The sequence below is a fragment of the Lepidochelys olivacea genome (genome assembly GCF_965140295.1).
Source record: "Lepidochelys olivacea isolate rLepOli2 genome assembly, chromosome: 3".
In the NCBI taxonomy this organism is placed as follows: Eukaryota; Metazoa; Chordata; order Testudines; family Cheloniidae; genus Lepidochelys; species Lepidochelys olivacea.
The window spans coordinates 132,421,916-132,998,631 of NC_140413.1; the positions used below are offsets into that span (position 1 = coordinate 132,421,916).

The 576,716-nt window shown below is 42.4% G+C and overlaps 2 protein-coding genes and 1 long non-coding RNA gene across 5 annotated transcripts; 2 read left to right on the forward strand and 1 right to left on the reverse strand.

Annotated features, from left to right (window-relative positions):
- The first annotated feature begins 2,765 nt into the window (after nucleotides 1-2,765).
- TSNAX (translin associated factor X) lies at nucleotides 2,766-46,939 on the forward strand. The gene is made up of 6 exons (XM_084624842.1): nucleotides 2,766-2,944; nucleotides 7,401-7,508; nucleotides 10,597-10,711; nucleotides 13,164-13,294; nucleotides 40,331-40,458; nucleotides 44,824-46,939. The coding sequence occupies exons 1-6, from the start codon at nucleotides 2,929-2,931 to the stop codon at nucleotides 45,199-45,201; spliced, it is 876 nt and encodes a 291-aa protein (XP_084480968.1). The 5' UTR covers nucleotides 2,766-2,928; the 3' UTR covers nucleotides 45,202-46,939.
- Nucleotides 46,940-73,694: 26,755 nt separating this feature from the next.
- On the forward strand, nucleotides 73,695-437,383 carry DISC1 (DISC1 scaffold protein). 3 transcript variants are annotated; one of them, XR_014710969.1, is made up of 14 exons: nucleotides 73,695-73,808; nucleotides 128,295-129,337; nucleotides 130,744-130,813; nucleotides 182,081-182,228; nucleotides 189,020-189,149; nucleotides 195,498-195,733; nucleotides 219,033-219,087; nucleotides 238,786-238,888; nucleotides 268,116-268,304; nucleotides 368,999-369,059; nucleotides 396,729-396,984; nucleotides 401,943-402,018; nucleotides 404,001-404,042; nucleotides 418,403-418,425. XR_014710969.1 is itself a non-coding variant. In XM_084624148.1 (14 exons), the coding sequence occupies exons 1-14, from the start codon at nucleotides 73,718-73,720 to the stop codon at nucleotides 435,970-435,972; spliced, it is 2,691 nt and encodes an 896-aa protein (XP_084480274.1). In that variant the 5' UTR covers nucleotides 73,695-73,717; the 3' UTR covers nucleotides 435,973-437,383. The 3 variants fall into 3 exon arrangements, 2 of the variants coding, with proteins under 2 accessions (XP_084480274.1, XP_084480275.1); XM_084624148.1 differs by lacking the exon at nucleotides 401,943-402,018 and adding an exon at nucleotides 435,823-437,383 and having other exon boundaries at nucleotides 418,403-418,519; XM_084624149.1 differs by lacking the exons at nucleotides 401,943-402,018; nucleotides 404,001-404,042 and adding an exon at nucleotides 435,823-437,383 and having other exon boundaries at nucleotides 418,403-418,519.
- LOC311518383 lies at nucleotides 377,417-455,536 on the reverse strand. The gene is made up of 5 exons (XR_014710970.1): nucleotides 455,277-455,536; nucleotides 450,568-450,764; nucleotides 402,047-402,238; nucleotides 382,263-382,495; nucleotides 377,417-377,557 (listed from the first exon to the last, which is right to left on the reverse strand). It is a non-coding gene; the product is annotated as an uncharacterized lncRNA (long non-coding RNA).
- Nucleotides 455,537-576,716: the final 121,180 nt, after the last annotated feature.

Here is a 576,716-nt window from a genome sequence, read left to right on the forward strand (position 1 = left end):
ATTCCAGAGAAGGATCTTAGAGGATAGCAGTTCACTAGATGTTTCATGGTTTGGATGTCTTCTCCACATTCACATATCAGGCTGTCCTTCATTTTCCATTTGGGTAGCAGATAATTCAATGCCCATATGAGGTTCTGATGCAGTTCACTGTGATCCATATCTTACGTGGTCTGATGAAGCCACATGGTTGGTCTGTAGGATCTGTGATCAGATCTTGATTCTTGACCCCACTGCTTTCCCACAGCCTCTGCCACTTGGCTTTTAGTGATAGTCCCAAGGTTTTGAGAGCTTTGACTGCTAATCAGAGGGCGCTCCTGAACTTAACGCAGCATGTCAGAGGGTTTTGGAGCTCTTCATAGATGAGCATGCCTGGGTTCATTATTGGGTGGTCATAATCTCATATTATTGCTGCTTCTCTTCAGAGGAATGGTGGTAAAATATGTGCAAGGACAGGGAGACAGATTATCAGTGCTGACTTCAGCACTCCAGTGACAATTCTCATAGCAGTATTCAATTGCACATCAACAAGTTTTGTATGTGTGCTACTTGCTCATACTGGCCTGCAATATTCAGCTGCTGAGAAGACAAGGGAGAAGGTAGCTATCCCCAAGATGTCAGCACCTGCTCTCCAACTGGTCCTGGCTAGTTACATAAGAACATAAGAATAGCCATACTGTGTCAGACCAATGGTCTGTCTCGCCCAATATCCTGTCTTCTGTGTTCAGTGACAGATGGTTCAGAGGGAATGAACGGACCAGGGCAATTACTGAGTGAACAATAGTCTAGTCTTAGCTTCTGGCAGTTAGAGGTTTATGGACACTCAGAGCAAGGTGTTGCATCCCTGACCATCATGGCTAATAGCCATTGATGGACTTATCCTCCATGAACTTAGCTAATTTTTTTAAACCCAGTTATACTTTTGGCCTTCACAACATCCCCGAGCAACGAGTTCTGCAGGTTGACTGTGCACTGTGTGAAGAAGTTTATCCTTATGTTTGTTTTAAATCTGCTACCTATTAATTTCATTGGGAGACCCCTGGTTCTTGTGTTATGTGAAGGGGTAACTAACGCTTCTCTATTCACTTTCATCCGATGAAGTGAGCTGTAGCTCACAAAAGCTTATGCTCAAATAAATTGGTTAGTCTCTAAGGTGCCACAAGTACTCCTTTTCTTTTTTCTCCACACCATTCATGATTTTATAGACCTCTATCATATCCCCCCTTTAGTAGTCTCTATTCTAAGATGAACAGTCCCAGTCTTTTTAATCTGTCCTCAGATGGAAGCTGTTCCCCACCCCTAATCATTTTAGTTGCCCTTCTCTGTACCTTATCCAATTCTAATATATCTCTTTTAGATATAGACCGGGTGACCAGAACTGCATGCAGTGTTAAAGTTGTAGGTGTACCGTGAATTTATATAGTGGCATTATAATATTATTTGTCTTATTTGTGGACTATATTATTGGTAGCCTTTAACTTGGTAGCTGTCTTTGCCAGATGTTCATAAGAACGGCCATTTTGGGTCAGACCAAAAGTTCATGTAGCCTAGTATCCTTTCTTCCAACAGTGGCCAGTGCCAGGTGCCTCAGAGAGAATGAACAGAACTAGCAATCATCAAGTGATCCATCTACTGTCACACATTCCCAGCTTCTGGCAAACAGAAGCTGGGACACCTCTGAGAGTTCGTTCTCTGTGAGGCTGTGATCTAGAACCACGCTAAGATATTTTGGAAAATTCTCGTGCCTGAGTTTGGTATCACAGATGACATTCAGGCAGTTCTTTGCATGGTGGTTGCACAGGTAGAACTCAGGTGTTATTTGACAGTGCGGATGGAGCATAGGTGCGTACTTTCTCTCCACCTGAGCGGGAGGTTGACCTCCCCCTGCCTCCAGCCCTTCCTGCCCCCTTCCCCGAGTGCGTCCTGTCCCCACTTCTCCCCCAGGCCCTCCCTCTCAGTTGTTCCGCTGTGTGCAGGAGGTCCTTGGGAAGGAGGGGGTCACCTGCAGACGTGAGGTGCTGGGGGAATCTTGTCTGCCAGTGGGTGCTAAGCACCCGCTAATTTTTTTGGAGTTGGGGCCTATGGGTTAGAGTAACCATGATCAATAGTACTCCAGTTTTCCGGATCTTCTGTGAGGATGCGATGCGTTTCACAACGCATGCATTTACACTCTCGCTTTCCCCTTGGTTTTTATATTTGTTTATTTGGTGGTACCTCGGGAAAAAAGCAAAGTCTCTTTTTTTTTGCAAAAGCAGACGGAAGGTTTTTAAAAAGGTGATTTTAAAAAAATTGGTAAAAGTGAAATATTTTAATTCGTGGAATTTTTTTTAAAGCACTAAAAGGTTGCAAAGGCGACAGGGCCTGTCTTTATCCTGGAAGGAGACAATTCCTGAGCTAGTTTCTGCCTAGAAAGGAAAATGCGAGGCTTGAATTTTGCGCTGCTGGCGTTTCCCCAGGTAGTTCACCACGTTCCCAGCAGAGAACTACATTTCCCATAGTACACCGGCTTCATTGAACCTCAGAGAGGGTCCTGCACGTGGGACTACTTTTACCGAAACAACTGAGTGCCTGTTTGGAAACCTGACTAGTTTCCTTGGCCTAACCCTTTCGCAGACAGTGAGGCCGATTCCTTCCCTCCGCGGCGACGTCTCCGCTCTGACCACTTCCCGCTTTATGACACCACTTTGGGGTTGGCGCTCGCAAGTGGGGGCATGGTGTCAGGCGCCTGCGTTAGGCACCTGGCTGGGGGGGGGTCCTGACGGAGCGGGGCTCACGGCGGGTTGGGGTTAGGCTGGAAGCTCTCGAGACTCGCGGCGGCGACACGACAGCGGCTGCCTGGGCCCGGGCGCGCGCGCGCGTGTGTGTGTGTGAGAGTGAGTGAGGGGCGGGGCGCCGCCGCCGCCGCCGCCTCCCCCGCGGGCCGCAGGGAACATGAGCAGCAAAGAAGGTGACCGCGCGGTCGGGCTTGGCGGCGGCGGCGCCCGAGGTTCCCCCGTCCCCGGGATCACGACGTAGCTGCTGCCCCCGGGGGTGGGAAGGCCCCGGCGGGTCCCCTCCTTCCCGCGGGGCAAGCAGCCGCCTGCGCCCCCCTCTGCGCCCCGGCCCCTGAGGGTCCCGCCCCCGGGTTCGCGCTGGCGGGCGGCCCCGCTCACGTTCAGGGCCGTGAGTGTTTTGCAAAAGCCGGTTCCCGCTCAGCCCCTGCGGGCGTCTGGTTTCAGCGGAGCTGCACGGGCCTGGCCAGCCCACCGGGGCACGGCGCGGTGCGAGGGGCCGGAGCGCCTCACGCGAAAAAGAAGAGGCGAAGCCGCTTGTTAAAGGGAGGAAACCTTCAGAGGGCGCAAAGAAGCAACCCGGGCGTACAAACTCCTCCCCTGGCCTTTGCACTCACCTGCGCTGCGGCTGTGTAGACGCTTCCGCTTGGCTCGTCGCCTTTTGGGCTCTCTCATCCCCCAAGCTGAGCCTTCAGGGCTTGTCTGCCCACGCGCGTGGTACTGCTCTAAGGGCTTGTCAACACGGGCAGTTTACAGCCCTGCAACTTTCTCGCTCAGGGGTGTGAAAAAACTCCCCCCGAGCATAGCAAGTTCCAGCGCTGTAAAGTGCCAGTGTAGACAGTGGAGGAGCCTGCCCTGCTGGGAGGCGCTAGGCCCTTCATGGAGGTGGTTTGGTTGGTTTGTTTGGTTTTTTTTGACAGAGCTGGGAGAGCTCTCTTCCACCACTCTGCTGCGACCACACAAGCCACGTTAAAGCACTGCCACTGTAGACTAGCCCTGACTCTACTGGTAGAGTTATAGCAGTACAGCTCCCCAGCTGTGGCCACAGTTATAAATGTGCTTATCCTGCTATAGCTTATGAAGGCACTAAACTATAGTGGTGCACCTGCATCTTGCCTAGGGGCTGTACCTGCATAATTATATCAGGGAAAAAATCTCATCCCCTAACTGTCATATTTATACCAATACAAAAATCTGTGTGTAGACCAGGCCTTAGAAGAGGGTGGTGTTTGTGCTGGTGACTTAACTTGTCATAGTGCAATGTGTCAGCATGCTTCCTTCCAGCTCTGTTTTGGGCCAGGTATCCATACAAAGCACTTCCATCACTTCCCTTCAACCGTGGAATGGAGTCAGGAGCTAAAAAACCTAAAATTCAATGAAATATAATTTTTTTATAATATTCAGATTGCTGGTTTACTTTGTGTGCTAGGTACATTTAACCATCCCTTTTATGGGTTGCCTGTGGTGTTCTTGTAGCTGGTGGTGGGCGATGTATCTAACATTCAGAGTAGAGCACAGAACTTCAATCCCTGTGTGATGGGTTCGGTCACAGACCCCCTTGGGACTGTCACCTGATGTGCTGAAATTACCTCTGAGCCTGTTTTCCCTGCCAGCCTGGGACTTGCAGAACCCTGTCTTGTTGAGCCAGACATGCTAGCCTGCTGCAACACAGACTCAGGGTCTGGACCGCCCCCCCCAGAACTGCAGGCTTTAAGTGCAAACTGCTTAGCAGGTTACCTGCCTCCGGCACCCAGCTCCCAAGGGGATCCAAACCCCAAATAAATCCATTTTACGCTATATAAAGCATATACAGGGTAAAATCATAAATTGTCTGTCCACTATAACACGGATAGAGAGATATGCATAGCTGTTCGCTCACCCAGCTTACTCCGGGTTTATTAATAAAAGCAATTTTATTAAGTATAAAAAAGTAGGATTTAAGTGGTTGCAAGTAATAACAGACAGAACAAAGTAAGTTACCAAGCAAAATAAAATAAAATGCACAAGTTTAAGCCTCATACATGAAGAAACTGATTACAGGTAATATCTCACGCTCAAAGATGTTCCAGTAAGCTTCTTTCACAGACTAGACTCCTTCCAAGTCTGGGCCCAATCCTTTCCCCTGGTACAGTCCTTGTTAGTTCCAGCAGACATCTTAGGTGGTAAGCAGGGGCTTTCTCATGAATGGCAGCCTTTGTCCTGCTCCACCCCCTTTTATAGCTTTGGCACAATGCGAGAACCTTTTGTCTCTCTGGGCGCTGACTCTGTGGGTGCTCGAGCACCTACGGGGAAAAATTGGTGGGTGCTCTGCACCCACCGGCAGCCAAGCTCCGCACCCCAACTCACCTCCCCCTCCTCCCCTGAGCGTGCCGTGTCCCCACTTCTCCCAGCGCTTGTGCGTAACAAGCTGTGGGAGGGAGGGGGGAGGAGCGGGAACACGGCATGCTCACGGGAGGAGGCGGGGAAGAGGCGGGGGTGGGGATTTAGGGAAGGAGTCCAATGGGGCAGGGAGGGGGCAAGTTGGGGTGGGGACTTTGGGGAAAGGGTTGGAATGGGGGCAGGAGGGGCGGGGCAGGGGTGGATTTGGGGTGGGGGAGCATGAGCACCCACCAGCGCCAGGAGAAGTTGGCGCCTATGTCTCTGGGTCCACACCCCTCCTTCTAAATGGAAAAGTACCAGATTTAAGATGGATTCCAGAATCAGGTGACATGATCACATGTCCTGTGAAACCCAGCCTCTATTCTTCCTGGGCTGGCCCACATGTACACAGGAAGGTTTGCAAGTAAACAGAGCCATTTTCAGTTCATTGATTCTGAAGCACCTTTAATGACTTCCACTTAACATGTTTACATCAGTAATACAAGTTTATATCTAATTCTCCTAACTCCAGACATAGAAATAATACATGCCAACAAATAGGATGGATACACTCAGTAGATTACAAGCTTTGTAATGATACCTTACAAGAGATGTTTTGCATAAAGCATATTCCAGTTACATCATATTCACATTCATAAGCATATTTTCATAAAGCATATGGAGTGCAACGTCACACCCCGCACTGTTGTAAAGGTCATATATGTGATCTTTTCAACTGTTAGAGGAAAAACAGACTCCTGAACTAATTGTCTGACAGGGTTATGAAGGAAATATTGATTTTTTCAATTTTGTTGTTTTGAAAATAACTATGTCCACATTCTGTTTTTGGTTTGGGATAATAAATAGTTAAACTGAAAATATTTGAAATCCTGTGTGTAACTTAAAATTGCTTTCTTTTTGAAAAATGAAAATTAACAAGACTAGACATGTATAAAGTTAAGCAGGTATATAAGTGTTTGTAGGATCTGGGCCTCAATCGTTTAAACATAAAAATGAAGATATCTTACAAAGCAAGGAGATAAGGAAAGGGAGGTACAAGTTAAAATGAAGATATGGCAATGTGTGTTGTGCAGTAAGTGAATCCTAAATTGTGCTTTGTCTAGCACGGATGGTGGGAAGACAAGAGGAGCACATAGTACAGAAGTGGAAGTTAGTAGTAAAACACAAGTTAGAAGAAATGGGTTTTGAGGAGAGATTTCAAAGAGAAGAGTGAGGACTTTGGTGTGTTGGAAGAGGTATGTGGGTTCAGCTCCAGAGAGCAGCCCAGGAGAAAACATCACACAAATGAGTGAGAGGGGAGACAAGGTTAAGAGTGACCAGAGCACAGGGAGCTGATATGGGAAGCAACAAGAGATGGAAATTAATACACTGAGCAATAATTGCCTTCTTAAATTGCTCCTTCTGTTCTCCAAAGACCAAAGTTTTCTGGCGAAAGAGGCACAGTGCGACAGTGGTAATAATTTTATAATGATATGGTTCCACTCATTCTGAAGGGTTTCAAAACACTTTACAAAAGCTATGGAATCAATCCCGCAAGCTGCACAGTCTCATCATATTTAGTGGGTTAAAGGTTTCCGGGATCAGGCCTTATATATGTGTGTGTGTATATCTAGATCTGTCTCTATCTCGCTATATAATATATATCTGTGTGTGCTTGCGCATGTGCGTGCCTAATTTTATTTCTCTATATATATGTAGAAGGAGAGAGAGAGAGATCTCTCCAACACCACTAAAAGTGATAGAGATCTTTTGGTGCCCCATCAGGCTTCCATTGAAATCAAGAGGAGGCATGCTATTGATTTCAATGGAAGCATAATGGAGCCCATAATGTTTACACAAAGCAACCAAGACTTCAGTTTTTATGTCCCGTACAGTATTCTTTATAGTAAACTGGATAGAGTTGAATTATATTTACCTTGGAAGGATGAGGAGTCCTGTGGCACCTTAAAACTAACAGATTTATTTGGGCATAAATTTTCATAGGTAAAAAACCCACTTCTTCAGATTAAAGTTTATGCCCAAATAAATCTGTTAGTCTTTAAACTGCCACCAGATTCCTCGTTGTTTTGTGGATACAGACTAACACGGCAACCCCTCTGATACTTGGAAGGATGGACATAAAATATTCAACCTTGGATATATTAAAAAACACTCCTGAAATGAATGGCATGACATCTGGTCAAGCAGTTATAAAACTGGTACTCAAAAATACTATTTAAATCTCTCATTTTTTTTCTTGTGTTCTATGTATAGGATCGGGTGGGTTCAGAAAACGAAAGCATGACAATTTCGCACATGGTCAAAGAAAAGATGAAAAAGACAATGTTAATTCGTCTTCATCTTTGATGGTGTCTTTTAAGTGTAAGTAAAAGTTAAAAGTCCAGATCATAACAATGTATACAATAAAAGTTAGTGGAAATAAAATATTTCGTGATGGGGTAAACAGGGCTGTCAATAGACAAAATTAAAATCAGTGAGACTCTCTAAATTTGGGACTTGATCTCTCGCTTTCTAAGCCAGCAGAATTCTGTGGTAGAGATGATAGGGTCACTTTTTAGTTAGGAGAAGGGTGAGACACAGCACTCCTTGCTGATCAGTAAGGATATGATTCTATCATGGACCTCCGTGACTTCTGAGGCAGGGCCATAGCCTTGTCTGCGGGAACACTGCCGCCGGAGCGTTTGGCCAGCCCCAGAGCAGCGGCCCCCAGAACAACTCTTCCCCCCCGCCCCCCAGAAGTTGCAGACTTCTGTGAATTTTTGTTTATTGCCTATGACCTGTCCCTGACTTTTACTAAAAATACCATGACAGAATCTTAATCTTACTGATCACCTTTGAAAGGAGAGCTTTGCTGCTCACAGCAGACAGTTGTAATTATTTGAGACTAGGGCTTGTTTACACGCAGAAATTTTTTAACCTGTTTAGTTGTTAAACTGGTGCAAACCCATGTGTAGACATTTATTTTGGTTTGAGAGTCTTATTTTGGTTTAGCCTTAAATCTGTTCCTAATTTAAACTAAATCAAAATAAGCTTGGTTTAAACCAAAATAAGTATTTCCACAGGGCTTTGCTCTAGTTCAGCTGCTTCTTTTTTTTTTTTAAATCACGTTAAATGCACCTTTCTTATGTCGACAAGCCTTAGTACACTTGCAAGGTGGGTTTTGTAGAGGAAACTGGCTTGATTAAAGCACACTGATGTGATCCAGATCCCTGGTTTAATATCTCAACAAGGTTCCTCCACTTTTCTTTTAAGGGGTGAGCACTGTGAAGAGGGAAGAATCAGAGGATAATTGTGTGGGGAGGGGAGTCATTGCAACATAAAAAAAAAACAGGAAACAGAAATATGTGTGTGTGTAAATAAAGCAATGGAAAATAAATTATCTGATCAGAAAGTTATACCCGTGTCTTGGCGTGATCTAAAATTATCTATTGATAAAAGACTAATATAACTAAGGTCAATAAGATTTTGTAAAGTGAAGACTTCATTATTGGGAGCACATAGCTGCTATTAGAGACGGTTTCTATGATTTCTTTAGAATTCTGATTGTCAGTAATTGATATTGTTGTTTTTCCAAAACTAGATATTTTGTATGTATGTCAACAAATAAAAATAAACTTTATGGTGCAGCTGTAGCATGATTATTAATGGTATCCTGTGTTATATTATATGAAAATTAGTGATTAGAATTCTTTAAAAATAATTCATGTGAACTTAAACTTTGTATTTTCTGTTAATGTTTGTGCACTGTTAATTCTCTGATACTAAGGACCTCTAGTTTTTCATGCTTTATACCTTTCCCTTCCCTGAGGCCCCTATAATACCATTATGCAGGTATGAATCTACAAATAAGGCTGTGGTGAGATTTGCATTTAAAGCAGAGCTACAATTCAATTTCACACTTTAATAATTGACTATAGGTCTTGTCTAGTCTGGGAAAATGCATCCTGTTAGGAAATGTGTTGATTAACATTTTGTAACTAGCCGTGTTAAACATGATTTTTCTTTTAGTGCGAACAAAGACAGTTGTGTTGAGAAACATGCTAACTGGTCGAACCACAAAGTTGCATGTATGTTTACATTGCAGCTGGGAGTGTGCTTCCCAGCACGAGTAGAGACACGTGCTCTTGCTCTACTCAAGCTAGCATGTTAAAAATTGCTGGGGGTGGCATAGGTGGCAGCTCAGACTGGCTGCCTGAGTATAAACCCTTCCAGAACCCCACCCCGTATGTACTCAGGTGGCTAGCCTGAGCTGCTGACCATGCTACCACTGGCTACACTGCTATTTTTAGCACACTAACTTGAACAGAACTAGCATATCTGTCTTCTGCTGGGAGGCATACTCCCAGCTGGAGTGCAGATGTACCCTTAATTAACTTGTCTTCTGGAGTGCAGATGTACCCTTAATTAACTTGTCAGTATAGACAAAAGCCGTCCTCTCCAAATTTGGCGCAATAATATTCAGAGAACAATTGCATTTTCTGTGTAATCTTTTTAGTAAAATATTTACTAATCCTTGTAGGGGGAACATTTAAAAACTCTCCGTTTTTTGAAAAGATGCCCTGTTATCAGATTTCTTGGAATTGATTAACTTTGCCCTCTTGTTGTCCATTGTATTTAATAAACATTAATCCCAATGCTGACCCTACACTATCTAACTTCTCTCCAGTCTGAAAAATAGCTGTTCATCATGAATTTGTTACATTGAAAGAGGCACACATATTAGTATGTTTGACACCCTCTGCGGGATTGAATGTATGTGTGTGGCTGCAAACTAGAGATGTAAGAGCCCTAGTACAAATGAATTGAGGAGAAATGTCAGAAAAAAGGGAGGAAGTAGAAGGTAAGGAAGAATAAACAACAAAAGAAAGAAACTGAGAACTGTAAAATGTTTCTCTACCACAGTCAAAACGTTCTGAATGTTTCACAGGTAACAGTTAATCCTTTAGGAATTGCCATTATTTCTAAACAAACTGTTCACATAGACTCATAATACAGACATAACATGTATTCCTGATGTGTCTACCCTCCAAAGAGTGAGTGTGGTGGGAGGAGGTGTTGAGACATGAGTAGAAACAGAGATTAACTAGTACAAACCCATTATAAGGGTGCAGCAGCTAATTAGTCATATCATTTATGATGAAGCTAAACTAAACAAGGTCCTTCTCCTCCATTGTGGCAGCAGGATCAGGCCATAAATTTGTATATTAGGAATAAAAATGACTTTACTGCTTTAAAAATTTATTATTTATTGTATTTTCCCTGCTGTAACATATAGTAAAGCGTTGTAATGGTGTGACCTTTTGTTTTAGATTTTTTATATACAAATGTGAAATAATGGAAGATTAAATGGTTCTGTTACACAAATAGTGTAGTAATAGAATACTTTAATGTTATTGTACTGGACGACACATGAGAATTGTTTTTGTGATCATCTGCATTCTGTTCTTAGCATTTCAACTGGAGCTTGACACAAGACATGATAAATATGAGAGGCTTGTGAAACTTAGTCGTGATATAACTATTGAAAGTAAAAGGACAATATTCCTACTTCACAGGATTACTAGGTGAGTCACAACATTAATTCCCATTTCCATGCTGACCCAGAAACTTACTATTGCCTTGCAGAGTTTTCTGTATCTATGAGTAACAGATGCAATATTCTGTTGAGCTAGACATCAAGGAAGATAAACATAGGCTCAGTTCATTTCCCACAAGCTGTGTTGTTTTATTTCCTCTAAAAGGATATGTAAGCCAGTGGGCACATGCACCGGTCAGGAAATTAAAAGTAAGGACCAGCCTCTAGCTCATGTCAAGTCCACTTCCTTAGAGATGGCTTTATTAACATAAAGAATATTCCAAAACAGGGCCAGGGTAACACGGAACACTTGGTAACAGCCAACAGAGACCTTTCCAGCAAGCTGGGAGAGGAAAGAACGCATCGTTCTAGGTAGCCTCCTTTGAAATAGCTTCCCCGTTTCTTTTATAGCCCCACCCCAGATCACCCATGTGATGACCAGGGAACCTGGGTTCTACTTGTAACCCCATACATGCTGGAACTTAAGGAGTGTCTGTATACATAGTTGTAGGATGCCTTACATTTTGTGCCCTGATCATTGGAAGCAGTAGGTGCTGTGGGAGAATAATGGAAAAAGTTGAGGCTTGCCACAGCCTATTGTATAAAAGATTTATCTGGAGAATTACATATGTAATTTCAGACATTGGGCTTTGTCTGTACTCGTCTTTTTTTCCCTAAAATTTCCCACTGTTGTTATCACCTGTGCAGCTCCACAGTGGTGGTAATGGTGTGAGCGCTGTTGTACGTAAGGTGCTGGCAGCTGCCATTTTTTTAACCTTGATGCTGTCCAGACTTGTTTTGAGCAGAGGTGGTTATCATTCTAGTGGCCACTAGAGCCTTTGCTGCACTAGCTCTGTCTCTGTTGCTGCACAAAGAATAGCAGCGCTGGAATTTTCAGGGGGAAGAAGGCTTGTGTGTAGACTCAGCACAGGTACTTAAATGTTCAATCCTTCCTTTTGTCCTTGTAAGCTTTTAGATTCCTTTGCATGGAATCCTGTTTTCTAGTAGTGTACTAATGGTGGTTTGCTGTACTGTGTCTGTACTTTCCTTCCCCTCTCTGTCTTAACTATTCAGTACAGAGCACAGTTTCAGAATTCTAGCCATCTTTAAACATTTGTTCATAACCAAACTACAGTAAAAGGTTTTTTTTATCTGTCATGTTGGGGAATGGGGGGTACCGGTAAGTGAAAAATTCTGGTTAACTAAGAGGGAGGGAGTTTGGGTGTGGGAGGAGGCTCGGGGCAGGTGACTGGGGCACGAGAAGGGTTTTGGGGTGCTGGATCTGGGGGGTGCTCACCTTGGGTGGCTCCTTGCAAGTGGCGACCTGTCCCTGCTGTTCCTAGGCGGAAGTGTGATTGCCCAGGCCCCGCCCCAGGCCCTGGCTCCGCAGTTCCCATTGGCTGGGAACCGTGTCCATTGGGAGCTCCGGGGTCTCTGCGCACTGCCTCTGCCTAAAACAGCAGGGACAGGTCACAGCTTGTGGGGAGCTGCCCGAGGTGAACACCCCCCAGATCCAGCACCCCAAAACCCCTCTCGTGCCCCTGCCCCAAACCCCCCTCCTGCACCCAAACTCCCTCCCTGAGCCGACACCCCAACCATCAGCCCTGCAAGCTCCCCGCACTCTGAATCCCTCATGGCCATTCCTCCGCCTAGGAGCAGCAGGGACATGTCACCGCTTCTGGGGAGCCAGGTAGGGAGCCTGCTGGCCCTGCACAAACCGGACTTTCTGTGAAGATTAAAAATGCCGATTTATAGCACTTTCTGCTTGGTACAGGGCTGGATAACACCGCTTTTACTGTATCAGCTAAATCTACAAAATAGTAATTTAAAAAGAGATGTAAACCTATAATAATGTGTACATTGTTGGGGCTTTTAAAGTACACTAGATGAACTGTCCTTTAAATGCTGTATATAAAATCTAATGTAATGATAGTTGTGGATAAGATACTGTAGAGGTTTCCTTAGTAGCATATTTCATAAATACTGACTAAAAACATACATAAAGTAGATCCTTGTGCTATATTAATCTAATGTATTGCAAAATGCGGTGGATTTTGTGTATGGAGAGAGGTCTTCCTCAGATTTTTCTGGCTTTTCTGCAGATTTATTTTGAGCCTTGTCATGAGTTTCCTCGTTACTTCTTCTTTAGTCATAGTTAAAGCTACAGCCTGAAATAAGCAGCACGCTATTCAGACTGGGTTTGAATGGTTGATTATCTTAAGGGCAATTATTTAGAATCCACAATGGAGTTCAAAGGCACCTACTTACACTGGATCAGAAAGATTCATTTTAAATTTGGCTCATTCCAAAATAATACTTAACTTTGACCGCACTAATTAATCATATGGTGGTTAGTGGAAGATAAAGTATGTATTTTTAACTCTTTGCTGATGTTCTAACAGCTGTCACTTTCTAATTTTATCTGTATTCTGTGTTTGCAGTGACCCCAATGGGGAGGAAATACTAAATGAATCTGAGGCCAAATTAGAAGCTGTCAGACAGAAAATTAAGCAAGTAGCACAAGAACTGATAGGAGAAGACATGTATCAGTTCCACAGAGCTATCTCTCCAGGTAGGTCTACATTCAAATAGGATGGGCGCACACATCAGGGCAAATTCAGTTTAGGTGCAGCTCCATTACTTCAGCAGTAAGTCATTTGCTTACACAAGGGCTGAATTTGGCTCACCCTTTGCAGTTTAAAACACAGATTGTGATTTTCCTCCTTTTGAAGATTAAAAAACATGCTCTTGGTTATATTTCATAACACTCAAATATGCAAACATGTTGTATAGATATGAATATCAAGCACAAACTCTGTACTGTGCGCAACCATTCAAACTCCCTTCCCCCCCCAATCCATTTCAACATCTCTGTGTAAATGGCAGCCTTTTTATAAACAGTTTCAAAGGTCATCTTAACATTTCAGCTACACTGATGGATGCAATATGTTGAGTTTCCCCACAGTTTTTTTATATCCTTCTCTCACACGCAAAACAACTGTATTTAGGCAGTCTGTGTGGCAGTAGTGATCAACAGAAACTCTTGGGCTGTAAACATCACTTGGTCTTTAGTAGATGCATCAGTACTGTTCCACTTCTGGGTCTCCAGTCAGTGCACTCAATCTCTTTCTTTTCTGTTGTCCGGAGTGTCTGGCTCCTCCCTAGACTCGATTTCCCAAATATGTGTACCTTTTCTCAAGTGCTGTGCAGTCCCGGGACCAATATGAAAGCACCTCACCACCAATCCAGCCATCTTGCATTTTTCCAACTGCATTTGGAACTTTTGGAATTCAGTGTCCTGCTGGTCTTCGAAAGAGGACATATTTCGAAAGAGGACACACAAGAGTCTTACCTCAAAGACTTTTTTTTAAAAAAAACACCAAATAAAGAAACAAAACCCTATTCCTGCTGTTTCAGCCAGTCTAAGGTTTAGCAAAAAACTGTGGGAACCCCCACCCCCCTTTTTTCATGTGGGTGCTTGTATTGGTATTCTTTCTTGAAAGTGTTTTTTCTGAGTACCTAAGTTCCAGTTTGATTGTCTAAAAAAGCGGTTCTCAAACTTCAGCAACCCGAGGACTCCCATTTTGATTTAAAATTTTTTGGGGACCCCCGAGCCCGCCCTGCTCAGCCCCAGGCCCCAGCTCCATTCCACCTCTTCCCCAAAGGCACCACCCCACCTCTTCCTGTGCCCCACTCACTCCATCCCCATCTTTTTCCGTCACTCACTCTCCCTCACCTTCACTCACTTTCACCAGGCTGGGGCAGGGGTTGGGGTATAGGAGGGGGTGCAGGCTCTGGGAGGGAGTTTGGGTGCGGGAGGGGCTGAGGGGTGCAGGCTCTGGGAGGGGGTTGCAGTGTCGGAAGGGGTGAGGGGTGTGGACTCCGGCTGGGCAGCACTTACCTCAGGCGACTCCCAGAAGCAACCAGCACATCTTTCTGGCAGTGGCTCCCAGGTGTGGCAGGGAGTGGGTCTCCGCGCGCTGCCCCTGCCCGCAGGCACTGCCCCCACAGCTCCCATTGGCCGCAGTTCCCAGCCAATGGGAGCTGTAGAGTTGGTGCTTGGGGGGAGGGGAGTGGGATGCAGCGCGCGGAGACCCCCTGCCCTCCCCGTGGCCGCAGGGATGTGCCAGCTGCTTCCGGGAGCAGTGCAGAGGCAGGGCAGGCAGGGAGCCTGATAAGCCGGAGTTGATCAACAGGGCCCACAGACACCTTGGAGTACGCTCGGTGACCCACAGGGGTCCGGGAACCCCAGCTTGAGAAATGCTAGTCTAAATCTATAATTGGGTATTCTAATTTAGGGACTGGGTATCTACGTTTGCAAATTAGGCTCAGATTCTGCACTTGGGGGTTACATTGTGTTCTTTACTAAATCTGTTGGGGATCATTGCACAAGTTAGAGTTCCCAACTACACCATTTTATATAACATGGGTAAACATGTTAATTGTAACCTTTCCCAGCATCACACTCAGCCTGCCCTGATGTTTCTCCATTTTCTAGGGCTAAGAAAGCATTTCTCATTGTCATTAACACTTCCAGATATGTGCATTTGCAGAAATAACAGGCAGAAGTAGTAGAGAAAGAAGGAGGAATTTGCTGAGATTTATTTAAAATAAAAAAAATCTGAGAGACTTTAACTACCAGTGTATCTGCACAACCTGAATGTTACCTAACATCAGCTGCAATGCCTACTTTATTGCATCTCACAAGAAAAATCAGCCATTATACTCCAGGCCTCCTGCTTGCCAAGCTTTATTTAAAGAAAATCTTGAGTAATTAATCAGTATGTCGGGGTTCCAGTTGTCATTCCTTACTCAGGCAAAACTCACCTTGACATCAATGAGAATTTTGTTTGAGTAAAGAGTGTTAAAAAAGTGCCCCTGAATGACTATAGTAGTTAGCAAACAAAAATCTTTAAAGTTATGGTTGTTATATTATTCCCCCAAGTTACAAAACTATAAGGGATGTAACTTGCTGCATCCAAGTCAAGGCTGTGAATGCATACTTATTCATGAATTTACAGCTCATTTGTCAGTGTAATTCCAAACTATGGTTATACTTAAAATTCATCCTTAACTTGGACCATCTGCACTGTAACATCCATACATCAGCACTACACCATATTGCAGTCCTTCATTGATTCATGGCTATCAGTGTTTCTTTACCAGTTATATATTTCTTTTAGTCCAATTAAAAGGTGAACGTGACTTTTAGTAGAAACTACGCATTGTGTATGTTTGTGTATCTTAATGCCTCTTGTAGTTTAGCGTCCTATGGAGCCAATGAAGATTAATTAGTGTTAAGAAAGTTTATAAATTGCTTTGTAGTGTTGCAGAGTAAATGCTCAAAGAAATTGTGAACAGTGTGAGTTGAGTGTATTGTGAATATTTTGTTTTTATTTGAAATCTTTATTTGGATATGTAAGTTGTCTTTTGAGTTAAGGTAGTGCTTATAACATCAGTGAATCCTTCAATGCAGTTGTCAGGTGGTTATAACCTGGTATTAAGTATGAACAGAACAGTTTGAGGCCTGATGGAAACACACAAACTTTGCCAGTAGAACCTATGAAATTCATAGATCCCCTTTTGGTTCATATTCCAAGCCTTGGATGCTGCAAGTTACATCTCTTATAGATAGTTTTGTAGTGTTCACAGCGTTTAAAGGCTCTGCTCCATATTGCTGTCAGATCATATAAATTTCCAGGAGCATTCTAGGTGTAAAAGGACTGAGAAATTTCATTCAGTTCAGAATACTGGAGACCCCACAGCAGAGGCTCAGAAAGCAAGTGAGAAAACCTGACATGCTCTGAGGGCAGGGGGAGAAGTGAATTGGTGTAGTTCATTTTAAAGAGATGACATTGCCAACTTGAAAAATCCCATTTTTGTGTGAAATATCTGTAAACTTGCTATAATTACAAGTAGCATCTAAGGTCACTGTAAGTGAAAGACAGGAATGAAAGTGGCTATTAACTATTGTGCTTTAAATAATGTCACCTCAGTGACAGCACCCATGATAGTGTAATATGAAGATGTAATGGCAGAGGGCCAAGTGTTCTGGGTATATCAAAGGAGTTCTGGGCTATCCCTCTTCACCCTGAGTGTTGGTATAAATTTGTGTTCACGTTCCAGGGAGAACAGTTTACCTGTACCAGGGTCCCTGAATTGTAACATAATGCCACAGTATTTTTCATGTGCATCTGACCAAAGTCTTGGACAAGGTACAGTGGAATGGAAATGTCACTGAATATGCAGGTGACATATTAATACATACGCAGAACTTTAAACACCACCTAGTCTTGGATGAGGTGTTGATGATATCAGGTGGGGCTAAAGATTAATGAAAGAAATGCCCAACTAGTACAGGATTCTGTAAACTTGTTAAGTATCACTTTTGATGCCCGGGGTATAAACCCAGTGGAGACGGTGAAGCTGCCTTTACCAACTGATGTTACCCGTCTAAGATCCTTTCTGGGGCTGACAGGGTTTTGTGGGGAACTTATTCTACAATATACAGAAAAGGCAGCCCCCTTGTACAAATTGCTCAAGAAAAATGAGGCATGCAATTGGACTCCAGCTCATACCAAAGCAACTTAAGGAACTCAACTTAAGGAAGCTTAGCGCAGGCTCCAAATCTGGCTAACCAGACCCAGAAAAACCTTTCATGTTAGAAGTTAGTGCTACAGAAACAGCTTGGGAGTGATTGTAATGCAGGAAAGCATGGGAACAGACAAACCAGTAACCTGTGCCTCCCAAATATTGGATGAGACTGAAGTAAAACTTTTGCCTTGCAAAATACAGGTATTGGCAGCATATTGGGCTATAATTCATTTTAGCTACTTGACAGGATATAACATTGTCGTTCTTTGAACCCCTCATACTTCTAAAAGATATTTGCTGTCAGATAAAATTGAGGACAGCTGTGCATGGCTCGCTAAGTGAACTTTATTGTTAGTGGATAGGGATATTAAGGTAGAAGCTAGTGATGGATCATCAGCTGTGGCATACGGTCTGATGTATGAAGGAGAAACACCCAAGTGTCCCTTCCTGAAGAATGTGGATGGGATCTTGTCTGTTTAGAAGGAGGTATATGAGAGAATGAGAGCCAAAATCAAGAATCAGGACAGATGTGGTTTGTTGATGGATCCTCTTATTTTGTAAAGGGGAAACCTAAAATGGGATTTGCCTTAAGAGACCCAAAGTCAGAAAGCAAAATTCAATATGCTGTATGTGGTACTCAGTTTACATGATATGTAGAGTTAGTAACTATTGCTTTAGGATTGGAAGAAATCCCAGTTATACAGAAAGCCATTTTATTCACACTCAGATTGGGTCTGTCAAGCCCTGGTAACCTAGCTTCATCGCTGGGAGACCCAGGACATGACCTCCACCAATGGGAAACCTCTAAAACATAACCTCATTATTGCAGTATATCATCCACTTAGCCAAGCAAAGGAAAAACAACCAAAGATAATCAAGGTAAGAGCTCACAAGAAAGGTAGTGGAAAAGCTTATTGGAATAGCACAGCTAACCAATTAGCTAAGTAGGCAGCATGGAGAAACAGTTTTGGGGGGGAAACCTAAAGAGGAGGGCCAGGTACAGGCAGTGGTTAACCCCAAAGTGGAGCTCACAGATCATGGCCTGGTATAGTTACAAGAAACCCGTGAGAAAGTAAAACAGATTAAAGAGGCTATCTTGAAGGTAGGAAAGTTTAATAAAATGGAAGTGGAAGTGACTAAAGAAGTCTTAATCTTGATGAAAACTGGAGAAAATTGGGAATGGGTAACACCTGAATTAGATAGGATTGATCTTATGGTACTGGTTCACGATAAGGGAGGACATTAGGGAATCAATAAAACGAAGGAACAACTTAGGTGAGATGGTGGTTAAATCAAGGCTGGAATGTAGAGCAGTATGTTAACAACTGTTTTCCTTGTGCAGCAGTGAATGCAGATAGAAGGGTAAAGAAGGGACCTTGGGGTCATCTGTGTGTCCAGGTTCTAGAATACAGTTTGATTACATTTAACAACTGCTCCAAATAGTGAAAGAGAATAAGCATCTGCTAGTAATTGTAGATTCTTTCACAAAATGGGTGAAAGCTATACCCCCCAGAAATAATTCTGCCAACACTACTGTCCAAATCCTTACTGAACAAGCGTTCTCAAGGTGTGGTGTTCCTGAACGGGTAGATTCAGGTCAGGGAATTAATTTCACTGGTAGCATGATGAAAAATGCCATGAAAATCTGTGGAATTGACCAAAGATTTAATCTCTCTTATCATCCCCATGTAAGTAAGCAGGTAGAAAGGATGAATAGAACTATTAAGGAAGCTCTGAAAAAGAGGGTAAAGAAATCAGGAAAAGAATAGGACTAAAACTCCCAATTATCTTAAAGGCCATCAGGGCCACCACCTGCGATTCGTATGGACTCTTACCCGATGACATGATTACAGGATGGGCAATGAGACTGCCAAAAATCTGGTTTAGTCCAGTCCCTTATGAGCTTCAGCCCCTGGTTCTAACAGATAAGTGGGTTGCAAATCTAGCAAAGACCATAGTGTCAGTTCATCAAACTGTAGCATTCAATATGGGGGATACTCAGAAGAGAATGGATAAATATTTTATTAGAACTCAGCAGACAATGGAGTAGTAAGTAGAAGATTCAGTAGCAGTAAAAAGAATTGGACAGAGGAGATCATTCTCTTACTGTGGGCTGGGAAGGGCCATATCACATCGTAAAGCTAGTCCAACAGTTTATCGAGTATATCTGGGTAGGGATTAAGAATTCTGAACAGTGGTTCCACAGTAGTTTATTTAAAACATTTGCAGGGAAATAACTATCTTATTTTTTAGAAAGGCAAGTGATTTTAGTATCTTTAGCTGAGGTGTGATTCTTACCCTGACGTGGAACATCCCAAGCTTTTGGACCAAGAACCCAAACCTATTGGCTTGGATGTGGAGACAAACTGCAGTGGTAGGAGATGGAAGCAGAATGTCAGTCCAGTCCCAGCTAGCTTTCCCAAAGGGCCAAAACATTAGTTTTGGATGTTGGGTGTCTTTGAGAAATGCAAGGAATGGAGCTTTAGTAGAAGAACATGAACATTGGTTTGGGTGGTTGTGGAATAGGACCATCGTGAGTGCTTCTGAAAGTCTTCCATAATGCCACCTAGTGGATGGGCAGCTGCCCGGAAAGGGTGATTGAACTTCAGAGTAGGTGAAGATAGAGCAGGAAATTATACATGTTGTTGTTTTTTTACAGGTAGGAAAATAGCCTATTGTGGAGGACCTGTTGTTATACTGATACTTAAAGTTCCAAGGGTTACCACTCCGAGCACCGTAATCACTGTGGTTCCAAGTAATGGTGAGGAGCAGGTGCTGAGAGGACGGTGTAATAAGATAATAGAAGCATAACCTCTACACAGTTTAAAGCCAATGGCCAGCAAACTGTACTAATCAACCTTCAATGGTAAATCTATACATGGAAAATTCCCCAGTGGAAATTGACTATCATGTATACATATTCAGATTGTTCCCAATTTATAGCCACTCAGCAAGATCTGTTCCAGGATGGTCAAATCAAATCCTGGGATGAGTAGAATGACATGATCCACACAGAAGGGCTAGACATGTAGGCACAGTTTTAGGAGGAATAGGCACAGGAGTAGATGTATTGAATATTACATTACATTTAGAAGTAATTCGGAATAAATTGATTAGCATCACTAAGGATGTGGGACAAGCCCTATAGAAGCAAGCAGGAATGGATCAAGAATTTCAAATATTACACCATTGGGTGTTAGAAATAATGGGACCGCTGACAAATCTAATTATGGGTAAGTTAAGATCACTGGTAGATGTTCTGAGAGATGTTTTAATGGAGATGAATCTTAAGATCTAGCATGCTGGGAAGGAGAATACTTGTGCGGGAAATAGTTAAGGAAGTCACAATATCAGTAAAACTGGGAGCATTGCCTGCAGTGTTAAGCAATTGGATGCAGGGTCAGGTTTCCAATTATGCTTGGTAACATCAGGAATGGTGATCAGTTTTAACACATGGGTGTATGCGCACCCATTGTCGTGCCAGCGTTGATCCTGCATAACGGTACTGACCAAACAGTCAACAGCCACTGACCCAAGAATATTAGATTTATTAGAAAGTATGTGGTAGAGGGAATACGACCGGAAGGAACTAACATTTTTATCTTGGAGAAGGGAATGTGTTTTCATTCTCTTGTATGTACAGTGACTTTGGATGGAGAAGAGTGCCTGATAGATCCAGGTATTGTGTTAATACCATTGAAGCTGATTCCAGTATCACCACCCTTCGGGTAGATGACATCTACTTTTGAGTACCTGCTGTCATGTATGAGAATGAAAAAGTGGACTTAAAATTGAATATCCACTTACAGCCAATTGATTTGCCGCCATCTGCTAGACAGTACAGCAACTGCTGGACTTTTCTGAAATTGCAAGACAGACTACTTAGAAAAGAAAGAAGAAAAGTTGCAAATTAAAGTAACTCATGAGGTCAAACAGTTGAAAGCTGTTGCACAGATAATTGAAAAGGAAGGACAAGTTAGCTGGTGGGAAATTTTCTTAGGATGGTTACCCACAGGAATGGGAATGCTAAATTTCATGTTACATTCAATTGTACTGTTTGGTTCATAAGTTTTAGTTATGATTTGAATGATAATGCTTGGTTGCTGAACATGATGTATGTACGTTAAAATATCATGTTTAAGACAAGAGGTAGCCATGAGGCAAGCACTCCCCTCTAGAGATGAACTATGATAGGCACCATGCCTTTGATCGTCCCTCACAAGCATGACATCTGGCAGTGATGCAGGATGGCAGGGCTTCGTAGATTTCTGATTCAGAGAGGTGACATTTGATCTAGTCCTAGACTTCGAGGTGGGGAGTGCAGCAGGAGTAGAGAGAATTCTCTTTTGTCCCCTTCTCCGGAACACCTTGGGTGAAACTGACCTTGCTGTCTGCAGAGCTGAGTGTTAACTTCGAGAACATGTGACTTGCTCTGCCATGCTGATTGTTGAATTGAGTGTTAAGTGTGTGTTTATCTACTCTGCCACATTCATTGTAGAACTGAATGTTCTTGATTATAGTTTTTCTTTTCTTTACTTTCTCTCAAGTGGTCAGATAAGGGTTAACAAATATTTTAGAAGTTGCTCTAGTTGATTGTTGCTAGTTTGAATGTAACATTAAAGCTTGGCACTGGGGGGGAACCTCTCACTGCAGCTGTCCTAGGAAAATTATAAATAAATAAGGGGGGAGCTGAGTGAGGTGGAGGAAGAAAGGTCCAGACAGTGAATCCATTTCAGCACACTGAGCTCCCCAGTCATTGTAAGGTGAGACTTGCATTGGTTGTCATGGATAGCTAGCTTATAGTTAAGGAAATGCCTGTATGATTGCCCTTTGTTGTTATATAAAGTTTTGAAAGAAGACTCAGGCCATGTCTACACTTACAAGCTTACAGCAGCCGCTTAAGAGTGCTTGTGTAGCTGCATTATGCTGACAGGAGAGAGTTCACATCAACATCATAAAACCAGCTCAACGAGCGGCGGTAGCTATGTCAGTGGGAGAGCATCTCCCGCTGACACAGCGCTGTGCACACCAGCGCTTATGCTTGCAAAACGTACTTTGCCCAGGTTGTTCTTTTCACACCCCTGAGTGACAAACGTTTTGCTGATGTAAGTGCTAGTGTAGACATGGCCCTATACTTTATGTAGTCAGCCTACGCCATGACCACAGGTTAAACTCGTCAGAGAATCCTGGGTGAGTTGGTAATACCCCTCTTACCACCTTGTTCACAGGGACTTCCACTCTCTATTCAGGAGTAGGGGTGGCAAAGAGAAAAAGCATTGGCTCGGGGACCGATGGGAGTGTGATGCGTTTCTATGGATGATTGTGCTGATGCTGGTATCTAAGGTCATGGCATACTGTCAGGAATATGCAGGAAATCGGGAGGGGAATGAAGGGTGGTTAAGCAAAAATACTATTGGGATAGAAGAGACTAAAATTTATCATGAATAACCATAGTTGTAAAGAAGAGTCATAAAGAAAAATCAGTGAGAAAGGTACAAGCCTTATTATTGGCTTGCATTTCTAAGTCTATCATTGTGACAAAAAGGTTGGATAGTTCATTTTAAAAAAACTAGAGGCTAGATTAGTTACAGTGGAGCTTGTAAACTTGCTAGATCTTTCATGAAAGTTACAATATCCAAGAAGCCTTTACATAGCGGCTAGAGTTTTAACCTTGACCTTTTAATAATTTTAACATTTTCTGCAAGTTAGTATTTAAAAAAAAAAAAAGCCCTATGCACTTGTTCTTGTTGAGGACTAGTACAAAAAACACATGCAAAGTTTTTTGGACCAAAACATTTTTGAATTAAGCATGAAATGACAAAAGAATTTAAAAAAAAGCCAGTGTCTCATATCTCAAAACCAGCTTGTTCAATTAACCTCACACTTCCTAAAAATATTCTCCTCTGGCTAGAAATCAAACATGAAACATCCTCTCGCTCCCCACCCAACCTCTCCCAGAAAGAATAAGGAGGGGTCATAACTGGATTTGTAATGGAAACCATCTTAACCACCTTAATTATGGAGTCATGACTGTAGCTGCATAATAAAGCTGGCTGATATTTATTTTATTTGGTATAATAACTGTTAGTCTATAAATGGAACAGTGCTAGATGTTTGGGAATATTATTTGCCACTTTAATTGTTAAATGTTTTTTTTGGGATTACTCCAAACAGTTGTTCTTTTGACTTGAAGTTAAAACAATTCTGGCAGAGCACTAAAGGAGTTCCATGCTTTCCCTCATTAAGAATAGTGCTAACAGCATGCAGGATGTTTCCCTAAAGGATACTTGTATGAGGTCAAACGCTGAGTATAGCACTAATAATTGAACAACAAAAACTGATGCCTGTTTTCTACACTTTTCTTAACAGTACAGATTGTCCCAAAGGATGATTAAACAAGCAAACAGAGATACTGAAATAATGAGTCCCTTTTTTAATGTACAACTCTTAATTTATTATGTTGTGAATGTCCCACTTTGCTGATATTTTGAAAACGTTAACATTTGGAATATAGAATTCCTGCCCCTTGCCTCAATTTGGAATATATATCAAATATATCCTGTGAGGAAATGTGTAAAGTTTCTTTAAAATTTTAGCAGGAAGTCAGTCAGGAGAAGGACTGGGAAAGATTCTAGGCATAAGCTTTACAATGAAGCAGAGAGAGTAGCTTTTCATGATGACTGTTTTGTCTATTCTAATAAATGAATACTGTGACAATGTCACTAATGTATGCCAAATGCACACACCAAACTTAAGCACCCCAAACAACATGCTTTATAAATCATAAATTATATTTGTGGAAATATTTCAAAGTATATTCTGAGACTAGTTTGCATAAATGTAGTAATTCCATTATGCTCAAAAGATGAGAAGCACTTAACAAGCTTTACCTTCTTAGGCAACTGAAAGCAAATATTTATTATAGGGATTGAGGTAAATTAGGGTAGCCATGCATTTGATAGACATTCATACTGCACATAGTTAGGACTTGTGGGTGATGGAATGAAGTCCCTAAGGACCCAATCTAGATATTTGTCTAAGCATTAACCAGTTGGGGCCTGATTCTGATCTCTGTTACATCCATGCAAATCAAGGGAATTGTAAGATCTTCGGGACAGGGACAGTCTCTTCTGCAGCATGCCTAGAACAGTGGGGCCCTGACCTGTTTGGAGCCTCTCTGCCCTACTGTAATACAAATGAATAATAATGAGTGTAGGTAGGGCCTTGTCTAGCTGAGCTTTTCCATTGCATTATGGCTGGTGTTCCTTTACTGGTAGTAGCAGTGGTAGAAACTCTTGCAAAGGAGATCATGAGTTACCATCAGTTTTTTACCACCATGTCTACACTTCCTCTCAACAGGATTAGATGACATTGTTATAAAAATGTCAGCATCTTGTGTTGACTGGTGCTCCCATGGTTGCTGTGCTTGGATGAGCTGCAGTGATGGGTGCAGCAGTGGAATTACTTATGAAAAATCTCAGTGTTGACACAGTCTAAGAGCACAGAATGTCTCCTCCGTAGGCACTTCCTATACTAGAAAAAGAACTACATTGTGACATTTAGTTATGGCCAAACAGTGTTATAATATGGCTTATTCTTGCTTGTGGCCTTGTCCTCTTTAGGGACACTGCAGTTCTAATTAATATGGTGTGTACAACACTGGAAGCCAGTCTCCACCAAGGCTCCCAGCATTGTTGCATTCGCCAGTGTAGACAAGGCCCATGTGTTGATGGGTGGGGAAGTGTTATTGTGCTGCTAAAGGAACATGTTTTAGCTTAGATATTTACCTGCGTCATAACGTGGGATGCTAGCATGAATGTTCATTTTCCCCTCTGTCCAAATAGGCAAGATTAAGCCATGTTTAAACATGGTTATTTTTGTAGTGTCTGCAGAGCTCTGTTGACTAGAAACTGTACTGATTGATAAGTTTCTGCATAATGACATACAAGCATTTTCCCATTGTTGTGTTTTTGTTCTCACTGCTTTATTCTTTATCTTCCTTATACGATAAACATCTCGTACTGGAGCTAACCTTCACAACTCCTTTTTATGTATATTTCTAAAATAAAACAACCTTTACATTCAAGAAAAGAATATACAGTTCTGAAATAAGAGAAGTGAGAATAGTTATCCACAGTTGATTTTAAGCAAGTTATAAAAGTATTGCAGCAAAATAAGTGAATGACGTGTTTAATCATCTGCTTGAAAGCTGAAATGGTCTAAAAATAAACTTAGTAAGGCATAATAAATAATTGTAGAAGGATCACCCATGAAGATAATTCAGTATCCTTTAAATACATAAAGGGGAAGAGATCAATGAAGGAAGTCATTGGCCTATTGAAAGATATTAGGGAGAACTTAACACAGGAACACGTTTGAGCAGAAAAATTAATCGAGTTCACCTCCTCCCTCTTCATGAACAAGAGCCAGGTAATATGCCAGAAATGGAAACAAAGTTTCTTGACGAGGATACTGAAAAATTCAAGAATTATCAGTGTACAAGCTGCTGTTTATCCAATCTAATTTTGTTGATAGACTTTGTTTTTAAACACAGTTGATTAAAAATAGCTAAATGGTGACTTTTCTTAGCCAGTGTCATTACTCTTTCAGATCTTTGGGATTCTTTCCCTTCTTAATTCAGTCTTGATGAACTATTCTATTCTCCTATTCTCTCCCCACCCTCCTAAACCATTTCCATTCTCTTCCAAGCAGCAAGCATAGTTAGCAAACTTAAAACCTCTTCTCTTACTGACTGCTGCAGTATTCATAATATCTGTGTGAGAATTTAAAGAATTGTTTCCATTGTGAATATGCAGTGATCTAAACTTAATTCAACCACTGTTCAACAGGATATAATCAATGAAATAATTGGTTATCAGCTGAACTCTGGAAGAATTAGTGAGATGAGAACTATGAGGCTAAGAGGAGACTTGGGATATGCAATAAATTCAGGGTTTCTCAAAGTTTTTCATAGTACGGGTCAGCTTATAATAGATACCTTGTGTAGTGTACATCACTCCACCCATTGACTGGACCCCTCCCTTCCCATTTGTAATGCTGTAACATCACTGCAGCAGTTGCTTACATGGAAAATTGATATTAGGGAAGGATATAGTGTGTGTTAGCTGTCTTTTAATACAGTTATTAGTAGCTGGAATTTGGAGGAGCCAGCATGATGTGAGCAGTAAGTTCTCTAGCGTCCACAGGCAAGTGCTATACACATCACCTGTAGCTTACAGACCACAGTTTGGGAACAAACCCAGGAAGAAAATGAGAGGGTCAAGAGAAACCTTGGAGGACTCTATCATCAGATGGCAAATGTGTCATAAGAACTGCACTCCAGTGAACAAAACTGATACAGAATAGAGTATAACCAGATTTGATCCTCTTTGTGTTGAATCCATCTGATCGGAGACCCAGGCTGTCTGGGGCAGAGGGATGATCCTGACTGCCTCTTTCATATCACTGAAAATCCATATTTCTGTGATTAGCTGGCCACCAGTGACAACTGTGGGTATTCCTCCTCTCTTCTGCCAGTCAGGTAGGCCGCTCAGGCACAAACAAGGCTCCCTTACAAATAACATTGAGCTTGTCCTTAATTTTCTGTTGTGATGTAAGGTAATGTGCTCTCTCCCTTCCAAGGGCCTTTTGCCCTGTTTCTACAACACTCTCTCCTTCCAAGAATGGAAAGCAAAGCAACAGGAGTCAAGCTGAGATCTTTCATGCACGCATGATGTTACAAAGCCACTACACTGACTTGAAACTTCAGCTTTTTTCTTTCCTGATCAAGGACCAAATCCTGCTTCACTTGCTCCATGGGCACAGAGCTGTGAAGCTGCTCTAGATATGCAGCCCTGCACCTCCCCCAGAGTTGGAGCCTGAGACTCCATTCCCACTGTCCTATATCAGTGAGGATGCAGAAGGGTGATGTGGGGAGAGGAGGTGCCTCCTCTAGCTTCCTTGTGCGTGGAAGGAAGTTTCCCAGAGTGACAGACAGGTAGATAGCAAGGGGAGAAGGCTGAGCAAGACTGAAGATCAGACCTCTTGAGTCCATGGAAAATAGACCAGGTCACCCCTCGAACATGTGGAGGACTGAGTTCCCCCTTCCAGATCCCCTGGTCTCAGAGGTCTAGTGAGATGGGGGGACAGGGAGCTCATATGAGTTCTTTCCCTTCTCTGCTGTGGTTCCTGACCACAGTGCAGCAGCCAACCAGTCACTTTGTTGCTACTAAAAGAAAAGGAGTACTTGTGGCACCTTAGAGGCTAACAAATTTAGATTGTAATGGGTTTTTTACCTTCAGTCCTTTTGGTATGATGTCCATCTGTTTGCATTTGGAAAGGAAGATGATGTCTGTCTATATCTGTACGAGTTTTTTCATGACGTTGATAGATTTCCACTCCATATGGCTAAATTCAGTGCCTTGCATAATGACAGGTCTCTGAAACCTGCCTTTGTTGCTACTGCCCATCATGACCACTAGAGGGATTGGTGAGGCTGGCTCAGGGCACCCCTCCACAGGAATAAAGGAGTCTGCACCTTTTTAGTTTTGGCCTCAGATTTTTAAGTAGTGTAAAATTTGTCATATAACAGTGAATGTGACATCAAATCTGATATCCCATCCTCAGCACAGGCCTCTAGTGGATACTTTGGCGGAAGAACATCTCCTTTCACCCCCATCTGCCATGCTACAATGTACTTGACCAGTTGTGCAATGCTGTACAAAGGGAAAAATTCCTTCTTCACTCCTGTATTGATCAGCTAATGCCCAGTGGGATTTGATTACTCCTATTAACATATCACAAGTGGGTAAACTTAGCATTTGATTACCCCTCAGCTCAGGAAACTAATACTTTTTTACCGCAATTGTTATTGGTCATAGTTTTCCAGCCCCCTTTAAAAATTCATCTAGAATATTTGACTCTTTGATTTGTTGAATTCAACAGAATGACTAAATTTTTGTGACAAAAGTCAATGCAAGAGTATAGAATTGATCATGGAACATCTATAAGAGATGCTTCAAGTAGGAGCAAAAGACAGGTATGAGGCCACAGGTGTATAAAATTCATCACCAAGTATGAGCTTTGTACAGAAGAGATGGCATTTGTGACATTTTGTTAGTTGCCGCTTTTATCTTTGAAATTTTGTCTTTAAATTAGCTATAAGACCAATGCTATCTTTAACCTTGCCGTGTGTATGAAAGCCTGAAAGCAGAGCAGAATTGTGACTGAGTTATACAATAGTGGAAAGGATGCTATAGAGACTGTTAAAAACTCAATAGATTTTCACCTGCCTTTTTCCATGCTGAATTTATACCTTGTACTTTAGTTAACAACAAACATTGCTGCATCATTGTGTCTTCATATAGTTGGGGAGGCAAATTAGAGCCTTGACTGAAGGTGCCATTCTATTTTGGTAACTTTTAAATAAAGGTTTTTGGATAAAATAAGCAAGTGTATAAACAAAATGCCAACAAAGTACTAAAACATGCAGATATGAGCATTTTAGTACCTCAAATAAACGACCACAGCATATACAGCAGAATCCATCCTTAAAAAAGTAGCGGGGGGAGAAGTGGGAGGAAGGGAATGTAGAGGAATTGTAATTCTTGATGGTGAGAAAGCATTATGTTAACTAGCAGAGGACCCTTCAGGCGCATACCATAATTACACACAACATATGTGGGTCTTGTCTATATGAGACATTTGTAGTGGTTTAACTAATTATATGATATTAAACCTGTGTACTTAAACCAGTGCAAAAGGTTCTGTGGATATGCTTATTTCAGTTTAGTTTGTCACTTAAGAATCTGTTTAAATGGAGATACACATTTCTTAAACTGCATTAAGATTGTTCATGCGGGTTTGCGCTGGTTTAACTAAATCAGTTCAAAAGCTGATTTGAGTAAAACTGGATGGAGCAGCTTGCCTGTGTAGACATGGCACAAGTTGTATTCTCTCCTAAAAGTTGTTTCAAGACTCCAAAAAGCTGTATAACTCAACATGGCATATTGACTCAGTCTTTGAAAAGTTGCTACAGTGAATCAAAACAATAGCAAATAAAACACTTTTTAAACTTAAAGACCTCTATGAAGATTTTGGTTTAATGCTCTGTTTGGCCTTGTTAGCGGTCTCCGTTGTGCACGGGCCAGTGTTTAGTATTACTATAGCTCTTTTTTAAAAAGCTTTTCTCACAACAGGATATCCAAATCACTGATGTCTGAGGAAAGCTGGCTCTAGATTCAGCTTTCTTTCTGCATGCTGTTATAAAATTAACCTTTGACTTCACTCCATCCCCAAATATGTAAACCTTAGGACACTACCACAGCAAATAAGCAGCTGGTGGATAGTTTTAAAGAACTTTAAGCTTTCGTATAATCAACTTCAGTTTCTAGTACTTATCACCGAAACAGAACTTTGTTAATGTGAATCTAATAAAAGCTATTTTCCTGAGTCTGCAGAAAACTTGAATTGAAATAAAGACTGAGAATGGTGAAAGATATTAATCTTAATAGGGTGTCAACTCTGAAATCTAATGATCACATTTATATTAGGGCGGCTGATTAATTGCAGTTAACTCATGTGATTAACTCAGTAATTAATCATGATTAATCAGTTTTAATCACACTGTTAAACAATAGAATACCAATTGAAATTTATTAAATATTTTGGATGTTTTCTACATTTAATATATCTGTCTTATTCTGTGTTGTAATTGAAATCAAAGTGTAAATTTTTGTTTACAAATATTTGCACTATAAAAATGATAACCAAAAGATAGTATTTCAGTTCTTCATACAAGTATTGTAGTGCAATCTCTGCTGTGAAAGTGTCACTTACAAATGTAGATTTTTTTTGTTACATAACTGCCCTCAAACAAAACAATGTAAAACTTCAGAGCCTAAAAATCCACTCAGTCCTACTTCTTGTTCAGCCAATTGCTAAGACAAACAAGTTTGTTTACATTTACTGGAGATAATGCCACCCTCTTATTATTTACAATGTTACCGGAAAGTGAGAAAAGGCATTTGCATGGCACTTTTGTAGCCAGCATTGCAAGGTATTTACGTGCCAGATATGCTAGGCATTCGTAGGCCCCTTCATGCTTCGGCCACCATTCCAGAGGACATGCTTCCATGCTGATGACGCTTGTTAAAAAAAAACAGTGTTAATTAAATTTGTGACTGAACTCCTTGTGGGAGAATTATATGTCTCCTGCTCTGTTTTACCCACATTCTGCCATATATTTAATGTTATAGCAGTCTCAGATGATGACCCAGCACGTTACTCATTTTAAGAACACTTTCACAGCATATTTGACAAAACACAAAGAAGGTACCAATGTGAGATTTCTGATGATAGCTACAGCACTTGACCCAAGGTTTAAGAATCTGAAGTGCCTTCCAGAATTTGGGAGGGACTGCTTTCAGAAGTCTTAAAAGAGCAACACTCCGATGCAGAAACTACAAAACCCGAACCACCAAAAAAGATCAACCTTCTGCTGGTGGCATCTGACTCAGATGATGAAAATGAACATGCGTCAGTCTGCACTGCTTTGGATTGTTATCAAGCAGTACCAGTCATCAGAATGGACGCATGTCCCCTGCAATGGTGGTTGAAGCATGAAGGGACATATGAATCTTCAGCACATCTGGCACGTAAATATCTTGCGATGCCGGCTACAACAATGCCATGAGAATGCATCAAGTGACATTGTAAAGAAGAATCGGGCAGCATTATCTCCTGCAACTGTAAACAAACTTACCCATTTGTCTGGGCGATTGGCTGAACAAGAAGTAGTACTGAGTGTACTTGCAGGCTCTAAAATTTTACTTTGTTTTATTTTTGAATGCAGGGGTTTTTTTGTACATAATTCTACCTTTGTAAGTTCAACTTTCATGATAAAGTGTTTGCACTACAGTACTTGTATTAGGTGAATTGAAAAATACAATTGTGTTTTTATAGGCCAGATACTTGTAATCAAAAATAATAAAGTGATCACTGTACACTTTGTATTCAGTCTTGTAATTGAAATCAGTATATTTGAAAATGTATAAAACATCAAAAAAATTAAATAAATGGTATTCTATTATTGTTTAACATTGTTATGAATCCAGATTAATTTAATCATGTGATTAATTTTTTTAATCACTTGACAGCCCTAATTTAAACATTAACCCATTTGATTGTTTTACTGCCGTTTGTGTTTGTAGAAACATTCAGTTAATTATCTGGTCCAGTTGGATATTCCAGTAGTTCTCTAATTTTGTCATCCTGGGGACAAGCTTACAAGAGAGATCCTCCAACCCACATCAACCCATTAATTTGCCATTGCTTTATAAGTGTTTAATTTTGAGGATCAGGAAAGGCACCCCACTCTGGTGGTGAGCGTTGCTGTAGTCCAATTTTATGAAAGGATGTTCCACAGGAGTCCAGTTACAGGTTTTAAATAATAGGGATGAGAGGGTAGCTTAGTGGCCTAAACATCAGATTAATTTTTCTAGACCAATACCTGTACCATCTGCAGGTTCAAATTCTTACAGGCAAATTTCACAACACTCACTCATTTACCCTTGAGTGATGCCCTGCCTTCCCCCTCCCATCCTGCAGCACAGCTGATATCTCATTCCTGTTGAAGTGCAAGGGGTGAACAGGATTTCCCCGGCTGTTCTTTCTGTGGCCACTGTGTGGTGGCAGCAAATCCCAGTACTGCATTTCCGATTGCTGTACCCAGTGCCCTGTGTCCTGCTGCGCAATGTAGGAGGGAGTCAGCACTGTCTCATTTAGCCATCTCCCAGCAGTGGAAGTATTAAGAGATTGAGGGTGGGGAGGAGAGAGGAAGGAAGTGTGGGGAGAAAGAATGAAAACAAGACTGACGGGGGAGTAGGAACAGACAAATAATATGCAGGAAGAGAGAAAATAGACTCATTATTGCCAACCCTGAGAGTTTAAGAGTTATAAATTACTGGCTGAAAGCATGAGATTATGTAGAAATGTAGAAAAGAGTCTACATTCAAAATTTACACTAAAGTTTAATTGGCTGTGTTTCTTGGTCTTCTGCATTTTTTTAACCTTAAGGAGGTAGCCCCTTAGCCCCAATTTGGGTGCAATCATTTCAAGCTGAAATTTCAGTATGCATATGCAGAAATGTGATTCCCCACCACACCTCAGGCAGGCACGGGAGCTTCCATTTACCTACTCTAATCCCACAGATTGGACAGCTGCAGTTCTATCACTGTCCATCCCCTTCCCATAGTACTGGTCTGTCTCCCTCACAGCTCCTTCCCTTAATCTCCCGTCTCTCTCCTCAGCCTCCTGGCCCCATCTTCCTTTCTGCTCCTCACAAATTCCTGCTTCTTGTGTGTAACTGTCTGGCAACATCTTATGTATTTGCAGTTTCCAGCTATACTAGTAATGTTGAGATGACTGTCTGTTTTAGGGGGTGTGCCCCCTAGTTGCTCCAGCTTTAAAATGAAATGAACTTTGAAAGAAAATCATCACCAACATTAACGCAAACTGAAATTTTGGCTATTTGTTTAGATTTCAGTGGGGAGTGACAAGGAGTGTACTGCTAAAATCTGTTGTCAGTTTTGATCTCTGAATCGGGTCCCTGTAAGAACTTGCTTGAAAATCTTTCTGCTGAATATTTCTACTGAATGTATTGGGACTGTGTGCAGAAGATCTGTTTGCTAGAAAAAAAGTTACTCAATCTTTCAGTTTTCAAAATGCATGAGAACGTTAGCATAGCTCATTACTGCCGTTCATTGCATTTCTCTAGTAGGATAACTGGTGGTGATGGAAGATTAAATGAACTATTGTTGACATACAGTAAATGTAACAAAACATGCCAAAACCTCTTCTCAGTTCTGATACACTGTATCTGTATTTGTAGAAAGTGCTACTAGAAATAATTAGAGATCTTTAATTGGACTTCTCCGTGTGGGTACAGGAAAATAAAATAAATTACATAAAAGCAGCCTTATAAACAACTGTTACCGGCAGCACAATCCATAAATAATCCTATTTTGGAATATATCCAAAACAAGAGCAGAAGGGGAAAGGTATTGTTGGATGGAATAGTGAAATGGGATGGAATTTTTCACCTTGGGGATTATTTGCTGAGAGTAGCGGATGTCCTTCCATTAAGCTAAAACATAACATATTTAAACATCCTTTTACCTGCACATAAAAACACCTTATTTCAAGGTCGTGGGTCATTTAAATGTCATCTTTGAACTACTTTTGGCAGAGAGGGGGCTTTTAGAAAGACTTATACCAGGGGTTCTCAAACTTCATTGCACTGCGACCCCCATCTGACAACAAAAATTACTACATGACCCCAGGAGCGGGGACTAAAGCCCAAGCCCTGCCGCTCCAGGCAGCGGAGCCGGAGCCGGAGCCAAAGCCCAAGCCTCACCGGCCAGGGCTAAAGCCCCCAGGCTGTGGCTTCGGCCTCAGATCCCATCAAGTCTAACGCCAGCCCTGGCAACCCCATTACAATGCGGTCCTGACCCACAGTTTGAGAACTGCTGCCTAATACTATGGTCAAGTATGATTATTTTTATGGAAAAAATAGCGAAGTAGTCATTACCAGGGAGCCCAGAAATGCTATTGGAAGTGGAAACAGCTCCAAATGGGTGAGTAATTTGAGCTACCAAATAAACTAGACATATTTGGAAGACAATATACAAAACATTATGTAAGCATAAATATTATAATTCTGAAAGAAGGAGACCTTAACCAAAATCGTGGAAGGGTTGAATGAAAGCAAATGGCAAACCAGATGTTTTTGTTTAATGCTTCTGAGCGAAAGTTAGTGAAAGTGAAACAGGCAGTGTGAGAAGTGGGAGTTGAGAGGTATGTGGGGATGATCAGAATGTAGGACAAAGTAAAGGAAAGAGAAACAGGATGTGTGTGCAGGAGGTAGAAATTGAAGAAGGAAAGAGGAAGCTGTGGATGGGTGAATTTAGGGAATGGGTTGGTGTGATCAAGGGAATGATGAATAAGGAATTTGGGCGCTCACTTGATCTCTTTTGGCAGAAGTAGTTGATTAGGCCCCTGATCCTTCATTCCCCGTTGATTGTCCAGGCCAAAGACAGCAGAAATGTGCTCTGACAGAGGTTCCCATGTGTAATGCTGCTATATCTGGTAGCTCACTGCTTATATACAGAATGAGAGAAAATGTCGTAATGAATTGTTGGTCACATATCACTGCATCATAACAGAGTACAAGATGAGCCTGGGAAAGGATAAGTGGTGAAATCCAACAGTTTCTACAACTTATAGGTTAATAAACCTTTTGGGGGATTCTGATTGAGCACATTCCTTTTACCAGCCTTTTATACTCATGTTCAAAATGCTTTATTTACATTGTAGATTTTTAGGTGTAGCCTTAGATTGTTCTAGCTTTTCTCCCCAATCACAGGGGGCATAATCAGAGGCAGCCTCTAATGGCTCTTCACCAGTGAAGAGCATTTTAGGGTGGCTTCTGAACAATGAACCTATTTCCCTTACCCTGCCAGCATCATCAAAATAGCATAAAAAGGACACAGTTGTTCTTAAATATCCTTGTAGGTCACCATTAAGCAGTTTATTAATGCTGTAGTATGACAGGCCTTCTATAGGCTGATTCCCCCCCGCCCCAAACCCTCTCTCTGTTCCCCTCTCGATCACATTGAACAGCACCACCATTTTCCCTGTTGCTCATATACATATTCTTGGCTTTATTTTTTGACTTTCCTTTGATCCAGGCTGCATCTAAATTTGCTGCATCTTCCTACACATCATCTCCAGGAGTGAAATCCTGGTCCTGCTGAAGTCAATGGCAAAACCCCCATCAACTTCAGTAGGGCCAAGATTTCACCCCAAGATTCAATCTTTCCTCACTGCCCACACTGCCAAAACTCTTGTCTAAGGCCATATCATCTTGTGTCTTGAATACAGCAGTCTCTCCTCTCTGGCCTCCCGGAAGTGTATTCAAAATACAGCTGCTAAAATAATTTTCCTGGCATGTTGCTGTGATTGTCAACCTGCTTTTTTAACTCTCTCCTTTGGCTGTTTATCTTCGAACATGTCAAGTACAAACTTCTTGTCTGCATTGTCAAAGTTCTTCACATTTTAGCCCCACCATACCTATCTGCTCTATTACGTTACTGCAGTGGCTCTCAACCTTTCCAGACTACTGTACCCCTTCCAGGAGTCAGATTTGTCTTACATCCCCAAGTTTCACCTCACTTAAAAACTACTTGCTTACAAAATCAGACATAAAAATACAAAAATGTTAGTACACTGACTGAAAAATTGTTTGCTTTCTCATTTTTACAATTATAAAATAAATCAATTGGAATATAAATATTGTATTTACATTTCAATGTATAATATATAGAGCAGTATAAACAAATCCTTGTATGAAATTTTAGTTTGTTCTGACTTTGGTAGTGCTTTTTATTTAGCCTGTTAGAATACTAAACAAATATCTAGATGAGTTGACATACTCCCAGAAGATCTCCGCGTACCTCCAGGGAGAACAGCTGCCTTACACTCTGCCAGCCTCAATTGCCTGCTTATGGGCACTTATCATATACTTTCCCTAATTCAGCCCCTTACAAAGGAGGACGAAACTCCCAGTCCAAATCTGTCAAGCTACCAAGTGATCTTCCTTCAAGTCCCTCCTTAAATCTCAGCTTAAATCTTCGGTAATGCATACAGAAAACTGCAATCTGGTAAGTGCTAAGCAGGTAGTGAGTTGTGTTTAGTACAGTTCACTGCAAATCGTATACACAGCTAGTCTATGCTAAAACAGCATATGTCATAAATATAAAGGGAAGGGTAACCACCTTTCTGTACACAGTGCTATAAAATCCCTCCTGGCCAGAGGCAAAACCCTTTCACCTGTAAAGGGTTAAGAAGCTAAGGGAACCTAGCTGGCACCTGACCCAAAATGACCAATGGGAGGACAAGATACTTTCAAATCTGGAGTGGGGGGAACAAAGGGTTGGTCTGTCTGTGTGATGCTTTTGCCAGGAACAGATCAGGAATGCAGCCTTACAACTCCTGTGAAGTTAGTAAGTAATCTAGCTAAAAATGCTTTAAATTTCCTTTTGTTTAATGGTTGGTAAAATAAGCTGTGCTGGATGGAATGTATATTCCTGTTTTTGTGTCTTTTTGTAACTTAAGGTTTTGCCTAGAGGGATTCTCTATGTTTTAAATCTGATTACTCTGTAAGGTATTTACCATCCTGATTTTACAGAGGTAATTCTTTTACCTTTTCTTTAATTAAAATTCTTCTTTTAAGAACCTGATAGATTTTTCATTGTTCTCAAGTTCCAAGGGTTTGGGTCTGTGTTCACCTGTACAAATTGGTGATGATTATTATCAAGCCTTCCCCAGGAAAGGGGGTGTAGGGCTTGGGGGGATATTTTGGGGGAAGACGTCTCCAAGTGGGTTCTTTCCCTGTTCTTTGTTTAACACGCTTGGTGGTGGCAGCATAGGGTTCAAGGATGAGGCAAAGTTTGTACCTTGGGGAAGTTTTTAACCTAAGCTGGTAAGAATAAGCTTAGGGGGTCTTTCATGCAGGTCCCCACATCTGTAGCCTAAAGTTCAGAGTGGGGAAGGAACCTTGACAGCATAGTATTTGTTAGCCCATCTTTTCTCTTCCTGCTTGCCCCTCTTACTTGTTTGTTTAATTTACCTGTTATGTCTTGCTTTTTTAAGTTGTAAGCTCTTTGAGGCAGGGTCTATGACTTATATCCCATACGTTGCTGGAAAACAAAGCCCCCACCTGGTGGTACCACAATATAAATTATTAATATTAAAAGATCCTCTTCATAGGTGTGAATTTCACCCTAGCTACAGGATGTAAGGAACGAATCAATTAATTGCTGTGATACATCTTGATTTTAGTAAGGCTTTTGACAGAGTCATGCATGACATTCTCATAAACTAGAAAAATGTGGTCTAGATAAAATTACTACAAGGTGGATGCAAAACTGGTTGAACAACGTGTGATGTGGTGCAACTCAACACTGCGACACCTGCTCCTTGCTGTCCTGGGGTTCAACTCTGCTAGCCAGTGCTCCCTCTTCCGGTGGTGTCTCACCATCGTCACTCCCAGGACCACAGCATCCTCTTCATGGAATAGCCCTCCAGCTGTGCCACACTCTGTGCTCCCCCTTCCGGGGGACCTGCAGTCATCTGTCCAGCCACTTCCCTCAGTGGCAGCTGCAGCTCAATGTCTGGCCAATGCCTCAGTGGCAAGCGGTGGAGGGGAACGGATCCAGGCCCACCCACTACTCTGGGTGCTGGCCCAGGGACCCTGTAGATGGCCACCCTGCTGCATCCCCTCCAGCTCCTCAGCAGATCTCCCTGACCTACTTCCCCATGGCCCCAGCACCTTCTGTGCCTTTGCCTCAGGGCCTCAGCCTGCAGATCCCTGCAGCCCACCAGGAGCTGCCTTTTGCTCCCTCGGTCTCTGCCTGCAGCACTGCTCTGTCCAGGGTTCTTGCTGCCTTCAGCCTATAAGGCAGCCAGTCCTCCTCCCTCTTCAAGCTCTAGGGAGTGACTGAAGGTGCTTTGTCCTGCAGCTCTTCTTATATGGGCCTGCTGGGCTGTGATGGCTGCTCCTCTCAGCCCTTCTCTGGTTGGCTGCCTCCTGCGCAGCTTCCCAAGGGCTCTATTAACCCTTTGGAGCCCAATGTGGGCAGCCGCCCCATCACATACCCTCCCCCTTAAGACCGACTTCCCTGGTGGGGGGAGGTTACCTCCCCTGCTTCCCCTGCAGCTGTGCTCCCAGGGTGTCCATCTCCTATCTGAGGTTCTCTATTAGGAGGAGCAACTTGTCATTCTCCTCCCTGGTGTCCCTAAATTTCTCTATGTGCACCTCTGCACTGTCTTGTACAAGGCCAGCTCGGTGGCTTTCAGCCTCTCCCATAGCCCTGGCTCTTGCTCTGCTGGCTCTCCCAGTACCCCTTCTCCCAGGGTCTGAGTTCCCAGCTCCCTTCGATTGGTCTCTGTATAAGTCCCCACATCCTTCAGCTGGATGTCTAAGGGACTTATCCTTCTCTTCCGTTTCTCCTTTCTCTCCTGCCTGGCCTCTTTGGCCTTCTCCACCATCTTGGTGCACTCCCTCTGGGTATCTGTCATCTCCTTCTGTTCCTTTCTATCTCCTTTTCCCTTCTGCTGGCTTGGGTCCCCTTTCTCATCCCCAATCGGGATGCTGCCCTTCCCTGGGCTCCTGTTCTGTCTGTGAGGGCACTGCCTCTTCACATGCCTTGATTCTCCACAGGTGAAACAAGCATCCCCCCTTCCTTTTCTCTTCACAGGTCGGGGACCTTAGGGTTTCCCTGCTCTCTTTCTTTTGGGGATAGACTTCTCCTCTTCCCGATAGGGGCACACGCTATTCAAGTGTCCCCTCTACCCACAGACATAACGCTGCCCTTCTTGGCCTCCTGGCCTGACCCTGGAACCTGTCTTCTTGCTCCAGGCTCTCTGGCCCCTGATCACCTCCTGGAGGGTCTTGAGCAGATAACGCTGCTCTTCTGCTAGTTGCCTCAGGCATTCCTGCAAGTATCCCATTGTTGCTGCTGGTTCTCCAGGATCTGCCTCACCAGGGCCTGAATCCCTCTTGGTTACTCTTCAACCCCCTTCATTGGAAGCGGCAACTTTGAGGTCCAGCCTGGGAAGGTGCACCTGCCTTCTGCCAAAAAGGCCTCCGTACATGGCAGCTCCATAGTTCCTTTACCCCCCAAGTATCCCTTAAATAGTCTTTCAAACTCCCCTTCTAACAGGGGCAGCTGTCAAACAGTCTCTGAGTCTCTCACTCAGTCCCCTTCCCTCAGGAGCGACTGAATGCCTACATTCGCCACCACATGTGATGTGGTTTGACTCACCACTGTGGCGCCCCTGCTGGCTGTCCTGGGGATCGCATCTGCTAGTCGGTGTGCCCTCTTCTGGTGGCATCTCACCACTGTCACTTCTGATCCAGGGACCCATGTCACTCACAGGATTGTGGCATCCCCTTCATGACACAGCCCTCCGGCTGTGCCGCACTCTATGCCCCCCCCCTGTGATTTTTAAGAACAGGATAGATATGTCATGAATGGTCTAGGTATACTTGGTCCTGCCTCAGCATGGGGGATGGACTCAATGATACTTTGGGGTCTCTTAAAGCCCTACATTTTTATGATTCTGTGATTTCCCACAAAAGAGAAGATGTGGGAATCTTGGGCTGAAATCAATACTTTCCAGTAATAACTAAATGGAATAATGCAAATTCATATTTTCTTGTTATTTGAAGAGCAAAAATCAAATTATCATGTGGCTCTTGGTCCGCACACTATATGCACCATGGCTTTGTGTCTCACTTAGTCAGTTTCACCACAGGCTGTATTGAAGGAAAGTACAGCCAGACAGACTCAAGGAGAGAGAAAAATTATCTGGAAAATTGGTCTTTTAGCCATTGTGTGTGTTCACTCATCAAAAATACTCAATAGTGGGGACTGCCTGAATAAAGAGTGCAGTGTCAGGCTTAGCATTCCTGCAAATGCTTCTGTTAACAGAAACTTTAATTTTCTCCTGAACCTTTCAACTGTGGTATTCATTTCTTTTTCTATCAGAGAAATAGTCTGTTAAAACAAATTTCTTAATACCCCACTGTAAGGAGCTGCTGTATAGTGAGAACAGACCCGAGAGGTCAGTGGGAGCAGGATCATGCTTTATATTACGATTACAAAAGCATATGGATGGGAAAGAAGTTCTATGCATAATGTACCCTTCTGAATAAAATATGCTGAAAATGCATATCAGTCATGATGTTGGTTTAATGTCTTGGTTTGTAGATGGGGGAAGCATATTAGGTAAATAAAATTATGTATTCAGTTCCTATTTCTGTCTTTTGCACCATTTTCACTTTCCTTTTGCAGGTGACCTTGAAAATAGTCTTTTCTAAAATATTTCTGTAATTGTAAGCATGGATATCTGTTGAGAAGTTTCATTAGTTTGACTTCTGCTGTTCCTACAGGGCTTCAGGAATATGTAGAGGCAGTGTCTTTCCAATATTTCATCAAAACACGATCATTAATTAGTGTTAAGGAGATCAACAAACAGCTAATATTTACAATGGAAGACAAAGAAGAAGAAACAAACACGGTAAGAATTGTTTTGTTCACATGTGATGAGCTAGATTTATCCACTTTTATTTGCAAAGAAACCTTCTCATACTTAGTGTTTCTAATATATTTATCATATATTTTAACAGCTTCTGATGATCATTCCAATTTTTTATTTATAGGAAGCAAGCTCTTCATAAATACATAGTTGTGATTTCCTTGGTAATACGACATGCTAGGGAAATGTATTGGTGCCGTAATAAAAATCAGTCAAACTGCAGAGGCCTTCAGCCTACAGCTGGTTAGAGATGGTTAGTGCTGACAACATAATGGACTAACGAGGTTTTAAAGTTACAGAATACTGGCATGTGATCAAGTAAGTCCAGTTACTGGTTTAACATTTGGCCGAAACATGCTTTTCATGGATAGTAGAAAAAACCTAGATCTGTGGCATGTGCCTTTTATTCATGGACCAGGCTGAGCCATTTTCACTGGGAAAAAGGGGCAGTATATTAGCATACCATTCGATAATTCTGGAGGAACTTTTCTAAATTTTGTAATGCATATTGCCTATATGATTATATCCAATAGGCACTCAGATATCATACTGATAGGGGTAGCATAAGAACCTAAATAGAAGAAGCGAATGAATGTAAGGGGTACCGTAACTTCAACTGATTGAGTCCCATTGCTCAACAATGAGCTAATTACAGGAGCCAACTGCAGAGAGTGATAAGAGGAAGGGTGTTGTCCTGTGTCACAGTTTTATCAACTTGCAGTTTTTTCACTATAATCAGTTAGTATTAAAATGCACGTTCTCTGTCCTAGCAAGGTCATGGATAACTCTCTTAAAATTAATCTTGAACTTCCCCCAGGGAACAGACTTGCTTTCCTTCCTTTCCTATGCCTAATACAGCATCTTCCATTTCTTGCCCTTCCTCGCTCCCCTACCCATCCTTAAATAGAACATTTTGTGTATGGCCAAAGTACATCCTGGCCATCTTTCTTACGCAGCCTTTGGATGAACATTCTGTTTTTAAAATTTATATTCGGATGTAAAGTGGATCAATGTGGGGAATGCTTAATGTCACTTTAATTGCTATTCTAATGAGACATTTGCAGTCTTGAAAGAGAAAAATCTCAAATGACTCTGTATGAAGATGTATGTAGCTGTCCACATTGGATGGTCATACCGGTGGTCATCAGCATCAGTTATTTGGAAACCAAAGAAACAGCTGCAATTCCTCCCCAAAATTTTTGAAAAAAGAATAAAGTCTTAAGCATGCTATGATGCGATATTAGCATTGCCTCCAGAAAGTGACTGAACAGGTTTGTTCTGAGATGAAAGTTTGTTGGTCAAAGGAAATGATCATTACTAGACTATAAAAGCTAAACTCTGATGTCTACAGCCAGCTGTGAAACAAGGCTTATAGTATTATTTTTTTTCTTTTGGCACCTTAGAGACTAACCAATTTATTTGAGCATGAGCTTTCGTGAGCTACAGCTCACTTCATCGGATGCATACCGTGGAAACTGCAGAAGACATTATATACACACAGAGAGCATGAAACAATACCTCCTCCCGCCCCACTGTCCTGCTGGTAATAGCTTATCTAAAGTGATCATCAAGTTGGGCCATTTCCAGCACAAATCCAGGTTTTCTCACACACCCCCCCCCCCCCGCCAAACTCACTCTCCTGCTGGTAATAGCCCATCCAAAGTGACCACTCTCTTCACAATGTGTATGATAATCAAGGTGGGCCATTTCCTGCACAAATCCAGGTTCTCTCACTCCCTCACCCCCCTCCAAAAACCACACACACAAACTCACTCTCCTGCTGGTAATAGCTTATCCAAAGTGACCACTCTCTTCACAATGTGTATGATAATCAAGGTGGGCCATTTCCAGCACAAATCCAGGTTTTCTCACCCCCAGACACACACAAACTCACTCTCCTGCTGGTAATAGCTTATCTAAAGTGATCATCAAGTTGGGCCATTTCCAGCACAAATAAAGATAATAAATAAAGACTAATAAAGATAATCTAATAAAGACCCACTAAATTGGCTTCAGAGCGCTTTCGGGTTGACCCCGGTACTCCAGTTCCCAGAGAAGATTAAGGTAAGTCGACAGGAGAGCATCTCCCGTTGACGCAGTGCATTTATTCATGTAGCTGGAGTAGTGTAACTTAGGTTGACTTACCCCCATAGTGAAGACAAGCCCTAAGAGTGGTCATAGAAATTAAACAGTATAACAGGTCGCTGCGTATATTTAGGACAAGAAAAGGTTTTATGGGATCCTGAAAATTAAGGAGTGTATTGTTGTGTAACTCCCCAGGAAGAGCTCCAGAGCAAAGTAATAGGTATGTATTGTGTTACGAATATACTAGTGAAAATGGTCAGTGCCATTTAGAGGTGTCCCTTATGCCACTGCTAGTTGAGCAATTGTAGAGAAACTGGAACCACTGTTAGCAGATCCAAAGTACTCTTGTAACGTCAACTGGACACAAAGAGATTCAGTGTTGCAGTCAGGTTGTTCAGAATTGAGAAATAAATAAATCCCTTCCCACTGGCACTGTAGGCATGCTACACTCTTCCCCTAGCTGCAGGAAGAGAAACCTCTGTCACCACCTGAGCCCGTGGCTCCCTCTGTGACTGTAGTGCCTACCATTATGGATCCTGTTGCCCTTGCCTTCCATCTCCAATGTCTGTTTGTGTGAGAGAGAGAGTTTCAGAATGTCTCTCTGTGTTTCCCGCTCTTTTCAGCTCATCTTTCAAAAGCCGCAAAGGAAAAAAGTCTCAGCCATTATGTTACTTTAGTTTCCAGATGAAAGTGTATTTTGCATTTTGTACATACCTCTGCCCAAAATTGTTGCTGAAATTTCATGGCGACAGTGATGCTTCAGCAGCCCAAAATGCCAAAAATGTTTGAGAAATTTCCTGGAAAAATGTTTGCCACTTTAACACAACATTACTAAGTCCTAATTGTATTCAGAAGTCTGTGTGTTGAGTAAGGTGCAAGTATCTTCATCGATAAATATTCTTTCTCCTGAAAGAAATGCTGTAAATGTAATATGTGGTGTCTTTAGATTGCTAGCCTTTTGAGTTGAACACTCAAGCAAGCAGCTGCATAACATTTCCAGGCAGCTGGAATTCAACTCTAGGTATAATATTAAGCAAATGTCTCTAGAGAAGAGCAAACATCTTGAAGACAGATGTTCAAGGGCTGCCGTCCCTGAGCAATTTGAAACCATGATGTCTTAACATTTTAATACATTTCAGAATGGTCAGGCTTCAAATACTACCACTAACTGCAGCAAGTGTTTTGTCCTGTTTGAAGTGTTGATAAGGGAGACTGGGAATTCTACATGGAAGAGCACAGCACCAGTTCTGCTGCTGCAGATAACTCATGAAAAATCATTTTATTTAGAAGAAATTATGTTGTAAATCATGCTTTTCATAGTTCTCTTCTTATATTCCTTACTACTAAGGATATTTGCAAGGAAATGAGATCTTTATTTGAGTTCATCTGCTCTTGCTGAAGGCAGAACCCTCTGTGACCTACTCGCGTTCACAACAAATTGTGATGTCAGAAATACAGGGTTTATGACTTCATGTGGAGAAAAAGTAGCAGCAGCAGATGAACTCTTAAGAACAAAAAATCAGTTTTTCATATACCCTGGATGTCTTGGAGATATAGAATGTGGGAAGAGATATACAGAAATTATATGATTTAGGAGCAGAATCGCTTCTTGATAAAACATTATTTCAAGTACTCCATGAGGTATTGGTTACTTTTAATAAGATTCTAGAATAATAGATCTGGAGAAAATTCCAGAGCAACACATCCATTTATTCTTGAGTCCTGGTTTTCATGGTAACTACATTTTGAAATATTGGATTGTATTACAAAATGGTAGGATTTATTTTTCCTAACCCTGGCTCTTACATTGACTTCTGCACTAGCATTGGGCAGGTCAGTTAGGGCCAGATTTTTAAACCTGGCGGCCTGAGGTCTGTGCACAAAAATGTAAATGCAAGTAAACATATATGCAGAGACAAATTTGGTAACTGTGTGTACAGATATAGATGGTAGATGTAGGGCCTGGATCTCTGTCTTCAGTGTTTATAAATGTTTGTTTATGCATTTACCACGGTTTTCTCATCTGTGAAGTGTAGAAGATACTTTTGTGCCTTACAGGTGTATATAAGGGTTAATGAATTTATAAAGTGCTGTTGAAGCCTAACCTGCTACTATACAGAAATGCTATATAGTTTAATTTTACTGAATGTTTTTCAATTGTTGTTGGTCTACAGTTATGCCAGTTAAGACAATGTGTGTTTAAACTGGTGCAAACCACCATTTCTTCATTTTTTGATATTCTGTCTTGTGTTTTGTCCTCAGCCCTCCTCCAATCCATACGATAAGCAGCTGTGCACTTGGAGCCTGAAGGTAACACCTGTCGATTACCTGCTGGGTGTGGCTGATCTAACAGGAGAGTTGATGCGGATGTGTATTAACAGTGTTGGAAATGGTGATATAGACACCCCTTTTGAACTGAGCCAGTTTTTACGTCAGATTTATGATGGTTTTTCCTATATTGGCAACACTGGACCCTATGAAGTGTCTAAGAAACTATATACCTTGAAGCAGTCTCTGGCCAAAGTAGAGAACGCTTGCTATACATTAAAAGTGCGGGGTTCTGAAATCCCAAAGCACATGCTGGCTGATGTGTTCTCCACCAAAGCAGAAATGATTGACCGAGAAGAGGGTCTTTCCTAAAACAGTGAGACAATCATGGCCCTGGGATGTACAGTTGGAAGCTTGTTAATATTTGGGTTTGTTTTCAATAGACCCTCATCATGACTTTTATGTAGTGATGTTTTTAGTTTTACTTAGCAGAGCAAGATTATTTGCAAAGGTAACTTGTAACCAAAAAACAAACAAACCCTTAACATAATGTGTAAGTGAACAAATATTTGAATCTCTCCTCTGTGGGAAATCTCCTGTTTTCCTCCCCTCTATGTGCTGTCATAATGGCTAAATGTCAATGCTGCACTCAGTGTTGGTGTCTTTCCGTGAAATGGATTCACTTCAAACTGTCTGGGCCACTGCATCAGCTTCAGTGATCACCTGATGCTCAGAGCAGGTTGTGAATAATTGACTTTTGTGATTGTGCATTACCCACAGATATCTCTTGGGCTCCACACCTTAGTGTAGCCTGTTTCTGTGTACCCCCATGTCAGAATGGGGCGGGGGCAGGCAAAGCCTGGAGAAGCAGTAGCCTCATGTTTTAATCAGAGCAGAACAAACCCAACCTCCCAGCATCTAAACCTACCCTGGTCTTTGATCCAATAGATTATTGGGATCAGATTGTTTTTATAGGCCCATTTCAGCATACTTCTCTGATGCTGGGTCTCCATTGTTTAATTCGTATTTGCTTAACTCGAATGTTTATCTCAATGGAACTGAAATTGAAGCAGAGCCAAAGGTACTGTGAACCTGTAGTTTGGCTGACTAATATTTTTGAACATGAAACTGAAATTAAAAGTTTTCTGCTCACTGATAAAACTCATAAAACCTGGTAAATATTGCTATATACTGGCCATTTCAGGGCTCACGGCTTTATTTTAGGTCTGCCTTGTTGCCTTACTGTTTTGGCATCAGTTGGAAAATCCTTTAAAAGATTGAATGCATTGTTTTAAATTTAAAGAATAAAAGCTTTAACTGATGCAGAATCTTAGTTTGCTGAATAGACCTGTTCTTGCACAAGTGCAGAAACCTAGCCAAACAAGTTTATCATGGATAATTCAGCAGTAGGACAGACTTGTTGCTTGATGCTGGTTGCATGCTTGTCACCTCAGAGGATACAGGGTTAAAGACAGTGGGTAGAATTCTGCCCTCCACTATATTTGTGGAACCCCAAGGGACTCCAGTGGAGTTGAACTGGTGTTAGCGAAGAAAGAGTTTGGTCTCGTGTGTTTAACTGAGATGTGACTTATCCCTTTGAAATGTGTTGCCTTGTGTGTCTTAATACTATTATGAAGTAGAAATTGCAATAAAAATAAGGCAGACAGGCACATTCCCTGCATCTGTTTGGCATTCTTGAGCTCATTGGCAGATAATCTGAATTCTCACTTGTGTCTAGAGTTGTGGAAGCCCCTGGAAAATGTATGTTATGCTGAGGGGAAACAGCAGATAAAATAATATGCTCTTCAAAAAAAAAAAGGTACTCCAGGAAATAGGCGCCTCAAGCACAAATGAAAATACTGCATGTTTTTTATTTCTACTTCCATATGATGTAGTACTGCCAATATTTTTCCTGTTAACATGGTGTGTCCTAGTTAACTTGGGTCATCTGATGTATGACCAGAACAACAGTTACTTACAGTGTTTATCACAGGTTTTCCCATTGTTTCCATGTAAAGCAATATTTGGTGAGTTGAAAAAGGAGTGTTTTTCCAATTGTTTAATACCTTTTTAAGTGCTTTTTTTGAACAATAAAATCATTAAAAAGTTATTGTGAATGAATGATAGTTCTTTTACCTATCAGTCCTATTTGAGAATACTTGACTAGTAATAGTTGAGTGCATTCCATTCTTACAGTTCAGGACTTCAGAGTTCAGGACTTCAGAGTTCAGAGGTCTGACTCATTCCCCATACTTGTACCTCATGATTGGCATTCACCAATACATGATCTCATCATTGTTTCTCCCCCCATTAATTTTATCCTGCTAATTAAAAAATAATAATGCAGCTATGACTGCACATGGGCCTTCCATGTGCATAGTCAAATGTAGAGCACTTAAAGAAGTTGCCACTCTGATGGCAAGACAAGTTTATTTCTGGGATGAATAGACAACAGTACCAAGTGGCTGTGCCTGTTGTATCTACAGCCTGATTATGCAGGTGTGCTGAACACCTAGAGCTTCAGCTGAAGCTGGTGAGAGTATGGTACTCCATCATTTCAGTAGGATGGAACTTACATCTCTCAGAAAACTTGCAGTAAGATGTACTTGTCTGAAGCAAAACCATGAAGAGAGAACTGCTAGAGGCACCATGAGATGTTAAACGGAAGTCTCTTCTGTCTGTTCTGGGCAGCTATCCGATAGGAATTAAAATGATCATATAGGCAGTGTTTCCCTCTTTCAGTAAAACAGATTCTAAAGCCCAAGCTGCTGCATTTGCCATTGATGAGCACATAATGGCTACCATATTTCACAGAACAGCCACTGCACTAGTACCATCTCTCATTGCTTTTAAAGCATTTGGAAACATTTGAATACAAAAGGAGCAATTCTTCTCTTTGCACAGTCTCTTAAGAACAGTTCCACATTCTGCCTAATATATATTGGGTTTAACAATTTTGAGATTGGAATAAATTTTCAGCATGGCTACAGAAGATATTTAATTTTTGTAAATGACGTCAGGCATGATTTTTAAGCCTCCTAGGGGCTCTCCTGTCCAGCAAATCAAATCCATGAGTAATCATTAGTAGGATCAAAGTGTGTGTGCTATATTAAAGCACCATGACAGACGGGAAATAGCTAATGGCTTGCAAACCTCTTGCTCAAGGAAATATTCCCCCCGCCCCCCCAACAATTAGACTGTAGTTGTTTGAAAAGTGACATCATTTATCAACAAAACAAGCTGCTAAACAAGCAATGGCAGTTTTCCCATTTCTTATCCCATTACTCTGTGGAGCCATTGATATGCTTGGTATTGAGCCAGAACAAGGTGACATCATAGCAGATGTTTCATGAAGGCTGTCTTGCGTGCTAAAATCATCTGCCTTTTAAAAATCCTCTTTCTCAGAGAAGTGAATTTTCTTTTTGGTTCACATTTGTACAGAAACTACGCAGTTGCAATGGGGAAAAGAAACCCATCCATATTCTAGCTTTCCTTAACTGCCAGTGAAGCTATGTAAGAGAACAGCTCCCTGTTGACAGAACATGTAATATTATTTCGACTTGCTGTCTTGATTATTTTGGTTTTGCACAAGGTATACCATAATCACACACATACATTTTAAACTTGGTATCTATACAGTACCCAAAATGTATATAGTGCTTTATGGAATATAGAACAGACATGGCCTTTGCCCCAAGGAGTTTACAATCTGAGATTAGACCAAACAGAGCAAGGAAGATGGCAAGTAGAAGGGAGGAGATGGAGAGGAAGGGAAGATGAGGTTTATATCAAAAGAAAGTAGTTGCTTAGTTTAGTGCTTGCCCGATTCTGAAAAGAAGCTTTAAAGTTTTTCAGTATGAAAAGAATTACAGTAATTGTTCTGTTGCTGGGATGGAGAAGAGAGTCACAAAAGGGGAGAATGAGAGGGTGTTTGTGGGAGGAAAGTGAAGTGGAGTGTAAAGGGAGATGAAGGCAGGAGGACTGTGGGGGAGGGTAGCCAAGGATGAAGATATCAGGGTGAGGTGCAAAATAAGCTAGATACGTCTGGTGACGTGAGGTGAGACCATGGGAGGGTTGTGTGGGTTAGGAGTGACTTGCAGAAAGTTAGACAAATCATTTGAAACCAGACGACTTTGTTAAGAAACAGATTTTTAAGGGATTCAATTGAAAAAAGGTGCTGCAGAAAAGGAAAAGGGTGATTCTCCTCCTCACCCCCCCATCCTTATCCCTAAAGTTAGGCATCTAAATGAAGAGAGCCTGGTTTCAGAAGGTGCTGGGCGTCCTATTGGAGTCAATAGGAATTGCACATATGGAGCAGCAGCACTTGCAAGATTACGCCTCTGCCAAAAATTAACAAAACTTACGTTTTTGTTTTTATTTTCACACACAGCCTGTGGGGGGGAAATGATCCAGTTCACAATTTTTAGTAAGTACAAAGAGAACATTTTACATCCACCTGTATTTTGGCAGCCACAATCTTTGTTGTGAATCATAAGCCTTTGTAAGCTTGTTACATACCAAAATTAATATGGTTACCACTGCTGCTGTTTCTTTCTTGTTTTCCCCTTTCCATTTGGCTCCCTCATTCTTTTTCTGACGCTTCCCCTTTCTTAACTTGTTTGTTTCTCAGACTCTGGCCAGCAGGTTGGAAGGAGCTGCACCATCCTCCTGAGCCATCGGCTATGATGGTTCCATGAGTTAGTCATTTCCATCCTAGCTGACATCCTTGGTGAAACATCTCACTGCAGGAGCATGTCTCTTCCAGCTGCCAGAAGCAGAGATCTGTTAGGCTCTGAATGCAGGTTGGTTTTTGCTCATGACTCCGTTTTGAGAAATGCTGCTGAAACTGGTGGGTCTGGGTGGGCTTCTGTTTAGTTCAATGTGCCTACATCCTATTACAACCATTGTACCATGTGACAGTGGGTGTCTGGATGGGCTGATAGGGCTCAGGTTGTTTCTGCAGACAAGTAGCCCCTGGTTATTTTTAGGTTTGTAATCTTCACAAGCCAAAGTAAAGTTTGGCAAGCAGGGAACATGTTTCTAGTTTAGTAGAGTCATTCAGGATCACCATTTTCCACCAGTTTAGCCTCTTTTTACCCCACTTAACATCATTTTTAAAGGCCTGTTTGCAAAACCTAGCAGAGGAGTGTTTGCCTACAACTTCTTCTTCAGCCAGTCAATGCCTCCCTGAGTACTGGCCAGTACTGATGTCATGTATCTTCTCCCAGCTCCTCCCATAGGCCATCAGGCTGACACTTTGGTACTATTGTGCCTTACCTCTGCTGTCTGCGATCTGAACTCTGAGCCCCTGCTATTAGATTTCTAAACCCAGTTTCTAATATATTTTTACTATAATTACCTTCCAGGGTTTCCCTTTTATAATCACAGTCGCCCCTCATTATTTAAATAAACAGGTTTCTGTCATGTAGGATCTGCCCTTCATTGCCAAACAAGATCAGACAGCTCATTAAGCCCAGTGTCCTATGTTGCCCCCCTTGGCCTTGCTTAGCTTATGATAGGGGTGGGCAAACATTTTGGCCTGAGGGCCATATCGGGGAATAGAAATTGTATGGCGGGCCATGAATGCTCACAAAATTGGGATTGGGTTGCAGGCTCTGGGGTGGAGCTGTGGATGAGGAGTTTGGGGTGTGGGAGGGTGCTCTGGGCTGGGACCGAGGGGTTCAGTGGGCGCGCGGGGCATCAGGGCTGGGGGTGGGATTTGGGGCGTGGGGAGAGGCTCAGGGAGTGCAGGCTCTGAGCTTCGCTTACCTCAAGCGGCTCCCGGAAGCAGTGACATGTCCCTTCTCTGGCTCCTATGCAGAGGTGCGGCCAGGTGGCTCTGCACACTGCCCAATCTGCAGGCACCGCCCCGCAGCTCCCATTGGAGTGTGTAGGAGCCAGAGCGGGGCCATGCCGCAGCTTCCGGGAGCCGTGTGGTGGGGCCCCCGACCTTGCTTCTTGGCTGGAGCACTGGAGCAGGGCCGAGCCGCGTGGTGCAGCCCCCAACCCAGCACCCCAGCTGGAGAGGGGCCAAGCCACATGGTGCGGCCCCAACTTTGCGCCCCAGCCAGAGCAGGGCCCAGCCGCGTGGTGCGGCTTGCGGGCTGGCTTAAAACGGCCCACGGGCTGGATCCGGCCCATGGGCTGTAGTTTGCTCAGCCCTGGCTTATGACATAGGCACTGACTCCGTGAGTGCTCAAGAGCTCAAGTACCCGCCGAAAATAAATCAGCCGATCAGCTGTTTGGTGACTTGGGGAGGCATTTGGGGGAGGGCAGAGAGCAGTGAGCGACAGGCAGGAGCCTCAGAGGGATGGATAGAGCAAGGTTGGAAAGAGGTAGAGTGAGGGTAAGGCCTTGGGGAAGGGGCGGAGTGGGGTGGAGCACCCCCAGGGAAAAATAAAATGCAGCGCCTATGGCTTATGATATCTGGTTGGACCATGCTCCCATTTGTCCACTCGTCCCACAGCTCTTTGCTTTTCTTGCCACTCTTCCCTGTAGGCATGATACTGTCTCCTACTGCACAAGGCCACTACCTTTTCCATGTAATCCTTCCTCTAGACCCACTTCTACCAAGATGCCAGAGGACATTGCCAACAGAAATCCAGCTGGGGATAGTTAATAATTTTTAAAACCAAACTAAACCCCTTTGATTGTATGTTGTATCTCATTCAATATTTGTTATATCTATTCTATATTTTAATTAGTGACTTAGATGATGGAATGGTGAATACACTATAAAATCTGTGGATGACTCCAAGCTGGGAGGGGTTGCTAGCACTTTGGAGGACAGGATTAGAATTCAGTGTGATCTTGAGAAATTGGAGAATTGGACAGAAATCAACAAGATGAAATTCAATGAAGACGACTGCAAAGTAGTACGCTCAGAAAAGAAAAATCAAAGCACAACTACAAAATGGGGAATAACTGGCTAGGAAGGTAGTATTGCAGAAAAGACTCTGGGGGTTATAATGGATCACAAATTGAACATGAGCCAACAACGTGATGCAGTTATGAGAAAGGCAAATATTGTGGGGTGTTTTGTGTGTTGTATGTAAGAACTGAGAGGTAATTGTCCCAATCTACTCAGCACTGGTGGGGCCTCCACTGGCGCATTGTATCCAGTTTTGAGCACAACACTTTAAGAAAGATGTGGACACATGGGAGAGAGTCCAAAGGAGAGTAACAAAAATGATAAAAGGTTTCGAAAACCTGACCTAGAAGGAAAGTTAAAAGAACTGGGCATGTTTAGAGAAGAGAAGGATGAGAGGGGACATAATACCGTTCAAATATGTCAAAAGTTGTTATAAAGAGGATGGTGATCAATTGTTCTCTATGTCCACCAAGGACAGGACAAGAAGTAATGGGCTTAATTTGCAGCAAGGAAGATTTAGGTTAAATATTAGGAAAAGTTTTCTAATTCATAGAGAGAGGTAGGCACTGGAATAGGTTACATAGGGAGGTTGGGGAGGTCATCGGTCTATCACTGAAGGTTTTTAAGAACTGGTTAGGTGTAGGTATACTTAGGCTATGTCTACACTACGCCCCTTACAGGGGCACAGCTGTGCCACTACAGCCATGCCGCTGTAAGGTACATAGTGTAGCTGATTTTTGTTGTCGGGAGAGAGCTCTCCTGCCAACAAAATAAAAATACTCCCAATGAGGGGCGGTAGCTTTGTTGTGGGGAAAGAATTTCCTGCCGAGAAAGCACTGTCCAAACCAGCGCTTTTCGTCGGTAAAACTTTTGTTGGTCAGGGTGTGTTTTTTTTTTCACAGCCCTGACCAACAAAAGTTTTATCAACGAAAGTGCAGTGTAGACATAGCCTCAAACCTGTCCCAGCATGGGGGATGGATTAGATAGCCTCTTGAGGGCCCTCCCAGCCCTACATTTTATGATTCTGAAAATTGGACTAACTGTGGTGTCAGCTCAAAGTACTGGACATCAGTTTACTAGTTGTGCTGGGGATGCAAAGAGCAGATGATGTTTCACTTCTATTATTCTGTTTTTATAATGATCTGCATTACGGCAGTGCCTTTAAGTCCCAACCAGTGTGCTAGGTGCTCTGTAGACACATAGGGAGAGACAATTCCTGCTCCAAAGAGTTTGTAGTCTAAATATACAAGACAGACAAAAGAATAGAAGGGGAAAGAGAGGCATAGATAGATGGAAGGAGAGTGATCACTTTAGATAAGCTATTGCCAGCAGGAGAGTGGGGTGGGGGGAGGTATTTTGTGTGTATAAAAGATCTTCTACACTTTCCACAGTATGCATCCGATGAAGTGAGCTGTAGCTCACGAAAGCTTATGCTCAAATAAATTGGTTAGTCTCTAAGGTGCCACAAGTACTCCTTTTCTTTTTATAGATAGATGAAGTGACTTGTCCAAGGTCCCACAGCAGGCCAATGGTAGGGGCAGGTCTCCCAACACTAGACCACACTGCCTCTAATCTTGAAATCCTTTTGTACACACACGCCACCAGTAAGTACACAGGAACCAGCTCAGATCCCTTTGTCGATATATCTAAATGTAAATAGTATTTGTATGCACCTTTTACCTAAAATATTAACAAGCAAAATTCAAAAGGTAGGTATAATACTGTTCATTTAAAATATCTACAGAGAAATTCAAATCAGCTTTAAAAAGTGATGCTTGTATCCACTTTCTTTTGCGCTACATATTTTCCCAGCCTGTCTTCCCTGTTTCAGTGTGTATCTGTATTTGTGCTGAAATAAATACAGCGAAAATCATCAGAGATATACATCACCTGCTCACTTTAATAGTAAAGTGAACGTATATGAAACCTCTCCTGTGAGTCCTGCCAAATGGATAACAGCAGAACACATTTCACTCATAACATGTAGCATGAGCAGTCAGACAGGTCAATGCTACCATCTTGTGGTGTGAAATATTTTCTCTTTTTTTCCCTGTGCTTTCTCTTCCTTAAGGATTCCAATTCTGCTTCTGCCCCTTGTGGCTATAACTTTATACACTTGTTGTCTGTCATGTTTCTCCATATATGTGCAGCAAAAGATGAGCTTGAATGTGAGCTGAAAGAATGATTATTTTAGGAACTGGGAGTCCAGCATCTCATGTATAATAAATGTTACTTAATGGGTGTGGAGTTTAATAAAGGAGTTGCTAAGTAAGTTAGACCCCAGTTATTGTTGTTTATATCTATAACAATAGCTCCTCGATCCCCCAACTGGGGATGAAGGTCCGATTATGCTCAGCATGGTACTCACACAGGGTAAGAATTTTCAAAAGTGCCAGAGTTACTTAGGAGAACAAGCCACTGAGGAGCACAAGGCTCTGTCCCTGAGAACTTTCAATTTATATTTACAACAACATAACAGGTGCTATTTAATTACCTTAAAAATTTTGGGGTATAATTTGCGTGAAAGACATACAAAATTTGCATTGTATTGGAAGGGAGGCCTTTGTTAGTTGTGCTGTGAGAGCTGCTATTGTGGCTGTAGCATTAAAGAAGGGAGGAGGGAGTAAAGGATGAATGTTGATAAATTAGCTAAAAATGTTTAAATCCAGTCTAACAGATCCTGTACTCTGCAGATATTGGTCAAAAAAGCTGCAGAACATCTGTCAGTAAGCATTTAGAAGTGAGTGTTGTTTTAGCTGTTGATGCTCTATACCATTGTGTCCAGGCCATTTTTGGTAAAACAAGGTGGTAGAGCTCTGTAAATTATGTACAGAGAAAATATGTACAGGTTCTGCTACCTGCTGTCCAATAAAAGGCAATGTCCATGAAGAGCTTAATTTTTAGGACTTAACCTTGAAAACACTTAAGTGAGCAGTCTTTGCTTGCATGACACCATTTGAAGTCACTGCTTTCATACATAAGGATTACATGTACTAATAAGTGTTTGCAGAATTGAACCCTAAATTACCTTCATTTACATTATGAGCATGTTACCTGTGCAAGAAGTTTATGAGCCTTTTTGGATGTTGAGCTTTAGGTTTAAATCAAACAAGTGGGGGGAGAACCTCAGAGATACTGTGGTGGTGGGTGCTCCAGGCAATCCTAAGATTGAACCTATATGTAACTTACAAATCACAAGACTTCACATCTATATATATAAAATGAAAGTGCTGGAAATATCACTGGGAAGATGTATTTCTTTGTAGAGGTGGTGAAAAAGTTGCTTATGAGGCACATCCCTAAAGAAGATGTATTAAAGTACTGGAACTTTATTTAAGCCATTGTTCTGTGGGCGCAACCCTGCAAAGGCTGAGTGGCCTCTGCAAGCTGGGCTCCATGGGAGCTGAAGCTGTTCAGTACCACACAGGACCAGGCTCTCAGTCATAAGGTAATCCATCCCAGTAGTTATATTGTGTTCATCACAGTCAAATCTGAGCCTCTTTAGCCTCCTGTAGCTTCAATGGGGCCAGACACCACCCTGTAATACAAAATGCTTTTGGGATTATTGTTGAAGAATGTGTTGCTGGCCTTATTGGAGACCAGGTACAGTGACATTGCCTTGGGGAGAGATCAGTTTTGAGAGATGTTTTCCAGACTGTTTCTGCCTCAAACCAACTTAACAAAGACTGGGATTTTCTCTGGGGCCAACGGAAGTTTGACGTCCAACTCCCATTGTATTTAAACATGAAATGGGGCACTCAGTCCCTATAAGCCTTTTGAAAACCCTTGCCAAAGTTCCATGTGGTGCTGACAGCAGTAGTCCTCCAATGACACACATACTCTTATTAGAGTCGTTAGGAGTTTGAGTACAGACTTGTAGGCATTGGCTCTGAGTTTTTTAGTTCTTATGTGCAACAGGAAAGCAGTGAGTGGGGTTCTATGAATTGTAGACAAGCACATATAAGTATCTGACATACTGATGTTCAGCTAGTAATAAGAAAAGTTGTAAGACTCCTGAAGAGTAACAGAAAAATTAGATAATAAAAACTACACAAATAACCCTCTCTGCTAAGACAGCTTTCTGGGGCTGTCTGGAGCACCCGTGGAGAGATGGTGCTTATGCCTGGCTTCCATGGAGAGATGCCTTCCTACAGAGGCAATGCATGGTGGGTCATGTGCCTCCCCGCTTTGCTGCTTGGTTTGTACTGAGCATGCTCACATGGACAGAGCATGCTCAATAACACTGCTGAAACTGGCTGCTCTCACTCTGACCAACCACTTATTGGCAGGCATGGTTCGTGTCTACCTTCCTACCGCCTTTGTGTGATCTCTAGCGGGATGCTGTCTCTGTGCTATCTCTTAGTGCAATGCTGTCTCCATAACATCGCTCATCATAATGTTCCCTGTAAGCCATTTTTCACTACATTCAGCATCACAGACAGAGGCAACAGTCTGGGTCCTCATGCTCCTAACCCACCTATAGTGATTTCAGTTCCAGCGGTGCAGTGTAGGGGCATGTTGCCACTGCCTCTGTGTTGTCTGTTGTCACTCAGGGCAAAGAAAGTACAGTTTTATTGTCTTTTTGTTACACAGTAAGGATTATAACATTTCATTACCCGTACCCACAAAACTTAAATGAATCTTAACCAAAATGACCAAGTTGTTCATACCGGGATGATGGGAATCAATGCTAAGCTGCCAGCATCTTAACAATGGGTTCCCTCCTCACCCCATGAGGGGGTCATTGTCCACCCCCGCCCCCTGGGACTCCTGCCCCCCCCCCCCCCATGTTCCTTGATGCTCCCCCCTAGCCCCATCCACCCCTGTCTGCCCCCTGAACCAGGCAGGAGGGTCTCGTGGGCCACCGTAATGGGTGCCCACCCCACCCCTAAGAGCCAGAGGCGGGGAGTCCCGGAGGTGCTTACCTGAGGCAGCTCCCAGGAAGCATCCGGCAGGTCCTTCTGGCTCCTGGGGGCAGAGGAGCGTAGCTGGTAGGGAGCAGGGCGTGCAGCTGCTCCCCCAGTGATCACATCAAAAGTGGCGCCTTAGGCGCCAACTCCGTGGGTGCTCCGAGGCTGGAGCACCCACAGGGAAAATTTGGTGGGTGCAGAGCACCCACCGGCAGCTCCCTGCCCAGCCCCAGCTCACCTCACCTCCGCTCTGCCTCCGCCCCTGAACGCACCAACCTGCTCTACTTCTCCGCCCCCCTGGCTTCCCGGGCATCAGCTGTTTGGTGGGAAGCCGGGGAGGGCTGAGAAGCAGGTTGTGGCTTCCTGCTCAGGCCGAGGATGGCGGAGGTGAGCTGGGGCGGGGAGCGGTTTCCCTGTGCGGCTCCCCCCACCCCTCCCGGGTTACCTACTGTGGTGCGGGCAGCCCTTCTTGCGCCCCCCCGCCCCAGCTCACCTCCGCCTCCCTGGGCCTGAGCGGGAAGCCGCAGCCTGTTTCTCAGCCTGCACCAGCTTCCCATGCAAACAGCTGATTCGCAGGAAGTCTGGGGTGGGGGGTGGAGAAGCAGAGCGGGGCGGTGTGTTCAGGGGAGGAGGCAGAGGCGGAGTGGAGGTGGGGTGGAGCTGGGGCAGGGAGGGGAGCTGGGGGTGGGTGCTCTGCACCCACCAAATTTTCCCCTTGGGTGCTCCAGGGCTGGAGCACCCAAGGAGTTGGTGCCTAAGATGCCACTTTTGGCCAGTTAAATTTAGAAGACCTTGTAGAACCGGTTGTCCCTCGCAGAACATCCGGTTCTAAAAGGGCTTCTAAATTTAACAACCGATTCTAGCGAACCGGCTCCAGCTCACCACTGGGAACAATATGCACATAAGGTCTGGCCCATTCCACCTCTTCCTCCAGTTCACCATTAGATGGCAGCAGAGAGCTCCTTCCCCAGAGCTCCAGAGTTGTTGCAGGCAAGGAGTAATTTTCTATCCTGTGGTGCTCAAAACTGGAAGATAAATATCACTATGGAAATTCAATACAAAGTAAGCTTTTAAACTGAAATGACTAGATTTGCTAGCATTGAGAGGAACACAGAGGTCACATATCAGTAAAAATATCCTATAAAATCCTTCTTTGTACTTCCCCGAGCCTCTTCCATGAAAACAATTAGTGGATACTCTAGATTTGAATGCTATGACTCACTCCCACAATTCAGTCAAGTTTTATGATCAGGCAATTGCTTGATTTAGTGAAGGGAAATAAGCAATTGTGAGAATTTCCTGCCTTTTCTTTTTTGCCTCTTTGTAATTTTTCTGTACATTATATCACAGGCACATATGATTGCAGCAGGGACTTCCAGATGCTATTAGGGGAGCTCACTCTTCACGCAGCCTTTATTCAAAAAACCTTTGTCCAACAGCGAATGCACTTCAAAATATTTGTCAGTGCTCTGTAGTCCAGCTGTTGGCACAATACCATTTTTTATTAAAATTATTAATCAATCTGTAACCACCTAGAGAATAATAAGCTTATAAGGAATAGTCAGCATACAATTGTCAAGAACAAATCATGTCAAACCAACATAATTTCCTTCTTTGACAGAATTATTGGCCTAGTGGATGGGGGGGAGCAGTAGACGTGATCTATTTTGATTTTAGTAAGGTTTTTTGTCACAGTCTCACATCACATTCTCATAAGCAAACTAGGGAAATGTGGTCTAGATTAAATTACTATACTTAAAGAGTAGTTATCAATGATTTGCTGTCAAACTGGGAGGGGGTATCTAGTAGGTATCTGCAGGGGTCTGTCCTGGGTCTAGTACTATTCAATATTTTAATTAATGACTTGGATAATGGAATAGAGGTTATGCTTATAAAATTGCAAGCACTTTGGAACACAGGATTAGAATTCAAAACAACCTTGACGAATTGGTCTGAAATCTAGGAGAAGACATTCAATAAGGACAAGTGCAAAATATCTCACTCAGGAAGGAAAAATCAAATGCACAGCTACAAAATGAGGAATAACCAGCTATGTGGTAGTACTGCTTAAAAGGATCTGGGGGCTACTGTGATCACAAACTGAATATGAGTCAACAATGTGACGCACTTGTAAAAAAGACTAATATGGTTGTAGGGTGTAGTAACAGGAGTGTTGTGTACCATTTGGGAGGTAATTGTCCCACTTTACTTGGCACTGGTGAGGTCTCAGCTGGAGTACCGTGGCCAGTTGTGGGTTCACCACTTAAGGAATGATGTGGACAAATTGGAGAGAGTCCAGAGGAGAGCAACAAAAATTATAAATGGTTTAGAAAACCTGACCTATGAGGAAAGATTTAAAAAATGGTCATATTTAGTTGTGAGAAAAGAAGACTGACGGGGGACCTGATAGCAGTCTTCAAATATGTTAAGGGCTGCTATAAAGAGGAAGGTGATCAATTGTTCCCCATGTACCCTGAAGGTAGGGCAAGAATTAATAAACTTAATCTGCAGCAAAGGAGATTTAGGGGAGATAGTTGGAAAATCTTTCCAACTATAAGGGTAGTTAAGCTCTGGAATTGGGAGGTTGTGGAATCCCTATCGCTAGAGGTTTTTAAGAACAGGTTGGGCAAACACCTCTCAGGGATATTCTAGGTTTACTTGGTCCTTCCTCAGTGCAGGGTGCTGGTCTGGATGACCATTCAACGTACCTGCCAGCTCTACATTTCTGATTCATAATTTTTTTAATAGTTGCATTGCAGGTTGGCGTCAGGGAAGTAATATTTCCACATATGTATCGTGAATTTATTGATTTTTTGCATAGATTACCTGTGCCTGCTGACCGGGGGGGGGGGCACAAGCCCAGAAAAGCTCAAGTCACACCCCTACATCCTCCAGGCAGTCCTCCGCCTTTTGGAAAGCCGGCCCCCAACTTCTGGGAAAGCAGCAGCCCCTACCTGCAGCTTCCAGCTGTTCCTCTCCCTCTTCCAGCAGAATTAAAGCAGCAGCACCCCTAAGCAGCTCTCAGCTGTTCCTCAACTCCTGCCTCTGCCTCTCCCTGTTCCTGCCCTGTGTAGCTCACTAGCTCAGCTGCTGTGCAGGGAGGGGGCCTGGTCACACCATGTGACCCAGCAATCTGTGAGGGCATGTGACCCCTCCCCACCCTCACAAGTTGCCTCTGCTTTTTTGCATATTTGTAAATCTCCGTTAAAGACAATGACCCCCACTAAAGCAATTTTAAAATTGCTAATATTCACCACAATATTACGTGTTAACTCCATTTAACTTTACAAACCACGTGCAAGATTTTAATAGTAAATATTTTGCTGGGCAGTAAATCTATAAATATTAAGGGGCTGTAATTTTTGTACAGCTGTGTAGCCTTCTCTAACTTCCCCAGTATACTGCTAATAAAAGAAACACTTCAGTCTTGAAACAATGCAAGATGCCAGTGACACTGGAAAACTGAGAGGTTTTTTGGTGGTATATGTGAGGGGGGAGTTCATCTGTTCTAGCAGAAAAATCTCAGAAAAGTTGGCAACGAATCAGGTCCTAAAAAGGAATTTTAAAAATGTAAATTAGAAATTCTATATGTACATACTTTGTCATTTGGACTGCAGCTTCCCTATTTGTTCTGCTAACAATTGCACAGAACGTTCAATTTGCATGGTTGTTCCTTTTTCCTTTCGCTGACTCCTGACCAACTGAATCTCTTTTGTTGTCACTACAAAAGGCAGATAAGTTTGAAGAGTATTAGGAGTAGAGATGAGTGAATATTTTTTTTTATTTGGTAACAGTTCAGAAAAAGATTGAAGCAAATCTGAATAAATTCAGATATATTATTTCTGAATTTTCAGTGCATCGATAAAGTCTGTTTCAGGTCTGCTCTAGAGTGGGGATTCAAACCTGGGTCTCCCCTGCCCACGTGTCCCCTAACTACTGGGCTAAAGATTATAAAAGTGGGAGGGAAGCATCAGCACTGGGTCACCACCACGGCATCCTCTTCTGGCTGGTTTGTGAATGGCTGGAACTATTTGTGTCAAGTTCGCTAATAGTTTTGGGTTGACCCAAACTGTTTTTCATCAGATAAACTCCTTGTCCAAAAAAATTTGCCCAAGTCTAATCAGGAGTGAACTGGAACAGTAACCCTATATCTAAAGTAACCTGCTCATCCAAGGGATCCTCCAGATCTGATGGGAGACCTAAAGTTCTACTGATCATTAATGGGAAATCCCACCCTGTTTCACAGGAAATGTGGGGGAGATGGCTTCTTCTGACAAGCAGCAGTTGCTCCTTCATAATATTATGTGGAGGGAGAAATTGAAGGTTTTGGTGCACATCACCATGCTGCTCAGCTATCCCCTTTTGCCTTCTCTCTGCCTCTTCCCCATTCCCAGACATTTGTTTTTTTTGTTTTTTTCTAACTAGGGATATTAGTTTTAGGGATAACTCTTCTCCAGTTTCCTTTCTCTCGCTTCCTTTTCTCTCATGATTCATCTCTTCTTTCATTTCCCACTTTTCCTCTTTTGACTTCGTCCTTCCATTGCTCTTCCTTCATCCTTTCCTCTGTCTCATCATATACTCCCTCTTCTCCCTTTTGTTTGCAGGTCCATTTTCACAAGGGCTGAGGCATGGCTTCCCTGTTCATAGGTGCAGTTTGTACCAGAACATTTGGTGCCACCTTTTGGCAATAGAAAAATTAACCGTGGCCACAAATCTGAGAATTTGCCCACTATTCAATACAATGTAATCAGGGTGCAAACTGCACTTGCAAAAGGGAGGCTGTCCTTCTGAAATACAACTGTAATATCTTTTCCCCACCCCACAATCCTCAGACTCCATGCTACAGACCTGAGAATCCAAAACTGTTTTGTTCTTCTTTCATAAGCCAACTAGATATCTTTGTTCTTGTTCCTTTTAAAGATATATAAAAGGATGAGGAAATGAGAGTAAAGGGAGAAGCGACACTCATCTTTCAGCAGTTGACATCACACTTCTGCACAGTTCTAATGGCCTTCATTCGATTTAGAAGAATATTTTGCAGGGGCCAGCTTTAATATTTTGAATGGTGCCATCCCAGGTTTAATCTTTTAAGTAGCACATAGCTGAGAAATGTGGCCCTGTCAAGACCCATACATTCCTTCTTGCTGGGATCCTTCTGTTTTCTGTGATAGCATCCAGAGAAAAATACATGTGACAATTAAATAATAAACCTGATAGCATTGCTATACCTGGACATCATATTGTCTACTGAATATGTTGGCATGCTCATATGTTTCAAAGGCAAGTGCAAAGTCTGAGTTTAGCCTATTTTAGAGGCTGAGGGTGAAATCCTAGCCCCATTGAACTCCATGAGAGTTCTTCCATTAGCTTCAGTGAGGTCAGGATTCCATCCTGAAACAGGACCAAGTTTGCCCTGATTATTGGTTTAGCAATGGAACAAACTGCAGAAGGTTGGAGAATTCATTCCTGCCCTGGGTTTGTTTTGTTCTGTTCTCTTCCTTCCTTTGACTGTTCCTTTTCCCTTTAGATGTTGCTAAGTGAGTGTGTTGCTTATGAGAGGTGCTGGGTTCATACCCCCCCCATTTTCAGACAGCTGTTTGTCTCCAGGACAAGCACACCAGGCTAGGAGTGGCTGTGCATATTTTCCTCACACTGCTTTGCCCCTATGTCTCTTCTCTTTTCTGGAGGGCTTTTCTCCTGGGGGAGGAGGGTAGTTCAGTTTCCAGGCCACTGTCCACTTTTGGACTAACTCTTTAGGGTATTTTCTGTTCTTGTGAAGGTTTTATTACAGAGAGCAGGATTTTGAATCACACAAAAGTGAAATTACTTGGCATTGAATCCTACCAAGATGAATATTTTGGCAGCAATCACTACAATCTTTTCTCCACAATTGCTATTCTCTGTGCAGCTGGCTCTTTGGCATTGTTGATCAATATTTTATTAGCCTGTTGAGTAAAGTGTAGGCCTTGGGCCACTGGCCAATTTCTAATGCTGACAAGTGGTAGGAAAAGTAATTCATTCAGATAGAATATAAGTCTTTTAGAGGTGTTTGTACTTTCTGATGGAAAGTAATCCCTTATTATGGATTTGGCTTAGATTAGTTTACTGAACAATCCACTTGGCCTATTATTTTACCACCAATGCATTAAAGTAGGTCCATAAATACAGGCAACAGAATTAGAACATTATTGTAGTAGGAGATAACAATACACCATACACAAGAGTGCATTATATCTTCAGTTAGAAATCCAACAAGTCCAGCAGGCAGACTTCCATGTATTCTCTCACAATAATTGACCATAGCCAACAGATAGTTTGTACTGCATAAGACAAGTTATTTATATTTAGCCTAAAACTGTAATAACATCCTCTGGCAATGGCATTATCTGATGGTGTCTGAAACTGAACCCACTTCCTATTTCCAGGCCTCAACAAGTGACAATCGTTGTGTTGTCTGATGTTACTTCCTGAGTCTGAGATTAAAATGAGAGGTTTTTAAATTCATCTAGCTTAGTTTTTTGAAGTAAAGATCTATTTTAGACAACTAAGTTTCCCAGAATTGTTTAAGTGTGGTTTCTATCACCAACCAGAATGTTTCCTTGAAAATTCTGATCATATAGCCAGCAGCATTTCTGCCAGCAGAGTAGTAATACGGGGTTGGCTACAGGCTTAGCCTATAGGCAGTCAGAGAAATGTTTATGCCTGGTCAACAAGCAAGGACTTGTGAAGCTCTGATCACCAAATGTAATTTATTTTTTCCTATTGACTAAGATGTGTAGAGTCCTGTTATTTTACCCTCTGGCTCCCCTCCTCTCCCCCACAGGGGTCAGATGACAAACTACATTGGGGTATAGGGAAGGCAGCAATTAGAAATAAAAACAACATCGGGGGAAAAAAAAATCTATGGCTGGCAGGGCTAAGGACAATAAAAAGGATTAAGTATATTAAGAACAAAAGAAATTCTAACAGTAGTATAGACAGTGGCAAGATGGCCAATTTTAGTTTCATAGCTCCTGCACTTTTCTTGGCAGGGAGCTAAGATACCACCCTTTGCCCCTGCTCTTGGGTGCCAAGGGCCTCCGCTACTAGCCCGGGAAGGTGGTAGAGGAGGGAAGCAGGGGAGGGGTCTAGGGTCACGCCTCACTCTGAATCCCAGCCCCTCTCAACCCCTGTGGGTTTCTTACCCTTGTCCCCCTTAGGTGGGGTTACCCCCAATCCTTAGATGCTGTGGAGCAGGGTCTCCCGCATTCCAATTCTCAGGTCTTCCAAATCTCACAACACCCCTCCAAGCTCCAGTCCTTTCTCCTTCTCTGTCTGACGCAGGGGTTTTATTAGGTTCCGAACAGGGCCTTAATTGACTGCAGGTGCTCCAATTAACCTGCAGCCACCTTCCCTAGTCTACAGGGAACCACGCCTTAATTAGCCTTGAGTTTATATATCTAGCACTCTCCCACTGCTCCCTGTATCACAAGACCCATCACTTGATGGAGATGGTAAGATGGTTAATAATGGTGCAAAAAAAAAAAAAAAAAAATCAGAAGTGTTCAATAAATGTTTGTTCTATATTTGGAAGAAGCAGAATGATGTGTTCCTATCCCCTGGGGAGGATGAAGTACTTTCCCCTGCATTAGTAACAAAGAAGGATGTTAAACATCCAGTAGGGATAAACATTTTTAAATTAGCAGGCCTGGATAACTTGCACTTAAGAGCGCTAAAACAGCAGACTGAGAAGACCTGTGGGCTGCTGATGTTAATTTTGGAATACATCTTAGAATACCAGGGAAATACCAGAAGACTGCTACCGTTGGGTTAGTGTTCAGAAAAGGTAAGCAGAATGACCCGGGTAGCTATAGGCCAATCAGACTGACCTTATTCCTGCGCAAAATAATGGCCAAGACAATACAGGATTCCACTGATAAAGAATTAAAGGATAGGAATTAATGAATAAGGAATACCAGTCATGATTGTTTTATGGAAAACGTCGTCTTAAATCTGATTTTATTCTTTGATGAGATTAAAAGTTTGGTTGATAAAGGTAACTGTGTAGATGTAATCTACTTAAACTTTTGTAAGGTCTTTGACTTAGTACTGCATGACTTTCTATCTCAAAAAATTAGTGCTGTGCAATATCAATAAAGCATATGTTAAACAGATTAAGAACTGTCTAAATGACAAATCTCAAATGGGATGTTTCTAATGGGGTTCTGCAGAGTTCAGTACTAGACCTGACACTATTTGACATTTTTATCAATGATCTGGAAGTGAAGATAAGTCACTGCTGATAAAATTTGTGGATGATGCAAAGACTGGCAAAGTGGTAACAATGAGAATGGGGCAGATGTACAGAGCAATCTGCTTGGTAAACGAGGCCTAGTCAAACAAAATACCTTTTAATACAGCCAAATGCCAAGTTATACATCTAGAAACAAAGAATTCAGACTGTATTCTAGAAAGCAGTGACTCTAAAAAAAACTTTAGGGGTCAGAGTGGACAAGTAACTCAACGTGAGTGCCCCGTGCAATGCTATGGTAAAAAGGGCTAATGTGAACCATAGATGTATAAATAGAGGAGAAAGGAGGTAATTTTTACTGTTGTATCCAGGATTGGTAAGACAGATATTGGAATACTATGTCAAGTTCTGGTGTCTACATTTTGAAAAGGATGTTAGAAAACTGAAGAGGGTGCAGAAAATAGCCACAAAAATAATCTAAGGGGTGGAAAAAATCTTTTACAGTAAGAAACTTAAAACACTCACTGTTTAGCTGTTCAAAACGAATGATGAACAAGTGACTTGATCATTGTCTATAACTACCTAGATAAGTAACAAATATTTGATAATGGGCTCTTCAGTCTAGCACACAAAGGTATAACAAGATCCAAAGACTGGAAGTTGAAGCTAGACAAATTCAGATTGGAAATAAAGTGTAAATTTTTAACAGTGAGCATAGTTCATTTATCTAAGGTTGTGGTGGATTCGCCATCACTGGCAATTATTAAATCAAGATTGGATTTTTTTTTAAAGATCTGCTGTAATTCAAACAGGAATTATTTGAGGGAAATTCTATGGCCTGTGTTATACAGAAGGTCACTCTGGCTTATCACAGTTGCCTTTGAGCCCTGGAAGCTATGACAGACTGAGGTGTCTCGATTAGTGTGTAAGTGCCTTCCTGTGAAGAAAATATCAGATAGATTAAAGAGCCATTTACTGTCAGAAAGCAACACAACAAGACCTTATGGCTAGAAGCTGAAACCAGACAAATTCAAATGAGAAATTAGGCACAATTTTTTAACAGTGAAGGTGATTAAACCATTAGACCAAACTATCAAGGGATGGGGTGGATTTTCCATATCTTGATGTCTGGATAACAAGGCTGGATGCATTTCTGGAAGACATGTTTTAGCCAAACAACTTAATGGGCTCAATACAGGGGTAACTAGGTGAAATTGAACAGGCTGTGTTATACAGGAGATCAGACTAGATGATTGAATGATCCCTTGTGGCCTTAAACTGTATGAATCTCTTAATTAAACTAGAGTTCAGGTTCAATACATAGCAATATCCTATGAGTAAAAACCTCACAGGGATGTTGTAATTATCTCCAAAACAAGGGTTTCAAACCCAGGGATTTCAGAATTAGTTAAATGTAAAAGAAAAACTTTTTAAGGCATGGAAGTACACAGTTAGGGCACACAAACAGTCCTAGCTCTGCGCTGTAGTGACACTGTGCAATAACCACACAATTATGTTTAGTGCATAACAGTTTTTAGTGCCAGATTAGATTAAAATGTGTTTTTAAAAATACAAGGTTAATTTCAATTTTTTGCCTTGTGGTGTCACTACAGGTCAGAGTTACAGCTGCTTGCCTGTCTTAACTGTGCACTTCCAGATGTTCACGTTTGGATTTCTTTTAATGGTAACTCTGAATTTCCTAATATTGTGAGATTTGTGATAAATTTGGGACAGTTGGCACCAGTGACCCCCCCTGCCCCAATTTGTTTTTGTTATGCATTTGACAGTATTCTTGTTAATGGTCAGTTGAACTTCCTGTCCCATGCACTAGCCTGACAACATCACTTTCTTGCATTGCTCTGAGGAACATTCACGTGCATGCTCTTCCCCAGGCTTTGCAAGAGGGTGTTTATCAGCAAAACTGAAATGAAGAGACAGCCAAGCAGATGTGTATACAGACCAGCAGGGAGTGTGGAGGAGTGGTGGCCCCAAGGACGTTCTCTGGTGTTATCCTCTCATCCACAAAAATGATCTCTGTTAAAGCAGGGGAGCAGAAAAACCCCTTAAAACTCTGTCACAGGGTGCTATTTCAGTTACCTCCAGGTTGTGCTGCTTAACCTGTTTCTGTCACCTCAGTCATAAAACCTGAGCTGTTTGCCTTCCCCCATCTGTGCGTTTTATTCATTTGCTCTTTTATACAGAGAACCTAACACAGGCCTCTTGTAGCAGGCACTTTCTACCCAGCTCACCTCCTGAACTCCCTCTTGCTTCCTGTTCCTTCTATTTATATTCTCTTAATTATATCATTACCCCAGTAACTGCCACCCAGATGCTCATAATCCCCCCAGTAAAGAGTGGTTAACTGCCTCCAGCTGGGCCTGCAGCCACCGCCATGCTGCCGCATTGTCAGTGGTCAGGGTGCTGCTGCTGGTACTCTGGCACAAACTCTGCGTAAGGGCCTATAAGCTGGGAGCTGCTGGGAGTGCTGTGCTACTCCTGTCCCTTGGCTGGCACAGATTTTTTTCTTTGCCGCGCAGACATACCCTTAGACGTCTGGTAGCACGCTTGGTGTGCCATGCACTGTGGGTGCTGCAAGCACTAGGTCCTGCAGGCTGCAACCCTCACTGGGTTCCCATCAACCTCGGAGAGTCTAATGAATAACAAAGAGCTGCTTTACTAGGGCTGCCAGACATAACCCCAACAATTACTCTTGGCACAATTGCTTTAAATTACAAGCAAAATATGAACCAGCAGTCCCTAATCCAGCCCTTAGGGGTAGTCCAGTACAGAGATATGAAGATGGGGCTCCCCTACCCCGGTGCTAGGAATTCTCTCTCCAGGAAACTTTCAGCTAGAGGTAACAATGTGCTGGCCTGCAGATCCTCCGGCCAGAGTCCACTCCTTTTCTCTGTCTAGCTCAGACCTATCTGCACAGCCCCCTTGTTTGAAGGTCACTCCTGTCGCTGCTGCTGCTCTTGTCAGTAGGGTAGTCTCCAGGAATTAAAGATTAATTTTTAATTGAAGATTAATGTCATGTGATGAAACCTCCAGGAATACATTCAACCAAAATTGGCAACCCTGCTTGCCAGAAACGGACTTCCTCCCAGCCCAGCTCTTAGCTTTTCGGTCCCAACTCCCAATTTGCCTGCTTTTCTCTCTACAACTAGCTCCCATTAAAGGAGGCCTGTAGCTGTTTCTCTTGGATTACTATGTTTAAGACATATTTAAGACAAAATAATTTGGGGGGGTGTGAAATGCTGGTCCATTTAAGCCAGCATTGACATTTGGCATTGACTTCATTGGAGCCAGGATTTTGCATCCAAAGAATAGTTTTATCATCTTGCATTTTGGCAGGGGGTTAGACTAGATGACCTTGGCTCGCTTTTAACCCTATGGTTCTATAATGAAGAACATCTTTCATATAAACCATATCCCAAAACACTCTACAGAGTTGTTGTGAACATTTACAGAGTTAAATAATACACACAGCCAAATTTAATCTCATCTGCTCTGTCCATGATATTTCTAAGCTCCTGTCAGTGGGGTATCTAAGGTAAGTACTGATAGCCTAGTGGGAATAAAATTAAGAAGTGTAAGGAAAGGAAGAAAAGTGATGTTTGCAGCTGTTTTGAAATGAGAGGAAGGAGGTGATGAGACACAGAGCTACAGGAAACCTGTTCCAGATGGCAGCAGCTGCAGAGGAGAGTACTCTTACAATGATGTCGAGGTTGCATGAAGGTACTGTACAAAGGAGAGGTCCGTTCCAGACAAGCAGAGGAACAAGAAAGGGAGAGAGGCCCATGGAAGGGTTGAAAAACGAAGAGGGCAATTTTGAACTGGATTCTGTACTTAGTGGAGAGCCAGCGAAATTGTTAGAAAAGAGAGGGTGATGGCCTTGCACGCTATAAAGTGGTCACCATTAAAGAGGCAACATTTGCCAAAATCACACACCAGTATCTGAGACACGACAGTTTCTTCTCCTCCAATCTAAAATAGGAAGTAACTGTGGCATCTGCTGGCAAATGTTGGCTTTTTAAAGGCATTCACTTTTTGTGGGAAGACAGCAACATTCTGCATACGGGTTAAAAAACTGGGACATGGAGGTATAAAGAATATATGTAAACAATAGTAAACCTGAGGGGTGATGAATGTATTGATGATGATTACAGAAGATGCTGAATCCAGGCACTGGTGTACATGCATAATGTGGTGATAGAGGTGGTGATAGGAAGATATATAAACATGGGAGATATGAAAGAAAAAAGAAAGCAGAATCGAGACTGAAGCCAAAAGAAGATTAAGACAAAATGACAAATTTACCTGGTCAAGGTAAGCAATTAAAGGTATCAAAAGAAGTAAAGTTGAGTTTATCAGTGCAAAAGTGGTGGTAATGGCTCAAGGTGGAAGGGGAGTTAACTAAGTGGGAAAAGGTAAATAAAAATAGTAGAGAGATGACAACTAGCCTTTGAACTAAAAATAGAGGTGGATCTCAGGATAGATGTTGATGGCTGCAATAAGATGGAAGGGAAAAAGACCTCCTCAGAAAAATGATAGTGGTCTTAATACACGAACGAGGGCAGTTTCCTTGCTCTATGGCCTCATTGAAACCTGAAATATACATTGCAAGTTCCTCAGAGACTGATGGCATGTGATGGCTGTATATTAGAATGCACCTAAAACACTTAATGTTTCTGACATCCAAATCCACAGACTGAGGAATTCAAACAGTGCACATAAACAAAGCTAGTTGAAAGAATTAGTTCAAGAATATAAACCAGATATAGCTAATCTAACTTGAAATAAAATAGAAAAGACCATGAGAGACATCAAAAAGGAACATAATTCTTAGTAAAGAATTAGTTAATTAAAATCATAAGCCACCAAGATGCATACAGCACAGTGATTGTTTCCAGTATCATATCACATAATTGTATGCATGCTCCCTTGAATGTGAGAAGAAAAAATTCTACAACATACAAAATAAAATCTCAGAGAAGAACTCCTGTGTGTGCACAGTGACTGCACTATCATAGTGATGCACTGTAGATTTAAATTTAAAAACAAAACATTTTGCACGTAGTACACACATAGGCACTTCCCAAAGTAAGTGGTGGGGTGGAATACCCAGTGCTTCCAGAAGTTATGGGAGGATGCTTACTATTACAGCCCTTCATGTAGTACAGCTGATTGTCCCTGCACACTGGTCGCTCTTTGCAGGCTGGTGTAGAGGAGAGGGCTTGGGACCATGGTCTTACCCCTCTCTTCCCTCATTGGACCATTGTGCACCTCTAGGGGATTAAAGACAGAGTAGCCCCTGGGCTACCCTGAGTGCAGGGACTGCAAATTTGCCTGAGTTTTATTTGGGCCAAGGAAGTAGGAATGAGGACAATCTGAGCCTCAGTGACATGGATGTGTATTAATTTTAATGAACTGCAAGTATTCTTTTATAATGTAAGACTTGCACACATCGTCTTTTCAAAGGAGTTGAAAAAAATCTGTTAATCTGCTATTTTAGTTTATTTTACCATATAACTTCAATCCATAGGAGTCTGAAATTTCCAATCATTCAAAATCGGTACCAACTCTGAATTTTAATCTCCACACACAAAGGCAGATATTTCTCTCAGAGGTTTCTCTAACTTATAAATAGGCTTAGCAGAATTCGATTTATATTGTATAATTTCAAGAGACAATATAGATGTTTATTTTTAAGTGTTTTTTATTTTTATTGATTTAAATTTTCACACTTGTGGGAAATTACGGGAGGTGTCAGACAATAATTATTTAATGACAGTAGATGTTGAGAATCAAAAAGTTAAAACTTTGTAACCATTAAACCACAATTTGTCAGCGTCACATGTCAAAATATACTAATATGTTTGCAAGCAGCACACTTTGCCTATCTTGTAAATTATTATTATTGATGGCAATATATTTCCTTGGTTTGTGTGTGTAACAATGAAATTGACATTTACGGACATTCACCGATAGAAATCTCATCCTTACATGCCTTCTCAAAGCTATATCAAGCTCAGGACACTTGGACATAGTCCATAAAAAACGAAATGCTAAATTGGCCAAAATTGGTTAAAATGAATTAATTTCAAGGTGGAATCTGAAATATGAATCAGTCAGATATGAAGTGTGCAACTTCAGTCCAAAAGTACATTTTAGATCTTCTGACTAATTTTTACTTTAGTATGACTACTTCTCTAAATAAGAATACCCAAGTGCATAAAAATTTGCAGCTCCTTAGATTACAAGCTCCTCTGGGCAGGGACTTTTATTTCTCTTTAAAGCACCTGACAAACTTTGGGTGTTATATAAACATACTCTATTACATTGCATCTTTTACATTTCACGCAAGGATAAATCTCATTCTAAATTTCATTATACAAATTACTACAGAATTAAACACTTGATTTTTTGCAACTGTGTACGGAAGTTGCAAATTGCACACACTGGCTGGCACTAATGAGAATTTCCCATTAAAATAAAATCTCTTTAAAAACATTAGTTTTGCATTTTTATTTGGTGCGTGTGTATATGTGATTTGAATATATCTGTGGTTGCAGTGTGGGTGTGGTGTGTATGTATTTATGGGTATGTATATGTCGTGTGATATGTATGTATAATATATGTATGTGTTGTGTATGTTGCACCTTCTTTACTACACAACCCTGATTCATTCCCAGAGCACTGTCCATCCTCTGCACCAAATGAGGCAGGGGTCCTGTAGAAAAAATAGTATATGATCATGTAACTAAATACTGTATACACGGGCAATCTTAATTCCATTTTCTAGCTTTGGCATACTTAATTTTGCAACCTTAACGTTCTTTTAACATACGCTTTTTTGGATGTAATATATGTATGATGTGCTAAGCTTTGCTGTGTGTGTATATATGTGATGTGCAGCGTTGTCAACCTTTGCAATCTTATTGTGAGTTTTGTTATAGTTTGTTTTCCTTAAAGACAGAGAAGCTGGAATTTATGATTAAATCAAAAATCTCTGCTCTTACTTCTATCTATCATAGTTGTGGAGAAAAGCTTGAAAACATGACCTGAGGGCACTTTAAAGGCTCAAAAATCAGAAGACAAATAAAACTCCCATATATATAAATACCAATCTTATGATTTTTGAACACTTAGAGCTGGCAATACTGGATGTGTGTGTGTGTGTGTGTGTGTATATATATATGATATTGTGTGTATGGGTATGGGTGTGTATATCTGATGTGGTGTATATGTATAGGTGCATACATATGGTGTATACATATGATGTATGTGAGTATATATGTGGTGTAAGGTGTGTGTGTGTGTATATATATATAAAATATATATATATGTGAGGTGTGGATATGTCATGTGCGTATGTGTATATATAAGTGATGTGGTATGAGGTGCATGTGTTGGTGTGGTGAATATAGGGGATGTGATATGGTGTGTGTGCGCTGATGTGGGTATATATGTGATCTATGGTGTAGATCAGGGGTGGGCCAACTATGGCCCCGGGGGCTGTATCTGGCCCTTCAGATGTTTTAATCTGGTCCTCGAGCTCCTGTCAGGGAGCGGGATCCAGGGCTTGCTCTGCTCCGGTGCTCCAGCTGGGGAGTGGGGTTGGGGGCTTGCCTCACTCCAGGCATGCCATAGCTCTGTGCGGCTCCAAGAAGCAGCAGCATGTCCCCCGTCCGGCTCCTACACATAGGGGCAGCCAGGGGGCTCCGCACACTGCCCCTGCCCCAAGCACCACCCCCGCAGCTCCCATTGGCCAGGAACCATTGCCAATGGGAGCTGCAGGGGTAGTGCCTGCAGACAGGGCAGCGCACAGAGCCGATTGGCTGCGCCTCTGCGTAGAAGACGGAGGTGGGACATACCGCTGCTTCTGGGAGCTGCTTGAGGTAAGCACCAACCAGACCCAGCACCCCTGACTCCCTCCTGCGCCTCAAGCCCTTGCTCCAATCCCCCTCCTGCCCTCCACACCTCTTGGTCCCAGCCTGGAACACCCTCCTACACTCCCACCCCTCATCCCCACCCCAGAGCCTGCACCCCCAGCCAGATCCCACGCACATCCCAACTCCGTACCCCAGTCCGGAGCCCCTTCCCACACCCTGAACTTCTCATTTCTGGCCCCACCCCAGAGTCTGCACCCCCAGCTGGAGCCCTCACCCCCTACTGCACCCCAACCCCCAGTTTTGTGAGCATTCATGGCTCCCCAATACAATTTCCATACGCAGATATGTCCCTCGGGTCAAAAAGTTTGCTCACCCCCGTGTAGATAGGTGCTGTGTTAGGTGTATTGTATAGGGGTGATGTGGATGTGTTGGTGTATAGGTGTGATGTGGGGTGTAGATATGTTCGGGTGGGGGTATAGATGTGGGCTGTGTGTGTGAGGTGGGGTCTGTGATGTGTGTGTGTTGGTGTATAGATGTGACCTGAGGTGTAGATATGTTTGGGTTGGGGTATAGATGTGGGGTGTGTGTGATGTGGGGTGTAGATATGTGTGAGTGTGGATGTGGGGTGTAGATATGTGGGGTGTACAGCTGTGCTGTGGGGTGTAGATATGTGAGGGTGTAGATACGTTGGGGTGTATAGCTGTGCTGTGGGGTGTAGATATGTGTAGGTGAGGGTGTAGATGTGGGGTGTAGATATGTTGGGGTGTATAGCTGTGATGGGGGTGTGGTGGTAGCTGGGAGTGGGGCTTCTCTCTCCCTGTGCAGGCAGGGCAGAGCCCGGGCCGCGCTGTCCGTGTCCCGGCGGGGGCGTGGCGCGGGGAGCCGTTCCGGCCAGGCGGGGGCGCTGCCGGGCCGCGTCGGAGGCCTCGGGCCGGCTGGTGGCAGCGAGTCAAGCGGCGGGTGCGGGCGGCGCGGGCGGAGGATGTGGTGCGGCGCCAGCGGGGAGAGGCGGCTGCAGCCGCGGCCCCGGCCCCGGCCCCAGCCCCAGCCCCAGCGCGGAGGGCTGAGCCCAGGTGAGCGGAGCTGGTGCGGGCGGAGCGGGGCCGCGGCGCGGGGAGGCGGAGGTGGCGGCGGCCCTGGCCTGTGCCCGCCCCCGCGCCCGGCCCCGCCTGGGGAACCGTTGGCTCAGGGCGGCTCCTGGGTGCCAGGCGCGGAGCCTGGGGGGAGGCGGCGGGAGGCGAGTCCAGCCCAGCCCAGCCCCGGTACCGGTCAGTGGGGAGCCGGCAGCGGGGGCTGTGTTAGTTGTTATGGGGGCTGCGCTGGCACCCAGGGCCCTACTGTGCTCGGCGCTGTACAAGCGGGGAACACGGAGCGGCGCCCAGCCCAGCGAGCAAACGGGAGAGGCTGTGACCAGATAAGCCTCAAACCTGTGGGTGTCCGGTCGGCGTGACCACCCCGCTAGTTTGCTACTGCCTGTGGAGGTCTGGTCTGGGTAGGGTGACCAGAGGTCCTGTTTTGGCTCGGTTGGCCTTTTTTTTTTTTTTTAAGCTCTGTCCCGGAGTTCAAGTCTTTTTGGGGGGCCAAACTGGGCATTTGTTCCCTTTGTTCTTGCCCTGGCGGGGGAGGGCTCAGAGATGTTTGAGCAAGAGCGAATGGGACCAACATTCAGTTTTGCCAAAAAAGGCATGACGGCCGTAACATTGGCTCGGGCGAGTGGCCATGCCAGGCAGCTCGGGGCTGACTCGAACCACCTGGTGTTACCGTTTACCCGGCATCTTGTTTTCAATTTAGGAAAATATGATTACCTTATTCTGGGTCCTCCCGCCAGGGCTCCCCACTTCAGGCTTTGAGGCTGCCAGTGGGAGCTGCCTTGGACTGGCTTTGGTGGGCTCCTCCTGCTCCAATGTTCTTTTCATCTTGAGCAGAAGATAAAAACTGCCAGTTGTCTCACCATAAACACCCAAAACATCTCAAGTAAAAGAAAAGATTGGGTATTTATCTCAGGTGGGATGTTGGTGTGTTTCCCTTGCTCCTGGTAGGTGACTTAGATTTCAAGGCAAATTGTCCCCTGCTTAAATATAAACTACTGTATCCAAAGAACATTTAAAATAAACTATATTTCTTATTGTTTTCTTTGTACAGTCCTGAGAGTCCTAGTAATGGCACTTCTGCTTTTCCTGCTAACTTGTCTACTATTTTGTTGCTTTTCTAAAACAAATCTGTCTGTGAACTATTTATTCTCCTGCTGAGTGTCCTGAAAGAAACAATACCTGGTCTTTACCGTGTGTGGATCTCAAAATGTCATGAACATTAAAAAAAATTTAAGCCTTATAACATTCTTGTGGGCTATCACCCCCATTTTGTGGATGGGTCTTTAGTCCGTTTCACTGTGTTCTCTGTAACCAGTTGATCAGTTTTTTTTTTTTTAGTTTGTAGGAAGGCCATGGGGGTAGAGAGCAATATTTTTAAAAGTAGGAAAAGATGTGATTGTAAAACAGCAACAAATTGACAGGGAGACTTAGGAGCAGGGATAATATATGCAGTTTAGTTGTAGCTGTGTTGATCCCAGCAGATTAGAGAGACAATGTGGATGAGGTACACCTCTACCCTGATATAATGCTGTCCTCAGGAGCCAAAAATCTTATCGCGTTATAGGTGAAACTGCGTTATATTGAACTTGCTTTGGCCTTGAGCATTTCTGTTATTAAAGCAGCCCCCCCCCCCCCAGAGCGCTGCTTCACCACGTTGTATGCGAACCCGTGTTATATTGGGTCGTGTTATATCAGGGTAGAGGTGTAGTATCTTTTATTGGACCAACTTCTGTTGGTTAGAGAGACAGGCTTTTGAGCCACACAGAGCTCTTCACACCAAAAGCTTCTCTCTCTCACCAATAGAAGGGGTAGGGGTAATGTCAGAAATTACTTTTGAATAATTAATATGTCCATGTCCCTTTAAACATGAAGTAGCTTTTTTTTCTTTTCCTCTTGCAGCCCCAGTTCAGCTGTGGTACCTTTCCCTGATGTTATAGATCAGATAAAAACATTAGTGGTCAGCTCTGGGGATTGTTGATGACCCTGGCCTTGGTGATACTCTACCAACTTTCAGCTGTGTTTGTCCCCTGGAGCCAGTTTGGTCTCCTGCTTCTGTGATGCTTAGTACACCTATGGGAGTGTATGTTGTGGGGGGGACCCTTTGTCTACTGTGGGAATGCAGTGATCAAAATGAGGTGGAATTTTAATAGGACACCACTGTATTTATTTTATTGCTTTTGTTCACCCAGAAAGCCTGGCAGTTTTGAAATATTATTACAAAATGTACAACACAGAATTTATTGTGTGTATGGAAGAGTTTCCAGCACTGTTGGAAAAAATAGTCTGATTTTCAAACTGTGCAATTAGAGACCTACAGTTTCAGCACACTGATGCTAGTAGTTAATCCAGAAATAAGGCAAGCATAGTAAATGTAAAGACATTTAAAAAAAAAATGCTACCATCAATATGCTATACTGCTGGTTTCAGCCTTGTCTACACTAAAAGTTGTACTGCTTTAACCATACCGATATGGTTAAAGCAGTACAATTCCCTCTAGCATGGCTGAAATTATATCGGCATAAATGCACTTTATACTGGTATAGCTTTTACTCCATGTGAAGAGGAAAAACTATATTTGTATAAATCACCATTATATTAGTATAACTACAACCACACTAGGCCTTTTACTATTGTAATAATTTAGGTTTAAAAAAATAGAATAAAAACCACACCACTAACTGAAATAGTTGTACTGATAAAACTTTGAAGTATAGATCAGGAGTTCCACTAACATTAAGAATGATGGGAACCCTAATGTAGTTTGACCACTGGCATGTTAAGCACCATCTCATAACACTGCTGTGTTGGTTGCCAGCAGAAGGCCACCCATCCATGCTAGAACTCCCACTATTATTAACACTGGTCTAGCTGAACTAGTATAAGAAATGGTGGGAAATTTTTGAAAAGCTTCCCTACTGTAGGCTGTACCTAAGTGAAGCATTGGTGAGTGGCCATTCCAGCCACTGTTCTGCTTTTCTAGAGATATACTTGGGGTTTTCTTAGACTAGTGAAACTTTAAAATAAAACACTAGACACACTTTTCGTTATCTTTGCCAATATTACAGTAGAGTCTTACTATTTCACACTTACCAGTCCACACCAGTTTCTGTGTGCAAGTCTCTCTACTTTTGGACGAAGATTTAAGAGTGCTGTAATGAGGTGCCTTGTTACAAAGATTTTATTACTTTTACAAAATGTACTGCAGAACATATACCATGAACTATTTGTCAGTAATTAAAACTAAATTACCCTTGTCAAATAAATGAACAAAAAATACATTGTGATGCATTATCTCTGCTTTTTTCCCCTATTGTGTTTGTTCAATTACTTATTTGCAACGATCCTTCCACTAATTAGTGCAAACTAGTGAGGTTCTACTGTATTAAATTTTTCCTGGTTGGTTAAAGGGATTCAACATTTACTTTTATAGTAGTGGCAGGGCCTTGTTTTCTTCACTAAAGTTTAGGCTGTGGTGGATTTCAGATGTTATAGATTTCAGAGTAGCAGCAGTGTTAGTCTGTATTTGCAAAAGATGTGGCACCTTAGAGACTAACCAATTTATTTGAGCATAAGCTTTCGTGAGCTACAGCTCACTTCATCGGATGCATACTGTGGAAAACTGTAATAGAGGCACTGATAATGGCTCCATAGTTAAGGTTGTCTTAGGCTTTTCCTGTTGACAGGACTTGTAGGCCTCCATGGAGCTGAAATGGTGGATTGTTTTAAAAGAAAGCATAGTAAAAAGTACTCTTGAAGGGGCCTTGGTCACTGGCAGGTGTGCCTGAGAGGAGAAAAGTGTGTTTTTTTTTTTTTAAAGTAAACATTTCAGAAATTTTGTATGGAGTCTCAAATTTCATATATGTTTTGCACAAATAGCATGTGGAAACTTCAAAATTCACTCAGGCATTAGCGTCACCCACCTTTGAACTACAAACTCCATTTTCTTCCACAGAATATTTTAGCTATTCTCCGTAGGAAAATAACACAACACACACTTCACCAGTTCATGCATGTCCCTACATCTATGGATGTGAATGGTGCTGAGGTCAGTGAGGGTTTACGTTATAATGTTTGTTAGGAATGTGATGTGTTACTATACATAATGGAGGTTGTTTTAAACTTATTTATATAGCAGTGGGGTTGTGTTGGATTTAAGATATCTTGGAGAAAGATAGTTTAACTGGACATTTTCTTGCTCTTAAGGGTTTTATGGGGCTCTATGTGGGCACATATGATATGCCTACCTGCATCAAGTCAGCTCCAGTCTGTGCGCACCAAGGTCCAAATAATCTGAGTGCCTTCTTATAAATTCTACATGTAATGGGTAAAAATTGTTTTATTAAAAGATCTTTCCTTAGCGGTGTTACTTATAATGCCTGAGATTATTAACAATAATAAAAAAGAAAAAAATCTAGTGTTACATTTCACCATGTTTTTCACCACTTATGCTATCTATTTTATTGTTAATTTTGTTTATTTAGCAAGTTTTAAGAAGTTTACAAATCTTTGCCATGGAAATATCGGAAGCAAAATGATCATTACAACAGTTATATTTTGTTTAAAGAGTCCTTATACAGTCATCAGACCTTTCTGTTTAACAGGCTGTTACCATATTACAGAGTGAGCATCATTACAATACCTCATTTCTAGTGATTTTTATTAAATTGAGGGAAGTCTCTATATACACATATTTACCAGACCAGGTATGTCTATCAAATGTTAATATTCAGATTCTAAGTATTTATCTGTCCATTTTACTGGGTAAATTATCGATGTGTTACTTTTTCCATAACCACAACCTCATGTGTTTTTTTGAACCATTCCCCAGTAGCTGGGCTATTTTTCTTTTTCCAGTGAGAGGCTGCCAATAGCCAAGCAGCTATTAGCAGATGAGAGATTAATTCTTCATCTCCTTTTGTATGACCATTTCTACTAGGAAGCCTCAGCAGGATTTTAGCAAAGGATGATTTGGTAATAAATATTCAATAATTTGTGGTATTTGGTTACGGACTGCATCCCAATACTCTAATGACTAGACATGTCCACCATATATGCATAAAATCTTTTTTTTTTTAAACCCCAGTTTCTCCAACATTTATCCCCATTCAGTCTCTCTCTCTCTTTTTTAAACTGACTGGCATGAGATACCACTGAAACAGTATCTGAAAGAAATTTTCTTTTATTGTGCTACAGACTGAGATTGTGGGTCCCCTTTTCTCTGTCAACCCTATTCCTCTGTCTGCAGTAATTTGTCTATCCACATCCTTTTCCCAGTGTTGAACGCTTTTTTGTTAGGAAAGCTGTCTGCAAAGATTGATATAAATGTTTTAGGTTCACGGTGTTTGGGCAGTGAAAATAAACTACTCACATGCACTTCCTGGCTTGCATGTATGAGCACAGTGCTGCATCATCTGGGCTGCAAAGGCTTGCAAAGAAACGACATACAGACATACCGTCTTTGTTGATTTTTTTTCTCTCTCTTTAAAATGTATAACATTTTTATTCGTTTTTGTTCTTTTTTTAAACAAAGACTAGATATTGATTCTAAGCTACTGTATGTGATGTTTTGAGGCAAAGACTATTTACACTAGTGCACAGTGAATACAGAAAAGATAAGACCGAAAACACAGCAAATAATATTTATTATTTTTGAACACACTAAACAGATGGTTAATTCTAGCTGTATTCAAGAGTTAGGCACTCACTGTTTGGTTGTTTTGTTCACCATAACTTGGGCTTCCAACATTTACGGAAACATCCAACCTTTCAGATAAGATTTGCTTCAGAATATACAACCCCACTGGTACCCCTCAGGGGCTATGATTCCTTAATTTCAGCATTCTGACATTTTTGAGCTTTCTCTTTATTCTCTCTCTGTCTCTCTATGAAGGATAGGCAATCTTCAGCCCTCTCTAGTTTAAAATCAAATACATATTAACTCCCTCTGTTGAAACTGGTTTTCTTACCTATTTTGGAATATCAGACCCAAAGGTAAAGAGAAAGCAACCTTTCTCTTGGAGTTGCCATAGTGATTTCTGAATTTACCCCTTAGCACGTTGTGTATTTTTTTCAGAGACTAGTCCTTTCTTACTGTGCCGCTTAGATTAGGATTGGAGACCATGGTGTGTTGTAATACTCTTCACTGTTCTGGAGGAAAGGCTACTGCAAAACCCTTTATAAACTAATTTATAATGGGCCTCATTTATAATGTGGCCCATTATAAATGAGTGGATTTACACTAGGGAAGAGTTTGGTCCACTGGGACTGAGCAAAGCATACTGTGGCATCCTTAATTTGCAATATATTTGGTGTTTAATTTAATGTAATTTTTATAAAATGTAACCCCGCCCACAACACCACCTCTCAGAGTTAGCTTTGGATGAAGTGAGCTGTAGCTCACGAAAGCTTATGCTCAAATAAATTTGTTAGTCTCTAAGGTGCCACAAGTCCTCCTTTTCTTTTTGCGGATACAGACTAACACGGCTGCTACTCTGAAACCTGTCTTTATGGATACAGTTTCATTTACCAAATAAAATTCTTATCTGGAAAAAAGCTTTAAGACAAATGTCTTTTGATTTAAACTATTAAAAACATATGGCGATTCTATGGGAGGAAGTGTCAGATATTTACAAGTTTCTCATTAGTTTTCTTTGAGAACTATATTAGCATAGCTACTGACATTAAGGTACTTCCAATATATTGGTGATGGAAATTAAAATAATGTAATGCCCAATTTAAAGTCTGCAGACACATAGCAATTCTATAATGTGCAGATCTGAAATATAATTTCTTTGTTCGGTGTAATTCCTTAGAGGAATATAGTACTTGGTTTGCACCTAGCTCTCTACAGAAGATCTGCATGCTGCAGATCAGAGTACTGCATTATACCTCTCAGCTATTCCTTCATTTTAGACCCACATTTACCTCCATCCCACACACCTTCTATTATCTAACTTTTAAAATAGTATATTACTAGTTGGGAGCCTGTCTCACAATGAATATAATTCGTGCTACTCTCCAGCCTCCCCTCTTATCCCCCCTCCCTTTTCCTTCCTCTGTTGCTGCCTTACAGACTGGTCATTGTTGGGTTGTATGATCATGGCATCAGAGTAAATAATCTAGTCATTCCTTTGCTCCTCTTGCTTTCTCTCAGTTTGTTTGCATACTGCAGCCCTGGTGGGTAAAAATCTTAAAACTTTTGTATCTCTTTAAACAAACAAACAAACAATGCAAACAGCTGTTTGTGACTTGTCCGGGATGGGGAGGGGGAAATGTGCATGACTAATAGCTTATATATAGCACTTTCCATCTACCAAGAGCTTTACCTACATTGTTGATTACACTGAATAGCACCTCAGTAGGACAAATTGGAACTGGAATAGTAATTTGCTAAACCATATATACATAGGTTTAGGTGATAGAACCTTATTATTAGGAGTTGTATGAGAAATGCAGCATCATGAAAATGAGGTGTATAACAAATGTTATTTCATTTTAAGTTGTTTTGTCTTGTCTTTTCTTTATAGTGATAAGTGGATTGTTCATGTTGAGGATTTAGATAGGGAGAATGAGTAGGCTATGGTTGAAGGGATTTTTCTTGGAGTGAAAGTTCAGCAGGGTTGGAAGTCATTAATATCAGGAGGTGTCATAATGCTGAGTGCAGTCTTCTCTCTTTTTGAGGATGAGAGTGTTAAAGCTGAGAGAGGTTGGATGAAAGAGTTTGTATGTATGGGTGTGAGAGGCTCTTGAATTCTTTTCTCTGCTACTTCCAGGGTAGGGGGGCTGGCAGGGTAGGGTTGCTGAGACCAGGGAAGTGGGTGATTGTTGCTGTCTGTCTCTATTTAGACAAGGTGACAGTATGGTTACAGTGGGGAGGAAAGGTGCAATGGTGGTTGTAACAAGGGGGATTTTTGTTTTGGAGAGGGCTGGCATTGTAGAATGTTGAAGAGGCCCGTAAGTGTGAGAGATGGTTGATGTGAAGTAGTAGTGAGTGGGTGGTAAATTAGGAAGGTTCTGTGGTTTAATAATGACTTTTGCAGCCAGCCCTGGGGTTCACTGTTCAGGTACCCACCTGTGACGCTTGCATCCCTTCGATGGGTACTGTCAACTGGCCAAGATGGTGGAATAGTGCTGCCATGTGTTGGAAATACGGATTTCTGGGACTAGGGAGGAAGGGATATGATGGTTCCTCAGTCCTTTGGTAATTGGCAGAGGTAGACAAGGTAGTAATAGTTTTGAAAGGAGATAGTGTAAACCAGGAACAGGATGTTTAATCTGTGTTCCTTTGGTTTTGCTTATTTCTCTGGAGATTGTGTTGTGAGGAAGCTAAGATCCCAACCTTCGGTTAATGGTAATTAACCTTCAGTCGTTGGGGGGAAAAACCATCAATGATCTATGATCAAATAAAAACAAAGGTTTCTAACTTTGCATGTATTACCACAGCCTGGTTGGATGATGTTGCTGGGATGGTTTTGCCTTGTGCTCACTTTGATTGATGATATCCTCTTGATGATGGATAAAGATCAAGTGTGCTTCCTGTAATGAGTGGGTGGAAAAGAGTTTTAATTTACAGGTAGTTGGTCAGCAGGGTTCCTGTTTAAATGGTGATTTTAATGTTGTTGGGGTTTTGTTTTGTATTAATTATATGTTAGAGTGCATAGAGTCTTTTGTAGATGACTTTTTCCTGTTCAGTCAAAATAAATTTTTGAGTAGGGGATACATTTTCTTCATCACGTATCTAGTGTTTATTGAACGGCTTCTTTCAGGCCTTTTAACTTGGGGCTCTTGTTTTGCCCAGTTCTATAGAAATTACAGTTACACCATGCATTTTTTTTTAAAATCTTCCTCTTGCAACACATCAGAAGGTTTCCAAACTGTGGTTATTGATTCCATAGTAATCTGTTGACACTCTCTGGGTGGCTCACTGAATGAAACATTTTGAGAACCAAACAGAGGGGAGGTGGATCCATGATCTCTCTCTAATACATGGGTTTGCAGAACATGGTGACTACAGAACTATTAAAACTATAAAGAACAAACAAATTTCAGACAGGACAACAGTAGCTATTTTCAGTGGTAAAACCACCAAAATTTCAAAGATTATGCACAGCTCTAAAACTTAGTCGGGATAGTGATACTTTATAGCGCTTTTGATCCACAGAACTGAAGGTATTTTACAAAAGCGAGTAGACTTATGTTTATTCGGCTTACCCAGGTGCATGTGCCCCCTTTTATTTATTTATGTATTTATTTATTTATTTATTTTAAAGCAAACTTGACAGGCAGTTTGTCCAGGGTGCAAACTAATAGCTGTCACAAATTTAAAAACAAAATGTCAAACAGCGTAAATATGAGAAAATAGCATGTAAATTGTGTGCTAGTGTGTTTTAATGTTAAACTCATCAAATTGACTTCTTTCCATCAAATATTTTTCATTTTTTATAAACTAAGGGATATGTTAAGTCATCTCATTTTAGCATAATTATGGGAATGAATGATTTTAATCTTAGCTCACTGCATTTTACATAAAGGTATGTAATTTAATTATATATAAAATGGTCTCATGTCTTAAAACCACAGTAAGAAGTGAGGGAAGTTTAAAACTTTTAAAAAGAGGATTAAAAAAAGAAAAGAGGCAAAGGGAATTAAGTAGGGAATAAAATAAACCAGAACAACTAAAGCTACCAAAAATGTGTGGCTGTGTGCTTTAAACATACTCTAAAGCAACAGGAAAAAACAGTGCACAATTTAAAAATTGGCGCCACTTCGTGCAGCTCCCATTGGCTGGGAACGGTAAACCGTGGCCACTGGAAATGGCAAACCGTGACCACTGGGAGCTGAGGGGCTCCGTGCCTGCGAATGCTCCAGGTAAACAAAACGTCCAGGCCCGCTAGTGGCTTATCCTGACTGGCCAGGAGTCAAAATTTGCCAACCCCTGAAATATAGGGTCGGCTTATGAAAGGATCATACAGTTTTTGCTATTTTTACCTATCCATCTTGGGGGGGTCGACTTATAAACTAAGGGCTAATGAACGAGTATATATGGTAATTGGTGTTTGTTGAAAAATTATCTACTTTGGTTTGTAGTGTATCACTCATTTTACTAACCTTCTAACACTGTCCCTTTCTTGTTAAAGGAATATGGCATCAATGCACTGGTCTTTCACTGTCTTTTGCATCTGATTTGATACATTATTATAGTTTGACATGGAAAAGATCTAATTAGATCATAGTCTAGCTGAATGTAATTTTTCATACAGGTTGTATTGGATCTTTTGTAGTGTGTATTCTAAAGAAGTACAGATAACTAATGGAAAACTACAGTTCCTGGAACTTGGATTTCTAAGTCAGGTATATTGTAGGATTTTTTTGTCCTCATAAAAATGAATTCTTAATATGTAGCAGATATTTCCACTGATGTGAGCAGGAGAATATCATGTGTAACTTATAATATCTTTAAAAGTTCTAGTATGCCACAGTGTGGCCTTTTGATTTATTTTCTTATGACATAAAATAGCATCTGTGTATGCTGAAATTCAGTATTTCTGTCAGTATATCCTCATACCCAAAGCGGGCATTCTAACCTTAAAAATTTTCTCAGTTTTACAGGAGTTCATCTCAGTCCTTTTTCTCTCACATGCATCTTTGCTTTTGACTCTGATTTTCAGGTATCTGAGCCCAAGGAAGAAAATGGCCAAATTTCATGTCTACTAAACATAACTATTACAGAGTTTTTCTTCTGCAAAAACTGAAGCATCAAAGCAGATCATAACTTTCATGTTCTTAGCACATCAGGAAGTTGGTAGAGCTTTAAACATCCTTCTGTAAGACTGCTCATGTGAGCAGTTCCCACTGAGTGAAAAATCCTTTAAATTGTGGAGCCTTTGCAAACCATTTCAAAACTCCTTTGGGTTTTTCTTTTTCCAGTTGTGTTCACAGTCTGAGCAACAGTCAAAAGGCTTTCAGTTTAAGGATAATGGCCATGCTGTTCTACTGGAACAGTCAGTAGATCCCCTTTATTTTATCAATGGAAGAACCCACAAGAAATCTTTGAGTCAGATATTTTACTAAATCTCATTTGCCCTATCAGATATGAGAATAAGAACAGAATTTCAGGCATCTTTAGGTCATGTTCACAGAACAAAAGCTTATAACATGATTTGGTCTTTTGAGTGGACAGGATTGAATCATGATATAGCCATATTAAAGAATCATGTATAGGTATGGGAGCCCCAAAGTAGAGGCTAGCCTGTCACTTCTGGAGTCATGATGTCACATTTGGTTTAGATTACCATTGAAAATTTGCCTTAAACTAAGTCCTCGATGAACTGTTTTTTCATAACATGAAATCCCACGCAATTTGGTTTAGTTACTGGTTCTAAGTCAAGCATGCTGTGTGACCTTGGGCAAGTCACTTAATCTCTGTCTTGTCTGTTAATGCACCTACAAAATGGATGTAATAATACTGTCACGCATCACAGAATTGAGGAGGTTTAATGTCTTTTAAAATACTTTACACTCCTTGGAAGAAAAGGATAATAGAAGTAAAAAGTAGTATTGTTTATAACAATGACTTTCAAAAGTTCTATGCCTAAAGCCAACACGAACAACTCTGGTAGAACACTAATACCTTTCTAGGCTTCTATATTAGGCATAGTGCCAGCATTCATCCATTTGTTAGCCAGCTGTTGCATCCAAAGACCCTGGATTTCCCCCAGTGCTTTGCAAATTATCATTTCTAATTTTAAAGTTAATGTGTCCAATTCAGACTGGTGTAAGCATCAAATCGGTAGAGTTGCACCCACTTGCATCTGTTCTGAATTTGTCCCAGACCATTTAGAGCTTACCTTAAGGGAGAGTAGAGAAGTGACATCCCCTGGCTCAGCACTGCAAAAATCGTTGCAGATCTTTTGCAGCCAGGAGCGGGAGGGTATCTGTGGTCAGCATGCTCCTATGTCTGGATGACCCTTCCCATGTCCTTGATGGGTGTTTGTGAAATTCGCTGTGAACTTCCTGCTCCAAAATGTCAGAACATCTCATATTTTTCAGCTAGCACAGCAGATTTGTTTTATATGATCTGCAGCAACAAGAACGGGGTCACAGGCAAGTAGGAGGTAGCAGTTAATATTGGGAGTGCCTCTACGAAAAGAATGGGATAGACTCTTGCTTGCTACTTCACAAAAGGCCCTGCAGATCCTAGGGACAGCTGTCAACAAATTAACTCAAAAGCCAAGACAAATAAAAAACCCCCCAACATATAAAATACAATATCTGTATTTACAAACCTTTGAACTTGAAATAATTTAAACAGCAGAACAATGTGAATGTTATCATCCACCAAACTCTTTTGATATACACATTGGCAAGACTCCTTTCAGATGTACTTTTTTACCCCATGTGGGCTAGTCGTTTCTATATCCATTAAAATTCATCCAAAATGTACCAAGATATGATGCATCTCATTTACTTATGTTTTGCATGACAATCACATTTACATATGAATCAGACTGGCCTTTTATATGTTTTCTCTACATTACTTTCTAAATCTAAAGATTTCACTAAAAACTTTGTTTCATTACATATGTTTGTGCCAAGGACTTTGTGTGATACAATAAACTATATCCTAGAAAGATAAAGAGAAAGTACAGTATTAATCTCTTCAAGGATATGTTTAAATATTAAGATAATGAGATACAGAGGAGGTTCTGAGTGAAAGATGGCAAATTCTATACTCTTTTCATTAAAGTAGCTGTGGGAATACTTAGATGACACACACATGGGTTGATACAGTCATCAGTTAACAAACCTCTGGCAAAATTCTTTACTTTTGTTTAAGTTCCAAAGGTATAGTGTCTGTTAATAAAGGGCAACCTGTATTTTTGGCTAATATATGTAAAGGCAGAGAGATGGTCAAAGTAAATTGTGGAAGATAATTGCCCTAAGGTCTTTGATTTCTAAGACTTGAATGGTAATGATTTAGTGGGTTTCAAAATAGAAGGTCTTATAAACTGTCACTAGTGTAATGCTATCAAAAAGAATGAATGGAGCCAGTGTACTTTTAGAGATGAATGTGGATAGTGAAAGGGACCAATGAAGAGATTCAGCCCCATTTATTTTGGGGGAAGTGAGTAATTGGTTCCCGAGAACTAGTCAGGACCTAGGACAGAGGTGGGCAAACTATGGCCCGCAGGCTGCATCCGGCCCGTTGGACCGTCCTGCCCGGCCTCTGGCCCAGGAGGCTAGCCCCCTCCCCCACCCCTGCTGTTCCCCCTCCCCCGCAGCATCAGATCACTGCACTGCCAACACAATGTTCTGAGTGGCGGGGCTGCAAGCTCCTGGGGCGGCCTGACCCGGTGCTCTGTGCTGTGCGGTGGCGTGGCTGGCTCCAGTCGGGCAGCGTGGCTGCCTGTCCTGGTGCTCTGTCCAGGCACCGTGGTAAGGGGGCAGGGAGCAGGGGGGGTTGGATAGAGGGCAAGGGAGTTCAGGGTGGTGGTCAGGGGGCGGGGGTGTGGATAAGGGGTGGGGTGGTCAGAGGGCGGGGAGCAGGGGGGTTGAATGGGGGTAGGGATCCTGGGGGGGCAGTCAGGAAGGAGGGGGGATTGGATGGGGCGGCAGGGGGCAGTCAGGGGCAGGGTTTCCAGGGGCAGTCAGGGGACAGGGAGGGGGGGGTGGATGGGGCAGGGTTCTGGGGGGGCTGTCAGGGAACGGGGGGTTGGATGGGACAGGAGTCCCAGGGAAGGTGGGGGCTGTCAGGGCGCAAGAAGCGGGAAGGGCAAATAGAGGGCGGGGGCCGGGCCACGCCTGGCTGTTTGGGGAGGCACAGCCTCTCCTAACCGGCCCTCCATACAATTTCTGAAACTCGATGTGGCCCTCAGGCCAAAAAGTTTGCCCGCACCGACCTAGGAGGACCAGCTGGGTCACAGAGGTATGGAGGTAAATGATCAAGAAATTGGAGAACCACAATGGAAGTTGATGGAAGGGGGCTGGGTGTGACTACAGCATCCTAAGATGACTGAAAGACGTTGGCGCCGACACACCAGGATGAGCTTGAGGGACCCAGAACTAGAGTGCGGGAGAAGCAAAGAAAGGTTCTCCATGTGTCAGTGAGGGTCTTACTGTAGCCGCACAATGCTCCATATGCGAGACTGGATATTTTTAGAGTAGCAGTATTCATCAGTGCTGTGTATGTGCCTGGGCAGCCTCATGCTCCTAACCAAGGGCATAAAGGGCAGGATGGCCACAACCCTCCTTCACTTTCCTCTTCCTTCCCACAGGCCAGCGTGTATCTGATCTACTAATCTCTCCAGAGACCCTCAACTGGTTTTCTATCAACCTCCTTGGGAGAACATCTTATCTTCATACTTTTTCTTGCAAAGAATATTGTCACATGACTGGGGCGTGGACAGTGATGTCTAGTGTTCGGAGTGGGAGTCAGGCATAATGGCCAAAGCGATAGTCATGCCTAGTGGTTAGAACAGGGAGTCGGAGTGGTTAGAATAGGAGTTGATAGAAATCAGAGGCTAGGGCTGGAGCCAGAGTCAGAAGTTAGGGGCCAGAGCCAAGGGTCACAGATGGAGCCAGGAGTCATAGTGAAGGGTCAGAACTGGAGTCAGAGGCCACATGGGCTTCTCAAGCAGATGTGACTAGAGCTGAGCATGCCTTATAGGTCCTGGTGGAGAAACACTTGCACACAGGCATTGACTGTATCCATTCTTGATGGGGATCAGTCCATCACTGGACAGGCAGGGTCTCATCCCTGAGGTGCTGGAGTCTGCTGTGAGGAGTGGCAGTCAGTGCAAAGCACCTCACATCGCTGTACAGGGAAGTGTGCAGGGGCCTGCAGCAGTGCCAGACGCTGGACAATCTAATGAGTGCAGTTGGCCTGCAGTAGCCTGCCTGATTGGTTTGAAGAGTCAGCAGACTGCCTTTTAAACCAAGCAGCAGTAGCAGTTCAAAGCATTTGCCCATGGCTGTAATAGCTCCTGCACCTGCTTGTTTCCAGCTTCACTACTGCCTTGTTCCAGCCCTGTCCCTGCCTTGCCTCACTCCAGGTGACCCAGGTCTGACCATCTGCTCTGATTCCTGACCTCTGACTCCAGCTCTGACCCTCGGCTCCGGCACCTGGCCTCTGCCGCCAGGCTCAAATTCTTGGCTACTGACTCCTGTTCTAACCAGTAGGCCTATCTCCTGCTCTGTATATTAGGCCTGACTCCTCCAACCACTGGGCACATCCGTCCTTGTCCCAGTCATGTGTCACCTTCCTCTTCCTCTCACATCTCTGTGAGTTTTTTCTCTTTGGTACCTTATTTCTCCTCTTTATTTTCCCTCTCCTTTTTTCCATCTGTCTAATAGGTGTCTGGCTCAGCAGCCAACACTACTGTAAGCCTGTGATCAGGGAATTAACTAAAAGCAATGCCCTAAACAGCCCTATGCTGGTACAAGTTTGCCAGGTCTTGGTGTGGCTGATCAGACCATGTGCTGTGTCTGTGTTTTTCAGCAGTGAGGCTGCTAGTGAAAGTCAACCTCAGAGACAGAAGCTGTATTTTCTCTCTCTGCTGTTCTTTCTCTCCTCTTTTGTATGTGTTTGTCTTGTTTTGTCATTTTAGGAAACAGGATTGGACTTTAACAACTACAGCAGCTCCAGCCCATCTCAACTAACTTCTCTTTTCCACAAAAGGACAGCTATTAGCTTCTTTAATATCATCTAAAAGACTGTCAAACAGGGGTGGGGGGCTTTCCTTCTGAAATACCTCTCCAGCTAAAGGGAACAAAGGATGTTGAAATGAAAGCCTTGCTTAATACTTTACATTTCAAATGCTTTAACTGTTTTTCCTTCTGTTCTGTATCTTTAATAAAAGGTTAAAAGGATTTTTAATGGCGTGTTTGCCATGATACTAAGCAGGCTGAGGTCTTGTTTCATCAAAACTTGTTTAAAACTGTTCAGTGTTGGACAGTGACTGGGTCATGTTGACACCTTTGACCCTTTGGGCCCATTTAGTCCATCTAAATTAATACAGTAGTCCCCAGCAAACAAAAGACCTGTCTTGGCATGGATAGCCCTGGTGCTGGTGAACCTGGTTCCCATACAGATTGCCCTGACACCACAGGCAAATTCCTTTTCCAAGCATTTTCAACCAAGTTGGCTGAGATCCCCCTTTCATAAGATCAAGCCCCCGGCAGCTTGTCTTCACAGATGGAAGGATGCCATGGTGTGTCTTTGTGCCCCAAATATACCGGAACAGACCTTTGATATCATGAGAAAATAGGGTTTCCCCTCCCCACGGCTTACCTCTTTCTATTAATTGCCTTCTGAAGTCTCACCAGCTCTTCATTAACATTTGACTTAGTATGCTGATTGACTTCTATTGCATGACTCACAGTACACAATGAATGGTACATCAAGGAGGTAAGTGTCTCTGACCTCCTGTCTGGAGAAGTTTGTCTCAAGACACTCTAGCTTTGAGTGACCTGCTTTTAACTGCAGACCCGTAGAATATAATTTTATAGTATTTATACATAATTCCTCAATATTTTCTGTATATACATCTCATAATGATTATGATGACTGGCATGTGACAGGCTTTCAGTAGAGACTTTACATGATCCTGGTGGTGAACCCGTGGGCCCTCTGTCAGTTGACATCTTGAAGTCCTTGGGTCACACTGTGACAGTATGGATGTATGTGGTGCTGCTAGGCCATATGTCAGTGTGCAAGTATGTGATACTGCTTGTCAGATTTGACCTGTGTCTGCTCCAACTCTGGATCAGGTTGGTTTATTCCCTCAACAAAACAGCAGATGAATGTGGTGGTTCCGTCTCATGTTGTTGTTGCGCTGAGTTGGTGGCAGGACCTCAGAAGTGTGTGTGGAGGGCTCCCATTCTCTTCCCTATCCCTTACAAAAACCTTAATCATGGACACATCAGGTACAGATTGGAGAGCCCATTGGACCATCTACAAATTCAAGGGCCTTGTCCCCAGGGGACAGGGGCTCCACATCAATGTCTTGGAGCTCAGAGCCATCAGGCTTGTCTCCACGGCCTTCCTATCTGTTATTCAAAGCTCCACAGTGCAGATCCTGATGGACAACTCCTCCGCAATACTCTACATGAACAGGCAAGAATGCTCATTCTCATCTCCCCTCTGCCTGGAAGCCATCAAACTCTGAACATGGTGCCACCAACACAGGATAATCCTGATGGCTCTTCACCTCCTGGGTTTCAAGAACCTGGTGGACTTTCAGTGTGGGCAGAGAGTTACCACTCATGAGTGGGCTCTGCTGAAGTGTTTCTGGAGCTAGTGATGACCTCATTGGTAGACCTGTTCATCACTGATGTTGACAAATGCTAGAACTTTGTTCCAGAGGGGGCATGATTCCAGGATCGTTACTAGATGCCTTCCTTCTGCAGTGGTCCCAATGTCTCTTTGTTTGTCTTTCCTCCGACCCTTCACTGCAACACCCTTGATATACAGGGTGATTTTTCAATATTGAAAGGGACAAAACTACAGTCATTCTCACAGCTCTGTACTGCACTAGGCCATTTTGACTGACAGACCTACTACAAATGTCCATCCAGCCTCCTATTTAGCTCCCATACTGCCCGGATGATGTTGCAGCACCGCAGCCAGATATCCAATCCAGAGAAGAAGTCACTGCACCTGATGGCTTGGCCGTTGGCTGGCAGAGTACCACAGACAGAGATCTCACCATGCAAGTCCAGGATATCCTGATACAGAACAGGAAAACATCTGCCAGAAGAACATAGTCATCTAAATGGAAAAGGTTCTTAATATGGGCAGCCCTATAAGGGCTGGACCTGGTTCAGGCCCCTCAGTATCACAGATCCTGAACTTCTTAATCTTCTTAAAGCAGGCTGGCCCCTCATTCAGCTCTATTAACGTCACCCTGTGTAAATCTTAGCTTGCCATTTGCCTGTACAGTCATGCTCAGTCTTTTCTCAAAGGGCTACTGTACACTTAGGGTATGTCTACACTGCAATTAGACACTTGGCACTTTGGCCCATGCCAGCTGACTCAGGTTTGTGGAACCCAGGCTAAGGGGCTCTTTAATTGTGGTGTAGATGTTTGGGCTCAAGGTGCAGCCTGAACCTCTAGGATCCTGTGCGGTGGGAGGGTCCCAGAGCTTGGGCTGCAGCCCAAGCCTGAACATCTACATTGCAATTAAAGAGCCCCTTAGCTGGAGTCAGTGGGCATGGGCCAGCCTGGGGGTGTCTAACTGCAGTGTAGACATATCCATAGGGTTAGAAACCCTGGTCCTGTCTGGGACCTCAATTTATTTCTCCTGGGACTCTTGAAGTCTCCATTTGAACCTCTCTCAACTGGTCCCTGTACCACCTCGCTCTGAACATAGTCTTCCTGGTGGCTACTACATCAGCATGGAGAGTGAATGAGTTTCAGATACTTATGGCCACCCCTCCTCCCATAACATTTCATAGGGACACAGTTGTACTACAGTCTCACCTGAAGTTCATTCCTAAAGTCATCTCAGAATGTCATCTAAACAAGTGGATCAATGTATTGTCGTCTTCCTGAAGCCACGCTTGGCACTGGAAGAAAAGAAATTACACATACTATATGTATTTAGAACTTTGCTTTATTACATTAATAGGACCAAACTGTTCAGGCTGTTGGTCTGTCTCTTTATAGCCATATCTGGATGTTTTGAAAGTCAAGCCATCTCCTTTGTAGAGGATCTGGAAATGAATAATACATTGTATCTTGCTGTGTTATCAGTTGGCTGGAATACTCTCTCACTGAACATGAAGGCTCACTCCACCAGAGCTCAAGCAACATCCTCTGCCTACTTCAGGAATGTGTCAATTTCTGAGATCTGCAGGATGGCAGCATAGTTTAAGCCACTGATCTTTGTCAAACATTATGCATTGGGCTTAACTGTCTGGGCTGATGCCAATTAAGCAGAGCAGTACTACAAACCATATACTCTGTTTGCCTGCAGATTTAGGATTGGCTCATTTGATTGTTGCCCTCTGCAAAGGGACACAAGTTTTCTGGACTGGAGCCAAATGTGAATAAAATGTATATTCCACATACGTAGCCTAATGCTTTGTCTGTGTCCACCTTGTTTGCTTCATCATTATTTGTGATAATAAAAAAGTCCAGTGGTAAGAGAGATGTCTCCCTTTTGGGAGTGCAGGATTTCTCAGATAAGTGATTTTCATCTAGTGCTTAGGAAGGTGGCTGCTTCATGTTGATCTCCGCCAGTTATCACCACCTCTTGTACCGCCCCCCCCCCCCATGAGAAGTCTTACTGTGAAGGTAGTGACAAGACAACTCTAGCAATCTTGAGTTCCCAGATTTTCCTAAACTCTAAGGCCCTGTCAAAATTAGGACACTTTTCAAAAGTTTTCCACTGTACTGACACAGGTGGAGCTGAAGCAGCATTATTAAATCTTGGGAATCCTACAGTAGACAGCATTGCTGATGTTGTTTTAAGCACTATTTTGATTAGATCTATGTTGCTCGTTGCAAGCTTTCCATCCTGGAGGAAGCTGTGGCAACTCAAGTTGCTCTGCTCCTTCCCTCGTATCTATCTTCCTCTTAAACAATCAGCCTGCCTTGGCTGCTCTGCTACCCTCTTCCTGAAAAACTAGCTGCTTCAGATGCTCTGCTTCCTGCTTTTCTTCTCCAGAGAAGGGGCCAGTGGTCTCTGGCCCCACTTGGTCAGCTTGCCCTGGTAGGTGGGCTTTTTAGGCCCTGTTCATGCTGAATTTGTGTAGCTCGATCAGCTGCATTTAGTACTGTGCACCATTATGTGATAGTCACATGTCTGACCTTGGCAGGTGTATATACAGAGTTGTGCTTCAGTGATTTCATTTTTTCCCCCTGAAGGGACTTGGATGCTATTGCTCATTTCCCTGAAGACTCTCTAAAGCGGAGCACTGCAGGGTTCTATTTTTTCACTCCTCTAGCTCAGTGTATGTGAAGCCACTAGGGGAGATAGTAACATGATTTGTTTGCAGTGTAGTTGGATTAGTGATGATACTCTTCTCTATTCTATATAGGTTTTTATACCACACTCCTCATCATAAGATCCGAGCTCCTTTCAGTACTGCATTAAACTATGTGACTACGTGTGTCTCACATGTTTGTTCTCTCATCCTCTCCCCAGAGGGAGAAGTGTGTGCAGTACAGTGTCTTGTTTTGGAGGGTGGCTTTTAAAATATAAATATACATGTTGCTGTGTGTTAGAGAAGGTAAGGTCAAAGAAGTGCACCTTGCTTTTGGAGAGGAAGGTGGTGAGGGTTGTGGTGGTTCTTAGTTCTTGGTGGAGTTCACTCCATGGTCTTGGACCATCCCCAAAGAAAGTGCTGTCTCCCACACAGACAAGCTTTACTCTTGTTGAAAGTTTTATTGTGCCAGAGGAGAGTAGTTGTTGATCATAGTTTTTTTGTCCCAGGGCTTTAGATGGTCTTTTAGATACCCTGGGCCCAGGCCATAGAGCACTTTGAAGATAAGGACTCAGTTCTCTGTGTCAGGTTTCAGAGTGGTAGCCATGTTAGTCTATATCAGCAAAAAGAACGAGGAGTTCTTGTGGCACCTTCGAATATCAGGGTTGGAAGGGACTTCAGGAGGTCATCTAGTCCAACCCCCTGCTCAAAGCAGGACCAATTCCCAACTAAATCATCCCAGCCAGGGCTTTGTCAAGCCTGACCTTAAAAAGCTCAAAGGAAGGAGATTCCACCACCTCCCTAGGTAATGCATTCCAGTGCTTTACCACCCTCCTAGTGAAAAAGTTTTTCTTAATATCCAACGTAAACCTCCCCCACTCCAACTTGTTCTGTAATTTGTTAGAGACTAACAAATTTATTTGAGCATAAGCTTTTGTGGGCTAAAGCCCACTTCATCAGATGCATGCAGTGGAAAATACAGTAGGAAGGTATGTTATATATATTCACAGAGAACATGAAAAAATGGAGGTTGCCATACCAACTCTTAACAAGACCAATTGATTAAGGTGGGCTATTATCAGCAGGAAAAAAAAAACTTTTGTAGTGATAATCAGGATGGCCCATTTCAAACAGTTGACAAGAAGGCCTGAGTAACAGTAGGAGGAAAATTAGCATGGGGAAATAGTTTTTAGTTTGTGTAATGACTCATGCACTCCCAGTCTTTATTCAAACCTAATTTAATGGTGTCCAGTTTGCAAATTAATTCCAGTTCTGCAATTTCTCGTTGGAGACTGTTTTTGAAGTTTTTTTTGTTGAATAATTGTGACTTTTTGGTCTGTAATTGAGTGTCCAGGGAGGTTGAAGTGTTCTCCGACTGGTTTTTGAATACTATAATTCTTGATGTCTGATTTGTGTCAATTTATTCTTTTGCATAGAGACTGTCCGATTTGGCCAATGTATATGGCAGAGGGGCATTGCTGGCACATGATGGCATATATCTACCAATGGTGCCACAAGTACTCCTAGTTCTCTGTGTGTTCACATCAGAGGAAATAATGTGGTTATTCAGTCTACCCAGAGTCTAGGTGGCATTGGGATTTGGAAGAGAGTTAGATTACGCTGACTTTATAGCATGACCTCCTGAGTGAGACTATAGGGTAAACTTCCTGCGAGAGACGGAGGAAGAGAATTTATAGTGAGATTTTATAATATTAAATTGCAGAGTTAGGAGCTGATTCCTTACTTGTGGCAATATAGGACCTGCCATGTTTTATTTTCGTTATGTCTGATCACTATTGAGCTGTTAAGATAAAATTGGTATTTCAGTAAACTCTGTTCTGGTTTCTGACTGACTGAGCGTCAGACACTTAATTTGGAACTCATTCTCTTGATAAAATTAAAAACTAAAATCTCCATGTAGGAGTACTCAAACTGTGTTTGCCTTTGAAACTGGCTGCTGTCAGTGTGTTGTCACACTTTCCTTTATCCCTGTGATGAGTTTTATTTTGGAGCCTGCTACAGGTGATCTATCTGACTGAGCCTAGGTGGGGGGAATCCACTGTGTCACGCAGCCCACAGAATGATGTGGCTTATTAAACAGACCTCAAACAGTACTGTTGTACTGCTGTTATAATTACATGTGCATTTGGTGGAACCCTTTTGTTATAGCACATTATTGCTGTCTCCATTAAGTGTTGTTAAATAAATTTAGAGCCTTAACCCAACTGTGTCCTGTTTTTTTTTTCCCCCTGTAAACATCATGGCATATGATTTTAAATGTGTTTGAAAACTCTTTTTGAATAAACCAAAACACTTTCTCTAAAGGCTTTTTCCTGTACAGCCTTTTCCAAGGGTATCTCAACACTGCCCATGTTACAGTGCGGCCGTGGCAGCACTCTGACGTGGGCAGTGTAGACACACTTCATCACTGCGGGAGAGCTCTCCTGGCGATAAAAACAAACAAACCCACCCAACTCACCCTGAACAAGCGCTGGTAGCTTTGTCGCTGGGAGCATATAACTCTATGCTACTGAACATAGGAAATACCACGCTAGATCAGAAAAACAGTCCATCTAGTCCAGCATCCTGTCTGACAGTTATCATTGCCAGATGCTTCACAGGAATGTATGAAACCTCCATAATACACAGTTAGGCAATAATATGCCCATAGGGAGTGAGGGGAGGAGTTTTCCTAACCTCAGATGGTTAATGTTTGGCTTTAGATCCTGAAGCAGGAAGGTTTATATCCCTTTATGATTTTTTTAATTCTCTGTAATGTAACTCTAGATATACATATCTCTGCTTCTACTTCCTCATCAATAAAATGGGGAATAATAGTTCTTACCCACCTTTTGTGCAGAGATTTGAGGTCCTCAGATGAAATATGCTGTGTAAATGCAAAGTATTTTAAATAGTATGTCTACACTGGCAGAGTTACATCACCGGCAGTTACAGGTTGCCCACCACTGTTCTGCAGGAATGAATCCTGCACTGTTGACCAATACGCTGCTTGCTCTCACTAACACGTCATGAATGGCAGTGGAGTTATTCCTTAAACTACAAAGACAAGAGGAGTGCGACATTGATCTCACCATGTATAGTAGCTACAACACAAGATTGCTTGTGGTATTCACGGAGGTGCTGACCACAGTGGAAAGGCTCTTTTGAGCTTGGAAAACAAGCAACGAGTGGTGGGATCACATTGTCATGAATGTCTTGGATGACGAGCAGTGGCTGCAGAACTTTCGGATGAGGAAAGCCGCATTCATGGGACTGTGTGAAGAGCTCGGCCCAGCCATGTGATGCAAGGACATGAGAATGAGAGTTTCCCTATCGTTGGAGAAGCAAGTGGTGATTGCACTATGGAAGCTGGCTACTCCAGACTGCTATCGATTGGTCGCTAACCAGTTTGGAATGGGAAAGTCAACCATTGGACTCATGTTGACGGAAGTGTGCAGGGCCATTAATCGCATCCTGTGCTGAAAGACCATGACTCTGAGCAATGTGTGTGACATTGTGGATGGCTTTGCACAAATGGGCTTCCCTAACTGCATAGGGGCGATAGATGGCACGCGTATTCCAATTCTGGCACCAGACCACCGAGTACATTAATTGGAAGGGGTATTTCTCTATGGTTCTCCAGGCTCTTGTGGATCACTGTGGGTATTTCATGGATATTAACACAGGCTGGTCCGGAAAGGAGCATGATGCACACATCTTTCGGAACACTGGCCTGTGCAGGAAGCTGCAAGCAGGGACTTTCTTCCCGGACCAAAAGATCACCGTAGGGAAGTAGAAATGTCCATTGTGATCCTGGAAGACCTTGCCTACCCCTTAATGCTGTGGTTTATGAAGCCATACACGGGGAACCTTGACAGCAGCAAGGAGCGGTTCAACAACAGGCTGAGCAAGTGCAGAATGACTGTTAAGTGTGCTTTCGGCTATTTAAAGGCCCGCTGGCCCTGCCTATATGGGAGGCTGGACCTGGCCGATGACAATATTCCTATGCTTATAGCCGTGTGCTGTACCCTGCATAATATTTGTGAAGGGAAGGGTGAAAGCTTCACTCAGGGCTGGATTGCTGAGGCTCAACGTCTGGAGGCTGAATTTGAACAGCCAGAGACCAGGGCTATTAGAGGGGCGCAGTGCGGGGCCATAAGGATCAGGGATGCCTTGAGGCAGCAATTTGAAGCTGAAAGCCACTAATGTTTGTTGCTGTGCTCGGGAGTGCAGTGCTTGTAGTGTTAGGAGGCGATTGTGATTGGTGCAGATGATGCACTTTGAAGGTATAAGAAAATTGCCTGTTGCTTTGCAGGGCTCTGTTTGCTTTCAGTGAATGGAATAAAGATCGCTTTCAAACCAAAACCATTCTTTCATTAAAAAACAACAACTGGAGGAGAAAGACAAACATATCAGCACTGTGGGGGATGGGGGAAGGGAGGGTTCCAGGAGGAGGTGGGGTCCTGGGATGGTTAAAGATTTGTGTATGTCCAGGTATCATATCCAACCTTCTCCTTTGGAGTACAGTGTAGCAGGTGCTGTACTTCAGCAGGGCTAAACTGTAGCTGGACGGGTGTTGAGTGCAGTGGATACTGGGAGTCCTCAGTGCTGGACTGTGATGGGACAGGAGTGAATGTAGTAGGTACAGACTGGAGCCAGGGGGTTGATAAGTGTGTTGGCAGTGTGTGTGGGCGCATGGGAAAGAGTTTTGCGACAGCAGCTGCCAGGAAGGGCGGGCGCAGAGCTGCTCAGTTTGCAGTGCTAGTAGCACCTGGAGCGTATCCACTTGGCACTCCATAATGTTTAAGAGCCGCTCCGGGGCTTCGTTCTGGCGCACCGCATTCTCCTTTCAATCCCTCTTCTTGCTGTCCTGTCACTCCTTCAGTCTTTGGGTTTTGGCCACGGAGTGCATCATGACATCACACAGAAAGTCCTCTTTAGTTCTTTGTGGCTGCTTTCTAATTCTGTCAGCCGTTCAGTTGACGATAACAAAGAGGGAGGCTGGGCTCCCAAGGTCATATCTGTGAAGCCAAAATGCAACATTTTACAGAAGCAGTATTGTTTGCAACACAGAGACCACTGATTCAATTATTTAAAACACAGCCACTGTTCACATACTTGTCACTAACTGGATGACCCCAGGCAAGCACACATGAGCCACAAGACCCCCAAAATGGTGAGTAACCGCAGGGGCAGGGGAAATCAGTGTTCCAGGACTGTACTGGGCACGTGGCTCTTGGGGAGACCCAGCACTGTAGGGGAGGGCCTTATTATCATTACTGTCTCCACATCTTTCACAGGATGTGATTATGGAAGATATCTTGCTGCTGAGGGTGATCAGGGAATCAAGGGAGGGTTGTCTCGAGACTGTGGCTTCTGCACTGGCCCTTATGTGGTTTGCCTGTGTGCAGCAATGGTCCTCCCCGTGCCCAGTGATGGCAGAGTGGCGCGGGAAAGTGACCCTTAATGGGGCAAGAAACAAAACAGGCCAAAGAACCTGTGGCAGCAGATTGCCCAGTATCTCCATGAGAGTTTCATGGAGATGTCTGAGGCAGATTCCCGTGAAGTGAGGGAGTCAATCAACACCCTGTTCCGCTGCTCAGACTAGTCCTGTGGTGGTACATGCATCATACAGAGACACACCTGCTTTCTGCAACCCTCCTGCCCCAAACAACTTGCTTCAGCGATACCCAAAATCAAAGCCACTTACCAGGGGCCTCCTCTTCTGTTTGTGCTTTGCCAAGCTCCGACAGCTGTGACTGGCTAGCCTCCTCTGAGGTACAGAAGAGATCCTGGCTGCATGCATCTCTGACCTCTGAGTCGTCCGCTGCCTGTGGGTCCCCATCTCCCTCCACATCCTCATCCAAGATTTCCTCCTCCTGGCTTAGTCCACTCTTGACTGGCGCATGAGCCACCGAAGTATCCACAGTGGCCTTCGCATTGGAGGTGGGGTCGCCACCGACTATCGTGTCCAGCTCCTTGTAGGACTGGCAGCTCGTGGGCTCAGCACCAGAGTGGTGTTTTGCCTCCCATGCCTTGTGGTAGGTGTTCCGCAGCTCCTTCACTTTGACCCTGCATTGCAGTGTGTCCCGGTCATGGCCCCTTTCTGTCATGCATCATGAAATCTGTCTGTATATTATATGTAAGCAGTGTCAGATGAGCTCCACCCTGACATCTGGTGGTGAGGTGTGGCAAGTTGTGGAAAAGAACTTCAGGGGCCGATCTCATTTGCATAGGCACACCCACCCCGCCTAGAATGAGGCCATAGCTGCCCAAATGGTCATTTTGGCTGCTGTGGGATCCCCAGTGTCTCTGTTATTGGGGCAGGAAGAATAAATTGTTATTACCCTGATTATGGGAACTGTGCTTGGAACTGTACTTGGCCTTTTGTTATGATGGAGGGACTCACCATCAACTAAGTAGCACTCGCTAGGCAAGGGTCATGGGTTTTAAAACTCTGTGACTGGAGAGAGGCTGGGGACAAGTATTAATACTTGGTGGCATGGGCCCCTTGGTGAGGGCCTTACATGCTAATTGCACTTCCTCCTCTCTCCACTGTGGAATATCAGAGCTAATTTTGATTCCATTAGGAGTCTAGTTACAGGCTGCTGAGCTCACTTTGGGCTAATGGTGCACCAGCACTGAGGCTCCCCTACTGCAAGCAGAATTCACCAAAGAGCTGAACTGACTAAGAGCTGAAATCACTGAGTGTTGTGTTAAGTAGTGGAGGAGCCTGAAGATATATTGTGGAGCAGTTTGTGGGACGGCTGGAGTGCCTTGTGGACAGGCCGGTGGAGCAGTTCGTAGGACGGTGGGAGCCGCTTGTGGGACGCGGAACGGTTTGTGGACCGGCTGGTGGAGCAGTTCGTGGAACAGCGGGAGCTGCTTGTGGGCTGCGTAGCGGAGCTGAGCGAAGGAGTTCGTGGGGCGGCTGGCGGAGCGGAGCGAAGCGAAGGCCTATGGAGCTGTGGGGCGGTCAGCTTCAGATCATGTAAGGTGCCTCTTACCCCCGTCCCATCTCCACCCAGGTTGGGAGGTAAAGCTCCGCAGATAAACTTTCGAACTCTGGGGCTGCCCTGACCAGGGACAGAGACTTTTGGGTCATTGGACTTTTGGGACTTTGGGTGATTTGGGGTTGCTGGACTCAAGAACCAAAGGGAAAGGGGCATGCCCCAATTTGCTTGGGGTGGGTTTTTTGCCCATGGGTTGTGTTATGAATCCTGTTGGTGGTGTTTCCCCAACATAATGCCACTTTGTTTCTCTCTGTTATTACACTCAGACTATGTGCTTGCGAGAGGGGAAGTATTGCCTCTTGGAGGCGCCCAGTGGGGGTGGTATATATTTGTCCCAGGTCACTGGGTGGGGGCTTGAGCCGGTTTGCATTGTGTTATTGGAATGGATCCCCTAGATATTGAACCCGGCCCTTGTTGCTGCCAACTCTGAGGGCAGAAGGGTTACATATATAACTCCTAACGCTGGAGCGCAGCTGGGACTGGACAGCCTCCTCTCCCCAAATGCTGATGAGGTCCAGCAGCTCGGCATTGCTCCAGATGGGGGATTGCCTGGTGTGTGGAGCAGGCATGGCCACCTGGAAAGATGCGCTGAGACCGCTGCACGCATCACTGAGCAAACAGGAAGGGAACTTTCAAAATTCCCAAGGAATTTAAGAGATTGGGCTCACGGTTGCTCACCTGAGGGCAGGGCAGTAGAGTTCAAACCAATGACCAGAGAGGCAAGAACAGGCATTGTGGGACACCTCCCGGAGGCCTATTGCAGTGCTGTAATCGACCAGGGTGTCTACACGGGCACCACGGCACTGTAGCCCTGGTGCAGAAAGCTGTAGGCCTTTCATTGGGGTGGTTTTTTTTATAGCGCTGCAGCTGTGCAGTTTCTGTACACTGAGTGGCGTGGCAGTGTGTACACCTCAGCAGTTACACCGCAGAAAGCTGCTTTACTGTGCAGAAACTTGTCGGTGTAGACAAGGCCTTAGTAGTCTCCATCACCACAACTTGTTTATAGTCAGGAGCTGTAGAACCTTGAGAAATGCTTTGGAGTGGATTAAGACAAAACAGGCCATAGATCGACCAACTTGTTAGCTCCAGTTCTCCCAGAGACTTTTGAGGCCCACAGTTGATTTTTTTCCTTCCAGCCAGCTTCCTCTTCTTTCAGATGCTGGTACTTTCAGAGCTGCCTTCTCCCCTCCCTTTGCTTGTGGGAAAGGGAGGTGTATGCGTGTGTAATAATTTTCTTTACAAATGGTTTTTGATAAGGATGTGAAATAATTGACTTTTTCTCTTGTAGTGTCACACCCATCCTCTCTGCTCCCTTAATTATGCCTCCATCACTTCCCCTTTACTATTATTTGTCTTGTAGTATCACCTAGAGCAGTGGTTCCCAAACTTGTTCTGCCACTTGTACAGGGAAAGCCCCGGCTGGGCCGGTTTGTTTACCTGCCGCGTCCGCAGGTTCCGCCGATTGCGGCTCCCAGTGGCCGCGGTTCGCTGCTTCAGGCCAATGGGAGCTGCTGGAAGCGGCGTGGGCCGAGGGATTTACTGGCCGCCACTTCCAGCAGCTCCCATTGGGTTGGAGCCGCGAACCGTGGCCACTGGGAGTCGCGATCGGCCAAACCTGTGGACATGGCAGGTAAACAAACTGGCCCAGCTCGCCAGAGGCTTTCCCTGCACAAGCGGCGGAAGAAGTTTAAGAACCACTGATCTAGAGACCCCCGTAGAGATTGGGGACCAGTTGTGCTGCACATTTCACAGAAATGAACTGTGATAGTTCCTGCACCAAATGGTTACTATTTTCTCCTTTCACTGCTTTCTCTGTACATGGAACACCCTTCTTGAGCTAGTCTGCAAAGCCACTTTCCTCTCCAATTAAATCCCTCCTCAGGATCCACTCCTGCCATGATGCCTACAAGAAACTTGCTGGCTGTCATTTAATGATCTGTCTCCTTTATTTTTCTTGAGACAGAACTTATTTCATAAAGGCTGAATGTTGGGGCGGAAGGCAGGAGTGAAGAGACTTTGGAGTTGAAAATCAGGATTATGGGGGGTGGGGGAGGGTGGAAGATGAGGATGATGTATGGCAAAGAGGATATGAGGAGGGGAACTTAGTGTGTTTAACTTAAAATACCCAGAAAACCCTTCAGATTTGTAACCATCACCCTGATCATCTTGTTTGTATGTTGTATCTTTTCCTCCCATTCTATTGTCTGTCTGTGTACCTTTTGGTTTTTAGATTTTATGGTCTTTGGAGCAGGGTCTGTTTTCCTGTGTTTGGAAAGCACCTTTGTTATGTGGTAACAAATCTAAATAACAAATAGCTTTTATTATCCGTTTGAAGTGTATGCAAAAAAAGTTTTCCTTTCGTAAAATATGCTATTTTAGTTTCTTCCTATTTTATCCCCTTTTGTGGTTGTTTATATTTTGCCCATAGCTTTTGAATAGTCAGACTAGTAGTAAATTTATATTTTAATTTCCCTCATGTTGTGACTAGTGTTTGTAGTGATAAAGGACACTGGGAAAGAAATCTTTACCTTCTGCATATACTACTATTACATCTGCAGCGTGGAGAGGTAAATTACTTAATTGCAGGTATTTTATGCAAAACACTAAGGCACCAATCCTACAGGCTGTTTTTGCCTGAGTGTGGGAGTCTGCCATCACAGGACAATTTGCAGGACTGGGGCCCCAGATTCTATAGTGATGGGTACTATAGAAAAACTTAAGATAACAGGTGTGATGCTTCCTTTGGGTACCCAGGCACCTCTCTACCACCTGCCCATAGCATGAAGAAGCCTTGTCTGTGCCTGCTGTGGGTTAGCTCCCCAACTTAACTGGCCACAGGCAACGCAAGCACTCCCTTCTCAGCCCTTCAGGCCTTGCTGTTACTCTGCGGGTTAGTGATTGACACACCATAACTGTTGGGCCCTCCGAGTGTGTCTGTGGAGTGTCCAGCCTTTGGTCCTCAGGACACTCGTGATATTCACAGATTTGCTGCTTCCAAAGAAATAGTACCCTCCCCTGCAGCTTACCAGTTCCTCAGATCACCTCTCCACACACAGCACTTAGATACGTTTATAGTGAATGCAAGAATAAATTCAATTAACAAAGCATAGAGATCCAAGTAATAACAAGCAGAAGTATTGGAAACAAGTGGGTACATATAAACCAAAAAACTAATGCTCATTCTACAGCCTAGACTTAATTAGCAAGATACTCTCGTGTCTTGTAGTGTGTTGCTCACCCCAAATCCTTGCAGTGTTTTACAGCCAAGTTGGCTGTGATCCTGCTTTCATACAAGTATGTGGTCTGTTTGCTTCCTAGGTGAAGGATTCAGTGTGTTTCCTTACACTTCCAGATATACAAGAACAATCCTTTCTCTTTATTCATAAACAGCATCTCCTAGCTCCTCCCCCCCCCCCGCCCCAGCTGTTTGTTTCATCTTGTAGATTTCGCCACTGGCTTAGTATAAAAATAGGCATACAGGGTGAGGGATACAATCAGTGATCAGCTGCCAAAATCTTAACAACCTGTTCTCTCCTCACCCCACGAGGGGGTTGTGGCCCACTCCTGCCCCCCCCGAGACTCTGGCCCCATCCAATCCCCCGCGTTCCTTCATGCCCCCACCCCCGGATCCCTGCCCCATCCACCCCCCTCCCCTGTCCCCTGACTGCCCCCAGAACTGGGCAGGAGGGTCTTGTGGGCCACCGTGGTGGGTGCCCACCCCGCCTCTAAGAGCCAGAGGGATCTGCCATGGGGCGAGGTGGGGAGTCCCGGCGGTGCTTACCTGGGCCAGCTCCCAGGAAGCATCTGGCAGGTCCCTCTGGCTCCTAGGGGTGGGGGAGTGTAGCTGGAGCTGAGCAGGGGGAGCGGCTGCTCCCCCCTCTGATCACATCAAAAGTGGCGCCTTAGGCGCCAACTCCGTGCGTGCTCCGGGGCTGGAGCCCCCATGGGGAAAATTTGGTGGGTGCAGAGCCCCCACCGGCAGCTCCCTACCCCGCGCCCGGCCCCAGCTTACATCTGCTCCGCCTCCTCCCCTGAATGCGCCGCCCCGCTCTGCTTCTCTGCTCCCCCCTGGTTCCCAGTTTCCTGCGAATCAGTTGTTTGCACGGGAAGCCTGGGAGGGCCGAGAAGCAAGTGGCGGCTTCGCGCTCAGGCCCAGGGAGGCGGAGGTGAGCTGGGGCAGGGAGCGGTTCCCCTGCGTGAGTTCCTCCCCCCCCCCGGTTACCTGCTGTGGTGCAGGCAGCCCACCTTGCGCCCCCCCCCGTCCCAGCTCACCTCCGCTCCGCCTCCACCTCCCTGGGCCTGAGCGCGAAGCCGCCGCTTGCTTCTCAGCCCCCCGGCTTCCCGCGCGAACAGCTGATTCGCAGGAAGCTGGGGAAGGGGGCGGAGAAGCAGAGTGGGGTGGCGTGTTCAGGGGAGGAGGCGGAGGTGGAGCAGAGGTGAGCTGGGGCCGGGCGCGGGGCGGGGCGGGGAGCTGCCGGTGGGTGCTCTGCACGCATCAAATTTTCCCCGTGGGTGCTCCAGCCCCAGAGCACCCACGGAGTCAGCACCTAAGGCGCCACTTTTGGCTGGTTGTTAAATTGAGAAGCCCTTTTAGAACCGGTTGTCCCTCGCGGGACAACCGGTTCTAAAAGGGCTTCTCAATTTAATAACCACCTCTAGCGAACCAGCTCCAGCTCACCACTGGATACAATACCCCAAATGACCAAACAGGGAGATAGGTGTCCGTTCCTTCCTTCCTGAAAGGAACATTTCAGAGGCACATCACCTCACCTCGTGGTGATCTGCCTTTACTTTAAGATCTTAAAAGCATAATTTTCAGTATAGATACACAACTCCTTAAATATTTTCCGTACATATATTTCATAATGATTATGATGACCAGTGGGCTACTGGCTCTCAGTAGTAATCTTATTTGCATCCCTTTGGTGAACTATTCTGCATCTATTCGACCAAGGGGAGTCCTGTAAAACCCTATGCACCCTCTGTGCCCTTTGTCAGTTGACACCAAGGGGTCCCTGGGTCACAACAGATAAAAACAAAATAAGGGTTACATTGGGGGCAGTGTAATTGCATTCAATTTTACCTTCTAAAAATAACCCGAATTCCATCATTATGGTAGATTTGTGGATCTCTAGCTCCCGGCTATAACACATGTTCAGTAGTTATCAGACAGGTTCTTTCGATAGAGTTGTAGATTTTCACAAACTAAATGATTGATTATTGTATTCTTCAATTAAAATAATTTCATAAATCTACATTTCAGGGACTTATGGAAAGAGTAGGATTATAGGCCCCAGTTTAGCAAGGCACTTAAGCAGGTGCTTAACTTCATGTATATGAATAGTCCCATTGACTTCAGTGGGACTTACTCTGAAACCTGTCATTATTTAAATGTGTGTAACAGCCATGTTAGTCTGTATTTGCAAAAAGAAAAGGAGTACTTGTGTATAAGCTTTGCTTATGCTCAAATAAATTGGTTAGTCTCTAAGGTGCCACAAGTACTCCTTTTCTTTTTACACATTTAAATGCTTTGCTGATTAGAGGTGGATTTAGGCAGGTAAAATTAAGCACATGCTTAAGTGCTTTGCTGATTCAAGGCTTAATTCTGAATAACAGCTAGGTGTGAAAACCAGTATTACAATACAACGTGATTAAATTTTGGACTGGTTTTAAATTTAAATACATTTTTTATACTAAATTATTGGCTTTTATTAAGTGTTAAGATATTTACTGGCCCATTTTTTAATAGGTAGCTGTTGAATGAGTTTCATGTACTGTGATTTTTTTTTTACAGGTAACACAACTTGACCCTGTGTATTTTAAAAAAAGATAAATGGATACACTGAAATTCATAAAGACTAATGTGATGCTGACTAATGTGCTGTGTTTTGACCCAGTGCTTTAAAGAGGGTCATTGCCATATTTCTTCATAAGGAGATAAGTGGATTAGACATGTCTACAATATTTTGTTGTTTGCTACAATGTGGCAAACATCAATAAAAATACAATTATTCGAACATTAACGCAGCTAAGGAAGTCCACTCTGACATCTAAAATGCATTAAAGTGTTAAGACTGTTTTATAATGAAGAATAAGACTAACAAGCATTTAATTATTTCAGTGAAATCATGACATCTTGAAAATTTAGCATTTGAAAAACTGAACTCAGCATGTGATCTTAGAAACCACAGGCGTCTTTATGAGGGGGAAAAACATCTTAGATGGGAAATAAAATAATTATCTAATCACTTTGTTTTTCTCAAAGTTCCACATAACTACAAAATGGAAGTTAAGCAAAAGTATAGCTAAATATAGCTAATAGGAATTAAAACTGAGAAGATGAGTATTTGACCTTGAATTTTAAGAATTTATGAAAATCTATACACAAAAGGAACTTTCCCTGGAAGAAATTCTAGTATCTATTAACTCTTCAAGTATTAAAATACTTTATGCTCTACCATTAGTAGCAAATATTTAAAATATTGTGCATTGTATTTTAATTTTTGCAATGTGGCAAACAGACGTGCCAGTAAAATATAAAAATGCGCTTACTAAATTATAAACCTTGTAGAAAACATTAAGAGGATGAAATATTATCTTCATTCTAGATTGATGGCGTTTATGATTTATGCTTGATGGATTTTGTTTATTAATGTACATCAATAGCCTTGTTTCTATTCTCATTTGTTAAAAATAAATATTTCCTTCAGAGGAGAACTCCCCCTATCTCATGCATGTTTTATGAAGGCAACAGTAAAAAATCCATTAAAGAAGCACAACTACAGATATAATTCGGAATGGGTTTTGGCAGTGGACTTTGAGTGGCACCAAACACCTCCCCCGTCCAACTCTGTCCACACAGTGTAAGTCTGGTAACAAATAACCAGATTAAGTTAGAATTACTAAAGTGTACTGTGATAATGAAGCTCTGTTAAAACTCGATTATAACGTACCAGTTATGTTTGTGTTCAACTGAAAATATTTATAAACATTTCATGGTGTATAAAGTAGCCACTGCAGATTTGTGTATTGGTTTGTAAAGTGCTTTGGGATCATCTAAGATGTTGGACATTGTACTAATTCAAGACATTTCTGTTTCTTCTATAATCTGCTTGGGCTTTTGGTCAAACAACTAAACTTCCACTCAATTGTGACTGAAAATGAGGAGTTTAACTCCAGTTCTGATCCCACTGTAGTCAATATCAAAACTTCCATTCACCATATAGGGAGCAGGATGTCTAAAGTTGTTCAATGAACTAAACAAACAAACCGAAAGAATGAAAATACGCCCCCCCCCCTTTTTTTTTGCATACTGTTAAGTACAAGAGAATATTTTTCACCTAGGAACCTCAAATGCTGTATGGTTTTGTATCCTATCTTGTTGATGCAATTGAGGCACAAGTGGTGTTGGCCATTACATTCCAGCTTCTTTCTGAAGCATTTTCACCTTTAGATTTTGCATTTTTAGGCCCTGAGTAGTTACTTTTAATGAATCCTTGACTGTCAGAAGAAGATTCTTATTGAATATCTTCTTTAATAAATATAATCTTTTCAGGCTTTCCCATGATCAGGGAGGGATAGCTCAGTGGTTTGAGCATTGGCCTGCTAAACCCAGGGTTGTGAGTTCAATCCTTGAGGAGGCCAATTTAGGGATCTGGGGCAAAAATTGGGGATTGGTCCTGCTTTGAGCAGGGAGTTGGACTAAATGACCTCCTGAGGTCCCGTCCAACCCTGAGATTCTATGATACTCAATACCCACTACTCCAAAGAATAAGCCTACTAGGTAGGGCAAAAAATACCTGTGCTTCCACAAATTGTAGGTTCACACGCTCTAAAATTTAAAGGATTAAGATAGTTGTGTAGTGTTTGAACTGTATTTAATTGTAATAATGTCAATCAATTTTCTACTTAATCTTTAATAAATAGAACTTACTATATCTGTCTTTTTGTTATTCTTTTTCCTTCCTGGCTTCATTTCACCTTTTTTCCTTCTCTTTCCTACAACAGATCATGGTGTAACTCTTTGAGTTGTCTTCAGGGGGTCTGGCAATTTTAGAAGACACTACAGAGGATTGTGGCAGATTGGCATTAATTTGTCGATTAGCAATATTTGATGTAGAGCAGAGAAAATTAGGAAGGAATTGTAAGAAAATAGGAGTCTTGTCTTTTTATTAAAGGCCAGCTGAACTGGATTCAGGTTGATCCCTCCAGTCAGAACAATGAACATGGCAAACATAGTTGATAGGCTAAAGCAAAGAACAGATGGCCCTTAAGAAAGTGGAATGGTTGTTTGGAAATAAGTTGCAAAGGTAGGATGGGAAATAACTCTTGAGTGCACATCTTATGAAGAACTTCAAGTTTTTACAGACATGATATAGGAGCCACAAGCTGATTATCCTAAGCAGTGAATAAAATTTTGACAGGATTTGAGAAATCTCCAAAAGACATTCAATAAGTGATTGACATAGTCTCCTAGGATAGTACATCAGGCAGTTCCTTTGCTGAGGAGGAGGATTTACACCGCCCATACCTCCAGGCTCAGTGTGAGTAGTGTGTGAGTGCTACATTTGGTCGCACCGCAGGAAGAATGCATTTCCCATGTAAAGGAGGTGGAGGAGAGCCAGGGTGAGCATATGCCTGAGAAATGCACCCCAGCACAACAGGTCGGGGAGAGGGTGTTGCAGGTGGGACCAAAAAGGGGATTTGTTGCTCTTGGTGGGGAGAAGGAAAGAAGAGAGTGCATGCCTGAAAATGCCAAAAAATATCAGAACCAGATCTCTCCCCTTCCTCCCTGGTTTCACTGCATTCCATTGGATGGCTGGCAGGGATGGGGCGGGGAGTGGGAATTGATTGGCCCCTGCACTCTCCTGCCCAACAGCTTCACACCACTTGGCTGTAAGAGGCTCTTGCCCCACCTCCCTTCCTGAAGGTGTAGATAGTGAGCTGGGTTTCCAGAATGCTGTGGGTCTGACTTGATGATCTGCTTTTTGGAGATCAGGAAGGATTTTTTCCCTATCGGGACCAAATTTGTGGATTTCTGGTGCTTTTTTTTTTGCCTTCCTTGCAGCATTGTGGAGACATTGGTGGGGTAAAGAAGAATACAATTTCGAAGTCTAATATTAAGAGATAATATAGGAATGTAAAAAAAATGAGGAGTACTTGTGGCACCTTAGAGACTAACAAATTTATTTGGGCATAAGCTTTCGTGAGCTACAGCTCACTTCATCGGATGCATTCAGTGGAAAATACAGTAGGAAGATAAATATATATACACAGAGAACATGAAAAAATGGGTGTTAGCCCACGAAAGCTTATGCTCAAATAAATTTGTTAGTCTCTAAGGTGCCACAAGTACTTCTCGTTTTTTTTTGCTGATACAGACTAACACGGCTACCACTCTGAAACCTATAGGAATGTGTAGTTTGTCACAACTTGCTGCTGATATCAGGTACAGATAAAGGCTTAAAGAGCCAGCTCCCAGATGGAAATGAGACCCAGGGTTTTTGCTGGTGGAACTTGTGCTATAAGGAGAAGTGGCGGCCTGAAGTCTCTGCAGACCAAGGTCTCCCCTTGAGGCTATATTACCTCTCCGTCTGACCCAGGTGGGGGGAATTGGAAGACTCAGAAGTGAGCTGATTCCTCTGAGTGGGTCAAGGGGGCTACCCTGGGTTATTGGTTATATTTTGGGAGCCCTCTAACCTGTACTGGACCTACTTAAATGCCTGTTAAGTGAGATGGGGTGCACATATACTGCCTCTACCCACTGTTATGTTCATACGGCCTGCCACTTCAAGTCCATTCCAATGTTTGTTTTTCATTCACCTGTGTTCTGAGCAGTCAACGTCACTTGAAAGTTTTTTTACTGGAGGGGACCATAGGATAGGGAGATGGGGAAGGACACTCTCAAGCACCTGACAGCAGGATTGGCACCCTGACAGCAGGATTGTCTGGCTATGTAGACTCCCTCCTCAGGCCCTACGCTACCAGCACTCCCAGCTACCTTCGAGACACCACTGACTTCCTGAGGAAACTACAATCCATCGGTGATCTTCCTGATAACACCATCCTGGCCACTATGGATGTAGAAGCCCTCTACACCAACATTCCACACAAAGATGGACTACAAGCCGTCAGGAACACTATCCCCGATAATGTCACGGCTAACCTGGTGGCTGAACTTTGTGACTTTGTGCTTACCCATAACTATTTCACATTTGGGGACAATGTATACCTTCAGATCAGCGGCACTGCTGTGGGTACCCGCATGGCCCCACAGTATGCCAACATTTTTATGGCTGATTTAGAACAACGCTTCCTCAGCTCTCGTCCCCTAACACCTCTACTCTACTTGCGCTATATTGATGACATCTTCATCATCTGGACCCATGGAAAAGAAGCCCTTGAGGAATTCCACCATGATTTCAACAATTTCCATCCCACCACCAACCTCAGCCTGGTCCAGTCCACACAAGAGATCCACTTCCTGGACACTACAGTGCTAATAAACAATGGTCACATAGACACCACCCTATACCAGAAACCTACTGACCGCTATTCCTACCTGCATGCCTCCAGCTTTCACCCTGACCACACCACACGATCCATCGTTTACAGCCAAGCTCTGCGATACAACCGCATTTGCTCCAACCCCTCAGACAGAGACAAACACCTACAAGATCTCTGTCAAGCTTTCTTACAACTACAATACCCACCTGCTGAAGTAAAGAAACAGATTGATAGAGCCAGAAGAGTTCCCAGAAGTTACCTACTACAGGACAGGCCTAACAAAGAAAATAACAGAACGCCACTAGCCGTCACCTTCAGCCCCCAACTAAAACCCCTCCAACGCATTATTAAGGATCTACAACCTATCCTAAAGGATGACCCAACACTCTCACAAATCTTGGGAGACAGGCCAGTCCTTGCCCACAGACAGCCCCACAACCTGAAGCAAATACTCACCAACAACCACATACCACACAACAGAACCACTAACCCAGGAACTTATCCTTGCAACAAAGCCCGTTGCCAATTGTGCCCACATATCTATTCAGGGGACACCATCACAGGGCCTAATAACATCAGCCACACTATCAGAGGCTCGTATACCTGCACATCCACCAATGTGATATATGCCATCATGTGCCAGCAATGCCCCTCTGCCATGTACATTGGTCAAACTGGACAGTCTCTACGTAAAAGAATAAATGGACACAAATCAGATGTCAAGAATTATAACATTCATAAACCAGTTGGAGAACACTTCAATCTCTCTGGTCACACAATCACAGACATGAAGGTCGCTATCTTAAAACAAAAAAACTTCAAATGCAGACTCCAGCGAGAAACTGCTGAATTGGAATTCATTTGCAAATTGGATACTATTAATTTAGGCTTAAATAGAGACTGGGAGTGGCTAAGTCATTATGCAAGGTAGCCTATTTCCTCTTGTTTTTTCCTACCCCCCCCCAGATGTTCTGGTTTAACTTGGATTTAAACTTGGAGAGTGGTCAGTTTGGATGAGCTATTACCAGCAGGAGAGTGAGTTTGTGTGTGTGGTTTTTGGGAGGGGGGTGAGGGGGTGAGAGAACCTGGATTTGTGCAGGAAATGGCCCAACTTCATTATCATGCACATTGTGTAAAGAGTTGTCACTTTGGATGGGCTATCACCAGCAGGAGAGTGAATTTGTGTGGGGGGGTGGAGGGTGAGAAAACCTGGATTTGTGCTGGAAATGGCCCACCTGATGATCACTTTAGATAAGCTATTACCAGCAGGACAGTGGGGTGGGAGGAGGTATTGTTTCATATTCTCTGTGTATAAATAAAGTCTGCTGCAGTTTCCACGGCATGCATCCGATGAAGTGAGCTGTAGCTCACGAAAGCTCATGCTCAAATAAATTGGTTAGTCTCTAAGGTGCCACAAGTACTCCTTTTCTTCTCAAGAAATGCAAAATATGTCTTATTCCCTGTGATGTCACAGCTTGTACTTCTGAGTTAGTATTGACCAAGTTATTCTAGATGTGTTATGCATATAGGTTTTTTTTTGTTTTACTCAGATTTTCTCTTTTTAATAAATCTTATTTTCTTATAACTTTTCTTTTAAATTGTTTGGGCATTTCATGCAGAGATGGTTCTGGAGAGCCGGTGGAAAAACATCTCCCTCTAAGTAAAGGTAGGGAACAAAGAGTGTTCCTTTCTTGAGATTCTTAGTCAAAAGGGAATGCATTAAGGGGGCCTTTCCCAGAGATGCATTGCCATCAGGATTGGAAGTCTGTGGATGCATAGGAAATCCCTAATGACTACAGAAGAAAACGGAGTTTTTAAGGGACATACTTCAAGAACTAAGTCTTCTAGTGAAAGATACTCCAGTGTTTGTGGGATTGCCTGGGTGAGGTACCAGCCCCCTTCAATACCCCCAGTTTCCAGGAAAGGGGATGGTGCTGAGCAAGGCCTCTGCATTTTAGAATGAACCTCTTGATAGTAGATGTCTGGTAAATTTGAAGTACGCCCCCTAATCCCTTCTGGCTGCTGGGAGAAGATGTGTACACGTGTGGACTCGCTCTCTATGTAAGGGACCGGGCATAGGCGGTCTGGCCTAGCAGTCATGCCTGGGCTAGTGTCCACAAGTCAAAGGACAGCCACGAGGCAGTAGTCGGTGAGCAGGGGTCAGAGTAATCACTAGAGCAGGGGTCTCAAACTCAATTTACCTTAGGGCCAGTGCCAGTCCTCAAATCTTCCCAGGAGGCCAATAATGTCCCTCATGCCGCCCAGAACCCACCCCCAAAACTGCGCCCCCCAAAACTCTGCCCCCCACCTGCCTAAGGCTCTGGGAGGGAGTTTGGGTGGGGGAGGAGGTCTGGGGTAGGGGATTGGGGTGCAGGCTCTGGGAGGGAGTTTGGGTGCAGAAGGGGTGAGAGGTTGGGCTCTGGGAGGGAGTTTGGGTCGGGGAGGGGGTCTGGGGTGAAGGCTCTGGAATGGAGTTTGAGGGCTGGGGGTGTGTGGGGAGGGGGTGCAGGCTCTGGGAGGGGGTTTGGGGTGCGGTGCTTACCTGGGGTTCCAAGGTGGGGAGGGCCTCCGTGCGCTGCTGCCCCCAGGCACCGCCCCTGCAGTGTCCCATTGGCTGCAGGGGTGCTTGGGCCGAAGGCAGTGTGCAGAGGCACAGCCCTGCCCCTGGGCCACAGGGAGGGACCGGCAGACACTGGAGCGAGCAGGCAGACGCCGCTCAGCTCCGCTGTGCTGCTGGGGCCCCTGGGGTGGGGGTGGAGGAGTGCCTGGAGGTGGCAGGTGGGGCCAAGGGAGAGACCCAGCCCCAAAACTCCTGAAGCCCTATGGGCCACATTGGGAAGGCTCGCAGGCCGGGAGTTTGAGACCCCTGCACTAGAGCCAGGATCAGTAAGGTCAGAGTCAGGCCAGGGTCAGAAACTGGAAATTACCAGGCTGGTGTCAGGAGGCAAGAGCCCGGTTAGGGTCTGATACTGGAGACTAGAAAGTGAGGTGACATCTGGAGTCACCACAGCCAGAAGTTTGTGTGGTTGCTCAGACAACTTCCTGTGGCACCATCCACGATTAAATAATGAACATGGACCAATCAGAAGGCCACAGGATACGATCGTTCTGGACCCTTCTGGCTGTACTGTGTGTGGCGTCTAACCTCCACAGTGCTCCTTGAAGGTGTCTCTGCATGGCCTCCAGGTGGCAATGTGGAAACATCAGCTGTCCCAGGGGTCTGCACACCTGGTTTCTAGTCCAGTGGATTCTTACACTCCACCTCTCTGTTCCCCAGAGACTCCTGGCTTCTGTGACAGTGTCTCCCCACTATTTGCTTTGTTAGTCTTTTTTTGAGCTCCCACCCTACTGAATTACTCATGTTTAGGGCCCTACCAAATTCATGGCTATAAAAAACTCATCATGGACCGTGAAATCTGGTGGGTGTAGAGAAATCTGGTCTTCTGTGTGCTTTTACTCTATCATATACAGATGTCATGAGGGAGACCAGCGTTTCTCAAATTGGGGGTTCTGACCCAAAAGGGAGTTGTGGGGGGGTGTCACAAGGTTATTTTAGGGGGGATCATGGTATTGCCACCCTTACTTCTGCGCTGATTTCAGAGCTGGGCAGCCAGAGAGTGGCAGCTGTTGGCCAGGCGCCCAGCTCTGAAGGCAGCAGCACAGACATAAGGGTGGGAATTCCATACCATGCCATCATTACTTCTGCGCTGCTGCTGGTGGCGGCTCTACCTTCAGAGCTGGACTCCTGGCCAGCAGCCACCACTCTCCAGCTGCCCGGCTCTGAAGGCAAGCGCGGCTGCGAGCAGCAGCGCAGAAATAAGGGTAGCAGTATTGCAACCCCCCCTAGAATAACCTTGCAACCGCCCCCACAACTCCTTTTTAGGTCAGGACCCCTACAGTTACACCATGAAATTTCAGATTTAAATAGCTGAAATAATGAAATTTATGATTTTTAAAATCCTATGACCGTGAAATTGACCAAAATGGACCGTGAATTTGGTAGGACCCTACTCATGGTCCTACCTAGGCAACTGCTCATAGATTTTCCCCTGCCACCCCCCAAGAAGCAGCAGAGTGAAATTTCTTTTTCTTCTCAGTTTTCTCTGTTGCTGACAATGTTCTGTATAGCAGCAGTAAAAACTGACAAGACTCCATTAGATTTTGCTCTGCTGCCATTTGGGGAAAGCTCTGAGCAGCAATTTCTCTATGCCTCAGTGCCCCATATGTCAAATGGGGATATTTTCCTACCTCACAGTAGTATTGAGAGAGAGTGAATCCACTGTTTGTGTGGTGACAAGCACCTCTAACAAACAAATAGATTAAATTAACAACATACAGTTTTATTTTTTTGTAGTTTATTCAGCTTGAATACTGGAAATAGACTAGTTAGCTTCACTTGTCTATTCAGTTTCTCATTCTGATTCTTATACAGTAGAACAATTGCACAATCTTTGCATTATATTCATTCCAGGGGAATGTTTAAATCCAGTCCTAAAACTGTTTATATTTGGGTTAGTATATCACTTGTGCATGTGCATCCTTGGCTCCTTGTGTCGGCACTGCGCGTACTCACCAGGAATGCTTGTTTCAGTGCACAGTGGGTGCCCCATGGGGAAGTATAATAGTGTGCAACTTGCAACCATCCAGGGCACTAACTTTTGGGAAGTTTTGGCAATGCATGGTGGGGCAGAAACAAGCTGCACAGGGGAGGTCAAGACGGCAGGGTCAAGGGCCCATTATACAGCTTTTTCCAGCTCTGTCCCATAATTTTCATGCCTATTTTGAAAATCCCATGAACCCGCATAGGACTTGTTGCTGTCCACCATCTCAGACAGAAGTGTGGATTCTGCACAGCTGTGCACTATTGTCATGAGCATTGCGAGCATGGGACACACCATCCTCTGGTATCTGCAGAGCTGCAAGAAGAGCAGTGGGGAACATGACAGTTGCCTGAAGGATAGATTGCTGTGGGACATAGCGAGAACCAATTCAAGATTGTTGGTGCCATTCACGGAGCAATTGCAGATGATGGAGTGCCATTTGGGCCTGAGAAACGAGCACTGACTAGTGGTATCACATCGTAATGCAGGCTTGGGATTACGAGCAGTGACTGCAGAAATTTAGGATGCACAAGGCTTTATTCCTGGGTCTCTGTGTCAAGGTCGCCCTGGCTTTCCAGTGCAGGGACACCAAAATGAGAGCTGCGCTAACAGTAGAGAATCAAGTGGTGGTTGCACTGTGGAAACTTGCAATGCTGGATTGCTACTGGTCAGTGGGCATTTGAAAAATCCACTGTGGGGGCCATGCAAGTGTACAGGGCTTAGGGTGACCAGATATCCCAATTTTATAGGGACAGCCCCGATTTTTGGGTCTGTCTTATATAGGCTCCTGTTACCCTCCCCCCCACCATCCCCGTCCCAATTTTTCACATTTGCTGTCTGGTCACCTAACAGGGCGGTTAATCGTCTCCTGCTACGCAGGACTGTGACTCTAGGCAAGGTGCTGCACATAGTGGATGGATTTTCAGTAATGGGGTTCCCAAATTGCAGTGGAGCAATATATGGCACGCATATCTTTATTTTGGCACCAACCACCTTGACACAAAGTACATCAATGGTTATGCAAGTGCTGGTGGATCACCAGGGACGCTTCACTGACATCTCTGTTGGCTGGTCAGGGAAGTGCTTGACACTCACATATTTAAGAACACAAGACTGTTTAGAAAGCTACAAGCATGGACTTTCTTTCCCGACCAGTGGATTACCATTGGCAATGTTGAAATTCCAGTAGTGATCCTGAGGGACCCAGCCTGTCCTGGTTCATGAAGCCGTACACCGGCTACCTGGACAGCACCAAGGAAAGATTCAACTACTGGCTCACTGGGTACAGAATGACAGTTGAATGTGCTTTTGGTAGATTGAGGGGACCTTGGTGTTGCTTACTCACTAGCCTGGATCTCAGTGAGAAAAATATCTCAATTGTTATAGCTCCCTGCTGTGCACTGTGTAATACCTGCAAAGCAAGGGGGAAAAGTTGCCACCGGGGTGGAGGGCAGAGGTAGAGCAGCTGTCTGCTGAGTTGGAGCAGCCTGATACAAGGTCTATTAGAAGAGCTCAACACAGAGCTATGTGGTTCAGGCAGGCTTTGAAAGAGCAGTTCAACACTGAGCCACAGTAATGGGTTATGATTACGGTGCTCTACCTGGCCCTGCAGTTTTGGGGACTGTTAGGAATTGTGTAGAGCTTGGTGTACAGGTGTAACATTGATAATGCACCTATTAATTTTGTGGTGCTTCCTGTATGTTTATGATTGTTACACTGTGTTTGTCACTGATCCTCTGAGTTGTCCATGTGCAATCATCAGTAAGTGGGTGTTTTCAGTATCGTCAGTTATTCTGCAGCATATGTTGGGAACTAATAAAGATGAATTATTTTCCAAACATTAGAGTTTTATTGAGTAATAAACACTTAAAAAATTCTGTGCAAGTTAAAAGCAAATACACTAAAACCATAACAAATTTCTGGAACAGAGCTTCAAGAAAGGGAAGGAACATTCATGTCCATTTATCTAAACGTACATCAAGCGTGCCTCTCATAGGTCAGGGTATGTGAAGCTGCTGTAGTTCTGAATGTCCCCCGGGGTAGAGTGGTAGGAGTAGTGATGCAGTCATGTGAAATGTTGAGGATGGGCTGTAGGGAGGTGCTATACTGGAGTTCTTATATTAGTGGGAGACACATTTAGGTTTAGACACATGCACAATGAGGTTGAGGCAAGGCAGCGTATGTTGACCTAACTTTGATATATAGACCAGGCCTAACTCATTAACTTGTAGTGCAAGCTTTATCTGCAGATCTGTATTTATAGCTGATTTGCCTCTTCAACTGAAGTCTTGTCTATATTAGAAAATTGTACCATTTAACTAAAATAGATTTAGAAATTTGATCTAGTTAAATTGATACAAATCCTTAATGTTGACCCACTTAACTCCATTTAAACCTTGCTTTATATTAGTTTAGCTGAAGTAAAAAATTTAACAGATTTAAGTGTCTATATTTGGGGTTTGTACTGGTTTAATTAGATCAGTTTTAAATTGGTTTTAGTTAAACCAGTGAAACTTTTTTGTATAGACACTTTTGTGCCCAGACTTTGGAGTAATCTGTTACAAACTATTGTGAAAAATATTTTCTTCCACATTTTCAGTACAGTTTGCCCAGATATAACATTTGAGCTTCTCCTCCCTTTTTCTAAAGGAAATAATTAGTTTTAGAAATGATTGACCTTTTCCTGGATTGTGGATTGTCTTGCGAGAGACAGATTTTTATTGTCCATTAATCTCCATATCAGATGTTTAAAATAGAAAACCTTTCCTAAATTCCAAAGAGCCTTTCTTCATTACTAGTTTGCCTTCTTACTTCCAGAGCAGATTCTACCATGTTATCATTTTTTTGCTAGATGACAGCAAATAGGACATCTCACTATTTCCAAAATAGGCAAAGTGATTCACTGCATGACCTGTTGCCTTTTTCATTGCTAATGTCTATGATTCTTTCTACTGGGCAGAGGAAAATGTAGAAATGACTAAAACTGAATTAGTTAATCTAATTTATAGTATTCTGAGCTGAAATATGGAAGTTGAACCACAATCCCATGGTAAGATACTTACCTTATAGCATGTGCAGAATGATTAACATAATCTTCAACTAAACTATTTCAGGAAGGCCAGTTAGAAGCTAGAGTAAGCTCTTGGAAAAGTCTCCCAGAAAGCTTTAGCTATTATGTCTTTCATGCTTTATTGATCATATTTATATATTTATAATTAATATACTTTATTAGTGTTTTAGCGAAGTGTATGTGAGATTTCAGTTGGAGGTTGGTGAAGTTTGCTGTATGTTTTGTATGCAAATTTATTACAATAAAAGTTAGGTTACAGAAATGTACATGGTTGTGATTAGATCCAAATAGCCAATACTCAGTGTGACGGAATCCCTGGGGTGCAGCCTGGGACTGTGGGACTGCTGTGCCCCCAAACTCTCTCCAGCCTGGGTTGTCTCTCACAATGCCTTGCTCGTGAGCAGCAAGCCCCTCCAGGCGTTTTCACTCAGCACAACCACATGTGGAGCCCCACACCCAGCTAGATTGCATAAATGCTCCCAGAGCCACTCATGAATCACACAAAGAAAGGCACCAGCCGAATCCCCCCAGCTCCCAAAATTGTACCTCAGGAATATACCATCTTGCACTGCTCAAGATGGGCAGTACAAATTTATTAATTGGTTTACCACTTCATCAATTGAAAGTGGATGTACGCCGGCCTTTGCAAACCTGAACAATTTTGCCACATACTTCATACAAACTCACTGGTAAAGATAAAGAGTAAAACAAAATCTATCTTTTGTAGTCAATAAATTTAAGTGACATTAAGTGATAGGCAAAAAGTCAGAGTTAGTTACCGAAAGAAAATAAAATATAAACACGCAGTCTAAACTCTCAACCTTATTAGATTGGGCAACATTTAGATTAAGCAGTTTTTCTCATCCCACTGGATACTGCAGTTCATAATACACAGATTTCACCCTTGAAATCTGGGTCAGTCCCCTCATTTGGAGTCTTCAGAATATCCTTGTTGCTTGCAGCATAGATGGGTGAAGGAGAAAGGCCCAGCATGTGGCCACTGTGTTCTGTTTTATAGCCTCAGTCCCATGTGCTTGGGAGCACAAGTTCATGCATGTCTGGGGGCATTGCTGAGTCTCCAGGAAAGGTTGAGCAATTCCCCTGGTGTTGCCTCATGCAGGTGAGTCATTGAATTGTAGCTCCCTTGCTGGACAGTGGTGGTTGTTGGGTTGTTTGACACCTCGCCAGGTGCTGGTTACTTTCCTTGCTGTTGCCTCTGGGGAGCTAATATCTGGCTGATTCCCCAACTTACAGCATGTTTTAGGGCCTGGCTACACTTGCAGATGTAGAGCGCTTTGAGTTAAACCCGCCTTCGGAGAGCGCAGTAGGGAAAGTGCTGCAGTCTGTCCACACTGACAGCTGCAAGTGCACTGAGGCATGTCCACATTTGCAGCACTTGCAACGGCATTGGGAGCGGTGCATTATGGGCAGCTATCCCACAGAGCACCTCTTCCCATTCTGGTGCTGTGGCTTGTGGGAAGGGGGGCAGGGAGTGCGGGGCATTCTGGGTCCTGTCCCAACGCCCTGTGATGTATCGGTTCACATCCCAGCAATCCCTCTGCTTCCATCCACATTTGGTGCCATCTTTCAACGTTTTTTGTACTGCGCGCTCTGTCTTCCCTTTCGGTTTGTGGGAATGGAGCCCGAACTGCTAAGGAGTATGCTGACGAGTCTCGCCAGCACGTCATATTTGGCAGTCGAGTTATTCGTTATGATCCAAAGTGACAGTGAGGGCTCCAACGATGATATCGACGCGAGTCATGCATACAACACAAGATTGCTTGTGGCATTCATGGACATGCTCACCACTTTGGAATGGTGCTTTTGGGCTCGGGAAACAAGCACTGAGTGGTGGGATTACATCGTCATGCAAGTCTGGGATGATGAGCAGTGGCTGCAGAACTTTTGGATGAGAAAAAACACTTTCATGGGACTGTGTGAGGAGCTTGCCCCCACCCCGCAGCGCAAGGACACGAGATTGAGAGCTGCCCTGATGGTGGAGAAGCAGGTGGCTATTGCAATCTGGAACCTGGCTACTCCAGACAGCTACCGATCAGTCGCTAACCAGTTTGGAGTGGGGAAGTCGACTGTTGGGATCGTGTTGATGCAAGTTTGCAGGGCCATTAATTGCATCCTGCTCAGAAGAACCGTGACTCTGGGTAACGTGCATGACATTGTGGATGGCTTTGCACAGATGGGTTTCCCTAACTGCAGAGTGGCAATAGATGGCACACACATTCCAATTTTGGCACCAGCCCACCTAGCCTCTGAGTACGTTAATCGGAAGGGGAATTGCTCTGTCGTTCTCCAGGTGCTTGTGGATCACCGTGGGCATTTCATTGACATTAACGCAGGCTGGCCTGGAAAGCTGCATGATGCATGCATCTTTCGGAACACTGGCCTGTTCAGGAAGCTGCAAGCCAGGACTTTTCCCCCAGACCAGAAAATCACCATAGGGGAAGTCGAAATGCCCATGGTGATCCTTGGAGACCCCGCTTACCCTTTAATGCCGTGGCTCATGAAACCCTACACAGGGAGCCTTAACAGCAGCAAGGAGCGGTTCAACAACAGGCTGAGCTGGTGCAGAATGACTATGGAGTGTGCTTTTGGCTGTTTAAAGGGCCGCTGGTGCACTCTGTATGGGCAGCTGGAGCAGGCCAATGACAGCATCCTCACAGTTATATCCACGTGCTGTATCCTCCATAACATTTGTGAAGGGAAGGGTGAACGATTCACTCGGGCATGGAACTCGGAGGTTCAAAACCTGGAGGCTGAATTTGAACAGCCAGAGAGCAGGGCTACTAGAGGGGCCCAGCGAGGGGCTGCAAGGATTAGGGATGTCTTGAGGGAGCAATTTGAGGCTGAAAGCCACCAGTAATGTCCGGTGCCCTGCACGGGAGTGAAGTGCAGTGGTTCCAATGTTAGTAGGAATCTGTGTTTGCTACGCTGACTTGCAGTGCCTGTTTCTTTCCTGGGCTAAGGTATCTTTTACTTTATGCAATAATAAAGAATGTTTTCAAAGCCAAAAAATCCACTTATTGAAAAGAAAATTCATTTATTGAAAAGAAATACAACTACTTGCGAAACAGAAAGGGCAAGAGGGTGGGGTGGGGAAAGATACAATCATAGATTTGCGTATGTCCTGTTATCATACTCAGTCTTCCTGTCTGGAGTGCTGTGCAATGAGTACTGTATTTCAGGATGGCTATACTGCATAGTGATGGGGGTTGAGTGCAGTGGGTAAGGGTCATAGTTTTCAGGGCTGGGTGGTGAAGCTACAGGTGTTGGAGGCAGCTGGTGACGGTAAGAACCCAGATGTTGGGGAAAGTGGGTTGGAGGTGACATGGGAGCACAAGGGAAAGAGTTTTGGGACAAGGGCTGCTGGGGGCTGTAGTGCTCCACCTGAATGGCTACGAGCGCCTGGATAGAGTCTGCTTGGCGCTTCATTATGCTTATCAGCTGGTCCGTGCTTTGCTGTCGGAGCACCGCGCTTTTGTGCTGGTTCCTCATTCTGCTGGTGGATCCTCCTTTCACTGTCCCGCCACTCCTGCACTTTTTGATTTTCATTACTTGAATGCTGCATTACTTCATGCAACATGTCTTCCTTGCTTCTATGTGGCCTCTTTCTGATTCTTTGGAGTCTTTCGGCCAGTGGTAACACGGATAGCTGAGATCTCAAGGTTGCATCTGTAAAGGGAAAATGCAACACTTAACAGAGGCAGCATTGTTCACACCAGACAGAGCAATGGTTCCCCCATACTTAAGGGCAAGCACAGTCTACACAATAGCATAATTTGCCCATCCCAAAGCGAATGCACATAACCTGCGGGAACCCCAAAATGGTGAGTAAGCACAGGGTCAAGGGGGACTGATTCTTTCGTGACTGTACTGTCCTCTGGGTTTCTGTGCCTTGGGGAGAGCCAACAGCAGCAGGGGGCCCCTATACTGAACACTGTCCCCACATTTTCCACAGGAGTTCGTCCTGGAAGATATCTCACTGCTGAGGGTGACCTGGGAAGCAAGGGAGGGTCTTCTACTGCGATGCGGCTTCTGCCCTGGCCCATATGCAGCTTGCTTGTGTGCAGCAATGGTCCCCCCCCCCGCCCCTCACGGCACAGTGGCATGGACATATTAGCCTGACTGGGACAAGGACCACAGTGGTTCTCCCAAGAAACCTGCCCAAGCGCATTGCCCAAGTTCTGGATGAGACCTTTGAAGAGATCACTGAGGCTGATTACCAGGATGTGAGAGAGCATATCAATGCCCTATTCCACATCTAGGCATGCATGCAGCCCTAACTCTCCTCGTCCCAGGAGCCCGCACTGAATAACTTCCTTCCCAAAATAAAAGCTGCTTACCAGGAACATCCTCTGCTGTTTATCCTTCCCCAAGCACAGGCCGCCGCTACTGGCTACCTTCCTCCTGGCTTGAGAACAGCTCCTGGCTGCATGCATCTAGGGATGCTGTGGTGTCTTCCTCTGCCTCAGCACCCTCGCCCCAGCTTTGTTGCTGCTCCTCCTCCTCCTCCTCCTCCTGCCTTGTTGCACTGGACTCTGAAGTGTCCATGGTGGTCCTCAGAATGGAGGTGGGGTTGTCCCCAAGTAGCGCGTCCAGCTCTTTGTAGAAATGGCAGGTCACGGGGACAGCACTGAAGCGGCTGTTTGCCTCACGGGCTTTGTGGTAGGCATTCTGCAGCTCCTTCACTTTAACCCCGCACTGCAGTGCATCCTGGTCATGGCCCCTTTCCATCATGTCCCTTGATATCTGCCCAAAGGTATTGTAATTCCTAAGGCTGGAGCGCAGCTGGGACTGGACAGCTTCCTCCCCCCAAACACTGATGAGGTCCAGAACCTCGCCATTGCTCCATACTGGGGATTCCCTGGCTTGTGGAGGCATGGTCACTTGGAAAGATTCGCTGAGAGCACTCCACACCTGGCTGAGCAAACAGGAAGGGGATTTTCAAAATTCCCAGAGAATGTAAAGGGCGGGTCTGACGGTTGGTCACCTGAGGGCAAGGCAGTAGTTCAAAGTGATGACCAGAGTGGCTAGAACAGGGGTTGTTGGACACTTCTGGAGGCCGATCAGAGTGTACTAACAGACCAGGGCGTCTACACTGGCACTGAGGTGCTCCAGCGGGGGCGCACCAAACGTTATTCCACTCACCGAGGTGGAGTACCAGGAGCACTCTAGCCGTGGAGTCAGAGCGCTCTATGTGCCTTGCCAGTGTGGATGGGTAGTGAGCTAGCGCGCCTGGGGCTCCTTTAATGCGCTCTAACTCGCAAGTGTGGCCAAGCCCTTAGTGACAACCATACAACGCAATTCTCATAACTTCATATGCATTAATGATATACATATATGGATAGAGAAATGACTTTCAGCAGATCATAACCTTTCCCCGATACCTTACTAGGGATGCTTTATATGTAAGATCACAATTATATAAAAATGAGGAATATGGGGGTACCAGGACACTCCCCCAAGGTATAGAATGTCACACTCTGTATTAAGAGGTGGATGGTCTCTCTAACTTTTATTGTTAAACTGTCCAAAAGATCCTTTATCTGAAATATCCAGCATCTTAAGGGAGATCAGAGACAAAGCTCATCTTATTCTAGTGGCTCTTGCGATCTGAGAATATCAGGTGTCAGTCTGAATCAGTCAATCGGTGTATTTTTACCCAAGAACATAGGTCAATGCTGTGCTACGCCTAAGACCATAACCCAAGCAACAAACAGAGCATTCTGAAAAGGTATTCTTGAAGAGAGGCCATTCCAGTCCATAGTTGTAGCACCTAATGAAATAGTGGATGGGAAGCTTTCATTGTCACTGCTTGTTCTATATCTGATTTTTGCACAGTCCGTCTGCACCTCTCACAAGCACTGAATACACACAAAATCTAAAAAAAAAAAAAAAAAGTAGACTCCAAATGGTAAATTCTTTTCTACTTTGCACCTGATTTTTTAAAAATGAAAAGCTATTTATAGGTTAAGCATACAAAGAAAAATGAAGCAAAATTATTAGGTAGATTCTGTACTTCATTCATTATTAGTATAAGACCATTTTATATTTGCATCATTTCCTTGCAGAAACTACTGATTTGAGAACAGAATTATTTTGTTTTCCCTTTTTGATTTGTGTGTGTGTCTGTGTCAGATGGTTCAGAACTCAACTCTGTGTGCCATTGAATTGTGGGGACCTCTTCTTAATGATAGATTGCAGTAATAATCTTAATGACACAAAATGGCAGTGAGCAATGTGTGGAGAATCATAGAATCATAGAATCATAGAATATCAGGGTTGGAAGGGACCCCAGAAGGTCATCTAGTCCAACCCCCTGCTCAAAGCAGGACCAATTCCCAGTTAAATCATCCCAGCCAGGGCTTTGTCAAGCCTGACCTTAAAAACCTCTAAGGAAGGAGATTCTACCACCTCCCTAGGTAACGCATTCCAGTGTTTCACCACCCTCTTAGTGAAAAAGTTTTTCCTAATATCCAATCTAAACCTCCCCCACTGCAACTTGAGACCATTACTCCTCGTTCTGTCATCTGCTACCATTGAGAACAGTCTAGAGCCATCCTCTTTGGAACCCCCTTTCAGGTAGTTGAAAGCAGCTATCAAATCCCCCCTCATTCTTCTCTTCTGCAGGCTAAACAATCCCAGCTCCCTCAGCCTCTCCTCATAACTCATGTGTTCCAGTCCCCTAATAATTTTTGTTGCCCTTCGCTGGACTCTCTCCAATTTATCCACATCCTTCTTGAAGTGTGGGGCCCAAAACTGGACACAGTACTCCAGATGAGGCCTCACCAATGTCGAATAGAGGGGAACGATCACGTCCCTCGATCTGCTCGCTATGCCCCTACTTATACATCCCAAAATGCCATTGGCCTTCTTGGCAACAAGGGCACACTGCTGACTCATATCCAGCTTCTCGTCCACTGTCACCCCTAGGTCCTTTTCTGCAGAACTGCTGCCTAGCCATTCGGTCCCTAGTCTGTAGCTGTGCATTGGGTTCTTCCGTCCTAAGTGCAGGACCCTGCACTTATCCTTATTGAACCTCATCAGATTCCTTTTGGCCCAATCTTCCAATTGGTCTAGGTCCTTCTGTATCCTATCCCTCCCCTCCAGCGTATCTACCACTCCTCCCAGTTTAGAGGACCATCTGTCTCTCAAAATTAGCCTTTGTTACTTGATGATCATTATGAAAAGTACTTGATTTGATATTTTTGGTGGATACAGCACTGTCCACATTTTTAACTATAAGTAAAGTTAGACTTTAGGATTTTTTAACTTTAGCATAACATTTACACATGCCACAGTGTAATAATTATGACGGGTCTGGTCACAGAGACCCCCTTGGGACTCATAGACTCGTAGATATTCAGGTCAGAAGGGACCAGTATGATCATCTGGTCTGAGCTCCTGCACAATGCAGGCCACAGAATCTGACCCACCCACTCCTGTGATAAAGCTCTCACCTATGTCTGAGCTATTGAAGTCCTCAAATCATGGTTTAAAGACTTCAAGATGCAGAGAATTCTCCAGCAAGTGACCCGTGCCCCATGCTACAGAGGAAGGCAAAACCCCCCCAGGGCCTCTTCCAATCTGCCCTGGAGGAAAATTCCTTCCCGACCCCAAATATGGCAATCAGCTGAACCCTGACCATGTGGGCAAGATTCACCACCCAGATACCCAGGGACTGTCATCTGACTTGCTGGAATGACCTCTGAGCCCATTTTCCCTGCCAGCTTGGGACTCCAGAACCCTGCCTTGTTGAGCCAGACACGCTCGCATGCTGCAACACAGACCCAGGTCTGGCCCACCCCCCCAGAGCTGCAGACTAACCAAAAACTTCTCAGCAGGTCACCTATCCCCAGCATCCAGACACCCAGTTACCAATGGGATCCAAACCCCAAATAAATCTGTTTTACTCTGTATAAAGCTTATACAGGCATAGGCGCCAACTTCTAATGGCTCCAGTGGGTGCTCGACATCCCTCTGCCCCGGCCTTGCCCCATGCCCACCCCTGCCCTGCCTGCTTCTGCCCCTATTCCAACCCCTTCCCCAAAGTTCCCGCCCCAACTCTGCCCCCTTCCTGCCCCTATTCAACTCCTTCCCCAAATCTCCGCCCTGGCTGTGCCTCTTCCCCGCCTCCTCCCCTGAGCGTGCCACGTTGCTGCTCCTCCCTTCTCCCTCCCAGAGCTTTCTACAGCTGTTTGGCAGCAACAAGCTGTGGGAGGGAGGGGGAAGGAGTGGGGATGTGGCACGCTCAGGGGAGGAGGCGGAGGCGGGGGGAGCGGCACGGGGAGCTTGGCTGCTGGTGGGTGCAGAGCACCCACTAATTTTTCCATGTGGGTGCTCCAGCCCCGGAGCACCCACGGAGTCAGCACCTATGTATACAGGGTAAACTCATAAATTGTTCGCTCTCTATAACACTGATAGAGAGATTTGCACAGCTTTTTGCTCCCCCAAGTATTAATCACTTACTCTGGGTTAATCAATGAACAAAACTGATTGTATTAAATATAAAAAGTAGGATTTAAGTGGTTTCAAGTAATAACAGACAGAACAAAGTAAGTCACCAAGCAAAATAAAGCAAAAACACGCAAGTCAGCCTAATACATTAAGAAATTGTTTGCAGGTAAAATCTCTCCCTCCGAGATGTTCCAATAAGCGTCTTTCACAGACTAGACTCCTTCCTAGACTGGGCCCAATCCTTTACAATAGGACCTCAGAGTTGTACTTCATATTTCTAGCTTCAGATACAAGAATAATATATGCATACAAATACGAGGCATATATCCAGTAGGTTATAACCTTTGTTACATCATAGTCACACTCATAAGCATATTTCCATAAAACATTATGGCGTGCAACATCACAATAATATCTGCATGAATTTTTAGGGAGAAAATTAAAAAAATAGATGCCCAAATTATATTGGTAAAATATGCATGTGAACTTAAGTAGCTGAGAGGGAGCAAAAGGTGCATGTAAAATGCAAAATTGCTGTGCAAGTATTTATTTTACATATTCAGATTTATGTTCTTTTGTAAATGTGAGCTCTGCTATACAAGACCTGGAAATGTTTATTTTGAGCACACAGTTGCCTGTTCATACATATACGTGTGCAAATCATCCCAGATCAGAGAGCTGATGCCAGGCCAACAGAATGATAACCGAACACTCTTTCCCCCTTTAGATACCCGTTCTACAGTATTGTCAATTTCTGTGTGTTTTAAAAGAAATCAGTGTTCTGTCTGAATGTTCTGAGGTAATTAGTTTCAGATGCTACAATATTTTAAGCCTAGAAAAATCACACACACCTTTAAAGACATTTTCTTTATTTTTTCAGGTGGTCAGGGTCATTCACTGCCTCCTGTCTCTTTTCATAAAAAGAAGCTGGCAAAGAGACCAGGATACATGAGACCAGAAGCTCTGCAACAGATAGAATTTCATCCCCCTGCTGACTGTGAGCCATTCAACCCAAAGGGGCTTGAACATGGCAGAAAGCATTGTGAAGACTTCAAGAACTGCTCTCTGCACAGACTATGCAAAAATGACTTTGAATCCTTATACTGTAATTCATCTGTAAACAGTACCATAGTTACCACCAATGTGGTAACAACATCGATCACTGCTGGAAATACGACAGGAAGCCTCAGAAATCTGTCAGATCTCAGGATTCAGCCGTCAGAAAATGTAATTCTGCCGGTTTGTCCTGCAGCTGCCCCATGTAAAAGAGACTTCTTACCTGTGTGCAGTTCAAATACATGGCAGACTAATCTACTAGCAACTACGTGGGAGACAATCCATGATGCTAGAGTAAAGGAACCACAGAAAATGTACACTTTGGATCAGAAGGAAGTGAACAATAACTGTGAATATAACAACAAAGAAGTCACTTCTTACTCGTCCAGTACTTGGGATAGCTTTAATTCAAATTTCAGCTTCATACAGCTCTCACTGAACTCACGTTTTGAAAAAAGTGACACTGAAGGCCAGTCAGATGGCAGGGCAATGGAACACACACTGCAAACAAATGCAACAGGACAAATAGAAAATGTTAATTTACATGAACCAGGGGAGAGACTAAGAAGTTCACATAAAGACATAGGGGCTTCATCTTGTATTTGTAAGCATGGTGAGGGTTATCAGTGTGCAAGAGGGACTTTAGTGGATGATAAATTGCAGGATTGTGAGATGGTATCTCTTTCGGATACAGATGCAGCATTTTCATGTTCCACAGATTCCTCAGATGCAGCATCTGCTGGTTCTTCTGTTACCTCAGGCTATGAAAGTAGCTTTACTGTTAGTGATCACAACTGGGACACCCTGATGAGGAAATATGAACCGGTGCTATTGGACTGCTTGGTTGACAACCGTAGTACATTAAAGGTTGGTAATCACACTGTTTGTTCATGTTCATTTGGTGCTGTGGATTTTTAGACAAATCAATTACTGGGCTGTTGCAGAAGACAGGAAATGTCTGGATTTTGTGGCATTTCTTTATATGGATTTACATCAGCGTAGTGCATGGTTAGAAATGAGAGAGAACCACTACTCTGTTTCCATTTCTCAATTTCCTTCTTAAAATAACCAATGTTAATCTTTCTTGTAATGGTTAAAATTGTAATTTCAGCAGAATACAGTAATCTTCATTTCCTTTCCTAATAAGCAGTGTTGGTTTCTGTATTAAACAGCTCCCACTTCCTCCCAGAAATGGCTGTATTTTGTTGATGGATGAAGTGACTGGTATATGTGTGTGAGGGGCCAAATTCTGGCATGGGTTGTGCATTTGAAACCAGAGGCCCACACGGGGTTATTGTTGGTCCCAGTTTTGAAGAAACTAGATCCACATAAACATTGCTCTGCAGGTCTTCCCTATGTAGCACCCTGAGGGGCATTTTGGAACAAGGCTTACAAGTCAAGGGGTATGATCAACTCACTTGAATACTGACAGGTTTCAGAGTAACAGCCGTGTTAGTGATGAAGTGAACATCCAGTGAAGTGAGCTGTAGCTCACGAAAGCTTATGCTCAAATAAATTGGTTAGTCTCTAAGGTGCCACAAGTCCTCCTTTTCTTTTCACTTGAATACATACGTCTCCTGACTTAGTCTCACAACTTCCTGCTAGATGAATTTTGTACCGTGGATTACATGTGGGACTGAAGATGGCCAGAAATCAGATTCACAATAATTCTGCTTTTGCAGCTTTTGTATGTGCTCACTGGGAACAATTACTTTGGTTTCAGGTGTGGAACAACAGTGTGGCTGTATTAATTTAGGATAAGTGCCTGTAAGTGTAAAATTATATTAAGCTTAATCAAAACTGTCAGGGTTGGGTCAGAAAACAACTCAAACCTTTTGGGGTCAGGTCAGCTCTCCTTCTGCCAGTAGGGATGGTGCTTCAGCGGTTGCGTGTCCTGCTCCTGCTGGCTGTCGCCACGTTGCTGCGCTGTGTGTGCTGTGGAGTGAGCGAGCAAAGGAGTTGCAGCACCTCTCTGCAGACCACACAAGGGGTGGTGGCCATCAGGAATGGGAAAAACGGATGCTGCCACATTGACCTCACAGGAAGGAGGCAATGGCAGCATTGGCTCAGGTTCAGGGGAAAGAGTCAATGTCAATTTAGAGAACAACTCAACCTTCGTTGGGTCAGGTGGGCTTTGGTCTAGTTTGGGTCCAGCTTGGGCTAAAAAATAAGACCCGAGGAAACCTCTGTTGTGTGTGTGTGGGGGAAAGCACCAAAACCCACTCACAAGTACCCATTGTTGTAGTTAAACTTACGTTTTTGTATTGATACAGATAAAATCCTTAATGTTAAGGCTTCAGAGGCTTCAAGAAAAAGCAATAGAGGAAGATGACTATGATAAAGGTGAGACTTTTTCATTATTCTTTTCATACCAGTTTCAGTCTGTTTTCTTTCCCTTTTTAATTTTGTTTTACAATTGCTAAACTACTGTGGTTGGGTAATGGTGACAAAAGTTCAGTGAGCATGTGGTTGTATTATTTATTATGCAGTACAATGAGGTATAGAAATTAAAGAAAGAAGTAGGTCAGCAGCAGGTAGCACAAGAAGCAATGCAACAGTTTATTATGTTGAGGTACCTCACAAGGCAAGTATCCACCATCTGGATCACGTACCTTTAAACAGCATGACTTAAAAATACAAAAATGAGTGAAAGACTTAAATGGGGCAAGGCGGGTACTGATTGCTGATGAAGCATAATTTTTTCTTCACCACAATTAGTCGCCACAGTGCAGCGGAGACCATAAATAGAAGAAGTGTGGTCAGCAACTTTAGAACACAAGTTGCAATAACAGCTCTTATAAATGTGAACTGTGCCAACTTGAGGGACAAGCTGAATATTCACCAAATTGAATCAAAGGATCTCAAGCAAAACAATGTAAGATTGCAGTATGCATGGTTATTCTCGATGAGAAGACACGGCTGCTGGTGAATACTCTATATTTAAGAAATGCTTGTCAACTTAAGTGCTTTATAAATATTGTATAATGTGTTGTATATACATGTGAGTTTGTGTGCATGTGTAATTAAATGAAAAAAACTTTAACACAGGTTGCCCAGTGATAGCTTATGCCCTTTCAGAACATAGAGTTCAACATTTTGAAAATCAGGAAATACAGAGTTAAAATAAATGCTCAAGCAACCTTAACTCTGCCGCTATGAAGCTGCCAATAGCCACCTGGAATTATCTGCATCACTCCCGCTGCATTCACTGTTTAAGGCATAGCTGCATTGAATGGTGGAGGAATAAGTTGGAAGAGCTGTGATTGTGATATGAGGAGATCTGGGGATTAGTTTGATAGGCATGCTAGAGCTGTGTTTGTGATATGAGGAGGTCTGAGTCCACCTATGTGTGCTATCAAAGGCAAGAGGTGCTTGTGTACCTTGAGCCTCCAGTATGCATAGTTTCAGTACAGAATTGTGTAGGTTGAGTCATTAGCAGGGCACTGGGGGTCTTCATGCCATGGGTATTGTCAGTAGGGAGTTGGGATATGAGAACAGTCTGTGGATTTAATGCTAGAAAGGGCAAAGTATAGGTTAAGTTGATATCCTGTGTGCAAGTGTGAAGGGGCTGTAAAAGGGTATGAACTGGTTGTTAAATTTTACAGGTATGGTATTCTCTTGGGGGAGTAGGCTCAGTGTTTGAGTGTAGGGGACGTTTAGGTAATGCCTGTCCATTACTGTGAAAAGGCAGAGTGGGAGAGTGCATGTTATGGGCATTGTGGGTGTCAGGGTTCCCTCCCCACTCTGAACTTTAGGATACAGACGTGGGGGCCTACATGAAAGACCCCCAAGTTTATTTCTACCAGCTTAGGTTAAAAACTCCACAGGCACAAATTCTCCCTTGTACCTTGGGTTTAAGTAACACTGCCACCACCAAGTGATTTAACAGAGAACCAGGGAAAAGGACCACTTGGAGTTCCTCTTCCCCCAGCAATCCCCCCCAAGCCCTTACACCCCCTTTCCTGGGGAGGCTTGAGAATAATATCCTAACCAATTGGTTACAAAATGATCAAAGACCCAAACTCCTGGGTCTTGGAACAATGGAAAGATCAGTCAGGTTCTTAAAAGAAGGATTTTATTTAAAGAAAAGGTAAAAAAGAATCACCTCTGTAAAATGAGGACGGTAAATACTTTACAGGGTAATCAGATTCAAAACACAGAGGATTCCCCTCTAGGCAAAACTTTAAAGTTACAAAAAAAAACCAGGATAAACCTCCCTCTAGCAAAGGGAAAATTCACAAGTTGAAAACAAAAGGTAATCTAACGCGCCTTGCCTTATTTACTTATTCTTTTTGTAATATCAGAGACTTGTACAGGATGGTTTATAGGAGAAGGAGTTTTTTTTGACCCGATGCTTCTCTGCTTTCCCCAGAGAACAGACCACAAAGCCCTCCCCCTCCCCGTCAAGATTTGAAAGTATCTTCTTTCCCCATTGGTCCCTTTGGTCAGGTGCCAACCAGGTTATTTGAGCTTCTTAACCCCTTACAGGTAAGGAGGAATTCTAGGCTACTCTTAGCTGTATGGTTATGACAGTGGGGTATTGCTCAAAGAGGGCAGAGTTAAGGTTGCGGGCATGTTTATCTTAACTCTGTATTGTCTGGATTTCAGAAGTTTGAGTTTGGCTGAACTTGATGTTCTGAAAGGGCGCGGGCTTTCACCCTTAACTCTGCATTAATTATGTGTTTTGCCATTTAATTTCCTGGTTTTTTAAACCAAAAGAGACATGCTTGTTGGTCAAAGTTAGAGGTCGTTAAGGCAGTTGTAGTTGTCACCTAGAATTGCAGTTGATGCACTACTGTATCTAGTTTATAATCAAAAGACCTAGCTTTTGTATAGTGCTTTTCATCACTAGATCTCAAAGAACTTTACATAGAATCATAGAATCATAGAATATCAGGGTTGGAAGGGACCCCAGAAGGTCATCTAGTCCAACCCCCTGCTCAAAGCAGGACCAATTCCCAGTTAAATCATCCCAGCCAGGGCTTTGTCAAGCCTGACCTTAAAAACCTCTAAGGAAGGAGATTCTACCACCTCCCTAGGTAACGCATTCCAGTGTTTCACCACCCTCTTAGTGAAAAAGTTTTTCCTAATATCCAATCTAAACCTCCCCCACTGCAACTTGAGACCATTACTCCTCGTTCTGTCATCTGCTACCATTGAGAACAGTCTAGAGCCATCCTCTTTGGAACCCCCTTTCAGGTAGTTGAAAGCAGCTATCAAATCCCCCCTCATTCTTCTCTTCTGCAGGCTAAACAATCCCAGCTCCCTCAGCCTCTCCTCATAACTCATGTGTTCCAGTCCCCTAATCATTTTTGTTGCCCTTCGCTGGACTCTCTCCAATTTATCCACATCCTTCTTGAAGTGTGGGGCCCAAAACTGGACACAGTACTCCAGATGAGGCCTCACCAATGTCGAATAGAGGGGAACGATCACGTCCCTCGATCTGCTCGCTATGCCCCTACTTATACATCCCAAAATGCCATTGGCCTTCTTGGCAACAAGGGCACACTGCTGACTCATATCCAGCTTCTCGTCCACTGTCACCCCTAGGTCCTTTTCTGCAGAACTGCTGCCTAGCCATTCGGTCCCTAGTCTGTAGCTGTGCATTGGGTTCTTCCGTCCTAAGTGCAGGACCCTGCACTTATCCTTATTGAACCTCATCAGATTCCTTTTGGCCCAATCTTCCAATTGGTCTAGGTCCTTCTGTATCCTATCCCTCCCCTCCAGCGTATCTACCACTCCTCCCAGTTTAGTATCATCCGCAAATTTGCTGAGAGTGCAATCCACACCATCCTCCAGATCATTTATGAAGATATTGAATAAAACCGGCCCCAGGACCGACCCCTGGGGCACTCCACTTGATACCGGCTGCCAACTAGACATGGAGCCATTGATCACTACCCGTTGAGCCCGACAATTTAGCCAGCTTTCTACCCACCTTATGGTGCATTCATCCAGCCCATACTTCCTTAACTTGCTGACAAGAATACTATGGGAGACCGTGTCAAAAGCTTTGCTAAAGTCAAGAAACAATACATCCACTGCTTTCCCTTCATCCACAGAACCAGTAATCTCATCATAAAAGGCGATTAGATTAGTCAGGCATGACCTTCCCTTGGTGAATCCATGCTGGCTGTTCCTGATCACTTTCCTCTCATGCAAGTGCTTCAGGATTGATTCTTTGAGGACCTGCTCCATGATTTTTCCAGGGACTGAGGTGAGGCTGACTGGCCTGTAGTTCCCAGGATCTTCCTTCTTCCCTTTTTTAAAGATTGGCACTACATTAGCCTTTTTCCAGTCATCCGGGACTTCCCCGGTTCGCCACGAGTTTTCAAAGATAATGGCCAGTGGCTCTGCAATCACAGCCGCCAATTCCTTCAGCACTCTCGGATGCAACTCGTCCGGCCCCATGGACTTGTGCACGTCCAGCTTTTCTAAATAGTCCCTAACCGCCTCTATCTCCACAGAGGGCTGTGAGATTATTATCCCCATTTTACAGATGGGAAACCAAGACACACAGAGATGAAGTGACTTGCCCAAGGTCGCTAGGCAGGCCAGAGGTAGAGCTAGGAACAGTCCCAGTCCAGTGGTCTTTGCACTAGCCACATGGTTGCTATGTGATTCCTCAGTGCTCCTCCCCCTCCTGTACATTTTGTTATTGTAGAACGGGGATAATGATCATGCTTTGAACTGTTTCCAATCTGTAGTTGCTAACGGGGCTGGTGAGAGAAATCTCATCCATCATCTGTGTCCCAAAACCATGACATTTTAATTACAAAGTTGTTGCTAGCTTTACGCATGTGAGAGAGGATTGGTGTCTGTCGTGCCTTCCTCACCACACTGCCATACCATTCCCTGCAACACGTAGCCCTGTCTCCTGCCCTGTGCTGCTACACACATGTATCATAAGCAGCAACTTAATGGAGGGCTGCACATGTTAGGGCAGATCCTGGTGCACATATAGGGACAGAGAGTGGGGCTCACACACCCTTGGAAAGGCAAGTCCTCCCACCCAGATTCCAGCTCTCATGGGGAGTAGGGAGAAAGGCCCAGTCCCTGCCACTCACCCCCATGTCAGCTTCCCTGTGTCCTTCCCCTACCATCAATCCCCATTTATCCTGCTCCCGTTGATGAGGCCCCAGCCCCCTTTTCCCGCTCTTGCCCTTCACGCTTCCTCTGCTAGCAAGCATTAAAGTCTAATTTTTTTACAAAAATACTTTGATTTAATTCTCTCCCCCCCCCCAACCAAACAAAACCCCAACCTCTGACAGAAACAGATTTTAGCAATATGGCATCCAGCCTTTTCCAACATTTTTCCAGCATTCTGCCCAAAGTGGAACTCAGACTGACACTGACTGGGTAAGGTTCCAAGGAATACTGCTTATCTCCTTCAACTATCCAGCTGGTGTGAAACTTTGAAGGCTAACAGTCCTGTTAACTTCTCAGTCCGTACATGCTCAATGTAATCTGTTATGTGCCTAACCGGAGAAGCAAACTTTTTGAAATAACATATTAATTTGGTTTCCCCCAAAGGGCCATGCACGCTGTTGGAGTAACGCCTGAGCGTTGGACTCCCTGGTGTGATGATCTGAACCCTGGTTTGATCTCTATGTGTGAGCAAAAAGAGGTTGCTGGAATCTGTCAATTTAAAAAAAAACAAAAACTTTTTTTTTTCCAGTGCTGTATCTCAAAAACCTCTTGGTTAAATGGCCCCAAATGTGTATCACTAACAGACCACTGCACTTCCATGAGGCACACTAAATTTCAAGGCAGTGAATAACCACATAGGTTTTAAAGCACTTAGAAGAGTTGAGCTTTAAACAGAAAGCTGGTCTGAACCTTAATTATAGCTGAACTTCCGCTCTGCTGTAATAAGCATAGGGTACTGTCAGGTAATTTTGTCAGTTATTTTTTTTTTCATTTTCAGGGTTTAAAGTGGGAGGGAGATACCCTCTTTACTGAAGACTACTTTTTTATGTCTCTATGAAATTGGGTCCAGAGTTGATTAAGCTATGAGCCGCAGAAAATCAGCATTTCCACCTGTTTAATTTATTACTCACTTTCCAATTTCTGCTGCAATTGAGGCTTACAAATGCGGCAGGGGTTCTGCAGACAACAGTTTCCTTCACTGTACAATGTGGCCTCATTTACTATCCATTCTGTGCAATGAATGAGGGAAAAGCCCAGTGGAAAAAATATGTGATCATGTAATTGAAGTCTGTGGGTAAAATTCTCAGAACTATTCCATTTGAAAAGTTACTTAGTGACTTAGACACTTCAGAACCTAAATCTCATTGATTTTCAATCAGACTTAGGCTTTTCGGTGCCTAAGGTACTTTTGAAAACGAAATGTACTCCTAAGTCACCTAGGTGTGTGTTTCTTTTTTTTTTAATTTTACCCCATATTCAAAATGCAGACCTATGCATACTTAATTCTAGCACTTCTAACTTGTGAGTGCTTGACCTACTTTATCTCTTTTGGGTCTTTGTTTCAGCCAATTTTTATGACTACTTTTTATCATTTTCCTAACATCTGAGCTGACTTCTCTAGTTTTCTCTTTGTGAAATATACATTGCTCATCTCAAGGGAAAGATTCTGTTTGAGAATGTATGGAGCAGCAAGAAGAATTAGAATGGTGACCTCTCTTTCTTTCTCTTTGTGTGGTGGTGTTCTTTTAGTTTTGTTTATAGAAACTACTTTGCTACTGAGAGTAGCAAAGTCATGCCTGCTGAAAAGTTAAGTTTTAAAACTTATCAAAGAGCTGATGGATTTATTTAGTGCCAACTTCTGTCTAAAATGTCTGAAATCTATTTTTTTTCATGCATATTGTTAGAAGGGGATGGAGATACTGAACACCTATTACTAGAAATGTGATGTAAAAATGTAAATAGGTATATAGGTATGAAAGGGAGAAAAACTGAAACAATGCGTACAAAGCTTTGAAGGTATACTATGTATTAATAAAAATTAAAGTATATCTTTGGAATTCTGGGGTTTTCTTTGTGAATGTCTTGCACATGTCTTTGTGCATGCTTTCTTCTAGTCAAAGGCAGAACTGCCATTCAAGGTGTTTTAAATATCCTGTAATATTTGCCACATAGGGTTAAACCACTGCTGGCCCATCTAGTCTGGGGATTTTCAAAGGAAGGGGAAACTGCGGTGTAGTGCAGTTAGTCAGCTGTGCAATGCCATGTGGGCGCGCACGCGTGTGCGTGAGAGAGAGAATGAAGGATGTGGGCAGGTGATCAACTTATACCTTGAAATATGAAATTTGATTACTGCCATAATTGTTATGGTTTGCATAACTGCAAATGTTATCACTCTTTTTAGGATTATTGAATCCTCTTCAGCTGCAGTAATAGACTATTGCTAAAACAACAGATTTTCAAATTTAGGGTGCTCACCCTTTAAAATTCCTCTCATCCTGCAGGAAGGGTTTTTTTTTTAAAAAAAGGAATACAATGGGTAGGAATCCTCTACAGTACAGGAGGGATTCTAAAGGCCTGGGACTGTAGGGTCTGTACTCTAGGCTTTAGAATCATGCAGTTTTTCTTCTGTAAATAAGACGGTATAGTGACAACCAAGCAAAACATACAGTGATTGTATATGGAACAGAAAAAAGCCAATCTTTATTTTTAAAAATGAGCAGAAGTTATTTGAGGAAACAGGCACATTTAATTGAATTTTATAGAAAAAAAATGCTAAAAGGAGACTGAAGGACCAAATAATTGCAAAATCTTGCTTTTGACACCACCTCTCTTTTCTGCTTCTCCACCCCTTTAATTACTATAGTTTTTTGACAAATTATGGAAATTAAAATGTAAATTGAATGAGATCTATGCTGCTGGGAGGTGAAGTGACTTTTCTATTCAAAAGCACTCTATTCTCCTTTGTTTTTATCTACTACTCTTACCACAGACAAAAAAGTATTATATAAACATATATTGTTAATGGTGATACAAAAGGAAAGTGCTTGCCCTTGATTCCCTCTAGTGAATGTCAAGATACTTGAAAGTGGAAATTAACAGTAAACCCTAAATATTCAAAGCAGTAGATGGTGGTATAGCCATGAAACTCACATTGACTTTAATGGATGTTTGTGCAGCCACAATCCTCCACAAATTTGAAAAAATAGATGTAAATATCTTTATGTTTATTGAAAATAATACTAAAAGGTTCTAGCACAGTGGTATCTATATAGTAGTGCCAAGCCTTTTTACATCGTGTACCTTTCCTTGTACACAGACATGTTTCCAACACAGATACTTCTCCCTGTGGTATTTTTGTCAAATGCATGTTCAGTTAGATGGATCACCCCTGCTCCCTGTTTAATTTTTAATATGAAAATGTAAAATATTAGGATTTATTACACCTTTATTACCTGCTTTACAATCTGTGTGGTTAAATATAATGAAATGTCTCATTTGTTTCTGTATTTACTTACAGTCTCCTCTTGATGGCCACATTACTGTATTTTTTCCAAGCAGGTATAATGCCCTGGGAATGTGATAACAGCATTTTGCCTTACATAGCATATAGTAGAAATTGGTCTGTTCTCCAAGGATCGCTTGGAGTGTTGTCATGGCTCATTATTCGTGATGGAGCTTGACAGCTCCAAGGTTAAACATGCTGCTGGAAAAAAAAAAAAGCAGCACATTTTTGTGTCTATAGGAGTTGGGCTTGCAAGGGTAGCAGTATAGGCTTTTTTGTTTGGCACAGTTGCATGTCTAAACATTTAAAACCCTTTTTATTTTCCTTTATAAGCTCCCGAGAGCTCCTGGACTAATTTTCATTGCCTTCAGTGGCACCAGGTGCTAGGGGCATATTGTCTGACATGAAGTTCCAGGGTCAAGTCTGCTGCTGAGCTCCACATCAGTTTGTGTAGCCAGTTGTTACTTCAAAATTAACTATATGTAAATAGTTTAAAAAATAACTAAATCTCATCCATGCAGGAATGAGAACACACAGACTTCCTGCTTGGAACTGGCGGGAAATGCTGACTTACCCTGCAGAATTAGGTTCTGTGGGGAGTCTGGATTCTCCATAACAGGTGGTACAACAGAATAGAACATTTATTCACAGATCCATTGTGCCAGCTTGAATGTAGAGAACATACAACATATGTCATGACAGAGTCTGCCCTACCTCTGCAAGTATAAATAGTAGGTATTTTTGTACATAGTAACCTATGAAGCCTGCAGCTATTTTAGCTTCTACTACGAATACAGTCAATACTCATAAGTTAACAGGGCTTGATAGTATCAGCTGGTGGGCTCTCTCATTGGCCGGTGCACCAAAGAAGACTGTCCAGCCACATTATTCCAGTTTTTTCTGTTAAGGGTGTATCCCTAAGAGCGCCTCAGTGTAGGTGACCAGATGTCCTGTTTTTAAAGGGACAGTCCCGTTTTTTGGGACTTTTTCTTATATAGGTGTCTATTACCCCCCACCCCCATCCTGTTTTTTCACAGTTGCTATCTGGTCACCCTGCCTCGTAGAGGGCCCTCAATACTGTAACTCATATCAGGCCAGACACACTCACTACCCCCAACGCACTGTTGTCATATGTATCTAGAAGGTGTCATATAAGGTCTCATGTGTAAACTGATCACATGCTGGACCCGAAAATCATTGTGTGATGTGTGTAAGTTGTATATAGGGCCCTACCAAATTCACAGTCCATTTTGATCAATTTCACAGTCATAGGATTTTAAAAATAATACATTTCATGATTTCAGCTTTTTAAATCTGAAACTTCATGGTGTTGTAATTGTAGGGTCCTGACTCAAAACGGAGTTGTTGTGGGGAGGGTCGCAAGGTTGTTGTAGGGAGGGTTACAGTGCTGCTCCCTTTACTTCTGTGCTGCTGCTGGCAGCGCTCTTTTCGAGAGACCAGTTCTATAGGAGAGAGAGAACTTCAGTGTCCCTATCAGGCTTTCACTTTCCTGCTGAAACTAACAGCTAGGATCCCATATTGCAAACACTGAGGATGGCTTTAGTTAATTAACAGTTAGAGTGGGGCAACCAATTCATTTTATGTAGGGTGCGAAGGAGTCAGCCAGATGGTACTGACTTTGTGGCTTTCAGTCTGGACAGGATTTGAACCAGTAGTGACTTAAAAGTGAAAAGCTCCTTATCCCACTTTCAGTCCATTAACTACCTGCCTGATAGGATTATCATCATCATCATCATGGCAAATCCCAAAGCGATGTGGTCTCATGAGGTGGTCTAGTTGTATATTCAGTTTGTCCATAGCTAGCAACATTGTTACGCTGCCAAAGCTTTTGGTGCCCGTGTGATTGCCTCCTGTGCAGCAACATTCGTTGGTACTTTGGAATTCATTGGTTTTCCATTTTAATAATATGTCCGTACCAGAAAAGCTGCTGAACCTCAAATCGGTGCTGGTATAGGTGGTTGCTGGGTTCATCTTAAAATAATCTCATTTCTGGTCTTATCCTGCCACTTCATATGTAGCAGCTAATGAAAACAGTGAGAATCTAAAACATCAATCCAATGTTTTTTCAACCTTCCTCAGTGCATGCATTTCATTTCTGTATCATAGAGTTGGTGTAACTATGGTTCTTAGATCTTGAGCTTCATGGTGAGCTTGATGTCCTGACATCTCTCCTCAGAGGCTGTTGAAGGGCCTGGAACAGGGTAGCAGCTGTTGCTATATGAGTGTCCAAATCTTTCAAGTGTACAGTTCAGTATTCACCTGTCTGGATGGGGCATCAAGCAGGCCGCAACTGTAAAACACTTGGGCAGTGTTACAGAATCATAGAAATGTAGGGCTGGAAGGGACCTCGAGAAGTCATCAAGTCCAGCCCCTTGTGCTGCACCAGTCTTCTGGGACCTCTCCCGTCCTCCAGGGGTTCTCAAAGGTAATTGCTAACTGCTTTGAGATTGCTTCAAAGTTCCTTAAGTACCGTAGGATGAATTTCATCAGGCCCTGCTGACTTGAACACATTTAACTTATCTAAATATTCTTTAACCTGTTCTTTTCCTATTTTTGACTTGCATTCCTTCCCTCCGGTTGTCAGTATTAATTATGTGAGAGTATCTGGTCATTAACCTTTTTAGTAAAATCTGAAGTAAAATAGGCATTAAGCGCTTCAGCTTTCTTGATGTCATCAGTGATTAGCTCTCCTTCCCCACTAAGTAGAAGATCTACACTTTTTTTTCATTTTTCTCTTGCTCTTAATGTATTTATAGAACCTCTTTTTGTTGCCTTTTATGGCCCTTGCCAAGTGTAACTCCTTTTGCGCCTTGACCTCTCTTATTTTGTCCCTACATACTTGTGCTGTCCTTTTGTACTTCTCCTTATCAATTTGATCATGTTTCCACTTTTTGTAGGGTTCCTTTTTGATTTTCAGGTCATTGAAGAGCTCCTAATGGAGCCACATGGGCCTGTTACAATTCTTCCTAACTTTCCTTTGGACTGGAATAGACAGTGCTGGGTTATAACCTCAAAAGAGGTCTAAACGCATATGGCAGTGAGCAAAAGACTTGCAAGTAGAAGTATCAAGGTTAATTCCCCGCTCTGGCACTTCGAGTGCAGAAGGTGGGGGCCCGCAAGGATTCTAAAAATTAATACTGACCACTCCAGGCTTATATTAAACTCCCAAGGTTACAGATTTTCTCTGATCTTGGATGGGTAGATACTGCCATCACACAAGTGCAGAACCCCTTTGAGAGCCCGGGAAGGTGCACTTGGGAATTCCTTCCTGTAGGGTACCCTCAAGCCCTTTCACCTCCCCTCCGGGGAAGAGCTGAGAAAGAAGAAATAAGGAAATCAGCTGTTGCCACTAGCTAATTAAACAACATGTGCACAAACTCCTTAAGACACAAAAATCCAGTTCTGTTCTAAAAGAAAAGGTAAATTTTATTAATAAAAAAATAAGAAAGAAAATACTTCTGGGAACGCAGGCTATTGCTAGATTTTAAAAGAGCAACTACAAGGATTAACATCAAGAATAGCTTTCTTGAGGTCCAGTTTAAAAGTTACAAGCAAAACAAAAACATCTGGTGTTAGCACAGAGGAATCCACAAGCCATAACGAAATAAAAGGGATAAACCTAATCACATCTTTCTAGACATTACCTGATCTATTTACGTATCTGGGGTTTTAAATGAGTAGTTTCTAGATACGATACTGATGATTTTTTCATACCTGGCCCAAGCTTCTTACAGCATAGCTCTGCCCTGGCCGCCTCTCCCCAGGAGAACAACAGACAGACAGACAAAAGGGGAGTCTTGTTTCAATTTTAAAAAAGCTTTAGCCTTCCCATTGGCTCTTTCGGCCAGATGCCCACTCACTTCCTTTTACCTTTGCATAGCAGTGAGACTTCTAACCCTTTAGAGGTAGGGCAATTAGAGAACAGCTACTAAGAGGGATTTTATAGCTACTGGCTGGCTGGGTGTCCATAAAAGGGAGCTACCCTACCCCCCTTCATTTATCACAAGAAGTCAGTATCTATGAATGTTAAATTATTGGTTTAAGACGAGTGAGCTGGAAAACATAATATGTTCTTGAAATTGCATTTTGACAGACACATAGGAAGGGAAACAGGCTGTCCTTGGGCATATACAGCATACATGGCTATGTAGGGCACCCGAAAATGTGCTGTCCACCGTGACCCTTTCTGCAGGCTCCCACCAACCTGGCTGCTGTAGGCTGGTGAGTCTTCCTCCCGAGGGGATCTAGTACTTAAAAGTGAAAAAGCCTTCCAGCCTGCCAGAACTAGGGTACGTCTTCACTACCAACATCAAAATGCTGCCGTGTAGTCGTGACTATAAAAAAAAAAAGCCACCCCCACGAGGGGAGTAGCTACCAGTGTTGAAACTTGCCTCGCTCAGGGGTGTGTTTTTTCACACCCCCAAGTGAGATAGTTTCAGTGCTGTAAAGTCAAGGAGGAGTCCAGTGGCACCTTAAAGACTAACAGATTTATTTGAGGTTAGCTTTCGTGGGTAAAAACCTCACTTCTTCAGATGCATGGAGCGAAAGTTACAGATGCAGACATAAATATCAAATATTAATATTAAACATAAATAGCGCTGTAAAGTGGCAGTGTAGACAAGGCCCTATTAGCAAAACATTGAAACTGTTAAAGAGCCATTCAAGTGGTAATGAAGCCATTTAACAGGCATTTACCAACCCCCAGGTATATACTGTCAGTTTCTGAATTTACTGACAAGAACAGATGTGCATTTACTGTAATATTTACTCAGAACATGTTAGTCTACAGGACCTTAGTTTAAAATTTGCTTTAAAAATATTTCATTAGTGTGTTGCTGAAGATTATAAAATCACATCTCTAAAAAAATCCTTGTATAGATTTTTAGATGCACAGTCTGAGTATTCATCTTTAGCCTTAAATGCTTGGATCTTCAGACATATAGTTTTTTTTAAATAAATCCTTCAAAAGACCACCCTTATCTAAAATACACATGCGAGCCCGGGCTGCCATCAGGCATAGGGGCACCAGTTTAATAATACTGCATAGGGCCCCATAAATCCTAAGGATGGCCCTGAAGGGAAGGAAACAGGAGTAACCAAATAAATATATATGGATTTAAGGCCTGATTATCAGAGGTTCTGAGCACCCCAAATTTCAACTGAAGTCAGAGGGAGCAGCAGATGTTCAGCACCTTTGAAAATCAGGCCCTTAAAGTTTAATGTCAACAGCAACACAATAAATAAATAAGGGCATAAAGTGCATCAATAATTATCAGTCTAGGTAGATAATGATTTCCCCTTGAGTTAGTCCAGATTTGGAGTGTTGGATGCAGTATGGGGTACCAAGCCTAAAGGATATTTAAGGCTAAAATGGGGGCTAGAAATACTTGAAGAAATCGTGAAGTCCTTGAGGTTGTGCATGTAAAACTGATGGCAGAATTTGCCCTGTTTTGTGTGGGTGCTGGGATGGGGAAGGGGGCATGAAGTGCGCTAGGAGGGGTGCCCAACTAATGCACTTGGTGGCACTTCACAGCCCTCACGGCATGAAGTCAACTGGTATTGACGCATATCCAGATTTGCTGGCCCCCTGTGCACTTGCTGTGCTTGGTGGCAGATGCTGTACTGGCTGCAACTTTCTAAAATATTATTGTGGATACGTAATATCCCCAGTGCCACTGAGCCATGGTGATCTGTAATGACATCATGACTCCTGAACCTTGCACTTGGTCACTACTGTTTAGTTTCCCCCACCCCTGGAGTTCATTTTAGGTGAGTTAGGGCAGGATTTTGCGCTTAGTGTTTTAGGGCTTGTCTACATTTTAAACGCTACAGCGGCACAGCTGCGCCAGTGCAGCTGAGCCCCTGTAACGCTTCAGTGTAAACCCTACCTATGCCGATGGGAGGGGTTATCCTGTCAGCATAAGCAATCCACCTCCCCAAAAGGCCGGTAGCTGGGTCGACATAAAAATTCTTATATTGACTGAGACCCATCTACATGAGGACCTACGTTGGTTTAATAACACTGCTCAGGGGGTGTGGATTTTTCACACCCCTGACCAACGCAGTTAAACTGACATAACTTTCTAGTGTAGACCAGGCCTTACTCCCTCATTTTGGAAAGCATTCATAGACTTTTTTCTTCTTCTGGATGTTAGTCTTTCCTTCTGTCCATCCGTTAATCTTAATATTAGGATTGGACTTTTAACCTGAACACCATGGACTACATGACTTTTGATCTTTTGGGACTTCTTCATGTGAGCAAGTGGATGTGGTGATAAGTTGAACAAACTGACTGGGGAGCTGCAGAATGAAATTCTAGGCTGCGTGGGGGGCTAATAGAAAACAGGAGAAGCTCGGTGACAAGGTTGTCGCAACACAAAGGACCAGATCAGTGAACTCTGCATGACTTTTTTCCTAGAGTTGCAGCCTTGATGGTTATTAAATGAGCAAACTGAGTTCCATTCATACCACTCTTGATAACAGCCTCCAAAGCAAGGTAACATGGTATATTATGAACTTGGTAGAGCAAATGCAAAAACTCTTTAATTGTAGCTAAATTCCACTGTCTAGGCTTGCAAAAATAACAAGAGGAATTACATCTTACTAAACTAAATGTTGGATTCAGTGCAACTAACCTGTGAAAAAATATAAATACAATATCTAAATACTGAACAGTCCTCTCTCCAACTCTCCTCCTTATATGTATTATTGAGACTAGGATTTAAAGGCATGTGGTGAGTATGTACTGGCTAGTGTGTTCTGTAAGTTTAGTAAAGACAAAACACACATGCTAAGCTGCTTGAGCGAAAGCCTACATGGGAGCCCATGCTTTAACTCGACCAGTGTAGTGTCTTATCGTCTGCACTGCCTTGTCTACGCTACATTTATAAACACACATTAGCTAACAAGTGTTTAAAATACGACTTTTAAATCTGAGTGTAGACAAGGCCATAGGAATGGTTTGGGGATGTTTTATTTCTCAGTCTTGGCTATCATGTCACAAGATAGTCAGGTAGGGTTAGTCTTGGACTGTAGGTACATTTATTAATTATTTAATTTCCTCAGTTAAAATGTTTTCATTTCTGAGAGTAATGATAGAAAAAGGGTAGCACAGATCACTTTATATGGCAATATTCCACCTACAAAGGATGATGTAGGGCAGAGCTAATGCATTTAGATAGACTGTCCAATCTTTTAATTAAATCATGAAGTATCTTTATTCAAAAAGAAAAAATGATGAATTGGTCAATGAAAGAAAGAAAGGGGAGGCGGCGGTAGTGATTGGGTCAGAATAGTAGCTGATATCAGTGTCAGGTTCATTTCAGGTTTTATATTTTTTATTATTTATTTTTGCTATTGTATGCTTTTGGGTTACCCAAGTTACTGAAATTATGACCAGCAAAAGAGTTCTATGAGAAACTAATTCTGGGTCAGCTAAATGCTTGAGCTTTGAAGCTGCTACTGATTTGGAATTTTAAATTTATTTTCCTGTTGGGAGGTATAAATTTGACTTGTGAAATAAAGTTATGGCTTTCTATAAACTAATTGACAGATATTATAATTACAAAATTATTTATTGGAGGATTACACTAGCTAAGTTTCTAGATGCAGTGGGCAAGAAGTTGGGAAGCTTTCGTTTGAAGTAGCAGGAAGTTGAGATGAGGGGAAAAAACATACATACAAAATAAAGTATCACTGTTGGAAAAGAAGACTATATAACCTTGAGAAACTGAACTGAAAATCTGAAAAATAAATGTGTTTAGACTTAGATTATATCCATTAGGTTGATGGATTTCTCCTTAACGCATGGAGGGAAAAGAAACTAAGACTTCAGACAATGAATCATTTTCATTTTCCTCTTCAGTATGGCTTATCCATGGTTTTTCTTATCCATGGGAAAATCAATTGGGCAACCTCTCCACATTTATAAAATAGTGCAATTTTTGAAATGAGCAACGTCATGGAGAAATGAAATGTAAACCTTTAGTTTTTGTTCTTTAACAAATTCTGTTTGATCTGGCTTTTTGTCCAGGTCAGAAGAGCTTTATGCTTTTAAAGAGAAGTTTTAAAAAACACTTAGCATTTGGAAATTAATTTCTTTTATCATATCAGATGACCGTGAAATGTTCTTGTCTAACTTAGGGCATGTTTACACGTACATGCAGCATGTCTGGTGAAGACACTCTATGCTGATGAGAGAGACCTCTGCAGGAGAAGCTCTCTTGCTGAATAGCACTGTCCACACTGGTGCTTATGTCGGTGTAACTTACGTCACTCAGGGGGGTGGTTTATTCACACCCCTGGTCGACATAAGTTCTGCCCACATAAGCTGTACTGTAAACCTAGCCATAGCCTTAGAATTTTTCAAAATATCAACAGAAAACTTGGCTCAATATTTTAATATTTCACATTCCTAATTTTTTTCTCTATTTCACAATTCTTTTGCATTTACGCTCTGGGATTTATTGGATTTCACTATATACGGCTTATTTTTTTAAGACATATGGCTAAGCAACACTAACATTTTTTTTGCAAGATTATTCAGAAGAAATAAGTTGGCTGACAGTTTAGCAGGTAGTCTCTCCACAAACGTCCTTTATTCTTCTGTCTGTATTAATTGGACCTGATTCTACGATGTTCACTACATGAGATCATGGCTGACCCCAGAATTGGAGAACCGCAAGAGAAGTTTTATGCCACCTTGGCTCCCAACACCTGTTCAGGTCCTGCACCAAACACACTTTGGCTGAACCTGAGACATATGGCTGTTGTTGAAGATTACAACTCTAGTAGAGAAGCCCACCCCTCTCCCTGGGCTTCAGAGCCTGAGTTCCACCCGTGTCCCAACATCTAACGCTGCTATTTTTAGCGCTGTATCACATACCCCGTGAGTCCAAGTCCGTAGACCCAGGCTCTGAGACTCATTGCCGCAAGTTTTTGGTTGCCGTGTAGACGTAACTCTGTCTTTTTGCTTGTTTGGATGTAAATGTGATAACTTTTGAATGCTATATCTGACCAATTTGAAAATGTCAGGGTATGTTCCAGAGACAAGGTGGATGAGGTAATATCTTTTAGTGGACCAGCTTTTGTTGGTGAGAGAGACAAGCATTCGAGCTCCACAGAGCTCTTCTTCAGGTCTGGAAATCAGAGTGTCCAGGAGCTAAATACAAGGTGGAACAGACTGTTTAGTAGAAGTAGTTTGCACATATTTCAAGAGACCATTCAAGATGAAGTGGCTCATTAACCTCTTTAGTCACAGGAGGGAAAGGAAAAAAAACTGGGTGGGAGTGGCTTATGTATTGTTGTAATAAACTATAAATCCAGTGTCTCAGGTCAGTTCATGACTTTAGTATCTAGTATAGTTATAAATTTAAGCTTGTCTTTTGAAGGTGTTGTGTAGGTTCCCTTGTCTCTCTAGTGTCCTGCAACCAACATGGCTACACCACCACTGCATACAGGGCATGTTCCAGTCACAGTGGGCAGAACCCTACTGATTTTATTGAAACCTGGAAGAGGTGAAAACAGGGGATTCACTGAGCCCCTGGAATCTGGTTAGCAGACCCAGGCATAGGCGCCAACTTCTCCTCTTTCCTGTGGGTGCTCAACCCCCTTTTGCCTCCCGCCTCCACTCCACCCCTTCCATGAGGCCCTGCCCCTATTGCAACTCCTTCCCCAAAGTCCCTGCCCCCAACTCCACCCCTCCCTGCCCCTATTGCAACTCCTTCCCCAAATCTCCGCCCCAGCCCTGCCTCTTCCCCACCTCCTCCCCTGAGCACGCCATGTTCCTGCTCCTTCCCCACTCTCTCGGAGCGTGCTAATGCTGCCTAACAGCTGTTTGGCAGCGGCCGGGAAGGAAACACTGGGAGGAAGGCGGAGGAGTGGGGATGCGGCACGCTCAGGGGGGGAGGAGATGGGGTGGGGGGTGCGGTGCACCCACTAATTTTTCCCCATGGGTGTTCCAGCTGTGGAGCACCCATGGAGTCAGCGCCTATGGAACCAGGGCTTGTTTTCACGTACAGTGCAACAGCGGTGCGGTTATGCCGCTGTAACACTTAAGTGAAGATGCTACTGTGCTGACAGGAGAGTGTCTCTGGTTGGTGTACTTAATCCTCCCCCCCCCTCCTCCCCCGAGAAGCAGTACTACAGGGGGGGTTAGGTCAGTATAACTATGTTGCTCAGGGATTTTTCACACCCCTGAGCGATATAGTTATACTGATTTAGGTCTGTAGTGTAGACCTGGCCCCAACAACTTCAACCAGGTCTGCAGTTAACTACAGTTCAAATAACTGGTTGATACGGTAGCCATTATCACATTCCAACATCATAATACCTGCCACATCACCTCTACCTAACATCCCAATACAATTTAAAATGCGGACACTGTGAGTGACGTATCTCATAGATGGAAAGAAAATAAATAAGAATGGTCTATGTTTGTGTGTGTGTGTAAATGGGGGCCACACGAAGTCCCTGATGATGGGGAGAATGGGGAGCGCACAGAGCCTCTGGCATAGGGGAGAGTGGGGGGCAATGGTATGGGAGGAGGGAATGTGGAGGACACAGAGCCCATGGCAGGTGGCTGAATGGGGCATAGGGGGGAGGAAATATAGAGCCCCCAGCAGGGGGGTGAGACCCTGGCATATGGGGAATGGGGGACACACAGAGCCCAGGGTCTGGGGAAGGGGATAAGGGACTACAAAGAGTCCCTGAAATAGAAGAGGGTGGGAACTTGTGGTGGGGAATGAAGGGATGTAAGGAGCCTCTGGTGTGTGCCTGCAGAAGCAACAAAGTGCATGGTATACTCCACTCCCCAGTTAATCAGATCTCAATCATGAGACTGGCCACAAAATCGTGAGATTTTATAAAAAAAGATTAAATCTTGTTATTTGGTTTGTTTGATTTCTGAACCTTCCCCTGCCCACTCCCAGTGTGTGCATGACAATTAGTGTTGCCAGCTTTCAAAAATTTATAGTTAGGTGATTTTGGCCTGTGCTGCAGGAGCTCTCACGAGGTTTCAGCTGTGATTAAGGCCCTATTGTTCTAGGCAGCGTGTAAACACTTAGCAAGAGACGGTCCTTGCTGTGAAGAGAAATTTAGTGCTAAACATAGTGGTGGGTTAGAAGTTGGAACTGGGACTCCTCTGGTATAAGAGCTATCCAACATCTGTTAGGAACAATTCTGCATCCATGCTGAACTGGACTGGGCAGGATTCAGACTGTGAAGTCTAGATGAAAGGCTCTATAATTCATTAGTGATGCTGTGAGGCACCCAGTGCCCTGTAAATGGTAATGTTACACCTTTGAAAATGAGGCTTGCTTTCTGGAGAGAGACTTTTATTAAATCAAGTTCTGATCTCTTTGCAGTTTACACAGGGAGGGTCTGGACAGGCAGGCATAATCTCTCCCAGGCTCACAGGAAATCTACCACGCCCTATTCTTAAAGAGACAGCTCACATTAAGAAATAAAAATGAAACAGTAAAACAAACACAACGTATTAGCACACACATTCAACACAACATTCAAATTCATGTCTAAGTGCAAAGTTTTGCAATATAAAATAATTCCAACGAATACTCCAGGCTGCAACTTCTTGTGTCCCTGGGAGACTTGTCTACACTTGCAATTTACAGCTTTACAACTTTCTCGCTCGGGGGTGAAAAAACACCCCCCTGAGCACAGCAAGTTTCAGTGCTGTAAAGCGCCGGTGTAGACAGTGCACCAGCGCTGATAGCTGTGCTCCCAGCACTGGGAGCTACGCCCCTCGTGGAGGTGGTGTTTTTAGAGCGCTCTGCCCCGACCTCACAAGCCACGTTAAAGCACTGTCACAGCAGTGCTTTAGCATTGCCAGGGTAGACTAGCCCTAACTTTAGCATGAGCCAAAATCTTAAGATAAATTCATGTGTGGCATTGTCAAGAGTGAACCGAGAAGTAGGGAGGGGAGAGTGATTCACAGGAAAGAAAAATAATTTTGTTGAGACCATACTTTTTGCCCTTGCTTTGTTTTCTGAGTGGTGAACGTGGCCTTTGTTTATCTGGGCATCGACTGAGCCAGCATGCTGTGTATTGGCTCAGATCAAAATGAAACATTAGATATTGAATGTGTGGTCTCCAGAAGCAGTTAAAATGAATTTGGTAGTAGGCTACTTTTGTCCCACAGGTGACATTTTTGCCACCCCTCCTGTATTTTGTACTTTGGGCCTGATTCTGGAAAGTACTGAGCACCCTCAGCTCCCAGTGAAAACACAAGGAATTGAGCGTGGTGAGCACTTTGCACAAGTGGGTCCTTTACATGTGATGCAAGATGACTAGAAGGATGACAAGAATTTAAATTGGGAGGAAAAATGAATGAGGAGGCTGGATTAAAGGCTTTTTTTTTTTTTTTTTACTGTAGATACAGGATTAATTGAAGTATTCTGATGACGTGATGAAGGGGAAGAATTAGTATCCTTGAAGATGAGGTACATGGAAGGATGTTGAAAAATGAAATTCTCATCAGTGAGATTGTGCAGGGAATCAGATCAAAGAAATTTGAATTCTCATATTTTCTTTCTCAAAGAGATCTTACAGAACCTTCAGAATTTCATGGGTGGAAAAAGAGAAGCTTTTCTGTTTGCCAGGAAGATTGGCAGTGTTGAGACTGGAAGATGCAGAGGCATCTGTGTCTGTGCCTGTTCTAGAGTGATTCAGAGAATGCAAGGGCATCTCTGGTTCATGCTCTGCCTGTCTTTTTTCTTTTTTGTCAATTGTTGAGGAATAGTTTGTGTAAAAGACAAACAAAAAACAAGAAAAACCCCTCCCAAACATTTTCTGTGTTTTCTGAGATGGCAGTGACTTAAGTAATTGGTAGGGCTCCGACACCTATGTCTCCTCCCCATCCTCCCTCCTGGATAGGAACGTGCCCTCTGCTGCTTTCTGCCCTTGCATCCCAGTGCATAATGGTCCTAGAAAGCTCCTTCATGTTGACTCCTTCCCTACCCCTTTCTCCCTTACTACAGAACCTCCTACTGCAGCTGTTTCCTCTCTTCAGTCCACTCTATACTTCTGGGGGAATTCTGCACTTCTTCACACGTGCATAATTAATGAGCCCTGGAGATTTTAAATTTTTTGCGCAGAAAAAAGCTTCTGCAGAAATGTTGCTTCAGTTCAGCCTTTTGCCCACCAGAGGGCACTGTGGTGATAGAACAAAGCAGTAGCTCCCGGCCAGCCAAGGAAGAGAGAGTATGACTTCTTCACAGTGCCTGTCTGGCCAGGTAAGGGACAGGTGCTATGGGGAGACAGACAGCATGGCATGCTGGGGGGTTATCAGACAGGGGCTCATAAGGACAAGTCGGGGAGGACTGACTGGGGCAGGGGCTGAATGGAAGTGGAGGCACAGGGCCACAGGGGGGAGGAAGGTGCAGGGCCACATGGTGATGTAGGATTGGGTGCAGAGCGACATAGGGACAGGGGTGGCTGGATGGGGACAGAGAGACACATGGGGACAGCGGGAGGGCGTATGGGTACACATAGGGACAGGGGAGTGGTTGGGTGGGGGCACAGAGACACATGGAGATGGGGGGGTACAGAGCCACACTGGGACGTGGGGAGGGGGTGCAGGGCCACATGGGGATGGGGGGGGAAGAGGGGTGGATGGACATATATGGACAGGGAGTGCAAGGACACATGGGGGTGCAGGAACACATGGGGACAGGGACAGATGTGCCTGAGTCAATGGGAGAGGCTAGGGGTCAGCCAGGGTCTGCATGGGGGAAGCTCCCTAACAATCCCTCCCTGCCCCCCCAAAAAACTTGTTCCATACTTTTCCCACCCATACCCAACAACCCTTCAAGTTCACAACCCAGACTCTTTCCCAGCAATTTACTTCCCTCTCCCTCAGCACCTTCATTAACCCTAACTCCCCCAAGCCTTTGCACCGCTTCTCAGGGATGTGGGAATTACGGTTCTGTATTGTAGTTTAAATGATTCATTACTCAGAATTCTGTACTAATATGCCTAGTAACAAATCTATTTGTCAAAAAACATTTCCTGAATCTCTTTTGTTGTCTGTATTGTTACAGACATACTTGCTGACAGGTATTGTGAAATAAATGACCAAAAATAATTGAAGTTGGTGTGATTATATTGTGTCATTCTGACAAATAAAATATGCAGAATTTTAAAATACTGTGCTCAGAATTTTTAATTTTTTGGCACAGAATTCCCCCAGGAGTAACTGTAAACCCACGCGCTTTCATTGCCTTCTTTCTTATTTCTGCTTCTGCTCCCATGGCTGTCTGCTTGCCTCCCTTCTGACCTGGCTTCAAAGACACACTCTGCAGCTACCCATTCCTTCCCTTCCCACTTACTTGCTGCTGACTGAGACACACACTATCATCTTCCAGTTTATGCTTTAGTGTGACAGGAGGACTGGTAGCAGTTTGCTGCATTGTTGAGGTCTGACTGATGTTGCACATTGCTGCAGAAGTAATCAAGAGGGCTAGAGCAGCATCAAACCCAGTTGGCCTGGAGTATCTGCACAGGGATTACGGAGCTTGGACCAAAAAAAATTCTCTCCTTCACACAGTTTATACACAAATAATTAATAGGGCTAGCTGACTTGAAGAAAACAAGATCCAAAGTCTATTTTACCACTTTCCTCCAGAATTTGGGGACGTTTGGGTCCAAATTTCATGGCTTGAGCCTATCGCTAATGTATTAGGTAAATGAGGAGAGGCTGAGGGAACTGGGCTTGTTTAGTCTGCAGAAGAGTAGAGTGAGGGGGGATTTGATAGCAGCCTTCAATTACCTGAAGAGGGGTTCCAAAGCTGGTGGAGCTTGGATTTTCTCAGTGGTGGCAGATGACAGAACAAGGATCAGTGGTCTCAAGTTGCAGTGAGGGAGGTCTGGGTTGGATATTAGGAAACACTATGTCACTAGGAGGGTGGTGAAGCACTGGAATGGGTTACCTAGAGAGGTGGTGAAATCTCCATCCTTAGAGGTTTTTAAGGCCCGGTTTGACAAAGTCCTGGCTGGGATGATTTAGTTGGTGTTGGCCCTGCTTTGAGCAGGGGGTTGGACTAGATGACTGGGGTCTCTTCCAGTCCTAATCTTATATGATTCTATAATCGAAAACATTGTACATTTATGTAAAATAAAGCCAAGCTATAAAAGAACAACTGAGTCACATAAAGGTAGGATAGCTGTACAACCAGCCACATTAGAAAAAGCTTACTCATTTAATGATCATATTAAATAAGACATACACAGAGCTAAGTTGGCTCTCCCATTCTACTCCCAATTGTTCCCAGGGGTTCGTTCATGAAAATTAGGAGTGTGTGTGTGTGGAAGGGGGGATGGACTATGAGTGGGTCATCTGTCCCTTTTCCAACTTGATCCTTTTTATTATATATGAAGTGTTTTGGATGTCACTGTTCCTTTTGTGCATTTTACATTAATTAATTACAGTGATGGAAGAAAATTAATAGAAATTAAAATTCTAACAGGACAACTTCAACAGCATTATGGAAAAGTCCTATAGAATTTAATAGGGATGAAATGAAATATGGTTCTAAAGATATTACTCTAGAAACAAAGAATTTACGAGGAAATGTTACCCTTTCTATAGGTTGTTTGAACATCTTGTACAGTTTGATGAATATAATTTCTATAGGATGTTCAAAAAGCCTGTAGACAGGATAGCATTCTATAGGAATTTTCTATAAGGGCAGCATTTGAATTCACTATTTCTGAAACATGATGCAAGCACTTTATACATTAGGCTACTCTGTACTTGGTTTTCACTCCAGGGGAGCAGTGTTGAGCCTAAGGCTGGTTTCCTACTTCATACGAAGATCTTGTCTGTGAATATGAACATACAGCTTGATCCTGATTGGCATTGAGCATCTGCAATTTCCAGAGGTCGGTGGAAGTTGCAGGCGCTTAATACCTCAGTATTTTGACCCTGGTTTACTCTAGGCCAAATTCTGAAATTTTGATTTAGTTTTTATTAAAGCAAAAGTGTTGTTGAAGTTGTGTGTCTTACTGGCCCTTTGTTTGTGTGAACATTGCATTTGTGCATACAGTCTTGGCAACTGGAAATGCATATTGCAAGCAATGTAACTTCAGGCTTACACGTCTGAAAGTCAGTCTCAAAGACTTCATTATTATATCTTTGAGATGGAACCAATAATTAGCAATGGATAGCAAGGGCTGATGCTGCTTTTTTGAAACACACTGCCACAAGATGTTACTTAGATACATACTGTGACTGGATTTTTTAAAGGGTTTGGATAACTCCATTATCATTTTTGACATTTCCAGCTTTATAATCTAGAGCAGTGGTTCTCAAAGCCGGTCCGCCGTTTGTGCAGGGAAATCCCCTGCCGGGCCGGACCAGTTTGTTTACCTGCTGTATCTGCAGGTTCGGCCGATTGCGGCTCCCACTGGCTGCGGTTCGCCTCTCCAGGCCAGTGGGGGCTGCGGGAAGCGGCGTGGGCCAAGGGACGTGGTGGCCACCCTTCCCACTGCCCCCATTGGCCTGGAGCGGCGAACCATGACCAGAGGGAGCTGCGATTGGCCGAACCTGCGGAAGCGGCAGGTAAACAAACCGGTCTGGCCCGGCAGGGGCTTTCCCTGCACAAGCGGCAGGCAGGCTTTGAGAACCACTGATCTAGAGTATTCAAGTGTCATAATTCAGGGTGTTATCTGATCGTCTGAAGGGGTCTAAAGGAAATTCCCAACATCAGCACCATAGATAGCATTGTCTAGTTGCATTAATAGATGTTTTTTGCCTTTGAAATATTGAAACATCCAGCAGTTAGTGCTGCTGTAGGAAAGATACTTGCACTAAATGGTCCTATAGTCTGATTGACTATGGCAACTCTAGTTTTAAGATTATGATATATATCTATATATCTCTATATATCTATATATTTCTGTATAAAAGTATAAGACAAACATTTTCACACTTGGGTAGCAAAAATTAGGCTCCTAAATCCATGATTAGGCTACTAAATCAGAGTCCTGATATTCAGAGATGCTGTGTGATGGGTTCGGTCACAGAGATCCCCTTGAGACTGTCACCAGATGTACTGAAATTACCTCTGAGCCCGTTTTCCCTGCCAGCTTGGGACTTCGGAACCGTGCCTTGTTGAGCCAGACACACTTGGCCGGCTGCAACACAGACCCAGGGTCCGGGCCACGTACCCAAAGTTGCAGGCTTTAAGTGAAAACATCTCTGCAGATTACCTGACTCCAGCATCCAGACACTCAGCTGCCAATGGGATCCAAACCCCAAATAAATCTGTTTTACTCTGTATAAAGCTTGTACAGGGTAAACTCACTGATAGAGAGATATGCACAGCTGTTTGCGCCCCCAGGTATTAATCACTTACTCTGGGTTCATTAATAAACAGAAGTGATTTTATTAAGTATAAAAAGTAGGATTTAAGTGTTTTAAAGTAATAACAGACAGAACAAAGTAAGTCACCAAGCAAAATAAAACAAAAACATGCAAGTCTAAGCCTAATACATGAAGAAACTGATTACAGGTAAAATCTTACCCTCAGAGATGTTCCAATAAGCTTCTTTCACAGACTAGACTCTTTCCTAGTCTGGGCCCAATTTTTTCCCCTGGTACAGTCCTTGTTAGTTCCATCAGACATCTTAGGTGGTAAGCAGGGGCTTTCTCATGAATGGCAGCCCCTTTGTCCTGTCCAACCCCTTTAATAGCTTTGTCACAAGGCGGGAATCTTTTGTCTCTCTGGGTCCCTGCCCCTCCTCCTAAATGGAAAAGTACCAGATTTAAGATGGATTCCAGCATCATGTGACATGGTCACATGTCCTATGAGACTGCAGCCTCCATTCTTCCTGGGCTGGCTTACACGTACACGGGAAGGCTTGCAGGTAAATAAACCCATTCACAATTCATTGATTCTGAAGCACCCTTAAGGGCTTCCACTTAATATGTTTACATCAGTAATACAAGTTTATATCTAATTCTCCTAACATCAGACATAGAAATAATACATGCCAACCAATAGGATGAACACACTCAGTAGATTACAAGCTTTGTAATGATACCTTACAAGAGACCTTTTGCATAAAGCGTATTCCAGTTACATCATATTCACATTCATAAGCATATTTTCATAAAGCATATGGAGTGCAATGTTACACTGTACACCTCAGGCTCCCATTGATATCAGTGCGATCTATGGATTCTCAGCAGCTCTGAAAATCAGATTCCTTATATTTAGGCAACTAAATGTGGATTTTGGAACCTACCTTTGAGCACCCAAGTTTGCAAATGTTGTCCAAAGGTAATTTTTCTTTACACAGTAATGCATTTATTAAATTAAATTTCTGAGTAAATGTAGATTATGTATCCAGAATAAGAAGTATTTCATTATATAGAGGTAATACACCTGGTATAAAATATCCATGTCTCAAGGGAAATTATGCAAGTGCAATGATAAAAGAGCCTACAAATTTGAAAAAAGAAAAGGAGTACTTGTGGCACTCTAAGGTGCCACAAGTACTCCTTTTCTTTTTGCGAATACAGACTAACATGGCTGTTACTCTGAAACCTACAAATTTGAGACTTTCTTATAAATATTCTGTTTCCTGCCTTGCCTTTATTGAATAGCTAGACAACAAAAAATTTCTTTGTGATTCTTTTATCCATTTGCTGCTGGACCTTCATACATAATCTGCTGCTGCTACATGATAGCACTGGAACCTCAGAGTGAACCAATCACAGTGCTTGCCAGTGAAGAAAACTACAACTCCCCTGTCATAAATATAAAGGGAAGGGTAAACCCCTTTAAAATCCCTCCTGGCCAGAGGAAAACTCCTCTCACCTGTAAAGGGTTAAGAAGCTAGGATAACCTCGCTGGCACCTGACCAAAATGACCAATGAGGAGACAAGATACTTTCAAAAGCTGGGAGGAGGGAGAGAAACAAAGGGTCTCTGTCTGTCTATATGCTGCTTTTGTCGGGGATAGACCAGGAATGGAGTCTTAGAACTTTTAGTAAGTAAACTAGCTAGGTATGTGTTAGATTATGATTTCTTTAAATGGCTGAGAAAAGAATTGTGCTGAATAGAATAACTATTTCTGTCTGTGTATCTTTTTTGTAACTTAAGGTTTTGCCTAGAGGGATTCTCTATGTTTTTGAATCTAATTACCCTGTAAGGTATCTACCATCCTGATTTTACAGAGGGGGTTTCTTTACTTCTATTTACTCCTATTTCTATTAAAAGTCTTCTTGTAAGAAAACTGAATGTTCTCAGATCCAAGGGTCTGGGTCTGTAGTCACCTATGCAAATTGGTGAGGCTTTTTACCAAACCTTGTCCAGGAAGTGGGGTGCAAGGTTTTGGGAAGTATTTGGAGGGAAAGACGTTTCCAAACAGCTCTTCCCCAGTAACCAGTATCTGTTTGGTGGTGGTAGCGGCCAATCCAAGGACAACGGGTGGAATATTTTGTACCTTGGGGAAGTTTTGACCTAAGCTGGTAAAGATAAGCTTAGGAGGTTTTCATGCAGGTCCCCACATCTGTACCCTAGCGTTCAGAGTGGGGGAGGAACCTTGACAATACATAATCTGCTGCTGCTACATGATAGCACTGGAACCTCGGAGTGAACCAATCACAGTGCTTGCCAGTGAAGAAAACGACAACTCCCCTTAAGATGATTTTTTTTTTTTTTTTAGTTTCACAGCACAGGTCTTGATAATACCATTACTGAGAATCTTTGAACAATTAGCTGCATTTGACACACTGATGCCAGAGGGCAAAACAAAGAAATACATATAGCTGCAGTTCCTTACTGTGGCACCTGATGGCAATACTGAGGCTGGTTTAGGAAGAATGCCGCATCATCGCTTGCATTGCTCCAGACTCCTGAGGTGCACTGTGAAATGAAAACCCAAAAGAGAAGTTCATTAGTGTGTAGTGCTGTGTTTTGTTTAAGAAGGTGATAATGTTTTAAAACCTGAAGAGACCATAATTTCAGAAGTGCTTCATTGTAACTGCTGCTTGTGCTTGCTTGTACATGATCTTCCTGCCACTAAACTCACTGACAAAACTCCCATTATCTTCAGTGTCAAGAGGATCAGGTCCATATTGTTCAGCTTGTAGTGTACATACAGAACTGTAGAATACTATTTTATGTTTGGTCTCTTTAACTCCATACTTTAGTGTGTACGCTCAAGGTATGTGAGCTTTCTAGCCAGAATTGTATTCAACTTAATCTGGCATTTGGGAAATGAATGGCTTTTGAACAAATTAATTAAGTGTTGGGATTCTAGCTTTGTTGCAGTTAGTGCATTAACTGCAGTATTACTTAACAGTAGGGTGCAGCATGGTATGTTGAGGAACGGATTTTTTAACCCAGTGTTTAGAATCTCCCCTGACCCAATTTTCTGCCCGTTGGCTGGGACTTACCTTCTCCAAATCCTGACCTGCTACCACTTGATCTGTGTCCCATTGGTTAGTAATATGAATTAGTTTTACATTGTATTAAGGGCAACTTACTGTGATATCACGAATAGGATAATGATTTCACTGGAGTAGCAAGTTGAAGTCATAATATAATGGAGTTGGTCTGGCAACACCCATTTTTTCATGTTCTCTGTGTGTATATATATCTTCCTACTGTATTTTCCACTGTATGCATCTGATGAAGTGGGTTTTAGCCCACGAAAACTTATGTTCAAATAAATTTGTTAGTCTGTAAGGTGCCACAAGTACTCGGTTTTTTTGCTGATACAGACTAACATGGCTACCACTCTGAAACCTATAATGGAGAATGCTCTTATCCATGCACAAATGGCTGAAAACATAGCAAAGAGAATACAAAAATTAAACTTTTCTTTTGTGTATTAGCTTGTGTGGTTTAATGATTCCCCTCGGTTCTGTCAACTTTCTGTGTAACCTTAGGTAAGTCACTTTTCTTTGCCATAGTTTATTCATATGTAAAATGGGCATATTATTATTTACCTTGCAGATATATTGCAAACCTTAATTAGAGACTGTAAAGCCCTCTGAGATCCTTATATGACAGGAACTTCAGAAATGCAAAATATTATTTCCAATAAATGTCCTGAAAGAAGACTTTACTTTTTGTGTTTTAATAGAGAGAGTTACTGTGAATAGCTATGGGAAATCTCTTCATTATTCCACATATATACTGCTTAAGCAAAGATTATGGATCCTGTAGGTAACCTGTTCTAAATGGATTTACAGTTCTTGTATGAATTACAAGAAAAGGACAACAGGAACGTTGGTTTGCTATGGTTTTGAACAAACATTTGAGAGAAAAAGGGTCCTGAATAGTTTTCTCATGATGTAGATTGCAACAAAGTTATTTTTTGTAGTTGTGATGCATTAGATGGAATGACCTTTACCAGTTGATGACATTGATGTAGTGGAAGTGACATTTTTCCACTTGACCTTTACACGATGTGTCAGCTTGTCCTGTAGCGCAAAATAAGTTGCAATTGACAGATTTGATAGAACGCTAACTTGACAGAAGCTTATTGTTTGGAAGAAGATACGTGTTGAAATGTGAACCCTTTAGCAATAACATGGTGAAGTTTTCATGTACCTCCATCACTAAGGAATGGATGGCTTAGAAATGACTACTGTTCAAATCACAGCTGGAACACTTATTTTAATTCATCTTTTTGTAATTGGCACTGTTTTTTCCTAGAATGGACTTTTAATGTTAAATCTACTTGCTTTGTTTTAACTTTTTCTCCTTTTAGATACCCCCTCCCTGAACCTGTTAACACTTTATTTTCAAATTCTAACTTTCTTTGGTTGTTTCTTTTCTTCTCTATACGTTTTTCCTCCTTTATAATTCGTTTTTATCTTTCTGTCCATAATAAGGCAGTTAAACCTGTGGAGAACCTGTCACTCGGGAGGGGAGGGGTGGTGTGTGTGTGCGTGGACGCGTGTAACAGTTTCTTTATTCTGTATTTACTTTGTGGTGACCATTAACCAGAAATAATGCTGGCGTAAAGTAAAGGGCTGAGGGCCAGTGAACAGCTGACAAACTATAGAACAGTGATTGTGTGGGGTATATAGAGAAAGATATAAGCAGGGTGGAACTGTTGCCTTTCCACAGTTTTGGCACTTCAGCTAAAAGAGTATAAATTCTAGCCAGACTTTACTGAAGAAAGAAAACTTGCAGTTGCACAGAAGTAGCTTAAAAGTACAAAATGACAGTCGGTGATTTCAAAGACTGACTGCTATAATTCGAGCCTCCTCTTCTGCTGTGGTCAAAGGTTCTAGTGCTTTTTGTGAGGTTTGGCTGGAACTATTTGCCCAATTAGTAGTTAAGAGAAGCAGTTGTGGGATCTAAGCCTGTTTGTTAGTAAGTCTGAGAGACTCCAGTTACTGAGCCACAGCGATTTAAATAAAAGTCTCTGAACAGCCAGGAATGACAAGAGCAGTGAGAACAATTGTCTGATCAGTCTATGCTATCATGACCTGGCTCAAGCTGTCCAGTCATAGGCAGCCAAAAGGATGGTGGAGGCAAAAAGAAGCAGAGCGAGTCTGCCAGGGGAAGTGCAGTCTTCCTACCATGACGTTTATGGGATATATAAACATAAAACGTTATACTTCCCCAAATACTCACTAAACAGTTTTATTAGCTCCTAGGAATCATCTAATTTTACTATGCAATTTTGTGTATGTATTTTACCAAAGACTTAAATGCCAAAGGCAGAGGGTACCTTTGGGTGGATATTTTATTTTATTTTATTTAGATTTATACAAATACTAAAGAGGTGCTTTTGGAATAACTTAAAAATACAACACAAAAATGCAGCAGTACAATTTAATTTTAACACACATCCAGTAGGTATAAGTGAAGAAAAATGATTGTAGAACTATATAATAATAAAAATCCCTTGCTCTTATCTAGTGCTTTTCATCCATAGATCTCAAACCCACTTTACAAAGGAGGATAGGCCTCTGTTTTATAGATGGGGAATAAACTGGTACAGGGAGGTGAAATGACTTGTCTGAGGCTACATAGCAGGTCAGTTGCAGAGATGGAAATAGAACCCAAGTCTCCTAATTAACAATTCAGTGCTCTACCATTGGGCCATAGATACTAGTGAGGCTGCATTAGGTCTGTTGAACTCCATTCAGGTTAGTTTAATGTTCTAAGCTATGCAGAATGCTGTGGGTCTCCACATACTGTTGTAGTAATAGTAGTTAGGAGGAAGGGCATTGGTGGTTGGCCTCCTTTTCCATCTTATTTGGAGCAGCTGTCATTGAATAGCAACTGCTGTCTCTCTCTGCCCTCTATGCCCCCAGTTGAGCAAGGCACTTAAGCACATGCTTGAAGTCAATGTAACTTAAACACATGCTTAAAGTTATGCACATGCTTAAGTGCTTCATTGAATTGGGAACGAAGTGGCGTTTTGGTCCACTGAACTTGCACAAGTGAAGCTTTTTTGGCCTCCTTTACATCTGAAGGCCCTCCTGTGCAGTCCTAGCGGGTGTCTTACGTGGTTCACAGGGCCTTTTGTGCCCTAAGCCTTATTTTGCGCTGAGAATATAACAGTCGTTCTGACTACTGCTGCGGAGCTGAGCTGAAAATAATATTATAAAAATGAAAAAGAGATGGTGGGGATGTAACTAGGATGATAAAAGCACCCAAGGATCTTTTGTTGTTCAAATAGGAAAGAGAGAGTAGGTTTTATTTTCCTTTGAAGTGAGGAGATTAAGAGGTGACTTCATGAGGTTAACAGCTTTCAGTAGGAAATAGGGTCCTATAGAGGAACAAAAAGGGCACTAACTTTTAAAAAAGAGCAGATTACTAAAAGGATATAGACAGACCTTCTTTATGCAATAAGGAGTTAATATTTTGCAATTATAGCAGTGCCTGTTATCTGAAGAACGCAAAGTTTTGCCAACATTAATAAACATAATAAGGTCCTTGTGGAGTAGGTTTTATAAGTCACATTTTATGGATGTGGGAACTTGGAAGACAAAGAAGTTAGGTGGCTCTCATAAGATCATATCACATAGTAAAACAGAGTAAGTGCTGGGAATAAAACCCAGGAGTCTGGATTCCCTGTCTTATGTTCTACGAGTAGACAATACTCCCTTCGAGAAAGTATCTTTTTATAACTCTCTTTGTACAATTCCCTATATATTAACATTTAAAAAAAAGAAGCTTCATAAGTATCTAGATAAAAATATTGTGGGCTACAGAAGGGAATAGATTTCTATATGGGCTTTTTTGACTCTCCCCCTTCTAAAAATAGGCCTGTTTATTTTGTTTAGCATTATATTGTGCCTAGAGTTTGCAGGATCATATGATATTTTGGCTGACAACCACTGTTCTGAGGCTGCTTCAGGAACATGTGTTGAGGAAACCATAACTGGGTTTGTGAGGTTTTGTGTTTTAATGTCTTCTGGTTTTTTTCAGTGAAAAGGAACCTTCCCAACAGGGATGGAATTGATTATTTTGTCAGGATCCCACGGGAAAATCAAGGAATTCTACATTTTATTTTTCCCCTCAAAAAGGAATCTCATGAGATTTAGATACTACCATGATAAATTCTTTAGAAATGCGGAAAGATAGATGGAAATTTGAGAATCTGCCGACATTTCTAGAACATTAGTTTTCAGTCCCTGGTGCACACACAAGTTTTTAGGTTCTTGCTTGAGGTCCTGGCTCTGTCTGTCCCCTACATGCTGTTAATTGCCTCCCTCCTTCCCTTTCTGTTGTGTGGACTCTACCTGGCACTGGAATTTGGTCTTCTCCAATCCCTAATCTGTCAATATTCCAAGCTTTTTGTGGTTTAAAGCACATGATCAGTGCCTCTGATGCCATATTGAAGCATTGGTTTAGTACTGATTCAGCGAGACAGGTTCCACCTATTAAATCACCAACATCAAATCCTGCCATATTCTCCCACATTACAAATTGTCATTTTTATGTGTTGTTTTATGGTAGTGCCCACAATTTTCTAGGCACCCGCAACACATGTAGTAAGATACAGTCTCTGCTCCAAAGAGCTGTATGTTGGATCTGCTCTTCTTCCACAGTGGAGATCCATAGGCTTATAGGGAAAAGTTTGGCCAGAAAGTAGGTATTTTTAGCATAAGGAACTGCAGATTTGGAGTTTTTCCATTCTGACATGGGTTTGAATGAAGGCCAGTTCAAAAAAGTATTTCCTTCTTTAGGTACAATATAAGATTTACAGCAGGCACTTTGAGTGCAGAGCCACCAGTTTAGGGAGATATCTGGGTTTTCATATATTTTCACACACAGTGTGTGTTTGCTAATGTAAAAGTCCCAGAGCAAACATTAATATTCAAGAACATAATGGGTATGGGTCTCTCTCTGGAAGATTTTAAATCCATTAAAAGATTATGGTAGTTTGGGGACAGAACTCCTGCTCCTTTGTGTTTCTTTGCTAATTACAGGAAGCTGTTTGCCTAGTTCAGAACAATGGAACAGAAGCTATTTATCCAAAATATGAACAGGGGTGGAAGCACATGATGGCATGTCATATGCATGTCTGGGAAGTAAAAAGCATTTTGGATACCTGATTTTCAGTTCCAATATGACACAAGTTAGCAAAGACTTACGTGCAATCTGCTGCAAAATTCTTTAGCTACTTACAAAGTAAGAATCACTTGATGGATCATCTAGAATAAGAGATTTATGACGACATATTACTGTATACTCATATATGATATATGGTTATACAGTAATATTTCAGGTTATTAAATCTAGTCAAATTATTTGTTGTGAATAAATGTAGCTCTTTGTGATTGATCCAAATTTCTCTGAATAGTTTGTAAACAAATTTCAAATGTTTGTAAACTATCCTCTTTGTTCATTGTTTCTTAGACTGTAAACTCTTCTGGGCAGGGACAGCATCTGTTTGCTGAGTGCCTAGCATAATGGAACTCTGATCCCAACTGGGGCTTCTGGGTGCTACTGCAGTGACTGAGTATGGCAGTTGAAAGTAGTAGGAGGAAAGTAAGGCCGTGTCTAGATTAAAACTAGATTTAACTCAACTAACATTTTAAATTGTTTTCAACCCTATGGGTTTGGACCAGTTTACCTAAATTAATTAAAAACAAATCTCATAGTTAAATTGGGATAAAAAAGGCATAAGAGATACAGAGAGACTAGGAGGAAGCTAGTAGGGAATGGAAGTGGGGAAATGAGTAGACACATAAGTAGGTTTGAAATTATGTAGGGTTTTAAACGTGGAGCAGAGGCATGGGCAGGAATAAAAATGTGACCACTTTTAGAGGGGCATGTTCTGTGCCCCTGATGTGGCCCTGGGGCTGAAGGAGCCAGCTCTCCCTGCCCCAGCCCTGGGTCCGGAGGAGTTCTGTGCCCCGTGGATTTTGGGGGGCCCGTGCCCCTGCTTGCCCCCTTCTGCATGCCCCAGATGTTAAGGATAAGGAATTTTAATATATGATAAACACTGGAAGCTAGAGAAGGGATTCAAGGAGGGGATGCTGTGGGTGGAGTGCTGAGAGGAAGAAGGAAGATGTGTTTAACTAAAAGTCAAATTCTTACATCCCAATCCTCATTCATGACAAACAGATGCAATGTATTCAGTTACCTAAAAGACTTTCATTTTCTTCAGAAATAAACTCCTGAATCCCCATGTAGGGTTCTTTGCTGAAGTTTCAATAACCATAAACTATAGGCTACAATGAATGACTTCTGTTTTCACAGTTTCTCTTGCCACAGAAGAGAAAAGATCATGCCTTCTAATTGCTCTTTGTTTTCAAGTGATCCTGATCTTCAACTGGTGACTTGTCTTCAGCTGGTGACTTGTTTCCTCCACATAGAATAGTCAAGAAGGGAATTTCAGAATATAATTAAAAAAATCTACTTAATCCTCTGTCAGATTTCAACTTTGGCACTTTTGATAGGTGACTTTATCTGCACTTGTTCATTGATGTTTCTTAGACTAGAATTTGTGCTTTTCTGCTGTGCTTTTTCATAGCATGACACATTTTAAATTACAGGAATAATCTGTTGTGGATCACTACTTCATGTTATCTATTATATTCTTGGACTTCCATCACAAAAATAAATGTTTCAGACAGTCTAGTTAAGGATGCAATGCTATGTATACTCAGGTTAGAAATAACTAAGGAGTCTGTTCTTTGTTTGACAGCAGGAACAAAGAACCTATACATTGCTAAATAGAGTATAGGACAATATTTTCTGACTGAATCCATAATAATAAAATCCCTGAATTAAAAATCCAGACAAATTCCTTTTATTTATTCCTTAGCGTTCAAAACTTGCTTTTTGAAAACAATCATCATGGCATATTATGCAACTCTGTGTGGAAAGTCCATCATATTTCACTGTCATTGATTAATTATAGTCATCTCCAGTTTCCCATTGACGATTTTCACCCTTTTTCGAGGTGATGAGGAAAGGGAGATTTTGGCTTAGAGCAGGGGTCTCAAACACTCTGCTGACTCTTGGAGTTATTTCCTGCGGCCCGCCATAGGTGCTGACTCCACCAGCAGCCAAGCATCCCTCCCCTCAATAGTGCGCCACATCCCTCTCTTCCACCTACAGCTATTTGGTGGCGCTTAGGACTTTCCAGGAGGGGAGGGAGGGAGGAACAGGGACACGGCGTGCTCAGGGGAGGAGGCGGAGAAGAGGTGGGGCCAGGGTGGGGATTTGGGGAAGGGGTTGGAATAGGGGTGGGGAAGGGGTGGGTTTGGGGCAGGGACTTTGGGGAAGGGGTTGGAATGGGTGTGGGAAAGTGGTGGGAAGAGGCGGGACAGGGGCTGGGCCTCATGGACTAGACGAGCAGTCTGAGGTATGAAGTTCGGCATGTATGGTTCTTTGCTGTGAGTAGTTGGGAAAAATGTTTGTTAAAAGTGGCAATGTATTTTTTATGAATAGTTACTTTAAAAAGTTCCTGCCATTACAGCTATGTTGATAGACTGTTAGTGTAGATCATCAGCAGTGTTACTAACCACATAAGGAATAGTTACAGGTGTTTATATTTATTAAAACCCCTTTTTGCATTACAGTTTTTAAAAAGTTAATACATTGACTTTTAATAGCATACTATATTATTCTTATTTTTTTTCATTTTTGACTATACTTTTGTATCGTAGTATGAAAAGGTTTCAGTGATGCGGCCCTCGGACCAATGTACTAGTCCTCATGTGGCCCTTGTGGTGATTTGAATTTGAAATGCCTGGCTTAGAGATTTTTGTAAATGTGGGGGTGATTTTTGTTCAGTCCCCCTCAATATGAGACTAACAGATAGTTGCCTCCTGACGTATTTGAACAATATAGATTTGGAAATCTCTCCTACAGTCTTTCTGTAACCAGATTCACATAGAGAGATCTGAACTATAGGCAGGTAAGGCTCTGCATTGCTTTCTGTTGCCTTCCTTGTTTGTAGGAATCTCTTTATGTATTATACAGCTAAATTATACTCTTAGAGTATAATATAGATTCTTTCTAGATGATAGTGCTGTATATATTTTCTTCTTTTAATGAAAATTCTTACTGGAATCAATAGGCCATGTTTATCTTTATTTCTGTAGGATTTAATGTAGTCAAAATAATATGTAAGGACACTCTCAACACTGCTTACAAAATAATGCGGATATCAAATAAAATGCACCTGCTTGTTTTTACTCTAAAGTATCTTTCGATGCATCTTAGACTATCCTTACTATAAAGTCATATGGGAAGTTCAAACATCACATCACTTTAACTGGAAATGAGATACCGACAGAAAGTATGAAAAGCAAACAGGGCATGATTTATTCTGTATTTACAGTAGGTGAATACAGGGCTGATCATTCCAAAAACTTGACACATTAAAACCATTTTGTGTTTTGTGGCACCTTACGTGTTTAACAAGTTTCAGATACTGTATGAATCAATGAAGAATGGGAGTAGATACACTCAGTACAGTACTATATTATTTTTATAGGACTGGAAGGGACCTCCTAGGTCATCAAGCCCAGTCACTGGCTATCTCAAGTAAACCCATCATAGAATCCCATTCATAAATTTATCAAGCTCCATCTTAAAACTAATTAAGTTGTTTGCCCCCGTAACTCACATTGAAAGGCTGATCCAGAACCACAAAACTCTGATGATTAGAAATCTTCTTCTGATTTCCAGCCTGAATTTGTTTATGGCCAGTTTAAACCCATTTATCTTGCTAGTGTTGTCTTTGAGCTTGAATAGCTCTTCTGGGGTTTAACCTTCCTGGGGTTTAACCTCCTTGATATATTTCTAGAGATGAATCATATCCTCTCCCAGCCTTTAGTTTGCTCAGCTAAACAAGCCAGGCTCTTTTAGTCTTCTCTGGTAAGGTGGGCTCTTCATTCCCCTGATCATCCTGGTGGCCCTTTCCTATATCTGTTCCGGTTTGAATTAATCTTTCTAGTATGTGAATGACCAGAGTTTTACTCAGTATTTCAGATGAGACCTTAACGCTTCCCTATTTCTACTTGAAATGCTTCTCCAGATTCATCTAGGACTGCATTTGCCTTTTTCATGGCTGCATCACATTGGTGGCTCTTAGTTATCCTGTGATCAACTAATACATGGGTCTTTCTCCTCCTCTCTTGTGGAAAAACTGATAAGCCCCCAGATTTTAGCAGGAATTCTTATTAGTTCCTAAGTGCATGACCTTGTACTATTAAAATTTATCCCATTTCTATTACTCTGTTCCGCAAGGTCATCCAGTTCCTCTTGCATAACATTCCAATACTCCTATATATTGACAATGCCTTTCACCTTTGTGTGATCAGTCAATTTCATTAGCACACTTCTACTTTTTGTGCCAAGATTATCAATGAAAATATTAAATAAGATTGATCCCAAGACCGATCCTTGAGGAAATCCACTAGTAACAGTCTCCCCAGCACAATCTTTGTCCTTTCAGCTTAACCCAGTGTTGTCTCTGTCAGGCTGTCAGGAGTGGCTTAAGAGCACGAATACCAACCTCAGGGCAGACTGTTAAGAAGCAGGGCACAAACCCCAGACTGGTTGTGAGTTCTCTCCTTAGATTTCACCAACCAAGTATGAACTTCTCAAGCACTATAACAGCCCTAACGTGAAGTCACAGGCTGAATGGGGGTTATGTGGTGGCTTTCGTGGTACGGACTTCTGTGAGGTAGGGACATGTCCAGGGCTTACCCTGCAGCAGAGCCATTCTCCTGGCAACCTAATGAGCACAGCTCCCACCACCAGGCAAGACCCCTCTCCCACCGCTAGGCCTGACCATCCACGACTCTGTTGCTGACAGAACACTGGTCAGATGTGTGTGAACATCAGCTGAGGCAGAGGGAGGGGGCCAGAAGCTGCTAGCCTGAACTGGGACTGAGCCAGCACCCTCCTGGTGAAAGTCTTGATGTCCTGTGCAATATTCCAGATTTAAAACATAAGCTACAGTAAGCTTCTCCAAGTCATTAACAAGAGTATCTGAAACATTGAGAATTTTACTTTTGTTTAAAGTTTAAATGAAAACTAGCAAATTCAATTTAAATGTAAAAGGAAAAAATCCATAACTGCCAGCGTGTGTCATGTTTCATTTTTTCATATGATTTAGAACAACTGAAATATTAAACTCCAAGAATGGATTTATTTATGCTGTCAGATTCTCCAGTAAATCTGCTATAAAACTTACATTCTATACTCTTAGAAAATCCTGGTGTTACACACTTTAAGGACTTCCTAGTTTTCTGGATTGTTACTAGGGTGTGCGGGTAGGAGGAAAGGATCTCTGGTGGCTGGGCTGGGAGCCTTAATAGGAATCATTTCAGGCCCACATCTCCATTTATCTTCTGGCAGAAACTGTTCATGTTTGTTTGTTTGTATGCCTAGTGTTTTCTACTTTCCCCTGTTACTCCATCGCAGTCCCCCTATCAGACAGGAAAGAGACAGGGAAAGGTGGCATGCAGCTAATATTGTAGGAAAGGAAAGAGCTGGAACTTGAGGAGATATTGGAACCAAACCATCCTCATGGTGTCTGGATGCTCTGTTGGATAGGGCACTAGACAGGGATTCAGGAGATATGAATTCAATTCCTGGTTTGGCCATAAGCATCCTGTGTGACTTTGGGCAAGTCACTTCCTCTACCTTGTGTCTCAGGTTCCCATCTGTAAAATGGAGATAATACTTTTCTGCTTCATAAGGGTGTTGTGAGAATAACGCCCATGATGGTGATGTGCTCAGATATTATGGTGATGAGGGCTATGTAAGAACCTAGATAGAAATATAGGGCAGTGGTTTAACAGGATGGGTTGTCTGGAAGCTGAACAAAGGGAAGCTGTGAGTCTGAGGCTGTCTGCTCTCTTAGGGTATGTCTACACTTCAATTAGACACCTGCAGCTGGCCTGTGCCAGCTGGCTTAGGCTCGCGGGGCTGTTTAATCACAGTGTAGATGTTTGGGCTCAGGCTGCAGCCCATGCTCTCAGACTCTTCCACCTCGCAGGGTCCTACAGCCCGGGCACCAGCCTGAGCCTGAGTGTCTACACCGCAGTTAAACAGCTCTGTAGCCCAAGCTCCGCGTGCCCGAGTCAGGTGACATAGGCCAGCCACAGATGTTTTGTTGCAGTGTAGACATACCCTTAGAGGGAAGGGAACTGAGTGGTGAGTGAGGGGGTGGTAGTAAGGGCAGGAGCAGAGATAGTGGCAGGATTCCTGTTGTAAAGGACAGAGAGAGACTGGAGCTGAATTTCTTTAATCCCTGTCTCTCAGCACTGACTTCAGGAAATGGGCAGGAAAATAGGAAAACCAACACACTTGAGTTTACACATATTAGTGCATCCCTAAATGACTGGGTCAGGGGTCTCATTAAATGAATGAGAAAAATGATTCCTTTCAAGGCTTTAAAAATACATTTGTCAGCTGTGTTGCTTGTAGCTGCTTCAGACTGTCCACCAATGTGGACCCCTGCCAATTGTAAAGGATAATTGTTACTACCTGTGTTCTTCTGTGTCGTCAGTAATAAAGGCACAGTAATGCCCTCATTCTCAGAAAAGAGGAGCTTGTGTTCAGTCCAGCATTATAATGTCTGAAGCTCATCTGGAAATGATCCATCTGACCAGCCTAATACCACAAAGAATCCTCAAACAGTACTTTCTTTGTCTATCTGCAGTGGCCCAAGCACAGTGTCTTTATCCTAGTCATCAACAAAGTCTCTCAGTTGCCCAGGAAATAACACTCATTCAAGATATACTCTTTAATGAAAGGTTTCAGAGTAGCAGCCGTGTTAGTCTGTATACGCACAAAGAAAAGGAGTACTAGTGGCACCTTAGAGACTAACCAATTTATTTGAGCATGAGCTTTCGTGAGCTACAGCTCACTTCATTGGATGTATTCGGTGGAAGTGAGCTGTAGCTCACAAAAGCTTATGCTCAAATAAATTGGTTATTCTCTAAGTTGCCACTAGTACTCCTTTTCTTTTTTCTTTAATGAAAGCCACCTCACTGTTGGTTCTTCCCTCTGTTAGTGTTGGATTGCGTGCAGATCTGGGGAGAAAGAGGTGTTTGATCCTCTTATATAGAATATTTTGCTTGATTGTGAGTGTTTTGGAGAAGCTTGTTATGGTTGTCTTTTGTTAAAATGGAACCGATGGTTTATTTTTAGGGAGAATATTTAGATCTTAGTTTGTTGTCTGAGCCTGTAGCACATTTACCTCATGCCCTTAGGGGTAGTGTAGCCAGCTGTGGGAGGATCATAGCAAAGGGTTGCACAGCATTGTTTGCATGTTGGCTGGAGCTAAGTATTGGGTCTAGAATATTTTAAACAAAATTTACATTATTTTGGTGATGGTTGATATAAAGCACTCAGGGCTAAAGTCTTTTGCCTTAATCCTTCTTAAGATTTTATTGTGGCATCTGTTGAGGGCAATTGCATTAAAATGCTTCCATCCCTTCTCAGTTTATTGTTCCTTCAGTTGTAAACAGCACACAATCCATAGGATGGTGTGGCAATAAAAGGTCAGTTCTTTATTCTAACATAAAACTACTATAAGAAAACTGTCCACAGAACGAATGATTATGAAACAACATACACATTTTGGCCCTACTGCTTTCAGCTGAACGCTGAGGCAGTTGCTTCAGTATCTTTAAGATGCTCAAGAGCCAGCGTCTCAATTTCCCAATCTAGGGCACTTGACTGCAGTGCTATGCCTCACCAACTCTGTTTTTTGGGAACTAGAAAATGTAACAAGTTAGAGCACGTGGTCACAAGATTATCATTTTCCAAGTTCCAATTGATAGGAGTTTTAAATGCCATTGGGTGAAAGGGACATTTTCAGTGACATCAGGAGCCAGCAAAGTTGTAGTCCTCTTGTTCTCGAAATCCATAGGATTTGATATTGCCTTCATAGTCAGAAATCCAGCAGTATTGAAAACAAGACATTACTTTGCCTGTGATATTTGAGATACCATTCTCTTCTCCATGCTTTCAGTATATTTAATCACTAGACTTATACAGGTTTTGGATTCAGAAAAGGAGGTATTTATGGGTTTGATTCTTCTTTACTTGTTTTAAATATAGTATTGACAACCTCAAGTGCACAAAAATCATGAATCAGGCACCAAAATATCCTGTGATTCTCTTAAAAATCATTACATTTTAGAAAATCAATTTGGCGTTATTTTTCTCTGCCTTCTGGTTTTTCAGCATTTGGGGTATGTTTTTAAGCTTTTCTCTGCAACCTTGAGGACTAGAAACGTGCTATTTTAAAAATGAAAGTTGGGATTTTTATATAATCATGTGGCTCCAAGACTGGAGCTTTAAGATACCAGGTATCATGGCAACAATATAACACCAATGGCTTTAATTGATTTTTTCCCCTCTGATTCTCACCAGTGTAAGTGATAGGGCAAATTGAGGCAGGTGAGTTTAGCAAAGTCTTAGTTGAGGACAGATGACTTTCCACTTTGATTATCTTATGCCCTGTTTTGCACAAAGATCTTCCAATTTATCCTCTAATGAGGTCTGGAAATGATTTGTTCTGACATGCAGGGCCTCAGTTTACTGCCAGTGAACTTTCTATCTTCGGTGATGACGGTGTCTGTGAAGCAGATGGTAGAGCATAAATTCATGGTTGTACTGTAAAGCAATCATTTCCCCCCAGCTTTGTTTGATCATTTTCAGCTTATTATTGCAATACTGGAAAGACCCTGAGTGAATTCCAGAGCTTGTTGATGAATTGGGGAGTTAAGGTAAAAGCACAAACTCTCAAATATTTAAATAAATAAATTCCAAATAAAGGTCAGAGATAATGCCTCTGTTTCCTAAACACTATTCTGCATCAAAATAACGGTCATTATAACCTGTAGCTTGCTTTCCAGCTTTAAACAATTTCCCAGTTGGTTACCTAATGTAATAGCAAGGTAAACAGTTCATTTACTTCTGTTTTTAAATGAAGCAACTTTGAAGTACTTAAGATGCAATTTCAAAGCATCAGTATATAAAGTATAAGGTAGCAATTGCTTTTTACCAGCCATCAGCTAAACTATTTGCTTTAGTTTTGGCTTGCATCACTGCAGGAATTGATACTTATGCTCAGTATAAACAATTACAATTAATAACTAAGCATAGTACTTGGCTGCTATGTACATTGCATATAGTTACATTTCCTAAGTGGTGCCTTTTGCTGATAGGGAAGAAAAGATGCATTTTTGCTGTTTGTATTTTGCTGCTTAATAAACTGATGGATAGGCTGTTTTTTTTTTTTTTTAAAAAAAGAGTTCCTTAAAAAGGTTGATTAGAGAAGACTGCAGGATTATAGTGACTAACACAGAAAGGATAAAAGATCTTTTGGTTTTGAGAGAGGAGTAGCAGATGAGGCCAGCAATATTTTTACAAAACACCATCAGAACAAAGTATTTTGAAATGTCTGGTAGTAGAAATTAATTGAATGCCATGTACACTTGCAAGTATGAAACACAATGCATCTGAGAATTAATGAAAGAGAGAGAATAAATTGGCCTTTGAATTCCTTCATCTGTATTTCTTCCAAAAATAACCTCTATGGCATCCTGAGGTCTAAGATGGTAAGTGCAGGCTGGTGAAACAACGTGACGCAGGGTTAGCCAGTCATGTAACGGAACAACAGTTAAAGCATTGGAATGTAACAATGTTTTGCTTGATCAGCTCAAGGTTTCTAACCCATAACTCTAGGTTAGACAATAGCCTCTCCCTGCCTGTTCCTAAAACAGTTGGTTTTTATATCCCACCCCCTGAAGCACCTGTGTAAGCCTGAGTTGTTTTACTCCTCATTTGCCATGATAGTGTCTCTGTACCCTGTCATACTTACTCATTAAAATGGTCTCATTTTTTCATGCACGTTTGAAAAGACAAAGGATGCCAAGCACTGAACAAAATCATTTGGGGCCTATCACACTAAGCACCCCTATATTCAGACCCTGCACACCACTGTAATAATGTCTGTACAAAATATGCATTGTGGGGTATCATTTGAAAACTAATAACTCACTGATCAATAATATCAAAATGAAATGTATGTAGTGACATTATATGTAAAGATATGAATTCCCCCTGTATGGGAGAGATTCCAGAAGATTGGAAAAGGTCAAATATCATGCCCATCTATAAAAAGGGAAATAAGGACAACCCGGGGAATTACAAACCAGTCAGCTTAACTTCTGTACCCGGAAAGATAATGGAGCAAATAATTAAGCAATCAATCATATGACCTTCTCATAAACAAACTAGGGAAAAACAACCCAGGTGGAGCTACTATAAGGTGGGTGCATAACTGGTTGGAAAACTGTTCCCAGAGAGTAGTTATCAGTAGTTCAGAGTCATGCTTGAAGGGCATAACAAGTGGGGTCCCACAGGGATCAGTTCTAGGTCCTGTTCAATACCTTCATCAATGATTTAGATAATGGCATAGAGAGTACACTTAAAAGTTTGCGGATGATACCTGGCTGGGAGGGGTCACAAGTGCTTTGGAGGATAGGATTATAATGCAAAATGATCTGGACAAACTGGAGAAATGGTCTGAAGTAAATAGGATGGAATTGAATAAGGACAAATGCAAAGTACTCCACTGAGGAAGGAACAATCAGTTGCACACATACAAAATGGGAAATCACTGCCGAGGAAGGAGTACTGCGGAAAGGGATCTGGAGGTCATAGTGGACCATAAGTTAAATGAGTCAACAGTGTAACACCATTCTAGGATGTATTAGCAGGAGTTCTATAAGCAAAACACGAGAAGTAATTCTTCTGCTCTACTCCATGCTGATTAGGCCTCAGTTGGAGCATTGTGTCCAGTTCTGGGTGCCACATTTCAGGAAAGATGTGGACAAATTGGAGAAAATCCAGAGAACAGCATCAAAAATGATTAAAGGTCTAGAAAATGTGACCCATGAGGGAAGATTGAAAAAATTGGGGTTTTTTTTAGTCTGGAAAAGAGAGGACTGAGAGTGGGGACATAACAGTTTTCAAGTACATAAAAGGTTGTTACAAGGAGGAGGGAGAAGAATTGTTCTTAACCTCTGAGGCTAGGACAAGAAGCATTGGGCTTAAATTGCAGCAAGGGAGGTTTAGGTTGGATATTAGGAAAAAATTCCTAACTGTCAGGGTGGTTAAGCACTGGAATAAATTGCCTGGAGAGGTTGTGGAATCTCCATTATTGGAGATTTTTAAGAGCAGTTTAGACAAACACCTGTCAGGGATGGTCTAGATAAGACCTAGTCCTGCCATGCGTGCAGGGGACTGGACTAGATGACCTCTCGAGGTCCCTTCCGGTCCCATGATTCTATGATGATTTTAGCACATGTTCAAAACCAGACAGCCCTGCCTAGGCAAAAGTTGTTAAAACAGGCCTGTCCTAAATCAAGGAATGTGTGTTCATCTCAATTTATGTATAAGTAGTAAATAGAACAGCAGGAATGGCAGGAAACAGAACAATTTGGAATTCAGCAAACACAAGTGGGGGAAAAAAGAGCATGGAGCCTCCTTCACCGCCAGACTCCATGTCACCTTCTTTACTGCTTGAATAAACTTTACTTTTGAAGGGTAACTCCACTTTGAAGGTTCACTAGACTATAAAAGAGAGGGGCAGAGAACCCCAAGTTAACTCTAAGAAGACAAAGGCACCGACACCTTTGGGCCTCTGGGAGAGATCCTAACCAAGGAAAGGGTCAGTCACAATCTTGTTGGAAGACTGTGGGTGAGACAAGCATCTTCAACAAAGCCTTGAACCAAAACTTGCAAGATTAAGTTTTAGACTTTTAGATGTGTGTTTTCACTTTTATTTGCTTGTAACTATTGTTAATTTTATTTCATATCCTTGAATTCCCTTAAAATCCTACCTTCTTTTGTTAATATTCTTGTTTTATCTTTAATCTAAACCAACTCAGTGTTTTGTTTAACTGAAATGTTTGGTAAATTCAGTTAAGGTAGCAAATTGTTGAATATTGATTCCTTACAGGGGCAATGGACCTATAATATCTGAACCATCCAGGAGAGGGCTGGACAGTGCAGAACACGTGTTTTGGGAAAATCTGGGACTGGGAGTTTGTTGGGGCCAACCTTTGAAGGATACAGCACAACCCTCCCAATTGGGTGTCAGGCCCACTTTATGGGCTGTTGGGCAGGTTGGCATGGCCTCAGTGCCCTCCTTCGGGTATTGTGCACCCCAGAGATGCATGGTGAGGGCACTTCATCACAGGGAATGCAATACTGAGTTACCTGTGAGCAGGAGGGTTTCTCTGTGAATCCTGCACTCCTGTGTAAGGGCCAGTCACAATCTGGTTCCGTTTTTATGGCTAGATTACTATACTGCATATCACTGTTAAAATTAAAGTTTGGTATTGAAATTTCACATAAAATGCAATTGTTAGCGGCTTATTGGGCCTAAGTATTAGGTTAAGAATCTCATCTGGCCCACAGAGCTCTTCGTCCTGCTGAGTTAGGGAAAATGAGCACCATGAAGGTGGGTCTTTTAGAGGAGTCCTTAAAAAAAAATCAAGGTCCTGTGTGCGCGGTGAGACCATTACAGGTCCCATGGCACTAGTAAGAGTTAGCCATGATGTCTTTGCCCAAAACTTCCCTTCCCCTTAAGTTCTGGATTGAACTATGTGCCAGTTGGTTGCTGTCCTCCACTTCAATAAGCAGCGTATAAAGAAAAGTGATCCTGACCATTGGAACAGAAGCCACTTGAGTCAGTGGATACCCTATTATACAGGCAGGTAGTATAATATTTTGTAACCCTGATCCAACTCATGTGGGTGAGGCCAGAAAATAATGGTCAGTTTCTTACCAGCACTTTTGTGTAAGAGCTTTCGTTATGGCAATCACCATCAATTTGGGTTTGATTCCCTGTATATTGAGACTATATTTTATACAGGAAATGTTTCTCAAACTCTTTGACATCCTGAGTGTCATGACACTGGCCAGAATCACTCTTCCTATCAATGAAGGGATCTTAGAACCAGCCAGAGTGCTATGATGAACCCCAGCCACTCTTTTTCCCACCTCCAAGTATGTGAAAAAATGGTGTCAGGTGATGCCGAAAGGCTTCAAACACTTTTATGCCCACCCAAATCCAGGGTCCTTGGTCATCTCTGCAATGCAAGAGAAATCAAAGTTCACTAAAGGTGCTCCTAAGGACAAGCATACTAAGATGTTACATCTGTATGGATGAAAGGTATATTCATCTGCCTCATTGCACCCAAGTTGGTGAACTGCCAAGTACAATTATCTCATGTGGGGGAGGGTTGTCCCCTTCCTTTTGAAAATCCCACAGGATTGTGGGGATGAAATGAAAGAGAACATCATGGGGGGCAAATGATTGTGATAACTCATTGCAGGCAGCCATGGATGCCTCTTACTCAGCCTCAAGGCCAATGGTCACAGCCTTCTCTATGAACTAGGCCTTGTGGCTCCAGGCATCAGGCATACCATACGAAGCATGATAGAGCACTTGGCCTTCAAGAGAATGGTGCTTGTCAGCCAGAATCAGATTAAGTGCTGTATTTCTCCAAGGACTCAAGGGCTGCATTATGGTCCCTGGGAACTTAGAATCATAGAATATCAGGGTTGGAAGGGACCTCAGGAGGTCATTGAGTCCAACCCCCTGCTCAAAAGCAGGACCCATCCCCAATTAAATCATCCCAGCCAGGGCTTTGTCAAGCCTGACCTTAAAAACTGCTAAGGAAGGAGATTCCACCACCTCCCTAGGCAACGCATTCCAGTGTTTCACCACCCTCCTAGTGAAAAAGTTTTTCCTAATATCCAACCTAAACCTACCCCACTGCAACTTGAGACCATTACTCCTTGTCCTGTCCTCTTCCACCACTGAGAATAGTCTAGAACCATCCTCTCTGGAACCACCTCTCAGGTAGTTGAAAGCAGCTATCAAATCCCCCCTCATTCTTCTCTTCCACAGACTAAACAATCCCAGTTCCCTCAGCCTCTCCTCATAAGTCATGTGTTCCAGACCCCTAATCATTTTTGTTGCCCTTCGCTGGACTCTTTCCAATTTATCCACATCCTTCTTGTAGTGTGGGGCCCAAAACTGGACACAGTACTCCAGATGAGGCCTCACCAATGTCAAATAGAGGGGGACGATCATGTTCCTCGATCTGCTCGCTATGCCCCTACTTATACATCCCAAAATGCCATTGGCCTTCTTGGCAACAAGGGCACACTGCTGACTCATATCCAGCTTCTCGTCCACTGTCACCCCTAGGTCCTTTTCCGCAGAACTGCTGCCTAGCCATTCGGTCCCTAGTCTGTAGCTGTGCATTGGGTTCTTCCGTCCTAAGTGCAGGACCCTGCACTTATCCTTATTGAACCTCATCAGATTTCTTTTGGCCCAATCCTCCAATTTGTCTAAGTCCCTCTGTATCCTATCCGTGCCCTCCAGCGTATCTACCACTCCTCCCAGTTTAGTATCATCCGCAAATTTGCTGAGAGTGCAATCCACACCATTCTCCAGATCATTTATGAAGATATTGAACAAAAACTTACACCTTAGCTCTCTGTGGAAAGCCTTACAAATATCAACCCCAGAAAAGGCAAAGTATGCCGCCTTATTCTCAGGCCCAACACTCAGAATACCAGGAAAGGGAGAAACTAGATGCTCCAGTGATGTCTGTCTTCCATCTTCTGAACCAGCCTGGCTCCTCCTGAGGCAGCAGATTTGATGGGAGTGTTGAGAGCCACAATGGAGCCATCTGAAACCTCCCTGTGATGGGATATACAAATCCCACATTGGGTCTGAAGTGGTTAAAAGAGAATACGGGGCCCAGGGATCTCCTTTCCTCTAGGTCTGCTGAGCATGCTCTGACTGGATGAGTGGGTTAAAAGGAGCTGAGCAGTCAGGCAGAGGGTGATGGACAGGCTGCTGGGAGATGAGCCTTCTCCGAGAAACCAGACAGAAGGCTGAGTCTGACAGGGGATCATGGGCTGGGTAAGGCCCACAGGTAGTGCCTTCTCCAATCCCCGCCCCCTTTAAGAACAAGCAGGTCCTGTAGAGCTCTGCTTATTTGGGCTTTTCTTGGGTTTGTCTACACTGCAGTTATACACCCGCAGCTGGCCTGTGTCAGCTGACTCAGGCTTGCAGGACTTGGGCTACAGGGCTGTAAAATTGCAGTGTGGACGTTCGGGCTCAGGCTCTGGGACTGATCCTGTGAGAAGAGAGGGTTCTATAACTCGGGCTCCAGCTCGAGCCTGAATGTCTGCACTGCACTTTTACAGCCCACAGCCGAAGACAGCAGACATGGGCCAGCCATGGATGTTTAATTGTAGTGTAGACATACCCTCAGTTAAATTATTGACACTGTGGAGGAGCACATGGTTTGGACAGAGACATCCATTAGGGGAGGATCTATGAATAGGGATTCTCTATATCTTAGTAAGGAGGAGAGGATGGAAGATGGTAAAGTACAGGTAGGATCTGATGAAAAACAGTCGAATGAAGAAGAGTTGCTGTGGATGCTCGACTCTGCCCTTCCTTTGGTTGTACACACCCTGTTCCCAGCAAGCTACAGCACAGAGCTGAACTCCATGCTATGCAAGGTATTGCACACCTGTCGCTCTCCCTCTGGCATCATGCCCCCACACTTGTGCAGTAAGCTCTTTGGGGCAAGGATTGTCTCCTATGGCAGTGGTTTTCAAATCATGGGTTGCGACCCAGAAGTGAGTCGCAGAATGGAAGGGACTGGGTCGCGGTGGCTCTGGTTAGCATTGCCGACTAGGCCATTAAAAGTCCTGTCGGCGGTGCTGCCTTGCTAAGGTAGGCTAGTCCCTACCTGTTCCGACACTGCATTGTGTCCCGGAAGTAGCCAGCAGCAGGTCTGGTTCCTAGGCGGGGGGGCCACGGGCTCTGCACACTGCCCCAGCCCTAAGCACTGGCTCTGCACTCCCATTGGCTGGGGTGGAGGTGGTGCCTGCGAGTGAGAGTCGGACCTGCTGCAGGCTGGAAGCCTGCTTCTGCACCTGGGCTGTGCTGCTGACCGGGAGCTGCTGGAAGTAAGCCCTGAGCCCCAACCCCACACCCCAATCCCCGGCCCCAGCCCTGAGCCCCCCCAAACCTGGAGCCCCCTCCTGTACCCCAAACCTCTCAACCCTGGCCCCATCCCAGAGCCTGCACCCTCAGCCCAGAGACCTGACTCCTGCCCCAGCCCACAGCCCCCTCCCACACACTGAACCCCTCATTCCTGGCCCCACCCTGCAGCCATCACCCCTGCACCCCAATCCTCTGCCTCAGCCCTGAGCCACTCCCACACCCCAAACCCCTCATCCCCAGCTCCATTGGATTGTGGGCATCAGCAGTTTTCTTCAAGTGGGTCGCCAGAAAAAGAGTTTGAAAACCCTATCCTACGATGTATTTGCATGGTGCCTAGCACAATGGGGCCTCAATCTTGTTTGGGGCCTCAAGGCACAACAGTAATACAATAATACAAATAAATAATACTTGGCAACATTAGGCTCCCTCATCTCAACACAAGCAGAAACTAACTCAATAAAATCTTAGATTATCATAAGAACACATATATTTCACTAAAATGAAAAAATGTAAACTGATAATCTAGTTTAGAAAGACATTGAAACTAGTTAGTAGAAAAGCATGCCCAGATTGCTATGATTCTGGAAACAAATTATTGCTTTCAGAATAAGAGAGGGAGAGGAAAGCAAATTACCAAAATATTCAAAAAAGAACAATGGTAGGCAGAAAGTGTGGAAATTTAAAGATTTCTCTATTTGTGCAGTAGTTCAAAGTTTTCAGAGCAGGGTAAAGAATCATTATGGATGTTCAAGTGATTGAATTCTTTTGTTCATATGAATCTGCCAGTGTATTTTCCAAAACATCTTGGGATAGAAAATAAACATTCTAAAAATCAATTATTTATCTTTGGGCTGTCCACCTGTTTTCTGCATAGGAAAGAACACAAAATAAAAATTAATTAAAATGTTTTTTTCTAATAAAGTTAGAGCAGTTATAAAATGAAAGTGCTCTCTCAGTACCACTGTTATTTTTATTTGAAATTTACAGTATAACACATTTGCTGGATTCATAAACTAGAAATAAATTCACTGAAAATCTAATATAATGTCTAGGGGTTTGAGTGTTTGTTGCTACATATGCATTTTCTATTTAAATTTAGGTCTGAATTTATTAACTAAAATATCATAGGGTATTCTTTGGTTCTCTTTATGTAGTCCTAACATAGGTCTTTAAAACCAAGAAGATCTCAAGGTCAGATTCAGACTGACTTATACACATGCAGCTATCACTCTAACAAATTTGTTTAAAACTGGAGCAGCAGAGGATAGGAATTCTTATAGAAGTTGACCAGTTTAGCATAATTTCTCTAGGAATACTGTATGGTTGCAAATCATAGGCTAAAACTTCCAAGCCTCACCGATTTAAAATTCCCAATTGAGGCCTGCAGGCTCAGTTTTGTATATCAACAGAAGTAAATAGTTTGACATTGTAGATGTCTCTGATGTTATCCAGTTACAATCTGAGTAATTTGGAGCAAAACACTCTGACTTACTTTATTAAAAAGGGAAGCGTTTGCTACAGCATGTTGTTGATCTTTTCTTGATGAGCACCCAACTTTTTCTTTCAAGAAAAACGTAACCCTATTTGTTCAGTAATATCAACTTTTTGTACTTCTGTGTTTAGCTGATACATTTAGAAGGAAACTAGAAGAACTGGAGCGAGAGAAGAATTCTTCAAAATTTCAGCTTCCTTCAAGGCATCCTTCAATTATCAGCTTCTTGGACAGATTCAGTGCACAAGTTCAAGCAGCGTTGTTCTGGGCTGCAGATCGGTAAGTTCACTGGAGCATTATGACGTGGAACTATATTTCTGTTTTTCTTGAAGTACTGGGTATAAGTTATGGCTAGATTTTTAATTTTTAAACAAAAAATGAATGCTTTGGAGCACTGATACTATACCTTTTAAGAATACAATAATAATATTTCAGTCCCATTTATGTCATTTTTCCTTTTCTCCAGGTCTTTGAAAATTGTCATATTAGAGCCTGAGCCTGAATGAATGAAGTCAATTTGACTTTTACCACTGATTTCAATGAGAACAGGCTTGAACCCTTGTACAGCAACTTAAACATATAGCAGCAAGGCAGCCTGAGCTACATCTCCCTGTGGAACTAAACCCAGTTCCCTTTTGGGGAGATGAAAAAACATTTAACTATAAAGTGTGTAAATCACTTCTGCCCTGGATTCTCCTGCCAGCTTGGGAATCACTTTTATTCATTATTAGTTAAGGACTAGCAATATGCTGAGCACTGTGCAGTTCACAAAAATAGTCCGTCTCTCCCGCTAGAGCTAGCAACTTGCAAGACAGAGAGAATCCGAGATGCACCAGATGACCCTGGGGAAGTAATTAACCCCCTCCCCCCCAATTTTTTTTTCTCATTTGTGTTTGAGTCTCTTTTCTTTCACACTACTGAGTGGCTTAATTACAAATAAGGAGGTTCTTTCTTAGGTATTTATTAGTTATGGCGTTAATGTGGGAAATCTTGTTTTCTGACAACTCACAGTGATAAAGATCTTGGTGTGATATTTGATCTATGCATACTTGTGTTGACTTACATAAGTGCTAGATAAAATACATATAGACAATGGGACTTCACTAAACAGATATTCTATTGTTTTTTTTTTTTTAAATTTGGTTTAGCCCTTGTTCATTGTATGTATAAAGTAATGTGATTTGTTTTGAAATACACTCCATAAGGATTACCTCTTGTGGTCTCATATGGTAGAAGAGAGCGATTTTGTCAATTGTATGGGTGACAGAACCATGAATCAAAGTACAGGATAAAAGATACTTAAATGCTGTATCAAGAGGTGCCTTTCATATTATTTGTAATAAATTATTCTTGTATTTCGAGAGAGACTGTCAACTTGAATGATTGGAAACTGATTAATTTTAAGAAATTTGTTTTCTGATGGGGCATCCTCTAAATTGTATGTCCTGAGTATTATAAAAAAAATGTTCATGACAGTTTTTCTGTTCCCCTGCTGAAGACTAGAAGCATCTTTTGTGCAGGTGTGAGAGCAACAGTACCAACCACAGTCAGACCCAGTTCTTGCTTTTCACCCTTGTCTCTGTGCACACGACTCTCTACTGTTTTTTTCAGATTCAGCTTGGCTATTGCTTTTATTGTTAAACACCTTTTTTTCACTTGTGGTCTTTTGCATTTGACAGCACTTTGTATATAGTTTCTCTGTTTTGCTAATAGAACATACTCTTCTCCAGGCTCTGCAAGAAGGTGTTTAAAAATCTTTAAAATAAAAAAATAGGTACAGTAATATTTTAAATAGGGCTAGCTTGAAAAAAATCTGTTTTGTGAAAAATGTTGAAGTTTTGAGACTTGTTCCACAGTGGAATAAAATCGAGGTCTTTTGAATTATTCATGAACAAAAGAAAAAAAGAGAGAAAGAGAACGAGAGAGAAACACACAACCCAGAGCAGCCGTAGCTTGCTGGTTAGGGATGTGGGAGACCCCGGTTAAACCACCTAGATCTCCCATATCCCAGGTGAGTGCCCTAACCACCAAACTATTGGCTATTCTGGGGTTAGTTGGTCTTTTGGTCAATCAGTCTATCTGGTTTTGACACGAAATTCCAGACTGGATCAGAGAAAACTTTTCTACAAAAATTGAATCAGAATTAATATATTTCTGTGAAAATTTTAGGTTTTGACAAATTCACATTTTCTGATGTAAGTTTTTGGGTTAAAAAAAAATCCTGGCTGGCACTAGCTTTAAGTTTCCTCTCCACAGCTGTTTTTAACAGCCTTGTTTCTGCTGCATATAGCCGAGTTGTCATCACTACCACATTGAACACTTGTATCTTAGTTATCACACATACATCCTGCTGCTCAAACAGAGCCTCTGAAGACACTGAAATGCCACTGATGCAAGACTGATCTCATGTGTGACTTCTTTGGATATAGAACATCCTGCTGTCAATTGTCTATCCAGAAAACTATTCACCCATTCAACGTCATTGCCATCTACATGCTGTGCCTGTACGTTGTTCATTTCCATTTTATAGCTTTGGTTTTATTACCATTGATCTTAAGTCCCTCAGATTTTGCAGTTTTCCACAGCTCTTCCAGCACTAGCTGTAGTTGGTCTGTAGTTTCTCCAAGTAAGGCAACATCATCCCCTAATGATGAATATTTAAACTTCATACCTTCTACTTGGCTTCAGTCACCTTTATCATCACATAGTCTATTTGAACATTAAATAATGTAGGTGAGAGAACGCATCCCTGGTGTACTCCTTTTCCAACTTAAACGAATCTATAATATAACCGTAGATCCTCACACAGCTAAACGTACTGTGCTACAGTTTCTCCACTCGGCACACCAAGGCTTGAGGCTCCCCAGACTGACATAATAGTATGCACAGTACTCACCAATGCACTAAGTCAAAAGCAGCTGCAAAGTCTATAAACACAATGTTAACTTTTTTTTGTCCCTCTATTCGTTTTTCAATAATATTCTGCAGAGCATATATAGCATGGATCTTCAATTGACCTGGATGGAAACCACACGGGTTGTCTCTTTTTTTGGGCTGACATAATATATCAGTTCAGTAGTAAGACCATAAACACCTTCCCTGGGACTAACAGCAGCACTATTTCCCTATAATTTGAACAAACTGATGACCCTCCTTTTTTTTGTGGTGATGGCAGTCCATTTTCCAATCTTCTGGAATGCACCTGGTTTCCCAAACTCTTAAGACAACTCTCTGAAGCCAGTGAACTAAATCTGGGCCACCACCCTTTAGCAGATCTGATGGAATATTGTCAAAACAAGGTGCTTTATCCTTTTGTAATTATTTGACTGAAATCATCACTTCCTCTCACATCACCAGCTTGTTTTTTGTTGGATTCGTTTTTGAATTAAGTTGTTTATGTCTTGGTGGGGATCTGTTCATTAATTCACAAAAATGCTCATGCCGGTGCGTAAATTGGGCACCAGAATCCTGAGTATTCTCCATTTTTGTCTTTAACTGGCAGAAGTCATGAGAATGGATGTCCAATTAGGACCTTCAGACTTTCAAATATCCATTTCTTTTCTCGTCTTTCAGAGGCTTCCACAAAGCACTGCACCATATGATTCCACCATTGGGGCACCAAGCCACTAGATTCTTTGTTCCTAGTGCAGGTCCGAAGCCCAGATAAAGTGGGAGGGGTGGCCAATGGCCTGATAAGCCATTCCTATGAAGCCCTGTTCTTAGGCTAAGGCCTTTGGCTAAGCAACAGAGGCAGCCATAAGCTGGGAAGCAACCGGTCACATCCTCACATTCCAAACTAGTCACATTGAAAGAAGGTGCTATTGGGCTGTTAGGAATACAATCCTGTCCTGATAGTGCCTATCGCCTCCAGAGAAAGGGAAGTGCCTAGAAAATGTAAAAGGAAACTTAGTTTGATAGCATCCTGTCTGGCAAGAACTCACTTATCAATAGCTGGGATGTGAAATCCTCATTTCTGTATTGTTTTGTCATTATAGTTCCCACTTTGCTATTAGAAAAGGAGTACTAGTGGCACCTTAGAGACTAACCAATTTATTTGAGCATAAGCTTTCGTGAGCTACAACTCACTTCATCAGATGCATTCAGTGGAAAATACATGCTGCTGGAAATGGCCCACCTTGATTATCACTACAAAAAGTTTTCTTCCCCCCTCCCGCTCTCCTGCTGGTAATAGCTCATCTTAAGTGATCACTCTCCTTACAATGTGTATGATAACACCCATTTTTTCATGTTCTGTGTGTATATAAATCTCCTCACTGTATTTTCCACTGAATGCATCTGATGAAGTGAGCTGTAGCTCACGAAAGCTTATGCTCAAATAAATCGGTTAGTCTCTAAGGTGCCACTAGTACTCCTTTTCTTTTTGCAAATACAGATTAACACGGCTGCTACTCTGACACTTTGCTATTGTTTGTCTGTATAATCTCTGTCTGGTCTGTGATTGTTCCTGTCTGCTGTATGGTTAATTTTGCTGAGTGTAAACTAGTTAAGATGGTGGGATATAATTGATTACATAATCATGTTATAATATGTTAGGATTGGTTAGTTAAATTTCAGGAAAATGGTTGGTTAAGGTATAGCTAAGCAGAACTCAAGTTTTACTATATAGTCTGCAGTCAATCAGGAAGTGGGTGGGTGGGTGTGGGGAGGGGAAATGGGAACAGGGAATGGGGGTGAGGAAATTGAAATCATGTTTTGCTAAAGGGGGAAATGGAAACAGGGAATGGGGGTGAGGAAATTGGAATCCTGTTTGGCTAAGGGCAGGAATGGGAACAGGGACAGAGGTGTAAGGCTCTGTGGTGTCAGAGCTGGGAAGGGGGACACTAAGGAAGGAAACTAGAATCATGCTTGCTGGAAATTCACCCCAATAAACATTGAATTGTTTGCACCTTTGGACTTCGGGTATTGTTGCTCTCTGTTCATGCGAGAAGGACCAGGGAAGTAAGTGGGTGAAGGAATAAGCCCCCTAACAGTTACCCAGTAGCGATTTCCAAAAGATATTCTACCATGGAGGAAGAGTGGACTTTATTTCGAGAGTCTCTCACAGAGATTGCTGGAGTGGAGAACAAATGGGACTAAGGAGAATGAAAAAGCAATGTTGGATTACAAATGATACCATCAAACAGAGACAGAAAAAAAGACACTAACAACAGAGTTAATGAAGAGAGGAGGAAATGGGTAATAAAAAAAAGAAATGTTTTGAATGAGCAGTCAAGAGGGCCTGTTGGAATGATGCATTTAGGTGCACCTGAATGCTTTTCTTGTTTCATAAACATTAAGTAAAAATAAACACATTAGAAAAGAATCCCACATCACTGGAAAAGTCTAGCTCTAATGTAGATATCAGCAAGAATGCAAGAACATAAAGTTCCATGACCATTATATACACACGTACTTCGGCAAAAACAAAATACGAAAAGCAACCATCTATGTGTAGCATTTTAAAATGCTAGACCGTTAATGTGTATGTGCCTTACACTGATTACAAATCATTACCTCCTCACCAGCCAAACTGTACAGGATTCCCAGAAGCTCTGAAGTGCTCTTGTTTTTGCTAAGTGACCTTTCATACAGCTCTCAAAAGGGTGAAGATTTCTGACTGGCTGGTGAAGGACCTACAAACACGCCACTGTAACAAGGGTTATTCTTAAAGTGGTACCATCAACTTGGAAATCACATTTCCTCTGAATATCCTGAACTTGTTCTTGTGTTACTATGAGAAACTAAACAGTTTTCAGTGTCAAAGTTACAGCATATTCTTAAAATCCACTGGTTTGTCACAAACAAGGAAACACTTAGATGAATCTGACAAGCTCTAGTTTTGCACCAGTTCAGAACAAGATGACTGCAAAGGTGGGGTCTTTTCCAGTGTGCAGAAGTAGGTGTGCTTTTACAGAAGGAAGTAGAGCATGAGGCTGACTATGAATGATGTTGGAATATGCATTTCTGAAGGATTTTTAAGCCTAAAATCTCCCATGCTGACTATTGCTGAAGGAGGATTTACAAAATGGAAGTCCATTCTACATGCAATCATGGCAGCAACATAGCCATGTGAATTTGCTGTTGTTGCATCTAAGATGTGTCTGCAAAATGGTTACAATTTGCCTTTTCTGTGTGGAAGATACTCATTTATGCATGCAGATAATAATCATGCGGTCAAACTCATTGTATATGTATTATATACCACAGATATCTAAGTACATTTTGCAGGCTTATCTTAGAAAGTCATGTTTGAAAATTTGTCCTTGACAGATGTATTTATCTGGGACCACAGTTTTTCAGTGAGATATTAAAAATGCACCTGTAATATTTATGGAAAATGCACATATACTTGTATGCATAAATGGACAGAGAAATGCCATTACTCGTTTGCTTGCACAAATACAGGGAATACATAAGAAAACATCTGCACTATTTGCAGGTTCATTTTGAGAGGCCCATTACACATTTGGCACTTAATGTATTGTATTGATTACCTTAGGGCCCAATCATGCAAACATTTATTACTGAGTATAGTGCTTACTGTGAAGAGTCCCACTGACTGTAAATTTGAAAGAGCTTTCTGTATAGGAGAGGGGCCAAAGTTGGCGTCATATAGCACAGACTCTGGCTGATCTCTAGTGTGGTCTCCAAAAGCTGACAGAAGCCTCAGAAACTGCTCCAGATAGTTTCTATATTTCATTTCTGAAGCCTTTTCTCAATGGTGATGGGAAATTGCATTCCTTAGTTTGCCTCCAGCCATTCATCCAAGACAGTGATGAGTGAATATGCTGAAAAATGAAATAGCTGGGGGAAGCCTGAAGCTATACAAGTCGTCTTCTTCCTCTTTCCTTTGAGATGCTGTAAAAACAGAGTCAGGGTTTGATAAAATAAGGGGATATGTAAAGGGAAAAACACTCTAGTTTCTTAAATAATGTTGTTTTAAAGATTCAGACACTCTTTTGATGATGGGTCATCACAACTCCTAGGGTGACACGGTACATTTCCTTTTAATCTTCCAGCATTGAATACCCAATCGTCACATAAAATATAAATGTTTGTCATTTTTAAAGGGTTGGAAGTGAAGAAGCACATTTCTGGCAAAAAAACGAGCAAAAGCTTTTGAGTCCTGCTTACCAGAAGAGGATACAGGTTTCAACTACAAAAAGAAACCAGCTTCTTCAAGAAAAGCAATGGTTGCAGGTAAGAAGAAAAGTAAAGTTGTGGCAAAAACCATTAGTGGGGGGAAAATGTAGCTTGTAGGCGTTCTTGCTGAACTAAACAGACTGATAGTATAGCATACTACTTCTGTGCAGCAATTAGAGACTTGGCTGTAGTCCAGCTGATTATCTCAGTGATGACTGGCTGGGGTAGTGTGAATCTCATTACAGACAAGGAGGAGTTGAAGGCTCAGTTGCTCATGTGCATTCTTTAGCTTTCCTCATTATCTTTTAAGTATGCTCTTTAGGTTCACAGGTCTGATTTGCCTTCTCTATGCTTCACTGATCTTTAGCAGTTTTTATTTGAAGACAAAAAGAGAGTTTTGAAGAATACAATCTCCTGTTCACTTCTTTTCAGATTTGATTATCAGTATGTGATTTTCCAGCTTTTGTTCATGTAAGATGATCCGTACATTTTGTAGGGACACCGTGATTGTCATGAAAAAGTCAGCATTTGCCAATAGTAATTATGCACTGATACTTGAGATTACCATGGTCTCCCTCTCCATTTAGAATAGAAAGCATCTGTGTGGTAATGAGAAAAGGAGTACTTGTGGCACCTTAGAGACTAACCAATTTATTTGAGCATAAGCTTTCATGAGCTACAGCTCACTTCATCAGATGCATACTGTGGAAAGTACAGAAGATCTTTTTATACACACAAACCATGAAAAAATGGGTGTTTACCACTACAAAAGGTTTTCAAAGTTCAGCCACCAGGTTAGCCGTGACACTATCGGGGATAGTGTTCTTGACGGCTTGTAGTCCATCTTTGTGTGGAATGTTGGTGTAGAGGGCTTCTACATCAGACTAACACGGCTGTTACTCTGAAACCTGTCATTATGCAAGGCACTGCATTTAGCCGTATGGAGTGGAAATCTATCAACTGCATCCTGGCCACTATGGCTATAGAAGCCCTCTACACCAACATTCCACACAAAGATGGACTACAAGCCGTCAAGAACACTATCCCCGATAATGTCACGGCTAACCTGGTGGCTGAACTTTGTGACTTTGTCCTTACCCATAACTATTTTACATTTGGGGACAATGTATACCTTCAAATCAGCGGCACTGCTATGGGTACCTGCATGGCCCCACAGTATGCCAACATTTTTATGGCTGACTTAGAACAACGCTTCCTCAGCTCTCGTCCCCTAATGCCCCTACTCTACTTGCGCTATATTGATGACATCTTCATCATCTGGACCCATGGAAAAGAAGCCCTTGAGGCATTCCACCATGATTTCAACAATTTCCATCCCACCATCAACCTCAGCCTGGTCCAGTCCACACAAGAGATCCACTTCCTGGACACTACAGTGCTAATAAACCATGGTCACATAAACACCACCCTATACCGGAAACCTACTGACCACTATACCTACCTATGTGCCTTCAGCTTTCACCCTGACCACACCACACGATCCATTGTCTACAGCCAAGCTCTGAGATACAACCGCATTTGCTCCAACCCCTCAGACAGAGACAAACACCTACAAGATCTCTATCAAGCATTCTTACAACTACAATACCCACCTGCGGAAGTGAAGAAACAGATTGATAGAGCCAGAAGAGTTCCCAGAAGTCACCTACTACAGGACAGGCCTAACAAATAAAATAACAGAACGCCACTAGCCGTCACCTTCAGCCCCCGACTAAAACCTCTCCAACGCATTATTAAGGATCTACAACCTATCCTAAAGGATGACCCAACACTCTCACAAATCAGTCCCTGCCTACAGACAGCCCCCCAGCCTGAAGCAAATACTCACCAGCAACCACATACCACACAACAGAACCACTAACCCAGGAACCTATCCTTGCAACAAAGCCCGTTGCCAACTGTGCCACATATCTATTCAGGGGACACCATCACAGGTCCTAATAACATCAGCCACACTATCAGAGGCTCATTCACCTGCACATCCACCAATGTGATATATGGCATCATGTGCCCGCAGTTTGACATTGGTCAAACTGGACAGTCTCTACGTAAAAGAATAAATGGACACAAATCAGATGTCAAGAATTATAACATTCATAAACCAGTCGGACCTTAAAAGCCTGACCTTAAAAACCTCTAAGGAAGGAGATTCTACCACCTCCCTAGGTAACGCATTCCAGTGTTTCACCACCCTCTTAGTGAAAAAGTTTTTCCTAATATCCAATCTAAACCTCCCCCACTGCAACTTGAGACCATTACTCCTCGTTCTGTCATCTGCTACCATTGAGAACAGTCTAGAGCCATCCTCTTTGGAACCCCCTTTCAGGTAGTTGAAAGCAGCTATCAAATCCCCCCTCATTCTTCTCTTCTGCAGGCTAAACAATCCCAGCTCCCTCAGCCTCTCCTCATAAGTCATGTGTTCTAGACCCCTAATCATTTTTGTTGCCCTTCGCTGGACTCTCTCCAATTTATCCACATCCTTCTTGTAGTGTGGGGCCCAAAACTGGACACAGTACTCCAGATGAGGCCTCACCAATGTCGAATAGAGGGGAACGATCACGTCCCTCGATCTGCTCGCTATGCCCCTACTTATACATCCCAAAATGCCATTGGCCTTCTTGGCAACAAGGGCACACTGCTGACTCATATCCAGCTTCTCGTCCGCTGTCACCCCTAGGTCCTTTTCCGCAGAACTGCTGCCTAGCCATTCGGTCCCTAGTCTGTAGCGGTGCATTGGATTCTTCCATCCTAAGTGCAGGACCCTGCACTTATCCTTATTGAACCTCATCAGATTTCTTTTGGCCCAATCCTCCAATTTGTCTAGGTCCTTCTGTATCCTATCCCTCCCCTCCAGTGTATCTACCACTCCTCCCAGTTTAGTTTTAAGGTCAGGCTTGACAAAGCCCTGGCTGGGATGATTTAACTGGGAATTGGCCCTGCTTCGAGCAGGGGGTTGGACTAGATGACCTTCAGGGGTCCCTTCCAACCCTGATATTCTGATTCTATGATTCGGAGAACACTTCAATCTCTCTGGTCACACGATTACAGACATGAAAGTTGTGATATTACAACAGAAAAACTTCAAATCCAGACTCCAGCGAGAGACTGTTGAATTGGAATTCATTTGCAAATTGGATACAATTAACTTAGGCTTGAATAGAGACTGGGAGTGGCTAAGTCATTTTGCAAGGTAACCTATTTCCCCTTATTTTTTCCTACCCCTCCCCGATGTTCTTGTTAAACCCTGGATTTGTGCTGGAAATGGCCCACCTTGATTATCATACACATTGTAAGGAGAGTGATCACTTTAGATAAGCTATTACCAGCAGGAGAGTGGGGTGGTGGGGAGAGAAAACCTTTTGTAGTGGTAAATACCCATTTTTTCATGGTTTGTGTGTATAAAAAGATCTTCTGTACTTTCCACAGTATGCATCCGATGAAGTGAGCTGTAGCTCACGAAAGCTTATGCTCAAATAAATTGGTTAGTCTCTAAGATGCCACAAGTACTCCTTTTCTTTTTGCGAATACAGACTAACACGGCTGTTACTCTGAAACCTGTGTGGTAATGGTTATAAATGTTAACTGTTTAAATGGCTGCTGCTGTAATGTTTGTGTAAAATTAATTGCAAACTCTTCAACTATAGTTTAGATTTTTCTTCATATCCCCACCACCCAAAAGGCTCTATTCCTTATTGTCTAAGAATGAAACCCTCTTTTCTCTAATATTCCTGATCAACTTTAGTGATTACACTGAAGAATGAATTATCCTGGAGGGCTAACTAGAGGCTTGCAGCCATACTCTTCTGATCTTTACTGCAAGGCTCCTTGTTCATAATTTTTTTCGTGTGTTCAGTGGTAGGAAGAGGTGAGGTGGGAAGCATATACATTAAAGAAACAGAGAATTTCTTAGGTAACAGTGTTAAATTGAGGTCCTTTCTGTCATCTCACGTGGCTGCCCAAGCGGACATTAAAGATCCCATGACACTTCTGGAAAAGATCAGGAGATAACTGCAGTTTACTAGCCAAAATGTCTATTCTGAATAAAATAGGTTTCAGTCCCCCAAGAATGCATGTGAACTATTTTTAAGTGTATGGTAGCTTTCTCTTTTGCTTATGCAGGCTCTGCAATACTAGTATCTAATTAATTGTAGTGTACGATATTTGAATATGAAAACTGTATTATAAAACCAGTTCTGTTCATCTTCCTGTACATTCCCCCATAAGTCTCTTACTGCACTCATTACAATTAGTACATTTTCAAAGAATGTGGAGGCTATCTAAAATTCTGGCAGTATTCCCAAACCAGTAGTACAGAGAAGGAAATGTTCTTTGTGCACACTAAAAACCTGATTTGAGACTCACAAAAACAAAACTGATGTTTTTGGCCTGCTGACCTTTGTTATCTCCTTGACAAATGCCTGTGGGATGAAACATCAGCTGCTCTGTTCTCTTGTTGCTACTTCTAAGAAAAAATAAAATTATTGATGCATCTACTGTGCAACATTGCAGTAAGTTGAATTCTTTGAGCTAATTTGGTCCTTTAATATGCAAGAACTGTTTCTTCTTATGCTAAGTAATACAAATATAAAGTTGGAATAATGTTTACTCTCTGGCAAACTTTAAAATATACCTTTCAGAAAGTGAGCATTACTGCTTTACTGAATATTATTAACATTTAAATTATATACAAAAAAACTACATTAAAAGAATGTAAAGGTTGCAAAGTCAAGCTCTCAGAAATTAGGAAATGCCAAATACAAGGTTACCTCTGCATCCTTAATTCAGCCCTCTTGTATATATGCATTATGACAATCTTTAATTATGTGATCACATCTATGTTTTTGACAGGACCCTGACCTCATTCAGTGCACAGACTGGACAGTGCTTAGTGAATGAGCAGCTATTCAATGTTCCATTTTATCCTCATTAATCTTTAATGTGTAGCCCCAGCACCCTATTCAAACCCTGCTCTGAATACAGAATTATTAATTATCCTCATGGGTTTTTCTATGGTGCTCATCATTTGAGTATCTGGGTGCTCCACAAACGTTAATGAATTTATCTTCATAGCACCCCTAGGAGGAAAGGCAGTATTATTTCCATTTTACAAATGGAGAATTAAGACACAGAGACATTGATGTCAAAATACACATTAATTTTCGGTGCCCATTTTGAGATGCCTAGGGTCTGATTTTGCAGAGAATGTATCATTTTATAACACTTAATGTGTTCATAGCACAGTTATCATTGACTTTGTTTGCAGTTATGAGCACTCACCTTTTCTACAAATCAGAGCCCCCAGGTGCTAGACACCCAGAAAATGAGAAACTGTGTGGCACAGGCAAGGATAGAATTCAGTTCTCCAGACTAGCATTCAGCTGTCTAGACAATGAGATCATTCTTTCTCTTCCATGCAATCCTCTGCCTTGCTCGCTACCCACCTTCTGAATTCTGCAACAAATGAGGCAGTGGTCCTAAGTCAACAGCCTCATTAACTGCACAACCCTGGTTCCTTCTCAGAGCACCATCCATCCTGTGCACAGAATGACACACGGGTCCTATTGAGAATTAGTGTTTGATCATGTCATTAAAGACTACGATAATACACAAAGGGTGGAATTTAGTTTGGACAAGAGTGGTTGACTTTGCAACTTTGTAATGTTTTATTAATGTTTTAATTTTATTTCTTATGCTTTTTACAAACTTAAATATTGTGGAGTATTGATGCACAGGAGACAGAGTCTCCCTTCTTTCTCTTCCTGTGCCTGCCACCACATTGGCAGATGGGAGGAGCAATTGCAGGGAAAGTCTTGCTCAGCTCCTGCAGCCCTGCACTGATGTAGATGGAATGCTTAGTCTAGATTGAATCTTCAGAAAATTTAGCTGCCAAACTCTAGCAAGTCTGTACTGATCATGTGCAAACTGAGATTTTTCATAGGTCCATAACTTGGCCAGATTTTCACAGGGACGGGAAAAGACATATATCTGACACAGGGCTGACCTCCAGTGAAGTTTCAAGCGCCTGCTCCAGAGCATAGAGGTGTTAGAGCATCTCAATAAAATGTCTATAAGAAATTATTAACATGGGTAAAAACAATGTATTTTCCCCTAACGTTGTGCTGAGAAACAGTGAAACTGTTTTTCTGAAAATTTCCAAAAAATTCAGCCTGAGGCAGAGACCCAGTATGGAAAATTTCAGACCAAATGGTCAAAGTTTGGCAAAGTTATAAGAAACTGAAAATAAAGTCTTATAACGGAAAGTGCTTGTCACCTTTAACTATAGACTGCCATCTGCACTGCCTATAATATACTATATTTTATTAGCAGCAGAGTTGTTTTCCTTAACAAGGTGAATGAATAAACTTTGGTCTCTACTCCATACAGAAAGAAATTGAAGACCTCAGAGCAAGGCTGGCTGTGCTAGAAGCAAAAGATCAACAGTTAAGACAAGATATTGAAGAGCAAGATAGGCTTATTCAGTCGCAGGACTGCGAGTTGACTGCCTTGCTTAGCTGTGTATCTTTGAGAGAGCTACAGGAAATAAGCAAGGCCTTAGATGACACTTTAGCATTGTCATATCAAATTCCATTTAGCTTGGATCTCCCTGGGACCATCAAGAGGTATTTATGCATTTTAATTATTTTCCATTATATTTTCAATGACATGTTGAATTTATATTGCTGAACCATTGCATCAGCTGCCATTTGTTTTCCCTCATGCTCTTCAAAGATTACCTGACTCAGAGGAATGTATATTAAAAAAAAAATAAACCAGATAATCAGAGAAATGCAGATAGAAAAAAGAAGCCTAGTGCTTGCAATATAAACTTTAAAGGGACAGTGTCAGGAAAAAAAACGTGTCTCTGCTTTTCAAAAAAACAAACAAAAACTGTTTTTAATAACACAGATTATTCAGTCTGAAAGATATATAAGAATTAATTTATTTGCTTCTTACTGTTACAAATTGTCTATTCTTTGCATTTTGCTCAGCTTGGACAATAAACACTTCTTGTTTATACCTGGTTCAGTTTCACATTTATTAGTACAAAATGTTTTGGATTTGCAATAGTGCTTATTATTATTTTACTATTATTGATATTCTGACTGTGCCTTGTGTTGTACAGATAAATGATGAAATTGTTTTTCCAAATTCATTAATACTCAACTGCTCAAACTAAATTTAGTAACCCTTCTTCTCCTTCCTTCCTTAGTCTTGTTCTGAACATCCTTCCTGGGAGTTCTACCAAGGGATGGCAGCTTTAATTTGTGGCCACTTGCAGAGGCTGAATTAACATCTCTCCAAGGCTTCCTTGTCACACCCTTTGCCCTATTAGAACTACCCATGTTTGGGGTGGGGCTGGACAGCTGCACAGGCAATCTTAATTCTGGCATTTCCTTACACTGAGTGCTTGACTTTTTAACCTTAACATTCTTTTAATGTAGTTTTTTGGATATAATAACAAATTAATTTGCTAATTTCCCTAATACACTTGGAATTATATAATCTGATCAAGTTGATTTGATGGTCAGAGTTTCCAAGGATGATATAGCTGCTCTTTATAAATAGTATGGCTGTCAAGCGATTTAAAAAAAGTAATCACGATTAATCGCACTGTTAAACAATAATAGAATACCATTTATTTAAATATTTTTGGATGTTTTCTACATTTTCAACTATATTGATATCAGTTACAACACAGAATACAAAGTGTACAGTGTACGCTTTATATTTATTTTTTATTACAAATATTTGCACTGTTAAAAAACAAAAGACATGGTATTTTCAATTCACCTAATAGAAATACTGCAGTGCAATCCCTTTATCATGAAAGTTGAATTTACAAATGTCAAATTATGTACAAAAAAATAACTGCATTCAAAAATAAAACAATGTAAAACTTTAGAGCCTACAAGTCCACTCAGTCATACTTCAGCTAATCTCTCAAACGAACAAGTTTGGTTACATTTGCAGGAGATAATGCTGTCTACTTCTTGATTACGATGTCACCTGAAAGTGAGAACAGGCGTTCTCATGGCACTGTTGTAACCAACATTGCAAGATATTTACATGCCAGATGCTCTAAAGATTCATATGTCCCTTCATGCACCATTCCAGAGGACATGCACCCATGCTGATGACGGGTTCTGCTCAATAATGATACAAAGCAGAGTGGACCGATGTGTGTTCATTTTCATCATCTGAGTCAGATGCCACCAGCAGAAGATTGATTTTCTTTTTTGGTGGTTCGGGTTCTGTAGTTTCTGCATCTGAGTGTTGCTCTTTTCAGACTTCTGAAAGCATGCTCCATAGCTTGTCCCTCTCAGATTTTGGATGGCACTTCAGATTCTTAAACCTTGGGTCGAGTGCTGTAGCTATTTTTTAGAAATATCACATTGGTACCTTCTTTGCATTTTGTCAAATTTGCAGTGACAGTGTTCATAAATCAAACAACATGCTGGGTCATCACCTGAGACTGCTATAATATGAAATATATAGCAGAATGCGAGTGAAACAGAGCAGGGGACATACAATTCTCCCTCAAGGCATTCAGACACAAATGTAATTAACGCACTATTTTTTTAAGGAACATCTTCATCATGGAAGCATGTTCTCTGGAGTGGTGGCTGTAATATGAAGGGGCCTATGAATGGTTAGCATATCTGGTATGTAAATACTTTGCAATGCCGGCTACAAAAGTGCCATGCAAACTCCTGCTCTCACTTTCAGCTGACATTGTAAATCAGAAGCAGGCAGTAGTATTTCCCGTAAATGTAAACAAATGTATTTGTCTTAGTGATTGGCTGAACAAGAAGTAGGACTGTGTGGACTTGTAGGCTCTAAAGTTTTATATTGTTTTGTTTTTGAGTGCAGTTATGTAACCAAAAAAAATCTACATTTGTAAGTTGCACTTTCACGATAGAGGTTGCACTACTTGTGTGAGATGAATTGAAAAATACTATTTCTTTTGTTTCATTTTTACAGTGTAAATATTTGTAATAAAAATAATATAAAGTGAGTACTGTACATTTTGTATTCTGTGTTGTAATAGAAATCAATATATTTGAAAATGTAGAAAAACATCCAAAAATATTTAATACATTTCAATTGGTATTCTATTGTTTAAAAGTGGGATTAATTACAATTAATTTTTTTTGGTTAATCGCGTGAGTTAACTGTGATTAATCGACAACCCTAATCAATAGATATTTGTAGAAGACCTTCCTTCTTTATCAGTTGTTTAAAATTCTTCCCCCCTTTTGTTTTGATCAAAGACACATTTACCAAAAGCATTTTATTCCCTCAGCTATTAATCATCATCAGTTTCAACATGCTCCTTATTTACTAGCACATACACTTTCTCCCCAGCACTTGCAATGTGGTAAGTGTAATTTATTCCTTGCATGCTCAAAATATGTGCTAGGCACCATACGGACAAAAATTAAAAAGATATGCTTGCTTCCAAGCTAAATAGAGAGACACATCCTGAGGGATAGGAACAAACAATGGAGAAGGAAGAGAGGGAAGGAAAGTGCATCTTGGGATGCATAATTTTGTTTGGTGCACAGCCTGGTGGCTTCTCTTAATGTACATATAGGAGTATAGACATATTGGGTCACGTTTTCTACTGTGCCCAAGTCCCATTTATAAAAGGGACTAGAGGCACTTTAGAGCCTAGGTCTCATTGAGTATTAATGGGACTTAAGCTCCTAATTCTCTTTTGAAAATGTTACCCGCTGTCTTTATATGCCAGCAGGAACTTAGAAAAGAATCTTGTTTATCATAACTTTATTTTCTATCTGATCACCAGTATACAGTTTTATCTCTTCTTCCTTTTTACCCTTTGCATTTACTGGGTTTGTTTTGATTTTATTAATATTAATGAGGTGGTGTTGTTTGTATGTGCTAATTTATTTTAAAAATTGTCAGAAGAATGTCCAAAGAAAGATTCATCTCTGAATTTTAATCTAGAATGTGGGCAATGGTAACTTGAATTTTTTTCTTGTTCTGTAGCTTTCGTGCCTGTTTTTATTCTATGTGAAAATTTGTCTCTACTGTCTCGCAGTTTGGTGGCCTAGCAGTTGCCAGAGACTATGCTTTGATTCCAGTACCTTCTGTTATTTTTGGATTTGGTTACAGGAGCATATTCAATCTTCTTTTTCTTCTTTCTTGCATTGACAATAAGTGATTTTAATAGTACTTGACATATTCTATCTTGAAAGTTCTTTAAAAATGTATAAACTAAATAATTGCAGATTGTTATACCATTATATGAGTAAGTTGGAACTCTTGCAATGGGGTCTCATGGTACCAGCATCATAAATAATGTTTCTGCTTTAGGGAAAAAGTGTGTGGGGAACATCGTTAGTAATGGGCTCCGAAATAACATAACAGTGAACTTGCTGCTGTATACCTTCTCTGTCATCGTTTCTTTTCCCCTCCTGTTCCCCCTTGAAAAGAATGTGGTGTTTTTTCACCTAATTTAGATTATAAACTTTTGGGGACAGGAACTTGTCAGATTTTGTGTCAACAAAGATCATGCAGACTTATAGTACTACATAAATAAGAATAATGGATCCAAATCCTGCATTCAGCTCATTTGCTCAAGCCATGTTCTGTGTGCTGGCACCTCTGTGGCTTGGGTGGGAATGCAGTCTCCTCTCCAAGATACTTTACTGCTGAGGTTCTCTCTGGTTTAAGTAGCCTTTGCTCCAGCTGTTCCGCATTGTCCTCCCTCAGTGTAAAGGCAGGTGAATTTGCACTGATTTTCCATTCCTGCCCTGTTTCTTATCTGTCCCAAAACCATGTGCTATGTTGGATTGCAGAAAGCACCTACAGAGGTGTGCTGCATGGTGTGCAGGCGTTGCAGACTCCCAGCATGGACTCCCTGCTGCCTCCACAGGAGAACCTTGCTGGTTCTGCTATATTCAAGGCTTTCTGTGTCCAGAGGGGTCGGGAGGGATATGTTCCTACAATAAATGCAGCTCGTTCATCATAACAGGTGAATTTTAATCTTCTAGGCTGTGCGAAATGATTGGTGTTTTTCTTTAAGACTATAAAGTCACTTATAGTCAAGGTCACAATGACCTATACCTGGTCCAGTAAATGCTCTGTTGCCACTTTGTAATGTATTAAAACAGCTACAACTGTAAAATAGTGCATTTGGCATCAATAATAATTTACAGCTGCTTGTACATACTGGAAATTATATGTGCCTGAAAAAGTCCTCCACTTTTAGTCAACTTATTCTGAATTGTCATTCTTGGGGAAGATATTGGCATGTCAGTTAACAGGTTAAAATACCTAGTCAGAATTAGCAGAGTTTAGTAGATTGTTGTTCAATTTTGAGTTTGTAACCATTGAGGTTCTTTATTCCTAATGTGAAAGAGATTTAGCTGGTAATGGGGATTTTATTTTATGAAGCATAAAAAAAGAAATATTACTAATTCTTTTAAAGATAGTTCAGAGCTATTTGTATGATCAATGAATCAAACTTTAGCCACATATTATTATTCAAATGAATCTATGCATATGAACTACAGTGCTGACGCTTACAGCTGAGCCTCATTCAGCACTGGTGGGTTTGAAGGCCAGCTGGCTGGGTACCAGGTGCAGATATTGTGTATCTGTTCTAATAACAGCATCATGCCAGCCAGTAAAGTGTTGCTGTAAAGTGCCCTTTACTTATTTATTTTATCCATAAATCACATTCAGCAATAGAATAATGCAAGGCTGATGTCAAGTATCTCTCAAAACAATGTGTACTGTAATTAAATTTGTTTAGCAACTCTCAATTGATTGTAAAAATGAAATTTATTTTCCTTTCCTTTGGTCTAAATGTTATTAATTATATAATAGGAACATCATAAAGCAAACTTTGGAGAACAAGGAAAAACTCTTAGAGGGAAACTAATTGCACAAATATTTTTGTACAAAAGCTAGAGTACAAAGTATTTAATGTCTATTTTATTGTAATGTGGATTGAGTGTTGTTCCAAGCTAATCAATTTTCTTTTCAAAAATTCTTTTCAAGCTTACTAATGCACCTTTGTTTTTTCTTGTTCATCTTTTCTATGTGATGGATTATTTGAAAACAAATGCTTTACAGTATATAACTGTAATATTTAGCACTTACATTGCTCTTTTCATGCTCAAAGCATTTTATATACACTTCTTTGGGCCCTATTTTGGGAGACGGGAATGCTATGCTAAAACATGGCCACTTAATGTGGCTTCAAATATGTTAGCTTGCATCTTGATGATGCTTTTAGTTGTGTAAGTTGTTTTGATTGAGCTAACATGATTGAAAAACATGGCCTTTTTGGCCTGAAGACAGGGCCCCAAACTACTCTTTATAACAACTTTGTGAGGGACTTTGTATTGCTGTCCATTTTTTACTTATGAGGAAATTGGAGTACAAAGAGGCAAGCCACTTGCCTAATGTCATACAGTGAGGCTGTGGCAGAGCTAGGATTGGAACACAGGAGTTCTCAGCTCCACACATCACAACATACCTCTTTCTCAGCTAAAGGAGACGTTTTGGAAATAGGTTTCAGAGTAACAGCCGTGTTAGTCTGGATTCGCAAAAAGAAAAGGAGGACTTGTGGCACCTTAGAGACTAACCAATTTATTTGAGCATGAGCTTTCGTGAGCTACAGCTCACTTCATCGGATGCGTACATACTTTTTGGAAATAGTCAAAGAAAGATGGGTCTGTGTTTTGAAGCTCTTTGAATACCTTGTGATGGGTGACCACACACAGAGGGGATACTGTCAATTTAAAAACTATATGTTGTAAACAAAAAAAATTCTTTATGTAATTTATAACCACAGATTATTAAGTGAAATAATTTTAAAGATTCGGTTCATTTGACACCATACTCTTTGTTTACTTTATTGCATTTCTCTGTTGGGCAATGAAAATCAAGACGGTCTGTTTCACTTTTGTTTTGTGTTCTCTTTCACAGTTTGATTTAGTATTTTGCCTCATGTGATTTTACCCACATCTACAGGTGAGACTGGGCATGTGACTCTGCAGCACATTATCCCCAAAATGGATTTCAGTGCACTGACTGTTGTCTGTGCAGCTGAATGCCATTCAGGACATAAATTCAATTAAATAACCTTCAGCACACTTGAAACAGTCTGTCTTCCTTTCCACCCTTGCCACACGCCAAACGTTAATTGGTAGAAATTAGTTCCACAGAGTGTGTGTGATCTTTTGAAGATACAGAAATTCTCTGTTCTCTGGATTAGTTATTGCAGTACTGACATGGCCAGGGGCTCCAGGAGCCGAACTTGAAGTTTTGTTTAACTAGTCCACTTTGCTGTAATGTTGCCTGGGGCTTATCTGACAAAGATTAATTCAAAGTGAAGTGCAAATGCTCAGAGGGTGAAAACGTTATTAGATGGAATATTGTTGAACCATTCTGCAATCTCAGTTGAGGACAAAACCAGATTGAGTCAAAAGATCTTGTTTTTAGAAAGATTGATTTATGTGAGAAAGGAGGGAGGGATGAAGAAAGAAAAACATTGTTGCTCAATATGTTTAACAATATGAAAAATAGATTTGCCATTCAGACTGCGCTGTACATACATATGGTATCGTTAGGGAATTCTGCTGTACACAAAGTTTGTTTCACAATGTAATATTAATGTGACTGTAATATTGCTGCATGAAACAGCTTCCCGGAGGCTGGTATCATATAGGACCTTTTTCCTGTCCTATATTATCATTGGCTTATGGCCATAAACCTGACTGACATTGGTTATTTGGTCTTTTGAATATATTTCTGAAAGAACCAAAGTTCAAAGCAATTGACTACAATTTATAAATAGGTCCCAGTCAGCAGAGTCTTTATCCTGCCAATGCAGATAAAGGAAGTTTTGTGTGTGTTATTGTGTGGATGTTCTTCAGATGAGACCTTAAATTGAGGTCCTCTCTGCTATCTTGTGGACATTAAAGATTCTATGGCACTTTCTTAAGAGTAGGGATCTGTCCCAGTAACCATGACCAAAATCCCCTCATTCCCCCAACTGTCGTGTGGCTACCTAGCTGCCACTCACCTTCTCAGAGGTGGCTGCATTTCAGTGGTGCTATGTGTATAGGTCCTGTTTGTATTTAGCTAAATCCTGAGGTCCTCATTCATTTCCCTTGTTCTTGCATTGTGAGAGAGGTTGAATAGATGTTTCTGACCACTTTCTGTGTACCATTCATTATACTATACCCCTTTATCATATCCCCTCTTAGTTATTACCTCTCTCTTTTCAGTCTCTCTCTGCAACAGATTATTAGAATTCAAGGCAAAGGAGCAACAATAAAGAGGATAGAGAGGCTGCCAAAAAGTAAAACAGAAAATGAAGTAGATGTGATATATCTCGACTTTAGTAAGGCTTTTGATACTGTCTCACATGACCGTCTCTTAAGCAAACTAGGGAAATATAGCCTAGATGAATCCACTAAAAGGTGGGTGCACAACTGGTTAGAAAACAGTACTCAGTTATCAGTGGCTCACATTCAAGCTCAAAGGGCATATTGAGTGGGGTCCTGCAGGGATCTGTCCGTGGTCCAGTTCTATTCAATATCTTTTATAAATGATTTGGACAATGGCACAGAGAGTACACTTACTAAGTTTATGGATGGTACCAAGCTGGGAGGGGTAGCAAGTGCTTTAGAGGACAGGGGTGTCGTAAGCAAGACACAAGAAGTAATTTTTCCACTCTACTCAGCACTAATAAGGCCTCAACTGAGGTAACGTGTCCAACTCTAGGCACCACATTTTGGGAAGGATGTGGACAAATTGGAGAAAGTCCAGAAGAGAGCAACAAAATGATTAAAGGTCTAGAAAATGTGACCTATGAGGAAAAATTGAAAATATTGGGTTTGTTTAGTCTGGAGATGAGAAGACTGAGGGGTGACACGACAGTCTTCCAAGTACGTGAAATGTTGTTAGAAAGAGGAGGGTGAAAAATTGTTTTCCTTATCCACTGAGGAAAGGACAAGAAGTAAAGGGCTTATATTGCATTGAGGGAGATTTAGGTTAGATATTGGGAAAAACTTCCTGTCAGTGTAGTTAAGCACTGAAACAAATTACCTAGGGAGGTTGTGGAATCTCAATCATTGGAGGTTTTTAAGAACAGGTTAGACAAATACCTGTCAGGGATGGTCTAGATCAGTGTTTCTCAATGACCAGTCCATGGACTGGTGCCAGTCCCTGAGATCTCCTTCACACAGTTTAGGGGGGTAGCAAGCTGGTCCTTGGTATCAAAAAGTTTGAAAAACATTAGTTTTGATAATACTTCATCCTACTGATTGCAGGAGATTGGACTAGGTGATCTATTGAGAGTCCCTTCCAATCCTGTATTTCTGTGATTCTATTTGTGAAAAAGCAAAGGAAGAAAGCATTCTCCAAATGGGGAAGAATTAGGCTGAGGCAGATGCACCGGGGCAGCAAGTACCATTTCATAGCAGTCACTGCAGCTAAGGATAATCACACACTGACCTAAGGCATCATGGAAGTGAAGAAGAGCTAGCTCTTAGTGTAAAATTGATGTTCTCTCCCAGTCTCACACATGGCCTGAGTAATTTAGCGTTGTGTGTGAAAGCCTGCAGAGGTTGGGAGAGAGTATTCATCCGTTTAATGTTCAGGCAAACTACGGAGTTACTCTCCCTCTTGCTGCTCTCCCTGTTGGTCGTTCTTGTCCCCTATCAAGGAGTTTGTGGCCACTAAATCTGCATAAATAAGGATCCAACTGCTCCTCTCTTGTCCAACCCCAAAGGAGCCACTTGTGCTGATCTTTATGAATGCCCATGCCCCCCTCCCTAAACTTCAGAGCCCAATCTCCAGTATGAGCTCCAACTGTCAGCCTGGACTGGGAGGCTCACTTCCTCTGGCTGTGTAGACATATATCTTTTGTGGCCAGCACTGAATTCCTCCATGGTGTGAGGTGGGTGCAAAGGTCACCTTTCATGATTGCTCTGTTTGTTTCCCTGCCCAGTGCCCACTCATGAAGACTGTTGAAGAGGTTAAGTGGTGTGGAGGGCTTTATGATGGGTCCTTTCACACTACTGTAATTTCACCTTTAAAGCTTACCACAAGGGTGTAAAATATTCTCTGTCGGGGTGTGTGTATGTTTGTGAGTTAGTCTAAATTATGTGAAATGAGCCTAATTATTAATGTTCTTAAAATACAAGTATTTTATTCTACCCTATTTGGTTTGCTGTAACTCCCTTGGCAGTGGTCTGTCTATTTTTTTCTTTGTGCTAAGGTCCACAAGTGTGTTACAGTGGGTACTTCAGCCTGCGTGCAGCTTTAGAGTAAACCAGACCTGTCAGTCTCTGGCTGCAGGGGAATGCCCTGCTCCCATGGCAGCCTGCAGCTCAATCAGTCCTCCCGATGAAGAATTTTTCTGAGGGAAATTCCAAGCTTTATTTCAAATGTCTTCAATAACAGTTTGACTCAGTAATATGTCTGTCTAATTCTCAGACTCGACCGAAAGGCTGCATTTGCCTTTTGGGGAGACTGTCTCCTTATCTTCCCTTCCTCCCTAAGGTATTTGCAGCAGCTGACACCTCCACAAGCTTTTGGGAGGAAAAACTAGGCTGACAAAAGCCAGAGGCAAAAGTAAGGGCCTGTGTCTTTCGCCTCACTCCCTTATTGAATGTCTCATTGAGGGGCTCAGTTGGCTCTGCAGGCAGAGAACAGTTTCTTTCACAGCCTAGTCCTGGCAGGGCTGCCTGGGGCCTACTCTTTGGGCAGAAAAGGAATCAGGCAGATTTGGAAAAACTGGCTCCAGGGACAAGTAGTTCCCTCTCTTCCTTCTGTGTCAGGGGAATGACTGCAGAAGGAAGATTGTGCCTATGTCCCTAGAGGCCACACCAGCAGCCATGCTTGTGACAATGGAACCCAGCAGCCTCCCCTCAGGTGACCGAGGCTGTGGATGGAGGTAATCAGACACAGCATGGATGCTGCCCATTCTGGAAGTCACAGCAAGGGGTCCTTTGGGCCCAGCTCCCTCCCACTGCTCCTTCCTTGGACCACAGACTTGTTCTGGTCATGACAGTCAACATGTCTGATGAGGTTTTCATAATAAACTAGGAGGAACATGATCAGCCTGATCCGAGAGAGAAAATTGACTTCCTTGTCCTCAGCAGATTTAAATGTAATTTGCACCCAGGAATATCCTCACTCATTGCAAGTCAACTTGATGGGCTGGTGATTTCAGGGGGTGGGGCATTTCCCTTCTGCCAGTGACTGATGGTTTTGGTTCTGCCTCCAAGCTGCAAGCATGCTGATCTATCCATTGTAATGGATCTGCAATGGACTTTATTACTCAAAGAAACAGAATTTCCAGGTAAATACAGATAATTTTTTCTAATTTCTCTCTCACACTCAGTCCTGGCTATTTGTTTGTCTAGTCTGAAGTGTCCTTTTATTTAGTATAGCTTTGTCACAATGTAAAATTTGTCTTTTTACATCTCCTCAGAGCATTCTGAGATGCTATCACAGAGGGAATTATAAGAGTGCAAGGGAATTATTGATTGCTTGATTGATTTATATTGTAGAGTCTGCTGAAGGCCAAGAAACATCTCTGCATTTCTGACTTCTAAATAGAATTATGCTATATTTTCCCCCGATGTAGGCTGCAACATATGATTACCCTTGAGTGTTGTTTTTGACTTCTTTCATTAAGAGTTGGACAAAGGCTTTTTTGAAAGTCAGCGCTTTCAACTTGCCATTAGAGGTGAGAATACAAAGACTTTCATAGGGTCTGAGCTGTGTATTTTTTTTTTCTTTTGAACAAGTCAAATCACTTTTTGCCTGGGAATCAGAAAAGTGGCAATGATGGGGAAGTTGAACTTGTTATAATGTGTTCACTTTTCAAACCTCTAAGAAATTGTGGTTCTTCAATAACTCATTCTAAACTTAGTATCTGGTAGGGAAGTCTAGATGCACTGAGTTGTGGATTATTGGTCTCGAGTGGTTACCATAATGGCATGAGCACAAAGTAGTCTTAAAAATAATCTCAGGCATTTTTACAAAAATCAGTAATTTTCTTCTTTCAAATTCTGAGGTTGTGCTTAATGTTTCTGTTTCAGATTTTGAAATGTTAGAATTTAAAGGGAAGTTTCATATGCACATTATGGTGAAATGCTTTGATACATTAAAAGTGCTAATATATTCCAAATTGTGTATTAAACAGATGTTTTATATCTTTATGGGGTGAGGGATTCTCTAACAGGTTGTTTTGAATTCAAGTTGTCCATTGCACATAATCTGAATAACCATACCAAATTCAGATCTATTGTGTACTACTTGATCCTGCTGAGTGCAGTGGAGATGCACTTACATTTGGTATGAATTTGGCCTTAGGACTATGTTTTCATATGGGCTGAGGATTGGTCCATCCTGTTTGCAGCTGAAATTTGTGCTTGCAAAATCTGTCTACGTTTCTGAGCTGTCAAAATGAATTATGAGTGCAAAGGTGAGTAGTTTTAGCTCTATCTGATTTATACTCAGAGTTGGATTGCAGGTACAAATTTTGTTTGTCCAGTTTGTACCTGCAAAAAGGACACCACTCTTTTAGAAATTGACCCCATAATGTATATATGCTGTGAGGTATACGAGAAATGAAAGATGATTCATGGCTTGCATAAGGGAAGAGTCCTCGATTCAGCAGTTTCACTTTTCGCTTTATTGCAAATTGAATATAGACCTGGTTGTCAGATTTGGTGACCTTTAACAGATTACTGTTACTGCTAAACATTTATATTATAGTAATTCCCAAATGCCCTACTGAAGATCTGGGTCTCCTTGTGCTCATTGTAGTACAAACACAGAAAAAGAGACAGTGACTTCTCTGGAGAATTTACAGTCTAAAAGACTCAAGAACAGAATATAGGGATATAATATTCAAGCAAATGAACCCGGTAATGATTGGCATAATTTTTGTTGTGTTGTGTTGTGGATGGTTTTGTTTTGTTTTATTTTAAGAAGGGGTCAGGTGAGTGGAATAGAAGGAAATAGAATGATCTTTTAGGTGACGGTGGTGGTACAAGGATGGAGACTTGCTGCTATGATGTATTCTTGTGTCTTTCACTCCTTACAGGATCAAGGTGGAAACAATTCACAGAGGGCCTGTCTTCACTGCATTCTTAGCTTGAGGTACAGCTCAGGTTTTGCCCCACTCTGACTCCTGTCCATCCACTAAAATCTTTAGCTCCAGTTAACTGGTGCTTTAAGGTTGAGCTAGCTGGCCTGTCCGGAGGGAGGCGTGTGGCGGAGCACAAGTGCTGCTGTTGCTGCTTGAGCCAGTAATGCTGTGAGAATGCGGCAGCTCAAGTTACAACAGCTCATTAACTGCTAATTCATTCGCTATGCTGCTAACCGTATCACTTTGTTTTGCAATGTGGTCGCTCACTGGAGTGTGCTAACTCAGCGCTTGTCTGCATGGGCACTTTACAGCGCTGCAGCTGGTGAAAAAACACCCCCCTGAGAGCTGGAAGTTTCAGCGCTGTAAAACGCCACTGTAAACAGTGCACCAGTAAACAGTAGCTACACCTCTCCTGGAGGTGGTTTGTTTAGAGCACTGGTAGCGCTTTAGTGTGGCCAGTGTAGACTAGCCCTCAGCTAACTTGCAGTGAAGATCAGCCTGCAGTTTGCACCAGTGTAGGAATTAAATTATTTTTGTACTTGATGCATTCCCATATATTCTTAACCAGCATGCTGTAGTACATTCCACTACTGTGTAATTATGGTGACTCTTGTCTATAGGCTGTATAAATCTTTTATCACAAGAGTGTATAAATATTTCATCATGGTGTATAAGCTCCCAGTTGGGTAGAAAAGGTTCATCCATCGGTGAGTCTCATGAATATAGAAATAATCTTGTCTTGATTTTTGCCTGCTAGTTGGTGTCAGGCTCTCCCCTCCTCCCTCTTTCTTGGAAGCCTAAGCATCTGCATATAATACCTTAATATGGAGAGGTGGGAATGCAGACAAAATTAAAGGAAAGAGACCAGAAACTTGCCTCTAATTAGCAGAAAGCAATTCTTCCTATACTGTACTATTCAGTTTTCCTTTGAGCAGGGCCATTTCTACTATGCAGGCAGGATAATGGCAGGGAGATGATAGCCTCTCAGAATATTCTTCATGAGACCAATCAAGCATGAGCTGTTACATCATAATGTTTAGGGGCCCCTAAAGTTCACATGGGAAGTCTGTGGCAGGGCCAGGAACACAAACCAGACTCCCAATTCTTTTCTTTAGAAACAAGATGATCCTTTCCTCTTATTCCAAAACTATGCTCTTTCTCTAGAATCCTTCACCATAGATGATGTAAGATGGTTTCCAGAGAGTTCTCAGACTGTTTCACAATAATTTGAAATACCCATAAATATTATCTACTATCTATTTTCTGTATCATGTCAACTGTGCAGAGTATTAATATGTGACTGGCTTGTTTGCATCCACTGAAGTATTTGGTAATTTTAAGTTTTCCTATAGTCTACTGTTAAGTGTCAAGTCAGTAACATATTCTAAATCTGTGGCATTTCCAGCTCTTCCTGAAGTTTCCTGGCTGAATTACATGTGTTTGCCAGTATATTACATCATCCATCATCCAGTAATCTAATTCCTTAGCTCATGCTTCTTAAGATGGAGACAGTGTGTATGTGGGGAGGTCCCAAGATACATTCTGCAAATCTGTGCTGCTTTTCTTTTAGGATCACTTTATTTTATCCCCCCCCCCAAATGTGTGTAGGTCTGTTGCTGGAGGTTTAAATAATGAACCTACCTGACTATCTACATGAACTGAAGAAATTGCACGCTAAATATAGATTGCTGTCAATTGTGTGAACGTCAAAAACGTTTCCTTTCCTGCATTTTGTCAGCTGAATCTGGTATTAATTGAATCCTGTCTCAGTCCAGTCTTTCAATCAGTTGGGTCAACAGCCTAGCAATCTCAGTGTGTGAGTTATACTATGTGGGATAGCAAAAAGAATTTTTAAATGGTCATATGATAGAATGCAGAGGCCCTACCTGAGCATCAGCAGATAGGCAGTTAAGTTGCTTCTTAACTGTTCTGCTAGAAAAGAGTGAGGAAATCGCAGAAATATAGCCTAGTGTCTAGTCAAGACCTTTAGTGTTAAATTAGGGTGCTCTGTTAAATTAGGGAGCTCTATAAAAAGTTCTCTCTTGTAGTCAAAAGGAAGAGTGAGCTTCTGAGCAGGCAGAGTGCTACTCTTGTAGTAACGGTGTGAGACACAGGAGTACTGGTAAGAGACTGAATTTTATTTCCTGGCCTCTGACATCTGAACGGGTCTGGGTTATTAAAACTTCTCAGGCTCAGTATCCGCTGACACAGTCCTATTATTACACTCGATAGCTGAAGATCTGGGTTGTCTGACTGCACGAGTTGAATCTTTTTGTTTTCCTTTGATGTAAATTCTCTTGTTTCTTTTTGCTACAAACTGGGAACTCAAAAACCTGAGGAAAATCCTCTTTTGGTGAAAGACGGTTGTAGCCAGTGGACATGGTTGTATCATTCCAGTTGTGGTGCATGGATTAGATGATGGAATATTCTTTAAGATACATAAGTGATTCCCCTTTCTCTCTCTCTGGCATATGGCATCTGCAGAGCAACATTCTGTAGATGCAGTTGTAGGTCCATAAGCCATTTCAAGTCCTCCTCTGTGACATTGTAGATATCATCCAATTCACCTTTGAATCCATATTTAGGGCTCTACATTATGATGTGTTCAATTATTTGGATGTTTTCACCAGTCGCACGAAGGAGAGTCTTTGATTTTCCACTTGTGCATCTTCTATGGTTTGTTCGGATTCATTTCAGTGCGGGCCAGTGTCTGCATGGCACGTCGAAACTGGGAGGGCAACTTGTTGGGTAAGTAACCAAATGCTTGTTTGGAACCGTAGATGAGGTCCAGACACACTGCCATTCCCTGTCCGGATCCAGAGACATGAGGTGGTCACAGGTGGTCTATAGTGTTTTTTGTGATTTCAGGTGTTGTTAGAGTATGTTATCCATAATCTGGCAGATGGGAAATTCTGAGTAGTCTTCAGCACATTTAAGTTCTCGTGATGTAGCTATAGCTTGATGGAGGTTCGATGTTTGCTAATATAAAAAGCCAGGGTAGAGGTGTTGATTTCCCAGGATGATTTGCATGGTCTGATTCAGCTGCCTATCCACAAGTTGGGTATGGCAGCTTCTTGTCCACACTGGTGCATAGTACTCTGCAACTGAGTACACCAGGGCCAAGGCTGATGTTCATAGCACCAAGGCAGTTGATCCCCAGTTTGTTCCTGCTAAACTTTTGAATAATATTGATGTGAGTCTTCACTTTGGAGGCTACTCTCTTGAGGTGCTCAAGAAAGGTCAGTGTGTAGTCAAGAATGACACTAAGATATTTGGCTTTGGGTTATAAAGCACAGTTTCACCATAAAACTTGACAGAGTGTTTTGTGCAAGTCTGTTGTCCAGTGGAAGGTAGAGACTACAGATTTGCTTGGATTTGGTTTCAGGTGCCACTTTTGGAAGTACTCTTCTATGATCTTAAGGTCAGGTGTAATTGGTCACTTCCAAGTTCTTTAAAGCTGCAGGCCTGGGTTGTGAGTGCCAGAACATCAGAATATACAAACTTCTGTGCTATTGTTTCAGGCATATCACATGTGTATATGTTGAAGAGTGTTGGAGCAAATACAGGGCCTTGTAGTAGCCATTATTCAAAGTGCATGGCTTTCTGGTTTGACCTCCAAGGCACACGTGCATTCTTCAGCTGCTAAGCGTGGTGTTCAGCAGCCTAAGAATCTGCGCACAGGGGATCACTTTGGTCAGTTTCAGTATCAGACCATCCTTCCAGACCGTGTCATATGCTGCTGACAGAACAATGAAAGCAGTATCGGTCTTGAGTTTTTGTTGGAATCCAGCACCGATGCTTGTAGTGAGGGCCAGGAACTAGTCACAGCAACTTTTGTGGAGACGAAAACCAGCGTGGTCCTTAGGTAGGCTGGTGTCCCCAGTGGGCCTGATTTGGTTCAGACTCATATGCTCCATCACCTTGTAGATTGTGTTCAGAAAGGAGATGGGCCTATAACTAGAAGGATAATCTGCAGGTTTTCCAGGTTTTAGGGGTGCAATGTCCTTGGTTTCTCTCCATATGCAGGGGATTTCACTGGTCTTCTGGATATTTGTGAAAAGCTCCATCATTCATTTCTGTGCCAGTGGACCCAGATATAGGAAATCAGGATAGATAGCATCTTTCCCTGCTGCCTTTCTGAATTTCCTGGCTGCAAGGGCTGCATCGATATCTTTACTTGTGAATGGTCCAGACCATTGGGAAGATGGATTGCATGTGGATATCACTTGCTAAAGTTGATGCTGGACTTCTTTGTGATACTGTTTGTCCACTGGCTATTTTGATGTCCACAAAAGTTTAGCACCAGTGGCGTTGGCTTTCACTTGTGGCCTAGTGGCATGTGTGGGTTTGCAGCTCCCAGGTGTCTCACCAAGATCCAGGCGCATCTGCTTGAGTGTGTGAAGTTTAGACCTACACAGCCAAGCCACCGTTTCTGCCTTGCTGCATCCAGTGACAGTAGAAGGGTCTCTACGCTCATATTTGTGGAGAAGTTTTTGCAAGGAGTGTACAATGACGTGTCCTTGGAGGACATTCTTCTTTGTAGTGGAGATTAGGAGTGCAGTAAAATGGTCACAAGTGTTCGCCATTGGGGGAATGTGGGAGATTGTGTTCTCCACGGTCATAGAGAAAGTGGTCCAGTCTGCTTTTTGAATTTCCAGTGCAGTGCTGGTTTTGAGTAGAGAACTGGACTTTGAATGCCAATATGGTCAGTACTGGTCTGTGCATGCAGTTTGGGAAGTCATCAAGGATGATCCGTGATGGGGGTATCAGCGTACTTGTATCATCTTTAGAGATGAACATCAGGTCAGGGCAGTATCCTCTGTCCTATCTTGCAGAGGGGAAAGTGATGCACTGTTTCGCATCAAAAAGGAGGAGCATATCCTCTGCTGTTGCCCACTGATCAGTTCTTTACCTGCAGTGTTGTTTGCTGCATAGCCCCATTGTGTGCGGTGCCTATTAAAGTCACTGAAAAAATACAGCAGGGTCCTGGGCGTGCTGCAGAGCTGATTGAGGCCTCTGTGCACCAGGTGATTCCTACTGTAACATTTGATGAAACACCACCAAAATCGGAAATGGAAAACTAGTTTTTATAGTTAGCCCTGAAACTGAATCATAATTTGTCCACAAACACCAAAAACAAATTAAAAACTGGAAACCCTCTTTGCAGTTTAGATTGTGGAAGTGTAACTGTGTTGGTATTTACTTATTTGGTCTGAAATCAACCGAATGAAGTTCTGTAAAGACAAGTGCAAAATACTACTTAGGAAGGAAAAAATCAAATGCACAACAACAAAATGGAGAGCAACTGGCTAGCCACAGGTACTGCTGAAAAGGATCGTGGGGTTATAGTGGATCGCAAATTGAACGTAATTCAGTTGTGAAAAAGGCTAGTATCCTTTTGGGATGTATTAACAAAGTGTCAGTTACCCAGGAGTAATTGTTGTCCTCTACTCAGCACTAGTGAGGCCTCTGCTAAAGTATTGTGTCCAATTCTGGGCCCCACATTTTAAGAAAGATAAGTTGGAGAGAGTCCAGAGGACAGCATCAAAAATGATAAGAAGTTAGAAAACCTGACATGTGAGGAGAGATTAAAAAAAACTGGGTATGTTTAATTTTGAGAAAAGAAGACTGAGGGGGGGACCTGACAACAATCTTCGAGAATGTTAAGGGCTGTTACAAAAAGGACGGTGATTAGTTGTTCTCCATGTTCACTGAAGGTAGGACAGGAAGTAATGGGCTTAATCTGCAGCAAGGGAGATTTAGGTTAGATATTAGCAAAAACTTTTTAGATGTAAGGATAGTTAAGCACTAGAATCATAGAATCATAGAATATCAGGGTTGGAAGGGACCCCAGAAGGTCATCTAGTCCAACCCCCTGCTCAAAGCAGGACCAGTTCCCAGTTAAATCATCCCAGCCAGGGCTTTGTCAAGCCTGACCTTAAAAACCTCTAAGGAAGGAGATTCTACCACCTCCCTAGGTAACGCATTCCAGTGTTTCACCACCCTCTTAGTGAAAAAGTTTTTCCTAATATCCAATCTAAACCTCCCCCACTGCAACTTGAGACCATTACTCCTCGTTCTGTCATCTGCTACCATTGAGAACAGTCTAGAGCCATCCTCTTTGGAGCCCCCTTTCAGGTAGTTGAAAGCAGCTATCAAATCCCCCCTCATTCTTCTCTTCTGCAGGCTAAACAATCCCAGCTCCCTCAGCCTCTCCTCATAAGTCATGTGTTCCAGTCCCCTAATCATTTTTGTTGCCCTTCGCTGGACTCTCTCCAATTTATCCACATCCTTCTTGAAGTGTGGGGCCCAAAACTGGACACAGTACTTCAGATGAGGCCTCACCAATGTCGAATAGAGGGGAACGATCACGTCCCTCGATCTGCTCGCTATGCCCCTACTTATACATCCCAAAATGCCATTGGCCTTCTTGGCAACAAGGGCACACTGCTGACTCATATCCAGCTTCTCGTCCACTGTCACCCCTAGGTCCTTTTCCGCAGAACTGCTGCCTAGCCATTCGGTCCCTAGTCTGTAGCTGTGCATTGGGTTCTTCCGTCCTAAGTGCAGGACCCTGCACTTATCCTTATTGAACCTCATCAGATTTCTTTTGGCCCAATCCTCCAATTTGTCTAGGTCTTTCTGTATCCTATCCCTCCCCTCCAGCGTATCTACCACTCCTCCCAGTTTAGTATCATCCGCAAATTTGCTGAGAGTGCAATCCACACCATCCTCCAGATCATTTATGAAGATATTGAACAAAACTGGCCCCAGGACCGACCCTTGGGGTACTCCACTTGATACTGGCTGCCAACTAGATATGGAGCCATTGATCACTACCCGTTGAGCCCGACAATCTAGCCAGCTTTCTACCCACCTTGTAGTGCATTCATCCAGCCCATACTTCCTTAACTTGCTGACAAGAATACTGTGGGAGACCGTGTCAAAAGCTTTGCTAAAGTCAAGAAACAATACATCCACTGCTTTCCCTTCATCCACAGAACCAGTAATCTCATCATAAAAGGCGATTAGATTAGTCAGGCATGACCTTCCCTTGGTGAATCCATGCTGGCTGTTCCTGATCACTTTCCTCTCATGCAAGTGCTTCAGGATTGATTCTTTGAGGACCTGCTCCATGATTTTTCCAGGGACTGAAGTGAGGCTGACTGGCCTGTAGTTCCCAGGATCCTCCTTCTTCCCTTTTTTAAAGATTGGCACTACATTAGCCTTTTCCCAGTCATCCGGGACTTCCCCGGTTCGCCACGAGTTTTCAAAGATAATGGCCAATGGCTCTGCAATCACAGCCACCAATTCCTTCAGCACTCTTGGATGCAACTCGTCCGGCCCCATGGACTTGTGCACATCCAGCTTTTCTAAATAGTCCCTAACCACCTCTATCTCCACAGAGGCCTGGCCATCTCTTCCCCATTTTGTGATGCCCAGCGCAGCAGTCTGGGAGCTGACCTTGTTAGTGAAAACAGAGGCAAAAAAAGCATTGAGTACATTAGCTTTTTCCACATCCTCTGTCACTAGGTTGCCTCCCTCATTCAGTAAGGGGCCCACACATTCCTTGGCTTTCTTCTTGTTGCCAACATACCTGAAGAAACCCTTCTTGTTACTCTTAACATCTCTGGCTAGCTGCAGCTCCAGGTGCGATTTGGCCCTCCTGATAACATTCCTACATGCCCGAGCAATATTTTTATACTCTTCCCTGGTCATATGTCCAACCTTCCACTTCTTGTAAGCTTCTTTTTTATGTTTAAGATCCGCTAGGATTTCACCATTAAGCCAAGCTGGTCGCCTGCCATATTTACTATTCTTTCGACTCATCGGGATGTTTTGTCCCTGTAACCTCAACAGGGATTCCTTGAAATACAGCCAGCTCTCCTGGACTCCTTTCCCCTTCAAGTTAGTCCCCCAGGGGATCCTGGCCTAGAGTAGGTTAGCCAAACACCTGTATGGGAGGGTTCAGGTATACTTGGTCCTGCCTCAGCATTGGGGGCTGGACTAGAGGGCTTCTCAAGGTTCCTTCCAGCCATACATTTCTATATATAGAACCACTATATATAGAACTATCACCACCTACTATGAAGGCCCTTTGAGGCCTACGAGGTGTTCTCTCAAAAACAAAGTTTAATGTGTTAGTGCAAACTCCTACAAATATAATTTTAAAATGACATGCTGCAGCCGGGGAAGATGCACTCCTCCTCCGGCCTGAACCCAGCCTGCCCTGTACCTGCTGCAGCTGGGGGAGAGGTGCTCCTCCCCGGTCCCTGCCCAGCCCCAGCCTGGACCTGCTGCGGCTGTGGGAAAGGCGCCTATCTTGTGGCCCCAGCCCCAGAGCTGCCATGGCGGTGAGAGGCACCCTTCCCACCCCAGCCCAGGTGCTGCTGTGGGGGGAGAGAGCTGGGGGGAATCCTCTCTCCCTGCCATAGCCCAGGGACAGCCTGCACACCAAACCGCTCATCCCTGGCCCCACCCCAGAGCTCGCACCTCCAGCCAGAGCCTTCACTCCCCCAATCTCCTGTCCCAGCCCTGAGCTCCTCATCCCTGGCCCCACCCCAGAGCCCACACCACCCAGCCAGAGCCCTCATCCCTCCGCACCTCAGCCACAGCCCTGAGCCCCCTCCCACACTCTGAAACCCTCAGCCCAGCCCTGACACATGAATTTTGTTATGTGCACCGATATGGAGGTGATGTGTGACACATCACATCCATTTTGGTGCACATAACAAAATTCATTCCACACATAGGTGGGAAAAATTAAAGGAAACATGGCTTGTAGGCACTTCAAATAATAATAATTCAAATAATAAATAGTAATAACAACATGACCGAATTTCTGTTTTTTCAGTTCATTTTTTTTTAAACCTAAAAAATCACATGCAAAGAAAACTGCATTAAAAGAATGGTAAGGTTGCAAAGTCCAGCACTCAACTGCTAGGAAATGCCAGAATTAAGGTTGTCTGTTCAACTTAATTTGTTCCTTTGTGCATATGCATTATGATACAGTATATAAATCCATGATCACATGCTATTTTTTCCACAGGACCCCCACCTCATTCAGTGCACAAGATGGACGGTGCTCAATTAATAAGCATCAGTTCAGTTTTTCATTTTATTCTTGTGCATTTTGTCACCCATGCCTTATTTACGACCCACTACTAAAAACCTACTATAGCATGAGTGCTTCACAAACACGAATTGATTTATCGTCACAACACCACTGTAAAGTAATGCAGTATTATGCCTGTTTTACAGATGTAGAATTAAGGCACAGAGATAATATCAAAAGTACACACTAATTTTGGTGGCCAATTGATGAGATGCCCATGGCCTGATTTTTCTGATACCATTTGATAGCATTTCATTTATTCATAGCATATCTCCCATTGACTTTAATTGCCTTTAAGTGCTCAGTACTTCTGTAAATCAGAGACCCCAGGGACTCAAGCTGGGCTCCTAGAAAAAATTAGGAACACAATGGCCAGCTATGAAAAGTTTGCTTTAAGGGTCTTGCATAGCATCACATCAGAAGTCTGTGGCAGAGGCAGGAGTAAAATCTGATTCTCCAGAATGGCTTTCAGCTACCTTAACCACAAAATCATCCTTTCTGCTCTGCCTCATTCATGACACAGCTTCCAACTTGGGAACAAATGAGACATTGTTCCTACAGATAACAGCCTCACTCACTACACAGCTCTGATTCATTCTCTGAGGACCATCCAGCCTCTGCACTGAATAAGGCAGGGGTCCCGTGGAAAAAAATAGTCAGTGATTATGGGAATCAAAAACTGTTTTGTGATGCACATACACAAAGGGGTGAATGAAGGTTGTTGCATGAGCAACCTTAATTTTGATGTTTCCTAACTTTTGAGTGTTCGACTTTGCAACTGTAACATTCTTTTAAAGTAATTTTTGTATTTACTTTGTATATATAAATTGAATTTGTATTTATATTGTGTATATATAGGCTCATCTTTTCAGTGGGTGTTCAATAATATCCAATGTTAGCAGTATTGTCTGTTTTGTGCATGCAAAAAACCTTAATTTGTGTGCACAGACATGGGTTGTATCTGCAAAGCTTAAGCATATAATTGAGTAGTACAGGGCAAAACTTTTGTTTGTAAGGTTTTTTGAAATTACAAAAACAAATACGAATGGAAATATTTTCAAGTGAATTTTTAATGAAAACCAGGTGATGGATTTTAAACATTCTCTAGCAGTGCTGGAAACCTGAACACAGTGCAATTCCTATATTGTAAGCTCTTTGAGGGCAGAGACTCTTTTTGTTATGTATTTGTGCAGTGTCTTACACAGTGCAATGCTGTTCCAGAGTTTGGGATCCTAGGTGCTACTTCTGTACAAATAATACAAATTATTAATACTACTGTTAATAATTATTAAAATAATATATATTATTATTAGGTTTGTGGTACATGAAAATGTATTGGTGAAATACATTGTAGGTTAGTTTTACTATCCATGCTGAATAAAGTGTAAAAGTAAACAAATAGGATCAGTTGAGAACAAGTAAACTAGACAGAAAAAAAATCTTCCAGGTCTAATAATCTGCAGCACAGTGTTGTTAGTAACAGAGACTAAATGAAGATTTTAGAGAAATATGATTTTTATTCTGACATTGGTCCTCTATGCTTGGAAGAATCATCTTAAAGCCTTTGTGTACTTATTTATGAAAATATATATTGTGTAACATACCATGATTAGTAAAGAAGATCAACATTTTTCTTTTCTTTTAATCCTTCTAGCCTTCAGGAAAAAGAACAGTCACTCAGCATGTCCATTAAAGAAACGACTGCCAAAGTAAGTGCATATCGGCTATCATTTTTTCAGTACATTTAAGAAACAAAGATAATGCATTACTTTTTAAATATAATATTCTGTCTTTTGAAAGGCCAAATGTATGGTATTTCTTCTGAATATGTTTCACATGTAAATATTCTTAATATCTGTTTTAAAAAGAAATCTAAACCTGGTCAAGGCATTAAAAAAAGTTAGTGTGTCTGCCAAAGGAAGCAGGTGGAATGGTTCATTAAATGTAGTATTTCTTGGCTCATGTTCACAATAGAAACCAATCTGTTGGCCTCAGCTTAGAAAAGAACTGTCAGCTTTATGAAATGAAAGTGAAATCTGGTCACAATTGAATGTCTTCATTCTCAGGAAAAAAGCCATATTCTCATATTCGTTTCACTGGTGGAAATCCAGAGTGACTCCATTGAATTCCGCGATGTTACTCATGATTTACAATAGTGCAAATGGAAATCAGAATCAGGCCCAGGGTAATTATGATAAATGAATTACATTTTCATCCCAGCTGGGTAAAGTTTAGATATACTCGCACATACTAAAAAAAAAAAAAAAAGAATCATATAGTGCATCATAGTTTCCAGGACACTTAATGGACTTGAGAATTGTATTTTCTCCTGTTGACTTTCATTTATATCATCTCCATTAGGTCCTGATTCTGCAAACACTTATGCAGTTGCTTAAATATAAGCATATAAATTCTCCCACTGACTAATGTTACTGTCTCATATAGATTTGAGGCTTCTTTTTCAAACGTCAGTGCCTTAAATAGTATGTACAAAATACTGATTTGTGGCTACAAACTGGTAATTGTGTGCAGGAAATATGCTGTTACTCATGCAAGCACTCACTTGCACATACATTTGCCTGTTTTGCTCGTGTATGCAAAATATGCAGGTGCATAAGTCTGTTTGTGCTCACTGGCACATACTTTGTATATGAAGTATATGCATAATATTTGTTTTAGCATTTGTGGCCTATAATATTTAACAAATGTAGATATTTATACTGTTATTTTTTTTTGTGGGAAGTTTTTGGTACTCCTCTCACCAAAGGCATAATTATTCCAGTAATTCCTCCAAACCCTGTAAATATAAAGAATAGGAGGAGTGTGAAACTTTTGGGTTACTACTTTTGCTTTCATCTGAGATACTGTTGCTACTCTCTTTCTTTCTTAAATCTGATTGTCAGTTTCTTGTTTTCCATATCCTTCAGTCACTAGAAAGAATGTAGTGGTTCCTTATGCCATAATGGATCAATGATCCATTAGTCTCTCTGGTCACTGTCAGAGAAATGCTTTGGATGAAGAGTTAAAATGGCCTTAATGTGCTTAATTCCACAATGCTATATAATATGAGGGGAAATTCCTTCCTGATTTTGGCCAATATTTGGTTTATATTCTGAAACACAAAGATTGCAAGTCCATCTCTCTCTCTCTAATATGGTGTAACTCAGCATCTCACCATTTTCCCAAACTTTAGAAAGCTGAATCCACACTTAAGGAAAATGAAATCAGTCGCTCCCCAACAGCTCTGCCCTGTGTTATTAAATGGCAACCTATCTTAATTTATATGTCACTGCATTCCTTCCCCACCCACACTTGGGGAAATGCTGGTGTAGATCTTCATAATATGATGATATTTCCTTTCCTTTCTTACATGGTTTAATGAGCAGTGATATAGTTAACAGTGGTGACATTTAAGATGTTGTCATTGGCATCTGAGAGCACACCCACTGAAATGAATGGGTCATTTCACACCTCAGAACTATTGCTTCAAGCTCTCTCCAATCTCAGGCAGAAATCACTGATTTGGATACACTTTTTTCACATTTTGAATGTTTACTTTCAACCATAACATCTGGAAACTTTTTAAAATGAAAGCTGAAACCTGATTAACAATTGAGAGGTCTGTCTGTTCTCCACCTTATCCAGATAGTTCATTGCAACTTTATAGGAGGTGTATCACACGCTGTGGGAAACATTGCTGTTACTTCAGATCTTCTTCTTACTCATATTTAAATTCTAATCCTTGTTAAACTAGTAAAATTGTTGTTTGCAATGTTGTTGTAGCTGTGTTGGTCCCAGACTATGAGAGGGACAAGATGGGTTAGGTAATATCTTTTATTGGACCAACTTCTGCTAGTGAAAGAGACAAGCTTTCAATCTCCACAGGGCTGAAGAACATATCTGGAGCTTGAAAGATGGCTCTTTCAGGCTTTGTCTACACTACAGAGTTTTGTCGACACTCAAAAAGCGCTATAATAAAAATCGGTATTGCATGTTCATGCTTGTTCCCTCTGTCGGCAGAGCACGTCCACAGTTGGGACATCTGTGGACTATCCCACAGTCCAGCTCAATACCTTCTGTTGCTAGGTCTTGTGGGAAGACAGAGTGGATCGTGGTGCATCTTGGGAACAGGCTCAATGTCCCATGATGCATTGTTTTCTGTCCCAGCATTCCATGGGCTTCTGGCTTTCTTTCGCAGCATATTTCAATGACCCTTGTTTGCTGTGCCCCCAGCATCTTTGTGGGAAGGGATGGAACCCGCAGTTCTGATAATTGTCATTAAAACATCACGGATGGCAGTGCAGTTAATCACAAAGTTCTAACTGAAGAAACTCCGAGTTGTCTGACTTAGCTGTGTGATATGGAAAGGAGCAACTTTAGATTGCTTTTGGCATTCACGGAACAGCTGCAGACAGTGGACCGTTGCTTTTGGGCTCGGGAAACAAGCACTGAATGGTGGGATTGTATCATCATGCAGATCTGGGATGTCGAGCAATGACTACAGAACTTTTGGATGCGGAAAGCCACCTTCCTGGAATTGTGTGCTGAGCTCGCCCCAACCCTGCGGCACAAGGACACCAGAATGAGAGCTGCCTTTTTGGTAGAGAAACACGTGTCAATCACTGTGTGGAAGCTGGCAACTTCAGACTGCTACTGGTCAGTCGCAAATCAATTTGGAGTTGGGAAGTCGACTGTTGGGGCTGCGTTAATGCAAGTGTGCAGGGCAATTAGTTGCATCTTGCTACGAAGGACCATGACTCTGAGAAATGTGTGTATGAAATAGTGGACAGCTTTGCAGAAATGGGTTTCCCTAACTGTGGAGGGATGATAGATGGCACACACATTCTAATTTTGACACCAGACCACCTTGCGACGGAGTACACCAATAGGAAGGGGTACTTCTCCATGGTGTTGTAGGTGCTTGTGGATCACTGGGCATTTCACTGATATCAACGCAGGATGGTCGGGAATGTACATGATGCACACATCTTCAGGAACACCGGCCTGTATAGAAAGCTACAAGTGGGGACTTTCTCTCCAGACCAGAAGATTACAGGGGGAAACGTTGAAATGCCCATAGTGATCCTGGGAGACCCGGCGTACCCCTTACAGTCATGGCTCATGAAACCTTACATGGAAAAACTGCACAGCAGTAACGAGTGGTTCAACAACAGTCTGAGTAGGTGCCGGATGACAGTGGAATGTGCCTTTGGCAGATTAAAGGCACAGTGACAGGTTAGACCTCAATGAGGATAATATTCCCATGGTCATAGCTGTGTGTTGTACATTGCATAATCTTTGTGAAGCTAAGGGTGAAAGGTTTGCTCAGGGGTAGAGTGTTGAGGCAGACCGTTTGGCTGCATATTTTGAGCAGCCAGATACCAGGGCTGTCAGAGGGGGGCAATTTGAATCAGGGAGGCCTTGAGGCAACACTTTGAAAATGAGAACCAATAATGTATATCTCTGTGATTGGTGCTGCAATGGTATATTACATGTAGTTTTCCTAGGAAGCAATGGTGACATTTGGGGCCTTACATTCCAGTAAGCAAATGATTAAACTGCCTGCATATGTATTGGTAGTGCCTGCTATCTCAATTTGTAGGAAACAAATAAAGATGAGTTACCGTTCAAAAACTTTGCTTTTATTGCACAAGAAACAACACCCACACTTACACACAAGAAACAACATGCACAGGAAATAACATGCAAGCACACAAAAGAGGCTTGGTGGGAAAGGAGGTACCAGGGAAGGGCAAACTTTCAGAGCTGTGTGTAGGTCCAGCTATCCTTTTGAAAATTGTCCAAAGGGGTGGAGTGAAGGGGAAACTGAGAAGTCCCAGAAAGCGGAAAGGACTGTGCGGGCGGTGTTTGGGGGGGGGGGGGCACAGAAAAGAGTTTTGAATCTGCTGCAGGGGAGGGCAGGCATGCATCTGCTCAGTTTGGAGCATCTGCATTTGCTCCTCCATTACTTTAATCATCCGCTCAGTAGTGTCCTTAACAGACGCCTGATTTCTTTTCTGTCCTGCCTTTCGGCTTCCCTCCACTCCTTGAGTTCCCTTTTCTCTTCATTGGAGAAGTTCAGTACCTCCCCGAACGTGTCTTCTTTGCTTGGTCTTGGGCACTTTCTTATCTGGCGGAGATACTTGGCCAATGTGTGTAGGGTGTTCCGCAAGGCCACATCTGCTGAAGCACAAAGAACAATGCACAGGAGCATGATAGTTAAGTTCACACACGGTATTGAAACATTTCAGTAAAATACACCTCTGGTAACATAACATCGCTTTCTCATTGACCCTTGGCAAGCACACATCTCAGCCAACACCCAAAGCATGGTGAGTGTTAGCTGGGTTGGGGGCACTACTTGATGGAAAAGAGCACTCTGCAAGGGTTGCGGTGCACCTGATTAGGAAAAAAATTCTAAAATTCTTCCATACTTTTCCACAGCAGGGGGTCATTATAATAGAAATCTCACTGCTGAGGGTAAGCAGGGAAGTGAGGGTACATCTACTACATGCTGTGGCTTCCACCATGGTCCCTATGCTGCTCCCCTGTTGTTAGCCCAAAACAGTTTAACTGTGGTCTACACAGATCAGAAGATGGGCTGTCTGCAGATTCCACCCCCTTCCGCATCTATCATCGAGTGATTTATTAAGACAGAGGTAGAATAAGATGTAAATCACAAATATTTATTATGCCACTAGTCTGTAAACTAGACAAGGACCCTCTTCAGACAACAAACTACATAAGCAAGACGCACTCGGTTGTTAACAGTTACCAGAGCATGAAGCTCAGAGCCTTTAAACCCCCTTAACCTATGGATGTAAAACAGAGGAAAACCACAATGGGTATTACAATACCATATCCTGAAGACAGGGACACAATGACAAAAACTCAGGATACCAACAGGGACAGTGGTGAAAATCAGGGGCGCTGGACACCAAACAGGAACTCAGGAACTGGGTATTTTTCTCCCTCTGGACAGGTCCTTTGGGCAGGTGGTCTCCCTCTTGGGCAGATCTTCTCCCTCAGATAGGACTTCAGTGCTTGCCCACGCAGTCTCTGCTTGACCTTGTAGTCCAGTGCAAGTATGTGCTCACTAATAGTGTGTAGCAGTTGAGTGCAAGTATGTTAATAGAGACCAAGAATCCAAAGCCCTATTGTAAGGGGACTGTTGCCCCCTTACTAACATTCAGTGGGGGTGTTTTAGTTGCTAGCTCCCAGTACTAAAAAGGGGGAAGGGTCGATGGGGAATCAGGACCCTGAGACTGACCGCCCCCAGGAACTATGGGGAGAGGCCAATGCTCCGGGTCAGCCTGAATGACAGGGTGGGCAGGCTAATCAGGGAGTCAGGAGGCCAGGGAGGTCCCATCCTCCATGTGAGCTGGAATTGCCTGGGTCAGACAGAGTGGGGCCAAGCTAAAGAGAAAGCAGGGGCCCAAACTAAGCTGGGGAGCAGAGCTGTGCCAGATCCAGGGGGACCAGAAAAGCAGCCCAGAGAGAGCAGACCTGTCCTGGGAGCAGAGCTGCAGCAACCAGAGCCAGAGGGGTCAAAGAAGCAGCCCAGGGAGCTGGAGGCAGAGCAGCAGCAGCAGTGCAGAGACAGAGTGGTGGAGCTGGGGCTGGAGCAGTCCGGAGCTGGGTGTGGTGAGCAGCTGGGCAGAGTGAGGGGGACCCTGGGCAGCGGGCCCAGCACAGGGAGACGCCTCAGCCAAGAGGCTCTGCCGGCCAGGCTTGGATCATAACCCTGACAGGGCGAGGGCGACACTGGGAAGAAGGGTCCTACCACTTAGAGCCTGAGAGCGTGTGGCCGCCACCAGAGCAAGTGTCCAACCCACAGCATCCCTACAGCACAGCCAGGGCCTGAGAAGAAAGCCTGGGACTTACAAGGAACAGACTGTGAACTGCCCTGACATTCCAGAGACACTGTTTGTGATGTTCCCTGCCACAGAGCGGGTTGATGTGTTTCCTTTAACCTTTCCCATTTTTCCATATTCTTTTTAAAATTAATTGTTGATTAAATAACTTGAATTTGCTTTACATTGTATGTAATGGTCAGTGGGTCAGGGAAGTGCCCATTGCAGAGAGCGTACCCCTGAATGGGGACACCTTAGCCCCTTTCCTAGGTGACCACAGCAGGGTTGGGGGTCGAGCCCCCTAGGAATCCTGGGCCCAGCCTTGTTGGGGTTAGGAGGACTCTGCCAGACAGGAGAGTGGAAGGGGAGTCCTCAAGGGCAGGGAGGCCATTGGGTAAAGGAAGTGGGAGCAAGGACTCAGACCCTTTCGCTAGCCCTCTTCACCTTGGTAGTGCAGAAGCCAGGAAAGTTCCCCACAAGAGTGGGACTATTCCCCCGCTTACACTATGAGTCCTAGTCCCTCTGGGGCTCCTCGCAGCTAGCGGAACTGTGTGGGACCCTGGCTGTCATTCAGATGGACAGCCCTGAGTGACAGGCGTGCTACTCACTAAATAACCTGCATTTGCTAGGCAAATTATGGCTGTGACATGAGTCTAGCTGCCCTGACCTTTCCCTTCCTTGATTTGAAAAAGGCTGAAAGGGCACTAAATCATCTGAGGAGAAGGGTATCCAAGATGGAGGCTTAGCTGTCCTTTTACAACTCCAAGATGGACATTACATAAAACAGGTCAGAAACAGATTTTACCCAACACTGTGTGCTGCTTTGGTTCCTGCACAAGTGATTGCTGAATGGCACGGGACATTTCCTACAATGGGGGAAAGAACAAAGCAGCTCTGCCAAGGAACCTTCGGCAGAGGATTACCAAGTACCTCTAGGAAACTTTCCTAGAGATCTCTCTGGAGGATTCCGGTGAGATCTTGGCGTGCATCAACACCTTGTTCTGCTGTACTTATTAGCTGTACCGGGGAATGTCTAGCATACAGAAACACAGCCAGCCTTCTACATTTCTATACCCTGAACCCACCTCTGCACTACACAAACCGCAGCCGCTTACCAGACATCTCCTCTCCTGCTTCTTGCTCGCCAGAGAGCAACTGCTGAGACTGGCTAGACACCTCCGGAGTGGTGAACAGTTCTTGGCTGCCTTTCCCACTGGGCGACCCCGCCAGGAGCTCCACATTGTCATTCTAACCCCACCTCTTCATCAATGACTTAGTCCTCTGGTTTAGGTCCTCTTTCTGCTGCTTTCAGGCCTGCTGAAGTATCCACGGGGCTCTTGGTGGAGGAGGTGGGGTCGCCACTGAGTATAGCATTCAGCTCCTTATAGAACTGGCAGGTCTTAGGTGCAGCACTGGAGCGATGATTTGCCTCCCTCGCCTTATGGTACGCCTGCCTCAGCTCCTTTATCTTCACTCTGCACTGCTGCGCATCCTGATCACAGCCCTTTTCACACAAGCCTTGAGAAATCTGCCTGTAGGTATCAAAATTCCTACACTGCACAGCCTCATCTCCCCATATACTGAGCAGCTTCAGCAGCTCCACAGTGATCCAAGCGGGAGAGTGTTTGCTGTGATAAGCTGCAATGGTTACCTGGGAAGATGCGCTGAGACCTCTCCATGCCGAGCAAACAGGAAATGGAATTTCAAAAATTCCCGGGGCTTCTAAGGGGGAGGGGTGGATAGTTGTTTACCTGGCTGCAGGACAGTGGAATTCAAACTTCTGACCAGATGGGCATTGTGGAACACCTCCTGGAGGCCAATTAAAGCAATAAAATCAAGCGTGGTCTCTACGCTGGCACTTTGTCGACAGACATTTTGCACCAAAAGCCTTCTGTCTCATCAGGGTGGTTTTATTTCATCGCCAAAACAGGGCATTTTTGCCGCCAAAAGTCGCATTGCAGTGTGCATGCATCCACTGTTTTGTCGACAAAACTGTGTAGTGTAGACAAGGCCTCACCAGCAGAAGTTGGTCCAATAAAAGCTATTACCTCACCCTACTTGTCTCTCTATTAAAATTGTCATAACTCCAGGTTAACTGAATTTTTGCCCTCTCTATGATCTGCTAACAGCTACTACTTTAGGTCTCAAGCCTTTAGCTATCACCTCTCTGTGGACGGGGACCTGCATCCTTCTCCCTTCAGATCAGCAGTTTGTTTGCGGCCTCCTAGCAATTCACCAGGGACCAGCACCTGCCGTTTGCTCTCTCTCAGGGGCAATGTCAGGGTTGCTAGTGACCAGCCAGCTTTTACAGAGCACAATACATTTATTTTAGGACAGTAACATTTAATATAAAATAAAACAATAAAGAGTGTACATGCATACTAAGTTTACTATCTTCTACAATGACAGGTTTCAGAGTAACAGCCATGTTAGTCTGTATTCGCAAAAAGAAAAGGAGTACTTGTGGCATCTTAGAGACTAACCAATTTATTTGAGCATTAGCTTTCGTGAGCTACAGCTCACTTCATCGGATGCATACTGTGGAAAATACAGTATGCATCCGATGAAGTGAGCTGTAGCTCACGAAAGCTTATGCTCAGATAAATTGGTTAGTCTCTAAGGTGCCACAAGTACTCCTTTTCTTTTTATCTTCTACAATGAGACCCTGGCAGGTTCTAGTCCTTCAAACCCTTCCGGCAGGATTTTGCCCTCTTGGTTACAAACTCATGACATTTTTTAAATCAAAATGAGGGTCCTCTCAGCTATTTCTTGTCTCCTGGGTATCTTGAATTCAGTCTGAACTAGTATATGCAATTAACTGCATAGGATGGTACTTCTCTGAAGTTGTTTACCTGTCTCAGGATCTGCAATAATCACATCCCATTGATTTTAGTTCCTGGGTGAAGCTCAGTAACCTTCCCCCATGGAGTTAGAATACTGTCCAAAGTTCACAAAGATACATATAACATTTACAGATACAAAAGTGTATTATTAATCCCAGCGGCTAGCATCTGGCACATCTGAATCTAATAACTTTTTGGAGTTTCCATGCTTCCTAGGTCACTCATCTGTCACAAGAATTACTTAGTTTAACATACGGTAGTGAATTCTACAGATTATATATGTTTCTTAAAATAGTAAATTTTAAATAGATAAAATATTTAAAAAAATTTCATTGCATTCCCTCATTATTGTTTGTTTATTTAGAGGATAAATAGGAAGCACAATATTGCCCTTCTCCAACTCGTTATTTCTTTTTTATATACTTTTATCATATCTCCTCCTAGTCGTCTCTCTAAGTAAATCTCTCGCTGATGATCGCTGTCTTCCAGCCTCCTGTGCCTCTAATATTTACATTGGCTTTTTCTACCTTTTCTGTTTCTACTACATCATTTTTGAGTTGAGGTGGCAAAAGCCACACACTACATGTTAATAAAGTGAACACTCCTCCACCCATTCCCTTCCCTTGAAAAGTAATACAGGACTTGAGACAATAACAAGCAGTGATGCTGAAGTGCATTATTGTACTTGGATGTATGGTGTTGACAGAGTGCCGCCCTTTGCTTCAGACACTGAACAGAGTTTCCATCTCCCTGTTTTTCTAAGCAATTGTTACAGTGAATGCTGAAGACTGCATCCCACTTTTGAAAGAATGTGTTAATTTTAGTGTTCTAGCCCACATTCCCCACCGCATTCCTGCCACTGTAGATTAATATATCACACATGGAAAAGATGTAAAAGGATGTTACTATGCAAATGTTGTTGTCAGTATTTTCTTTCTTAGGGCTTGATCCTAAGACTCCTTTCTTGCCTGGGCCCCAGTTGTTGCACTGGGACTGCTTGGCTGAGTAAGGATTACTGAATAAGGATTTGCACGTTTAGGCCCTAAATTTAGGTATTTTCTAGTTGCTCTAAAGCTCCTTGGAAACCTATACATGAAAAACACAAAGAATATTTTTTTTAAAACCCCATCAATGATGTATTGTAATATAAACCCAAAAGCTGCATTAAATATGAAGTCACACATGGTCTGGTTCCATATCTTTTACACAGTCCAAACTCCCTTTGACTTGTGAGACTTGTCTATGTGAGGAATATGGGATTGGGCTCCTAATATCCAGTGGTATAAGGATAGTACTATTTGGCTTTTTTCCATCTTCAGAACACTTTACAAACATTAACCTCTGTAGGTAAACCTCTTAACAGCCTATGAGATAGGTAAATAAATATTTTGTACCCGTTATACAGATGAGGAAATTGGCAGAAGTGGTAAGAGCAAAATTCTAAATCCTTACTTCCATTGACTTCAGTGGGAGTTCTTGAGTAAAGACTACAGGATATGGCTGTAAGTAACTGCCCTAAGGTCATGGACAGACTTATTATTAAAGTTAGGAATAGAATTTAGGAGATTCCTAGCTCCTAGTCCTTGACTTACATCACTAGGTATGACTGATGTATACTGTGTTGGTCAATGAGAGCAATGGAAGGTTGGGAAATAGAGTTGGGATCAGATGAGCTGTTTGAATCAGGCAAATCAGAGAAAGAGGAGAAGGTTGCTGGATTTTTGAATCTTCAGGATTTTTATTACGTATGGAAAAGGCTTTCTTTTGTAGCTGGACAAGTTATCGTAATGAATAATGGTAGCCACTATGGAGATAGCAAAAGGAATGCTGAGTTTATTTAGAATATAACTAGTGTAAAATAGCAGTAATATGATTAGCTAAAGAAATTTAAGTTAGTCGTTTGTTCCCCTATCTCTTTCATTTAGTTTTGTTGAAAGATATCATTTGACATCCCTGATGATTAAAGTCCAGAATTTATCCACAGAACAGATATGGCACAGGTACTTGCAGAGCCTAATCCGCAAGCTTCTATCCTGGTCTAGAGGGACCATCTCTAGATGTAGGTTAAGCCTCCATTCAGCCCATGGCTTCTCTACTTAGGCTGTTAATAAGGCTGCCAATAAGCACCAGTTCTGACAGTGTAGGTTGTGATGTGGACACACTGTTTTTCACATAATTACCAAACAGCCGTCTGATGGTAATGACTTTAAGTTCATACTAGCATTGGACATATTCACACTTCCTAGAGAGGAAAGATTCCTTGTGTAATTACCAATCCCCTGAGCCATCCTGTGCCCATAGAGAGAGAGCACACTTTGACAGAAATCATTAAAAAAATTGATTTATTTTGGAGAGTTGAGAAAGAAAATGGCTCCCAGTTTCTTCTGGTACATTTGTAGTAACCCTGGCCTAGCTGTGGTGCAGCAGTTCAGAATGCTGTCCTGGGGGAAGAGACAGCCAGAGAAAAGGGGGGCTCAGAATCTGCCCGAATGGGCAGTTGGAAGGTGGTTCATAAAAATGGAGGTGATAAGATGCAGCATTGGGTAAAAATGGATTTTGCTGAGGAAGCTGGACCATGTGCAAAGCACAGAGCATATGACCGGTGAGGTGGACCATTAGGACATTGACAGAGGGAATACAGTTTGGCTGTCTGGGGAATGAGTGTGGCCTTCTGGGTGAGGAGCTGTTGTTTGCGGATGGAAAGGAGTCTTCGGATCAAGCCCTAAGAAAGGGCTGGAAAGAACTGTGGTTAGGGTTGCCAACTGTCTAATCACACAAAAACATAAGAATAGCCCTACTGGGTCAGACCAAAGGTCCATCTAGCCCAGTATCCTGTCTTCCGACAGTGACCAGTGTCAGGTGCCCCAGAGGGAATGAAAAGAACAGGTAATCATCAAGTGATCCATCCCCTGTCGCTCATTCCCAGCTTCTGGCAAACAGAAGCTAGGGACACCATTCCTGCCCGTCCTGGCGAATGGCCATTGATGGACCTATCCTCCATGAATTTATCTAGTTCTTTTTTGAACCCAGTTATGGTATTGACCTTCACAACATCCTCTGGCAAGGAGTTCCATAGGTTGACTGTGCATTGTGTGAAGAAATACTTCCTTTTCTTTATTTTAAACCTGCTGCCAATTAATTTCATTTGGTGACCCCTAGTTCTTGTGTTATGAGAAGCAGTAAACATTTCCTTATCTACTTTCTCTACATCAGTCATGATTTTATATTGATCATATCTCCCCTTAGCTGTCTCTTTTCCAAGCGGGAAAGTCCCAGTCTTATTAATCTCTCCTCATATGGAAGCCGTTCCATACCCCTAATAATTTTTGTTGCCCTTTTCTGAACCTTTTCCAATTCCAATATATCTTTTTTGAGATGGGATGATCACATCTGCACACAGTATTCAAGGTGTGGGCATACCATGGATCTATATAGAGGCAACATGATATTTTCTGTCCTATTTTCTATCCTCTTCTTAATTATTCCCAGCATTCTGTTCTCTTTTTTGACTGCCACTGAACATTGAGTGGATGGTTTCAGAGAACTATCCACAATGACTCCAAGATCTCTTTCTTGAGTGGTAACAGCTAATTTAGACCCCATCATTTTATATGTATAGATGGGATTATGCTTTCCAATGTGCATTACTTTACATTTATCAACATTAAATTTCATCTGCCATTTTGTTGCCCAGTCACCTAGTTTTGAGAAATGCTTTTATAGCTTTTCACACTCTGCCTGGGTCTTAACTATCTTTAGTTATTTTGTATCATCTGCAAATTTTGCCACCTCACTGTTTACCCCTTTTTCCAGATCATTTATGAATATGTTGAATAGGACTGGTCCCAGAATAGACCCCTGAGGGACACCACTATTTACCTCTCTCCATTCTGAAAATTGGCCATTTATACCTTACCCTTTGTTTCCTGTCTTTTAACCAGTTACCAATCTATGAGAGCACCTTCCCTTTTATCTCGTGGTAGCTTACTTTGCTTAAGAGCCTTTGGTGAGGGACCTTGTCAAAGGCTTTCTGAAAATCTAAGTACACTATATCCACTGGATCCCCTTGTTCCACATGCTTGTTGACCCCCTCAAAGAATTCTAGTAGATTGGTGAGGCACGATTTTCCCCTTACTAAAACCATGTTGACTCTTCCTAAACAAATTATGTTCATCTATATGGCGGACAATATTGTTCTTTATTACAGTTTCAACCAGTTTGCCCTGTACTGAAGTCAGGCTTACAGGCCTATAATTGCCGGGATCACCTCTGGAGCCCTTTTTAAAAATTGGCGTCACATTAGCTATCCTCCAGCCATCTGGTACAGAAGCTGATTTAAATGATAGGTTACAGACTACAGTTAGTAGTTCTGTAATTTCACTTTTGAGTTCCTTCAGAACTCTTGGGTGAATACCATCTGGTCCTGGTGACTTATTGCTGTTTAATTTATCAGTTTGTTCCAAAACCTCCTCTAATGATACCTCAACCTGGGACAGTTCCTCAGCTCTGTCACCTAAAAGGAATGGCCCAGGTTTGGGAATCTCCCTCGCATCCTCAGCCATAAAGAGCAATGCAAATAATTCATTTAGTTTCTCCGCAATGGCCTTATTGTCCTGGAGTGCTCCTTTAGCACCTCGATCGTCCAGTGGCCTCACTGGTTGTTTAGCAGGGTTCCTGCTTCTGATGTACTTTAAAAAATGTGCTATTACTTTTTGAGTCTTTGGCTAATTGTTCCTCAAATTCTTTTTTGGCCTTCCTAATTGTATTTTTACGTTTCATTTGCCAGTGTTTATGCTCCTTTCTATTTTTGTCACTGGGATTTAATGTCCACTTTTTAAAGGATGCCTTTTTGCCTCTCATTGCTTCTTTTACTTTGTTGTTTAGCTACGGTAGCTCTTTTTTGGTTCTCTTACTATGTTTTTTAATTTGGGGTATACATTTAAGTTGAGCTCATTTGTGTGTAGTTCCCCTTTCTGAAATTAAATGCTACAGTGTCGGGTTGCTGTGGTGTTTTTCCTGCCACAGGGATATTAAATCTAATTATATTATGGTCACTATTACCAAGCAGTCCAACTATATTCACCTCCTGGACCAGATCCCGTGCTCCACTTAGGACAAAATCAAGAATTGCCTGTCCTCTGGTGGGTTCCAGGACCAGCTGCTCCAAAAAGCAGTCATTTAAGGTGTCAAGAAACTTTATCTCTGCATCCTGTCTTGAGGTGACATGTACCCAGTCAATATGGGGATAATTGAAATCTCCCCATTATTATTATTGAGTTTTTTATTTTAATAGCCTCTCTAATCTCTCTGAGCATTTCACAATCACTATCCCCATCCTCGTCAGATGGTCGGTAATATATCCCTACCGCTATATTCTTCTTATTAGAGCATGTAATTTCTATCCACAGAGATTCTGTGGTACAGTTTGATTCATTTACGATTTTTACTTCATTTGATTCTACGCTTTGTTTCACATATAATGAAAGCACCCCCACCAGCATGACCTGTTCTGTCCTTCCGATATATTTTGTACCCTGGTGTTACTGCAGTGGTTCCCAAACTGGGGTTTGCAAACCCCTGAGGGTTCGCAGAACGGTACAGGGGGTTCACCGGAAAAATGTCACTAATGGTGGCCAGAGAACCCCGGGCACTGGAGGCAGCAGATGGGAACTGGTTGCAGGGCAGACAGCCTGAGCCCAAGGGAGAGCGGGGCCTGGCAGTTGTGGCTGGCAGCCCGAGTCCCGGCGGTCAGCGGGATGTGCAGCCGGAGCTCAGTTGGCTGGGGCGGTCAATGGGGTCTAGCAGCAGGAGCCCCATGGAGTGCAGAGTGCGGAGGAAATTTAAACTTAAATCTGTGGAAATATTCATTTTTAGGAGGGGGTTCACAAGATTTTACAATTTAGTGAAAGGGGTTTGCGGGCTGTTAAAGTTTGGGAACCACTGTATTACTGTGTCCCATTGATTTACCATTATTCCACCAAGTTTCTGTGATGCCCATTATGTCAATATCCTCATTTAATACGAGGCACTCTAGTTCTCCCATTTTATTATTTAGAATAGCATTGGTATATAAGCATTCTAAAAACTTGTCTCCTTGTAGCTGTCTGCCATTACACGATGTAATTGAATGGGACTCTTTTTTATTTGATTGTTTCTGATCAGGCCCTGCCTGTATTTTATTGTTTTCCAGCCTCTCGTCCTCACTAGGACATAGAGATTCTCTATTAATAGATCCTCCCCTAAGGGATGTCCAAACCACATGCTCCTCCTCACCCAAACACCCTTTCAGCGGACCCTTCCCTGCCCCTTCCCCAAGGCCCTGCCCACTCCACCCCTCTCCCTCCGACACTCACTCTCCCTCACCCTCACTCACTTTCACAGGGCTGGGGCAGGGGGTTGGGGTGCAGGAGGGATTATGGGATGGGGCCGAGGGGTTCGGAGAGTGGGAGGGGGGGCTCTGGACTGAGCCTGGGGCAGGGGCTTGGGGTGCAGAAGGGGATGCAGGGTCAGAGCTATGGGAGGGAGTTTGGGTGCAGGAGAGGGCTCAGGGCTGGGGCAGGGGGTTGGGGTGTGGGAAATAGTTCGGGGTGTGGGCTCCGGCCGGGTGGTGCTTACCTCAGGCGGCTCCTGGAAGCAACCGGTGTTTCTGGCTCCTAGGCTTAGGGGTGGCCAGGCAGCTCTGCACGTTGCCCGTGCCTGCAGGCCCCCCTCCGGTTCCCGGGCCAATGTGAGCTGCTGAGTCGGCGCTTGGGGAAGGGGCAGTGCGCAGAGCTGCCTGGCTGCCCTTACACCTAGTAGCCAGAGGGACATGCCGAATGCTTCCGGGAGCCGTGCAGAGCCATGGCAGGTAGGGAGCCTGCCTTATCCCCACTGTGCTGCCAACCAGACTTTTAGCGGCCTATTAAAATCTACCAGTTTGGTTTCAGTAGCCACCAGATTGGTTTCAGTAGTTAGGAGATCAATTTAGATTCTGGGAGGGTTGGCAACCCTAGGTGTGGTCATCACAGAGTTGAAGCAAAGGAGCATCATAAGTCGGAGAATGGTGAAGGTGGGACAACTGGGGTGAAGCAGGACTTTGCAGCCAGGGAGAGGAGGAGTTGATTACCTCTTGGAGTGACACAGCGTGGTGTTGAAAAATGTCTTTTATTGTGGTGGTAACTTAGGTTTTATTATTTTCCTAAGCGAGTACTGGATTTTAATATAATAGAAATAATAGAGTAATAATATAATATAAAATATTGTTCCTGACAAATTTCTGTTTTTTTCCTTAACCTTAAATTTTAAACTTTATTATCTCCATTGTGTTGGTTTGCCTCTGCCTCTCCTCACAGTAGGCAAAGCTGAGCTGAGGCCTGGGTCACTGAACATGTTCCCACCTGTTTTAGTTCCTCAGCATCACAAGAAAATTATTGGATAAATTAGATGGAATACAGACAAGAAAATAAAGTGGACTATCTGGAGATTGGGAGAAATTAAATTATGTACAGCAGTGACTAGAAATATATGCATTACAATTTAATAGGAAGATTTAGAAAGGGCTTCTATATTAATAGAGACAGCTTGAAGGATAGTTTTATTGGCTAAAATAATAGCTGGCCCAATTATGATTAACAGATGCTTTTAGCTGAAATAAAGGGATATATGTGATAAATAAATGCAATGAGTTCTAAGCATTATAGTTAATTTTATATAGTTAAAATAAGCCTCCTTGATGCATCCGGTGATAGTCTTACAATAGCTGGGTGCGATGTATAATTCATTTACCAAGAGATAATCTATGTGAGTGTATGTAACAGACAGCAGTGGTATTTTTGTCTGTTTATATGTACATTGTATTGCATCACTGAGGAAGGCAGTGCATCAAGGAGGCTGGGAAAAGCAAGCAAGCCTTCACCTAAAATTTCAGTTCAAATCCAGTTTCCTCAAAGATGGCCAGTGCCTGTTTGCCTAATGTTGTACACTAGGTTCCATCCACTGCTATTGTTTCCCAAGTGACAGTATGAGTGCGGAGGCAGCCCCTTCTAGTGGTTAGAGTCTATAACGTTGGCCCTGCCTAGCGGTAAAAGTCTGTGGTGGCAGCCCTGCCAAGCAGCAGTGGGTAGGGGTAACCAGGCCCTCCAAGTCCACTGGCATCTGACCCAGGTGTTGTCTTGGGTGCTGTAAGGAAGACACCCGCTATCTGTGGTCTAGCTAACACCCTTCCCCAGGGTCTCTTCCTATCGCTTTTTCCCTCATTGGGGCACATTGTGGCTTGTGGTTGTCCCTTGCAATGCAGTCAAGGGCCTCTGAAGGCTGGAAAGTCCCAGCTTCATGCAGCAGTGCTCCTCCTACAGATACTCTCCTGGCGTAACCCCTCCATAACAGTGAGTGCAGGTCTGTCTCTCTCCACATGCCACCCTGCTGTACTGAAGAGATTCCCTGGCTGGCCCCAGAGTTGTTCTGCACTCCTGTCTTTCCAGTGTGATATTTAGCTACCCCATTATAGTCATGTTAGGTAATTGCTTGATGATTGTCTTTAAAGCCAAGGGTGTTGACTGCCACACTGATATGAACCTTTACAATAATAATTTTTTTTTTTGCTTTGTTATTTTTTCCATTGGAACTCTAAAATCTGATAAGTAGAGCTTGGGAAAATGTAAGAGCAGTAAATTACTTATGATCTGCAAAATTTTTCAGAAGTGGTAAAGTACATTAACTGTAAAGTATTGTTTGCTTTCATATCCCTTTTCTCCTCTCTCTATCCCCCATACTACCTACTGTCCTGTGCTTTGGCTTTTCACAGTCTTTCTGGCAGATCCAGTTATATTTTTGAACCTGGAAGTTGTGACCCAGGGTCTTGGTGCCAAATGGCAAAAGGCACAGGAGCTGCATATGGTTTTATAGGAATATTCTGGGTTGGATATATGCATACTAGTTCACCGAAGGGTAACATGTGAGGTCTCTGCTGAGAGCCAGTGGCTCACCGGTCATCATAATCTTTGCAAAATGTACTTTTAATATGTAAGGAATTATGAATCTATACTAAAAATTGTGATCTTAAGATCTTGGAGTTTAGGCAGGTCACCAAGAGGTGATGTACCTCGGAAATGTTCCTTTCAGGCAGGAGATAACTGATATCTATTTTCCTGTCTGGTCATTTGGGTATTATCTACTGTCATACAGCATGGACAGAAGGCAGCAGGAGAGTGATATAGGAGGAATATGTAAGTCCCAGGATGAGGAGAAGCCTTATTCCCTGTAGAGGGAAGAAAGGTTTCTATAGATTAATTAAAAGCACCTGAAGCCAGTTAGAGCACCTGAAGCCAGTCATCTGTTAAAAACTCCCTGCTTCAATCAGCCAGAAGAAGGAGTTGGAGCAGAGTGGTTTGGAGTTGGAGCAAAGAGCAGTTTGAAGGAGTTGAAGTAGAGGAGAGTTTGGAGAAGTGCCATGGCTGGCTAAAAGACCAAGACCCTAGGTAAAGAGATACCCGGCTTGTGCAGAGAGAGGGCAGGAAGCCCCACAAGCTGAAGAGCAGGAGGGGAAGTAGCTGAGGGGAAGGAAGCATTAGTTCAAGTGGTTTGCCACTATCCCTAGGGCCCCTGGGCTGGGACCTGGAGTAGACGGTGGGCCCGGGTCCCTCCCTCTCCACTACCCTTCTCTGGGTTACTAGTGGGACAGTAGATACCCTAGTTCAGGGGCAGGAAACTGCACCCTGAACCCCACCCCCCAAGAAGAGGAAGCGTGGGACCCATCATAATCGTGCCAGCAATTTGCCACAGTACTGTATGTCTATATGCATACTGAACCCCTCCGGGCTAAATAAGAGATTGCAAAATCTACAAGATGAAATGAACAGCAGGAGGTGTCCTTTTTATGAAAAAAGGCAAAGGACTGTTCTGGTATATCCAGTGGGGGCAAAGAAACACACTGAATCCTTCATGTAGGAGGCAAGCTGACAGCATGTCAGCCTCATGAAAGGAGGGTCACAGCCAAGGCTGGGTATAAAACACTGAAAGGAGTTTGCGTGAACCAAACTCTACAAGACATGAGTGTTAATTAAGTCTGGGATCTAGAACGTGTGTTATGATTTTATTTTATATGTTGCCATTTGTTTCAAATATTTCTCCTGGCTATCGCTTGAATCTCAGTGCTTTGTTAAATAAACTTATAAGATTTCACTATAAACATATCTAAGTGCTGTGTGTTAAGTGGAGAGGTGATCTGAGGTGGAACTCCACTGCCCACCCATAGTAGTATAGTAGAATTTGATGTTTCCAGTGAAGAAGGGGTATAGGAAGTTATTTCTGAGAAACAAATTACCTGTACACTTTGTGTTACTGACTCTTAAAATCCCAAACCTCTGTTTACCTGAATTCCACTGGTTACCAGATACCATTATTGAAAATGGGCCATTGGGGCAAAGTTCATAATCTTGGCCTTCTACTTAAACACAGTCACAATATCTACTTCTGAAACATTGTCTGTGTTAGTTCTCTCATGTGGATAGCTAATAATACAATACTGTTTTCTCGTTTTTATATTGGAATGTGTGGCAAAGCCAATGAATTCTGATACACGGCTTTACAGAGGTACTTTTTATTAAATTTTTTTTACCTTATGGTAGAATGTTATGTCATGTCTGGAAATCAAGAACATTTGAAGCCCTATTTAAATTGCCTTTATATTTTTTCATGAATGAATTATATATCGTGACTGTCTGCCTTAATTTAGGTTTGTGCAAGTCAGAAACTATGCAGTACTTTGAGGAGAAAAGTGAGTGATATTGAGACCCAACTACCAGCTTTACTTGAAGCCAAAATGCTTGCTGTATCAGGTAAGGTTTACGTGATAAGAGATATGATGGTAATGACTTTAAGTTCATACTAGCATTGTGCATATTCACACTGATTTCCTAGAGAGTAAAGATTCCTTGTGTAATTACCACAATGTCTTAGAAAATGTTTTGTGAGGGGGATATGTAATAATCCTACTGAGAATGTGGTATCTTCAGCATAGTCCAAATGTATAAATATGTGATCGGTAGATTTCCTGACTCTTACACGTTAAAAGTACCTATCACTCTTCAGTATCAGAAGAGCCTTACAAATAACAAAAAGTATAATAATTATATGGATGGATTTTAAATGACACCATAAAACGGAATACAATAATTGGTAGCTTCTGCTGTTTAGATTATTAAACAACTAATGTTGGCAGCAAAAGAGCAATTTGGTCCGTGGATGCACTCGTGCCTATTATTTACAACCAGTAAAACACTGAAATGTGAATACAGAGCCTGATTCATAACAGGGTTACGTGCCACTTATTTGGGATTACTGCACCATTTACTAAGGAAAAAAGACAAAGCATAATTTTGTTTCTAAGTTAAAGAGCTGGCTTTTGTAGTTCAGCAAGTCTTTCCTACGCATGTAAGTAGATACCTCTCCATTAGGCACCTGCTACAGAGGACAAGCCAAAGTAGAGGAGGTATGGATTCAGGCACAAAATGTATTCAGTCTTGCACCAAATTAAAGAAAGAGGCCAGTGTGTATTTTATATATGCCAAAAGGACACACCTGACCTGTGCTGTGGCTATTTACTCTCTTAATTAGAAGCTATAGTGCTATTTACAAAAGCATACATAATTTTAGAATAAAGTATCATGAGGCATCACATGTACTGCTTTCTACAGCTGAATAATGTAAAACTTGAATGCAGACTTCAGGATCAAACAAAATCCAAATGCAAATAATTAGGGCCCTGATCCTACAAGATGCCAAGCATCCTCAATTTCCACAGTCTTCCATGAGTCTCTTAAAGACTAGAAACCCTTGTGTTTTGCTTGGGTAAGGATTGCAAGGTCAGAGCTGTAATGGATTTTCTTGTGCATACATTAAAGAAACACAGATCTGTGTATTTTTTGGAACCATGCACCAGATTCACCAGTATTCTCCAGCTGCTTTGCGCAAAGTAGCCAGACACCAGATTTACAGTTCTTGGTGTTGCGAGAGTGAAGAAGCCATAAAGAATTGGTGCATCAGATTTTGACACTTTCAGGAAATAAAATGTGTTCACCATGTGAAATCTTCTGTAGCAAAGCATTTTGTACTAGTTTTTAAAAGAGGTTGCTTAGGGTTCAGCAAGGGATGCAAGAGACAATTTAATGCCTCTGTAAACTGTCTTCTCAGTGCTATAAATATGTTGCTGTTGCATGCCTTTTTAGGAGTGACTGCTTTCACTTTGGCCCTCTGAAAAGCTCTTCTAGTCCAAGAGTATATCAAGGATTTTATAAAGTGTTCCTTCATTTTCCCCTTCCCAGATGTCTATATTTTGCTTTCATATGCTGGCAGGAATGATAACTGTTAACCTCTGACAAAACAGAAGCAAATTATTCTGAAGTTTGTTCGTCGACAGAATAATCTGTTTGGGTGCAATTTTGCAATCCTTACTGAGACAAAACTCCCATTTACTTCAGTGGAAGTTTTCCATGAGTAAGGATTATGGGCTCCAGTTCTGTAAATTCATGCGGTTCTCTTCCATTGGCTCTTTTTGTTTTTCTGCACTGGCAGTGTTTGTTTGGTATGTGTGATTCATGTGACTTGACTTGTTTGTATTTCTTTGTTACTAGTGGGGTTTTGAAGATTAAGTAATTTTTTTTGAAGGTGTAATAAAACTTCATAAAAGGACAGAAACCTGACTGCGGTTGCAAATGTCCAGACATGAGCCATCTAAGTAGGGAGGAGTTCAGGCCCCCTGAGATTTTTCTTTACGCAGTTGTGCCCTAAGGAAAAGCAAGAAGAGTAGAAGTAGAAAGTGAAAAGCTTATGACGCTGTCAGTCTGAGGAGTATCTTTATATTGCAGGTTAGGAGGAGTTTTATTTTCTGAATATGAGCCAGTTCCTGCAAAGTGCTGAGCCTGGTGTAAACCACAGATCCCACTGAATTCAGTGGGAGGTGCTGTGTTGCCTTCGCATCCTCTGAAGTCACTGGGAGAAGTTGAGGGCACTCAGCACAGCATCTTGGCAAGATTATGCCCTATGTGATGTGTTGCTACAGTTTTCTTTCGTTTTTACCATGGAGTAACAAGGATCTGTGAGCAACAGAGTGAGACAATTTTAAGTAGAGAGGAAGCAACATTATTTTAATTTTTGAATTAAGTGTGGATGTGATTTGATGACTTGGATGCTGTGGTTCTTCTGCTGATTCATAGCTAAATTTTGATATGGCTGTTGATAAAATCTGCATACTAGTTAAAGAAAAGAAAATTAAATATCCTACTCACTGTACACTCTTTAAGATATGGCGGGAAAGAGGCGGACACATCTGTAATGGTGGATATTGATCCATTGTTTCTCAGTGTACTGACCTGGATAGTTTATTTGCCACAGTTCTTTCAGATTTGTTAGCTTTGCCCTTGCATGTATGTGTGCACAAAACATGTAGCCATGCAGCCAGTGGGGTTTCCAGTGGAGTCAATTGTTTACTTTCCCCTACTCCACACACACCATTTGGTGCTGAATCACAACAATGTCCCACTGGCTAAGTATGGGTGGTTTGCTCTTTCTGGAATCCATAAATACCACTGAGTGTAGGCGAGGTGGTTATTTGGAAGAACTGCAGTGTGTTCTTTTCCTCCAAAAATGAACACCATGCTTCTTTAGAGTATTCTCAGCCTTTGCTGGCTTGGGCAGTGAGAGACCAAACAGGAGAACATAATACCCTGCTATTAAGTTGTCCAGAAAGTTTGTATTAGTTGAACTTTTTTCTCACCTGTAAATAAACCTCTCTTTTATTTCCCCTTAAGTTCTTAGTTTCTTTGTTGATGCATGCACTTGGAGGACTCATAGATAAAAGTTGCTAGAAAGAAATAATTAAGGGTTTTGTATAGGATGATGCCACACTGTTTGAAACATGTATTGCTGTAAAATATTCCTTGTGGGTCTTTTATGTGTAACTCCAAAAAGCATTCAGTTTTTGTTATATTGCAAGGAGAAATATTTTGCTTCCAGCAATAGGTACACTTTGGTAAAGTGCAGTAGTACTAGTTTAGTATTGCAGGATATGCATTATTACAGTCCTACAAGAATGTAGCATTACCAGCAAAAAGCCTATGTGCAAATATTCCCATATAAAACAATGTAGTTATAATAGGTAGAATTAGTAAGTTATATTACTGTATATGTTGGATGCTGGCTGAATAAAAATAAAGTTAATATTAACTAAGAGAATTGAAGTGAAATAAAAGGAAAATGGGGAAAAATCAGTTATTACAAATCATGACAATACAGATTTATGTTTTAGTGCTGCTAGGGGGCACCTTTCAGGGATGGTATCTTGAACCTCCAGTGCAAAGTGGGAAACTGCAGAATCCATCTCCACTGACTAGCAAAAGTCACCACCCACTTAAAAGCTCACCCGTAAGGCATCTAATGGGTACCCCCAAGAGGAATCATATCCTTAAACTGTTTCACAAAGTAAAATGTTAATTTGGAGTGATTTGTCTCAGCTCTCTGTAGAAAGCAAATGGCTCCGAGCTGCTTACAGCTGAGAAAGAAAAGACCCTTCCTGCTAAAGAAGCTGATATAGAAGTGCTTCTAAGATATATCAAAGCACTCAGAATTATAGCTGTGTAGAGAAAAGGAAAGGGAAAAGATCCTCAGTTCCAGGGCAGTGTACATGGTGGGCTGCTCTGGTGCCACAGGGTGTGGAAGCTCTGGGGTCCCTGGCTCAGGAGTAATCTCGTTGGTAAGCTGCTGTGGACCCTGGGTTCCCTGGGTAGTTCTTCAAGTGATTACATTTGTCCATTCCAATGTAGGTGTGTGCACGCCCCCAGCACAGTCACCGGAAATTTTTCCCTCGGTGGTATCTGTCAGGTTGGCTTTGGTGCCCTCTGGAACTGCGCACTCATAGCGCCGGTATAAAGGTCCCTGCTGACGCTGTGCCCCCTCCGTTCCTTTTTACCACCCGTGAAAGTCACTGGAACTACTCTGTCCTTGCTTTGCAAGTACTTTCTCAGTGGACTTTATTCTCAATTATTGAACATAGTTAGTTTGCATAGTAAAGTTGTAGTTAGATAGACTTAGACATAGTTCGTTCTCCATTTAGTGGAATTTGTTCTCCGCTCCCGGTGCCAGGCCATGTCTCTGTCACCAGGTTTCAAGCCTTGTGCCTCCTGCAAAAAGGGTATGCCTCTGAGCAGCCCCATTCTAGCTGCCTCAAGTGCCTGCGGGAAGCTCACATTTGGGAGCACTGGAAGGTCTGCAGGGACTTCAAGCCCCATACCAAAAAAGACCGGGATGCTAGGCCATTTTAATGGAGGCAATGCTAATACCTCCCTCAGAGCCAGGACATCTGGATTTAGCACTGAGCACCTCAGCATCAGTGAGGAGCATCCCTGCTGCTGTTTGGGATGTTCAGCACAGTTCACCATCGTCGGTACCCGGGAATGACATTCCTGCCACCATGCGAGAACCTCGGCACTGTTCACCATCTCCATTGCTGAGGAGAAGCGCTCCTGCCGCCGGTTGAGAACCTTGGCACCATTCACCATCTTCAGTGCCGAGGAAGAAGCAGAAGAAGTCCGAGAGGGGACATTCCCCCACTCTGAGGTCAGCGGGCCATGGAGACGTTTGAAGAGTGCGACCTGCACCCGGACACTCTGTGACTCCAGCAACACATGTGGTGTCATTGACTCCAGCCCTGGTGTGGGTGCTGTTGAGCCTGGCACCGGAGGGTCACTGTGGTACCAGGACTTTGGCGGAACCTTCCACGCTGGAGGCATTTGTCACAGTGAGATACCTACTCTCAATGTTGGTACCCATGTCTCTGGCTATATAAGAGCCAATGATGTTGGTGCTTGTAGGAAGGGAAGAGCGGACTACAGTGGTACCGAGGTCCCTGTTACCTTCTAAAGGGAAACTGGCAATGATGACCCAGCCCCAGTCTCCTCCTTCTCCTCAGCACAAATCTCCAACACTGGTGGGCATTACTCCTCTCTGGTCTCCAAACCGAGACTCGCTGGAGTTGGAGTCCTATGCCTTGTGCAGGAGCTGGCACCTGCATTCAAGGCGGCACTATCCTGCAATGGACCCGGGTCAAAGTATCTCATCAGCTGCATGGTCCTCTGGACAGTGGCAGATACTGGTACAGTGGCCTTTCTGGAGCCCCTGGGCTTTTCCTGGGATGCAAGGCCCCCAGTCCAGATATCCCTACTCAGTGGCCTCCAGGGCAAGAGCACTACTGCCACTCTGATCAGAGCCTGATCCAGGCTCTGGTACTGAGGCTGGCAGTGACTACCAGGAGCCAGCACCACGAGACCCAACTGGTATCCCTTGTTACAGACGCATCAGCAATGGGTTGGGGTTATCACTTGGGCTTCCTTAGAAGTCATGGCGTTGGTGTCCAGAAGAATTTTCTCTACACATCAATGTCAAGAATCTCAGAACAGTCCACTTGGCTTCCCAGGCATTCCAACCCCATGTGGAAGGCAAGAATGCCTCAGTTCTCACAGACAACACAATGGCGATGTTTTATATCAGCAGACAGGGAGGGGCTTGCTCTTCTCCCCTGTGTCAGGAGGCAATTCGATTGTGAGAATTTTGCATAGCCCACTTGATTCACCTCGAGTCTCCTAACTACCGGGAACATAGAACGAACTAGCGGATCACCTCAGCAGATCCTTCTCTGACCACCCTGAGTGGTCCTTTTGCCCAGATGTTGTAAAAGCCATTTTCCAGAGGTGGGGAAAAGCCCACATAGATCTTTTCATGACAAAGCACAACACGAAGTGTCTCCAGTTCTGCTCCCTCCTGGGCCCACAGTCCCAGATCTCTCGCAGATGGCTTCCTCCTTTATTGGACAGGACATCTCTTCGTTCCTCCTATTCCACTCATACACAAGGTCCTGCTGAGGATCAAGTGAGATCACGTGTGAGTCATCTTGACAGCCCTGGCCTGCCCCTTCCCCCTCCCACCCCCGGCATTGGTTTGCCGCTCTCCTGGATCTCTCTGTGGAGATACAAATCCTTCTGCATCTGTAACGAGACCTAATCTCCGAGGACCATGGCCATCTGCGTCACTTGAACCTCGTGTCCATCCATCTGACAGTCTGGAAGCTCCATGGCTGAACCCTGCAGAACTAGCATGCTCGGAGTAGGTCTGCAAAGTCCTCCTAGGAAGCAGAAAGCCATCCACCAGAGCTACTTACCTGGTAAAATGGAAATGGTTCTCTATCTGGGCTTCCCAGAAGGGTGTTTCACCTACACAATTCTCTCTACCATTCATTCTGGAATACTTACCACACTTAAAACAAGATCTAACCATGGCTTTTGTTAGTCCACCTGGTTGCAATCTCAGCTTTTCACCCCTATGACATTTCTAATGGTTTTCTTGAGAGGTTGTACCCCTATGTGCGACACCCAGTGCCGCCCCACAGTCCCCGGGACCTCAACCTGGTTTTATCAAAACTGACAGGCCCACCATTTGAACTGTTGGCAACTTGCTTCCTACTGTACCTGTCCTTGAAGTTGACCACCTTAGTGGCCATCACTTTGGCCAGAAGAATTTGAGATCCATACCTTCATGTCAGAGCCACCTTACACGGTATTCTTCAAGGACAAGGTCCAATTGCATCTGCATCCAGCTTTCCTTCCCAAGGTTGTTTCCCAGTTCCATAGCAATCAGGCTATCTTCCTACCAGTTTTTCTATCCAAAACCGCACTCCAACAGGGAAGAGCAGAGACTCCACTCACTACATGTTAGGCATGCTCTGGTTTTCTACATAGAAAGGACCAAGCTGTTTCGGAAAACTACCCAACCATTTGTGGCCATTGCAGACAGGATGAAAGGTCTTTCTGTCTCAGCCCAGAGAATTTCATCATGATCATGTCATGTATCCTCACATGTTACGACCTGGAAGGGGTTCCTGCCCCTCATGTTCTGACAGCTCATTCCACAAGAGCACAAGCATCTTTGGCAACTTTTTAAGTGCAAATGCCAAGACATTTGTAGAACAGAAACTTGGTCATCAGTACACACATGTACTTCCCATTATGCCAGCACTCAGCAGGCTAGAGATGATGTTGGATTTGGCAAAGTGGTACTAGAGTCGGCATGTCAACTAAACTCTGAGCTGTTCACCTGTACAACTGCTTAAGAGTTACCTACGTTGGAATGGACATGTGCAATCACTCAAAAAAGAAAAACGGTTACTAACCTTTCTGTAACTGTTGTTCTTCGAGATGTGTTGCACATGTCCATTCCAAGACCTGCCCTCTTACCCCTCTTCGGAATTGGCTGAAAAGAAAGAACTGAAGGGCAATGGGGTTGGCAGGGTCCCTTATACCAGCGCCATGAGCATGTGGCACCAGAGGGCACCTGAGCAGACCCAACGGATACCACTGATGCAAAAATTTCTGGCAACCATGCTCGGGGTGTGCACACACCTACATTGGAATGGACATGTGCAACACATCTTGAAGAACAACCGTTAAGGAAAGATTAATAACTGTTTTTTCCCCTGCCTGGTTTCCACTGTAATTTTGGAGAAATAGAATAGTCTCCACAAAACATTTTTACTGCCAATGAAATTAGCATTTTCTGACAGAAAAGTGCCCTGTCAAGGAATTTTTGGCCAGCACTGTTCAGAATGGACATTCACTCTAAACTAATGGATATAGAAAAAAAATACAGCTGAGATCAGAGTTGGAGAGGATGTATATGTACTAGTGAATTTGCAGGCCAGAGTCAAGCAGTTGAGAGGAAAATATGGGGTTAAGTTTTAAAAAGTACCTAATGATTTAAGAGCCTAAGTCCCATTTTCAAAAGTGACTTAGGCTCCTAAGCCATATAGACACTTCTGAAAATTTAACCCATGTTCTCTACAGCTGGTGATCTGGAGAACTGTGAAAGAAGGAACAATGTGAGAATAAAAGAAATCTTTGAAGCTTGGAGAAAGGCAATCTTATGCTAATAGTTAAGAATACCACTGAGGACATTTTAAATCTTAGTGCAGTGGAGGAAGTAACAACAGATAGGACTCGCAGTCTTCTCTCTTCAAGCATAAAAAATTGTTTCAGGGACATAACTGTACAGTTATGTTACTGTCAACAAAAAGACCTCCTGATGGAAAATGTCAAGATTTATTGGCTAATATACTGAGGGTGTGCAGAAAAATAAAGTCAACTGAAGAACTGCAGGTGGAGGAAGGAAGGAGGGGGAAATACCTAAGATACAGATGCAGTTTCTGATTCAAAGTTATCTTGACCTACAAGAATACAACCATTATGAAAGATCTAAAAGAAGAGAAGTAAATTATTCAATCTTTCTGGATACTTGTAGAAAGAAATACTGAGTTGCCAGGGAAGGACATTGAGGATGAGCAAGAGAAAAAGAAAACAATTCCCAAAGAAATGCAAGGATCTGACTTGAGATGAATAATCAAGACACAAGGCTAAATAGGTTGACTATAATCAGAAATGACATTTAAAGCAGAAATCTTATGTACATTAATGATCCATTAAAGGGACACTACGACACACATAAAGAGATGCAGAATATTCAGTTATTTCACTAAATATATATTTAGAAACTAATTATTAGATGGTGTGTGGGAAAGCTCCCTTGAGGGTATATGCTGTGTTAATTGATTTAGTGGGCATGATGTTGAGGGACAGCTATCTCAGATTTTAAATCAGATAGAACCTCTGGTGTAGATTGGCATCCTCTCTATAAAACTGTTCAAAAAGTGCTAATAAACCCATTGGTGGATATTTTCAATACCACATTGATAGGGAAGAAGCTTACAGCATCAATAAAAGAAGCATTTCTACTAATCCTCCCTAAGTCAGTAAATGTCTAACTGTCCGGACATCCTACTAATATCTCTCAATCTCCCAAGTCCCAAATGTGGATCTTGACATGCAAAAGACCCCAAATGAGAGGGATGGTGTGGGGCAGGGCTCCATGGACCCCCTCTTCAGGTCCCACAGTCCGTTGCTTACCCTCTCTTTTCCCCCAATTGGCGACCCTTGGGGGAACTTACTGAGGGCAACCACCCACAGGCAGAGGGTTGGCTCTTCCTCTTCCCTTCTCCTTACAAGAGAGGTGGATCTGGCTGGAAAGAGGACCAGTCTCCCAGGCAGCTCCTAGATAGTCAGCTCTAAGGGCTCAGTCCCTTCTCCTTGCAAGAGAGGAGAATCTGGATGGAAAGGGGACCAGTCTCTCAGGCAGACCTTAGATATTCAGCTCTAAGAGCTCAGTCTCCTTTGCGGAGTTTACCTTCTATTCCTCTTGGGGCATATTGCTTTGCTGTCTAGTCAGGGCGACTTCAGGAGCAATGCGTCTTGTGGCTGTCTCCTTCTCAGTTGGACTACCTGTTACCAGCAGCCTCAGGGTTGGGCAACCTTCTTCCTTTTTCACTGCTCCTTCCTAGGTAAATCCCCCCCCCCCCCGAAACTCCTCCTCCTCCAGGCTGAACAAGCCTTGCAGGTGCATTAGTATGGAATAGGCCCACAGGAGCTTGTTAGCCTCCTCCATACCAGTGTGAGGACATGTCCCCTCACAGGCACACAACTTTATTCACAGAGGAAACTTAAAAGATAATGGAGTTTTAATATAAACAACTGCACAATCTGTTTAATGATTATTTATTTTTGATGTAAACAATTTTCAGCAGTAAAATGAGGGGAACACCAAATGTGTGGATATTAATATCTTGGGGACTAAAATGAGTGACATCCCTCAAAAAAGACACAGTTGAGAGGTATGAACTGACCTGTAAAAAAAAAAAATATCTGCCAAGGTTTAGGCTAGTGGTTTAAACAAAATATCATCCACTTATATATACAAAGAAGAGACAGGCAGCTAACAGACTGTTAGATGGCTGCTGGGGGATTATTTTATCTGACTAATCAAATAAATGATTCTGTATATTAGCATTAGAGGCTAAGAAAGCATTAATCATGTAGAGTGGAATTATTTTAGAGTAGTTTGGAACAATATGGAATTGTGGATAACTTTCTTAGCTGGACAAAACCTTTATCTGTAACCTGCTGTGAAGATGAAGAACAATGGATATAATGAGAAGTTTTCAGTCAATCTGGAAGCACCAAGTAGGGATGTTGTGTGTTACCTGTGCTTTTTACCTTGGCAACTGAATCACTCGCTGAATGAATCCACTGCAACCACATTCTTAAAGGATACCCAGCACAAAATTTCCCTATATGCTAATGATGTTACTTTGTTCTTAGCCAACCCCATAATTACCTTGAGGGAACAGTGTCAAAGTAGAAAGTTTATCAAATGAAGTCTGACATATTGGCCCAAAGGTTCAGTTTGATACTGGTACCTTGGAGTACAATTATCAAGTAATATATATTAGTTATATGAATTTAAATATAAAATATTTACAATTTGGAGAGTTGGAAAGGCAATACTATTTCATGGATATGCAGGGTAATTCAAACAAAACGAACATTTTACCTACACTCACCTTTCTATTCCAGACACATCAATTTACAGTACTGGGCAAAATGCTCCACAAAGTGCAAAAAGACATTTAATCTTTTATATGGAAGAAACAAAAACCCAGAATAAATGCAATCCCAAACATGAAAGTCTACTAGTGCTGCCAGTTCAATTTGATTTAATCTTAACCTAGACAAGCACTGGAACCATTTGAGAACAGAAGGAATATTGTTTAATATTAAACAATAATAACTTAGCCTGCATTTCAATACCCGATAAATAATAGCCATTCTGCTGGCGTGGGGTAAAATATCATACAAACTGAGTAGTTTCCCCTCTTCATTATATCTTAATCTAGAATTTAATCAGCAGAAATGTTAGGGAATCTTCAGCTTTATGAAGGGTATGTAATAAATACAATCGTTCAATTATATCATGAAGACACTAATAAGTTTCCAAAAAAATTAGAAACCACTTCGGGTGTTCACATCTCCCTTCTACCACTATTTACAGCTCAGATCTTTGAAATCAATGGAGCTGCACCAGTTTACACCACCTGAGGCTCTTGCCCAGTATTTTTCATAAAACATAATAAATAGGACGTTAGTAGAGAGTTCATGGATTTAGAATCAGTAGCTCTGCTGGAACTACAGTTAATAAAAGTACCATCTCACAGATAGATACATAAAGTAATGGGGAGCCAAAGAAAGAAGAATGCTAGCTTCCTTGGGTTGGGATGGGGATCGGGGGAGATGTTAATAGAGATACAGCTGTTGAGAAAAAACTGTTGATGCAGTCTTTTTGGTCAGTGTCTTTTATATGTACCATTGTAAAAGAAAACTATTCTGAGATACTGTATCAAAGCTTTAAAAAGTTTAAAAATTGCTTATTCTAGCAAAGCTTTAAAAGTTTATAAAATAGGTTGTGATCAGTGCAGGAAGGGATATGGAAATATAGGAAGGTTTATTCTTATCTGGGGAGATGGCTCAGAGGCACAAGAATTGGTGCTGCAAGATTACAGATCAAATCAAATTAATGCTCAAAAATAGCAAGGAAATACAAATTCGCTAAGGTTAACATGGTAACCCTTTGTAATGAAGAATATTGCACTGATCCATATAAATAAAAAATACTGTTACAATATTATTTTAAATTCATTTTCACTATTTTGAAAATTATAGGTTAATCTGTGATGAAAGGTATAATTCTAATTTTTGCATAGTAAGAAAATAAAGGGTAGAGCGGAAGATCTGAAGTAATCCACCATTTTAGGTGATGTTTTGTCAATTTACTAGCTGTGCAGATGAGAGAGATTACCTGTATGTTATAGTCTCTTTAGGTACTGTAACTGTGTGAAAACAATTTTCTTCTTGAAAATAATAGTAATGAAATCTGACAAATGCTTAGAGACAGCGAAGGTGCGTGAGTGAGAGAGAGTCACTAATTTTCTTCACTTCCTTCATAATTAGTCTTATCATTGCAAGTGTAAATTAGACCCAGATGTAGAAACTAGGCCAAGAAGGCTTATACCTCATTTGGAAAGAATATTAAGATCCTTAGACTGAATAGAGATCTTAGGTCATCATTTAACTAATAGCACTGAATAACTGTTCTATTAGATATATAGTAGCTGGCCTGAAAATGGGAGTTGGTTGAGTGATTGATTGTGATATGATCTCCAATACTTTTAAAAAGATAAGAGCATCCCTCTTTTGTGACCTATATCTGCGTAAGGTGGTGGTACAGGTTAGTAGCATGGAATGTGTATTTAACCACTTCCCTTTTACCAAATGTACTGTGTTGACACTGTTGCCTCTCATAATAAATCTGGACATTGGAGACTGGGGAATAAAATTATTTCCAGATGGGTGCTAAAAGGCTTGCAACAGCTTGGCTTTTAGTTTAAAACACTTCATGTCTCTTAATGATAATTGAGATTAAGTAAAACAGAGCCATCAGAGTAGAAATTTGCCTATGCCTGGTGGTGAACATATGATTAACCACCACTCCACATGTTTATGCTAATGTGATGTTAACTCCTTTGTTTGCTTGAGATCATGTTGCAATCTGCTTAATTTTATGCAAATTAGATATTGTCCTTGGAATCCTACCAAGTTGACAAAATGGCTTTATGTTAGGCAAAGCTTGCTCAGTCTTTCCTTATATGATTCCTAAGTTGTGCTGCTGTTCCATCAGAAGATACGGGTGTTCCTCTTTCATCTTTTGTAACTTTCTCACGGTCAAGAAATGCTATTAAGAAAGGGGAAGAAAATTCAGCTAATGTCTCAGTGTGCCTATTGCATTTCAGTACTCCTCCTCAATATCTTGGGTAATTGGGCTCCTTGGGAATATAGGCCTCAATATATAATTGATCTATTGCATTCGGTATCCTGCCTCTTCAGTGGTGACCTATACCAGATGCTTCAGAAAAAGATGAACCTCTCTCAAGCCAAAACCCATTATTCCCCTAACCAATTGTGTAATGTTGTATACTGGGGATAAATAGATCAGGGGGATACAGAATGAAAGGATTGGTGAGTAGTAATTGGATAGGATGCTAGTGTGTAGTGGGAGGATAAAGATGGAAAGAGGAGATGGAGGCTGTGGGAAAAAAAGCAAAGAGCAAGACATTTCTGGGAATAAGATAACAGAGAAAACATGAAGGGAGAAAATATAATGTAGGGAAGATTATATATTTGTGTTCGTGCGTGCGCACACCATTCACATAAATGATCATTCCACCTTGCACTCCTATAGTGCATTCTTGGCCTGACTCTAAGGCAGAGATTCACAAATTATTTTTTTTTGTTGATGGACCCCTTTTCAAATGCAGTGTTAATCCCAGACCCCCAGACTGAGAAACTTACAAAAGTACACACATGCTTCATATAAACACATACTGTTAGTAATGCTTTAAGAAAAGGAGTTTGAGTACTTACAGATATCAGTGAGATGGGCGTGCCTGTTTCTTACTGCAGAGTCTGTCTATCCTTGGTTGACAAGCAAACTTGTAAATCATTCGCCACTTCCAGTTGGGACCTGAACTTTGTCTTCATCGATGTCATGGTAGAGAATGATGCTTCACATATATATGTTGCTGGCAAAGGTAGTAACACTTTCATTGCTTCTGTAACTAAAACTGGGTACTCCACAGCAACAGTTGACCAAAATTGGCAAGGTGTCTATGCCTGAATCTGCAGGGCAGTTCAACCAGCTCCTGTTCTGCGTTTTCACTCAAACGGCAAGACAACGTAGCAAAAGTTGAGAACAGATACAGAACCCTATCATATTTCTCCATGTTTATATTTTTAAAGTAAACTCTGAAGTACTCTGCCAAAGTTGAAAGGTGAGCAATGATCTGTCACTCAGTTGTCATGCTGTTTGTATCCAGAAAATCTGTCAATAGAGGAAACATATCTGAGAGTCTACTGCTCATTCTAGTTTTCCAAACCTCTACTTACCATAGAATATCAGGGTTGGAAGGGACCTCAGGAGGTCATCTAGTCCAACCCCCTGCTCAAAGCCGGACCAATCCCCAATTTTTGCCCCAGATCCCAAATGGGCCCCTCAAGGATTGAACTCACAACCCTGGGTTTAGCAGGCCAATGCTCAAACCACTGAGCTATCCCTCCCCTGCATAAAAATAAAAAAATAAAGAAACATTTAATAGAACATCAGGGTTGGAAGGGACCTCAGGATGTCATCTAGTCCAACCCCCTGCTCAAAGCAGGTCCAATCCCCAATTTTTGCCCCAGATCCCTAAATGGCCCCCTCAAGGATTGAACTCACAACCCTAGGTTTAGCAGGCCAATGCTCAAACCACTGAGCCTATCCCTTGTTAATGTGAAATTCTGAAATTACTTCTGAAATTCTGTAATCTTGTCACTCACCTCAAGTATGGTGGTATTGCCTGTTTGTGTGAACAGGTTCAGTGGATTTCACCAGTTAAAAATGTCTGTGAGGTCTGCAAGCTTTGCAATCCATATCGGGTCAGAAAAGTTTACGGCAATCTTGGGATTGTGCACCGAAAGAAAACCCAGCAGCTCTTTTTGACACTCTGCCATGAGATAGCTAACTCACTTCCGTATGAAACAATAATTTGTCATATCCTGCACCTATTTCTAAACACAGATTTGCAAAAAGGCATGAATTCAAAGGCCAGAACTTTACAGAATTCACAACTGTCACAGCTGCATTGAGCACATCATGTAATTCAGGTTCAGTTTCCATTTTCTTTGACGGACGGGCCTGGCAATGCAAGGTACAGTGTGTTTCAGTTACCTGTGGATTTATGGCTCGTATTCTTGCTTCATCACCACTCCTACTGTTTATTATAGAAGCAGCACTATCCATGCAAACATCAACACATTTCTCTCAATTCAGCTATTCAGCTTTCATGAAATTATCCAATAATTTGAATATTTCCTGACCTGTTGTCTGTTCTGGTAACTTCTGACAAAAAAGAAAATCTTCCAAAATTTCCCCCAGTCAAACATAACAAATACACACTAATCATTGTGCTGCATTACCAACGTCAGTTGTCTTATCAAGTTGAATTGCAAACCGTTCACATGTACGTAGCCTTTCAGTTAGATAGCATTTTACATTATTTGAAAGTGATTCAATTCTCTTACTAACTGTGTAGTTAGAAAGTGTTACGGCCTTAAGTTTCTTCGCAGCATTTTCCCTTACCATCACTTTGCACATTTCTATAGCAGCTGGAAGAATTGGTCCTTCTCCAGTGGTACAAGATATTTTACTCTTTGTAATCTGAAGTGCTGTTAAGAAAGATGCTTTCGGAGCCTTTTCTGGAACTGATGTTATGTTTGTCTTTTGAGTTTTCTGTTGATTGTATTCTTCTTTCTCATTGAAAAAAGTCTCTGGGTTTATCTTTATACTCAAGGTGCCTGTTGAGAGGTGTTGTTTCAATTTTGTGGATTTCATTGCTTTGTTTGATAGGATTTATAAGCATACAATGCATTGGGGTTGTCCATAACTAAATTCCATAAAACCAGAATCAGTATAACTTTAATCAAACTTTCTGTTCGTCATTTGTTTCTTACTCCTTGACTCTGCATTGTCCATGACTTCAGCACAACTAGCAGTACTAGTATGAGGACGTTTTAAAAATGTATCCATGCTTCAATGTAATTTGCTCACACACTGTAAAAATATATTCCACTTCCACCCACCAAAGACGTCTCAATCATAAAAAAAACAAAACAAAACACATCTCTTCTGATTTGCTGTCACAAAGCAGTGAGATTTTTTATGTTGATGCTTATGCAATGAGAGTATTACAGCATTGTTCATGCACCATTTGTTGGTTTTAATCGTTAGGCAATGCAGAAGTGTGGTGAGATTTTTTTTTTTTAGTTAGTCATAATATTTTGCAGAACCCTTGTGCAGTCTCTAAGGACTCCAGTTTGAGAACCGCCATTCTAAGGTATAATCTGGTCTCTTTGTACTGCTCAGGCAGCTCAAAGGAGCCTAATTCTAGCTGTAATTAGCCAGCTGAGAATTTCTCTAAGAGTGGAGTGTTTCTCTCAGCAGAGGTAAAGATGTCCGAGTCAGTTCCTGACACAGCCTCTCACCTTCCTCACTGGCACAGAGCGTGTTCTGGGGAGGGAAGAGGTGGATCCTTAGCCAGTGTAAGTTACAGTAGCCCCTAAATTGCCCTAACTTGCTCTGAGGCTGTTGCAGAACAGCCCACCAACTCATGGAGCTGTGTAACTGATCTTTTACCTATGCTTAATGGATTTTGGCTGGAGAAGAAAATCTGCCCCACCATCTTCAAAGTATAATCAGTGTTTGAATTGAATGGAGCACATATAGGAATCACGGTGAGAAGGAGGGAGGGATTTCCTTGTGTCAGTTGCAATTCTTTCCCTTCTCTGGATACTGCTATTCCTGCCAAGAATGAGTTTTATCCCCGACTTATATAAATTCTTCTGGAGAGCTAACTTTTTGTCTTTGAAAATACAATAGAGTATTCCAAATTAAATGGATTTTAAGGAAATTTCCTTGGGTAAATTCTCTCCAGAAACTCAAACTTTTATTTTCTCTGCCCCACTACAATTAATCTCTTTTGTGAGCTGCTCAAAAGATATTTCCTACTTTGCACCTGCTGATTTGATCCTGGTATAATATTCTTCTGTGCCCTCTAAATGGCATTTCCTTCTGTCTGTCTGTCTCTCTCTCTCTCTCAACTACCTTTTCTATAGCAGATCCTGTAAATGGGCCTTCATACAGTGTATTTGCAGGATCAGATGGACAATTTGTATTGCATTATGCCTCATAATAAAAATGGTTGGTATCATTTTTAGGAAATGATAATTGGATCCCAATTCTGGGCCCTAGTTTTTTGAGGTATGTTGGTGATGAAGGCATCTTGCTCATTCATTGTTCATTCCTTCTTGTCTGCAATCCCATTAGCTCTGCTGCTTTCAGAATCTGGTATCTATCACTACATCTAATTCCTCCTCTTTTCTTCGCACTAAGCTTTCCTTATGTGCTCCTAGACCCTCACTTTATCTATTGAAGTCTAAGTTGCAATCAAACTCTGTATCCTCATCAGCAACTGGGTGGAAGATTTTATGACTTGTATTAGTGGCATTGATGGATACCATAATGATGATTGCCCTGAGGAAGAACACCTGTTAGCTCTTTAGTTCTTCTTATTGTTCCAACAGGTGTTGATCTTTAAAAAGTTTTAAAAAGAGGAGGAAGAAAGGTGAATGTGTGCTTTGTGCTTAGTGTCGTTATTTCCCCCCATTCACATTTTCCTGTTTTGCAGAAATCGTTCCTTTGCTAGATGTTGAGCAATATTGGACATAGCTATAGCAGAGCTGGTAGCATACTTCTCTAAATGCAATATAAATGATAAACTAATAGTTGCTGCCAGTGATGAGCTGCCAAAATCTTAACAATGGGTTCCCTCCTCACCCCACGAGGGGGTCGTTGCCCACCCCCACCCCGCGGGACCCCTGACCCATCCACCCCTCTCCCCTGTCCCCTGACTGCCCCCAGAACCGGGCAGGAGGGTCTCGTGGGCCACCGTAGTGGGTGCCCACCCCTAAGAGCCAGAGGCACCTGCCGGGGGGTGAGGTGGGGAGTTCTGGAGGTGCTTACCTGGGGCAGCTCCCAGGAAGCATCTGGCAGGTCCCTCTGGCTCCTAGGGGCGGCGGAGCGTAGTTAGGGGTGGGAGCGGCCGCTCCCCCCACTGATCACATCGAAAGTGGCGCCTTAGGCACCGACCCTGGGTGATCCGGGGCTGGAGCCTCCATGGGGAAAATTTGGTGGGTGCAGAGCCCCCACCGGCAGCTCCCTACCCCGCGCCCAGCCCCAGCTCACCTCACCTCCACTCTGCCCGCTCCGTTGAACAGCACGAACAGCTGATTCGCGGAAAGCCTGGGGGGGCAGAGAAGCAGGCGGTGGCTTCACGCTCAGATCAAGGGTAGCAGAGGTGAGTTGAGGTGGGGAGCGGTTCCCCTGCACGCCCCCCACCCTCCCCCGGGTTACCTGCTGTGGTGTGGCCAGCCCTCCTCGCGCCCCCCTTCCCAGCTCACCTTCACATTCCTGGGCCTGAGCGGGAAGCCGCGGCCTGCTTCTCAGCCCACCCCGGCTTTCCGTGCGAACAGTGCCGGGGGGCGGGGGCGGAGAAGCAGAGCGGGGTGGTGCGTATAGGAGAGGAGGCGAAGGTGAAGCGGAGGTGAGCTGGGGCCGGGGCTGGGGCGGGGAGCTGCCGGTGGGTGCTCTGCACCCACCAGATATTCCCCTTGGGTGCTCCAGGGCTGGAGCACCCATGGAGTCGGCGCCTAAGGCGCCACTTTTGGCCAGTTAAATTTAGAAGCCCTTGCGGAACAACCGGTTCTAAAAGGGCTTCTAAATTTAACAACCGGTTCTAGCGAACCGGTGTGAACCAGCTCCAGCTCACCACTGGTTGCTGCTTGGCTTGTTGCATATTAGAAGAACTCACTGTTAAAATCAATGACCCACGATTCCCTATATCTTAGACTTTTTTCTCCTCTGAGAGTCATGCAATGGAGTGGTGGTGTCACCGGTTCTCTTGAACCAGTGGAGCATCTCATGACGCAAACACCCTTTAATTTTACAGCAATCAATTGATATCCAACTTAAGATGGCTGCCTGGGCTTTAAATTCCATTATATAAAACAAATTAGTATTTCGCTGGCTCAATCAAAAGGTGCAATCAGAATTAGGCCCTGACCAGGCTGGGCTTTTGGCTTAAGATGGGAAAACCCTTCCTTCTCTGTCCCAGCTTCACCCAGAACTGCCACCTCAAGGAAGCAGCCAGCCATTTTTACATAGCCCACTGGGTCTTGATTTGGCTTCTGCCTGCTCCCAGCCTTTCTAGCCACTGAAGGACCAATTATTCTTGGTTGTACTAGCAGCTGATCCAGGGTGGCTTCTCTAAGCAACTCTTGGAGGTCTAAACTTACAGCTCCCTTCTCCCAAAATGACACCTTTCGTTGGTGTGCCCCATGGAACTTGAATCTAGTCTTAACAAAGCTGATGGGTCCCTTTCTTTGAGTCTCTGGTGACCTGCTCTCTGTAGCACATTTCATGAAGGTAGCTTTTTTAGTAGCCATTACATCATCCAGGAGAGTGGGAGAGATAAGGACTCTAGTATCAGATCCTCTGTATATGGTTTTCTATGTGGACAAAGTCTACCTTTGTTCTCACTCAAGGTTTCTTAGAAGCATGGTTTTCACTTTTTATATTAACCAAGCAATCTTCTTATTGACCTTCTTCCCAAAGCCTCATGGTAGTAAGGTTGAGGAGGGACTGAACACCTCTGGATGTTAGAAGACCTTTAGCGTTTTATCTGGTACAGGCTAAACCTTTCGGATCTTTGACTCAGTTGTTCATTGCATTTATCAACAGAATGAAGGGCAGTCTTATCTCCACTCCGAGGATATTGTCTTGGATATCCAGTTATAATTGCCTTCCAGTTGGCTAACATAAAGCTGCCAGATGGAGTGTTGGATCATTCAACTAGGTCCCAAGGAATCACTCTGGTCTTTCTCACTAATGTTCCCATATTAGACATTTGCAAAGTGGGAACCTGGTCAGCATGTCATGTATTTGCCTTTGACTATGCTATCTCTCAACAATCTAGAGACCGTGCTAAATTTGGACGAGCAATCCACCAGTCCCTGTTCAAAAATATCTCTGAACCCACCTCTAGTTGGGACTGCTTGTGAGTCACGTACAGTGGAATGGACGTGTGCAAATCAGTCAAAGAAGTAGAAATGTTTACTAAGCGTTACTAAGCAAATGTCCGTTCTATGATCCGTCCTCCTTCCACTCTTTATTTTTATATATGAGTAGGTAGGAAGGATCTGAGGGGGTTGGGGCTGGCTCCTCCCTTTATGCCTGCACACAAGGCGTGAGGCAGCAGAGGGTGCTTGTGCATCCCTGAGGAGTACCATTGCCACTGGGGAAAAAAGCTCTCCAACAATGGTGTACTGGAGTGCGCACACACCTACAGTGGCTTAGACATGTGCCACACATTTAAAAGAACAACAGTTATGGAAAGATTAGTAATAATTTCTTATTTTACCTCTGTGTTTGGTACTGGTATGTGGCCTGGAATACTGTGTCCAGTTTTGGTGTCCACAATTCAGGAAGGATGTTGACAAGTTGGAGAGGGTTCAGGGAAGAACCATAATTAAAGGATTAGAAAACCTGCCTTACAGTGACCAATTCAAGGAGCTTAATCTATTTAGTTTAACAAGAGAAGGTTAAGAGGTGACTTGATCACAGTCTACAAGTATCTACGTGGGGAACAAATATTTGATAATGGACTCTTCACTCTAGCAGGGAAAGATCCAGTGGCTGGAAGTTGAAGCTAGAGAAACTCAAACTGGAAATAAGGCATACATTTTTAAAAGTGGGGGTAATTAACCATTGAAACAATTTACCAAGTTTTGAGATGGATTCTACATCACTAACCATTTTTAAACCAAGATCGGATGTTTTTCTTAAAATATGCTCCAAGAGTTTTGGGGGAAATTCTGTGGCCTGTGTTATGCAGAAGGTCAGTATAGATGATCACAGTGGTCCCTTCTGGCGTTGGAATCTATGAAGCATCCAGAAACAGATAAAGCACTATTGGTAAATGAGATAGAACACCACCATGTGAGGAGTCCCATTCACTGCTACCAATAAGGGGTGTGAGATGGGCTTCTGAAACTCCATGTTGTCAGATCATTCTTCAGATGGAGAAGGATTGTCTTAAGGAAGCATTGTCTTAAGTTGGGAGGACATGGGATAGGTGCCATGGGAATCAATAAGACTGAGTCCTTGTAACTGAGAATTGGCCCAGCAAATCCCCATGATTTTTTTCCTGCCCATCCAAATAGCTTGTGTTAGGGCTTGTCTATGTCAGGAGGTATTTCCTGATTAAATCTATAGCTGGAGGCTCTTTTTCCAGAACAAGGCACTCTTATTCAGGAATATGCACGACCACACATGGACATAATCTGGAGTAGTTAATCCACTTTAAATTCACATCCTACTTTATTCCAGATTAATTTTCAAAGGTTAACAAACCCTTACGTATATCAGTAAATAGCTGTGACCATTTTACTCCCAGACCAGTCTCACTGACAAGGAGCAATTGTTGCTAGAATAGTAGTATAGAAATGTGAAACTTCACCGAGGTGGATCTCTCTTTCTCTGTTTCCCTCTGCACATGCATACTCATATATAAAATAAAATGGGGTGCTGGATTGTGACAAATGACATCTGTTCTGGTGTACTTAGAAATTACAGGCAATGGTAAAGTGTTACATTAGGCAGGCACATTTTGTGAAGTATGCAGTAGAGTTCCCAACTTTCAATTCACACCCTTGCCCCGCCCGCCCGTCCTCTGAGGCCCTGCCCCCTGCTATGCCCCTTCACTGAGGCCACGCCCCCTGTTCACTTCATCTCCCACCCTGTCGCTTGCTCTCCCCACCCTCAGTCACTCCTTCATTTTTGCTGGAGTGTGGGAGGGGGTGAGGGCTCTGGCTGGGGCTGCGAGCTCCAAGGTGGGGCCAGAAATGAGGAGTTCAGTGTGGGAGGGGACTCCAGGCTGAGGCAGTAGGTTGCGATGCGGCTGGGGGTATGGGCTCTAGGGTGGCACCAGGGATGAGGGGTTTGGGGTGCAGGAGGGGGCTCCTGGCTGGAGGATGTAGCCGAGGGGTTTGGAGTATGGAAGGGGGCTCTGGGCTGAGGCATGGGGTTGGGGTGTGGGAGGATGTATGCAGTGATGAGCTGCCAAAATCTTAACAACTGGTTCCCTCCTCACCCCACGAGGGGGTCGTTGCCCACCCCCGCCCCCTGGGACTCCTGCCCCATCCAACCCCCCCGTGACCTCTGACCCATCCACCCCACTCCCCTGTCCCCTGATTGCCCCCAGAACCGGGCAGGAGGGTCTCGTGGGCCACCGTAGTGGGTGCCCGCCCCACTCCTAAGAGCCAGAGGGACCTTCTGGGGGGCGAGATGGGGAGTCCCGGTGGTGCTTACCTGGGGCAGCTCCCAGGAAGCATCCGGCAGGTCCCTCTGGCTCCTAGGGGCGGGGGAGTGTAGCTGGGGGGGAGCAGGGGAAGTGGCCAATCTCCGCACTGATCACATTGTCAAAGTTTGACTCAGACTCACAGTTTATCAGACCGCTCTGTTTTATTAGCAAAGCTGCTCTGCTAATACATTTAGAAGTGAGCCCCCCGAGTGGGGCTTGTGTCTTTTAATTTATACAGTTTTTTTGGAGAACAAGTTACAGAGAAGTTACAGACAAAAGAAGAAAAAAGATTTTAGTCACCACCCTTCGAGATCCCTGAGACCAGTCACGTATCTTCAATTACCTGCCACCCTTAACAATCTCCTTTAACAGCTTCCAGTTACCTTAACTAATTGCCCTTCACACCTTCCATTCAAAAGCTAACTGTCCCTATGTGTGCTCCCTCAGATACTTTGTAACATGTTTTGGCATGCCCTCTCATATACAATGTATCCAGCATGTCCCCTTATACAATATTATACTTCCACAATGTTATACTTCCACAACATCAAAAGTGGCACCTTAGGCGCCGACTCCCTCGGTGCTCTGGGGCCAGAGCCCCCACAGGGAAAATTTGGTGGGTGCAGAGCAACCACCAGCAGCTCCCTGCACCGCGCCCGGCCTCAGCTCACCTCACCTCCGCTCCGCCTCTGCCCCTGAATGCACCGCCCCGCTCTGCTTCTCTGCCCCCCCCCCCCCCGGGTTCCTGCGAATCAGCTGTTTGGCAGGAAGCCGGGGGTGGGGGCAGAGAAGCAGACGGTGGCTTCTCGCTCAGGCCGAGGGTGGCAGAGGTGAGCTGGGGTGGGGAGCGGTTCCCCTATGCGCCCCCACCGCCCCCGGTTACCTGCTGCGGCGCGGGCAGCCCTCCTCGCGCTCCACTGCCCCAGCTCACCTTCACCTCCCTGGGCCTAAGTGCGAAGCCGCCGCCTGCTTCTCAGCGCGCCCCGGCTTCCTACGCGAACAGCTGATTCGTGGGAAGCCTGGGGGGGCAGAGAAGCAGAGCGGGGCGGCGCCTTCAGGGGAGGAGGTGGAGGCAGAATGGAGGTGAGCTGGGGGTGGGGCGGGGAGCTGCCGGTGGGTGCTCTGCACCCACGAAATTTTCCCCTTGAGTGCTCCAGGGCTGGAGCACCTGTGGAGTCGGCGTCTAAGGCGCCAGTTTTGGCTAGTTAAATTTAGAAGCCCTTTTAGAACCGGTTGTCCCTTGCGGAACAACCGGTTCTAAAAGGGCTTCTAAATTTAACAACCCGTTCTAGTGAACTGGTGCGAACCGGCTCCAGCTCACCACTGGATGTATGGGCTCTGGGCAGGGGGTGCAGGCTCTGGGGTGGGGATGAAGGGTTTGGGGTGCAAGAGGGTGCTCTGGGCTGGGATCGAGGGGTTCTGAGGGCAGGAGCGGGATCAGGGCGGGAGCTGGGGCAGCGGGTTGGAGCCTGGGAGGGGGTCACAGGTGCAGGCTCTGGGCAGCGCTTACCTCAAGCAGCTCCCAGAAGCAGCGGCATGACCCCGCCTCCGGATCCTACATGGAGGCACAGGCAGGCAGCTCTGCAGGCGCTGCCCCCACAGCTCCCATTGGCAGTGTTTCCTGGCTAATGGGAGCTGTGGGGGTGGCGCGTGGGGCGGAGGCAGCGTTCGGAGCCCCCTTGCTGCCCCTACACGTAGGAGCCAGAGTGGGGACATGCCGGCTGCTTCCCAGGAGCTGCGCAGTGTGGAGGCTAGCAGGGAACCTGCCAGCCCTGCTGCGTGGCACCACCAACTGGACAGTCAATGGCCCGGTCAGCAAATCTAACCGGAGCTGCCAGGATCCCTTTTCGACCGGATGTTCCGGTCGAAAACCGGACACCTGGTCACCCTCGTATGCAGGTATGTTATATTGCCTGGTGATCCTGTCAGTTTTCACAAGCTGACTAATGCAAGGTCACTGTGTGGATGGGAGGCCTCAGACTATATTGCAAGAAGTATTTGTGATTCAGGAGATGGCCCATTCCTGTCTGGTCCGTACTGAACGAGGGTCTCTAAAATTTGAGTGTAATGTTTAATAAGTATGAGAAGGCAGATTGGGTGGATAGAAGACAGAGTGCTTTCACCAGCATACTCAAGTGGACAGAAAGCCAGCTCTGAACAAGACTGCTGAGGCTTCTGCAAACATCTGCTTTGTGTGTGCAGTGTAAAGGGAATGTTGATGGGTGGGCCAAATTTGATAGGCATTGTGGCCATGCACATGGGGTCACAACACCACTGAAATGTGGCCAGACAGAAATGTGTCTGTCTGGCATTATGGAGGTGTGGGTGGGCCAAATTTCAGTTGCATTGTGACCCCATCTACCAAATGATGGAGCATTGCTCTGACCTGGGATTCCAGGTGCTGGAGCAACACTCTGGACCCCTGCAGCAGCACTAATCCCCAAATTATGGGGAGCCCCTGTGCACTTCCCTGGTTGCACTGGTTATTCCTCCACCAATGTTTGGGATCCTTTTTGTCTGGATTGCTGAAGTCATTTATATTGGTTTAAGTTGTGAGATTTCTTTGCAAACTCTTGAGGTTAGATCCTGCAAGAGCTCTCAGACTTCTACCAAGTAGCCCTCATTTTGTCTACTGACCATGTAATGCTTTATATAAAATCATTATATGTGCCTCATGTTGCAGTATTGATGTCTCACTGCACAAAATAAAACCCAGTACACCATTGTGGATTTAAATGATCACAAACCAAGCTCTCAGTTTCCTCCTCACTACTACACTGCTTCTCAAAACAGATCGTTGTGACTGTGGTGTGTAACGGAATGGCAGGATTTTTTGTTGGCCCACCCTGCTGGTGTTAGAATCTTGCATAAAACTGCTGGTGTTCCAATGGCTCATTTTGGTCTGTACTGCTTATTAAACACCTCTGGATATAAGGGAAATGGGAGTGTCTCTCAACGGAGTGAGAATTGGGGATATAGGAGGGAGGCGGTCCTAGAGGAAAACATTAGGGACCTCCAAACTCAGAGAGGAAGTTTAGGTGAAGGTTTATTGTGATGTTGCTTTTTGACTACCAATAAAGCCAAACCCCAGAAGGGGACTGAGTTTGGTCACATAATTCAGGATCAGCACAGGGTAGAGACTGAGACCATTCATAGAGTGTCATGAGTGATTGATAACTATGATTAGTCCGTGTTCCAAAGTGGAAAATTCATGAATGATTTTGGGGATAAATCCTTTTATATCTGATGCTCCTGGTAATGGAAAGTAATAAGTCACAGAATTGATTCGGCAAAGAGCACTTAGTTAATTACAGGTTTTATTATAATCCTGGTTTCCTTTCACATGGTTGGATACTACTTTTTCTACTGAATTAATAAATTCTATGAGTGAGTGTTGATTTCATATATTTATTCAAATTAAAAAATTTAACATCTTAAAAGTAGCACAGTAAAATTCCATGAACCTGCCAATGTTTTCATGAAATGTATGAAGCTGTTAATTTCACCCATCTGGTATAATATTATGTGGGTGTGCATATTTATACATACACACTAGAGAAATGCAGTCGTTGCTGATGAGGAACTCAGTAGTCTTTCAGCTCTCATTAATACTCCACAATAGTTAGGACAAAATGAAGAATATCACATTTAATGCATATTGCCGGGGAATTTTGCCTAGGTAAATTACTTATCTAAACTGAAATTTGGCCCAGGCGCTGGAAGTAAATATCTATTCTTGTCAGAAATGCCGTGGGATCTTTAATGACCACACCTGGGGGTCATTAAACCTTGGGTTTAGGTCTCAACTGAAAGATTTATTTATTATTTTGTTAATGACTACCACTTTCTGCACAACCAGCACTACTTTCTTCAGCATTCTAGGTTTTCCTTACAAATTCTAATAAGGGTTTATTGGTTAAGGGTGTAAGATCATGGGCCCTGAACCAGGGCCTGTGAGTCCCTAGGCCATGCTCAGACTATGGCCACCACCCAGTAGCTTACCCAAACTAGTGGAGAAGGGCGCTGGCGAAGCTCTAGCTCACAAAGGCTCTGCCCACAAAGCTGATCGAGGGAGATATCCAGCCCCAACGTTTGACTGGGATGCATTATTTAAAGCAGATAGAGGTACAGGAAGTTGCTTGAGCAACTTGGTGAATCCCTGGCTACTACGAACCCTGCCTATTTGCCTGACTGCTGAACCCTGACCCCCAGCCTGTTCCTGCCCACTTTGTCCCACTCTCCTGTCTGTTCATGGTTCCCGCTTTCCTGACTCGCTTCAGATCCCTACTACTATGCCCTGCCCCTGACGCTGTCTCTGGCTCTGATCCTTGGCTTGGCACCTTACTCTGACCCTGGCTCCACTTCCAGGCACCTGATTCTAGCCATTAGGCCTGACCGCCTATTCCCTGGATCTTCAGTGAGATCCAAAAGAACACTGTCTACGGTGGTACAGCTGTAGAAATTTAACCCCAGGTATTCAGGAAAGTGATGAATTATTGTGCTCTGTTTAGGTGGTAAAATTACTTTGTCATCAAAATGAGGCATTTTATCAAATTTATGATATTAACAAACTGAAATATTTTTACAGGTGTCTAAAGGATATTTCTATAGTAACCAAAGTGACTTGTGGTTTCTAAAAAGCAGAAGGGCATTTTTTATAATGTTGGCAGGTAGGGATATAGATCTATTTTTAAAATTAACTTTCTTGTGGCATTTAGAAAGTGCCTATTTTAGTTACTGTGATTGCGGTCAGGAGTTCACTGATGGCACTTTCAGGAGGTGGTGCACAGATCCGTATATGCTTTGATGATTTTTCATCACAGACTCACAGGCATATTTCTGCTGTCAGGAAAATCTACATCAGAGAGATTTACCTTATGGGCATATACTTGATGCCTTTTCATCATAGCCTGAGTTTTGATATTAACCTCCCCTCTGGGAATTCATAATTATTCAACATGTATAAAACTTTCATGTATAGCATCATACCTTCTCCCTAGCTTTTTTCAGAAGTAGAAAGAAGGCTCCAGATTTTAATTAAGAATATCATCTTTTTTATGTTTTATTAAGGATCCTGTGCACTAAGGCTTGTAATGAGTTCTATTTTCTTTGGAGAGACCATTGTTTTGTTGTCAGCCGCGCTGCCTTAGAGGCATCTCAATATTTGCCATTCATCCATTATTATATGTCAACTTTTTCCTCATTTCCCCCCACCCCTGTGGAAGCAAATCACAGATTAGGTTTATAAAACATTTATAGTGGCTCAGGGTGGGGGCAGGGGAAGGATGACGCTTATACACCCTGCTCTTAGGGGTTATTTATAATTATTTATTTGTAAAAATTCACCGTAGGTTGAATTTTGGCAAATAGGATCTAACCTAGGCAATAGAAATGGAGATTTTGTTATAAGTAAAGAGAAGATTGTTTGGTTTCTTTCATTTATGATAAGGGAAAAAATGATAGATTGAGAGTTCTTCTGACTCACAGGATTGAATTAAAAAATACACGATACTTATGTCTGAAGCTGAAAATTTGCCGATTGGTGCTTTGGGATATTTCTTAAAGAAAAACAAAACGGTTTACCTTAGAAAATCATCTGTTGTGTAAAGGCAGCAGTTTATTGTCCTTTTCAACCAAAAATTTCATAAAGCATTTTGGTATGTGGACAATAGATGGAGCTGTTATGGTCTGGGATACCTATAATCTGTGCATTCTCTTTTGAGTTTTGAGGTGGTAGATGGATAATATATGCACAAGTGGATGTGCTTCACATTAATTTCTAGAAGCAGTGTTTCATCCGTAACCCTTGAATGCCCTTGCTGCTTACGTCAGAGCCCCTAAAGGTTATTTTATAGATCTGTGTTTACAGGTACTCATATGGCCTCTGCCACCTTAGGGCTAGTCTACATTTAAATGTTTTACTAGTATAACTATTTTGGTTGGGGGTGTGTGTATTTTTTTTACCGAAATAGCTATACCAGTGAAATCCCTACTGTGAACACAATTTAAATTGTGTAAAAATTACTTATACTGGTATGGTTATTCCCCTTCCCATACTGGAATAGCAAAAGTGGTAGAAAGCTCCTTTATACTGCTATAACTGCATCCACACTAGGGGGATTGTGCGATTTTAACTATACTGACATAGTTAAAATGGTACAACTTTCTAGTGTCATCAATGTAATTATCCTTGTGAGGTAGGGAAGTGCTATTATCTTGATCTTTACAAAACGAGGCACAGAGAGTTTAAGGACTAATAATATAAGCAAGCCAGCGGTAGAGCTGGGAATTTAACTCAGGACTCCTGACTCCCAGTTCTGATTCTCTAACGGGAATCACACACTACTCAGGAACTGTAGGGCAAAATAAGATGGGAGTATCAGGAACCCTGCATGGCTCCTAAACTACACGTTTCAGGGAGAGAAAGAAGTCGAGAATCCTGATTTTTAAGCACTTATCCATGCAACCTCAGCATTTTCTTTTTTGATATATTATTTTTAATAAGTGCATACCATTTACAAACACAGTTTGTCCTATATATAAAAACCGTAAGGAAATAATGGTATATGGTATTTTTCGTTGTGCAACAAAGATGTTTTTGGAGTCTAACAGATTTATGGTACCCATTTAAATGTACTGTATCATCTGGCAATTATAAATTGAGGTACATTATAAAGCCTGATGATGATCTGATGGACTACAAGGTAATGACCCATGAATTACAAGTGTGAAATTTTCTTCAACTTAAATATCAGACATGGGTTTTCCCCACAAATGTAAAAAATAATTAAAAACTAAAAATGAGGGAATGTTTTCTGTATAAAATAATCTAGGTAAACCATAATTGTGAACATCTTGTTCCAATGGGTTATTAAGAACATTTCCTGTAATGGTATTTAGTGGAGCAGAAAAATTAAACAGAATGCAAAACTCTCCTCTCTTTTAATACTGTTGTTTTAGCTGCTGCTTGGGTCTTTAGTTGCTTAATTTCCTGTGTTTTCTGTGCAATCTACTGATGTTGCAAATGTTTGTTTCCTTCTCTCTTACCCTTCCTCCAAATGAATCTGCAGGAAGTAATTTCTGTACTGCTAAGGATCTTGCAGAAGAAATCAGATCATTAACATCTGAGAGAGAAGGGCTGGAGGGACTTCTCAATGAGCTGTTGGTGCTGAATGCCAGAAATGTCCGAAAATTAGAGGGAATTAAAGAAGATTTCAACAGATTGAAACAAGAACTGGAGCAGGGGAAGTCTGCCTTTGGTAAGTAGTTCACTGTTGGGTGATTGAAGCTTTGCTTGTGCTATATTGTGGACAGACCAGTATTCTGCTGGATTGGATGAACAGCACTGTGATGTGTGTGACATGCAGAACATACCATTTTTAGGAGGGAAATTTTGGCAGGACCTTGATAAACAGTAGTTTGTACATGCTGTCAGGCTCTGTCTTGTCATTCATGAGTGACATTTTTTCTAGCTTTGTGTATATTAGTTTTGTAGGGTGCTTTTGATATCTCTGTTAGCCCTGATTCTCAAAAAGTCTCTTGTGCTGAAACCTAATTAATAATAATAATGCCTTGTGCATGTACATCATGTACATAATCAAATATCTTGTACATAAATGTTCTTGTACTTTTCATCTATGGAAAATATAGGGTGTCCACAACAGTAGGAACCTCTGCCTTTAACAGAATTGGGTATTTATTCAGTATGTTTGTTGGGAAAGTGTGTAACTCATAGAGGGCACAAGGTTTTGAAAGCAAGAAGTCTTTATTTAAATAAGTGGTTTAGCGAGTACAGCTAACAAGTCAACATAAGCAGCCTTTCTGGCTTACTGTTTCAAAGTGGAATCAGGAAATTTGATCTGTGATTAAGTGAATGCAACTGACAAAGTAGTGCTGCTTCTAAGTTCTGTAGATCCTCTGTCTTCTGCCTTCCCTTCCTGAAGCCGTCCAGTAAGTTACCAGATACAGTGGCTATGTTGCTTAAGTAAAAGATGGCGTAGTGTTTAATTGATTACAAATACACACAAACGGTAGTTGCCTCTGCCTGCTAAACATAATGGTATGTCTACACTACGAAATTAGGTCGATTTTATAGAAGTCAATTTTTAGAAATCGATTTTTTACAGTCAGTTGTGTATGTCTCCACTAAGCGCATTAAGTCGGCAGAGTGTGTCCTCAATACCGTGGCTAGCATTGACTTACAGAGCGGTGAACTGTGGGTAGCTATCCCACAGTTCCCGCAGTCTCTGCTGCCCATTGGAATTCTGGGTTAAGCTCCCATGCCTGATGGGACAAAACCATTGTCGAGGATGGTTTTGGGTACATGTTGTCAGTCGCCCTTCCCTCCCTCCCTCTGTGAAAGCAATGGCAGACAATCTGGGCCTGACAAACAAGCACAGACTGGTGGGACCACACAGTGTTGCAGGTATGGGAAGATTCCCAGTGGCTGTAAAACTTTTGCATGTATAAGGCCACTTTCCTCGAACTTCGTGAGTTGCTTTCCCCCATCCTGAAGCGCAGGAATACCAAGATGAGAGCTGCCCTGACAGTTGAGAAGTGAGTGGCGATAGCCCTGTGGAAGCTTGCAATACCTGACTGCTACCGGTCAGTCGGGAATCAATTTGGAGTGGGCAAGTCTACTGTGGGGACTGCTGTGATCCAAGTAGCCAATGCAATCACTGACATTCTGCAATCAAGGGTAGTGACTCTGGGAAATGTGCAGGTCATAGTGGATGGCTTTGCTGCAATGGTTTTCCCTAACTGTGGAGGGGTAATAGATGGAACACATAGCCCAGTATGTAAACCACAAGGGGTACTTCTCAATGGTGCTGAAAGCACTGGTGGATCACAAGGGACAACCGACATCAACGTGGGATGGCCGGGAAAGGTGCATGACGCTCGCATCTTTACGAACTCCAGGCTGTTCGAGCAGTTGTAAGAAGGGACTTACTTCCCAGACCAGAAAATTACTGTTGGGGATGTTGAAATGCCAATAGTTATCCTTGGGGACCCAGCCTACCCCTTGCACCCATGGCTCATGAAGCTGTACACAGGCAGCCTGGACAGTAGTAATGAGCAGTTCAGCTATAGGCTGAACAAGTGCAGAATGGTGGTAGACTGTGCCTTTGGACATTTAAAAGTTCGCTGGCGCTGTTTGCTGACTAGGTTAGACCTCAGTGCAACCAACATGTTATTGCTGCTTGCTGTGTGCTCCATAATATCTGTGAAAGTAAGGGGGAGACATTTATGGCGGGGTGGGATGTTTAGGCAAATTGCCTGGTGGCCGATTTTGAGCAGCCAGACACCAGGGCGATTAGAAGAGCACAGCTAGGAGTGCTGTGCATCAGAGAGGCTTTAAAAACCAGTTTCATGACTGCCCAGGCTACGGTGTGACAGTTGTGTGTGTTTCTCCTTGATGCAAACCTGCCCCCTTTGTTGATTTTAATTCCCTGTAAGCCAACCACCTTCCCCTCTTCGGTCACAGCTGGCAAAGGAAATAAAGTAACTATTGTTTTAAAACCATGCATTCTTTCTTTATTGATTAAAAAAAGTGAGATAACTGACAAGTTAGCCCGGGTGGGCTGGGGTGTGGGAGGAGGGAAGGACAAGGCCACATTGCTTATTGTAGCCACACTGCAAGTCAAAACTGTTTGAATGACAGCCTTCTGTTGCTTGGGCCATCCTCTAGCGTGGAGTGGCTGGGTGCCCGGAGCCCTCCCGCCCTGCGTTCTTGGGCATTTGGGTGAGGAGGATATGGAACTTGGAGAGGAGAGCAGGTGGTTATACAATGGATGCAGTGGGGGTCTGTGCTCTTGTTGGCTTTCCTGCAGCTCGAACAGATGGTTCATCATGTCCTTTTGCTCCCCCATTAGCCTCAGCATCGCCTCCTGTCACTGCTCTTCACGCTCACTTAATGCTTTCCTGGCCTCTGCCACTGAATGCCTCCATGCATTCAGCTGTGCCCTGTCAGTGTGGGAGGACTGCATGAGCTTGGAAAACGTGTGATTGCGAGTGTGTTTTTTTCGCCTTCTAATCTGTGATAACCTCAGGGATGAAGATGATAAGCGGAGCATGGAAACATTTGCACCTGGGGGGAGATAAAAAGGGAGAGTAAAATTTAAGAGGATACATTTCTGAGAACAAAAGGGAGACTCTTTCATAGTGAATCAAGCAATTCACAGCAGACAGCACATATGCTTTAAATACAAGGTTGCATTTTGCCTTTTATATTGAGCCACTTTGGTGACACATCACAAATGGCTGGGCAACAAAATTCGGTTTCCAGGCAGCCATAGAAAGCCTTTTGGTAGGTGGGGTTGGCTTCTTCCGCCTTCATAACATGTGGGAATGGTTTCAAACTGCAGCGCCATGCTTTCCAATAGCAAGGAATGGCAGCTGGGTTTCACATTTAAAAGGAGGGCCTTCGGTTTTTCGGGTGGATGTGCAGCACACACCTCCCCCCACCCGACTGCATGGCTATTCTCTGGGATGAATCCTTCACCCCTCCCCTTGCCGCGTGGCTATTCTCCGGGATGATCCCTTTTAGCCAAGTGCAAACAACCCGGTATGAACTGAGTCCTTTTACTGTTCCCTTACAAAAATTCCCCTATTTCAACCAGGTGACCGTGAATGATATCACTCTCCTGAGGCTAACACAGAAAGATAAAGACCGAATGTTGCTTGAATGCGGCCAAAACCCAGGACCATTTGCTGCCATGCTTTGTGCTGCAATGATTCCAGACTACTTGTGAGTCACTTGGTGTGGTAAACGAAATAAGGCAGCCCTCCCCAGAAACCTTCTGCAAAGGCTTTCAGAGTACCTCCAGGAGAGCTTCATGGAGATGTCCCTGGAGGATTCCCGCTCCATCCCCAGATGCGTTAACAGACTTTTCCAGTAGCTGTACTGGCCGCGAATGCATCCCAAGTCTTCAGGGCAAATCAAACATTAAACACTATTGCTTTTAAACCCTGTACTGTAGTTACAAATGTGCACTTACCAGAGGTGCCTTCTCCGGCTTCAGGGTCGGGGATCCCGCCTTGGGAGGGTATTGGCTCCAGGGTGATGAAAAGGTCCTGGCTGCTGGGGAGAACGGATTCACTGCTTGCTTGCTGCGCATTCTCCTCCTCCTCCTCCTCATTCACAAAATCCTCCTCCCTGTTGCATGAGACTCCCCCCTTGCAGGTGTCCACGGACAGTGGTGGGGTAGTGGTAGGGTCCCCCCCTAGAATGCCATGCAGCTGATCACAGAAGCAGCATGTACGGAGCTCTGACCTGGAACGACCATTTGCCTCCTTTGTCTTTTGGTAGGCTTGCCTGAACTCCTTAACTTTCACGCGGCACTGCTGTGTGTCCCTGTTGTAGCCTCTCTCCACCATGCCCTGTGCGATTTTGCCATATATATTAGCATTTCTTATTTTTGATCAGAGTTCTGCCTGCACAGATTCTTCTCCCCATACAGCAATCCGATCCAGTGTCTCCCGTTCGCTCCATGCTGGAGCTCATTTTCGATTCTGGGAGGAATGCATGGTCACTTGTGCTGCTGAGCTCGCCATGCTGACCAAACAGGAAATGAAATTCAAAATTTCCTGGGGCTTTTCCTGTGTACCTGGCTAGTGCATCAGAGTTAAAAGTGCTGTCCAGAGCGGTCACATTGGAGCACTCTGGGATAGCTCTCAGAGGCCAATACCATCAAATTGAGTCTGCACTATCCCAAATTCGATCCAGCAAGGTCAATTTTAGCTTGACTCCCCTCGCTGGGGAGGAGTACAGAAATTGATTTTAAGAGCCGTTTAGGTCGACGGAACGGGGTTGGTTGTTTAGATGCATTCATTTTAAAATCGACCTAACGTGGCTAAATTCAACCTAACCCCGTAGTGTAGACCAGGGCTTAGAGTTGTTTTCTTGAGAAAGAATTAGAGATAGTTCCAGAGTTTGAAACTCTTCCTACCTCAAAATCTTCTGAGCAGCATGCTGGTAGAAGAGACAACAGCATTGCTCTTTTGGAAGGATGCTGAGTTTTTTTTCGAAGGTGACCAGACAGGAAGAGCTATCTTAAAAACAAAAAGATGGATTTTGTAGGCCACTAAAGAGATTTAAAGCAACAGTACTCTTGAAAATATATGTAGGAAGGGAAGGAAGATGTGTCCTCTATGCTACTAGACAAGTATTTATCCTGCTAGAAACAGAGACAAACACCTACAAGATCTCTTTCAAGCATTCTTACAACTACAATACCCACCTGCTGAAGTGAAGAAACAGATTGACAGAGCCAGAAGAGTACCCAGAAGTCACCTACTACAGGACAGGCCCAACAAAGAAAGTAACAGAATGCCACTAGCCATCACCTTCGGCCCCAACTAAAACCTCTCCAGCGCATCATCAAGGATCTACAACCTATCCTGAAGGATGATCCCTCACTCTCACAGATCTTGGGAGACAGGCCAGTCCTCACTTACAGACAGCCCCTCAACCTGAAGCAAATACTCACCAGCAACCACACAATAATAACACTAACCCAGGAACTATCCTTGCAACAAAGTCTATTGCCAACTCTGTCCACATAGCTATTCAAGGGACACCTTCATAGGACCTAATCACATCAGCCACACTATCAGAGGCTCGTTCACCTGCACATCTATAAATGTGATAAATGCCATCATGTGCCAGCAATGCCCCTCTGCCATGTACATTGGCCAAACCAGACAGTCTCTACGTAAAAGAATAAATGGACACAAACCAGACGTCAAGAATTATAACATTCAAAAAGCAGTCAGAGAACACTTCAGCCTCCCTGGACACTCAATTACAGACCTAAAAGTTGCAATTATTCAACCAAAAAAACCTTCAAAAACAGACTCCAGTGAGAAACAGCAGAACTGGAATTAATCTGCAAACTGGACACCATTAAATTAGGCTTGAATAAAGACTGGAAGTGGATGAGCCATTACGCTAACTAAACACTATTTCCCCATGCTAATTTTCCTCCTACTGTTACTCACACCTTCTTGTCAACTGTTTGAAATGGGCCATCCTGACCATCCCTACAAAGGAGTTTTTTCTCCTGCTGATGATAGCCCACCTTAATCGATTGGTCTCGTTAAGAATTGGTATGGCAACCCCCATTTTTTCATGTTCTCTGTGTGTGTATATCTATATCTATATCTAACTATATCTTCCTATGGTATTTTCCACTGCATGTATCTGATGAAGTGGGCTTTAGCCCACGAAAGCTTGTGCTCAAATAAATTTGTTAGTCTCTAAGGTGCCACAGGTACTCCTCCTTTCTGCTGTTACTGACTAACACAGCTACCACTCTGAAACCTGTGAACATAAACAAAGTGATCCAAAAACAGATGATGCATGCTTTCTAATTATTTGGGCTTTCCAATGGATTGAAGAGGTTTTTTTGATCCTCCAGGCTGTGCCCTTCATATTGCTACCTGCTCTGTTAGAGAAAGGGAACTTTCCATAATTTTCCAAATGGTTCATTTTTCAAATGAGTTCTTCTTCAGTGAGCTTTCAGACAAATGCTTATGTGAGCTTGTTGAACCAACAGAACTGGCAGCCGTTCAAAGACTGTTTTTTGTGTATGCAATAAGGCATCATAGTATGCTGAAATTTACTGTAAACTATGATGATAATAAATTGTAAAGCACTGAGATATGTCAGAGATTTACTGTACAGATTTGCAAAAAGAAAAGGAGTACTTGTGGCACCTTAGAGAGTAATCGATTTATTTGAGCATAAGCTTTCGTGAGCTACAGCTCACTTCATCGGATGCATACTGTGGAAACTGCAGAAAACATTATATACACAGAGACCATGAAACAATATCTTGACCATGAAACAATATCTATGAAACAATATCTTGTTTCATGGTCTCTGTGTATATAATGTCTTCTGCAGTTTCCACAGTATGCATCCGATGAAGTGAGCTGTAGCTCACAAAAGCTTATGCTCAAATAAATTGGTTAGTCGCTAGGGTGCCACAAGTACTCCTTTTCTTTTTGCGAATACAGACTAACAGGGCTGTTACTCTGAAACCTATATAGATTTGTAATTTGTTTTGTTGTGATTCCACAAGAATAAGTGAAGGAAGTTAATTCTGTATGAAATAAAACTCTATGGAGCACAAATTGCTAAAATCTGTATAAACTATTAAAATTATTTATTCTTCATATAATCTACACCATTTTACTTTTTGGAAGATAGACACTCCTTTAGATTTGAGAGCATCTAGCATGTGAATTTTGGTTGGAAACAAACCTGTGAAAAGTGGTAAACATCTTGTATTTTAAAAAAGGACATGGAGTTTCATGAACCAGTTGTCTTTTCACATAGTACTTTTATGCTTGGAAAATAAAACATGGAATAGTATAAACTGCAGATGGCACATTATCATTGAGAAGGCTTTGTCTGTGATTGCTGCTGTTCTTTATTGAATGTTGCACCCTGTTTTCTATGGGAGACTAATTGGTGATGAGGACAGGTTTTTTTTCAAGGTTATTATTGAATTTAACCTTTAGCAACTGGCAGTTGAAATTAGTCGAGTAACTTTGACTTTGGGTTGTTTTGGTGCTCATCACAAAATATAGTCTGTGATCATGCCTATTTAGAAAAATGGAGGGAGAAAGAATAGTAGAATAAAGATGAAGATACTGACTGTATAAGGAATATCGATGATAGTAGGGATTGGTAAATACCCCAGTATGCACACATCTCATTTTTATGATAAACAGGAATATTTTGAGAAACATACCTTGGAAATAATAAGGATAGATGAGAGCTCCTGAATAATGGGCAGGGAAGTTCAGAGGAAGAATATCTACATCACAAAGAGCAAGTAGAGAGAACCAGAGAAATGAGACTCTTATTAAAAATATTATTATGGATGATAATTTTTATTATATCCTTCTGGAAATAGTTGTGGCAGAGAGAAAACAGTCAGCCTGAGGCATAGCAGCAGCAAGACTGCAGCCAGTCACTAAATGAAGGAGGAATGATGGTTGCAAAATGGCTGTCATTGAAGTCCCATGACTTCAACAAACCCTGCTGCTAATTGACTAGTATGGTTTTGTGAAGTTTAGGAATCTCTCTGAAACCCCAAATCATGCACTGATACACAGCTCCTAAGTAAGTAGAAGCTAAATGATTTTGGGTTGTTGTTGGGAAATCAGAGAGTTCATCCAAAATGCCAGTATTCTGGCTATTTAGGAATTTGCAACATTAGTATCCCATGTCCTGGTTGATTTGAGTTTAGAAAGCAATAGCAAAAACAGCAAAATGAGGTAAAACATGCATAAGTGACCCTCAGAGAACGTAGTCTGTCATGATTTTAACTTATTTTAATGTAAAGTTTGTCATTTGATTAGAGAATAAGCAACATAACATTTTTGTTTTTTTAAAGCAAAGATTTATTCTTTTAAATGAGGCAGTAGTTGTTGTTAATAGTAATAGTAATAATAATATAATAAAGATAGAAATATACTTGAACCAGTTGGTTCAATTTCACCAGAATCTGTAACAAAAATATTTTGTTACTTCTAGACCATTTTTTCCCCTCCTGCGTTTCAGAGTTGTATATTCAGGTATTAGGTGCTTCAGAGGGCTCGTCTTCACTGCAGTGCTAGCTCAAGGTATACCTCAAATGTTACCACAACCCGACTCCTGTCTATGCTTAAAAATCTCTAGTTTAAGTCCAGTTGTGATTTAACCTGGAGCTAGCTGGCCTGTCAGGGGGTGTGGGTTGAAGCTTGAGTTCTGCTGACTCTTGACCTAGTAACACAGTGGGGGCTCAGCCACTCTGTGCTGCTAATCCAACCATTCTGTGTGACTGCTCTCACTTGCGTGTAACTGGAGAGGTGTTAATTTGAGCTAACGCTACAACAAAGACAAGTCAGTTTCCTTTTCTGAAAGTTTATACTAGTTTAATTATTTCAGTGGTGTAGTTGATAGTCTTTCACCATAGACAACAGATGCTTAATTTTTCTAGATAGGCAATCAGACCAGTGGCATGTCATTGGTTGCCTTCTCTTCCCACTCCTGCTCTGTGCTTTTCTTTCATATTACTTTCTATCTTTAGAAAAACCTTCTACTTCCCCTGCATCGAAAGCCCCCTCTATTCTCCTCCACACTTCTCCTTGAAACCTATGACTTTGGCAAAGCCTTGCTGTGTTGATCTCTTCATTGACTGTTTCTGCATATTTTCTCTCTTGAACTGTTATATTTTTTATTTGTGAGACTTTTAAGAATTGAGTTTTGTTTATTGAAATAACACTCTTTTGGTAGCTTAGAAGGAGCTGTTTTTCACAAGAAATTTGAAACACTGACTAGAATGTAAGTATGTGTGTTTCTTGTGTTTAAATTAGTCACCTATATTGTACTTTATTAATAGTGTTGATTTCTCACTGTAACTCCGATATAACGAAGCAGACGTCAAGGGAAGAGATTTAATCACACAATAATCAGGGCTGGAATTTTAAATAGGACACATCATTAGCATGTTAATGGATTTTCTCACTTTTTGCCAGCTGCCCAAGTATAAAAGATATTGCAGATGTAGTGCAAACATCTGGCTTGGCTTACTGTGCTGTGAACTGTCAGGGATTTGTGTAGGAGACTTAAAAAATACAAAAGGATTTTTAATGAGAATATCAGAAGTATTTTAGATTGCTTTTTATAATAGTGGTGTAAACTGAAAAGTTAGATATATTGATTTATATTTTAGAATAAGATAATATTGATTTGCACTTATTGGCTCTTTACAAAAACAGCCAACTATTACTATTATCATTTTACAGCTAAAACCAAGCCTAGAGAAGTGAAATCATTTGCTCAAGATCATATTGTGAGCTAGTGACTGAGCAGGGAATAGAACACTGGTTTCCTGACTCCCAGCCACTTGCTTTAACCACTGGAATTCATTAGAGTAAATAGATGAATTTGAAAAGATCTGCCGACCAAATCTGTCTCTGAAGCAGTGCTGTCATGGTAGGGAACATTTTATTGTATGGTAGCCCAAGACAACCCAAACCATATTCCAGAAAAGTGATATTTAATTGGAAAAAGCACAATGAAGGGCAACAAAACGATTAGGGGTGTGGAACAGCTTCCATATGAGGAGAGACGAAAAATATTGGGACTGTTCAGCTTGGAAAAGAGACTAGTCCTCAGTTTGCCTTGTTGTCATCACTGAAGGGCAGATTTGCCTGCTAGGTTTGCTGAATTCCTTTTCTTAGCTCTGTTCAAACTGCTGTGCATATTACACTTTTGGAAAAGTGTATGTAGCTAACTAATATATGGCTACATAAAACCGGGAGAACTATATTTTCTTGATTTAAATGCCAGATTGTCTTTGCCAATTCACTTTAAGTAGAACTTTCTAGCATGAATGATTTTCTTAGGGAGGTACCATCCATGTGGCATTAACATAAAAAAATCCCTTCACACACACATCAAAACAATGTTTGATGGGCTTGCACCCACCCACCTCCCAGGTTTTTCCAATACGACCCCACTACAAAGCCATAAATATAACTGGGGAATCTACAATCTGTGAAAATCAGAATGTATAGACTCAGTGGTTATGTTGAATAACATGGAATACATTCTCTGGAATGGGTATTCAAGTATAACAAGAAGAATGTAGCTAAAATAATAGAATTGACTGGGAAATCACTATTTTAAAGATTTGTTAAATAATCTTAAACTGGTTTGCTTGCCTGGTTGAATAAAATCATTGTACAAGATAAAATGGACTTGTACAGCACTTTGTAGAATGCCAGAAATGAAGATATAAGCATGATTTGAATAGTATTCAGCAAAAATATTTTGCATGTATATCATATTGTGCATTGTGGCTGTTTACTGGAGCAATAAATGATGAACAGAAGTTTTAGAACTGAAAATAAACATCAGAAATGTGTAAGGAAAAAAAAACTCTTTGGTTTATCTCTTGTTTTTGGACTGATCCTGCCCTCCTTGCTTCTAAACTCCTATTGACTTAAGTGAGAGGTTTTTTTGATTAAGGATTGCTGGTTCAGCCTTTAAAACTCTTACTAGCTCACTTGCAGAGTGGTTCGGGCTTCCTGTGAGTGAACATCATTATTTATAAAATAAACAAATTGAGTAGAACAGATGGGAAGTTTAAGGAGTCTGGAATTTTCTTTTCAGAAGTACAAGCATGAAGCATATTTGCCAGGCTCAGAGCTTCTACAATCATTTACTATATGTTTGCAATGTTGTTGTAGCTGTGTTGGTCTCAGGATATTAGAGAGCAAGGGCTGAGGTAATATCTTTTAGTGGACTAACTTCTGTTGGTAAGAGAAACAAGCTTTTGAGCCTATGCAGAGCTGAAGAAGAGCTCTGTGTAAGCTCAAAAGCTTGTTTCTTTCACCAACAGAAGTTGGTCCAATGAAAGCTATTACTTCACCCACCTTGTCTCTGACATTCAGTATACACATGCTACGTGGTTATACAGTATATTTATAAGTGACTTGTCCTTTAATGAAGAGAAACCTATACAGAGTTCTGGTTTTTTAATACATTTCTTCCAAATATAAGGCTTGTACTTGGGTTCTGAAAATTAAAATATACAATTATAATTTATCAGAATGTACCTCAAAATATGGTAAGAAATTCATCCTATTGTTTTTGTTACAGTTAGTGTTCAATAAACTATATATTCAGTCATTGTACAGGATGCAGTTAACTACCCTGTAACTTAATAATCATGTGGGTACCAGAAACCATTAATGGGTACTTAAAATAATACAGGCTTTGCATAATCAAATATTTATGAACAGGGGTCTTTCTGACTCTCTGACAAACCCACATATTCATAGAACATGATTTGATTTTACCTAGCTAATGATGAATGGTCATTCCAAAGTGTTCTCTGACTGAATTTTTTTTAAGATATATTTTTGTACTCTGTCAGTTTGGGCCAATTTAATCTGTGTCAGAAATCTCCATATAATCAATAAAAAGTACATGGTAACCCCCTTGTGGAAAAGCTTTTTTCTTTATTTAAATATCTAATATTAACAGTAGCTGTTAGAGTGGAAAATAAGGAAGCCTTTTATAGCTTATTTTTTTCTATTTTTTTTTAGAAATATCTAGAAATTAATTGTTATAAAACTTTACTGAATTTTTAACTGTTCCCAAAAAGGACCATCTGAAAAGCTGTTCATACCACACTGTGACAAAATCATCCCAGGTGTAGTTTAATTGATTTCCATGGAGCAATTATATAAGAAATGATTTGGTCCAATATGTTTGCAGCATCTGCACAAAATAAGTTCTCTGAGCTGAATAGGTTCTCCATAGAGTTTCCACAATTAATCATATATTTGAGACTGACTATTTGATCCTAAACTGAAAAGTTGAACCTTTTGATTGCATCTTTTTAAAGAAATAATTAAAGGGAGATGACCTAGTATGTAATAGATGGGCTTCCATCAGAAGGAAGCTATTCCCAATCACATTATATGTCCACTTCCAATTTGTACAAGGTTATTACTTTCTACAGGACCCAATATATGCTCTAGAGAAATTCTATGAAATGCTTGTTGCTAAAACTAGAGCTTGAAGGGAGTGGGTTATTGCTTTTGTCTACAGTCATATCTTTTTAAACTGTGACCTTGTCAGATTTCACAAGGTAAGTAGAGTGAGCCCTTATTGGTAGTTGGTTATGAAATCCAAGATGTTGTAGGAAATGGTGTTGGTGATTGGATTGGTGGCATTCTTCCTTCTGAGTTGGCATTCAGCTGATGCTCCAGCATGGTGCTGGACAGCTTTCTTTCAGGCAAGATATAAAACCAAGATCCTTAATACTTTTTTTTTTAAAGATCTTATAACTATCTTTGCAAGAATAGGGGTATATTACCCAAATTCCAGTTTGAGTGATTACATGCTGATGGTTTAAATTCCCACTGCCGTTTCTTTTGGAGAAGGTGTTCTTTACTTCCTGGTCTTAATTCTTGGGTAGTGGTAAATATCTTCCATGCTCCAACTCATTAGTAGCAGCATCTGAGTGATTGTTGAAGAGATTCCTGTGTTTATGGTATTTCTGAAACATTTTGAATCTTTCCGGATAATAGCACTATGTAAATTTTTATTTTTGTGAATTTCAAATATAGGATTGATAAAAGAACAATTTAAAACTGGATGACCATTACAGCAGAGCAATAGGTCTCCTATAGTTAAGACCATCTTTTTGCTTAAAGCTTGACTCTTCTAAGTGCTCTAAAAGCTACAGGGTTACTTAAAATTTGGTGTGTTTCATGAGTGTGTGGAGTTCTGTTAGTCATCCAAGTTTGGGGCTATTTGTCCAAGGGGTCTCAAGATACAGTGCTTCTCACCCCTCCCCCCCACCTCCAAAAAAAGGCTTTTCTTAAGGTTTAGAGATTCTGGCAACCTTTTTTTATTCACAGATAGAGAGCAAACTAGGGCTCAGATCATCATACCACAGTGTTCAACGCTCCAGGTTACCCCAACAGCATGCATGGCACCCACCAGCCCTTTGGAGGAAATATAATTAAAACGTTATTTGAAAAAGATTCTGCTTCTCCAGTTAGGCGAGTTGCAAGCCTCATGTGCTTATTCCCACTCCTAAGGGATTATTCTGAGCATGTGCTGGAGGGGCCGGGGGGGGGGGGGAGGGCTAACTATCTGGAAAACTATGTCTACATCACAGGGCCTCGGTGGCTCCAAGGGCACGTCATTGCCATTGAATCTGAGCACCACCCCAGACACCAGCCCACTGCAGAAATCTGAAGTTAAAAAAAAAGCACATGTATTGCTCCAGTCTGCCTGTATCAAAGGGGGGTTATTATTTTGGGGAAATGTAATCTGAGTACAGCAGAATATTCAGAAGATGGTGCAATTATTTTTGGAAAAGAAAGGAAAGAACACAAGAAAATGTTTTCTAGGAAGGGAGGGTGATTAGGGGCAGAAGCATAGGTAGCAACAAGGGGAGAATTGCAATTGGGGAATTGGGTGAGGGGGAAGGGCAGAACACTGGGAAGGGGGAAATGGGGGTGAGTGACAGGTAGACTGGGGGAGAATAGGGCAGGGGTGCCTGTCAGTTTAATGGGATGGGATGGGTGGGGGAGGCTGGAAATGTTGGTTGGGGAAGGCTACATGTTGCAGGAAATGATGTGGCAGTGCAGTGAACAAGGAGATACAGACACCAATCTTCTCTCACATGCTTAAATCTCATGTAACACTCCTGTAATTAAACTGTCAAGGTTTTGGGACACAGATGACGGGTGAGAGTTCTCTCACCAGCCCTGTTAACAACTACATACTGGAAACAGTTCAAAGCACGACAATTATCCATGTTCCACTATAACAAAATGTACAGGATGGGGGAGGAGCACTGAGGAATCACATAGCGACCATGTAGCAAAGACCACTGGACTGGGACTGTTCCTAGCTGTGCCTCTGGCCTGCCAAGTGACCTTCACTTCACCTCTCTATGTCTGTTTCCCATCTGTAAAATGGGAGTAACGATATAAAGTTCTTTGAGATCTAGTGATGAAAAGCACTATATAAAAGCTAGGTCTTTTGATAATAAACTAGATAAGGTAGCATATTAGCTTCAACCCTAGTTGAGAACTACAGCTGCCTTAATGACCACTAACTCTGACCAACAAACATTTCTCTCTATTTAAAGAACTTGGAAATTAAATGGCAAGAAAATCACTTAAGTCAGAGTTAAGGATGCCTGGTGATAGCTTATCCCCTTCCAGAATGTTGACTTCAGTGAAACTCAATCTTCTGAAATCCAGACAATACAGAGTGAAGATAATAGACTCCCTTTGACTTCAATGTACTTTGGATTGGGCTCTTCGTGTGTTGGATGCTCTTAGGTGAGCCTTTACTCCATCCATCCTTATGGGAAGGGCCCTACCAAACTCACGGTCCATTTTGGTAAATTTCATGGTCATGGCATTTTAAAAATCTTGAATTTCATGGTTTCAGATATTTAAATCTTAAATTTCATGGTGTTGTGACAAAGCAGGAATACATATTTAAAAATGGCAAAATGTACACATGTAAAGCCTTTAAGTCAGCATTTCTCAATCTGGGGTCCCAACCCAAAAGCAGGGGATTGCGGTAATGCCACCTTTTCTTCTGCGCTACTGCTGGTGGGAGTGCTACCTATAGAGCTGGGCGCCAAGCTGCCCAGCTGTCCAGCTCAGGCTGTCCAGTTCCAAAGGCGGTGCAGAAGTAAGGGTGGCAATACCACAACCCCCCTAAAATAGGCTTGTGACCCCCTTTTGGGTCGAGACCCCTAGTTTGAGAACCGCTGTGTGGTTTTTTTATACTTTTACCCCATAGTACTATAGGATAGGGTAAAAGTATGCAAAAGACCAGATGTCCCAGCAGAGACCCGATTTCACTACCTGTGATCGTGTTTTTCATGGCTGTGAATTTGGTAGGGACCTACTTATGAGACTTGTTAGTTTAGGAAATCTTTACTTAAATTGAAAAAAATGTTTAATCAATACTTTATGCTGCAGCCATAGAGACATGGTGAAATCTGACCACAGAACAGAGGTGTTAGTTCTTTAGGTACAGTATTATGGTATTCACAAGGTAGTAAAAATGTAGTGACACGAGGTAGAGTTTGATCAGCACTTTTGGGATAACTACTGTTTTCTTTTGAAAATTACCAAGGATCTTTTAGTTACCACAAATGCTTACAGCTGTCAGATTTTACAACTTTTATTTTGTTCCCTTATACCAGTATAAGTATAGTGTAACTCTATTTGAGTCAATGATATACATGAGCATAAAAATTGTCCTCTAACATTATGCTAGGGTATTGGTTTGGTAACCGCATAGAAAAGTACAACTTAATGAGTTACCATGCAACTTCATATTGGGGGTTTCTTTGGATGTATCCCAAATAATATCAATATACTGATCAGGCCTGCCCCAGTTTATGATCTGACAAGGATGAGACCACAGCATAAGGTAGTCTTAACTCTTGTGATTTTAATTGTATAAGATATAATCAATAAATTACTTTTAGAACCTTTGTGATGTAAGGTACTATAAAAATTGAAGCTGAAGTTTTTAAAACTGACCAAGTTTTGGATGATGAATTCACATTAAAATTAATATGAATTGGTCATCCAAAACCTCCAGACAGCTTTCAGAACATCAGCTGTATGATAATATTTACCATTACAGCAAATATCATCATCTGAGCAAATCACTGTAATTTCACAAAAGGCTGTGTCACAATTCAGTACTTAAGTAGGTGCTCAACTCTAAGTATGTACTTACCTCCATCTCTGTTCATGTGACAACTGTGCTTAAAGTTAAGCACATGCTTAAGTACTCTGTTGAATTGGGCCTGATATACCTTATTTGGGAAAGGATTTGATAGTCTTATTCTAACCTAGAATTTGGAGCATTTAGAATAACCAACAAAATACTGTGTGAAGTAGTCTTTTGTCTTGATTTTTTCTTCTTCCTTTCTTCCCCAAATATATAAGGAAGAACCTTTCCAAAGAATTACTTAATCTTTTCTCAGAGTTAAAAATTTGTATTTGTACCCATTGTTGTGATAGGAATTAAGGAGTGTTGAGGAGCACCAGCCTCAAAACCGAAAAACGCTAGCAAATTTTCTAGGAAAATGTCCTCTTCATTTCCTTTTCGCCTTGAGATGTTGACCTTTGAGAGTGTCTCTTGCAGTCATGTAACATTAAATACAAAGTTATTTCTAATGCTGATTTAAGTGGACATGTAGGTCCATTTTCAAAGTTAAGGTAGTCTTGTCTGTCTAATTTTTTTAGCTTGTAAATCTTTAACTAGTGTATTTAGGTTTTGATAAGAATGTCTTTTGTAGGATTAAAAATTATATCTCAAACATACTAGGCAGAAAATCATTTTGGTTTCCACTTTCACAACTGTGGAGACAAATTAAATGAAATTCTAAGTACCAAATTCACTGGTGAAGTTAATGATAGTGTATATGGCATAGTAGGTGTAATTTGGTTATAAAGATGAAATTCACCATGGCTCGGCGCCAGAACAAGGCCCATTTAAGTCCAATTGATGGCTTCAAAATGGGACTTAAATGATGCATATACTTTGTGTTGGCTTCCTGCACCAGGGTGATTTCACTCAATATGAAAGTAAGTGGTAAAGTGTGGAGCAATTGCCACTGAACTGCCTTTCAGAGTCTGCCCAAAAAGTTTAATTTAACAGACTGGTTGGTTTATCAGGAAAAGCAGTTAGAAGGATGATGGGTTTTGTTTTCAAAGGAGAGTTCCCTTAGTTTAACTTACATCATAGAATCATAGAATATCAGGGTTGGAAGAGATCTCAGGAGGTCATCTAGTCCAACCCCCTGCTCAAAAGCAGGACCCATACCCAATTAAATCCTCCTATTAATTGTATTTCCTGCTAGCTCCTTTCTGTCCCTCACTTCATTATGTTTGCTTTGCACACCCACTGAATGCCCAATTATTGCAAGTTATTGCTGCTTTGCCATTTATAGGTCAGGTCCATCTCTCTGTTACTCCATTTTTAGTTTGATGTAAATTTGTTTAAATCAGTGGAGTTATACAGTAGAGCTGTATAACGTAAACTACTAAAAGATAAAGGGAAAGTTCAAAAAAAATTTGACAGGGTAAAGAAACTGTTTCTGTGCTTGTTTCATTTAAATTAAGATGGTTAAAAGCAGCATTTTTCTTCTGCATAGTAAAGTTTCAAAGCTGAATTAAATCAATGTTCAGTAGTAAACTTTTGAAAGAACAACCAGAACATTTTGTTCAGTTACAAACATTTCAGGGTTACGAACAACCCCCATTCCTGAGGTGTTCGGAACTTTGAGGTTCTACTATACTAACACAAAATTGGAGTAACAAAGTGGTGAATTTGGCCCTCATATAAAATATGCAAACTTTAGACTATTTAGATCAATGTTGAATTTGATTCTAATTCTGCAGTGACTTCTTCTGAAGACATATTAGGCCAAACTCAACTGTGATGTAACTTATTTGTGAAGATCAAGCTGCAGACTCACTCTTGGCTTCATCGTTCATGAGTAATATGCCCATCCCAAACTCATGCTGATAAAACCTTCATACCAACATACCACCATATATGTGCTGAATACACTACGTTTGTTCCGTTGGGAAGCTGGGAGACTCTTCTGATGTTATATAGATCCCATTTCTAGCCCTGCAGCATGGTAGATACCATTCTTTGAAAATATGGAAGTTTAAAATATCAAAAACCCATCACTGGCCCAGGAATAGGTTTGTTGCCCATTCTGGGCCTCAGGGCTGGGGTAATTTTGAGGGGGGAATTACGTATCTGGCAGAATAGTAAAAATTGTGGCTGATGGAAAGTGTGTGGAATGTTAAAATAAGTCCCAGAGAGATGGATTACTAGACCAGAGGCCCAATGATGCTGTCAACCTGTATAGCTACATTTATATATAGCTACAAATAGATTTTGAAGGGTGTTGCAAAGAAAGGTTAATATTATTATCCCTGTTTTACATATGAGGAAACTGACACTCACAGTAGATTGGTTTTGTAGTTCATTGGTTAGCTTTGTACTTCCACATGGATATTTTCTCCATGCATTTCGTTGATCATGTATATGAGGACTTCTGTTCTATGCCACTCTGATCCTGAATTTTTAGCAGGTTGAAAATTTGAAGGCAACACTTGGTGTATTCAGAAACAGAAGTTTTATTGAATTAAATATGAAAATGAATGATACAATCGATACAGAATTTTTTGTTTATTTTTATATAAATATCAATTAATTTTATTCTGCATCAAACATTTATTTGTCACTGTGCTACTGATTTTTGATTGACTGCATAATTACATTAATGAATTTGTGAAATGAAAGAGTGGAGGTTTTGGTAGCAGGGAGGTCAATTGGCACTTATGGCACCCAAGAAAGTGTCAAGGGTTTTTGAGTATGTTTTGCCTCATTCCCTTTCCTTTGAGGACTGGTTGGAGATGACTGGAATACTGGGGAGTTGTCCTCATTCAGTTTGTCTATCAGTTCAGATACTGCATTGGTTTGCATTCAGTTCATATTTTGAAAGTTTTATTCATAACTATAAGGGCTAGAAATCTTTTGAGAGGACCCACAAGTCTTGAACCCAGATCTGTGGGTCTGTAGGCAACCTTCACATCCTGGCTGCCATCTGGTAGCTTGGTAGTAACTTGTGGACGAGTGGCTAATGGAACCCTGGCCCCACCAGAGGCACCTCCCACAGGTGTCCTGATTGGAAGAGTGCCTGGTCCCACTGATTGGTCTGGCTGTGCCACTTAGGCCAGAAGGAAGCATAGGAAGTCATCTGTGCAACTGGATGAATTCCTTGCTGGCTGCTACATCAGAACCTGGCCTTTTTTTCCAGAGTCCTGGTCCCTGCTCTCCTGCCTTGTTCCTGATTCCTGACTCTGGCTCTGACCCTTTGCTTGACTCTCTGACTGATTCCAGCTTTGCCCCTTCGTTTGACTCCTGACTCCAATTCCTGCTACAGCCACTAGGGATGATGGCCCCAGCCCTAGCCCTGATCATGACACCTTTTCTTTTTTGTTTGTTTAAATGGAAATGTGGGTGCTGCTGTACTATTCTGTTATAGAGTTAGATTCTAAGGCAAATTCTGCAGCGGCAGAAATGTGGAATATGCTCTTTGGGGCAGATATTTCTTTTTGTTCTGTGTTGGTTCAGCACCTAGCACAATGAGGTTCTAGTTCATGACTGAGGCTCGTAGATGCTACAGAAATACAAATGATAATAATACATGGGGCCTTGCCTATGACTTTGTTTCTGTGAATCTTACATAATGTCTGCTAATACTGCTGTAATTGTACTGTTGTGTTAATAAATATATTTTTAGAATTTAGCTTATAGTACAATATCTTGGCCTATTAGTGAATTTTTCCCCCAGTAAATATTCATCCATAAATTTTGTTAATGTTTTCAAGTGACAATATATGGGACAAATGCTGCACTCTCATAAGAGTGTGGAATTCTAAGGAAGTCAATAGAATTGAGTACACTTACACCAGTGGCAAATTTGCTCAGTGAGTGAGTGAGTGAAAAATCTGATCATTTTCTGGGACATGAAATTTCATTTCTGCTTTGATATTGACTGACAATAGTCTGAAACAGCAGCTGGGAGTATGAAAATCTAAGCACAAAAAACCCTTGGGATGCTGCTTCTGTATAAATGTAATACAGGAGCAGCACTTTTTCATGTCACTCTTTTTATGAAATATAATAATTTTATTTTTCATTGCCTTTCACATAGAGTAGCTTGATCTTTCTTAAATAAAAATATTTTTAATAGAATTTTAAGGTTATTACACAAATATATGAAATCCAGGGAGTACAAGTTTAAGGAAGCTTGCTGTTTGTTAATTATTGATATTTTAAAATAAAAGCATAACATATATGTTAGATTGTGCCATAGCGAAAATTCCCTTTCTTGTTGTTCTTACCGTCTATTTTCTTGGCCTTTATCAAGTTATTGTTCTTTGTATTTCATCAAGTCCCAGTTGATGGCTATGAACTTAACAGAAGCCTAATTTTTTTAATTGAAACCAAAGGGTTGATTCTTTTTTGGTTTGTTTTTCTTTTTTTTTGTTGTATAAGCTGAAGTACAAGTTTGGAAGATAAGGGAATGGTGTCTAATGGCTGGAGCAGGGAACTAGTACTTGGGTCTGATCTACACTTAAAAGATAGTTTACATAGATACAGTGCTCAGAGGGATGAAAAATTCTAAAGTAACCCCATGGGTAGATGGATGGAAGAATTCCGCTGTCGATCTGGCTACTGCCTCTCGGAGACCTGGATTACCTACTGCAACAGAAAAAACTCATTCATTGCTGTAGGAAGCTTCTATACTACTGTGCTACAGTGACATGGCTACAGCTGTAGCTGCGCTGCTCTCGTGCTCATAGTGTAAGACATGGCCTTGGGATTCTTATGCTTTATTTCTATTCAGAACTTTCTGACTGTATTACTCTGAGAGTTTGGTCAAGTCACTTAACCTATCTGTAAAATGGAGATAATATTTGCCTGCTCACTGGAATGTTGTGAGGCTTATAGCCGCAGGATTCTGCTCAAGCACAGGAATCTGTGCTAGCAGATTACATGGCAAAATCAGGGCCTAAATCACAAATAATCACAAAAAGCTTGAGATACTGGGATAGAAGGTACTATAGAAGTGATTATTATTATTTAGGATTACCTGACAAATCTTTACTGGTAGACCTGAATCTCAGAAACCAATTTTATGGGAATGGGGGAGTTATCTTGATTTAATTGGATATCAGAAAAGGTGTGTTTTTGGTCTGTTCTTTCATCTGTTTAAATCCTGATTAAAAAAAATACACTGAAATAGTGGAACATAAAACTTAAAATGTTGGTAAGTGAAAGAGGATTCAGTCGTTATGTCTGTAGCAAATGTATTCGGTTTGATGTGCACATTGAAGGCTTGGGTAATGATAAACGGAGGCAATGTTTGCCAAGCTGCATAAGATTAAACAGTTCATTACCTGTTGGAATTATCAAGCGGAACACACACTGCATAATTTGGACTATGATCTTTATATACTTTTGGCTAGATTATACTTTTATCTAGCAGAGTGTATTGAAATATGATTAATAATGTGCAGCATGGAGTTAAAAATGACAGGGTGGAATGAGATGTAATATTGTAGAACCAAAGAAACCTGCATCTAGTGGCATGAAAACAATATGAAATCCTTTTTATGATGGAGTTTTTCTTACTTAAATTTTAAAACCTGCACATGTGAAATTTCCTATGCCACATCCCAAATGAAGGGCATAACAAAATTAGCCACTTTAAGAAGCGTAGGTTTGATTCCTAAAGGTGCTGAGAACCCCCAACTCCCATAAAAGTTAGTGGGAGTTGCAGGTATCCTGCATCCCTCAGTATCAGGTGCTTCATTTGCTTGAGTTGTGAACATACACATACTGAACGAAATCCTGGCCCCACAGGGTCAGGATTTCACCCACTGAATTGTTTTGTTATTTTAAGACTACCAGGGACCATTTCTGCCCTCAGTTACATGGGTGCGACTTCCATTCACTTTGCTAGAAGTTCCACCCCTACAAAAAGGGGCAGAACTGGGTCACAGATTATTTTTAACTAGAAAAACCCTTTAATTGCATAGTCAGCAATCTTCTGTTACTAACAAAGAAGATCCTCTTTTGCAGTTTTTAATTCAGGCTAAAATTTAAGTTATTTGAATTATCTTTATTTCATTGAGTTTAGAGTCCTTGTCCTAAAATAAAAATTACATTGAGAGAGTCAGTGTTTTTCTGTATCTAGAAGATGCCATTTGTGGTTTTCTTTTTAGTTCAGGGAATTAACAATGTAGAATTTCCAGACAAAACTGTGATTGGCTCTGGCAATTATTCTTGTTGTTGCAAAACCAGGATTGACCTAAAGAAAATGTAATGATTTCTCATTTCCAAATCTCAGATGTATCATACTCTGCTATATTCAAACATTGTTACTATTATTTTTTGTTTGTATTATGGTAGTAACGTCAGGGTACTATGCAGTGTCTCCATTTATGGAAAGACACAGTCCCTGCCCCAAGGAGCTCACAGTCTAAGATGTCAAGCAATGGGCAAAGGTGTGGGGGAGAGAGAAAATATATAATCAGAGGTGGATTTTTTTAAATTAGTATCAACTGTCTTTCAACTGACCTCTTCCCTACCCATTATTAGTTGGCTAATGGTCCTGTAAATTTAATTGTCCTATAAGTAAACTAGATAATGAACACAACTGAATGCTTAAAGACAATTCTTGATTTTTAAAGGTGACCTTGATTTTTAATGGTAAAATTAAAGTCTTGTAGTGACATTTCCTCAATTTGTAACAATATGTACTGAATACCACCAATAATCAGGCTGGGTGATGTGTACTACATTATACATCAAGTATTCAAAGATTTACATCTATATTTCACTGATTACATCTGCACCGGCAGAATTTCCTCAAGTATCTGTTGCCCGTGAAAATGGGATAACCATTTGTTTATGCAGCTAGTGCTACCAGTTTACATTCACATATGCATGCTAGGTGCCCATATATGAGATTATGGACTCGAGTGCTTGCTCTAATTTTGTGGGTGCAACGTAGGCACCTGCTTTTGAGAATTTACCCTTGGAAGTTGAAATCTTACAGGTTTTTTGCTTCTAGAGTTTTTAATTTCTGTGCTATATGCCTTTCATTTAGCTGCACTCCTGGGAGCATTCAATATCTATTTGAATATTTGGGAAAATATGGCAAAATGTCTTCACTCCTAGGTACCACAATTTTAGTAAAAATAGGTAATAAATATTAACATCTTGTCAAGTATTTGACACACTTCCCTCATGGACTGACCAATTCATCTGTCACTTTATTATTTTTGATACAGTATATATAAGGCACCTGTTGTGGACTGTAGGAGCCTCCACAATTACCATAAACACACACACAAAATTAATTCAGATGACCCTCTGTCAGCAGGAAATCACACCCCAAGTAAGACTTTCCCTGCTCAACCCACTCTTCCAGGAGTGACTGAAGATCCAGCAAAACCCTCAAAGTGTGAACATATGTAACAAAAGCTAGGCAGTCCCAATCAAAGAAGCAGATATTACTGATGCTATTTTCTTTGATTTTCTACAATCTTCTCATGTTGCTAAACTGAGCATCAGCTAGCTAGATCTCATCCAAACACAATCCCCATTAGATATGGGGAAAACTGATCAACTGTACTTCTTGGAGCTGACAAACTAGAGATGTAGAACTGAGTGTTCTTATCTTACTGATGTCCTTACACTCAGACACATTCAATGTCTTCCCCAGTGGCCTTGTAAATGATTGAATAGGAGTGGTGACGGAAGAGAACCATGTGTCACTCCACATCAGAGAGTACTCCTGGCAAACAAGCTATTGTCTATTACTATCCATTGGGCCCTCCCTGGGAAGGAACATTGGAGGCACTCAGTTCTGTCTGTCCTTCCAGGGTCTAAATGTGTGTCAATACCTTTGTGATCAAGGGTATGTAAAGCAGCTGATAGATCTAAAATAATTTATCATGAATAATCAATTTTCATCCATTACCAGAAAGAAATAATCAACCAATGAGAGCACTGCAGACCTGGAGCCAAGGAAATCTAAGGGCTCTAGATATTGCTAGAATTACTTTGCTACAATCTTCACAATCCTGTTCCCCTCCAAAACAAGCATTTGATGATAAGACATAAGAACAATCATACTGGGTCAGACCAAAGGTCCATATAGCCCAGTATCCTGTCTTCTGACAGTGGCCAATGCTAGGTGCTTCAGAAGGAATGAACAGAACAGGTAATCAAGTGGTCCATCCCCTGTCTCCCATCCCCAGCTTCTGGCAAATAGAGGCTAGGATTTTTCTAAAAAGGTTTATGGAGCAGGGACCTAATAATTGCTGACACTTGATCTTCATAACAGGAGGCATTGTCAGTTGCCATAAGTAATGGGTATAGTCTCTCTCTGCTCTGTTTTATCAATCAGAAAGAACATGGGTCCTATTTTCAGGTTGTAGTCTGAAGCTTTCCAGAGCCTTGATGGACAAAATTGGCCATTAGTCCAAGGAGATTTCATGCTGGTTTCCCATATCCTTTTTGAGGTATGGTTTATTGATCCATGAAGGGTGAAAATCAGGTCTATGTAGCTGAGTAATTTTGTCACTGAAATAAATTGAAAACTCTTCACAGCATGAGCCTCGTGAGTCTACTTTTGAGTGGAGACAATCTGGATTGTCATTAAGGTGTCTATATCCTCCCCTCACAACAGTTGTCTGTCAGAAATTGTGAGAGTGGATCTGTAAGGAATAATGTGTAGTTAATAAGTACAGAGTGTTGTTTGTTTAAAAAGACCTACAATATTGAAATGCATTTAATGTGCATGACTCATGTTTGTTCATAAATTCAGAAACATACCCCCTAACTGAGGAGGGAGGGAGAGTGGGGAAATGCTGGACTTGAATAAATAGATATGTGGGATATTTGCACTGATCAGATTGTTAGTAGTGGTAAGAATCAGAACAGATAATTTAAAATAAATAAAACTGAGTAATGGACTTGTAAGGTTGCTGTGCTTTTGGCTAATCAGTTATTTTTCTCATTTTTGTCCTGAAACAAACACTTTATGCTCTAAGTGAATAAATATTTTCCCTAATATTCCCTCTAAAGATAGAACTAGTGTAGTAAAAATCTTTCATTATGTTAATTCTAATGGACACAGACAGTATTTAAATCATCTGTGTCCTGCAGTCCCACTCCTGATAAAACTCAGTACAGCAAGCTGTCAAACAGAAGTAAAAAAGGGCAAACAGTAACTGGAAGATTCCTCTTTTCAGAGCTTCATGGTTAAAACAAAGTCATTAATTTTTGTCCACTTTCCTGCTGTTCTATATCTTTTTGAATGTCCTAGATGGCTTTTAGCAGAAGAAAAACTTCAGGACGTCAGTTTATTTGTAATTCTGGATTCTTTGCATGTAGCTCCCATAAATGTAGAAGTGTAAGCTTTTCCAGCTTCTCACAGTAAATGTGTGTAGCCCTCACCACTCAGTGCTGTTGATGATTAAATGAACTACTATATAAAAAGCTGAAATCTAGAAGAAGAGATATAAATTAAGCATAGGGATGCTTAAGGAGGGCGAAGAATTGTTCTTTTGAACCTCTGAGGATAGGACAAGAAGCAATGGGCTTAAATTTCAGCAAAGGTTGAACATTAGGAAAAACTTCCTAACTGTCAGAGTAGTTAAGCACTGGAATAAATTGCCTAGGAAGCTGTGGAATCTCCATCATTGAAGATTTTTAAGAGCAGGTTGGACAAACACCTGTCAGGAATGGTCTAGATAATTAGTGCTGCTGTGAGTGCAAGGGACTGGAGTAGATTACCTCTCGAGGTCCTTTCCAGTCCTATGATTCTGTGCTGAGGAGGATATGCTCTAAGAATCACATTTTTAAATGGGCATCTACTCAGCCTCTAATTTTGCACCTGCTTTCAATTGAAATTTCTGAATAATTTCTGAAATTTCCCCTGCAATGTCAATTGAATATATTGTTCATCACTTTCTGCTTTAACTTTTGCAGAGTATTGTTTGCCATTCAGCATTACTGGAATACTATGTCTAGTTCTGGTGTCCACAATACCAGAAGCATTTCAAAAAGTCAGAGATGGTTCAGAGAAGAGCCATGAGAACGTTTAAAGCATTGACAAATACGCCTTTTAGTGAAAAGCTCAAGGATCTCAGTCTAATTTGTTAGTCTAAGAGAAGGTTAAAGGGTGACTAATCATAATATATAAGTATCCATATGGGGAACAGAAATTTGATAATAGAGATCTTTCCCAGTCTAGCAGACAAAGATGTAACAAGATCTGATGGCTGGAAGTTGAAAATAAACAAATTTAGACTAGCAATAAGGTGCAATTTTTTAAGTGAGGGTAATTAAACATTGGTATGGCTAATTGTTAATTATTATTATTATTTATTTGTATTACCATGGTGTCTAGGCACCCTCGTCATGGACCAGGACCACAGTGTCCCTGCCCCAAGGAGCTTGCAGTCTAAGAATCAAAGGAGGTGGTGAATTCTCCATCACTGGAAATTTTAAATTCAAGATTGGATGTTTTTTCTAAATGATATAGTCGCATTCAAACAGAAATTAAATTAGGGAGGTGCTATGGCCAGTGTTATACAGGAGGTCAGATTGGACAGTCATAGTGGTCCCTTCTGGCTTTATAATCTGTGAATCTATGAACAGTAGTTGTGTTTTCAGTTTAGTAGTGGCTGAGTTGCAATAATAGGAGAAGTGATTTCTATGCTGGTAAATTTTCTAAAACAGTTTGGGATCCTTCTGAACGAAATGCTATCTCAATATACATGGTTACATTAGCATTTCTTATTTTTATTGGTTCCATCATTCCCCTGAATTAGAGTAAGTGTTCTCTATTTTCCTTCCTTTTTTCTTTGTTTTAATTTCTGCTAATTTCACTTTTTTCTATCTCTGCATCATTCATTTTTGTTGTGCAGCTGAAATGAAGAAACTTTTTGTTTTTTATAATTCAGAAGTTCATGCTGGGGGAAAAGCACTAAATTTCTGCTTATTTGAGCTTCTAATCACGTAGAGCATTATTTCATGCCTTTTTCAGGACAATACACCATTCACCAAGATCTGTCTTTCTCTCTCTTCCTCCAACTGATTTATTTATTTTTTTTAAAATGCTGCAATGTCCATCTCTTCTCCAACTTGTTTATAGAATCATAGAATCATAGAATATCAGGGTTGGAAGGGACCTCAGGAGGTCATCTAGTCCAACCCCCTGCTCAAAGCAGGACTAATCCCCAACTAATTCATCCCAGCCAGGGCTTTGTCAGGCCTGACCTTAAAAACTTCTAAGAAAGGAGATTCCACCACCTCCCTAGGTAACGCATTCCAGTGTTTTACCACCCTCTTAGTGAAAAAGTTTTTCCTAATATCCAACCTAAACCTCCCCCACTGCAACTTGAGACCATTACTCCTCGTTCTGTCATCTGCTACCACTGAGAACAGTCTAGATCAATCCTCTTTGGAATCCCCTTTCAGGTAGCTGAAAGCAGCTATCAAATCCCCCCTCATTCTTCTCTTTCACAGACTAAACAATCCCAGTTCCCTCAACCTCTCCTCATAAGTCATGTGTTCCAGTCCCCTAATCATTTTTGTTGCCCTCCGCTGGACGTTTTCACATTTTTCCACATCCTTCTTGTAGAGTGGGACCCAAAACCGGGCACAGTACTCCAGATGAGGCCTCACCAATGTTGTATAGAGGGGAACAATCACGTCCCTCGATCTGCTGGCAGTGCCCCTACTTATACACCCCAAAACGCCATTGGCCTTCTTGGCAACAAGGGCACACTGCTGACTCATATCCAGCTTCTCGTCCACTGTAACCCCTCGGTTCTTTTCTGCAGAACTGCTGCCTAGCCATTTGGTCCCTAGTCTGTAGCGGTGCATTGGATTCTTCCATCCTAAGTGCAGGACTCTGCACTTGTCTTTGTTGAACCCCCTCAGACTTCTTTTGGCCCAGTCCTCTAATTTGTCTCAGTGCCTCTGTATCCTATCCCTACCCTCCAGTATATCTACCTCTCCTCCCAGTTTAGTGTCATCTGCAAACTTGCTGAGGGTGCAATCCACACCATCTTCCAGATCATTAATGAAGATATTGAACAAAACCGGCCCCAAGACTGACCCTTGGGGCACTCCACTTGTTACCGGCTGCCAGCTAGACATGGAGCCATTGAACACTACCCATTAAGCCCGAGAATCTAGCCAGCTTTCTGTCCACCTTATAGTCCATTCATCCAGCCCATACTTCTTTAACTTGCTGGCAAGAATACTGTGGGAGACCATGTCAAAAGCTTTGCTAAAGTCAAGGAATAACACATCCACTGCTTTCCCCTCATCCACAGAGCCAGTTATCTCATCATAGAAGGCAATTAGATTAGTCAGGCATGACTTGCCCTTCATGAATCCGTGCTGTCTGTTCCTGATCAATACGTTGTTCCTGTTTTCTCTCCTCTAAGTGCTTCAGAATTGATTCCTTGAGGACCTGCTCCATGATTTTTCCAGGGACTGAGGTGAGTCTGACTGGCCTGTAGTTCCCCGGATCCTCCTCCTTCCCTTTTTTAAAGATGGACACTACATTAGTCTTTTTCCAGTCGTCCGGGACCTCCCCCATCGCCAAGAGTTTTCAAAGATAATGGCCAATGGTTCTGCAGTCACATCCACCAACTCCTTTAGCGCTCTCGGGTGCAGCGCATCTGGCCCAATGGACTTGTGCTCATCCAGCTTTTATAAATAGTCCCGAACCACTTCTTTCTTCACAGAGGGCTGGTCACTTCCTCCTCATGCTGTGCTGTCCAGTGCAGTAGTCTGGGAGCTGACCTTGTTCGTGAAGACAGAGGCAAAAAAAGCATTGAGTACATTAGCTTTTTCCACATCCTCTGTCACTAGGTTGCCTCCCTCATTCAGTAAGGGGCCCACACTTTCCCTGACTTTCTTCTTGTTGCTAACATACCTGAAGAAACCCTTCTTGTTACTCTTCACAGCTCTTGCTAGCTGCAACTCCAAGTGTGATTTGGCCTTCCTGATTTCACTCCTGCATGCCTGAGCAATATTTTTATACTCTTCCCTGGTCATTTGTCCAATCTTCCACTTGTAAGCTTATTTTTTGTGTTTAAGATCAGCAAGGATTTCACTGTTAAGCCAAGCTGGTCGCCTGCCATATTTACTATTCTTTCTATACATTGGGATGGTTTGTCCCTGTAACCTCAATAAGGATTCTTTAAAATACAGCCAGCTCTCCTGGACTCCTTTCCCCCTCATGTTGTTCTCCCAGGGGATCCTGCCTATCAGTTCCCTGAGGGAGTCAAAGTCTGCTTTTCTGAAGTCCAGGGTCCATATTTTGCTGCTCTCCTTTCTTCCTTGTGTCAGGATCCTGAACTCGGCCATCTCATGGTTACTGCCTCCCAGGTTCGCATCCACTTTTGCTTCCCCTACTAATTCTTCCCGGTTTGTGAGCAGCAGGTCAAGAAGACCTCTGCCTCTAGTTGGTTCCTCCAGCACTTGCACCAGGAAATTGTCCCCTACACTTTAATTTCTGAAAGGCACAGTATGTAGGTGTGTTATCTCATTCTTATGCTTCTGGCATTTTGTCTCTCATGGTGACCCCTGCCGAGATTACTTACATAGTACACGAATGGATTGGATAGGGAAATGAGACTGTGGGAAAACATAGAGCACTCTAGATTATATAGTATTTTACAAGGTGCCTGCCTGACCTTGAAAAACAATATTTGCTGGTCCAAAGGGAATACATTTTCATAATTTTGCAGAATAAAGCGCCAAAATTCAAGGATCTCTTCCTGTATTAAAATACTTTATCATAGCCCTAAAATGCCGAACTGCAGCTGAGAACCATCAGGGTACATTTATTAGCTATTTCTGCTTCTATAGAGTCCCCCTAAGTAGGATACCATTCATCAAGTAATACCTTCTACAAGAATATTAAGAGCTAAGAAAACCTAGATCTCTCTTTAATACCCTCTTGGGTTTTGAAATTTGTTTTAAGAGTTTTTATTGAACCACTGAAGTCTGTCTTCCTCAACAGCCCTATGTTTACTTTATAGCCAATTTTCAAGCATTCAGTATCTTGTATGGACTGTAGTTTAATACTCATTATCTACATCTTTATTAAATGTTCATCCTTCTTTAGGGCCTCAGAGATTTAAACCTGTTAAAACCTGATTTAAACTGTTTAAATCCTTCTGGTTTTTTCCTTACCTGTTATTAATAGCTCTTCCCACCTCAGTTACGTTTTTATTTCCACTTCACACCGTGACCATTTCTAGGTCCTGTCCAAACATGTTCTTTTATTTACCATTTTTTTATTATGTTCTCTTTGTTCAGCACCCATTTTATTTTCCTTATTCTTCTTGCCTGCATCTTTCTCTTATTCTTTTTTGCGTACCTACTCCCATTACTTTACTGCACATATTGCATTGTTTTCTAGTTTGCTTTCCACTTACTGTAAGCTTCCTCCTTTACAGATAAATCCTGAAGGAGGCCTCATGGTCAGTTTTTTGTTCTTAACTTCATTTTCCAGTTTGTTAATTATTCCAGTACTTGTCTATATAAAACCTTGTACAACTGAGGTTTTTAAACATGATGAACAACACGATGTTCCTTTTATAATCAGAACAGACTTGCTTCTTGTAGAAATCCATACACATCAGTGTTCGATTCAGACAGTTCTTCTTTCCAGTTGCATGCTCTGACTTCATGGAGTTAGTAATTAGATGTTTACCTAGTGCTGATGAAGACCCTTTCAATTTCCTTTCCTCAAAAGGCCTGTTTGAACTGAAAACTGCCAACAATTTTGGGCTATGCCTTTTCCTGTCTACGACTTATATCCAGTATGTAAGGGAACAGGCTAGATGATAGACAGGTGGTTTTTCCACCCTTTTTATTTTCTATAAGCCATATCCTACCCTTCTCTTGGTATTAAAGATAATGGAAGAGGTTGTTGTACAGTACCTTGTCCCACAGCAATAATGCATCTTAAGTTGTCAAAGGGAAAAGAGGTCAATTAGTAAAAGGGCAAAAGTGTAGAGTGCCTCTGAATACAGAGATGCATGCCCTAACTTTCTGTTTGCAGACATGTGCAAGGGAGATATCCTGCAAGCCCATCAATAGTATTCATCATTGCTAGGTTCTTTGCTGTTTCAAATTAGATGTACCCATTGATTCACCGGAGCCACCGTGAGTGCTCATTTCACATTGTACCAAGTGGTCTGCCCAGTTAATGATGAGTTGCCAGTGTTAACTTTGTATGCAGTCTGTCAGTTTTATGCTGCTTTCAGATGGGTATATACCATGTAGAATTGTCTGTAGACTTGAAAGGATTAGATTTTTATTGGTAAATGTTGATACACCATACACAGACAGACTGATGAAAAAATATTTCCACGGACAATGATCAAAATGTGCAGATAGGCAAAGTAAGAAAATGCTGCTTGAGAACTTGTTAGAGTTTGATTTAATATACTCTGTATATTTTGACAGGTAATCACAATTTTTGTTTTAACAGTTATAAAGCTGTAACTTTTTTGAATTTCAATATTTTCTGTCAATAAATAATTATTTAAACTCCGCTCCCCAAATTGTCTGAGACACCCTACAGTTTCCTGCAACCATAGATAAAAGTTTTTAAATGCTTAAAGATAAACATGGATATTATCAGTTGAAATTATGAAAAAGTAAAAATAGAATTCTGCCAACCCGAAATATCTGTGTCCTGACTCCTTCCCGCTTTTTATCTCACCATCTACCTCTTTGAATGTGGTCCTCCTGATACTCAAAGCTGGGTGAGGATGGCCCACTTCTAGGTATGTGGGATACGGGATAATACACGTTCCATTCAACAGGAGTTTCCAGGGCAGTTTTTCCATGTAAATTCTGTCCATCTGCTATCTCCATGCTGCATCAGAGAAGGAACGTATTGACTTATGACTGTGTATTTCACTCCTTTGGTGGAGAGTGGGAGCACTGAGGAATACTGCCACTGTGTTAAATTGCAGAGTCCCCCAAGATGATTTGGTTTAGGAATGACAATCTCATCCTTTCTCTACAGTTTCTTGTCTATTTGTATTTGGATACAGAACTGTAGTGCTCATGACACACTTATATGCCCTTGAGATATTTTGGGATATTGTTAGATGTAATTTTATAAGATGAGTAGAGAGATTTCTAGAAACAACCCACCTAAAATGATTGTTTAGATAAGAGTTATGCCTGAATCTGTGGGGTAGCCAGCTGGGATTGATCTGAGTTTTAGTATTATGAGCTTCTTACATTATGAAGTAGACAAAAATAACATTAATAAGATGAAAAGGAGTACTTGTGGCACCTTAGAGACTAACCAATTTATTTGAGCATGAGCTTTCGTGAGCTACAGCTCACTTCATCGGATGCGTGCCGTGGGAACTGCAGGAGACTTTATTTATACACAGAGAATATGAAACAATACCTCCTCCCACCCCACTGTCCTGCTGGTAATAGCTTATCTAAAGTGATCATCAGGTGGGCCATTTCCAGCACAAATCCAGGTTTTCTCACCCTCCACCCCCCCACACAAATTCACTCTCCTGCTGGTGATAGCCCATCCAAATTACCAGCAGGACAGTGGGGTGGGAGGAGGTATTGTTTCATGGTCTCTGTGTGTATATAATGTCTACTGCAGTTTCCACGGCATGCATCCGATGAAGTGAGCTGTAGCTCACGAAAGCTCATGCTCAAATAAATTGGTTAGTCTCTAAGGTGCCACAAGTACTCCTTTTCTTTTTGCGAATACAGACTAACACGGCTGTTACTCTGAAACCTGTCATTAATAAGATGTGTTGCAGTCCAAGAATAGCTCTGCAAAGGGGTGTTGGACAGGCAAATTTTATCTGACTGTCTAACACTCAAAGTTCACTAGCCCAGGCAGAATTAATGTAGCTTTTGTTCAAGAGTCACGCTGCTACTGTAAATAGTACTTTTCTTAGATGTTACCTTTATTATTGGTGGTTAGCATAATAACAAACTGTGACAGTGACAGCATGCTTTCAGTTAGCATCTTCCTGCCTTGAGATAAAAATCTGCCTCTGTGGAATCGCAGTCTTTCTGTTAGTCTTGATAAGGTGTATTTTTAAGTAGAGCTTACTTCTGCCATCAATTTTATTAGATAGGAATATACCTCAGATACCTGCTCTGCCCACAGGTGTTTCCTAAACAGTCATAGTGAGCAAAATACAGATTTGCTATAAGCAAGTGCAACACCCATGGAAATATCTGGGCCATATTCTGCTGTGATAGAACACTTTGGATGTAAATTGGCCAGAAAACAGGTATGATTTGCTGCAAGGGGTAAAGTAGTATAACGTGCACTGGTTTGGCATACAGTGGGGCCTAGATCCTCAGCTATGCCAGTGGATGGCAGGGAGCATCAAAGATGGCTTTACACCACCTTTGTCCCACTCACATCCCCTTGGGCTGGCTCAGCCCATGGTGTAATTTAGAGCAGCCTCAGTAGTGTTCTAAGCTATTCCCAATTGAAATGGCACCCCGGGGGCCATCCATGGTCAAGACAGCACAATGACCAAGCCCTCTCCTGCTCTTGGCAGGTGGTGATATAGAGTTGGCTTAGCTGACGCTATGCAAGACAGGGAAATCCGCATAGCAAGGGAAGCCCCAGCTACTCTGCTAGGACAGCTTTAACATGTTTTTTGTGTTGCTGATGCTGCACAAAGCAGCTTTGTGGGAGACCAGGATCTTGCTTTGAACGTTTAAAATACATATAACATACACACTGAAAGAATGGAAGTGAAGGTGCTGCAGGAAAAGGAACTACCAGGAGGATGTAAATATAAAGCAGGCCTCCCCATTATAATTTGCACCCTCCTGTTAGTTGCTTTTCACGTTCCAAGCTTCCTTGAATAATCTTTGAAAGCCATATGCGTGCAAGTTATGTTTTGTATCACTTAGACCCAACATAGAGTTCACACGCCACAATTTACTCTGCTTCTGAATTTGACCCAGAGGAGAGTGTGATTTTTTTTTCCAAAAAGTGCAAACACCTTAGAAAGAGAACTTCATATTACATAATTGGCCAATCAAATATATTTTGTTTGCCGTCACATTCTAGAAAGCAATGTTTTCATAGGCCACACTTTCAAGAACAAAAAAAAGATAACTTCTTTTCCACTTGAATTTTAATTTTGAGGCACTAATGGGTCAGTATTTCAGTACAGAAGAGCAATGCATTAATGGTGGGTTTATATGTCACAGACAATTTCCATGTTCATTAGGGTTGAAACAGCAAATTTTACATTTGAAGAAGAGAGATTTTTTTAATTGTGTATCTTCCACATCATAGCCTTTATGCTCTCTATAAATGTTCCTTCTGACCTTGATGAAAGGCTGTAATTAATCCGTAATTAAAGTAATGATAGGTTTTCAGAGGAAAAGAAAGATCTCTTTTGCATCCTTTTGACACAAGAGGGCAATGTTGTAGCAATATACATACAGAGTTACAGACAAAAAAATTATTAGAAGATTACAAGGGGGACTCATGAAACAGAACTTCAAAAGAAACGTCATTCCAGAACCTTATTTGTCAACTTCAGATAACCAGCCATGATTCCAGCAAAATGCAGAATAAAATAAGATAAATCATCAAAACTACATTCCTCTTTGATAGTAAGTCCTCGTCTCTATTCTTAAGACCTCATTTAAGATAATTGTTCCTTGGTTTTGAATTACATTGTATTCTGTGTAGATTCTTCCTTAATACCCACCTTGCTATAATACTCCAGATGGCTGTCGTCTCAACAATAGATAAGAATTAAGAATGGTAATACAGGATATTTTATTTAAATCCACTTTTTTATCTTGCATTACTTATTCACATATTATTATACCCCAGTGCTATATTCAAAACATGGAAGGATTTAAAGGAGAAAAAAATAACCATTTAAAATTAGGATATGTCAATACCTTTTCTGCTGATAATTTTTTTAAGAAATCATTATAGCATGGAAGAGGTGAGACTGCTGTATATGACTGTGAGAAGCATCCACAAATTCAAAAACTTAATTCATATTCCCATTAAAGGATAGGAGTTGGCTCAAAAATAGAAAGAGAGCTTTTGATAACTCACTGGCAATGTCACAAATGGGTGCACTTGCAGAATTTGTATGTGCAATTTAAGAGGCTCATTTCCCTCAAAGTGAGATGACTTAGCTACTGCTTATTAATCATGCAAGTGATGGACCCTGTTAAAATTGACACACTTAAGAGGCTGGAACACAAAATGTCTCACAACATACACTATTTTTACTGCTGTACAATGGAGTTAAAAGTAACATTAAGCTTAGCCTGTACCTACTGCAAAACAGATTTGTAGTAAGCTTTCTATTAATCAATTCCTTTAAAACTACTATTTTGCTGGAAGACTGTGTGACGCTATATAAACAGTATTTAGAGCTGGTTGGTACACTTTGGATTAAATGAAATTTTGCTGAAACATGCTGTTTCATTGAAGCTGTATCACTTTCAACAAAATTTCTCAAGAAAGTGAGAGGGAGGGAGAGAGTGGTTAGGTTTGGATCCCTGCACTACCAGATTCAGAGAGATCTGGGATGAAAAATTCTGCTCTGTATCTGACAGAGGAGCGAGGAGTTGAGTCTGAGCTTCCCTAATTACCAGGGGATGGACAGGGATACATGTGACATACCCATGAATTGAAAAGCTCAGATTTCAGTCTGAGAATGGACATATTGACACAATTTTGTTTTCATGAAAATGTTGGAAAGGTTTTGTTTTTATTCCAATGTGGAACAAAAACAACCTTGAAAGTTGCTGCAAAGCAGAATTGTCATTCTCCGGTCAGCTCTAATTAGTAGTGCAGTGCGTAACAAAGCCAAGTTTAAAAATGTCCGTGCAGTCATGGATAATTTGGCTGGTTAAACTGTCTCTACAGTGGAGATCTATCTCTTCAAGTGCCAGCATGGGGTGTGGAGAGGAATGAATGCACTCGGAATACCCTTAGCATGAATGAACTCCTAATGCCTGCTCACAAAAGAACAGCATTGGTATTTCAGTGGCAATACCAAAGCACTGAAGATTTGATTCTGCACAGCTAGTGGATAGGCAAAGACCAGATCTCTGTAGAGTTGTGGAACCACAGGGACAGATAAAGGCTTTTTTTCCCCTCCTGTCACTCACATGGAGCTACTATGGATTTTGAGCTTATCAGAAGGGTTTGTTTGGTTTGTTACAATACCTATTAATTTAACAATTACTTTCATAAGGATGATTGATGTGGTTTATAATGGAACATAGAGCCTCTAACTTTTACATTGCCTGTTTAATCTAGGCAGGATTTGGTACTGACAAAGTTGTTGCCATCTCTTGGATCTTAAGTGGTCTGTGTGAAATGAGTTGTTGGTCTTGGGCCATTTTCCTGAGAAGAAGTAAAGACAGCACCACAGTTAGCTCAAATTGACATGGCACTGGACCTCACTGGCAGCCGTACAAAAGAGTCCAGGTCATGGAGACTGAATTATCTTCTTACCCCTTGAAGTGGTCCCTCAAAAGCCAGGAATTAGATTCATTGGTAGGGTAGAGTAGGGAAGCTTACACTGCTGTTGCTCTTGCTATATCTGTATAGTGGAGACATAGAGGATTTCAGGCTACAGGGATGTTAATGTGGTATCTGTCAGCACCACTGAATTCATACAAGTGATGTTAAAAAAAACTTTAGATAGGATTTTTACTAAACACCTAGCCAGAGAGCCTTTGACACCTGTTTATTTAAAATGTAGATTCTTGATAATTTGATCCAGGTTCAATATAATCTCAGTTTTCATGAATGCTGTAGTTTACTTTGTGTATCCTGACTTGTGTGCAATGTGATCTCTATACTCTGCTAATATAAAGTCAAATTTATTATATAGTTACCCTATATCTACCAACCCAAACTGGAGTTTGACATCAGGCTAGAATAAAAACTGTTAGTTTTAAGATCTTCTCTGCTGCTATTCTAGCAATGATTTGCCACAAACCCAACATGCAATATATCTTAGAAAATCTTTGTCTCCCCCATTTTAGTATAGTAACACTTTCATTGCAGATATAAATATACAGCTGATTTTGGTGTTGTTAAATCTATTTTAAAATGTTCTGGACATTATGGCAGTAATAAGGCAGGTAAATTACCCTGAGAGAAATCTGGATTCTTTCTCTTTGGCATACACTGGCTAAATATTTTTGGACCCCAGCAGAATTGCAACATGGGCATATGTAACTGAAAACCTCATCAGGCTGATGGAAACATTCATAAAACTCCCCTGATCAATGGAGTGAAAAAGGTATGAAATATGTTTTAGGTGAAGGTATTATTGTCTGTGAGAATCAATACAAATGTTGTGGACAAGAGTTTCTGTTTCAAAATGTGACTCACGATGTTGAGTTATGCACCCATTTTTTTCCCCCAGTGCAAGTTTTTTTTAAAGTAATGAAAAAAAATGTGTACGTCACACTAGCCCTTATTGTAAGGTTATTTTCCCCCATTTGTTTGAAAACTCTCTTTTTTTTTCCAATCTACGAAATTGATTTTACTGTATCAGAGCCCTGCAAATGTCAGCCATTGATTCAGTGTTATGTGTTATAGCTCCCTCTTCCAAGGTCACTCAGATTTCTCCCTTTTTTTTTCTTCCTCTGACTATCTAGAGAACTATATCAGCACCTGATAGACAATGAAGCTTAGAAAACTTGTGTTGATGTGGGTTCATGCATATTCTTATATCCTGTCTATGCACAGTGATGGTTGGAGAACAGTCCGTCAAGTAGAGAAGAATGTGAGCGGTAATACATTGCTGTGTTGAGCCAATCCACCAACACTCAGACTTATACTTCCATAGAATTTCAGGCCAGAAGGGACCATTAGATCACCTAGTGTGACCTCGTGTATATCATAGGCTATTACATTTCACCCCAATACCACTATATTGAACCCAATGACTTTAGTTATACTGAAGCATTTCAGTCCTAAAGAGACTGTTGTGTGCCACAGGCAGACAACAGGAGAGACTGAGGTGTCATCAGTGCCAGGGGACCCTGGAATGGCAGAGAATTGGTTAGGTGAGATATGTCCAGGCAGTCCATGCTACAGAAGAAAGCAAAAGCTCCCCCATGGTTCTTGCTGATCTGGCCTGGATGAAAATTCCTTCCTGACCCTATGTGGCCATTGAGGAATCTGTGTGTACAATTTATGAATTCTGTCTTAGATTATGAACTCTGTGATGTATTTTTACCAAACTGCAAATTCCATTTTGAAGGTACAGCCTTTTGTCTTCTCTTTTGTCCTTTTGCTCCCATGTTGGGATGAAATTCCAATGGATAGTGATAGCTGACAAAATTGGTCCTCTAGACCAGTAGTTTTCAAACTTTTTTTCTAGTGACCCAGTTGAAGAAAATTGTTGATGCCCATGAGCCAACGGAGCTGGAGGAGGTCAGGGCCCTGAGCTGGGGGTGCAGGCTGTGGGCTGGAGCTGCAGATGAGGGATTTGAGATGCAGGAAGGGGCTCTAGGTTTGGGGGGGTGGGCTCAGGGCTGGGGCAGGGGATCAGGACATGGGCTTACCTTGGGCGGCTCCTGGTCAGCGGTGCAACGGGGGTGCTAAGGCAGGCTTCCTACCTGTCCTGGCACCGCAGACCATGCTGCACTCTGGAAGTGACCAGCAGCAGGTCTGGCTTCTACGTGGAGGCACGCAAGCAGCTCCCCATGGCTCTCACCCACAGGCACTGCCCCCCAGCTCCCATTGGTCAGGAACCGGCCATTGGGAGTGCGGAGCTGGTGCTCAGGGCGCGAGCAGCGTGCGGAGCCCCATGGCCCCCTGCCTAGGAGCCTGACCTGCTGCTGGCTGCTTCTGGGGCACAGCACGGAGTCAGAACAGGTAGAGACTAGCCTGTCTTAGCTGGGCAGCACCGCCAACAAGACTTTTAACGGCCCAGTCGGTGGTGCTGACCAGAGCCGCCGCGACCCAGTGCCTTACATTCTATGACCCAGTACTGTGTCGTGACCCACAGTTTGAAAACCACTGCAATAGTCAAACGTTCTAGATAATAAAATGTGTCACATCCAGGAGAGCTGATTTATCAGGGGAGAGGTCACTTAGCAACAAGGTGATTTTCTAGGGGTCTGGGATCTCCTGAGGAGGCTTATCCAGGGATCACCTGATAGAGAAACTGGAAGGTTTTAAGAGGCATGATCTGATCTATTTGGGGTCTTCTGTCTCTCTCTTTCCCTCTCCCCACCCCCTAAACTCTCTCTCTCCCTCCCTTCCCTGAAAAATAACACAATATGATTTTGACTGCTCAGATCCTAATCTTTCTTCTCAGTCCCTGAAATGATAGGCTTTAGAAAAAGTAACAAAAAAATTGGCTTGGAAATCTTGTAGTTTTCTCATGAAATTCCAGTCTAATCTTTCTATTTAATGGAATTCTATTCATGTGTGAAATACTCATTGCCATGGTATCGGAATGCCTTTAATATTTCTAGCACTTTGTTGGTTTGAGCAAAATCTAGGAATATTAAAGGCACTGTAAAGGTACAACAAGTTAAAACAATAACATAACCAGGTACTAAATAATTAGGCTTGAGGAATGCATTTTATCAGTTCTGGGTTTTTTTATATGAACTGTTTAGTCTATGCTGAAACAGCTGGTAATTGGTCCTAAGGTAAGATAAAGCAAATTGTACGTATCTGATCACATTAGCAGTACAAGCACTTGCTGTCTTATGAGGTTGCTTTGTGGGATGTCACTTAGGGCTGATCTATACTGGGAACTTATATCGGCATAGCTACATCTCTCAGGGGTGTGAAAAATCCTCACCTCCAGGAGACAGAGCTATACCAACTTATCTTCGTGTGAAAGTAGGATGAATTATATTGAAATTATAATTCATTAAAGAAATGCTGCTTGAAGGGTTTGTTGAAATATAGTTGTCAGGAAGAGAAACATTAAGGAGTGTGAGACAAACTAATTAACTTAGAGCTCCTACTGAGCTAGGAGATTGGTAAACGTTAGTATGCTAATAAGATATGTATGTATATTTGTCAGTCTCTGCTTCCTTTTGTCTCTTATGTTAAATTGGCTTTCCCTTATCTGTTTAAATAAGTTAGCTTGAGCTTTTGCAAGAGGCTCACATATCTGGGTGCATTGGCAAAGCGCTTTGCTAATAAACAGAGTGGTCTGACAAATTCAGTGAGTCTTGAATCTGACTTTGACACTCGGTGTAGACAGCTCGACTGAAGAATTCTTCTGTTGGCCTAGCTACCGCCTTTTGGGGAGGTATATAGTTATGCCAATGGGAGAACCCCTCCCGTCAGCATAGGTAGTGTCTACACTGAAGCGCAACAGCGGTGCAGCTGCAGCAGTTTAAGTGTAGACATACTCTCAATCAATTTTCTGCCATTGTAGGAGCCTCAGGCATTGGTGTACCTTGGTCCCTCTTGTTCTCTGCTTGTGGCAGATAGCAGTTTAGTCTCCTGAGGGCTGTAATACCTTGGTCTAATTTCAGTGGTTGGGTTTATTGTGCGGGTGATGTGTAGTGTTCGTGGCCTGTGATATACAGAAGATCAGGCTAGATGATGTGGTGGTCCCTTCTAGTCTTCAGTTCTGTAACTCTCTATGATGAACCTCCAAGCCAGCAGCACAATAGTATGAAAGTCTGGATTAGGGTTCCTATAAATGACATGAAGAAACCTTATGCAAGGCAGATCACGCTGGAGGAAATTCAACTTCAATTGGGTTGCTAATCCTCATTCCTGAGAGGCACATATAAGCATTGTGGAGGGGAGGGGAGATTCTGATTAGTGGTAATAGAGCAATCCTCTACTTACCATTGGGCAAACACTACAAAAAAATAATTTGCAAGCATTCAGTGGAATAAAAATTGTGTATCTGCTTTGGCAGTACACGTGATCCCTTTTATTCACCCTTTGTAAAAATTCAGGTTAGCAAAATCTAAGGGTAAGTGTTGTGAATATTCTTGTGCATATACATTTCCATGCAAATACACATGCACATATTTATTCACATGAGTACTCATGCTGGAAGTGTTCACACAGCCATCCTGATTGTTCTTTTTAAGTTTAGGAGGATTCATCTAATCTGGAAGCAGTAACAATACTATGTGATTTAGATGATCACTCACACAATAAGAAGAGTGAATTGTGAATAGTAAAAAATTCTAAACAATAGTCCCAGTAAATAGTTTCTGAGCAGACTACAGAGTGAAGTATATTCACAGAACCATTTGTGAAATAATTTTTAATAATTCTATTTTATACAAACAAGAAAAGGGACTCAAGTCATTAAATTGTTCTCTGTGAACACTTTGCTTAGCTCTATCCATATTCTTACAAAAGTATCAGGGGATTTTTAAGGTACACAAAGAGTATGAGACCTCATTTTTTAAGGTCTCATCCAAAAAGACCTCCACACAGTAAATTACATGTGTACTGAGTCTACCAAGTCAGAATGAAAACCTGGTTCTTTAGTGACTCTAGACCTGGACTTTTAAGCCATCTCCTTCAAGCTTTATTTTTATTTTAACTCTGTTTTTCATTATTGGTTGATGGCTTATAAAAGTTGATGACTGAACACATTAGCCATTTAGTATGTGCCGTCAAGAAGCATACACAGACTCCTCAATATTTTCTGTCATACAAACTGTTTTGAATTAAATGAAATAGAATTTTTCCCATAGATGTTTTGTTGAACCTCTGAATCCTGCTTAGTGTATATTATTACAAGATTCAGTTACTGTATAGGTTACAGGAGATCTCACCATAACAAAATGGTAGTCTAAAGTCTGTTGTAAATTAAAGGCTTCATAACCTTTTCTCTTTGTTGCAGAAAGTCCCAAGTATAAGTTCTACTATTTTCCTTCTTTGATTTTTGGGGCCCAGAGTATACACTATTGCAGCGGTTCTCAAACTATGGGTCAGGATCCCAAAGTGTGTCGCGACCACATTTTAGTGCAGTCGCCAGGGCTGGCTTAGACTTGCTGGAGCCTGTGGCTGACGCTCGAGCCCCACCGCCCGGTGCCGGAGCCAAAGCCTGATGGCTTCAGCCCTAGGTGGCAGGGCTCAGGTTAAAGGCCCCCTACCTGGGGCTGAAGCCCTTGGACTTTGGCTCCCCCACCTGGGGCAGTGGGGCTCAGGCGGGCCCAGGCTTCGGTCCCCGCTCCTGGGGTCATGTATAATTTTTGTTCTCAGAAGGGGGTCACGGAGCAATGAAGTTTGAGAACCCCTGCACTATTATAAAGAAAGCTCTAAACACCTCTAGATGGTGAGTCAGAGCTGTTCAGGAGACTTATGTACAGTTTGCAAGGCTTTCACCTAGCCTTAGTTGTTTCAGATAGTAGTTTGCCCCTGAATAATCCGTGTCCCTTATTCCTCTTTCCCTCATGTGTATAGCTGCATCTCATTACATGGCCCTGTGGTGGGTTGGGAGAGGGACAGCTATCTTTTTAAAATTATTTTTCTAATGGATGTTAATATCATTCATGGACTAGCTGATGTTATGGATGGAAGAGGAGGACTGCCATTCAGAGAAAGTAATTCATGGGCTTAAAATGTCAGCTCTGCCAGTCAGGAGCTGGAGGATAAACGTCCTCAAGTTAGTTCTAAATTAGGACCTGCCACTGAGAGTCAGTTCTCTCTCTTCTTATCTACCCCTTCCTCCTTTCAAAGTGAGACAGTGTATTGTAAATGGGATAGTCACATGTCCCCGGGGTGAAAGTAACTTAAAGGACTTACTGCTACTCCAGAGTCCTGAGCAGGTGAGGCGTGGCCTCGATCAGAAGAGGCAGTCCGGGCCCTTTAAATCAATATTTAAAGGCCCCAGGGCTGTGGCTGGGAGCCTGGGGGCCTTTAAATCACCCCCAGAGCTATCAGCTGCAGAGGTGGCAGGGAGCCCCAGGGCTCAGGGGCGATTTAAAGGGCCCCGGCCTCTGGCCGCCGCTACTGCAGTGGAGCTCCAGGTCCTTTAAATCACCGCTGGAGCCCTGCTACCACTACCCCGGGCTCTGGCAGTGGGGCTCGGGCGGCGCTTTAAAGAGCCAGGGGCTCCGGCCGCAGCGGGGCACTTTAAAGTGCCAGCCTGGGGAAGCCGGTCCAGTCTGGCACGAGGTACTGGCTCTTGCTGGTACACCATACCGGACTGGACCAGCTTCCTTTCACCTCTGCCTGTCCCTGAAAAATGGGATTATCCTTGTTTTAGGGCCTATTTCCCAGCCGTTTTGTCCTGATTTTTGTGAATGCCAGAAAACTGTCCATCTAAAAGTGCTGTCAGGCAACTTAGACAATGAAATTGACAGCAGGCTAGCCAAGAACAGATATGCCTTTATAACCTGCATCTACTTGACTTTTCACATGGGGTAAAATTTTCAAAAGTGCCCAAGTCCAATTGACTTTCAAGGAGACTTAGGCTCCTAAGTGATTTAAGAGCTTATGAAGATGGGACTTAGGTTCCTAGGTTCTCAGGCATTTATGAAAAATTTACATATGGCCATCAGTTTTCAAATGAAAGAAAAGTGAAAAGTATTTTCTACCTTGCTAAATCTTGCAAGTTAAAAAAAAAACATTTTACAACTCTAGCACTGAAATGACTGTTGTAGAAAGTTGCAATTTGGAAAGGAAATAGCTCTCAATGAAGAGAAGTGTCTTTAAGTGTTTATGTGAAAATTGGTTTTAATCTGACCGAGTTATGAGCATTTGAAATACAACCTGGAGGCATGCAGAATTCTGGATTTTTAGAACACTTCTCAGCAGTGTTCTCTAAGCAAGGGAAGTCTGCACTGGAAATGTTCATGTTGCTAAATTAGCTGCTGAGTGAATGTGCACATCATTTGAGGTGTGCAGTAAATGAGGCAAAAGCAAAAATGGAGGCAGTGTTGCCAAGTGGATAGAGCACTGGAATGGTACTCAGGAGATCTCAGCGTTCTATTCTTGGCTCTGCCACTGATCTCTGAATGACCTTTAGCAAGTCTCTTCAATAAAAAAAAGCTTCCTGTACCTCAGTTTCCTCACTTGTAAAACAGGGATATTGATATTGACATCCCTTTAAAGCACTTCGAGATCTATTAATGAAAAGAGCTGTATAAGAACTAGGTATTATTATTTTTATTATTCATTGTTCATTTTGTGTATATATTACTTTCATGAGTTCCGTTGGTATACACAGAAGCATACACATGCTGCATATGTGCATCTTAGAAAAAACTGTGTGAGGCTGTTGTCCCTTATGGTAAATTTTAGATTATATTTTTCCTTCTTAGAAAGAGAGAGCGAGAAGCAGAGGAAAATACTCGTAATCTACCAGAATAAACATGAAGACTCTCAGACCACTAGCTGATTTGAGAAATCATCCCGTGAAAATAATGTTGCTTCCCTTTGTAGTAACATACCTTCCCCATTTTTAGTGGATTTATTCATTATTTGTTGAGCACTGACCGTGTGCTCAGCCCTGTTCATTACAAAGAGGAACATGTGGTTCCTACCCCAAAGGGTTTACAGTCTACATGAGAAGAAAAGGAGTACTTGTGGCACCTTAGAGACTAACCAATTTATTTGAGCATAAGCTTTTGTGAGCTACAGCTCACTTTATCGGATGCATAAAGTGGAAAATGCAGTGAGGATGTTTTATACACACAGACCATGAAAAAAATGGGTGTTTATCACTTCAAAAGGTTTTCTCTCCCCCCACCCCACTCTCCTGCTGGTAATAGCTTATCTAAAGTGATCACTCTCCTTACAATGTGTATGATAATCAAGGTGGGCTACTTCCAGCACAAATCCAGGGTTTAACAAGAATGTCTGAGGAACAGTGGGGGGGGGAGGAAGGTAGGAAAAAACAAGGTGAAATAGGTTACCTTGTATAATGACTTAGCCACTCCCAGTCTCTATTCAAGCCTAAGTTAATTGTATCCAATTTGCAAATGAATTCCAATTCAGCAGTCTCTCGCTGGAGTCTGGTTTTGAAGTTTTTCTGTTGTAATATCGCAACTTTCATGTCTGTAATCGCGTGACCAGAGAGATTGAAGTGTTCTCCGACTGGTTTATGAATGTTATAATTCTTGACATCTGATTTGTGTCCATTTATTGTTTTATGTAGAGACTGTCCGGTTTGACCAATGTACATGGCAGAGGGGCACTGCTTGCACATGATGGCATATATCACATTGGTAGATGTGCAGGTGAACGAGCCTCTGATAGTGTGTCTGATGTTATTAGGCCCTGTGATGGTGTCCCTTGAATAGATATGTGGGTACAGTTGGCAACGGGCTTTGTTGCAAGGATAGGTTCCTGGGTTAGTGGTTCTGTTGTGTGGTATGTAGTTGCTGGTGAGTATTTGCTTCAGGCTGGGGGGCTGTCTGTAGGCAAGGACTGGCCTGTCTCCCAAGATTTGTGAGAGTGATGGGTCGTCCTTCAGCATAGGTTGTAGATCCTTGATAATGCATTGGAGAGGTTTTAGTTGGGGGCTGAAGGTGACGGCTAGTGGCGTTCTGTTATTTTCTTTGTTAGGCCTGTCATGGAAAAGAAGCCCTTGAGGAATTCCACCATGATTTCAATAATTTCCATCCCACCATCAACCTCAGCCTGGACCAGTCCATACAAGAGATCCACTTCCTGGACACTATGGTGCTAATAAGCGATGGTCACATTAACGTCACCCTATACCGGAAACGTACTGACCTCTATTCCTACCTACATGCCTCCATTGTCTTCAGCCAAGCTCTACGATACAACCGCATTTGCTCCAACCCCTCAGACAGAGACAAACATCTACAAGATCTCTATCAAGCATTCTTACAACTACAATACCCACCTGCTGAAGTGAAGAAACAGATTTATAGAGACAGAAGTGTTCCCAGAAGTCACCTACTACAGGACAGGCCTAACAAAGAAAATAACAGAATGCCACTAGCCATCACCTTCAGCCCCCAACTAAAACCTCAGACGTTCTTGTTAAACCCTGGATTTGTGCTGGAAATGGCCCACCTTGATTATCATACACATTGTAAGGAGAGTGATCACTTTAGATAAGCTATTACCAGCAGGAGAGTGGGTTGGGGGGAGAGAAAACCTTTTGAAGTGATAAACACCCATTTTTTCATGGTCTGTGTGTATAAAACATCCTCACTGCATTTTCCACTTTATGCGTCCGATGAAGTGAGCTGTAGATCACAAAAGCTTATTCTCAAATAAATTGGTTAGTCTCTAAGGTGCTACAAGTACTCCTTTTCTTTTTGCGAATACAGACTAACATGGCTGCTACTCTGAAATCAGTCTACATAAGATACAGAAAACAGATCTGATATCACTAAATACTGCAGTGGATCAGATAAGGGCCAGTCTCAGAATGCCACAGGTTTTCTTTTGAGCTGACTTCTTTCTGTGGTGGATGCATCATGTGCTTTAATGAAAGCATAAAAATACAGTTGGTCTCCCCAAAGATTTTACAAAAAGCTATATGTGAATAACTGACAGGTAGGATCTATCATGCCAAGCTTAAGCTTATTGCTAAGCCAAAATATCTGATACAATGGTTTGCCTAGTGGCAAAGAATTAATTGGATTTTATGCTTTGCTGTCTGTTCTTTCTCCCCATAATTATAATTGAGTTTCAGAAGTTAGCAATAGAAAAAAACCTGTATGGTCATCTAGTCTATAGCTTTCTCAATGCAGAGTTTCCACTGCTTTCCTCAGGAGGCTATTGCTCTCATGACATTTTTTTCTTGGTATTCAGCCTAAATGTTCCCTTTCTTAATTTCATCCTATTTGCAGTGTTGTAGCCATGTTTGTCCCAGGATATTAAGAGGTGAAGTAATATATTTTATTGGGCCAACTTCTGTTGGTGAAAGAGACAAGCTTTTGAGCTGCATAGAACTCTTCTAAATACAGACTTCTAGAGCTCTGTGCAGCTCAAAAGCTTGTCTCTTTCACCAACAGAAGTTGGTCCTATAAAAGATATTACCTCACCCACCTTGTCTCTTTTTAATTTCATCCAGTTGTTCTTAATTGTACCTGCTTGTACCTCTCTAAATAATTCATTTCCCTCCTTGGCATTTATACCCTTCAAATATTTGGAGACTATTATCCTGTCCCCCACTAAGTTGTTTCTTAGCCAAAATGCACATAGTTAACTTTTAATCTCTTCTTGTAAATCAGTTGCTCCAATCTCCTCTTATACTTTTTGTAGCTTTTCCAATAACTCCCTCCAGTGTGTTATCTTTCTGGTAATGAAATGTCCAGAACTGAATGCAGTATTTCATATGTGGATGCACCAGAACTATTTTCGAGAGGGACTGTTTGCTCCCTGCTTTGTGAGTTGATGCTTCTGCCTATGCAGACCAAAGCTGAGGCCTTTTTGTGCTGTATTGTGTAGCAAACTTGAAATCAATTTCATTCATATTGCATTGGTTTCACTACATATGAGGTGATGAGACAATATTGTGTTGCTTTTTGGACTGTAAGATAGCCCATGGCTAGTGGATCTGTGACTACACTAGCCAACCCTCTCCATCCTTTCCTGGATAGGGGGGAACACAGAGGGAGCGTGATGGGCTTTTGCTTCACAACTTAGGTTTGTGGCATGTAGGAAAGAGAAAAGAACTGCTCCTCTGGCCTCTGTAGAATCATCCAGTTCTCATCATATCTGTACATCTGAACTATTTTGATGGAGGGTTTTTTTAATTCTTTTTTTCCTCTTAAAAACATACAACATTAAAAAAGAGAGAAAATTGAGTGTGAAACAATGTTAACCTAACATTAAGACCTGCAACAGGTTGGCAGGGCTCTGCTGTTCATCCATTCTGTTAGCAGCTGTGGGCATCCCAGAGGAAGATGGACTGATTTCTGCTGACTCATTATGAGAGGTGTGGCTTGTTAACTCCAAACTGGTCATAAGAGTGATGGGAGCAGCCCTTTGGGGAGAGGGGACTAGGACGCATAAGGTTCTCTAGAGTTATAAATAAAGCCAAACCTCAGGAAGAAAGTGAGTTTGGACACTGGATTGGGCTCTCTGGAACTGGGAGGGAGAGACTCAGCTCATGTGCAGGGCCCTCACTATTTAGAGTAGACATGCTGGGTGAATTAGTATGTTGCTGATATGTGCTGGGTCTGTGATATGGCTCAGTGACTGGGCTGAACGTGGGGTGCGACTCACTTTACTAATCCTCCAGGGCCAAATCCTGCTGCCCTCTTGCAAGCCATATGAAGGATGTGGCAGTGCGGCTCTTTTCTCCCCATGTACCACAGAGCAGTGCAGCTCTGCAGCACAGCAAAGTTTGGCTGGGAGGACGAATGCAGGAACAGACTGTGTGAGGGCCTTTGGCTAGTGGATGTGTGAGTGCAGAACTACTAGCCAACCCTCTCCATCTATCCCTAGGTAGGAAGAGCACAGAGCGAGCAGCAAATGCTGTTGCTTCACAGCTCGGGTTTGCAGTGTGTGTGAAAGAGAAGGGATCTGTCCTCTGGTCTCTTTGTAGATCCTCTGTGCAAGGCCTGTTTTCATGGGTATTTTGTAGAGGCATTTAAAATGGAGCTGTTTGTGCCCTTGTATTGCCTGTGCCGCTGACGCTGGCATATGAATGGTGGGGTGTTGCCAGTCCCTCAGGCTGGTAGACCATGCTTCTTTGCAGTACTGCTGGACTGACCTTGGTGGTGGCTTGTCTGTTTTCCTAACTACTTCATGAAAACTAGGTTACATGATTACAAGCCAATGCTGCTGTTGGATCAAGTATGTGGGATGAGGCTTCCTGTGCCCTCTTCTCCTGCAAGGAAACATAACAGAGGGAAGCATTTTACTTTCAAATTGTACCTTAAATTAATACACCGATACTTAATTAAGCCCAATTTGCCTCGGACATCTACAAGTGATATTTTGTCAATATCTAGGAGCAACAGTATAAACTAAGAGTGGAACAGTTGTCTTCACTTTGAGTTCCCTTGCTCTTCTAAATTTAAGTTGCAACTCTAAAGTTAATTTAATTCTTGATTTAGTTTTAAGGTATTAGAAACCAATATTTAAGCTACTAGGATCTAAAATTTCATGAGAATACCTCGCTCCTCAAGATATCTCCTCAATGAAAGGATCCAGAGGACCTTTCCCTCCTCTGTGTTATACTGAAACAGTCTTTTGTTTGTATTCACAGACATCGAATTCCTGTCTTGCTCATTTTTTACCTTGAAGGGGCTTGGACTGTTTATAGTTTCCTCTGATGGTTTCCCATTGATAGTCTTGGCATTGAGCAAGTCTGAACAATTGAGTCTTGCATTGCATCAGTGGCTAAACAGGGTGGGGTGACAGCTCTCTCCTGCCTGCCTGGACAATCACTGAGACCTGTTATATCCTGGAGACTAAGGGTATGTCTACATTGCAATAAAAAAACCCCGTGGCTGGCCCATGCCAGGTGACGGGGGCTTGGGCTGCAGCACTGTTTAACTGCAGTGTAGACTTTGCAGCTCGGGCTGTAGCCTGAGCTCTGGGACCCTCCAATCTTGCAGGTTCCTAGAGCCCGAACTCCAGCCCAATCTCGGACATCTACATGGCAATTAAACAGCCCTGCAGCCCAAGCCCCGCAAGCCGGAGTCAGCTGGCACAGGCCAGCTGTGGGTTTTTATTGCAGTGTAAACACGCTCTAAGTTTTACTCCATGTCCGTGAAGCCTACTACCAACATAATTGCATTATTCTTTAAATATTACCTGTGCATACATCTCACAATGATTATGAATCTTGACAAGGTATAAGCGTTCTGTAGATACCGGACACACATCCATAAAAAGTAGCATGTATGTAAGGTAAGACATGTTTGGAGCAGTGAGTTTGTGAAATCTGAGGTGAGAGTTGCTCACAAAGAACAAGGGACCCTTTGCTACGGAGCCTCTGTGTCACACTTACTGCTTGGGATGTCAGTTTCTATTCAGTAGAGGTAAGAGTGGCTGAATTGGGACCTAAATATTTTGTTATTGACTGTTATTGATTGTTATTTTCCACTTTATGCATCCGATGAAGTGAACTGTAGCTCACGAAAGCTTATGCTCAAATAAATTGGTTAGTCTCTAAGGTGCCACAAGTACTCCTTTTCTTTTTGCGAATACAGACTAACACAGCTGCTACTCTGAAACCTGTTATTGACTAGCTCATTTTGGTTGAGAAAATATGGTTTGCTTTCATGTCAAAGTACTAGGAGATTTGCCAGCAGATTATAAGGCCACAAGTAATCTTGGTCATTAATTGTTTTAAACAATCTCCCACATGGCTTTTAAAATGCCAAGCAAATAACAGAAAGAAAATGTAGTGAAATAGAAAGAAAATGTAGTGAAATATGATTTAGGAAAAGTTGGTTCTCTTCCAACTTTATTTTTATTTATTTTTAAAGTGGCAAGGGTTTTTTTTCTTGTGTGTGTGAGAGAAAATATAAAACCTTTGCCCATGAATCTCGATTGAAACATCATCAAAACATACAGTACAAAGGACTGGTAAATTACTTTGGAATCTGTTGTTTTCTTTGTAACTCACTGCTGTCTGTCATTCTTGCTAAGATAGCAATGTATTTCTTACATGACAGACTACTCTAACTTCCTACCTACAAATTACTGCACATATTATGGAATAAATTTAAATTATAATGCAGAAAAACATCAACTGTCAGAGAACAATGTTAACTTAAGTTTGATGTTTTCATATCAGGACATACTGCACAGGGTGTGACTGCTCCTCTGTTAGGAGTTAAAGTTAAGGGCTGTATTCTCCCCTCAGTTACATCAGTACAGCCCCATTGCATTAAATGCGGTTGTACTACTGAAACGGGGAGGAGGAGAAGGGGAGAATTTGGCCCATGAATGAGTATTGAGCTGTTTAAACAGCTGCATTTTCCGTCCCAAAGGTGGCTGCATTTCAATTAGAGGTGGATTAAAATTAAATATGATATCAAGATTTGGATCCTGGTCTCTCTCTAGGGAGGGACAGGGGATATTCAGAGCCCTCTTGGTTAGACACTTCACCCAACTTTGCTCCCTGGGTTGACTCTCCTTCATGCCTACAACTGGTCTCTTGTCTTCCCCTCTATTCTGAGCCTTTGACTTTCCTCTCAGGTGAGGCAGCTGAGTTCGCTCTAGAATGTGACTAGCCAGTGGTAGTAATTTGTGCGCTGCCAGCTATTCTGCCTGTAACTTTCTGCTCTGTCCAGGTCTCCTTTAATTATAGGCTTTTTTCACAAAGTTCCCAGTTTATGCCCTGATTTCACATGGGATTTATGTATGTGCCTAACGATAAGCAGGTGAGCAGTTCCATTGACTTTAATAGAATTACTCCTATGCTTAAAGTTGAGTAAATATTTTAGTATCTTGGTAAATCAGGTCCCTGACCCACTTCTGATTTCAGTGGCGGATGAAGTGATTCTTTTATACATTTGTATTTAGTTAGATACTAAGCTTACAGAGCAGTTTGGGATCCTTCAGGATGAAAGATGTCGCAGGGAAGCAGGGGGAATTATGGTTTAATGGCTAAAGCAGAAGGCAGAGTCATGAGATCTGGGTTTAAATTTTCAGAAGCACCTAAGTGACCAAGAAGCATAAGTCACATTTTCAAAAGTGACTTCAGCACCTAGGAACCTAAAACCTATTGAAAGTCAATAGGATTTAGGCTCTTAAAGTCTAGATCTACAAAGGGGAATTAAATTCAGTGTAGCAATGCCTAATTTTAGGCACCCTGCTGCCCAGTGGAATCCTTAGCCTGCGTTCGTTGCCCAGGCTCCCTATACAATGCATGGGAAAAGTTGGGTACCTATGAATGGTATTTACAAAAGCCAACATGAAGAACGACGAGCTGCTGAACTTTGCCAGTTGGAAACACCTATCTCTAGGTTGGAGGGAGGTGCCTAAGTCCAAGAGAGGGTTTATAGGTGGAGAGTTCATGCCTAAAGCAAGGTCAGTTTTTTCTCACAAAAAACTGTGGAGGAGGAGCCATTTTCCCCCTTACACCAAATAACTCAGTGGTTCAAACATGGGAGACCTGGATTCAAGTTCCCACTCTGTCAGATTCAGGTATCGGATGAGTTCCCTAACCCCTGGGCTATAAGGTATTCTTGGGTGAGTTTTTCTCAGTCTTTCCTGTTGAAACTGTTCCAAGGTCTGGCTTCCCCTGTGGAATAGAAAATGGGTCACAAATGCTCATAGCAACTGCAACATGCCCCCGTGGGGCTTGTAAGGCCCCAAAGTAATGAGCCTGTGTCACGGTAACAGGGCAAGCTGTGCTTTAGACCTCTTTTATTCCCCCTTGAGTACACGCCACAGGTGACAGGCCTGGCATCCTGTACCGCATAGAGATTGAACCCCATGGTCCCAACCACTCTAGGAATGGGTCTCTGGGCTACAGCTCTCCTGTTTCCCAAATGTGTTAACATGACAGGGTCAACTGTGTTTGGCATCTGTAAGTCCTTTTCCACCAAGGAACTGTGATCAGCAATTGATTAAAGTAATCCAAAACCAGGTTCTTCAAAACAAAGTATCATTTATTTATTCATGCAAAAGTACAAAACACACAGAGCAAAGGGGGTAGAAAAATAAAGGTCTGTAGTCATATATCCTCTTACCTAAAACTTAATCTTACCTTGCAAGTTTGGTAAGTTTCATTCAGCCCAGTTACCTCTGTCTCTGAGAAGCAGGCTGCCCTTCTGTTGCATGCTCTCTCTGTCCAAGAGTTATCTCCACCTGCTGCTGCTGGGTGCTCAGTCCCCACTGTCCCTTCTTTAGGGGGTCTTTTTGATCTCTAGGCTTTCAACCTTGGCAAATCAGTTGTGTAACTATGCCTGGTGCCTGGAAATAGCATCTTCCCAATTAATGGCCCAGTCACTGTTATTTGTTTTGTAAAGGGACCACTCAGTGCGACAAAAAAAAACACTTAGTTCACAGGACTGAAAGCTGGAGAACTTGCTGCTTTATTAAACTGTATCACAGCAATCTGACTAGGGGGAAAACTCCCACTTACAAACAGGAAGTAGGGAAGGGTGGAGCATGGCTCCATCTCCTAATATTCTGGGTAACCCAGTTAACCCTATGCTGACCACTTTACTACAGTCTTCACTGCCTTGAAGATGTTCACCCCATGTGTCATTTCTAACATTGTTTTGTTTCCTGATTGCTACCCCTCTAATAGCCTCCTTTGATTTAACTCTGTGCAGTCAGGCAGGATAGTATCAAACAGGTAAAGTGAGGTGTACATTATAGTTACAAAAATAATACAGATATTTCCCTCATTCGCTACTGCGTGCAATCAGGAAGTCAGGCCCCACCCAGCAGTAATGGAGGGTGAAAATGGTTAAAGTAATATTTACATTTTTTGGAATATGAGCTGTTGCCTTTGTCATCTCAGAAGTCTTCCAAATCTGAAAAGGATAACAAGGAGGCAGAAACCACCAGGTAATGACTTTTCTCTCTCCCTCTCTCTGTTGTCACTGTAACATTTGACTAGATATACAATGATTTGTGAGTTTTCCTAAAGAGACAAACTGTAGTTCTTTATGCTACACAAATCAAAAATCTGTCTGCATACGTCACTCGTGTCTTGAATTGTTTCTTGTCTGATTTATGTAGAGTGGCACACATCATGAATGCAAAAATACTGTCACTGAGGTTCTTTCTCCAACAGTGGCATACTTTAACACACAATGGGCATTTAACATGAGGAATTTAGATCAGACATTTAGGGAAATAGCATAGTATCTAAGCTGGGAGTGAAAAATAGAAGCCTTCTTTAAAATACACAATAGGAGAATCTTTGTGTAAGGCTTTTTATAAAATAAAATCATTTGGGTCTCTGAATTTTCACTACACTGATTCATCATATGACTTTCTATGTTCAGGTGAATCGTACCTGTGAATGTGATCTCTCCCAATTGGATTATTCTGTATTTTCTTGAGATGCTGTAAACAGTATTTCATTTTTCCATTGCAGGACTGCTAGCAATTTTTCTTTGATGCCAACTGATGCCTCTTAGCAACAGGAATAAATGCTGTAGGAACAATTTCAGCGTTTTTAAAATGTTGAAAAATGTTATCTGTGGAGACCATTTTATTTATACAATAACAATTATACTGTAATTTCTATATTTCTCTTGTCCTATCAGGGATCTTTGCAGGAAAGCAGTTCTTTGTTTCTTATGGAGTTCATTGAACTCTGCTACTTGTTCCCTTGCTGAAATTATCATCCTCTGTTGGTGATATTGTCAGAAGTTGCTAGGGAAATGACTATATCATCCCAAGCTGAGGATGATGACTTCAAATAGGGATAAGCAGCAAAGATTGATAAACTCCACAAGAAACAAAGATTCAGAATGTATGCAAATATCCGTAGGAGTAACAACCGCCACCACCATTGATTTATAGCAGAACTGTTTCTAAAGAGATTACGTATTTCACTGAGCATCGAAATCTTGAGTTCGTCATGGAAAATGACTTTTTTGATTTGCATTGCTCGATTTATTGGGCCAAATTCTATCTTCAGTGGGGACCCACTGGCATGACTGGGGGCAGAGTTTGGGTCACTCTGATAACCAGTCCTAACTTCCTATACTTAGTGTATGTTTGTCATAGGTGTGTGTGTTTAAATTAAGAGAAGTAATCTAAGAAAGAGATCATGACTAAATGATTTTTCCTGTTTCTTTAAACAACTATCAGTATATTCTCTAGTGGATCGTGTAATGATCAGTCAGTTCAGAAGAGCCAGTGGCATTTGATGAGTATGCATCTACTTTGCTATCGTTCATAATGGGCATATTCATCAATCTGCTCACATTTAATTTTTTAAAACAACCAAATCAATATGTGCACTGTGGTTTTAGTTTGTTTTGAATTTAGTATTTCTCGTTGTTATTCCAGATTGTATATTTTTAGATGAATTTATTTTCTCAAATATCTCTGGGACAATTTTGAGGGTGTGGGGGTTAAGAATTGAATTATTAACATTAAAGCATGCTGCAGTTGGGTACAAATATATTTAATTATATTTATATTATATAATATAATAATAATAAAAATATATTTGTACCCATCATATCTGAACAAGGTCTAATAAAACATGTGCTAAGGAAATTTTAGTTCATTTTGTCATTGTTTGTTTTCATGCAAGTCACTGTCTTATGCTTTCTTTCATATGCCTTTATTTTTATCCTTAATTCTGCTTCCGTCAGGATGGTGGCAGTGGTGGGGTTTTTTTGTTTTGTTTTTGTTTTTTTAAACAAGCCTGCCTGGCGCACATAGGATTTCAGTTACCATTTATGGAACAAATCCAGGCCATTTCTTTCACACATGATATGCTGAATGAATCATCCTGCTCCGCCCGTTCTTTATTTCAATTTTCAATTGTATTGTCTGAAAAACTTCCTTGCAGTAACATTTTGCAGTAGCTCATTATATAATCTCCAAATTTGGGCTGCTATCAGCATTCTGCAGCAAACTTATTCTGTTTATTTTTAGCCTCATACAATTTGCTGCTATAATAACCACAGTCTTTGATGCATTTGAGATATCACCTTTAGTTAACTAGAACAAGACAAGGGAAAAGAACAGATGAAGCATTTGTTTGTCACTGCTCCCTTTGGGGATTAGAACTTTGCATTAGTTTAAACAGTGGGTCATCCTTACCCGCCAGAATGACAATGAAATCAGGCTATTAACTTTTTTCTTTTTCTCCTTATGTTAAGGGAAATGTGTATTTAGTCTCTCAGGAAATTTCTATGTGCAGCCCTAGCATAAAGTGTGTTTATGCATTTGATTCCATTGATTAGTTAAGCAGAATCCATGTCCACAGCAGGAATCTGTATTTTATGTCTGTTGTTCATCACTGTCAGTTTTACCTAATTAAAATTCCCACTATGTTTTTAAGTACTATATCAAATCACCAGTTTTGCCATGAATATTCATTTGGTTCACCCAGTCCTTATGATTTTATTTGCTTTGATACTTAATAATCACTGCATGCATTAATAATAGTGAATAAGAATCTTAAAATTAAAGAAACTAGAAATAAAGAAAAAATACCAGTGAACATGTCACTGGGAAACTCTAACATTTGATGCTTAGTTTTTTGGGGTGTTATTATCAGATATCGTTGTAATTAAATGAAAAATTGAGAATGCTTTCTATTTATGAAGTAATAACTTTATCCTGAACTAAATAAACTCAGGCCAGAAGCCAAGGAATTTATTACCCAAAGTGATGTTGTTATGGAATTAACAGGCAGCATACCCTAAAGTTATTAGGTTGAACCGTACATTTCAATACATCACTACTATGCTCTGATTTGGCTTTTCCCCTCAACTCACCATCTATGCCCACATCAGATGTGGCAGCCATTGCTCCTGACCTTACTACCTTTTGACCTCTCTCTGTTACCACCTGTAACCTTAGTCTTTTCAATCTCTCCCTCAATTCTTCCATATCTGTTGTGGACAGCATAGTTTGCTCCTTTACTCTCTGCTAAAATTAATTCCTTTTCTGACATCTCTTTTTAATGTCTTGGCTGGAATAACTGGGTAGAGAATGGCTCAGTAGACGAAGCATTTCTGTGGGCATCCCCAGATATGTTCACATACATTTCTTCGTTCTTCTGTTTTCTTCACAATACATCAATGACTGTATTATAAGTATGATTATTAAATTGAGAATGGGAGAATTCTTGTGCACCAACACAAAAGATGCAATAAATACAACATTTAAAATGCAGCATTATTTCTTGATTTATGGTCATCACTGAACCTCAAAAACAGAAGATGTTGCAACCATGCTTGGAATGGATGTTTACTGTCTTTAGACATCCATTACTGTCTTTAATCATATAGAGTGGAGGGATTTCCATAATTATTATAACTGGATGAAAATTATGGAATTGTGTTCCAGAGGAAATGAGAATGGCCTGAGGACTCAGTGGCAAAACCAACTTCTTTAGCTTGGACTTCCCTCAGCAATAATAACAGCAATGGCAACAAGAACAACTAAGGAAAAGATGAAGTCATTGCATGCATACATTTAAAAAGTGTTCAGCAACTTTCTAAGGAGAAGGGAAAATTTTAGTTTGTTGTTTGGGCTCTTTCTGGTCCAATTCAGTTTTGTGAAGTGCTCTACTACAGTGATGGGGCATCTGTTGAGAACCTTCATTGGTAGATCACATTAGCTAATAGTAAAAAAAATGTAGAGAGGAGGAATTTACATAATGTTCAGTTACAGAGAAATAAACGAGATCATTATACTAATCAGACTTCCATCAGCCAATTAGAGTACAGAGAAGAATTACAAAATTGAGAAATAAGTGGAGCGTTATGGGTTAATAACTGTACCACATCCCTATATTTTGAGTAGTCTCAACAATTCTATTTGTCTGATTGCTAATAAAAATAAATGTGGTGGTTAAAATGCAGTACAGAAGGGTTTTGTGTGCACTGACAAATCTTAGAGACATTGCATGCTAACATCGATATTCCTTTCATTCTTGCTTTGTTTACCTCTCTACTTCCTTCATTCTTGTAATAAACGCGTAATGGTACAAAACTACATGCATTGGATTTCTGTAACACATCAAGAAAGATCTACATTATTTTAGTGTATTTGGACTAAAGAGTTTGTTCTGAAGCCACTCACTGAAAATTAAATTATTTTATTTATTGTGACACTGGCTTTGAATTTATTTTTCTAAACTAGGTAATGCTATACTTCAAATGAGTGTCCAGCTCTTTCTAATAAAACTGCTTCATGCAGACCATCTTTTCTATTTTTTTGTAAATATACGTTTGCTTTCAGCAATATTAAACCCAAGGTACAAAATATCCCTTATTTCTGAGGATATCAGTCTTCCTGCCATAAAGGTGTAGTATTGTCATCCAAGGGTTAAAATGCAGCATCCCCTTTTCATCTGAGAAATAATATAGTTTGAGAATACTGTGTACACAATCCCATACTCCTGCTCCTATCAGTCTGGGCAATACAGTGAATGGGGCTGCAGAATTAAAGCTGTTACTGTCCTCTTCATTGCATTTCTTTTCACAGCTGCTTCTCTCCCCACTCATCAGACACCCAGTGTCCTCCAGTCCACTTCACTTCAGTTTCTTTCATATCCAACTCCATTCTCCCCTTCCAGCCACATCTTTCTTGCCCTGCTTTCCCCCAATTCCTGCCATTGGTTCAAGCCCACTAGTTTTCACCCTCTTCATTGGCCTGATCAAACTTCTTCCCTTCCCTCCCTTCTCCTATCCTCGTGCTTCTTTGTACTACTCTATATAATGGAAAAGGAACGAGGAGTACTTGTGACACCTTAGAGACTGACAAAATTATTTGAGCATAAGCTTTTGTGGGCTAAAACCCACTTCATCGAATGCATGCAGTGGAAAATACAGTAGGAAGATACATATATGTATATACACAGAGAACATGAAAAAATGGGTGTTGCCATACCGAGAGAAATCAGTTAAGGTAAGCTATTATCAGCAGGAGAAAAAAACTTTTGTAGTGATGATCAGGATGACCCATTTCCAACAGTTGACAAGAAGGTGTGAGGAACAGTAGGGGGAAAAATAAGCATGGGGAAATAGTTTTACTATGTGTAATGACCCATCCACTCCCAGTCTTTATTCAAGCCTAATTTAATGGTGCCAATTTGCAAATTAATTCCAATTCAGCAGTCTCTCCTTGGCGTCTGTTTTTGAAGTTTTTTTGTTGTAGTGAGACTCTTAGCTCTGTAATCAAGTGACCAGAGAGATTGAAGTGTTCTCCGACTGGTTTTTGAATGTTATAATTCTTGACATCTGATTTGTGTCCATTTATTCTTTTACATAGAGACTGTCCGGTTTGGCCAATGTACATGGCAGAGGGGCATTGCTGGCACATGATGGCATATATCACATTGGTAGATGTGCAGGTGAACGAGCCTCTGATAGTGTGGCTGATGTGATTAGGTCCTATGATGGTGTCCCCTGAATAGATATGTGGACAGAGTTGGCAACGGGCTTTGTTGCAAGGATAGGTTCCTGGGTTAGTGTTTTTGTTGTGTGGTGTGTGGTTGCTGGTGAGTATTTGCTTCAGGTTGAGGGGCTGTCTGTAAGCAAGGACTGGCCTGTCTCCCAAGATCTGTGAGAGTGAGGGATTGTCCTTCGGGATAGGTTGTAGATCCTTGATGATGCGCTGGAGAGGTTTTAGTTGGGGGCTGAAGGTGATGGCTAGTGGCGTTCTGTTACTTTCTTTGTTGGGCCTGTCCTGTAGTAGGTGACTTCTAGGCACTCAGAAAAACTGCTGAATTGGAATTAATTTGCAAACTGGACACCATTAAATTGTATTTTCCACTGCATGCATCCAATGAAGTGGGTTTTAGCCCACAAAAGCTTATGCTCAAATAAATTTGTTAGTCTCTAAGGTGCCACAAGTACTCCTCGTTCTTTTTGCTGATACAGACTAAGATGGCTACACTCTGAAATCTATACAATGTCTTTGTCCTACTAATTTTCTATTTTGACTCTTATTTTCTGTCAAAAGTGGGATACTGTCCTATTCAATGGATTTCTATAAATCACCCTTCAGACAGTATGCGCTTCAGTTGCTAAGGTTTCATCAAGAAAAGTTTATGGTATTTTTAGCCATACACATTTATATCACCCTTGATACATTGTAATTAGACAGGTTTGCAGCTGTTGTTGGTCTGCCACAGAGAAAATTGCTATTGAAGGGATAGCTGACTAAATATTAGGAGAAGATAAATGGTAAAGATGACCATGTGTCCCCAAATACTAGGAATTCTCCTTATTTTGGCCTGTCTTCGTATCCCTGTTGGTTTTACAAAAAAAATCTTGCGTTCCAGACTTTGCACAGTTTTACAAACTGATCACAAGAAGAAGAGCTAGCAAAATCACAACAGGTTAGCCAAATGCCTATGAATTTCAGGGACACCCGATCATGATTATCATATGTTGTCATGTACCGTTCCCCGTCTGTGCCTTTCAGGGGTCTCCCCTCTGCACAGGTCCTCAAGTCAGTCATCTTCCTTTTTGTTCCATCTATAACAGTCTATCAGTATACTATGACAACCTGTTAGGATGAAACTGGTAAAAAACATAAAAGGTGATTATAACACTAATTGAATTATTGACAGTATGGTCAAATCAGTATTTATCCCCAGAATCATCTGCAACCAAATAGGACAGACCAATAAAATAGGTTACTTGTCTCATAAAGAGAGATGCACTCCTTCCTTTTAACTGGATCATGGTCCGTCTATTACCAAGATGTAAATTCCATCTCTCCAATTTCTAATCCCAACCCAGAAAATATGATGCAGAGTGTGGTCAGCATTATACATTGAGTCAGAAACCACCGGGCATAGCTCCATGGTTGTAATGGAAACCATGAGATCTTGAGCTGTCATAGATGGATTGTCTTCCACCAAGACAATGAAATCAACCCAAAACATCAGACTCCGAGACGCCAAACACCATCAGAGAAGAGAACTTGTCCATCTCAATTAGGGCCTTTGCAGTACTATGGGGAAATGTATACACTAGCACTAGTCTCATCTTAAATCCATCCAAGAATTTACCCTTTATATGGACACACAGTATTAAATCTAGGTTAAAGTGGGAGACATCCTGCCATTTGAAATAGGATGCACATAGCATAGCCATACTGCCTGTCTGACCCTTCCTCATTGTAATGCTGAACTGAGTGCTGGTATACAACTTTGAGGCTAGCAAAGTAATATTTCTACCAAGCTTATGGAGTTTCAGTTTTGGAAGTCATCTCCCAGTGGCAGGGTTCAGTGCAGCGCCAGTCTAGCCAGCAGAGTCTGAATTTAAGCAACAGTAAAAAGATTCAGACTAAATTGTCTTCATTGCTGTAAAAATGGGAGGGTTTAGTCTATCAGTATTGTCCAAATGAATGGATGTCTTCATATGAGAATCAAAAATCACAAGCAAGGAAACAAATTTTCCCTGTAAACCTTTCTGAAATTAATCACTTAGTTTTAAGTACTCTTGGCTTGGTCTGTTTGAATCACTATCTTAACATTACTTCCTGTATGTGCCAATCTGTGTCTGCATCTGTGTTCGAAAACAACAGTGCCTGCTGCAAAAAGAAACTGTGTGTTATAGGTTTCAGAGTAGCAGCCGTGTTAGTCTGTATTCGCAAAAAGAAAAGGAGTACTTGTGGCACCTTAGAGACTAACACATTTATTTGAGCATAAGCTTTCGTGAGCTACAGTTATAATTTATCAAAGACAAAATTAAATATTGCTTATGTTAATGCAATTTCAGGTTCTGGAGATGTATTGAGTCAGAATGGGTTTATCATGGAAATGTCACTTTCTTTTTAAACTCATCATCAGTATTCTTAGTGTAGCTATCTTAACTGAAGAAAATATCATCAAAAGATTAGCCAAGGATGATTTTTCCCTAATTCCCATATAAAAGCTATTAGTGTTAACTAGATACAACACAGTTATGCTGTTAGATGTGAGAAAAACTGTGTAAAGCTGGTTTATTAGCTAGACGAATACAACAAAGTTGTCCTCACTTGACCTAAAATTATTTTTTTGCCTTTTTTTCTGGATGCTTCTAAAAGCATTTAAATGGAAACATAACTTGTACTTGAAAATAAAAATCCCACTACTGCAGTTCCTGTTTTATTATTATGGTTGATATAGCAAATGATCATGTGTTTTATTACTCAAATTAAAATCAAACTATGTAACGATATTAATGATATGCTGCTATTTTTTCAAAGAAACAGATTAGTGCCACTAAGATGCATATTTTTTAAAGTTTCATCAGACAACTATATTATTCAATGGAGAAGATTGTAGTTTCCGATTTCTTAAAATTATTATAATCATAAATCCATTTACAATAAATTATAATATGGCTTTGGTTGTAATGATATTAAACAGCAAAACTATTTGGATAGCTTTACTACCCTATCAGCACCAATCCTTCGTACTTTGACTGAGCCCCTAGAAGTAGTGAATCCTGTTTATTTCTGGAATATCATTACTGGTACTGAGTAGTAATTGGCTTTCCCTTCCAGACAGGATGTCAAAAGAGAAGGGGTTCAACTCTGGTCCTTTGCTTACCCTTATTGCTGCTGCTTGTGCTAGATGTCTTCCTTGGTCTAATGGTGATCTTCAGAAATCAAACAGAAGGCTCGTAGAGTAGCAAATAGGTATCAGGGCATCTTCTGTACAAGCATTAGATGCAGATGGGCACAGGAGCTATGAGCAAGGCCAAGAGGTTTTAATTCTCTACAGTGACTGCACTGTGAGCACTATACGCTTGAGTTCTTTGACTTGATCTGGATTACCTCATCTGTAGTTAGTTCCATCAGTCTCTATGACAGATTTCCTACATTCCTCATGGAAAAGATGAGACAGATCCTGCATCTCCAGGAATGAAAAGATTTGGGTGGCATGGTAGTTCATATTTGTGTTCTTTGTTTCGCCCTCACAGTTTAAAGATGCCACAGTTTATAATTGTCATTCTTCATCTGGAATGTGATGACATTCCTGGGAATTTGCAAAGCAGGACTTCAGAGACATTACTGAATGCTTTGGAAGGGCTATTGAGTCTGAAACAAGTTATCCTAAGTGATCTAGTTGTTCAGCAGAAAAAATTGAAGTTCTTGGAGTTGCAGCATTGTCTGCGGGATCCACATCTGCATGAAGCTGTAATAAGTATGAACTGTAGACACTGGAAAGCAGCTGCCTGAGAAGAACACTGGGAAAGGAAGATTCAAGGCTGGGTTTTTAGCAGACTCTTTTTTGAGAAATAAGCAGTTCAGGGGTTTTAAAATGAGCTCCAGGATGGATCATACTTGGAGATAACACTATGGAGGGTTTCTTCTTCATTTCTCCAAATGTGGGAAGAAAAATTCCCATATGTTCTGATCAGAAATGCTGTGCTTAGGTAACTCAAATGTGGTGAAACTTAAACTTCACACTTGTGGTGTTTTAGATCTCAGTGGGGGACTTAAAAACCAAGCAAGACTTGAAGACATTTGGTTCTGGTAGAAGAGGTTATTGTTTTTCCTTTTGTTTCATTCTCCTTGTATTTTGTGTTGCCTTTAAACATTAACTCTTTGGGCCAGATATTTAGCTGTTATATGTTTTGATGACATTGCATGTTTGGTTGATAAAGGTAATAGTGTTGATGTAATATACTTAGACTTCTGTAAGGCATTTGACTTGGTACCACATGACATTTTGATTAAAAAACTAGAACAATATAAATTTTACATGACACACATTAAATTGATTAAAACTGGTTAACTAACAGGTCTCGTAATGTAATGGTAAACTAGGAATTGTCATTGAGAGGGTCTCTTTCTAGTGGGGCTCTGCAGGGAATAGTTCTTGCACCTATGCTATTTAACATCTTTAACAATGACTGGGAAAAAATGTAAAATCATCACTCATAAAATTTGCAGATGACATGATAATAATGAAGAGGACAGGTCAGTGATACAGAGCGACCTGGATCATTTGATAAAGTGGGCTCAAGCAAACTATGTGTGTTTTATACCACCAAATGTAAATGTATGAACTAAGGAATGTAGGCCATACTTACAGGATGGGAGACTCAATCCTCGGGAGCAGTGACTCTGAAAAAGATTTGGTGATCTTGGTGATAAACAGCTGAATGCGAGTTCCGAGTGGCCAGAAGGGTTAATGTGATCCTTGGATGCAGAAACAGGAGAATATTTGAGTAGTAGTAGTAGAGGTTATTTTCCTTCTGTATTTGGCACTGGTACAATCTCTGCTGGAATACAGTGTCCAGTTCTGGTGTCCACAATTCAAGAAGGATGTTGATAAATTGGAGAGGATTCAGAGAAAAGCCATGAGAATGAGTAAAGGATTAGAAAACATGCCCGATAATGATAGACTCAAGGAGCTTGATCTATTTAGCATAACAGTGGGAAGGTTTTGAGGTACTTACAAGGAAAACAAATATTTGATGATGGGCAAAGGTAAAACAAGATCCAATGGTTGGAAGTTGAAGCTAGACAAATTCATGCTGTGGAAATAACTAGGGTACACATTGGTAACAGTGAGGGTAATTAATGGCTGGAACAATTAAGGGGTTGTGTTGCATTCTCCATCACTGGCAATTTTGAAATCAGGATTGGATTTTTTTAAAATACATGCTCTAGTTCAAAAGGAATAATTATGGGGAAGTCCTATGGTCTGTGTTATACAGGAGGTCAGACTAGATGCTTATAATGGTCCCTTCTGGCCTTTGAATCTATGAAAAGAGAAGACAATTTTCATCAAAACAAAATTTGAAAAGAAAAAAATACAGAAATTTTGTTTTTCATTTTCTGACCAGCTCTACTAGTAAATATGAAAATTCTAACACTTTTCAAGCTTAAAAGTATAAAGGGGCAAACTTAATTAAAATGAGAAAGAGAAATGAAAAATTAGGGTAGCACCAAAAAGAAATCAAAATGAATAAACAAAAGAATGGCATTGAATAAGAGAACATTTTATTTGTGCCTGGGTTGGATGCTTCCCTCACACCTGCACTTTGGAGAATAACTTCCACGTGACCTATTGTGCAAATGCAGCAGTAGCAGTGCACATGCAGCTGCACACAGAGACTGTATGTTGTATTTCCTAATCATTTTAATTCCTGGGTAGATATTACTCTTGGGTTCAGGACATGCTGAAAAACACAACCACCGCTTCTCCCCACCTCCCACAAAAAAGAAAAAAAAATATCCCACTGAAGTTGTTCATAGCAGCTGTAGATGCAATGATTCAGAGACCTTACCACTCACCAATACTAGAGTGGGAAGATACAGGGCTTGTCCATACAGAGACTTAGTGTGTGGCAAGCTGGGGTGTAACTCGACAGTGCCCGTGCTTGCTGTGTGCTAACTGGCCATGCGGACCCTGCTACTGTGCACTACAGGCTCCATAAGAGCACACAGACCGTTCAGCGTGCAGTAGTAGGATGGACATGGCCAGTTAGTGCATTGCAAGCTAGTGCGCTGCAGGTTCACACCCGAGCATGCTGCACTCTGTATATATGTAGACACGCCCAAAGAGTGTGTTCAGGTAAAAATACTCTCTCTCCTTTTTCCACCTTCTCCAGGGTCCACTAAGGTGAAATCCTTTCTGCCAGAGAATCCACCAGTATATTTGTACACCACCAGCTCAGGATAAACACTGAACCATTCTGACGTCACCCTAACCCCCTCTGTCTGTATAATGTCTCTTGTTATGACACATGAAAACACCGCCGTGCCATACCTTTTTCCACAAATCTGCCTCCCTCCCAACCTCCTTAGTTGCAACCATTGTGTATGTAATTGTGTATAAGGCAAATAATCACCTCAACAGTTGCCTGATCTAGAAATTCTCTCTGTGTAGGTAGTTACATCTTTTTTGTGTTTGCAGCCAGATAAAGAAGTAGCACCCCCCCCCCCGCAATGTAACAAGCTGTCGTCATATCAGTAGTTTATTATAGTGAAAACTTGAGTGTACCTACATATCAGAACGTCATACTCATTCAGACTACCGATGTTGAAACAATTATAGGTTTGAATGATTGACTGGCCCTTCTCTTTTCTCAACACCTCACTTGCTGTATTTCTTCCCCCATGTTCATCACCCATTTGTGGTTTCAGAGACAAAATGGTGTGTGTATGGCAGAGTTGGGCTCATCTAATATTAGGGTGGTCTTATCTCGTACGAAAGCAGAAAAAAATTTCTGGTCAAGGGGGGTAGAAGGATGGCTGCATATGGTGGCATTAACTGCAGTATACTGATGGGACATTTTGGATACATGGGCTTGCAGGGACTTTGCCAACTTAACACTGTTGTACCTTACATGTTTTGTATAACAGCATACCAACAGCTATCTAAGTGATGTTTCTATCTATTGGTATGAGATATATGGGAACAGAATTCTATCTTCCCAGATGTTGCCCACTTCCCATTGCGAGTACATTGGGGTCCATACTCCCCACCTCCCTAGGCTCTAACATCCACATGGAGTTCTAGGTTGCCGTTGATTGTGATGTTACCAATCATCTGAATATTAATACACATCAGTGTGCATGTCTGCCTATCCCACTGTGGTTACTTGTTCAAGTTCTATTGCATACCAATAGAAGTGGAATATGTTCAGCACCCAAAATGGCCTTAATTTTGGTGGGGGTTGTAATGGAAGGTTTTGAGTTAAGGATGTGTAGAGGCCATGTGGTCAAGAGCAGTATGCTGAGAGTTGGACTCTTAGGTTCTATTCCCATCTCTGCCACAGAGTCTCTTGACTGATTTTGGGCAAGTCACCCAAACCTCTCTGAATCAGCTACCTATCGATAAAGTGGGTATAGTAATACTTTATAAACACCCCCATGATGTAGCTAAGACTTTAGAATCCTTAGAGGAAAGATGCTTTATGAACATTAAGGAGAAGTTTCAGAGTAACAGCCGTGTTAGTCTGTATTCGCAAAAAGAAAAGGAGGACTTGTGGCACCTTAGAGACTAACCAATTTATTAGAGCATAAGCTTTCGTGAGCTACAGTCTCTAAGGTGCCACAAGTCCTCCTTTTCTTTTTGCGAATACAGACTAACACGGCTGTTACTCTGAAACCTGTCATTATGCAAGGCACTGCATTTAGCCGTATGGAGTGGAAATCTATCAACTGCATGAAAAAACTTGTACAGATACAGACAGACATCATCTTGCATCTGAGGAAGTGAGCTGTAGCTCACGAAAGCTTATGCTCTAATAAATTGGTTAGTCTCTAAGGTGCCACAAGTCCTCCTTTTCTTATTAAGGAGAAGGTTCACCAGCACAGTTCTTGGCACACTGGGGTGATGGTATAGGTGGCTCTAGCCCAGAGGCTGTTGGTAGTGATCTGGCACAAGCTGGAGCATCCTCAGGGCTATTCTAACTTCTGCCAACAGATAGCAACTCCCAAGGAGCTGCTCCACTAGCCAAGATTGCCAGACCACATAGCAATCCAACTGCATTGTCTCCCACCCCAAGACACCTCCAGGACATGCTGGAGTGCCGTGTATGAATGCATAAATTCTCATTGGCTGCCAGTTGCTGCTGGATACTTGCAAGGGACTGAGGATCTGCCCCAAAGTGTTCTACAAATATCTGGTTTGGTGAAGTCATGACTCTTATTCTAGATAGAACATGTTACTCTGATGTACTTGTGGTCCCACCAGCCGAGATTCCATCTTAGAAGCTAAAGTAAGTTGGCATTTCTTCTGCGTATCTTACAGGATGATTTTGACCTAGACAAATTTAGTTTTGACCAGTGGATTTTTTTTCATTGCCATTTTTATACCTTCCCCACTAATCATGTGATGTGATTATCCTGTCCATACTACCATACTTTAAGACCCTCTAAGTAAAAGTAAAACAGCAATAACTGTAGTCATAAATCAGTGTAGGAAAAAGGCACACCATAATCAAACATGGAAATTGTGCAGGTTGTTTCTTGGTCAATGTAGGTCAGAGAAACAAATATTCCTAATGTAATTGGCAGAGCAGAAGAAATATTTCTTTGTTTTTGTAGATGGGGGGAGGAGTATCATTGTTATGCTTTCTGTACTCTGATTGGTAGGAAGCAAGTTGTTTTAACACCTTAAAAACTATCAAGTTCTTACTACAAAACAAAACCCCATCTCCACTAAATGCCTCTGTCACACATTTTTTAGCTAAGGAATCTGTTCATAGTTTTTCACATTGCCTGCAGTCTGGTGATTTGAAGTCAGTTTTTCCCATTAGCCAGTACCAGTTTTCAAAGTGTAGATATGGTAGCATGGGCTAGCCTCCCCAAGTACATACCCATAGATCCCAGGTTGTTTTTTACTCGGGGTGGCTAGCCCATGCCATCGCCTGCTGCTGCCCATGGTACCACGACTCCATTTACTGTTTTAGCATGCTAGCTTGATGAAAACAGGGAGCTGCTGGAGCCTTCCACTGTGGAGTGTAGCTACACATACCACACACATGGCTGTAAGTGTAGGCCAAGTCTAAGTGCGTTTTCCAGTACCTCTCTCCTGCACCTCCCTAAATCATTGGTTCCATTGTATATCACAACCCCCCCCCCCCCCCGCCAGGTTCCTCCCCAGTATGGCTTGGGAGATCTGCCACTTTCACACCCAAACAGTTCTCATTTTCACCACATACCCGGATATCAATATTTCTAATGATCAAATTCCCTATGTCTCAAGCTGTATCCCCAACTCCTGGTATGACCAACTTGGTGCACAACTGATCATGTGGCGTAGCCAATCAGGCAACCTACAACAGGCCAGATGTGCTCATTAGGTTGCCCAGAGGCTGGCTGTGCTGCATCCTAACTGATCACTCTTGGTGTGTCAGCAATCTCCTCTCCCTGTAGTGGAAGTTGTGGGACTCATCTGAAGGAGGACTCCATCCTAATCTCCTCCCATTATGACACTAGCTTTCTCAAAAATTCTTAAACTAATCTTCCTGGAAGATTAGGGCTGCCAGTCCTGGGGTAGACCCTCTCTACAATGCCCCCTTTCCTGCTGTCTCTGGGTATAATTTCTTTTCTCTGTGCTCCTCCAGTTCAGCAGTTTTGATCCCAAAATATTGATCTCTGAAGACCATGAACTAAACCAGATGTATACATATGCAATTTGCCCATAAGCAAGTAGTCATAAATCCTGCACTCTGTGCACTCAGCTGGGTATTCCCCACCCTGACTAATCTGTTGAGGGTCTTCTACCTCCACTGTTAAACTGAGATTTTGAGTCTGTAACTGGGTATTAGGTTGTTTTAGGGTTTGTCTTCATTTTAGAAGCTAAAGTTTTTTGTTTCTTGTACAGATTTTACATGAGGAGTGTATTCCTCTCAGTACTGAACTCCCAAATACTCCCTCATGCTACCCTATCTTTTTAAATTTTGATCAGAAAAAAAGGTGTCTTTTTGGAGCCCTGAGAATCCACCCATATTTTTCCATGATCTACCCTCCCTGCTCCTTTGGAGCATGTCAGCTCTGCCTAATCAGTCACCAGGCTTCGTAGAGCGGTGAGAGCTGAGGCTCCCAGGGGTCAAGCACACTGCCTTTGTGACATTCCCAGCCCAGGAAAGCTACTCAGTTGTTAGAATTTTAATCATACCCTTTATATTTTTGTCCAGACTATTGTGGTTTAGAAACTGTGCTATATGACCTGATGTTCTGGTGTTAGATTTATGGTCGTAACCCTCAGAGCTGATTTACACAATGTGCTTTGAACTGAACATTCTAATGCAAATATAATGTCCAATTAGTAAACTACAAATGGTTACTATGGGGGTTTGTACAATGATTTGACCTCAATATTACTGACATTCCGTACTGAAGATGCGTGTGTGTGTGTGGGAAGAATAACTAAACAAAATAGTGCTATGAGCCCCAGAAGAAGCTTCAAATCAACAAAGACGAAATACTAGAAGCCTTAACTTGCGTTTAATGTGTACGCTCTGTTGGGAGGAAGGGGCAGTGTGGATATGTTATATGTACTCAGTATAGCGGCCCAGTCTAATTGGATGGAAACATTGCTACCTAGTGAGTCATTTGTTTTCCCCAAACTTTTCCATTTTTCTGCTGACTCTAAAGATAGTAACTTTATGCTGAAAATTGCGTTAAGAGATATTTTTTTGTTAAGTAATTGCCCTTTGAATATAAGCCATATTTCCAAAGTGATGCTTGGGGATTTAGTGTGTGGCTCCCATTGATATTACCAGGAGTTTCATGGATGAAATCCACACTCAGCTTTGAAAATGTGTCCAGTAACATAGCTCTGTCTATCATTGCTCATCGAGCTAGTGCAAGTATAAATAGCAGTGTAATCCTGGTAGCACGGGTATTGGAGGCATGGTTCTGCTGTACCAGGTGCAAACTAGCCTGAAACAGGCGGGTATGTACTTGGCACGGCTCAACCCTATCTCCACTGCCGCTGCCTGCCTACTGCAGCTACAGTGCTGTTTATACTGGTGCGAGCTCAGTGAGAGCTAGTGCGCATACACATACGTGAGCAGGGCAGTCACACCCTAGCTCATGGTCTAGATGTAGCTTAAAAGTTGTCCAATATTGCTTGACAGAAATGTGATGAAAGGTTAGTCGCAGAGCTGAACTCTAAGGTAAGCTACTGAATCATTCTGAGCCAGGAAAACGTCACACATCCCTCATCTGTATCTACTGATTCCTTTGGGTTTATTAAAGGACCCATCCTAACCTCTAGGCACTCTCCTAAAGTTTAATATACAATTCCTAAAGAAACCTCAAAATGACAAGACAATCAAGCCCAACCTACTCAACCTACTTAGCACAATAAACCGACCAATCAGACAAATCAATGAAACAAATTTCCTGCAGCATCTCCAGAACCCAGTTACTCCACAGCAATTGGCTCCAGATTGCATCCTGAATATCTAAGACATGGGTTTGCAGCATGCCCTGAAGATGGTCTGGATTAGGCTGAATCTGACAAACAGGAGTGAGTTCTGAAGGGCTGTGGACTTTGGAAGGTGCCCTGCCAACAACCTCTCCTTTTAAATCCAAGGAGGCTGTAGTTTGAGTGCCTCCAATAATTACAACTATGAAAGAGCCGGTGTCTCAGAGAAGATTGGGGCCAATTTAGGACTTTATAGGTCAAAACAGCACCTTAACATATGCCGTCTTCTATTAAATCCATTTTGGTGTGGGAATTGCGTTAGGAGGTACTATGTCATACACTGATTTAATAACCTGTTTATACACAGGATTGACTCAATTTGATGTCGCTTATTACAGATCCATCCAGCAGTGCTTACAGGATGTGTGGAAGTGCTTCAAAAAATCTTGAATATACTTGGATGCAATTCTAAGCATCCCAGATGGGGTGAAATGGAGCTGCCTGGGAAAAAAATTGGTACAGATTTTTTTTTTTTTTTTTGGAAAGTGAAAAGGTTTTGTATTCCAGTAATAACAGAAAAAGAGATTAAATTTAACTACAATCAAAATCATATTCAAGTAACACTGAAAGTCTGATTTAACTCAACTGCCTGAGAACAAATGTATTCCTTCTCAGTTAATAGCATTTCCTCATCCCTCCCTCCCTCCCTTTCCTAAGCACTGATCCCTCCCTTACCTCAAAAGGTTCTTATCACAAAATATCTTTTGTCTCCCTTTCCATTCCTGGCATGCCCACACCCAGCTTCATTCCTCCCTGCAATTACTTGCCTAGCTCACCTCACCTGCCTCCTCACCATGACCTGCCTATTTCCACATTTTGGCTTACTCCAGCTTTCTGCCAGTTCCCTTTATCCACACAGATATGCTCCTGAGCAACCTGCCTCCACATTCTTGTTCACAGTCCAGTGATTCAGTCCAGGAAACAAAGCAGGGAGGGAGGTTATGTGAAAAATGCAGGTCGGGCATCAAGAAAAGTTTCTGGCTGTGGGGTGTGATGAGGCTGACTGCTGGAAATACTCTCCAATCCCTGGACCTAGTGGCCCTAACTGATTTCTCCAGAACTTTTAAAATTAACAGCTTCTCAGGTATCACCTGGAAAATGGTGAGTGTCAAAAGAGTTAACTATGAGCTAAAATGATTGTTAGTTTAAGGTTAAAACTACATTAGTTTCCATATGAACTCCTTTTTACTAAAACAATGGTTCCCAACCTTTAGGGCGAATCTTCTAGGGACTTGAAATGCCTCTGGAAGTAGAGAAGCACAGCAGTTCCAGGTATGTGTGATCACTGGTGCCACTCGGCCTGCAGTACAGGTATTCAAAGACACCAAAAAGGGGCTCTGAGCTCCATGGGCTGCTCCTCTCTGAGCACCCTGAGGCTATAGTAGGAGATTGGATGTAACAGCTGGGAAAGCTAGCAAAGGTTGGAGGAGGTGAGCAGTGGAAATAGGGAAACTGCAAGACTCCAGTCCACTTTGCAGAAGGTGTGTGGGTGGGTGAAATCAGCCAGTGGTCTGAGGGTTCTGAAGCATTTTGGTGAGTTGGAAGTGGGTTTTTTCTACTTTTATCTCACCTTCTAAGAAGCAGTCTAACTTTGAGTTCCCACAAAACTGTCTTATTGGCTAGGGGCCTAGCAGCCTCCAGACTCCCTGTATATTTGGAAACTTATCCTTGGCTAATATTTGCACATATTGCTCATTATATACTGTGAGGGAAGGGGGGAGAGAAAAAGAACTGGGGGAAATAATGTAACATAGAAAGCAAAATGCCAAAAAAAAGGGGGTGAAGGCTGAGGGCGGGAGAGGAGGCTTAGGAAGAAGGATGGGGTCAGGTGGGAGAGACTGGACAGAAAACATGAGAAGTAGCGAGAGTGCTAGGAATATGGGAAACCCAGGTGCAGCTCCATCACAAATCGGGATCTTCAGTGCAAGAAAATTAGAACCATTGTATTCAATCAATGTGTGGTTTCTTAGCAATGAATGATTTCACTTATCATATATGCAGTAAGAGCTAGATACTGTGTTAAGAGCAGGGTTTCAGTTTCCTCTTTTGTGAGTTTAGTTCAGATCCTGGAAATTGCTGTAGCAGAGCTCTCGTGGTTTAATTCAAATAAATGCTTTTCCTTTGATACTGAAACTGTCCATTTCAATCCAGAAAGATTTTGAACTGGTAATAGGGCTGCTTCTTTCATTATCTCTTTAAACCAAAATATGTATTAAGTCTCTCTTTTTATCAGAAAGGTTACCAGACAGCTCAAATATTTTATTATTTATCCAGGTGATAAGGAGAAACTGCATACTTATCTCTGACTCCAGTGACAGGGAAGGATATCAAGAAAAAAACCCACAATCCCTTGTAGAGTAATATAGGTGGAAATTACACAGCAATCTGCAGTATAACAGGTTCTATATTCCATTAAAATTACATCCCTTGTTTTATTGTGCAATTGAGCAGGTTAGATATAACTCATTTGGAAAATGTACTTTATGATCTTGTTAAAAAAAAAACACCCTTCATTTGGACCCTATTGAACCAATGTTATTAAAGCTATCTCTGTCTAGAAGTCTAGCACATTAACTTTTTGCACTAAAAAGTATATAGAGAAATTGGCAATCTTTTTATACTGTAAGTATTATTTTTAAATCAACTGACTATAAATTAATGGCCATATTTTCAATGGGGGTCACAAGGAGTCTGGCTGCTGAACTGTGCTTGCCCTCGTACCTCCAATACTTCCTGTTTATGTAACTGTGGTGCACACAAGCAAGTTTGGGTTTTAAAAGCGTCTTCTGTGTACACACACATTTTTGTGGCTACATCTGTTGTGCTCAACTTTGAAACTTTAACCCCACTGTCTTCTCACTTATATTCCATACAGCTTGACTCTAGCATTTAATCTAATCAGTAGAAACACTGTTACTTAGACATAAGGCTCTATTGTCTCTTTAAGCTGAAGTCCCACTTTGGGAACAGTGCAGAAGGACCAGGTTGTGCCTAGCATCTGTGTTGGGGTACGTGGATGGGTGGGAAGGTTCCTTGTGCGTTCTCCTCACACCAGCTCCTTACTCACTTGCAGAAGGCTGGGCACAATCTAGCCCACAGAAACATAAATTAATGTATGTTAAACTCACATTATGCTCTTTCTAAACTCCCATGGGTCTTGTGCTGCATGCAGGGTAAGTGTGTAAGCTTTGAGAGTTGAGGGAGTGCACATTCATTAGATGCTGATGGGATCTTACCTACTTGTTTATCCTGGAACACACCTTCATACAGTCACTTCAGTTCATGTCACCAAAGATCAGTTCAAAATAGCTCTGTCACGCGGTCTGGAGTGGCACAAGACCATGAGTGTCTACGTAGGGGCAGACTGTCAGAAAACAAGGGCAGATACCTGAAACTGGTGGTATGTTCTAAAATTAAATTTTACCAAACCAGTAACAAATGTGAACAACTGGATCACGATAATAATCTTACCATGGAGTTACAGACAGTCTCCTTAGACTCTCCAGTCTATCTTGGCACCCAAGCAGACTGGACTTAGTGATAAATGGTCACTTCCACCAAAAATCACACCGTCTTCAGGTTGCTGAGACCAGTCACTTACCCCAGATCAATGGATACCCTAGATCTTACACCAAAGACCATGCCTGTAGCCAGTCCTGTAATCTAAACATTTATTAACTAGCAAAAGAAAGAAGAGAGATATTTACAGGTTAGAACAAGCAAACGTACACATCAATGAGTTACTATCTATCCTAAGAGTGACAGAGTTGTAGTGATCTGTCAGTTCCAAGTGTCTTTCAGGGCAGACCCAGGAGGAAGCTCCTGGAGATCTCTGGCTTCAGTTTTGTGGCTCTCACCTTGAGACAGTTCAAACAGCAAAGAGATGGAAAATTTCCCAGTGACTTTGTGTTATTTCTTTGTGATTACTTTGTGATGTCAAGAGTAACAAGAAGGGTTTCTTCAGGTATGTTGGCAACAAGAAGAAAGCCAAGGAAAGTGTGGGCCCCTTAATGAATGAGGGAGGCAACCTAGTGACAGAGGATGTGGAAAAAGCTAATGTGCTCAATGCTTTTTTTGCCTCTGTCTTCACTAACAAAGTCAGCTCCCAGACTGCTGCGCTGGGCATCACAACATGGGGAATAGATGGCCAGCCCTCTGTGAAGAAAGAAGTGGTTCGGGACTATTTAGAAAAGCTGAACGTGCACAAGTCCATGGGGCCGGATGCGTTGCATCCCAGAGTGCTAAAGGAATTGGCGGATGTGATTGCAGAGCCACTGGCCATTATCTTTGAAAACTCATGGCGATCAGGGGAAGTCCCGGAAGACTGGAAAAAAGCTAATGTAGTGCCAATCTTTAAAAAAGGGAAGAAGAAGGATCCTGGGAACTACAGGCCAGTCAGCCTCACCTCAGTCCCCGGAAAAATCATGGAGCATGTCCTCAAGGAATCAATTCTGAAGCACTTAGAGGAGAGGAAAGTGATCAGGAACAGTCAGCATGGATTCACCAAGGGAAGGTCATGCCTGACTAATCTAATCGCCTTCTATGATGAGATTACTGGTTCTGTGGATGAAGGGAAAGCAGTGGATGTATTGTTTCTTGACTTTAGCAAAGCTTTTGACACGTTCTCCCACAGTATTCTTGTCAGCAAGTTAAAGAAGTATGGGCAGAATGAATGCACTATAAGGTGTGTAAAAAGTTGGCTAGATTGTCGGGCTCAACGGGTAGTGATCAATGGCTCCATGTCTAGTTGGCAGCCGATGTCAAGTGGAGTGCCCCAGGGGTCGGTCCTGGGGCCGGTTTTGTTCAATATCTTCATAAATGATCTGGAGGATGGTGTGGATTGCACTCTCAGCAAATTTGTGGATGATACTAAACTGGGAGGAGTGGTATATATGCTGGAGGGCAGGGATAGGATACAGAGGGACCTAGACAAATTGGAGGATTGGGCCAAAAGAAATCTGATGAGGTTCAATAAGGATAAGTGCAGGGTCCTGCACTTAGGACAGAAGAACCCAATGCATAGCTACAGACTAGGGACCGAATGGCTAGGCAGCAGTTCTACGGGAAAGGACCTAGGGGTGACAGTGGATGAGAAGCTGGATATGAGTCAGCAGTGTGCCCTTGTTGCCAAGAAGGCCAATGGCATTTTGGGATGTATAAGTAGGGGCATAGCGAGCAGATCGAGGGACGTGATCATCCCCCTCTATTCGACATTGGTGAGGCCTCATCTGGAGTACTGTGTCCAGTTTTGGGCCCCACACTACAAGAAGGATGTGGATAAATTGGAGAGAGTCCAGCGAAGGGCAACAAAAATGATTAGGGGACTGGAACACATGAGTTATGAGGAGAGGCTGAGGGAACTGGGATTGTTTAGTCTGCAGAAGAGAAGAATGAGGGGGGATTTGATAGCTGCTTTCAACTACCTGAGAGATGGTTCCAGAGAGGATGGTTCTAGACTATTCTCAGTGGTAGAAGAGGACAGGACAAGGAGTAATGGTCTCAAGTTGCAGTGGGGTAGATTTAGGTTGGATATTAGGAAAAACTTTTTCACTAGGAGGGTGGTGAAACACTGGAATGCGTTACCTAGGGAGGTGGTAGAATCTCCTTCCTTAGAAGTTTTTAAGGTCAGGCTTGACAAAGCCCTGGCTGGGATGATTTAATTGGGGATTGGTCCTGCTTTGAGCAGGGGGTTGGACTAGATGACCTCCTGAGGTCCCTTCTAACCCTGATATTCTATGATTCTATGATTTCCTTCATTCAGTTTCCAAATCCACAGGATGCACTTCCTTGCATGTAACCTTTCTGATGTGTAATAGGACCATTAACCAATCCTTTGTATTGTGATGTTCCTTGATGGCCTATCTGATTTTGATAGTCTTTTTGGATAGGTTGGAGGTCGCTTCCTATGCCTTGGTTCACAAGTTCAGAGCAAACATTTTCAAAGTTATAAAGCAAATTTATATATTTTCTTATAGCATGGAATACAGAGATTAGAAGGAGGTTAATGCATGCATTTCATAGTGTCCAAACACTAACTATATTCTTATAAGACTAATGCCTATTTTGAGGAAAACTAATATACAGCTGAACTGGTCTGGTCTCCATCTATGAGTTTGTCAGTTCTTAGCTCATGCCTGCAGCCTGGGCAAGAGCTGGCATCTGGCCTGCCAGGATCTCGAGCTATAAATGAGATGAATTTAAAATGAGCTTCATTCAGAATACTTCTCAAATAGACTGACGTCTGCCTCCGTGTAAATTACAATAGGCCAGATTGCCTCATTTTGTGGAAAAACCCAAGGGAGAAAGCTGGGGGAGGAAATCCTTGGAGCGTTCACCTTGCTGAGCTTTTCTGGAACTTTCCCCTATGATGAGATGGATGTAAATGCTGGAATATGCAGTCCGCCAAACTCCAAATGGGAGAAGGTTAGGATAATCCAGTATGGATTATTTCTGCATGCATATGTAGTAATGTTTGCCATGTATAGCACACCAAAAAGTGTATTTGAAAGGATGTACCTGATACAGACAGCAGCAGTCAAGAGCTTAATACAGAATTTATGAGCCTGAAAAACACTGTGAACAAGGCCAGTTAAACAATTACTAATTCTTCGAGTGACTGATTGCACATGTACATTCCACTCTTGTTGTCTGTGAGCCCATGTATGATCATCCGAAACTTTTCCCCTCATCAGTACCTGTTGGGCAGCTTGAGCTACCACTGCTGCCGCATGCCTCTGCGTGCAGATATAAAGGGCAGAGCTGCCCTGGTCCCCCTCAGTTCTTTTGTACTGCCTGCCACAATCATTGAAACTCTGCTCTATACCAGAACAGTTGTTCTCTCAGCCTTTGTGTAACAGTGTGTGTGTGTGGTTTAGTTCTCGTGTTAGGCTAGTTAGTAAGTTTTAGTTCTATTTAAAAAAAAATAATTCAGACTCATTTCCCCCATTTGGGGTTTTCAGATTCATGTACTGATGTATGCCCCGGTCACACGGTTTCAAGCCATGTGCAGTTAGTGAATCGCATAACAGCTGCCTAAAGTGCTTGAGAGAGGCAGCCGTGAAGGACCAATGTCAGGTTTGCAGGGAATTCTAGCCCTAGGATGAAGAAGGATAAGGAGGTTAAGCTGAAATTCCTGTTGATAGAGGCAGCGCTTAGACCACCATCGGAAACATCCTGGTCTGATTTGGTGTCAGGTGCTGCAGCTTCAGTAAGAAGTGCATCTCCAGCATTAGCGTAATCCAGCACCACTCTCCCTCACCCATACCAAGTAAGAAATACAAAGCTTCCGGACAGGCACTAGCCAAGGGAAGGTCTCCCCTCTAAGTCTAGTAATAGGGTTGAGATGGAGTTGAGTAGAGTGTACTTGAAACCTAAGCACTCCTCCAAATCTGGGCTCTGGCGCCATAAGGAACACTATCAAGTATGGTGCTGAAAGAGACACCATCAACTTCTTTGGCACAGCAACAAGAGACCATCTCTGTCTGACTACCCCAGAGGCATTTGCAGTAGCTAGAAACCTGATTTGCCTCTTGGTACCAGTGTGTCCATCCTTCCAAAAGTCCAGTCCCCTGGCACCGCTGCCAGTGATTCCACCTCCAGTACCACAGTTGCCTGCTTCCTGGACAGGTGGCCTCTCAGTACCATCTAAGGAGAAACCTGCTATGTTGGTATTGCTTCGCCTGGTATCAGTCCCCAGTACCGACTGGATCAGCTCTGCCATGGTTAGAGGAAGTTTGTATGTATGTCAACCCCAAGGCAAGACCTGCACAGATCCTCTCTCCCAGTTATGACTATGATCCTTCAGTGGGACCTCCCCTGGGAATGTGTCCAGGACAATAGGGCCGTGCCCTGTATCAATGAGCATTTTGGAACCCTTGTGGTTTTACCCCAAACTTCCAGATCTTCCCCAAACCATTGTACTCAGTGCCCTCATCCAGAAGGGCCGAGTCTATGCACCTAGCAGCTCGATCTTCAGAGTCCAATACTGGGTTTGGTACTGATCATCAGGAGGAGGTTCCAAAGCCAGAGCAACAGCCAGTGGAGGAGATTCTACCCCCACCAATATTATCTTCCTCTTCATCATCACCAGACAAGGCCGTTTTGTCCAGCATGACTTTACCTCTTCCTGATTATGTTAAAGTTTATCAGGCATTGTTGAAGAGAGTGACTGCAGGTGTACAGGTCAAAGAGGTTAGGAAGTCTTCACATTGCCTGGTTGACATTTAATCATCTGTGGGTGTCTCCAGTTACTCTGCCAATTAACAAGGTGACACTAGAGCCTATAAAGGCTCTATGGCAAACTCCATCTTCACTGCCTCCCACCTCAAAAAGGGCAGAAAGAAAATATTATGTACCTCCCAAGGTTTTCAGTAACTTGGCACTCACACTCACTAACCACTTTCACAAATAAGAAGCCCATTGGTGAGTATCAGGCACACTATTCTGCCACCCCCAAATCAAGTGATGCTAAAAGGCTGGACTTATTTGGCAGAAAGATTTATTCGACAGGCTGTGTATTGCTAACCAACAGGCTTTGCTGAGGTGGTGTAATTTTAATTTATGTGGTTCCAAGGAAGAGTTCAGAGTTGCTTCTGGTGGAGAATGCTAGATAGGCGTTTTATTCCCTATAAATAAGGGCAGACTAGTCATGAGAATATCACTTCAGACGGGGCTGGATGCAGCAGACTCAGCAGCTAGAACCATGGCTTCTGCGTGGATCATCCTTGTTGCAGTCTTCCGGTCTTCCCTATGAAATACAAAGTACTATCCAGGACCTGCTATTTGAGGGGCCTTCTCTATTCTCGGACCAGACAATAAGCACCATGGACCAAAGAACTCTAGAGCCACCCTGAAGTCCCTAGATATGTACACACTTGCCCTGATGAGAAAGCACTATTGGCCACAGCAGATGCACTGATTTTCCACTTATCCTCTTTGCCAGGACCTTTTTTAAAAAAAAAAAACAGTCCAGGGGCTTATAGATGTAGGCCTCCCCATCCTACTGTTTCGGCTCCAGCTCCAGGCCCCTCAGGATACCCAGGAACTGCGAAGCAGCCGTTTTGATGGACCAGTAGAGGTCAACATACCTGTTTATATCTCCAGACCCGAACCCGCTCATCTTTGCAAACTCTGCCCCACTTCCACAGTGCTTGTTCTTGGATCACTTCAAACCAGTGTGTCTTGAGATTATATCCTACTTCCACACTGCTCCAGTTGCACCTACCCTTTCCTCCCACCCTCCAGCTCTTCAGGGACCACTTGCAGGAGAAAATCCTTGTCCAGGAAGTTCAACACCTCCTTTTCTTGGGAGCCATAGAGGAGGTTCCATGTGGTCTGAGAGGGAAGGGGTTTTAGTCCTGATATTTCCTAATTCCAAAAGCATAGGGTGGTGGGTCTCTGACCAATTTTAGACCTGTGTCAATTCAAAAAATTCTTGAAAAGGTTAAAATTTTGCACCCTAGCTTCTATCATCCTTTCCCTGGATCCAGAGAATTGGTATGCAGCCCTTGACTTAAAAGATTCCTACTTCCATTTGGCAATCAATCAGTCAAGCTCACAGGAAGTACCTCCGATTTCTAGTAAAACAAAATCATTACCAGGTCACTCTACTACCTTGTGGCCTGTCAGCAACTTGCAGGGTCTTTATCAACGCCATGGCAGTAGTAGCTACCTTCCTCCAAAGATTAGGAATGCAGGTTTACCCCTGCCTAGATGACTGGCTTGTCAAGGGCCAGTCCAAATGTCAAGTTCAGAGCACTAATCCAGTCATCGTTCAATGCTCTGGGACTGTTAATCAAAGCAGAAAAATCTCTCCTCTCCCGGGTCCAGAAGAGAGAGTTTATAGGGGCTATCCTGGACTCATCTGAAGCCAGGGCCTTTCTTCTGGACTCCATGTTCCAGGCAATTTGGTCAATTGTCAGAGGTTTGAAGGCTTTCCAGTCACAATAGCATGAAATTGTTCACCCTTCTTGCACCTACATAGTTCGATATATCAGACTGTGACTTAAAACTGCAGTGCTGGCTGGCATCAATCTACTTGCCAAGCTGTCATCAATTGGACTCCATGGTAAGAGTGCCTTCCCATGTCCTCACCTCCCTAGATTGGTGGAGAGATCCAGCCAATGTATGTGTAGGCATTCCATTTTCCCACCTACAACAGATTCTCATGCTAGTGACAGAAGCTTCGGCCATGGGCTGGGGAGCCCACCTCAGTTCTCTACAGATGCAGGGTGTATGATCCTCAGAGAACTTAGCTTTACACATCGATGTCAGGGAACTGAAAGCTGTCAAACTGGCATGCCAGTTATTTCTGTTGCAGATCAGGGAAAGCAGGCTGTTAGTACTCACAGACAACACAACACCAACACAACACAACTCACTACCTCAACAAGCAGTGAGACTCCACTCTTCTCTACTCTGCCAAGAAACGACTCTAGTGTGGGAGCTCTGTATTGCCAACACAGTAGATCTAGAAGTATTGTACTTTCTGGGCATGCATAACGACCTAGTAGACCACCTGAGCAGATCATTCGAGTCACCATGACTGGTCTCTTTACTAAGATGTGGCCAGATACATCTTCCAGCCTAAGGGTTTCCCCAAGTAGACCTATTTGCAGATCCAACAGAAAGCGTCAGCACAGATTCCATGACAGACGCCTTTTATTGATGTGGTCAGGCATGCTCCTCTATGCTTTTGTACCAATCCCATTCATTCACAGGGCTTTGCTAAAAATAAGATGGGACCAGGCCGGAGTCATACTTATAGCCCTAGCATGGGCCCATCAGCACTGGTTCTGCGCTCTCCTGGCACTGTCAGTGAAACTGCCAATTTCACTTCTGCTGGACTGAGGCCTAATCACCCAAGATCACAATTGCCTTTAATCCCTTCACTTAACTGTATGGATGCTCCATGTCTAGATACTAGAGAGAAGGCTTGCCCGAAAGGCATTCAAGAGATCCTGCTAAATAATAGAAAGCCTTCTACAAAAGCGACTTACCTTGCTAAACAGAAGCATTTTTCCAGATGGTGTCAGGCAGTATGGGATACCACCGACCAGTTCTTCAGTTCACGTACTTATTATACCTGAAGCACCAAGGTTTGGTGATTAGTTCTGTTAAAGTACATCTTGCTGCTGTTTGTGTTGCATCATAAAGTGGACAATTGCTCTTTGTCCAATGACATATTCAAAAAGTTTTTAAAGGACTTAGTCAAATTATACCCTCGAGCACAGGACCCATTCTCCCATGATATCTAAACTTAATATTGTAAAGACTTATGGGTCCCCTGTTTGAACTGTTGGCTACCTGCCCTCTGCTGCTTCTATCAGTGACAGTGACATTTCTGGTGGCCATTACCTCAGCCAGAAGAGAAAGAAAGCTGCCGGGACCACCATATATGATCTCTTTTAAGGACAAGATTTGCCTGCACCCTCATCTGAAGTTCCTCCCAAAGGAAGTTTCCTCTTTACATCAAACAGCCAATTTATTTGCCTGTTTTGTACCCAGAACCACATACAAGCTGGGAGGAAGAGCGTTTGCATACCTTGGACGTCAGAAGAGCCTTGGCATTTTACATAGATAGAACCACACACTTCTGTAAATCTTCCTAGCTGTTTATAGCAGTGGCTGACAGAGTAAAAAGGTCAATCAGTGTCCACTCAGAGAATTTCTTCCTGGATTGCATCCTGCATATGCATGTGCTATGATTTGGCTAATGTTGGTCCACCCAACAGTCACAGTTCATTCAGTGAGTTCACAGTCGGCCTCGGAAGCCTTTTTGGCATAAGTTCCAAACGCAGACATTTGTAGAGTGGTAACCTGGTCCTCCATACGTTTTTGCCTCCCACTATGCGGTGGCTCAACTCCAAAGATAATGCTAGAGGAGGTCAACTTGTTCTCCAAACGTTACTGAAATAAACCCCGATCCTGCCTCCTGTTCTATGGCTTGTGAGTCACCAAGAGTGGAATGCACATGTGCAATTGCTCAAAGAAGAAAAAAGGCTACTAACCTGTTCTGTAACCATTGTTCTTCAAGATTTGTTTCACGTGTCCATTCCATGACTCGCCCTCCTACACCTCTACATTGGAGTTATGGCAAGAAGAAACTGAGGGGAGGGCCAGGGCAGCTCTTCCTTTTATACCTGCAAGCAGTGATGCGGAGCAGCAGGGGGTGTTTGAGCCACGCAACGGGTATCACTGAGGGGAAAAGTTGCATACACTGGGCACACAGACACCAAGAGGGGAGTGAACATGTGCAATACATCTTGAAGAACAACAGTTACAGAACAGGTTGGTACCTGTTTTTTTCACTCAGTTGTATGAGATTTAATGGCCCCATATTCCCCCTTCTCTACACTTTTGTTTGGTGCTATGTGCTGATTGCCTGCTATTTTCTCCCCAGAAGTGGCTGCATTTCCATGGTGGTGAATGTCTCTAGTTTGAGGACCACTTTTGGATCCTTTGGAAAGAGTACCACTGTGAAATTGTAAATCATTGTTGTTTGCAGTTATGTGTAAGTGTTGGAATTTATTGCCTTTTATTGGTTTCAGAGTAACAGCCGTGTTAGTCTGTATTTGCAAAAAGAAAAGGAGTACTTGTGGCACCTTAGAGACTAACCAATTTATCTGAGCATAAGCTTTCGTGAGCTACAGCTCACTTCATCGGATGCATACTGTGGATACAGAAGACATTTTTATACACACAAACCATGAAAAAATGGGTGGTTATCACTACAAAAGGTTTTCTCTCCCCCCACCCCACTCTCCTGCTGGTAATAGCTTATGTAAAGTGATCACTCTCCTTACAATGTGTATGATAATCAAAGTGGGCCACTTCCAGCACAAATCCAGGTTTTCTCACCCTCCGTCCCCCCCAAACACACACACAAACCCACTCTCCTGTTGGTAATAGCTTATCTAAAGTGATGACTCTCCTTACAATGTGTATGATAATCAAGGTGGGCCATTTCCAGCACAAAACCAGGGTTTAACAAGAACGTCTGAGGGGGGGGTTCGAAAAAACAAGGGGAAATAGGTTACCTTGCACAATGACTTAGCCACTCCCAGTCTCTATTCAAGCCTAAGTTAATTGTATCCAATTTGCAAATGAATTCCAATTCAGCAGTCTCTCGCTGGAGTCTGGATTTGAAGTTTTTCTGTTGTACTATCACAACTTTCATGTCTGTAATCGCATGACCAGAGAGATTGAACTGTTCCCCAACTGGTTTATGAATGTTATAATTCTTGACATCTGATTTGTGTCCATTTATTCTTTTACGTAGAGACTGTCCAGTTTGACCAATGTACATGGCAGAGGGGCATTGCTGGCACATGATGGCATATATCACACTGGTAGATATGCAGGTGAACGAGCCTCTGATAGTGTGGCTGATGTTATTAGGCCCTGTGATGGTGTCCCCTGAATAGATATGTGGCACAGTTGGCAACAGGCTTTGTTGCAAGGATAGGTTCCTGGGTTAGTGATTCTGTTGTGTGGTATGTGGTTGCTGGTGAGTATTTGCTTCAGGTTGGGGGGCTGTCTGTAGGCAAGGACTGGCCTGTCTCCCAAGATTTGTGAGAGTGTTGGGTCGTCCTTCAGGATAGGTTGTAGATCCTTGATAATGCATTGGAGGGGTTTTAGTTGGGGGCTGAAGGTGACGGCTAGTGGCGTTCTGTTATTTTCTTTGTTAGGCCTGTCCTGTAGTAGGTGACTTCTGGGAACTCTTCTGTCTCTATCAATCTGTTTCTTCACTTCTGCAGGTGGGTATTGTAGTTGTAAGAATGCTTGATAGAGATCTTGTAGGTGTTTGTCTCTGTCTGAGGGGTTGGAGCAAATGCGGTTGTATCTCAGAGTTTGGCTGTAGACAATGGATCGTGTGGTGTGGTCAGGGTGAAAGCTGGAGGCATGTAGGTAGGAATAGCGGACAGTAGGTTTCCGGTATAGGGTGGTGTTTATGTGACCATCGTTTATTCGCACTGTAGTGTCCAGGAAGTGGATCTCTTGTGTGGACTGGACCAGGCTGAGGTTGATGGTGGGATGAAAATTGTTGAAATCATGGTGGAATTCCTCAAGGGCTTCTTTTCCATGGGTCCAGATGATGAAGATGTCATCAATATAGCGCAAGGAGAGTAGGGGCGTTAGGGGACGAGAGCTGAGGAAGTGTTGTTCTAAGTCAGCCATAAAAATGTTGGCATACTGTGGGGCCATGCGGGTACCCATAGCAGTGCTGCTGATTTGAAGGTATACATTGTCCCCAAATGTAAAATAGTTATGGGTAAGGACAAAGTCACAAAGTTCAGCCACCAGGTTAGCTGTGACATTATCAGGGATAGTGTTCTTGACGGCTTGTAGTCCATCTTTGTGTGGAATGTTGGTGCAGAGGGCTTCTACATCCATAGTGGCCAGGATGGTGTTATCAGGAAGATCACTGATGGATTGTAGTTTTCTCAGGAAGTCAGTGGTGTCTCGAAGGTAGCTGGGAGTGCTGGTAGCGTAGGGCCTGAGGAGGGAGTCTACATAGCCAGACAATCCTGCTGTCAGGGTGCCAATGCCTGAGATGATGGGGTGCCCAGGATTTAAAGGTTTATGGATCTTGGGTAGTAGATAGAATATCCCAGGTCGGGGTTCCAGGGGTGTGTCTGTGCAGATTTGATCTTGTTTTTTCAGGGAGTTTCTTGAGCAAATGCTGTAGTTTCTTTTGGTAACTCTCAGTGGGATCAGAGGGTAATGGCTTGTAGAAAGTGGTGTTGGAGAGCTGCCGAGCAGCCTCTTGTTCATATTCCGACCTATTCATGATGACAACAGCACCTCCTTTGTCAGCCTTTTTGATTATGATGTCAGAGTTGTTTCTGAGGCTGTGGATGGCATTGTGTTCTGCACGGCTGAGGTTGTGGGGCAAGTGATGCTGCTTTTCCAAAATTTCAGCCCGTGCACGTCGGCGGAAGCACTCTATGTAGAAGTCCAGTCTGCTGTCTCGACCTTCAGGAGGAGTCCACCTAGAATCCTTTTTGTAGTGTTGGTAGGGAGGTCTCTGTGGATTAGTATGTTGTTCAGAGGTGTGTTGGAAATATTCCTTGAGTCGGAGACGTTGAAAATAGGATTCTAGGTCACCACAGAATTGTGTTATGTTCGTGGGGGTGGAGGGGCAGAAGGAGAGGCCTCGAGATAGGACAGCTGCTTCTGCTGGGCTAAGAGTATAGTTGGATAGGTTAAAAAATATTGCTGGGTGGGTTGAGGGAACCATTGCTATGGCCCCTTGTGGCATGTAGTAGTTTAGAAAGTTTAGTGTCCTTTTTCTTTTGTAGAGAAGCAAAGTGTGTGTTGTAAATGGCTTGTCTAGTTTTAGTAAAGTCCAGCCACGAGGAAGTTTGTGTGGAAGGTTGGTTTTTTATGAGAGTATCCATTTTTGAGAGCTCATTCATTATCTTTCCCTGTTTGCTGTAGAGGATGTTGATCAGGTGGTTCCGCAGTTTCTTTGAGAGCGTGTGGCACAAGCTGTCAGCATAGTCTGTGTGGTATGTAGATTGTAATGGATTTTTTACCTTCAGTCCTTTTGGTACGATGTCCATCTGTTTGCATTTGGAAAGGAAGATGATGTCTGTCTGTATCTGTACAAGTTTTTTCATGCAGTTGATAGATTTCTACTCCATACGGCTAAATGCAGTGCCTTGCATAATGACAGGTTTCAGAGTAACAGCCGTGTTAGTCTGTATTTGCAAAAAGAAAAGGAGTACTTTTGGCACCTTAGAGACTAACCAATTTATTTGAGCATAAGCTTTCGTGAGCTACAGCTCACTTCATCGGATGCATACTGTGGAAAGTACAGAAGACATTTTTATACATACAAACCATGAAAAAATGGGTGGTTATCACTACAAAAGGTTTTCTCTCCCCCCCACCCCACTCTCCTGCTGGTAATAGCTTATGTAAAGTGATCACCCTCCTTACAATGTGTATGATAATCAAGGTGGGCCATTTCCAGCACAAATCCAGGTTTTCTCCCCACCCCAACACACACACAAACCCACTCTCCTGTTGGTAATAGCTTATCTAAAGTGATGACTCTCCTTACAATGTGTATGATAATCAAGGTGGGCCATTTCCAGCACAAAACCAGGGTTTAACAAGAACGTCTGGGAGGGGGTTCGAAAAAACAAGGGGAAATAGGTTACCTTGCACAATGACTTAGCCACTCCCAGTCTCTATTCAAGCCTAAGTTAATTGTATCCAATTTGCAAATGAATTCCAATTCAGCAGTCTCTCGCTGGAGTCTGGATTTGAAGTTTTTCTGTTGTAATATCACAACTTTCATGTCTGTAATCGCATGACCAGAGAGATTGAACTGTTCCCCAACTGGTTTATGAATGTTATAATTCTTGACATCTGATTTGTGTCCATTTATTCTTTTACGTAGAGACTGTCCAGTTTGACCAATGTACATGGCAGAGGGGCATTGCTGGCACATGATGGCATATATCACACTGGTAGATGTGCAGGTGAACAAGCCTCTGTTAGTGTGGCTGATGTTATTAGGCCCTGTGATGGTGTCCCCTGAATAGATATGTGGCACAGTTGGCAACGGGCTTTGTTGCAAGGATAGGTTCCTGGGTTAGTGGTTCTGTTGTGTGGTATGTGGTTGCTGGTGAGTATTTGCTTCAGGTTGGGGGGCTGTCTGTAGGCAAGGACTGGCCTGTCTCCCAAGATTTGTGAGAGTGTTGGGTCGTCCTTCAGGATAGGTTGTAGATCCTTGATAATGCATTGGAGGGGTTTTAGTTGGGGGCTGAAGGTGACGGCTAGTGGCGTTCTGTTATTTTCTTTGTTAGGCCTGTCCTGTAGTAGGTGACTTCTGGGAACTCTTCTGTCTCTATCAATCTGTTTCTTCACTTCTGCAGGTGGGTATTGTAGTTGTAAGAATGCTTGATAGAGATCTTGTAGGTGTTTATCTCTGTCTGAGGGGTTGGAGCAAATGTGGTTGTATCTCAGAGCTTGGCTGTAGACAATAAACAGGAGAGTGGCTTTGTGTGTGTGTTGGGGGGGTGTGGGGAGAAAACCTGGATTTGTGCTGGAAATGGCCCACCCTGATTATCATACACATCGTAAGGAGAGTGATCACTGTACATAAGCTATTACCAGCAGGAAAGTGGGGTGGGGGGAGAGAAAATCTTTTGTAGTGATAATCACACATTTTTTCATGGTTTGTGTGTATAAAAACGTCTTCTGTACTTTCCACAGTATGCATCCGATGAAGTGAGCTGTAGCTCACGAAAGCTTATGTTCAAATAAATTGGTTAGTCTCTAAGGTGCCACAAGTACTCCTTTTCTTTTTGCCTTTTATTGATATTTCAAGGTTGTTATGTCTGCAGTGTTGAGTGTTCTTTTCCTCATAGCTATGTGACAATATTTTACTTTCATATTACTTCTAACCTTCTTTGAGGGCAAGCCTACACTACAAAATTAAGTGGATTTAAGTTACATCGACGTACAGCAATCACAGTAATTAAATTGATTGTTCATATCCACACTACTCTCCTTCTGTCGGCGGTGCACATCCTCACCAGGAGTGCTTCCATCGATTTATCTGACAGTGGGGTCATTGTGGGGCCACCCCCATTGTTGGAGCCCCTGATCTTATTCCTGGGAGGTGGGGCTCCAGGCTGTCAGCTGCCAGGGCTGATAGCCAGAAAGTCAACACAGTGTCTACATTGACCTAAGTGCTACGCCTTTTGTGGAGGTGCAATTATTAGGATGGTGTAGTGAGCTATTTACATCGTCAGGAGCAACATTACAGAGTTAGGTCGATGTAAGCTGCCTTATGTCCACCTAACTCTGTAGTGCAGAACAGGCCTAAGTGATTCTGTTCCTCTTTCCTTGCTTTAAACTAACCTGAAGGACCAATGTCTTTGCCACCATGTACTGCGCTGAAGTGAAGACGTGTGCTTGTCATTTTCCTTTGTCACTTGCCACAGTGACATCCTTTCTTTGTTACATTTTGGTCTTCACCACTTTCCAGAGCTCTTACCCTTGTGCAGGACTATCCCTAGACATTGGTGCCCTCACGGAGGGGTGGGGGTGGGAGGGGGTGGGGGCTGCGTCCAAGGTCTGTGGGGGGCAGGAGCAGGCTTGGGGGATTGGGGGAAGCCACCCCCCAGCACAAGTCTGCAGAGCGGGCTGGGGCCAGGTCACTCCACTTCCCACCACCCCGTGAGTGCAAGGCGCACCCGACCCCTGCTGCAGTCCCTCAGGACATAGCTCAGGGGAAGGGGTGGAGTGGGGGCAGAGCAGGGGTGGGGACTTTGGGGAAGGGGTGGAGTGGGGGCAGGGGTGGGGCAGACCAGGGGTGGGAAGAGGCAGGGCAGGGGCAGAGCAGAGGCAGGGGCGATGGGGAAGGGGTGGAGGCAGGGCAGGAGTGGGGGCAGCTTTCTTGGCCAGCTCAGCTGGCCGGGGGATCAGGCTGGCCGCTGCAGTGGCATGCGGCTGCATAGGGCACCAGGAAATTTGGTGCCCAAAATTTCCTGGTGCCATATGGAGCTGCATAGTTTGTGTCAGGTGTGGCAAAATGCCTTGTTTGCCTCAGTAGGCTCAGTCCTTTTTAGCCTTAGTGACTCAGGTATGGGGCAAGGCGAATCCTTATAGGTGGTACAGGATCCTGCTACTCGTCTCCTCAGTCAGTCCCTTGTGCTTGTTTTCCTTCCCTTCTGGGGACTGAGTGCAGCCTCCTTACTGGGAAGGTCTGGTGTCTTGCTACAAACAGCCTAAAGGCAGCTTCCCTGCTCCTCTCACTCCCTCACTCTCCCCCTCCTACCACCCAGGGGAGGGTTTAAAAAGGTCCCAAGTAGTTGGAGTCAGCTGAACCTAATTGGTTCCCTAGCAACCCCTTTTCCAGCTGAACCTTATTGCCCCATGGTTCTCTCCCCTCAGTGGATAGGGAGGGGCCTTTTAATCCCCTGGGAATAATTACTACCCCCCTTTTGTAGCTATTTGTCCTGGGCTTACCACAAAGGGTAAGGATGGCCCTGGTCTTGTGCTTGTATTCTCCCATGTCTCTTTCAGTAGCCAGAATCCATGGCTGTTGTGAACCAATTCCACTCATATCTTCTTGGCTGTGTGCCTACGGAGTGTTTCTGTTCCATAAATGAGTCTGTAATGTACAGAGATCTGCAGGAGCAGGCTTGGGGGATGGGGGGAGACCACCTCCCCGCACAAGCTGGCAGAGTCTGTAATGTACAGTCTGTAATGTACAGAGACCTCCTGCACCAGTAATCATGTTTGGTATAGCACAAAATTACATTTTGTCCTTTTGGCTGAAGAGGAGCCTCTCTGTGTAGCTGGATTCTGCCCAGATTGTACAGCCAGACTTACCAGCACAACTGAGCAGCTGCACAACTAATAAGAGAAAAGAGACTTTCAGCAGCAGCATTATGGCTGGCATAAAATTCTGAGCCTTTTCTTGTTTGGGAGAATTTCTAGAGAGACTGTTTCTGATTGTGACTTGTATTTAAAAGCTGCCATGGGGCCATGCATTTTAAGTGGTGTGGTCTTCAATTTAAGGGCTAAAACTATATATATGTGTGTGTGTGTGTATGTTTCTGGCTCAGTTGAAGAACCACAATCAGAACAGGCCACCATGTGTTTCAGTAACCTTTGGCAGGCACATAGTATTATTTAGCTAGTATCTAATGTAATGATTCCTCAGCCTTGGTCTTTTGACCACTAGCAATCCACAGAGAGCAGGTCGGTCATATGGTGCAGACTGTCATTGGTTTCCAGCTACTTAAAGAGGTGTCCAGGCTCTCCATTGCAAAGAACAGCTTGTGGCACTATAAAATCAGCTAGACATGAGGAGCAGTCAACCTTGCTGGCTCTACTGAGGAGCTGCTGTTATGTAAGAGGAGGAAAAGAAATTGGAGTCACAGGTGGGATGGGAGCTGCTAACTACTAGTGGGAGAGAAATGTCCAGGGAACAGAGAATGAGTGTTTCCAGCAGAAGAGGTGAAGATCATCAGAGGGCTGCAAAGAAAACCAGGTAACAGGGAAGCAGGGGAGAGAAGACAAGCGGGACCAAATGGCAGAGAAGCTTATGCAAGTTGAGCAAGGGGGGGAGAAAGGAACAGAACAGCCACGAGTGGGAGGGTAAAATGAAATGGAAAACAAAAGGAGATCATGATTAAGGTTTTCAACAAGGGCAAAGCACTTACCATGTTAAAGACAGTTACATCTATAAATGCTCTTCCAATATTGTGGGTAATCGATGGCTGTAGTTGCTGCAGAGAAGTTATAGGACAGCAAAATGGATTGGGAAATTGAGAGGGGAGGTGGTTCACATGATCACAGATGAGATGGGTGGTCTTGAGACAATCACTCTATTAAGATGTGTTTACCCTATGAGAAAGTTTGAAAACCCCTGCCCTAGGAAAACTATTCAGAGCTTTTTTTTGGTATGTGTTCCTAGAGCAATACAGTATGGGGCTCTAATATGTCAGGATATTGAAGCTAAAGAATGTATAGAAAGGGTCTGGGTTTCATGAGATACTTTTTTCAGAGTAGCAGTCATGTTAGTCTGTATCCGCAAAAAGAAAAAGAGGACTTGTGGCACCTTAGAGACTAACAAATTTATTTGAGCATAAGCTTTCGTGAGCGACAGCTCATCAGAGACCTGTAGCTCACGAAAGCTTACGCTCAAATAAATTTGTTAGTCTCTAAGGTGCCACAAGTCCTCCTTTTATGAGATACTTTAACTCCTTAATTCTACTGATATCAGTTTTAAAAAGTTTTATAATAAAGGTAACTTTTCCAGAGGACAGTTGCTTTGCATTTCTAACAGAGATGGACCAGAGTCACATAGTTTTGATCCAGATTTGGAGTTGAATTTACATTTCTCCAAAGGCACTCCATTAGACTGCTGAGAGGGCACATTTCAGATCTGGGTCCAGATTCAAACTTCCTCCTGGTAGTTGGCCCCAAATGGAACAGCTCTAATTGCTGAGTGGTGTTAAAATATAAACAAACAAACATACAATAACCTGTGCTCAACAAGTCCACCTACCCTACATATGATTATCAGAGAGAAAACTTGCCTAGTGGACAGGGCACTGGAACTGGGAGTTAGGAGATCTGCCCTGATCTGCTGTGAGACTCTGGGCAAGTCACTTCACTTTTCTGTGTTCTTTTAACCCTCTCACCCTCTGTGTGTGTGTGATGTCTATTAAAATCATCAGCTTTTCAGGACAGCAACTGTCTCTTGTTATGTGTTTGTTCAATGCCTCACAGAGTGGAGCCCCCATTTTGTTTGGAGCCTTTAGTTACTATTGGAATGCAAATAATGTTTATAATGGCTTAGTTTAGAAGTCTTAAATTTATGTTAATACATAGTCAATAATAATAACTTTAACAACATTGACCTATTTTGTTTTTAAAAGTATATTATTTACTGAAATTATGTTGAGGGTAATTACCCTCCCCCAAAAATGCTATGTGAGGAGCCACCATATGTTTAGTTTGCTAGATTTACAAAACTCTAAATGAAGCTTAGAATCCATATGGAGCTATGGTAATTCCCTTCAATTTGAGCAATTTAATCATCACTGAACTTGAAAGGTCACTTGTCTCTTCAGATGAAAAGTACCATGTACAGTGCAGTAGGTTCAGCAGGCAATTTCTGGGAACATCTGTTTCAAGTGTCTCTTTTTATGTAAAATGTTTTATATCCCTACTTCCCACTCCTAAACCTTTTTTATGCCATATTCTGAACAGAATAAGATTTTTATTATCCTAGGCGGCGGGGCTGAGAACACCACCCGCTATTTAGGTTGCCCAACACATCCTATTGTAAGACCCTGGTTTCAGTTGCTCAGAACTTTGCCAGAATGTGGGCTGAAAATTTTCATGCCAAGTGTCTGCCGTAGTCTAAATTGTTTTGGAAAAATTCTGTCAAAACAGTTCCGCCATTTGTAGCTTGGGGGGAAAATACATTGTTTTACCATGTTAAATGATTAAGGAGGCTTTTTAAAAAAAAAAAAAAAAAAAAGCTCTAGAAATGCCATGCTTTGGATCAGGGACTTGAAATTTGGCTGGGGGAGACCTTTGTATTAGACCTTTATGCCTTTTGACATCCCAGTGAAAATCCAGCAGAATTTTCATTTTGAAAAATCATAGTTCTCAGATGCTTAGTAGAGACTCTTAGATTTCAGCAGGAAAATGCCCTAGAAATTCCAGCCACACTAGGCATGCTTCAGCTTGGGGCTGAGGGGACTGTCACTCCAATTGCAACTCTGGGCTATTGTGGGCCATGCTGGATTAAGAGCAGCAAGACTATCCCTCCTATGCTGCTTACCCACCCTTGTTGGGTCCAGGCACCATGGAGGAGGAAACGGCCTGATTCAAATGCAGAGGGGCTGTCAAGTGGAGTGCCCCAGGGGTCAGTCCTGGGGCCAGTTTTGTTCAATATCTTCATAAATGATCTGGAGGATGGCGTGGATTGCACTCTCAGCAAATTTGCGGATGATACTAAACTGGGAGGAGTGGTAGATACGCTGGAGGGCAGGGATAGGATACAGAGGGACCTAGACAAATTGGAGGATTGGGCCAAAAGAAATCTGATGAGGTTCAATAAGGATAAGTGCAGGGTCCTGCACTTAGGACGGAAGAACCCAATGCACAGCTACAGACTAGGGACCGAATGGCTAGGCAGCAGTTCTGCGGAAAAGGACCTAGGGGTGACAGTGGACGGAGAAGCTGGATATGAGTCAGCAGTGTGCCCTTGTTGCCAAGAAGGCAAATGGCATTTTGGGATGTATAAGTAGGGGCACAGCGAGCAGATGGAGGGACGTGATCGTTCCCCTCTATTTGACATTGGTGAGGCCTCATCTGGAGTACTGTGTCCAGTTTTGGGCCCCACACTACAAGAAGGATGTGGATAAATTGGAGAGAGTCCAGCGAAGGGCAACAAAAATGATTAGGGGTCTGTAACACATGACTTATGAGGAGAGGCTGAGGGAACTGGGATTGTTTAGTCTGCAGAAGAGAAGAATGAGGGGGGATTTGATAGCTGCTTTCAACTACCTGAGAGGTGGTTCCAGAGAGGATGGTTCTAGACTATTCTCAGTGGTAGAAGAGGACAGGACAAGGAGTAATGGTCTCAAGTTGCAGCGGGGAAGGTTTAGGTTGATATTAGGGAAAACTTTTTCACTAGGAGGGTGGTGAAACACTGGAATGCATTACCTAGGGAGGTGGTAGAATCTCCTTCCTTAGAAGTTTTTAAGGTCAGGCTTGACAAAGCCCTGGCTGGGATGATTTAATTGGGGATTGGTCCTGCTTTGAGCAGGGGGTTGGACTAGATGACCTCCTGAGGTCCCTTCCAACCCTGATATTCTATGATTCTATAAGATCCCAACCCATGGGGCAGGAAGGGTAGTTAAGGGAGTACACTGGGACAAGGAATCTGAGGGGTGGAAAGACTGGAACTGGAGGCTGGCAGGGGGGAGTGGGGAGGGAAACTGGGACTGGGCATTGGGATAGCAGGGGAAGACTAGGACTAATTGGGTAAGGAGACTAGAACTGGGAGCTGGGGAGGGAAATGGTGGGGGGACTAGGAGCCAGTAGGTGGGGTAGGGGCTGGAAGAGGAGCTTGGCAGAGGGAGACTGGAACTGGCTGGACAAGGAGACTGGAACTGTGAACAAGTGGGGCAGGATGAAGGTGTAGGGGAGACAAATCAGGTAAGGAACTTGGGGAAGGAAGAATTGAGACTAGCTGGATGAGGAGACTGGGGATGGCATGAGACACCTGAGGAATGGAGAGTGAGACTGGCTAGGTTAGGAGAATGGGACTGGGATGAGGAGCCACCGGTGCGGAAGAGACATGACCAGGACAAGAACAAGCGTTGGGGGAATGGGCAGAAGGGTCTGTACCCACTAACGCACACACCCTTCCAGAGTCTTCAGTAGAACTCAAGATTCCTGAGTCTCACAATTCCTCTGCTGTCAGCAAATATCTGTGAAACCCACTGACAAAGTGTATGTCCCATCCCTCTCTAGTGTTGGGCCACAAAGAGAATAATAACCTGCTAATGCTCTATCAGGTATCCCATTAGCTCAAATGGAAGAGGTCTGTGTCGTGGGTCAAAAGGTTCCAACCATGTTGATGATCCATGTGGGTGTCAATAGGATACCATACAATATAATTTTTGAGAAATTATACACCAATAACTACAGTAAAAGGATGTTAAGGTTGCAAGGTCAAGCACTCAAAAATTAGGAAATACAAGAATTAAGGCTTCCTTTGCAACCTTAATTTGTCATCCTTGTTTGTATGCATTATGACAGTCTTGAACCACATGATTGCATGCTGTTTTTTTCCCACAGAACCCCTGTTTCATTCAGTGGACAGGTTGGACCTGCTCTGGGGGTGAATCAGCATTTTGTAGTATAGAGGTCTGTGCAAACTTTTCACATCAAAACCAGGCAAACTTGCCTGGTTGTAGGTTTCAGTGGAAGCTCAAAACTTCAAAACTTCAAACTTCACCAAAACTTGAAGATGGGCCAGCTTGCTGCCAGATAGGGAGCCTGGAGAGAGAGCAAGAGACTGACTTACCACCAAATGCTTAGAGAACACTTTTTACCCTTTTTTAGCCCAGAGGAACCCATGCCCCTCCTTCCAACTGAGCAGGCACAAGATCCCTTAGGTATCTTCTGAGAGGACCCCATTGGGGTACTGCCCTCCCCACACACACTGTGTTCAGAGGATGGTTAGATTTTACCTTCTGCCTTTCTGTATGTTCAGGGGTGTCTCGCTCTCTTATACTGGGAGTGTTGATAGGCTTGCTGTGTTCAACCTAAATCCATAGGAAACATCTTAAGGAGGATGAGCTGCTTGTGCTCCTCTTCCCTGCCCCGCTTCCATTCAGCAGCAACAAAAGCAGGAAATGCTTCTCCAGTTCTGCAGCTTCCACTTTAACAGAGCTTCATAATGTTCTGTGTCTGAGATGTTGGAGAAGGCACTCAGTGAAATCTCTTACTATGATGCATTCTGATATGTGACAAATTCAGAATATGGTAAAGGCTAACAGCCATGGTAACCACAGCCCCAGAGAGGTATTTCCTGGTCCTGCTGCTGAATGGACAGGTGAGCTAGAGCGAAGTAAAAAATTCCACTTTCCTGAAGAAGTTTCCTGTGGATTTAGGGAGGAACAAGACAACCAGTAGTCCCTATAAATGTAATGGGGGAATGAGCTAGTTAACCAGTTCCAGAAAATCCATTCATTTCCTAGTAATATGTTATTTTGACTTTTTAACATATTTTTGCATAGTTTTTAGAGGGGAAAGTTAAGGTTGGTTCTGAGGTGTAAAATGGTTAATTTGAGAGTACAGGAAAGATTATATGGTGGTGGAGATTTCTCAGTCTAGATCCCTTAACTATCATTTCCAAAAAAAGGAGGAGCCATACTGGTTCAAAGCTGTGGTCCATCTAAGGCAGTGTCCTATCCCCAACAGTGGCCAGTGCAAGATGCTTCAGAGGAAGAAAACCTGCACTATGAAATTTTGAAATAATCTGTCCCAAGTTGAAGTTTCTTTTTAAATCCCATCAAGTAAGATTGATTTATACCTTAAAACCTGAGGATTTAAAGCCCTTCCAAACATCTGTTTGTTTTCTTTTTAACTCTTATTATTGTTACTGGAAAATAACCTTTAAGCCTGGAAAAAAAAGACAGCCTTTCTGGAATATTTTCTTTCTCCTGTATAATTCACCATTTTCCTTTCTTAATTCTTGCCTTTTCCATAGGGGGTTTGCCTTCTACTAATGCTTCCCATAGAAATGCACTGGTTAGACTCAGTGCTTCTTCCCACAGAGCATAATCTTTTGGATTTTCCCTCCTGTGTCCATGGGGTGAAAAATTCCTTGCTGCTTTGCAATCCAAAATCTTGCTACTGTTATTGTGGCTTTATAAATCAGCTTGACATATGGTTTGAGGAGTTGAAATGTAGTCTCTTGAAGTTTGACTGGCTTTTCAAGTTAACCTTCAAATACACTGAAGCTTTGCCACAGTTTTCAGAATATGACTTCACACATTTCATTCAGCAGACCTTCCACTATAATAGAGAAGATCAAATCTGCTAATCGTGTGCTGCTTCGTTTTTTAAAAATTCCTTTTTACATTTTAAAAGCCAAATCCTGCTGTGCTTACTTAACACGTAATTCTGTTCTCTGTTTCATCCAGGTAGGTCCATTGAAATAAATGCATTTACTTCAGATTCGCCCCAGTATAACTGAGAACTGAATTTTACCCTCATACCTTTGCCAAACAAAATTCTCAGTAAAGTCAGTGGGAGTTTTGTTTCAGTTGGCCCAAAAAACCCTTGGGAAGGAATGTAATGCTTATGAAAGGGAGAGACTAATTGTATGGGCTTGCACCACATAGTGCAAGCAAGGCTCTTCACATTCTGTCCTTACCTCCAAACTCCAGTACTATATCAATCCTAGATCTAGAATATGGATTATTCCTAACTGTGCCAAAATTAAGGTTTCCTTTATTTTACTGGAAGATGTTGTATGGTGGTTGGAAAGGAGAACGGCAGTATACCATTGAGAATCAGCTGTGCCTGACCCTGATTGTTTGTAAGACTGGACTCAGGCTATCAGGCCCCAGGAGGAAGAAGAAACTGTGATATAGTAATGACACAACAAAAATGAAAAGGAGTACTTGTGGCACCTTAGAGACTAACACATTTATTAGAGCATAAGCTTTCGTGAGCTACAGCTCACTTCATCGGATGCATACAGTGGAAAATATAGTGGGGAGATTTTATATACACAGAGAACATGAAACCATGGGTGTTACCATACAGACTGTAACAAGAGTGATCAGGAAAGGTGAGCTATTACCAGCAGGAGAGTGTGGGGGGACCTTTTGTAGTGATAATCAAGGTAAGCCATTTCCAGCACTTTACAAGAACAGTAGGAGGGGAAATAAACAAGGGGAACTAGTTTTACTTTGTGTAATGACACAAATCATGCTGAATCATTTTTCTCCAGATTAAGATTCTATGGGAAAATCCTGTTTCTGGTCTCAGCAAATACACTGAGGTCTATTCTTCTATGAAGATTTACACTATTTGTCCCCTTAATTGGCAATAACAGTGAAGCACATCAATCCCCGGAGCATTGGTTGAAAAATAGGCCCTGTTTGCTTTAATTTAAAAATAAAACATTTTACATGTTCATGCAGTACACGGTCTCATAAATTATTTTCTCTGCCATCATTAAGTACTTTCTGAACTACATTTAAGAGACTCATGCATAGATTTTGGCTTGAGTATTCTTGCACTAAATGGTGATGACTGGTTTTTATTAAATTAAAACAAAATCTAGAAATCTGCTGCTTGTCTTGTATTTCTAATGGATGGTCCAACAGTCTGAAATATTCATGTACTTGCCCTGGTGCTTTTTGAAATTCATTATCAGGAAAGTAGCACAAATAAAATTTTTAAGTAGTTTTTTTAAAAAAAATAACTCTCCAGGTCACAACTCTTTCAGTTACATGCACAAGAAAGCAAGGAGGCAACACTAGTCTGCTGTGAGAGGTGAGAGCCACAGAAAGTTTGCATTCTTCTTAATTTAGTTAAAACATTTGGCAGGAGTGTATGTGGTATAGTGATGTGAGGATATTTTCAAAAGAGTGTTAGCATTTAACTGGCCTACTTTAGACTAGTGATGTTCTCTTGTATGTTACTTTTTGTCATTGAATAATGCTGATTTATTAAGCTGTGTGTTTCAAGGGCATTGTAAAATAACAGGTAGGGGCAGGCCTGAACTGTGAAAGCGAAAATTACTGTATCAGATCATGTCCAATTAAAATATGACAGGCACAGCAGGAGAAGTTGGAAGTAGGGTTTATCTTCAAAGTAAGAGAGGAAGTCACTATATTAGTTAGAAATAAAGTAAGCGTGAAACAGATTCTCCACCCTTTCTCATACTTCTCCAAAAATTAATATCTTTTGACATTTATATCGGGGAATAAGTTGTAATATTTCGTGTTCAAGGGTATGAAAGCAATGGTAACTGAACGAAGAGCATTGCAGCCATACACATTAAAGCTGTTCTTTCTCAAAGTACATGTCAAACCGTACGTCAAAACATTTGTAACTGACAGATAAAAATAGTTTGAAAAATGAGGTTTTCTTTTAGCTAAAACTGTGGTATGTGATTAAAGGAAGGCTTACAGTCTTCCAAGGTCTCTTGGGCTTCGCAGATAGACCTTTCAGAAAAAATAGGAATTAGAAGTATTTAAAAAACGAGATGCTTTTTACAAGCTTTATAGTATAGTACAGTGTTGCCTATTCTAACAAGTTTTGATCTAAAATTCTCTTTGTTATGAGGTAGAGAAACTGTGCATTGGCCTCCATCACCATTGCAACCCTTTATATTATCTATTTGTATAACGTTCCCTCGCACTTTGCTGACAGAGATGCAGAACTGTAAATATAAACAGATGCAGTTTTTTACATGTAGCCTTTCTTGATCCTTCTGGATCATAGCATGTTGTTGCGTTGTATAGCACCTCTTGAAGGGAAATTTGAATTGACAGTGCCAAGGAGAGCAATGTGAGGCTTTGCAAGAGTATCATCTATAGAAACAATCATATCTGGTTGGCTGAGCCAAGTGAGGCCTTTCACTCAACTTTATGGAATTTATCTGCTTGTCTGCCTGTTTGGTTGTAACTAGGGTGACCAGATGTCCCGATTTTATAGGGACGGTCCTGATTTTGGGGGGCTTTTTCTTCTATAGGCATCTATTACCCCCCATCCCAATTTTTTACACTTGCTGTCTGGTCACCCTAGTTGTAACCTAATAACTTTTGAACACCACATCTAATCAATTCCCAAAATTCAGGGAATCTTCTAGGTATCAGTGGGCAGAACTGTATTGATTTTCAGGGAACTGGAAAACTGGAAGGAAAAAATGGGGTGGGGGTACAACACAGCTCCTGATATCTGGTTACCACACCCATCATCTTTACATATGTCTGTAATTGTCTGTAAATTACAGAACTTGTTTGATGGCAACTGTTAACACCTTCCAGCCTAACAACACCCACCATCTTTCAGCTCTGTCCGTCCTTCCAATGGACTTAAAATGTTGCCTCCCCCCCCCCCCCGTGACTTCTCTCTGAGACAGAAAGAAAATAAATAAATTTAACAGGTTACAAATTGTTGGGAAAATGAAGGGATGCCAGGAGCCCCTGGTGTGTGCAATCAGCTTGGCCTACAGAAGCAACAAAGTGTACAACCCTGTAGCGTATTTGGAGGAATAGTCTATCAAGAATTGATATAGTTTACATTATCAGTTTAAGAAGTTAAATATTCCCATCTGACCTAGAGACAGTAACTTTGCTTAGAGACAAAAATGAAGAACTGTCTTTGCCACCGTATGGAAATGTTGATCCACTGGATGCTTCTGTCCTTCAAGAAAGGATTTTATATCTCTTTCGCATCTTGTCCAGGTTGGGGCATATGAATATTCAAAAAAGGACATTTTTAGTGCAGTTCATTATAAATTTGCATAACATTCATTGAAATGAAGCCTAAAAATATTCCTTCCTTCATGTGCAATAAGGACATGCAGCAAACTCTTCAGATTTGAAGTCACTAGGATATAGGTGGACATATGTATATCCTCACACACATTTGGTAATGTCCAGGTCCTAGTGTATACTGGAGCTTAGAACATTGTGTGGATCGGGAACAATTTAATTTCCATTAACATTGTTTGGTAGCTTGGGACAGCTTCAGTTTAGTCCCATATATTTAATTAAGTTTTAAAGGGATCTCGAGCATCGACTTGCACAGTAGGTGGGACCCGCGTCTGGCAGGAGTCTCCTGTGGTAATGGGAGGATCTAGCCCAATTGTTTTACGTGATGAGAAGAATCTACCTGTGCCCTCTTTCTTCTCTCCCCACCATCTGCATTACACAGCTGAGGTCAGAATTTACCAATACTAATAAATTAAACACATTAATTTAATATGTGCTTTAGACTTTAAGGTAAGGGTAAACATTCAGATTCTAATTTTAATATGAAAAAACTAGTAGAATTCACCTTCAAATTGATACGTGTATAATATAGTGTGTAAGGGATGGGACGTAAAAGAAGTTAAAAAATCAAGAGAAATTTTTCACTAATAAATCTATGTATTTTACCTCTTCATCTTGATTCCTTAGTAAATAATAAGAGTAGACAAGTTAAAATTAAATAGCTACAGCACTCCCTAACTTTGACTTTTATTTTGCAGAGACAAATGTGAAGGAAAATGCCGTGAAATTCATGGAGATGCTGGAGGATAAGCTGCATAGGTAAGGATGGCATGGTGGAAACCTTTAAAAAAATCTAAAATATTACTTTATAAATGTAAATGTTGCTTTAGAGTGTTGACAAACACTTTGGAATGTATTTTTTAAAAAAATAGCAAAAATCAGAGTTTAGAAAGGAATATTTCAAAGGGACTTTTTGTTATTAATCTTTCATCCCATCATTCTGAGAATTGTAACAAAATCTTATTTAAAAAAAAAATCTACAAAGACTTGGAAGTACCATAAGTTTCTACATTATGGGCCAGATTCATGGCCCTGCTGCAGCTGCTTTGCACTAGTCTGCCAGTGTAAAGTGGCCATATAGAGCCGCATATGCAGTTAGTTGATTCCCCTGGTGTAAGGGTATTCTTCAGGGGCATAGACAGGTCATCTACCACGTCAGCCTACCTCTGACATAGTGGGTGTGACGAGACAGAAGGGGGCATGGTCAGGATATCACTGCATCGCCTCAGCGCAAGCTATTAGAATGACCACAGGCAGTTCTATTTTATGTTGTAGCCCATCCCAGTATCTAACAGTCCTGGGTTTTGGGGAATACAGCATTGATTTAAAACCACTTGGCCCCCCAGCAGTTGTACACAAAAGCACAGATTAGCTGGGCCAGACGATTTCTCCCATCAACTCTGTGCTCTTATGTATTAAGCAATGATTTACTTAATTTTGAATAGTTCTGAAAAATATACTGAAATCTTTCTGTCCTCTCTAGCCCCCACAAACTAATAGAAACCAAGACAGCAATATAGCTGTTTTAAGTATATAACCCTATTCCAAATACATACTTTTTAAACTACTGCAAGGCTTAATATTTAATCCTCTTGCTATGTGAAGAACTCTTGTGCCTCCCTCAAGGTTTGCCTTGCCTTTCCAAAGCTTATCACCAGGTGCTGTGTTGCTGTTGTAATGGGACCATCTGTTAGAACGGACTTTGTTTGAAAGAGGTATTTACATTTTTTAAAGTCTGGCTACAGTCTGTATTATTGATTTGTGTAAAAATCTCCTTTGTACTGCTGGACTGGAATTGAGAATGGTACTTCTACCTATGCAGTATTTACCATAATGGCTAAGGGAAGACTCCAAGTTTTTAGACCTGTTCATATGTGCTTTTGAATACTAAATATTTAGTAGGTTAAAGGTTTCATATTTAGCACTAAATCAAAACTATAGTGGAAAATCTTCTTTGTTTAAATTTTCATCAAGAATACAAATTCTGAAAGAATATGGTGTAGCAACACAGTGATGTTTCTGGGTTTCATAGGTTGATAGCAACACAACAGATGCCCCAACAAAAAAAATAATCTTCTCTTTAACAGTTAAACACAGGGAAAGTCAAAGAAATGTCATTTGCATTTTCTTCTGAGGGAGTTTTGTGGTTGTGGGCAGACAATTGTGCTGTTAGCTTTGTAATTAAATATTCAATTGCTTTAAAGAAATTAAATATTGCATTTGGGTTGTTGGGTTGTCTTATCAACTCAAAACTTTCTTTTTCTGCATTAATGTTGTTCTAATCCTAGGAATTTTTTCGGTGTGTTTTGTATATGCTGTGTGCTGTTAATGGGTTTTGAAAGAGTTTGTGGCATGTGTCTTTCCCTCCCACCCCCCTTCTCCCAGTACTCATATTTCTGACGGTGAAATTTGTACTCGACTTAGCTATGCCATCGTGCTGGTATTCATCCTATTTTGGTGAAGTGTGTCATTTCTGGGAAAGGATTGAAAGTTAAACCCTGCTATGGCACTATACTATATATTGGAAGCCCATGCTGTCAAGTCATTTCTTTATCAACAAGGGGTGAACATTTCAAACTGGTTCTAACAGACTTCAGCAATATAGTGTGTTGTAATGCAACATGTTGGAATTGTATTGATAGGTTGCATTCCTTAGTACTACATAGACTTTGCTATGTCTGCTTCAATCTGGGTTTTCTATTGAAACTACGCTGTAGGTCTTAATGTGTTATTAGTTAGAGGTTACTGTCATCAGATTTTACTGAAAGCTAAATACATGTAGTTGAAGTTCTACAAGTACGTTCCTGCAGTCATATCAGTTCATTTGTCATACATCTTTGACCATTACACCAGCCCTCTGCTCACTGTCCATCTCCCTGGGACTTAGTATAACATTGCAGACACCTGAGCATCTTCAAAAGCCTACCATTTAAAAAAAATTAATCTGTCAGAAAAACAGGTTCTCCCAAATGTGGAATCTCTCCCCTGCACCTCTCCCCTTTAATAAAACAAACCCAAACTACTTCTGTCCAAATCCTAAGATGGGCAAGAGTCAGTCCTGCACTAGTGGTAGCTTTTCTGTACATATAAATGTCACAGTTCTAAAAATCTCATATCTCAAGGAACTGCCGGGCTAGAAATGGGAGCTTTATTCATTGGAAAGAGGAGATTCCTAGCTTTTCAATGGTAACAGCACCGACTTCTAAACGTGGATGGGATATCATCTCTCTCAAATCAGGATATATTTAGGTATACAAAAATATTTTAGGTCTTTTCGGAAAGTTTCTAAGGCTCTCTGAGCCCTGCATAAGTTGGATTTATGGTAACTAAGGCATCTGATTTTTTACGGAGCCTGGTAAAAATGCGGGATTAACTGTGTTAAACCTAATTGGGTGGTCCACGGCCCACCCGTGTCTATGTCCCTGCTCTTTCAGACATTTTTAATCTGCCTAAAATCAAGGTCAGGTTTTTTTTAGCAATAATGAAGCGATACTTGAGTCTGGCAGTCAAAAATGCAAAAAATTTAAGGCAAGGCAAGAAGACAAAGTGAAGCAAAAAGACAGTTTGTCATCTTATTTTAAAAAGCTTGAAGTATTGAATAGTGGACGTTCATCAAAAAGTATGGATGAGGAAACATCTGAATTTCTCTTCACTTACTGAGTTGTGGGGATACCACAATGACTGCAAAAGTTGAACAAATGGACTCTGAAGTGACAATGGAAGTACAAAATATTGGCAATTTTGTCAAAGTAAGGGAAGAAACCTACCCTGAAGACATTGCATTATGGCCAAAAACTATTTCACTGGATATGATAGAATATTTCTTAGTAAATAAACCGAAAAATGTAGGTAATATGGAAAATTTGAGAAAAAAGTATGAGGTTGCAAGAGGAAAGCAATTTAGAGGTCTTTATGAGTCACATTTTCTGAGGATGAAGAAAAATGATGACAGAAATGAGAATTTGGTTGATTTTTTTCTGAAGCCACTAAGGCAGTCTACTGTTATGTTTGCAAATTTTTCCCTGACCATAGTAAAGGAAAACAAACATTCGTTGATGGGCACTCTAATTGGAGAAGTGGTGCAACATATTGCTGATCATGAAACTTCCAAAGCTCATATTAATGCTATGTGTAAATTTGCTCAAAGGTGTAAATTATCTGGAAGAATTGATTGTTTATTGGCTCACTTTGAAACGGAGCGTTCTTATTGGAGGAAAGTGCTGAGACATGTTGCCACAGTCAAACTACTGTCTTCTTTGGGACTACCTCTAAGAGGACATGATGAGTCATCACTGTCAAATAGAAAAGGTAATTTTTTAACCTGCCTTGAATATTTTAGTGAATTTGATGATTTTCTCAAAGACCATTTGAAAAATTCAGTATTGTGGCTCAGGGAAGACCAACTTTTAAAAACACCAAACCTACAATGAATTCATCATTATAATGGCAAAGAGGCTCAGAAACCAATCCACTGATGAAGTAAAGAATGCCAAGTATTATTCCATAATAGTCGATTCAACACCAGATGTGAGTCATGTAGACCAATTAACATTAATTTTAAGATATGTGACCGGCAATTGTGAAGTTGTAGAGCAATTTCTTTGTTTTGGCCAGCTAAAGTCCCACACTTTTGAATGTCTAGAGACATCTGTTTTGGAAATCATTGCAAACTTAGGGTTGGATATCAAAAATTGTCATGGGCAGAGCTTTGATAACACCACAAATATGGCAGGAAAATATTCAGGTCTACAGAAAGACTGAACAATGGAAGCCCCTCTGCTTTATTCATACCATGTTCCAGCCATTCCTTAAATTTAATCTGCAACACTGCAGCCACATCTTGTGAGGGAGCTACACACGTTTTTCACGTTGTTCAAAACGTGTATGCCTTTTTTTCAGTTTCCACACATTGGTGGAGTATGCTACAATGATGCTTGGAGCAGGCAAATGAAAAACATTTGACAGTCAAAAGAATTTGTGATATCAGGTGGTCTGCTCGTTCAGATGCTGTTTTGGCTTTGAAAATGAACTAGGATGATATAAAGAAAACCTTATTAGACATTGCCACATCAAATTCTGAAAAAAAAAACCATGCAAAAACGGAAGCAAAATCCTTAGCAGAAAAGTTTGAAAAGTATGATATTGCTGGTTTTACTCTTTTGTTGAACCGTTTACTTCAAAGAATTAATGCCATCAGCAAATCGTTGCAAAAGATCGATACAAATTTATTGAATACTGCACAATTGTTAGCCTCAGTGAAAAGTTTTGTTATGGAAGTTTGAAATGACTATAGCTCCATGGAAGCAGAGGCACTAACATTAACAGAAAATATAGGTTCCTCCGATATATCTGATAAGAAGCGTAAAAAAAGCAGGAAGTTAATATTCGATGTAGTGAGAGACAATGAAATCAGTTTAAAAGGGAAAGAGGAGGAGGAGGGTGGTGAAGCACTGGAATGGGTTACCTAGGGAGGTGGTGGAATCTCTATCATTAAAGGTTTTTAAGGACCGGCTTGACAAAGCCCTTTCTGGCGTTGGTCCTGCTTTGAGCAGGGGGTTGGACTAAATGACCTCCTGAGGTCTCTTCCAATCCTAATCTTCTATGATTCTGTGATCACCGTTGAGACCGTCCGTGTTGTTTGTGACTCAATAATTGTGCAATTGCAGAGTAGAGGTGAATCTCTAAAGAAAACTGATTTATTTTGCATGTTTTTTGATAGAAGTATGGACGAAAATGCTAAAAGCCAGTAAGAAATTTAGTGAATTCTACCTAGAGGACACAGACACACATCTTTTTGAAGATGAAGTGAAACATTTCATTCATTTTATTGAAAATTATGAGGTCTGTGCTTCAAGATTAGCAGTTAATTTGTATAGACTTGTATGTGATGGTTTGCAGGCAATCTTTCCAAATGTGGAAACCATTCTGAAAATATTTTTAACAGTACCTGTCACAAATGTTTCTGCTGAGCATTCTTTTTCTGTATTGAAACGAATTAAAATTTATTTGTGAAATATGATGAGTTAGGAACATTTGACAAGTTCGGCAATATTGACAATGGAAAGTGCCTTTTTACAAAATATTACTTGCGATGACTTAGCTTTTTTTCTTACACTTTTTCTTTACAAAATTATCTAAATAAATATATTTTTTTCAGATTGAATAAGTTTCTTAGAGGAAGTTAACTTCTATTTTTTCCATTCATGAGTCATCTATGCTTTTTATTTTTACACATTTTTCAAGTTAGCATAATGCAAATACAAGCTTTCATCTAGACCAGAAGTTCTCAAACTGTGCTCCGAAAACTCCATTCAGGTGGACCAAGGAAAGGTTATTAAGGTTTTTTCATAAAGCGCTCTTATCCAAAGCACTTTACAATATTTAGCTAATGGTACAAAGAACATTTGGAAAGATCATTAAATGCTCCCTTGAGACCCTCAGCAATTTTCAAGTGGTCTATGGAAAAAAAGTTAGATTACAAAAACAATCAAAGTACCTCACTTTATTTTCATTTATTTCCTATTATTTATAATATAGGAGGTGGATGAAGAAAAAAAGAATGAAAAATGGGGGCGATAAGACAGAATGTTCTTTTTCTTGGCTGGATCTCTAGGGGGGGCCTCAAAAATGAAGCTGCGCTAACTCTAAATCCGCCACTGCATTCAGCAGTGTTCATTTTATCTTTATAGTGGCTTTTGTCAACTCCTGGACACAGTACAGGTAATGATAGCAGTCTTACTTTGGTGCAAGGCTGTGCTCATTTGTGTAGCTGCTTGCTTAATGGAGCATGAACAGTGAGTATTTTTAGGATAACTTGCACTCATATTTATTAAAAGAGCAACAGTCTAACACACAGCATGTTTCACCTGATTGTATATATCTGCAAGTGATTAGTTGTACTTCAAGATGTTTACCCTCCCTCCCTGTCCCTTTTCAGTGATTCTTCTCACAAAGGTCTCCTAAGACAGGAGGTACAATCCCTTCTAACCCTAGGGGACACTGGACCTGTTCCACCAAACTTTGAAGAGAGAGGATTTTATTCCTGGTACTTCCTCAACCCCAAGAAAAGTGGAGGGTGGAGACCAATTCTGCACCTCAAGACCTGAATTTGACTAGTTCAGAACAAATTTGGCTGTAGCCTAGCTGTTCAGACTATCAGCGCTTAGTCATTTTTACATAATGTACATGATCAATACAGGGGGGACAGCAGTGCAGTGTTAGGCTTGCTGAAATAAAGAAGAACACTGGAATGGTTATAGGCCTCAACTCTAATTTTGATGAGTGTTTAAGGGAATTTACAAAATCAAATATAAATTAGTGTGTTTTCATGACTATAATTTATTGAAACCGTTTGAGGGATTTAAAATTGTTCCTTATAATGTTGGAAACAGAAAATTATCCTGGCTTTCTGCTAATGCATGAAAACCAGAAAGTGACGCTGAGTAGAAGCTGACTAGTCTACTTTCACTATGCAAGCTGAATAAATAAAAATATAAAAATTCACACTTGCATAAATGGGTAAATATGGCTAAGATTTTCACACCTAGGTGCCTAAAGATAGGTCATTAAGACCATATTTAGACACACAAATAAGTGGCCTGAATTTAAAAAGTGCTGAGCATCATAGAATATCAGAGTTGGAAGGGACCTCTGGAGGTCATCTAGTCCAACCCCCTGCCCAGAGCAGGACCAATCCCCAACTAAATCATCCCAGCCAGGGCTTTGTCAAGCCTGACCTTAAAAACTTCTAAGGAAGGGGATTCCACCACCTCCCTAGGTAACGCATTCCAGTGTTTCACCACCCTCCTAGTGAAAAAGTTTTTCCTAATATCCAACCTAAACCTACCCCACTGCAACTTGAGACCATTACTCCTTGTCCTGTCATCTGCTATCACTGAGAATAGTCTAGATCCATCCTCTTTGGATCCACCTTTCAGGTAGTTGAAAGCAGCTATCAAATCCCCCCTCATTCTTCTCTTCCGTAGACTAAACAATTCCAGTTCCCTCAGCCTCTCCTCATAAGTCATGTGTTACAGACCCATAATCATTTTTGTTGCCCTTTGCTGTACTCTTTCCAATTTTTCCACATCCTTCTTGTAGTGTGGGGTCCAAAACTGGACACAGTACTCCAGATGAGGCCTCACCAATGTCGAATAGAGGGGAACGATCACGTCCCTCGATCTGCTGGCAATGCCCCTACTTACACACCCCAAAATGCCATTGGCCTTCTTGGCAACAAGGGCATACTGTTGACTCATATCCAGCTTCTCGTCCACTGTCACCCCTAGGTCCTTCTCTGCAGAACTGCTACCTAGCCATTCGATCCCTAGTCTATAGCGGTGCATTGGATTCTTCCGTCCTAAGTGCAGGACTCTGCACTTGTCCTTGTTGAACCTCATCAGATTTCTTTTGGCCCAATCCTCCAATTTGTCTAGGTCCCTCTGTATCCTATCCCTAACCTCCAGCTTATCTACCACTCCTCCCAGTTTAGTGTCATCCACAAACTTGCTGAGGTTGCAATCCATCCTCCAGATCATTTATGAAGGTATTGAACAAAACCGGACCCAAGACTGACCCTTGGGGCATCCACTTGATACCGGCTGCCAACTAGACATGGAGCCATTGATCACTACCCATTGAGCCCGACAATCTAGCCAACTTTCTACCCACCTTGTAATGCATCCATCCAGCCCATACTTCTTTAACTTGCTGACAAGAATACTGTGGGAGAACGTGTCAAAAGCTTTGCTAAAATCAAGGACTAACACGTCCACTGCTTTCCCTTCATCCACAGAACCAGTTATCTCATCATAGAAGGCAATTAGATTAGTCAGGCATGACTTTCCCTTGGTGAATCCATGCTGACTGTTCCTGATCACTTTCCTCTCCTCTAAGTGCTTCAGAATTGATTCCTTGAGGACATGCTCCATGATTTTTCCGGGGACTGAGGTGAGGCTGACTGGCCTGTAGTTCCCAGGATCCTTCTTCTTCCCTTTTTTAAAGATTGGCACTACATTAGCCTTTTTCCAGTCTTCCGGGACTTCCCCTGATCGCCATGAGTTTTCAAAGATAATGGCCAGTGGCTCTGCAATCACATCCGCCAATTCCTTTAGCACTCTGGGATGCAACGCATCCGGCCCCATGGACTTGTGCACGTTCAGCTTTTCTAAATAGTCCCGAACCACTTCTTTCTTCACAGAGGGCTGGCCACCTCCTCCCCATGCTGTGCTGCCCAGTGCAGTAGTCTGGGAGCTGACCTTGTTCGTGAAGACAGAGGCAAAAAAAGCATTGAGTACGTTAGCTTTTTCCACATCCTCTGTCACTAGGTTGCCTCCCTCATTCAGTAAGGGGCCCACACTTTCCTTGGCTTTCTTCTTGTTCCCAACATACCTGAAGAAACCCTTCTTGTTACTCTTAACATCTCTCGCTAGCTGTAACTCCAGGTGTGATTTAGCCTTCCTGATTGCAATGTGGTTGTAATTAATCATAACTAGTCCCTGAGCAGCAGGATGCTTACTGAACACAGAGGGAGTGTCTCAAGGGGCTTATACCACTGAATGATTTCACATCCAGTAACTCCTATTGACTTGAATGGGAGTTAAGGTGTTTGTCTCCATCTGTTACAACGGACTGGATTGGACTCTCCTGTAGAAAAATCCATGACAAGAGCAGGAAAATATAAATTCCCCTCACTGAGTTTCCAATATATCATGTGGTTTAAGGAGAAGAATTTTCCTAACCAAATATTGGGCAGAGGGGTTTGTTTCTCTGAAGTATGGATATCCAGAAAGTGCAGGGAAATTGCAAGGTTCCTAGGCTATCCTCAGAGGGTTAAGCCATGGTATCCATACAGAAGACCAGCCCCTCTGTGTTATGTCCTCCTGCTCCCACCAAACCACTCCTTGAACTTTACTTTCCCCTCTGAGGGAATTTTAAAACTTACAGCATGGTGAGAGTCTGCCATGGGATGATGCCATGTAGAGTGACCTTCCCCAGGCTCCTCACCCACCCTGTCCAGCCTTATCCACATAACACATGGAGCCTGGGGGAATGATAGGTTTCAGAGTAACAGCCGTGTTAGTCTGTATTCGCAAAAAGAAAAGGAGTACTTGTGGCACCTTAGAGACTAACCAATTTATTTGAGCATAAGCTTTCATGAGCTACAGCTCACTTCATCGGATGCATACTGTGGAAAGTGTAGAAGATCTTTTTATACACACAAAGCATGAAAAAATACCTCCCCCCACCCCACTCTCCTGCTGGTAATAACTTATTTAAAGTGATCACTCTACTTACAATGTGTATGATAATCAAGTTGGGCCATTTCCAGCAAAATCCAGGTTTTCTCACCCCCCCACCCCCACAAACCCACTCTCCTGCTTGTAATAGCTTATCTAAAGTGACCACTCTCCTTACAATGTGTATGATGATCAAGGTGGGCCATTTCCAGCACAAATCCAGGGTTTAACAAGAACGTCTGGGGGGGGGGGTAGGAAAAAACAAGGGGAAATAGGTTACCTTGCATAATGACTTAGCCTCTCCCAGTCTCTATTCAAGCCTAAGTTAATTGTATCCAATTTGCAAATGAATTCCAATTCAGCAGTCTCTCGCTGGAGTCTGGATTTGAAGTTTTTCTGTTGTAATATCACAACTTTCATCTCTGTAATCGCGTGACCAGAGAGATTGAAGTGTTCTCCAACTGGTTTATGAATGTTATAATTCTTGACATCTGATTTGTGTCCATTTATTCTTTTACGTAGAGACTGTCCAGTTTGACCAATGTACATGGCGGAGGGGCATTGCTGGCACATGATGGCATATATCACATTGGTGGATGTGCAGGTGAACGAGCCTCTGATAGTGTGGCTGATGTTATTAGGCCCTGTGATGGTGTCCCCTGAATAGATATGTGGGCACAGTTGGCAACGGGCTTTGTTGCAAGGATAGGTTCCTGGGTTAGTGGTTCTGTTGTGTGGTACGTGGTTGCTGGTGAGTATTTGCTTCAGGTTGGGGGGCTGTCTGTAGGCAAGGACTGGCCTGTCTCCCAAGATTTGTGAGAGTGTTGGGTCACTCACACATCCAGAAAACCTGGATTTGTGCTGGAAATGGCCCAACTTGATTATCATACACATTGTAAGGAGAGTGATCACTTTAGATAAGCTATTACCAGCAGGAGAATGGGGTGGGGGGAGGTATTTTTTCATGCTTTGTGTGTATAAAAAAATCTTCTACACTTTCCACAGTATGCATCCAATGAAGTGAGCTGTAGCTCACGAAAGCTTATGCTCAAATAAATTGGTTAGTCTCTAAGGTGCCACAAGTACTCCTTTTCTTTTTGGGGGAATGATGTTACCATGGCTCCTCTCCCAACTTCATGTGTTTTCCAGTCACTGTTGCCCAGTATTCTGAACACCTTTCATCTCTGTACATAGAAGTGGAGGTAACAATATGACCCATTGTTATTGGATATGATTTGTATCTTACCAGTGTCCCCTAAATGTTTCACACCATGTAAGGATCACCCTTTTCACCAATCATTAGACCAAGTAAAGATTTTAATTATAAAATCACCCTTTTTTGCAAGAATGTTACAGAGAGCCATGGGATCTGTATGCTATAGGGGGAATAGAAGATGCTCATTTACTCTAGTAATAGGGGACATATAGTTACCTAGAGCTATCAGAAAAATATGCATGGGGATGTGGGGTAAATGATATGTACTCTGGAAACGAAGCTGATGATTTCCTAGAATATGGTGTTTTTAATTTATCTGAAATTCTCATCTTCAGTGGGATAAGCCCCTTGAGACACTCCCTCTGTATTCAGTAAGCATCCTGCTGCTCAGGGACTAGTTATGATTAATTACAACCACATTGCATTCCATAATATTCTGAAAATTTAAAATATCTCAAAACAGTATTAAAATTATTACACCATTGTACATATTCTGTCATTGTATATGCCATATAGCATGGCCTTAATAAAACTTGCTGCAATTCAGATAGGTATCCTGTACCAGAGCTGGATTTGAGAATTCTGAAAGTAGCATAATGAGATTAGCATGTTAATAATACTGCTGTTTCATAGCATTGGTGATCTTAGAGCTCAGGAACAAACTCGAAAGACCTGGATATGCTTGTGCATGCACAGAGCTCTTTTTTGTATGCATTGTAAGTGGGAGATATGTAATGCTTAAGGCCCCACTTAATTTGCGATATTGTGGAAATTGTGGATCCCACAATATTAGGTTTCCACCACAATTTTTATTTTAATTAGCTTATTTTGAACAGTCCACAATTTTGCATACATTTTCAGGTGTGCACCACACACCTTTTCCCCATTAGTACAGTAGAAACCCATTTATCCAAATTGACAGTGACTGGGGCTTGGACTATCAGTTTCGTGCATTAATGACTAATATAGTTGCAGCACAATGTCTGGTTATAAAAAAAAAATAGCAGGCATAACATAATACTTGAGTGTTTATATTATTATAGCAAATTTTTCTTAATCAAATAGGTCTTCACTGGCTTTTCCAAATGACTGCAATTAATATAGGTTCCTTATTACTTTTCCATGATTTTTCATGTCTTGTCTGAAATTCAGCCGCAATTATTTGACAATCGTGCTGCGATTCAGATAGGGCCTTAGTTATGCTTTCTCCGCTTTTCACATCTATATTACCGTTTTTGAGTACAGAATAGAGCATATAAAAGTAAAAACAAAAAAACCTCACAGCAGGGGCCAAAAGCTGTAAACTATTACTTGTCTGAGTAGTCCCTACCCACCTGAAGAGAGCCACTGACTTCAGTGGGACCACTAGTGTCAATAACTATGTTAACTTCTGTAACTAAGCTTTGCAGGGTTAAGCCCCATATAACTATCTTTTATACTGAAAATCTAGTATACTAGTGGCAATTGCTGTCATAGAAAGTGAATATCATACATAACTTACAAAATAGGTTTATGATATGGATAGGACACCTTTTAGTGGCATCTGAAAGCATTCTGATACAGAAATATTTTACTGTGATTTAAAAGTTCTCTGATTAAAACGTTGTTTAGACAGTTATCTGCAGCTGATGAGCTCCAAAAAAAGAACAAAACCAGTTGGCTCCTAAAATACTGATCTAAAAAGCCTTGAAGTGCTGCTAAAGCCACACTGAGAAGACTGAAAGCCATTCTATGGAGAATCAATTCTGCTTTTTTTGTATTACATATTTTCTTTATTTTTGTTGCTTTGTTCTATCTTCATCTTGTGTGAGATGGTGTCATGAAAATAGGATTTTTTTTCTTACGGGCTCATCTTCTCATGATGTTCATTTCTAACCTGAAATAGAATCCTCTGTTTGTGACATTACAATTGTTTGCTGTGGAAAAGGTTATGAAGTCATGAATTGAAGGATTATCATTTCAAGTAGGTAAACAGCAGCAAGAGCATATGAACTCATAAATAAAAATCTTGTTTTCATATGGATTTCTTTAGGAGGAAAAAATTGTAGCAATTTAGGATATATTTGCAGAGTTGTTTTCCCTTTCCTGTTCACAAATTATTTACAAACTTTTATAACTGTTCAACTAACCTATTGTATGAATCATTCCAAATGGCCAATAAAGTACTTCCTGTGTGAGCATTCTTTGGAATATTTATTCCTGCGAATGTTCATGACATTTTTTGTTTCCATAAACATTCTTGTGAATAAAAGCTCTCTCATCCAAATGTTTACGAAAAAGGGGGTTATGAATAGTGACAAAGCGAATTGGTAGGTTTTATTCACAAGAATATTCTTGAATAATTTTTGCTGTATTTGCTTGGCCTAATCGAGGAGGCATCACCTGCTCTTTAAATCAACTTTGAAAACTAAGTGTTGTAAAAACAAATGTGAGCCCACTTAAATATGAGTCATTCTTTCCTTCTTTTTTTCTGTTTTGAAAACTTCTCTCCCTACCCTATTTTCCTACCTTTATCTCCAGCAATTTGATTTCAGCCTCAGTTTAGTTCTTCTGGATATAGGGCTTCCTATTTCTCCTTCTTCTCTTTCTTCTATTTGGTTATTTTTCTTTCTTTCCTCCTTGTGTTTCTGCTTGTCTTCTGTATCCACTTCTTCCTTTCGTCTCCATTTTCTGGTTTAGATTTTCTCCCTTGCATCTTTACATGTTTTCATTTTGTTATATTTTCTCCTCTGTGCACATCACTGAAGGGAAAATATAGATGCATATAAGAATAGGCTTACTTCACAGAAAGCCTGGTCTCACCTTCATTACTTAACTACCCTGAGGGCCAGGGTGGAAAAAATTGGTGATTTAAATAATAATAATAATATTAGTAATTGAAATAAAAAAATTAAATGCAGGATTATTTTTAAAAGCAAACTTATTTATAATTAAATTTGAAATTATGGCAACCTATGCTAAGGCCTAAACTTTACTATCATCTATTACAATGAATATAATTAATAAAAAAAGTAGTACGTACTAAGCATTATGTGTTTTCTGCCAAGCTCTAAAAAAAGGTCAAACCAATGGACTGGTGGTAGTCACTGGCTTAGCAACCTGGAACTGGGATTTATTGAAATGCTAAATCAGCTTTTGACATCAGTAACCTCTTCTGCAGATTCAGAGAAAATATTTATTTCAGTGTATTCTACTAGTTCAGCTCAATTATTAGTTCATTCAAAGTTAAGAAACCAATTAGGAGTTGAAAAAGCAGGAATGATTTTCTCTTCCAATCTCTGAATAAAAAACAGGTGTGAGAGAATGAGATTTACTAGTTCAAAAATCATGAAGGACATGGTGACCAAGAGACAATCAAGTCAGTTCACTAACTACAGGTTTTTCTTACTTGGTTTAATAATTCAGTTTGCTTAATATGCAAAACACGTTTTGATAAACTGTTTAAAATATATCCAGTACTTTTAAGGTAGTTTTATTTAACTAATCAAAACATTGAAATGCTGTTTCTGTTCACTTTTTATTGAGATTTAAATTCTATCCACATACAGCTAGACAAAAACAATCATCCAGTAAATAAGAAATACATTATTCAGAATTTTCTAACATATAAAATATAAAAAATTAAGAATCTGAATAAATGTGAGTTAAACTTTAATTGCTAATATAAGTGTGTATAGCTATAGTGTATAGTTGCAAATCAAGATATTTAAATTATCAGTCAATGAGAATTCATCTTTAGGAAAATAACTAAAAAATACAATGCAAAACAAGATTAAAATCAATTATTTAAATCAAGATTTCCTGCTTGCTGATTTTAAATCATGATTAAAACCAGTGATTTAAAAAGCTTTGATTTAAACCAATCCACCTTGTTTAGTGCAGCGTGGGATAACTTTAATGAACATCCTGGGTTGTACCAGAGCAGTACAAATTTCCTGGGTTTTAATAAACTTGAATCAAGGGGACCCCTTCGAGCCCAGGGCTGCAATTCAAACATGTTCCAGTTTCTCTTGGCTATTGAAAGGAGAGAAGTTACTTTAAGTTAAGCACCAATGTGTTTACAAGAACAAATAGATATAAATTGGCCATCTACAAGTTTAGACTTGAAATTAGATGAAGATTTCTAACAATCGGAGGAATGATGTTCTGGAACAGCCTTCCAAGAAGCACAGACGGCGGGGCGGGGAACCAAACTGGCTTCAAGACTGAGCTTGACAAGTTTATGGTATGATGAGACTACCTACAAAGCATGTAGCCAATCTGTGACTGCTAGCATAAGATATCTCTAATGACTGGTGGAACACTAGATGCGGAGGACTCCAGGTTACTACAGAGAATTCTTTCCCAGGTGTCTGGCTAGTTAGTCTTGCCCACATTCTCAAGGTCTAACTGATTGCCATATTTAGGGTTGGGAAGGAATTTTCCCCCGGGTCAGATTGGCAGAGACCCTGCAGGTTTTTTGCCTTCCTCTGCAGCATGGGGCACAGGTCACTTGCAGGTTTAAACTAGTATAAATGGTGGACTCTTTGTAACTTGAAGTCTTTAAATCATGATTTGAGGACTTCAGGAACTTAGCCAGAGGTTAGGGTTCTATTACAGAAGTGTGTAGGTGAGGTTTTGTGGCCTGCATATGCAGGAGGTCAGACTAGATGATCATGATGGTCCCATCTGACCTTAAAGTCTATGAGCTAATTTAAACCCTATCATTCTGTGTGTATAGTTGGGATTATGTCTTCCAATGTACATTACATTACTTTGCACTTATCAGCACTGAATTTCATCTACCATTTTGTTGCCCTCTCACCCAGTTTAGTCGGATTCCTTTGTAACACTTTGCAGTCAGCTTTGGACATAACTTTCTTGGGTAATAGTGTGTCATCAGCAAATTTTGCCACATCTCTGTTCACCTTCTTTTTCAAATCACATATGAATATGCTGAACAGCACTGGTCCTAGTACAGATCCTTGGGGGGGGGCATTTTCTACCTCTCTGCATTTTGAAAACTGACCATGTATTCCTACCCTTAGTTTCCTATCTATTAACTAGTTACTGATCCATGAGAGGATCTTCCCTCATATCCCATGACTGATTACCTTGCTTAAGAGCCTTTGATGAGGCTTTGTCAAAGATTTTCTGAAAGTCCAAGTATACTATATCACCTTTTTCCACATGCTTCTTGACTCCCGCCGAGAATTCTAATAGAGTGTGAGGCATGATTTCTCTTTACAAAAGCCGTGTTGACTCTTCCCCAATATATAATGTTTACCTATGTGTCAGATCATTCTGTTCTTTATAGTTTCAACCAATTTACGTGGTACTGAAGTTAGGCTTACTGGCTTGTTATTGCCAAGATTGCCTCTGGAGCCTTTTATAAAAATTGGCATTACATTAGCTACCTGCCAGTCATCTGATACAGAGGCTGTTTTAAGCCCGAGGTTACATACAACAGTCAATAGTTCTCCAATTACATATTTGAGTTCCTTTGAACTGTTGAGTGAAAACCATATGGTCCTGGTGACTTATTACTGTTTTATTTATCAATTTGTTTCAAAACCTCCTCTACTCACCCTCAATCTCGGATGGTTTCTCAGATTTTGTCATCTAAAAAGACTGGCTCAGGTTTTGGGAACTCCGTCACATCCTCTGTAGTGAAGACCAATCAAATAATTCAGTTAGCTTCTCTCCAATGGCCTTGTCTTCCTGGAGTTATCATTTAGCATCTTGATCGTCAGTGGCCTCACTGATTGTTTTAGGAGGGTTCCTGCTTCTGAAGTACTTAAAATTCTTTTTGCTGTTAGTCTTTTGTTAGTTGCTTTTTAAATTCTATTTTGGCCTGCCTAATTATACTTTTACACTTGATTTTACCCCATGAATGCCCACGACAGGAAGGGGAAATGATCGCAGTGATGTAACCCCTACTCAGATACCCCTGTGGTGGTGAGGATGCTTTAGAGCTCCTCTGGTGAAGAGAATGGTTGCTGTGGCTGGGGGGAAAACTGTATAAATGGTGGGGGGAAATCTTCAGACTGTTTGTGCCTGGGATAGGGGAGTTTTCAGTGTAATAGTGACATCAGGGCAAGGGAGGAGGCAGGACCTTCAGGCTGACAGTTATCCAGGATGGGAGACAGACTAATACCTTTTATTTTTATACTTCAGACACTAGAGAGTTTAATATCTGATATTAAACCAATATTGCTATGGTTTGCGTTATGCGAGGAACATTTTGTTATGAATATTTAGCTACTACATAAAACAGAAAAAAGTGAAGAAAGACCCTAACATTGCAGACTCCACATATTTATTGTGCCTTTGATTTTTTTCCATTGTTCCAGTTCATGAATGTTGGGCTGCCGATACTGATTTTTTTTTTAAGGAATAAAAGAGCTTTAAGGCATTTGTTTATGGCAGGAAAACATCTATACCTTAAAAAATTCGTGGCAATACGACAAGATTTTTGTACAGATACAAAGAGGAAAAAAAGTAGGTCAAAATTGGGCTTGTCGTCCTTGCCAATGTCCCTTAAAACTTCTGAAACAGTAAAATACAGTAATTCAACCCTTACTAGCTCTCTGTCCATATTAATTCAGAATTCATCTGGGCTGGGATTTTATCCAGGTTTCTGAACTAAATTATCTTATCTTTTCTCTTTGATTGTTCATCTCTTAAGACAGACTTATAGTGGGGCATCGCTAACGCCAAGGTTACTGGGAATGGGATTTTGTTCTTATTCATGAAATGAAATGTATTTTCTTCATGCTTTTCTTCTTCCCTTCAAGTCATTTTATACCTAGAATGTCAAAATCAGTCAGAGGTGATAGGATTCTACCTCAAGCAACAGCAAATATCAGCATTCTTTAAAAAGAAAAAGTCCTAAAAGTTCACAATCCCTCTAAATTGTTAGTCGCTGTTTATTATGTTCCCATCCTTCCTTAGATGCCCCATATCTCTCCATTTCAATCTGTGTGCTGTTCTCGGATTGCCTTGCTCTGATTCTTGACAACTGCACCAGTAATGATACAGTTCAACAATTTAGTGGCAGTCCATTAGTATCATTGTAGCCTTTCTCCTGATGCATCCTCTTAGCTTACCTGAGAATAAGCAATTCTCTTTTATTGTGCTGCCTTTGCAATACAGCGATTTCCATATGTGGAGACTGATGGAGTATGATTTTCCTTGCATTATCCCTCTCCCTTGCTTACTTTCCTCTTTCCTTATCTCCTTCTATCTACTTGAATTGTATGAATTCCATGAAGAAACTTAAATCCAAGGACACCAATTTATATTCTCCATTAACCGATTGCCAGTCATGAGAATCCATTTTGTGAACCCTCTTTCTTGATTTGTCCAAGACAAATAGTGAGAGATTTTAGTGACAAGTTTCCTTTTAAAGGAGCAGCTGGCTACTATCTTATTAGTCTATACCTACAGTTTGTGAATTTATGTATGAACATAGAAAGAATTTGCATGCTAACAGTGACTACAGATGAAAATTTCCTGTATTCCTGTTACTGGATTTCATATTCTCAAAGCCCCAAATCAGCTCCACATCTCAGAGGTACACAGCATGTAAAGGGGAGCAGTTGGCCCATTTAAAACTTAGCCAGTTCCTGCAAGAACTTCAACACTATTAACTAAAGTGAAAAGAAATACCCATAATAGTCCAGATGGGAGGCAACAGAGCTATGTATAATTAACAGAGCTATGTATAATTAAGGCCAGGTCATCAGCCAGAGATGGGCCATCTTCTAACAAGCTGGAGATGACAGAAATTGTTATTTGAAAATGCTGTTATGTGGGAGCTTAGTAACAGCGAGGAATCTAGGAGCACTCCTAAACTATGGATTGAATCAACCAATTGTGGCTATGTACCCTCAACCAAAGTAGACTATACTGTGCCTACTTACACTTCAGAGTGCTTTCCTCTGCTCACCAGCATCACCTCTGTCTTGCTCTGGTTCAGCGTTAGCCACCTTGTTCATCTAAGAACCGATTTCATCCAGACACTGGGCGTCCTTGGTAGTAGTGGTATGGTCATATGTGGTGGAGGATAGGTGAAGCTGTGTTGTCATCTGCATATTGTCTTGTTGTCTTGCTGAATCCTTGTTGTCTTGCCACTTCATCTAGTGGATGCATGTAGCTATTGAGAAGGACCAGAGAGAGAATTGATCCTTGTGGAACTTTGCAAGTGAGCAGTCTCATGTTGGAGTTGCAGTTTCCCATTATCTCTCTTTGGGTTCAAATTACATCCTACCATGTGATTAGCCTGTGTAAAAGGGGGGAAGCAGCTGTAGGGAACAGGTCAAGATCTTTCTATAGTATTTGAGAGCATCTGTTGGTTAATGTGTTGACCTGTGGGAATATAATTTGCCAGTTCAAGAGTATGCACAGGCACCTAGCTGGCTAGTAGGTGTGCCACTGTCAGCAGGAAGAGCTAGCTAGGGTGCACACTGGTCGGCAGGACCCTAGCCAAAGAGGATGCACTAATTGGTGTCTTTTCTTTCTTCTTTGATCTTCTTTGAATATGTAACTGCAATGTGCCAAATCCTGCCCTCAGTCATTTCAATGGAATTCCACAAGTCTAATGTCACTGACAACAGAATCTGGTTCTCCCGTTTTGGGATGCCATCCAGACCAGTAAGAGGTTGTCACCACCTGCCTATACCCCCGGGTGCCTTAAATGCTCTGTTGCTGTGACTCACAGCCCAGACACCAACAGCCAGCAGACAAGCATGCGTTATCCTGAGTGTCTGTGTGCCATAACAGAGCAGCCCCACCCTGGTTTCCCCAGCTTTGGTTACACCTGGCAAGATGCCCCCTACTTCTGGTCCAGGACATCCCCAGAATCATCTGCCCTGAAGTGTCCAGCCCTCCCTTGGACTACTCAGAGAAATAAGGTTTGTTTGCTCCTTTAAAGAGACAGTACTCAGCAGCTTGCCACATTAACTGGAGTTAACAGTTACTTGAATTAAATCACAGCATTTAGTTGGTTTAGATTAAAATAAAGCAAGCTTATTAACAACAGGACATAGGTTAAGCCACGCCGAGTAAAAGGTAGAGATAGTTACAAGCAAATAAAAGTGAAAACGTGCATCTAAGTCTAAAACTTAATCTAGCAAGGCACAGTCTTTGTTTCAGATGGATTTGCTCATCAATTACTCTTGGTGCAGCATGGCTGACTGTCTCTTACAGAAGTACCAGGTACTGGTTTCCTTGTAAACTTAGGTGAAAGATAAAAAGATGGAGTCTCTCTTCCCTTATATTTCCAAAGAATTGTCTTTGTTCTCAAAGTTAGGAAGACCTCCCCGGCGATTCAGTCTTCTGTCTCTCTCTGGGGTGTAGGAACCACTTTAATTCTCCCCTACTGGTTTGCTTGATAGGTTTGCTACAGCTAATATGTAAAGTGAGATATACCCACATTCCTTTCTCTAGGACAAACCTATTTATGATCTTTACCTACGCTAGACTGTCTTCTTAAACCTGTTCTAGTAACATTTGATAGAGGAAATTTATAACTTCACATATAAGGTTAACACAACTTCACATATAAGGTTTACAAAGATATTAATGACTAGTGTGCTATTAGCTTTCAGATGCTACTTTACAAGGCATATTTTGTACAAACATAATTGCACTAGTTGTAGGGTATGAATACAGGAGTGCTTAGGGTCACAGTGGTCCACTCTATCTGATTTCTAGGCAACGCTGCAAGCTATTCTTGTGCGTCTTCCCAGTTACATCAGTGTGGATTTCAAAGTATATTCTTTCATGATGAGCACATCACATCTCTCCACATTGCAGCTCGACCAAAGAGCATTTCTTCTTCCTGTCTTTAGTCATTCCTTTGAATAAACTCAGTTCATTCAGCACATCCCAAATTATGACTCACATCCCAAATTTAATTGACATTTGCTGCTGCCACTTATAACCCTTGTAGAAGGGAGCTTTTTGTAAAATGTTTATTTGTATATACAAGAACAAACCTGGAAAACATGATGATTCTTGAACCAGTCACTGTACTGAGCTTCTCCTGTGTGCTGTTGAGCACTTGCAACCCACTGTGACTGTAATTGGAGTTGAGAGGATCAGGCTCCTTATGCATATAATTTTGTTAAAAGAAACAAGCACTCATCCTCTCTTGTTCAACCTAAATAGTGTTTCAAAATGTCAGGCCAGATTTCCTGTTGGTGTCAATTGACATTGACTTCAGTGGAGCTAGGCTGATTTAGATGAGCTGAGAATCTGGCCCTAAATCTCAAATGCTGTTTTCTTCTAGTTGCAAAAGTTTGGAAACCTGAAATTTTCTGGTAGTAGAGTTGGCAGTGCCCGTGAAATCATAAGTGCTTCTGAATGGTTGAGCAACCTCAACTCCAGCTGAAGTCAGTGGAATCTGAGGGCATTCACATACTTTCTGAGGTCCCAGTTTAGGAAAGCATTTAAGTATGTGCTTCAGTCCATCCCTATTAAGGCAATATTAGGAGCATGCATAAATGCTATCCTGAATAGAGATGCTTCCCTGAATTAGGCCTCTTATTTAAATCTGATTTAGGGTTATGTATTAAATAATATAGAAAAATCTCATCTCAACCATAGCTGTCTAATCAAAGAAACAAATCTCTTAACTTTTGACATTATGGGGCTTCACAATTATCACAGGATCCAAAGGCAAGTGACATGGAAATGGATTTATTTGTGCCAGTACCAAACTTGAAAGTACTTTAACAAATTACAGATTAGATGATTGGTAAAATAGGGCTGAGAAACTGCACAGTGTGCAGACTGTGTAATAAGAGAAATCCCATGGTAGCTTTTTGTTCAACTACCAAAACTAAATTTTTACCCTTAGAAGGGGCTATTTACAGTAGAAGTTTTAATGTAGGAACTATATTTCTCCATTTCTTCATAAAGAGGAAAAAATGGTTCTTAAGAGATGCAGTAAATTCTGTACATTATAGGTTAGATAAAATGATAAAAACATATTGTACAGTAAGTGGAGGCACTAAATTGAGTAGTACGTGGTTGCAACTTATTTCTTTGTAAATTAGTTAATTTCCTGCATCTGCAATGCCAGTTCCATCACAACATCCTTGCATTTAGAATCAAAGTGAAAACAGTAAACTGCAGCAATCTATCATTTTGTGTTTCCAGCAGAGATAATTTAACTATAACACAGTGACATTGAATATTGATAGAAAAATGACAGGCCATGATTAAAGTTTTGTGCCAGATAAAATGAATAGCTGGCAGATGAAAAGAAAACAGAAATTAATTTCCCTTCTGATTCCTGTACAAGAGTATTTTCTAATTGTTATTGCTTAGTATTGTACTGTCTTGTTTTTAATAACCATAATAAAATATCCATTATTGGTTTTCAGCAATAAAAAAAATTGACTTCCCCTTTATTTGCTTGAACAGTGTCACAGAACAGAAATAGTAGTTACATAATCTGGCCACATAAAATCCAAGAAGTCAGTTATGCTCTCAAGATGTTGATGTTAGTTTGCTTATTCTTTTATGGGTAGGGGAAAGAAGGAAATAATATTTTCAGGCTCTCTTTAGCTTTCAGTTTAGAGTTCAGCTCTTAAATATTGTAGACCAGGGGTGGGCAAACTTTTTGGCCCGAGGGCCACATCAGGGTGTGAAACTGTATGGAGGGCCGGGTAGGGAAGGCTGTGGCACCCAAATAGCCTGGCCCCCGCCCCCTATTCGCCCCCTCCAACTCCCCCCCCCAACTGTCCCCTCCTGAGGAGGCAGGAGGCTAAAGTGCCAGAATGCATGTTAAAGAATCAAAAGCAAATCAAGCTGGAAAATCTAGATACAAATGTTTGAGAGAACAGGTGTGAGGGTTAATTTCTGAAGGATTAAGCAATGTTCAAGTATAAACATGGCTATTAATACATAACATTAATGGTAATATGGGTTTCAAAAAAGATGGTGGTCTTGGGTTTTTTGTATGGATTAAGCGTTACTTTTCTCGATTTTTCTTTCCCTCCTTCTTTCTGGCCTCCCTCAGGGTGGTTACCTTCGTAGAGACAACTAGACACTGTATGGACATACAAGAGAAAGATCTCTGCCCCAAAGAGCAGAATCTAAATAGATGAAACAGACAGAGAGTGGGAGGGAAAACAGAGGCACAAAGAGATGAAGTGACTTTCCGTAGCTCACACAGTAGGTCAGTGGTAAAGCTAGAAATAGAATCCAAAGCTCCTGATTCCCAGTCCTGTGCCCTTTTTACGAGACCATATTTCCTTCTGATGTTAAATGGTATCCTGTATCCTTTGTAATGACTTTCCCTGGTTATTTCTGTCAGACCCATTTCATCACTCCTTATAAAAAGTTTGTCAGCACCAATCTACTGTATTTTATGACATATTGACTTTAGACAAATACATTAGACATTTTTAACCTAGGGAAAACTCCTCATATTGTCAGTTCAAGTTTTTCTTGAGCAGAGGGTAAATAAAGAATCCTGAATAGGGCTTGCAGACCGTGGGAAATTAGTGGCCCACTGTCTTTAATACATTTTCCAAGGCATGTACTGTGTGTAAGATGAATCAATAGTAAACATCTTTCATCTTCCTGAATGTCATTAATTCTAAGCTTTTTTTTTTCTTGATGCCTGCACTTAAGCCCTGATTCAGGAAAACACTTGACCATGTACTTGAAATTAAGCACATGCTTACATCCCTTTGATGTCAATGGGACTTATTCATGTACATAAAGTAAGCAAGTGCGATGTACTTTCCTGAATCAAAACTTTAGTCCTGATCCTAATAGGGTTGCCAATTTTGGTTGGACATATCCCTGGAGGTTTCATCACATGACATAATCTTTAATTGAAGATTAATTTTTAATTCCTGGAGACTTGGCAACCCTATCTCCTGTTAGGAATCAGTTCTCTAAGTTAAATATTTATTTCCTTCTATTTAATATATGTTCCCACTGCTGGAAAGTTTTTGCACATGTATTTATTGAATATGAATTTTATTATGCTTGGTTTTATTTTCAGTCTCACTTTATTAGCTTTCATTATATGGCTCCTCACAGAGGTTCATTCTGTCAGTTAAAAGAACAGTATCTTCTACACAAGCAATGTTTTGGCCACTGTGGATCATGACCCATTTTTCTTCATGTTTCAGTCATCAGAAGACATCTCTGAGATAAGCTGCACTGAGATTTACAAAAAATGCTACCTCCTTGTCTAGCTCCTGTTACTTTTTATAAAAATATTTTGGCTATTCTAACATGGTGTCATAAATATAAAGGGAAGGGTAACCACCTTTTTGTATACAGTGCTATAAAATCCTTCCTGGCCAGAGGCAACATCCTGTTACCTGTAAAGGGTTAAGAAGCTCAGCTAACCTGGCTGGCACCTGACCCAAAGGACCAATAAGGGGACAAGATACTTTCAAATCTTGCCGGGGCGGCGGTGGCTTTTGTTTGTGCTCTTTGTTTACGTGATTGTTCTCTCTTGGGACTGAGAGAGGCCAGACAGAAATCCATCTTCTCCAACCCATCCTAATCCAAGTCTCCAATATTGCAACCAGTATAGGTAAGCCAGGCAAGGCGGATTAGTTTATCTTTTGTTTTATGTGATTTTTCCCTGTGTTAAGAGGGAGTTTATTTCTGTTTTCTGTAACTTTAAGGTTTTGCCCAGAGGGGGATCCTCTGTGTTTTGACTCTTGAATACCCTGTAAAGTATTTTCCATCCTGATTTTACAGAGATGATTTTTACCTTTCTTTTTTTTTAATAAAATCCTTCTTTTAAGAACCTGACTGATTTTTCCATTGTTCCAAGATCCAGGGGTTTGGGTCTTTGATGATTTTGTAACCAATTGGTTAGGATATTATTCTCAAGCCTCCCCAGGAAAGGGGGTGTAGGGCTTGGGGGATATTTTGGGGGGGCGACGTCTCCAAGTGGGCTCTTTCCCTGTTCTTTGTTTAAAACACTTGGTGGTCGCAGCATACTGTTCAAGGCCAAGGCAAAGTTTGTACCTTGGGGAAGTTTTTAACTTAAGCTGGTAAGAACAAGCTTAGGGGGTCTTTCATGCAGGTCCCCACATCTGTAGCCTAGAGTTCAGAGTGGGGAAGGAACCCTGACACATGGGCATATGTTTTCATTTCGGCTAAAGTGTACAAGAGCTAAAGATGACTTTTGTGTGTCTGTAGCACTCTTAGTAGGAAACCTATTTTCCTGGACTTCCAGCTAACACTCTAAATAGTTTTAGAGCAATATTCTGCTGATGAGACACATGCAGAGCTCCTGTTGACATGACTGGGAATCTTGCACAAAGACTGAGGGGAGAAATAGCCTGTAAACTTAACAGAAGATGGAAAGAATCCTCAGTGGACAAATTCCCCTATATATATATATATATATATATATCTTGGGTCATGCTTTTTTATACAAAGAGTACACTTATAAATAGCTTATAAAGGATCAGTAAGTGATTAGTATATGTTTTAATAAATGTTTAATCAGTTCTTAAAGATTGTTATGGAGTCCAACAAATCAATAGGTTTTTTGTAATACCTTTGATTGATGTACTTAACACATACTGTTATGTCTGTAACGTACATACATAACATTTATTAGTCAATTATTAATATTGCATAATATATTTATAAATATAACTTCAATATAAAGTGTGACCTAATCTTGACCTGTCCAAAATTTAGGTCCAATCCTACAGAGTTACACTGTGCTTAATTTTAAGAAGAGGAGTAGTCCCATCCACTTCACTAGGACTACAAACATCCATGAATTTAAGCATTTACAAAGTGGATTTAATATGAATAAGCCAAACACCGTAATTCAATTACATTTAATTATATATCTAAAATGTTGAAATATTCAAAAAATTATACCACATAAACAATTTTTAATGTATTTGGCATGTGGTTTTATGTTTGCAATTTTCAAAATATTTGCTTTAAAAATGCCCCTAAACTTTCAGTAATTTTAAAATAAAAAATTATGGAAGGATAGCCCGAAGAATTAAATAGACTCAGGACATCAAAAGCATCTCTGCATTTACTGCTTTCAGTTGAAAAGTTCAGTAACATAGAGTCTATTAACATACATATTTGATAACCTAGTTCAGGATACATCAGGAAGTACCAGAATTTTACTAATATAGTGGCAACATAAAAATGTACTTGAAATACACCAAAAGCTATTATTTTATCCTAATTGTATTGATGGAATCTTCTATTAAGTTGGCCAATCAAAGTGGGCTACCTGTTGGAAGTTCCAAGTCAAGTCTCGAGTTGTCTAAAGTCAATATGTCATAAAATACAGTAGATTGGTGCTGACAAACTTTTTATAAGAGGCAAGAAACTTGTCAGAGGTATACCTACAGGGAAAGTTTTTAACTATGTAGCCATTATGCTATGACTGACTAGCACCATCCTAGTACAGAAAGTAGTAGGGTTTATTTTATTTTATTTTACTTGCTAGATGGAGTGTTGACTGGAGGTAACATAGAATTCTCCTGGGGCATGTGTTGAATATCTCCCCCCCCCCCTTCTAATTAGCATTGCTTGGAACCCCTTGGGGTTCAGGCAGCAAGTTGAAGACCTCATGTAACATTCCACCTTAAATAAGTATGCATCCATACAAACTGTAAGAACTAATCCAGTGGCTCAGTTTCTGACTCCCAGTTATTCACACTTGTGCTCTGACTTCAAGTTTGTGTCGGTAAGTTTTATTTGTGCAGTAAAAAATACTGTTGTTCAAAGTAAGAAGTTGTCACTCAAATAAGCATTTTATTACTAACTACAATTAATTTATTCTCTGTTCAGAGTAAAAATCTTAAGTATCTGTGGTAAACTAATATCTGATTTAGTCAAGAAAGTTGGAATAAAATTTTGGGTTTTTTAATTTAACTTATTATTTAATTGCATCACAACTGATAGATCTGAAGGACTGATAGAAAATGCTGCAGTTATTAGATGTTAAGATAAAATCTAGACATTAGAGCACTGAAATGGGAGGCAAGACTTGTGGGTTCTATTCCCTTCTCTGCCACTGACTCACTTCACTGTACTTCAGCAAATAATTTAACCTTTCTGTGTTTCGGATTCAGCACTTGCAAAATGAAGATAATATATGCCTGTGTGTCATGAGGGTACTGAGTAGTTTAAATACCTGATCCTGCAAAACCTTCCATGCATGGAATTCTCATTGACATCAACTGAAGAACTGTACGTGAAGGGTTTTCAGGATACTACTCATAAAGCACTTAAAGATCTTCGACTGAAAGAAGTTACAGACGTGCAAAATATGAAGAAATTCTAAACATAAACCTCCTTTCAACTCATTCTTCAGCTGGAAAAAAGAGAACAGTACAATACCACAAAGTAAGGTTGTGGAAAATAGACAAAAAAGGTAGAAGGCTGAGGGAGAATAAAAACAGCCCTAATTTAATTAATAAAAATGGATTGACTGATGCTTTAGATTTTTGTCTAAGTTTCACTCTAGCAAGAATCTGAAAAGTTACATACATTTTCTTAAAAGTATAATTTGACCAACATATTTAATGCAGCAAATAATATTTTAGTTGAAGGGATAACATTCTCTCTCAGAACAATTTGAGGAAGATTGTGTGAGTACTTTTTTACAGTACAGATATACAGCCTCTGGGAATGAATAGGGCTCTGATCCTGCTCCCATTGAGGTCAATGACAAAACTTCTATTGACTTCAGTAAAATTAGAATGGGGTCTAAGCTACCTCCTGTACACACCACAGAAGGTAATAGCATCTTATCAACAGATTTTTCTTGACATCCACTTTGCAGTAGATAAATCCCTCTACTGCTTCTCAGCTTGAAATAACTCATTACCATTTTAAAAAGTGCTGAGCTCTTTATGAGAGCATTGACCTGCCCTTTTGGTTAGGGTTAAAAAAAAAGTTATGTGATAGGAATTATTTTCCCTGAAACGAATTTTTATTTTCCTTTGGCTTTTATTTCAGCTGTGGGAACCAGCTGCTCGAAAGAGTGTGGGAAGCTGACTTGGAGGCCTGTCAGCTGTTGATCCAAGGGTTTCAGCTGAAAGAAGCTGGTTGCTGTGTTTCAGAGGGAGAAGAGGGCCGAACAGATGAGATGGATGCTGCTACTGATCACTGTTTGGACACAGAGAGAGGAAAAGAAAGCCACTTTCCAAAAGGCACAGAGCGGGGCGCTGTTCCATTCCCCATTGCTCAAACCAAATGCTGTGAACTCAAAGAGGTATCTAGGAGTTTTCTGCAAATTGTTGAATGATGTCATTGTTTTTCATTTTGAGAGGGAGGGTTAAGGGTCAGCAAAGCAGATTAAGAATTAATTTTAGATTTGGCCTCAAATAAGGACAAAAATAAAATAGCTTTATGAAAACTCTCTCAATCCTTTTTCCTTTCACCATCAATCTTTTTAAAATTAAGAAAGAAAGAATGAATATGTAATGTACATCGATTTTTGGGAGAAAATATTCTCATAAGATTCTTTATGGATTTAACACAAATTATCAACCATGTCTCCTTTCACTTACATCAGTTTCATGCTAGTGTGACTCCATTGACTTTTTATTCCTGATTTACATCTGCATGAGGGAGAGGAGAAGCAGGGTCCCTAATGTCAGTGGAATGGGCTAAGTCTTTCCAGTTCAGATGCTGGCAGACTTCCATTTTGCATCAAATATTAAAAAGGAAAAAATGAGGAGGCTTAAAGGGCTTGACATATTTCTTTTAAGTTTTGTGGTTTGCTTTGGAATTTCTGTCTTAAATATTTACAACTACCCAGTAATCATTTAACAGCACTGCAAGGATAAGCAAGCTGCTAAGGAGTCATACCATCCAACACCATGTAATGTGAAAAAAAAAAAACAACCACCCTATGATATGCATTGTTTTTATTTCTTTAGAATTTTGTTGACAAAAATTAAATGGGTGCTTAGGAGCACTTAGTGTTAACAGCCACTGAACTCTGCACCACATAGAAAATTGATGTTTAATTGTGCATTTGTATTGACTGGGATTTAGCAGAAGGCAGGCCATTACCCTACTGTAAATTCCCCTCTGATCTAGTAAAATTCTATTCTGAATCAGGCTGTGAATGGTATTTTCAACCTTTTGAAAAATAAAACATTTTACATAGCTGGACAAGTGGTAACACAGAGGGCATTTTCATCCTAAATGGCCAGCTGTCATTTAATTTTATCTGCTGTTCTTGGTGAATCTGCAAAGATAATGCCAGCAATTCTGTTGCTTGGGTAAAGCTTGACTCTTCTTCCAAAAGTGCAACTGAGAATCTGGGGAGGTTTGGGATTGATGATTCCTTTTTCTTATGACCATCACTGGGGACAATACTGTGAGCAATATTGTATTTGTTGTGAAAGACTTCTTTGAGGCAGAATCAGTGAAATAATTCTTCTAGTTCTCATATGTTAGTAGGGCATCAAGTTCTGTGGTGGGGCAGAAGTTCAGTCTCTTGGAAAGTAGATAATTCAGCTCTGGTAAGGGGTAGCCTTGATAAGTTGATGATGTTGGGGTGTCGCCTAGTATCCAGGTGGTGGGTCCTGGTGTCATGGTTTCTCCTGGAAGTATTCTGTGGGTTGTGAATTTGTTGTAGTTATTTCCATTTTTTGTTTTTGTGTTGGATGGGGTGGGGGTTGGGTTATAGTTGTTTTGGCTTTCTTGCATGATCTCCAGGTAGGTTTCCTGGTTTTTTTTCTTTTCAGAGTATGGGAGCATGTGATGATGTCTTGTTTGAGGGGCATCCCTTCTGGAATATGTGAGGTGCTGGAGATGGTTCCCCAGTTTTTCTGAAGTCCTTCTGCAGAGCTCTTTAGCATATTTAGAGTTGTATGTAGTTAAGTGGTCAGAGATTTATAGATGGTTAGTCCTCTGGGAGTCCTCTTGAATTTGCTCAGGAAGTAGAGGACGCTGTTAAGTTTGGTTTCCTTTTTCTTCAAGTTGTGGAACTTCCATTTCAGACAGTAAAATTTGATATCTTCCATAGTTGTTTGCAGTGTTGTGGTAGCTGTGTTGGTCCCAGGATATTAGAGAGATAAGATGGGTGAGGTAATTTATTTTATTGGACCAACTTTTGCTGGTGAAAGAGACAAACTGTCGCGCTTACACAGAGCTCTTCTCAGAAGAGTACTCAGAATATCACAGCTAAATACAAGGTGGAACAGATAAGGAGTTAACACAGGTTGCAAGAGTCCATTCAAGGTGAAGTGGATAGTTTACACCTCTACAGTTGTATGACAAAGGAGGGTTAGTGGGTTACAGATTGTTGTAATGAACTATAAATCCAATGTCTTTATTCAGTCCATGGTTTTTGGTGTCTAGCAGAGTTATGAACTTAAGTTCCCAGACTCATGTTTTGAAGGTGTTTTTCATGGCTTTCTTTCTTTTGGCTCCTTACAATAATCTGTAATATCCTGGGACCAACACAGCTACTACAGGACTGAAAACAAATTTTACCATGATTTTCTCAATTGCTCCCCAGAGAAAGTTGTTTTAGTTTCTCAATACTGCCTCAATACTACATTGACCAAGTGATTAGGTGCTTCATTTCATTTTAGAAAAATCAGGCCAACTTACACATTTGAGACAAATGAAACTGCTTACAATGGCATGGGAAATTCAATTCCAGAGCTGCTTCAGCTTCAGTTCTACTACCTTAGCTTACCAGATTCCTGTGTTTCTTTGCCCTTTATTCAGTTTTGAAGATCTTAAGATCTGACCCCATATGGCTCCTTTAAATAAGACATATCTACTTATGCCCTTAGTTTGACATTACATTTTCAAGATTTTGTTTGTTTTTGTCGAGCATAAAATCTGTACAAAAATTTTCATCATTGGTATTGTGGTGTAGACAGTAGCAGAACAGGCTAGTAGCATCTGAACAGGAATGTTGGGCAGTGTATGTCTAGTGAGAGAAGGCCTGGAGTGTATCTTTCACAAACGGCTTCTAACAGCCAGTTATGGGGTGGAATATTTAATAAATACATTACACCTTTCTGTAGCCATGGCAATAATTTTTTTTTACTTGTTGAGAAAGAGAAATTGGGTGAAAGAAGGAAGCAAGTCCTCTGATCTGTAAATGCACTTACTCAAGAGGTCTGGCATCTCTTTTCCGGCATTTAAACTCTGTCATGATGCATACCTGTGGAACTTTTATGGTCGTTTAAAAATAGCTCTGTCTATGGCAAAATAGGTTGTATGCTTTTTAGTTACTCTTTCATTTGACCACTGAAAGGGTTTTAAGGTATCTCTTAGGGAAAAGCTTAATGATGATCATTAGTAATTAACCACATGATAATTTATCATGTGACAAGGGATGGAGATTATAGACACTCACTTAAGGAAGAATGTACATTTACCAAATTATTTGATGGTATTCTTTGAGTCCTTATAGAGTCCTTCTAAGATATCTTGATAATATTGAGCTCATTTTTATGGGGGTGACCCCCTTTAATGATCTTATCTCTGTTCTAGGGTATGGGGTATCAAAAGAGGAGTGGTATCCTTTGAAGAATATTAACTCCTTTCCAAAAAAGAGGAAAAGAGGCATCATTTGTTTTGGAGCTTGCAGAATTGTTATCTTCAAAACAATGTCAGAGAGGATATAATAATACATATGCACACACACACTTCACATAGACTGGCAGCCTGGCACTTGATTCACTTTATACTGAAATGTTATGAGGGGTTGAAGGCTGGATTCTAGTGGTTCATTTGTCAGTATTACAATTACTAGTTCATACACTTTCACTTCGAGTCATTTATCTTGCTACCTCTGACAAAACATTATTGTAAACTGGATCCTGGGTTCATGGCAATGTATTATAAATACAATTTCCTCACATACAATTAACTTTTGCTCACAGGTTTCATTAAAAACTTGACTATTATTATGCAAAAGGGGTTTGAAACAGGAGAAGGGGAACAGCCACTCATTCAAGATCCTGTTGGATTTGCTCCTTGATAAAAGAGACTTGCTTATTTTACTATTTAAAAAAATAATATATATCCTCAGTAGGTCACAGAATATCACATGTTCAGTCATGATTGTTCAGGCTTTGCATACTTTGAAAGTTCCAGATATCTTACTTTCCTGCGTGATCATAAGTTTATTATCTGACAGCCTTATCCCTGTATTTCTTAAGCAGTTGGAATATATTTTATAGTTGTACTTACACTGAAGACTCAGTGATCCTCACAAATACTATTCTCTTTTTAACCTGCTTATGTAGAACTCAGAATTAAATATACTGTGTTTAATGGAACAATAAACTCCCTGAAAATTGCCAAAGCACTCTTGAAACTACCTGCGGCACCACAGAATAACCATATCTAACAAACTTCCCCTGAAAAACCAACTGTAGAGCTGGGAAAACATCTACAACCCATGACAACCCTGCTGGTAGAAGCACCTTTACTGGTTTTTGCCAGAACTAAATCAAATGGGAACAGCCAGAAACACCTGAGAATAAATGGCACCCCACTGGAACTACCAATAGCTGGTCAGATCAGTCTTCTTTAACTTGTTGGAGCAAGCCCCAAAACAACACTACTCAGTCTGAACGAAGCCAAAGTACTCTTGCACCAGACGGAGTAAAGATAGATTCTGACAACTTCAGGTATGATTCTTCTATCAGGAACCAAAACTAACTTGCTGGAATTAAGTAAGAACAACATGGCATTAAGTAAAGAACAACCTTTAGTCTGAAGGAACCAAACTGGAATCATAGCAATTGGGTGTGATTCTGCCATGGTCCCAGTGGGTTCTAGATTTGTTCCTTAACATTTTCTGTAGCTCTAAATTGACTCAAAGTATTTTTACTCTGGTTACTTAGAAGTGGAGGAGGTTGGAATTTTTTTCATAGTTTGTTTCTGGGTAATTTCTGAATTATACCAGGATTTTACCCAGCCTTATATACAATAACACTTCATTTCTCAAGATATATGACATCTGCACATTGCATCTCTCCTTGTGTGTCCTTGCTTTGGCTTTTGTTTGTTGATATTTTCCTTGTAAGCAACATCAGAGGCACTGCTGATAACTAATATCTGTGTAGATTTGTGTGTGTTAAAACCTCCCTAACATCTGGTATCGCTATGATCATGAATACCCATGAACCTTCACGTTTCATTTCCTGACCTGTCCTTTTTTTCTTCTTCTTCTGGCATGCTGTGCAGTGTTCCCTCTTTAACCTTATGAAGGAAGGAAACACCTACTAGATTTCAAGCGAATTCAGGTGATTAAAGTTCCAAGGTAAAAAAACAAACTGCAGTAGTATTACCTTTGGTAAGCCAACATGTTTGGTAACTACCACATCAGTCATTTGCAACGTGTATAATTCCATCTCAATGCTTGAAACAGTGTGTGTGTTGTTAGAGTAGAGAGCAGGTTGCCAGGTTCTCTTCCAGCTGTGCTATTAATTTGCTTGATCTTGAGCAAGTCACCTTTCCTCTCTGTACCTCAGTTTTCCCATCTGTAAAGAAGATTTGTAAAGCGCTTTCAGATCCTTGTTGAAAAGGTGCTATATAATTACACAGCATTTTGTTTGATTAGCTATGTTTGAGATATTAATACTCTGTGATATTGAAATGGACTCTCACTAAAAAGGAATGACAACAGTATACTTTTTAAATGACAAACATTAAAAATTAAGTCAAAACTGTATGTGATATAGTGTTTGTCAGAATTTGGTGAGAACAGTCAGCAATAAAGCCTTTGTCAGTGGGATGCAACACATTACCATAGATTAAAGTACCCTCAGATCCAGGAAGTAAATGTGCCAGATATAAAGGGCAACACTTGTAGAAATCTAAACAAAATGTACTTTCATATTAGTTTAATTAAATATTGTATTTGTAGAGATTCAAAAATCATTTGGAGACTTTAAATTTATCTATCTTAAATGTCAACATTGAGCATCAGTGAAGGTCAGTGTTTGAGTATGTTTTCTATAGCCTTAATCCAACCTGCAAAGGGATTCTGTAACAACAAGCTTGTATACAGTGGTCAGGTCATCATTGTACAGCCAGCATGTACCCACATTTACTACACAGCAATGCCTAAGATTCCTCCGCTCATTCTAACCATAAGGAAATACTGAGGAGTGTCAGAAACCACTGTTTGGTATCTCTGGGTAAAAGCTAGCTTTTTAATGAAGTCATCTGTAACACATAAACTTTAATCCTTCCAAGAACATGAAACAGTAAAAACCAAAAAATGCACTAACCAACACCCCAACAAACAAAAACTGAAGACAGAGTTAATGTCTTTGCAGAGTTCCCTTCTTTGTAGAGGTGGAGTTCTGAAAATGTTCATCATTTGTTTCCTATGTACAGGTCTCTGATACTGTGTATTGCTTTGTCAAAACACTAACCTTAGCTCTATTCATGTGAGGGCTACAAATAGTGTGTGTGTATGTGGGATACTAATATATAATTTTACAGTTTCATGACTTCCCCAACTACCCCTCAGCCTAGCCATTTAAATATTTTCTAATTTCTTGTATCGTAGTAGAAATGTGCCTTGAGAAAGGTTTTGAAGAAGGAGAGAATAGTAGCCTTATGGATCAGTTCAGGGAAGTCTTCCATGCCTGTAAAAGAATCTGTGTGGGAGGACCATGGTGTCTGTGTGGGACATCAGTGGGACTCTGCACTGGCACAAGGATGTACTTGTGCAGTGTCACATAGATGATTGGGGCCTACAAACTTAATTTATAAATTAGAGTTTAATCAGATAATCGTTGGTCCGTTGTACAATATATTGACCAAATAAATCTAATAATCTACATTTCACCTCTCTCATTCTTTCAGATTTTTGTTGGCGTGGCTAAAAAGAGTTTTGCTTTCCACATAGACTTCTTGAACTTCTACTGTTCTTTACAAACTTCATAGAAGATTCCACTCCAACCCCAGATCTCATCTAGTAGTTTTGAGGATGCTATTCATTTGTTTGTAGATTTGAGGGCGGGGGGCAGTAAAAATCAGGATTATTTATAACAGAAACTGTAGCCTTAAATATGGCCTGGCTGCCGTTCCATAATAAGCTCCGTGGAAATTAGCTTTGAGGTTTCTCCTTTATTGACTTCTATACTCTTTCTTTATACTTATGCTACAAAACAATGTGAGAGTTCAACCTGTGTAATTTTTACTATGCTATACTGCTGATAAACAATTACATTAAAATCTTCATGTTTATACATAATGTATTATGTTTATCTTATGACATATCCCTAACAGGTTGTGGAGGATATTTCATTTGGTACAGATGATTTGTATGAGGTAAGTGCTTTCTAGACAATATAAGGGGGTGGGGGGAAATTGCTAACTTCCTCGGGATTCCTTTAAAACAGATACATCCTTTTTTAGACATTACCTTTGGGTGAAAATTGCAGAATAGGGGGCTGATATTTAGGAAAATATTTAATATTTAAAAATATTTAGGAAAGCAAGGCCAAGACCAAAATTAAGGGACCAAGCTTTCTGCCATTGAAGGTAATGGGAAAACCGCTAGTGACTTCAGCAGAAGCTTAAGGCAGTGGTTTTAACACAGATGTAAGAAATAGTATTAATGCACCAGAGAAATAGACAGCTAGCGATAATTAGTTTACTCTAGTGTATGACAATAATGATATTTTACCATGGAGCAAAATCATAATGCTTGTTTCCTCGTCTACCTGTACCATACTTTTTTATTCTATTTGAATCCCTTTGAACAAATTATTTTTCCTTTCAGAAGTATATAAATGTTTGGAGTTTTGATCTTCAATATAAATGTTATCCTGGATGTTTGTCATCTTTTTGGTATCTTGTTTTGCAATCATTTTGTAAATAAAGATGTCAGATCTTACAGTTTGTATCTTTGAGCAAAGTCTAAAATAATGAAGTAGATTGAGATGCATTTCCTGTCAAAAATAAATGGGGGGACAGCCTCTTTTTGCTATAAACTGAGTGGTCAGATAATAAATCTGTAGTTACATTTATATTGCCCTTGGGAGTAGTATAAATTCACAGTGGCCCAATTCCACACTGGGATACCGTGGGCTGAAGCTTGCATATTGAGAAAGTTTAGTTGACATGCACCACTTACAGCAAGCAAATTAATTACACAGGAAGTAAACCTTATTTCACATCCCATAGTATATATATACTCCCCTGCTGTCCAGCTATGCAAATTCAAAAATGAACTGTTACTGGGTTGCAATATGGGGTAGCCATCTGGATAAGCCACTACTCTGTATTACCACCAGTAAATCCAAAGGCTGCATAGAAGCTGGAAAAATCCAGACAAGATACCCTACCTCAAGAGATGAACTAAAATTACTGTCTTTGTGGACAGCCAGACTGTGAGATCACGCCCAAATGAGACTACACAGGCCAGAGAAAGTTCAGCTGTGCATGATGACATCATGTGCAGGAAGAAGCTTTTGTGGGTGAAGGTTATCTAAGCAAAAAATTAGTTCAAGATGATGGAAATTGCCTCTCATGCCATTGGCCTCAGCTGTGAATCATGACAAAGCCATGCATAGGCCTCTGAACAGTGTTGACACACAAAAGGAGTACAGAATCCTACAGACACCAAGACAGAGAAAACACCTGTTGTCAGAAAAGAATGACAACAATGGCACATGGACAGTGTCCAGTCATCAGCCACAGGCAGCTGCCAAGATAGCAGAGTTTTTACAAGATAGTACAGGCAGCATATGGCCTGAGACACAGAATGTAAACACCTCCAGCAGACTAATACACAGCAGTGATACAGAAAGCTGCAGGGCAGTTGCTGGATCATGGTGACTAGACAGAGTTAGAAAAAGGAATTACTTACACTGTGAGCCACCTGCAAATCATATCCAGCTATGCTGACTCCTTACACAAATGGATGTGCACACCAGAAAGCAATTTCTATGAACAGTTCTGGCCCAATGCAGATTATCACTTGCAAGCCAGGAGATGACATTACCCACAGGAACATCTCACAACAGGAACTGGAATTATCCCAGGTACATTAAATGAAGCCAGTGCAGTAGTAGTAGTTCACTTGCATATTCAGAAGCCTGCCCAGCCCAGAGAGATTGTATCATTCAGACAGAGGGAATACAGAGAAGAGATGGGAACGTGTTCTCACATAGCACGTGGCAAGGTGTCTGTGCGACTGAACACTGGAGGACAGCAGAAAAATATAGACCAGTGTGGATGCTCTTCCAAGAACATTCTTCAGCAACTGTAATACAGGAAACATGAGGGGACAGAATGGTCAGGGTTGCAGCATGATTTTGGCAGTAATTAACATACCCATATGCCACAACATCCAGTATTCTGTACCACTGCAGAGGAGGTGGGAAGATAGATCAGACTGAGCTGAGGAAATGTGAGAGGTGGTAGTGAGGTGTCACATAATTGCAAAGAACCTGAGTGGGAACCTTAGTACTTGGGTCGCTGCACATAAGAAGCAGCTCTGATGCATGTTGTCGTGTTGAAGCTGCTCCTGAACACCCCCACATGCCCATGCGGCAGCTTCCTTCTTGGCAGAAGGTTGATGAGATGGCAAGAATTAAAGCATGTCTGATAAGCCATGGCTTGCTGTGTTCCTAGTTATGTTTTGGAGTTTGCTTGTGTTATGTTTCACGTAGCCCCTCTCCTCTCACCAGTGTGCTCAAACATGCCAATCGCTGTCACTCAGACATGCAGAGAGCTCTGACAGAGGGTAAGATGTTTGGAGGGTGAGATGCACAAGCAGTGATCACCTCTTGTGTCCACAGTCACACAAAACATACTCAGGCTGTGACATACAAAAACAGAGAAGTACAGTCCCATACTGTTCATCTTGGTCTGCGCATCCAAATTAAGTCACAAAACCCAAAGGTGGCACACAGAGGGTCAGCCAGAGCTTCCCATGATGTGGTATCTCTGGAACAGAACTGCAAGGCAGTAGTCAGTATTGGGGCACAGCTTGTCTGGTGGCAGTAGCTGGATGGTCACTCGTTGCCAGTAATAGGATGATAGCTTTACAAACCATTATGGATGGTGAACCACTGCTGCTTCTGTCCAGTAGATTGTAATAGTCATGTCACTCACAGATCCTGAGACTGGTTAGTGCAGCTGTGGTGGTTTCTTGAATAGATGCATGCAGTTTTGCACATTGATGCTTGCTCTGCACCCATATTATCCTGGGTGTTGTACATTATGCACAGAGAGAGTTTGGACCTGTTCTCGGTAGTCAGTGCCACCCCCTGTTCTACAGTGACCCCCACATTAAGTGATGCAGAACGTGGAGAAATGTTTTCTCCTTGTGTGGTTTGACCATTGTGTGGCTAGATAACTCACTGTCTGAGTATGGTATGAGATTACACCTACATGTGGTTTAGGCATATAGTCAAGTGTTCATGTGTACTTGTACTTTTCAACATACATGGGTCTGATTCTTCAGAGGTGCTGAGTACCCACAGCTCTGATTAATTTCATTTGGAGTGGTGGGAAATCAGCACTTCTGAAAATGAAGCCTGAATGTTCTAAAAAAAAAAAAAAAAAAAGTGGTATTGTGAAATGTCTGTCTGAAAGCAGAAACCCCATCTTGTATTTTAAATTACTTCAAACGGTTTTTAATGGGCGTAAACGAAATATCAGGTCTAATTCAAGCCAGGCGGAAAATGTCTCACCGGTTATGCTGTAGCAATAGTTCTAAGGCTTTTTATGCTGAAAGTTTTATGAGGGGCACAATTTGATTAATTTGAAGACTAGACAGCTTGCTTACTGTTACTGTGTCACGATATAGGAGGAGCCAGTTTGGGGGATGTATCTGAGACTGGAGTGAAGAGGAACTTTGTGGTGAAAACAACAGTGACAAAAAAAAGTGTGTTAACTTCACTAATTCCTATATACAAACTGTTGAATTAGAATTCAGAGAGGGAGGATGGTGTCTGCACTGGAGAAGTTGACCAAACATATATTTATAGCTAAGTGGTACTGTATACTGTCTGCCAGTTGGAAGTAGGGATTAAAATGTCTTTTAAGAAAATATGATGATCCACATTCTGATCTCCTATTATAGCCCAGTGTGCTGGTACGCTAATGCAGGTGCAGCAATGTCTGTTGTATACCGACAGCTGAAAAGGGGAGGAGAGGTGAATAAGTCCTCTTTGCATTAGAAAGCTGAGGAAATCTTCCCACCACCGCCACAAATATATCTTACAACAATCAAGTGCATTTTGTACCTATTTCTGTCTGCTTTAGGAGCTACAAAAATAAACCCCTTCAAAAATTACACCCTCTGCATGCACAAAAATCCATACAATAATTTCATCTCTCTCAGACTGTATTAATGTCTCCTAGCAGTAACATTCAGTGCATACAATAACCAAACAAGTCTTAAGGTGCTATCAGAGCTAGGTTTGCTTGCAGCATTAGTGTGACCAGCAAGCGGGAGGATTTGTGTTAGTACATTGAGCTTGAGGCAGAGTCCATTTACTTCTCTGAGATATTGTTGTGCAGTATCCACAGAGCAGATCTCCTATCAGGAAGCGGTTGGAATAGTTTCTATGTCACTGGCAGGGTTTTTGCTGCCTCTATATCTTCGAGCATCGGGTAAAGTATTACTGGTGCCAATACTAGGCATGAAAGATGCTGACAGGCACTGTTCCCTCTCTATTTTTGAGCTGTTACCTCCTTTTTTAGAAGTAGAGGATTGTGAATTTGTTTTAGAAAATGTAGAATACTCACTTTTATTGAGAGCATTGGTGACTTGTGTCACCCCATATAAGACAGTTCTCAGCACTCTGTCGTCAGTGTTAAACAACAGTTGAAACTATCTATCTACAGTATGACCTCTCCTCTCCCCATCCCTGAAAAAATCAATACATTGCTTTATACTCATATCTTGTGAAGACCTTGGTGTATATTTTTCATGACCTACTAACGAGGTATCCAGTGACACTGCTTGTCTAAACTAGGGAGGGAATTGTTTATTTTAACAGAAGAAGCAGCTCTCTTCCATATATAGATAATATACCCAGATAATATTATTATTACATTAAGATGGAGTTAAGCTTGAGAGCACATTTCAGTAGTTTAGGGTAAACTATATTCTAGGGGTGTTGTAATTACCCACTACCGACATATGCAGTAGTCATATGATTAAGAGTAAGGCATTTTAGAATTTGTGGACCCAGATTAAATTAAACTCATTTTAAAGAAGTATTTGATTTTTTTTTCATTTTTTCCCCTTATGATGTCATAGGTCTGGACTAGGTGCTAAATTTATTACGGGATTCAGTATTAATTAATTGTAATTCTGGATCCAGTTATCTGATTTATTTGTAAATTTTCAGAAAATTCATTCCATACTCAGAGAAAGTGCTGTAATTTTGGGGAGGATGGGCTGTATTATTCACATGTAACAAACAGGTTGATTCCCTTCTTTAAGTGCAAAACTTGACTTAAGAATGGAGTTACTATCAATGCATCCATAATAACTGCACACTATTATTTCAAAATATTTTTTAAATTATATATGAATCTACTGATAGAGCAGAAATTGAGTCTTTGCAGTAGATCTCACTTAGGAGCCTAAATTTTAATTTAGCAGTGGCACAAAAGATCTGTAGACATCCTTGCAGTACGATGTTTATCTACAAGGTTAGCATTCAGCATGATGGGAAATGAACTCGCACGTTATTTTTGGAAAATTGGTGCCTTTCTTAACTTGTGTGTGAATGTTTCTTTAAAAAAAAAATCAACCACACAGCGGCACAGCGGGTAGAGACGGTGATTGGGCCATGTTGCCTATTGGAATTTTGGGGATTTAGTTATACCTGAGGCCTCCAGGTTCTCTATATTATAAAACTATGCAATTATCATTGCTGAGCCCAATTTGTACTTTTGTGCCTACATTTCAGTCAGTCATCTCACTGGTGCCCATAATCTCGAGTCCCTAATTAAATTCCAATAAGGGACTGGATTTAAGGCCCTTTTAAACGTTTTTCTCATTCATATTTTATTTCCAAATTGCACTGGATGGGGAACACATTTTAAGCTAATTATCTATTAGTCTGAGGTACAGAGCACCTAGTTACACACTGTTCATTGTGCAAATCAACAACAAGAAATATTTCGAATAAGTACTTGCTGCAGACCGTTTGGGGTGTTTTCCAGATTAAAGTTTAGAAACTCTTATAAATGAAGTACATACACTGGAATACGCAATGCTCTTTTTTATCTTACAAAAAAAAAAGACAAAGTCATTAAACCAGTTTTTCCAATTATTTATATTTTGAGGCTTTGCTTTGGCTGCTGTCTTAACATACCGAGCGGGTTAGTTGACCAATGTCATATTAATTGTTTATAGGCTAAATCCTGCACCTGGTGCTTTACTAGTGAGACACCAGCTGGAACTGTTCTGCCTGATTTGACTCTATGCCTACCCAACACTGACAGAATCGTAAACAAAAAACTCCCTCCCTCTTAGAACTGACCATGGAGAGAGATTGTAGCTACCCAGCCATGCCCCTGTCTGTGTCGGCAGCCAACCTGCATTTCCATATGGTTACTGAAGGATAGGTCTGGACTGGCAAGCTCAAGCAGCCTGGGCAAAAACATTTTGAAGAGATGAATCAGTGGATTTGTATAAATGTTGTAATTGTTAGTATTATAAATTAGAGCACCAAGACGGTCTCAGCTAGCAAAAGAAAAAGCTCAAAACCTACACAAATATTTGATCTTGCAACATTTGACAATACTCAGATGCTCCTCTTCTCCCAACCTTCCCCAAAATAGCAGTTATTAACAGTGCTATGGCTCTGCCTAGAAACAAGGTAAAAGTGCAGTCACTCAAGAATAATATATGAAGACTGGTCCACAGACTCATCCATATTTTGGTCCATTCGTCATCTGAACAGCCGAATTACAAGTCTTCTATTTCCCTTATTTATTATTTGTATTACAGTAGCACCTACTGGCCCTAAAAACAAGACCCACATTGTGCTAGGCACTGTACATACACATAACAAAAGACAGTCCCTATTTCAAAGAGTTTACAATTTAAATAGAGAAGACACTATTTATACCTGCCTCTGGAAATCTCCATTCCATGCATCCGACGAAGTGGGTATTCACCCACGAAAGCTCATGCTCCAATACGTCTGTTAGTCTATAAGGTGCCACAGGATTCTCTGCCGCTTTTACAGATCCAGACTAACACGGCTACCCCTCTGAAGCTCAAAAGCATTATTATCCCTATTTTATAATGGGGAAACTGAGGCACAGAAGGAGTCTATGACTTGCCCAAGGTCAAACAAGAAGTCTGTAGCAGAGCCAGAAAAAGAACGCAGCTCTGCTAAGTTCCAGACCAGTGCCTTAACCACAAGCCCATCATTCCTCTAAGTATATGTTGTATGTTCTGATCTCACTTCAGATGTACATCTGTGTAATTAACTCAGTAGCAGCGAGAATTTGGCATTACGTAAATGGGTGCTTTTGTCACATGAACTTGAGAACAGTATACAAAGATGTATCAAAACGTTGGTTTTGTCGGTATGCCAAAAGTAATACTGTCATAGGCCTGTTTTTGTTTGGAATGGTAGAAAAACCTCAAGAGTTCCTTGTCAAACCAATTTGACATCTTCATAATTCCTTTCTGAATGCTCATTTTCTCTTTATAGTTTTATTTAGCTCTTTGCAACAGGAGAAAGCAGTAATGCATCAGAACAAAATTACTATTATAAGACATGCTTGCTAACAAAAATAAGCGGGGTGCTAAAATGAAGATAAATATACATGTAGTTGGTGTTTCTTAGCTTTGATGTAAATGGACAAGCCAGACTGGAAGGAATGAAAATATGCAGCAGTTTGTGTACTGGATCTGACTTTAATCTCACTTACATGGGTGTATGTTAAGAGTAGATCTTTTGAACTCATTGAAGTTTACATAGGGGTTTAACTGGTATAAGTTAGTAGACAATTAAGTCCACTACATATTTATGTATTTGAAGTCATTCGATCCACTGATACTAAATATAGTGGTCAGAGGGAAGTGCTGGTATCTGAGAGTTATGGGTTTTGAGCACAGCCTTGCTGCTGTTTTGCAGTGTGGCCCCACGCAAGTCATTTTAAACACTGTGCCTTTGTTTTGCCATTTGTAAAGTGCAGATAATACTTTCTTACCTTATTAGCAGATGATTGACAGTCTGCCCACTAGAACTGAGAAAACTCAGTTCAGGTTGTTGACTTGCAAACATTTATTCTGTTCTCCTTCCGGCATGAGCCACTTTTTCCATGTTGCACCTAAAAGAAAACCTGACTTCACTGAGTCATTCTGGGATTGAAGTGGGGTTAGCGGGTTTCTTGCTGTGATCTATGGGGCCAAAGCTAAGTGGAGAACAGTGTTCCTTCCTCAAATGCTAGTGTGTGATGTGGGACATTTTTTTCCTTGCTATACCTCTTTTCTAGTTGGTAATTATGATAATGAAATTAGAATCCTGCTTTCCCAAATGCTTAGCCAACAGGACTCTGTAAGTTTCACGGTTATCGTAAGAACAGACCAAAGAGTCGCAGAGTTGGAGGGAACAGCGTTACTTTTCCTCTTAGAAGACATCACTGTACTGCAAGTGAAGGTGCCAGGGTAGCACAGGTAGGCTTACTACACTAGCTTTAATGTAGCTAGCATGGGTAACCATAGCAGTGTAGACGTGGTGGCATTCGCTTCAGCGTGTGCTAACAACCAGAGTACAAACCCTCCAAGGACCCAAGGTATGTATGATTTTCCCTGCTGCGGGGAAAGGATCCAGCAACAGGGAGCCACCAGAGCCTTTCCCCGCTGCCTCTCCCCTGCCACAGCATTTCCCTGCTGCCTCCCAGCTGCCAGAGCTTGGCCCTGCTGGGGGAGTCTTTTCCCACAGAGGGGAAAGGCTCCAGCAGCAAGCAGTCAGCCTGACACTACAATGCTAAAAACAGCAGTGTAGATGGGGAGGTAGTGCTTGGGCTTGTAGAGGGCCACGTAGGGTATGTACTTGGGGACGTACCCACACCCGTCAGTATGTCTTTGCTTGCCTAAGCTGTGCCTCCCTGGCTACACTGCTATTATACCTTAGTAGGGGGGCTATGTACTTTATACGATACCGAAAGAAGCATGCAGTGTAGATGTACCTAAAGCTAAGGTGGCTACGCCTATCCACATGCAACAATCACGCCTTCACTTGCAGCATAGACAAATCTGCAGAAACCAGTCTCCCCTTCCCCAACAGTACCGTTTAAATCGCCACTCTGAGATGCTTGGATACACTGTGTTAGGGACTGCTGTTTCTCAAAAGCAAAGGAAACTTAAAAATTAACCATTTCTTTGCTTAGCACTTCATCCTGTGACAGTTTTTGTACAGCATCTCTGCAACAGCACATGGGTACATGATTGTATGCATCATTTATCTGGAAACTAACTGCCCTCAAATTCATTTTAGAGCTGGAAGTCACACTAAAAGAGTGCTTGGAGCTCTGGCTCCTCAGCCAGTCAAAAGAATAAATAAAGAACAGCTTTGACATCCTGACTAGCCTGAGGGTTTGAAGTCTCAAGCTAAGCCTCAAGTTTAAATGGGAAACATTGGCAATTCCCTAAAGAGTCCTCATAACCGGAGAATGTCTCCAGGTTATCTAAGTCTATCAAGCAGTGCAAACTTGAGGAGTGACTGTGACAAATCAAAAGAGAGGAAGAGATAAAACATCCAGTCCAGCTGGTACAGAACAGAAAAAGGTTTATCTGGAATGGGATGAGCAAACAGGAAAGGAGAAAGATTCTATTTTTAGTTACATCAGTGTAAATCTGAAGTAACTGTTGATTTTATTTGAGATTACATTGATATACAGCCTGGAGTGACACCGGACATCTGAGTGGAAAAAGAGGAAGAAAATGGGAATTTTCTAAGGCAGCATTTCCCAAACTTTTTAAAGTTGAGGGGTCCTGCTTCAGAAAAAGGAAACCAATCATGGCCCTCCAACCCTTACAGGTGTTTGTTAAAGTCTTACTTAAGGATGCAGACATACAGAGTAGATTGTACAGATTCTTATAACATGATGCTTCCTCTCCTTTCTTCTGTGCTTTGCTGAACAGTGGAATAGTTGAAAATGTTGACATTTAAAGTGTCATCATTGGCGTTTTAGCCATTGAAACGAATGGTACAACTGACACTCCCACACTACTGTTTCAGGCTCTTTGGAGACTCAGGCAGACATTGCTGCACAAGTACATTTGGGTCATGTTTTCACGTGTTTTTTTTTAAAACAAAGTAACAGCTAGACACTAACTTTTTAAAAAAGAAATAAAAGCTGGACCCTGGAGAACAGTTGGGAGGTCTGTCTGTGCATCCTTTTCTCTAAGAGGGGCACATCCTTTATCTGGGGAAAAGCTGCTCTAAGATCTGACATGGGCTTGGAGGACCTCTCCGCCTACCCACAAAAGCTAAAAGATGATAAATACTAGGTATATCAAAAGATGGACCTTTCTCCTGTAACTTCTGAATCAAAAAACAAAAGGGAAAGCAAGGTGCTAATTAGGAGACCACTTCAACTAATACACAGATCATAGCTGCAAAGAGAGGGGGTGGTGGAAGATCTCCTTTTGCATGTGACTATAGGAGATGATCTGGAGGACCCAAATGAGATGACCTATGTTGTCAACAGAGTAAAACTAGTCTGAAATAGACCAACACAGAATAGTTCTTCATTGACCAGGGTATTTCTTCACGGCAGAATTAACACAGGTTTTTACTTGGGTGTGGCCCTCAACCTCCCTCCCATCTACACATACAATTGTCTCATGGGCTAGCTGGATTGTCTGAGGTGATAGTTTAGAATCGGAGTGAGGCTTTCACTTGGATTGATGACCCACCCATTCTGCAATGTGGATGCAGGCTAAACCTCTTGAGGGCTGATAGTCCTCCAGTGCTTTCCCACAATTACCCCATGAGCCCAGAAGGACAGACAAGTTCTCTGACAATTCACTGGGAAAGAATCACAGGATAGCTCATCTTACTGCCGTGCTAAGAACCATGGAATATGCCCCTAGCAGTCCTAGCAACACCCAGGGGTGAGTGCACACCACTGAGGACACAGTAACTCAGGTAAGGCTTTGCGGTCTGGCCATGCACAGCTGAGCTAGACAAACCCAGATGCTCAGACCTAGGTGCCGATCACATGAGTTAATGCTGCAATGAAGATGTCTTAAGGCTCCTCAGTATTTCGTACGCCAGGAAGCACAGATGAATGCAACTTTAGAAAGGAGTTGGGTTCAAGGGACTCTGGAAACCAATCCTGTCTTTCAGCAATTATGCTAGTTAGGTGACTGATATTAGGGATAAAACTGGCCGTGCAACAGTACTCTAGGAAAGTACTCTGACCTCAGACTTGACTTAACCCACCTGAAAACAGGGACGTCCCAATATAACACATACCCTTATTGTATCATTTTGCTTAAATATACTCAGAATGACACACATTTTCAAAGACAGTCACTTAATCTGCACAATATTTTTTACCTGTTGCCTCCAATGATGATTTTTTTTTCAAACCAGCCTTGGAAATCTCATGGTTTTTGGCAGCGTGAGTCTGATCTATAATCTAATATACTAATAGCCCTTAATTAAAACAATGTACTGTAGTCTGATCCAGCCAAAGTACTCAATATAGTGATATTATGGAACTAGAGCCTGGTTTTTGTTTACATGTCACTTTAAAACAGCACTTCTTCATGTTCTGGACTGTGGTCATTTATTTTAAGTGCACAGTCCACAGTGATAGCTTGATTTGGAAAACTTCATTCATATGTTTTATCCATCAAAGCAAATCTGCACGTAAGAGCTTTCAAATCCTAGTTAAAAGCTTTTCTTGCTAAATCAAGTGCTTGTATTTTATAGTACCGAGCAAAACATCACTGCACCAACCTCCACCCCGCCCTTCCGCCGCCACACACTCACACAACATTGACACATTTGAAACGATGGCTGTATGGAGATCTAATTTTCTTATGACTGGTGAACTTCTTTAGAAAAAATTGGCATTCAAAGATGGAACTTTCACTAGGTAATCATAATTTTTAGATGACTATCAATGATTTACTGACTCTTCTCTTTCTAGCATTAGAGATACCAAAGTTTATTTAGGTTTCAGAGTAGCAGCCGTGTTAGTCTGTATTCGCAAAAAGAAAAGGAGGACTTGTGGCATCTTAGAGACTAACAGATTTATTTGAGCATAAGCTTTCGTGAGCTACAGCTCACTTCATCGGATGCATTCAGTGGAAAATACAGTGGGGAGATTTATATACACAGAGAACATGAAACAGTGGGTGTTACCATACACACTGTAAAGAGAAAAGGAGTACTTGCGGCACCTTAGAGACTAACCAATTTATTTGAGCATAAGCTTTCGTGAGTTATAGCTCAAAGAGAGTGATCACTTAAGGTGAGCTATTACCAGCAGGAGAGTGGGGGGGTGGGGAGCTTTTTGTAGTGATAATCAAGGTGGGCCATTTCCAGCAGTTGACAAGAACGTCTGAGGAACAGTGGGGGATAAACATGGGGAAATAGTTTTACTTTGTGTAATGACCCATCCACTCCCAGTCTCTATTCAAGCCTAAGTTAATTGTATCCAGTTTGCAAATTAATTCCAATTCAGCAGTCTCTCCTTGGAGCCTGTTTATTTAGAATACTACAATCTTTTCTTGTATGCCTCTCACAGAGCTATTCTCTAATAGCCTTCCAGTTGTGTAAATTGCTCAGGTTATCCCTCTCCCTAAAAAACATACAAGAGCTTGCTGGTGTACTGAATAACAATTTACCAGCTAGATGGATGACTCATTTTCTTTACCCCGTTCTAAAACAAGGACATTTACAGTCAATATAGAGAGAGGCCGCCTTCTCCCCACCTGCCTTTGAATTTAAAAGCAATGGGCCAAATTAATCACTGGTGTAAATTCACTGTTACACCATGGATGACTATGTCAATGCTCCAAAGATCCACAGAACCAGTACAGTTGGGAATCAGAATACTTCACACTGGATAGCACATCCCAGCGAAGAACATACATGCTTCTTAAGAGAAGCCCTGCCTACCTTGGTGAGCCAGGCAGTGAAGCTATTTGGTCACCCCAGCTTGTCTCAGTTGCTCCCTGCCCCAGCCCACCCACTCGGCTGTATTTTTCCTCAAAGAAGACATTTCTGGTTTAACTTATTATTTTAGTGAATGCTTGGGTTTCTGAATATGCCCCAGAATCCTTTGCCCTGGTTTAAAGGAAGCATCAGAGCAGCTGGCATTTTGGATTCTGAGGCTCATATAAGACTCAGGACACTAGCTGCATGTGTAAAATTAACATCACCTGTTTGGATGAATTTGTAGGGGATGCAGCAAGAGAAGAATAGTTCAGGCTGACCTGTTAGTGATTGACCATGGTTGTCGAAATACTGTGGTCATGGAAATTCAGATCTGGTACCTAATCACCCATTTACATATACCTGGCTTTCCCTGAGTCTGGCCATATCACCCAGTGTAGATGCAGGTGTAGATTAAAATAGCAAAATTGCCTTTTTCGTGTCTCACTATTACAATTAATTTTAGAACTTTTTTTCCCCAAAATAATCATTTGCCAATTTGCCATTCACCTAACGAGGAATGACACTGCAAGGAAATATTCAAATGAAAATATCTATAGTGAATATTCTAAACCTGGTTAATTGCAAAATTTGTAAGTAGAAGTAGTACTACACATTTTAAAATGTGCTGTGATTGAAATAAAAATTGTGGGAAACGACTAGTTTTTTAAACTTATATTTTCTTGCTTTCCTTTGTAATGCAATAGCAGAATACTGTTAGTCTAAACCAACAAAATTAAAGTTATTATATTAGATAAATTCATGTTCAGTGTTCTTAAGGTGAAAACATTAAATAATGGCACATATGTCAAACCCGCCCAAAATTCTGAATTATTCAAGCAAAGTCTCTCAACACTTTAGCCAGATTTTTGTCTTTTCAAAAAAAAGTAGCAAATTTAGTGCTTGAAAGAGATGTCAACATTTATAGCCTTCAGGTAAAATTTTGAAAAATACCAGTGACTTAGGAACCCAAGTCATGTTTTCAAAAGCAACTTAGGCACTTAGAAAGTCTCATTGAAAGTCACTGGACCTAAATGTCTAAGTCACTTTTGAAAAATAGGACTTTGATGGTTTTGAAAATTGTACCCCTAGAGACTATAGTCTGTTTAACCATAGAACATGAACAGCGTGGGCCATGCAAGATTCCCCTTCACTGAAGGGCTGGGACCACTTTGGGGAGTGAGAGGGCAGTTCAATCTCAGTGACCATTTAATTCCCTGCTGAGTATGACAATTATCATGACTTATTTTGCTGCTTGGGGATGGATTGAGACCACAGGTCATTTAATTTCACATAGGTCACCAAATCATCATACGATAACAGCTTTCAGTCAGTATAAATGGGAGCATGGTTTGAACGAGTGACCTAGCAATGCAAGGCACAGCATCCTGTTACCAGTTCCCTGAACCATCCAGTCTTACTGTTTTAAAAATATTTATTTTATCCTTAATTTGCCATGAATTTGAACTGTACTAATGGAATAAATAGCAATCACATTTTCTTTTCTTTTTCAACTCCTAGGACTGCCACGTATTTTCTGCAGAACTTGGTGAAAAATGTGAAGCAATAAGTGAGAAACTGATGCAATTAGAAGATCAACTCCAAGCAGCAGTCTGCAACTTGGATGACAATTTTATTCATATCCTTTTGCTACACAGATTAACTGTTTATCTCCCAGCTTCATGTAAAGCACTAGTTTATTTTAGCATGATCTGGATATGTTAAGTAAGGTGGAAATGAGTGAATCTAACTAATGTGGACATTTTTGGTCTACTAAAACATTCCCTGAGTGCTCATTCACTATGGGTCTGATCCAATTTGTGATGAAGTCAATGACAAGACTTCTGTTGACTTAAATAGGAGTGAGATAAACCCTATAAATTTAATCTTAGATGTAACAGTCATCTGCTTATCTCTATCAATCTAATCTCTGAGTTTTATAATGAACACATCACTGGTGGTGTGTAGGGCACTAAGTAGTATGCCTGTAACAGCCGCCACAAATCTGCATTTTTAAACACAATCGATTTAGTTAAATTACATGTGAGTTCATCTGCAGTCAGAACTGATTACAGATCTCTAATCTGGCTATTGTTCCTTTCGAAATATTCAGTCGTTGTATCATGTGGCATCTACCATGCGATTTACTCTGCTTACAGTGCTGTACAGTGAAAATAGCCATAAGAGAGTTGGGTAGTTGATTCTTTTTCAGCTGAAAGCCCTTTGATAAAATACAGAAAGAACCAAAAGGCTGCTTACACCACCAAGCAGCTGGGTAAAGGTTGCTTAACCTTTACAGAGCCACCTGCCATACCTATATATGTAGAAATTTTCCAACTTTAAAAGTACAGACTATTTTTTCACCTCTGTTGTCTAATCCTCTTATTGTGTTTATAGAAATAAATTACTTCCACCAAAGGCAATGATTCTACTGAGAATGGAAATTAGCCTTCAGAAAGTGTAAATGTAAAAAGCATAAGAACAGATTGGTTGGACTGGGGTCTTGGGTTAGTATTTATTCTTTGTAAACTCTGAAGAGCTTACAGTCTAAGCTATACAAGCCAAAGACATGATGAGCCATGGAACTCTAGCTCAAGTAAGAGAAGATGGGAGGAGGATTTGGGTGGCGAAGAAGGTAGCAAACTTTCCTGGAGCAAGGAGCAGAAGGAGGGCTTGCTGGAGGTCAGGGAGTTTGCGATTGTTCTTCGCACAGGAGCAATGTGATAGAAATGAATAGCCATGAGTACAAGAAGAACAATGAAGGGAGCAGTAAGGAAAGAGGTTCAGGAATAGCATACAAAATGAGATCCAATATACAGATGGGGCCAAGATTATGTAACGCTGTGAAGACTAGGACATGAAACTTGAATACAGATTGAATCCCTTTCATGGGCTTTCTCAGAGGGCAGCAATTTTGTTGGAGTGGCAGGAGAGAAGAATGATTTTAGAAGCACTAGATGGATTTGATTGGAGAGAAAAGATGGGAGAGGTGGGAAGGTCTAGAGAAGAAGTTTAAAACAGACAAGATAATGATGCACAAGAACTGGACAGGGTTTTCAGGGAATAGGGAAGAATGAAAAGAGGATGGCTATATTACAGAGAAAAAGGGGGCATGCTTAGTAGAGACAAGTATATGAGGAAAAGTGGAAAGATACCACTGTGATTGTAAATCTGGGAGACAAAGTGTCATGGTTACAGGAAGAACTGCACCTTGGACCTTTTTTAGTCCCTCCCTCTCAACTGCACCTGTTAGGTAACAGGGCTGGCTTCCTGCACTTCACTCCAGGCAGAACCACGCAATCCAACCACTCTGGGACTGGGTCACTGGGTTGCAGCTTTCCTGGTTCCCAGCCAGGTTAATGACATAGGCTGAACTGCGTTTGGAACCTGTAAGCCCTTTCACTCTGGGAACCTGCGACCAGGGAGTTGATTAAAGCAACTCAAAACAGGGTCTTCAAAACAAAGTATTATTCATTTGTTTCCCCAGAGGTACAAAAGCACATAAAGCAAAAGGTAAAAACAATAAACAAGCTAGACACATTGCTCTGACCTACACCTTCATCGTTCCTCACCAGCTTTTGGAGGTTCCTGTCAGCACAGCTAATTCCCCTCTCTGGCTAGGAAAAATAGATGGTCTCTGTGTACCCCTTAGCCTATCAGCTTTCAATGATTCTCCCTGGGCAGCCTCACCTCTCTCACCTAACCCTCCTCCCTTTTCTAGGCCTATGCTCCAGTAATGGCTTTGGGTTTCCCTTTGGTTTTTCTCTCATCAGCCTTGGCCAAACAGCAATGTCACTAGGGTTGGGACAGAGGCATCACCTCTTCATGGCTATAAGCCTGGCTACTGTGTTTTACTGTTGGGTGGGATGTTCCTTATCTAGTCTATTATTTTACTGTCCCTGCTTGGTTCTTTTAACAATGCCTTTTGATCTAACTCCAACTCCCTCATAAATGAGGAGAGTCATGCACCATATTCATAAAAACTAATACAGGTTGTTTCTCAGTTTGTAGCACACAAATTCTTAATCGTGTTTTCAGTGCAGATAGAGAAGAGACAGAGTGGAGAAGTATTGAAAGGAAAGATGAAAAAGTTCCATTTTGGAGAGTTTGTAATGGTAGCTGGACACACAAGAGGAGGTGTTAGAAAGACACCTAGAGATGAGGAACTGAACAGAAGGCATGCAGTTATAAGAAACAGAGATTTGAGAATCATCCTCATCAAGGCTGTAGTTGAAACCATAAGAGCAGACAAGATCATGAAGGAAAGACAGTGTAGAGGCTAAGGATAAAATCTTAAGGGACACTAACAGATGGAAGGAAAGAGGAAGATGATTCACTTTATTTGAGATACTGCATTGTTTTATAGACCTGGAGAGCCATTACCAACCTTGCCAAAGCTTAAAATTATAGAATAAGCCTGATATTCATTAAAAGTGCATAATATTTTTACTGTTTAAAATTCCTATGAGAAACAGAATGATTCAACCAATGTAATTAGCTATTTTGCAGTAATTTGTCATCACTTAGAATCCCTCACTGCTCTAAATGTTTGTCTTATTTTTACAGGATGATAATTAACTTGTGTTCAGCACAGACCAATTTATAATGTGTTTATGAGGCATTTGTATAGTATAATCGATTGACCTTAATCCTGTTTGAGATCTCTTTGCAATGCTATATACATACACCCATTTAACTCCCCTATAATAAGCGGCAGGAGGTTCTAACTTTACACCTTATAGCTCATTCTTAACTGAGCCCAGTGTGTTTAATAGGTAGAAGAGCACTGGGAGACAGGAGTCTTCTATTCCCAGCTCTGCCACAGACTTGCTATATTTTCTTTTGGAAGTCACTTTACATCTATATTTAAGTTAACCCAACTATGAAATGGGTCTGACAATAGTTACCTACCTTACAGGTTTGTTGTGAGGTTTCATACATTTTTGTTTGAAAAGAACTTTTTGATTTTTGAATGACAGACACTACAGAAGCACATAATATTAGTATTATTTTTAGAAAGGCAGTATATGCTTCTATTTAGTTTAAATTCCAAATGTAAAAGTTAATTAAAAATCATTTTGAACTTTGAACAGACTTGTGGGTCAGTCTCATTTAGAAACACAATTAAATTTTCTCCCTGATTAGCTTTCAGTGCCGCACATTTCCTTCCCCACCTTACCCATGTTTTAATAGACAATACCTTTAACCTAATACTTTCAGTTTTTTCAATAGCAATTTTCATTATTCATAAGATTGATCTTAACATGATCATGCACCTTGCAGTTAGCAATAGGATACATACAAGGTTCATAGGTAGTGTAATTAGCAGTAGTGAAGAAAGACAATTTAATGGTGTTTGTTACATGCACTATATATGAGGTGAATATTTGGTTTCTAAGTCCAGGTACTGAAGATCACAACATAAATCTGGAGATTTGGAAGTCATGGGTTTGCGTCAAGACTTGGCTCTTTGATATCAGTGATTACATAAGTGAAGTTAAATCCTGTAATAATGAATGGATAACATGTATATCATGTTGTCAAGGTTCCTCCCCCACTCTGAACTCTAGGGTACAGATGTGGGGACCTGCATGAAAAACCTCCTAAGCTTATCTTTACCAGCTTAGGTCAAAACTTCCCCAAGGTACAAAATATTACCCCCGTTATCCTTGGAATGGCCGCTACCACCACCAAACTAATACTGGTTACTGGGGAAGAGCTGTTTGGACGCGTCCTTCCCCCCAAAATACTTCCCAAAACCTTGCACCCCACTTCCTGGACAAGGTTTGGTAAAAAGCCTCACCAATTTGCCTAGGTGACTACAGACCCAGACCCTTGGATCTTAAGAACAATGAACAATCCTCCCAACACTTGCACCCCCCCCTTTCCTGGGAAATGTTGGATAAAAAGCCTCACCAATTTGCATAGGTGACCACAAACCCAAACCCTTGGATCTGAGAACAATGAAAAAGCATTCAGTGTTTTACAAGAAGACTTTTAATAAAAAATAGAAGTAAATAGAAATAAAGAAATCCCCCCTGTAAAATCAGGATGGTATATATCTTACAGGGTAATTAGATTCAAAAACATAGAGAACCCCTCTAGGCAAAACCTTAAGTTACAAAAAAGATACACAGACAGAAATAGTTATTCTATTCAGCACAATTCTTTTCTCAGCCATTTAAAGAAATCATAATCTAACACATACCTAGCTAGATTACTTACTAAAAGTTCTAAGACTCCATTCCTGTTCTGTCCCCGGCCAAAACGACTACAGACAGACACACAAACCCTTTGTTTCTCTCCCTCCTCCCAGCTTTTGAAAGTATCTTGTCTCCTCATTGGTCATTTTGGTCAGGTGCCAGCGAGGTTACCTTTAGCTTCTTAACCCTTTACAGGTGAGAGGAGCTTTCCCCTGGCCAGGAGGGATTTCAAAGGGGTTTACCCTTCCCTTTATATTTATGACACATGTCCTGTGGGAAGGATGCTGTTATGGCTTCTAGGAGTGGAACGAATCAGAAAACTTATTTAAAGTTTGTTGAATATCTCAAGTGATTGCTAGCAGCATAGAGAGAGTCTTTAAACTCTAGATTACGAACTAAAATCCACTAAAAGTCAATGTAACCAAAAGTTATCAAGTTGTCCCTTGTGGTCACTATGTTTTATTTAAAAGGGATGAAAAAAATCCAATCTTTAAACCATTATTCAGAGTCAATCTGTTGGCTGTTAAATGGCCTATGAAATAATCGTGGTCTCATTCCTGGTATTCCTGTGTTACAAAACTAAGCACCACAATTGGCACCAGTTACTATTGTCAACAGGGAGGTTAAGGATGGATCTGAGGATTAATTATGTGATATTTTCACAGCATTTTATTTATTTGGCTTCAGTGAAAACACTTATCTGAAATGGTAAGTGCTTATGTGTTCTTTATTGAAAATACTTTTTAAGATATAAAACTATGTAAGGGATTCTCAGGGTTCCCTCCCACTCTGAACTCTAGGGTACAGACATGGGGACCCGCATGAAAGACCCCCTAAGCTTATTTCTACCAGCTTAGGTTAAAAACTCCCCAAGGCACAAATTCTTCCTTGTACCTTGGATTAGGTAACGCTGCCATCATCAAGTGGTTTAGACAAACTCAGGGAAAGGACCACTTGGAGTCCCTACTCCCTCCTAATATCCCCCCAAAACCCCGCACCCCCTTTCGTGGAGAGGCTTGAGAATAAACAAGATGAGCACAGACAAACCGTTTTTTAGTACACACCAAAAAAACCCCAATCAGATTCTAAAAGAAACAGAACTTTATTAGAAAGAAAAAAGGTAAAAGAAGCACCCCTGTAAAATTAGAATGGAAGATAATCTTACAGGGCAATCAGATTCAAAAACACAGAGGATTTTCCTCTGGGCAAAACTTTAAAGTTACAAAAAAGAAAACCAGCAATACACCTTCCTCTCAGCACAGAGAAAATCACAAGCCAAAAAATATAAATAAATAAACTAACGCATTCCCTTGCTAGTACTTACTAATTCTAATGGAGTTGGATTGCTTGCTTCCTTGATCTGTGTCCGGCAAGCACACAGAACAGACAGACCAAAACCTTCCCCCTGCCCCCCAGATTTGAAAGTATCTTGTCCCCTTATTGGTCTTTTTGGTCAGGTGCCAGCCAGGTTAGCTGAGCTTCTTAACTCTTTACAGGTAAAAGGATTTTGTGCCTCTGGCCAGGAGGGATTTTATAGCACTGTATACAGGAAGGTGGTTACCCTTCCCTTTATATTTATGACAGGGATAGATGTAATTTATTTGTAAAACGTGATATAGAACTTAATGAGTACAGTAAAAACTTCCCAGCAAAACTCTTGATTGGTAAAAGAAAGGAAAGCCATGAATATACTGAGAAGAAAAAAAGTATATATGGCTGAAATTTGCTTTGAAGGTGTATGGATGTAAATGAGGGCAGAATTGATCCCAGTATCTTTTTAATGAAAAGGACTATAAACGTCCTGCAGCTGTCAAGAAATTCTGCCAATATTTAGTATACATCATGGCTTTGATTAATAATTAAATCTGTATTAGAGGAAATAATTCCCAAGTGCCATTGTTTTTCATTATACATTTAGATGGCACGTAACGCTCGAATCAGCCATGCTGTTACTAGTAATTGCAGGTGTGACATGAATAAGGGAGAAGGCGATATTTCTTGGTGTTGAATATTTACACAGAGCCTCTTGGGATTCTCATTTGATATTGAAGTTTCTCACTGCAAATATTAAACAGTACCTTTGAATAAAAAAGCATCAAACAAACAGAATAAAAAAATCTCATCTGTAGCACTCTGACTGTCTGACATGTTTGCTGAATTATATGTAGCATAACCAAATACAACCACAAAACAGTCAACTATAGTTAATCAGTGGCAAGTGTATGAAAACAGTCTGCATCATTAATTGGAAAAAACCAAAGAAGGAGAGGTGACTCATTGCTGGTGTCTGCAGGGCTGATGAGAGGTGTTACTTCACTGACAGTAAAGGCCTAGAATTTCCAGTAAAATTAAATGGCTCCTATATTGCAATTTCACAGTCATTTTTGTTCTTAATTAGCAGTTATGGTTTGATAGACAATTTGAGTGCATGTAATAGTTCCTTCTAGAGAAAATGCTTTTGTTGAGAAAAAACTGGGTTGGGCTATCTTATGTTAAATGCACAAAATCCCCTTCCCCTCCCTTTTAAAAACCCAAATATTAAGTAACGATTTTGAAGTTGTAATAGCATGTTTAAATGTTGATTAGAGACACATAGGTCCTAGCCTCTTTACTACACCATGTATTTGGTGCAGACATGGGGCTTGATTCTGGTCTCCTGTACATCAGTGTAAATTGGGGTAATTCTGCTTAGTGGACTTACACCAGTGTAAAAATGATGCCAGAGCAGAATCAAGCCCATGTCTGCACCAAATATGTGGTGAAGTAAATATTTAGTTTTTTACCATACCTTAGTCAGGAGTCACCATCTGGATGAACCTTTAAGAAATTAATGTAATGCATTACTGCAGGAAATCTCAAGACAGTAGTGTGGTGTTTGACCCCCCTCGGCCATCCCCACAAACTCCAGCACCACCTTCATTTTTTATTACAGAATTGCAGGACCCACCATGACACTTGTCATGCACGTAACAGTGGGTTTTGCAGCATCTCCATTATGCCTTATAGTTCCATCTCCTTATACTTCCATGGATGGCTCTCTTCCACACTCTATGTTGGCAAATAAAGTAAGGGGAATCACAGATTAAATAAGGTCTAGTTTTCAGCTTGAATCCCTGACACTCAGGATGGCAGTGACCAGCCCTCATACATTTTTGGGAGGGGTGCAGAAGGGAACACCACTCTTAGGCTTTGGCCAATTCAAAACTTGATTTTGACAGACACCAAAGAAAGCATCTGCAGTGCTCCTTTCATCACAGGAAGGGTTGCTTTCATCCTACAAGGGAAAAGGAAGAAAAGGGTGATATAGAAAGGCTGGAGATGGGCTTGGAGAACTCCTTGCCTCACTCCAGCCCCAGGAGAACAGTGACACAAACAGAGAAATCAGGTAATTGGAAGCAAAGGCATCCCTAGCTCGCTGCTCCTTCAATAGGTAACTTGTTTGCATGGTGGGAATCACAACACATACAGTATAAGACACAACATTATGTACTAATCTCAGACCACTGCAGTACTTAGGGCCACTGTAAACAGGCAGAATGGTTTGCTAGGTAGAACAGGAAAAACCAACCAAACAACCCACAGACTTCTGTCTGGCCATTTGTATTCCTCCTGTACCTGTTTCCCCCACGTGTTCAGAGTGCACTACTTACAGCAAAATAATATTACATTATGAGAGATCCAAACCAGGAAATCCCAGTCCAAGCCATCACCTCAGCCCGCAGCTCCAATGCCTTCTGTCACCCAGCAACCTACTCTTAAAGAGTTTCCGGTCCTCCTCCCTGGGTTCTCTGGTTTGTAGCATCCAGCCCTTCGTCTTCTGCCCTTGAGCACTTTGTGCCAGGGGAGGAAGAAGCTTAATTGGGTTAATCCTGTTTTCTAGCAGCAAACTAGTAGTAGCCCTGCACCCTGTCAGAGACATGTATTGAGCTTGACCCCCCCATGCAGAACTCCATTTGTTACCAAAAGAGACTCTACATACTGCTTGAAAGCGATATATGGCCCTTTGCCTCAGTATTTCAGCCTTAACTTTACAGTTACTAGTGTGCTTTGGTTTGTCATATTGTGAATGTGGTGACCTTCCTGAGACTACTAGAATTTATTTCAAGCATCAACCAGTCATATCTCTTGCTCCTCCAGCAAACAGCTGCTTTTATTTATATTTTTTCTTTTCTTTCTGCCTCGTAGATATCATATTCAGTGGTAGTGAAGCATATAATTTTTTCTTCCATTCTTTTCTACCTAAAAACCTTTTGTAATCATTTAGCATATTCCAAACAACAGCATGTAGTTCCAGGCTGCATATCAAAGATAATTAAATCTCAGGGGTTTCTTGGTGTTCATAAACTGCATGAGCTATGCTTTTACCAGTTCTGAGTTCAGCAGAACTTTATGATTAAATTGCATCTTGGTATTCAATCTGCAGGGCCGGCCTTGGACTCACCGGGGCCTAGGGCAGAAACTAAGGAGTGGGCCCCCACCCTGCCTCCCTTACCTGCTCACACATTAGATTTCTGCAACATTTCTGAAGCTGAAGCACAACCCCTGCCATGCGGGGCCCCCTATAGTCCTGGGCAGTTAGCCTGCTTGCTACCCTCTAATGCTGGCCCTGTCAGTCTGAGACCACTTATTACACAATAACAGTATTTCCCTGCCTCACAGAGGTGGCGTGAGGCTTAATTCACTAGTGCTTGTAAAATGCTTTGAGATCATTGGATGGGAAAAGTATATAGAAATGCATATTATTGTTGTTATTTATATAAAGTCATAGATTGATTCTGTCTAGATTAATAAAGCTGCCCCAAAATTAAGGGAAATGTACCCTCTACCCAAAATTCCCCCCCGCCATAGTAAAGTGTAAAGAGTGAAACATCACAGTAAATTAATGTAAATTACATAAAAGATGAAGTTTTGAGGAAGCTATAATAGAATCAAAAGCTGCCAAAAGGCTTTTCAAACTGGTGTTCATGCCTGCCACAGGAGTGATTTGCATAACTTTCCCATGATTCTCCATAGTCACATTTTTCAAAAGAGAGAGAGCTTGCTTTTTACAGTCGCATAACCTAAGGGTGCCTTGTTTTGACATTGCATTGGCATTGTAGTTGGGTAAAACAACATTTCATAATGGATGAACTCTAAGAAGGCCAAAAGCAGTATAGCATTTCCTTTCTGTGTATTAAGTTTCGAAAAAAGTACGGTTTTCGTTCCAGCTCCAGGTTTTTTCCCATTTACACTGAACTAGAACTCAGGGTCTCACGAATACCCTGTGATGCTTTACTGTTGTAAACTAAGATTTACTCTTCTCTATTATCAGTTGAATCTGTGTTAGCATTTTTGGGCCCCGATACTGCAACCTGACCTGTGCAGGAAGATCACGGAGTACATTAAGAAGGGGGGAAAGAAGTCAAGAAATTGTCCAAGAAAATTAGACAATTGGCTTGTTCTTCTTCCTGGGATAGCAGTTCCTCTAACTCCTCACCAGAAGGCTCCAGAGCTAAAAGCTCTGGTCTCGAGGTTTTCAGACATAGAAAGAATAAGCATAATAAAAGATGAGATTCCAGCGTAATGTGTCCGGGTAGGCCTCTATGGCTAAACGCTTCACATGCAATCAGAGGAACAGAGACATTGGCAGAAAAGGGGGCTCAAAACTCCCTGGACTAACCAGACACTGCTTATGCTGTGATCAACCATGCTACAACTTCCAAACCAACCAAACCCTGCTCATAGGGCAGGTCGGTCATGCCACATCTGCTAGACTAACACAACTCTGCTCACTATGCTCGACCATGCCTCATACAGCCGACTGTAGAGGACTGAGAGGGAGAGCAGCGCACACATGGAGGAACAAGCAGGCAGTAAGGGGCCTCTTGGCTCACCACTTATATCTGACTGACTAACTCTGCCTGCTCTAACAAGGGGGTGGTAACCCTTCTGGAAGCCTGTCTTGTTCACCCTAGGATTCAGTGAGGCAACACGGCTGTGCTCTTCTGTAGTACCGTCTGGCTTATTAAGAGATGCAGTCAGACAAAGACCGGCACTAAGCAGCTGTTAGGTAGCTATGCCTGGCTCACTAAGAGTATGTCTACACTGGGGGGGAAAAACACAACAAACCACGCCATGGCAGAGAGTCTTAAAGTCTGGGTCAACTGACTTGGGCCCACACGACAGGGCTAAGAATAGCAGTGTAGACGTTCCCACTTAAACTGAAGCCCGGGCTCTGAAACCTGGTGAGGGGGGAGGGTCTCAAAGCCCTGACAGCAGCCTGAGTGGGAACATCAACACTGCTGTTTTTAGCCCCGTGAACCTGAGTCAGTTGACCCATACTCTGAAACTCTCTGCCATAGGGTTTGATTTGTTTGTTTGGGATTTTCTGCAGTGTGCATGTACCACAAGGGATCCACTGAGACAAAGGGCTGCACCATGCAGCTGTTATGTAGCTCTTCTTGGCTTACTAGGGAGTCCAGTGATAGGCCAAAACCATATTAGCAGCTTTGAAACTTTCAGGAGGTTAGCAATTCGGGGAGCCATTAGACAAAGTCATGACAGAGTCCTCAGATAAATCAAAAAGACCTTACAGGACTTCCTGATTCCAAACGAAGGAAAAGGAATAGCCAGCTCTGTTACAGGCTTAAGAACCTTTTCATGGCTAATCCTCTAAAGACAGAAGGTGAGGCTACAAAAAGTCAGATGGAACAAGTTTAAGCCCGGGAAGGGGAGAGAGCACTCTTCCCATAGTGCAAATTCTAACACTAGAACAACTCCTGACTGTGGTCAGGTGGGTCGAGCAAGCAAGAACTGGGGGTGGGGAAGCTATTAAAATTCAAGGACCAATGGCCTCTCAACATCAGACAGATGGGCCCTGGATGATGTTCGAGAAAAGTGTCAGAAGATTCCAAATCATGGTTTTCTCCCTTCTCAACTACTCTCAAATCCTCAAAAGTGGCGGAATATACCAAAGGCCACAGATCATCTTTTGCAAATCAGTGTGATAGAGAGAGCCACCAAGGCAGTGATGTTCTCCTGCCAATATTCATTCTTATTTCTGGTACCCAAGAGATCTGGGGAGGACAGAGCTGTGTTGGATTAAAAGCACCTGAACAAGTTAATAAGGAGGCCCAGGTTCAAGATGGACACTTTGAAGTCAATAGTGGGAGTGATCTGCCAGGATGATTACCTTACATCAGTCGACTTGAGGGAGGCCTACCTTCATGTGCCAGTTCACAAGGGGCACAGGGGAGTTTTGCAACTTACTCATGGGACCAATCATTTTCAATACAAAGTGCTGCTTTTCAGACAGTCATTTTTGCCTTGGGTGCTCACAAAATTCCTCATTTTGGTGGCTGTTCACAGACAGTAGGAGACACAGATGTACCCTTCCCTTGCTGACATTTAAGTAAGAGCCCCATCCAAGAAGGAGTCCACTTGAGTAACCTGAACCACAATTCAGATGTTACAACAGCATGGATTTATAGTACATTCCGAAAAGGGTCTTCAGCCATATCAGTGCCTAGTTCATCTAGATGCAGAGGCTCACAAAATGTTTCTGCCAAGAGATAGGACAAGATTAGATCAGCAATTACCCTCCTGAGGAGATGCCCAAGGGCATTAGTCAGCACTCTGAGTGTTCTAGGGGTGATTGTGTCCTGCACAGGGATAGTGTTCTGATCAAGTATGCATATGAGGACTCTCCCGGGCTTCCTGATGTCGATTCCCTGTTCTCTGATATTTCCATCACAGAAAGTGACCATTTTGTTGCTTGTTCTGAATTCCCTGGATTTGTGGATGAGTCATAGAATCATAGAATCATAGAATATCAGGGTTGGAAGGGACCCCAGAAGGTCATCTAGTCCAACCCCCTGCTCAAAGCAGGACCAATTCCCAGTTAAATCATCCCAGCCAGGGCTTTGTCAAGCCTGACCTTAAAAACCTCTAAGGAAGGAGATTCTACCACCTCCCTAGGTAACGCATTCCAGTGTTTCACCACCCTCTTAGTGAAAAAGTTTTTCCTAATATCCAATCTAAACCTCCCCCACTGCAACTTGAGACCATTACTCCTCGTTCTGTCATCTGCTACCATTGAGAACAGTCTAGAGCCATCCTCTTTGGAACCCCCTTTCAGGTAGTTGAAAGCAGCTATCAAATCCCCCCTCATTCTTCTCTTCTGCAGGCTAAACAATCCCAGCTCCCTCAGCCTCTCCTCATAACTCATGTGTTCCAGTCCCCTAATCATTTTTGTTGCCCTTCGCTGGACTCTCTCCAATTTATCCACATCCTTCTTGAAGTGTGGGGCCCAAAACTGGACACAGTACTCCAGATGAGGCCTCACCAATGTCGAATAGAGGGGAACGATCACGTCCCTCGATCTGCTCGCTATGCCCCTACTTATACATCCCAAAATGCCATTGGCCTTCTTGGCAACAAGGGCACACTGCTGACTCATATCCAGCTTCTCGTCCACTGTCACCCCTAGGTCCTTTTCCGCAGAACTGCTGCCTAGCCATTCGGTCCCTAGTCTGTAGCTGTGCATTGGGTTCTTCCGTCCTAAGTGCAGGACCCTGCACTTATCCTTATTGAACCTCATCAGATTCCTTTTGGCCCAATCTTCCAATTGGTCTAGGTCCTTCTGTATCCTATCCCTCCCCTCCAGCGTATCTACCACTCCTCCCAGTTTAGTATCATCCGCAAATTTGCTGAGAGTGCAATCCACACCATCCTCCAGATCATTTATGAAGATATTGAATAAAACCGGCCCCAGGACCGACCCTTGGGGCACTCCACTTGATACCGGCTGCCAACTAGACATGGAGCCATTGATCACTACCCGTTGAGCCCGACAATTTAGCCAGCTTTCTACCCACCTTAAAGTGCATTCATCCAGCCCATACTTCCTTAACTTGCTGACAAGAATACTATGGGAGACCGTGTCAAAAGCTTTGCTAAAGTCAAGAAACAATACATCCACTGCTTTCCCTTCATCCACAGAACCATCATAAAAGGCGATTAGATTAGTCAGGCATGACCTTCCCTTGGTGAATCCATGCTGGCTGTTCCTGATCACTTTCCTCTCATGCAAGTGCTTCGGGATTGATTCTTTGAGGACCTGCTCCATGATCTTTCCAGGGACTGAGGTGAGGCTGACTGGCCTGTAGTTCCCAGGATCTTCCTTCTTCCCTTTTTTAAAGATTGGCACTACATTAGCCTTTTTCCAGTCATCCGGGACTTCCCCGGTTCGCCACGAGTTTTCAAAGATAATGGCCAGTGGCTCTGCAATCACAGCCGCCAATTCCTTCAGCACTCTCGGATGCAACTCGTCCGGCCCCATGGACTTGTGCACGTCCAGCTTTTCTAAATAGTCCCTAACCGCCTCTATCTCCACAGAGGGCTGGCCATCTCTTCCGCATTTTGTGATGCCCAGCGCAGCAGTCTGGGAGCTGACCTTGTTAGTGAAAACAGAGGCAAAAAAAGCATTGAGTACATTAGCTTTTTCCACATCCTCTGTCACTAGGTTGCCTCCCTCATTCAGTAAGGGGCCCACACATTCCTTGGCTTTCTTCTTGTTGCCAACATACCTGAAGAAACCCTTCTTGTTACTCTTGACATCTCTGGCTAGCTGCAGCTCCAGGTGCGATTTGGCCCTCCTGATAACATTCCTACATGCCCGAGCAATATTTTTATACTCTTCCCTGGTCATATGTCCAACCTTCCACTTCTTGTAAGCTTCTTTTTTATGTTTAAGATCCGCTAGGATTTCACCATTAAGCCAAGCTGGTCGCCTGCCATATTTACTATTTTTTCGACTCATCGGGATGGTTTGTCCCTGTAACCTCAACAGGGATTCCTTGAAATACAGCCAGCTCTCCTGGACTCCTTTCCCCTTCAAGTTCGTCCCCCTAGTTTCCCTAGTGCCCATCACCACCAGGGTAATACAGAAAATTAGAAAGGAGGAAATGGGAGTGATCTTAGTGATCTTAGTGGCTCCGCATTGGCCCAGGAGGCTTTGGCTTCCTGCCCTGGTGGACATGTCAGTGAGAGTCACCATTTTTCCTGAATCCGAGGCCAGATTTGTTATCTCGGGAACCAGTTCTTCACCAAGATCCAAGCAAGTCAAATCTAGCAGCTTGGCATTTGAAAGGAAGTTTCTAAAATGAAAGGGTACTCTGCTGGTCTTGTCAAAACTCTGTTGGCATCTAGGAGAAAGTAAAGAAACAGGTCTTATTCAAGGATTTGGCTAAATTCACACAGAAAGAGACATATTCAGCAGCATGTAACCAAAGTGTCTTATGTTCTGGAATTTTTACAGGGCAGTTTTTATGTCAGGTTGGAGGCGAATACCTTAAAAGTACACATTTCTGCACTGTCGACAATTTTGAGTGTATCCAGAAAGTCTTATGTTTCCCACCATAAGAATGTGTGTCGCTTCATTAGAACAGTTCAGCTATTGGGTCCTCCTAAGGTGCAGAGAGCGCTGCCTTGGGATGTGAACATTGTGCTCAATGCCTTAATGCAGGTGCACTTTGAACTTATTAAATCAGTTTCATTGCACTACCTATCAAAATAACCTTTTTCATCCCCATCAGCTTGCCCAGAAGGGTGTCCGAGTTGGGAGCTCTAGCAACTGATCCATCCTTTGGCATCTTCCACAAAGATAAGGTGGTTTTGTGAATGGCTCTCACCTTTATTCCAAAAGTAAATTTTATTTTTCATTGAGCACAATTAAGCATTTTTCATTGCTTTCCTTTTGTCCACATCCTTCTCACCCAAAGGAGAAACTGTGGTATTTGTTGGATGCAAGCAAGCCTTAAAGGATTACCTGAAAAGGACTGAGAGCTTAAGAAGAACAGCCTTCCTGGTCTTATTTCATCCAAGGAAAAGAGGTGCTAAAGCATATAGATTATCAGTCTCACAGTGTATATGCCAGTGTGTATGGAGCAAAAGATCTCAATCCTCCAGTGAAAAGAAGAGCTCACTCAGCACGAGTGGAGATGGCATCATGGATTGAGAAAGCGCAGGCCCCTTATGAGGCAATCTGTAAAACTGCAGAACTGGTCATTCCTGCATACATTTACCAAGTTTTACAACACAGATACTCAGCCTTCAGCTGATGCAACCTTTAGGCAGGTAGGGCCTGCATGGTGTGGCAATTCCTTAGAGTAAGAGAATCCTTTCTCTGAGTGACATTTTGTTCCCTCCCAAGGAATTTTGTCACTGCTCAGAAAATCCTGTATTGAGGATCTGTGGACCTTGCCTGGAGAGAGAATGGGAGAATTTGTGGTTGCTTACCTGAAAATGTTCCCTTCTTGAAAGGGATAGGTCCACAGACAGAGCCCTCCCCTGGAAATCCATTAAGAGAAATCTGTCAAACTTGTGGTTAAAGTTCTCTGCAGAAGTTAAAATCTTTCTTGTTGTTCATGTTTCTTGTCAAGTATTTTTTTTGCAAGGTACTGATGCAGGATGAGAAACTCCTTTTTTGTTTCACAGTCCAGAGGGCTTAGCTTTGGAAGCATCTTGTAACTAAGGGAGTCTTTGGAAGGTGGGGCTAGTTCTGCCCCCTGTGGTTACAAACTAGCGATGACTAAGGCTACATTTATGTCACGGAGGTCATGGAAGTCCCATAATCCGAGACTTCCAGAGACCTCCATGCCATGCTCCGCTTCAGTGCATGGGCTGCGGGACTCTGGAGCTGGCAGCCAGCGCGGCCCTGGCAAGGTGACAGACTCCTGAGGGGGCCTTCCTTAGGGTTCCAGCAGTGGGCGACAGCCTTACGGGGGGTTGGAGGGAACACACCTCGGGCGAGTGGCTGGGGTGTCCCATTTTCTCTTTGGGAAATATGGTCACCCTGCAGCTCCCAGCTGCCGGGGGCGGAGGGGGCCCCTCTGCAGCTTCCGCAGGCAGAGGGGGAACCTCACAGCTCCCAGCCACAACAGTGGCCGGGGAAAACCATGGAGCCGCAGCAGCAAAAGGCACAGACAGGTCATGGCTTTCATGAATTTTTGTTTATTGCCTGTGACCTGTCCATGACATTCACTAAAAATAACCATGACAAAATCCTAGCCTTAGTGATGACCCATACTGAGAATCTGTGGACTTATCCCGTCAAAGAAGGGATAATTTTCAGGTAATTCTCCCATTTCCTATGTATAAAGCGCTGGGGAGGACACGGTGAAAGTTGGTAACTAGTCCAAATTCTACCCTCATGTGCAAATGTGTGACTCCCACTGAGTTCAGGCAGCACAATGCGTGTGAATCCAAGGATAGTACTTGGTCTTGTATTAGTGAGGATTACTGTTCAGGAGCTGAGGGGTTGCCGCATTAATCGCAGGAGCTCTTTTGATATTCATTAATAACTGTGTTGGGATTTCAGGTTATTCCAATGGGAGACTGACTGCAAGAGTGCCTGTGGGCATCAGAATAGACAACCTCTGTATTGATCTATACCTCCTCCCCCCCCCCCCAAAAAAGCCCCCTCCAACCAACTGAGTTCATTTCTAACCCTTATAAGACAAGCGCTAAGTAATGCCACTTGAGGACTTCAAAGTTACTGGAAATCCAAAATAAATAAATAAAAAGCAAGTGTGAAATATGTATGAATATTTCATCCAAACAATTTGGAAGAGCTTGAAGCCACAATTAGATAGCAATGCCCATCTGTTGTGAACAGCAGAACAACAATTTATTTCATAACTTGGAGAGAGAAAAGGGGCTGCTAATCACCTTTAGGTTTATTCCTTAATAAAGCATGTACAGTCTCTACAGAGGGAGATCCAGATGGTGAAGGAAACTCTGCAGGCCATGCTGATGCAGCTCCAGCCGGATAAGGAGGCAAGAGAAGATGAGGCTGGAGACTTCCTCTGTGACAGCTGGTGTCCAGGAAAACAAGACTTAAAGAAATAATGGGGGGTGGGGGGGTTCTGGTGTTTTAATGTTAATTCACAAAGGGTTGCTTTTAGTAACTGAATACGGTCTTACGAAGCCTTGAGGATCTCTTCTCTCCCTGCATAACTAATAACAACTAAATCAATTATGGAGAAATGGAGCCTGGAGGTTTATCAACAGAAGTGTTCTACACAGCTTCACATGTTCTGGCACAGACTGGAAAACAGCTTTCAGAGCAGAGCATCTCCTGTAATTGTGTAGATTACAAATTGATCTATTTCAAGTGATTCAGCAAAGTCTCCTTTAATGTCAGAGTGAGATTTTTCTAACAATGTTATAAACAACTTCCTTACTTGTGCATTCTTCAGTCTTTTTCTCCTTCAACATGTAATGTTAAAGGCAGTATTCTTCAGTATTGCTGAGAGACAGCTGAGGGAATAAGTAATTTTTTGCCTTTGTAACATCTTTCTTACACCCAAGTTATTTTCAGATTCCTACGAAATATAAAACCACTAGGATAGAATTCAAAATAACCAAATTCTTCTAACTTATATTAGGACTGCACTTACCCACTGGCATTCAACATAGCAGAGATAATTAACATCAGACTAGAGAATAATAGCTTTTCAACCATTTTCATTTACATTTTATAGCAAATGCGTATTAATACCAAAACCTCAGAACATTTAAAGTGATAACCTGCTGATTTGTGGTTTTTATATTTGAATACTGTACGAACATTAAGTAATTTTTCTTAATATTATGCTTACTTCTTTGACCTGCCCTATATTGTCATAAAGAAAGGTTTTTGGGTGTGTATATACATATGTATGTTTGATAGAGTTATATTATCTGTTTAATCTCTTTGTTTGCTACAGAAAAAAAGAAAAGGAATGGAACTTAAACCCAGCTAAATATTGGTGATTTACAATGGTGCAGTGTTCATACAATTTGTAAATTGTGTACTCATAAATCAAAACATTCTCGCTTGGATGCTAAAATAAACTGAGGTTATCACATTTTCATTTGGAATCCTATTTCTGCTATTTGCTGCAGAGACTATGAGGAGGGAAATTAAAAATAAATTAATAAATAAAACAGCTCCTTAAAAACTCAATTCAATTTAATTCAATTTTTAAATTACTAGCTCAAGCAAATTTTTTACAACGGTATATTGTATCCCATTTTTAAAACAACCATTTTCGTTTGAAAAATGGACTTTTAAAAAATAATAATTCACGTTTGGGCCATTAGAGTTGCTGGGTTTACAAACAAAGCATGATGGTTTTTCAGACATTAATCCCTGGGCTACTAGCCAGATAGACCTACAAAACTGTGTCCATTCTTTGTAAAAAGAAAAGGAGTACTTGTGGCACCTTAGAGACTAACCAATTTATTTGATCATGAGCTTTCGTGAGCTACAGCTCACTTCATCGGATGCATACCGTGGAAACTGCAGAAGACATTATATACACACAGAGACCATGAAACAATACCTCCTCCCACCCCACTGTCCTGCTGGTAATAGCTTATCTAAAGTGATCATCAAGTTGGGCCATTTCCAGCACAAATCCAGGTTTTCTCACCCTCCGCCCCCCCCCCCCACACACACACAAACTCACTCTCCTGCTGGTAATAGCCCATCCAAAGTGACCACTCTCTTCACAATGTGTATGATAATCAAGGTGGGCCATTTCCTGCACAAATCCAGGTTCTCTCACTCTTACCTGGATTTGTGCAGGAAATGGCCCACCTTGATTATCATACACATTGTGAAGAGAGTGGTCACTTTGGATGGGCTATTACCAGCAGGAGAGTGAGTTTGTGTGTGGGGGGGGGGGGCGGAGGGTGAGAAAACCTGGATTTGTGCTGGAAATGGCCCAACTTGATGATCACTTTAGATAAGCTATTACCAGCAGGACAGTGGGGTGGGAGGAGGTATTGTTTCATGGTCTCTGTGTGTATATAATGTCTTCTGCAGTTTCCACGGTATGCATCCGATGAAGTGAGCTGTAGCTCACGAAAGCTCATGCTCAAATAAATTGGTTAGTCTCTAAGGTGCCACAAGTCCTCCTTTTCTTTTTGCGAATACAGACTAACACGGCTGTTACTCTGAATCCATTCTTTGTGTACTTCAAGACTAGAGTTAAAATTTTCTACCTCAAAATGTTAAATAAAATATATATACACACACACACACTCACACACAAAAAGCACCAGGCAGCTGTGATTTACAGCAGGGTTATAATTTCATCCAGGGAGGTAAAACTGACAAACCATGAGAGTCAAGTTCCAGTGGTTTGTGAAGTCATCAGATCTTCAGGATGGATTACAGCCCTGTAATTCAAAACAAGGTTGGCTTTTATCTTTAGATCAGAATCCAGGTTGTGACTAAGAGTCCTGGGTCAGTGCCTTGCCTGGGCTTCAATTCTCCTTTCTCCATTGCAGCCTTTCCCTTAATCATCCACAGCCTCCCATGGAAGGCTCCTGCTGCTGCCTCTTCTTTTTCTCTTCCGTCAACCTCCCCGCTCACCTACTCCAAGCTATCCTTGGAGAGTTTCTGCACATTGCCTCTCTACTGCACTTTCTGCAAACACCCGTAGAAGTGGATGAACAAAGCATTAGTTACTAGTCATAGGCAGACCAAGTGCAGACTGTATGCTGCTGCTCTTTTGCTCACAGGGTGAAATTCACCCTTATGCATAGGGCTGGCCCAAGGCCTATGTGCCACTTAAATCCCTCTTAATCGGGGGAGGGCTGCGGAGAGGAGAACTTACTCTGCACAGTGATGAAATTCAGCCTACCCTCCTTAAAGTTAGTGACAATTCTGGGTAAAAACTGATGGTAGAATATGGCCATAAAACTGGCATGATGACCCAGTTATAATGCTGTTGGGCCTAAATGTGGGCTAACATCTAACAGAGCCAAGGCTCACCCACAAATTACAGTTCACTGTGTTACTAACCCAAGATGAGTTCACCCTGCATATATAACACCACACACAGGACCAGAGTGTGAACATCATGCTCACTTTGGTGAGCAGTTACTCACATGCACACCACCCTTGGGAGAATGCAGAGCTTCGTCATTGTTGACTGTGCAGCATGTGTGAACCAAACACAGCCCACACTAGCTATTTATAAATCACAAAGCACAGCAAGAACCAAATGGAGCTGCTTTGCAGCAGTTCAAGTCACAGCACTTTTCTCACAATGACTCTCAGCCTTCAAGCAGGGACAGTTAATCCTCAGATTCTGTTCTTTTGTCAAGCTGTGGGAGTTTCTGAAGAAATTCCATTTTGATTTAAAACATAGTGGCTTTCATGTTTCACCTTTTCAAAGCATTGTTAGTTTTTAATTTAAAAAGTATACAACCACTATAATAAAAACACTGAACTCTTAAACTATCAGTCATTACTTGATTTGTATGTAATTTTATATTTTGATGTATTAACATTTTATTTTTTTTACACATCTCTCTCTCTCTCTCTGTGGCTTATATTTTTAATGTATCATTCCATTATCTTTACTATTTGTTGTGGGAAGTTAACAGCCAATCCAATAATTGTTCTAAGTCAGTTTGAATAAAAAATATAATAAAGTAAATCGTTTACTGCACCTCAGTCACCTTTCTTTTACTGTGGATAGGAAATATATTCTTCTGCAAATAAAGAGAACAATGTCGTAAGGTTTACGTGCATTTATTGTTCATTTAGTTTACCAATGCTTTTAGCTTTAAGTGGGAAAATTCAGTGTCTGGCAACTTGCAGAGAAGGGAGGAAGTGTCTATTAGAGAAGTTCTGGGAACATCCCATCTTCTGGAAACGTTTCTGAAAATCCATTCCACTAGGTGCAATTTAGTGCAACAGCAAACAATATTGATTTTCAGAAGTCTCTTTGTATGAATGGGGTAGTAAGGATAGTCAGTAGCTAGGGCATGTACTGGGACTTGAGACCTCAGTTCACTTCCCAGTTCAGCCAGAGACTTTGTGTGTGATCTAGTCACTTAGTTTCCTCAATTCTCCACCTGTAAAATACTTCCCTGCTTCGCAGAGATATTGTGGGAATAAAGAAAAGGAGGACTTGTGGCACCTTAGAGACTAACCCATTTATTAGAGCATAAGCTTTCGTGAGCTACAGCTCACTTCCTCAGATGCATATCGTCCACGATATGCATCTGAGGAAGTGAGCTGTAGCTCACGAAAGCTTATGCTCTAATAAATGGGTTAGTCTCTAAGGTGCCACAAGTCCTCCTTTTCTTTTTGCGAATACAGACTAACACGGCTGCTACTCTGAAACCTGTGGGAATAAAGTCCATTAATGATTGTGAGGTGCTCAGATACCACAGCAATGAAGGGCCAGTTAAGTACCTAGATTGAATTTTCTTTTTTAACCTCTAAGCCTTAGTACAAGATCTCTGCAGCAGCCAAGTCCCAATTAAGGCCTATTTGAGAATGTAAGTGTGAGTTTAGTGGTACACAGGCCTTATCCTGTGCCTCTGAACAGGGGTGAATTTCATCCTGTATTAACCAGGGATGCAAGTCATCTCTTGCAGGGCCGGTTTAGCAGGTACCCAGAGGGAGACAAGAATCCCACCATGGATAAATCCCTCCCTCCCCGTACCTCCCACATATTCCCTCATTTAACACACACCCCATGCTCCCGCCATTAATTCATACAGTGCTAAAGTGAGATATAGTGTCATGAGAGGGGACTATAAATTCCCCACCAATTTGGTCTTTGAACATGCACACACCAAAGAGAAAAGAAAATGGGAAACCAAATGCACACACTGAGCCGACTATAAACACTGAAATAGCTGTTGCTCTCTGTATTTAAAATTTACTTTGGGAAATAAGGGTGGTGGGGTGGGAGGGAGAAGCAGCCTGAGGATGGCTCTGATCTATCCAAATATTTTTGTTCTCAATTTTTGTTCTCAATCTCAATCTAATCCCATTTTTTCTACGGCTTGACATTTCAGTCTTTTACTTTCCTATCATTACTTATTAAATCAAGATAAGCACCTCTTTTCTAGAGAGGCTGGAGAAGGCAGTTATAGAATGGCTCCCAGATATGCAGCAGTGCTTCAGGGTGGAATTAGAATAATCTTTATGTATCCTCTTAGTTTGCTATTCTATTAAAAGTGAGACTGGGACCAAGAGATTTTTAGTTTCAGAGATTTAGCATATGCAACAAAGAAGCTCTAAAAAAAGTATACACATACAGATTTTGTCTGCACTGTCGAGGATAATAACTTCTGGGGATAAAAACTGAAGGACGCAGAATATTTCTTCTGTATCTGAAAACTAGCCCAACCAAAAGCCATGATAAAGTGTCTCACTTTTAAATCTCTAAAGGAGGCCTAAATGTGAATCCTGCTTAAAAAGCAGCTGAGGTTTGTCTGAGCAAGGGGGAGTCTATGAGTACTACATAGAGTCTACACTGCACACTAAGCCCAGGCTCTGACTCCCATTTGAGCCCAAGCCCCACTTCCAGTCAGACTCGGATCAGCAAGCGCTCAGGTCCCAGGTCCTATGACCTACTAGGGGCAGTCGGAGCCAGAGTCCTGTTGTAATTCAAGTCCAAACCCTGTTGTTTTGCAGTGTGGATGCAGCTCAAGTCACAGACCCAAGTCATGAGGTCTGCGTAGTGTAATATGGATGCTTTAGCACAGCTGAGACCCAGAACAAGCAGTTGTAAACTAGGTTTACAATGCAGCGCGTTTGGGCTTGCAAACACCGAGTTCACATGCCTGGACAGACCTGGGTTTACAATGTAGTGTAGATATACCCTATGTTCTCCGAATGCACTGTATTCAGTCACGTTCCTGTGGGGAGAGCGATACAGGAGACAACAGGGTCAGGGTCTTGAGAAGAGACACAGGTAAAACCACTAAAAAAAGCCTATGCACCATTAGGACAGTTGCTGTTGCCAGTGTAGATGAACACACAACTTGTAATAATAATAATAAAAAAAGAAGCAAAAGTGTAAAGGGCAGAAAAAGATAATAAGAAAATAATCACAGCACGGCTCAGAGACACATGATAGATCTCGCTGGAGAAATGGAAAATTAAAAAGACCTTTGCACAATGGCAAACCAATATACAATGCAAAGAAAACAATCTCTGATTTATCGCTATTCAGACAATGAGAAAGTGAAATGCCGAAGGGGAATTGTCTTGCCAAATGGGCAGTTTAACTTTTTGAGGGCGAGCTGATCAGCTCACAATTACATTAGAGTCTGATGCTAATTTCCAGTAGCTTTAAAAACACACACACACACACACACCCCCACCCACCCACCTACCTTCAGCACTGAGAGAAGCAGTGCACCTCATGTGCATTACTCCTATTTCCCTCCACTGTGTTCTACGAATTCTATGTCTCCAGGGCATCTCTGCCCAGCACCACCCACTCAGAACAAGTGCCTTGGTGAAGATTTTCAGATGGTTATGGAGAGAGTGAGTATCTCAGCATGCCTCTTCTCACGAAGATGCCCTTTCTAGTCCCTGGTGTATGCAAGTCTGAGAATTCTAAAAGATCAGGGCCGGCCTCAACGAGTGTGCAAGCAACTCTTTCGGCCCAAGTGCAGATCTGACAACTCAGGTGTACATACCAGCCTTTCCATGTTTTTGCTTGGGCTCACTGTCAGACTACGCAGCCTATAGTTACCCAGGTCATCCCATTTACCCTTCTAAAATATTTTCACATTAGATTTTTTCAGTTCTCTGGAACTTCCCCAGCATTCAAAGAGTTGTTACAAATCAACACTATCTTTTCCCAAGGTTTTGCTTTAATTGGTATTTCCTATGGGTTGATTAAGCAGCTCTTTCAGGCCCAGTCTCATAGTTTACATGACACTAACCAAGATCGGGGCACAAACTGCAGCAGGGGGAAGAAGATCAGTAGAGGGGAAGGGCCTGAATTTAGATTCTGTCCTGCTGCCAGATGGGGAGTTTGGCCCATGATTTGCTTCTTTGCTCTCCTGCTGCTCAGGGGTCATGGTAGATTGCTGCTTTAACATGAGCTCCCCGTGCTGTGTTATAGCGAAGAGGGTGAACAAGATCTTCAGCTGTACAGGCAAGGGAATATCAAGTAGGAGCAGGGAGGTGGTGTTACCACTATTGCTCTGTATACAGCAATAGTGAGACCATTGCCAACTGCTGTAACCAGTTCAGGTTCCCATACTCCAAAAAAAGATGTTGAAAAATTAGAAAGGGTTCAGAAAAGAACTACAAGAATGATTCCAGGCCTGGAAAACATACCTTATACTGAGAGACTTAACGAGCTCAATGTAGTTAGTTTATCCAAGAGACAATTAAGGGGTGGCTTGATGAAGGTCTACAAGTACCTGCATGGAAAAGAGCTTTCTGAAAGTAGATGGCTCTTTAATCCAGCAAGATCCAAAGGTTGGAAGCTGAAACTTGACCAATTCAAATTGGAAATAATGCGCACAATTTTAACAGTGAGGGTGTTTAACCATTGTAACAGCTGACATGGGGATATAGTGGTTTCTTCATTGCTTGCAGTCTTTAAATCAAGAATGGACACCTTTCTAAATGACATGCTTTCCAGAGGAGAGCAACAAAAATGATGAGAGATTTAGAAAACCTACCTATGAGAAAAGCTTAAAAACTGGGCATGTTTAGTCTTTATAACTGTCTTCAAATGTGTTAGAAAAAGGACCAGTTGTCCTCCTTATGCACTGAAGTAGGACAAGTAGTAATTGGCTTAATATGCAACAAACGAGATTAAAGTTAGATATTAGGAAAAACTAATTTACTATATGGTTAAATGCTGGAACAGATTACCTCAGGAGGTGGAATTCCAGTCATTGGAGGTTTTAAGAACAGGTTAGACGAACACCTGTTAGGCATGGTCTAGGTTTACTTGGTCCTGCCTCGTCCCCATGGTCTGGACTAAAGGGTCCCTTCCAGCTCTACACTTCTATGATTTCTATGCTGTAGTTCAATAAGAAATAATGGCTTTAATGTAGAAATTATTGATAAGGTTCTATGGACTGTGTTATACATGAGGGCAGATTAGATTATCATAATGGTCCATTCTAGCTTTAAAATCTATGAATTATGATTAACAAAGTAATCAACAATCACAAGGAAAAGAAACACTTGACAACTGCTCTAAACGCTCTCAGCTGTATGTACAACAGCTAGAATTTAGCTGTAAAGGGGAGGTGAAACTGAGCAGTAAGAAGGGGTTTACTGCGAAGTTTCCTGAAATGCAGAGATTGAAGCAATCGTAGAATATAGCTCTGTTCAGAAGCCTGACTAGCCAGGCAAGAAACACTAACTAATGCATGCATTCCATAGACAGCAGGCAGGGCAGACTTCAGGGACCACAGTGGGCTGTCTGGGAATATTCATGGCCTTCAGGGAGTGACATGCAGCTGTGACAGCCATACAAAGGACTGAGAGATTGAAAAGACAGTCTCCTATTTGTAGCTCACTACAGGCTTCTTAACATCAATCTCTTCCATCTCTGCCTAAACCACCTGTGTCATCTGCCACCAATGGTTTGGACCATTGTAGTCCCAGCTGGGAAAGCCCCAGCCTTAGAGGCATTAGCAGGGAATTGAATTGGAGTGGAAATCTCTCTCTCTGTGGAGCATTATGCCTTCTGCTGGCTTGTCTCCTGAGAGTGTGACTGAATAGGGCAATGCAAACGGAGAGAAGTGGTTAGACGAATAAATGAGTTTATCATGAGTAACAGATTAATTCGACAGGGCTTTATGAAAACTGCACTAATCGACTAACAGAGGGAGAATTCCACAACTGCTTAGGTCCACAGAAACAGAAGTAAGGTATCAAGTTACAGGCATGACACCATCAGAACTAAATGCTCATTGGCTAATTTATCCTGTGGGCAGGACTCTAGCCCCTATTCTGAGTTGTTCAGTCCAGCAATGGGAGGACAGGGTTGGCTGCACACAGCCTTTGTTGCTGTGGGATTCCCCCAAAATGGGTTGATTCAGACCCCAGCATAAACTAGAACAACCCCAAGGGGTGCACCAACTTGCACCTCATCTACAACAGTCTCCAAAGGCTAACTTGGCAGCGCAGAATAGTCAAAACATTGTGCACTCGGGCCATAGGCCACCCTCCCCCAACGTGTCCCCGCCAACTACCAGCAAGTCCCTATGCTGCTAGGGGATTCAGCACAGGGCCATTCCAGCAGCCATATACTACATGGGAACTATGCTGGGATAATTCACCAGTGAGGTGGTTCAACTGCTCTCCACCACTGGCACCGTATAAAGGGGCCTGAACACAGTCCACTACTGGAGCTTTTGCCTCTAGCTGGTTGTAGAAGCTGCTGGCTTTTCAAAATTGACTCTCTGGATGACAAAGAGAAGACATGGCAAATGAAACTAAATAAGAGAGAAAGAAAGAAACTCAATAGCCAATGTATATTATATAGTGTAGCCTATAGAGATGACTCTTGCTTATGATATAGAGAAATGTGTGGAAATATAAATAGGCTCAAAAATCCATTGCCTAAAAATAGACTTGACAATAGCTAAGCCAGGCCTGGTAAAATGTGAGTGAAGTAAAGTGAGACAGCCCAGAAGCAAGTGAGAGACAAATTAGGGCATAATCCCAGGTCATGTTGCAGTATGGTTTGGGCTTAACTGGTTTTTACAAGTGTTTTAGATAAAATGTTAATGTTTTAGAAAATGCTTTCTATATTGATACTTATTGGTCTGGCATTTATGCAGATGTTTAATTAAAGATAAGTTTTGTATTAAATAACCAGTGAGGGAGTAGAAGGTATTTTAATTATGGTAGCAGAAATGTAGATAGGTAAAAAGAAGATTTAATACTAATTAATTATAGGGTGTTATTGTAATTGATTATAAAAGGAGTAGCACGCTAATTTTAGATTAGGCCCACCCATCCACCATTAAGGTATCATTAGAGAAAGGATTATACCTATTCTTGCTATACGGGGATTGATCACCCCATAATACATCATTTTATCTTAGAACGTAAGTAGCAATGCAGTGTATGCTATATTGTAATGCCAGTTGGTTTAACAATATTATTTTATATAAAATCTTTAATTTTCTACTCATTCACTGTCCTCCCATTAAATTAAATCACTGTAACCATGCTGGAGGCTCAAACCTTAAAGAATTCAGTTGGATTCTATTCTTTACCTTTAAACTGCTAATTGGGAATACATAAATCAAAGGTTACACACTACTACAGCACATTGAAAAGTCCTACAGGGTGACTTAGTGTACGGTGCTGTAGCAGTGTCCACACGGCAAGTAACTGTGGGGCAAATGGGTGCTCCGTAGATTCACACCATGGCTTGCTGCACACTAATTCACCATGAAGACAAGCTCTAAATCACGAAGCTCAAATTTAGACTATTTACACTCAATACAAAGAGAAATTAAATAAATGGTTGAAGAGATTGTGATCCGCTCACAGATGTGCTATGGGCTTCAATACAAGGTGAATTAATCAGCTACACTAAGCCTTGTGAATAATTGACTCAGGTCAGATCTACTTGCTATGGTTAATTTCTGCTGTGTGAGAGACAGCGTCTTAAACTCTAAAGAGAAGAACAATCCAGAATCATACCAACACTTGCACAGCTATGTCCTGCACTTGTCAGAGCAGCCATTGTTTGATTGATCTACCACAGGGTATTTTCATTAAAAAGAAGGAAAAGGTGAAAGGAACACACAGTTTCGTACTAAGGGACGTGACTTGTCGCTTCTTATTTTCCACTATGAACTGCAGTGACTACAACTAGTCTATCTGCATTAATCCTGTTGTAGATAAGAAATGCCTCCCTTTTCCATGGCATTCCATGCCCCCCTCCAATGAACGTACCCTCTACCTGTATTGAATTTATGGCACTACTTGACATTTTACCTTCTGCACAGCCAGTGGCGTGCCCTGGTATATAGTTGCTGAACCTCTGCATTAATACTCCCTGGTTATGACAATACAGGGCACAGGGAGCAGAAAGGCATCATCAGCCTTCTTGTGTTGTCTGTCTTGTGTACGCTTTTTATGATCATGAATTGAAAATGTAGTATTGATTGGATCTCCTCGAATGTCATTTCTTAATAACCCCATTAAATATAAAGTAGACCTTATGTAATGGAAGAAATGGAGGACTGATAGTGTCTCCTGCAAGACAAATTAATCATTGTGTGTTTCTAATTAATGTCTACTCCTCTGCAATTTTAATTCACAAAATAATCTAGCTTTTTAGAGGCATCTCAACAGGAGATGTATGGGGTGGGTAGGCAGGCAATTGTTCAGAGATTTCTTTAGTTACTTTCCATGTAAACTGGAAACAGTGTCTGCTTATCTGTAACAAAGAATGGGCAAAGGCTTCAGATTTTGCTTCTAAGGCTGTTAATGGTTACTGAGCCATTTGTTATAGGAGGTGATTTTCAACTCTAGAGAAGAAGAGCAAGATCAATAGAAAAAAGAAAACAGTCATGACCTTCTGATATGGATTGTCCTCCTAAACTATGTAAACAATTAGCTGATATCTCATGCTCAAATATTTCAGTAGCCCTCTTGGTTCTAATTCACTCCTGGGCAGAGGGCCAGAAAAAGGCATATGCACCACTTAAAGTCAGCAAAGGCCTTCAATATAAAGCTTACATATGTCTTCAGTGGTGCACAGACCTTTGAGCACAGGATTGAATTTCATTCTAGGATTAGGAACTTCAATATTCTCATGTTGTTATTTAATTTTCTATATATTTCATTTTGATTCTGCTTTCCTGTTTTGATCTCCATAGGCAGCACTATCCCTCTGCCATATGCCCAAGCAAGGCCCTGCTATAACTGATTGGCACATCAGGTGCAAAATTTGCTGGGTTGCAACATCCCTCGCCTCAGGGCTGCATGCGCAGAAACTGCATCAACACGGAAAGCACAGATCCCAGATGCTACAGAGCTGGTTTCTTTTGGTCAACATTTACTGAAAATCTGATATTCTGAGGAGAAGGGAGGAAGCACATGGGAAGTTAAACTATCGTTGGAAAGCGACTAATTCACTCATGCACTATTTATGCCTTCTGTGGAAGACAGAGGATACTGGGCTAGATAGACTTCTTGTGATTAAAAGAATATGTCTTTGGTTCATATAAAACTTTGTTATTGTAGAAAAACAATGAACACTGACAAAAAATATTCAACACTGAACAACTAGACAGGCATATAGTACTAAGATAGCTTAATATGAAGGGAGTGTGTTCTAATGGTTAGAGCAGGGGCATAAGAGTCAAGGATATCTTGATTCTATTTCTGGCTCTCCAACAGACATACTGAACGACTGTGGACAAGCCGGTAAACTTTTTCTGTGCCTTAGTTTACCTATAGTCTATCACTATAATAGCTCTACCACAGGGACGCGGTAAGGCTTAACTGATGGTAAAGGGCTTTATAGCCCTCACTTTTACAAAAGCAAAAACCGGGCTTGTCCTCATTGGAGGACAGAGGCCTCTGGTCCTGTAGCCTGCTGCACAATTCCAAACTATCGGTCCCTCGATTTAAAGATGTTTATACTGCTGTGCATCACTGAGCTCTCTGAGCAAAACCGATCAGCAATAGGGAATTCACGAGCCCTAACAGTCTCAAACTCCCAAACCGTCCTAAAATGCTCTCTGTGCAGGCCAAGTGAGTTGCACTGAGTTTTCTGTTCAGTCTTTTTTTTTTAAAAAAAAATGCTAGAAGTTAATCTGACTACCCCTTTCTTTCCGGCAATTGCGCTGTTGGTACGTACATATCCCAGCCTGCATACAGCACGGATTCTGCACCTGATAGAGACATAGGATAACTCTCTGTTGGCTCACCTTTTGGAAAGTCTCTCTCAAAAACAACATGATGCCACAGATCAAAGAAAGAGCCCTGGAATAGGGCATGTAGGCATCATCCACAGGTTGGCAGGGAAGAAGTGAATCACAGGTCGGGTGCTTGCCCTGAGTTCAGGATATTGTAAGGTAGTGCTAGGCTGGGCCAGCTACATATAATGAATAAACCATGCCCCCTCCCCCTCCCCTCAAGCACACGCAAAACAGGGGTGTGCTGTAGGCAAATGGGAGCTGCATCTGGCAGTGAGTCAGAATCTAGAGAAATGTTGGTATAGCAGGAGTTAGTATCCATCAGAGACAAAGCAGTCAGCTCACTCTTCCCTTCGATGTCATGGCAGGATTGTAATAAGGAGCTCCTGGGAATCCCTTCCTGCACATCACTGGGCAAAAAAATGGTTTAATTCTCATCAAAGGATGACAGATCCCCCTAACAGGACAGTACTTCTGCTGCAGGGCTGCAGTGCAATGTCTGCATCAGGTATCAGTCCAAACTTTAGTGTAAAACAAACTCATGCCTCGGCCAAGAAGTGATTGTGCTACCAGTTGAATCACACTAACATGCAATGCCTTTTGAAGGAGGACGGTAGAACTTTTATTACAGCTGATATGCAGGAATGTAAGAACCCCCTCGAAGCAGAACCAGGCTGAGTGTAAAGTGCACTGAATTCCAGCAGGTGCCATTCACATCAATTAGTTCAGAAAGTGGGTCAGCCTTCCTGCTGCCTTATCCACTTGCTGATTGCCTAAAACTGACTTCCTGCTATTCGTACCATCTGCTGACTCCCTTCTGCTGCCCTGTCCACTCCTTTAGAATTTTCCTCCCCAGATCTACCATTTCCCCCACTAAGCGACTTAAAACTGGGTTGTTTACAGTAAAGATCTTTGAACTGAACAGAGGAGAGAAAGTCAATATTCAGACTAGTAAACGAAAACAGAGCTTGTGCTCCAAAGGTTTTAGAAACACTGCCAAAGATGGGGATTGCTTTCTTACCCTGCCTCCAGCAATGTGTGCACACACATACACCAGTGGCGCCAATTCAGATATTTATTGGGGGGGAGGGCAATCCTGCTCTGGCAGGGACCCTGTTCCAGTCCCCACTCATCCCCTACCCTCCTGCAGGGACCCTGGGCCTCCCTTGGCCAGGGAGTCTCACCTCTTTCTCACCCACACACTTCATGAGTTGGTGCCACCCTGTGCTCCTTTGTACTGGAACAGACTCCATATGCACCAGGTCACAACACCATTCAGCCTGGCTGCCCCTCTCATCTGGATGAAAGGGTGGCCAGGCCAAATTTGAGTGATGGTGTGACCCCATGCACTAAGTTGCAATGCCACTCACTGATATTTGGCCTGGCCACTCCTCTGTCTGTCGAGAGGGACGGCCAGGTCAAATTTCATTGGCATTGTGATCACATAGCCAAAGCAACTCTCGGGAACACGTTGGCGGCAGCAGCGGTACTGATTCAGTATAGGACCACTGCTTAAAAGTAGTCAGGCCACGGCCCACCAGATCCACGGCCTATGGAACTTGGAACAAGCGCAAACACCTTGGGATGGGGAAGCATTTGTCCCCTAATCCTCTTTAATTAGTGCCACTGACAGGCCAAGCTTTGACCAAAACCACCCTCCTCCCATGAAAAGCCTGGTAAACCTACAGTCCTGTCAGCCAAAATATGTGGCAAACACATAGAGCAAATTTCAGAGTTTTGTCAGTGGGTCATGACATGCCAAATCCTGTCCCCTACCTTTAATCTGCAGCTTCCCATAATCCTTCAAAACCTTTCAGTGGAGTGGACACCATGTTATGGAAGATCACCTTAGATCTGGAATGGTCCCCAGTGAAAGGCTTCTGGTCTGATGGTATAATATTGATGCAAGAGTTTATTTCAGTGTGTGTCCCCCAAATTCCTCTTCCTGTGGTGATATGGATATCTCCTGATTACTGAAATTAAAAAGAGACAGATGCCTGCTTAGAATTCTTGTGCCTGCAGCCTGTAAATGTATTTCATCACTATGGCTGCATAAACAAATGTCATCTCGAGAAATGTGGTCTCTCAGAATGAAAGAATTAAGAGAAATGGAGGAATTTACCACCTCTAATGGAGTAACAACTGAGCTATTTGAGGAAAGATGGGCCAAATGGGATGAACGGATGAAAAAAACGTAATAATAGATACACTTACTGTAACTCAGACCCTACACTGCCTCAACTCTGTTATATTCTTGCATCTGTCACCTTCTCCTTTGATATTTATGTAAGAAAACAACATCTATCTATCATTCATAAAAATTATGAACTAAAATGTCATTTGTAATTGAAATGCATAGTTGAGCATAGGCAACATGGAAATAAGAAAGGCACAGGTTAGCTTCAGACAGGTTTGAGAACTCACTCCTTTAAAGGAGTTCTCCTGTTCGGAGTCAGCCCAGACACTACAAAATTCCTGCAAATTTCCCCATGAGTCCAAAACTCTTTTAATCTTACTAGGCTGTAGATGCCACGCAAGACTTTTCAAAGAATGCAATTTAGTGTGGTTGATTTCACAGATCCCTTGATGCAGGCTCTCACAAGACCCTGGGGCCCACCACACTTTTACAGTGATGGCACTGGAGTTATTGCATTGGCTGAAAAAAATGATATCTGAGATTTACTTAGTGCCTTTCATCTCGAAAGGCTGCGTATATTTCACTCCCCACAGAAATGGAGTCACCTCTTGTGTGGAGGAACAGGAGTTGTTCTATGGTAGTGACACTACACATCAGTTTTTAAAGGAGAAGTGAAGAATATAGTCTCCGTTGGTAACAACATGGGATGGGCAGAAGGTTGCTGGAATGTGATTAGGAAAGGCACGGTAAAATCTTTCCCATAAACGCAAAGAAACAGACACACCTTTCTCTCACCAGTACTTCCAGGAAAGAGAGACCATCTATTGCCGTTTGGACAAGCCATTCCAGATGACTTGCCTGTATTGCAAGCACCCTTTCAGCTCCCCTCAGTGAAGCTGCTGCCTGCATTACACAATCGTATGGCTCCTTCCTCCCGCCACGCATCCTACATTCATAGGGTAAGGGTCTGTCCCCTTTGTGTAACGTGATAGGATGGCATGTGTTTCATCCTTCCTCTTTAATTGGCAATTTCCTGAGCCTTTCATTATAATTAGCATAATTCCACCTGAGAATTACAAACGTTTTTATACAGGTTTTGCATTGGCCTAACTTCATGGACTTCAGTGAAGCTATTGATTAAGCCTGTAGCTACGAACACAACAGTGAAGAGTGAGACAAATGTAATGGTCAGGGGAGGGTGTGAAGTAGGGAGGCATTTAGGGGTCATCTCCTGACAAATTTGGAAACGCCAGGTGCAATGCCCTGCAGTGTAGGAAATTTTAGACTTTAGATTAAGAACTACATTTAGATTAAGACCTGTGACTGGTCCCAGTATAAGGGCCTGATTCTCCCGTCTCACACCTAAAGTAGCTATTTACACCTATCGTAAAGCATGTGCAGAATGTTACCATTATGATTCACTAGTAGCTTACCCCCACTTTTCCCAGGTGTAAACAACAACTCACAAGATGTGGAAGTGGAGAATCATGCCCCCAAATATTTTGTTTCATTAGTTAATCAAAAAAAGCCAGGGTTAATTTTGTATTTACAACATTGTCTAGATAGCACAGGGAACAAGAACATTTAGCCCAATTGCTTCCTTTGTGTCCACCTCAAGAACCAGAAAGATGCATTGAGCCTTGATATATCTTCAGACCCAGTCAATGAGACAAATGACATGCACGTGCCAGACAGGTGAACCAACCACACGTAATTCCAAAACAAAACAAAAAAATCCTAGTGCCAGAAATCCATCTCAGAGTGAAAATGAAGAAAAAGACTATTCCTGCCCTTCAGCAGTTATCAGTGCTGTATCATAGAGAAGAAAGGCAGGGAGCTTACACTGTGACAGATACCAAGAGACCAGAGTGCTTAGATTTGTTGCGAACATATCCATGGACTAATGTGAACTCTAGTTCACACAGAGGTCAGGATGGCGCTATGTGGATGAGAGCATGATTACAAAGATAATCAGGATTGGGTGACAGACTGCACAATACACCCCTTAGTGAGCAAAAGGTCTCCGATTTACCTGCAGGCTCTTTTCCTTCTTCACCTTTTGTCAGTGGTTTGGTACTATCCATTTCCATCTGCATTTATCAGACCTCTCCCCCACACACACCCTTTTCATCACTGCAGTGGCTAATTAACCAATGCCAATAAAGTAAGTAGTGGATAAAGTAAGCTTTAGTTTACTTTTTGAAAATGTAAATCCAGAGATTCCTATACAGAAGGAGCTGCAAGATGAGCACAGCCCAGCAGCTGAAACGGCATTTTATAGCTGTCCCCACTGTACATTGGCTATTAGGCCTGTATACTGTTCTTCTTTATCACCCAGGTCCAATGCAGCATTGTCATTCTAAACGGTCATCTGATGTCAAGTGCTCTGTCTTTATGAGAGACAGCGAGAGAGAGAGAGAGAGAGAGAAGGGCTGGGCTGGGCTGGGCAGGGCAGCTTGATGGGGAGAAAAAAGTAAGATGAAAGACAAGGTGCTGGGTTTCTCCCAAGTCAATCTGCTGAAGAGACCAGACTTATTTTCTCGCCTTACAATGCTACACAGAGGTGCAGTCAAAACAAAATAATAATAACGTTAAAAACTAATCTGTGGCTTCCTGCTATTGCCTCTCTGCGCCGTTCGGGATGCATGTTCCTCAGAGTCTCATCCACTAACATTTGTCTACATCGCTCAGGAAATCATTCAGGGCTTTTACATCTCCGCCCTAAACAGAAACCCCGACCTTCTTGCTGTTAATGTTGCTATGGACCTAGATTTCCAAACAAATCCAGGCTAACGACCAGGACCCATTGCCATTCACACACCACCAGTTAAGCTATGGGAGCCTGCTCTCCATCAAGCAGCTCCTGACGCCAGAACTTTTGACCTCTCTAGCTTATCTCATTAGTTCTGCTGACAGAGTTGATGCCATGTGGCGGACATATTCCTGAGACTCCAGAATTCCTTATTTGTGACGCAAGCAATTATGAGGCCAACATGGTGGCAAACACTGAGTCAAACTGCATTATGCTCTGTCCCCAACATCATGAGGGAGACTGGTATTGACATATGCAGGTCTCAGACATGTTCTGAGACAGGTATTATTGAGTGCTGCTCTGAGGGGATGTTGGCTCCAAGTGAACCAACCCGTCCAGAATTGTCTTGGCTCAAGCTAAAAAGTTAGAGTGGACACTGCACGGGGCAAAGACACTTAACTCCTGACAGCATGATTTATTTGAGCCTGTCAAGATTCCTCCCCCACTCTGAATTCTAGGGTACAGATGTGGGGACCTGCATGAAAAACCTCCCAAGCTTATCTTTACCAGCTTAGGTCAAAACTTCCCCAAGGTACAAAATATTCCACCCTTTGTCCTTGGATTGGCCACTACCACCACCAAACTAATACTGGTTCCTGGGGAAGAGCTGTTTGGACGCATCTTTCCCCCCAAAATACTTCCCAAAACCTTGCACCCCACTTCCTGGACAAGGTTTGGTAAAAAGCCTCACCAATTTGCCTAGGTGACTACAGACCCAGACCCTTGGATCTTAAGAACAATGAGCAATCCTCCCAACACTTGCACCCCCCCTTTCCTGGGAAATGTTGGATAAAAAGCCTCACCAATTTGCATAGGTGACCACAGACCCAAACCCTTGGATCTGAGAACAATGAAAAAGCATTCAGTTTTCTTACAAGAAGACTTTTAATAAAAATAGAAGTAAATAGAAATAAAGAAATCCCCCCTGTAAAATCAGGATGGTAGATACCTTACAGGGTAATTAGATTCAAAGACATAGAGAACCCCTCTAGGCAAAACCTTAAGTTACAAAAAAGATACACAGACAGAAATAGTTATTCTATTCAGCACAATTCTTTTCTCAGCCATTTAAAGAAATCATAATCTAACACATACCTAGCTAGATTACTTACTAAAAGTTCTAAGACTCCATTCCTGGTCTATCCCCGGCCAAGACAGAATATAGACAGACAAACAGACCCTTTGTTTCTGTCCCTCCTCCCAGCTTTTGAAAGTATCTTGTCTCCTCATTGGTCATTTTGGTCAGGTGCCAGCGAGGTTACCTTTAGCTTCTTAACCCTTTACAGGAGAGAGGAGCTTTCCCCTGGCCAGGAGGGATTTCAAAGGGGTTTACCCTTCCCTTTATATTTATGACAGAGCCATTGACCAATTCACTAGTCATAGTGTCTCCACATATGGGAGCACACTCCTAGCTATGTAAGTCTTCAGAAGTTTATTTTCACATGCTCTGGCACTTCCTAATAACAACATATCTTACTTCTGTATTAATAGAAGCACACGCTGCTTGGTAAGCAACTTAGGACTTTCAAAGCTAACCTTGTCATTTCAAGCCAGGCTCACATTTTTGTTTTCCGGGATCCAAATGCTCTATGTAAGTGGTTCATCAAGGTAGCAGCAGCGTCCCAATTTAGGGATCAATTGCTCTGACTGTGGCTGCTCTGGTGCAGAAGCAATCCGGTCAGATTTCTCCATAGGTTGATGCCTTGGAGAATTGTTGCTACTCTTTCTGTTAGGAAATGTTGAGTGCAGTCAAGAAGCAGAAGTTGAGGCTGCCCCTGCTAGTGCTGTATCTGAGTCTTCAGAAGATTCCACTGTCTGATTTGCCCCTTCTGGCCTGTCTGTGTAAAGTAAAGTGCCTGAGCTATCAAGTTACAGTCTCTCTCTCTCTCTCTCTCTCTCCTCTCAATCCGTGTGAAACCTGTCCCGTATGAACTAAGGATTACTGTGTGTGGCTAGCATGCAATGTGTGGTTTGGAACATCCTGTCGAACTGGGTATTACTGTACAACTGCTCAGTCACTTTCTGCATGAGACTGCTGGCAAGTCCACGTGTGTTTTTCACGTACACTTACTGGATCTAGTTGCTCTTTTGCACGAGTCATTATTCCAGGAGGTTTATGACTCAGTAGCCATATCATGGGAAGTAGATTCAAATGGATTGAGGATGACGAAGTGGGGATTAGGTTAATATGTCACCAAGAATGCTTTCTAAGCAGTTTTCTGCATGTAACATTAAGCTTTAGACATCAGTTCACTCTGCAGGAGATATTAAGCTGTGAATACCAATGTTGCATATGGCAGATACAGCATGAATCCCTGATTAGAAACACATTCATGTCCACACAGTTGGAGCCATGATGACACTGACTCCTGTATTGCAGAAATAAGAAAAAAGTAGTAACCACTATATAACAGATTCAACATAAACAACGACTTAAGAAACTATAACTGCAAAGTCACATAATTGATTCAACACTCTGCTCAATACATTCAAATATATCACAATCACCTATTCTGCATGGATATACTTTCCCTCACCGCCTCCCTCTCACCAATGTCATTTTTCTATGTATTGTAATGATCCCTGCAGACAGGACCTCCATTAGGTGGTACTGTATCTTTATTTTAGGGCTAAGTTGTTGTCTTGTTTTGATATTATGTCATCTTGGTTGGAGGGGCAGGGCAGGAGAAGGTTAAATCCCATCTGTATGCACTGGAGTTGTTACTTGCAGCATCCCAAAAGTCCTTTGATCTCTGTAAGCAAGTATTATGGTATTTTCAGATCACAGACTTATTGCTGTGTTCCTAGTACCTTTCTTATTTAGTTTCTGGTCAGTAGCTAATTAGAACGTCCTTCAAAACTCAGTAGGTGTCTCTGTACTAGAGTCTTCATCCCAGGTAACTGTGGTGCCATAGCTGTCCATGACTGAAATGAGAGAACACCTTTAACATCTGAGATGGTTGTTAATAACCATTCAGACTGGTTTTGGATAAGCCATTAATGGTGGTGAGTCCACCATCTCTATGGTCCATTGGGTCAATAATCTGAAAAGTAATGAGAGTTTACTCAATGATTCATAACAGCTTTTTTAAAACTACTGAACAAATGTTAGTCCCAGCAAGATACTGTGAACAAAATCTTACCTTTAGGTCTTTCATGGTAGTGAGCTAGCCAGAGCAATGAGGCCTGTCTGGACTTCAGTGCCACAGAGCCTGAATAGGGCAAAATCCCTTTCCTCCACAGCCATCTCAACTGGTGCATGGTGGAATAGCTCCATTGAAGTCAACAGATCAATGCCAATTTACACCAGTAAAGCAGCTGACCCAGAGACTCTACCCTGCCAAGCACTGCAGGAAGGATGGCAAAGAGGCCTGCCAACTCTCTGGGAAATGGGTTCATCTGTGTGGCTGTCAGCCAGCTGGGGGAATCTGAATGGGCCGGTCAGTCCAATACAATGATCCAACCGACAGCAATAGGATGAAGCAGGTGGAGGAGCAATGCCTGACCTGTCTTCCAGCAGGCAGGGAGTGCACCCTTGTCATGTATTTATGGTGGAGTAAGGAGGTGGGTCTGGACAAGGAAGGCCAAGTTGCAAAAAAGAATACAGGGAGCTCAATAAGAGCAGCATGGAGAATACTGTGCTTCAAAGCAGGGAGAGCACCACACCCATGAGTCATAGGATTGGGTCGTACCTCAAAGTGAAGCATTTTTCTGGTTATGTTACATCATGTAGCAGGAACCAGGATCATGTCAGAGTCGGGATTTCTGGACATGTTAGAGTAAAGGGTTTTATTAGAGACTGTTCTAACAGTTCACAAAATGGCCTTTCACAGGACACGTGGAGATCCCTACAATAGTCAAATGCATTATGCCACTGTCCAGGTGAGGGTTAAGCTGCCTTTCCCCCACACGCAGAACTAACGCGAGAACTTAAGATTTAGAAACAAATTTCTCAGGTCATTACTGCCTACCATGGACTAACTGATTTGCCTATTTTTAGTTTGTTTTTTTAAAGAAACAAATTAGTTATTAGCAAACTAGTTGATTCCATTCCACTCACATTCAGTACAGAAAATTGCTCTTTCCTGAAAATGTATTTGATATTTATGAGTACAAAGAAGTACAGGAACTCCTCACTTAAAGTTGTCCCAGTTAACATTTTTTCATTGTTATGTTGCTGATCAATTAGGGAACATGCTGATTTAAAGTGGAGCAATGATCCCTTCTAACGTCATTTGGCAGCCACCTGCTTTGTCTGGTGCTTGCAGGAAGAGCAACCCCTTGCAGCTAGCTGGTGGGGGCTTGGAACCAGGGTGGACCGGCAGCCCCCCGTCAGCTCCCTGCTCCCCTAAGTTCCCTGTGCGGCAGCTGCTCAGCAGGCTATCAATTGCCAGGAGTTCAGCTGTCCCTCCCCTCACTGACATGTGCTGCTCCTGCCCTCTGCCTTGGCTCTCCAGAGCCTCCTGCTTGCTGTGTGGGGGAGGGAGTGTAAGAGGGGGGCTAATGTCAGGGTGTCTCCCTCCCCCTGCTCCTGCACCCCACTTATCCCATCTTCCATAGAGCAGGGGGGGACACACAACGGTGTGTCAACAGTGTGCCCTTGTTGCCAAGAAGGCCAATGGCATTTTGGGGTGTATAAGTAGGGGCATTGCCAGCAGATCGAGGGACTTGATCATTCCCCTCTATTCGACATTGGTGAGGCCTCATCTGGAATACTGTGTCCAGTTTTGGGACCCACACTACAAGAAGGATGTGGAGAAATTGGAGAGAGTCCAGCGAAGGGCAACAAAAACGATTAGGGGACTGGAACACATGAGTTATGAGGTGAGGCTGAGGGAACTGGGATTGTTTAGTCTATGGAAGAGAAGAATGAGGGGGGATTTGATAGCTGCTTTTAACTACCTGAAAGGTGGATCCAAAGAGGATGGATCTAGACTATTCTCAGTGATAGATGACAGGACAAGGAGTAATGGTCTCAAGTTGCAGTGGGGTAGGTTTAGGTTGGATATTAGGAAAAACTTTTTCATTAGGAGGGTGGTGAAACACTGGAATGCGTTACCTAGGGAGGTGGTGGAATCCCCTTCCTGAGAAGTTTTTAAGGTCAGGCTTGACAAAGCCCTGGCTGGGATGATTTAGTTGGAATTGGTCCTGCTCTGGGCTGGGGGTTAGACTAGATGACCTCCTGAGGCCCCGTCCAACCCTGATATTCTATGATTCTATGACAGTCCTGGAGGCAGCAGCTGAGGTGGGTCTCAGCTTGCTGATCTAATTAACAAGGCAGTGTACTTAAGACAGGGATCAGCATACTTAAAGGGGAAATGCACATCTCTCTCTCTCTCTCTCACACACACACACAAATACACACATGGTGTGTGTCTCTGTCTGCTATGCTGTCTCCCCTCCCTTAATTCCTTCTGCCTTATAGAGTGTGAGGCCACATTAACAGCAACGAGTTAACCCTTGAGGGCTAGTTCATCATTTAGCAGTAAGGCATTCTCTGGGAAACATCCCACCCTCTGACTCCACCACCTCAACCAAGCTTCACAATCATCATTGCTGTGTACAGTATTAAATTGTTTGTTTAAAACTTATACTGTGTGTGTGTATTTTATATATAATATAATAAATATAATAATATAATATAGTCTTTTCTCTGGTGAAAAAAATTTCCTTGGAACCTAACCCCCCCTCCCCCATTTAAATTAATTCTTATGGGGAAAATGAATTCGCTTAACATCATTTCACTTAAAATTGCATTTTTCATGAACATAACTACAACGTTAAGTGAGGAGTTCCTGTACGGTCCAGGAACTCACTGAGTTTTGTTCTGTCTGGCTTGACTTTAGTCTCTGTGCTAAATTCACAGATTCACATAAAAAATGGAAGAAAATGAATACAAAGTCCAGATCAAAGAAATACCAAGCTGGGGGTGAAATATTCAATGCTGGGCTCCAGCCAGACATAAAGGACCAAATGCTGCAGGGTGTGCTGAGCACTTATTGTGTGGTGCTGAGTTCCTTCAACTCTCACAGATTTCACTGGGTTCTCTGACTCAGTATTAACCATCTTTGACTATAGCTTGCAAGTGAATATTGGATCAGTTTTATCCTCACAGTGTCTCTCCAGCTATTCAAGTCTCTGACAAGTGTGTGGAATCCTGACTCCCTTTGCTGTATGGGGCAGAGGCAATTCCGCTGGATAGAATGTTAAAGGGATACTGACAAGTTGATTTTGGTTCACAATTTAGGTTTTGTTAAAACAATATTTTGCATGATGACTCAAGCAACAAATTCCAGTGCACGGTCTAGATTTAACCATCCCCTTGCAGGCTTTGAAACCCCAGTGTTGCAGCACTGTATTTGTACATGAGAGCCAGAAAGTGAAACTGATTAAAAACCAAAATAAAATTAACGAGTCCATTTTGATCATCCAACATAGAAAGAAATGTAAAAAATAAATAATCAGCGAACCCTTTCATTTAAATATCTAAGGTGTTAGGAATATAGATAAGGAAAGCTGTTTCTTTACGAATATAGGAATTTTCTTTATTCCTTTAAACAGATTTCTGTCTCATATGTTGGATCATATAAAAGAAGTTCTGTATTAAAATCACAAATGAGTTTGATTCCCCAGAGTTTAAATTCCAGGGTATTACTAATTAAGAGGCCTCTTGGTTTTTGGTCTCTTGTTTTTACTGTTTCTCTCCCTCTCTGTGTGAAACTTGCAAGCTGCTAATTGTGTTAGTACATCCTAAGACAGAGTCTGTTCTCAAAGCAATACTTTGTCACAACAACTGCTCACACAGAGAGAGACTCAAAGCAATACTTTGTAACAACAGAAACAGCACACAGAGACTCCCCACCCTTTTGTTGTATTTATCTCGCTTTGTTAACAAGTGTGATTCAAATAGAGATAGAGGATGTATGTGGATGGATGGTTGGTGTGGATAATAAATGAATGATCAGGGAGGTGCCAGCCTAAGAATCCAGTGTCAATCAGCCGAAGAAGGCGTCAAGTGGAAACAACCAGAGGACCCCCGGAGGGCAGACTGGAATCCACCCAACAGCCTCAAGGATGGGAGAACTGAAGAACAAGATAACATCTGGCAGCATGGAGCCGTCAGGGATGTGCCATCTGCTGATGGATTCAGCAACAGCATGATGAAGCAATTCCCATAGACTGGCATAGGAAGAAATTCCTATAAAAATGGACTCTAGAAACTGAGACCTTTGGGGTCTGATTCTGCAAACATACTTCCAGGAGCATCAGATGAGCATCTGACAAGGCCCTGCTCCCTCCTCGTGTCCAGGCCACCTGGCCAGTGGCTTGGCATGAGCAACTCTAAGGCTGGTAACTACGATAACAACCTTGCAGAACCTGTGTGTGTGAATGAATGTGTGAATCAATATGAGATTGAATGGAATGTTATAGCTATAACTAACTGCTTACTATGATTCTTTCTGTATTCACAATAAATGTGGCATTTTGCCTTATTCCCTTTAATAAGATCCGGCTGGTTTTTATTTTATTGGTATAACACATAGACAGATCAGATTTCTTTTATGAATTAACAATTAAAACTTTTATTCAGGGTTTTTTTAAACCGTGTATAAATGAAAACCAAAGCAATTTAAAGGCACTAGCGCCTCATCCTTGTGTTCAGACTAAGGCTAAAAAGAATACTTCTATTAGTCAGGCACATGAGATAGAATATCATAGCACTCTGCGTCTCCAGCCCTGCATGACCAAGTTCTTGGGGGTTACAAATTCATGGATTATACTAATCCATATAAATGTAATTATGAGTCTTTATGGTCTTAGAAACCGTTGCATATTAGCCACATACAGTACTATGATCACTTCTCTAATCCCATTTTTCTGATCTTTACAGTGAATATCACTGTGTCCTCCTTTACTGAGAGTGAAATTTAACACTTTTGATCTGGCAGGATTTAGAGCCACCCGATTATGGTTCATACGTGGCATGGTTTTGAAGGCTAACTCACTTGCTCTGCCTTGGTTTATATGGAGGGAGATAGGAAATATTCAGGGCAGATTACATTAAAAATCCTATATAACAACTATACTGATTTTAACTGTATCCCTCTCCCCACCCATCAAATGTTGTTTATCTTAGTAGGTTGTGAGTTCTTCAGGGCAGGGCTGCGTTTGAGCACGTGCGCACACAGAGCTGGGAATATTGTAGCTGCTACTGGAATACAAACAAATAATAAAATAAATAAATAAATAAAGAATACACTGGAGCCAGCCCATGCTGGTGCACAATGGGGCAGAGAGCAAGAGCCTTCTCTTCCCTCCACTGTCCCACCTTGTACTCCTTGTGCATGGGCTGGCCACACTTGCAACTCTTGTGCTCCCCCTAGTGCAAGGATTGCTCGGGACATGACACACTGCAAAGAAGAGCTGTTCACCACTTTTCCCTACCTCTGTTAACAGAGCCAGCTAACCAGAGAGGGAAATAGCTGCACTTCATAGGGATCCAATGAGGAATTGTGCCTCCCTTAGCGATTAATGTTATCTGGAGCTCCTGCTAGCATGGGCTGGCTCTGCACTGTCCCCTGTCTCAGGACTATGTCTTGACGGCACAATCTGATCCAGATTGAAACACTGACTGGTTTGTGATACACTAACATCCAGAGGATGGGCTAAATCCTGATATTCACAGAGGCAAAGATCACACTGAAGCTAACTTCATAGATACTGGTTGAAAAACAGGAATTATATTCGGGGTGGGGGGGGCAAAGGAATTGAATGAAATTAAGAGTTTGTTTGGGTCAACATTTTTCATGGATTTCTTCCCGTTTTTCAGCAAATCGGTTTAAAACAAATGTGTTCATTAAAAAACTGGAACATTTAGCATGATGCAAAACAAATTTCATGAATGTTTCTGTATTGATCAAAAAGCCAATTTTTGTTGGGAAAAAAAAGCTTTGGGTGAAATATTTCCAATCAAGTATCCTCAGCACATTGGCTGTGGAGCTATTTTGAAGATTTGGCCATACAGTCAGTGGGAACGGGACTCATTAGAAAGTCTGGCCCCAAATTGTGGGTGCTGGGCTCTTGAAAATCTGGCCCAACTGTGAGAATGAGCACCTGAACAGATAAGGTCAGATCAGAAGTTATCACAGAATCATAGAAATATAGGCAGGGTTGGCCTTAGGGAAAATGGTGCCCGGGGTGAACTTGTATTTTGGTACCCCAGGCCCTTGCTGCCTCCCCAGGCTCCCCTCCCATCGCCCCTGGCCCTGCTGCCTCCCACCCCACCCCCATTGATTTGAGCTCCCTTCCGTGGCCTTGCACCCCAGGCCTATCCCGCTTCTTGCCTCTTGATCATGGTGTCCCTGCTTACCACAGTGCCCTGGGCGGTTGCCCGTGTTGCCCACCTGTAAGGCTGGCCCTGAATGTAAGGCTGGAAGGGACCTCAAGAGGTCAAGTCCAGCCCCATGTGCTGAGGCAGGATCAAATAAACCTAGTAACATGTATGTGGGGAAGAGGGGTGGTGTGCATTGTAATTCTACAGGCTGCCTGTAAGACCGCAAAAATCAGGGAATAGAAAAATGGCAACAAATATCCCCCTTTTCACTGATATTTTAAAATAAATCCAGAAGCAGAGTCAAATCTGAGGCCCGGTCTCTCAAGCGGCACACAGGTTGTTCTCTAAAATACGTTTCTTTACAAGCAGTACTCATGAAGGGTACTAGACTGACAGCCCTAACGGCTGAAGTTCAGTCCTCTGTCTAGTCACAGCATAAGCAGAGCACGAGCACTGACAATTCACACTTCCTTCTTTGCACAGCTAGTGTGCCTCAACCCTGCTCTGGGGAGTCCGGGGCCTGCACCCCTCTTCCTGGGATTCACTGTGACTCTCAGCCAGCCAGCCAGCAAAATGGAAGGTTTATTGGACAATATGAACACAGTCTAAAACAGAGCTTGTGGGTACAACCAGGACCCCTCAGTCAAGTCCTTCTGGGGGAGCAGGGAGCTTAGACCCCAGCCCTGGCATTCCCTGTGTTCTACCACCCAGCACCAGCCTGAAAGTAACCCCCCCAGCAGGCTCTCTCCTGCAGCCTTTGTCCACAGTCCCGGGCAGAGATGTTACCTCCTCCTTCCCCTCCCCTTCCTGGCTCAGGTTACAGGCTCTCAGGTATCCCATCCCCAGTGAAACTCCCCTGCCACATTCCCAGGTCAACACTCCCCCCTCCCTGCTGCATCACATCTCTCCCCCCTTCGAGACTGAACTGAGCGGGGTCACTCTGACCAGTGACCTGGGGAAGTTCAGGGCCCCCTCTCTGGGACAACACATCCGCTATCATGTTGGCACTTCCCTTCACATGGACCGCGTCCATGTCATAATCCTGCAGGAGCAGGCTCCACCTCAGGAGTTTGGTGTTGGCTCCTTTCATCTGGTGCAGCCAGGTCAGGGGAGAGTGGTCGGTGTACACAGTGAAGTGTCACCCGAAGAGATATAGCTCTAGTTTCTTAAGGGCCCACACCATGGCCAGGCATTCCTTCTCGATGGCCACGTAGTGTTGCTCCTGGGGTAGCAACTTCTTGCTCAGGTACACGATGGGGTGTCTCTCCCCCTTTTCATCCTCCTGCATTAACACCCCCCCCCAGTCCCGTGTCTGAGGAATCAGTGAACACCATAAAGGGCTTGTCAAAGTCTGGGTTTGCCAGAACTGGGCCACTGACCAGAGCCTCCTTCAGCACCCGGAAAGCCTCCTGGCACTGCTCGGTCTAGACCAACTTGTCTGGCTTCCCCTTCTTGCATAGCTCGGTGATGGGGGTGGCTATGGCGCTAAAGCTTTTTGGTGTGGGGAGTGGGCCAGTCTCTGATCACCTCCACCTTAGCTGGTTCCGGCTTTAGGTGGCTGCTCCCCACCCAATGGCCCAGGTAAGATACTTCAGCCATTCCCACCTTGCACTTCTCAGCTTTTATGGTCAGCCCAGCCTCCTGGAGTAGGTCCAACACTTGTCTAACCTGGGACACGTGGTCCTCCCAGGTCTGGCTAAAGACACAGATGTCATCAATATACGTCACAGCAAAACTCTCCATCCCCCTCAGTAGCTGATCCACCAGGTGCTGGAAGGTGGCCGGGGCTCCCTTGAGGCCGAAAGGCAGGGTCAGGAACTCATAGAGTCCCAGAGGGGTGATAAAGGCCGATTTCAGCCGGGCATCTGCATCCAGTGGCACTTGCCAGAAGCCCTTTGTAAGGTCCATGGTGGTAAGGTATCGAGCTCCTCCCAATTTGTCTAGGAGCTCATCAGGCCTGGGCATGGGGTAGACATCAGATACAGTGATGGCACTGAGCTTCCGATAGTCCACACAGAACCGGATCGACCCGTCCTTTTTGGGGACCAGCGCCACTGGCGAGGCCCAAGGGCTGGCAGATGGCTGGATCACCCTCAAAGCCAGCATGTCCCTGACCTCTCTTTCCAGGTCCTGAGCAGTTTTCCCTGTGACTCGGAAGGGGGAGCATCTTATCGGTGGGTGCGATCCTGTCTGCATCTGGTGGACAGTCAGATTAGTTTCTTGAAGGATCACTTCTAGGAGTGAGAAGGTAGTTCAGTTTCTCTGATCCATTACCTTAATGCCCTCTCTTCTTAATGCCAAGAGCAACTGATAGCAATTATAATGTGGGAGGGAAGGAATCCCTCTCCCTCTGAAGTCAATAGCAAACCACCCCTGGATGTCAGTGGCAACAGGATCAGGACCATTACAGGAAATGAGGATGTACACCAAAATGTTGAAGAAACTATGGAGAAAAGAAGTTTTGAAATCCTTGTAATTTGGTAAAGTAAGCAAATGAACTACCTTCCTTCTAGATCGGTTTTAGAAGATTTTCACAGTGCTCATACTGGCAGAAGTCCCAGCAATGTGGCACAGGGATTGCACACACACATTTCTTTTATGTATTCATTTGTTTGTAGTGGAGGTAAATAGAAAAACTATAATGCTAACAGTACAGCTCTCAAAGACCTCTTCATAACTGACTGGGTATTATTACTGACATTTCTGCATCAGATTGAGTTTTACATTTTAAAAGCTTTCCTCTTTCCATTCTACCTTGGTCAGCCCATTCACGAGCCAAGATTTTGATTTTTTTTTAATTTTTATTTTGATGAACTGTGTGTCCAATGAATCCAGCTTTTGTTCACACAAATCTACTGCTTGACTGGCAAGCCTGGAGACTACAGGGCTTTATTTATACACATGACATACACAACATGGCTAGCAACAGCATAAGCTTTCTCACAATGCTTCATTATCTAACCTCAATCTTGACTGGCAGAAATGACGTCTGGGGATAAGAACTTCTTTGGTCTATTGGTTCAGTCTCCATGGGCCTTTCGGTCTTTGGCCTTTCTACACAGACTGCCAATTTGATTCTTTCATAATGTGGACCCAACTATGCAGGACAGGAATGGAATAAACAACTCACTTCACAGCTGTTTCAGGTGCTTAACAACTTTCTGAGATGTGTACCACTGCTGTGGGCCACATTCAAACTACTGGCCAAGTGGTGAAAGGCCTTAGCCTGTTTGTTACCAATCCCCTGAGCTATTCAGTCAAACCCAAGCAGAATGCTTTGTTCTATGCAAAGCCAATCCTTCTCTAACTCAAAAACTTGCTTCCACTACCACCCACTCCCTGTCCCGCCAGTCCTGAGTATGTCTGCTTTGTCTTTAGCTGAGAGGATTCTATTCTTTCTGAACCCTTCAGCATTATATACCTCATTTCCAAGCAGTAAGGCACAGCCAAGCAACTGGCTTGACCTAATCAGAACAGCAAAGCTTTTCTTCAGACTAAGACAGTACAAGGCCACTGCTTTTGAATGCATTCCTAGATAGCACAGACAACCTCTCTGTCAGGAATGGCATAAGACTATAATAACAATGGCATAATAACAATAATAAGACCATAATAACAATGGCATAAAACTGTGAGTGGGGCGGTGCAGTTCTAACGGGATAAAATTGAAAGTACAAACCAAACATCACTGAAACAGCTTTTCTAGCCAGCTAAGAAGAGTGCCCTGAGTGTTCCTGTCAGAGATGGTGGCTTTTCCCCCCTTAAATTGCCAGAAGTATCAGCAGGACTAAAGGGTTAGAACCTAAGGAAAGGCCAAACTCATCTTTTATTCCTGAGACTGGACAGTATCGGGAAGGAAAGCTCCTTTATTTATTTCCTGTCCGTGGTAAAAGTCTCAAAGTGAGTTTCTCAGCTGCACCCCACTGCACCAATATAATTCTGAGATCAAAGCTCACAAACAGCCACTGGCCAACACTTTCAATGTGCTGGCCTAACACTGGGCTCCTAAATCCACCTTAAGGCGCGTAAATATATTGTCTCAATTTTCCACAGAGCTGAGTGTTATGTTCTAAATGTGAAACTTCTTCATTTAAAAAACTGGTTAACAGACAATGCTTCATAAATTAGTGATTGCAAAATCCTTCAAGTCACTGCCCTTTTAAGCTGCTTCAAGACTCTTCAGAACGAAGTTCTTTCCCGGCATAGTGCATAAGTGCATCAATATCTGAAAATTCAATTACAGGCTTTTGTTCCCTGTCAAAATGTCATCACCTATATTTTCCTTTTATTGCGGCTATAATGAAAGGGTTTTTTCACAGCTTTTTGAAATGTTGACATCCAAAGTCCACCCAAGATTAGTGAAGTGCTCCTTTGCCGCACAGTTTCAAGGTTTACAGTAGACCTCTCTGTGTTACAGTGTTGCTCTACCAAGCTCCCAACTCCTGTGAAGTCTCTCCTACATTCATGGCCAGGTTCTGCCCAGGGCTGTTCAAATGCATGAGAGGGAGGTGAAGAGGGCACAGAGAGTTCCTGCCACCTCTCTTCCACACAGTATCATTGCAGGGTTCAACACATCGACTCCCATGCTGCCCATCATGATACAACCCAGTTGCTAACCCTTTGCTGCATACACAAGCCAGGAGCACACTCAGCTCTTTTTCATCACTTTCCCGTATCAGTTGAGTCATAGACCAAAAGTTTGCACTTCTGAATCCTAAAAATATTCTCTTTCTTATGGTCCCTCATGGGCTCCTTTGCCACATACAGGCTGGCTGATCTGAGTTCTCCTCTCCATCTGGCTTTCCCAAAATGTAGCGTGTTCTTCTAAACCAGTTCTTGAGTTGTATGAAGCTCAAACAATAATGCTGGACTTTCAGATACTTTTAAAATGCACATGACGTGGACATCTCTCGTCCAGGAGTCAGGATGAGACAACACATTCATGTTCTATGTATGACATGAGCAAGGATTTGAACTCAGACCTTCTAACACGAAATACTAAGGACTGGATTTCAAAAGCACCTATGTAATTTAGGAGCATACGTCCCATTGAATGTAATTGAAAAATCTCACTCTAAAGCACCAACTCATGGAATCACTTATCTCGATATCAAGTTTTGTTTTTAATACGGTAAAAACAAAATCCACTGCAGACTGTATCTTTGCTGTTTTCTTAAAAAGGCAGCCATTAGTAATTACGGAATAAAGGTTTCATAATTAGGTGCTGTGTATTTTTTTAAAAAACTCTGAAAAACCCACCAAAAAGGTAAGCCAGCCCCATCTTTAAACCTTAAACAATTACATGGCTGCTATAAATGTTAGCCCACAGTTGGAAAGTAGATAATCCATCTAAACACACTGTGGTGTTAAGCTACTATAAAAAATAGCTTTAAGTACAAACTTCAGAGAGGATGTCAACCTTTGAAGATTCTTTCAAGTACAAAGTGCATGGCTGAAATGAATCTGGCATAAACAAGGGGGGGAAAATCTACAAACACAAACCAGCCAAAGATTGACAGGGGTTAGGGAAAGTCAAGCAGAGCTGCCTTTTCATCCCTTAAATCTGTTCTTTTCAAAGCATTGGACCAGAAATGGGCTATTCATCCTTTGTTAGCACCTCCCATTTGGTACCTTTTGTTACTGGTTCAGAGGAGGAGCTCAAGGACAGGACAGCAAATAGAGTGTAACTAATGATTAGGTCATCAAAAGTTATCTGCCCCATGGGATGAGATTTCCTTCTATAGGACAGGAGAGAGTGGAGTCAGGTACTCTGAATCATGTTCCACTGCAGAACAGTCTGAGACTGGGGTGGGCAAACTGTTTGGCCTGTGGGCCACATCTGGGTGGGGAAATTGCATGCAGGGCCATGAATGCAGGGCTGGGGCAGGGGGCTGGGGTGTGGGAGGGAGTGTGGGGTGTGGGAGGGGGTGCGGTGTGCGGTGTGCAGGAAGGGGCTCAGGGCAAGGGATTGGGGCAGAGGAGGGGTGTGGGGTGTACGAGGGGGCTCTGGGAAAGGGGTTGGGGTGAAGGAGGGGTGCAGCAGGGGGCTCAGGGCAGGGAGTTGGGGTGCGGGGTGCAGGAGGGCTTTGGGGTGCAGGCTCTGACCTGGCACTGCTTTCCTGGAGTGTCTCCAGGGTGGCAGCAGCACGCACCGGGGCCAGGGCAGGCTCCTGGAGGGACAGGGGTGCCCTGTGGGTACCTCCCCCAAAGCTCCCATTGGCCGCGATTCTCCGTTCCCGGCCAATGAGAGCTGCGGGGGGTGGTGCCTGCAGGCGAGGGCAGCGCGTGGAGCTCTGTGCCCCCGCCCCCGCCAGGGGCCACAGAGACGTGGTGCCGACTGCTTCCGGGAGCAGTATGGGGCTCATGGGGCCACAGGGGTGGCAATCCCACGGGCTGGATCCAAAGCCCCGACAGGCCGGATCCAGCCCATGGACCGTAGTTTGCCCACCCCTGGTCTGCGACAATCAGAATGGTTCTGTGTCACCTTTGCTTGATTGTGCCAAACAGCCAAAGAAGTCTGAAGACAGGAATGTAATGTGGGAGGAGAGGAAAGAATCTATATTATAAAATTCTAGGACTGTCACTCTCTCTGTCACTCTCAAGCCTAGAATGTGTGTTGACTCAGTGTGAAGTGATGGAAACAGCTACAAGAACGTTGGAGAGCTCTTTTTATTCAGAATATTACCAGGTACAATCATTACTGGGTTTCACAGTCTGTTACTGTTCAGTTTGTAAGTTCACAGCCATTTTGACTTTATAAATTACACCCATGTGGTATATGGCTACAGTAAGGCATGGAGCTATGCCATGTCAAGAGTCCTAGACCATTGTGACCTCAGAGGTAATCAACCAGTCACTACCCTTACTCTAGTCTACAGCTAATTTGTATGCAACCATTTCATTGGTTGTATGAGGGAGACTGCACGGATAGTGGATTAGTTGGCCCAACTGCCCCACCCATGTGACAGCATGGGCTTTCAGCTACCAGTCCTTAAATAATACAGCTCATTCTTTTGGTAAAGGCCTGTGATGGGGTGCACTGGCCAACCGAAACTGGTCCCAGAGAAGAAACCCCATCATCCCTGCCACTGCTCTGTGAGCTTATCCAGGATCAACTGGTGTTATACAAGAGGCTGCCAATTAGGAATCATGTAACTTGCGGATGATTTCTGGGTGGGGGTCTGGGACTTCAGAGACCATCCATCAACCTGCAAGTGAGGTCTGTACCTAGGAGAGCTGAGAAGGGGAGGTTCTCCTGTGCTGTGGACTAGTTATGTTTCTCTTCTTATAACTGTGGCTGTTTAGGACCATAAAGTAATTGTAGCCATAGGACCGGGTCTATAGCGAGGCTTGTGTTTTTGTTTACTTTACTCTAAAAACATCCTGAAATAAACAATAAACACAGCATCCCAGGAAGCAGAGAAGACTAAATATTATTGAGCAGAAGGGTCTGACAAGTCTGAGCTCATTCACAAGCCAAAGGTTGTTCCCTTTGTAAAGATAGCTGAGAAAAAGAACATGATTGCTTTAGTGTGTGTGTATTTTCAGCTCCCAAAATAAAAAATCCCTTGATTTTCTAAATGCTTTTTAAATAAATGTTGGGTTCTTGGCTGTCTCCCTGGTACAGCCTGTGTGACTGGACTGTAAGCCTGATTCTCCATTGCCCTGCACCCTGTATGGTCATTCACACCAGTGCAAAGTGGGTGTAAAATGCTACCATATCAGAATGATAGTGTTTTATGTCCACTTTGCACTGGTAAAAATGCAATGCAGGACAATGGAGAATCAAGCCTTGAGCCTTTAGCCTCCTGCTCCTGGGGCTGAAGTGGCAGATGGTTGGGAACCTTTAAAAAAATAGATACTTGCCACACAGCAATCTTTACATTTACCAAGGTATGTGTGATATTCCTACACTTAGAATGGGAAATGCAGCATTTTAAATGTTACTGGTACTGCAGGTTTAAATTGGCTTAGCTCCAATACCTTCAATTTCTGCTCTAATACTCCAATCCAATGCCCCATTTTTCATGGCTCCCGTTGTATTCCATATTCATCTTTGCTGAGCAGCAGGAATTGATAGGCCTGTAATCTTCCTTCTTAATAACAATGCGCAGAATTAAACACACCAGCTGAAGAATGAGCACCATAAATTCTGCAGTTTTGGCTCTCATAACAGTATCTCAATATCTGCATAGATAGATGAAGCATTTTTACCAGTTTGTATTAGTGGCCTTCTCTCCTGGCACCCAGTATTTAAAGCATCATGTTTGGAAGTAGAGATCTACAAAGAATGCCTGCTGTCTAGTTTGACCCCTGCAATCCAGTAAGTCCCGAAGTGTGTACTTAACAGCCTGTCCTATGTTGGGTACAGAGCTGCACCACCAAAGGGATAACACCTGAGGGAAGCACTATCCTTTGGCTCAGCACCCAAGGGCAAAGGGGGAACGTGCCTGCTGCACCAAACCTTGGGACAGAGAGTGCAGCCTACTCCCACAGTGAGCCAGGACAGTACTATTCCTCTCTGTCACTCTTTGCCCACTATGGGGTGGTTTGAACCTTTGGGGGTGCACAGAGAGAGCACATGCTGCACTCCTCCAAGTACAAAGACTGAGATTATCCCTCATCCTTGCTGAGGGTTAAGGCTCTCTCTGCCGCCCAACCCCCCTCCCCACCCCCCACATTCACATAAAGGCCTTAAGTATGTTAGTAAAATCAGCTCTTGTGAACTAAGGATGGGTGAATTGGTTTGGATAGACTAAGAACCTTCATCCAAAAAGCCTGACTTGTCTTCCCAGTCTGGCTAACAATAGAAGTGAATGAGAAGGAGATTCATTTCTATGCTGCACACCCTCTGCCCTTCCTGGTTTCTGCTAGAAGTGGAAGTGCTGAAATAGGTGAAAGACCTTCATGGAATTACAGATGTGAGTGGAAACCAGAAAATACTGGAAATGTAGTGAGAAAACATTTCTCATGGAGACTTCCAGAACTATGAGATTTGAACAGGCATACACACTGGGGTAGCTTTGCTTATCTGAATCAAAGCTCTGATCCTTTTTATGGTCACCATCACTACTGTGAGGTTATGTGCAAGCATGATAGCTAATTTAACAAAACCACCTTACAGGGTGATGTGAGTTACCTTGGGAGTTAGCACATTGTGCTCCTACTGTAATAACCCACCCAAACTGCCAGCTGTTTAATTTTCATAGAATCATAGAATCATAGAATATCAGGGTTGGAAGGGACCCCAGAAGGTCATCTAGTCCAACCCCCTGCTCAAAGCAGGACCAATTCCAAGTTAAATCATCCCAGCCAGGGCTTTGTCAAGCCTGACCTTAAAAACCTCTAAGGAAGAAGATTCTACCACCTCCCTAGGTAACGCATTCCAGTGTTTCACCACCCTCTTAGTGAAAAAGTTTTTCCTAATATCCAATCTAAACCTCCCCCACTGCAACTTGAGACCATTACTCCTCGTTCTGTCATCTGCTACCATTGAGAACAGTCTAGAGCCATCCTCTTTGGAACCCCCTTTCAGGTAGTTGAAAGCAGCTATCAAATCCCCCCTCATTCTTCTCTTCTGCAGGCTAAACAATCCCAGCTCCCTCAGCCTCTCCTCATAACTCATGTGTTCCAGTCCCCTAATCATTTTTGTTGCTCTTCGCTGGACTCTCTCCAATTTATCCACATCCTTCTTGAAGTGTGGGGCCCAAAACTGGACACAGTACTCCAGATGAGGCCTCACCAATGTCGAATAGAGGGGAATGATCACGTCCCTCGATCTGCTCGCTATGCCCCTACTTATACATCCCAAAATGCCATTGGCCTTCTTGGCAACAAGGGCACACTGCTGACTCATATCCAGCTTCTCGTCCACTGTCACCCCTAGGTCCTTTTCCGCAGAACTGCTGCCTAGCCATTCGGTCCCTAGTCTGTAGCTGTGCATTGGGTTCTTCCGTCCTAAGTGCAGGACCCTGCACTTATCCTTATTGAACCTCATCAGATTTCTTTTGGCCCAATCCTCCAATTTGTCTAGGTCTGTCATAAATATAAAGGGAAGGGTAAACCCCTTTGAAATCCCTCCTGGCCAGGGGAAAGCTCCTCTCACCTGTAAAGGGTTAAGAAGCTAAAGGTAACCTCGCTGGCACCTGACCAAAATGACCAATGAGGAGACAAGATACTTTCAAAAGCTGGGAGGAGGGAGAGAAACAAAGGGTTTGTGTGTCTGTCTGTAGTCGTCTTGGCCGGGGACAGAACAGGAATGGAGTCTTAGAACTTTTAGTAAGTAATCTAGCTAGGTATGTGTTAGATTATGATTTCTTTAAATGGCTGAGAAAAGAATTGTGCTGAATAGAATAACTATTTCTGTCTGTGTATCTTTTTTGTAACTTAAGGTTTTGCCTAGAGGGGTTCTCTATGTTTTTGAATCTAATTACCCTGTAAGATATATATACCATCTTGATTTTACAGGGGGGATTTCTTTATTTCTATTTACTTCTATTTTTTATTAAAAGTCTTTGTAAAACACTGAATGCTTTTTCATTGTTCTCAGATCCAAGGGTTTGGGTTTGTGGTCACCTATGCAAATTGGTGAGGCTTTTTATCCAACATTTCCCAGGAAAGGGGGGGGTGCAAGTGTTGGGAGGATTGTTCATTGTTCTTAAGATCCAAGGGTCTGGGTCTGTAGTCACCTAGGCAAATTGGTGAGGCTTTTTACCAAACCTTGTCCAGGAAGTGGGGTGCAAGGTTTTGGGAAGTATTTTGGGGGGAAGGACGCGTCCAAACAGCTCTTCCCCAGTAACCAGTATTAGTTTGGTGGTGGTAGCGGCCATTCCAAGGATAACGGGGGTAATATTTGTTACCTTGGGGAAGTTTTGACCTAAGCTGGTAAAGATAAGCTTAGGAGGTTTTTCATGCAGGTCCCCACATCTGTACCCTAGAGTTCAGAGTGGGGGAGGAACCTTGACATGGTGGCACAGTGGTGGGATTAACCTGAAATCATTTTGAGATCCAGTTGAGATTTTTTGAACTAGAAATACAGATTTTAAAAAGGAATTTTTAGGAAGTCCAGAAGGCAGCTTTGAAACTGAAAGCAGCTTGGTTTCTCTCTGCTTTGTGGCCAAGCAGAGACAAAAGGGGATTATCTTGTGAATTGCAGGTTTTCTTGCCTGGAGGCAGGGTACTTAACTCCTGCAGGGAAATTCACAGTCTTCCAACCCAGAGGTTTTTTTTTTCTTTTCTTCCTAAAAGTAAATAGGGGGTGTGTGCTCTACCCATTTGCCTGGAGACAAAAGTGGCAGGGTTTTTTTTTTTAGGATTTTGATTTTTTTTTGTTTTACAAGGAGCACAGGTTTGAAAAGAAATTTTTTTCTTCTTTGGGCTGGGTAAGCAGGTTTCCAAGTAGTTGGAGGTTTTTTGCTTTAATTTGGGCCCAGAGCAGAGACAAGGGAATTGTCTTTTTCTGTAGGCTGACAATCACTATCAGAGAATAGGTATTCTATTCCAGCACAGCAAAATTTTACAGCCAAGTTTTGTTTGTTTATTTCTAAACCTCGGGTGTAAAGTTAGTTAAAAACAGAGAGGTTAGAATGGCCAAATCCTCAGCTCGACTACAGCTGGAATTAGCCAAATTTCAGGCTGAGGAAAAACAAAGGGAACATGAAAGACAGATAGAACTCATGCAGCTGAAGAAGGAACAAGGAAGGGAGGCAGAACAACACCAAGAGGCTGCCCACAAGAGGGAAATGGAGGCAAGGAAGCATGTGGAGGAGGAGAGGGAAAAAGAGAGGAAGCATGTGGAGGAGATGGAGAGGATAAAGGCCCAGCAGAATATACCAACAAACCCTAGCAATCCTTCTCCAGGTACCACTTCCCATCCCAGAAAGTTCCCCACCTACAAGGCAGGTGATGATACTGAGGCCTTCTTAGAAAACTTCGAAAGGGCCTGCCTTGGGTACAACATCTCTACTGACCAATACATGGTAGAGCTGAGGCCGCAGCTCAGTGGACCCTTAGCTGAGGTGGCAGCTGAAATGCCTAAAGAACACATGAACAAGTATGAACTGTTTAAATCCAAGGCGAGAGTCAGAATGGGGATAACACCCGAGCAGTCTCGTCGGAGGTTCAGAGCCCTAAGGTGGAAACCAGACATGTCATTTACCCGACATGCCTACCACATTGTAAAACATTGGGATGCCTGGATATCAGGAGCAAGTGTTGAATCTCCAGTAAATTTGCCCTTCCTAATGCAAATGGAACAATTCTTAGAGGGTGTTCCTGAGGAAATAGAAAGATACATCCTAGATGGGAAACCCAAAACTGTAATTGAGGCAGGAGAGATTGGAGCCAGATGGGTGGAGGTGGCAGAGAAGAAGAAAACTGGTCGCAGTTGGAGCGGAGACCAGAAGGGACCACCCCAGACCACACCCTATTACCGGGGGCCGCCCAAAGCCCCACCTACCTCCCAAAGAACCCTCCAGACCCCTTATCGTCCCACCACCCCGTTCTCCAGCAACCCTCCTCGCCCCAGTGACCCGTCAGCTGGACGATGTTTTAAGTGTAACGAGCTGGGGCATGTAAAGGCCAACTGCCCCAAGAACCCCAACAGATTACAGTTCATTGCACCGGAATCACACCAGAGGTCCACAGGCCCAGATACCTCCCAGATACCCTTGGAGCGGAGGGAAACTGTGAGTGTGGGTGGGAAGAAGGTCACCGCGTGGAGGGACACCGGAGCACAAGTGTCAGCTATCCATGCTTCCTTAGTGGACCCCAATTTAATCAACCCAGAGATCCAAGTGACGATTCAACCCTTCAAGTCCAACTCTTTCAATTTGCCTACAGCCAAGTTGCCTGTCCAGTACAAGGGCTGGTCAGGAATGTGGACTTTTGCAGTCTATGATGATTATCCCATCCCCATGCTGTTGGGGGAAGACTTGGCCAATCATGTGAAGCAGGCCAAGAGGGTGGGAATGGTCACCCGCAGCCAGGCTAAACAAGCCGTGAGGCCTAGCTCTGTTCCGGAAACTTCTATCAGGACCCAGTCAGAGGTGATGGACCTGGACCCCAGGCCAATGTCTGCAACAGCAGTAGTGGATCCAGTCCCAGAGACCCAGACGGAACCAGTCCCAGAACCGGAACCAGCCGAACAACCAACACCAGACCCCGTGTCAGCACTGAATCCAGTACTTGCAACCTCAACACCAGAGGGCCCCACCGAACCTGAACTGGCAGCAGCCGATAACCCTACACAAGAGGCTCAGCCGGAGCCTGAATCCCAACATAGTGCACCAGCGGAGAGCGGTTCACAGTCAACAGAAACAGCTCCATCCCCTATATCGCTTCCAGAGGGACCAAGCCTAGGTCCACAATCCCATGAGGAACTGATGTCTCCAGCATCAAGGGAACAGTTCCAGACCGAACAGGAAGCAGATGAAAGCCTCCAGAGAGCTTGGACGGCGGCACGGAGCAACCCACCGCCTCTCAGCTCTTCTAATCGATCCAGGTTTGTTGTAGAAAGAGGACTTTTATACAAGGAAACTCTTTCTGGGGGACACCAGGAAGACTGGCATCCTCAGAGACAGTTGGTAGTTCCAACTAAATACCGGGCCAAGCTCTTGAGCTTAGCCCATGATCACCCTAGTGGCCATGCTGGGGTGAACAGGACCAAAGACCGTTTGGGGGGGTCATTCCACTGGGAGGGAATGGGCAAGGATGTCTCTACCTATGTCCAGTCTTGTGAGGTGTGCCAAAGAGTGGGAAAACCCCAAGACCAGGTCAAAGCTCCTCTCCAGCCACTCCCCATCATTGAAGTTCCATTTCAGCGAGTAGCTGTGGATATTCTGGGTCCTTTTCCGAAAAAGACACCCAGAGGAAAGCAGTACATACTGACTTTCATGGATTTTGCCACCCGATGGCCGGAAGCAGTAGCTCTAAGCAACACCAGGGCTAAAAGTGTGTGCCAAGCACTAGCAGACATTTTTGCCAGGGTAGGTTGGCCCTCCGACATCCTCACAGATGCAGGGACTAATTTCCTGGCAGGAACTATGGAAAACCTTTGGGAAGCTCATGGGGTAAATCACTTGGTTGCCACTCCTTACCATCATCAAACAAATGGCATGGTGGAGAAGTTTAATGGAACTTTGGGGGCCATGATACGTAAATTCGTAAATGAGCACTCCAATGATTGGGACCTAGTATGGCAGCAGTTGCTCTTTGCCTACAGAGCTGTACCACATCCCAGTTTAGGGTTTTCCCCATTTGAACTTGTATATGGCCGTGAGGTTAAGGGGCCATTGCAGTTGGTGAAGCAGCAATGGGAGGGATTTACACCTTCTCCAGGAACTAACATTCTGGACTTTGTAACCAACCTACAAAACACCCTCCGAACCTCTTTAGCCCTTGCTAGAGAAAACTTACAGGATGCTCAAAAAGAGCAAAAAGCCTGGTATGATAAACATGCCAGAGAGCGTTCCTTCAAAGTAGGAGACCAGGTCATGGTCTTAAAGGCGCTCCAGGCCCATAAAATGGAAGCATCGTGGGAAGGGCCATTCGTGGTCCAGGAGCGCCTGGGAGCTGTTAATTATCTCATAGCATTCCCCACCTCCAACCGAAAGCCTAAGGTGTATCATATTAATTCTCTAAAGCCCTTTTATTCCAGAGAATTAAAGGTTTGTCAGTTTACAGCCCAGGGAGGAGACGACGCTGAGTGGCCTGAAGGTGTCTACTACGAAGGGAAATGTGCTGGTGGTGTGGAAGAGGTGAACCTCTCCATGACCCTTGGGCGTATGCAGCGACAGCAGATCCAGGAGCTGTGCACTAGCTACGCGCCAACGTTCTCAGCCACCCCAGGACTGACTGAACGGGCATACCACTCCATTGACACAGGTAATGCTCACCCAATTAGGGTCCAACCTTACCGGGTGTCTCCTCAAGCTAAAACTGCTATAGAACGGGAGATCCAGGATATGTTACAGATGGGTGTAATCCGCCCCTCTGAAAGTGCATGGGCATCTCCAGTGGTTCTAGTTCCCAAACCAGATGGGGAAATACGTTTTTGCGTGGACTACCGTAAGCTAAATGCTGTAACTCGCCCAGACAACTATCCCATGCCACGCACAGATGAACTATTAGAGAAACTGGGAAGGGCCCAGTTCATCTCTACCTTGGACTTAACCAAGGGGTACTGGCAGGTACCGCTAGATGAATCTGCCAAGGAAAGGTCAGCCTTCATCACACATCTCGGGCTGTATGAATTTAATGTACTCCCTTTCGGGCTGCGAAATGCACCCGCCACTTTCCAAAGACTTGTAGATAGTCTCCTAGCGGGATTAGGAGAATATGCAGTTGCCTACCTTGACGATGTGGCCATATTTTCGGATTCCTGGGCAGACCACCTGGAACATCTACAAAAAGTCCTTGAGCGCATAAGGGAGGCAGGACTAACTGTTAAGGCTAAGAAGTGTCAAATAGGCCTAAACAGAGTGACTTACCTTGGACACCAGGTGGGTCAAGGAACTATCAGCCCCCTACAGGCCAAAGTGGATGCTATCCAAAAGTGGCCTGTCCCAAAGTCAAAGAAACAGGTTCAATCCTTCTTAGGCTTGGCCGGTTATTACAGACGATTTGTACCGCACTACAGCCAAATCGCTGCCCCACTGACAGACCTAACCAAAAAGAAACAGCCAAATGCTGTTCAGTGGACCGGAAAGTGTCAGAAGGCCTTTAACAAGCTTCAAGCGACACTCATGTCTGACCCTGTACTAAGGGCCCCAGACTTTGACAAACCGTTCCTAGTAACCACAGATGCATCCGAGCGTGGTGTGGGAGCAGTTTTAATGCAGAAAGGACCTGATCAAGAATTCCACCCTGTAGTGTTTCTCAGCAAAAAACTGTCTGAGAGGGAAAGCAACTGGTCAGTCACTGAAAAAGAATGTTATGCCATTGTCTACGCTCTGGAAAAGCTACGCCCATATGTTTGGGGACGGCGTTTCCACCTGCAAACCGACCATGCTGCACTAAAGTGGCTTCACACCGTCAAAGAAACTAACAGAAAACTTCTTCGGTGGAGTTTAGCTCTCCAAGATTTTGATTTCGACATCCAACACATCTCAGGAGCTTCTAACAAAGTGGCTGATGCACTCTCCCGTGAAAGTTTCCCAGAATCAACTGGTTAAAATCGTCCTTGAGATGTGGAAAATATTGTTAGTCTTTATGTACTTGGTAGTATATTTAGAGATGCATGTGTCTTATTAACTCTGTTTTCCTAGAGCTCCAGGAAGAAATCCCAGCCAGTGTTTCACCCTAGCTGAGATTTGGGGGGCGTGTCATAAATATAAAGGGAAGGGTAAACCCCTTTGAAATCCCTCCTGGCCAGGGGAAAGCTCCTCTCACCTGTAAAGGGTTAAGAAGCTAAAGGTAACCTCGCTGGCACCTGACCAAAATGACCAATGAGGAGACAAGATACTTTCAAAAGCTGGGAGGAGGGAGAGAAACAAAGGGTTTGTGTGTCTGTCTGTAGTCGTCTTGGCCGGGGACAGAACAGGAATGGAGTCTTAGAACTTTTAGTAAGTAATCTAGCTAGGTATGTGTTAGATTATGATTTCTTTAAATGGCTGAGAAAAGAATTGTGCTGAATAGAATAACTATTTCTGTCTGTGTATCTTTTTTGTAACTTAAGGTTTTGCCTAGAGGGGTTCTCTATGTTTTTGAATCTAATTACCCTGTAAGATATATATACCATCTTGATTTTACAGGGGGGATTTCTTTATTTCTATTTACTTCTATTTTTTATTAAAAGTCTTTGTAAAACACTGAATGCTTTTTCATTGTTCTCAGATCCAAGGGTTTGGGTTTGTGGTCACCTATGCAAATTGGTGAGGCTTTTTATCCAACATTTCCCAGGAAAGGGGGGGGTGCAAGTGTTGGGAGGATTGTTCATTGTTCTTAAGATCCAAGGGTCTGGGTCTGTAGTCACCTAGGCAAATTGGTGAGGCTTTTTACCAAACCTTGTCCAGGAAGTGGGGTGCAAGGTTTTGGGAAGTATTTTGGGGGGAAGGACGCGTCCAAACAGCTCTTCCCCAGTAACCAGTATTAGTTTGGTGGTGGTAGCGGCCATTCCAAGGATAACGGGGGTAATATTTGTTACCTTGGGGAAGTTTTGACCTAAGCTGGTAAAGATAAGCTTAGGAGGTTTTTCATGCAGGTCCCCACATCTGTACCCTAGAGTTCAGAGTGGGGGAGGAACCTTGACAAGGTCTTTCTGTATCCTATCCCTCCCCTCCAGCGTATCTACCACTCCTCCCAGTTTAGTATCAGTTTAGTAGTTTTGTCTCTCTGCTTCTCCTCCCAGCAGGTAACTCCACCACATATCTACGGTACTTTTAGTACTACGGTGGCCCAGAGTTGAAGGATCTGTAGTTGCAAGCCAGGGGATGTATTATCATCCATGAATATAAGAATGGCCATACTGGGTCAGACCAATGGTCCATCTAGCCCACTATCTTGTCTTCTGACAGCGGCCAGTGCCAGATACTTCAGGGGGAATGAACAGAACAGGGCAATTATCAATTTATCCATCCCCTGTCATCCAGTCCCAGCTCCTGGCACTCAAAGGCTTAGGGACACCTCGTGGGGTTGCAACCCTGATCATCCTGGCTAATAGCCTCAAAGTACAGTTGCATTTGAATTCATCACACTAACGGGAGCATTCTACTTTTGAAAAAGCCTTTGCTTGAGTCTGAATGACTCAAAAATGGTACAATTTCCTTCTGGGGATATAAATTTACCTTGTGGCCTGGCCACTGACAATATTGTTTATGAAAGGAGTTGGACAATGTGGAATGTACACTGCATGAGAGTCAACTCCCTTGGTGTCTTTTACCCATGACACAGAGGACAGAGCAGGATGGGGAAGTGTTACAAATTGCTTGTTGGTTACCTTTGTTAAGAACTGGTATCTCCCTGGAAGAAGCTATGGGAACAGTTGCACTAGTAACAAGTAAACTTCCCGTGCAATCTGCAGAACAGTTCAAAGCAGATGCTGGACCATGTCCTGCTTTACAGAAAGTGTGAGATTACCTAAAGAGAAGATAGCCAAAAAAGGGCAGAATATTATTGATCCATAGTGCTGTCCTTCCCTTCTGGTCCATGGGGAGTTAGTCCCTCATGACATATATTTGATACATGAGTCTATTGTTCTTACCGAGTTGCAGCCCATGTTTATTTGCCTTTCTTATGAAGCTCATCAAAACAGCTTCAGCAGGTGTGGCACAATTGCACCCGGACCCCACACTGGATTTGCATGGGAAAATGATTGTATTGGTAGGAGCTTTTGAAACAGCAACTGCAGACATCCACTGTGCCACTATTGTAACTTAATGAGTTTTGAAAGACTGTTTGCAAACTGCTGACCTAGAAGTAAAGCCTTAGAAGTAATTTGTCATGTTTCTCACATACAGCCATTAAGCAATTTTACCTGCAACAAGCCAGAGGGCAAATCCTGAAATCTTTATTCAGTTTTGACTCTTTCCTTACCCAGGTAACACTACCAGGGACTTCAGTGGGAATCTTGATTGAATAAAGGCTTCAGTATTTGGCTCCATATAGCTCCTGAATAATTGTTGCATGGGAGTAGAAGGTCTCCCAAGTTTAAATGTTGATCTTCAGAATCATTCTTTGAAGAAAAAGAACAATACAGCTCAATGCAACAAAATGCCCAAGGCACCGATAGCAGCTGGATAACAGCAAATGGTTGAAAAAATTGGAAAGAGTCTAGCGGAGGGCAACAAAAATGATTAGGGGACTGGAACACATGACTTATGAGGAGAGGCTGAGGGAGCTGGGATTGTTTAGCCTGCAGAAGAGAAGAATGAGGGGGGATTTGATAGCTGCTTTCAACTACCTGAAAGGGGGTTCCAAAGAGGATGGATCTAGACTGTTTTCAGTGGTAGCTGATGATAGAACAAGGAGTAATGGTCTCAAGTTGCAGTGGGGGAGGTTTAGGTTGGATATTAGGAAAAACTTTTTCACTAGGAGGGTGGTGAAACACTGGAATGCGTTACCTAGGGAGGTGGTGGAATCTCCTTCCTTAGATATTTTTAAGGTCAGGCTTGACAAAGCCCTGGCTGGGATGATTTAGTTGGGGATTGGTCCTGCTTTGAGCAGGGGGTTGGACTAGATGATCTCCTGAGGTCCCTTCCAACCCTGATATTCTATGATTCTATGAAAGGGAAATGCCATAATGCTAGGTATCCAGAATTCCAGTGTGCTGCTTTTGTCAATTGTCATAAGCTTGTATTTGTAAGAAAAAAGTATGATCCAAATTTAGCAACCTGCTCCAGATTGTGGAGCACGAAGGCCCTTCTATATAGAAATGATTGTATAGGAAAACATAGAAGGCATTAAACTTTACCTATAAATCAGGAACAGAGGATCAATGTTCCTGATTATTATGATGCATTGGACAATGATATTTGCTCCAAATGTTCTCCACTAAAATAAAGCTGTGCTAAGATGACACAATAAGAGGAGTACCTTTATGGACAAGAGACTATATTTTGTATCAAAAGATTGTAATTACACACACACGTGTGCGTGCGCACACATGCGTTTCTTGACACCATGTTTGCTGTATTATGTTGCATCATGAATAGAAACTTATTTTGGTTAATTCATGCATATGTTTTTTAATTGATTTATAGGTCACAGAACTATCTTGGAACTCCTATTTCTACTGAGATACATATTCTGTAGAAGGAAAACCATGTGGTTTGGGTTACTTTAGGAAACAGCTACATAGCAACAGAACATATTTATGTCATGCAATATTATTGGTACCGTGGATTACAGTCTTTGCGGTTAGTTAGAAGCTCCTGTAATGAAAGAAACTGTTCAATGTTTAGATATTGATCACTATAAACTGCGAGTTGCAAAATTCTACTTACATACTCAGCTGGGAGAAATAATTTTTTAGATGAGTGAATTAAGTGTCATTAGCTCTTTCGTCATCACGGCAAAGGCTCGGCAAGTAGGTTTCATAGCTGGACTGGTTAATTGCCAGGCCCATTTGTCAGAGCTCTCCTAACACAAAAGGGCTGTCCCCCATTTATGGGAGGACACGACTGAACCCAAACTCTTCTATCTGTGTCCTTTCATGCTAACTGGAGTCACTTTCAGCCCATTTTAGGCCCCACTACAGAGATACAGGCCCACATTTTCAAATGTGGTCTATGATCTTGGGTGATTTAAATTCTCAGTGCTCAGCTTTAGTTTATCTAGGTTCTGATTTTCAGAGCTGCAGAGGATCCACAAGTTTACATTGACTTGTACTGGAGTTTTGGTGCTCACCCCTCTGAAAATCTGGCCTGTGGTTTTTAAATTGGGTAAAGGCTGCTTTGGAGACTTAATGGGCCACGTTCACTGTGAAAATGTCATTGTCCTCTTTCCAGCAGTGCCTGTTCCAGTTTGCAAGGCATTGGCAAATCCAAACCAGCAGGTTTAATTCACCCAGGTTTGAGACCTTTGAGCTTCAGGTGATATTATGAAAGGTTCACTCATCTCTAGTTATAATTTCTTCACTACTAACCACAGACTTCCTGTGCCTCCCCCATATTACAGAACCTTCCTTTGTCACCTCTATAACTAGTCAGCCAGGATACTGGCTTCCATCTCTACCACATTTAAATGTCAGCTCTCTTACTTCCCCTGCTCACTGTCTCACCAGGCTGGATCCTTTATGCCAAGACTTCAAGAGCGTGGCCTCATTAAAGCCAGTAGCAAATGATGAAGACACATTATGGGGCAGACAGCAGGAAGTGTGTGAAACCATCATGAACTAAATGTGAATGGTATTGATGCTGAGCAATAAGCAGCATTCATCAGTGTAAAACACAATAAATAACCTGCTTTGGAAAATGGATTAGACTTAAGTTCCATTTGGGTCTTTCAACCCCGGCCAGATATCAAGCTTTAATTTCTTATTTGGCTCTAGATCAAGCCATTTCATTCCATTCTCCTGATGCATCATCTTGCCATCTAATAAATAATTATTAGAATTTATGTAGCACTTTACACATACAAACTAATCCTCACAACATCCCTAACAGGCAGGGAAGTAAGTCCCTTTAACTGTGAGGAAACAGGAAGGGAAGTTAAGTCACTTGCTCAAAGTCACACAGGGAGTCAATGACAGAGCTGGGATTGGAATTTGAAACTGCCTGACTTGACTCCCAGTCCTCTGCTCCTTTCTCTACACCATGCTGTCTCTTGTGGGTAAACAGAAGGCAGGCGGTTTTACTCTGAACTCAATTCAACCTCCTTAACTAGACATTCTTACATCTAACTTTGCTCTCTGATTGCAGCAATTCTGCTGCATTAAATAATTCCCTGAAGTGGCTCTGATTTATTCAAAATGCTGCTGTTTAGCCATTTAGCAGCCAATGCATGAGAGAAATATAGTCTTATTGTGATTTGCTTCAGTTACCAAACAGAATAGAAAACACAGTATAAAAACACTGCACAGATGCCTCAGTGATCTTTCACCCTGCATGTCTGAGCTACTTATATCCAAAGCTCACTGTCAACATTCACTCTGCTCTGTCTCAGCTATCATTATTGTCCTAGGGTAGATGCCAAAAGGATGTGAAGAAGGGCTTTTTTCCCCTTATTCCATGCCAAGTTTACAGGGCTAGAATTTGCAAATAGTAATAATAATACATTCTCCCTCAAAACATTGCCTCTAATCTTCACAAATGGGTTCCTTTCTTGCTAGTGGAGGCCAGGGGCAATTTGGCTGAGCTGAAGGGAGACTGGGATGGAAGGCCGCACCTGCTCAGCTAAGCTTCCCATCAGCTTACCAGTCTCTGGCAGTTAGGCATAGCATTGTAGTTCAGACTCTCCTTCATGTTTCCTTTCATCTTCCTCCCCCAACTCACTTTTCTTTGCAGATATTAAGCAGGCCCCTTTAATTTTAACTCTCAGTGAGTCTGTTTCTCATTTGCTTCAGTTGAAGGCCTTTTTGGAAGAACATTTTCCATCAGAGACCATTCAGGGGAGCATCCCTATCTGAATGGTCTGGCAGACATGGCCCAGCTTGCAGTAATGCCACTCCACATTCAGCTGTGATGTAGCGCTTTTACCTATTGTGCCAAACCCACAGAGCATCACCCTGCCAGGATAAATGGGCTCTGATTTGGAGCGATATGGGATGGACAGGAGAGCCTGACACAAGCATGGTACCTCACATAAGCCTTTGGCACAAGCAGACAAAATTTGTACCTCCCTGACCCAAGTGCTCAGAAAAAATAATCACCTCATCGCTGCTCTCCTAGCTAAGGAGAAAAGGCAGTTTACTTTCCCATATCAGGAAAAGTATCAGCTTATTACAGAATTCCACTATTTCCCTCCAAAATAGTGCTAAATTCACTGAGTCCCAATTCGCAGGTATTCGCTCCTCCTTTCTTAGTGATCAGCCTAACAAGGTCCTCTCACTCACAGGGCATTCCTCTGACTCCTCATCTAGAGGCTCTCTCTAATAACGATAAGGAAGTTTCTCAAGCTAGTACATGCCTGAGAGTGCTGTGCTGCCAGGGGATCACTTAGGCTATGTCTAGACTATGCGGCTTTTAGCGACACGGCTGTGTTGCTACAGCCGTGTGGCTAAAAGGCGCGCATGTAGCCCCTCTTTGTCGGTGGGAGAGATTTTATCTTTTGGGGGCGTGGGTGTTTTCTTTAACACCTCTGAATGACAAAAGTTTTGTCTTTCACTTGCCAGTGTACACAAAGCCAAAAGAGGAAACCCCCTGCCCTGAGAAGTCACCCGTTCTTCACAAGAAATACATGTAAAAAAACCAATACGAAATAAAAAGCAAAACAACTAAAGAAGAACAAAAATATAATTTTCTTCAACAGCCGCCCCTCTGGGGAGGAAATAAAATGATCTCAGTCTGAAAAAAGAGGGTCTTTCCACCAGAATGTCTTGGAACCCTAGGCCTGTTTTAAAGGTATTTAGGCATCCAGAGCTGCTGATATAGGCACTGAGTGGGATTTTCAAAAGTGCCTTGCTGTCTAAATCCCTTTAAAAATCTGGCCCCATGTGGCTACTGCTGTTGTCACACTGTCTTACAAAGAAGAGAGGGATAAAATGGTTACCGGCAAATATCTTCCCTTCAAGTTAGAAAACAAAAATTCAGGTCCACTGTCCTAATTCCTCATCTGTGAATGTAATTAACACAGAATGGGAAAGCCCTGATAAGGGAAAAATCAACAAATGTTAATCCTCAATGGTCAAAGGCTAATTTAGTTTCTATTTCCCCAAGATAGATGCTGCCACAGCTTCCGCACCTAGAGATATGATTAATCCTTCAGAAAAGGATTTTTTCAAAGGACCCCCTCGGATAGGAAAATAAAGGAGAACCTTAGATGTAATTCTGAAGCCAGCTCAGCCTGTCTTCAGTCATCTCACACCACAATCTGTTCTATTAATGTAGCCAAGCCATTGTGTGATGATTTAAAAAGATATGGATCAGCACACACCAGCAAGTCAAACTGTTGTCCGTCAAACCCCGATGGTCCATGAAGCTGCTTCCATCTATCTCCATTTTAAACTGAGCCCATCATTGTGGTATCAGAACATTTTCCAGCCAAAGGCTGTGGAGACCTCAGCAGCATTCCCTAGTCTCCTGTTAGTTCAGTCAGCTGTGCCCGCTGCTAGAGTCATTTTGCAGAGCTGTGAAAGTCCCTTTTCAGAGCTTAGCAGATACCTCCCCATTAGCCACAGATCAGTTTTTGAGCAACCTCTGTTCAACAGCCAACAGACTCAAAAACAACAAACAGCCTAACACAGCTGTCAGTGGGGAGTGGAGCATCTCTTTAGCCCATTGGGGGCTGTGGCTGGCTTGGCAAGGATAGAGAATGAAGGAACCAGCAGTAGGGAAGAGGGAGTGATGGGAGGAGGTGTTATAGAAATTACAGTTGCAGGAGAAAGATTGAGGAACGTACGTCTTAACTTTCAAACCTGCCAATGTGTGACACAAACAACCAAAACATATAACAAATAACCAAAATTTAGAATTGTGTTTTGTTTGGCATCATGCCCTACTTGATGGACTATAATGACAACTGTAAAATCTGTTTTTAAAGATGCTTCCTCTCTGTGTGAATTAAATAAACCAGATAACCATTTTTTAAAGGAAAATGCAACATGCAATGTCAGCAGGTTTTGAATGCTGGTCCTCAGCACAGGCACATACCGATTGAGCTAGAGGACTGGGAGGGCCCGCTAGCTTTTTGCAGACCAGCCACTAGAATGGAATGTGATACATGCTTTGCTAGTGGATCTCCCATTTGTTAGACAGCGGTAGAATGCTGGCGATTAGGATTTCTGGGACGCATTTCTGTTTCGGGGTTAATCTTACTGAGAGAGAGGCAGGAGAGCACTTTGCTCCAGACACAGTTCTCATAAATAGTTGCTGTTTGATAACCAAATTGTTTGTAAGGTTTAGTTAAGCTTGAACGTTCAAACTTTACACACAGCAGAGGCTCAGAGGACTCTATGAATTTAATAGCCAGGGTTTAGTAGATAAGCATTATCTCTGGTGTACACTCTGATAACCACTGCAAAGAGAACCCATCCTCAGGAAAATGTACAGTTCTTTGAGAAGATCCCATAGACTCATAGACTTTAAAGTCATAAGGGACCATTGTGATCATCTAGTCTGACCTCCGGCACATTGCAGGCCACAGAGCCTCACCCACTCCTGAAATAGACCTCTAACTTCAAATCATGGTTGAAAGTCTTCAGGTTACAGAGAATTCACCATTTACACTAGCTTAAATCTGCAAGTGACCCATGCCTCATGCTGCAGAAGAAGGTGAAAAACCCCCAGGGTCTCTGCCAACCTGACCCAGGGGAAAATTCCTTACCAACCCCAAATATGGCAATCAGGTAGACCCTGAGCATATGGGCAAGACCCACCCGGCAGATACCTGGGAAAGAATTCTCTGCAGTAACTCAGAGTCCTCCCCATCTAGTGTCGCGTTTCCAGCAGTTGGGGATTTTTGCTACTGGCACTTGCCAATGGGCCATATGCTATTGTAGGCTGTCCCATCATACCATCCCCTCTGTAAATTTATCAAGCTCAGTCTTGAAGCCAGTTAGGTTTTTTTGCCAGAGAACATAATAGCTAAAAAGGGAGACAAATCCAAGCATTTCCTTCCAGCTCCTTTTATATCCCCAAAGCAATATTTTTAAATCTCTACCTCTGGGGCTTTGCCTTGAGTAAGACTAGCAGTCAAGCTTAGGTCAGGCTTATTTTACACATGATAACTAAACCTAACCTAAACTCAACCACTATTCCTTGTCAAAACAAAAACCCAGGAGACTATGACATCAACAGACTTGGAAGAAGCCTACCTTCATGTCCCACTCAGGCCTTGTCATCTTTGTTGATAATGTTGGCTTTTGTAAGCAAAAGAAAGAGCTGTGCTCTTCACACTCTTCCCCTCACTCGGGGTAACTGCAAAGCTTTTGATTGTCATCACACCCCAATTAAGATCCTAAGTTTGACCCACTCATGTATCTTTTTCTTAGATGCTATACTCCTCAGAGAAGCAGCAGCAAGAAGTGATAGTGATAGCCAGTGATAATGATAGCAAGCATAATGAAGAAGTCACTACTAATGATACAGCAGTGCAGGTTCATAATAGAAAAGTTGTTTGATCCTATCTCAAAGTGGTCATTTGGGAGTAGACAGAGACACTTAACTTGGAAAAGTTTTTCATTAGAGGACCAAGCAAGCAAGATTCAGAGAATCCTAGCCTAGATCTTTAGAGATCAAGATCAAATTCATCCCTGGCATAAACCCATAATCAATACAGTTAAACCCAGGATGAATTTGGCCAAATGTAGCCTTGATTCTTTCATGTCTATAACAACTAGGCATGGTGGCTGGGATTTACAAAAGCACCTATATGGCTTAGGACTAGAAGTTCCACTGAAAGTCAGTGGGGCTTCTGCTCTTAAGCCACCTGCATGCTTTTGAAAATCGTGCCCTGTGATCTTTTGCATCAGAAATTAATCACAGCTCGATCTAAGATGAGACAAGAACCCCAGACATTTAACTCACAACTCCCTACCACTAGAATCATTGTTTATTTACAATGCCAAAATTACATTCACGATATCTTTGATAGACTCCCTCTGCTACAATATCCACCTCCATTTCTTCAGTTTAATTTATGAAGGACCTTTAATGCCGCCTTTCACACTGCAAAGAAAGGATATAGTAAACAGATAGATTATGCTGTTTACAAGCATGGAAGCTAGCTACTGTTAAAGGTGGCATTATATTGCATACTCCCACATTAATACCAAAATGGTTTACATTGGAATTAAATTGTTCTTACTTTACTCTTAATTATGCTTGTTTCAGTAGTAGATAATGGGCAAAGGAGCCCAGAAGCAAAGTGTTTTCAATCTTGAAGTCAATGGCAATTGAGGGTGCTAAGCAACTCCCAGAATCAGACCCTCAGGCTGCTTTTGCAGCATATAGATTGTGGGCGTTTTTAAACTCCCTTGTCTGCATTTACCACTATGAAAGCAGCAGTATGTGAAGACACACATCAGCTGCAATGGAAAGCTATGTCATTTTCTTAGTAGCAAAGTCACAAGCATCAAAAATTATAGTCTACTTCTAGATTTTATATTCACTGGTGCAGGGTTTTTAAACATTTTTAAAAAGCACCATTTTGTAAAAGTGTTTCTATGTATACACTAAACTTTGAAACCAGACTTTTGGGGAAATGATTTTTACCACACACGCTGCTTGAAAGATTCTTCACTTTCTGTTCCCAGACAATAATTTTGGTTGAATTTACTAGTTTAAACTGGCATGAAATATTAATGATTAGGCTTTTAGGGTAGTAACTAGACTAAGAGACATCATAATTTAACTTGCAAAGTCAGACAATATTTATCCACCTGTTAAAGATTTGGATCAAGGTGATAATTCCCTAAAACTTTACAATTGCTAATTACCGGTCTGAAACTGATAAATTAATGAGGTAGGAAGCAGCAGTGAGGCAGTAACTTATCCCTGTAGTATGTCAACCTCTTCACCAAATATTTGGATAAATCAGTCATCCATCAGCCCTAGTGTTATGTAATTATATTGGATGTAGCTTTGAACAGATTCCTGAAATCTTTCTGTTTATAGCGTAACATCTTTTATATATTTATTGCATTGTGAAATGGTGAAATGAAGGTCCTGTGTCCCAGGGTTTACTAATGGGAGTATGTGCAGTCAAACAGGACAGCAAAGGAATCCAATCATCTTCAAAAGATAGCATTAAAAACAACAACAAAAGACACTATTTTATAAAGCAGGACAAGTTACACTCAGAAACAAGCCTAGCTGGAGTTCAAATAAGATACTAGTGAAGATTTAACAAGATCTTATTGCTGGAAAACAGTGTGATCTTGATTGAGAGCTCATTCCAGACTAAAGGAATTTATAAGCAAAAGGACTGGGCTGGCCAGAGTGAAAAGGTTAAACAACAGCGTCAGGGTTCAGTGACAAGTATCTCTACTGACAACGTCTCATTCAAAAGCACAGGAATGGAGGGGAGGGGGCAGGAGATGCCTAATACACCTCATTGTCAGTGAGAGGAGAAATGCTATTGAAGTCTATGGGCTTGGCTAAATTTGCAAGTTAGAGTGCATTAAAGCAGCCCCAGGCCCCCTAACTCACGACCCATCCACACTGGCAAGCACTTAGAGTGCCTGGACTCTGCAGCTGGAGTGCTCCTGGTAATCCACCTCCATGAGAAGCATAACGCTTGCTGCGCCTTGGCTGAAACACCCCAGCGTCAGTGTGAATGAGGTGTTGCATTACTGTGCTCTGATCGGCCTCCAGAAATGTCCCATAATCCCCTGAAGTCAAGTGGCCACTCTTGTCATTGTTTTGAACTTGGTTGCAGGAATGTGGCCATGCCCTTTCAAAGCTCCGTTTCTGACAGCCAGCTGCTTATCTGCTCTGGGACAAAGCAACCATTAGGGTGGAATGCTGTGTGTGAGAGAGAGAGACTGGGGGGAGGGGGGTCTGCTGCTGTCTGAACTTACAAGACAGCATGCTGACATGCTCTCAGCCCCCCCAAAACCCACTCTCTCTCTCCCCCACATACACGCAACACACTCCCTGTCACACACCCCCACCCCCCATCCATTTGAAAAGCACGTTGCAGCCACTTGCATGCTGGGATAGCTACCACAATACACTGCTCTCTGTGGTGTTGCAAGAGCTGCTAATGTGGCCACACCAGTGCGCTTGAATCTGACAGTGTGAACACACGGCTGCGCTTTCCCTCTTGCGCTCTCTGAGGGCTGGTTTAACTCACAGCGCTGTACATCTGCAAGTGTAGCCATGCCCTATGAGTCACAACAGCGAAAGTGAAGGTGAGACTGCAGTTCAGTGACTGAGGGTGAAATGGACCAGGACTGGCTTGTGTGTTTTTAATCGTAAAACCTTTTTTCTTCAGATTGGGCTTGATCTGCTAAATTGCCATGAGAACTGCAAATGCAGTGTGAAGTTTTCTGAAGTGTAAGGTTTCTAGCATATCCACATGGGGTAGGGGAAGGAATTTTTTCCCTGTTCAAAAAAATTGGCTGAACCAATTTTGCTCAAAAACCTTTTTTTATTTTTTATATATACACGTATATACACACATAATCACACAACCCACCACTGGCCTGAGACCAAGCATGGAAAAATTCATATCAAAGGGGGCTTGAAAAGTTGTGAGCAACTAAGAGAGGTGAAGTAGAACGGAACTCAACCTGAATTACAGTGGATGCGAGGCAGGGCCCACTACAATACTGAATATTTTGGACACCTCAAAAACATAACCGTTCTGAGCCATGAATTCCTACTGAACACTTCCTTATGGGAAGGAGCCCAAAGTATTCAGCAGCTACCAGCCAAGTCACATGCACCTAGTGATTCAGCACAGGAGCATGATTCCAGGAACTGTAACCCACTGTGTGAACAAACAACTAGCACAGAAGGTTTCACAAAACAGCAGGTTAGTACCTGTGGAAACTTTCATTCAGGGACAGTGTCACTTTAATAGCTCCAAAACCACAACAGCCAGTACTTGTGTTACGTGAACAGGAAGGGCTAGATTCACGAAAGGGACTTACGTGCCTAACTGCCACTTTAAGTGGCAGAGTCCAACCTTTAGGCACCACTGGCATTTATAAAACCAGCTCTCAGCTGCCACCTAACCCTAAAGGCAACTAAAGTCCCTAGGTGCTTAAGTGTCCACCAGTAAAACCTCCAACGCATCTATATCTCCTGCATCTTGGCAGAAGGTTAGATTGGATGACCCTTGCAGTCTTTTCTAACCCTGTGGTTCTATAATTCTATATTTCTGCCAGTGGCATGCACAAAGGTGAGCAACTCAGCACCACTCTCATGCCTAAGCCCTGGCAAGATTAATAAATTAGGTGTTCCTCCTCCCTGTCTCACCTGAGACCCAAGCTGTTAGGCATTCTCAGAGGCCATCTATGAGGGCATGTACAAGATTGGGGCCCTCCCACAAGACATACCCCAATGGTTAGAGCACTCACCCAGCAGTGGGGAGATCTCGGTTCAAATCCCCACTCTGCCTGATGCAAAGCAGAGACTTGAAACCCACTTCCTGGGTGAGTGGCCTATGGAGTATTCTGGGTTGGGGCTCTCTCAATCTCTCCTGCTGAAATTATTTCATTTTGTATAAATACTTAAATATTAATTGAAGCAGAGACTGGAACTCGAGTCTTCCAGGTGAGTGCCCTAACCACTAGGCTATCAAGTCTTCTTTCTCTCTGAGGCACAGTCAATAGAAGTTTTCAGAGAAGGACCTGTGTAGATGGTGCAAAATATTTCAGGGGGAGATGGTGTGGGCAGGCAGAGGCAGGGTAACGTGCCCCTCCCAGATTACTCACTTACATGGTGCAGCCGACCCCCTTCCCTGTGGGGCAGCTGAGCCTGCAAGCTGTGCCGGGCAGGGAGAGGCAGAAAAAGGAGGAACAACTGGGAGCTGCAGGGAGGGGTTGCTGCTTTCCAGGAGGGAGGTATCGGGAGGGGGCGTGACTTGAGCTGTTCTGGGGTTGTGCCCCCCACTATCAGTAGGCATGGCAGGGTGGCAGAGCCTTCCCAAAAGTGGGGGGCCCCCGCTATCTAAACCCAAGCCATCTTACCCAGCAGTGGCCTTAGGGTAGAGTCCAGTCTCTGCTTTAACTCAAGCTGGAGTCTGCCCTCTTTGCAGTGAGGATGCAGGCTAAACCACACTCTAGTGCTGGTAGTCCTCTGATGCCATCCAACAATTCTCCAAAGAACAGACAAGTTTCCCCCCCAATTCATACATTTGACTGGGAAAGAATCCTAGAGCACCTCAGAACAAAGAACCAAGGGATATGTCCCCACTCATATACTGGCGAGTGCAGAAACAATGAGGACACAGCAATTCAGGTATGGCTTTGCAGTGAGGACATTCAGATCTGGGTGCTGATCACCTGAGCTAACTCCGCAGTGAAGACTTTGCCTGAATGGGAAATGAGGGAGTCAGACCATAGTTTTGTGACTGTTTGGAAGAGAGTTTAATTGAATCAAGCTGGGGATATTTGCATTTGAAGTAGGATTGCACTTGAGACCTTGTCCACAGTGGGAATTTGTCTCCACAACAGCATGCATGAGCAGCCACCATTGGTAACCCCTAGGGTAAATAGAGTCAAACACTCTAAACTGCTATTTGCACTGGTGAAGTTACCCCAGCTTACTTAGACTGTAAGCTCCTCTTTTTATTCTGGGTGTGTACAGTGCCTAGCACCGTGGAGCCTGGTTTATGACTGGGGCCCTACTGATGCAACTGCAGTACAAATAAGAGATATTAAATATTTGTAGGATCCACCAGTGCAAATAGCTTCTGCTTTTTTACAGTAAGGGTTTTTGCTGGTGTAGCTACGCAGATGACATTGGAGCAAATCTTGCAGACAAGAACTTTGGGATATTACTATCTTTGTGAGATTGCTAGAATAGCAACTACAGCTAGCAGAAACAAGATATTCATAACAATAGAAGCTACTTACTTACTGCAGGGAATTTGCTTTGAGCAGCAAAAAATGTTCTACAATATTTGTTTTTGGGAGGAATGGGACTAGGTCAGGGACACTTTTAATAGCTTGGAATACTTAGTGCGGAAAAGCCTTATAAAATACTGCTAGTGACACCGTGGGCGGAAACTACATCAAGTTAATGGAAATGTATGGAAATTCCATATACCCACCCCCATGGAATGCATGAGTTTGAATCTGCCTTCAGGAGACCCTGTTGGGAGTGTGTGGGGCTGTCCATCCATCTGGCAAGGTTACAAACATGTCAGCACTGTCTACAACATGCCTGATGTAACCTCCTTTCTGTAGCCTTTGCACTCTTCTTGCAATCTTTGTTTTATACTGAAGAATGAAGCACTGCAAAGCAGAAGCTGCAAAGCAGAAGCAGCGAACCCTGAAAAATGTAAGGGTCCAAACTTCTGGCTCCCATGAGAAGAGAAGAAAAAAAAGCACAAAAGGAGGAAAGGGGGAGGGGGAAGGAGCTAAAAATACAAAGAAGATCCTAAAGGGAGGAAGCGGGGGGAGATGAAGAATGCAACCAGAGACGTGCGGTACCCCTTGCTGTGTTGTTCAAGAATAGGTTATTACTTTGCTTTCCATGTATGTTCCATCTGTCAAAATGTCAGTATCTAACTGTCTAGGTATTTTTGTTACACTCATCATCAGAGCGCCTGTCACTAGCTTTTCCTCTCTTCTCTAAAGCAGTTGAGAAGAGAGTAGATCTATTTATGGGCCATCTTTTGTTTATTTTGTGATTTGTGAGTTTTAATTTATGGGACAGGTACCCACCTGCACAGGAGGGGCCCCTAGAGTTATGTTTTAGTAATCAGAAGGACTAATAATAAAATAATAATAAGGAAATAGTTACTGCATGAATCCAGAGCAGGTTTCTCTCTAGAAAGCTTTTCCTTGTGGTACTGTGGCAGATCACACTATGCTGTTTAATTCATAGGCTCCATGACCAAAGACCTGAGGTCATCAACAGCCAGGGTACTCATACAAACTATACAACTGGGAAACACTTAAACAAACACACACTTGTTTATATTTCCTACCGAAGGAACTTTCCTTTGTACGGCTAATTTATGGAGCAAACGCAGTCCTTTCATCCTGATGCTTTTGAATAAGGCAAGAGCAGGGCCTTGCTTTTCTGGATAGTTTGGGGAGGGAAATTTTGCCTGTCGAAGCAGGGGACTCTTCCACTGACTCTCTGAGAGACATTGGACAAGTTGCTCAGGCCTCATTTTCAGAAGATCAGCCACCTTTTTTGGCAGGTGCAAGTCAAAGTAGTTACATGTCTAATGATCTGGTCTATGTCTGCAACCAGACCATCAAATAGATTAAATACTAAGATTTGTGCCCATCCCTTACCTGAATTGTAGTCTCGTTTCTTTTCTTTTCCTTTTTCGCGCCATTTGTGCTCAGTCTCAGCCTGGCTGGAAACTTTCTCTAATTCTCCTGTGTCTCAGTTTCCAAGACCAGGGACTCATTGCTAAAAAGTGGCAACACAACCAATAGCTTCATTGCATTCACTTCTAAAAGAAAAAAGACGATTTCTTTGACCTAGGTTTCCTTTAATCATTTGTTATTTATAGAAGTTAATAATGCTAAAATCAAAGCAAATAAATCATTCCACTCAATGGAGAGTGAGAAGGACAACCTGAATGCTGCTATTGCATGTATCATAATTAAGTGCAAAATTAGTCTGGAAAAAGGCATGGTATGAAACCGATGGCCAGATCCTCAATTTGCTGAAATCCCATAGATCATCTGAAGCCAACAGCTATGATATTTTATAACAGCTGAGGATCTGGCCCCTAGACTTCAAAATTTCAGAGAGTTATTCCAGAAATTTTCTTCATCTCTTTCACAGTGAGCTCTCTCTCTTAAAAACAAACAAACAAACAAACAAACAAAAAACCTCACTTTGGACTACTGTTATTCTCTAAAGTAGTCCACTTGCCACTGCAAAATCAAAGTCTGCTTCAATATACACACAGGAAAATCATGTAGCTGCATGCTACCTTTCATATCTATTAAACCTCATCCACTTTGCCAAGAAACAAATAAGAGATGGGATCACCAGTGTGCTATATTACTCTACTTAAAAGGCTTTTAAAGAATTTGCTATTGTCTGAAAAAAAATACATGCAGTCTTTATTAGTCACACTTTTGTTCCCAAGGGCATAACCTTAATTACTGTAACTAGGTTTGTGTGCCTACCGTATTTGGTCCCACTTATTTTGCTTTTGAACCTGTTATTTTCAATCTTTGCCCTAAAAGGAAGCACTTAATTATTATTATTGTGTTGTTTCTTCACAAAACTCCATGATGTTTATTTTCCTCTGGGCTGGAGAAATTGGAGGGCTTTTTGAACTGCTTTGTTTGGCACAGTAGCATCCTTGTTTTCCCTGTTATTCACAAACTATACACATAAATGATTCAAATATATTAAAAAAAGCAATGCTGGATCATTCTCCCTTTATTACTAGCTGTGTCTGAAACCCTCGGGCTCGGAACAAGAGCTAGACATGGATCATGATGGTAAAAGGCCAACTACAGTAGCTATGCATCCTAATTAGGCTCTAATAAGAAGAAAATGCATTCATGTACAAATCCTGGGATTTCTCATATGTGTGGATGTGCCTCATCACATTCCCTCAGCCCCCAGAAAGCTACTGTATAATGAGATGGCATTGTGATTTCTGCTACACAACATACAATAAGAGACCATTATTCTCCTCCAATCTACAGTGTGGTTGTGATGACTGGTTTCTTTATGTTATTCACTGTTTTTGTTTGTGATATTTTCATTTTAATACATAACCAGAGCACATTTTTATAATTGCCTTTTATTGCAATGGATTTTAAACTTTTGTCGACCTTGTTTACTAAGTCGTTGTCATGGAAACAAATTCAGACAGTTGTTGAATTGGTTGTGCCTTTACATTCTGATGGTCAGTGATGGTGAAAATACCAATGAGTGGCTAGTTGGCCATTCCACACAGCATAGAGAGAAAGCTGCTAGTAGTAGTCAGATTCTCTGGTCAAGTTATTCTCCTTAAATTACTCCTGATTTCAATGTTCCCATTAGAATTTGTTATACTTACTGCTCAGTAGAACTTTACTTGCAGTAGGAGAGAAAGAACCTGTGAGAAGGAAAGATGCAACTTTTGGAAATGACTGCTCAGATGACACGAGGTTCAGAAGGCCACAAGGGAGAGAGTCTACAGGGAACCAGCTAATGCTTCAGTTGTTTCTCTACAGGGTAATATTTGTTTTTAAAGGGTTTCAAGTCTAGCACATTTGTGCAGCATGCTGTCACACTCAGGATGACCTACTTTGGAATTCTCAACAGATCCAAGTATTTACTTGCTTGCTAAAAACCACGGTATTTCCGTTTGCTAATTATTGTGCTTGTCAACTCCTAAAAAACCACAACAACCTCAAAGCACTAGTGTGTATTGAACACCTTTTGCCTGCCATCGCTAGATACAGTTACACACAGCCCAGGCTAAACAGCTGCTGCTTAAGCAATGGGTCTCTGTCTGTCAACTGCGGTTTGTGGGCAACTGGGTGCATAGTGGGTGGGGGATCATCTCTTGAGGACAGAAGGAAGTAACAGTAATCCAGGTTGCCCTTTCCATAGAGATCCCAACTGCAGAGTCCATTTTCTCACCAGCATGTTTTCAGCACAGCACATGCTGCAGCAGGAGAATGCATGTTTAGAGTGGAAATGAGTCATCAGCACCGAAGATGAACTTGGGAGATCAATGTATGCAACCTACAGACTGGGCTGTTCAGTGATTGTGCTACTCATGGCCTCGCTCTACTGCACAGGCCATTTTGCCTCAGTGAATTAACTAGGTGCTCAGAGTAGGTAGTAGGGGAAGATCATCTGAACTCTCATCACCCCCCCCCCAAAACACAGAACTGCAGTGGTACTGCTGCAATTTGAGTCTTCTGTGCCCGGGCAAAGGTGCCAGTATTTTGCCCTCAGTACATCTCAATGGATCACTGACTCACCTTCTTGTAACTGCATTCCAAGATTGCATTATTTTTAGCACTTTCCTTCTTCCTGTGTTTCAGCTGCTACAAAATTGTACAGATTTTATCACCAGGTTTTTGAGTATGGTTTCCTGGAGTCCAATCATGCCACTTACTGGTGCATGCTCCAAGATCAAGATCATATCTCTCCTCTTTCTTGGAGCTCTCTAGAAATTAGGAAGATTTAATCATATTCTGGTCTGTGACAAATCAGTGTATCAGTTTTTCCTCAAATGGTCTGCATATGATCATCAAAATGCTATTTACACTTTATGTTCTCCATACACAAATATAAGTAGACACCCTTCAGGAGAGACTTTTCAATGCTATTTCCAAATATATCTTGGAAATACTTACAGACTACTTTTGTCCTTATTAAAGAGCCCTATGGAAATGTGTGCTACAGACAGGACCTAGACAGGAATGTGAAAGAAGACAAGTTCTTTAATAATTAAATTACTATCATGTGTTGGCCCTTCAGAACAGTTATTCTCGGTCTTCCAATTTTTTTTTTTTAGTCAACATTAGTTTCTCCACCAGTGCTACGATATATAGCTCTATAAAAAAAGGGGGAAATGCTTTCAAGGCCATAAAAGCAAAAGCAATAGAATACATAAGAACACAACAGTACAAGTGGAAAATGTTGCAGAAAATTTTATCTTCTCATAAAGATGTACTGTACACATAAGGACCCCTTGCCCCTCTACCACCAAAATCCTCCTCTCGTTTTTGTACTGCTTGTATTGTATGTAACTACTATAGTTTCTTATAGCCATATTCATCTTTGAGTTTTTCTTATGAAGTCATGCTTCCAAATAGCTCCCATAACAGCTGCACTGTAAGCATTTTGCAGAAGAAAAGATACTGGGAAATGTGCAAACTGCCCCCCCCCTTCCTCTCACAGAAACAAACAAAAATGTCCCAAAACAATAACAAAAAAACATAAAAAACCAAACACATTTTGTAGAAGTTATCAATTTCCCCAAAGCCATTACAAATAACTGACAAAATAACTGAGAAATGTCATAAAATTACCACAGTCAGGAGGGAAATGAAAAGAATGAGGTTGATTTAGAGAGAGAACACAGAAAAACAGTCCACAAATATTTCCACTGTTTTCCAGTTTCATCTTAACAATTTCTTGAAGCAGAAACAAGAGTTTATATCTCTCAGCTCCATGTGCTCGACCAGACAAACATTCCTTGTCTTAACAAAGGAAGTTCTCTAAAATCCATGTATCTGGGTGAGAGTTTTTACCCAGCAAACAGTCAACAGTCACTGAATCAGTTTCTAAGTCCTTGCTTTTCAAAGCACACAAAGACCTTGAGTGTGCAAGGTGCACATATAACTCCCAAATTCTATTTACTTTATGTTCTAATTATGCAGAAAATAAGGCAAGGGGTGAATTGAGACATTTCAGGATTATTTTTTTAAAATAGCTTAGCCACCCAAGCGGTATCGTGGGCTTTAGCTCAGGTGGCTAGCCTGAGCCTTCGCCAGTGCCGCAACTTCCACACAACTATTTTTAGCACATTAGCATGAGCCTGTCCACACAACTGCGAGGCTCGCTCCTAGCTGCAGTGTAGCCATATCCCGAGAAACACAATGCATTCAATGCATTTCCTCCTTGCTCGGGAGCGTGTGTGGGGTGGGGGGGAGGTCATCTGCTAGAAATCTATGCTAGTAGCGGATTACTTCCCCCTCTGCATAAACTCAGTTTTGCTGGCAGTATATTCAGAGGCAGTGGTCGCACAGTCAAAGTTCCACCTAGTTGCCACCTCCCTTGCCCCCATCTGCACAGGTAGGGGAGTAGCAGCCCTGAGAAGGCTGCTTGTCTACCTACATGTTGATACACCTTATGCCCTCTTACTTCCCTGTGCAGGTACATAATGCAAACAGTGACCTTGCCCTCGTGCCTCAGTTCTCCACTCTTCTGCTTGTATGTTCCAACCCTTTCTCCAACCTTACATCTGTCTTGTCTGTTTAGACTGTAAGCTCTTCAGAGCCAGGGCTCGCTTATGATTTGTCTGTACAGCTCCTAGCATAATGAGACTCTTTTGTTGCCTAGTTTCAGAGCAGCAGCCATGTTAGTCTGTATTCACAAAAAGAAGAGGAGGACTATTCGACATTGGTGAGGCCTCATCTGGAGTACTGTGTCCAGTTTTGGGCCCCACACTACAAGAAGGATGTGGATAAATTGGAGAGAGTCCAGCGAAGGGCAACAAAAATGATTAGGGGTCTGGAACACATGACTTATGAGGAGAGGCTGAGGGAACTGGGATTGTTTAGTCTGCGGAAGAGAAGAATGAGGGGGGATTTGATAGCTGCTTTCAACTACCTGAGAGGTAGTTCCAGAGAGGATGGTTCTAGACTATTCTCAGTGGTGGAAGAGGACAGGACAAGGAGTAATGGTCTCAAGTTGCAGTGGAGGAGGTTTAGGTTGGATATTAGGAAAAACTTTTTCACTAGGAGGGTGGTGAAACACCGGAATGCGTTGCCTAGGGAGGTGGTGGAATCTCCTTCCTCAGAAGTTTTTAACGTCAGGCTTGACAAAGCCCTGGCTGGGATGATTTAATTGGGAATGGGTCCTGCTTTTGAGCAGGGGGTTGGACTAGATGACCTCCTGAGGTCCCTTCCAACCCTGATATTCTATGATTCTATGACTTGTGGCACCTTAGAGACTAACCAATTTATTTGAGCATAAGCTTTCATGAGCTACAGCTTACTTCATGGGATGCATCACGAAAGCTTATGCTCATGAAAGCTTATGCTCAAATAAATTTGTTAGTCTCTAAGGTGCCACAAGTCCTCCTTTTCTTGTTGCCTAGAGTCTCTAGACATCACCATAAAATATATGGTGATTAACAATAACATCCATAGTGATCTGCTCTGTATTCCACATAAGTGTTTGTAAGAGCCAAATCTGAGAGATTCTCTTACAGAATTCAGCATTTTTTTTGTATAGTGCTGGTCTGGGCATTAGGACTGACACCGAGATTCTTGGCTATGTGAGTTCATTGTGGGGAGTTTCTCTGTATGTTTACATCTTCCTGACTGGCATCAGTGAAAGCTCTTTCCACTCCATTTTGGCTCAATGTGCAGACGTGATCTTTTTATCTCAGTTGCCATCAGGCCAGAGGTCGTCGCTCCAGACATTATACATGCTGCTTCCAGTGGCAACGCCCTTAGATACGATCAGGCAATGAGACTTTTTTTCTGATGGTACAACGATTCTAACGTAACGCATGTTTCATTAGTTGAGCATCTTCTCATGTCAATTCTAGTTTTGTGTGGCACTACAGAGCCCCTAAACCCAGGGATATCTCTCTTGCCTACTCACGCAGTTAAATAATAATCAAATAATCTCAGTTCAATTAACTTCTTGCCATAAACTTAGTTGTTATTTTTCTAATGTACTCCAGACACAATATTCACCCTCTTCCCCCAGACTCCTCTCCCCAACACCACAAATACACATGCTCATTCAGCAGTTGCCCTTAAGAGACAACCTGTCTATGGAAGCCTGAAGGCATTTTTACTGGGTCACACTCTGGTCAGAGACACTCTTTCATTACAATTCCAGGCCTTCGCTCTGGACTTATATGGATTTCCTTCAGGTTTGCTCTCACAGGCAAAAGTAGAAATAAAGAAAACATTCAGAGAAAAGTCATATCAAGTAACATTGGGCCAAATCCTGAAGTCCTTACTAAAAGCTAGATTCATAGGTGTGCCAGAACTATGCTTGGTAGAGGAAGGTAGGTGGCTTTAAGTCACCTTTTTTGCCCCCTGATCCTGGGGGCTGTCTGGGGCCAAAATGGCCCTGGTACAAATAGAGCAGCCTCAGAGTTGCTCTAAATTGTGCTGGCAGATAATGTTCCTCAAGGATCTGCTCTCCAGTACAGTGGTCTGGCCCCACCCCACCATGCCACTTCTGGCTTTCAGCCATCCCGAAACACCCTCTACATTTGGGGTGGGGGAAGGAGAGAGGCAGACATAAGGAGGATCTGGATAGATGCTCCTTGCCTCCTGTTGATCACTTGTGGTCTATGTAGATCTTCAGGAAGCTGCAGGAGAAGATGGAGGATCCCCCATCTTATTCCATGGGAGTTTAGTCGGGGAGAGGGAACACCACCCATTCCTAATGGCAGAATGCAAAGGAAATTCCATATGCCTGATTGCCCACTGCCTTGCACCTGCTTCTGTCATTTGTACCTGTGGCATGTCAGGTGAGTGTTGACAGCTGCACCATTCTGACCTGGCAATTCAACTCTGTGATTCACTTTGCTGAGGTGTCAATGAGAAAACAAGGTAGAGAATCAGGCTCCAAGAGTTGAAGCTTGTGGGCTCTCTTCTCCCTGGTGTGGGTTATTACACAGTACCTATGGAAGAATGGAGCCCTGTAAAGGTTTCAGATTTGTCCCAGAGTTACACAGTATGAAGAGAGAATATCATCCCTCACTTATTTTCTCTCGTCGTCTTTTGCTAATCTGCCTCTTTCTAAATCCCTCTTAATTCAACAGGTGGTGCTGTATTTATTACTGCCAATAGTTCATTCTTCCACATGAACAACACACCTATTTACTACTCTGAGCTCTCATTTAATTGAATTCAGTGGATGACATTACCATGACACTGCTAAGATTAATGACTCAATAATTTTCAAGACAAGGCAAAATGTGAAGTTAAATTGATTGCATTAATTGTTTCGTTGAGAACACTATCTCGTATCTTGTTCAGCGATATCCTGGAGTGATCTCTCTGCTATCACATCAAGGGAGGCCTAGTTACCCATTTCTTTTTTAGGATTTGGCTCTCTGACATTATTTTAGAGTTACTTTTAATGCCTTTTCCTAGCTGAAGAGATGCAGCCAACAATAATTGCACTGAGATCCCAACAGACAAAATGATAAATGGAGAGGGCTTTTTGGAGTGGAAACCTGGGTTATTATTAAATCATTCAAGAGAAGGTGTCAGAGCATGGAATGGAGAATTAAAGTGGCCAGACATTTCACTCTTAGAAGGATATGCATGGATTTTAACGTCATGTTCTAGCATCTTGATAGCTGTATGTGTTTATTTAAAAATTCCTCATTACATAAATGTTATGACAGATGCAACATCTTGTTTTCAGTGCTGTTGGTAGGCCATGAGATGGTTTATTTAACACCTTCAATATCATAGGGATGTGCAGGGTAGACACAGCATAGAAAAATGTCATTTTTGTGTAGTTTCCCTTTCTGAAATTAAATGCTACCGTGCTGGGCTGCTGTGGTGTTCTCCCCCTCTCCCCACAAGGATGTTAAATTTTATTATGTTATGGTCACTATTACCAAGTGGTACCATTTAGCTATATTCACCTCTTGGACCAGATCCTGTGCTCCATTTAGAATTAAATCAAGAATTGCCTCTCCTCTTGTGGGTTCCAGGACAGGCTGCTCCAAAAAGCAGTTGTTTTAAAGTGTCAAGAAACTTTGTCTCTGCATCCCATCCTGAGGTGACATGCACCCAGTCAGTATGGGGATAGCTGAATTCCCCAATTATTACTGAGTTTCTTAAATACAGGTAGAATCATAATATCGTAGGACTGGAAGGGACCTCGAGAGGACATCTAGTCCAGTCCCCTCACTCATGGCAGGACTTAGTATTATCTAGACCATTCCTGACAGGTGTTTGTCTAACCTGCTCTTAAAAATCTCCAATGATGGACATTCCACAACCTCCCTTGGCAATTTATTCCAGTGTTTTACCACCCTGACAGTTAGGAAGTTTTTCTTATTGTCCAACCTAAACTGTCCTTGCTGCAATTTAAGCCCATTGCTTTTTGTCCTATCCTCAAAGGTTAAAGTGAACATTTTTTCTCCTTCCTCTTTGTAACAACCTTTCATGTACTTGAAAACTGTTATGTCCCCTCTCAGTCTTCTCTTTTCCAGACTAAAGAGACCCAATTTTTTCAGTCTTCCCTCATAGGTCATGTTTTCTAGACCTTTAATAATTTTTGTTGCTCTTCTCTGGACTTTCTCCAATTTGTTCACATCTTCCTGAAATGTGGCACCCAGAACTGGACACAATGCTCCAGCTGAGGCCTAATCAGTGTGGATGAGAGTGGAAGAATTACTTCTCATGTCCTGCTTACAACACTTCTGCTAATACATCCCAGAATGATGTTTGCTTTTTTTTTTTTTCCAACAGTGTTACACCACTGACTCATATTTCACATCATCTACTAGGACTCCCAAATCCTTTTCTGCGGTACTCTTCCTAGTCAGTCATATCCCATTTTGCATGTTTCAACTGATTGTTCCTTCCTAAGTAAAATACTTTCCTTTTGTCCTTATTGAATTTCATCATATTTACTTTAGACCATTTTTCCACTTTGTCCAGATCATTCTGAATTTTAATCCTACCCTCCAAAGCACTTGCAACCCCTCCTAGCTTGGTATTGTCATAAACTTTATAAGTGTATTCTCTATGCCATTATCTAAATAATTGATGAAGCTATTGAACAGAACTGGACCCAGCCACAGCCGGAGCCCCAGGGCCTTTAAATCTTGATTTAAAGGCCCCACCTCTTACAGTTGAGGCCACGCCTCTTCTGGTTGAGACCACACCCCTGCTCAGGACTTCAGCATACCAGTAAGTCCGTTAAATTACTTTCACCCCTGCCTGCAGGACCCCACTTGATATGCCTAGCAGATTGACTATGAACTATGCAACTATGATTACTCTCTGGGAATGGTTTTCCAACCAGTTGTGCATCCACCATATAGTAGCTCCATCTAGGTTGTTTTCCCCTAGTTTGTTTATCAGAAGGTCATATGAGACAGTATCAAAAGCCTTACTAAAGTCAAGATATACCATGTCTACCACTTTCTCCCTATCCACAAGGCTTGCTACCCTGTCAAAGAAATCTATTAGGCTGATTTGACATGATTTGTTCCTGACAAATCTATTTCTAATCACCCCATTATCTTCTAGGTGCTTGCAAATTGATTGGCTTAATCAATTATCCATTATATTTCCGGGTACTGAAGTTCTGTAATTCCCCAGTTTAACCTTATTCCCCTTTTAATAGATGGGCACTATATTTGCCCTTTTCCGGTCCTCTGGAATCTCTCCCATTTGAAGCTAATCGCTAATGGCTCAGATATCTCCTCAGTCAGCTCCTTGAGTATTCTAGGATGTATTTCATCAAGCCCTAGTGACTTGAAGACATCTAACTTGTCTACGTAATTTTTAACTTGTTTTTTCCCTATTTTAGCCTCTGATCCTACCTCACTGTCACTGGCATTCACTATGTTAGATGTCCAAACACTACTAATCTTTTTTGTGAAAACTGAAACAAAAAAGTCATTTAGCACTTCTGTCATTTCCATTTTTTCTGTTATTGTTCCCCCACCCCGCATTGACTAACAGTATGCAATTCACCAATCATAAGGTATAACCCCCAAGTTCATGAATTCATTAAAAATCTTTGCTATTGGACTTTCAATGTCATGTGTCAGTTCTTTTAATATGCTTAGATGGAGACTATCTGGGCCCTTAATTTGGTCCCATTAAGCTGTTTGAGTTTGGCTTCCAAATCCAATGTAGTAATTTCTACTTCTGTATCCTTGTTCCCATTATTCACCCTGCCACGGGCCCCATGCTCTTTGTTACCCTTATTAAAAACTGAGGCAAAAATATTCATTTAGGTGTTGGGCCATACCCAGATTATTTTAGATCTCCACCCCTTCCTCAGTGCCTAGTGGTCCCACCTATGGCAAATTGTAGAAGAACTATCACTGCTGGGACCTATTGGTCCATTTATTTTGGGAGGTGGTGGGAGGAAGAAACTTGACATTTAAGATGGTAAAGCCCTTCAAGACAGGAACGGTATCATTCTATGTAGGTGTGCATAATCCAGCACAAAAGGGCCCTGAGCTTGATGGGGGATACTGGGGACAACCACAATAGAAATAACAATACAAAAGAAAAGCAGAGTTCAGGCAAACTACCACATGATAGGGCTCTGACATTTAATGCACACCAGTTGTTCATATAACTCATATTTTTAGGAAAATACATTCTACGATTTTTCTTCTATGCTCTGTTACTTAACGGAACTTTATCATTTAAGGCACTTCTATTGATTGCAGTTACTGTACTATCCGACTTGCTTTGTTTTGCAGAGCTGAGACTGGAGAAGAAAGCATTTCCAGACTGATAACTGATCGTGTTCTACCTCAGTGGCTAAACACGATCTCTCTCTTTTAGTGCAGTATCATTTGCTTTGCCATCCGGCTGCATGCCTCCTTGTCCAGACGTAAGTGCTTAAGAGATTTCATCCACAGGGAAAACGGTTTCAGTAATGCTGCAGCAGTAGAGAAAATTTATGACCCCAAAAAGATGGAGGTTTATAGTCAGAGGCCATTGACTCATTACAGGTTTTGAAGGGAAAAGGGCAACAACATGTTTTCCCTGAACAATAATCTTACCAGGTTTAAATGCATTTTGATATGACCTGATGATCAGCACACAACAGAAGACATTTCATTGCAAAGGTAAGATTTAAAGAAGCAGAACCTGTATAATCAGGGTTTCATACAGCACTGTTCAAGAAGTCCACGCATTGTGAATGGCACTGCTGGATGGAGCTTTGCTGTTAGCACCAGATACTTACAGACACATTTTCAAGAGAGACCACTGATTTTTTGGGTGCCTCAAATTTTGGATGCCCAACTACAGACACCATTGCCTGCTTCCAAGGAGTGCTGAGAACCAACAGCTCCATTCAAAGCTGACAGGAACCAAGGGTGCTAAGCACCTCTGAAAATCAGGCCCACGGCATCATATGCTAGGCAGCCAGAAAGGGAAGCATCCCAAAATCAGTGGCTTCTTTTGAAGACTTTGGCCCAAGTGAGGTCCATTCCACAGATTTTTTTCCATAGATTAACACTCGGTCAGGCAATCCCCAGTAATTTGCAGGTGACTGCTTTGCTGTTGATCCTTGATGGTTCTAACTGTTGGTGAAGGAGCATTTCACAGAACACCCTCAGATGAATTTGATCCATGGATGATCTTCAGTGACAGTAGCTGAATATCTAAGGTGTGTGCAGGGGTGAAGAGCATAAAATGTTGGGGAGGGAACGGGCTGTAAAACAGTGGCATTGGGTGAAAACAGGTGGATGGAGGAAGAAATATTTTAGGAGGAGAAAAGCTGAAAACAAAACCAGGTTGCATTGGAATGAGAGCGAGAGAGTGAGAACAGAGTACTGGTGGAATGGGGAGGGTAGAAATGAACTGGATGATGGTGGAGGTCAGGGTGAGTGTGTGGAAACTGGGCTGTGAAATAATTGGATGAGCTGCTACTCTCCCCAGCCAGGATAGAAAGCCCCACTCCTTTCTCCCTCTGTTCATCCCTCCCTCTGTTTTCTCCAGCCTTATACAAGTTAGAAATCTACTGTTTTCACACTGAGGATGTTGATGAGTACACGGTTGCCAGAGTGGAACTTCTCCAATGCAATCCTTGTTACATTGTCACCAACTATATAGAAGAAACACATACAGATATAAAAGATACTGTGTTTTAATGTGAGGGGGAAGGCAGGGATCATATTAGAACTACATTTGCCATTATTAATCAGAAAAAACCCAACAGTCCTACACTAATGCTGACAGTACAGTTTCAGCTTTCCACTAGATTTATACCAGATGTGACTTGAGAAACATGACAACTGTAGTGGAAAAGATATTTTTTTCTTGTTTTCTAAGCAAGAAACCTGCAAATGCTGGGCTCCTAATTAAATCACAGTTCTACTGAAGTGTGCAGGTGTAGGAGACAGACGCGTTTCTGCTTCTGGGATGCAAATTACCATTCATCATCATTCCCTTCAATTCAGTCAAAGCATAGTTTAGATATGCTCTTTTCCTTGCTCTGTACCTTCTTTCATGCCATGACATCATGCTGTGCTGGAAGGAGCGCTCGGATTAAAGTCAGCAAGCCCCCTCCAATTTCCCCTGTCAAGCCTCTGCTGAAAGTCCCACAATGCTTTACAATAGTTGTTAGTGGGCCAGCTTCTTGGGTTATAAGATCTGAAGAATATGCTGAAGTGGAGTATTCCTTCCCTCTGCCTACTGTACACCAGTGTATTTACAGCTGACAAAGCCCCTTTATTTGGACCATTATATATAAAACATCTCAACCATCCCTGAAACAGTCACATCTGGAGTGGAAGGCAGAAATCTCTACCCATACACATCTCGACATTATGCAACTGTTCAACGAAAGGTACCTCCGTGACACTATGCCCCCATATTCTTCATGGAGAATAGTTATGATATGAGTATGGCATAATTATGATGCATTTTATGCAAGATAAGGCATGTGAGATATCACTGGAAAGATTATGATTTATTGAATATGATTATTCTATTTGTATGCATGTATCATTTCTGTTTCTGAAGTTAGGAATACTGACTATGTATCAATTACAAGTGTGTTTACACCTAGGGAACACCCACCAGACAGAATGCAATCAGTCTAGATGGCTCGCTGTAAGGAAGAGCCATTAGAGAGAACAATAGGTCTCAGAAGATGTTTATCACCTCCAGAGAAGTCTTCCTGGCAATGCTGCAAACAGACTGAGCCGTGGATGCAGGATCATGTGATCAAGTTACCGGATACTAGACACAATGATAATGCTAGTATTTTTCCACTGCTGGGGGTGGGAATCACACTGGAAGACAAAGGATTCCCATCATAGGTAAAACCTATTTAAGACAGGGGAATGAGACAATCAGGGTTCGTTCTTCCCTGCATCCCCACCCAAGATGACTGCTGTAAACATCTAAGAAACAAAGACTGAATGAGGGGAGGAGGACTTAGCCCAGGCTGGAAGGTTGTCTAGCCTGTGAATGAAATATCTGAAGTTTTAAGCTGCAGGCAAGTGCAGCTGGCCTTCAAAAATCTTTGCAATCTACTTAAAACAACATTTAGGGTGAGAAATTACTTATTTGTAACCAGTTTCTTTAGCATCTTAAACTTAGATTACGTTTTTGTTTTATTTGCTGGGTAATCTGCTTTGATCTGTTTGCTATCCCTTATAATCACTTAAAATCTATCTTTTGTAGTTAATAAACTTGTTTTTGTTTTGTCTAAAGCCCAGTGCATGGAATTCATAACTAGGGGGCAAAAAGCTGTTGCATCTCTCTCCACATTGGAGGGGGGGGCTAATTTCATGAGCTTACGCTGTACAATTCTCTGTGCAGCGCAAGATGGTATAATTTTGGGGTTATCCTCTAGAGGGGGGTGTGCACTTGAGTACTACAAATCCTTAGGTGAGCCTTCCCATGCAGAGCTGATTTCAGTGTGTGTGTGTGTTTCTGCAGCTGGGCATGTCCCTACCTGTATATGTGCTGGTAAAGTGCAACCTGAAGCCTGAGGGAGGGCTTGGCTGGCTTGCCTCAGCAATGCAGATGTGAAGGGAGCCCAGACTGGTGGGTCAGGTGGGCTTGGTGGTACCCCAGTTCCAAGTGGCACCCTGGGGGGAACCCACAACAACCTCCTTTAGTTAAGTTATAAGGAAATTTTAGAGGGAGACAAGAAGGGTGTGGTAATACCTTTTACTGGACGAACTTCTGTTGGTGGTAGAGACAGGCAGAAGAGCTCTGTGTAGCTCAAAAGCTTGTCTCTACTACCAACAGAAGATGGTCCAATAAGAGATATCTCACCCACCTTGTCTCTGATATTCTGGGACCAACACAGCAAACCAGAAAATGTTAGATATACAGAACATAACAACCCAACTAGAATTTCTCAAGACACTGGTGCTCTGTGGTACTTTGATGGGATTTTTAATAACCACAAGCAGTTAAAGGCAGACTTCTGCTTTACAGCTCATTCAGAAGACATCACCTCTAGCAACATGGTATCCCTTAGCATTTTGCTAGAACACTGATTCAGAAGGAAAAGGCGGACAGCTATTGAATCCCCACAATGCTTCTTGTGGCAACATTTTCCTTGTGTTCATAGAAAGGCTGAGAAGACTCAACTCTGCTTAACTTACAATATCTGAAAAGACTTCAGTCCAAGGAGTCCTGGTCCATGACTAGGCCTCCTAGGTGCTATCTGGTAACAAATAATAATAAAAATAGTACCGATGGTAAAATACACAACTGGATAAAAAAATTGGCTCGGTAACAGAAGGTCAGAGCAGGGTGGTAAATGGATACAGATCAGGTAGCAGAGAGGTGATAACTTAGTATTGTTGGTGACACTGGGCACTACTCTAGGTAACTTGGGAGGCTGGAAGACCACGAGTGTCGATGAAGCCCTCTTGCTCTAGGCCCAGGCAAACTGAGACAGTTCAGTCTCCCTGCGCCCTATCTGAAGCTTCAAATAAAACTCTCTGCTTCTCCAACCGGTTGTGGTCATTGGCGCGACGCACACCGGGCAACGAACCCAACTGTTGCTTGCCTCGGGCACTCTGTGCCAGCAACAGTTCCTTGGATTGCCTACTATCAAGAGAACTGGCGTTGGGTTCAGTTTTAGTCACACTAAGCATAAGTTACCCAGAGGAAGGAAAATAAAACTCCCTCTCTTTATTCATTGACATTGACCAAATTTTCAAACCTGGGTCCCTAATGTTAGGCTCCTAATTAGGCCTCTAACTAAGTGACAGATTTTCATAAGAACTGAGCACCTACAGCTCCCATTAAAGTCAGAGTTTTGCCAGAGTCACGACTAACTAAAAAACTCAGTAAGGACACTGGGATTTAATTCTCCAAAAGGAGTTTTGTTATGAAAGGAGAGGGCCTACGTGACAAAAAGTATTTCCCCATCTTCCCACCCCAAGTAGTTGCCAAGGGATTGGTAGCTGTGGGAAACCTCTGGAAAGCCATATTTTCATTCCCACTGAGGAGACATTACAGCAAACCAGCTCAATTCTGTTTCACTTTGAGACAACATGCATAATTAGTTAGCTTATCCGCCCCCACCCTCATACTTGTGGGTCTCATACATGGGTTGCATCTTTTTATTAAACTAGAATGTCAGCTCTTTGGGGTGGCAATTGTCTTTTTTAATATCGGTTTGAACGGTGCTTAGAACAATGGAATTTTGATCCTGATTGAAGCTTCTAGGCTCTATTGCAATACAAATAACTCCCTAGTGAGGAAAAAAAATATCACAAGATCAGGAGCCAAGGAGTCCTCTGTACTATCCCTCAATGGATAGCAGAGCCGTGTCTTCCCTTCCACCTACTCTTCTGCTCAAAGTTGGCTTACCCACAGTCTTACACAGAAACAACAAAAGGTGCAAATTAAAATCCAATTCGTTATTTCCACACAAGTCTGTGTGTACACTCTTATTTCAGAATAGAAGTGCTAAAGTCAATTTAGCTGTAAGAAGCCAATTTTAATTAAGGGGTTGTCTACACAGGGAAAAGGGCAACGGTAGCTGGTGTGCACTAGCTACTCCACACTAAGGGCTTGGCTACACTTGCAGATGTAGAGTGCTGGGAGTTAAACCAGCCTTTGGACACCACAGAAGGGAAAACGCTGCTGTGTGTTTACACTGTCAGCTGCAAGCACAGTGGTGTGGCCACATTAGCAGCTCCTGCAATGCCACAGGGACCAGTGCATTCTGGTAGCTATCCCAGTGTGCAACTGACTGCAGTGTGCTTTTCAAATGGGGGGTGGGTGGAGCGTGACAGGGAGTGTGTTGTGTGTATGTAGGGGGAGAGACAGTGTGTCAGCATGCTGGCTTGTAAGGTCAGACAGCAGCAAACCCCCCCACCCCTCTCTCTCTCACACACACACACACACACGCCTGCCTCGGCAGCAGCAGCATTCCGCAGTAATGGTTGCTTTGTCCCGGAGCAGAGAAGCAGCTGGCTGTTAGAAACGGAGCTTTGAAAGGGGATATCCGCATGCCTGCAGCCGAATTCAAAACAATTACAAGAGTGGCTGCTTGGCTTCAGGGGATTATGGGATGTTTCTGGAGGCCAATCACAGCGCAGTAATGCAACATGTCGCCCACAGAGAAACCCGGGCGTTTCAGCCAGGGCACAGGAAGCGTTATGCTTCTCGTGGAGGTGGATTACCAGGAGCGCTCCAGCTGCAGAGTCCAAGCGCTCCAAGTGCCTTGCCAGTGTGGACACCTCAGGAGTTAGGGCGCTCGGGGCTGATTGAATGTTCTCTATCTTGCATGTGTAGCCAAGCCCTAACTCCACGTGTGGAGAGACTCTTATGCACAATAACATTGCCTTTGTACACCTTAGCTTAATACCCTTTAAGGGCTAGCCCACACTGGCAATGCTGAAGTGCTGCCGTGGCAGCACTTTAAGGTGGCATGTGTAGTCATGGCAGAGCGCTGGGAGAGAGGTCTCCCAGCGCGCTAAACAAACCACCTCCGTGAGAGGTGTAGCTACTGTTTACTGGTGCACTGTTTACCCTGGCGCTTTACAGCGCTGAAACTTGCTGCGCGCAGGGGAGTGTTTTTTCACACTCCGGAGCGAGAAAGTTGCAGTGCTGTAAATTGCCAGTGTAGACGAGCCCTAAGTGTACTAAGCTAAAACACCTGAGGGCACTCTTAGTGTGCAGTAAGAGTGTCCACACAGAGTTAGTGAAGTGTAGCGAGTGACTGTAGCTGTAAATTCACACCCTAGCTTACTGTGCACTAACTTCACTGTGTAGACAAGCCCTAAATTAACAATAGCTATTTTTGTTCCAGAATAAGATTCATACACAGATTTGCAGCAAAATAGCCACAAAGATTTGAGGCAGCCAAATTAGTTGAATTGGTATAAATTTGTGTGTAGACCAGGCCTCAAGTCAGAACAAAGGAGAAGATAATCCCCTTGTAATGCAGCATTTAACACCAATCAAAGGTGATAATTGCGTCAATCCAAGGAGATTAGCACATTGTAACCTGGTTATAAAGTGGAGTGCAATTTCCCTATGAAAGCTTGTCTACACAGGGAAATTATACCAGTATAAACTGAAGTGTGAATTTAAATCAATAGTGGTATAACTCCACATATAGACACACTTATTCCACAATAAGAATACTTTTAAAGTTTATATTATGCCACTTTGGAAAGAGGTTAAACTAATCCAAGAAAAACAACAACACTTTTATAGTGGAATAAAAATACTCATGCAGAGAGTTATGCCAGAATAACGATATTGGTTTAACTGTATTTACATTGGTATCAGAGTAGCAGCCGTGTTAGTCTGTATCAGCAAAAAGAACAGGTACCACAAGTACTCCTGTTCTTTATATTGGTATAGAATCATAGAATATCAGGGTTGGAAGGGACCTCAGGAAGTCATCTAGTCCAACCCCCTGCTCAAAGTAGGAACAATCCCCAACTAAATCATCCCAGCCAGGGCTTTGTCAAGCTGGACCTTAAAAACCTCTAAGGAAGGAGATTCCACCACCTCCCTAGGTAACAAATTCAAGTGCTTCACCACCCTCCTAGTGAAAAAGTTTTTCCTAATATCCAACCTAAACCTACCCCACCGCAACTTGAGACCATTATTCCTTGTGTTGTCATCTGCCACCACTGAGAACAGTCTAGATCCATCCTCTTTGGAACCCCCTTTCAGTTAGTTGAAAGCAGCTATCAAATCCCCCCTCATTCTTCTCTTCTGAAGACTAAATAATCCCAGTTCCCTCAGCCTCTCCTCATAAATCATGTGCTCCAGCCCCCTAATCATTTTTGTTGCCCTCCGCTGAACGCTTTCCAATTTTTCCACATCCTTCTTGTAGTGTGGGACCCAAAACTGGACACAGAACTCCAGATGAGGCCTCACCAATGCCGAATAGAGGGGAATGATCACATCTCTCGATCTGTTGGCAATGCCCCTACTTATACAGCCCAAAATGCCATTAGTCTTCTTGGCAACAAGGGCACACTGTTGACTCATATCCAGCTTCTCGTCCACTGTAATCCCTAGGTCCTTTTCTGCACAACAGCTGCCTAGCCACTTGGTCCCTAGTCTGTAGCAGTGCATGGGATTCTTCCGTCCTGAGTGCAGGACTCTGCACTTGTCCTTGTTGAACCTCATCAGATTTCTTTTGGCCCAATCCTCCAATTTGTCTAGGTCCCTCTGTATCCTATCCCTACCCTCCAGAGTATCTACCACTCCTCCCAGTTTAGTGTCACCTGCAAACTTGTTGAGGGTGCAATCCACGCCATCCTCCAGATCATTAATGAAGATGTTGAACAAAACCGGCCCCAGGGGCACTCCGCTTGATACCGGCTGCCAACTAGACATGGAGCCATTGAACACTACCCGTTGAGCCCGATGATCTAGCCAGCTTTCTATCTACCTTATAGTCTGTTCATCCAGCCCATACTACTTTAACTTGCTGGCAAGAATACTGTAGGAATATATAACTCTATAACTTGTATAACTATACAACTAGTAAAACTATCCTGTGTAAACAAGCCCTAGGCAAAATGAAACTTCAATCTAAATGAGAGTGAATGCCCATTGAAATAAGTTGAAGCAGTTCACTCCAGTTCACTAGAAACAAGTGTTTATTTTAAGAGTTCACTGTAAGTAGGTTTCAATGTCCATTGATCAGTTCTCTGATTACTCAGTGAGAACAGTTTATGCCATTTTGGAGGCCAGGCTGTGTATACTATGTGTAGTCATATGATTTGGTTTGCCCCAATATGCATGTTTATCTATAGAGATCTATGTAATAATGAATGTGTATGCATATGCACACATATACTGGCCTATCAGATAGTCTTCACTCAAGCAAAACATCCATTGATTTTTACAAGTACTTTTGCCTGGCTATGGACTGCAGGATCAGATCCACAGAGGACACATAATAGTGATAGGCTTTTAGTTCTTAAACACCCAGCACAAAGTCCAGTATTGACAGCACATATGTACAGGCAAATGGTTTATAGAATGTATGGGGGGGGGGGAGGAGGGAACAGAGAGAGGCTACCGCAGCTCGCTCCCTGGAAGAACGCAGAGAGAAGCCAATGCAGCTCTGACAGAGGCTTGAGGCACTCAGAATGGTTTGGTACAAACGAAAGAGACATACCAAAGGGCTGATCCTGCTACCGTGGATTCCAATGGCAAAAACTATTTACTTTAGTGGAAGCAAGATTAGGACCCAAGAGTACTGAGAGAAAGAGAGCAGGTAGTAGAATTGGTAAAGTAACCAAATCTAGGGAGAAGATTTCTGATCCTGGGAGGGCTCTTTAATTTAGCGGACAAAGGCATAACAAAGCCAACGACTGGAAGCTGAAACTATAAACTAGCGGGTTGCACTTTTGTTGCATTTGTTGGCTGAGCTCATTGCATACATCAGGAGCTCCTTGCATCACTCCCTCCCCGCAGGCTCCCTGTGTGCTACCCTCCCATCCTCCTCTATTTCAGGGACTCCTTGCAACCCCTCCCCCACTTCCTCATGCCATGGGTTTTTGTGTCTCCCATTTCCCCTTCTGCCACATGCGAGGACTCTGTGTGCCCCCATTTCCTTCTCCCCTATACCAGGCTCTCCAGTCTCTCCCCATGCCACAGGCTGTGTGTGTCCTCCCATTCTCTCACCAGACTCAGGATCTCTTTGCGCAGGTCCTTCCCACCATATGCCTTATACCACTTAAGTCCTTTTGAAAGATAAGTCTGAAAGGAAGGTCATAGAGATAACTCTAGAGTGTCAACATTTAAATTGTACTGGGTGGATAGGTAGAGCGTGAGATGGGAGGGGCTATTGTTATGTGGAATGTGAATGGCTGCCATCAACTGCTTCTTTATCAATAGGCAATTAAAAACTGGTTGAAGCTACTGGCTTTGCTAACCAGATGCCAGGGCCTCCATGTGTACTCCACAGGAGTACTTGTGGCACCTTAGAGACTAACAAATTTATTTGAGCATAAGCTTTCGTGGGCTAAAACCCACTTCATCGGATGCATGAAAGCTTATGCTCAAATAAATTTGTTAGTCTCTAAGGTGCCACAAGTACTCCTATTCTTTTAGCATAAGTAGTTAACACACCTGTCAAGGGACCATTCAAGGTGAAGTGGTCTGTTATCACCCTCCAGTCATAGGGGGAAGGAAGGCAGGGTGAGGGAAGGCAGCTGGGAGGGTTGCTAGTGGGTTACAGAATGTTGTAATAAACCATAAATCCAATGTTTCTGTACAGCCCATGATTTTTAGTACCATGATTTTTAGTTATGAATTTAAGTTCCCACTGTCATCTTTTGAAAGTGTTGTGCAGTTTCGTTTGGGGATCAAGACTGATCAGTCAAACTATATCTAATCTCTTTGTGAAACACAGGGCCGGCTCTAGGATTTTTGCCGCCCCAGGCAAAAAAATTTGGCCGCCCCCCCCCGCTTTTTTTTCATGCTCCCTGCCCCCCGCTCCACCCCAACTGCGCCCCTTCCCCAAATCCCCGGCCCCGCCTCCTCCCCCAAGCGTGCCACATTTTCCCTCCACATTGCTTCCTGCGGCTCCTCCTCCCGCCCTAGCTCACCTCCGCTCCAGCTGCTCCCCTGAACACCCCACCGCTCCGCTTCTCCCCCCTCCCTCTCAGGCGAGGGAGAGGCAGCGTGTTCAGGGGAGCAGGTGGAGTGGAGGTGAGCGAGGGTGGGGTGGGGAGAAGCGCAGGAACTAACGGGGGGGGGGAGAGGAACTGCTCCCCGCCCCAGCTTGCCTCCGCTCCACCACCGCCACCTCCCCTGAGCGTGCCGCCGCTCGGCTTCTCCTCCCTCCCTCCCAGGCTTGCTGCACGAAACAGCTGTTTGGCACGTGGCAAGCCTGGGAGAGAATGGGGGAGAAGTGGAGCGGCAGCGGCGTGCTCAGGGGAGCAGGCAGAGGCGAGCTGGGGCAGCGGGGGCACATTCCTAGGGGCGGCATGGCCGGCGCCGGAATGCTGCCCCTAGAAATGTGCCACCCCAAGCACCCACTTGTTTTGCTGGTGCCTAGAGCCAGCCCTGGTGAAACATGTTCTAACACAGGTGATATGTAGAATTTTTGTCTTATCAATTTCCTGTGTGGGGTCATTTGAGAGCATAGTGAGAGTCTGGTTTCCCCACATTGTTGCTTCCCCCACAATGACTGGACAGGTATTAACAGGCTACTTCACCTTGAATAATCCCTTGAAATGTGTTAACTACTTATGCTAAGCAACCTGTTCAAACCTTGTTTTTAACTGTGACACTGAGTACCTTTCCCAGACCTGAAGAAGAGCTCCATATAAGTTCAAAAGTTTCTCTCTCTCACCAACAGTATTCGGTCCACTAAGAGATATTACCTCACTCACCTTGTCTCTCTAATCTCCTGGGATGGACACAACCTCAACAACACTGCATACAGACAGACAAACAGAAATGCCATCAAGTTGAGTGTAGGGCCTCTGTTTGCCCAGTCAACACTCAATCCTGCACTCAGCTTGATGGCAAATTTTTCCCAAATTCAGACTAGAAATAAGGTGCAAATGTTTAACAGTGTGGGTGACTAACCAGTGGAACAACTTGCCTAGGGACATGGGTGGAGTCTCCATTACTTGAAATCTTTAACTCAAGACTGGCTGTCTTTCTAAAAGATATGCTATAACTCAACAAGTACTTATGGGCTTCATGCAAGAAGCCCTGTGTGAAATTCTTTTGCCTGCATTATACGGGAGGTCAGCCCAGATAGTCATCATGGTCCTTTCTGGCCTTAAAAATCTATGAAAAAGCCTGTGACATCTAGGCAGTAGGGGTCTAGCATTTAGTTAACAACGGGTATCAAAAAACAGATCCCATCTCATTTTTCTGGGCTTTCGATCACCTTTCATAGCTCTCTACTGATAGCTCCAGGTTGACGCAGATTCCTCCATCTCCAGTGTATCCTGTCTGATTTCTCCCCTCACCCACACGACAACTTGTCTCCCAGGAACAAACATGACTTTGAGCGAAGTTCATAGGCATGCTCCTTCTTTCTCCTGGTCACAGGGTGGTTGCAGAGGAGCCAGTTCAAGGCTTTCCCTTTTCCAGCTGTCCTGCTGCTTTCAAGTACAATGAAGACATGGCCCAGAAAGCTCTCTGCTGTGTTGCTACAGCACTGCAAAGATGCTAGAAGAAAAAGCTACCGACTTAATTTTCAGAAATGCTGGGCATCTGTTGCTCCCTTTCACTTAATCTGGAGCTTCTAAAAATGTTCTTGGTGGGGGCACGGGACACACCCTGCCTTGCTGGTATGATGGATCGGAAATGGAAATACTTGCGTGTAAAGGCCATAGAAATCCTGTGGACATATCCTTGTTTTAATTCCACAAAGATTAAACAAACATTTTAAAATCTAGCACTCTGTGGTGGCATCTGAAAGCGGGCAGGCAAAACTGATACGCAACGATGCCACGCAGAGGCAATTTACCGCAGCCAGTGGAGATCATGCTGTTTCTGACTCAAAACAGGCCAGGCAAAACTGACTGACTGTTTGGGGGGAATCTCTGTTGGCAACAGGATGAAATCATGTTTCCTCTTAATACTCCATGTGCTCATCACCATTTGTAGGCCAGATATCCCCCTTCCTCATAAGCCACAAGAATTGCAAATGCAAATACATCATTCAGACTTGCGGGCAGAGGGACAGAAGTTAAAACATCAAGTATGCACAAAAGCCAAGAATTAAACAATAAACTAAAACTGTTTTACAGTAAACTGTGAAATAAAAGTATCCACCAAACAAATATATTTGTACATTTGCTTAGAAGTTAAACTAAAAAAATCCTAGGACTATATGTCCAAATTAGGGATGTCTGTCAGTGAGATGGAAGGCATGTCATTAGCCCATAGGGCCTTGTTTAGCAAGTGGATTAACATGTTTCTAAACACTACAGGGACTCTAGAGTTTAGCACAACCTGCTAATATTTTTATAAAATATGTTAACTAATGTGTTACCTAAGACCTGGTCCACACACCAATTTTGTGCCAGTATAATTATTTCATGATTTTTTAACCAAAGTAGTTATACGGGGACAACCCTCAGTGTGGATGAAATTAATTGGTATAAAGTTTCCTTGTACTGGCATAGTTTGCTCCCCTTCATGTGCATGAATAGCTATATTAGTGTAAAAGCACCTTTATACTGGTAAGACTGCATCCACATTAGGGCCGGGGAGAGGGAGCAGAGGGGAGATGGTGCTGCTTTAACTCTATTCTGGTATAGTTTAAATTGTACAACTTGTGTGTAGACAACATCTAACTTTCCCTGATAGAATCATTATGGTACATAGTTGCTGGCTATTGCCAAATCTTGTTTTAACTTATAAATTATTGCTTAAAACTTATGTACCTTCAGCAATAACAAGAAGACACCTTTAGTTCAAGGATCTCAAAGCGCTTTACAAACATTAATGAAGCATTAAGGTCACTGGTGAGCCAATTTGGTATTATACATATTTTACTGGAGGTCTGAACAGGTACAGAGGTTAAATGACTTGCCCAAAATCACACAGCAGGACAGTGACAGAGCCTGGAAAAGTTAGGCCTTAATGTATTCACTAGGATAATGACAGAATCAAGAGTTTTATCACCTACTTCCTTCCCATTTCTCCCTAAGGAGCAAGCGCTGATGAGCTCTCACCTGGCTGTCATTTTATACATACCGAAGGTCACCATGAATAGTAAAATATGAAAATCTAATCTTCTTTAATAATGCACAATAACTTATTTCTGTATGTGACCTCTCAGAGTTCAGCTGCTCAGCTATAACAGGCTAAAGATTGCTTTCAAACTCTTAATTCAATTTCAGAAAGCGCTCTGTGAACTCCTGGAGAACAATAAGGATGTCTTTCTCTTCCTACCCCAAAAGGAATACATCATAAAGCTGTCCTTGATGAGTTCTGATTTCACATCCACAAAAATGCATATAACTCAGCTCAGATGCTTGCTTCAAATATGAATCACCTGGGGATTTGGTTTCCACACAAACAAGGCCCATTACCCCTTTCCAGGCACTTACATATCAGTAGGGTTACCAAATGTCCGTATTTTCCCGGATGTGTCCGGCTTTTTGGTTCTTAAATTGTCATCCGGGAGGAATTTTTAAATATCTAAAAACGTCCAGGATTTTGCCATTATTATTTTTCTCCAAAGAAGAGTTGATCATTTGAGAAAGAAAGTGAATGTTGATTGCTCGAGAGAGTGCCTGCTTTTTCCCCCTTGCTCCCAGCGCTTGTGCCACGAAAAAGCTGTTTCGCGCAGCTGGGAGGGAGCGGGGAGAAGAGGGAACGTGGCATGCTCAGGGGAGGCGGCGGGGCCAGGGCGGGGATGGAGACTTTGGGGAAGGGGTTGGAATGGGGGTGGGGAAGGGGCGGAGTTGGGGCAGGGCCGGGGGGGGGCGTGAGCAAATACCTGCCCCTCCCCCCTGTGGAGTGTCCTCTTTTTTGAATGTTTAAATATGGTAACCCTACATATCAGAAAAGTCTTCTTAAAAGTTGCTTTAACCCTTCCTCTAGCAAACATTCTCTAAGTATCAGTGTATTCTGGAGGAGCCAAAAGGTATCTATATTTTTTTCCTATATAGATGTGTATAACAGTATTTTCCTTTATTGAAAAAAATTGCATGACATTTTACCATAGTAGTCCCAAACGCTGCAATATCATGATCGTAACTGCTTTAAAACAGTTACTGTAAGATACTTTAGTCCTTTTATTATATGGGTCAGGACAAATGTGAACACATGTTTGCTAACAGTTCTGTAACATGGCACCCTCTCCCTGTAATCAATGGGGCTTAGGTGCTTTTAAAAATCCTACTAGGTGCCTAGCTGCATCTTTAGGTGCCTCAATGTCTTTGAAAAATCGGGCCCTAAATGCCTATCACAGGGTTTCTTGTATAGGCGCTGACTCTGTGGGTGCTCTGGGGCTCAAGCATCCACCGAAAAAAGCTGGATTAATCTTTGTGGGCCCCAGTGCCTGGACCATGGTCCCGCCTCCCACTCTGCCCATGCTTTGCCCCGAGGCCCCGCCCCCCATAGTCTCTTCCCCCAGAGGCTCTGCCCACCACTCGCATGGAGGGTAAAGGACGGAGTGGAGCACTCACTGGTAAAAACAAAAGTCCGTGCCTGTGCTTTCTTGGACCTTCTTTTGAAGCCTTTGGTGCTGGTCACCACTGAAGACAGGATACCAGACTAAATGGATTAGTGTTCTGACCCAGCATGTAATTTCTTATGGTCCTGTGCACCACTGAAGCCAGTGGGAATTTTGCTCGTCTCATAAATTGGAGCAGGATCTTAGTCCTAGTTACCTGTTGGATAGGACTGCGGAAATGATGATCAAAGCAGGAAAGGGGCCAGACCCTTCCGCTGGTGTGATTTCAATGGAACTACGGTAATATACACCGGCTAAGGATCTGGTCCAAGATTTTACCAATTGGGATTTATAGCCAAAAATCTTTCTTTTCCCTGACACTGTTTTAAAGCATTTAGTATTGACATTTCTTTACTTATAAACTATTAGCATCAATATCAAGCAACAACAACTGTAAAAACAGATGTATGGCTGGATTTAATTGTATTGATCTGATCAAGCTCTCGAGGAAACGGTCTCTGGTGAGGAAGCAGAGGCTTTTTTCCCCTACAGCAAATGAGGTAAATGTTTTGCTAGCTCATTGCATAAGAGCATTAATCTTTTCCTGCTCATTCCTGCCTGAACAACCAGAAGAAATTCAGTTTCTTCCTAATTATTCTGCTGCATGTTTACTACATTATTCAATTCAAATGTAACAACAACAATATTTAGCACAGACAATAGCTATTTTAGATCTTCATAGTTACATTGCAAAATTAACTAATGAATCCAGAAATGTTTAGCACTCAGTTAAATGAGTGCTCTACTGCGGGTAAATAACCGTTTGCTTTACATCTCACATGATATAATGTAGGTTAGACAAACACAGATAGTCATGGCATTCATGTTAGATTTTTAGGCACCAAGTGGAATCCTACTTAGATAAGAAAGAACTTTAATAAGTTGATCTGAATTTAGGAGGTGACTACTTCCACTGATTTACAGAAATGGAGGCTCTTATTGTCAAGAAACTAGGGACTGAGTACACGGATGGCAAAATGGTGAGTCTGCAGGAAGTAGACCTGGGATTCAGGACATTACCCCACATCGGCTGCCTGTATAGTACTAAGATGTTCTAATATCACACCTTTAAATCCTAGTCTCGACAAGGCCCTGGAGCGATATCCATTCAAACTGCATTTCAATGATCATTTTCCTAGCTTGATATTTTGACCTTTCCTCTCTTTGCATTGCTCCACTGACTATCCCTTTTCCAGTGCATCAGACATTAGTTACTGGTCTTCACTTTCAAGGCCTTTCATGGCCTATTTCCACCCTACCTATCATCTCTCACGCACTATCACAGTGTCATCTTCCAGCTGTGCTCTGCCAATGATGCCGGCCTTCCTCATTTGCTTGGTAAGCCTTCAAGCAATCATTTTCATTTTTTCTCTCATGCTGCTCCTCACACTTGGGAGGGACTCCCCATAAACACTGACAAGGCTACCTCATTGTCCCCCTTCAAATCCGTTCTTTTGTCCCCCCCATTGTCCCCCTTCAAAAATGTTCCTTTGCTGTGATGTCAATAGTTAAGCAGCTAGTGTGCTGAGACCACAGCACATCATACTGACCACTATCTTCTCATTAAGAACAGGAGTACTTGTGGCACCTTAGAGACTAAGTACTCCTTTTCTTTTTGCGAATACAGACTAACACGGCTGCTACTCTGAAACCTATCTTCTCACTGTTTCCTTGTGCTTCCTCATCTGTCTGTATCTACCTGTTGTCTCTTGTCTTATACTTAGATTGTAAGCTTTTTGGGGCAGAGACCTTCTTCGTGTTGTGCGTTTGTGCAATGTCCAGCACAATGAACACAGAAGTAAATGCAGAACTAATTTTTTCTACGCAGCTTTCCCTCACTATGCTTTTTACCACAACTCCCATTCCTACACATACACCCACAGAGAAAAATTCATTAAGCTATTTATCCATTAGGCTGGGAAAGAAGAGAGTGACAATGTGAGTTATTTTTATTCATAGGTAATTTAGGGGGAAGGGGTTCTCAGATATTACAATGATGTGAGCCACACATTAGATAGATATGTATTAATGCAGCTTATACTACGTTAGCCATAACCCAGAACAGATGAAATTGTACAAACAAAACTAACATGCTGATAGAAACATTCTATTCAAGCTATGGTAGCTTGTATCTTTTAAATTAAAGACACCAGTGATGCTGATATAACCATCCCTTCAAATACATCTAAGGGCTTGTCTTCACTTACATTTTATAGTGCTCTAACTTGCTGACTCAGGGGTGTGAAAATCGCCCCCCTGAGCGCAGCAAATCTGAGCGCTTTAAAGCGCCAGTGTAAACAGGCTCCGAGCACTGGAAGCCATGCTCCCAGCACTTGGAGCTAATCCCCTCGTGGAGGTGGATTACCAGGAACGCTGGGAAAGCTCTCTCCCAGCGCTGGCGCGCGACCACACTCGCACTGGAAAGAGCTGCCGCAGGTGCGCTCCCGAAGTTTCCAGTGTAGCCACGCCCTAACATAAAACAACAACAACTGTCTGAATAGCTGGTACGCCTAAAACATCTGAATGCAAATAATCAACGCCAAATTGCTCCTTGCACACTGCCCAGTATACATGGGTTACCCTCATTCTCCTTCTCACCCCGTACCGAGATGCCATTTCTGTTTTGACCAAATGGGAATTCTCTGTAATATTTTTATGAATACTATGTGTGCTTCAGTTTCCCCTGTATTTCACATGACTACCCAATGGGGGAAAGTAGTACTGTTTGCTCACAGGGCAGGCTGGGAGACATAAGTATGAATGTTGCTAGATGTCTAAGCCTGAAAGGGTCATTAAAAAGGACTGGCCAAGGCTGACCCTGTCAGAGGAAAACCCAAGAAGATAATGGAAAACCCAGTCGTCTAGCAATCAACAATCCAGAGGGAGATGCATTTCCCCACCTCTCAGGAGGGAAGCTGACTGAGCAAAGATTCCAGATTGAGAACAAAAGACTAGGAAGGTGGCTGCTGGAAGAAGTCAGGACTTGCTAAACAGAGCGCATGCTGTGAAGCATGTCAGATTCCTAACAATGACAGTTGGGATTGAGGGTCAGCAGAGTCAAACCCAGGTCTGGGAGCAGCGGAGGAATTTGTAGCCAGGTTCCAAGTGGGATCTATACCAAGTGTCAGAGTCAGGTTTCAGGGTCTGAGTCAGGAGGCAAAGTCTAAATGAAGCTGAGGTCAAAGCCAGGAGTTCAAGAGCAGGAACAGTCATGGCAGTTACAAGAAATCCACACTGTTGCCTGGACACTTCCTGAATGCCCCTTGGGTTTATATAGGGCAGGGAGCCAATCAGGAATCATGAGGGCTGCTGCCTGTCAGACGCCTCCAATGCAGAACTTCCGATGGTCTGGTTCTGCAGCAGGTCATGAGTAGTGGAGTGCAAATTGGGTATAGCTGCCACTGGGCCTGATAAGTAGGAGTATAGATGCCCCAGAAGTTTGATCTCTGGAGGTGGTGAGGCTGTGTGGCCTACTCTGAAGGAAGAGCGAGACCTGTTGAAGTCTGGCATATCAAAGGTTTCCTCCACGAGACTGGTCTAAAGCTGAGGCTGTAGCATGGAGCTATGATAGATGCCCCTGCAAAAACCATGTAACCAATGATGGCTCAGTGGGGGAATAGTTTGTTTTAATTAAAACAGCAGTAGCAAATACTTTCAGATGATTTGGAATCAAACTGCAACAGTTAAACTTACATATACCTTACTCCTCCCCCTCCTTTAGTTTATCCAGCTTAGGACTTGTCTACATGGGAACACTCAGGAAAGCCAAGACAAATTGATTAAGGTGTGAAGTTAATGTACAGATGTTAAAACACATTAACTTCCTCTGTGGATACTCTCATTCAGAAATAAAGTGGCTTTAGTTCACTGTAGGTTAATCCTCCAGTCCTAAGGCCATTTTATTTCTGAATGAGAGCACCCACATGGAGATTTAACATGTGTTAACATATGTGCATTAACGTCACAGTTTTAGTTAATGCATCTCAACTCCCCATGTAGACATGCCCTAATTGTGTCACATTTCAAATGAGATCATAAGCTATTTGAGGCAGTGACCATGAGGCAATGGCCGCAGTGGGGCCCCAATCCTGACCATTACTATGACAACAGGGGGCCTCCATTATATAATTAATAAAACCAGCAGCTGCATTGAATCATGAGAACCACTCATACTGCCATTAGACAAATAGGGCAAGTGTAGCTTTGTTCATTCATTTTAAATTCTGCTGCAAAGAGTAACTGCTTCACTAGCAACCATTGCTATGTAGGGCAAACATCTCAAACTAAATTAGTAACACAATAGCAAGCGGGAAGAGACAGTCTCATTGCCGATTTTGCCTTGGGTTATTTAAAGATGACAGAAATTTCTAGGGAGTCCAGGCAGCAAAGACACCAGTATTTTCATGAAGGTTATATTATATAAGGGTGAAAATGAAATTAGTAGAAAGATATATCACACTGCAGCCAAAAGAAAACGGAAACATTTCACTTGCTGCACATGGACATTTCTCCTCAGGAAATTCTTGAGACTCACTGTTCCTGTCAATCTGATTAATGTGCCTGTACAATTTACGCAACAAAAAATGCAACACGGTATCATTTACACTAGGAAATGACAAGTACAGACAAACGGTGAGTGCACTACAGTCAAACACCTTCAGACTGCAATAGAGATACACCAGCTGAGGAACTGGCCTGTCCTAGCACCAATCCAAATAAAATATACCAGCCACTTCTAGAGCTGGTGACAATGTATGCAAGTTCAGTGACCTGCCTCTCAGCACCCTTGTTAAGTTCTGTGAGAAGAAACAACTAAACTGCTGGAAAGAAGAGCATGCTGAGGTGAACTTTGTGGGCCACAGTGTCTTGCAGGCATTACCGCCATCCTGAAAACCTCTGCTATCTGGAGTGTGTGTCCTTTCATTAGATCATAGTGACGCAATGCATAACCTATGCCAACAAAATGTGGGTCTTTGTCCCACTCAAGTGGTTAGAGCATTTATAAAATGGTTTATAGATCTGCTACTGCCTCCAAGCTAACAGACCCGAACCTTTAGCTCAAACAATGGAGACTCGTTTTTTTAGACCCAGAAGACCCATGTTCAATCCCCTGTAGATATCCCAACCAGAGGTTTGATCACTCATTGCTCACAGACTAGAAATAGTGCAACAAATTGAACACTTTGGGGCTTTCCTCTCTGACAGAGAAACCTGAGCATCTCTGGACCCACAGGTTATCTTGCTTTCTCACTACAGGTTCTCAACTTCTTTTGCAGCGACCAGGATCCTCCATCAACTGCACTGAGGGTCTTTTGGTGTTCTCCAGCCAGTGACTGAGGAGTCAGGGGCTCATTAACCATGGTGAGCCTGATATGGGTTAACGATTATCAAGGATGCTTAGGCAGAACAAGAGAGACATCCCATCTTTTTGTTATCACTAACTGCTCTGGGAGCTGTTTGAGTGTTTTCCCTGGGCTGGGACTGGCACAAATGTCTTCCTCTGTGAGATTTCAGGGCTCCTTCAAGGTGGATTGATTTTCCTTGCATTTGTTTTTCACCTTGTCTAAAAGAAAAGGGAATTGGGCAGAAATGTAGGAAAGCAATTTAAAGCAGTTCAGATTCTCCTTTATGCCACAAGTACACACAGTAATCTCTTTTTTTCGCTTAGACGTCCATGCAGAAAGGATGGTGGAGGACGGTAAGTTTGCTAAGAATACCGCAAACCAGCCACTAAAAAGAACGAAAAAGTAAAAAAAAAAAATAATAATACAAGAGCAGATTGGTTTTGATCTAATGACAAAAGGCTGAATTAGAGAGAGTTGATAGATTAGACCACTTGTCTATACTGTAGCTTTTATTCTTCATCCAGTTTGATGCAGCACAGATGTTAGACAGCTAAACACCACATACATCAATCTCTAGAGCCATACCATAAGATAAGATGCTGCATAAGCCACAATGACCCATTGACATAATTCAGATCTGTGGCGGGTGCAATCTATGAGCAATCTGCAAAAGCCTTTAAAGTTCTTTCGACTTCTGGATGACTTCAGAGCGTCTTTCTTGCCCTATAAACAAACTCAGACTCTATTAAGATGACTCACTGGAACTGTCTATCCATCCACTGTTGTGTCTGAGCAAAATCACATCTGATATGTTGAAAGTAGGCAGTTAGCCAGACAAGATAACTAATGCATAAACAATCACCCACAAGAGATTGGGTCAGTAAAGTTAATAAGAAGCTATTTTCTTCCCCAGAGTCCTCAGAGCTTCTTTCAGAGTCCTGAGCAGTCTTCCATTTTTACTGTATTCCCCTGTTTCTACAGGCACCTTGATGCTATGGTGACAGTTGCATTAAAAAACTTACTGACAGAAGATGGCCCCAGATTTTCAAAGTCATGAGTCAGGTCCTGCAAAATCATGAGATTGGCTTAAGAATCATGTGTCTTGAACAAAAATAACTACCCGTGGGTTCTTTTCATCTGCTTTCCGGTATTTGAGCCTTTAGGGTGCATTGGGGTCCCATTTTAAAGTCTTTTTCTGCAGGCATGATGGCTAGAAACTTGTTATTTAAAAAAAATGGAAATTAAGATGGTCACAGAACCACTTATTTGCTGGAGCTGGGGCTATAAGTGAAACATCAGATATTGCCAGCTCTCAATATTTTAATTAGCATCTTGCAACACGGAGACAGATTATATTGGATCACGACTGATTGGGAAGGGCTGGGCTCAGCAGCTAGCTGAGGTCACCCTGAATAGGCCAGATAGATCATTGCAGAGAGAGAGGAGACACTCTCTCCTCCCACTAAATATACTGTCTTCAGAGGGCCCCCACCTCCTTGCAGCCTTCGAGCAAAGAAATGGCCTGGTTTCTGACACTTGAATCCCCCAAATTGTTGTGCCCTCACTAATCAACTGCACTGAAAGAACTGGGAATTTCCCCACTCTCAAGCTAATATCAGTAAGATTATCCGACATCACAGGGATGATTCTACCAACATTTCTGAGAAAGGAAAATACATATTAGGGTAGGTTAATCTTAGTTGGTTGCTGTTGTGGGTATAGTTATGTGAAACCAGAAGTGGCCAGTGACCCTCCTTTTGCTCTTTCAGCTTCAGCAGAGCCTCTCGGAGGAAGCTATTGGAGGCATTGATGAGGTTGCCTATGTTCTGTCTGAAATCTGCATGTTCTTCAGTGAAGTTTAGACCCTTCTAATGCCTTTCTTTGCTGGTTATTGTTACACTCTGTTTGGGGGCTCAGGCTAAAACATTACGTGTATTGACTAACTGCGATTGCCAGTAAATGGCTGCTCAGTTACAAATTGATGGTGTCAGTCCAGTTCCTAGTGGAGAGGTGTTCACATGATAAAAAATTACTTCCAAAATTGACACTAATTATCTCTTTTCTAGGCACTCTTGGCATTGAGCAAATGGCTATGGAAATCCACTCAACCCTCCGAGAGAGAGAGACACAGAGAGACAGACAGGTTCGTTGGGTGACATGGCAAAGCTTGTTCAGCCATTGCTCATACTGTGACTGTTCTACAGAATAACATTCCTGGGCACTGACATCTTATTGATCTGGTACGTCACCAGTGCAAAACGTTTAAAATCTTGGCGGGGGGGGGTGAAGGAGAGAGAGAAAATACGGACTACTGCATTGGTAGTTCATAACACTGTATGTGTCGCATTCTTCTCTAGTGATATTCATTGGAAAAGTTTCCCACTCTTAGGTCCATGCCTTAAGTATGAGGCCAGGCCTCAAATCCCAAAGTGAACAAGTGGGGAAGGCTGCTGTCCCCCATCACAAAAGTGGTACATTCTACTCCTGCTGCCGACCCTGAGTCCCATAACTGGCAATTCTCTTTTCCTGCTAATGACAAAGGACATTTGTTTGACATTTGCTCTTTTTAAAAAAGTCTAAAAACATAAGCAGCTGGTCTTTGTGCTCCATATGGGTATCTAACGCCAGGACTATAAATGCTTATTTGCACAAGTGGCCATAATGATTAGCAGTTGCTTAACTATGTATTTATGCAGTACCACTGTGCTACCCATAGAACCTCTGCAAGTGCCCAGTAAATAGGGAACTGTTAGGGATGAACTAAAACCCTTACCCATTACATAAGCCTCTCTCTTCCTCAAGTTTCAGAGTAACAGCCGTGTTAGTCTGTATTTGCAAAAAGAAAAGGAGTACTTGTGGCACCTTAGAGACTAACCAATTTATTTGAGCATAAGCTTTTGTGAGCTACAGCTCACTTCATCGGATGCATACTGTGGAAAATACAGAAGATGTTTTTATATACACAAACCATGAAAAAATGGGTGTTTATCACTACAAAAGGTTTTCTTCAGTGATCTTCCTGATGACACCATCCTGGCCACTATGGATGTAGAAGCCCTCTACACCAACATTCCACACAAAGATGGACTACAAGCCATCAAGAACACTATCCCCAATAATGTCACGGCTAACCTGGTGGCTGAACTTTGTGACTTTGTCCTTACCCATAACTATTTTACATTTGGGGACAATGTATACTTTCAAATCAGCGGCACTGCTATGGGTACCCGCATGGCCCCACAGTATGCCAACATTTTTATGGCTGACTTAGAACAACGCTTCCTCAGCTCTCGTCCCCTAACGCCTCTACTCTACTTGCACTATATTGATAACATCTTCATCATCTGGACCTATGGAAAAGAAGCCCTTGAGGAATTCCACCATGATTTCAACAATTTCCATCCCACCATCAACCTCAGCCTGGACCAGTCCACACAAGAGATCCACTTCCTGGACACTACAGTGCTAATAAACGATGGTCACATAAACACCACCCTATACCGGAAACCTACTGACCGCTATTCCTACCTACACACCTCCAGCTTTTCACACCACCCGATCCATTGTCCACAGCCATGCTCTGCAACACAACCGCATTTGCTCCAACCCCTCAGACAGAGACAAACACCTACAAGATCTCTATCAAGCATTCTTACAACTACAATACCCACCTGCAGAAGTGAAGAAACAGATTGATAGAGCCAGAAGAGTTCCCAGAAGTCACCTACTACAGGACAGGCCTAACAAAGAAAATAACAGAATGCAACTAGCCGTCACCTTCCGCCCCCAACTAAAACCCCTCCAACGCATTATCAAGGATCTACAACCTATCCTGAAGGATGACCCAACACTCTCACAAATCTTGGGAGACAGGCCAGTCCTTGCCTACAGACAGCCCCCCAACCTGAAGTGAATACTCACCAGCAACCACATACCACACAACAGAACCACTAACCCAGGAACCTATCCTTGCAACAAAGCCCGTTGCCAACTGTGCCCACATATCTATTCAGGGGACACCATCATAGGGCCTAATAACATCAGCCACACTATCAAAGGCTCGTTCACCTGCACAATCACCAATGTGATATATGCCATCATGTGCCAGCAATGCCCCTTTGCCATGTACATTGGTCAAACTGGACAGTCTCTACATAAAAGAATAAATGGACACAAATCAGATGTCAAGAATTATAACATTCAAAAACCAGTCGGAGAACACTTCAATCTCTCTGGTCACTCGATTTCTGATCTCAAAGTGACTATCCTTCAACAAAAAAACTTCGAAAACAGACTCCAACAAGAGACTGCTGAATTGGAATTGATTTGCAAATTGGATACAATTAATTTAGGCTTGAATAGAAACTGGGAATGGTTGAGTTATTATAAAAAGTAACCTATTTCCCCTTGTTTATTCCTCCCCCCCACCCCCACTGTTCCTCAGACATTCTTGTTAAACCCTGGATTTGTGCTGGAAATGGCCCACCTAGATTATCATACACATTGTAAGGAGAGTGATCACTTTAGATAAGCTATTACCAGCAGGAGAGTAGGGTGGGGGGAGAGAAAACCTTTTGTAGTGATAAACACCCATTTTTTCATGGTTTGTGTGTATAAAAACATCTTCTGTATTTTCCACAGTATGCATCCGATGAAGTGCGCTGTAGGTCACGGAAGCTCATGCTCAAATAAATTGGTTAGTCTCTAAGGTGCCACAAGTCCTCCTTTTCTCTTCCTCAGGTGGTGCAGTATAGTGGACAAACACACACAATGCAGGGGTCCCATCAAGAAGGGACAAGTGGCTATACACAGTGAGCCAGATTTTCTGCTCTGCCTGACCTGTGCTTGTTGTGAGACCAGAACGGAGGGGGAGGGGAAAGGTGGCTTTACTACATTTAGTCCACTTCCCTAAATCAAAGCAGTCTAAAACTTGCTCCGAGTTATACCTGGCTGCCTATGCTCCCAAGCAGCCATTCTGGTAGCAAGGGATAGCTGGAGAACAGGAGTGCTCTGGTATGTCCCCTCTGCTGCATTAGTCCTACACCACCCAGGGAATTTATGACAAGGTAATCCCTAAATAGCTGGTTTCAGAGTAGCAGCCGTGTTAGTCTGTATTCGCAAAAAGAAAAGGAGTACTTGTGGCACCTTAGAGACTAACCAATTTATTTGAGCATAAGCTTTCATGAGCCACAAGTACTCCTTTTCTTTTTTCCTAAATAGCTGGTTAACCTGCTTTCTAGTTGCTCTGCATTGCTGGAGTGGTACAAAGAAGCTGGCGCGAGGGCCAGAATCTGTCTTCATGTCCTCCCCTTCTGCTTGCTGCCCTTGTGCCCTCTATAAGATATCTGCACACCAGGGTTAATAAATCATACATAAGCTGAAAATGATCCAGACTATTCAGGGAATAGGAATGAATAGAGAATTCATTTGTAGAAATTGTGATCAGTTTGGGAATAATTTGCCAATAGGAAAAAAAAAAGTTCCATTCAAAACAAATAATTTAAACAGTTCGGTGCCTAATGTCGCTTGTTCTATATCAGGTCAAACTAGGGCACACTTTGAGCTATGTTTTAGCAATAATCATGCAAAGGATCAGACACTCCAATACAACAATGCATGGTTTTATCCTGGGGTGCTAGCCCTAAAAATAAGCATTGCCCTGGGTTTTTCCACACAGCTGTCCTTTTATTTTCTTGAAACATGGATTATCTTGATGAGGGTTACACTTAATCACTTCACGTATGTGTGCACGTATGTGTCTTTGGGGACGCATTGCAGGGAGGGAGAGACCAGAAGGGATAGTAAAGAATGAGAAAACACAGATGCAACTGCTTTTCAACCATTAGTACCACTCCTACATATACTTCCATAAACCTCATTCCTGCAACTGGAAGACTGGCAAAATGACAGTAGCATAGCCCTGTGGAATGAATGCTTGACTAGGAGTCAGGTAAGCTGGGTTCTATGCCTGGCTCTGCCAAAGCTCTTGGACCTTGATCAGCCACTCAACCTTCCTGTGGCTAATTTTCCTCTGTAAAATAGGGATAATGATACTTTTATAGAACATTTCCTCAGTACCTTTGAAAGTATTTTTAACAGTGCAAGGGATCATTTTTGTAAGGGGTTAATATTTCATTTACTTACAGAAAATTGTATGACTATCTAGCATTGTTGTGGGGGTTAATTAAGGAAATCAGAACCTCTTCAGATGTTTTGTTTGTTGCCGAAAACAGTTTCAAAGCAGCTGGAGTCTCAGCTGTGTTATGGCTAGTATTAGTTTCCTTCCCTGTTTTGCTTTGTTTCTTTCTCTTTGTGTTTATTCCACCAGTACCAAGGGCATCTATTAGAGGCCCTCTTACCTCAGGCCAGGAGGTCTGCTTCCAAAGATGACACCACAACTGCCTTGGGGATCAATCAGCCACTGGGCCACAGCAGTCCCTCCGTCTGTGGAGAATTCAACCTCTGAGAACACCGTACATCTGCTCTGAGAAAAACTCCTCAGGAAAGCCTGGCAAGCATGGGGTCTCAAGGGACTGAAACACTAAGTCACTTCCCCAAAGTCACATAGGGAGCCATTAGCTGAATGGTGATAGAACCCAGGGCTCCCTCACTACCCAGCTCCATCATTTAGCATACACCTGTGATGGATCTGCAAAGCAGGGGACTACAACTTCCATCAGAAACTTCCCTAGTGCACTTCCCTTTCTCCTGGCCAGGTAAGGGTAATGGCTGTGTTCTGTTGGGGAGTGGGAGCTGCATGGCAGCAGGGAGCTGGAGAGAAGCCCCTGGAACTGTGAACAGAGCTACATCTGGAACAGGCTGAGACTGCCAGACATTACAGCTATGTGGGACTTATGGGGGGGAAGCAGGGTCTGGGCTGGGCACCAGCACAGAGAGATCCCAGTGAGAGACACTAACTGAGCCTGGCCTGGAAAGCTGCAAGTGCCTATTTGCTTCAATAGAGACTGGACTGGAGAGGGCACCCCAGGCAGTAGGCCTGATGAGCCCAGATTGTCAACTGGACTGCCCCCAAGGACCCAAACAGTTTAAGCTATAAATACCCTAGGTACAGAGGCCTTTCCCCTCTTCTGCCAGCCCTAGTAAATTACCCTTTCACTTAGCCACGTGTCAAGTGGTTACTGGGATCCACCAGGGCTGGCACCTACAGTGCTCGCGTCCAAGTTGCTGTACACCTGGCATACTACTGGCACTCTAGGGGTTTGGTGTAGTGGGAAGCCACAAGAATTACATACTCTCCCCATGCATTAGTCTGGCATCAGGGCTGCACAGAGGTTTTTGGGGGCCTGGGGCATAATCTGAAACTAAGGGTCCCCCAACCCTTCTAAAAATAATTTTCATTAAGGGGAAACCCTGAGAAGGGGAAGGGGGGGGGCTTAGAGCAGGAGTCTGCCCCGCACTCACCCCAAAATGGCAGCTCCTATCCAACAGAGCTGGGCCAGACTTCATGCTGTGGACATTGCGACCTGGTGCTTGGGGTTGCAGCATCATTCAGGTTTGGCTTGGCTGTCCCTCCATCATGAGTGGCGCTACGACCCCATGCACCTTGTCACACTGTCCCTGGGTTTGGTGGCTCTCTCAAATGGGAAGCTTGGTGCAAACAGCCCCTTTTGCACTCACCCTCCTTTGGGTGGCCTGTCGGGGATGTCCCAGATACCGGCACAGTCAGCAGCTACAGGAATGAAACATAGAGCACTGAAATATCTGCTGAGTTCCCACACTAATTAAGCTCAATCCTGTAAGAGTTGGCTTTCCTGAGATAAGTATTGTCCTAGAATAATGTATTTCAGAAAGTGCCAACAACTTGACACCAATTGGGCTGAAGTAGCCAGCTCCTCAGTCTTGGTGGGAGGAATCCTCACACATACATCTGCCCAGCACCCCGCCTGATTATTCAGGGTGGGCCCTTGTGGGGGAATTTGCCCTTGTTGACAAATGTATGTAATTCATTAGAATTGCTTATAATACTATAAAATATATTTTGAGTCTGGATTAATTTACCAAGGCATCAGAATGGATCAATGGGTTTCTCATTTATACTGGTGCATATCAAGAATAAACTGGTAAATAACAGGTATATGTGGGAGCAGAATCTGGCCCAGCAAATCTATCCAAAACATCAATTATAACATGGCAAGATATTCCAGGATCATTAATTACAGACCAGTTATGCAGAATTAAGTGGGGCGGAGGGGGAAGAGGGAAAATTGTTTGTACAATAAGAATTTGCTGTTGCATCAATTCACGAGGCATGCAACTTCAATATTCACAGTCATCTACACTAGCTCTCAAATAAACAAGCAGATAAACAAAATAAAGATTTAATTGCTCCAAAATGTCATCTGGCACTTCCCCCCTGTATTCATTGCATCACATTACTAGACTCAGTGGAATTAATATGGAATTGTTGTGGAAGTGCCAGTAACAATGTGTTGCAGAAGCCTGAGTGCAGATTTTTCCCACCCAGTTCTTCGCCACTCTTGTGAACACTAAAACGATCACCAGCCTACATAAACAGTTGTTTGTTTTTGTTAAGGTAGAACTTCAGGGATAGTACATTTTTAAAGTGACAGCTTAGAATCTCTGGGTCCTAACCCTTTACTGTATTATTCTTCAGATAAACATATATCTAGGACACAGGATTGTCACATTGGCTCAGACAAGTGATCCGTGTAGGTCAGGGGCTCTCAAACTTCACTGCACTGTTCATAGTTCATAGAATATCAGGGTTGGAAGGGACCTCAGGAGGTCATCTAGTCCAACCCCCTGCTCAAAGCAGGACCAATCCCCAATTTTTGCCCCAGATCCCTAAATGGCCCCTCAAGGATTGAACTCACAACCCTGGGTTTAGCAGGCCAAACTGTGACTCCCTTCCGCCAACAAAAATGACTATATGACACCATGAGGGGGGACTGAAGCCTGAGCCTGCCCGAGCCCTGCCACCCTTGGCAAGGGGGCCAAAGACAAAGGGCTTCAGCCCAGGTGGGGGCCTGTAACCTGAGCCCCACCGACCAGGGCTGAAGCCCTTGAGCTTTGGCCTGAGGTAGGGGGGCTTGGCCCTGGGCTCCAGCCCGCAGCAAGTCTAATACCAGCCCTGGCGACCCACAGTTTGAGAACCACTAATCTAGTTCAGTGTCCTGTATCCAACAGTGGCCAGTAGCAACAGCTTCAGAAAAAAGTGCAAGAAACCCTAGGAATATATGGACTAACCTGCTTATAGTTTCTTCCTAATCCCTATTAAAGTTTGGCTTATGCTCTGAAGAATGATTCCCAAACTCTTGTCTCTTAGTAACAGAATAGAAAATGTTACAAAGGGGGCCCTCCCCCTCTAGTGTCCCATCTCCAGTCATTGGAGATATTTGCTACTAGCGGTCACAGCTGGACCATATGCCACAGTAAGGAACCTCATCATATGATCCCTCCATAAATGTATCAAGTCCTAACAGGATTTTCACAAGTAGTGGGTTTTGAATCAGTTCTACCTCCTACTAAATCCTGTTCTGGTCAAGGTTTTTTGTTTTGTTTTGGAGAACATTAAAAAGAAGGAAACCTGAGTGAAGTGTTGACCATTTTATTTTCACAAAAGGCATACTGTACCTGAAAACTGCCAATACTACATTTGTTGTGAAAGAAGAAAGGAAGCTAGATATTCATGTTACCCATATAAATATACAACCCTGTTTTAAATCTTTCCAGCCTCTTGGCATGTGGAACTCATTGCCACAAGCGGCCGTCAAGGCCATCTTTATGGGTGAGAAAGGATTGCCTTTTATTTTTCCCTTTTATATGTTTAACTCAGTGCTCATCTAAGGCCAAATAATGAACTAAGAATAAAAGCAGTTAAAATAGAATCCGTAAAGCTTTTTTCTTCAATGTTTAGGTCAGCCAGCTCCAGATATCAGTGGCACATATTGAAAGCAATTTGTGGCAGCTGCGCACAGCTATTTAAGTCTAGCGCCTGTCCATAGCATCGTAAGCTGGAAGAGTATTAAAAGGTTAAAAGGACAGAATTGTGCTGAGGAAATTCTCCCCGCAGACATAATATTAGTTGGCCACGTGGTCTAAATGGTTAGAATCAGGGGGGTGCTGGATTCCAATTGCAGAAGAGTCAATGAGTCACTTGTGTGACTGCATGAGTCACTTTACCACCCTGTATCACAGTTGTTAACCCACCTAGAAAATGGAAGGAAAAAACTCTATGAAGACCAAATGCTGCATCTGAGCTGAAAATTCCAGGGCAATATAAACTACTCCCCTTATAATTAAGTGTTCAGGGCGGAGGAGTGTGGGAGGGCGGAGGTGGGACCCAATAGATAATTACAGACAGCCAAATTCTGACCTTTGATGTGCACAAGTTCAGCTCCCATGGACTTCACTGATACTGTGTTTCTTAAGACAGAATTTGGCTCAGAATAATTGCAGAGAAGATGAGAGACATCACAAACACCCCTTTTGACCCGTATGTGAAAAAGAATACCCTTCATATATGACATGCCTTCCCAACCCCATGGCAGCTTCCCTGCGTTTCCCTGCAGTCCCTGATCTATGCATTGGGAGGGGACAAGCTGGGGAGAGGCACTGGGCAGGGGATGATGTGTTGTCCTCTCTGTTGTGCCTGGCAGCTTTCTTGTTATTAGTTATTTGTACTTTGGTGGTGTCCAGAAGCTTCAATGAGGGATCAGAATCCCTTGTGCTAGGTATCTTGCAAACACATAACAAAAAGCCAGTCTCTGCCCCCAAAAGATCTTACCCTGTACGTAGTGAGCGTTCCCCTTGGAAAGATGATACAATCAGAGAAGTTCATAGGCCTGGTGCACAGCCTATTCTTCCAGGGAAGGGGGAAAGCTCTGCCTGTAAATGGGACACACAGACTGGGAGGAAATGCCATGGAAGGGAATCTCATGAAGATTTTCTCCTCTGCTTAGTGGCCTCCTCTGGGTTTCCCTGTGGATGTGGGCATGCTCTCAGACAGTCAGTGATTTTAATTTTTTCTTTTAAACTAAACCTTAAGTGATGCTCAAGTAACTTAGGCCCCAAACTTAAGTTCTGCTTTTTTCTTTTTTTAAAAAAGGCCTTTACAAGACATAAGATCTTAGCACATGAAATTAAATAAAAATAATTTAATAAAAAACAGGTTTTATTTTACATTGAAACATTTTCCTGCAGTGTTGGAAATGAAAACAAAGCCTTATTGTGCTCCTGCAGGGGAGTCAGCAAAAGTGAAATGTATTATAAACAGGACGTGAAACAGACCAGTTTTGTTTATTGTCCAGTCTGAGTGAAATGCAAAAAGTAGAGGAACACCCTCACTCAGGGAAAGTAAATTTGATTTTAAATGATGTACAGTGTCATTACTAACACGTAATTAATTTATTGAATTGTATGGGATTAAATCCGGCTCAATTACACCTCTGTAATGGAGCCAAATTTGATGTCCAGTTTGTAACTTTAAATTACATATAAAGTCATCACAACACTTAAAAAATATGATAAGTTTTGCTCTATCTTGGTCAGCTTTTCAGGATGAAAAATTGGTTTATTCCACCTGCAAAACCTGACTTCATGGTGTACACAGTAAAATCACTTGCTTACACTAGGAGGATAAAAACAAGGCATGTGACTGGAGTTTCAGCAATAATCTCAGCAGGGATCCCAAACTCACTCCACCATTTCATCAGCTGCCAACTGAGAACAGGCCAGAGGGTCACTGCACAGGAAATGGGAAGTAGTGCAGCCACTCTCAAAATTTCTTCTCTCCCCAAATGTAATCATTGTTATTCACACACTGATTCCTCCAAGCCATGTCCTGGCTGTAAAGTAGGTGCTGATACATCAGGACAGAGTTTTGCAGCTTGTCTTGCCTTGCCTGTACAGAGTATGCCATCGCAACCTTCATCTTTGTCACAAATAAAATGCTTAGTAGGTGCTGTGCTAACTAATGACGGCCATCCTGGCGAGTCTTGCCCATGTTGGGAGGAGCAATGAGGTTGTCCCTGATGATCAGTGAGAGCATTATAGGGCCTGATGCAGCACCTAGTAAAAGTCCATGGAAAGCTTCTGGTGGACTTCAGTGAGAATTGGATGGCACCCATAATGAAGAGGCAGCTAATGCTTTCTTTTTATGGGCAAGCTAGCAACAACACTTTACAAGGCAGCTGGGGCATCATACCATCTTCCTCGTTATTCTGGAATGTAGTAGAAGGGGTCCATCTTAGCAAATAATGTGTTTAACAAATTTTGCCTTTATTTTCTGTTTGCTAATTGTGCATGAAAGGATCGCAGAGTCCTCAGATTTATTCAGTTTTCAAAATTATTCACAAATTTCTTCAGCAAATGAGTCTTGTCCAGCAGGTTGCCTGAATGGCAAGTGTTACACATTCAATTTGTGCTGTAACTTACATTAAGTGACTTATGTAGCTCACTTAACTGTTTGTGAAAGTTTTGGTATTGCACTAGTTATACAAGTCCTGCAATCAGGATGCAGAAAGCACATGACAGATGTAACGAACCCACACACAGTGAACGGCACATTTTATGACTGAGATGCGATTTGACATTCGTCTTCAGCAAACAGTTAGCAGAACATTCACTTTTTGCAAGTCTTTGTCATCTGGATCATAATCTGAGATCCGCACGTGGAAGGAGCCTTGTGCATGTGATGCTACCACTTCACCTGGAAGGCAGACGGGTTAGCTGCCTCCGTGGCACTGTCCTCCCCTGTTCCTCTAGGCATCACAAACAATTCCAGGGGTCCAGGATCTGCGAAGAGGGGTGCAGATGGAGACTGGGCAGGTAGGGCAATGAGTGGATAAGTCAGGGTTAGTGTGGTTAGGATGCATGCTGTCCCCCATATGGTACCACAGAGTTTATTCAGGGAAGATAATACAGCCAACTGGAATTTTGCCTGAGCATGGACTGACTGAAAACTGACTGAGCACCAAAGTGCTATTTTAGCTGTTCGCTCTCTAATTTCCTTACCTGAAAGCCACTGATCATCTTCCTAACTGGGAATAGGAACAGCACTTAGATACCAGTGTGATATGAGCTATATACAAAAATTAAGATACACTGATCAACAGAAAGAATAGAATTTTCTGATGTGCAGTTATGTGTCTGTGCTGAAAGACCAGGCTCTCCGAATCATTAAGGTGGTAACTCCACAGTTAAGGATGAGGAGGAGATAGAAATTAGAGACGGAAAAATCCCTACCCTAGCAGATCATCTAGTTCATCTCTCTGCCAATCTAGTATTGTTTCCTACAATGCAATTACTAGTGTTTCATTTAGGCTAACTTTTAATGTCCGAAGTAATGAGGTTTCTCCTTTCCCTTTGGGAAATCAGTCAACAAACCAAAAGATCTCACTGTCAGGAAGTTTTCCTCTCATATTCACCCTAATTTCTCATTTTTCTAAATTTTGTCCCATTAATTTCATACTTCTCCTACAAGGATTAAAGAATTAAAGTTAACCAAACTTAAGCTAAGGAAATATATATGTGTTGTAAAGAAATGCCCTGACTAGCATGTAGAAGGAAGACCCTGAAAATAATGAGGTCTGAAGCCGAAGGAATGAAGTAGGGAGGGTGTCTGTTCAAAGAATAACTAAAGAGATAAGGGAAAGTTTCTAAAAAGACAGCTTCTGACTGGTAGGGGTGACTGAAGATGGTTTTCAAAAGTCAGAGAGAATCTCTCTTAAAAAGGAGCCATCATGGTCCTTCCCACCCCACATACCAGTGTTATCTATTATGTGAACCCAGGTGCAAGGAAACAGAGGTTGGTCAGCAGGAAGGAAGGGAAGAGATAAGGATGAATGGAGGTTGTAAATCTTATCTGGATTAAGACTGGAAATAAGGGGGAACTGTCTCAGATTGGTTTTTAGCTGAAGTCAGTAACTGGCAATGACATCGCTTGTTTGTTAAAGGGTATAAAGAAAGAAAACTCTGAAAGGGTTCATTGCTAATACCTGTCTGTTGGAGCTGACCAACAGGAGTCTAAGCACTCCTGGGTTTAGCCTGTTTGTAAGTATCTTAAAATGCTTATAAGTGTTTTGTTACTGTTTGGATGTAGTAAATTGCTCATCAGTTAGGCTTTTTAGGCATAGTTAGAGCAACTGTATAAAGTATCATTTGGCCTTTGGTTTTAAAAAAGGAATTTATGGTTAAACTGGTATTTGGTGATTTCCCATATTAATAATTTTAAATAGTATTAGTAATTCCAACACTCCTAGACATACCCCCTCAGCATTTGTTTCACAGTACATGAACCCACCTGTGACTCTGATCCATCCCTGCTCCCTACCCCCTTGGCTAAAGAGTCAAGAGTATCTGAGCCCCCCAGCTGAGATCATCAACACTTCGTTTTGAGGAAGAAAATCTATTATCCCCTCAAAGGATGTTATAATCCAGCAGCTACTTAAAATTGGTGCTTGATGTGACCAACCTCCCCAACTACAGTCCAGAGTTCAACTTTTGATTCCTATGTAAGCTATTTGAGAGCCACATCAAAGATCTCCTCCAACTCTGCCTAGATGCTGCTAGGGTCCCAGAAGGCTTCCTGCAGCAGTGTAAGCTTAGCGGCAGCTCAGTGCTTTGCACCTGTGTAATGGCAAACTGGCACAGACTTTGCGTCCAGCAGCGTAGCATTCTTCCACTCTTTTCCATATTAGATAATTGGGATGTTTCCACACCCTGAAATCCATATAATCCAGTATGGCACCACTGTAGCCAGGTGGAGCAGTTTTGGAAGCACTGCACATAATAGTTTTCCTGGCCTACAATTTATTGAAAGTCTTAGTCTCTTCAAGCCTTGCTCACTACCGGGATTGCAAGCCATTGTTTGGAGCCTGTATAACATTCTCTCCTTGCACATGCCAGTGCTTACTAGTAGCTAAAGAGAAAGTACATTCTCTTGTCTCAAAATATAAGCAGCTGATATCTTCCATGTGCACCATGCACTAGCTGAGGAGTGTATATTACAATATTATTTAGGAAGGGTTGAACATTTTGTGGCATATATCAGTGCAAGTGAGAGGCATGTCACACACCTGCATCTTGGCTTTGGGATGCTGCTCTCCATAACTCTGCCGTGACATTGCTAGCTTGCCATGTAGACTGTGCCGTGCTGCAAGTCACATCCAAAAAACAAGGGCCGATCTCCTGGGCATGGCAAACAATGCTAAATACTTCAATCCCTGTTGCTCAAGCAGGGTTGAATTGGGTTGTTTGCACTTGTAAGTGGAAGTGGCATTCTACAAGCGTTACAGAAAGCTCTCTCTGCTATGGCCAGGCAGGCCTGTTTCAAAACAATACTGCCAAATAATTTTCAGACATAGTTTCCAGCTCATTCATGTGGAAAAATGCTTGTTATCTTTTGAAATTCAGAGTACTGGAGCAAGGAAAATAGATATGGTTTTCTTTTAAATAACATGAGCAACGTTGGAACAGGATTACATCTCACCAATAAAAATGCTATATTTATGCCTCATTGTAATCCATTCATTGGTTTATGGACCGAAAGTCCTTCAGGGAGTGTCACAAATACACACGACGTTGCTGAGTGCTACATTTTGCATTTAGATCTCTGATTTATCTGACAGATGTGTACAATCACATCTAGCAGCCAGACAATTCCCTATTTACTATACATCTGAGGAGGATCAAGAGGGCAAATTATTCCAGCGAAGGTCAGCATTAACTTGAGCTCAAAAATATTCCCTCCAGATCCACCTGTTTCAGAGAGCAACATGCAAATAAATGTGGTTATTCTTTTATTAATTCCACCCACTTCCCCATTTAACATCCCCTTTTGGGGCTCTGCCATCACAGATGCAGAAGACATACACATCCTCAATTAAGCACAGAGATCGCGTTCAGCCCACGGAAGGAAAATTGCAGTTCTAATACAGTACATAGGAAGTTGAATATTAGTGATTATATGCATATGTGTTGTATATATAAATACACAGCAGTTCTTGGTTTCTTTAGGGTAAGCATTATTTATTTAGAACTGTGCAGAAAACACTTAAGTATTGATCATATTAAAAATCAATGTTAAATCAAATCAAATATTTCCTAGAAATACGCTTTAAACACAGAAGCGTCTCCAGTTTCTCTTTTCCTTTCAAACACCAAGAAACACCCTACTTTCTCACAAGCTACATATCTTGCAGAGTGGCCAAACAATGACTTCATTCCTAATTCATGCCCACTGCCCAGCTGTTCCAAAGGTGTGCAAGGAGCCACCTGCTCATTCCCACCCTCTTGTGCTTCCGTGCAGCAGCCCAGGCACTTATAATCCCTGCATTTCTCCAAAACGCAGCTATTTCTTGCTCCTGTTAACACTGTGCATAAGTTAGAGGGCAAAGGAGACATGGCCCTGCCACTCCCAACCAATAGTGCTAACCAGGCATGTGGTGGGGGACATGATAATAATAAAATTCTTCCTCTGGTGAATAGGCCTCTGAGGCCTGGTCTACACTATGAGTTTATGTCAGATTTAGCAGCGTTAAATCAAATTAACCCTGCACCCGTCCACACAATGGAGACATTTTTTTCGACATAAAGGGCTCTTAAAACCGATTTCTGTACTCCTCCCCAATGTGGGGATTAGCGCTGAAATCGACATCTCCATTTCAAATTAGGGTTAGTGTGGACGCAATTCGAAGGTATTGGCCTCCGGGAGCTATCCCACAGTGCACCATTGTGACCGCTCTGGACAGCACTCTGAACTCGGATGCACTGGCCAGGTATTCAGGAAAAGCCCTGGGAACTTTTGAATCTCATTTCCTGTTTGGCCAGGCGAGCTCATCAGCGCAGGTGACCATGCAGTCCCAGAATTGAAAAAGAGCTCCAGCATGGACCTAATGGGAGGTACTGGATCTGATCGCTGTATGGGGAGAGGAATCCGTGCTATCAGAACTACATTCCAAAAGACGAAATGCCAAAACATTTCAAAAAATCTCCAAGGCCATGAGGGAAGAAGCTACAGCAGGGATGCAACACAGTGCCGCGTGAAACTTAAGGAGCTCAGACAAGCATACCAGAAAAACCAAAGAATCAAACGGATGCTCCAGAACAGAGCCCCAGACATGCCGCTTCTACGCTGAGCTGCATGCAGTTCTCGGGGGGGCCGCCACCACTACCCCACCCCGTCCGTGGGCTCTGATGATGCAGTACTCTCCGCCATGCCTGAGGATTTTGCAGATAGGGAAGATGAGGAGGAGGAGGAGGACAACGAGCTTGAGGAGAGCACCTAGCGCACCATTCTCCCCAACAGCCAGGATCTTTTTATCACCCTGACTGAAATACCCTCCCAACCCAATGAAGCCGGAGAAGGGACCTCTGGTGAGTGTACCTTTTTAATATAATAGATGTTATAAAAGCAAGTGTTTTTAATGATTAAGTAGCCCTGAGGACTTGAGATGCATTCGTGGCCAGTACAGCTACTGGAAAAGTCTGTTAACGTGTCTGGGGATGGAGTGGAAATCCTCCAGGGACATCTCCATGAAGCTCTCCTGGAGATACTCTAAAAGCCTTTGCAGAAGGTTTCTGGAGAGAGCAGCCTTATTCTGTCCTCCATGGTAGGACACTTTACCACACCATGCTAGTAGCAAGTAATCTGGTATCATTGCATGACAAAGCCTGACAGCGTATGCTCCCGGTGTTTGCTGGTATTCAAGCAACATCTGTTCTTTATCTCTCTGTGTTATTCTCAGGAGAGTGATATTGTTCACAGTAACCTGGTTGAAATAGGGGAATTTAATTAAGGGGATGTTCAGAGGTGGCCATTCCGACTTGGCTGTTTGCCTGTGGCTGAAAAGAAATCCTCCCCGCAGTTAGCCACGCGGTGGAGGTGGGATGGGGGGCTTTGGCTCTGAGCTGTTCGTGTTTGGCTAGCAGGGATTTCCCTGATACCAGCCATGCGGTGGGGGGAGGGGTAAAGCGATCATCCCAGAGAATTGGATGGGGGCAGGGGTTAGTTTGGTTTCTGCTGCTGCACATTAACAGGAAAACTGCAGCACTAAATGGCGAACTCAATGTGCTTTTCTTGGAGAGGAGGGCGCTGCTGTTACGAAGGTTGCAGAAGCCGAAAGGCTACGGCTTACCATGGCTGCCTGCAAGCCAAATTCTGTTGCCTGGCACTGAGTGTGTGATCTCTAACACCAAAGCTGCAGGCACTCAACATAAGATGCAAAATGCGACCTTGTACCAAAATCACATGTGCTGTGTAATGTGAATAGTGTTGTTCACTGTGAAAAAGTATACCCATTGTTCTGTAAAATGTGTTTTTTAAAATACTTCACTCCCTTTTTTTCCCCTCCAGCAGCTGCAAATGTTTCAAGCCTCCCTCCTCCATCCCAAAGGCCATCTCAGATAAGGTGGCGAAAAAAACGCACGTGCGCTGAAATGTTCTCTGAGCTCATGCAGTTGTCCGGCACTGACAGAGCTCAGCAGAATGTGTGGAGGGACACAGTAGCAGAGGAAAGTAGCCAATGAACGTGAGGAGAGGTGGCGGCAGCAAGATCAGAGGAGGCATGAGGCAACGCTGGGGCTACTGGGGATTAAACTGACATGCTCCGGCGTCATGAATGGCAGCAGGATCACAGACTGCCACTGCAGCCCCTGTTTAACCACCCTCCCTCCTCCCAAGTTCCATAGCCTCCTCACCCAGACACCCAACAACGCGGTCGGGGGGAGGCTCTGGGCACCCAACCACTCCACCCCAGTGGACAGCCCAAGCAACAGAAGGCTGTCATTCAACAAGTTTTAAAGTGGCCTTTTCCTTCCCTCCTACCCTCCTCCCACACCCTACCAGGGGTACCTTGTGAGTTATCTCCCTATTTTTATAATCAATTAATAAAGAATACATGTTTTTTAAACGATAGTGACTTTATTTCCTTTGCAAGCAAGCTGTGATCGAAGCGGGGAGGGCGGGTGGCTTACAGGGAATTTAGAGGCAACCAAGAGAGCGGGTTTTCATCAAGGAGAAACAAACAGAAGTGTCACACAGTACCCTGGCCAGTCATGAAACTGGTTTTCAAAGCTTCTCTGATGCGCAGCGCTTCCTGCTGTGCTCTTCTAACCGCCCTGGTGTCTGGCTGCGCGTATTCAGCGGCCAGGCGATTTGCATCAATCTCCCACCCTGCCATAAACGTCTCCCTGTTACCCTCACAGAGATTGTGGAGCACACAGTAAGCAGCAATAACAATGGGAATATTGGTTTGGCTGAGGTCTGAGCGAGTCAGTAAACTGCGCCAGCAACCCTTTAAATGTCCAAATGCACACTCTACCACCGTTCTGCACTTGCTCAGCCTACAGTTGAACAGCGCCTTACTACTGTCCAGGGTGCCTTCATGAGCCAGGGCATTAAGGGGTAGGCTGGGTTCCCAAGGATAACTATAGGCATTTCAACACCCCCAACAGTTATTTTCTGGTCTGAGAAGTAAATCCCTTCTTGCAGCCGTTTAAACAGACCAGAGCGTTATGAACCTTTCCTGGCCATCCCACACTGATGTTGGTGAAATGTCTCTTGTGATCCACCAGTGCTTGCAGCACCACTGAAAAGTACCCCTTGTGTTTTATGTACTGGCTGCCCTGGGAGTCCAGTCCCAAGGTAGGGATATGCATTCCGTCTATTGCCCCACCACAGTTAGGGAATCCCATTGCAACAAAGCCATCTAGTATGACCTGCACATTTCCCAGAGTCACTACCTTTGATAGCAGCAGCTCAATGATTGCGTTGGCTACTTACATCACAGCAACCCCACAGTAGATTTGCCCACTCCAAATTGATTACCGACTGACCGGTAGCTGTCTGGCGTTGCAAGCTTCCACAGGGCTATTGCCACTTGCTTGTGAACTGTGAGGGCTGCTCTCATCTTGGTATTCTTGCGCTTCAGGGCAGGGGAAAGCAAGTCACAAAGTTCCATAAAGGTGCCCTTACACATGCAACAGTTTCGGAGCCACTGGGAATCATCCCAAACCTGCAACACTATGCAGTCCCACCACTCTGTGCTTGTTTCCCAGGCCCAGAATCGGTGTTCCATGGCATGAGCCTGCCCCAGCAACACCATGATCTCCAAATTCCTGGGGACCACGGTTTTAGAGAAATCCGTGTTCATGTCCTCATCACCGCGCTGCTGTCGCCTCCTCGCCTGGTTTTTCAGGTGCTGGTTCTGCATAAACTGCATGATAATGTGTGAGGTGTTTACAATGGTCATAACTGCTGCGGTGAGCTGAATGGGCTCCATGCTTGCTGTGCTATGGCATCTGCTTGGGCAATCCAGGGAAAAGGGCGCAAAACAATTGTCTGCCATTGCTCTGACAGAAGGAGAGGCCACTGACAGCATGGCTTACAGGGCTGACTTACAGGGAACTAAAATCAACAAAGGGGGGTGGCTTTGCATCAAGGAGAAACAGAATGGCCCGCTCAAGGATAGAACTCAAAACCCTGGATTTAGCAGGCCTTGATTTCACAGAGGCAGGGAGGAAGGGAGGAGAAAATTAATACAAAACAAATCTGGTCTATTTCTTGTTTTGATTCACTTTTTCTATCTTTATACGTCTTGCTGGCAGCAGTCCTGGCTGCTCGTTAGAAGACGGTGCAGTAGGACTGCCGGCAGGACTGAATCGCCATGAGACAAAACTTAAAGGAGAAATAACCTGGCTGAGTCACTCCCATGTTTGCCCAGGCGCCCCTGACCGACTTCACCGAGGTCAGCTAAAAGAGCACCCTGGAGTACGGCGACGATGGCTACCAGTCATACTGCACTGTCTGCTGCCAAAAGGCAATGAGCTGCTGCTGTATAGCAATGCAGTACAGCATCTGCCAGCACCCAGGAGACATATGGTGACGGTGAGCTGAGCGGGCTCCATGCTTGCCTTGGTATGGCGTCTGCACGGGTAACCCAGGAAAAAAGGCGCAAAATGATGGTCTGCCATTGCTTTCATGGAGGGAGGGAGGGAAGGGGGGCCTGACGATATGTACCCAGAACCACTCTCGATAATGTTTTTGCCCCATCAGGCACTGGCATTTCTACCCAGAATTCAAATGGGCAGCGGAGACTGAGGGAACTGTGGGATAGCTACCCACAGTGCAATAGTCCAGAAGTCGACAGTTGCCTTGGTACTGTGGATGCACTCCGCCGACTATATGCACTTAGAGCGTTTGTGTGGGGACACACACAATCGATTGTATAAAAACGCTTTCTACAAAACCGACTTCTATAAATTCGACCTAATTTCGTAGTGTAGACATGGCCTTAGATGCAGTCATTCTCAGCAGAGTGGATTCATCTGGTATCCTCACAGCTATTATGTCAGCTACAGTTGTCCTAGACCTATGTTAAGGTTCTTTGGCCAGGAAGAAGGATGAAGGTAGAATTGGGGCATATCACTAGAAGTAATTCATTGTTCATGAAAAATCCCTTATTAAAAGTAATGTGTTTGTTAGAGCCATTTAAGTTAAGTTTGCAAGTCTGAAGAGTTTAGAGATATTCCTTGAATAGCCACAAAGGAATTGTGTAGATATCAAAGCCGAGGGGCCCACACCACCATGTTCACTCAGACAGATAAGATATTTTTATTGGCTGTGCCTGAGAAAGTAATGGCATTAATAGCTGTAACAACAACAGAGAACTGTGGCTCCCTCACAGCAGGTAAACAATCTGTGCAAGTGAGCAAAAATTGCGATAACAGAAGCCTCATACCAATTAGAGAGCAACAGAACAAACTGCATCAGCAAAAATTCCTGTCAGGAAACTCCTTAAGGCTTTCCTTGTGTTCTTTATAAGGATATTTTCCTCATTCAGCACCCTGAAATCTAAAGTCTGTGGCAAAAATAGATACCTACCGTTCTTTTCTGAAGCGGAGTGAGTTGTACAGCAGGTGTTGCCTGACATCCTGACAATGAGGTGATATTAGCTGCCCTGGGAAATGGCAACTTAAAATAAAACAAAAGCACAGACACAAACAGATGGACACACTCACACCGACAGGCAAAGACTAATACACACAGTCATTTAAGTTAAACCTCTAGCCAGCTGTGGGAAGCTGAAACTTCTGCTTGGGAGTTTAATTTTAAGAAAGCTGCTCAAATGGAGAGTACTTGGAAAACAGATGGGCCTTGAAGCAGGCCACAAAGGTAATCAGAATGGAGCTATAATGAACCAACAGGGAAAGTACATATCAGAGCTCAGAATTCATCATCCCTGTCACCAGACCATTCTGATTTAAGGAAGAGGATTGTTGGCTTGTGGTATCACAAAGAGGTAGGAATGGTCTCAGAAATAGGTAGAACTCAAAATTATATATACATGTCATTGTTTATGGAGTGCACTACAAGTATATAGCACTTCACAAAACACATAGAAAGTCATGGTCCCTACCCTGAGGAGCACACAATCTAATGAAGACAGACATATGAAACTAGCAAAACAAACAGAGTGATGACAATGGGAGAGAGTCAACATGAAAATCAAAACTGGAAGACTGTGGAGAAGGAGGGGGGCATTTAGCAGACAAGAAGACTGTTCCACATATAGGGACATCTTGAAAGAAGGCCTGAATGCTTAACACTTTGATAGCCTTCTCACCTGTAGTGCTTTATAGACACAGGAAAACATTACTATCCCTGTTTTACAAAGGGAGGTGTAGAAACTCACCAGAGGTCACACACCAAGTCAATGGTAGATCTAGAAACAGAACCCAGCCCTCCCGAGTCCTAGTTTACCAACCTGTCCGCTGCACTGCATTATCTCTTGAGATCAAAAGGAGGCAAAGGAAGCAACTTAGGAGTGTGAGGGAGAGTAGGAGGAAATAAAACCAGAAATCTCAGCAGAGTCAAAAGGAGATGGAGATTTGCTCCTGCTACAAGTAAAAGAATGGAAACCACTGAAAGGATTCAAGGAATAGGATGGCACAGGTGACGTGGACAGGCACCTGTTACAAAATACATTTGATTCTCTTGTGGCTCTCTGCAACTTCATTTTATTAAAAAATGGCTCTTCCGTGTCCAGAGGTTTAGTCTCACTGGCCTGTGGCATCAATGCTGAACAGCAATGCCCACTTTAAAGCTTCATAACATAGTTTGAGGGCTCTGTTTTCCTGAAAAAGCAGAATGCTTCTGCCAGTACTGTCCTTTTAAGTGCACTTAATACCATTCTTATACTCATAGACTTTAAGGCCAGAAGGGATCATCATGAGCTAGCCTGACCTTCCGCACATCACCGGCCACAGAACCTCACGCACCTGCTCCTGTAGTAGGCCCATAACCTTTGGCAGAGTTACAGGAGTCTTCAACATCTTGATTTAAAAAGACTTAGAGTTCCAGAGAGTCCACCACTTACTCTAGTTCAAACCAGCAAGTGACTGGTGCCCCATGCTGCAGTGGAAGGTGAACTCCCCCCCACCCCAGTCCCTGCCAATCTGACCATGAGGAAAATTCCTTCCCAATCTCAAATATGTTTATCAGTTAGACCCTGACCATCTGGGCGAGACCCACCAGCCAGCCACCTGGGAAAGAATTCTCTGTAGTAACTCAGAGCCCTCCCCCTCTAGTGTCCCATCTCCAGCCATTGGAGATATTTGTTACTAGTGGTCACAGCTAATGGAAGTTCAAGAGTCCTCCCCTTTCTAATTCAGCCAGTAACATATAGACAATTGTATCCTGTTTCACATATTACACCCATCTAATGGAAGTTCAAGAGTCCTCTCCTTTCTAATGCAGCCAATCAAGGCCAGGCAGATGAAAAGACTGAAAAAAATCATTCTCCTTCTCACAGTATTATTAGAGGACTTTTTGAGTGGCACCTCTTGTAAAGTAGGCAATATGGCCTTGCAGTCCAAAACACTAGTTTGCAAGAGCATCCTGATTGTTTTACTTTATCAGAAATGGTATGAAAGGATGACATAGGCCACAAAATGGCCAAATTCACTGCTGAGGTAAGCTAGCACCACTTCACTGTTGCCAACAGATTATAACCACATATGCCAACAGCACAGGGAGAGACTTTTCTGACAGGAAAGCAAAGAGATATCCAGTCAAGGGATTCTAATGTTAAGGAGAATGATCCCATAGTGTGAACTACATTGTGTTGCCGTTTTCAGGGCTAGATAATTATATAAAACTCCTAAGATGCTACCTCGGAATTATATAGGGGATGGAATGGCATGATGGCTTTCGAGTTTTGTGTAGCTTTTGCCTCCATAAAAAACTCCTTGTTTTTAATGGGACTATGGCCCAACAACTTTCACCACACTTCCCCAATTAAAATGTTCCAGTCTTGGATTTTAAAAGCTGTGCACAGCTGTTCCAAATTGATTTACAGTAGGCTATGGTGACTGCTGGCCAAAACCTTGGAAACACATTTTAAATTTAGATATTTGGCCAAGCTCAAGCCTATTTGAAGCCTTTAAAAACACACTGGCCCTCACTCTGAACTCAGTTACATTGGAGTAAGTCAGGAGCAAGTCAAAGGAATTTAGCAGAGGTACTCCACCGTAAAATGAGTGAAAGTGGAGTCAGAATAAGGCCCAATGTTTTACCCTTTGCACAGAGTTTTGGAGGGTTTCTTAAAATTTTATTCCAGGCTCCCAGCAGAGGCAGACAGACCCTCTGCTGTTTCGTGAGTTTAATGGAAATTTAATACATCTTTTTTTTCTATCCAGATGTGTTAAAAAATATGAACCTCTGCTGCATTATGGCCAGATACTGGCTGTCACCTGCATGAATGTGCATAGAAGGGAAGGGTGCAAAGAGCTCTCCCTAGCACACCTGCTGGGGGCTATCCAGAATCCTTGCTAGTGCCACCACAGGAGCTAATGGTGTGAATGGGGTTAGGAGAGTGCAAGGTAACGGTCCACTAAGAACAGACCAGAGAGCACCAATGCAACCAGCTGATTGTAAAGAGGCAAGCATGCTGTAACATTTCCAAAGGCATCACATCTATTGTTTCAACTCATGCAGCTTGGAGACACCAGCAGAGGTCCTCCAACAGCTCTAGCCACAACGGGAACCTGCCCCACCATCCTCCAGGGCACAAGGCAGAATCTTGCCCTTATTGTGGATGTCTTGAAGTTAAGGCACTGGCACGGAGAATCGAAAGCTCTATAGTCTAACCCCAGCTCTGCTGCAGACTTCCTATGTGACCTTGGACAAATCATTAAATAAAACTTCTCAGTGTTTCCGCTTCCCCGTGTGCAAAACAGTGCCATCCTACCTCCCAGGGGTGCGTGTGAGAGGCTAAATTCATTAATGTCTATTGGGTGCTTACATACTACAGCGAGGAGCATCACAGTAAAGCAAGTAAATAATAAAATAGTTTTGTGCCATCACCCACAAGTTACGGGAAGGAAACACCTGGAGCAGCAGTGCCACAAGACCCATAGAGATTTACAAGAAATTAAGTCTTGCATAATTCATTGACCACCTGAAACCTGGTTTGTCCCCAGCACAAGCTTTCCAGTTTTACTGCTGTTTGCTTGTCTGTTGCTTAGATGCGGAAATTTCAAAAACTTTAGAGGTCACATAGGGCCACAGCCCAAGCTCAGGGACCCTCCCACCTCACAGGGTTCTAGAGCCCAGGGTACAGCCTGAGCCCAAATGTCTACACCTCAATTAAACAGCCCCTTAGCCCAAGCCCTGTGATCCTGAGTCAGCTGACATGGGCCAGCTTGGGGGTTTTAATTGCAGTGTAGACGTACCCATAGTTAAAAAAGCAGCAGAGCAGCTTTTATGAGCCTCCATGTAGCGAGTATTTTAATCAGAAAGTCCTCCCCCTGCCTTCTTTAATGGTGGTATTTGCATTACGTGAACCGTTTTCAGTGAACTTCCTGCTTGTGAAAGGTAATGCCTGGGAGATTGAAGTCCTATTCTATAGCCACAGTCGTAGCAGTGGAATCTTTCCCCATGCTGCCAAGCCAGTGTGCCTCAACCCTGTTCTAGAGAGTCCATCTCAGAGAGTGGCATTGCAGTTTTCCTGGCCCAGGTGTTACTTGGCCTCTCTGTTGCAACTGTTAATGTGTCAATTTGTGGTGATGGGTTTTCTGATATGGGCATCTATCTACTAGGAAGGAGACTGAGCCCCGCAATGTGTTTTACATCGGACACACGCAGTCAAACGGTAACAACGTTCAGTAACTACTGACGGGATCAGAGTTTAAATTGGTGATTTCGGCATAAAGCATTACACGAACTCTGCCACTTACCTCAGCAGCTCAAGCTTCAGTCTCAGAACCTGACTGACCTAAGTGTTCAAAGTTTTTCAACTCAACCGTTTCCCTTGGCATGTGGATGACTTAAATATTCTTAGCTTGGCTCTCTTTTACACTAAGGCTGTTCACACCATTCTTGCAGCGTAGTGTAAAGGGCCCTTAGTGTAAATACAAAAAAGGTCTTTTTTCTTCAGGTGTACGAAACTCCTATCCACTGCTCTAGGTAGCATTGTTAACTGAGCTCCTCTCAGATATTTATGCAGGGCAGATATATTTTTGGAGAATCTGCTGGTGGTCTGAGGTTCTTAGGTGCTCGACTGCTTAATATATAGGCTTCATTGTTCCCTTTTAGCTATTCTGATTCAATCGTTAGTGAGAACCATGTAGAGATACATAATTCAGACATACAAGTTGCTGAATTACTAATATATTAGGGTTGAGACTGGGATATTGCCTCCTATCAGGCAAGCCTATGGAAACTGAAACAGCACAATATTCAATGGCATTATCCTGTATGCGTTCAATAATTGAATGAAGAACGAGTGCATTTGCTGTGGCAGTTTTATGAATCCCTCCTTAGTTTTAACACACATGTTGAAATTTTATGTTTTCAACTTTGCGTTTTCTTAGGGCTCTGTCTCAACAATAGCATATTGTGTGACCTATCACTGTAAGGGCAAGGATAGCAGCCAATTTATGCACACTGCTGTCAGATAGGCTTGTTATGAGATGTCTACTGTAATTCAGCATTTGCTGAAATGTCAATGCATGTCTTTTTTAAGGGATAGTGCCAGCCATAACTAGAGGCCTCATGGGCAAAATAATGGCATAAATCTGCTGTACTACAATATTTTGTTTTGAAATCAGTGAGCAACACAGTCAGTTCTAGTGATGTGGTGATTTCCTTTCTTGTGAATTATTTTTCAAAATAGCAAGATACTGTGTGTGTAATCAAGACCAATAACTAATTTTGAAGAATGAGTACATGGGAGGAAAATCAAAATCTGCAGTGAGCACCACTACAGTCCAGAGGATATAAGCCTGAGGATAGGACCGCACAGCAGCTGGGGATTGGTCAGCAGCTCCGTGGAGTAGAGGAGGAACCCTGCACCTTCACAATGCCCTGAAGTAGGATGTGATCCTGGCACTGAAGAAGGGTGGGACTTTATAAAAGATTGAAGCCTTATAGGCTATAGAACAGTGGTGGAGTAACCTCACAAAAACCCAATGATAGAGAACAGCTCTTCAGGGTAGGAGAGGGGGGGACATGAGCCAATTCCAAGCTTGAGAGAAGGAGAAAACATTGATGTAAGATGCAGACCTGGAAGGGAGACAATGTAAAGGAGCTTGGGTAGAAGCTGGGCATCAGAAAGAGAATGTGGCACTCCAACATTCTTTCCAAAAAATCTTTTATGTTGCAGTTGCCTATGGCCACAGTGTGAATAATGCTTGTGTGGAACACACAGTAAGGGAGCATGGACAGGTGCAGGCAGCCCCCACTCACTTTGTAGCAGGTGTAAGGAATGGTCACAATAGCCATTCCGGTCATCACAGAATGCTCAGCCCTTGCTACCTTCCAGGAACCACTCTCTCAGAAAAGGGATGGGGAATTGATAGGGCTCGCACAGCCTTAATTCTCTCCCCTGCATTACAACACAGTCTTTAATCGCTATTTTCCCCACAGGATCCCTATCTCCCTGGGTGCACACTTTGGATATACAGGGGGACAGAATTAAAGTTGCACAGATGACCACACACTGGCATTCCTCAATCTGAGTACTTAGAATCATAGAATATCAGGGTTGGAAGGGACCCCAGAAGGTCATCTAGTCCAACCCCCTGCTCGAAGCAGGACCAATTCCCAGTTAAATCATCCCAGCCAGGGCTTTGTCAAGCCTGACCTTAAAAACCTCTAAGGAAGGAGATTCTACCACCTCCCTAGGTAACGCATTCCAGTGTTTCACCACCCTCTTAGTGAAAAAGTTTTTCCTAATATCCAATATCCACTTGAGTTTACAAATAAAACAACATTCTTTTAATGTAGGGTTTTGTAAAATGCAATTTTGTACATAAAAAAGGCAAATCTCTCGTACTCTGATACGTTCTAACTTGAAGGACTATTTAACACATTGCAAGGCACTCATGCTCGGGTCTGAAATGTTGTGCACATCAATATAAAAATCCAGGGAATGAGCCCTGACTCACGGTCTGGGTTTATGAACAAATATGTTTTAGGATACAGATGTTATGTTTATTACATAAAATTACATCAGTTATGCTTGGCAAAAAACAGAACAGCTACATTGATTGTGCTGAACAAAATGGTAAAATTCAAATTCAAATTCCTATTTCATGCCTGCTGAGTGTGTGTGAAATTTGAAGCCTTATAAAGAAGTACATTTTATATTATAGAAACAAAAAAAGGTGAGGAAAACAGTGCTTAATTTAAAAATAAGGAAGATGTTTAATATTTCCAATAAAAATGTTTGTGAAGATTGCGTTAAGTGGCAGGAGAGGAGAAGTATGCTTTGGTCCTCAATTTTGTGAATGGCGGCAGTTTTGCTTGTACCCCTCTGTCTTTTCATCCCTAACACACTAAGGGCAGGGACAGCGTATGCAAGTCTTGGGGATAGCATGTTGTTTTGCTGGTAATGGGGACTGTATTTGTGGTGCAGCAGGTGGATCTACTGCTTCTACATGCCACATGACTGGAATCCTCTTCTTCTGCAGACACCATGGTCCTCTAAAGAGGAGGAATCTTGGGTGAGATTCACCAAAGGCCAAGATTTCATCTAAGAAGCTGAAGGTGCCAGCCAGGGAAAAAAAAGTGATCTGGGTAACTACAGACCTGTTAGTTTGACATCTGTAGTATGCAAGGTCTTGGAAAAATTTTTGAAGGAGAAAGTAGTTAAGGACATTGAGGTCAATGGTAAATGGGACAAAATACAACATGGGTTTACAAAAGGTAGATCGTGCCAAACCAACCTGATCGCCTTCTTTGAGAAGGTAACAGATTTTTTTAGACAAAGCAAACACAGTGGATCTAAATTTACCTAGATTTCAGTAAGGCGTTTGATATGGTACCACATGGGGAATTATTACTTAAATTGGAAAAGATGGGGATCAATATGAAAATTGAAAGGTGGATAAGGAATTGGTTAAAGGGGAGACTACAGTGGATCATACTGAAAGGTGAACTGTCAGGCTGGAAGGAGGTTACTAGTGGAGTTCCTCAGGGATCGGTTTTGGGACCAATCTTATTTAATCTTTTTATTACTGACCTTAACACAAAAAGTGGGAGTGTGCTAATAAAGTTTGCAGACGACATGAAGCTGGGAGGTATTGCCAATTCAGAGAAGGACCGGGATATCATACAGGAAGATCTGGATGACCCTGTAAACTGGAGTAATAGTAATAGGATGAAATGCAATAGTGAGAAGTGTAAGGTCATGCATTTAGGAATTAATAACAAGAATTTTAGTTATAAGCTGGGGATGCATCAATTGGAAGTAACAGGGGAGGAGAAAGACCTTGGAGTATTGGTTGACCACAGGACCGCCAATGTGGTATGGCCGTGAAAAAAGCTAATGCAGTCTTGGGAGATATGATTGCTCTCTATAAATATATCAGAGGGATAAATACCGTGGAGGGAGAGGAATTATTTAAGCTCAGTACCAATGTGGACACAAGAACAAATGGATATAAACTGGCCATCGGGAAGTTTAGATTTGAAATTAGACGAAGGTTTCTAACCATCAGAGGAGTGAAGTTCTGGAACAGCCTTCCAAGGGAGGCAGTGGGGGCAAAAGACCTATCTGGCTTCAAGATTAAGCTTGATAAGTTTATGGAGAAGATAGTATGATGGGGTAACATGATTTTGGCAATTAATTGATCTTTGACTATTCGTGGTAAATAGGCCCAATGGCCTGTGATGGGATGGGATCTGAATTACTACAGAGAATTCTTTCCTGGGGTTTGGCTGGCGAGTCTTGCTCACATGCTCAGGGTTCAGCTGATCACCATATTTGGGGTTGGGAAGGAATTCTCCTTGAGGGCAGGTTGGAAGAGGCCCTGGGGGTTTTTCACCTTGCTCTGCAGCGTGGGGCACGGGTCACTTGCTGGAGAATTCTCTGCACCTTGAAGTCTTTAAACCATGATTTGAGGACTTCAATAGCTCAGACATAGGTGAGAGGTTTGTTGCAGGAGTGAGTGGGTGACATTGTTGTGCAGGAGTCAGATCAGATGATCATAATGGTCCCTTCTGACCTTAAAGTCTATTAAAGATGAACCTGTGAAATTAGGACATAGAAGCAGCCTGAGGAGGTGAGCACTTATCTGCCCTCTCCAGACAGATCAGCAACCAGCACTAGTGGTCACAAACTGACCGGTGACATCACTGCTCCAGCAGCATGCAGGACGCTGTGTAAATGATGAGGACGTATGGTGTGTGCGAAGGGGGAGTGATCATAACTCTGGCTATTGTACTGTTCTAGCACTGTGCCCCTTGATGAAAGAAGGTCTAGGTAGGGACCCTTTAAATAACTTTCCCCTGTGTGAGGCCATGTGGGTGCTTTACACTATTAGAAATGTTCATCAGTCCCTGGTTAGCTGTGGTCACAGTGTCCAGATGTCCCAGTCCCCTGATGTGTCATGCTGGGCTGGAGCTCTGGAAGAGTGCCAGAGCCTGGAGGAGAGCACAGGGATTGATGCCTGCTGTCTCACTCTTCCCTGAAGTGCTGCCCAGTGTTCCATCAGCTTGGCTCTGCACCACAGATCAGCCCATTTGTTTCTTTATGCCTTCAGTTTGTCGGCGCCATTGCCTGCATACATTATGGCGATGCTCTGGACCCACAGCTGTTGTTCATGCACACAGCTGCAGAGCTGTGTGGGGACTGTGGGCCCAGCAGTGATTATATTGGGATTTACCTCCAAAAATCACTATCCATAAAACTAGATTTTCTCTTCTGGACGTTCTGCTTGCTGGGCAACCTCACTCTTAACATGGGGCCCATAGCCTTGCCCTGGCTCTTCTCCACCACCTACCTCTGCACCAGCAGCCAGCCTGACCCAGCAGGGATGCTTAGCATCTAACAATACCCCTCCCCCTCTCATATGATGAGGGCATCTGCCCACACAGACCTGACTCTAGGATAGTGGACCAATGAGTTTGTTTGCGATGTGGGTGAGGAGTGCTGCGGATGAGCGGCATTTGCTTATCTGGTTCTGAAAACTCAGACCCCTTCAGAACGCTAGGCATGACTGGCTGAGAAGACAGAAGTCTCAAGCCCCACTTTGCTCACTCCTTAGCTCTTGATAGCAAGGATAAATAAAGTGCACATAAAAAGACATGAATAAGCATAGCCTTCATTGTGCCAATGAAAACTTTTAGCTTTGTGTTCTCCAGTCAGCTTTACTCCTGCTACTAGGCAGGAATAACTTCTCACCCAAACAGCAATGCTCTCCTTCATGCAGGAGCAGGTTCCCATGCTCACTGTCTTGCTAGTCACCTTTCCCCTTGTACTTACGGGCACAAACCTCCTTACCTGCATTGTGCAGAATCAGGCCCTTAATCTCTTCAGGATTCCTCTTAGGCACTCTTACATATCCCTGTACCCAGGCGGAACAGGGTTCCATTGCTTCTTCCTAGGAGTCACTCCTCCTTCACCTGACTGTTCCTGAATTCCTTTTATTGTTTAGAGTGGAAGGGAAGCTCCTCTTTCCTTGCACGTAATGGTAAACCTTAGCTTCTTTTGTGCCATACAGATGACAACTGAGGCAGAAAACTCTGTCTTCTAGCTTTCCACCTAGCACAAAGGTTTTTGCCCACGGGCGGTGGGCCTGGACTTTGGTGTTCATTTTAAGAGACCCTCTTAAGTGTTTTACATGTCAGACTGACATGTATGTTTAATGCATGTTCCTTAAAACATCAAGGAAGTGCACTGAATTGGTTAAAGAGAGGGAATTCTCTTCTTGTTCAAGGTTTGAAAAAGAAGCGTGAAGGAGACAGACATCACTGCTGCAATAAGGCCACAAGCAGACTAAAATTGAATTTCGAATTCCCATAATCTGAATGGGGTGCAAAGTCTCAGTTTATAATTAAAATGACCTGGAGGTTGAGGAGATGTTAGTAATAGTTAAGTTTTGCCTAATTAAAACAGATGGCTGATAAACAATCTCTTCTTTTAAAAAACCCTTTACCTCTGTGGCCAGGTATTGGTCTCTGCTGGAAGCAGGATATTTATCTATCTTAAGCATTTGAAGTCTCTCATTTACTGTAATATAGAGACACCAAAAACCATTAAAAGAAGAATCAATTCTGTCTGGGTTGGGCAAATTGTCTCATTCCTCCTTCAATTTGCGAGTCTTTTTAAGGGACAGGTGGGAGTAAGGATTTTAGGGAAGTTACACGTAACCCATATTACACTAAATTGCCCTAGCCAATGTGTAGAAGGGGCTTGTCTAGTTTGGTTGGAAGGGTATTGACCTTGTTTGTGACCTTGTTGTCTGTTCATTGGTAATAAGAGCTAATGTTAACAGTTAGTTGTGCTATTGTGAAGTGCCTCCAATGGTTTTGAGGACATGTTCAGCATGGGTCCCAGCCTGCATTTTCGAGCAATATACAGTGTAGCAGACACAATACTGTAAGGAACCAAGGAGCCAGTCAGAAAGTGCAGCAAGAACTAGACTGAGAAAAAGGACAGCACCAAAACAAGTACACCATAAGACGAGCACATCAGTTTGTCAGCAAACATATGAATAATTCATCTCCTACATCTCTGTTTGGCTTTTGCTGCCCTCCCCCACACCCCCAAGATCCCTGAGGCCTCAGAGATGCCTCTGGTAGTCTTGCCAAGTGCATGTGGGGGAAGAGTGTAACTCATGCCAGCTCAGTATGGCACTCTGACCTCCTTTGGTGATGGCTAGGCCACAAAGGTAAAGGAGACTGCTATAGTCTAGGTTAGGTGAGGTGGGTCTCTCTGCTCAGTTAGTAACAGTTCATGTATTGCGATGCAGATGTCCCATGTTCAATTCATACCGTTGAGAGCTAACCCAGGGGCAAGGCATTGCAAATGGTGACCCCTATGGGGAATTGAGCAGCATGAACCTCTCAAACTCCTGCTTATATGGCTGATGCACTAGGGACCTTCTTAAGCTAAAGCTGTCCAGCTGGGGCTGTAACAGACTCACATCCTTTGTAGATTGGACATAGACGGAGACCTGTAAACACATTCAACCAGTGCACTAGCTGTGGACAAAGAACTACTGCTGAGAAAAAATTCAAATGTCCAACCCTTAGGATATTTCAACATTTGTTTTTGCCTCACAATGAGAGACTTGAAATTTCAAAATATTTCCACAGAACAGAAATTCTGAAAGATTTCAGTTCAGAAGTGTCTGGACATTTCAGATCAAAATGTAACACTGACATTCCTGAAATCAAAATGTTTCATTTTGGTCTGTTGAAATGTTCCAAGATGCTTTATTGTCCCCAAGTCATTTCAACATTAAACCGCATTTGCTGCCCATTCTTTCCTATGCACCAGGTTCTCTAACTGGATGACCGCTCCCTTTATGCACCCAGAGTCATGCTGCTCAGTCAGAGAGAAATGAACACATTGCTTTATGAAAGACATAGGTCTGCCAGGAAGCCCAGCACCTAGAAGTGTCTGGGGGCCTGTCAAGGTTCCTCCCCCACTCTGAACTCTAGGGTACAGATGTGGGGACCTGCATGAAAAACCTCCTAAGCTTATCTTTACCAGCTTAGGTCAAAACTTCCCCAAGGTACAAAATATTACCCCTTGGACAGGCCGCTACCACCACCAAACTAATACTGGTTACTGGGGAAGAGCTGTTTGGACGCGTCCTTCCCCCCAAAATACTTCCCAAAACCTTGCACCCCACTTCCTGGACAAGGTTTGGTAAAAAGCCTCACCAATTTGCCTAGGTGACTACAGACCCAGACCCTTGGATCTTAAGAACAATGAACAATCCTCCCAACACTTGCACCCCCCCTTTCCTGGGAAATGTTGGATAAAAAGCCTCACCAATTTGCATAGGTGACCACAAACCCAAACCCTTGGATCTGAGAACAATGAAAAAGCATTCAGTGTTTTACAAGAAGACTTTTAATAAAAAATAGAAGTAAATAGAAATAAAGAAATCCCCCCTGTAAAATCAGGATGGTATATATCTTACAGGGTAATTAGATTCAAAAACATAGAGAACCCCTCTAGGCAAAACCTTAAGTTACAAAAAAGATACACAGACAGAAATAGTTATTCTATTCAGCACAATTCTTTTCTCAGCCATTTAAAGAAATCATAATCTAACACATACCTAGCTAGATTACTTACTAAAAGTTCTAAGACTCCATTCCTGTTCTGTCCCCGGCCAAGACGACTACAGACAGACACACAAACCCTTTGTTTCTCTCCCTCCTCCCAGCTTTTGAAAGTATCTTGTCTCCTCATTGGTCATTTTGGTCAGGTGCCAGCGAGGTTACCTTTAGCTTCTTAACCCTTTACAGGTGAGAGGAGCTTTCCCCTGGCCAGGAGGGATTTCAAAGGGGTTTACCCTTCCCTTTATATTTATAACACGCCCCCCAAATCTCAGCTAGGGTGAAACACTGGCTGGGATTTCTTCCTGGAGCTCTAGGAAAACAGAGTTAATAAGACACATGCATCTCTAAATATGCTACCAAGTACATAAAGACTAACAATATTTTCCACATCTCAAGGACGATTTTAACCAGTTGATTCTGGGAAACTTTCACGGGAGAGTGCATCAGCCACTTTGTTAGAAGCTCCTGAGATGTGTTGGATGTCGAAATCAAAATCTTGGAGAGCTAAACTCCACCGAAGAAGTTTTTTGTTAGTTTCTTTGACGGTGTGAAGCCACTTTAGTGCAGCATGGTCGGTTTGCAGGTGGAAACGCCGTCCCCAAACATATGGGCGTAGCTTTTCCAGAGCGTAGACAATGGCATAACATTCTTTTTCAGTGACTGACCAGTTGCTTTCCCTCTCAGACAGTTTTTTGCTGAGAAACACTACAGGGTGGAATTCTTGATCAGGTCCTTTCTGCATTAAAACTGCTCCCACACCACGCTCGGATGCATCTGTGGTTACTAGGAACGGTTTGTCAAAGTCTGGGGCCCTTAGTACAGGGTCAGACATGAGTGTCGCTTTAAGCTTGTTAAAGGCCTTCTGACACTTTCCGGTCCACTGAACAGCATTTGGCTGTTTCTTTTTGGTTAGGTCTGTCAGTGGGGCAGCGATTTGGCTGTAGTGCGGTACAAATCGTCTGTAATAACCGGCCAAGCCTAAGAAGGATTGAACCTGTTTCTTTGACTTTGGGACAGGCCACTTTTGGATAGCATCCACTTTGGCCTGTAGGGGGCTGATAGTTCCTTGACCCACCTGGTGTCCAAGGTAAGTCACTCTGTTTAGGCCTATTTGACACTTCTTAGCCTTAACAGTTAGTCCTGCCTCCCTTATGCGCTCAAGGACTTTTTGTAGATGTTCCAGGTGGTCTGCCCAGGAATCCGAAAATATGGCCACATCGTCAAGGTAGGCGACTGCATATTCTCCTAATCCCGCTAGGAGACCATCTACAAGTCTTTGGAAAGTGGCGGGTGCATTTCGCAGCCCGAAAGGGAGTACATTAAATTCATACAGCCCGAGATGTGTGATGAAGGCTGACCTTTCCTTGGCAGATCCATCTAGCGGTACCTGCCAGTACCCCTTGGTTAAGTCCAAGGTAGAGATGAACTGGGCCCTTCCCAGTTTCTCTAATAGTTCATCTGTGCGTGGCATGGGATAGTTGTCTGGGCGAGTTACAGCATTTAGCTTACGGTAGTCCACGCAAAAACGTATTTCCCCATCTGGTTTGGGAACTAGAACCACTGGAGATGCCCATGCACTTTCAGAGGGGCGGATTACCCCCATCTGTAACATATCCTGGATCTCCCGTTCTATAGCAGTTTTAGCTTGAGGAGACACCCGGTAAGGTTGGACCCTAATTGGGTGAGCATTACCTGTGTCAATGGAGTGGTATGCCCGTTCAGTCAGTCCTGGGGTGGCTGAGAACGTTGGCGCGTAGCTAGTGCACAGCTCCTGGATCTGCTGTCGCTGCATACGCCCAAGGGTCATGGAGAGGTTCACCTCTTCCACACCACCAGCACATTTCCCTTCGTAGTAGACACCTTCAGGCCACTCAGCATCGTCTCCTCCCTGGGCTGTAAACTGACAAACCTTTAATTCTCTGGAATAAAAGGGCTTTAGAGAATTAATATGGTACACCTTAGGCTTTCGGTTGGAGGTGGGGAATGCTATGAGATAATTAACAGCTCCCAGGCGCTCCTGGACCACGAATGGCCCTTCCCACGATGCTTCCATTTTATGGGCCTGGAGCGCCTTTAAGACCATGACCTGGTCTCCTACTTTGAAGGAACGCTCTCTGGCATGTTTATCATACCAGGCTTTTTGCTCTTTTTGAGCATCCTGTAAGTTTTCTCTAGCAAGGGCTAAAGAGGTTCGGAGGGTGTTTTGTAGGTTGGTTACAAAGTCCAGAATGTTAGTTCCTGGAGAAGGTGTAAATCCCTCCCATTGCTGCTTCACCAACTGCAATGGCCCCTTAACCTCACGGCCATATACAAGTTCAAATGGGGAAAACCCTAAACTGGGATGTGGTACAGCTCTGTAGGCAAAGAGCAACTGCTGCAATACTAGGTCCCAATCATTGGAGTGCTCATTTACGAATTTACGTATCATGGCCCCCAAAGTTCCATTAAACTTCTCCACCATGCCATTTGTTTGATGATGGTAAGGAGTGGCAACCAAGTGATTTACCCCATGAGCTTCCCAAAGGTTTTTCATAGTTCCTGCCAGGAAATTAGTCCCTGCATCTGTGAGGATGTCGGAGGGCCAACCTACCCTGGCAAAAATGTCTGCTAGTGCCTGGCACACACTTTTAGCCCTGGTGTTGCTTAGAGCTACTGCTTCCGGCCATCAGGTGGCAAAATCCATGAAAGTCAGTATGTACTGCTTTCCTCTGGGTGTCTTTTTCGGAAAAGGACCCAGAATATCCACAGCTACTCGCTGAAATGGAACTTCAATGATGGGGAGTGGCTGGAGAGGAGCTTTGACCTGGTCTTGGGGTTTTCCCACTCTTTGGCACACCTCACAAGACTGGACATAGGTAGAAACATCCTTGCCCATTCCCTCCCAGTGGAATGACCCCCCCAAACGGTCTTTGGTCCTGTTCACCCCAGCATGGCCACTAGGGTGATCATGGGCTAAGCTCAAGAGCTTGGCCCGGTATTTAGTTGGAACTACCAACTGTCTCTGAGGATGCCAGTCTTCCTGGTGTCCCCCAGAAAGAGTTTCCTTGTATAAAAGTCCTCTTTCTACAACAAACCTGGATCGATTAGAAGAGCTGAGAGGCGGTGGGTTGCTCCGTGCCGCCGTCCAAGCTCTCTGGAGGCTTTCATCTGCTTCCTGTTCGGTCTGGAACTGTTCCCTTGATGCTGGAGACATCAGTTCCTCATGGGATTGTGGACCTAGGCTTGGTCCCTCTGGAAGCGATATAGGGGATGGAGCTGTTTCTGTTGACTGTGAACCGCTCTCCGCTGGTGCACTATGTTGGGATTCAGGCTCCGGCTGAGCCTCTTGTGTAGGGTTATCGGCTGCTGCCAGTTCAGGTTCGGTGGGTCCCTCTGGTGTTGAGGTTGCAAGTACTGGATTCAGTGCTGACACGGGGTCTGGTGTTGGTTGTTCGGCTGGTTCCGGTTCTGGGACTGGTTCCGTCTGGGTCTCTGGGACTGGATCCACTACTGCTGTTGCAGACATTGGCCTGAGGTCCAGGTCCATCACCTCTGACTGGGTCCTGATAGAAGTTTCCGGAACAGAGCTAGGCCTCACGGCTTGTTTAGCCTGGTTGCGGGTGACCATTCCCACCCTCTTGGCCTGCTTCACATGATTGGCCAAGTCTTCCCCCAACAGCATGGGGATGGGATAATCATCATAGACTGCAAAAGTCCACATTCCTGACCAGCCCTTGTACTGGACAGGCAACTTGGCTGTAGGCAAATTGAAAGAGTTGGACTTGAAGGGTTGAATCGTCACTTGGATCTCTGGGTTGATTAAATTGGGGTCCACTAAGGAAGCATGGATAGCTGACACTTGAGCTCCGGTGTCCCTCCACGCGGTGACCTTCTTCCCACCCACACTCACAGTTTCCCTCCGCTCCAAGGGTATCTGGGAGGTATCTGGGCCTGTGGACCTCTGGTGTGATTCCGGTGCAATGAACTGTAATCTGTTGGGGTTCTTGGGGCAGTTGGCCTTTACATGCCCCAGCTCGTTACACTTAAAACATCGTCCAGCTGACGGGTCACTGGGGCGAGGAGGGTTGCTGGAGAACGGGGTGGTGGGACGATAAGGGGTCTGGAGGGTTCTTTGGGAGGTAGGTGGGGCTTTGGGCGGCCCCCGGTAATAGGGTGTGGTCTGGGGTGGTCCCTTCTGGTCTCCGCTCCCACTGCGACCAGTTTTCTTCTTCTCTGCCACCTCCACCCATCTGGCTCCAATCTCTCCTGCCTCAATTACAGTTTTGGGTTTCCCATCTAGGATGTATCTTTCTATTTCCTCAGGAACACCCTCTAAGAATTGTTCCATTTGCATTAGGAAGGGCAAATTTACTGGAGATTCAACACTTGCTCCTGATATCCAGGCATCCCAATGTTTTACAATGTGGTAGGCATGTCGGGTAAATGACATGTCTGGTTTCCACCTTAGGGCTCTGAACCTCCGACGAGACTGCTCGGGTGTTATCCCCATTCTGACTCTCGCCTTGGATTTAAACAGTTCATACTTGTTCATGTGTTCTTTAGGCATTTCAGCTGCCACCTCAGCTAAGGGTCCACTGAGCTGCGGCCTCAGCTCTACCATGTATTGGTCAGTAGAGATGTTGTACCCAAGGCAGGCCCTTTCGAAGTTTTCTAAGAAGGCCTCAGTATCATCACCTGCCTTGTAGGTGGGGAACCTTCTGGGATGGGAAGTGGTACCTGGAGAAGGATTGCTAGGGTTTGTTGGTATATTCTGCTGGGCCTTTATCCTCTCCATCTCCTCCACATGCTTCCTCTCTTTTTCCTTCTCCTCCTCCTTCAGCCGCATGAGTTCTATCTGTCTTTCATGTTCCCTTTGTTTTTCCTCAGCCTGAAATTTGGCTAATTCCAGCTGTAGTCGAGCTGAGGATTTGGCCATTCTAACCTCTCTGTTTTTAACTAACTTTACACCCGAGGTTTAGAAATAAACAAACAAAACTTGGCTGTAAAATTTTGCTGTGCTGGAATAGAATACCTATTCTCTGATAGTGATTGTCAGCCTACAGAAAAAGACAATTCCCTTGTCTCTGCTCTGGGGCCAAATTAAAGCAAAAAACCTCCAACTACTCGGAAAACTGCTTACCCAGCCCAAAGAAAAAAATTTCTTTTCAAACCTGTGCTCCTTGTAAAACAAAAAAAATCAAAATCCTAAAAAAAACCCTGCCACTTTTGTCTCCAGGCAAATGGGTAGAGCACACACCCCCTATTTACTTTTAGGAAGAAAAGAAAAAAAAAAACCTCTGGGTTGGAAGACTGTGAATTTCCCTGCAGGAGTTAAGTACCCTGCCTCCAGGCAAGAAAACCTGCAATTCACAAGATAATCCCCTTTTGTCTCTGCTTGGCCACAAAGCAGAGAGAAACCAAGCTGCTTTCAGTTTCAAAGCTGCCTTCTGGACTTCCTAAAAATTCCTTTTTAAAATCTGTATTTCTAGTTCAAAAAATCTCAACTGGATCTCAAAATGATTTCAGGTTAATCCCACCACTGTGCCACCATGTCAAGGTTCCTCCCCCACTCTGAACTCTAGGGTACAGATGTGGGGACCTGCATGAAAAACCTCCTAAGCTTATCTTTACCAGCTTAGGTCAAAACTTCCCCAAGGTACAAAATATTACCCCTTGGACAGGCCGCTACCACCACCAAACTAATACTGGTTACTGGGGAAGAGCTGTTTGGACGCGTCCTTCCCCCCAAAATACTTCCCAAAACCTTGCACCCCACTTCCTGGACAAGGTTTGGTAAAAAGCCTCACCAATTTGCCTAGGTGACTACAGACCCAGACCCTTGGATCTTAAGAACAATGAACAATCCTCCCAACACTTGCACCCCCCCTTTCCTGGGAAATGTTGGATAAAAAGCCTCACCAATTTGCATAGGTGACCACAAACCCAAACCCTTGGATCTGAGAACAATGAAAAAGCATTCAGTGTTTTACAAGAAGACTTTTAATAAAAAATAGAAGTAAATAGAAATAAAGAAATCCCCCCTGTAAAATCAGGATGGTATATATCTTACAGGGTAATTAGATTCAAAAACATAGAGAACCCCTCTAGGCAAAACCTTAAGTTACAAAAAAGATACACAGACAGAAATAGTTATTCTATTCAGCACAATTCTTTTCTCAGCCATTTAAAGAAATCATAATCTAACACATACCTAGCTAGATTACTTACTAAAAGTTCTAAGACTCCATTCCTGTTCTGTCCCCGGCCAAGACGACTACAGACAGACACACAAACCCTTTGTTTCTCTCCCTCCTCCCAGCTTTTGAAAGTATCTTGTCTCCTCATTGGTCATTTTGGTCAGGTGCCAGCGAGGTTACCTTTAGCTTCTTAACCCTTTACAGGTGAGAGGAGCTTTCCCCTGGCCAGGAGGGATTTCAAAGGGGTTTACCCTTCCCTTTATATTTATGACAGGGCCAGATATACAACTCCCATAAGGCAATGTGCTATATTGTTTTGGGAACAGTTTAAAAAACCTAATTATTCAGATGGAATTTTTTTCTCCCCCCCAAAAATCAAAGTTTCTTGAGGAAAGTTTCAATTTTGCAGAAACTGCATTTTCCATCGGAAACTCATTCCAATGAAAAGATTCCCCACCTGCTATACTGCCTAACATTGTTAGGCATTCAGCTGCCCTTGGGCCTAGTAGGGACAGTTGCATGTAGCCAGACACTCTGGCTTGTTGGGGGTTGTCTTAAAAAAATAGCAGATATCTATATGAAAGTTAACAGCAAATAGGGACCTTCATAAAAACATACAATCCTGTAACCTAAGGTCCTACACTGAGCTGGGTCTATACAAGTATTTTTGGTATGGGTATCTCCTGGAATAACCACAAAAATGGCATATAATGGAGATATGGGTTATCTCAGGAATGGGCGTGTCTCTGAAAAAGGAGATAGATGTAGTCAGTTCAGTTCTTCATGGAAATCAGGCAGCAATCAAACCTAGGCAGGGCCTGACAGCTGAATGATTAATTCTTTTTTCCCCCTCCCTGGAGAGAAGTCCTCGCAGTAGGATGTAGCTGAACCCATTTGTTTAGGACAGGGGTGAACCCAGCTGTGGATTCAGCAGAAGGTTTTAACAGATTTAGAGGGGCTGTGGGGAGATCTCTCTGCCCAGGTAATTCCTGCCTTGTCTCTCTTGCTTGACCATTCCCCTCTCTCACTCTGTTTACTTTAGCTGGGGTAAGGGAAGGAATCACATTTTGGTTCCACTAAGCATCCTTTTGCATACTGGAACTGCGTCTCAAACACTTTGCTATATACTGAAACACAGGACACTTTACCTCTTCTCTAGGCTGTTCCAAGGTGCTGCCCTTTGCAAGAGCAAGGTGTCCCCGCCCCCCAGACACAGACAGCTTGTGTGTGCGTGCGTGTGCAGTTACCGTTTTGTAGCCTGTTTGCCTGTAGAGAGGTCTACACAACAAGGTGGATTTTGCATTGTGTTTAAGGCTGAAAATTCACCACTGGTGCTAAGGAAAGTCATAAGGTCTTCTCCTCCACTTAAGCCATGGAGAATGCAAGCAGGAGTGCTTGCATTAGTTTCACACCCCCTACATACCATGGAAAATGGCAGTGCTGTCCCCTCATAGGGCAGCATAGACGGGGCAGGCCCGGGACAGAACCACAGAATTTGTATTGATGCACATCTATTGGCTTCAGCACAGAGAGGCTGTGGTTGTACAGGCTGGAACAGCAGCCCCAGGGAAGGATTGCAAAGCAGCCTCCACACTGGCCCTGGGTTTAGGATCACAATCAGGCTCTGTGTGGGTGGAGTGGATTTCACCCTAAAAATTGAGACACAGGAGCTTCCTTGAATTTTATGAATAACTGGCTCCCTTCAGAGTCCTGCATCCCTGTGAGCATAGGGGACTTTCATGTCTGCAGAATACCTCCACAAACAAATGTCCAACTTTGTGAAGACTGTAAATTTGGGGCATTTTTTAGCCTACATTTTATAAGGTCTATTTTCAGATGTTTACTTTGCATTTTATCAGGAGGTTTGGGCTAAAACTAGAATCAGAGAAATGCAATTAACTGGAGTTTCTGCATCTGCACACACACACAAAATTACTGAACTGTTCTTCGTTCTGCTTTCCTGAAATAACGCCCCCACCCCAATTTTGCTTTAAAACAAAAAAGGAATAGTTTACAGATATTAACTTAGTGAATACACTTGCTCAATCTGGTGCTTAGGTTGAACGTAAACATAAGTAACCTAATGAATATGAAACCTTACATCAAAAAGCAAAGATTAGAAATCCAGAAATTCAGAATTAAGATTAAATTGAAAAGAACAAATAATTGATACTAAAATGCACTCAAACCACCATAACTCGGCCACAGAAGCAATGATGTGGAAAACTCCAAAAACCCTGAAACAACCTTCTCTAGCCACAAAAATGTAATCTAATTAGTTACTGAAAAAAACTTGGATACGTTTTACTTAACTGTAGTCTAGTTGCACCAGTCATTAATTTATTTACATGTACATACACAAACACACAATTACAGTTTTAAGTCCTCACAAGAAAAAAAAGTTACAATATCACAGCACATTAATTGCTCATGGGCTTGGAAAGTGGTGTTGTTGCTGACAAGTAATATGCTCTGCACACAACTCATCTCCTGTTTGGAAAAGATAAGCCTAAATGCAACAAAAACCAAACAAAAAACCCAGCAAAAATTCCTGCTGCTATAAATTAGAGGAAATCTGCATCTGTCTGCAGTTTCACTTCCCTATGCAGCCAGGAGTGTGAGGTCTGGGCATTGTTGGGGGTTGTCAGTCACTGAAACCAATCCAACAGGGACTATAATTACCCATATCCAACTGTTCAGTCAAAAGCAAAAGTCTCTGAATAATGTTCTCTCTTTAATTACCTGCTGGTTTCTATCTGTCTTCAAGGGACTGTTTTATCAAGTCTCTATACACAAATGGTGGAGCTAAAGTTCATGCAGTGTTAAGGGAACAGCTTGGTGAAAGTGATCTTTTCTGCTTTCCTGAAATTTTTAAAAAGTAGTTTTCAATGGCAGACGCTGTTTTTCCTCGACTAAAGACGGGCAAATCTCAGGTTTGAAGATTCCATTCAGATAAGTACCCAAAAATTCAGATGCTCATCTGTACTTTATCTAAAGTACCTGAACTTCTTGTTTCTGCCAGGTTAGGCAGGAAGTGTGATGAGAACAAGCTCTTCCATGAAATTTCTAATATATCTGCTTTTTACTGGATCAGAGGTAACACATGAGCATCCTTCCTTGGAGTACTTTGCACCTCTTGAGCTAAGAGTGCCAGAGATCCATGGAAACAAATATAGTTATTTAAAGCTAACAACTATTTCATTTCTCAAATAAAGGTTTGGTTTGGGTGCAAGTTTAAGTTCTAGGTGCAACTTCAGGCCATGCACTCTAGATATATGTCAACTATTTGAAAAGTACAATTTATTGGATGAAATTAGCTTTTTTCCGTGTTTGCAAATCCACTATGAAAGTACTTTGCCACCTTTTCATTTAACTGAATGGCCACTTGGTCTTGTGTTATGAGACTGAGAACAGAAACTCCTGGTTTATCTTCTCTAGGCCATTCAAATCCTTTATACAAATAAAAATTCAGCCTATGTGCTGTTCACAAACTATTCACTTGGACAACATTTTCAGCTTCATGCTGTTCTTTATTTGTAATTCCCAGTGTGAGTGCTCACATGACATCGCTTTGGCTCCATGGCTGGATATCTGAAACTTTAGAATCAGGCCCCAAAACATTAATCTTTATACTTAGGTCATTGTGTGCTTCCAAAGAGACAAATTCTTACACAAGTATGGATCTCCACACTGAAACAAAAACTCAAAATACCATTAACTGTGTTTGCACAGCATCTAATGTGATGGGGTCCCAGTCCATGACTAGGCCTCCTAGGTGCTATGGGAATACAAATAGTAATAACATGTATTTATGTCATTGTATACCCCTGTATGTAGAATTATAGCTTTACATTCAATGGACATTTTGGTCTTCACTCACATTCAAAATTGATTTTCCAGTCACTTTAACTCTTGATGGTTTTTTGTTTTCAGTTTGGCCTGAAGACCAGTCCTCAGTGAGAAAAAAATCACCTGGAGTGTCTCACTTTGAAAAGTGGAGTTATTTTTGAGTTATACTTATCCAGCGCCCATTGAAATAAATGGCAAGACTCATTGACTTCACTGGGAGTTACATCAAGTCCCATGTACACAAAAAGTCTTTACCGTAGTTGTAAGCTAGAAAATTTGTTTTGTTTTTTTTACATCTTCACTTAACTAAAACACTAGGTGAATGGATTTTACTCAGACTGTTCATAAAATGGGGCATTTGGGTTAAGAGCAAGCAGAGAACATTTCAGTTGAAAAGCATGATTTTTCAGAAGTTTGTAGGCAGCTGAAAATAGGGTATTTTAGTAGAAGTCCTGATATAACCTCACCTAAAACATTCTGTACCAAAAGCATGATATAAGGGAGGCAAGCTTTGATCCCATATAAGCAAACCAACTTTTTAACAAGCTCTTCTTTATTGTACTAATACCTACCCCTCTCTACAAACGATTTTGTGGTCTGTAGAGAGGGGAGGAACAAAGAAATCAAAATTATAAATGTCAAAACAATTTATGAATGAACTCAGACTCACTCAAGTGGGATAATCAATACATGTTGTACATCAAAACTACTTGGAAAAGACAACATTAAGTAGGGTACTTACTAAAATCAGACCAAATGATGCAAAATAACTTGTGAAACCATTGAATACACGTATCAGCTATCAGTTGGGCTTCCCTACTGTATGTACAGTCTAAAATGCCTTTGGACATTATACATTTTAGGTTGGAAGCTTCAAAGATAAGGGGAGAAGTAACCCCATTCTACCCCAAACGTTTGTGGCCTGAGCATTTTACCACAGAGAATGTCTTTTACCATACACACTTCCCCTTCCTTCTCCTAACAATCTGTTGCCACCAACTAGCTTTTGGCTAACTGGCAACTTTCAGTACTCTTACAAATTTCTTCCTGACACAGAGAAGAAGAAAAAAAAAAAAAGAGCAATGCCCATAAGAAGAAAGCATGCAGTGTTACATTCAATGACTGGTTTCCCAAAAATGCGTTAATCACTATTCTGAGGCTCTCCTGTGGAAAATCTCAGAGGCAGGAAAAGTATCAACCTCTGCAACTTTCATCCCGTGGTGTTACTGTCACACACTCCCCTCAGAAAAAAGGAGTTTGTTGCCTTGCAGAGGAGGATGAGGTGTGACCTTGGATCTGTTCAGATCTGATTTGATTCCTAACTCTGTAGAGGCTGGGGCCTGCCCTCTGCGTGGGTAGGGGGCATGTCTGCGCTGATTCCTGGCCTTCTTCCCCTCTCTGGTAGCACAGCAACCTGAAGAGCCATTTTGCCATTGGCTCCCTACTGTGTGACTATATTCCAATCTGCAATATCTGAGGAGCAGGTGCTGCAAAGGAGGAGTTAATGCTGGATTGACCAGTGTTAACTACCACTGAGAAACCCCCTGATAGGAAAGGGAACATGAACATGCCAAACAGGGTTTCAGCTCCAAACCTGCAATGGCATGAAATTCACACAAAAGGGATTCCAGGAGTTCCTGCACAGGAATGCAATGACGCATGCGTAGGGTGACCAGATAGCAAGTGTAAAAAATTGTGAGGGGTAAAAGCCCCCAAAATCAGGACTGTCCCTATAAAATTGGACATCTGGTTACCCTAAGCATGCATGATATGTGCAAAAATTGAGTCTATTTTTCTCATCTCTATGTACAAAGGGAAGGGAGCACCCGAGCCTCACTTCTCCAATAAGTGATAGAAACACGGAATTTTTTTTTTAAATCAGCTTACAGGTAGCCTGACATCCATATAGCCTGAGTCCATGTTTGAATTAAAAAAAAAAAATACAAAGTGTTAATGGGTTAGAACCATGTTTCCTTTTGTAGGGAGTGGAAGGTATAGGAAGAGATAAGAGCTGCAAAAAGTCACTAAAAAGTGAGCTGTGCAAATTGACACATGAATTCCAAGGACACAGCCCTAATATTCTACCATAATAGGGAACAGCAGTTGTCGGAGCTGCTTAACAATTTTATATAGTAACTTAGGGCTAAGTCCCACTTGCCTTTCCAAGTAAGCAGTCCTACTGGGTAAACAGCTTGGATCAGGAAGGCTTTGTTTACACACACAACTTGTACCCTTTTAACTTTCCCCACTATAGTTAAAGCAGCACAACCCTATCACAGGGTCCACTCACCACTAGAGCACCTCCTCCTGGCTGCTCTGGGGATTAGCTCTTTCCAGGTTTGACACCCACTTCTGTTGCTCATTCACAGGCCCTGCCGTATCTCTCTCTCTCTGACACAGGGTGCTCTTTTTTCACCGCTTGGCCCTCCAGCTAGCAGACTGTAGTCCTCCCCTTGCGGGGTACAAAAGTCCCACTGGACAATTGTTCTAGGCAGTTGTCTGCTTCACTGCCTGGTCTGTGCCACTTCCCCAGCGGCTGGTAGGGGAACCCAGGCCTATCTATTACTCTGGGTTCCAGCCAGGGACCCCACAAACAGCAGCCAAGGTCTGCACAGTCCCAAACCTTGCTACTATTTCCCTAGGCTACTCTGGCTTTGTCTCTGTCAGACACTTTCTCCACCCTTCTCTGGGTATGCTTTTCCCATAGGGCCAGGACCACAGGGCTTCTGTTTTCCCCTAGTATCCTCCTTTCCCTCTCTCAGGCTGGAAACCAACTGCAGCTCCCTCTGTTCTCAGCCTCCTCCTGCTGCACCAGCTCAGCCGGTTCCAGCCCAGCTGAGTTCCATCATGAGTTAGGGCTTGCCTAGCCAGCCTCCTTCTCCCCCAGGGGCAGCCCATCAGGTTAATTAGCCCTTTCCAAGCTATCTTAATCCTTCCAGGGGAGGGGTGGAGTGAATGTCTCATCACAGCCTCCCTAGTGCGGATGTAGTTATACTGGTATAGAAGTGCTTATACTGACACAGCTATTCTCATAAGGGGAAGGGGAATAAGCTATTCTGGTGTAAGCACCTTTTCACTGGTATTGCTGCATCCACAGTAGGGGTTGTATTGGCATAACTACATCTGTAAACAAATCACACCCATAACTGAAATAGTTACACTGGTTGGTACAAAACCTGTGTAGGAAAGGCCAAAGATAAGCAGGATTTTGCCCTTGCGTTGTTTTTCCACAGGTAATATGCACACTATTTTGAATTAGCACAGGTAGATTCTGGCTCCTTCTATGTTGCTTCATCCTATGTTTGGAGTTTGCAGAAGTTACAAACAGAAGAGGAGAATGTAACAACCTGGGAAAAAAACAAACTCATTTTTTGTTTACAAGAGTTTAACTGACTACAAAGTTTGTACAAATGGCAGGATCAAAGCTGCTTCCGCTGAAATCCATGGTAAACATCCATTGACTTCAGTGGAATCAGGACTGTGCCCTTAGTTATCACAGTGTATATAGAGCCATATTGTGGCTGACCTTTGTGGAGATGCACAAAGACCCTGCTCTTCACCTTCTTGCATGGCCAGTATAAGGGCCAGCCCCAGCTGCATTCTTTGTGCTCAGAGGAATGGAAGGACTGTTTCCTATACACTCCAAAGAGGAAAGGATGCCCTGCCCCCGTTCTCACCAGCCCACTGTGGGAGAGTGCAGACAGCATGCTGCCATACACACCAGTGAGCTCAGGGAAAGATTGTTTGTGCCTCTAGAACAGCGGTTTTCAAACTTCTTGACCTGAGCCCCTCCTTTGAGTTACAATGTTTGGATGCGCCCCCTTAACCCAGACAAAAAAAGACACAGTTCCTGCCCCTCCCCCATCAGGTTTTCAGGGAGGAGGGAGGCACGTGCGATGGTCTCTGGGAGCGAACTAGTGCTGGGTGCTGAGGCTGCCTGCTCGAGCCCTGCACGCTGGCCCAAACCACCTGCTTGTTCCTCCCCCTCCCTGGAACATCCTCCTCACCCCCCTAAGGAGGCGTGCACCACAGTTTTAAAGACTTTGCTCTAGGAGGTGTAATTCATCCCTGGATCTTCCCTTGGGGGTGGTGAAACTGAGTGGCATTCCCAAAACAAGGCAGTGCCTTTAGGCATGACCTAGCTGATAGGAAATAATGGAAATGAAAAACAAAACATGAGGTAAACCCACTTTGGCCTGTTTTGTATTAGCTCTGGTTTTAATGGAGCATAATATGCTTGTGGCTAGGTGATTCATACACTTTCAAAGGAATAAGAGTAAGCACAAATATAGTTACTGAAAGAAAAGACAGACTATATGGGAGGAGTAAGTGGAGAGATAAGGGGTTAAGTGTTTAAGTCATCTGAAAAAAGAAAAGGAGGACTTGTGGCACCTTAGAGACTAACCAATTTATTTGAGCATAAGCTTTTGTGAGCTACAGCTCACTTCATCAGATGCATTCAGTGGAAAATACAGTGAGGATGTTTTTATACACACAGACCACGAAAAAAAGTGAGGATGTTTTTATACACACAGATCATGAAAAAATGGGTGTTTATCACTACAAAAGGTTTTCTTTCCCCCCCACCCCACTCTCCCGCTGGTAATAGCTTATCTAAAGTGATCACTCTCCTTACAATGTGTATGATAATCAAGGTGGGTCATTTCCAGCACAAATCCAGGGTTTAACAAGAACGTCTGAGGAACAGTGGGGGGGTGGGGAGAATAAACAAGGGGAAATAGGTTACTTTTTATAATGACTCAACCACTCCCAGTCTCTATTCAAGACTTAGCTAATTGTATCCAATTTGCAAATTAATTCCAATTCAGCAGTCTCTCGTTGGAGTCTGTTTCTGAAGTTTTTCTGTTGTAATATTGCAACTTTCATGTCTGTAATCGCTTGACCAGAGAGATTGAAGTGTTCTCCGACTGGTTTATGAATGTTATAATTCTTGACATCTGATTTGTGTCCATTTATTGTAAAAAATCATTACAATCTACATACCACACAGACTATGCTGACAGCTTGTGCCACACGCTCTCAAAGAAACTGCGGAACCACCTGATCAACATCCTCTACAGCAAACAGGGAAAGATAAAGAATGAGCTCTCAAAAATGGATACTCTCATAAAAAACCAACCTTCCACACAAACTTCCTCGTGGCTGGACTTCACTAAAACTAGACAAGCCATTTACAACACACACTTTGCTTCTCTACAAAAGAAAAAGGACACTAAACTTTCTAAACTACTACATGCCACAAGGGGCCACAGCAATGGTTCCCTCAACCCACCCAGCAATATTGTTAATCTATCCAACTATACTCTTAGCCCAGCAGAAGAAACTGTCCTATCTCGGGGCCTCTCCTTCTGCCCCTCCACCCCCATGAACATGATACAGTTCTGTGGTGACCTAGAATCCTATT

Bases quoted from the DNA above. Each gene is read 5' to 3' on its own strand.
- TSNAX (XM_084624842.1), top strand. The intron at 7,509-10,596 runs GTAAGTAAAAGT...TTCTGTTCTTAG, and splicing joins TTTGATGGTGTCTTTTAAGT to CATTTCAACTGGAGCTTGAC. The intron at 40,459-44,823 runs GTAAGAATTGTT...TTTTGTCCTCAG, and splicing joins AAGAAGAAGAAACAAACACG to CCCTCCTCCAATCCATACGA.
- DISC1 (XM_084624148.1), top strand. From the start codon at position 73,718: ATGTGGTGCGGCGCCAGCGGGGAGAGGCGGCTGCAGCCGCGGCCCCGG. The intron at 129,338-130,743 runs GTTGGTAATCAC...GTATTGATACAG, and splicing joins ACAACCGTAGTACATTAAAG to ATAAAATCCTTAATGTTAAG. The intron at 396,985-404,000 runs GTATCTAGGAGT...TATCCCTAACAG, and splicing joins AATGCTGTGAACTCAAAGAG to GTTGTGGAGGATATTTCATT.